Here is a 497876-nt window from a genome sequence, read left to right as displayed (position 1 = left end):
ATGAAATTCATCAGAGACCCTCTATACGAGAGACGTTACATTTTTTTTTTTTTTTTTTCTGGGTAAAAAAAGGAAAATATTATTCTATATTCAATGCATTGAAATGTTGAAAAATATATTCTCAGTAAGAAAAAAATTCTGAAACCGTCAAGTTTTACAATGAAACAAGCTACAGTATAGTGTTGAACAGATGCCTCAACCAGTCACTATTATAACATAAATTTGCCATAAGTGACAAATTTAAATTTAATTGGTTTTTGATGAAATTTAATAGTTAAAATTAATTTTTTTTTCTCTATCTATATTTGTAAGTTTCGTAAGAAAAGCACGAATCCTATTATCTAACTCTTTAAATAGTCTTGCTATTTTAGTATAAGTGTAAATATTATATTTATTGAGCATCAAGTTCTTATAACTTGCAGATAGTCACAAAACTATTAGCAGCTTTATCAACGACTAATAATTTTTTTTTTGAAAATTTTTAATCTCAAAAGCTTTTCAAAGTTGCTAAAATATTTTTCTCATTCTGACCGATAACGATATAAGCTTAATTGTTTTTTTATGTCGGTATGTCAGCCGCCTGGCAGTCGAGTGGTTAGGGAACCAGCTTCTCACTGTGCAGGTCTGGGTTCGAATCCCGGTTGCACAATTCCATTGTGTACACAGGTTTTAACCTGGGATATCCTCATTGGCGAAGATCACAATGACGTCATTTAAGATCGAGGGAAATTCTAACTCCGAACCTTTCTCGTGACGTACTAGCCGAACATTACCGATTGGGAGCTATGGCTGTTACGTTTGGCAACTTACCGCCAAACACCAGGATTCATTAAAGATCACGATATATTAAAAAGATATAAAATTTTATAGCAACATAATATAATCATAATGATGATATACAATGAGCACTGCTGGCCACTCAAATTGCGACACCAAGAAAGACAAGAGATATCGCAACAATATTTATTTTGTAGATAACATGTTGACCAAACATCAAATGATTAAATTTATAGGACTTCTGTGAAGTGTGGTTCCTGCCAAAATCAGTAGCCAGAGTAGCCGCCATTGTTGGAGATCACCGCTGCCACACGCCTCGGCATTGATTCAAAGAGACTTTGGATGTGTTCTTGGGGTACAGCAGACCAAGCAGCTTCCACGCGTTGCCAAAGTTGATCTGGTGTGGCAGCTGGGGATGTAATCTGGGTCAATCGTTGAGCAACCATGGACCACATGTTTTCTATCGGCGAAAGATCCGGAGAGCGAGCTGGCCAGGGAAGCAATTCAATCTGGCGATTGACGAAGAACCTTTGGACAATGCGTGCCACGTGTGGTCGCGCATTATCCTGTTTAATAATGGCTGTGGGCAAGCCCTGAAGGTAAGGAAGGATAACTGGCTCCAACACCTTGGAGATGTAGCGCTGGCTTTTTAAAGTACCGGCAATGGGTTCCGTTCACAATCCCGACAAGTCACAATCCCGACAGATCGAAATCCCGACAGGTCAAAATCCCCACAGGGTCGAAATCCCGACAAGTCAAAATCCCGACACGGTCAGAATCCCGACACTGTCCAATTTAAAAATTCAATTTCGCCGTATAAGCCGCACTTCGTGATTTCTGTCGGGATTTGAATTTCTCGCGGTGAAGGCCGTTGGGGTGACGATGAGAATGATAAATTGTGATCAAATAAATTTTCAAATTTCAATTTCGCCGTATAAGAAGCACTTCGTGATTTCTGTCGGGATTTGAATTTCTTGCGGCAAGGGGCGTTGGGGTGACGATGAGAATGATAAATTGCTATCAAATAAATTTTCAAATTTCAATTTCGCCGTATAAGCCGCACTTCGTGATTTCTGTCGGGATTTGAATTTCTTGCGGCAAGGGGCGTTGGGGTGACGATGAGAATGATAAATTGCGATGAAATAAATTTTTCAAATTTTAATTTCGCCGTATAAGCCGCACTTCGCGATTTCTGTCGGGATTTGAATTTCTTGCGGCAAGGGGCGTTGGGGTGACGATGAGAATGATAAATTGCGATCAAATAAATTCTTCAAATTTAAATTTCGCCGTATAAACCGCACTTCGTGATTTCTGTCGGGATTTGAATTTCTTGCGGCAAGGGGCGTTGGGGTGACGATGAGAATGATAAATTGCGATGAAATAAATTTTTCAAATTTTAATTTCGCCGTATAAGCCGCACTTCGCGATTTCTGTCGGGATTTGAATTTCTCGCGACGAGGGGCGTTGGGGCGCCGATGAGAATGATAAATTGCGATCAAATAAATTTTTCAAATTTTAATTTTTCCGTATAAGCCGCGGTTCGGGATTTGAATTTCTTGCGGTGAGGGGCGTGGGGGCGCCGATGAGAATGATAAATTGCGATCAAATAAATTTTCAAATTTTAATTTCGCCGTATAAGCCGCACTTCGTGATTCCAGAGGCCTGAGTTAGGTCCGACCGTTCATCGCATACAAGTTCCAAGGAAAAATTGATATTCTTTGCCTTTGTAGTCTAGTGGGCTCACCCAGAAAGCTCGAGAACGTGGGTTTGATTCCTAGCAAGAGCACAGGTGAATTTTTCCTTCCTAACTTCATCTCGCATCAGCCAACCGTTGAAACCTTCGTATAGATAGCGGAAAGTGATATCATCCTCGGAAAATACAGTGTGTGTGGCTCAAAACAAAAAAATCTAAATTTTTCTTTGATTTCCCGTCCTTTAACTTCCAATTTGAAAGTTGTTGCATTGTCTCTCCTGATGCCAACAGAAAAATTGCATGTTTCTCAGTGCAATATTCGCTAAGATATTTGAATTCGAAAACTGGAGAAAAGTTATGAAAAGACAGCAAAAACTAATCGACAACGCTCCTTCCCCAAATTTATGCTGTCCTTTCCACCTTTCCTTCGAATTTTGAATTCAAATATCTCGGCGAACATTGTACTTGTCAACTTAGATTTTTTTTGTTGGTCTCAGGAGATACGGTGCAGTCACTTTATAATTAGAAGTTTTAAAAATTTATATTTTTTTATTTTGTTACACACTATGTTTTCACTCTCAAAACTGGTACAGGGTAATTTTTGAACGCCTTTTGAGCATTTTTTCAAACTGAAATCATCTCTACCACGGATGGTTGAGAAGACAATGGCCGTACTAACTCTTAAAGGACACCCTGTATGCAACTACACTACCACACAATTTGCATACTCTCTTCAAAGCCTTAAGACCAACTTAGAGATAGAATTTTAAGAAATTTTTTTTGGAGTCTCAACAGTATAAAATAAAACTATTGACAGAATTTTATGTTTATAGCTTCGTAGTGAGAAGGGGGGGGGGGAATTGGGGATCCGGTCCCTTCGAAATGAGAGAAAATGATTGAAATAAGGTAAAACATGGCCAAATATATTATTTGACCACCTTGTCCCCCCCCCCCCCGAATGGAATTTCTAGATACGGGCCTGACCTTCAGTGGTTGCGGCTCGGCGATGAATCAGTGAATTAAGCTGTCAAGACATGTAATTTTATACATATGAATAAAAATATTTCTCTACTATTACATTGCTTTCGAAAACCTTGAAAATTTTAAATTAAGATCTTCATGAAACGGTCTAACATTGTGCAATATCATTTGACATTTTAAGTCTATTTGAAACTTGAGCGAGAAAGAATTTCGAAAAATTCTCAAAGAAAATAATAAGGAACAGCAGTGTTTGTGGAGGATAGAAAAATCGATAAATGCCAGAAAAAGGCAACCCTGAATCCTTTGCTTTTCGCCAAGTTGGAAAAGTAAATGAATTTCCAAATTATTGATCTCCATTGATCATGGTATGCGCCACAAACCACTTGCAGCGACAAACGGAAATCCCGACAGAAATCGCGAAGTGCGGCTTATACGGCGAAATTAAAATTTGAAAATTTTATTTGATCGCAATTCACTATTCTCATCGTCGCCCCTCGCCGAGAGAAATTCAAATCCCGACAGAAATCACGACGTGCGGCTTATGCGACAAAATTAAAATTTGAAAATTTTATTTGATCGCAATTCATCATTCTCATCGTCGCCCCAACGCCCTTAATCGCGAGAAAGTCAAATCCCGGCAGAAATCGCGAAGTGCGGCTTATACGGCGAAATTGAAATTCTAAAATTTATTTGATAGCAATTTATCATTCTCATCGTCACCCCAACGCCCCTTGCCGCAAGAAATTCAAATCCCGACAGAAATCGCGAAGTGCGGCTTATACGGCGAAATTAAAATTTGAAAAATTTATTTCATCGCAATTTATCATTCTCATCGTCACCCCAACGCCCCTTGCCGCAAGAAATTCAAATCCCGACAGAAATCGCGAAGTGCGGCTTATACGGCGAAATTAAAATTTGAAAAATTTATTTCATCTTAATTTATCATTCTCATCGTCACCCCAACGCCCCTTGCCGCAAGAAATTCAAATCCCGACAGAAATCGCGAAGTGCGGCTTATACGGCGAAATTAAAATTTGAAAAATTTATTTCATCGCTATTTATCATTCTCATCGTCACCCCAACGCCCCTTGCCGCAAGAAATTCAAATCCCGACAGAAATCGCGAAGTGCGGCTTATACGGCGAAATTAAAATTTGAAAAATTTATTTCATCGCAATTTATCATTCTCATCGGCGCCCCAACGCCCCTCGCCGCGAGAAATTCAAATCCCGACAGAAATCGCGAAGTGCGGCTTATACGGCGAAATTGAATTTTTAAATTCGACCGTGTCGGGAATTTGACCCTGTCGGGATTTTGACCGTGTCGGGAATTTGACCCTGTCGGGATTTCGACCGTGTCGGGATTATGACCCACACCCACCGGCAATACGTACTAGAGGAGTGCGAGAGTGATACCCGGTGCAGGACCAGTCTAGCGGTGCATATCGCAGCTGTTCAGCATCCTCTCTCCACGGTGTCTCCAGACTCGAATCCGACCATCGTGGTGTTGCAGACAGAAGCGTGACTCGTCAGTAAAGACAATTTCATTCCATTGTGCCGTCCACATCCTTCTTTCATCGCACCATTGGCGGCGGAGACGTCTGTGGTTCTGCGTCAAGGGTAGACGAAGCAATGGACGTCTTGCGGACAGACCACTCTGCTGTGTCAAGGGTAGACGAAGCAATGGGCGTCTTGCGGACAGACCACTCTGCCGTAAACGGCGCCGAATGGTACGCGCAGACACTGGATGATGCGGTACAGACTGAATGTGCTGTGCTATGGTTCGTGATGTGGCTGAGCGATCCGTCAATGCCATACGCACAATACGCCTGTCATCACGTGAAGTGGTGCACTGAGGTGGATGCGATCGAACACGTCGGTCCGTCATACCCTCCTGCATCCAACGATCACATATCCGCATTACAGTTGCTTGGTTTCGTCCAACACAACTACCGATTTCCCTGAAAGATAATCCACAATCTCGGTAGGCCACTACCTTGATCAAAAGATGATCGTTTTCTTGAAAAAACCACAAGAAAAACACAATTGCCGTACTTCAAATCGTCGAAATCTCCAAGCCTTAAATAGCGCTTTGAAGTGGCGCCACAGGCGCGCGTGATGTGCGTCTGCGCTGAAATTCTAATCATTTGCACATCTCGCCTCCGCTAATGCATGTTGTAAATTTCATATTATTTGTATGCTTCCTTCAGGGTGTTGCATTTACGGTGGCCAGCAGTGTATATTGATATATGTATATATATTGAGTTTCCATTCTTGGAAATCTTCAACAGGCCAATCGTATTTACGAGAAATTTTGGAAATCAATTTGAAATATCAATTAAAATTTTTCTCAGAAAGCTTAAACTTGGTACCAAGCGACATTAAATTTCTGAGCTCATATACCGCGCTCAGAAATTTAATGTCTCCTCCACTAGAACCGCGGAGTGGGTCAATTTGACCCAAATTGAACTTCGTTTTCATTTATCTCGAAAACTTAGGCGCAGATGTTGAAAAACTTTCGTGACTTTTCATATCATAATAAAATTTTCGTGTATTAATATTCATATCTTCACATTTCGTGTTTCAGGGCTATAAGCACTTGTACCTGGTATCGCGTCAAAACATCGTCGTGACAAAAGCATCGCACGTCAAAACATCGTTTCAAAAAAACATCGGATATTTTTAATTGCGCTTCATTATTTTATTATTGCTTTATTCCTTAAGATTATACGCTATCGCATATTTTTCTGAGATTTTATTACAGAAATAATAAAGGTACAGGTGAACTTGGCTAGTTCGAATATCAGGAATTCCCTTTGAGTTTTTTGCAAAAACTTCAATTCACTGTTGAAATTACTTGTTTAATTCGATTTCCCCCCCCCCCCCACAACGTTTTGGACAATTCGATGTTTGATGCAGATAATGTCATTTGCAAAATGTCTCTCATATATGTGTGTGTGTTACTGCCAAAGCCCGAAGTTGTCTAGTTCTTGAACTGGCCGGCACAGGCGAATTTCGGACTTTCGTTAAGCTTTGGCCAATCCCTATATGTCGATCATTATATATCACTCCATAAATGCATCACCATAATATTGATATTCTGATTCCTTTGATAGTTAAGGTTGCCATTATTATACGGTTAGCTTTGGATAATCATAAGTGGTCATAATTATCACAAAAAATACGTGAGGATGACCCCGAATCATAGGAATCGATATATAGGGACAGTTCAGAACCCGACCTTTGGACATTGGCCGGGTCAACTGGCCAACTTCGGCAATAACATGTATATGCATATACAGAGTGAATCCTATTCTGCCAAATGAAAGGTGGGAGGGGGTGATAGAAAAATCCAAGTGGAACATGAAACACCCTTACAACCCTGTCCTATCTTGAACCGTTTCGAGTTATGGTGGATAATCGATTATGGAAAAAAAAACACCTGCACGCAAACTAAGCGCATGTTTGGGAAGAACATAAAAATCCTATAAAGTGACACTAATTACATCCAAATGTCTTGATTAAGATTGGCGAAGTTCCGAATCGAATTGTCGCCAAAATTTCTAATCACCAATTCCGCAAACACTCTTGTACCTACTACAATTGGTTAAATTTATCAAAAACTTGTCCACTATACCAGCTTTCGAAAGAGCCTACAATAAACAATATTGGTGTTCAGGAGAAACCTGCCTTTGTTTGCAGTTTGATGAAGAAAACTATAGTGAATGGTTTATTAATTTAACAGTTTACCAGAAAATTCGTACCCCTTTTTTTGGAATCTGGAAACCATATTTCCATGATGGTGTGGTGCGAAATGTCTCCCCGGCTCAAAAAGCGCCTAATAACGGCTCTGGGTACAGATAATACAAAACCGAGGATGATGTCACTCTCCGCTTATCCATACAAAGGTTATTAATAGCTAGCTGATGCGAAGATATATTGTGGAAAGAGAGAAGCTTCAACTGCGCTTGCGGGGAATCGAACCCACGACCTTTCACTCTCCGGGTAAAAGGACGTGTTCAGTGCACACGAGGTCCAAGGAAAGACTGAGATATTTGTTGCCTCTGTATAGTCTAGGGTGGTGGTTCTGAACCGGGGGCCATGGAGGAAAATATCGCAAAAGGTGACTCATGACTGCTGATAAGGGGGCCATGAGGAAATTTATTAAAAGAGTGGCCAAAAAAATTTAATTTCAAACAAAATGCATAGAATATTTTTTTTCGCAATTTTTTCCCTATTTAAGTAATCGTAAAATAAAGATTTGATTGATTTTTGATTGGGGGACAGAATATTTCAATGCCAAGCCTAAGGATTTGAGTAGTTGAAAGATAAAATTTTTGATATTTCAAGTGCTAAATTTCAAGACTTTCACAAAAACAAGCACAATGATTTTTTTGCGTGTGTGTAACCAATTTCTCATAAGTAGGGCTCCGATTTTTACCTAAAGATGAAACGTCGTTGCTGATGAATTATTAGCTGCTACGTTTCTTCTTTAGGTCATAAAAATCAAAGCCCTTGTCATAAACTTGTGTTATCAATAATTATAAGGTTTCGAGGTGAATGTACTGTATATACGCATACAGTGTCACTTTATTGACAGTGATTGACAGTAACATTTATTTGAAGACAACCAACCAAAAAATAACGTTAAATGCGGATAAAACGGTTTTTTTTGGCGTCAAAAGAGACGGGGCAAGAACATTGTAATTGAATTTTTGAGCACACGTGTCCGTATAAAAAGTTAACATTTTTATTTTAATAACTATACACTCCCTTGCAAACATGAATGGCATATCTGAGTACTACACGTTATTTGGATAATTTTTCCAATTGAAAGTATTCCTGTAGGGTGAACGCGGTTTGCCAGTAAACACATTGATTGAAAATAACTTATTATATATTTTATTTTACTGTGTTTTAATTTTCATAAATTAAAAATAAATTCAAACACACTTATACTGCAAACAATATTTGAACTATTGTCATTTAACGGGAAAACGGGGAGGGGGGGGTAGGAAATTGATCATGGTCGCAAGGGGGCCACAAGAATGAAAAATGGTTGAGAACCGCTTGTCTAGGGCGTTCACTCGATTAGTGAAAGGAAGTGGGTTTGATTCCCCGTAGGGGCAGTTAAATTTTCTCTTTCCAAAATATATCTTCGCATCAGCTAGCTGTTAAAAAAAACCTTTTTTTTGTATAATACAGAATTTATAAGAACACTCTCAATCCTTCGAATTCGGCCTTGGACAATGAACAGAGAGAACTAATATGTGTGGAAACAGTCGAACACAGACATACACATGACAGTTTAGTTTTGTCACAACCAAAGCCGCTTGAAAGTTTAATGCACTTTTTGTTCAACTGGTAACCAAAGCTGCACTAAAAAAAAGTAATGGAAATCACCTCATCCCAATTTTTAATTTTAAAATTTTTCATAAGGCCATGTTCAGGCGATGTTTCGGCGTGCAATGTTTTGACGTATTTGGCGATGTTTTTGTCCGCGATGTTTTGACGTATTTGGCGATGTTTTTGTCACGGCGATGTTTTGAAAAGCGATGTTTTTGTCAGGGCGATGTTTTGACGTAGACCCCTTGTACCTAAAACCGCGGTTTGGGTCATTTTGACCCAACGTACTATTCTATAGGAAAAATGGGGGTGTAGAATTTTCTTGGAAGTGGTTACCCTTTCTAAATGAAGACGGTGAAGAATAAAGGTCTTTCAAGGCCAATTCATTGTCAGAGCAGATTATCTTTTTTTGAATGGGAGAATGGCACAAGTGGAGCTAAATATTTTTTCCCCTATGTAAACTGGAATTCTGACGAGACACAAGCTTTTACTTTCCCAAAATCACTCAGCACGCTTCATCTGGCAGTCGATATTCGCAGTAGAAGCCCCAAAAAGCTTCCACACAAACTATTTCACACAAACTATTTCACACAAACTATAATTCAACAACGTGTAACGATCGTAGTTGTAGCGATCAAATGCCCAAAAATATTCGGTGAAGGTGCATCACAGAAGTTTTCTACAACATCCTGGATCTCACTATAAAAATATTCCTGTATTTTGTATAGAGCAGTACAGGAGGGAAAACTATTTTTCGAAAGCAGTTCCTCTAAAATCTTATTGAAGAGCTGCGTTCATCATACGTGTTGCCCTTGCGCAAAACGTTCGTGCGTTCTTGATCAAAATACAGTAAAACCTCGTTAAAGGTCTGGACACACATATCCGCACCGTGCCAGCACCGTAGCTCGGGCGTCAGTTGGCCGTGACTCGGCTCGTTCCTCTTCAGACCACACCTTTCCGTGTGTTGCCCGTGTCGCTGCCGCATGCTGACTACGAAGCTGTGTCGATTGCTTCAAGGCTTTAACGCAGCCGGTACGGTGTAATCAAAATGTTCAGTAAATTAATTAAGAGTGATTTGGTATCACAGAGTAATAATACTATAGAGTGCGCGCGAGGGGTTACAATGTGAAGCAAAGATCCGGAGTCACGTGACTCCGGTCGAAAGGCTGGTCAGGGAATCTCGCTGGCAATGCTTTCCTTATGGCTGTTCGTATGACGATCTCCAAGTGCTGTCTTATTTTTCATTAGAATGGTCACCACGTGTGCAGCTTTCGGATGTTCGGAACGGTTTAGGAAAGGAGGAACATTATCCTTTCACAAAGGAATACTTTTTTGCTTATTCCCCTTCTTATAAATTAAAAATTGGAATATTAAATTGACGATGCAATGGATTTCTGACGTAATCTCAGTTTTTAACGACTCCATTTTGGATTTAATTCAATTAAAGTTCCAATGTCATGAATCATTATTAAATGTTTTAATTGAATTTTTGGCAATAAATGATTGAAATTGTGAGTTTTATGAAGTTTTAACTGAAATATACGTCTCCGCGAGATTTGGCGAGCTAGTGAGTTCATTCGAGTTTTGCTCAACTTGGAAGAAAATATGCTTTTCAGAAGGAGAAATTTATGAAAAATATTCTATTTAAATAGAATGTGAGGAAAACTTCCCCCCCCCCTCTAGACAATTGCAGTTTTGCATAAAAATGCATAACAACCTCTAAAAATAATAGTATTTTTACCCCTCTTCGTAACGGTTATGTTTGCATATGCTGATAAATACAGCAAAAGCCAACATAAACTAAGCCGATGAAAAAAAATCTCTCTCTATCTTCGCATTTATTATTAATTTAATTTTTATGGCGAAATATGTGCAGTGCACGCATCTCATACGGACAGAACTAAGTTGTTGAAATAAAGTGATATTTCAGCATGGATTTTTTCCATATTCATTAAACTTACTAACTTCATTTTGAGAATTATTCGATTCATTCGTAAAAAGTGATAAATGCTACGAAATTCATCAAACTTACTAAAAATATTGGTAATTATGCATATATTTACCAACTATTATGCATAATTTCTGAAGATAACGCGTTTGGGATGGCGACCGAGTTGATTTGATAACGCTCATCTGACTCCACTCTAATTAAAAGACGACTTGTCACAATCACCAAATTAATTTATTTACAAAAAATGCACACACACGAAAAAACATCAACATGTCATTTACACTCACTCGCAACCACTGAATATTTCTTCTTTCCGTCGCTTGGCGTGCGTAACCTGCGTAGTCACTTTTTACGCCAAGCGTTGGCGAAACTCCGCCACACAACTCCCCCGCCAGTCTCACACTTCATTTGTGAGACGAAACCGAACTTTACGACCATATCGGGAGATGTAAGTTTTGTTCTTATCACTGGAACTGTCACTGGAACGTGATGAGTCATCCTGAACGGCTTTATCCAACAGCAAAAATGCCGGCTTTAATCTGTCGATGTTGACCACCTTTTCTTCGTCGTTTACTTCCACCACGAAGTCCTTGGTCAATCTGCGCACAACACGGAATGGACCTTCGTACGGGCACTGGAGAGACTTCTTGAAGGGACCACGGCGGATGAAGACATGAGTGCAGGTGGTGAGCTCCTTCGGGACGTAGATCTTTGGAAGTCCATGCCGCACAGGATTCGTTGGTTTCAGAGAGCTGATGATCCTTTGCAATCGGGCAATGTAGTCGGGAGGGTTAGACAATGGCTGATCGTCGTACAGCTGACCAGGAAGACGAAGCGAGGAACCATAAGTCAGCTGGGCTGTCGAGGCATCAAGGTCACTCCTATATGCTGACCTTAACCCAAGAAGAACCAATGGGAGAGCTTCATACCAGTCTGAGTCGAGGCCTTCCAGGACCTGTTTTATCATATGACACATCAATGCTTGCTTGAGTGGCCTATGGAACCTTTCCACCATTGCATTGCACTGTGGCGTATATGCAACGGTCCTTGCAATTTGGATGCCAAGCATTCGGGAAAGAGCCTGAAAAAGACCAGATTCAAATTGTCCACCCCTGTCGCATGTTACCCTCTGAGGTGTACCAAATCGTGCAATCCACCCATGTACCAACGCTCTGGCGACACTTTCAGCCGTCATGTCGGATAGTGGCACTACCTCGGGCCATCTCGTGAATCTATCTACCATCGTTAGACAGTAACGGAAACCATGACACGGAGGAAGTGGTCCTATCAAGTCTATATGAACATGTGAAAAACGTTCATCGGGGACTAAAAATTTTGTCAAAGGCGACTTTGTATGCTTATGCACCTTGGTTTTCTGACATAGCACACATGCTCTACACCAAACAGTTATGTCCTTGTTTTGATTAGGCCAAAAATAACGGCTATTGATTAATTGTTTAGTGGCCTTGATGCCAGCATGAGATAAGCCATGCACCTGTTCGAACACTTTTTTTCTTAAGGTTTGAGGGACATAAAATCTATTTTCCCCAGTAGAACTATCACAATAGAGGTGAATATCGGATGCAGGCATCCTCAGTTTCGTTAATTCTACACTACAATCAATATTACCATCCAGGATATTTTTCATTTCCTCATCTTCAGATTGCATTTTGCTCCATAACTGCATGTCTGCTAATGAGGAAAATTGGATTTCACAAATGCGGGATAAACTATCCGCTACAATATTACTTTTACCTGGTAAATACTGAATATCTGTGGTAAACTGCGAAATGAAGTCAAGCTGCCTAAGCCTACGAGGTGAGCATTTATCCTGTTTTTGCTGAAATGCAAATATGAGGGGTTTATGGTCCACAAATAAAGTAAAGGGCCTAGCCTCTAACAAATACCTAAAATACTGAATTGCTGAATAATTGCATTGTGCAGGTGACAGTTTTTTTGAAAAATATCCAAGAGGTTTTGGGCCATCAGGTGTTACTTCATGTAATACGGCACCCATCGCAAAACCACTGCAATCAGTGACCAAAGCCATTTTAGCATTTGCTGCAGGATGGTACAATAAAGTTGCCTCAGCCATGGCATTTTTTGCTTTTTCGAAAGCTGTGTCTAAGTCCGAATTCCATTCGATTTTCCGCTTGTCATTCTTTTTTGCCCCAACCAGTAACTTATTTAAGGGTGCAAGAATGACCGCACTGTCTGGAATGAAACGGTGATAGAAATTTATCATCCCCAAAAATCGTCTAAGTTGGCTAATATCACTAGGTTTGGGAAAATTCAAGATTGCATCAACTTTTTCTTCAGTAGGACAACAACCATTTTGATTGATTGTGTGACCTAAAAATTCAATTTTCTCTTTGCCAAATTCACATTTAGATTCGTTAATGACAATACCATATTCCAAAAAACGTTTAAAAATTTCTTCCAAATGCTGCCTATGCTGCTCCGGATTCTCACTGGCAACCAAAATATCGTCAATGTATGAAAAAACATAGTCCAAACCACGCATAACCTCATTGATAAATCTTTGGAAAGTTTGTGCTGCTGAACAGAGGCCAAAATTTAGAAATGGAAATTCAAATAACCCAAATGGTGTTATGATGGCAGTCTTGGGTATATCGGGTGGATTAACTGGAATTTGGTGGTAGGCGCGAACCAAATCAATTTTAGAAAATATGCACTTTCCATTGAGCATATGCGAGAAATCGTGAATGTGTGGTACAGGGTACTTATCTGGTACAGTAATGCGGTTCAGAGCTCTGTAGTCACCCGTGGGTCGCCAGTCAGACGAACCCTTGGGAACCATGTGTAAAGGGCTGGCCCAATTACTTTTTGAAGGCCTGCAAATACCCTTATCCAGCATGTAATCGAATTCTCGCTTGGCTATATTCAACTGCGCAGGATTTAATCTGCGTGCTTTGGCTGAAACAGGAGGGCCTACGGTAGGTATAAAATGTAACGTGTTATGCTTTACAGTATTTTGAGGTGCAGTATTTAACTGCGTGATCTCTTTATACTTGATCAAAAGATCAGCATACCCAGATTTGTCCGAAACTGTTTTTACTGCCTGAATGTCACATAAACCAGCACGACCATGAGACACAAGATTTGTCAAGGGGTCAATTAAGTTTCGTTTTTTAATGTCAACAAGCAAACCAAAATGCTGTAAAAAATCAGCTCCTATAATGGGTTTGCTGACATCAGCAACGATAAATGGCCACTGCAAAGTACGGCGTAATCCTAAATCTAAAGTGAGCAATTTGACACCATATGTTTTTATACATGTCCCATTCGCAGCATAGAGATTAAATGTGCTAACAGCAGTTTCTTTACTCATAAATGATCTGGGATAACATGAAACATCGCTACCAGTATCTACCAAATATTCAGACTTATTTAAGCGATCTTTCACGTACAGCCTGCGACTTAAAACCAAATTCCCAGAAGCCGCAGCTACTTCTGATGGCTTGACTCGTTTTTTGACCCATAGGAACAGGGCGAAACGCACTTAGTTGCCTTTTCTCCAAATCGAAAATGGTACCAACAAAGCCAATTTTCTTTTTTTACTGCATTACGATTTCTAGAATTGGAGCGATATCGACCTCGATGATTATTAGATCGACGGTGATTCAACTCTGTCAAATTCTCTACTTGTTTTGTTAATTCATTTACCTGATGTTTGAGATCAACTAGTGTTGCGCTTTCATCACTTTTACGAGCAGTCAAATGAGAGGCATTTACGGAAGCAACAGAGACAGCAGTGCATTCGCAAATTTTATCTGCCATCTGTGCCAATTTGTCCAAATTTTCGGAACTAATGGCCAGGACGGTTTGCACTGTGATCGGCAATCTACGCAACCATAAATTTTTCAAAAAATTATCATCAACGTGACCTTCGCTGAGATCTCTCATTTGTCTTAACAACATTGAGGGTGAGCGATCCCCTAACTCAACATCCTCAAGTAATGTTTGAATTTTTTTCGTGTGAGAAATTTCAAATTCTGAAAGCAAACGGGCTTTTAGCTGAGAATAAGGCCGATCTGACGGGGGGTCGCAAACTACGTCAGTAACATGTGACAGTGTTTCAGGGTCTAACGAAGCAACTAATGTGTCAAATTTTGTCTGCTCAACAGTAATACCAGACACCCTGAAACTGGACTCTAATTGAACAAAAAATAGTTTCACATTGTTTGGCCAAAAATTTGGTACTTTGACAGACACACGACCACATTGTGATTCAACTTTCTCATTTCCTGAATTTCCAGGATTCGGATCCGGCATCATGAGCGTGTAAACTTCAATACCAATGCGAACGGAATTGCACTTTTAACACCCCAGAGGACACACGAGAAAGTGAACATACGAATCCGGCCTACCTTTATTCAGCCACGTGCCAATTAATGTTCTTGCGTCATTCCACACCGCGTCACCACATTTGGGATGGCGACCGAGTTGATTTGATAACGCTCATCTGACTCCACTCTAATTAAAAGACGACTTGTCACAATCACCAAATTAATTTATTTACAAAAAATGCACACACACGAAAAAACATCAACATGTCATTTACACTCACTCGCAACCACTGAATATTTTTTCTTCTTTCCGTCGCTTGGCGTGCGTAACCTGCGTAGTCACTTTTTACGCCAAGCGTTGGCGAAACTCCGCCACACGCGCACTACGGATTTATCAAATTTACAGTAACATAAACATTATATATTTGTTGTATACAATATTTTGTTTCCTGTGTGTGTATAGATATTTAGAAAGCTATTAGAAACTGTGCCAAAAAAATTTATTTCATGAAATTTATACTGTTTATATTCACTTCCTTCAAATATTATATATTCAATTAAAATTTAAAAACCCATGTGTTAAGAAATTATTAAGAATTATCCCTTAATGGAAAATAAAAAAATTCCGTTTTCCAATATTTGTTTATTTTATAGAATTTATTTTTTCAAATCTGATACTCCCTAAATATTTCACATAAAAATGAGTGAAATTCATTGAAAAAATGAAGGAAAGTTTTCATCAACTTGATCGAATTGAGTCAAATTTCGTTACAGCAACATCCTAGCTTCTGCGAAAACGCGCCAAATGTAATAGCGCAGAACCTGTTCTTTCCCCGACAATACTGCTCATCTTTTCTTCATGTTCGACAAGTTTTATGAATAGCGTGCGCGGTCTATTTATATCTTAAGTCTATGTTTGGTATAATAACCCTAGCGTAAATTAACAATAATTAATTGTTCTAAACATTTCTGTAAATAATCTATACATGTATATAAATTTTTTTTTTTACCTGCGTGTATGTTTTCTATAGAAATTTTTATTTTGGATTGATCTCCGATACATTTTTTGTATGTGACAAACCCGCAAAAAAGGATCTTTAAATGCAGCTGAAAATAAAAAGACGGCCGTTTGCTTAGTTTGTGACTATATGCATTCTTGTTTATAGTTTGGAGAGAGGAGATTATTTACGGAGTGATAAAAGTGGAGAGAAGAAAAAAGCCATATAGAAATTAAAACAATCTGTGGGCGAGAGTGGTATAATCTCTTCCTCACGTACACACTCGTTTTTATTCAGAGTCAACCGCCATCATAAATATAATCATCTGTAGGGGCAGGTGGTGTCAAATTCCGATAACACCTCGGAGAAGTGTATCTCAGCTCAGCAGGAGCATATTGTACGAAAGAGCGCGCATATCTTTTACTCTGTGTGTGTACGCGGAATCTTCTAAACTAAAAATTGGCTCCTCTGCAGATGGAAAATGGATATTAAAATCAATAACAATTGGGATTATACAAATACAAATACAACGCCACAACAGGCAAATTGCCCAACGAGGTGGCTGACTTAAGAACATCATGGATCCCCGAGCCCCTACCTACTACTGCTACACCACACATGCACCCCCCCCCGCGGAACCCCCAACGAATCGGTACATGTGGGAATGTGCGTGTACGTGTAGTGCAACCTGACGTAAAGTTTGTTTCTGTGTAATGCTTGTTATGTGTAGTGCTGTCATCTGCCCCCAGTTTTACTAACTATGAGTGAAGTGTAATGGTTGAATGATTTACCGTTGTAGGACTGTTGCTCTCTGTGGCGAGACTTTTTAACGGGGAGATCGGCTCGCATTTGCGCCTTGAAGTTGGGAACCACAGAAAACCAACTTCAGCCGACCACCACTGTGGGGTTCGAACCCGGATTCTCACATCACGAGTCCGGCACTATAACCACTCGACCACCACAGCGGCTATGAAAATCAAGAGAAATAAATGGAATTAATAATATTCCGCAATTGATGAAAATTGAGAAGCGAAATAAAATAAATGAGCTCTTTTATAAAAAAAATATCTCTGCTCTCTCTCTCCCGAGACCACACCGTCAAATGTTAATTGACACAAAAATTGATGGAGATAATTTTAAACTAATGTGAGAAAACGTTTCCGAAACAAATGAAAAAATTAGAATCGAGGGATTAAAAATAATTGGGAGAAATAATTTCAGTACCAATGGAAATTCAGAATTAATAAAAAATAATTTCGGAATAGATTTTAAAATTTAGAATTAACGGAAGAAATAATTCCAGAACTATTGAAAATTCTGAATTAAAAAAGAAATAATGTGGAAATTGATTAAAATCAAGAAATAAATGGAATTCATAATTCAGCAATTGATGAAAATTGAGAAGCGACATAAAATAGATGAGCTCTCTTCTCTTTTATAAAAAAAAATCTCTCTTCCCCCCCGAGACCGTACCGTAAAAATATAAAATAAAATACTTGGTGACGGTGCGGACGCGGTGCCGTGACGGTGCTCGGCTACGGTGCGGATATGTGTGGACGGCTGCATTGCTTAGCAAAGAATTATTCCTTGACCGTGTGATGACCTACACTCGGCCGACGCACGTGTCGGGCACGGTGCGGATATGTATGTCCAGACCTTAAGTCGTCATTTTTCTTCAGACCCTTCCAGCTCTACATAGACCACAATGTTATTAAACCTTCGTTTACTCGTCGCTAATTTCGGTTAAGTCGTCACTATGAGAAAGAGGAACAGACTATTTTTCTGGCTTCCATTAAAAAAAGAGATCGTAAACAGCATTGCCATATGCTTAAGTCACCATAAAATCCTGTATACCCAAACGGAACAGTTTAAGTAACGAATGTTATGCTGGGGAAGTTCATTTGCCGATTAAGGTTTTTGGAACGTTGGGGACTGTTCAAGCAAAATCTCATTTCTGCTTTGGCTCCATTGGAGAAATTGTACAAACCGCGAGACACCCAAGCTCTGTCGCAAGAAGCAACGTAAGCACTTCACCCCGCCCCAAGGACTGGAGGGGGGGGGGGAAAGGACATCTCGGGATATGTCAAAGATTACATATAGTGCAAGGAAATCAAAAATTATGTAATTATAATAAATAATAGTGTAATAATAAATGATTATAATAAATAATCATAGAAAGCATGGACTCTACTAATTTAGGGCTTGAAATTTCAACAAAATATCTTTGTTGAGAAAGAATGTCTGATTTTTTTCAAGTTGCGGTCGTCTGTTTACTTTTCCCTGCCCAGGGCCCCTCCACCAAGTCAAAAGTGTTCGAGATTACTTTGTAGTTGCATCATGAACTGATGAATTCAAACCCTGAAATTAAATATGATATTTAAAATTAATGTGCAATAGTTCTGTTGTGAAGAAAAGCTACTTGTTCAAACAGTTGCTCTGTTTGTCTATTATAAAATTAAAAATTACGAATATAAATCAAAGTGTACAGTACATTTCACCACAATAATTTAAGTAATAAGAGATAAAAAATTGCTATTATTTTTTCTTTCGCGATCTATATTGTATTAATATTGTTATTTTGATTCATACTTTAATAAATTTTATACGATTTTCATAACATTGCACATTAAAACTGACGGAACTCCTATTAATCCGCTTAATCCGTCGTAATTTTTCGATAACTTGAGGTGACGACTTATCGAGGTTTTACTGTAATAAATAAAAATAAACGAGTGTGATATGTCGGGTAACACAAAAATGTGGAAACAAAACTTAATTTTTGCATGGGATGTGCAACTTCAACATGCGATGAATGTGCAAAAATAATTGCTCATCATAAGTATTGATTTCTTACTGATAAGTGGAATTTATTTGATAATCATATTATACACTCTCATACTTAATTTGACACGCTTATTTTACATCTTTGTCATATTATGGGATTACTGAAAAAATACTGAGTAATGTAAATGTATGCTATAAATCTTATTTTTACTGAATTACATAATTTTTAGCTAATTTTGAAGCCTGTTTTATATTCATAAACAAATAGTTTTCCACTATGAATACGCAATTAAACAACATTGAATAAGAGTAGGGAGAAACCGAAAATAAATTCCTGTTTTCGCTATGAAACACGGTTCTTTCACAGTTTGGGTCAATTTGACCCAGTCCGTGGTTCTAGTGTTTACAGATCACCAGTTATTATGCGTCCATGATCATTGTCAACAAAATTAAGCAAACTCATCATTGGGAAAACTTTTTTCAATGTAGCAATTTTTACTAAAAAATTATAGTTGCAAATTAATTTCTGAATGCTTATAGATATATTAAACCTAATTTAACATTGTAAACCTTATTAAGTGGAAAAAGATTAGAAAATTTGTCGTGAAAATTCATGACAGTATTCATTAGTAATATCCTTTTCATGTGAAATGATCTCAAATATTTTTAATTTTCAATTTGATTAGATCCAAAACAATATTTCGAATGAAAAGTATGTGTATATATAAACAATATATACACATGATAAAATATCATACAATGCCCATAAAGAATACTTATGGATAGTTCCTCGATTTACCCCAACCTCTATATCGTATTTCTTTTTAAACGTGTCAATTGTTTTACAATTTACTACCTCCGGGGGTAAGCTATACCATTTATTAACAAACCTATTAGAGAAAAGTTCCCTGCGACACCATAACCTTGCATTGTTCCTCACCAATCGATACTGGTGTCCCCTTGTAAAAGCGGTCGATTGGCGGTGTACTGAAAGTTCATGGTCCATCCTAACCATCCAATTAAAAATTTTGAATACTTCGATCATATCTCCTCGACACCTGCGTTCATCGAAGCCCTGTGTGCCAATAAGGACACGCGTAGCTCTTCTCTGCACCCCTTCAACCAAGTCTATGTCCCTCTGTAGGTATGGTGTCGAAAACCGTACAGCATACTCCAGTCTAGGACGAACTAAGCCTCGAAAAAGCGGAAGAATGACTTTAGGAGAACGAAGAGACCTTCTTGAAAATGAGACCAAACATTCTATTCGCTTTTTTGACCACCGCTGAACAATGTTCAGAAAACCTAAGCCGCTCGTCAATGGGAATTCCCAAATCGGTGACTCTAGTTGCATCCGGGATAGTGACACCATTCAACTCGTAAGAGAACCGTGGGTTGTTCGAACCAAAATGAGCGACCATGCACTTATCTACGCTAAACGTCATGCTCCATTCATTTGCCCATGCTGCAATCTTGTTTAAGTTGGTCTGGAGCAACTCCCTATCGCTTTCATTTCCGATTACCCCCATTAGCTTCACATCATCTGCGAATTTGCTAGTAATTCCATCGATACCCTGATCGAGTTTGTCGATAAAAAGTGAAGAAAGTATGGGGCCAAGGACACTTCCCTGAGGAACTCCACTTGTGACGTCTGTCCAACCAGAGAATTTCCCGTTCACCATAACTCGTTGCGACCTATCTCTTAACCACGATTCTATCCAATTCAGCAAGTTGCCCCCTATTCCAATCTCGTGTAAACGCTTCAAGAGTTTGCCATGTTGGACCCGATCGAATGCCTTCTGGAAATCAAGGTAAACAACGTCGACATTTTTGCTCTTACCCAAAGCCTTAGTCACGTAATCATAGAAGCAAAGGAGGTTAGTTACACATGACTTCCCCTTCCTGAACCCATGCTGATTATCCGACAATACATTATTCTCGTCTATCCACTTCACAAACTGCCTTTTGATGATAATTTCCAAAATTTTCGAGAGGGAGCTCGTCAAACTCACTGGACGATAATTGGACACAGCTTCTCTACTACCCTTCTTAAATATCGGAACAACATTAGCAAGTTTCCAATCCCTTGGGACGATACCCTCAGCCACACTACTCCTGTATATCTGTGCGACTGGACCCAACAATTCATTAACACATTCCCCGAGGACCCTGGGATAGATATCATCTGGTCCTGGTGCTTTGCTTGCACATATATTTCTTAGAAGATTTAGGACCTCCACGTCTTCTACTTGAATATCGTTTAGGATTTTATTACCCCATGCAACACCCGTAAATCTGCCAACCTATATTCAACTTCCTTTTTACTATCCCTTATCGCTTTCTTCAACAGTCTTTTATCAGTAAACAATGATAGGTCACCTCGTCCACTTTTATACTCTCTGAATGCCCTTTTCTTTTCAAGATAAAGGTTCCGCACGCTATCCATGAACCATAGAGGGTGCGATGTACAAACACGCTTTTTTCGAACAAAGGTTATGACGTCGTGCAAAACAGAGGACAGCTTCGTACTAAATTCTTCCCATTGACTTACCACCCCTACTGATTCCAACCGGTCTATGAAAACTTCCGCTAACCTTCCTCTCAAAACATCAAAGTTCTCCAAAAACGAGGAACCAGTCTTTTGTTATAAACTTTACCCGAGGAAAAGTTACAGTGAAATCTGACGATATGATGATCACTGGAAGAAAACTCTTCCCCCACCGAAACATGTTTAACAAGGTCCTCAGAACAAGTAAGAACTATATCCAAAATAGCAGTACCCCTAGTGGCTTCTGATACATGCCGATACAAAAAAAATTTGAGCACAAACTTAAAGTCTCTTTCATACTGATCTCTAGATGAAAGATTCTCCCAATCAATACCTGGGTAATTGAAATCCCCTAGTATGAGAACCCTCTTACGCTTACACACATAGGAAATTTCATCATGAAATTTGGTGATGTAGTTTGAATCCCTATTCGGTGGATTGTAACAAACCCCAACAATAAGTTTATGACGTCTTTTGTTCTCCAGTTCAACCCCTATGGTTTCAATATCACTTCTCTACACGTTACACTCTCTAGCCTTCAAACAGGATTTCACGTATATCAACACTTCACCACCTTTCCTATCAGATCTATTTCTCAAAAAGGTATTGTATCCTGAGATGTGTAAGAAAGATTCATCCCCATTGTTTGCCCAAGATTCTGTAATGGCTATAAGATCCAAGCCCTCCACAACTATCATAGTTTCTAAAAAATCTTTATTACCCAAGCTCCTGGCATTTATTAACACACATTTCAATTTTCCCGATGATTTAGTGTCAATCGAGAAGCCATCCAAGTCAGAGGTGGGTAATTCCCCGTCAGTACTGTTGTGATTATCATTAACTAACGCGCATTCCCGACTACGTGGTCTGGGAGTAAAAAAACCTGACCTAAGACTATCTTAAACCTCCCAGACCCCCTTCCCCCCCCCCCTCTTATTCAGATGGATCCCATCCGAACGAAGCCACCTATCGGTAAATGCGGGAAGCTCCAAGAACGTGACCCCAAGTGAGAAGCAAATGACCTTCAGGCCTATATTGAATTGTTGGATCGTACTCCTATACCCTCTACTTCCCCTTGGCAGCACTGGAATCACTGCCACATCTGAACCCCCCTTTTAAAGTGTGACCCATAACTCATTATGGGTCAGATCAAAAAAGGGAAAACACTTTTCCATATTAGTTTTTCACAAGGAATCACGTTTAATTATTGGGCGGTCGATAGTTACCACCCTGTATATAAAGTACGAAACTTACAAAAAAAGGGAAATTTCATGCAAAAACTGAAGTCTCGAGATTATTTCGCCGTAAAAAGTTGTGATATTGATGTAGAGCCAAGTCAAATGCTGTTATTAACTGTGACACTTTTCACAAATCACTTTTAGGCTCTACACATTTAGTTGAACATTTTTGGACTTGGCAATTAAGCAACACGGTCAAGTTTTATTATTCACGCCATTATTCAAATCCCATCAATTACTGTTTGTGTAGGGATATCTGTATTTATAGGTTGACTTAATTTTACATTACATGGTAAGGTGTAATATGTGCTGCGTAATTGCCAAGTCCCAAAATCTTCAACTAAAGGTGTGGAGCCTTGGAGTGATTTGTTAATCAAAGTGCCTCAGTTAATAACATTTGACTTGCCTCACCATCAGATATCACAACTTTTTACGGATACAGAATCTCGAGACTTGGCTTCATTTTGGATCCCATTTGACCAAACGGAAATTTTCTCGATGTTGTTATCAGAAACCCAGCGTCCCGATGTGATCATATTAAGTGGCGTGGACTGTGTTTTAAATGACATTGTATTGAAACACCACTCCAAACGTTAAATTTTATCAAAGGAATTCGTTTTTATTAGGAGCTATAGATCGTATATATTTTGTACCAATATTTCTTAAATTATGAAAATAAATCCGTACACATGCAATTTACTTTTTATTGCTGTAGCAGTATTATTTTCAGCATACATGACATTGTAATTTTTTCATGTGACTTCTTTGGCTCATTGTGATCCTGTAGGTTCTTGCGAAATTAAAAATCCAAATAAATAACCAAACATGCAGAAATTTACAAATATGGTGTCTTTTATTTCTTTTACTTCCGTGAATGTCGCATTAACTATTCAATTTGCCCAAAAGCATTCACTATCACCAAATCTCTAATTCGTAAGCCTGATCCGCACCTGCAGCGCTACGCCACGTCGAACCGCTCAAAAACCTGTTTTTGAGGTTCAATGGAAGTGATTTTGCCATCAAAAACCTGTTTTTGAGCTGTTTGATATGGCATAGCGCTGCAGGTAGTTGATCAGGCTTTAGGAAAACCAATCAAATACATAGAAATAAAATTAAAAAAGCACTTGAAAAATGGATACATTATTATTCAGAGAATGCAATAAAACTTGTCGTTCTAGACTGCTGTTTCTCGTCTTAGAAGTAGGTCTTTTTCAAGCAGATCACATTGTCTTTGTAGTATGATTCTGGCCAGAGTACTGTAAAAAATTAAATCATGAATTCAATTAAAGACCCACTTGAAACATTACATTTTTAGTACGTTTGAGGGTATTATAAATTAAATCAAGGTCACTTTGATATCAGAAGCGTCCGGGGGGGGGCATTAAAGGTAAGTCCATCCCCCAAGACCATATTTTTCTTTTCTTTTAGTGAGAAAAAAAAATATTTTATATGCTGTTTTGATAAATTTCTGTTAATTAAATTGCTTTTTGAATGTTATCTCAAATTTCCTCTGGAAGTGAGGGGGGAGTTATGAGCAATCAACGAGTGTAGCCCAACATTCCAAAAATATTCATTCCAAAACTTTGTGTGTACAGTTTTAATTAGTACAATTGGTTGCTATTGAAAAGGTTATGACGACGTCGTAGATAGAAGTGATGAAATGGCTGATTTCGCACAGATGTAATGTAATATATGATACTTAACCCTTAGGCCGGTATTACACTATAAAAGTTCTTTGTCAAAGATCATTTATAAAATAAGTTTGACAAAAAAATTTGATAGTGTAATGGGCAAATTTGATTTAAAAAAAACGCTCTTTATCAAAGTTTCTTTTACCAAAGTCAGCCTCCTCATCCAATATTTGAAAAAAGATTAATGTTGATGCTTTCTATGCTGCAGTTTCAATTGCTCAAGTTTATGTACTATGTACTTTGCGAGTTGATAAAGTAATTAAAAAATGAGTGATAGGTATCGATTGGATGAACTGAATTAGTTCAAACGATTTGAACGATATAAAAAAAATATAAAAATGATTTTAAATAAACTAAAGAAAAAAATATTTTTTTGCTTCTTTTTAATACAATAATAAATTAAATTATGTCCATTCGTTATAACGATATTTTCAACATTATGTCTATGGGATATAAGGGGTCACACATCAAGTAATACGTCACCAATCGTGGGGAGGGGGGGGGGTTGCATTTGCTGACTTTTAATGACATGGTGGAGGAGGGGGTGTTCAAATGATGATTGTGTGAGCAATAGAGGTAGGAAAATATGAAATTGGGTTGTATGTTTGGCTGGTATATAAATGAAATGATAAATACTGTACTTTCAGAAATCATATGCAAATTGGAAGGCCTTATAATCAGTGCCGTCTTACCACATGGGCCGACCCGGGCGCCTCAAGAGAAAAGGGCCTCACAAAAATGAAATGCGGTTGGAATTTCCGAGAATTCACCACGTAGGGCCGCCTCAGAAAAATCATTTGGCCCGGGCCCATGATGCTCTTAAGACGGCCCTGCCTATACTTCTGGTACTTTTGCAATCAGATAGTGGTGCCCCAGAACATCACTTGACCTGGGGGCCTCATGATGCTCTCTTAAGTTTTACAGACAGGGGTTATAGCAAGATCGGGGCAGGGTCATGGTGACAATCTAGGAGTCCGCAAATTTTAGGGGGCGGGGGTTGTTTCCAAGTTTTCCTTTAGAAGGCCACACTGGTGGATCGATTTTTTTTTTTCAATGATTAAGTTCCATAAAATCAAAAGTTTTATTTCAAGAAAAAAACCCGAATCTCTGAAGTACTACCGTACTATTGCGAAGATCGGCTTCAGATGTGTTCTGTCAACGTTATAGCTAGAGATAACGCTGGTTCTATTCATTCCTAGAACCACTCGAAGAAGGATCGGCATGACTACAGGTTTGTGTCGGAGGTCCTCATTGAAATATCGGTAACAATTCGACGGACCACTTACATCCGTGATTTTTAAAATTTTGCCTTCCATTTCATCCTTGTCTCAACATTTACCCACTGCTCCCCAGAATACTTCAAAGCACTAAACAAATCAATATCGACAGCTCTCCTTTGGTAAAGGTTTATGACTACCCTAGAATCTGTGACTCACACTTTGAGAAACAATGATTTGCAGTACACGGGTAATTAATTCAAACCCTACGTGAATATTTTTAATGTTTGTGACATACATAAATAATTTTAATTTTCTTAAATTTTCATGTTTGTACGAGTAACAGGTGGTAACGACGTAACAGTACGAGTAACAACCATCGTGAATAGGTCGAGTAGTTTTCTCATTAAACTCGAATATTTATGGTGCATCGGTTTTCACGAATATCGGATATGTCGAATGTTTTAACGTTCCCGTGCGACTTGGTTACATCCGGGCTCGACCGTTTATGCATGACATCACTGGATTTATTGGTTATACATATTGATGATACATTTATTTCATTATCATCAGAGATGGTTGACAGTGAGCCAATACATTACACGAGGTGTAAAATCTGCTTCATCACCAATGTTTGATAAAAGAGTTGCGCTGATGCACTTCCATCCTGCACAGTGACGTATTAACTCTTCAAAAACCTGTTCACTCCCTTCTCTGGGGGGGGGGGAAAGATTCTCTTCCGGTGTGTATTTCTTGGATTAAAAAAAGTTTGTGTTTTCAACAATGTGATAGAAAATCGGGAACGTAACTAGGCTGGGGCACTGTCCCAGGGATCAGAGCCAAATGGTTCCCACAAAAATTTACACTAACCAGGGGTCTGTCAATCCAAAATTTGGGTCCGGTTTCCGGACACTCCACAAAATTCCGGATCAGAGAAAACGAACCCTTCACGAAATACATAATAATGAATCCATAAATTTGAAATTTCTTTTGCGATAGGATCAACTAGATTATTTCGCTTCCCACAAAATTAATGTCACATTTCACAAAAATAAAGAAAATTTTTACAAAAACAGGGCCCTGCAAAAAAGTCATGGCAGACCCCTGCTTACCCCATATAGTAGTCTGCCCGGCCCCCGTAAAGGCACAATGAGGCCTTATAGGAAAATGAGTTTTATGTTACCCGCAGCTCACTTGCCCAGTTCATGGTTTTATTGCTGCTCCCCAGAATAGTTAAGCAGTGCCGTCTTAAGGCATGAACCCACCTGGGCACGGCCCGGCGGCCTCAAGAGAAAAGGGGGCCTCACAAAAATGGGATCTGGTTGAGATTTTCGAACATTTGCCTAGTCTCAGAAAAATCATTTTGCCTGGGGGCACATGATGCTCTAAATTAAGTGGTGTTTTCAATTATAAAAGTACCAATTCAAAGCAAAAAGAGGCACAAAAATCAATATCTTCATCTTGCCGGAACGCCCCTAAAAGCCACGGAGCACACTTTGATAAACCCTGTCGTATCACATCACTGGATTTGATGGTTCATATTAATGATACATTTATTTAATTATCATCTGAGGTGGTGGAGATTAAATTAATCTATTATATCATGGGTGGCCAACATCTTTCTATTCGAGGGCCAATATAATGTTCACTTGCTACATCCACTCCGATGTATATGCCACGGTTCAATGTAAGATGGTAAAAGTCCGAAAAATGATGCAAACGTTTTTATTTGGGACTCATTAACAAGTCAAAGCCCGTTTTTATTTAGTCAATAAACCCTCGTTAACTTATTAGTTCTTAACGCTTATTAATTACTTAATATAGTAATTAAACTAATTTAAAATTGAACTAATTAGGAATTAATATATTAATTCATTTATTTATTTTATTTATTCTCAACAGTAAAAACCCGTTTTGAAGAATAAAAAAACGATAATGAACTTATTAGTTTTCCTAAATGCTGCCACGTATCCAGATTTAGGTTCACTTGTACACTAGGCCATTAGTCCCGACATCTCCAGAGGGGTGCGGGGTCATGATGCAATGTGTGGAGAGGCAGATCAGTGGGCGAAGCGCACTCAGCACCCCTGTGCGTCAGCGCGAGAAGCGAGCCATCATAACGAAATAAGGTTTTACTTAAATACTTATTACTATTAATTCAATTAATAACTGTTATTCGCACTAGCAATTATAACTATTGAACAATTATTAATTAATCAAGACGGGTGGGGCACTATTAAATTAATGATGTTCAATTAATTCATTTAAAACGGGCTTTAACTGGTAGGAGTAAATTAATTATGAGCATCGTACACTTTAATAGCGTCAAAACCTCATCATGGTGGTTATTTCGTTTGTTAATTATTTGTTTATAATTATTAAATTATTATTAATCAAATAATAAGCATCAGGTTCATTATGATTATTTGATTAATTTAAATTGGACTTTGACTTGGTAAAAATCCGAAATGAAAATGTTTACAAGCATTTTGTGGACTTTCACCAACTCACCTTGATAAACCCCGAGTCTCTGGGATTTTACCGTGTCATATGAGCCGCAATAAGTAATATGATGAAACATGGACAATTTAGTCGCTAAACTTTCACTGTGTGCGTTGTATTCCTCAACTTCGTCATAAGCTGACATTCATGAAGTTGCGTTCCCAGCTAGATGTAATGCTTCAAAATAATTAGCTTACTCCGCAAATTATTTCATCCAATACAATCATCCACACAGTGGCGTCGGAGCTGTGGGTGCTCAAGAATCCACAGTAATTTGTGGTATGGATCCGAGTACTCCCAGAATTGATTCAGAAATTAAAATTTCCGATATAAAACTAAAGACGAGCACCCACAGTTTAGAAACACTTCCGACGCCCCTGCATCCACATCAGCTTCATGTTTCCTAAAACCGAAGCCCTTAGAGGTTGCAAATGATAAATTTCCTAAAGCAAATGGAAAAAAAATTTCTTCATCCATAACTACTACAAGCAACAGCACAACACTAACGAACACTGACGAAATGACAATTTGACGAAAACTTTTGCAAAAACAATTTTATATAAATCTTTTATAGTGTAATGTAGTCCATTTCCTTTACAAAATAAATTTTTTATAAATTATATACTCAAATTTTTTTATAAGATTTTCGTCAAATTTTATAAAAGAAATTTTATCAAACTTTTACAGTGTAATACCGGCCTTACCATATGGCCCCTGGTGTAGTCGCGTTTGCCACCTTTGTTCAGTGGGCGTGGTCTCGTAGCAAATGCGTGACGTCACTGTTCTGATACTTTTAAGCTGAGGATATCATACACGTACTATTTATGTGGCTTATTTTACTGTTCAAGTGAGTGATTTCTCGTTTATAGTGTTATGCGCGCGTTGTATATTGGTTATTTTGGTGATGCTTACGTTAATCGGTGATAAAAAAAATATGACTTGTGTGATTTTTGCTAGAATCATACTGATATGCCTCGATATAGTACTCCGATGTCCATGAAGAAAGAAATTCCTCAAGGATCTACTTTAGGGCCACTACTTTTTACTATATTTATCAACGATTTCTGTAACCTTGATTTAGTGGCTAAAATTATAACATTCGCTGATGATACTGCATTACTTTATTCAGCAATAGATCATCAATCTTTAACGAACACCATAAATCATGACTTAATTGAAGTTCACAATTGGTTTTCTGCAAATAATCTTGAAATTAATGTGTCGAAAACAAAATTTATGAGCTTTTCTTTGCATAACAATACAGAAACTAGATACAATATTATTTTTCATAGCCAACACTGCCCATGTAACTTTTCGTGCACATGTTCATCTTTAGAACAAGTATCTTGGTGTACATATAGATAACAACCTAAAATGGAGAACACATATAAAACGCATGCAATCAAAACTTCGATACACCCTGTACAAATTCTATTACCTTAAGCAATATGTAAATCGACTTTTTCTACTGTCATTTTACTATGCCATTATTCATTCACATATACTATATGGCCTGACTGTATGGGGAAGCGATTACATAAGCACTTTACGCCCCATTATTCAAATGCAAAAAAAAATAATAAGAGCACTTACTAACGATTATTCCACTCCTCCTTTCTAAACCTAAATATATTACCCCTTCGTTATCTATATTTTCACAGATCGATAATTCTTCTGCATAAAAATCAACTCGATTTACCTTTCAATACTTCAAGAACATCGAGTAGATTTAGTAGTACATTATCTATACCACTTATTCATAAAACAGTAAGGAGAAATCACTTTACGTTTCTTGTTCCGAAATTTTACAACAATCTGCCATCTGATATTCTTGACTGCACTTCAATATTTGTATTAAAAAAAAACGTCTCAAACAATATTTGCTCTCTATAAATTATATTGAAAGCTATTTTTAATATGCAATATATTTTTTCCCTATTGAGCTCTCGCAAATAAGGAAAACACTACCCCATCACTCAAAAAATTTCTGAATCGCACCTTCCGTTGTTGCCATTATTTATCTTAATACTAATTATTTGCTTCATTTATAATTTATTTTATTTATATTAATAAAACAAATCAATAATCTTAATTCAAATCAATGTAATATTTTGTGTCTGCGTATGTGTGTGTGTATGTATGTCACATTCATTAGATGATTTCTCTGTCTTGCGTTTTTTCATTGTTTTTTTTAATTATTAGTTTATTATTAATATTTACTATTCGTGTTTTAAAATTTACTTAATAATAATCGTGTCCACCAGTATGGATCAACAACGATCCCTTGGATGGATTTTTTCTTCGTTTTGCCAATGTAAGTTTCATGATGTGATGAATAAAATTGATTGATTTGTATTTTCTATTGTCGTTCGTACTCTTAGGGGGAAGAGTGCACCAGTATCGAACCCCCCCCCCCCTTTCCAGGTCTAAGACTAGGGGAGGGCAGAAAATATAATAAAAAGTAAGAGAATACAAAATAAGTATGTGTAGAAATGAGTATCGAATTTAAATGAGAAAGTAAGCTCGGTGAAAAATATAAATGTCGTAAATATTTGAGAATTTGATATATTGGCATTTAATTTTTTAAAAAAACTTCAAAATTTTTTTTTATATTAGGATTTCTTTTATTTTTGCTTCCAATTTTTTGATGTTACAGTCGTAAGTATTGGTAATAACAAAGCTAACGTTCCTAAAAGTCACACCTGATTGAAATGAAGCCAAACAGATAATTAAATATTATCGAAAGTTCAAAAAGTTAATAGAAATTATGTCTTGAGTTGGCTTTCAAGCAGCCCGATAAAATTTGACGAAAATATTTCAACTAAAATGAATCCGAGAAAAATATTCTTAGTGGAAATTACCTCACAAGAAAATACTGAAATTTCTAAAAATATTTCGTTTGAAACGTTAAAAGACGCAAACTAATAAATTGAATAAATAAATATACTAATGACAAAATAATCGAAGAGAGAATTTTTGAAAGAGTTCGGTAAAATTGGCAGTACAGCGATTGCAAATTATCGTGATTTAGCAGGGTAGCAAAGCGGGCTTACTCGGTTCTGCCATAACAATGACGTCAGCTACTTCTCCAAACACCAACTCTGGCCATATCGCTGTTGCAATTTACTGCCATTAGTGAGATGGGTTGAAAGTGAAGGCGCTGTCTATCGGTGGTCGCCTCGAGTTCGTTAGGGAAAATATCTATATCCTCCCTTGGGTTCAAATCCGGGACCCTGACAACAACCTTCACGATGGTAGACGAGCATCTTACCACCATGCCACTCGGGCACAATGACGTCAGCTGGTACCGACTCCGGCCAGAACCTCTTAGAGATAGGCCTCCGCACTCAGCTTGTGACGTCAGTAAGCAGTCCAATTTCCCTCAGAATATTCAGGGGAAAAAAATTCCCTGCTCGTGCCAGTATCATCGTTGTGAGGAAAAGAAATGATCGGGTTCAGAATTGGTGATTTCTATGCCCCACATCCAATCACTTCGCGGTATTTGTGAGCCAAGCAGGCATAGGCGGAGATTGACTTGGAAGTCTGGGGGGGGGGGCACGATGATGATGATGTCATTTCATATATACATTAGATCAGTCGACTCGACCTTTGACCTGATTGCTCATGCAATCAGGAAGACTCTACGCCAAAATAAGAAGAAACGAAATAGGATGCTGTGTGGCAAACTTGCTAGGTAGTCTGAATGACGTTTATGGCAAACAGTGCAGAGGCCTTTTATCTCTAGGAGGTGATGCTCCGGCGCGGCATGAAACAGCCCTTATATTACATACCGATTTCACACACGTAATTTCCAAAACAAACTAGAGACAGAGAAAAGAGAATATTTTAATTTCTACTGTTATATATTATTACTTATTATTTAAGCCGTTTTCGACTATGGTTAATGTTTAATTTCGCTTTTGTGTTGAAAATTGATCCGGGAAAAAAATTCAATGAAGAGTTCTTCACTTATTTGATTTCAGCCGGAACAACACATAGCCGGTTTAACGCTTGATTAAATTTTTTCACGTTTTTCTTCGGTCGTGCTCAAGCAGTATCAAATCTAAGCACAATATGCTAATTACACGAGGTACGAATGTAAACAAACTGCGAAATATTTTCGGTATGTATTGTTTTTTAATCGAAACAAATCAAGTACGATTGCTTACCGAAAAAGAAACTTTTGCAACGCAAATTTCACGTGACATTTTCTGCAAGCGAAAGTTAAAAAATAAGGTTAAAATGTCAGTATCATTCATATTTCTTGAAAAATAGAAAAATTCAATTTTTATCATTTCCAATTTTCCTGACTAATCAGTCAACATGTAATTTTTCTTTCCTCTCGGACCACTGGTCTATAGTATCAGCTCGTCTTTACTCTAAATGGTATACGTCAGATAATGTACCTATATATATTTGTTCCCCTACATAGATTTAGTGACAATCGCATTACCTTTTTAACAATCCATTCGGCATCTTTAACCGCTCTGCTAATTATTTGCTTGATACGCTCAGGATCAGTCTCGTCTGAATGGCTATTGAAAGACTGTAAAAAAAATCGAACATTCCATTCATTACTAGCATAAATACTAATTACAACAAAAATACCGCGGATGGTGCGTATTTTATCTACCAATTTGAATTGGCAACCTTGACAGGAGATGTGAGTTCGAATCGTCTAAACGGGTGATCCTAACGTGGTCGATGTAATGTTCCAGGGGGCGGTAGAAGCTACGGCTATAACATAGGATCCTATGGGTTAGATTGCGTTGGGGGGGGGCGATGGGAGAAAAAAGGTTGGAAAAATATGGTCTAAACCAAAATGGAATCCAACATCTCACAATTCTGCGATGAAAAAAGTCCGCAAAATTTAAAATTTTTGGTCGGCATATACAGTTACCATGCCTGTCATCTTTAAAACGTAGAGAAATACAAGCACATGCTTCCAACGGCTGTGGATTTTCGTGCAATCCCTACCTGCAACAGCAAAAATTCAATGGTATAGTAATTGTTAGATACAAGATTCCCCGAAAGACTGGTTATACAGGGTGTTATGTTAATGGACCGACAAATTCAGAGAGTTGTTAGTAGACATCAAGAGGAACAAAAATTGCAATGGAACATGGTGTCGCAAACCACGTTGAGTGGGTGAAAAACGCATGCAGGTTTCGACGTTAGGGTACGTCCATAGTGCACTGCTTCCCGCTTCTCGCTTTATTGCTTAAACCGCGGCAGTTGTAGAAGGCGAGATGATCCCGCGCGATTCTAGCTGGTGGTGGTTATAGTGCACCGATCGCGGGAGCGTCTGCCTGCATGGGCAGTTGGCATCATGGAGCTATCACGTGGCGATCTATTGTGTGTTTTTGTTGACAACAAAAAATATTTATTATAAAATTAAACATGAAAGAATGACGAGTGTACATGAAATTAATAGGACTCGCCTTGAAGTTGCAATGGGTTTAGTGTAATCGCTAATTATAGTAAATTAATTAATTGATGATAAATCAGCGATTTCGCTTTTAGTGCCACAACAAATTTTCGATTAGAAAAACGAAAATTAATCGTTACAAAATTCCGTTTGATTTAGTTTTATCGTTAATTAGTTTACATTAATAATAAAACTAAATCATGATCGATAATTAACTAATCAACTAATAACGATAAAACTGAACTGGCCGATAATTAACTAATTAACGGCAAAATCCGTTGGATTTCGTTTTATCGTTAATTAGTTTATTAACGATAAAACTAAATCATGATCAATAATTAGTAACGATAAAACGAAATCCAACGGTATTTTGATTAATTAACGATATCGTTTTCATTACGTCAACTAATTAACGATATCGTTTTCATTACGTCAACTAATTAACGATATCGTTTTCATTACGTCAACTAATTAACGATTAGTATTAACAATAATTAGGCGTCATAAAAACTCCGTTGGATTTAGTATGATAATTAATGAGCCTTAATTAATTAACGATTTCGCTTATTATGTCATAACTAATTAACGATTAGTATTAGCAACAATTATCCATCACAAAAACTCCGTTGGATTCAGTATAATCGTTAATTAACCTTAATTAATGATTAACCAACGATATTGCTTTTATTATGTCATCTAGTTAACGATTAGTATTAATAATTAATCGTCACAAAAACTCCAATTGGATTCACTATAATTGGTAATTTTCTTTAATTACTTAATGATTAACGATTTCGCTTTTATTATGTCATAACTAATCAACGATTAGTAATAACGATAATAGATCGTTACAAAAACTCCGTCGATTTACTATTCCATTATAAAACGAACACTTAGAGGAAAGTATCCGTTCAAAACTGCAAGCGGTGAGCCGGTCAAGCGAGAAAAAGAAATAATAATTCATTCTGGTTAAAGCGGTTAAAAGCAGTTTGAGCCGGTAAAAGCAGGTAGGCGGGCGCATTATGGCCGCCCCAATGAGTTTTCACGATCTTTTTTCAGCCGCGATAAAGCGAGTAGCGAGAAGCGGTTCACTATGGACGTACCCTTACGCTGGAACGACAAAAAGTAGAATAACCACCACAAAAATATTTAATTATTACAAGAGTTATTAGAAGTGGTGGCCGCTGACGTCACTGCAGTCTACAACGACGTAAGAACGATTCGCGGACGCTCTCGAAGATACCAGATATGCTTTTGATGTCTGCCGCAGCGACGATAATCCGAGCTATGAGATCCTCCGGTGTGTCCACAGGCGTCGCATAAATGGTGGTAACGTCAGATATGGTGAGCGAACGCATTCAGCGATCATCCACCTTTCATCTCCTCCGGACTCAGATCCTGCATGCGTTTTTCGCCCTCTCAACGTGGTTTACGACACCATGTTCCATTGCAACTTCTGTTCCTCTTGATGTCTACTAACAACCCTCTGAGTTTATCGGTCCATTAACAGAACACCCTGTATTTTTGGAGATGATGATTACACGGAAGAAAATTCATGTCTGCCCCCATGAGGACTCGAACCCCGTCTCGTTTGCCGGACGAGCGCTCTATCAACTAAGCTATGGAAAACGAATATTTCTCCCTTGGAGCGTATATATATATATGTTGAAAGGCTTCGGACGGCAGCAGTAATCAACTAATAGCTCGTGAATGACATAGGCCACTAGATGGTGCCATGTATGTAGAAATGTCCTCTCCACATAGGGTATTTGTCCCTTGGAGCATGTATATGTTGAAAGGACAAGGAGAGGACATTTCTACATGTCGCCATCTGGTGGACTGTCATTCACGAGCTATTAGTTTATTGCTGCCACCGTCCGGAGCCTTTCCTTTCAGAATATTTCTCCCTTGGAGCGTATATATGTTTCCATAGCTTAGTTGATAGAGCACTGGTCCGGCAAACGAGAGACCTGGGTTCGAGTCCCCGTGGGAGCAGAGATGAATTTTCTTCCTTGTAATCATCTCAAAAAATATAAACAGTCTTTCGAGGAATCTTGTATTAATAAGTGGAGAGGACATTTCTACATAATTGTTAGATTCCTCTCTGATAATTCTCAACGGATATAGGTATTATATATGATGCATGTCGTCGGTTGTCAATTCAAATAGGTGGATACAGTGCGCACTTCTGCGTAGAAATTGAATTGGTAGAATCGTTTCTAGAAATCATTGAGTAATCAGCCACTATGCAGTTTTGACTATAAGCCGCATCAATGAAGCGATGGGTATTGTGCTTAGGTGTAACGGCAATAAATTGCCCCACTGCGATAGACTGAGTTTGTAAGCAATCCACATTATATACATGTTCAAAGAATGCCTAGAAACACTGCGGGGGAAGTTCTAGCTAGAGCATATAACCAAAATAGGAAAATTATATCTGTCATTGACATGGGCGTGAATCTGGATGTGAAAATGTCCTCTTGCATTCGACTTTCGATGCAAATATTTTGGCTTTTTTGGGTACGTGAAGCCGATTTTAAACTCATATTCACGACAGAAGTGCTATGTCAATTGTTATAGAATGATCTTACGATAATCAGTGACCTTGGACACAGATTATCGTAAAGCTGTTGATATTTCAAATCACAAAGAAAAATAATAGGCCACAACGAATGTTAAGACAAGACGCCAGAAACCAATATAACTTTTATAGTGCATGAGCCAGTTATTCCGGTCTGAAATCCCGATAAAATAAAAGCTGATAAGGGAAAGTGTCCGAATTCGTCCGCCTCTCTAATTTGCATGTACAGAGCTGCTATCTTGCGAGGAGTGCCAGGAAACTCTTCAGAACCATTCAGTTGACTACTTGCAGTGACGCAGTTGCTTGGCTCTTTCCATTTACGCTTAAATTTTTTAAAGTTGTTTTTGTCATAACTTATTAAAATGCGAAATCAACTTTGAACAGTTACTTTTACGCCTTACGGTAAGTTTCTGGTTTTATATCTAATTTTTAGACAAATGAGTTTTGTTTTTTCTACATTTGGAAGTAATTTATTTTTTGCTAGCCATGTCTTAATCTAAGGTCATCTTCAACTTTAGTTATCAAACAGCTTGTACAGTGAAGAATCGACGAATTGATTCTGCGCTGTAATACACTCATTGTCATAAAAATTTTCGATCCCACAATTATTTCTTGGTGCGCAACGAAAGTTGGCCTGAAGGTACATGTCGGGCAGATATGCAAATGATTAGAAATGCAGCGTGATTGCGCATTGCGTAATGCCACTAGAGGGCGTTGAACTTCGTTCTCCTTGGAGTATAAAACAGGTAAGCAGAGCTTGCTGGAGTGTATTTAATCGTTTGCAAAGGAAATGCTGAGGTAGACATGCCGTTACGCCGCCGTCGAAGACCATATGAGCAGTTGTCAGAGTTCGATAGGGGAAGAATCATCGGGATGATGGAAGCTGGGTGGTCAGCTCGTCAACTAGGCCGTTCTGATTTTACTGTGAGGAGGTGTCATTTACATGGCGACCAGGTTCAGGACGCCCTCGACAAACCAGTCGTCGAGAAGACCGTCACATCATCCGAAACGCACGCGTAGAGCCAACTGCCTCATTGGCCGCTATCCAGACATAGGCAGCAGCTTCACTACGGGCCCCTGTGTCTTCCCGAACCATCGCAAGGCGCCTGGCTGAAGGACATCTGGTATCGCGGCGCCCATTACGTGTGCTGCCAATAACACACACCAACGCCTCCGTTTGGAGTGGTGTCGAGCACGACGGGATTGGACTGCAACCAGGTCGTCTTCAGCGACGAATCGAGATTCAACTTGAGCAGTGATGACAATCGTGTTCGTGTGTGGAGGTCCCGTGGTGGACGCTTCAATCCTGCCTTCGCTTTACAGCGACACACCGCTCCCACAGCTGGTGTCATGATATCGGGTGCCATTGCTTACGATACACGGTCACCCCTAATATTGATCCATGACAGCCCAGCGGTACGTCCATAACATCCTTCAGCCACATGTGTTGCCACTCATGGCAGGGCTCCCAGGAGCCATTTTTCAACAAGACAATGTTAGGCAACACACAGCAAGACTGCCTCCGCCGCATTACCACCCTTCCCTGGCCTGCTCTATCCCCAGATTTGTCACCAATCGAGCATATCTGGGATCATTTGGGACGGCAAGTTGGACACCCTACGAGGTTGGTCGAACTAGAGGCGCATTTACAGCAACTGTGGAACGAGATGTCTCAGGACATCATACGGAACTTGTATGCCTCAATGCCCGCTCGTATCGCATCGTGCATTCGCGCTAGATCTAATCACTTACTTATATCAACGTAGTACTTACATGTGTAAAATTTCGTTTCATTTTGACGACGACTTCTGGGTGCTCAAATTTTTATGGCAATGAGTGTATATAAATTGACGTCACGACGAATTGACACGGCGGCAAACTTGTACCGCGACAAGTTGAGGTGCGACAAATTGACCGGCTACGACATAAAGGCACAAAAATATATCTAATATGGAATATTTTTACGATGTATTATGAAAAAAATATTTTGCGTGACAATCCAAAAATTTGTTTTATTTGGTTAGCTTATCATTAATTTCCTAGTCTTATTCATTATTGCCCTCTAGTCGCTTGTCATTAATCTTCTCTAGGCTAAGCAGGGGCTGTAGCAACACCAGCTACTAAAGCTGATGTTGGCTGTAGCCCAAGGTAGCAATTCCGGAAGGACTAAATTTGAGGAACGATGAGTGGTCAAGAGAATTAGATTAGAATAAAAGGAGGGCGGCAAAGTCATAAATGCTCGTTTGGGTCAGGGCGTATACTGGATCGATGTTTGGAAGGGGCACAAAGAATGTCCCAGAGAAATTTTGAGTTGTCACCCTTCAAAACCAATTTTAAAAATCAACCGAAATTAACAGCATATGCAGGTATTCCCTTAAAAATATTTTTGTTAAAAAAATATCCTAACTTTTTATCGTCTTGGGGCTAGGAAAATGCACTCAACGCCTTCCGTACATCTGTTGCGGGGGTCAAAGTTGCTATTCGTCCGGTATATACGGAACCCAAGAGGCTAGCGTAAGAGTAGGGTATCGTTCAAGGCCGTAACGATAGGGGGAACCCTGGGGATTCAGTCACCCCACTCCCACAAACATAGGAGAAAATTACTAGCTTACATGTACAGGGTGCATAGGGAATCCTTTTATTTCGGAATAACTCGTAAACCGATGATCTTAGACGCATACTTCAAATCATAGAGCGAAAAAAAAGTATCTTAACATCCTAAGCAGTTTTTCAAAATTTTTACTCCATCGCCCTCTTCAGAAATTTCTTCTCTCATCGCCCTCGACTCCAGCGAACCCATAGGATCTTATCTTATACTCGTAGCTTCTATCGCCTCCTTGGACCATTCCATCACCCACCGGGGGGGGTGTAATGTGATAGGCCTCCTCGTGGTGCACCCTGGGTAATGCTAAATCTATCACACGTCATTGTCATCGCTTATTTGTGCTCATATCCTACACTTTCAATAGCCCAGATTACATGTTTTTTCTACACATCTTCCAGTACTTGTCTTGCGTCTTGTTTTGTCCTGTACATGTTTATGTCTTGTGTCCAACCCCTCATTGTGGGCCCCGCTCAGGCGGGGAGGGGTCCTCCCGGACGGGGCATTGCTTCTAGCGTATGCCCTATCTGGGACGCTGTCTACCTGCGTGTTTGCCGTGCGTGGAGACCCGTAAGGCTGGAGATGGGGATCCTGGTTAGCCTGATGCGCTAGCTTTGGCCTCGGATTCAGCCGAAACGGGAGGCCTGGATTAGCCCCGTCTGGGTCAATCGGCTGGTCGCCTCGGTGGCTGAAGGGGTTACACTACTGGGCAGGTAGAGGGACCGGGCCTGCCGGACGTCGTGAGGTTTCTTGGTGCTGCTTCACGTCGCTCTTGGATCTAGAACGCGTCTGCTCGCCTGTTTCGGTGGTGTATAGTTCCTACCTAACCTGGCGTTGCCACTAACCTTCATCAGTTACGTGTGCGCGTCCCCTCGTAGGGCTCCATGGTGGGCATGGTCGGTAGGGGCCGAACAAACTATCTCCAAAATGGGGAAAAATACAAATGCACCAAAACGTCAACGTATAGCTATGAGCGAAACAATTGTCACTGAACCTGCTCCTACTGTTTCATTTTTCTTCTTGCATTCTACTGACACCGATAAACCTCTGGCCAAAGCATCACCATTCTTAATAGACAAAGCTCTCTACGGCGCAATAGGCACATTAAAATCAGTGAAGGCTCTTCGTTCAGGAGACCTTCTAATTGAAACTAACACACCGAAACAATCCGAACTTATTCAAAAGCTCACATCTCTTGGGACTATTCCCATAACAGCAAAAATTCATCCCACGTTGAATTATTCACGTGGTGTCATTTCAGATACTAACTTGATTAACATGGATGAAGAACTACTAACAGAAGAGCTGGCGTCTCAAGGCGTAACATCTGCCAAGCATATTATGAGCCGCAAAGATGGCAATCCAGCTCCATCACGTAACATAATCCTGACATTCTCATCACCGACATTGCCAGAAGATATTAAGATAGGCTATTATAGCCTCAAAATCCGCCCATACATTCCTAACCCTGTTAGATGCTTTAACTGCCAGAAATTCGGTCACTCACGAACGGCGTGCCGAAGTCAACCCACCTGCGCAAAATGCGGTGAGAAGGACCACATTTCGGACAACTGCACTAATTCACCATTCAAGTGCGTCAATTGCGGTGGCGACCACCCCGCATATGACAGGAAATGTCCGAAATGGAATGAAGAAAAAGAGATCCAGAAGATCAAGGTCCTTAATAACATCTCATATATCGAAGCACGCCGTCGTATAACCTCTAACCAAACTCCAATAGGTACTAGATCATACTCTAATATGGTAGCAAATCCATCGTCAGCTAATAAGACTAACACTGTCACCAAAGCATCTGTAACAACTCAGACTGAACCAATAGCTGACACATCAACTCAAACATCATCATCTAACCAACCGTGCAATAGTTATGGCTGCTGTTGCTCCGCTGGATTCCGGAGGGAGTCCACTACCTCCGAAGAAGAAGCGGGAAAAGCAACAGCGAACACATTCAAAATAACTACAGATACTAAACCAAAAATCAACTCTGCAAACAAATCGAAAAAGAAACCATTCAAGACTGGATATTCACGAAAAGCTGTACAGAGAGCGCTGAAATGTCCATCCATGAAGAATGTGTCACTAATTGATGACACATCAATTGGTGACATGGACCTTGACAATCCTACAGATTCCGGTACTACTCGCCGTAAACTAGACCGGAATAAATTTAAAGATCTTGAACCGTCTACTTCTACTTAATTTATGGCCAACATAATTCAATGGAACATTCGTGGTCTTAGATCCAATTACGAAGATCTCAAGGATTTGATCAATCGTTATCATCCTGTTTGCGTGGCACTCCAGGAAACTTTTACGAAGCCCTCGGAGACATGGAACATCAGGCGACATTCCCTGTTCCGTATCGATTACGATGACGGGAGTAGAGCCTGCCGCGGTGTTGCTCTGCTGGTTCCACATCACGTGTCGTCGCGCGTTCTAACGCTGCGCACGAACCTGCAAGCCATCGCGGTGGAAATCTCTACAGGCCTAAGGGTTACCATCTGTTCCATTTATTTGCCACCAAATGACACCATCTTACAGAGAGATCTAGAAGATCTGATTGATCAATTACCTCCACCATTTTTTCTTCTTGGAGACTTCAATGCACATAATATGATTTGGGGTTCTAACAGCAACACCCCACGTGGCGAAATGGTTGAACGACTGTTAGAAGACATGGACCTCGCCATCATGAATGATGGCAGTTTCACTCATTTCCATGCCCCAAACAATAGTTTTACTGCAATAGATTTATCGTTATGTTCACCTTCACTCTTGCCGAACTGGTCCTGGTCGGTCGATCCGTACCTCCACGGGAGCAATCATTTTCCTCTAGTGGTTAAGTGCCTTGATCGAAGCCATAGCATACCTGAGGGTCCTCCTCGGTGGAAGCTTGTGGCCGCCCGATGGGCAGACTTCACGGTCAAGGCAGAAATCACGGAGGATATGGTTTCGCAACCCGACGTCGACCATTGCGTCGACCTTGTGACCAGTTGTATGGTCTCAGCAGCCAATGAAACAATACCCAAAGTCTCCTCGAAACTTCCTAAATTTCCTAAACCTTGGTGGAACCACGAATGTAATCTTACGATTAAAGCACAAAAGAAAGCATGGAGTAGGTTCCGGCGGTACCCTACCCATGACAACAAGTTGGCATTTTTAAAAGCAAAGGCGATAGCGAGAAGAACCAGGCGCCAGTCTCAACGCGAGTCCTGGCACAAGTTTACCACGGGAATCAATTCATCTACTTCATCCAAAATCATTTGGGACCGGATCCGAAAAATCAATGGTCATTATCAGTCTCATCCGATCACTATTTTAAACACCAATGGCACTATCATCAGCGATGTGAGGGATATTGCGGATACCATCGCTGCCCATTTCGCCACTGTCTCCAGTGATGCGAATTATCCCCCATCGTTTCATCCCATTAAATCATCGGCCGAACGTACATCGTACACCTTCCGGCCTTTTACACCGGAGGGGTACAATTCATTGTTCACACTTCATGAACTGACGACGGCCTTGCAGCGAAGTCCTGACTCAGCTGTAGGGCCCGATGCTATTCATTATTCCATGATTCGGCATCTCTCACCAGAATCACTGTCACATTTACTCATTTTATTTAATCGGATCTGGCTCAGTCATTCATTTCCTGACACCTGGCGAGCAGCCATAGTTCTTGCATTCCCGAAGCCTGGCAAAAATCCTCAACAACCGAACAGTTACAGACCTATTGCTTTGACCAGTTGTTTATGTAAGCTCATGGAACGCATGGTCAACTATCGCCTTATGCACTACCTTGAGGTTAACAATATTTTATCGAAACATCAAAGCGGCTTTAGACGGTTCAGGTCCACAACATGCAATATGTTACGCCTTGAGACATCAATAAGACAAGCATTTGTGAAGAGGGAGCATATGCTAGCCATATTTTTCGACATAGAAAAGGCCTACGACCGTACTTGGAGGCACGGAATTCTTTCCGACCTCTATAATTGCGGCTTGCGGGGCAACTTGCCCATTTTTATTAAGAACTTTCTAGCTCGACGCATCTTCCAGGTACGGATCGGAAGTACATTATCAGCTCCCCAAATTCAAGAACAAGGTGTACCTCAAGGTAGCATTTTAAGTGTGACACTTTTTATTTTGAGACTCAACGGGGTGTTGAACCAACTCCCGTTGTCAGTCACTGGCGCACTTTACGTGGATGATCTGTTAATATCATATCAATCAGTGAATATGAGGTCAGCCGAGAGACAATTACAAACTGCTCTCAACAAGATCAGCAAGTGGGCTCATGATAACGGTTTCTCTTTCTCCGCTGACAAAACCGTCGCTGTGCATTTTTGCCGGCGTCGTGAGCTTCATGATGACCCACAATTATTTTTAAATAATAGTCAAATACCTATTGTAGAGAATACAAAATTCCTCGGCATTTCATTTGACAAGAAACTTACATTTAAACCTCAAATTGCGCAATTAAGAGCTCGTTGCATGAAGACGATGAACCTCTTGAAGGTCATCTCTTCTACATCGTGGGGAGCTGACCGTAAGTCGCTCCTTCACTTATATAAAGCTTTAATAAGATCGAAGCTCGACTACGGCTCCATTGTATACGGGTCGGCACCTCGGAGCTATCTGAGTGTGCTCGACCCAGTCCACCATCTCGCCCTGCGGATTTGTTCTGGAGCATTCCGGACGTCTCCAATGGAGAGCCTGTATGTCGAATGCAACGAGCCATCACTGACATCAAGACACCAGCAACTTTCCTTGAAATATTATATCAAAATGAAGTCTTTACCAGGTCATCCACTTCATCGTGTCATTTTTAATCCCTCATTTCATAGACTATTTGCTGCTCGCCCTTCATGTGTTCCATCTTACGGTCTTCGTATGAGGGCACTTGTGGAAGAACTAGAATTAGACATCAGTCGTGTGGCCCCAGTTGCTTGGCAACTGGCACCATGGGAGCAGTCTCTGCCAGATGTCTCTCTTTCATTATCATTATACCCTAGAGCCACCACAGCAGATGTCATATATCGACAGATATTCTTCAGGCACAGGGGTAGGTACAACAGGTACTTCCCCATATATACCGACGGCTCCAAGAGCCCTGGGCATGTCGGTTGTGCCTACATCTGCTGTGAGGAGACATCTTTCAAACTTCCAGACACATTCTCTATTTATTCGGCAGAACTGTACGCAATCCTTCAGGCTCTACGTCATATACGACGCAAACGCCACCGACGATGCATCATTTATAGTGACTCTCTCAGCGCGTTACAAGCACTGTGTTCCTGTACGTTTCACACTCATCCATTCATTCATGCCATTTTTCATGAACTGCATTACCTCATTCATCATGGTACCACAGTAAAATTATACTGGGTACCAGGTCATGTAGGAATACCGGGCAACGAAAAAGCAGACACCGCAGCTCGAACAACAACTAACATTGACAATAACCTTTTGGTACCTGCCAGTGACCACTTCTCAATCCTCCGGGAAGTGATGCATCACCGCTGGCAGGATCATTGGAACAATCAGATAAATAATAAACTTCATGTCATCAAGCCCACACTTGGCCTTTGGCGTTCGAGCTGCAGAACTAGCAGAAAGGAGGAAGTTCTGCTTGCCCGGTTGCGCATAGGACACAGTCGCCTAACACAATCATATTTGTTATTACGAGAGAGTCAGCCACAGTGCCCTCATTGTCAAAGTCCATTGACCATTGCTCATGCTTTTACTTGTTCATATCATCGTCATCATTTCACGACCGCTTTTGGTCAAAGTCATCTTTCACTTCATGACATTTTAAATGACCACAGCGATGTATCTCGCATTTTTAAATTCATCAAAGTCATTGGTTTTTATAATAAATTATAGATTTTTACAATTCATGTCATTGTTTTATGCTTTACGTTGCTTTTTATCATGCATAGTTTTAGTATTTTGACATGACAAAAGGATGATTTTTCTTATTTTTATAATTTGTTTTGGCGCAGTTTGATCAAATTGGTCCTTGCGCCAGAAAATTTAAAATCCAATCCAATCCAATCACCCACCGGGGGCGATATTGCCCACTTTGGGAAACCCTTATAAAGTGTAGACTTCGGATACGTCATTCATATTGCAACGGGTTGTAGGCCTATAGCTATTAAAATAAAATAAAAACTCTTTATTTGTTCACCCTGTCCTGGAAAATCCAATTGGAAAGTTGTTGCCCTGTCTCTCCTGGGCCCTAAAAAAATTCCGTTTTCAAGTGAAATATTCGTTGAGATATTTTAATTCGAAAATCGCTGGACGAAGGAAAGAACCGCATAAACTAACGGACAAGCTCATTCTACGCTTCATCTGCTGTTCTTTCCCTCGTTTTTAGCGATTTTCGAATTCAAATATCTCGGCGTATATTGTACCAAAAAACATGGATTTTGTTTAGGGGGGCTCAAAAAAGATAGGGCAGCATTTTTCTAATTGAGTTTTCAGGATAGGATGACCAAATAAAAAGTTTGTTTTATTTTAATAATTGCGCAATCCCCTTACAACATGAATGACGTATCTTAAATCTACGTTATTTGGATACTTTTTCAGTTAGAAGTACTGTAAATAGGGTTACCAGACGTCCTCGTTTTTGATGAGATTTTGAGCGTCCTCTTACGTTTCAGAAAATTCGCCATTTTGCCTTCTTTTCAGGTTTCCGGAATTGTTTTTTTTTCCCACTATGAAACACGTCTCATTTTTTTTCAAAACACATTTTTCACGCTTTGACCAATCGCCATCGAAATTCCCAGAGTACAAGAACTTAAGTTTCGCACCTCCCAGAAGGGCAGATGCTATTCTGACCACAGCCCAGTTTGTCCCAGGATATGAAAAATATAGTCCGAAAAACAGCTCTGGAAGAACAAAATCGCAACATCCATATAAGAATATCATTGTCTCACCAAACAGCTAATGCCATATATTGAAGTGGAGAAAGGGGGCGTTTAATTACATCTTATTTTTCTTCTATTAAGAAAAATAAGATGTAATCAAAACTCACCGTTGATTCCTATTTCAAAATCGCCTCTGGCAAAAAAAAATGAATACTCACGAAAGAAAAACAAACCTGAGGGTGGAGAAAGAAAACGTTTCACCCTGCTCTAGGCAAAGTAATAAAACTGATCAGACTTGTGTGTTTATATCCCCCTGAGTCATGTCTTTCTCTACAGACTTGTGTGAACAACTCATTATAAGCGAGAGGAGATGGATCGTTATTTATTCTTTCTTTTTTTAGCTGTTCAATTGGGAAAAATTATTATGGTGGCGGTCTCTTTTTCCTTGTTAGTTTAGTGGCGCCATCTGTTGTGGAAATCGGAAAGAGTGGCGAAATCAAGAACGTGAGCGCAAACGACCTCCTTTCTCAATTTTCGAATCTGGTAACCCCAAATTGTACATGCTTCTGGGATCAACAGTTCGCGATTTATTCCAGGATAAAGGGACTTTCTGGACACCCTGTGTATGGAATAAGCGGATAGTAAGAACAGATGCTACCTCCCCCACCCTGTAACACCAGTTGTGTCCCCACGATAAATTTCTGCCTATGGCTCTGGAATCATCGCATAGTTTCTACAAGAATTATTGGGGGCAGAGGGGGACTCAACTCTCCTTCATAAAATGTATTGGGGAACCCAACATGTTTCAGCAGCTATCCAATGGCGTAGCCAGGTTTTTGTCAGTGGGGGGAGCGAAATTAGGAAAGGCGCATTTTCCTGTTCCTAATTTAAGCTTAAATTCATAAAGTACTTCGAATTTCAATACTAAAAAATATTTTCAGTTTATCTAGGCCAAAGTTACACTATAAAAGTTTGATAAAATTTCTTTTATGAAATTTGAAAAAAAATCCCACCAATAAGCCTATTGATTACATTCACTCGAATGTAACCGATACGGTTACTGGTTGCTTTTTTCAAGTTTTGAAAAAGGACTTTTATCAAAGGCTGGGATTACATTATACAAGTTTGATAAAATCCCTTTTTATAAAACTTAAAACATCCAACCAATAAAGCTCAAGGGTACATTCGAACAAATGCAACCGATGAGATTATTGGTGGAATTCAAGTTTTATAAAAGGACTTTTAGAAAACTTTTGTAGTGTAATCCCGGCCTCAGAAATAAAATTAATAACTCTTTGCTTAATGTGATTACTTTTAATTTTTTTTTGAAAAATTTATATAATATTTCAGTAACATAACATACTTATATGTGCAAACACAAACTCCAAGACTACACCCGGAAAATTGCACAACAAAGTAGCTGGAAAAAGGATAAGATTAAATTTTAAAAAATTAAAAAAATATATATAATTAAAGATATGAATGATTTGCAAAATTTCGTACCTCCATCCAATTGTTACGCTCTTCTCCCATAATGTTACGCTTCCATTTTAAGCAAATTACATACATTAGTAGATGACTATGAGTGTCATAGCAGTGTGCCGCAACGTGATAGAATGACCATTGCTGGACCTTTTATTATAATTCTTTCTCTATTCTGAAACATTTGCCGGAGAGGAACCTTTCCAAAAGCAAGAAGGGGTGTAATGTGATAGGCCTCCTCGTGGTGCACCCTGGGTAATGCTAAATCTATCACACGTCATTGTCATCGCTTATTTGTGCTCATATCCTTCACTTTCAATAGCCAAGATTACATGTTTTTTCTACACAACTTACAGTACTTGTCTTGCGTCTTGTTTTGTCCTGTATATGTTTGTCTTGTGTCCAACCCCTCATTGTGGACCCCGCTTAGGCGGGGAGGGGTCCTCCCAGACGGGGCGTTGCTTCTAGCGTATGCTCTGTCTGGGACGCTGTCTACCTGCGTGTTTGCCGTGCGCGGAGACCCGTAAGGCTGGAGATGGGGATCCTGGTTAGCCTGATGCGCTAGCTTTGGCCTCGGATTCAGCCGAAACGGGAGGCTTGGATTAGCCCCGTCCAGGTCAATCGGCTGTGGTCGCCTCAGTGGCTGAAGGGGTTACACTACTGGGCAGGTAGAGGGGCCGGGCCTGCCGGACGTCGTTGAGGTTTGTTGGTGCTGCTTCACGACGATCTTGGATCTTGAACGCGTCTGCTCGCCTGCTTTGGTGGTGTATAGCTCCCACCTAACCTGACGTTGCTACTAACTTTCACCGGTTACGTGTGCGCGTCCCCTCGTAGGGCTCCATGGTGGGCATGGTGGGTGGGAGTGGAACAATACCCATTCAAATATGGGAAAAAATCAAAATGCACCAAAACGTCAAAGAACTGCTTCAAACCAAACACATGTCACTGTAACTGCTTCAATTTCATCAACTGTCTCATTTTTCTTTCTGCACTCTTCAGATAACGAAAAACCGCTGGCCAAAGTATCACCATTTGTAATAGATAAAGCTCTCTATGGCACAGTTGGTACCTTAAAATCGGTGAAGGCCCTTCGTTCAGGAGACCTTCTCATCGAAACTAACACATCCAAACAAGCCGAACTCATTCAAAAGCTCACATCTCTCGGAGACATTCCAATAACAGTCAAAATCCATCCCACGTTGAATTATTCACGTGGTGTCATTTCAGATAATAACTTAATTAACATGGATGAAGAAGAACTAACACAAGAGCTGGCGTCTCAAGGCGTAACATCTGCCAAACATATTATGAGCCGCAAAGATGGCAATCCAGCTCCCACACGAAACATAATTCTCACATTCTCATCACCAACATTGCCGAAAGATATCAAAATAGGTTATTATAACCTCAAAATCCGGCCATACATTCCTAACCCTGTTCGATGCTTTAACTGCCAAAAATACGGCCACTCACGAACGGCGTGCCGCAGCCAACCCACCTGCGCAAAATGCGGTGAGAAGGACCACATTTCGGACAACTGCACTAATTCACCATTCAAGTGCGTCAATTGCGGTGGCGACCACCCCGCATTTGACAGAAAGTGTCCGAAATGGAATGAAGAAAAAGAGATCCAGAAGATCAAGGTCCTTAATAACATCTCATATATCGAAGCACGCCGTCGTATAACCTCTAACCAAACTCCAATAGGTAATAGATCATATTCTAATATGGTAACAAATCCATCATCAGCTAATATGACTAACAGTGTCACCAAAGCATCCGTAACAACTCAGACTGAACCAATAGCTGATACATCAACTCAAACATCATCGTCTAACCAACCGTGCAATAGTTGTGGCTGCTGTTGCTCCGCTGGTTTCCGGAGGGAGTCCACTACCTCCGAAGAAGAAGCGGGAAAAGCAACGGCTAACACATTCAAAATAACTACAGATACTAAACCAAAAATCAACTCTGCAAACAAATCGAAAAAGAAACCATTCAAGACCGGATATTCACGAAAAGCTGTACAGAGAGCGCTCAAATGTCCATCCATGAAGAATGTGTTATTAATTGATGACACATCAATTGGTGACATGGACCTTGACAATAGATCAGATTCCGGTACTACTCGCCGTAAACTAGACCGGAATAAATTTAAAGATCTTGAACCGTCTACTTCTACTTAATTTATGGCCAACATAATTCAATGGAACATTCGTGGTCTTAGATCCAATTACGAGGATCTCAAGGATTTGATCAATCACTATCATCCTGTTTGCGTGGCACTCCAGGAAACTTTCACGAAGCCCTCGGAGACATGGAACATCAGGCGACATTCCCTGTTCCGTATCAATTACGATGACGGGAGTAGAGCTTGCCGCGGTGTTGCTCTGTTGGTTCCACATCACGTGTCGTCGCGCGTTCTAACGCTGCGCACGAACCTGCAAGCCATCGCGGTGGAAATTTCTACTGGCCTAAGAATTACCATCTGTTCCATTTATTTGCCACCAAATGACACCATCTTACAGAGAGATCTAGAAGATCTGATTGATCAATTACCTCCACCATTTTTTCTTCTTGGAGACTTCAATGCACATAACATAATATGGGGTTCTAACAGCAACACCCCTCGTGGGGAAATGGTTGAACGACTGTTAGATGACATGGACCTTGCCATCATGAATGATGGCAGTTTCACTCATTTCCATGCCCCAAACAATAGTTTCACTGCAATAGATTTATCGTTATGCTCACCTTCACTCTTGCCCAACTGGTCCTGGTCGGTTGATCCGGACCTCCACGGGAGCAATCATTTTCCTCTAGTGGTTAAGTGCCTTGATCGAAGCCATAGCATACCTGAGGGTCCTCCTCGGTGGAAGCTTGTGGCCGCCCGATGGGCAGACTTCACGGTCAAGGCAGAAATCACGGAGGATATGGTTTCGCAACCCGACGTCGACCACTGTGTCGACCTTGTCACCAGTTGTGTCATCTCTGCAGCAAATGAATCAATACCCAAAGTCTCCTCGAAACTTCCTAAATTTCCTAAACCTTGGTGGAACCACGAATGTAATCTGACTATTAAAGCACAAAAGAAAGCATGGAGTAGGTTCCGGCGGTATCCTACCCATGACAACAAGTTGGCATTTTTAAAAGCAAAGGCGATAGCGAGAAGAACCAGGCGCCGGGCTCAACGCGAGTCCTGGCAAAAGTTTACCACGGGAATCAATTCATCAACTTCATCCAAAATCATTTGGGACCGGATCCGAAAAATCAATGGTCATTATCAGTCTCATCCACTTACCATTTTAAACACCAATGGCACTATCATCAGCGATGTGAGGGATATTGCGGATACCATCGCCGCTCATTTCGCCGCTGTTTCCAGTGATGCGAATTATCCCCCATCGTTTCATCCCATTAAATCATCAGCCGAACGTACATCGTACACCTTCCGGCCTTTTACACCGGAGGGGTACAATTCATTGTTCACCCTTCATGAACTGACGACGGCCTTGCAGCGAAGTCCTGACTCAGCAGTAGGGCCCGATGCTATTCATTATTCCATGATTCGGCATCTCTCACCAGAATCACTGTCACATTTACTCATATTATTCAATCGGATCTGGGTCAGTCATTCATTTCCTGACACCTGGCGAACAGCCATTGTTCTTGCATTCCCGAAGCCTGGCAAAAATCCTCAGCAACCTAACAGTTACAGACCTATTGCTTTGACCAGTTGTTTATGTAAGCTCATGGAACGCATGGTCAACTATCGCCTTATGCACTACCTTGAGGTTAACAATATTTTATCGAAACATCAAAGCGGCTTTAGACGGTTCAGGTCCACGACATGCAATATGTTACGCCTTGAGACATCAATAAGACAAGCATTTGTGAAGAGGGAGCATATGCTAGCCATATTTTTTGACATAGAAAAGGCCTACGACCGTACTTGGAGGCACGGAATTCTTTCCGACCTCTATAATAGCGGCTTGCGGGGCAACTTGCCCATTTTCATTAAGAACTTTCTCGCTCGCCGCATCTTCCAGGTACGGATCGGAAGCACATTATCAGCTCCCCAAATTCAAGAACAAGGTGTACCTCAAGGTAGCATTTTAAGTGTAACACTTTTTATTTTAAGACTCAACGGGGTGTTGAACCAACTCCCGTTGTCTGTCACTGGCGCACTTTACGTGGATGATCTGTTAATATCATATCAATCAGTGAATATGAGGACAGCCGAGAGACAATTGCAAACCGCACTCAACAAGATCAGCAAGTGGGCACATAATAACGGCTTCTCATTCTCCGCTGACAAAACTGTCGCTATGCACTTTTGTCGGCGTCGAGACCTACATGATGACCCACAATTGTTTCTAAACAATAGTCTAATACCAATAGTAGAAAATACAAAAGTCCTCGGCATCACATTCGATAAAAAGCTTACTTTCAAACCTCATATTGCACAATTGAGAGCTCGTTGCATGAAGACGATGAACCTCTTGAAGGTCATCTCGTCTACATCATGGGGAGCAGACCGTAAGTCACTCATTCACTTGTATAAAGCTCTAATAAGATCAAAGCTTGACTACGGCTCCATTGTATACGGGTCAGCACCTCGGAGTTATCTGAGTGTGCTCGACCCAATTCATCATCTCGCTCTCCGCATTTGCTCTGGAGCTTTCCGAACTTCTCCCATGGAAAGCCTCTATGTCGAATGCAACGAGCCATCACTGACATCAAGACGCCAGCAACTTTCCTTGAAATATTATTTCAAAATGAAGTCTTTACCAGATCATCCACTTCATCGTGTAATTTTTAATCCCTCATTTCATAGACTATTTGCTGCTCGCCCTTCATGTGTTCCATCTTACGGTCTTCGTATGAGGGCACTTGTGGAAGAACTACAAATAGACATCAGTCGTGTGGCCCCAGTTGCTTGGCAACTGGCACCATGGGAGCAGTCTCTGCCAGATGTCTCTCTTTCATTATCATCATACTCTAGAGCCACCACAGCAGATGTCATATATCGACAGATATTCTTTAGGCACAGGGGTAGGTACAACAGGTACTTTCCCATATATACCGACGGCTCTAAGAGCCCTGGGCATGTCGGTTGTGCCTACATCTGCTGTGAGGAGACATCTTTCAAACTTCCCGACATATTTTCTATTTACTCGGCAGAGCTGTACGCAATCCTTCAGGCTCTACGTCATATACGACGCAAACGCCACCGACGATGCATCATTTATAGCGACTCTCTTAGCTCATTGCAAGCATTGTGTTCTTTTACTTTTCACATTCATCCATTTATTCATGCCATTTTTCATGAACTGCATCACCTCATTCATCACGGTACCACAGTAAAATTTTACTGGGTACCAAGTCATGTAGGAATACCGGGCAACGAAAAAGCAGACAACGCAGCTCGAACAACAAGTAACATCGATAATAGCCTTTTGGTACCTGCCAGTGACCACTTCTCAATCCTCCGGGAAGTGATGCATCGCCGCTGGCAGGATCATTGGGACAATCAAACTAATAATAAACTTCATGCCATCAAGCCCACACTTGGCCTTTGGCGTTCGAGCTGCAGAACTAACAGAAAGGAGGAAGTTCTGCTTGCCCGGTTGCTCATAGGACACAGTCGCCTAACACAATCATATTTGTTATTACGAGAGAGTCAACCAGAGTGCCCTCATTGTCAAAGTCCATTGACCATTGCTCATGCTTTTACTTGTTCACATCATCGTCATCATTTCACGACCGCTTTTGGTCATAGTCATCTTTCACTTCATGATATTTTAAATGACAATAGCGATGCATCTCGCATTTTTAAATTCATCAAAGCCATTGGTTTTTATGACAAATTATAGTTTTTAAAATTTATGTCATTGTTTTACGTTTCATGTTCCGTTTTATATGACATGACAGAAGGACATTTTTCTCATTTTTATGTCTTGCTTTGGCGCAGTTTGACCTAATTGGTCCTTGCGCCAAAAAATTCAAAATCCAATCCAATCCAAAAGCAAGAAAACGGGTCATCACATAGGCTTTCGGTTGTTTGCCTGTGCAGGGCCGGCTGGACGCAGAGGCCCATAACTGAAGTGTCGCCCAGGGCTTCAAGTGCATAGAGGTGGGCAACCCCCGTGGAAATGTGATTTTGCACTGTCATTTTAGAGAGTGAACGTGAAATTTGTTGCACATGGATACTTCTAGCCTGGTAAGCCACCCCCGCCCAACTTGTTCCGGGGGCCCATGTTGCTGTTTTGACGGCCCTGCACCAGAATGAATGAACACCAGAACTCTGCCACCGGACTTATCCCGTTGCTCATGTCTCTTTCAGCCCAGCTTCGTAACTGGAATCTAGGCTGTATTGAGTAAGATTTTTGATCAAATTTTTGTCAGCCGAAACATTTCATTAGAGCAGCAGTGCGAGCTTCAAGCAGTATAGGCTTCGTATTTTTTTTGTCGTGAAACATCAGAACATTTTTAGGCATCATGCCACTGGGCCTATAAGGCGGTATAAGAGTTCAAACTCTAGCCATGGCGCCCATAGTTGAGGTAGTATTTCTAAGAGCTCAAACTCTAGCCAAGGTGTGTATATGCACGTGCTCGTAGATGAAGAGCTCGAAAGCTATTTTAAAAAACGGTGATAATTTGGATAACGATAAGAACTGAACGAAACTGAAACGAATACTACAGACTCAATCACAGTGAAATTGCAAGACGAACATAAAAGGAAGTTTATTTTTTTCACATCGGTATTCATTCTTTTAGTTGATGAAGGCAGAAAATGAAGTAGAATACGTATTAAATATTTTTCTAGGTGTTTTCTTTCAGCCCAGCTTCGTGGCAGAGCAGGGACGCCGGAAGTCAAAAATGATTGGTGTTGCTCAAAGTTTATGGGACATTACTCAGTACGGGTCATAACAACATATATTTCCTATTGACCATACGTCCTTTTTTGAACTAGAATGTCCCGCTTTTTATCCATCATTTTGATTTCAGCGATGACGGGTAATTTAACCTATTTTTGTGGACGAAGATTTTCGCCTCAGTAAAATATGGTAAATCTATGGATTTTACTGCCTCAAGCTGATCAAAAATTCAGATTATTTTTTTAATAAATTAAAATATCGAAAGAAGTTGCATATAGCATTTATATGCATTTTCTTTCTATTTTGGTTTGTTTTAAATTCTTTTCAAAGGTTGGCGATTCAAATTTTTTCTGGGAGAGATACCCCGGTCTCTCCCACAAAGTTTGGTTCTGCGCACGACCCTGAGCCTGCGTACAGTATTTGTAGACCTACTAATGTTATACATACGCCCAAATACATGAGTGTATACATATACATGAGCAGGGCTTGACAAATCCAAAAAAACATTACGTGCCAACAAAATATTATAGGCGCCAAGATTTTTTCCCACACAAAATCCGTGCAAAAATGTGTATTCTGACTTGTTCAGGACCCCTTTCACGTTGGCAGACAAGTCGACGTAATTTCCGATAATTCTGTACTGTCCTCAGACTTCAATATAGTTATCAGTTATCATACATAAAAATATTAGGCGTCAAAGACAATTTCTTAGTCGCCATGGTGACCTAGTGCCTGGGATTTGTCAACCCCTGTATTTTTCCATCAGATTATTTTGAACAGAAATTTTTTGACAAAGGATTTTAGAATTTTTTGAACCTAATTTTATAAATTACTATTACGCAAGAAGACTCTCTGAAATAAAAAAATGTGTTTTTTCTCCCCAAAAAGCTTAACGACGTCTTTTCCGTCGCTAGTGCAAGGATACAAAAATGCATAATAACATAAAAATAATAGATAATAATAATAATAAATAACTGAATTGATAACATTTTGAGAAATAACATGAGGAAACATCGGCGGGCCACGACGAAAAGCTTCGAGGACCAAATCTGGCCATGCGTTGAAGACCCCAGGCTTACGGGGGGTCTTGGCTGTACGTAATATGGAAGGCTTGAGCCAGGGGTGTTAACCTGCTTCAACGCATGGCCAGATTTGGCCCTCGAAGCTTTTTGTCGTGACCCGCCGATGATTTTCAGAAAATGGTTGTCATTGGAAAACATTGAAAAACGATTAATTTTAGAATTGAAAGAAACAATTTCGGAATTAATTAAAAAATAATAATTTCTGATGAATTAAATTCTAGAATAAATAAAAGAAATAATTTCAGAATTCGCGAAAAATTCAGAAATAATTCTCCCTTAAACTGATAAAAATCATTTCACAATCAACAAGACTATAATTGCATAGTTATTGAAAGAGAAATAATTTCAAGATATTTTGAGAAGAAAAATAATTTCAAAAAATTAGCACAATAAATAATTAAAGAATAATTTAAAGTGTTTTCAGATTAAAATTAATCTCGTAATTAATTAATTTAATCAGGAATTAATCAGACTTTTTTAGAATAAGTGAAAAAATAATTTCAGAACAAATATAAAAGTCTTCAAATATTTTTCTCCGGGTTCAACACGGGGCCTATTAAGATGTCACTAAATCACAAGATTTGGTGGTCCGTGGGAAGTTTAAATTGACCCATCGTGTCTGAAAATTTGAAGACCCCCTGCTGTAAGCTGTTACTTCTAGCTAAGTACGGAATCCCTAGAACAGCGGTTCTCAACCTTTTTTGACTCGCAGAGCCCTTTTTAGAAAAATATTCTATGGCGGAGCCCCATAGGCCCATCATCAAAGTTACTGATTTATTTTGACTATTTGAACGCCCTAGAACAACACTTTGCTCAAGGGTCCATGTTTTGAGACAGTTTTGAATAGAACCAGGACAATTAGAGGGCAACAACAGGGGAGTGTAATGAAGCTCAATAAACTCGAGAACTTTTGGTTTCCACTGAGGTCTTTTTTGTCAATTTCGGACAGAGCAGCTGGAAAAGAGATAAAACATGTCGGAAAATGACTGATGTCATATTCACCGGAACCTAGGGGCTGAGGCCATTTGAGCCCCCCCCCCCAGTAAATTTTGTAAAGGGGCTGAGTTCCCCCAATAATTTCTGAAAGAACAATGCATTGCTGCACCCTCTCTCTCCTGCGTACGCAGAATTTTCTCGGGCAGGTCAATTTTTTCTTCTTCCCGGGGGGGGGGGGGGGGGAATTACGTTTTTTCCTGAAAAATAACGCTATAATCTCGGCTTGGGGGGGGGGGGGTAGAACCTGAAACCCCCTCCTTTTGCGTACGCCAATGTATATACGGGACAACCAGCGACTTTCAGCTCCCCCCCCCCCCCAATGTTTTATTCATGTCGACGCCTCTGGCTGATATAAGGGGAATAACATGCTTGTCTATTATTCTACCACTACCCCCCAAAATAAATTTCTGGGTACGGCGCTGACTTCAATAATATAATGCCTTCTTCTAATCTCCAAATTTCTCACTTCTCGGCTGTTACCCTACACCTTACTTTATTCTAAGGAACAATTATTTTTCTTGGCACTCTTTTACCTCCCGTGAAGTTTAGATATTGTCGTATTCCGGTAAATCCGTCTCCCGTTATAATCCACCCCCGGATAATTGAGGTTCTATTGAACTTTGATTAAATTTTGTCACAAACGATACATATACAGTACACCGTAAGAACTGTTTCAATAAAAAAAAAATGATTGTGTTAGCTATTACAGTACTGTTGTTATAGCGAATCAACTTAAATAGACAGACGTCATAGCTCCACAAGGCAGAGGCGTACGCAGGATCAGGGCCGCAACTAGGGGCGGGTCTCGTGCTCCGGGCGCTGAACCAGAGGGGGCGCAAATTCCATTCTCAAACCTCTCCTTCAACATTACAAGGGGGTGCCAAAATGCGCACTTGCCCCGGTTATGAACTCTGTCAAATAGCACTTAAAAAGTATTTCTTTCGATATTTTAATTACGATAATATTTTCAATTTTTCCAAATATTTTTATCAGCTTAGGGGAAAGCCTCCTTTGCCAACCCAATTCCTGCGTATGCCTCTGCGGGTACCACTGGTATTGCACATTCGGCCAATTTGATTATACGTAGTTAAAAAGAAAATATGGTCAGCCTGCAGACGATAACTAACACGAAGTTAGTCATAAAAAAAAAGAATGTTCTGATAATTTTGTTTATATAAAATTGAACTTACATGAGGTGCGACCCGCTTCTTGATAAATGCCGATATGAAATTTCTTTGAGGAAAAAATTGTAAATTTTTCTTTCAGCTCTGTGCGAGAACGTTTCATGTCACAAATAATGCATGCCACTGGGCAGGGAAAGTCCAAATAAAATAAAGGAACATGTTTTCAACAACAGCAGCAATGCATTTTTTTTTTTTTTGCTATACAGTCACCAAATATTTCCAAAAAAATAGGCAGGAGATATGAGCAACAGTCACCAATCCCAAACTGATCAGCGGCACTCTTTCTACTTTGTAAGGCAACAATTACTGAATTCAAATATTTCATGACGCCGACCTAGGGGAGGGTGTGTCACCTGCTGTGCAAGAAAGATACTTGTCACCAATTGGGGTTTGGGTGCATGCTTTTGTGTGCATGGATAGCCGTCGGCAAAAGACAATCACGAACAGCAGTAGCAAGGCCGTGGCGAAAGGGGAACTGGGAGGTCCGGTTTCGCCCCCAACGTATTAGAAAAAGGCAAAGAAAAATCTATTGTTCTGTCACTTCAAACCTTCTCGGAAAGAATTTCTGGCAATGGCTCTGATAAGCTCCTTCGAATTGAATACATTTGTTCAGAAAATTTGTTCACTCGTTTAAGAAATCAAAATGTAAGGCTTCGGGATAGTAATTTTTTAAACCTATAAAATTTTATGATTAAAAGTAAAATACGCAAGCAAAAATTTTAAAACAGGCATCAAGAAAAAATGATTCATAAATAAAGGATAAAAATGAAAACTTAAAATTAAGGATTTAGAAACTGACAAGAAAAAAAATATCACTCTTATGCCACGTACTATCAGGTGCCGTTGCAGAAATTCCTTTCGTGAGGGGACGACCAAACCGGCAGAATAGAATCAACTGTCATCCCGTACATATCGGTCATTTTCTTATATTGCAGGGAAAGGTGGATCCCAAGTCCCCACTAGGTTTTCTCTCCTGGGATCAAGTTTTTCCGCGATCCCGCACCTAGAATTCAACCGGGAATTTCCTTGAAATCTGAACTCATTTCACAGGATCCCAGAAGTAGAATAAGGTTCAATCACATCACATTTCTGTATTGAATTTGACGTGTCTAAGAATTTTTTATCACTATAGAAGCATGCATTTTTAAACTGTAACCATTGGCGTACGCAAATTAGGGGGAGGGGGGTTGGGGTACTAACCCATCCCCCCCCCCCTGAGCCAAGATTACAGTGTTATTTTGCAGGGTCAAAGTAACCCCCCCCCCCCCCGAAGGAAAAAAGTCAATCTCTCGCCTCTAAGTTAAGCGTTTACAAGACCAGACATTTTGTAAAGTTGATCTCTCTCTCAAAACCTTTTTAATTTACCTTATTATTTGTTAGGTTCGTCTAATTTTTTTAAATTCCCAAAAGTGTTTTTTTAACTCCAAAAATAACTTGCAAAAAAATCCATTAATGTCTGCTCAAGAGTGGGGATTAAACACCCCCCCCCCCCACTCGAATTAACCTTTGGAGGGGGCAGAAAAGGGGCGCAAGGAATTTCTTCCAAAAAACAATGTTAATTATCTTGGGCCCCAGGGCTGGATCACTGTCAGCCCTACGCTTGTGTGAGGGGGGGGGGCAGGATTATTGGTGTTGCTGTACTGTAGAAACGAGTTTTTTCTTCATGTGGAAGATAGACTGCGTATCATTTCAAAAAAAAAAAAAAAACCAGGGACCATTGACAACAGGCATCCCTCATTGTATGCTTATCAGCAGCTCTTTTCACTGAGTAAAAAAGACCGCCAAATTCAATTATTGTTAATTGCATGTGCTCAGGCAAAACAGCCTGCAAAACCATCTGGAGTGTCTGGTGCCCGCGGGCTTCACACTGGACACCGCTGTTTTTCTTTTCCTACAATTTCAACAACATGACGCAAATCCCTCTGGGGAAGGATGAATACAAGAAATATCGGGAAGTAGATGGCAATGGCATTCGGTTACGGATGCCTTTTTAGCCGAATGCTGTTTTGTCATCCCAAGAGCTAATGAGCTAGTGCTAGACATTTTTAGATATGCAAGGTTTTCATCAGTTGACAGGTTCCCGGGGAGGAGGGGGAGAATGGTAGCTGTTGGTAGTGCGTAAAGGAGGCGAAAAAGTCACTCAAATTAATAGCGATTTAAAATTTCATTTTTTTTTCACGCAAACATAAGAAAGCGCTTTCAGTGTACTATATGAACTATTTTTAAATGATGTGGTAGAGCCCGGAAATTTAGCCACTAAAAATCGTCGAAATAGGCAGGCAAAAAGGCACTAAAAATGCCTAAAATAGGCACTAAAAAAAGCATTTATAATTTTTGGAAGGAAGAAAAATAATTAAAAACAAAGATATAAAGGGTCCAAAAACTAGCTGAAAAATGGTTACCCTAATCCGTCCGTTGTTTTAATTATAGTTTGTAATAACTGCATTATTATCTAAGTTAAATTGATTTCAAGCCCAAAATAAAATGTTAGTAGATCCTCAGGATTAGGGTAATTCCTAGACCCCCCCCCCCCCGTCACCAGACGTGGAGCCGGTAGAGAAAATCTGTGGGGCTCCTTCGATTTGCGAATAATTCTAATTTATTTGCTGTATTATTTGTAATATTCATTATTAATTTTATAGTTGAAACATTGCTATCTAATTTTTTTTTACAAAAATGGAAGAAGTTTTTTTAAATATTACCACATGTGAGGGTAAATACAGGCATGGCGTACGCAGTATTTTCTCGGGGGGGGGGGGGTTCAGATTTTTTTCCTTCTGGGAGGGGGGGGGGGTTTAGTTTTTTCCTGCAAAATAACACTATAATCTTGGCTCGAGGGGGGGGGGGTGAGAACCCCAAAACCCCCCTTTGCGTACGCCAATGAATACAGGGCCCCTTCAAGCGCGGGCCCTGTGGGGTCGTATCTGCCAAACGCCCCTGAGGGCCACCCTGGTCAATTTAATCAAATATTAAATGCTCTATGTATGTTTAATAAATAGCCATGATTGTTTGCATTGCATTTATAAACTGAAGAGCCAAAAAAACTGGTACAGGCATGCGTATGCAAATAAAGAGATATGGAACCAATCAGAGTACGGCGCTGCGGTCGGCAACGCCTATACAACACAACAAGTGTCTGGCATAGTTGTTAGATCGGTTACTGCTGCTACAATGGCAGGTTATCGAGATTTAAGTGAGTTTGAACGTGGTGTTATATTCGGCGCACGAGAGATGGGACATAGCATCTCCGAGGTAGCGATGAAATTTGAATTTTCACGTACGACCATTTCACGAGTGTGCCGTGAATATCGGGAATCCGGTAAAAAATTAAATCTACGACATCGCTGCGGCCGGAAAAAGATCATGCAAGAACGGGACTGACGTGCAACCCTTCCGCAAATTTCTGCAGATTTCAATGCTGGGCCATCAACAAGTGTCAGCGTGCGAACCATTCAACGAAACATTATCGATATGGGCTTTCGGAGCCGAAGGCCCACTCGTGTTGCCCTGATGACTATAACACAAAACATGGCCCCCGCTCTGTCCCTTGCGGGATATAAGCTACCCTTGATGACTGCACGACACAAAGCTTTACGCCTCGCCTGGGCCCGACAACACTGACATTGGACTGTTGAGGACTGGAAACACGTTGCCTGGTCTGACGAGTCTCGGTTCCAATTGCTTCGAGCTGATGGACGTGTACGGAGACAACCTCATGAATCCATGGACCCTACATATCAACAGGGGACTGTTCAAGCTGGTGGAAGCTCTGTGGTGGTATGGGGCGTGTGCAGTTGGCGTGATATGGGACCCCTGATACTTCTAGATACGACTCTGACAGGTGACAGATACGTAAGCATCCTGTCTGATCACCTGCACCCATTCATGTCCATTGTGCATTCCGACGGACTTGGACAATTTCAGCAGGACAATGCGACACCCCACACGTCCAGAATTGCTACAAAGTGGCTCCAAAGTTCAGAAGAGATCTCCACTCCCTCTTACTCCTACGGATTTATGGACAGCCCTGCAGGATTCATGGTGTCAATTACCTCCAGCATTACTTCAGACATTAGTCGAGTCCATGTCACGTCTTGTTGCGGCACTTCTGCGGGCTCGCGGGGGCCCTACACGATATTAGGCAGGCACCAGTTTTTTTGGCTCTTCAGTGTAGAACAAAAAATAAAATCAAAACACCATGGGCCCTGTCTGCTCCTACTCCGCCTTGTGTGAGCCATGACGTCAATTCATGATCTCTTGGAATAGCCATCAGCCAGCTATGCACATACAACGCAGTCCAATGCCTGGCCGAGACATTATGTAAAGCGTGCGGGAGAGAAACTAAAACTTCTAGTTTTCCTCTGCTTTTCTAGCACGGGCTGCGTTCATCTGAAATAAAATCATTCACATCTAACACCATCTGGCCAAAGCAAAGTTAATGCATGGCAACACCAGTCTCTCAGATCACTTATTTGCGTGAAATAGGCTGGTAGTGGGGGGTGGGACTTTGATATTAATTTATACTGAAAGTTGTAAAATTTTAAAAATAACGATTTTTTTGAAATTTTTAATGCCCAAAATACCCAAGTTTTACAGATTATGGCCTCTGAAATTCGCTAATAAACTAGAAACTATGTTGAAATACATGACACGAAAATGGTATGAAATACATAATAAATGGCACAAAAATTTCAAAAAAGTGCATTCATGGCATTTTGCCTGAACTTCCGAGCTCTAATGATTGGTATTGCTTTAGCAACACGAGCAAATATGTTCCGGCGTCCCTGTGGCAGAGTCTAAAATCTAGACTGTATCAACAGTATCAAATATCACGTTGGAGTATGGGCGGAGGTATGGGGTCATAGATAAAGCCCAATGGTCTAATGTATTTGCATGTATATAAATTAACATCATCGTGCCTCCCGCCCCAGGCTTTCAAGTCTATCTCCGCCTATGCGGTTGGAGAATAGGCACCAATTTAGGCAAAACTCCCTCTGATACCCTCCTCGCTACGCCACTGCACCTATCGATCCAACTTTAAAATGTATTACTTTTCGATTTGGATCTAGCAAGAACCTCCACCATTTTTGCGCTCAATACTTCCGTGAAGGAGTCATTCTCTGCTTAATAAGATGAGTACTTTTTCTCTCTTTTCCTATCTCGTGTCTATCTACAAATTTTAACGAACTTTCTTCGTGTTTCAGTCCAGCACAAAAGAAAAAAATAAACCGTCAGGTAAGTTATTTTAGGTCATTCTTTTAATGAGCTAAGGAAAGAAACACAAAAAAAAATTAACTTTATTTTAAGCATGCAATTTTTCCTCTAAAGAACTAGGTTAGTAGTGGTTGGTACTAAAAACTACGTTCGATAACCTTAACCATTCGAACAGAACGTTTCATTAGTCATATTTCCCACGTAGAAATGAAAGATCTTTTTTGATTGGATCTCCAGATCGGCAATAACACGTGAGCGTGTGTCAATCCGAATCCAAACTTTTACGAACTAAATCACAAGGTAACGACGCTTGAAGATATGCTCCGAATATTTGAGAAATTTTGAATATTTACAGCTATTCTAAAATACAAAAGATAGAGATATAAGAGGTAAGTATTGATTATTTTTCGTTTAGTTTTTATTAATAGAATATTTAGGCTTAAATAGAAGAATTAAAGCGTAATTATTAGCCTTAAGTTTTATCAGCATAAGTGTTTTTATAGTTTTCTACAACACTTACTTGTCTCACATGATGTTTATAATGGTTTCTAGCGTTGTTGGGCAGCTTTCGACATTGCCTTAAAAGATACCGATATAATGAAAGAGGTTTAGTCAAAGGAGGCTCCATTGCTGCTGCTGCAGTCGGTGGTGAAATTGACATTCAAGGTCGCGAGACCTTTCAATGTAAATAAGGATTTGTTATAACAAGCATGCCCTTGACAAGTAGAGGCGTTTCGATCTAGAACCATACATCATTGATAACAATAAACCGAGTTATTCGTTGAGAGTTTCTGGAAGTCAACGTCAAGAATAATTTCATTGATTTTTTTTTATTTGAGAGACAGATTGTGCTTCAATTTATTTTATTTATTTAAAAAAATTATTTTGAATTTTCAAAAAAAGAAAAGGTTAGTGATTGTTTTTTTCGTTTGGTTTTTATTTGTGTATGATTTTCTTATTTTAGATAGTCTATAATTGGCTTCTACTTTTTCTTTCACTGGTTACTTGAATATTTTATTTGAGTTTAAAAAAAATTAAGACATTAATTTAGCATGTTTACTGTTTTAATTTATTTAATTCAAAAGAAAACATGGTAAGTTAATTCAACATTAAATCATTATAGCAGAAATGGTTACAGGAAACTTCATGTACCATGTGTATAAAAAAAAATTGGATACTTTTTCTATTTTCTTTTTAAATTCTGTTCATGGTCATGGAAAAAAAAATTCCAGATCGAAAATCAAGATAAAATTTCTAAAAATTTATTTGTCAAATAAATTTCCTTACAAAATTTTAAAAATACTGTGGCACTTACGCAGCACAACACTGATTTTGCTATCAAAGACATTTCAGTGATTTTAGGGTATATTGGGGCTACTGATTTTGAATCCGGCATTGGTTTTGTCAGATTGGCTCTAGTTTTTGAAATAAAGTGAAAATTAAATTTCAATGGTAATAGCATAAGTAGCATACACACATTACATTGAAACTGCATTATAAACAAAAATAATAAATCATTGCCAAAGGTATTTCAATGATATTAGGGCTCTAATTTTGAATCTAGCATTGGTTTTGCCGAATTGGCTCTAGTTTTTAAGATAATGCATACTCTCGCCAATGTGATTTACATGCTTTTATGTATTATTAATAAAATTTAATTTTCTCTTTTTCTCAAAAATTAGAGCCAATCTGACAAAACCAATGCCAGATTCGGAATCAGTGCCCCAAAATAACTCTAAAATCACTGAAATTATTTGAAAACATTTTTTAACAAAGCATTACAAATGACAAGCATGACTGAATGCAACACATCAGTCAAAAATAGGTTAATATTTTTAAAGCAAATTATATTAGAAAAACAACTTAAATGATGACTAAATATAATTTTTTTCAGTATTATAAGGAAGTGTGGGACAGCTTGAAAATTATTTTTAACAAACCTAAGACAAAAAAAAAGTAAAGATTTAATGTAAAATTGATTGAAAAAAGTCATTTTAACTGTTGAAAATTTATGTAAATAGATATCATTTTATCAAAGGCGTAGCGTGGGGAGGGACTTGGGGGTCTGGTCTCTCCTGAAATGTGAGAAAAGGACTGAAGAAAAAGATGACCAAATCTATTGTTCTATCACTTTGGTGCCCCCAAAATGAAAGTGCCCCCCCCCCAAACGAAATTTCTGGCTACGCCCCTGCATTTTATATCAAGTAATATTTTTAGTTTCATAACTTTTTTGAATACAAAATTTATGAATAGTTAATGGAGGAGAATACTAAATATATTCAGAGAATAACATCCAGCCTGAAACTACATTGGTTTATATGATTATACAGAACAGAATGCAGGGAGCACGACCAGACTCTCTTACGCGATATCAGCTTATTGTCCGGAGGGCATTGTGACGTACTCTTTTGTAGTCAAACATTATTTTATTTAAATCTGGTGAGACAAAAATGTCTTTTTTCAAAGCTTTATCTGAATTTTTTTTTTATTGTACTTTAAATAGTTCTTGCAATTTTAAATTTGCTATTTAATTCTCATTAAATTTTTACTTTTTATTTTTCATTCAAAATGTAGGTAAATTAAACTACTTGTGTCATTTTAAATTAATTTCATAGGTAACTTGCAATTGAAAATAATCAGTCATATTTTATTGTGAAGGAACATCATAAACGTAAAATTTTGTTGAAAACATAAAGTTGAAATGAAAAAATAAAATCCAAGAAAAGTTGAAAATAATTTCATTTTCAAAGTAACAAAGAGTTTGCTTTAAAAATCATTTTCCAACCAATTTTTCCTTGTCATGAGCCTTCTTTTCTATTGTTAATTTTCTTTCCTGGTTTTGTTTTATATCATCTTCCATCATTATGTTCAATCCTTCCTTGTCTTCAAATTGCAAACTTCGTCAAAAATATTTCAACTACATGTTTTGTAACAAAATGAAAAAGGTCAAGGTCAATAAGAGAAATATTCCACGTAAATTTCCAAATAGATTAGTAACAATTTATGCTTGTTGATGTTTAGAAAACTGGATCCTTTCAGCCACATACATTCATTAAGGATGAACAGAGGCGTGCACAAGGAAGGGCATAGGGGTTTGTGTCCCCCCCCCCCCCCCAAGATGATCAAAAATTTAAAAAAATGATTAATGTGTTTTTAAAAAAGTTTAAATATCAAAAGGAAATGCCTTCATACAAATGGTTATATGTATAGAAATTTAATCACACTACGGGTGTTGCATGGGGTAATAAAACCCTCAACGATATTCAAGTAGAAGACGTGGAGGTCCTAAATCTTCTAAGAAATGTATGTGCAAGCAAAGCACCAGGACAAGATGATATCTATCCCAGGATCCTCATGGAATGTGCTAATGAATTGTTGGGTCCAGTCGCACAGATATACAGGAGTAGTGTTGCTGAGGGTATCATCCCAAGGGATTGGAAACTTGTTAATGTTGTTCCGATATTTATAAGGGTAATAGAGAAGCTGTGTCCAATTATCGTCCAGTGAGTTTGACAAGCTCCCTCTCGAAAATTTTGGAAATTATCATCAAAAGGCAGTTTTGTGAAGTGGATAGACGAGAATAAAGTATTGTCGGATAATTAGCATGGGTTCAGGAAGGGGAAGCCATGTGTAACTGACCTCCTTTGCTTCTATGATCACGTGACTAAGGCTTTGGGTAAGAGCAAAAATGTAGACGTTGTTTACCTTGATTTCCAGAAGGCATTCGATCGTGTCCAACATGGTAAACTCTTAAAGCGTTTACACGAGATCGGCATTGGGGGCAACTTGCTGAATTGGATAGAATTGTGGTTAAGATATAGGTCGCAGCAAGTTATGGTGAACGGGAAATTCTCTGGTTGGACAGGCGACACAAGTGAAGTTTTTCAAGGAAGTGTCCTTGGCCCCATACTTTTTATCGATAAACTCGATCAGGGTATCGATAAGATTACTAGAAAATTCGCAGATGATGTGAAGCTAATGGAGGTAATCGGCCATCAATGCTATAGGGAGTTGCTGCAGACCAACATAACAGTGCAAATGAATGGAGCATGACGTTTGGTGTTGATAAGTGCATGGTCGCACATTTTGGTTCGAACAACCCACGGTTTTCTTACGAGTTGAATGGTGTCACTATCCCGGATGCAACTAGGGTCACAGATTTGGGAATTCTCATTGACAAACGGCTTAAGTTTTCTGAACATTGTTAAGCGGTGGTCAAAAAAGCGAATAGAATGCTCTGTTTCATTTTCAAAAAGGTCTCTTCACATTCTCCTAAAGTCATTCTTCAGCCTTTTCGAGGCTTAGTTCGTCCTGGACTGGAGTATGCTGTAAGGCCGCCAATCATGCTTTTACAAGGGGACACCAGTATCGATTGGTGGGGGACAATGCAAGGTTATCGTGTCACGGGGAATTTTTCTCTAATAGGGTTGTTAATAAATGGAACAGCTTATCCCCATTTTTAATTGGGTTGCTGTATTTTTGAAATATGACATCCATATTTTTATGCGCATCTTTTCTCAGCCACCTCGTAGGGCATTTTGCCTGTTGTGGCGTTGTATTTGTATACTTTTTGTAGGTTAAGTGACTAAAAATTTCTCTGAAAAGATTTCTCTTTTGTCCCCCTCCAATCCACATCCTGTGTGCCTCCTAAGGTGGATCCAGGGTGTGCCCTGTATTCATATTTACTTAAAATGAATGAACTATTAATTCCCCAAAAACACCCATTTCCTGTCAGTTTACAAAAGTACTATGCGTCTCAAGTATGCATAGTACTTGTAGGTCGAGTGTGCTCCACAATATTGTCTTGCTTAGAAATAATCATTGGGCCTATATAAAGTATTGCAAAGTAAAAAATACTAAAAAAAATCATGAAATTATTTTTAAAAAATTGACTTTTTATGGCAGTATACTGTTCCTACATTGTCTAATCAATATCATTTTCTAAAATCATTTTACATATTTGCTATGCTTACCATGAGTAATAAACTGATAAACTCTCAAAAACAGTGCAAAGTAGTTGTGTTACAGTAACTTACAGTATCTTACGGTATAGAACCTTGAGAAAGTTCTATTTTCTTCAATTTAAAATGTATCAAAATCGCTCATTAACCAAAGTTTCACTGTATACAGAACTGAATGATAGCCATATTTTTCTGGACAGTATTGTTATACCATTTCAACTTTTTCCGGGGGTGGGGGGCAAAGAGCATATACTTAATATATGCATATATATTTTACCTTGTGTCCATTTCTATTGTATTTTTTAAATCCTGAGGATCTTCTCCCCCCCCCCCCCCCCAATAACGGGCCTACCTTTAGTCATGTTAGTTAATTTTTCCAAATTACTCCTGAATTTTGGTTGTCATATTTAGGCCAGGTTTGCATTGTTTTTTTTTTTTTTTTGTTTTTTAAGTGGCATCTAGACAAAAATTACAACAATGGAAAAAGAAGTTGTTGTTGTCACAGGATCTAGTGGCTGCCTTGGTCAACATATCATCAAACTACTGCAAGAAAAAGATGACAAAGTCACAGAAATTCGTTTGTTTGATGTGAAAGAGTATACACCATTTATGGGTAAAACTTTACTAATATAAGCACAATTTTTCAATAATGTTTTCAGGGCATTAACTGAAAATTTAATTCTTTTTTACCGTATTACTCACATTAGCCGGAAAACAGCAAGAGAGACCAGTGTGCCAAAAAATTTGAGTATTTTTACACTAAAAAGTAAAGAGTACATTTACACTAATTCCAAATAATTCTTGAATATCTGGACTATAGAATCATTGATTCAACTGGCTGATTGAAATTTTGTCTGTTCTGTGCATTTTAGGATCCTTTCTGTTTTTATTATACTCAGTTCTAGCTTCATGTTTGCTTTTGCTACCACAAATCATGATTTAATAAAAATGATAGATGCTAAATTTGTTTGCATCTATTGCATGAGTTGAATGAAAACATGTAGACCCCATGGGCAGAGATACGGGGGGGGGGGAAAGTGTCAAAGGTAGAGTCGACTGATCTAATGTATATATGATCGATTTTTATAGCATGATGTCTAATGGGGGAGGGAATATTTTTAATGCAAATATTTTACTCGTCATACCTTTATTCAATGAAAACAGTGAAATCTCATGTATAGTTAGCCCTCAGCATGACATTGCTCACTTGTAATGTCATCCTATAATGTCAGTTTTTTTACCCCTGCTAGCATAATTAGTAAATTAAGTTTATTCATTAAGTCACCCCACTTATGAAGTCATTTTTATTCACTTCCCAGGGGTGACATCATACCAAGGTCTGTATATAATACAATACCTACAAACACACACAAAATACAAATACACTATATTCAACCACAGTTGCCCAAGGGATTACTACAATCTGCCAGAAGCATATTTTTTCAGTGTTATTTTGTTGAACACATTGATAGTTTAATTATGGTCAAACCCCACTTTACCGGTGACAAAGAAATAATTTTCCTTAAAAAAGAGGGGGTGATAGTGTGCTAATCAGGTTTGAAAGGAATTCCTGTATGATACAAGGGAAATTATATTTGGCGTTAGATGAGAGGTGACCATTAAGAGGGGTTTTACTGTATTGACCAAAGATACGTATTCAGAATTTTAAAATTGAAAAGAATTTCATTTGTCAAATTAAAGAGAATTTTTTATTTTAACAGAATTACCTGTACTGTAAAGTTTAAACTTTTTAGAAAAAGATATTTTGCACAGTATGATGACACTTATTTTCATTGGAAAAATGAATCCTTTGTTCACTTAAATATCTTTTTTGCAGAACATGAAAACAAAAAGCCCATGAAGTCATATGTTGGTGATGTCAGAGATATGGATTCGTTGCTAGAAGCTTTTGATGGAGCCGATGTTGTTATTCATACAGCTGCTGTTATAGACTTCAGCAGGAATCCTGATGTACATAAAATGCAGTCTGTGAATGTCAAAGGTATAGTTTATATTTATGTTGTGTAAAAATGCATCCTCATCATTGGAATATCAAATTTTTCTAGCAAAATGTGACATGAAATTCATATACCAATATAAGTAATAAGTTATTTATTAAAAATTACAGTTATCTTATTCATGAACTGGAATTGAACCTCAGATATGATGAATGTGACTTGCAACGAACTTTGAGATGAAAAGAACAGAAGTTCTAATCCCATTCCATTCTCTTATTAGTTTGGATATAGTGAATAAAATTATTATTCCCTTGAAGTTTGTTATAATAAGGTTTTACTGCTACTAAACTACACGTGCACCTCATCAGAGTTAGACAGTTTCTTCCGAAGCAGAAGAACTGCAGCAAAAAAACTTGCCAATAGACTGGTCGAATTAGTTAGAATTTATGTGTTATGAAAGGTTCATTTAAGGGCATATAAACTTCCAAATTAAAAAAATTCCGCCGGGGGGGGGGGTCACAAGTCCCCCATGCCTCCATGTGAATCTAATCCCACAATAAATCTAATCCACAAATTTTTTATGTTGGTGAATAATTGTGTAACAAATTATCAGAGTTTCCGTTATTTCCTCTGGGAAAGTTTGATTTGATAAAAATAGGAAAAATTCAGATAACAAGCACATTGGCGGAACAAATTAAGCTCATTAACCAAAGTTCCACTGCATATATATTTCATTTTCTGGTTTCTAGGAACAGAGAATGTCATTCAAGCATGTATAAAGAAGAACGTTTCTCGACTGGTGTTTGCTAGTTCTACGGATGTTGTTGCAGGTACAGAGCATATTTTCTATGGGACTGAAAGTACTACACCCGTTCCAAACACATTCATGATTGGTCCATACGGATTCACCAAATGTGAAGCAGAAAAAATGATTCTATGTTCCAGCGGTAAACTTCTTGGTGATGGTATGTTTCATCTTCAATTGTGCCTAACAAAATTTTTCTTGATGCATTCAGTGTTGCCAACTGCTATGGTTTGTCCGTAATTTTTATACAGATCGTAAATCCAAGTAATTCAAGGAGGTTTTAACGATTTACTGAGCTAGCTGGTGGTAGTATTTGTTACCAGTCTTATTATTTTGGATCTGTTGATGATAATCTTCTTACTGATGATGTGTGTGAGTAATTATAACTAGAATATTCAATTGAACAAAGACTCTTATTTAATAGAGATTTAAACACTTAAAGTGAGAGACATCTGTTGCTGTTCAGACTTGAGCAGCCATGTTTTTTGTACCGTTGCCAGAAACTCTGAAACTAAATACTTGACTAATAATGTGTTTGCCAGATACCAAAAACAAATAAATAAATCAATTGTTTGTCCATTAACATAATATTCTAACACACTTTCCTTTGTTAATAAAACAAACAATTCTGTTACAATACAAGTCCTATTTTAGCAGACAGTGTCACTAATCTTGGCTTGTGCAATCGCTTTGTCATCATATCAGCCAACTGATACTCTTTAGAGATCTTTTTGCTAATGTGCTTTGTGCGGCGATGAAATTCTAGATTTTGTGCGAGTCTTATAGCTGCGTCATTATCAGTTTGGATCACTGGAAATTCTTTAAGTTATACAACTGCTTTGTACATCCTTTGCAACCAAATTTCTTCTTTACAGCATTCATTTGCTGCAACAATTTCTGCTTCAGTGGTCGATGTTGCTACCATAGGTTCTCGTTAACTGAGCCATGAGATAGCTCCACCAGCATACAAGATCACCACTCCTGTAGTTGAGGGACGTCTTTTCACATCCTCCAAAATCAGCACCACTAACATTACACTTTGGGATTGCAGTTATATCTGTAGATAATACCTTTACTTGTGGAACTTGCAATGTATCTGAGAATACGTTTGGCTTTCACCCAATCTTCTTTTGAAGGATTCTCTAGCTTGTGTGATAAAACTCCTACACTGTATGCTAGGTCGAGTCTGGTGCCTACCGTAAGATACACATGATAGCTCAGACTACTTTTCTATAAGGAAATGATTCATCTGCTTGTGATTCAAGACCATTTTCCTCTGACAGCACTTTCAAAATAGGTGTATGAACTGGTCTACAATTTTCCCCACCAAATTTCTTCAGCACTTTCTTTGCATATGCTTGTTGTCTAATTTTTATGTTTCCATTGGAAAACTTTTCAATTTCCAATCCTAATGAGTATGTTGCTGGTTTACTGGCAACTTTAAATTTCATTTTCAACTGTTTAATGAAATCTTCAGCTTCTTGCTGATCAGTTGCTGCGACTAGACCATCATCAACATACAACGCTACAAGTAATTTTCTGTTACCTCTGATGTACAAACAAGGGTCAGCTTCACTTGCTTTGAATCCCAGTTTCAACAAAAAATCTCCAAAACACTTGTTCCAACAGCAAGGAGCTTGCTTAAGTCCATAAAGACTGCGCTTGAGTCTACACACATTGTTTGTCCCATCATTATAACCTTCAGGTTGTTGCATGTAGATGGTTTCTTTAGATCACCATATAAAAATGCTGTAAAGACATAACATTGAGTCAAATGTAATTTCTCACTTGCTGCAATACTGAGTATTGTTCCTAACTTGGTTATTAGACTGAAGGTTTAATTGTAATAAATACCATGATGTTGACTGAATCCTTTGATTACAAGTCTCACTTTATACTTGTCAATACTACCATCTGGATTCTTCTTGATACGATACACCCACTTACAAGATATATCTTTCGATCCTTTAAGTAATGGCTGTACAATCCATGTATGATTTTTTCTTAACGAATTCATTTTAGCGTCCATGGCTTTCTTCCAAAATGTACTGTCTGTACAATTGACTGCATCTTGATAAGTTTCTGGCTCATTTGCATCAGCCATGAAGACATCTACCAACATAATGTAGTCTTCAAACCTTTCAGGTTTTTTCAACTCATTTCTGTTCCTGAGCTGTCTGAAGTTTGTTTCAGCATCTTCATCTTTTGAGCTACAGCTGTCTTTCTCTAATTCTTCATCATGGGGTATACTTACCCTCATTTGAAAATTCTTCATTTTGATCATTATTGTTTCTCAGCCACCTCGTTGGGCATTTTGCCTGTTGTGGCGTTGTATTTGTATTTCAATTTGAAATGTCACTGTATTTTCAATCTGTAAGGGCTTCTCTTGAAATACCACATCATGACAACAAATTGCTGTCTGCCTTTCTTTGATGTAGATGCGATATTGTATCCAATAACATAAGCCTTTGTTGCTTTCTTATCCATCTTCTTCCTTCTTTGATTTGGGATATGAGCATAACAGACTGACCCAATGATACTCATATGCCTTATTTGAGGCTTCTTTTTCATCCATAGCTCAAACGACTTACATTACGAACCAAAGATTTTGCAGTCCTGTTCAGAATATAAGCTGAAGTATTTATAAACTCAGCCCATAGGAAAGCTGGGAAGCTCATTTCTTTGTTGGAGTACTTGAGAGTTCTTGCCATCTCAACAAGAGTTCTGTTCTCTCATTTGCTACTTCCATTTTGTTCAGGAATATACAGTGCAGTCAATCTGTGAATAATTCCATTCTTGAGAATTCTTTGGACAGCTTGGTTGTCAAACTCTCCACCATTGTCACCCAATATTTGTTCAACTTTATGCCCCAAGTTTTTTGCATGAGCTAAAAAATCTTCTAGTACACTCGCAGCATCTGATTTCTGCTTTAGGGAGAAAACATAGCGGAACTTTGTATACTGGTCTTTGAAAACAACAAAGTATGGATACTTTCTACACGATATATCAAATGGTACACGTATAGCTGTAGAGATAGGTTCTCCTGGTTTTGTGGCTTTCTCTCTAGTGCGAAACTTCAAATGATGAGCCTTGCCATAGATGCAGGCTTCACATAACTGTTTATCAATGTTGACCTTGATATCAAGTTATTTTTCCCTTTAATGACTTTGCACATGGTTTATATTGATGTCCCCATCTTTCATGGTGAAGCTGAAGAGAATCATACTTGCTCGCCATATTTACTTCGACTGAGGTTTCTGGTTTCAGCACTTTAATTTCATTTCTGAAAAGACCACCACTGATATCTCGTGATTCACTAAGGACTGCTTTGCCATTAATTTTCAGATAACATTTTCTAGATGTTGATTCAAATACACTGTTCTGGTTTTTGTTTTGCATTACTAATACTGAAAACAGATTCTTGCTAATGTCAAGAACATACCAGACATCTTGTAAATTTTTTAATTGTTTTCTACCATTTACCATGGCCATTATTTTTATTGTACCTTTCCCTATGGCTGGTAGTACTTTTTGATTTGCCGCAGTTATACCGTACAGATATTCAAATTTTTCAAAGTCTACGAAGAAAGAACTACTCTTGGTAACATGGTTAGATGCACCATTATCAATATGCCAATCATCACAATTCACTTCTGCAGCAAAAACATCATCTATAGCCAAGAGTTGTACTAGCAGCAACAGTACCCCACCTTTACTCTGATATCTTGTGGAACGACTTAAACTGGGTTTTGGTGATTTAACATCAACAATCTATTTACAGCAATTCTTGACCTAATGTCCTTTCAGATGACAGTAATTACACGTACTATATTTCTTTCTTACTTCTCTTTTCTGATGATTCTGGGTGTATTGGGGTAACTTGCAACTAGTGCTTCATGACCTGATTCACTTTCATTGACGTCTGTCCTTAATTCCCACTCATGAGAACATAGCTTTTTGTGTTGTTAAATCATCAACAGTTCTTTTTTCTGCACTCAGGAGCAACTAACTTGATTTGAAGGCCCGATAACTTTGAGGAAGAGAATAGATTATCTTGCATATCAGCAGCATATGTGGAAGCTTGGTTTCTTGTTTACTTTCAAAACCTTTAAGCTCATTCCACAGATTCTTCAATTTGGATGAGTTTGCTGCCATACCCTCAGTTGATGACCACTTAATTACTCACCTCTGAGTTGGATGGCTTCTCTATTGACACTAAATCACCGGGCAAATTAAAATGTGTGCTAATAAATGCCAGGAGATTGGGTAATAAGAAAGATTTTTCAGAAACTATGATAGTTGTGGAGGGCCTGGATCTTATAGCCATTACAGAATCTTGGGCAAACGATGGGGATGAATCTTTTTTACACATCTCAGGATACGATACTTTTTTGGAGAAGTAGATCTGATAGGAAAGGGAGGGTGGAGTGTTGATATACGTGAAATCCTGTTTGAAGGCTAGAGAGTGTAACGTGCAGAGAAGTGATATTGAAACCATATGGGTTGAACTTGAGAACAAAAGACGTCATAAACTTACTGTTGGGGTTTGTTACAATCCACCGAATAGGGATCAAAACTACATCGCCAAATTGCATGATGAAATTTCCTACATGTGTAAGCGAAAGAGGGTTCTCATACTAGGGGATTTCAATTACTCAGGTATTGATTGGGAGAACCTTTCATCTAGAAATCAGTATGAAAGAGACTTTCTTAAGTTGGTGCTCGAAAATTTTTTGTATCAGCATGTATCAGAAGCCACTAGGGGTACTGCTATTTTGGATTTAGTTCTTACTAGTTCTGAGGATCTCGTTGAACATGTTTCGGTGGGGGAAGAGTTTTCTTCCAGTGATCATCGTATTGTCAGATTTCACTGTATCTTTTCCTCGGGTAAGGTTGATAGTAAAAGACTGGTTCCTTGTTTTCGGAGAACTAACTTTGATGTTTTGAGAAGAAGGTTAGCGGAGGTTTTCAAAGACCAGTTGGAATCAGTAGGGGTGGTAAGTCAATGGGAAGAATTTAGTACGAAGCTGTTCTCTGTTTTGCACGACGTCATACCCTTTGTTCGAAAAAAGCGTGTTTGTACATCGCGCCCTCTATGGTTCACAGATAGCGGGCATAACCTTTATCTTGAAAAGAAAAGAGCATTCAGAGAGTGTAAAAGTGAGCGAGGTGACCTATCATTGTTTACTGATAAAAGAAGAGTGTTGAAGAAAGTGATAAGGGATAGTAAAAAGGAAGCTGAATCTAGGTTGGTAGATAACATTGGCTCTGACCCAAAATCATTTTTTCGATAAGTCAATAATGGATGTAAGGGGACAGTTGGCCCCCTCTCGATAGGAGACTCTAGGGTAGAGAGCAATGTAGGCATGTGTAGTGCTTTCAACGACTTTTTCGTGTCGGTTTTTAATGGAGATAATGATATTCGATATATGGGTGTTGCATGGGGTAATAACACCCTCAACGATATTCAAGTAGAAGACGTGGAGGTCCTAAATCTTCTAAGAAATGTATGTGCAAGCAAAGCACCAGGACCAGATGATATCTATCCCAGGGTCCTCATGGAATGTGCTAATGAATTGTTGGGTCCAGTCGCACAGATATACAGGAGTAGTGTTGCTGAGGGTATCATCCCAAGGGATTGGAAACTTGTTAATGTTGTTCCGATATTTAAGAAGGGTAACAGAGAAGCTGTGTCCAATTATCGTCCAGTGAGTTTGAAGAACTCCCTCTCGAAAATTTTGGAAATCATCATCAAAAGGCAGTTTTGTGAAGTGGATAGACGAGAATAAAGTATTTTCGGATAATTAGCATGGGTTCAGGAAGGGGAAGCCATGTGTAACTGACCTCCTTTGCTTCTATGATCACGTGACTAAGGCTTTGGGTAAGAGCAAAAATGTAGATGTTGTTTACCTTGATTTCCAGAAGGCATTCGATCGGGTCCAACATGGTAAACTCTTGAAGCGTTTACACGAGATCGGCATTGGGGGCAACTTGCTGAATTGGATAGAATTGTGGTTAAGAGATAGGTCGCAACAAGTTATGTCGAACGGGAAATTCTCTGGTTAGACAGACGTCACAAGTGAAGTTCCTCAAGGAAGTGTCCTTGGCCCATACTTTTTTCACTTTTTATCGATAAACTCGATCAGGGTATCGATGGGATTACTAGCAAAATTTGCAGATGATGTGAAGCTAATGGGGATAATCGGTAATCAAAACGATAGGGAGTTGCTCCAGACCAACTTAAACAGGATTGCAGCATGGGCAAATGAATGGAGCATGACATTTAGTGTTAATAAGTGCATGGTCGCTCATTTTGGTTTGAACAACCCACAGTTCTCTTACGAGTTGAATGGTGTCATTATCCCGGATGCAACTAGGGTCACCGATTTGGGAATTCTCATTGACGAGCGATTTAGGTTTTCTGAACGTTGTTCAGCTGTGGTCAAAAAATCAAATAGAATGCTTGGTCTCATTTTCAAAAAGGTTTCTTCCCGTTTTCCTAATGTCATTCTTCCGCTTTTTCGAGGCTTAGTTCGTCCCGGACTGGAGTATGCTGTAAGGTTTTGGAGACCATACCTACAGAGGGACATAGAATTGGTTGAAGGGGTGCAGAGAAGAGCTACGCGTGTCCTTATTGGCACACAGGGCTTGAGTTATGAAGAGAGACTTCATTTTTTGAATATGTTTACATTGGATGAACAAGGTGATGAGGAGATATGATCGAAGTGTTCGAAATTTTCAATGGGATGGACCATGAACTTTTAGTACACCGCCAATCGACTGCTTTTACACGGGAACACCAGTATCGATTGGTGAGGGACAATGCAAAGTTAAGGTGTCGCAGGGAATTTTTCTCTAATAGGGTTGTTAATAAATGGAACAGCTTATCCCCGGAGGTAGTAAATTGTAACACAATTGACACTTTAAAAATAAATACGATAAACATGTTGGGGTAAATCAAGAAGCTATGCATACTTAGAATAAGACAACAACCATAAGTATTTTTTATGGGCATTGTATAATATTTTATTATGTGTATATATTGTTTGCAGTTTTTGTTAATTGTATTTTTAATTGGGTTGCTATATTTTTTTTGGAAATATATGACATCCATATTTTTATGTGGGCATCTTTTTCTCAGCCACCTCGTTGGGCATTTTGCCTGTTGTGGCGTTGTATTTGTATTTAAACTGGAAGAACTCTAAACAAATGTTGTACAGTTGATTTTCAGATGTGGCTTCAAATAGCTCGTGTAGCTCTAGCCATAAATCCCTAGCACAGTCAAATGTCATTACTTTCTGTAATGTGTCCTCTGTCATTCAATTTTTCAGAACCACCATAGCACAGTTATTTGCTTTATTATACTCCAAGTCATTCTTGTATTGACTTACAATAGTTTCTGATGATCCATCCAATGACTTCTCTGGCAGTTGCATTTTCCCATTCACTACATCTAAACCCTCACCATAGAAACTTAATGCAAATTTTATCCTATATTTCCATATTGTCCAGTCTCCTTTGCCACTCAATGGCTTGAATCTTGCCAGCTTTCATCCTTAGGAACTTGTAGGCTTCTTGACTGGAGAGGCTTAAGAACTTATTGTTTACTCAGACACACAGCAGAGTCAGCATGAAGAGACCCATAACCTCTTATTATTTTGAATCTGTTGATACATCCTTCTTACTAATGATGTGTGAGAGTAAGTAATTATAACCAGAACATTCAATTGAACAAAGACATATTTAATAGAGATTTATACACTTAAAGTGAGAGGCAACATCTGTTGTCTGTTCAGACTTGAGCACCCATGTTCTTTATACTGTTGCCAAAACTCTGAAACTAAATACTCGACTAATAATGTGTTGCCAGATACCAAAAACAGAAATAAATAAATCAAATGTTTGTCCATTAACATAATATTCTAAAAACTGGTAGGGTCAGACTGGTCAGTAGTGAAACACCTGACTAAGAGCAACACCAAGAACCTAATCCAAGGTGTGGGAAACCTATTCTATTTTTTTTATTGGCTACCCCACTACAGTCGAACCCCATTGATGTCATGCCAAACCTGCTTAGTGCTAGAAATTTTCAGTGAACAAATCTTCCATTTCTAGGCTTTACACATGCTAATCTGTGATTCAATATAACAAAACTTTTTATAATGCCAAAATTCTGCAAAATAAATGGTGGCATTAAATCTGGATTTGACTGAATGAATGAACGCCAGAACTTTGCAACTGGACTTGGCCTGTTGCGGAGATATCTTCCAGCCCAGCTTCGTGGCAGAGTCTGGAACACTTTTGAGTCAAAAAAGAAAAAAACAAACATATAACATTTTTACAACATATTTTCCCCGGACAATGTGGTACTGCCGCGATTAACTAATTTTGTGGTGTATACAGACGAGATGGGGTTGGGAGTTGGAGAAAAGTTCCGGGGTTTCCATTAAGGATGAATGTATATATATTAGAATGAAAGTATATTTTAGAAGCAATTGGAGGGGGCCCATGCCATCTAATCTGTTATCTTACAGTTGTCATATTATATACATAAGATACAACATACAAACAAAACAAGAATCTTATTGTATAATATGAAATATCCATTAGAACTAGTCATCTTGCTTATCACCTTGTTGGTGAGAAAATGGGTTTGATAACTTGTGGACTAGAAGCCAGCATCAGTTTTATTGGGTTGAGTTTACTCGCTCTGGGGGAGTTGATAAAAATATACAAAATAGAAATATTGTGTGGAGAATATATATAATCAGGGACACCCGTGCCATCTCGCTTAGCACCTTATTTGATGAGCAACATGTGTGACTGCGACAATATAAGTACGCACGTGTGTTGCGAACATGAAATGCATGAAGAACTTAAATGGGGGAAGAAAAAGAGTAACACACACATATACAGTAGAACCTTGTTTATCCGAACTTGATCAACCAAACACCTTATCAACCCAACTCATTTTCAGTTTTCTATAGTCAATGATGCTCAGCAGTTGGTATTTTCTTGGAACTTGAATCCTCTTACAAAGGTTTTTAACAACTGGCTGATGCGAAGATATATTTTTTAAAGAGAAAATTCAACAGCCCTTGTGGGGAATCAAACCCATGTCCTTTTACTTTCCGGGTGAACGCCCTAGATCACTAGACTACAGAGGCAACGAATATCTCGATCTTTCCTTGGAGCTCATGTGCACTGAACGGGACCATACAGGGATGGTCGGACCTAACTCAGGCCAAAGCTGAAGATCTGTCCAGGGAATTGCTGTGTCTCTTTCCAAAATATATCTTCGCATCAGCCAGTTGTTAAAAAACCTTTGTATGAATAGCGGAGAGTGAGATCATCCTAGGATAACTTGCCATCTGGTGGCATTGTCAGCAATTGTGAGCTTCGGCCTGAGTTAGGTCCGACCATCCATGTATGGTCTCGTTCAGTGCACATGAGCTCCAAGGAAAAGATTGAGATATTTGTTGCCTCTGTAGTCTAATGTTCTAGGGCGTTCACTCGGAAATTGAAAGGACATGGGTTTGAATCCCCGCAGGGGCAGTTGAATTTTCACTTTCAAAAATATATCTTTGCATCAGCCAGTTGGTAAAAAAACCTTTGTGTGGATAGTGGAGAGCGACATCATCCTTGGATTGAATCCTCTTACCTCCCAACTCGATAGCTTCCTTTTATTGCACAATAATTCACTTCCAAACAATTGTGAATACTGTACCTGTGAGCTATAGATGTAAGTAGGGGTGGATCTGGGTAGAGTTTACATAGTTATAAACGATTTACAAACAAACAAATGTGTGAATAGGAGCAGATTTAGCTGCTCTCTTCTTTCCGTCTAACGAATTCATCTTAATTCTATGGGTGTGCCTTAATGAGACGGAGGAGTACATCTTCTTAACAGAACAGTTCTTATCACTGTTTCGCCGGAGGTGGAGTACCATTTGTTGCCGAATTAAAATTTTTTTCCTTTAAATTATTTAGAGAGAATTAGTATCGAAATTGATTTTCCGAACCACCTTCAGTCCCAGTGTGTGCGGATAATTGAGGCTCTACTGTACACATACATTCACAGAGATGCCATTGATGTGCTATAACGCGTCAAATACCCAGAATTTTAGAAAAGGATGCATAAAAATTTTGTTCACGCGTCCTTTTTTAGAATTTATAGTAAATATATAAATGTGTGCATCCAACTGTTAAAGGGGATCCTGCTTATGTTTTTCAAAGAACCATCATAAAAAGTGTTGTAAACAGGAAAACACTTTAAACGGGAAATCTTTACGAGAATTACTTATTGTTAGGACCACAAAAATAAGTCGTACTAAGTGGAAAAATCTAAGGTTACCGTTCTAAATGGGAGGAACGTTATATAAGCAGGATCAACTGTACATTTGTTTTAGATTTATTACATGTGTGGAATTCTATACGTTAAATTCTCAGTGCTAATGAGCTTCTTTGCAAGCTTTTCCTACTAGTAGACAATGAAAGTAATGAACTTTTTTTTTAGATAGAACATGTTTTTATAAATGAGTTATTTGATTCACAAAGATACCTCCTACACAGAACATGGCCCACCGCTATGTCTCAATGAAGACATAAGCAGGTGATCAAAGACCTGGGGCATGCTGGAAGAAAATTAATAGAGATAATAAATTATTATTTTTGAGAGACCCACTTTTTTACTCAAAAAGGACCCAGATTTTTTTAATAACCCGGGTGGTAAATTAGAGTACAGCGGCATCTCTGCATTCATATACATATATATATATAATTGCCAGGCTGAGTCGTCTCGTGCTAAATTTATTTTGGTGAGCAGTGTGAGATTAGTTTAAATGGGAGATTGTCTGGAGAGAGCTTTAGCTAAGGATTAGCTTCAGTCTTGCTGTAGTGGTTGACTTGCTCTGGCTAGTAATATTTATTAAAAAAATGAATATATATAAAATGAAAACTACATGAATGTGTGTGGTTATAAAACGATTCGTGTCCTCCCGCGTAGCATCCCTGCTAGAAGAGTTGAATGGAGGACACTTGTGATTATCCCATTTACATCCTTACAGGAATGTCAAAAATTCTTGTTATCTGGGTTTGACTATTTCAATCACAAGAAAGGTGTACCCATAACTTCTAGACCACTCAATATGTTGACTGATCACAAGTTTGTTTTTTAGTTCAGTTCAAGTTAAAATAATTTAATGAGTTTATAAATCTTAACTTGTTACTAATTACTTTTGTTGTGTATGTTGACACTTTTTTCTGCTTGTTTTCAGGTAAATCTAAACTTAGAACCATTGCATTGAGGTTGACACCATTTTTTGGTGAAGGTGATAAGCATTTTTTTTATACATCAATGAAACTTACAAACAAATATGGTAGATATTATTTGAGGATCCGTTCGCTGGATGAACGTTTACAAATTTCTTACGTAGGAAATTCGGCTTGGGCTTTTGTTAATGCTAAAAACAAACTAGCCATTGATGAAAGCATATCAGGCGAATCTTTCTTTGTGACTGATGATACACCTGTTATTGATATTCATGAACAATTGAGACCTTACTTGGAAGCTCGTGGTTTTACTTTGAGCAAATATGTTTTCCCTTATTGGCTGGCCTGGTTACTGTTATCTTTGTTCGTGTTGTTTTTAAATGTTATAAATATCTTTGTCAAAATCGATATTGACATTCCACCAGTATCTGTATTGAATTACTTGTGCTCTACATTCTTCTTTAATCGAGCCAAGGCTACATTGAGGCTCGATTACAAACCTTTATATACACCTGAAGAAGCAAAAAAATTATCTTTGGAATATTATGGGAAAGTACCTTTGTAAGCTAACCTTGATGTTAGATTGTTGTTTGAAATTTTTTCAATTGAAATATTTACAATTGTTTTTTATATGTATTTGTAGAAATATATGGTGCTTTATACTCCCTTTTTTGTATACAACAAAATACTGCTTATAACACAAATTCATTGTTTTTATTTGATGTGTGATTCTGTTGCATTCTATTTTCAAATATTTTTTTTAGTTTTTTGTTTATACACGCCTGAAGAAATATTTTTTTTTTCAGAAGTGAGTATTTTGACACTATAGATTTATGTCTTTTGAGCTTTTCTCAAGATTGGATTTCGCTATCCAAGTTTGAAAACACAAGTTTGAAAATTATCATAACAAAAACGTGAGGGTATATATGTTAGTCTAATTCAAATAACCCAAATAATATCTAATGCCTTTGCAAAGTGGCCAGTTACTAGCCACTTTGTAAAAAGACAGACTGATTGCTGGAAACTTCACAAATGCACTGGACTTCAAACATGGACTATATTGGACATATATTGTATAACAATTCTTAAAGAATATTTTTTATTAATGGCAAGCTTCATTGTAGCATATAAATTCTGTTTTAAGATCTGCAGCAGAAAATATCAAGATTTGTTCAACATTCCTCGTGTTTTAAAAAATTTTCCATTTCTTATTTTTCCTTTTTTTAAAAAAAAAATTTTTAAGCCTAGTAATTTTAAACAATGTGCCAATTTTTTGTGAATGAAACAAGTGCTCATTAGCATGGGACTTATCAAGTATTTGAAGATATATGATTTTCCATTTGATGAGATTTTTTTAAACTATCATTGAAAACTTATTGATGGCAGAAATAAGTGACAATTTTCGTATTTTTTGTAAATCAAGATTTTTTTTTAATGAATGGCCTGTGGAAACGTGACCAAGTCCAATTTTTATTAAAAGTGCTTTTGGCACAGCTAAGGCCAGTGACTAAGATCAATTAAAAACTAGTTTGTCTTTAAAGTCCCTGCAGCATAATATATCAACTGGAAAATTCCTCATTACATGAAACAGCAAGCATTGTTTTATTTCCTGAATTATATTTTTGTGGGAAATAAATTGTGCTCTCTAATTATGAGCCATTAATGTAGCTGAAATTTATATAAAAAATCGACAAAATAGTTTATATTGCAATATTTTTCTATATTTTACAATATTATCATGCGCTACTTATATATATACTCATGTTAAGCAATTTTTTTTTTTTTGAGATTGATATATAATGTTGTATGTGTTATATATATATATGTTGAAACTTATATTTCTTAATAAAATTGAAATTTATTAGTCGATTTTGTGTGGACTTAATGTGTTTTTGACTTCAATACCACTTCATACAAGATTTGACATTGTGATACGAGAAACTAGCTGTTACCCACGACTTCACTTGCATGAATTTGTTAATCTGAAAATTACTTTGTGATCATTCCCCAATATAACATTAGAACCCCTTGACATGTGGAATTTTCAGAAATCCCATATCAGTGATTCTCAACGTGGGCATTAACGCCCCCCGGGACGGTAGAAGATACGGGTATAACATAGGATCCTATGAGCTAGATTGCGTTGTGGGGCAATGGGAGAAAAAATTTCTGAAGGGGGTGAGATGGGATAAAAAGGTTGGGAAACTATGGTCTATATACACAACTCTACATTATAAAATATAATACTAACCAAATTTCAGATTTCTAATCTCAGCGGTTTCGGCTTAAAGGTTTAAATTTGAAAAGTCCTTTTTTTATAGTGAGTCTTTAGATCGTAAAATAAAGCTACTGACTAAATCTCATATTTATTGCTTCTGCGATGATTGTTCCATATGCCCTTTAAATCCCCCCCTCCCCCATGGTGGTTGAAGTTTGAATAATCCCCTCTTACCGAGTCTCTACATTACATATTAAACATTGACCAAATTTCGTATGAAGGTTTTAACAATTGGCTGTTGCGGAAATGAATTTTTGAAAAAAAGAAAATTCAACTTCTCCTGCAGGGAATCGAACCCACGTCCTTTCACTTCTCGGGTGAACGTACTAGACCAGTGTTCCTCAACCGCCGGGCCGCGAGAGATTCATCTTTGGATCATTTTAATTATTTGCTATGCAGTTTTCCTGAACACAATAACGGAATTACTTCAGTGTAACGTATCGCCCCTTTGGGTCTCACGTTACGTTTTACCTATGTCCCGATAATCCCCCCCCCCCAGTTAACTAGCTAACGCTAGGACCTTTCCCAGAGCGCAGACCCGGTTGTGTCAAAATGACTTTTTGTGATTATGTTCAATGTATGTGATTATTCATTTTAAAGCAATAATTGTTTTCAATCACCTTGTTTAATTAGCCGAGGGCCGCTGGTTACGTATAAACCAAAAATACAGAATATCCGAAATAATTGTTATTGTGTCAGAATATGCAAACCAACGGATTGACGTTATAGTTTTCCCGATGCGCCGGGGGAAACGCGTTTTTTCAGTGTGTTGAGAACGGGTCTAGGCACGACCTCCTATATAACCTGGTTATCTAGGTGGTCGTGGTCTAGGTCAATTTGTCGCAGCGTGAATTCGTCGTGCTACAAACTCGTCGCGGTACAAATTTGTCGCAGACTCATTTCGTCGCTGTACAAAGTTGTAGCGAAGTCATTTCGTCGCGACAAATTTGAATTGCTTTAAAATTCATGTTTGTTGTGATCTTATAAATATGTATTATAGTTGCTTTAGGCGTAAAAAATAGAATTAATTTTTTTTCTCATTTATTGGAAATGTTCCCCCTTCCCATCTGTTTTAATTTTTAACAAATGAAGGAAAATATTCATTGAAGTCATCGAGGGACATTGGAACGTACACCAAGATTGGGATCCAATAAATTTTTAAAATTTAATTTTCACCATATAAGCCGCATTTCTGCCGGGATTTCCGTTTCTCGCAGTGAGGGGCGTTGGGGAGCACACCAAGATAATAAATTAGGATCAAATAAATTTTGAAAATTTAGTTTCCATCGTATAGGCTGCGCTTCCCGCTTTCTGTAGGGATTTCCATTTCTTGCAGCGAGGGGCGTTGGGGGTGCACATCGAGATAATAAATTGCGATCAATGTGGCCCGCAGCACGCGATTTGCGTAATTCACTATTAAATGTATCCATGCAGAGAATATATCTTTAAGGAATTCTTTATCGACAATGTATCGGTATTTCCTGGGTGGGGAGGGGGTATGCCGGCTTTATCCCAAGATGACAAGTTCAAGTGAAAGGGCGTAACCAAAATTGAGTAATTGGTGATCAAGAACATGAACTAGAAAGGGAGGCAAGGTTTGAATATAGCGCCCACAGGTGGGAAAACTATAAATCCGCCTCTGTTTATAGCCTACATTTATTAGGATAATTTTAATTTAAAAAAAAAAATCGTATCGTACATATAAACACTCCACAATATCTAAACCTTTATTTATTTTCAGTGCCTTTGAGTAACATTTTATTTAAATACTTATATAACGTGGATTCCGCAATAAAAAGCGAGATGATGATTAATAGAATAATAGGTGATGCTATTTTAAACTACCATATTTTTTTCTTTTTTTAACGATACGTAGGAGATTTCAATTTATTGCAATTTAAATTGAATTCAAACAATTTAATTTAAAAATTACTACATTATTTTTTTGTCATCCGTATAATCTGTATCTCTATTTTATGATACAACAAAAAAACCCAAATTATGAAAATTAATAATAGGCTAATTCATTCAATTGCATTAAAAGTTTTTCTAATTTCGGAACATGAATTATGGGGAAACTTTTAAAAACACACTCAAACCAATATATCTTTTCCACGTTCGGTTTTGCAATATTCCATGTTTTTACCAACAGAAAAATGTAGACCAAGTACACCAACCTCGTACCAAAAACTTAGACGCTAATAAAAACTATGTGAAAATATTCAAACACGCCAGCTAAAGATATGCGATTGATTATAAACATAAGATTAATGGTTATATTATATCTATGCGACTGACCCATAGTCGTCTTTCTTATTGGTGATTACATGGTCTTTGTCGGTGCTCATCCTGTGGGCAATATAAAAACTTCATCGAATCGTCATTCATAAGCCGGAAGCAACACACCGAGCGCCTTCCAGACAGTGCCGTCTTAACGCATGGGCCCACCCGGGCACGGCCCGGGGGCCTCAGGAGAAGCGGCGCCTCACAAAAAGGAGATTCGGTTGAAATTTTCTAGAATTTACGAGGTAGGGCCTCAGGAAAACCAATTGGCCCGGGGGCCCATGATGCTCTTAAAACGGCCCTGCTTCCAGATCCGGCATCTAAAGGACACATGGTGCTCCCTATCGCCAGGAAGCCCCCCTCCCCTCTCTCTTTCCAGGTCTGACAAGCCGGAATTTATTTCCGAGGAAATCGCTGATCAAGGACAACGGACAGAAACTGTCACTACCGCACCACAGAGCGGCACCGAATCAGCCATGAACTCTCTTTCTCTTTTAGATTCTAGGGGAACCTCGCCTGAAAAAGACTTTTCTCTTTCCAGGACCTCTAATCCGGATATTTTATCCGAGGTATTCGCAGAAAAAATCCCGATCTCACAGCAATAGGAAAATGGCGGAATTCAGACGGTTCAACCAATGGAAATCGAGAATTCAAATACGATCCCAAGCATATCGATGGAGAAATCTATATCGATTACTTCTGACTCAATCTCAATAATCGAAGTCAATCAAACAGCTCCCATTGGTCAAACTGATGCCAACAGCTAATCAGAAAGCGCCAATTTCAATCACAAAATTCGCATTATCAGTAGCGGAAAGTGGTTCCAGACGGACATTAATTTATCCAGAATCTGCTCCGGACCTTACACGGCTGCTCTCAGAGAAGGCCAAATCGAAATTTCGTTTGCCTCCGAAGACGACTGCAGAACGGCTGAGAGCTGGCTCATGTCGCAAGGGCTCACACCGAAGCCTAAATCCAAGAGATCGGACCTCTTCTCAGTTCTAATGAGGGGCCTAGCAAAGGGCACACCGATAAACGAAATCAGAGCTGCCCTTCACACTCTGGGTTTTTCAACCAAAAAAATCGAGCTGTTCAGAAAGTCGAACCCCCCTCAAACCAAGTGCTTGGAAGATCACGCTTCCCAAAAATGAAGTTAATCGGAACATCATTCTTCAGCTCACTTCGCTACACCATCTCGAAGTTTCAGTTGAAAGATTCATAAGAAACTTTCACGCATATCAATGCCATCTGTGTCTTGGATTCTCACACTTTGCTGCAAGCTGTTCGCAACCTTACAGGTGTATCAAGTGCACGGCATCACACGAGCCGGGACTCTGCGGTAAGGTGCCGGGAACTGACCCACCGACGTGCGCTCTATGTTCCGGGCCGCACCCAGCCAACTTTCAGCCAGTTTTTCTGGGAATTCTTCATAAAAATAAAACCAAGTCTAAAATTCTGAGATTTCCATTCCTACGATCTCCTTCATGAGAAGCAACAAGAAATCAACGAAATCTTGGCTTCCACAGGCAGTGACAGATAAATTCGAACGTTTTTTCCAGATGAAAAGACCTTCTCCCGCAACGGTCAGACCGATGACACCTCCCGGCACAAAGTCAACGGGACCTCCAGCGTCGGTCTCCCCGCCCAGAGAAACTCCTGCTCCCGTCTCACCGAAGTCCCCGGACTCCGTCAACAAGAAAAATTCAAGCTTGCTTAAATTTGTCTTGCTTAAAAAGGCCATTGAAGATCTGAATTCACTTGTCGGAATCATGGCAACCGATAATCTAGTGGACGGAATTTCGCTTAGTCAATACCAGGACTTTTCCAGACAAGCTGAACTTCATCGCTCGAGATGGACACTTCACTAATCTCGGCTTTGCCTAGCCAACCTCCTTCTCTTCGCTTTCTTTAACGGTATCCCCTTTCAAAAATCTCGTTCAAAAGCATCTTATAACTCTCTCAAAAAAAAAAGAAAAAAAAAAGGCTTTTTTCATTTTTAACTAACATTGTTCTATTTTTCTAACATTACTTCTCAACCGTCTAGGAACTTTGTTTTCCAATTTTTCATTTCAGATCCTAGCCTGCAGGGGAATCAAGCCAATACCAGGGCTTGCTGAGATGGACCAATCACAGAGGACCAGTCTCTCCGGCTTTCTTCTCATAGCGAAATCTCTTCACTAAAACGATTAACCCGTTGGGGTTGTGACGGCATTTCTCATCTCTCCCTGAAATTAATTTTTAATTTCACGATGACTTCCCTTATTCCATTTTTTTTTTCGTCGCATTGTTCACCGGCCCATTCATTAACTAGTACCACATCCCTGCCTGCAAAATGTTTAACGTTAAAGCGGAATTTCCCGATCGGACATGGCCTCTGGGACGAGAACCTAGAAGTTCAACTCCCACTGTTTTTCAGCCTGGAAGGGCCTTTTGTAAGTCGCTGTTATTGCCCTGAGGGCAGGACTCGGCACAAAATTTCTTTGCATTCCGCAAGCGTGGCATTCAAAATCTACTGACTTCGTTCAGCTCGTTCTACTCACTCCACTCGGTGGGGCCGATGGGTGAATAAAGTACTAACTAAAAAATACTAACAACTGGTTGATGTTGTTGTGATGTTACTAATGTCGTAAAGAGGTGATCTCTTAAGCTAGGCTACTCCGGCTGGTCCGCGTAGTTGTTTCAAATATAATCTAGTCAACTAATAGTCATTTATCGTGCGTTGTCTAGTCAGTTGGAAAGTGGTTCCTTGAAAGAGTCAGGTGATCCATAAAATGCTACATCACAACCTGCAGTTATGTTCTACCTAGGCCTTCAACGTTGTGCGATGATCGTTAGCATGTTTCGTCGATGGATGTGACTCAACGAATTCAACAAATTGTGCAACTTCGGAAAGGTCTCCGTCTCCTGAGGTGAGCTTTCTCAAGTGGTCAGCATCATCCGCCTCACTTGAAAACGGGACACCCCGTTCTCGACGTAGGACTTACGAGTTGTTCTATGATGTCTCACTGACAATAGGAGTTGATCCTCGGGGCTGTATTGGGTGAGACCTTTCTTGTTATTTTACGAATCAGAGTGCAGTTGTTTATTTTGGAGAACTACATGTTTTATATTGAACTCTAACATGTAACTTGTTTAAAATATGTTGTAACAATAAATGTTTTGATCTGGAACTTGCCTAGTTCACTTATTATTGCCTGTTGAATTAATTGGATTCTTGAATCACAGGACTGTAGCACATAAATACGCTACATCAAGAACTTTTTTTTTTCATAAGCAATACATAATTCAAATCTCTGTCCACAAAATTCATTTTATCCGAATATAAACAAGTGAACGATTTCCGCTGCGACAAGCACGAATAATCATGGGGGGGGGGGGGGAAGGGAAGGGGCTTTCTTCAACTCCAATGGGAATAGCTTAAGGCGATCCTCGTTCGCAAGACTATGCTGAATGGGGTGTAGATCAGTCTGGTCTTCCTTCAAAGAACTTTTTCCTTCCTTTTTTTGTAGTGCGACTTTCGAGTAGCCGTCATGATTGCCGGACAATTAGGCACCTTTGAGGAAAATTAAAGTGCTCTCACATGTTTGCCGAAAAAACTCCCGTAGCTATTATGGGTGTGATATTTTTTTTTTTGTTATAAACATATGGTTCGTCGTTAATGGGAATATTCTTAAGTAAAATACTACTTTACGTTTCTAAACACCGATGCCCTGGAGACTGAAAATACGTGTGCTAATCACCATGTGCTCGTCAGTGAACAAGCGGCATCCTTCTCAATGTGGAGGTGTTAAAGGATGATGAGAGAAACTTTTTGACAATCAAAATATTTAACCCATAAGATAGGGTCTATAAAGATGCCGCTGTTGTTGACCATTCGTGAAAAATGCTCTTACAAATCTAATTACAACTTTGAATGGGGAAATCTTCCCCTTTGTCATCTGTATAGCAAATATCAGCCACCAATCAGCGAGGTACACAGAAAATACTGTATTCTTGACATAAAGCTTAATCAGACATGGAAGAAGCCTGTGTCTGGTTCTCAGAATTGTGTGGTACTGTTTTCTTTGGGGGGGGGGGGGATTGGTGCTACGTGCAAGCTGTTATTTCGATTTTTTTCCTGGCTTTTTTTATTTTTATAATTTATTTAATTTTTTTGTTGGAGTATTCATTTTTCTGTGAATTTCTCATATGGTGTTTTTAAGGGTATTTATGGCAAATAATTAAAAAAATTCCGTGCAAAATAACCTTTATATCTTAATTTTTTTTACGAGTTGCATTTCGGTGTTAGTGCCATGTCGGATATGCGCCTTTCTATGGTGTCATTTGACAATGGAATGTCTTTCATTCTATTTGCCGCAGACGGGCCTAACACTTCTCGGCAAGCAGTAATCAAAAAAGGCTTTTTTGCATTTGGCTATTTGTAACGATATCAAATATGATATCGTTAGTAGTGAATCGTCAGTCGTTGAAGTTCGAGAAATAATTTTCTTTTCTGCTTGAAGAGCACCTTTTTTGCGCATGAAGAAATCAATAGTCGTGCTGAGATGTCGGATGAGATGCGATGGCTTGATGGCTTCGTTTGCCAAAACAGTAGCACAAATAACACATTGAGGTCATGGCAATTGGTCGGTGTCAGGGCAAAGAATGAAACCAAATTTCAAATAATCGTCATTGTATTTACGGATGAACGCTATGTTTTTTTCTGAGTGACACTAGCTATTTTTTCCTCGTTATGCACGTCCTGCTGGCTTGACTCCGGGAAATCTTTTTTTTTCGATATTTTAACTCCAAAACTGAACAAAGTCCCTTGTCTTTTATTCATGATGAAATTCAAATTTGCACACTTTCTCTCTCTCCCTACGTTTCCTTCTGAGATGGAGATATAGCAACTTTAACTGCCTTTTGTCCAATTTACAATTTTATACAATAAAACTTGTCAACAACGGCCACTGACGGGACCAAAATTATAAGCCGTTCTGTTCATTACGAATATTTAATTGAGTAAATACTTTAATGACTTTTAAATTTAATTAAAAAATTTTATTTTTTTCTTTTTAAATATTTTAAATTATTTAAAAAATATAAATATTTGAAATTATATTATTTTAAACATTTAATCTTTTAATTTTTTTAAACTTTTAAAAAAATACTTTTATTAAACAACGTTATCCACGTACGGCGTTCACTCAGGGCCGGATTAAGACGATTGAAGGCCCTAAGCACTAGAATAGTTTTGGTGGTTCCCCCGATACCTACAAGTATATTTTACTCGATATTCAGTCGATATACTGGAAAAAAAAATGAAATTTTATATTTCAGAAGTGAGACTAATCTAAGGATGGGATTTCACTCTAAAAGGTTTATGAAAGTTATTTTATAAAACTTGAAAAAGCCACCAATAAATTTATCGGTTGCATTCGAGCAAATGCAACCGATCAGCTTATTGGTTGCATAGAATTATTATAATGTAATCTGGGCTTAAGGCCGAGATCACACTATAAAGTTTGATAAAATCCCTTTTATACAACTTAAAAAATCCAACCAATAAAGATCACAGGTTACATTCGAGAAAATGCAACTGGTAAGCTTATTGGTTAAATTTTTCAACTTTTATAAAAGGACTTTTAGAAAACTTTTATGGTGTAATACCGGCCTAAGGCTGGTATCACCCTATAAAACTTCGATTAAATTCTTTTATGAAACTTGAAAAATGTAACTAATAAACACATCTGTTACATTCGAGCGAACTTAACTGATCCGCCTATTGGTTGCATTTTTCAAGTTTTATAAACGAACTTTTATCAAACTTTTATAGTGTAATCCCGGCCTAAAACAGAATTGTGATGTGAATATTTCTAAGCACAGACATTTTGAACGTCTCCACCCCTCCCCTTTTTTTTCTACTTGCAAATTCTTTGATATCTCCTGAATTTTTTATTTTTTTTGGAACATCGAATGTTTTGGATGTTTTTGGATTGGATTTTTCGAACATTGCACGTTTATGGAATTTTTCTTTCATATTTTTCCGAAAAGACAGATTTTTTTTTACAATCTTCTGAAAATATTTAAAGATATTTTCTCCCATCGACTACTTGTGAGGATCGGAATGAAGGCATCTTTAGACCCATATTCTATGGGGCTCTAGATGAAACCACCAAAGAATGGCTCTAGGCTGCCTATGGGCACTGAATCAGAGGTGAAGGAGAAAAATTATTACAAAAGTTTCGAAAAATAGGTTTTATGCACGAATTTCAAACTAAAGATGCGGGCGAAACACCCGCATTTTTAGTGCCCGTGTGAAAGCCTATGCGGACCAACGTCCGCATCCGCTCCGTGTGAAAGGGGCCTTATTGGTCGCGTTGATAATGACGTGAGGGAAGACATTTTGAGTGTTTCGAAATTAACTGCAAACACAACCGACAACGAAATTTTCAAAGTTTTGGATAATTTTATGAAAGATGAAGGACTGGATTGGCCAAAATTTTGCGTTGGAGTTTGCACTGACAGTGCTGCGAATCTAACTGGTAGACATTCGGGTTTAGTCGCTAGAATCAAGGATAAGGTGAGTGAAAATATCTTAATATCAACGCATTGTTTCATTCACAGGCAAAACCTGGCTTCTAAAAAAATGATTCCTGAACTTAACGAAGTCCTGTTGAAAGCGATTAAAATAGTTAACTTCATAAAAAACATCGCTTTGAATACTAGATTGTTGAGAGTATTGTGCGATGAGATGAGCACCGATCACAAAAATCTACTTTTTCATTCGGAAGTTCGTTGGCTGTCCCGAGGTAAAGTTCTGAAGAGGATATATGAACTTCGAAAGGAAGTTTAATTGTTTCTTATTGGTAAAAAAGTGATATGTACCACTTCTTTCAAGATAAGAAGTGGGTAGCCAGGTTGTCATACCTCAGCGACATATTTTCTTTCATAAATGAGTTGAATTTGAAACTTCAAGGATCATAAACAACGAAGTTTCATTCTTGGAATAAGGTTGAATCATTTAAAAAGAAACTCTGCTGAAAATGATTAGTGAAAATAATTACGAAATGTTTGTCATACTCAGATTATGTTATGGAAGATACTTGCATTCAAGCACCCTTATTACAGATGTTAGTGAATCGCATTTAAAGATGTTGCTATTTTCATTTGAAAAATATTATCCGGAACACGACCCAAAGGAAAAATACATGTGGATTGTGAATCCTTTTCTTGAATACAAAACAGCAGCCCTTTCTTATCAAGAAACCCTTGAACTAATTGAATTGTCATCAGACAAAGAATTGGAAAGTACTTATAATTCTACTAGCCTTACAAAATTCTGGATTAAAGTAAAAAGCGAATTTCCAAATATGCATGAGGTGGCGATGAGACTTATTTTTCGTTTTTCTACCACGTATCTTTGTGAAACGGCTTTTTTCTACTATGACTGTGCTCAAAACAAAACAGAGAAACCGTTTACAACTTTTTGACCGTCTCCGTTTGGCTGTTACTTCTTAATCCTGGGCGATTCCGACCAGGATTAAGAAGATAACAAGCAGAAAACAACGACAAGAGTCTCATTAGTGCCATAATCCATGGTAAGTCACTCTTTTTGAAGTTATAATTTTTGTTAAACTGAAGTATTTCGTTTTAAAATTGAGGTATTAATTCGTGCTGGTAGTATAACGTTAAATTCAGATTCGTGAAACTTCATTTAGATATTTCAATTAAAATATTAATTTTCCTGTTTCTGAAATATCTAAGGTGGGTGACGTGGTGGCTAGTGTTTACCCTGACATCTTTCTGCTAGTCTGCTGACTTTTTTGTAGGAGTTACTATGTACGCAGATTTTTCTCATTGATTTTATGTCGTAACTGAGAACAAATGTTCAATTTAATTATGGTACAGTGACCAGAATTTCACATTATATAATATGAATTTTCGATGATTAGAGAGAAAGAGAGAGAGAATGTATGAATTTTTTTAAGCTATGGAATAATATGTTCAACGCAATCATTTCATCTTTCTTACTCAATAAAAACTTCAAGCTCGTTAACATCCCTCATTAAACACGTAGATAAATAGACACCTATTAATCGATGTATGCGTAATTAGAAATTTGATTTTTTTCCTTAATTATTCGAGTTAATCATATAGGCCTAAATAATGCGGAATTACTTATTAATGGTTCACGATTACTATAGTAAAAGTTCGTGTAATTACATATTTATTTATGTTTCTGAAATATTTTAAATTTTGTATGACTTTACTCAAGACCGGGCCCCAGAGTCATGAAAAAATAATTTGCTGGGCCGCGATATCGAAAAGGTTGAGAACCACTGTACTAGACTACAAAGGCAACGAATCTCTCAATCTTTCCTTGGAGCTCGTGTGCACTGAACGGGACCATACATAGACGGCCGGACCTGACTCAGGCCAAGCTCAAAAGTACAAGCAACTTCGTATGGTAGCGGAGAGTGACGTCATCCTTGCATAACTCGCCATCTGGTGGCAGCGTCAGGAGTTGTGAGCTTGGCCTGAGTCAGATCCGGCCGTCCATGTACGGTCCCGTTCAGTGCACACAAGTTCCAAGGAAAGATTGAGAGATTCGTTGCCTTTGTAGTCTAGGACGTTCACACGGAAATGGAAAGGATGTGGGTTCGATTCCCCACAAAGGCAGTTGGATTTTCTCTCTTTCCAAAAATTCATTTTCGCAACAGCCAGTTGTTAAAACCTTCGGGTGGAGAGTGACGTCATCCTTGCACAAATTTCGTATGTATAGCTTCAGCGCTCGACGTGATTCTCTATATAACTTTTAGACCCCTTTAGTGGTGAAATTTTGGAAAACCCCCAATTTAGTGAGTCTTTGGAATGGAACTACTTACCAAATTTCATACTTGCAGCTTCACCGGTTTTGCTTCTGCGTGATTTCTCTACGCAACCTTTGGATCCCCTTAGGGCCGAATTTCGAAAACCCCCTTTTGGTTAGTCTTTGCGTCATAAAACGAAACTTTTGACCGAATTTCATGAGTATAGCTGCAGCGGTTTCGGTTCAGCGTGATTATTCTGTTACTTTTAAACCCCATTATGATCTCTCCCCTCCCCCTTGAGGGGCCGAATTTCGAAAAACCCTCTTAGTTAGTCTTTAAACCATGAAACTAAACTTCCGACCGAATTTCATGAATTTGAGCGGTTTCGGCTCGGCGGGATTTCTTCATATGTTACATTATTGAACTCCCTTATGAACCTCTTTTAACGAGCGAGAATTTCGGAAAAAAAACCCTTCTTAGTTAGCCTTTACGTCATGAAATAAAACTACCGACCAAATTTCATGAATGTTACCTATGAAACCCCTTATGACCCCCTCAGGGGTCGAATTTCGAAAAACCCCTTCTTAATTTTTACGTCATGAAATAAAACTTGTGATAAATTTCATGTGTGAATATAACTAATTAATTATAATATGCCTTCAGCAGTTTCGGCTCGACGTAATTTCTCTGTTACTTTTGAAGCCCCTTATGAACCCTTAGGGGTCGAGATTTTCCAAAAAACCCTTCTTAGTTGGTCTGTGAAACGAGTCATGAAAAATAAAATTTCTGACCAAATTTCTTGAATTTCAGCTGTCACGGCTCGGCGTGATTTCTCTATGTAACTTTTGGATCCCCTTAGGGGTCAAATTTTGAAAAACACTTTCTTAGTGTTTACGTCATGGAACCAAACTTCTGACCAAATTTCATGAAGCTTCAGCAGTTTAGGCTCAGCGTGATTTGTCTATGTTACCTTTTTACCCCCCCACCCCTCTAGTCGATTCATCGTTTTTTCTCTTTCTTTGTCCGTGCTGTGCTTGATAGACACTATCTATAGTAGAAGGCCTCTGCGCGATTTTCATGATGTCACTGAAGAAGGTCGTCTCACCTTTAGCCATTGGATATGGCAGGCCGACGCAAGCGCCATCTTTACTCTTTTTTGTAGTATGCCCAATGTCTATAGGTGAGATGACCTTCTTCAGTGACGTCACGCGCGTCGCGTGTAGGCCCTCTGTATAGATGGTGTTGACTTGATTGTACGTTGTGTCACTCTAACACTCTAGGGTTGCGGGTTTTTGAAGTCATTCTTGGCTTCTATTGGCGTTCAAAATAATAATATTTGAAAAAATATTCACTGACCCATAATAATTTTCCCCTGGATTTTTTTGCATTGCTGTGCATATTTAAATGAGTAGAATCAGGGGAGGGGGGCATGGACTTTAGATACCCTTCAGAAAGTCGCCAAATGTGTCTTGCACTTTGGAAACGTTTATTTATTTTCTCACAAGCACCTCCACATTTGTCCGACTCTTTTCTAGTGTCGGATTTGATTGGATAGTTAGTATCACGTGATCAATGACGTCTGATTAAGGATTTCCTCTCTAGTTTTGGCTGTTCTTCGTAGTTATGACGATTTTATTTATATTTTTGACATTATCAGCCAATCAGAATAAGGCTACTGTGACGTTATAGAAACATCACGGTATGTGTAAAGTGTACCTCCTGCTGTTACGTTTGGCAACTTATCGCCAAACACCAGCGTCTATTAACGATTTCGCTTTTATTTTGTCATTACGTCTCGTTTGCTCACACGATAATAAATTACAATGATATAATTTAACTATAATACTATAACGATCATAATAATAATGATGATATATATTATATAATAATAATTATATTGACATGCAATAAATACAGTGGCTTGCCGAAACACAATTTCTATGTTTGGTTTTCTAATGAATCTATCAGCATTATGAATCAATAAATGATAGCAGGGCCCAGCTTCGCTGGGCGCTCGCTTCGCGAGCCGTTACTATTGTCAACTTGATGCAACTGAACCACATTTTGATTAAATCAGAAAAAAAAAAAACATTTTTTAGTGATTCAATAAACGATAACTTATTATACGGGGGTGCCCCCCCATTCCCCTTGTATCGCCAAGTTCGCTGTTTGGGAGACCCCCCCCCCCCCATTCCCGTGCATCTGACAATTTGTGGTGAATTATAATATAATAAATCATGTTTATCCCGTGCAACGGTTAAAAGAAAAAAATTAAATGTGATAAGAAATTAAACTTTTCAAACGAAGATGCTAGAAAAAAAAAAAATTGGATTTTACGAAGGGACTCGAACTCATAACCTTCGTTTCAAGCGTCCCGCGAACTTCCCACTGTATCAATCCTGGTTACCGCGCTGAAGTTAAATTTAGAATATCCATTATTAAATGTCGCTAGGAAATATGGTGGCGCCAAATGGATCAAAAGTTACGGTAGCCTCGCGGTCTACTGTGACGTTTCTATGACGTCACAGTTGCTTGAAAAAAAAATAGCGCCAAAGCCACATGCAAAAGGTTACAAGGAAGAAAATCCTGATTTTACGTCTATGATCACGCACGTCCAATCAAATTCGACACTAGAACAGAGTCGGACAAGGATTGAGGCGCTTTCATTTTCTCTGTGCTTGCCTGCTCCAACTGAGTTATACTGCCTTCTTTGTTTGCTAGGGCTTTAAACATGCTTAGTGAAATAATATTAATAACGGGGGCGTTACAAAAAACTGAATTCTCTTCCTGATTTAATCAAATGTGGTTCAGGTGCATCAAGTTGACAATAGTAAAGACTCACGAAACGAGTGCCCGCCGGGCATTGCTATCATTTATTGATTTACAAATCATCCAATACATTTTGCATTGCGATAAAAAGACGCAGCATTTCTTATTCATATTTTTATTATTCATATTCGGGGGTGAGAGCTCATGACAAAGCAATAGAAATATCACATTTATGGTTATAGCTGTAGCAATTTCAATACTTTACTCTTATGTCTCATTTGCATATTTGCATGAACGAATGTTCGATTGGACGAAATGTTTTCTGCACCATTGGATTGTTGAACTATTGGTTGTTGGTATTCTGCTCACAGGCGCGTTTCAGTACCGATTTTTCTTCCTGTTATTGTTGGTGTTAAACTGTTTCTGTTTGGCTGAGATCTAGGAGCTTCGAACACCACGTTCATTTTTTCAGTGAGTTTTAATTTTGCAATTTCGTGATTTTTTTTGATTCGGTAGTTTCCGTGGACCGTTCGTTGAGTTCTGTCTGAATTATTCCGACTTATAACGTGGGTTATGGATTATTACACGTATGTATTAAAGCACGTGTGTGTGTCTGCCGTGAGTTTTTTTCTCGATTTCTTGAATTATTGCCGTAGAGGAAGGAGGATAAAGAAAAGAAAAACAAGTGAGCGGTAAAAAAAAACTTTTTTATTTTCCTATACCTCGGGTTGCACTAGGATTGCAACCCGAGGTCTTGGTGCCAATAAGGGTAATTTACACCTTCTCTTACAAGCGGTTGGCAAGAAATTCGGATGATCTCTGTTTGACGAATCAGCAATAAATACGGCAACCTTGTCCTAACCTAACCGCATGTTAGAAAAAGGAAGGAAAGGAAAAGTAGAAAATAAGAAAAAAACAAATGAAAGGAAAACAGTATAATAGATAAGTATAAGAGATGTATACTTATCCTATTATACTATATTCTCTCTCTTATCTGTAATACTTAGGCTGAAAACATAGTGAGACGGAGAGCAAAGCAACGAGGGAAAAGAGATCGACGCACCGAAATAGTAAAACAGATGAATTCCAATGCGACTGCGCATAGTGGCGCTCACCGCAACAAGGCGGGAACTTCGCGACAAACGATGAGAGCGGAGCGACCAAGATATTTTGTTTTCGTTGCTCTTGTAGCGATTATCGACATGAACGTTGAGTTGCTAATCAGTAGCGTTTTTGCTAAAAATCTTTTATGGGATCAAAAAATTCACCATTATACAGATTCCTTCTCGACAAACTTTGGAACAAGGTGGCAGAGGAATTAAACTCAACAAGTAATTAATATTTCCAAATAAACTTTCTCTTATTTCGTTTTATTATGTGTGTTGTTACAGTAATAACGTTGAAATATGACATTCGTTATAGTAGAAAAATGTACAACATTTTCTATTATGTACAGCTTGTATATAACTTATATTTTATTTTGACATAAGAGCATTTTATAAGTTTCCCTAACGAAGTTGGGCATATTCGTCGGCTTGTTGTTTTCCCGCGCACAGTTGTCTCCATTTTGGAACTTCAGCAACTGCTCATCTTGCATACTAATACCGTCCTTGTCAATGATTACGTTATGCAAGAAACAAATGGGTTTTAACAATTTTGTCTGTATCCGGTGATGTTTCAATGGGCTTTCATAGTAAACGAAACTTAGCATTAATTATATCAAAAGCACACTCAACAACAACACGTCTTGCACGAGAAAACCTCATATTGAAGCATTCTTTATCGGAATCTAAATTCAGCCTGCGGAATGGTTTCATCGAATTGTAACAATGGGTATGCTTCATCTCCGATGAAAACGTACGGGACAACAATCCCAGAATTTGGCAATGCTTTTCAGGGGGAATATCCAGCCGTTTCGATTCTATCTAATGAAATAGTACTGAAGAACGGAAGGTACCTCCGTCACTCCGCTTACCATATCCACCAACATCAATTGCGATGAATTTATAATTATCATTTGCAACAGCTTGAAGAACAATAGTATAAAACTTTTCATAGTTATAGTACATGGTTTCTGAGTGAGTGGGGCATTTAATTCGAATGTGTTTGCTGTCAATGGCACCTAGGCAATTTGAAAAATTCCATTTTTCGTAGAATTCTTTAGCGATTTGTGGAACATATTTGCGGTGGGAGTATTGGTTGCAACACTTCCCAAATTGCTTCTATAGTTTCTCGTACAATTAATGACACTGTTGTCGCACCCATCCGGAAAGTGAAACCCAGGCTCCTGAAAGATGATCCTGTAGCCCAAATACCTAAAAATAAAATACTATACACTGACACTTAATTTGGTTGGTTTTTTTATTTTAGGAAACCCGGTGCGAGCAAAATGGAAAAGTTTGCGTGACGCTTTCCGAAAAGAACTAAAAAAATTTCCTATCAGCCGTTCCGGGGATGCAGCATCTCAGTCCTCTCGGAAATCATCATAGCAATATTTTGAAAGTTTTAGCTTTTTGCAAGTTCAGTTCCCCTTCGACAAATACCGGAAATTTGACTAAAGTGGAACCTGACTGACGGTTTAGTGCGGGATATTGATATGGAAATAGAAAATACAAGTCATGAGACCGAGTCAAATGGTGAGGAATCATTACTTGATTCATCAATATCAGAGGAAAACAATTCAGTGCAGGATGAGGGAAATGAATTGGGAAATTCCACCACTCCAGTTATTAAAGGATTAAAACGACAAAAGCAAAACGATTCTGACATTGGCACTGCTCTTCTCAAGTTGGAAGAAAATAAATTGAAAATTATAGAAAATAAACAGCAATGCAGATCTCGTGATGAACATGGAAGTTTTTTTGACAGCCTACTACCACATGTGCGTGCTCTCGTGCCCCCAAAAAAATGATATTGCGAATTAAAATGCAAGAAGTAGTTCATGACTTTTTTTACGGACAGCATGAGCCAAATCAATATGAATGAAACTCAGGGGGTCCTAATGCTCAATCCATAACTCGTGTCTACCATCTCGATCCTTCAAAAGTTGTAGAAGTTCAGAATGTACAAGATTGTCCAGCAGCTACGTTTGTAGTCTTGTTAGTGTGATATGCCTCTTTTTTGTGATTTCCGTTTATTATTTTCAATTTAATATAAATTGTTAAATGTAAATTAAAAATGTTTTTCTTACCTTAATGTCACTGCAAGACGTTCTGTAGGATTGATGGGGTTGCGATTGAAGTTCGTCCAATTTTTTAATAACTTGGGAGTAATTTTTTCCAAAATATATATGGTGAAACGTAGATAAAATTATACGAAAATACGATACAAACTTTTCTGAATGTTCTCAAAGTTGCTGGTACAGATGATGAAATTCATCGTCTATAGCCCCGTTCACATGTGCAAATATTGCGGTAGTATTGGGAGTTCTAGCACCCGCTTGACGATTTTTTCCCTTCGTAAGGAAAGAAATGGAGAGCAGTCATTGGTGAAAATTCTTGAAGCGGGTTTTAAACCTGCTTTTTCTCTTTCCCATGTGAACGGGGCTTATGTGTTATGTTTTATTTATACCGTGGGCATTACAACTGCGGATCTTTGTTTTATTTTCAACAAATACCAAATCTTAAGCCCAGAGTTTTCCATCAGCAACAGATTCATCTGTGACTGATCAATTCTACAACAACGCTTGACTATGCGCGGCCATTCTTTGCTCGATGCTATATTCTTCCCGCGTTTTTTTTCCTTTCATGCGTTGCTTTTCTCGCCGCCCCACTATGTTCTTAGCCTTACAGATAAGAGAGTATAGGTACGAAGTAGATTTCTCTTTTCACCCTCATCTACCAGTTCTTTTTCGCTCTTACATGTATATAGTATAAGGATACGTCACGGATGTAAAAAGAACTACATTTTTTTCATAGCCTTGAAACAAAGCTTCGAGATGATGAGAAGAGGAGAAAGAAAACAGAACTTTTTTGAATTTCTCTACTGGCGTTTGGACGCAATATTACGTCCTTGATCGTAAAGTGGTTAAACTTCATTTTCACTGGCATGATATAATCAGGGATGCCCTTACAAGATGTGACACCCTTACAATAATAGCTGGGCCAGAAATCTTAATAATTTCGAAGGCTCCCTCAGTACTGATTTTGTATATTCTGTAGGATTAGGAATCGGCATCCAAAAATTCATGCATTTTTACAAAATATACAGGTGTTGAAAACATCCGTACAAATATATAAATTTATTTTGTTAAATGTTAATTAAAAACAAAAAAAATTAATGAAAATTTCAAACTGATAAAATTTTAAATTGATGGAAAAAATAATTCCAAAACCAATTAAAGTTAGGACCTTATGAAAGATATTGAAAACTAATAAGAATTCAGAAGCGATGAAAATAATTGGCAGAGATAATTCCAGCACCAGTGAAAATTAAGAATAAATAAAATTTAGAATCTCAGAAATTATTAAAATTTAGAATCTCAGAAATTATTAAAATTCAGGATTCTAGAACCGATTAAAATTTACAATTTCAGACTTACAGAACTGATTAAAATTCAGAATTTCAGAACTGATCAGAATTCAGAATTTCAGAACTGATCAGAATTCAGAATTTCAGAACTGATCAGAATTCAGAATTAGAGAACAGATCCGCATCCGCTCCGTGTGCAAGGGGCCTAAATCCTTTGAGCGTTGGATGTAGGCACAATTTTTATTCCATTTTCAGTTTGTTAGTGCAGATACGGATGCTCGAGAATCTTCGACTTTGACGAAGTAAAAGGTATATACAAAATATATACTGCATAACCTGTCACTAAGGACACTTGTATATCCTGAACACCTATCTATATTGGACAGTTTTGTATTTAACAGGAAATAATCTTATATCAATTCATGTCCACGATATACTCCATATCTTGGACACCCTCTGAGTTCTTATGACTGAAAACAAGGTGTATGTCTGTAAGTATTTCTTTGTGCCTCTATATCTATGCAGCCGATTGTCTGCATAGTGTTGAATACTTTACAGCGTATGTAGAAACGTCCTCCCCGCTTGTTAATACAAGATTCCTCGAAAGATTGGTAATAGTTTTGGAGATGATGATTACAAGGACGAAAATTCATCTCTGCCTCCAAGGGGACTCGAATCCCGGTCTCTCGTTTGCCGGGCGAGTGCTCTACCAACTAAGCTATTGTTAAGCTATTGTAACCGAAACGGATTGAACATTTCTCTCTTGGAGCGTATATATATGTTCAACGGCTCCGACATGGACGGCGGCAGCAATCAATTAATAGCTCCCTTTCAACATGTATATTCGCTTCAAGGGAGAAATATTCTGTCTGTTTCCATAGCTTAGTTGGTAGAGCACTCGTCAGGCAAACGAGAGACGTGGGTTCGAGTTAACACCTTCTATAGCAGAAAGCCTCCGCTCGAAGCTTTGACGTCACTGAAGTCGTCAACTTCACCTGCGGCCATTGGATATAGCAGGCCAACGTATGCGAAGTCTTTACCTTTTTTTTTGCAGTATATTCAATGACTATAGGTGAAATGAACGACGTCACGAGTTTCGCGCGGAGGCTTTCTGCTATAGACGGTGTTGTTCGAACCCCGTGGAGGCAGATGAATTTTCTTCCTTGTAATCATCATCTCCAAAAATATAACCAGTCCTTCGAGGAATCTAGTACTTGACAGTGTATAGATTTCTCTCTCTGTCTCAGGCAGATAAAAAAAAACAGGTTAGTTGAAACAGCTTCATTGTGTTAACCCGCAAAATAGGGTGTAACAGTTGTATTATGGTGTTTTTCTTAAAACCGTGTATGTGTGTGTGAGCATCCCTTTATTTCTTAGATTATTTTTTTATTTCTCCGCAGTTTAAACTTTAGTCAGTACTCAATGGTTTTCTGTAAGTGAAGTATGTTATTTTTGACTTGCTACAAAAGTGTGAAAGTAAATTTAAACTTAACACATTATGAGTAAACGAAAGTTTGTAGAGTTGACCATCGAGAAGGAAAGAGAAGTTATTGACTGTTTGGTGACTTTGAGCATAATCAACCAAAAATAATCGAAACTTTGTTTGAATTACGACGTAAAATTGAAATTGAATGGGCATTTTCAACAATCGATTGGACAAAACCATGCCTTTTAACAAATTTTTTCCATAACCACTAATTTTATATAAGTGGAAAAAATGAAACGACTATTACACTCAAAACTACATATTTAATTCCAGTTAAATTTCTTAATTATAAAATATTTTTAGTAATAAAAGAGATATTTTTTATAGTTATTTTCTAATACCTATTCAAAAGGTTAATGCTTGTAAGCATATATAATGTGACATTATCATTAAAAGGCTTTAACTAGTAGAATAATATTCTACTAGTTAAAGCTTTTTCTAGATGCCGTAAAATATTTGTTTGTACCTCTATATCTTGGACAGATTTCAATGGAACCGTAGGTGCTCAAAACTAAGACGGGTTTTACTGTATTTTTTGTAATTTTAATATGGAATTATTGTTCCTTACTCATTTTTGAGGATGATTCTGGACATGCAGCAATTGCGAATCCCGGTCTTAAAGTGAAGTATTGCAGACTCACGGCTTGCTGGCGTGAGTCTGTTACACGTTAACAGACCAGTTAACACCAGTCAACACGTTAACTGGTGTGGTTTTCGGCCCACCAATAAAGAGAAAAAATGTCCATTTGCGTGAGCAATGGCCTACTATTTTTTCTCAATCATTATCATACCCGATTGGATACCCTTTCTTCAAAATTGCCCGACAGTTTGAATTTCTTATAAAAATGGCCTGCAAGCCAAGATTTCGGGATAGTTGAATGATTCCATTAGATTTCAACAAGACGACTCTCAATTAGACTTTACCAAATTGTCTAATTTCCCAGTGCAGTGATTTGACTCGGCAATTCCAATCTCGGATGCAACATTTCTAGAATACATATTATAAGATTCTCCTTTTATCCCTCTGGGTGGAGATGAAAAGAGTTTCGCACGTAGCTTACAGATGATTTACGAATTGAAAACTATCTGCCATGAAATACGCGATATTACATAGAATATTTCGAGACCAGTGATGAGAGACTTCGCAAATTGCCTCATATGGTGTATCCAATCACAAAGATGTTTAGAGGACGTAACTTACAATATATATTTGCATTCCACATATCTCAAACGTGAAATCAATTGCCTGTGTGTTTACTTTTATTCAACAGCTGTATGAAGTTGCTACAAAAAGCGCCCACCATTTCTCACTTTTAATTTAAAGGTGATATATATAATAACCGCAATCTCATATAAGAGTAAGAGCTGGCCCGTAACAAGGCTGAGGCAACCGGGACGATGCCCAGAGGCCCGAGCCGAATTGGGGGGCCCTACAAAAAAAGTACCCTTATTTTGCTTATTTCTTGGAAATTTTAAGTTTCTTGTTTGAAATAATTTGCAAGAGAGACTCGCTTCCATAACGACTCATTGAAAAAATGAGAGGGAGGAAAAACTCCTCCTTTTCTGAGCATAACCCTTTCCAGGGGGGACCCCAAGAAAGCATGCTATTTCCCTGGGTAAAAGTTGAGGCTTTTCAAGAAATCCGCATCTGCACGGAGTTAGTATTTCGAGGTGTATAAAACGCTCTTCCAGAGAGAGCTCTCAATGGATCTAAGTATACAGCATATAAGCATGCACTTTCTGACAGGGTTGCTAATGAGTAGATACGATACACGTCATCTGTATTGAGATGTAGTTAGAAAGTGATACTAGTGTCTACAAGAAAGTTTTTGGCTTGTGTGAATGACCGTATGGAACGAATGTAATGCATGGATTAATATAATGTATAATCCGGGTTTTTTTTCAACATGGGCTTCAGATGTCTGAAATCTCAGACCACCGTACGTTACGATTATGGATACACAATTTTGAATAAATGCAATAGTAAATTTTAATACTGCCCAAATTTTTACAGCAGAATCGGAACGAGCACCGTGAAGATTTTTTTATATTGTTAAAACTTTGCTCAAAAAGCCCAAAAACGCGGTAAAGAAAGCCTGGCTAATAACAGACGTGTTAGCCAGGCTTTCTTTTTCGCGTTTTGATGATAACTTTACGTGGACAAACTCGTGTCAAGACTGGCGCAATACTTTCCAAGATGTTCATGGGCAAGTAGCGTGGCCGCTCCACCACTGGCGATTATCGTCAAATCTTGGAGGTTATGAAGGTATTGGAAGGCTGGTCGAGTACCTTCCAGCTTCCAACCCAAGTCAAAGGTGTGCCGTTTTACTTCCCGATTTTCCAATGCGTCTGGCCACACATCGATAAAGGCAAACAATCACCAACACGCGTTGAAGTATTATTTATTTCCTTGGATAATGTTCTGGAAGCAAATATTCATCGGGAAACATTGAACAAGCCTGAGCCAGCGTGTAGACAAACTATTGTGCTGCTGATTCTTTGCATCAGGGGAAGGCAAATATTGGAAGAAAATATTTGTGAATGAGTATTGGTCCAGGCTTGACACGGGTGTAGTCTTGGCTCAACCGTGAGGCACAAACAGGGCACCATGCCTCTTGTTTCCGCTATTAATTTCTAAGTCTCATATGCTTTTTTTCTGTTTTAATCTGTCAATTTGCGTTCTGTTGCGTTTTTTTTTTTTAAATTTTGTATGTTCAGAAGGTTTCTATTTAGTTTAAGTTTTTTTAACGTTTTCGTTTATAATTTGCATATTTTTTATCCTTCATTTTGCAATGTTAAATGTTTTTACTTTTAATTTTAGTCTTAATAATGTTTAATATTTTGTGCTTTTATTTGTCAATTTACTTTACTTTCATATGTTTACTTTGACGTTTTGTATGTATTTGTTGTTAACCTCTTTTAAGCACAGTATATTGTCGAGAGCGTCGTTTGCTTGTATCGCTGTGAAATTACGATCGCTGCGTCGAATCCACTTTGCCGTATTGCTGTAAAGGTGGAACGGCAGAACATATTGATATTAATTTATTACATTTTTCGGGTGTATTATGCAGATAAATTTGAACTTCGAGCATGGTTGGAGGGACAATGCCTGATCTCAGCGTCAATATTGGAGACGACTGATCTAATGTATATGCATTCATATGAATTGACATCGTCATCATCCTGCCCCCCCCCTTTTCAAGTCTATCACCGCCTATGACTTTGAGCAAAAGTTCGAATGCTACTAAAATTTTTTCATAGCGCTTGTTTTATTGTGCCATAACATTTGCCGTAAAATTTAGGTTTTGGACTTCTTTTTTTTTTTTTTTTTTTTTTTTTTTGCGAAATTTTGTAGCCTTAACCGTGACCGCAATACGCCAAGGGATGTTAGATATCTGGAGCTCATGCTAAAAACACAATTTCCTGAATTTCATACATCAATTCATGCATTAGTCTCCCTCCCGCACAGCCTTTTAAAATAGCCAAGAAACATTTTGTCCACCCTGTACATAGCTTCTTCATATCATATGGTCCCACGTGATGCAATCACAAGCTATTGGAGCATAGCTCAGCTACAATCCATATCTCATTCAATCTTCCGTGAAATCTTGTGATGTAGTCGTACACCACCAAGTAGTATTCGTTTTCTTTGAAGCATAAACCTTGTTCTTGAAGCTTTTCTCGGAAAATACTTATTTCCTTGTATATCCTCTCCGGTGATAGTAAAAATCCACCAACTGATTGCACATACATTATGACATCATCCAGTTCTGTTATTTTAATTTGAGGCTGTTATAAAGATAGAAGAAACGGAACAAAATTTGTTAATCTTATAAATAATTCCATCGTATAAATCAACGACAAGAAATTCAAATACATGCAAAATTTCAACATGCCTTGATTTCAAGTCAAATCGCAATAAGGCAGCTGAATATGTCAGTTATATCTGGAATCAAACAAAAAGAACAGGTTACGTATATTAATTTCTTGTATAACTTGCGTTGCTTACCATTGTTAGACCTGCAGCCGGAGGTACTGCATGGAAACGCTTTGGCAAATATAAAGAGACAGAAAATGTTTGATTGCATAGAATATCAGGCATCTCTTTCTTTTCTCTCACGTGCAAAATTCCTGCTGGTCTTGTTGCACCAATAACTTCGAAATTGGAGTTGACACCTGAAGTCACAAGCATTTCTCAATTTTTGTTTGTGAAAAAAAATCGTACGAATAAGCTGAATACACTAGTACGACACCGTCGCGTCGTGGCTAAAGCTGAATCACAAAATTATAGAAAGATTACCGTGTTTATAAAGATGAAGGGGCATAAATGCTTTCCAGATGCTTCCTTTCGTGAAAGAGCAGAAATCGGGATAGTAAGTTGCAAATCGAGCACCGTAGTATCTCCTTTTTTGAATTCCATTTTTATGTACCGATAACACTTCGAATCTTGGACATTCCAAACCTAGAAGAATGTAGTAAAATATTTTAAGAGTGATACCTCATAGCTAAAAATTAGGGCTTGCATTAATTCAATACACATTATTAACTGGTTAATCACAAAATTTTAATCGATAAATCGACTGATTAATCGAATTTATCGAATATTTCCATATGCTCACCTTTTATAACATACGTATTAGTAACTGTTTGATGCCATAATTGATGCTATAAAAATATATTTTGTTAATTTCAACGGATCTGTTCGATAGATGTAAACAAATATAAAAATGGATTAAAAGAAATTGGGGACCATCCGATTGAAGCAATTTGATATGCTGAACACATTTGTCAAATCCTGAAATTTCTTCACTTGGATCTTGTTTTTAGGATATCAGTTATTTTAGGTTACTCGCCGATTTCGAAACTTCTTTCGATCTTTGTGTGACGTAACTTGTTTCCCTAGGAAATTGCTCCTAAATGATACTGGACTGAAGAGAAGGAAGCTGAGGCCTCCCGAATACGAAAACTGCTGTCCACAGTGGCAACACCATCAATAGCGGAAGGCCTCTACGCAAATCTCGTGACGTCACTGAAGAAGGCCATCTCACCTATAGCCATTTCATATACTACAAAAAAAAGAGTAAAGATGGTGCATGCTATATCCAATGGCTATAGGTGAGATGCCCTTCAGTGATGTCACTAGATTCGCGTGGAGGCCTTCTACTATAGATGGTGTTGACAGTGGATACAATGAATTTTTGTCTTGTTCTCTACTACTACTACCAAACCACACATGCACCTCGTCCACACTCCTCTGCGGAATTTCTAACGAACTGGTGCATGTTGGAATGTGCGTGCGTGTACGTATCATGAACCCAACGGGAAGTTTATTACTGTGTAATGCTTGTTATATGTAGTGCTGCCATCTGCCTTTATTTTTTCTAACTATGAGTAAAGTGGTCTTGTATTTTAAAACTTCCGTCGAACTCAATTTGAAACTAAAATCATCACCATTTTTCGTTGGGATGAAATGTGATAGCCCTCCTCATGTGCACCCTGGGTAACGCCAAATCTACCAAAAGTTATTGTTTACGTAAATATCTGTGTTTCATGTCCTTAACATGCACTCTCGCAGAAAAATGCATGCTTATTTCCACACATCTTGCAGTTATTGTCTTGCGTCTCGTTCCGCCCTGTTCACGTGCCTTTTGTGTAAAACCCCTCATTGTGGACCTCACTTGTGGGAAGGGTCCTCCCAGATGAGGCTCTAGTGGTGCGGTGAATAACTCCAATATTGAATATACGAACTTGAAAAGGGTTAACAACTATTTATTAAACTATTAATAATTAAACATTCCACAATTAAACAATTAAGTATTAGGACATAATTACAAAAACTATAACAAACAGTTAAAAAAGAAGCTAAAAGCTGCAAAGGATGCTTTTTACCATAATAAATTTATAAAATGTGGTAACAACGTCAAGAAACAATGGAAAGTTACTAATCTTCTATATATATAAAATTGATTTTCTGTGTGTGTATGTTCTCTATACAAATCTACAATTTTAAATCGATCGTCGCCAAATTTTGCATATATACCAAATGGGACCCGACTTGAACGATAGGCTACTTTAAAATTTCGTCAGAGCAGGGCAAGTGCCCCAAATGGGCAAAAAAACTGTCAGGCAACAATGGTTTTCGGGCCAAAACAATCACTTTCCGAACGTTTACTTTGGTTACCGTGGTTCCCTAGCAATGCGTTTAAGACGTGTATATGCCTTTACAACGGTTTGTCACTTCTTTAATCCTGTTAGTATATGTATAATAGTTTATGCCTTTATAATGATTTGCCACTTTTTCAATCCTCCCAGTAATGAGGCTTTTTGAATAGACGTCATAATCATCATCAGCATCAGTTTGAGGGTCAGGCAAAGGATGATTCCCATAGAAATCAGTGTTAAAATTGTCGATTTTACTGTAGAAAAGCGGAAATTTGGTGGGGTTTTCCGCCCCATCAATAATTTTAAAAATTGTACTGAATCCTCGATTTTTGAATTATTCAGTTCACTTAGAGCGGTGGTTCTCAACCGGTGCTCCGGGAAGCCGGTGCCCTGGGAAGCCTTGGGGCTCCGTGTGCACTTCCCAGGGGTTCCGCGGCCACTCGAGAATAATAAAATAAATCAATAAATTTGATAAACAAACAAAAAAAAAGGCCTAAAGGGTACCGCCATATAAATGATATACTAAAAAGGGCTCCTCGAGTTAAGCAGGGCTCTGCCAGAGAAATTATTCACTGAAAAGGGCTCCGCGAGTCAGAAAAGGTTCAGAACCACTGACTTAGAGATATACGAAGCCCAGGAAATTAAATATGAAGTAATTAGCCGGACCTACTTTCGAGTTGGATATGCATGCAATGACATTGATTTCAACTTTTTATACCTTCTCAAGCATGAAAATTAATGTCTCCGTATTGTCTTTTGATATTTATTTGCATGAATTCATGTGGGTTAGGATATTTTAAAATAAGTTATGAGCCCGTAAAAAGTGGATCGAAAAAACTCCACAGCTTTAATTAAGCTTTTTTTTGAAAGCTGAAGCAGGCAGATGGGTAACTTGAAGTTCAGGGGGTGGAGGTTTATCGAAATACCTAGCGCCCCATAAAAAAGGAAAAATATATATTCATTTCTACGTTTCTGTAAATCTAGATTTAACTATTTCATGAATCGCGAAGTCTGCACACGGTTTGTATGTCCCTCAAGAAAAAGAAAGGGAGATATCACGTGATCTAAAAAAAGCCTCATTGAAGAAAACCCGGGCAGCGCCGGGTATTATAGCTAGCGATATCATAAATCGAAAAATAAATAAAATAGTACTTCCAGTAAATACTAATTCTAAAACAGTGAATGAAATGAATGAATTTTTTATTAATTCTGCAATAACTGAGGATTCTGAGTTAATAGATGAAATAGAGCTTCTAGTACCAAACCAGTATAATTCTATAGTTGTTACTGAGATAGAGGAAAGGAATGTAAAGAATTTAATAAACAAACTTGAGAATAACAAAGTGGTTGGTTATGATGGAATCACCCCAAAAATGCTAAAAATTGTCAGTAAATACCATTTAAAGTTTATAACCCACATTATAAACTCTTCAATTCTCAATGGAGTTTTTATTGATAAATTAAAATGTGCTCTTGTTATACCCATTCATAAATCAGGTAATGTCAATGATTTCAAAAACTATCGTCCGATCTCTATTTTGCCTGTTTTTTCGAAAATTTTAGAAAAGATAATGAAACACAAAATTATAAATTTTCTAAATCAATTAAATTTTTTTTCGAGAAATCAATTCGGTTTTCTTGAAAATAAGAATACCGAGATGGCAATTTTGAAATTTTCAGAAAAAGTATATGAAAGTGTTAATGACAGCAAAAGAACCCTTGCTATGTTCTTAGATTTAAAAAAAGCCTTCGATAGTGTCGATCATCCAATTCTTATGCATAAGTTATATTGTTCAGGTCTGAGAGGCAACACTTATCACTGGTTTCAAACTTATCTGTCAAATAGAATGCAAGCAGTTAAAATAAATTATACAATAGGAACGTACAGGATTATTAAAACTGGCGTCCCACAGGGTTCTGTTCTTGGACTAATTTTATTTCTAATCTTTGTTAATGATATCAATAACCTGGATCTACATGCGGATTTGATTAGCTATGCCGATGACACAGCTATTGTTTTGTCAGAACAAACGTATACCATGCTGAAATCTGATACTGAAGAGGATTTAACAAAAATTATCTCTTAGTTGAGGCATAATAAGTTAACCTTGAATCTCAACAAAACTAAATACATAAATTTTCAATTATATATAATAGAAATATTGAAACACTTATAATTCGATGCCATGAGTTGGGATGTTCTGATGACCAATGTTTTTGTCCGATTGTCTCGGAAACTGAAGAGTATAAATATTTAGGAGTCACTATAAACAAAAATTTGAAATGGAACTCTCATGCAACTGCACTTAGTAACAAAATAAAATACATGAATGTTCGTTTATATTGCTTCAAAAATATTATATCCACTTTATTTTGCTTGGTTCTACTCACTTATTCAGCATGCTATATGTGTTTGGGGAGGTGATTATGAGTCCAATTTAAATGTTTTAATAAGTGCTCTGAAAAAAACTATAAATATTATTTCCTCTCGTAACCCTACACCATCTGCCTATAATTATAAATCAGACTATAGATTTAATATTGAAAAATTGTATATATACCGAAGTCTAATGTTTATTTATAAAAATCCTACTTGGTTTGAAATCAAGCAATGCCCAACAAACACACGTCTCCGTCGACGTTTCCAATATTATATTATGCAACCTAAACAAGCATTAACCCAAAAGCAATTCATACACTGCTCAAAACAATTAGGGGGAGCACATGGTTTTAACAAAATTACGCAAAGATGTATACCGATAAGTAACATAAAATGAATCATCCATAATTTAAAGCCTAGCAGGAAACGGAAGAAGAAAACTTCACATGCAAATCAAAGTTCATGACGTCAAAAACCAGAAAAAGGAGATAAGGGCAGAAATCGGGATGTTGCAGAAACGTCTGTTTTACTGACGTTTACGGACGGGTACGGACATAGTGCACGCGTGTTTCCGATTTCGAAAGTGGACGTGGTTTACACTCGCCGGAAGGATGTACATATTGTATAAAGTGTATAACCAGCTTGCACTATTTCTTTTACCCGTCCAAACCAGCGGGAGGGAGAAAAACGAAAAAAAATGCTGAGATAAATAAAAAAAAGCAGTTTCACGATTCTCAGGGTTGCCAATAAAGTGTCTGGAAAAAGGGGTTACCCTAAAGCAGGGGTGGCCATCTTCTTTCAGTTCAAGGGCCAACATAATCGTCAGCTGCAGTGAGGCGATGTATAAACCGCACAAGTAAAAATGAGAGAGCCCCGCAAAACTCGCACATTCGTACACGCCATAAGTAACACGGCAAAACACGGGCAATTTGTTCACTAAACTTTAGACTGGGCATTGAATTCCCTTCCCTTCTTCATAAACATATTCATTGTTTATTTGGTTGCGTTCTCAGTCAGATGTAATGCATCAAAAATTAGTTTTTTCTGCAAAAAAAATTTTTCCTATCAAATCTATTCATCGTTTGAATTTCACATAGAAAACATTTGTTCCAATTTTTCTTTAATTATTATTTTATACAAATACAGGAAACACCAAATATAGTGTAATTATTTTATAATATTCTGATTAGGTTCGTCTTAACCAATAAAAAGATCTGATGTGGGAAATATCGTCATCTCTTTTCTCCTTACTACTAACTGATGTTAAATGATTCTTTCAATGTTTTCAAATTTACCAAAGTACCAAATTTGAGTTTTTAGAAGAACATTTATAAATATAAATTTGTGTTAGAGTCAAATCAATCAGTTTCATTTATGGCTCACAATCTACACTGCTCAAAACAATTAGGGGAGCACATGGTTTTAACAAAATTACGCAAAGATGTATACCGATAAGTAACATAAAATGAATTATTCATAATTTAAAGCCTAGCAGGAAACGGAAGAAGAAAACTTCACATGCAAATCAAAGTTCATGACGTCAAAAACCAGAAAAAGAAGATAAGGGCAGAAATCGGGATGTTGCAGAAACGTCTGTTTTACTGCCGTAACTGTGAAATTCGATTGCGCAGTATTTATTTTTGAGACAAGGTGACTTGAGGATGTCTCAACAACGTGATTTACAGGAATCCATGGCATGGCGTGTTATAGGCAGACTGGAATCCGGGCAAACACAACGTAGTGTCGCGGACGCTGTTGGAGTCGCTAGAAGTGTTGTTGCAAGGCTGTGGAATCGATTCCAAGAAACAGGAAATGTTAGACGTCAACCAGGGCAAGGTCGGCCACGCGCCACTACAGCAACTGATGACCGGTATATACGGTTAACAGCCCGTCGAAACAGAACAGAGAATGCTACGCAGCTGCAAAGACGGTTGCTCTTGGCAACAGGACGAAGGGTGTCCAGCCAAACAGTACGTAATCGGCTTCATGAGGGAGGGCTCTATGCACGTAGGCCAATGGTCTGCATTCCGTTGACCCGACGCCACTGTGCGGCCCGAAGATGATCGGCTGCTGAACATCGAGATTGGGAGCAACATGATTGGAGCCAAGTGCTGTTTACAGACGAGTCCCGATTCAGTCTGGAGTGTGACACCCTACGTGTTCTGGTATGGAGGGACAGGGGCACTCGAAATAACCCCGCATTCGTTCATGAAAGGTCACAATACAGACGAGCTGGTTGGATGGTATGGGGTGGAATCAGCATAGGCGGACGTACGGACCTGCATATCATTCGGAATGGCACTTTGACGGCCCGAAGGTATGCAGACGAGATACTGCGACCTCATGTCATCCCTTACGCTGGAGCCATTGGAGATTCCTTTGTTTTCCAGGATGATAATGCCCGACCGCATAGAGCTCGTCTGGTGGAGAACATGCTTGAAGCTGAAACAATACAGCGTATGGAATGGCCAGCGTGCTCTCCTGACCTGAATCCAATCGAGCATGTTTGGACGACGCATTGCTGCGCGACCAAGGCCGCCTGTTACTGTCCGAGACTTGCAGATGGCACTTCTTGAGGAGTGGAACAGTATTCCCCAAAGTCTGATCGATAACCTCATCGCATCCATGGCAAACAGGTGTGCAGCAGTCCACACGCCCTATTAAAACTCATGCATCATGTCTAAACAGTACTTTTTTTTATCGTTTACATGTAACCAAATTGTTGCCCTAAATCATCTTTTCATGTTTTTTCCATATTTTCAAAGAATTAAAGCTTAATTCCAAATTTTTTTACGTCTTTTTTCTGTATTGCGCACTGATACGCGTGTACTATCCATTGTATGCCAATACGTGACTGTCTCGCACGGTTTTCTTCTCTTCCTCCCCTAATTGTTTTGAGCAGTGTATATTTAGCTCCATTATATTTTAATAACCTGCCAAATGAAATAAAATATGAAAATGAATTAAGAGCTTTCAAATAAACTAATTATTAATTATATTAATATTTTACTACAATAGGAAGGTACTTCTCGGCCCCTAGTATACAGTGTTGTGCCACCCAGGCCTTTGAAATATTTGTCTATCTGTATTTTGTTTAGTACTTGTTACTATATGAAAGTGTTTGCCACCACAGAAAAATTTATGTTTGTATACTCTGGACGGATCAAGCGATCCCTTGAGTAGAATACTGTATTTATATATATTATGGTTTTTTTTCTCCTTTTTTTTTTTCTTAATAAACTATTTTCAAATTGGTATAAAAATTAAAGAATTTAGATCATCAGCACGACCCGCGTAGATGTGATGGCTAGTGACGGAGTGGTAAAGAGCAGCTATTTCCAGGTTGATTCTGGTTTATATGTATATGGACTGCAGCGCCAGATGTACACGTCACAGCACGGTCATGTGCATACGCCACATGATAACCCCACCGGTGGACGAGAAACTGTAGTCCTAGACTTTGAATGTCACCTTTTTGCCAGAACGTAAAGTCATTCCGGACGGTTCGTGCTGAACATTTGATTTAGATAGTTCTGGATCTTCGGACGAGTGCTCCAAATATGCAGGCTTCAGCCGGTGCAGCGATACTGTAGACTTCCGAGTGCCAATGAGTATCGTGAAGAATTTTGGATGTCGTTTCAGGACAGCATATGGACCATCATAAGGACACTGTAGCGGCGGTCGAACAGAGTCACGTCTCAGAAAGACGTGACTGCAGGTATCAAGATCCTTGTGCACGAACACTGTATGGGAACCATGACGAGCCACAGGAGCAGGACGGAGTTTACTCATGAACTCCCTCAGGTTCTCTGTGAATGCGGCTCCGGAACTGCAGGTGGGTGGTGAAGGATCGAAGAACTCGCCGGGCAGCTTCAAAGTTGTTCCGTACAGCATCTCCGCTGAACTGAGTCCGATATCCTCTTTTACGGCAGCTCGAATGCCTAGGAGGACAAATGGCAAGCACTGTGTCCAAGACGAGCGATGACATCGTATTGCAGACTTTAGTTGTCGGTGATACCGCTCGACCATCCCATTTGACTGAGGGTGGTATGCTGTAGTATGAATCCGCCGCTCAACACCAAGGAAATGGGTGAGGGATCGAAAGAGACGACTTTCAAACTGCGCACCTTGATCGGTGGTTATGCGAGACGGCACACCGAACCTGGATATCCATCCAGATATGAATGCTTTTGCCACTGTCGACGCTTCGATGTCAGGCAACGGAATAGCCTCAGGCCATCGAGAGAATCTGTCGATCAGAGTCAAGCAGTATCGGTATCCCTGTGAGGAAGGTAACGGACCAACAAGATCCGCATGCACATGGGAAAAACGCGCACTGGGTACTGAAAAATCACTTAATGCACTGGACGAATGACGGTGTATCTTAGACTTTTGACAGGAAAGACAACTTTTACACCACTGAGCACAATCTCGAGCAAGGGAAGGCCAGATAAATCTGTCCTTGATCAGACGCACTGTTGACCGAATTCCTGGATGGGATAATCCATGTATTAGCAGGAACACATTCTTGCGAAATGCAGGTGGTATATATGGTCGTATTCTTCCTGTGGATACATCACAGGATACAGAAACTTTCGAATCGGGAAGACACAATTTCTGCAGCGAAAGTCCAGGAGTATTAGACGAAATCAAGTGAGATAACTCTTGGTCATCCCGCTGAGCTACGGCCAATTGAAAATAATCGATAGAATTAGGACAGTGCATCAGCAACTATATTTTTCAGTCCTGAAACATGACGTATATCAGTCGTAAATTGGCTGATGAAGTCAAGCTGATGGGATTGTCTTTGAGAACATTTCTCCAGCTTCTGACGGAATGCATGAGTAAGAGGACGATGGTCAGTCAGAATTGTGAATGACCGGCCTTCAAGCATGTACTGAAAATATCGAACTGAAGCATAGGCAGCAAGGAGTTCCCTGTCATAAGCGCTATAACGACACTCTGTTGGTGTTGGTGTGAATTTCCGTGAAAAGAAACCAAGGGGTTGCCAAGAATTTTCGACAAATTGGTGCAAAGCACCACCCAATGCAATAGAGGAAGCGTCAACGTTAAGTGTTAACGGAGCTGAAGGTAAAGGGTGAGCCAACAGTACTGCCCGTGCAATTTCAGTTTTACATATTTCAAAAGCTTCGGAAGTTTTGGTTGTCCAGTGTATTAGAATTTTGTCACCTTTTTTTATACCTTTTAAATAATTATTCAAAAGAGCTTGAGATGAAGCAGCATTCGGAATGAATCTGCGATAAAAATTGACAGTTGCCAAAAAACGTCTTAGCTCTAAAATAGTGCAAGGCTTAGGAAGATACCAAATATCCAAGAAACTGGACTTCCGATTTTCCGAAAACACACTTGTTAGCATTTATGACAACATCATAATCAGATAAACGCTGAAATAGTATTTTTAGGTGTTCAATATGTTCATCCTCATCTTTAGAAGAAACTAAAATATCATCGATATAACTATGGCAAAAATCAAGACCTCTCAAAACCTGATGAATAAATCTTTGAAACGTTTGACCAGCAGTCAAATGTCATAGTTGTAAATTCAAAAAGACCAAATGGCGGAATGATTGCAGTTTTTGGTACATCGTCAGGATGAATAGGAATTTGATTGTAAGGCCTGACCAGATCGATGGTAGAAAAAAATTTTTTACCGTGAAGATCATACGTGAAGTCCTGAATGTGTGTAACGATCGGGCAACGTGACACTATTCAACCTGCGATAATCCCCACATGGCCGCCAATCACCAGAGCGTTTGGGAACCATGTGTAATGGACTAGCCCACGGGCTCTTAGAAGGGCGACATATGCCTTCTGCAATAACTAGGTCAAATTGTTTTTGAGCGATTTTTAATTTCTCAGGTGAGAGACGTCTTGGTTTACAATAAGTAGGAGGACCGTAAGTTTGAATATGATGAACTACATCATGAGAAACAGTTCCATACTTAGGTGATGGTCGAATGATATCGGTAAATTGACAAAAGTCCATGAAAATCAACATAATTAGACACTGTTGTTATTCCAATTGTAGAACAAAATGAAATCCCCCCAGCCACGCTACATGTCGTAGTGCTGTCAATTAAACGGATCTTATTTAAATCAACAAGAATTTTGAAATGTTTTAGAAAATCTGCGCCTAAAATTGCTCGATTTACGGAAGCCAAAACAAAAGGCCAAGAAAATTTACGTCGCAAGCCAATATCAACGGTCATTATTTTTGTCCCAAACGTCGAAATTTTGCTGCTATTTGCGGCAAAAAGGGCAAAATCACGAGCTGGCATTTTAAGACCAAAATAGGGCAAAACTGATATTACAGCACAAGTATCAACAAGAAAACTAGTTCCTGTAATGCGATCACGAACAAAAAGGCGATTTTGTTCGGGGCTAACATCGTGCGTCGGCGCTAACGATGAGGCACTCAGTTTTCCGAGTTTTGTTTATCCGAATTTTGGAGATCGTTAAACTGGCACAAGCCAGTACATTTAGCTTTTACGCCAAAATTCAAATGATACCAACACAATCGTTTTCCTGAAAATGACCGATTTCTATAACGCTCTCCTGATCGAGAGCGTTGTAATCTTGATAACTTATTTTCAAGGACTTCAATCCTGGCGATTAGGGCCGCAATATCCGAATTGGACGAGACACTAGCACACGTGACTGGGGATACCTCATCTATTCTATAAGCCATAATAGCTAATTTAGATAAATCTCGATCACTTATAGACAAAATCTGTTGCGTATTGTGGGGTATTCTTTGCAACCACAAATTTTTTAAAACTTCGTCGCTGAAGTTTTTTCCAGCAAGATTTTGCATTTCGATTAATAATATAGAAGGTTTTTTTATCACCAAGGGATCTAATTCTTGAAGCAAATTACGCAAACGACGAGTTTCAGAATCGGTAAACTGGGCGACGATTTTTTTTTTTAGACTGTCGTACATGTGTTCGACAGGTGGGTTTTGCAACAAATCGGTAACCACGTCAAGAAATTCTGACTCAAGAGTGGAGACAAGACAATGAAATTTAGTCGAGTTTCTGGTTATACCAGAAACTTCGAACGAAGATTCCAACCGGTAAAAATACAGGCTTGGATTCACACGCCAAAAGGGCGGTGGTCTAAAAGCCAGTTTTGCCAATTCGGAAGTCTCGTCATTTCCTTTTGCCATCACAATGCAAGAAACAAATATTTATGCTATGTATAAATTAAAACGCTAATATATTCAAATATGTTGTATGTATACAGTCTAAAAATTCAAATAAAATCGTGTATAATTTTAATGCATTAACAAAAAATATTTTAGAGGGTATAACTATGCAGTAATAGTAGCAAAATGAAAATGCACACAGGCACTTACGATCGTCTCAATCGAGTGCAGCACGGCGGGCGGAAGCACACGGTTATTGACGACACGATTAATGTGACAGAACACAACCAATTTTTGGCGCGATTAAACTTTGGCGATTCACAAGAACGAGCGAACGCATCGGAAAACTAATTCAGCAAAGGAACGGCGATGAAGACGTGCAACAACCTATCAGAATGAAAAAATTTTCCCGGGTCACCATCTCTAGTGGTGTGGTGAATGACTCCAATATTGAATATACGAACTTGAAAGGGTTAATAATTGACATAAAAATTAAAGAATTTAGATCATCAGCACGACCCACGTGGATGTGATGGCTAGTGACGGAGTGGTAAAGAGCAGCTATTTCCAGGTTGATTCCGGTTTATATGTACTGCAGCGCCAGATGTACACGTCACAGCACGGTAATTTGCATACGCCAAGTATGCAGTGTAAGCCCTATCTGGGAAACTGTCTACCCGCGTGTTTGCCATGAGTGGGGACCCGTAAGAGGAGATGAGAATCCTGGTTAGCTTGATGCACTATCTTAGGCCTCGGATTCGGCTGAAATGGGAGGCTTGAATTTGGCCTCGTCCAACTCAATTAGCTGGTCGCCGATGTTCATCCGGCGGCTAGGGGTCAAATGATCACTCAGGATAGAGGGACTGGGCCTTCCTATGATTAACATGATTAACTTGGCTGAAGATGAACTCACCAAAGGGCTGGCGTCTCAAGGCGTAACATCTGCCAAGCACATCATGAGCCGCAAAAACGGCTATATCCAACTCGTACACGTAGTATTATCCTCACTTTTTTCGCTACCAAAATTACCGAAAGATATGAAGATCTGCGATACTATGAACTTAAAATCCGGCCATACCTATCTAGCCCTGTTCAAATAGTTTAACTGCCAAATATTCTGTCACTCACGAACAGTGTTCCGTAGTAAGTCCACCTGCACTAAATGTCATGAGTAGGACTATTGTACTTATTCACCATTCAAGTGTGCCAATTGCGGTGGCGATCACCGCGCATTTAAATACACATACAAAGGCCACAACAGAAAAATGCCCAAAGAGGTGGATAAAAAAAGATTCCCTTAAAAAAATGGATGTCGTATACATATACAAACTATATAAAAATACAGCAACCCAATAAGAACAATAAAAAACCCAAAAATTATGATAAAATACAATTATACTGCCCATAAAAATTATGGTTATATCATCTAAGAATGGATAGCTTCTCGGTTAATACCACTATGTCTATATCGTACATCTTTTTAAACGTATCAATTGTGTTTGAATTCACAACCCCTGGAGGTAAGCTATTCCATTTATTGACAACCGTATTAGAGAAAAATTCCCTGCGACATCACAACCTGGAATTGTTCCTTACTAAACGATACTGGTGCCCCCTTGTCGAAGCAGTTGATTGACGGTGTATATATAAATAACTCATAGTCCATCTTATCCATCCCGTTGAAAATTTTGAACACTTCAATCGTATCCCCCCACCAACACCTGCGTTCTCTCAATCTAAACATATTCAAGAAATCGCGTTTTTCTTCATAGCTCAAGCTTTGTGTGCCAACAAGAGCACGAGTAGTTCTTCTCTGCACCCTCCCAACCAATGTCTCTCTGTAGATATGGTCTCCAGAACCATTCGGCTTACTCCAGTGTAGGACGAATTAAGCCTTGGAAAAGTGGAAGGATGACTTTAGGAGAATGCGAAGAGACATTTTTTTTTTAAGGATGGAACCGAGCATTCTATTTGGTTTTCTGACCACGCTGAACAATGTTCAGAAAACCTAAGCCACTCGTCAATGAGCATTCCCAAATCGTGACCCTAGTTACATCCGGGATAGTGATACCATTCAACCCGTAAGTGAAGCGTGGGTTGTTCGAACCAAAATGAGCGACCATGCATAAATACTGTGTATGCTTTTTTTTGCAAATGTGTGTGTATGTGTGTGTTGCTAGTGCTTCATCATGCAACTTGGTACTTTTATGCCTTTTAGAATTTCATCCCTACAGTAGTCGCTAAACATCATAAAATAATTTATGTGTAACAATACCTTTACAAACCCTTGATCTTGTTCTTCGAGTGACTTCATTCAGAGGCTCACTGGTAGCTTGGTATTGGACACTCCCAATTTCTTGATGAACTTTTGAGCGCGTTGCGTATGCCCATAACTCATACTCTGCATAATTCACAGCTGCTGGGCTAAAAAAAATGTATAAAAATTAGTCTTATTTAATTAATAATAATAATTAGTTCTTATAAATTAACTTTTCTTCATCAGGTATACGTGGCGTGGAAATTCTACAAATACTGTAATTAGTCTATTTGAGTGTTCAAATGTATGATATTAACACGTCATTCGATGAGCAGTTTCTGTGGTTTGGAATAATATAAATTATATTATGATAATTATGGCAAAAATTATAAATATTGATCTCACATATTTTTCATTATTAACGTTTCGTCCTCAATTTTTTAAATATTTTAATTACGATAGGCGATTGTGCCTGCTTCTGACAATGTTTTTGATGACAATTGACGATGTCCCGTATTTTATGGATTAAGATTCCACAATTTGCCGAATTTAATTTTTCTCAATGAAAAATGGTCATTACATCATTTGATAATTTTTTACGTGAAATACATTTTTGTTTACAATGATTTGTGTGTGTAGTAGTCCTTCATTTCCCCCACCCTGCAGCACTTTTTGGCAAAATTTAGTGACATCCCGTATTTAAGATCGTAATTTCCTGCATTTCCATCGATGTATGGTGAACATAAGTGTAGAAATATAATTTCATTTTAACCCATATGAATATTACTAATATCAGTCACAACGGTTGAATAATGAATAAAGCCATCGTCGTGGACAATAGGTTGAGAAACGTTGCTCTATAGTGCTCAAGTCAAAAGAAAATGGTAGCTGTTTCATATGAGTCAGTGTTTCAGACTGAACGTAATGCTCGACAACACGAGCTTCTGTTCACCCACCCCGTTGCGTTATCTTTCATAAAAATGTGGCATCAGGTTCCCGTGTTTACTATTACTACTTCCTAACCGTACATGCACTGCTGCTACCACACGCAGTAATACTTGATCGCACACATTCCTCTGCGGAATTTCGAATGAATCGATACATGTCGGAACGTGTTGTGTCAGTGCATGTTATATGCACGAGCCCCTAACGTATTTCTGGTATCAGTTGTGCTTGTTTCGTGTTATGTCTTTAATATTTCGAAATAAAAATGGCGGACGCTTGAATTTTTGTTATGTAAGTATCTTCCATCATTCTCAGTGACACACAGCTATTTTTTGTCACGAAATCAAACACTTTTTTAATAATCTCAGGTGCCCTAGAGAAACTTGGTCATCCGGTATGCTTATCACCTTCTAGCGTATCCCTTTCGTCCATAAAACGTTTGTGAAACAGGAAAACATTTGATCTACTTAAACAGAATTCACCGTACACTTGATTGAATTGATACGTTTCTGAGGCACTTTTACCAAGTTTTGCGTTCTATTTACACAACAGCTCTTTGTACCATCTTAATAGTTCAACATGAAAAAATTTCAGTTCTCTAATGAACGTCCAAATCGTTTGAGTTAGTTTTACAAATGGGCAGAACTTTTTGCAATGCTCCCTCAGACGGTCGAAATTTATCACGCATGCCTGAACACTTATGATGTCGCTGTAAGCTGAGATTTAGCACCAGCCTTAAAATTTTTTTGACACTGTGTATGTAAAAGTATCGAGTAATAAAAGAGATTGAAAATGTGTTGTAACGTTACTTACTCCTTTGTGTATGAAGCCAGGTAGAAATAATCGCTGAGAAAAGCCTCCCCTTTATTTCTGAGAGCAGAAAACATTTTCTTGACTTCTGTCTGTAGAAATAGATCTGTTATTTCCCAAACGCGAGCTCGAAATGGTTGCACAAATACCGTACGTTCCTCGTCAATATCGACTAGTATCTGAAAGATCAAAATACACCGTATCAGTATGTAGTCTACATTTTTCAATACCACGTGACAGAAATGTGGTAATTGCTCAAAATTCTAGATGTGTGAATGTGTTGTTCGAATCACAGGGCTATATAACAAGGGCTGTTTCATAACGCGCCAGAGTCGGTACAGGATGACGTCATGCGCAAACAGACCCGAGTGAGCCCGCTTTGCTACCCTGTTAATTCCGATAGTTTGCAGTCGCTGTACTGCACATTTTACTGAATTCTTTCCAGAATTATCTTTTTGATTATTGTTATTAGTAATTTTATATTTATTTGCTTGCTTCACCAACCATTTAAAATAAGAAGTTTCGCATTTTTGCTTATATATGAGGTAACTTCCACTGAAAATATTTTTCTCGGATCCATTTCAGTTGAATCATCTAGGTTAGTTATCTTTTTTTATTGGGTTGATTGAAAGCCAAATGGAGACAGATAATTTCAATTATCTTTCGAACTTTATAATAATTTTTGTTTATCTTTTTGTTCTCATTTGAATTACGAGTAGCTTTTAGAAGCCTTGGAGTCCGCTATTACCAATACAACTGCAACTTAATAACATGAGAATCTAATTTAAAAAAGATCTTAATATAAAATTTTTGAATTTACATAATTATTATTATTTTGAACGCTAATATCAGAAGACATTACAACTAACAAATTATATCTTAGATTTAATCCATTTCTTAACGTATAGATTACAAAAAGATTTAAAAATACCACACGCTTATACCTGTGATCCTAAAACAACACCATAAACAAGAGATCACTCACTCAAAACAGTAAAATAAGCAAATAAACTATTAAAAAAAGCCACGTCAATCCAGCACGTTTCGTGTGCTGATGTCATCTGCTAAAGAAAGTGTTTGAGAAGTGACGTCATGCAGTATCTTCGAGACTACGACCACTGAGCCTAGGCGGAAAGCGCGACTTCAAATTGATGAAACAGCCCTTATTATATAGCCCTGAGTTCTCCAGTCCAGCTGCGGTATGGTTTGTACTTTGTATTGAACCGTATACTTAAACTGCAGCTCTCGGTTCAATTCGTGTCTATCAAGAAGCTTAAAATAAGCCCTTTGAAACAGGACAAAGGTTTTATTCAATTAATTATAAATCATAAGTGAGGAATTATTTTCTTTTGAGTTACGGCCATTCACGAGCGCTTGAATTATTGAGATAGTTTGCAACGTCTGACGGTGTGTCCAAATACAAATTACACAGACACATTATCAGTTGCGGATGCAATAGATTAAAAACAAGGTATATTCGTCAGAATTCCACTTACTTCACTGTCGTCTGGTGAAGGAATGTAATCGCTTTTATTCGATGGAAAATAAAAGGATACAGCGTATTCAATTATTTTTTCTCGAGCAGCGTGCATTCCCTTAAATTTGATCTGTGTTAGAACAGGACAGGTCAAGTTCATTCGAACACCTTCAAAAAAACCAATTTATTCGTTTACAAAGATAAAATTACAGTAATAAAATAAGTATATACAATACTTTCGGTATCCGACTACATTTAAATAAAATTTTTTGATAGAAAGTGTCTCAAAATGTCGTGAAAACGACAATAAATTTTCGACTGCCTATGTCATTTTGTATGAAAAGCCAATTTTATGTCAAATTTTAGGAAAAAATCATTTAATATTCGAAACGCGATTGCAAAAAATTATAAAAATGAAGTAGTGAAAAAATTCTATGAATGTTTAGCTAGTGATTATGCTGGTTTGGTACCGAAGTTTAAAGGATTGTATGGTATGTGTCAATAATTTACACCCAAATCTATTGATGTACGTGTGCATTTTTTAAAATTTAACATATCGTGTGTGTAAAAGACTAATTAGACAAATACATGTGATAGATCTTAAATTTTGATTCATAAACTTAAAAATTCATGGCAGAATATCACATTAAAATTTTGTAATCGATAGATATTTAGGAATCCTGTTTTAAAGTAAAATGTTAAAAGTAGCGTTCTTAAAAGTAGCTAAAGAAGGTCTCCTGGATGTCAGCTACAGCGTTTTTTGCATGTGAGTTCTGCTAAGAAGCCAAATTCACAGGGGCTTTCCTGTGATCGTGAAGATTCGTTGTAACAATGAGGTATCGGTTTTTCGATTCAATGTCGATTCCACCTCGACATAGGACTGCAAAAGGGTAATGTAAATTGAGCGTAACTTTGATTCTAAGCGTCATGTAAGCAAAACAAGGCCTGTTTTGTAATCGCAAGAAACGTTTTCATGAAAAAAATATATAAAAAATTTCTTCCAAAATGACATTTTAAACGTAGTCGGATACCTTAAATAATTTTCAAATCCTTTACGATCAAGGACGTGATATTGCGTCCTATATTGAGTGGAATAAACTCAATCCAGCTTCAACCTTTTTTTTTTCCTTATCGCGAAGCTTTATCGTAGCCCTATGAAACAAAGATGTGTGTTTTCTCCCTCTCTGTTCTCCTCAGCTTTCCCCCTTCTCGTTCTCCACGGCATTCCCCCCCCCACATATAATGTTCTCAGAACTAATCCTTCTATTATATACAGTGTAATGGAAGTGAGAAAGAGAACACATAGGTGAGGGCGATAAAGCAAAGTTCTGTACACATCTCTTATCTCTCTGTAACTCTCTTATCTAATTATACACTGTCTGTACTGTTCATCCCTGGTCTTATCGGTATTTTTTTCATTCTTTCTTCTTTTTTAACGTGTGAGCAAGGCTACCATATTTATCGCCTACATGTCTAATGCAATCATTCAAATTTATCGCCAACAACTTGCACACAAACGGGTTAATACGAATATTGTATTCACAAGAAGTCACTTTGTTACCAAGATCAAGTGTACTTATCATCTTTTTATATTAGAATGCACGATCGAGAAATGCTTAAAAATCCTTAAAGAATTGTTAACAGACAAAATTTGCAACTCTCTCGATCATACAGAAATAAAATTACCTGATAAAATTTAAATGACAATTCGCCGAGAAAACAATAGTTGAAATTATTGATTTTTTCCACTTTTTACAACTCTCTCCATATTTCTTTTGAGACTTAGGCCAGGATTACATTATAAAGGTTTAATAAAAGATCTTTTCACCCAAAATTTGAAAAAAAACTACCTGTAAAGCTTATTGGTTACATTCGCTCGAATGTTACCGACACGCTTATTGATTGGATTTTCCCAGTTTTATCAAAGAGCTTTTACAAAACTTTTATGGTGCAATGCCGACTTTAGTCATTTTATCACGTTGAAAGTGGCAAAAAATGAAGAATTACAATGATGGAATATCTCGGTGAGTTTTCATTTAAATGTTACGGGGTAAATTTCTTTTGATATGATAAAGACGCAAATTTTACAAATTGCTATTTAAGTTTTTACATTTCCCACAATTTAGGAATTCGATTTTTTTTTTAAATTAATCTTTCTGGGATCGGGACATCAGGTTTGACTGGAATTATTTTACATGTACAGCAAGGGTGCTTAACCTTTAGGAGAATGCGGGCTACACTCCATAGATTTAAATACAAGTCGCATGGCTTTTAAGTGACCTGTAAGTTTTCCGCAGATCACTCAAGCGATCTGGAAATGTGTCACGGGCTGCTTAAGTGCTCTGCAACAGCGCCGCACGTCACTTAAGTAAATATGCCGCGGGTCGCTTAAGTGGTGTAGGAATGTGCGCGAGTCACTTCGGTGTCCTGAAACTGCCCCACGTCACTTAAGTGATCTCTAAAATTGCCAAGGGAGCTAAAGTGCTCTGGAACTATGCCAGGAGAAACGATAGTGATGTGGAATTGTCCCGCTATTCATGTAAGTGCTCTGGACCTATATCGCGGGTCACTCAATGATCTGTAAATAAGCCGTGTCACTTTGGTCACATGGAACTGTACTGCAGGTCACTTTAGTGATATGGAACTACACCGTAAGTCAATTAATTGATCTGTAGATGTACCGTGGGTCACTTAAATATTTTGGAACCGTACCTCGGGTCACTTGCGTGATCTGGAAATGTGTCACTTGTTGTTAAAAAAATTAGGTTTAAGGTTGTGGCGGGTCACTGGTTGAACATATTGTGCAGGGGGCTTCAACCTTCCAGACATTGTGGGCGAAATCAAACTTTCTACAGAGCCCGCGGGCCACCAAGTCATGCTGTGGTATATTTTCGGTTATCAAATAGGGTTGCTCAAATTTATTGAAAACTTTTATTTACTCTGAATTTATTTCCTTCATTAAATCTGAAGTTTGTCCCGATAATTCTGAAATTATTCATTAATTTTAAATTTTTACTAATTATGAAATTATTGCTTTCGAAAATGCTTAAATTTTTTCATGAATTATCACTCTTGACAATTCTGAAACTACTCGTGACATTTCTGAAATAACTTTTGACAATTCGGAAACTACTCGTGACATTTCTGAAATAACTTTTGACAATTCTGAAACTACTCTTGACAATTCTGAAACTACTCTTGACAATTCTGAAACTACTCTTGACAATTCTGATAGTACTCTTGACAATGCTGAACTTACTCCTAACAATACTGAAATTACTCTTGACAATTCTGAAATTACTTGTGACTATTTTGAAATTACTCTTGACAGTTTTGAAATTACTTGTGACAGTTTTGAAATTACTCTTGACAATTCTGAAATTACTTGTGACAGTTTTGAAATTACTCTTGACAACTCTGATAGTACTCTTGACAATACTGAACCTACTCTTGACAATACTGAAACTACTCTTGACAATTCTGAAATTCTCAACAATTCTGAAATTATTTCTATCAGTAATTCTGTAAGTATTTTTAAAATCAATTATAAATATTCATCAATTATGAAAAAAATGTTCAACAATTCTAAAATTATTTCTTTCATTAAGATATTTTTCAGCATTTCTATAATTATGTACACCTTTCGAATGCCAAATTTAGCCTCTTGAATATATGTAGTATATAAAAAATCACACCGGTCAGGGTCTCCGAATTCGTTACGACGCTCCTTTTAATGTATCAAATGCAAAGAATTACAGTAAAACCCCTCTTAATGGACGCCCCTCAGATGCGATCACCCCTCTTTTGCAGTCAAATAATAGTTTCTCCTTATATAATAAAAGTATGTATTTCAAACCCCTGATTAACGGACACCCCCTCTTTTACGGACGATTTTTTTTTGTCCCGTCGGTGACCGCAAAGGAGAGGTTTTACTGTATTATTGAATCTGGTAAGTATCTCACAGGTCTAACAAAACACAGCGGTACAAATTTCAGTGGCCAAAAATCTCTTTAATCTTTTATTATTATTATTATTTTTGGAATTTAATCATTTTTCTATGTAAAGTAGCTATTTTCTAAAAATGGTCGGTGGGCCGCAGCGAAAAGCTCGGAGGGCCACATTTGACCCGCGGGCCACCTGACGTACAGTATAAGGCAGGGGTCTTCAACCTTTCAGACACCGAGGGCCAGATTAAAATTGTCTGTTCTGAAATCACTATTTTCATGAATTTTGAAAAAGATTTTTTTGATTAATTACTGATTAATTTAGTTGATTATGATTAATTTTAATCTGAAATAATCTTGAATGATTTTTTAACTATTTAATGCAATAATTCTGAAATTATTTGTTTCATTAAAATATTTTAGAATTATTTCTTCACACAGTAATTCCAAAATCATTCTTTTAATTAGTTCTAGAATTAATCGTCTTTCAATGTTTTCACCCATTTTCTGAAAATGGTTGACGCGCCATGATAAACAGCTCCGAGGGCCACGTGTGTCCCGCGGGCCATGGGCTGAAGACCCCTGGTATATAAGGAATATTATTCATAATTCTACTTGAGGATAGCACTCACCTTTTTCATTTTGACCTCCGAAGTACTTTCGAAGCTTATCTGTTGCTTCTAATTCAGCTAAAATGCGATTGTTCGTCATCACATTAACTGACAGCCAGGACAATGCTGGGTATATCCTGGTCTCGTAAGTGTTATTGTTCTTGATTCGCTTATAAACGGGTGCGCTATTCGAACATGCTTCAAACTGTTTCGGAAATTCGTTGTTCTTAGTATGAACTATTTCTTTATGATTTCGTGCAGAAGTAATTTTAAATTTTTTAATGTCTCCCGATCCAGATTGGACAGAAGTTATATCAGTAGGATATCTATTCGCTTCTTGACCTTTCTGTGTCAGAGATTTTTGAGGCACTGAATAATGATGAAATGTGGAAGGAACTACCGATTTCTCACTTTCTGGTCCCTTTATTTCTTCAATCTTCAAGTCATCAGTTGAAGTTTTTTCCACTGAGCTGTTCAGTTTTAAATTCTTAGTGGATGACATTGTTGAAATCTCAGCCTCCTGGCTCGAAATGTTTATCAGAAATTTTTGTTTCTTATCTAAAAACAAATGTTTGATGCTATTGGAGTCTTTAGATTTGTCTAAAGGAATTATAGGTGATTCAACAAGAGTTTTATCAAATGACGAGTTGAGTTTTTTATCAGTGATTAATAAAGATGGTGTATCATATTCAGGAATTTCATTCAAGTCGAGTTGAGGGGTGAAAGTCGCCATCGGTGTTGAATTTCGAAGCGATTCAGTGGCTATTTTATCGTTATCACTCACTGTAGGTATGTAAAAACCAGTCGAATTTTCATTGGAATTTGACCCAATACCGGCTATAATCCGTTCATCCATTGCCTTTGTGTTACTTGTAGAATTTAGGTTTCTATACGTTTCCGATGAACTGGATTCATCTGTTTCTGTATTAAAGGATATGATCGTTGTTAGTGATTGTGAACTGTTTTCACTATGCTCTTCTGTATTGATAATTTTCGGTTGCGACTTAATGAAATTTTCTATACTATGGTTGGATTTTGTTTCATTTGGCATTACTTTTTCTTCACTTATTTGTATAGAACCGTTAACCACCGGAGATTCGACATCAAAAAAGTATCTTTTGCTGTGTTCCAAAGAATTTTCATGACTGCGCATTTTGATCGGAATGAATGCAGTTGGAATTGTTTTCGCAGTGGATGTCTTGTAAAACGTTTCCAACCTGAAATAAATAATTAATAATAAAAAGCGATTTGCTTTAGCTCATTTCATTAAAAAGTTCGTGTTAGCTATATTATTTCAAACACATTTTTTTTTATGAAAATTGTATTTATGAGTTTATGTTTGCTCCTCATTATATGTATTAAAAATAATTGAAGTTGTCAAATTTTATACGGTACACTGAGGTAAGTGGAACCCGCTTCTTTCATCAGTGCGAATTCAACAAGTTAATGAAACTTCTTGAAAACATGGTAGCAAGTTTTTTGAATCATGCTTTTTCAGGGTAAATGTTTTAAACTTATTTTCTGCAGTGTTCCATTTTCAAGATTAGTTTTATTTTTAGTTGGCGAACAGTTCATATAAGGAATGATATTGAATTCCACTTACCCCAGTGTACTTTAACCCTTAAAAAGTAGAAATAAAGTCTCTATAAAACACTTGTTACTGCATACATCAAAGCTCTTTGTTTTTTTTTGAGTTTTACAATATTTAAATTTCATGATTAATGTATATATCATTGTATTTTTTATAGTATAAATATACACAGTCAAAATCACATAAACATCTTTATCATTCAGAATAACTGTCATGTGCAGTCTGACGAAAAGCCAGACAGTTTGTAAGTGACGCGATAAGATGCCGGAGGATTTTCGTAGGTACCCGCCACCAAACAGACGGCAGTCCATTCGATGAATGAAGTGCATGGCAGTGTAAACCGGACAATCGAGTGGTCTCAAATTTTGAATTGAGGGACCAGAGGGACTTGGACGTTTTAGCATGGTCTTCAAATCCTTTTCAGATATGTCTAGCTACATTATGTCTCATTACCATTGTGGAATATCTGTTACGTCCCAGAAAAGAAAATCCTTATTTATGGATGCACATTATCTGCAAGGTCGGTTTGAAATCTGTTTATAGTTGAAAGTGTCATTATAGATATAATATCATGGTTGAAAGTACTGGGCGCGAGTAGTGCAGTGATAAGATGCTCGTTAACCATTATGACCTACTGTCAGGTCCGCAGGTTCCGATCCCAAAAATTAGCAAAAAACAGTTTCTTCCCCTATCAGATTTTTATGCGACCACCGATAGATGGCGCCTTCTGAATATGCTCTGTCCGGAAGTTCCCTCCGTGCTCAAGCAGAACCTCCTAGAGATAGAAGGCCTCAGCACTCTGCTTGTGACGTCAGTAAGTAGTCCATTTTCCCTCAGAATATTCAGGGAAAGAAAATCCTTGCTCGTGCCAGTATCATCATTGGGAGGAAAAGAAATGGTCGGGCTCAGAATTGGCGATTTCTATGCCCCACATCCAATCAATATGCGGTATTTGTGAGCCAATCAGGAAGATTCTACGCCAAAATAATAAGAAACGAAATAGGATGCTGTGTTTCAAAATGTGGCAAACTTGCTAGGTAGTCTGAATGACGTTTATGGCAAACAGTGCAAAGGCCTTCTTTCTCTAGGAGGTGCTGGCTCAAGACGAAGGCGGAAGTATAGCACACTTCCGATCCAACTCAATAATCAGTAGTAAGTTGCCGAATGGCGATATGATCGAAGTCAGTGTGTGCGGTAAAAAAGGTGGCTGATATCACGTTTGATTTCCTCACCCCGTTCTTGCAGAGTGTTGGTTCTTCAAATATAGTCGCCAAAAACAGCTGCAGACATCCTTTGAGGTCCGTTTACACGCGTGTGTAGTGCGTTTTAAACTACACTCACAGTGTGGTTCAAAACGTTGTAGTTCAAAACAGAATTTGAAGTCGTCAAGTACTTTGAAATGTATGCTCACGTTCAGGTTTAGTTGGCAAGTGAACAGTAGATAAACCGGGTTCTATTTTTACGGTTAAGTAAGTCCTGTTCGCATCCGCCTAGGAGCGAGACCTCGTATTATCCAATGAGCTTTGACTATTTTATTGCTTTCGCTGGGACAGTTTTTTGAGGGCACTTAAAATTAAGTTAGCTACCAAACTATTTGATGCGTGTAAACGGCCCTTCACACATGGCGTAAAATGTGACTAATCGGAAGCGGTCCAATTTCAATACCACTATGATAATTGAAGCAGTAACCAGAGCTGCAGCGATCATGCATACGCTCTGATCCTCCATACACAACATGATTTCATTGTACGGACATTTCAGACAGAAGTCTGGTAGCTCCCTAGTTCATTTTTTAGGACAGTAAATATCTCAACGGTTGGCCATTAAGTCTCTTCACAGAAGATCTTCAAATCTCATTTCAATGGCACATTCTTACTCAGTTGTTATCAGCATTCCGGTTATTTGTCTAATGATAGTACATTTTAACGACCGCAGCATGTAAAGTTCTCCCAAACTGGCCCGTTTAAAAAGGATACAGTGATTCTTGGTTAGAAAGCTGAGCACTATTTATTCTGGAAAATCAGATAAAAATCACTTTCTTATTAAACCCATGACAGTAACGAATGAAACACTTTTGGAATGCTTATACAGTCACTGTATTACAGTGATACCTGGGCTTATGAATTTTTCGTCTAACGAAGATTCTTTCGTGTTTTTTTTTTTTTTGGCTCGGCAAGCAAATACGGATTCGTTTAACGAATATTTTTATTGATATAGATGGGAGTGCGGTAGCTCAGGTCGATAAGATACTCGCCTAAAGTACCAAAGTATGTTTAGAAGTGTCGCGAGTTCAATACCCGGTTTGTCCTCGTCAGAAAACTTTCCTGACACATGAGTGCAACAGAAACGGCGACATGACCACGGAAAAGATTCCTACCGCAGGGAGTTCCACACCGAGGAGTTGGCACACCAACCTCTCGATGAGTATAAAAAAGGCTTCCCCGTTCGGAATCGGCAATAAATTGTAGGTCCCGGTCTAATTAGCCTTCGTGTGTAGAAAATGACCATGGTGCGACAAAAATGATCAAATGATTGATATAGATGCACGCGCTAACATAAGACAGCCACGTCGTGAGCTGAATTTTATAGTGGCAATCATCTCGTCAAAATTACTGTCACTCGATCGTGATTAACTCATGTCCACCTCGGAATCTTTTTCCCAGAATCTTCCCCACTTCGCTTTCTGAAAGTTTTTGAACCATTTCATGTAAAATGGAAGATTCAGTTAATAGAAAATGTACCAAAAAAAGGAGCCTATGTTTTCAGAGCACGCGTTCTTACAGTGCAAGACTCTTTCTATCAAACTGAACAGTCTAGACCAGTAGTTCCCAGCCATTTTCAGGCCATGCCCACCAAAGCTTTTGTCAAGTGAGGTACCCGCCTCCTCATGAAAATTCATAACTCCATGACAAATTATTTTTTGTTATGTATCCCCCTGTATTTCTTGTAATTCTGTCGTTCGAAAAGTAAAGTCCTATTCACTTTGAGGTAACCAAAAAACTTATTTTCTTAGTCAAAAGCAGCGGTTCTTAACAAGGGGTCCTTGGCGAGACTTCAGGGGGTCTGTGAGCTTTCATGATATAACAATTAAGTCTTTGTATTTACATTGCTCAACATACAGGCTTTTATTTTGTAAAGGGGTCCGTGGCTTACATATTTTTTCTTATTGGCACAGGGGGTTCGTGATCTTCCTCTTACTGTCACAAATTGTCCGTGGAACACAAAACGTTAAGAACCCCTGGTTAAACCCCTTCCAAAGAAAACACTGAGAGAAAAATGAAAGAAAGAAGTCATTAAGAAAATCTTTAAAAAATATAAATTTGAACTGATATAAAAAAAAATTTTAAGAGTTCTGAAAAGTTCCAAGCCTTAACAAAACAAATCATTCTCAAACAGCCCCACTCAAAAATCAAATTGCCCTCTTGTGGGACGTGGGTCTCACGTTAGGAATCACCGGTCTAGAATCCTCCAGACATTCTAGAACCTTTCTTTTCCATCTGCATGTATCAGACACAGAAATAAACTGATCGAATCACAAATGGACAGAGACACCTACGAACTCGACTGGGTTGTGTCGACACCAGCTTCAGTAGACTAAGGGTACGGACATAGTGCACGCGTGTTTCCGATTTCGAAAGTGGACGTGGTTTACACTCGCCGGAAGGATGTACATATTGTATAAAGTGTATAACCAGCTTGCACTATTTCTTTTACCCGTCCAAACCTGCGGGAGGGAGAAAAACGAAAAAAAATGCTGAGATAAATAAAAAAAAGCAGTTTCACGATTCTCAGGGTTGCCAATAAAGTGTCTGGAAAAAGGGGTTACCCTAAAGCAGGGGTGGCCATCTTCTTTCAGTTCAAGGGCCAACATAATCGTCAGCTGCAGTGAGGCGATGTATAAACCGCACAAGTAAAAATGAGAGAGCCCCGCAAAACTCGCACATTCGTACACGCCATAAGTAACACGGCAAAACACGGGCAATTTGTTCACTAAACTTTAGACTGGGCATTGAATTCCCTTCCCTTCTTCATAAACATATTCATTGTTTATTTGGTTGCGTTCTCAGTCAGATGTAATGCATCAAAAATTAGTTTTTTCTGCAAAAAAAATTTTTCCTATCAAATCTATTCATCGTTTGAATTTCACATAGAAAACATTTGTTCCAATTTTTCTTTAATTATTATTTTATACAAATACAGGAAACACCAAATATAGTGCAATTATTTTATAATATTCTGATTAGGTTCGTCTTAACCAATAAAAAGATCTGATGTGGGAAATATCGTCATCTCTTTTCTCCTTACTACTAACTGATGTTAAATGATTCTTTCAATGTTTTCAAATTTACCAAAGTACCAAATTTGAGTTTTTAGAAGAACATTTATAAATATAAATTTGTGTTAGAGTCAAATCAATCAGTTTCATTTATGGCTCACAATCTACACTGCTCAAAACAATTAGGGGATCACATGGTTTTAACAAAATTACGCAAAGATGTATACCGATAAGTAACATAAAATGAATCATCCATAATTTAAAGCCTAGCAGGAAACGGAAGAAGAAAACTTCACATGCAAATCAAAGTTCATGACGTCAAAAACCAGAAAAAGGAGATAAGGGCAGAAATCGGGATGTTGCAGAAACGTCTGTTTTACTGCCGTAACTGTGAAATTCGATTGCGCAGTATTTATTTTTGAGACAAGGTGACTTGAGGATGTCTCAACAACGTGATTTAGCGGAATCCATGACATGGCGTGTTATAGGCAGACTGGAATCCGGGCAAACACAACGTAGTGTCGCGGACGCTGTTGGAGTCGCCAGAAGTGTTGTTGCAAGGCTGTGGAATCGATTCCAACAAACAGGAAATGTTAGACGTCGACCAGGGCAAGGTCGGCCAACTGATGACCGGTATGTACGGTTAACAGCTCGTCGAAACAGAACAGAGAATGCTACGCAGCTGCAAAGACGGTTGCTCTTGGCAACAGGACGAAGGGTGTCCAGCCAAACAGTACGTAATCGGCTTCATGAGGGAGGGCTCTATGCACGTAGGTCAATGGTCTGCATTCCGTGGACCCCACGCCACCGTGCGGCCCGAAGAAGATGGGCTGCTGAACATCGAGATTGGGAGCAACATGATTGGAGCCAAGTGCTGTTTACAGACGAGTCCCGATTCAGTCTGGAGTGTGACACCCGACGTGTTCTGGCACTCGAAATAACCCCGCATTCGTTCGTGAAAGGTCACAATACAGACGAGCTGGTTGGATGGCATGGGGTGGAACCAGCATAGACGGACGTACGGACCTGCATATCATTCGGAATGGCACTTTGACGGCCCGAAGGTATGCAGACGAGATACCGCGACCTCATGTCATCCCTTACGCTGGAGCCATTGGAGATTCCTTTGTTTTCCAGGATGATAATGCCCGACCGCATAGAGCTCGTCTGGTGGACAACATGCTTGAAGCTGAAACAATACAGCGTATGGAATGGCCAGCGTGCTCGCCTGACCTGAATCCAATCGAGCATGTTTGGGACATGCTCGGACGACGCATTGCTGCGCGACCAAGGCCGCCTGTTACCGTTCGAGACTTGCAGATTGCACTTCTTGGGGAGTGGAGCAGTATTCCCCAAAGTCTGATCGATAACCTCATCGCATCCATGGCAAACAGGTGTGCAGCAGTCTTAGCTGTTCGAAGAGACCACACGCCCTATTAAAACTCATGCATCATGTCTAAACAGTACTTTTTTTTATCGTTTACATGTAACCAAATTGTTGCCCTAAATCATCTTTTCATGTTTTTTCCATATTTTCAAAGAATTAAAGCTTAATTCCAAATTTTTTTACGTCTTTTTTCTGTATTGCGCATTGATACGCGTGTACTATCCATTGTATGCCAATACGTGGCTGTCTCGCACGGTTTTCTTCACTTTTTTGCTTGCTCCCCTAATTGTTTTGAGCAGTGTAGTTCAAATGCTAGTTTGAAAGAAGCGACTCGTGCTGTGTTGAACATTGTCAGAACGTGCATGCGCGTGATCGACGCGTGTTTTTCTGGCGACTGTTGGTTGCCAACATATTTTCTGGCGACGTTTAATAATAGATATGCTTAATTTTATTAGCAACCGGCATCGCATTTGTTACAGTCGTTAAAACATGGGACGCACGTAACGAAGGTGGTGGGTTCGATTCCCATTCATATCCAGCTGTTTATTTTCCTTCTCTACCATCTTCATTTTTTGATGATCTTGAATTTATATATAATTTTAATAAAATTTATTTCTTTATAACATTTTAATTTTTTTAAACCGTTGCACAGGTTAAATGTCATTGATTATATTATATTTCATCATGAATCACCAGATGCATGGGGCTAAGGGGTTGTGTCTAAACAGCGAACGGGGAGGGATGGGGGCCGACCCGTACAATAAATTATAATTTATTCACTAAAAATGTTTTCATTTTTTTTATTTAATCCAAAAGCGGTTCAGCTGCATCAAGTTAACAGTAATAACGGCTCGCGAAGCGAGTGCCCAACGAAGCTGGGCCCACCATCATTTATTGATTCATAGGAAGCCGACCCATTCCTTTGTAATTGGTTCATAATAAAAATAGCCAAATGCCAAAAATGCCAATTTTTGCTTGAAAGCCTTCATTCATAAACGTTGTTCATTTGAGCGAAATCGCCAATCAACTCTCGTATTTGGCGATGAGTTTCCAATCATAGTTGCCATTCAAAACATATTCAATGTTCAACACTGCAGCGAGACTTTCGTTAGTTTGACACGCACGAAATGGTGTTGATTGTTGACACATATTGTAAAATAAAATAACCTGATCTTCTATACCTTATATCTTAAAGTAAATTCTCATTAATCCAATTTTCAAGAGGGTCATTTTAGCCTTCGGTGAGGTTTTGTCTTTTTATAGCGCTCCTTGGTTTTAAAAGAATTACCTTTAACCTCTTTACTATCATGGTTATAATATCAAGCCCAAACACCAGTGGAATAAATACCAATGAGTTCTCTGTGTTTTTTTCTCCTCTCTTCACCATCGCGAAGCCTTATGGCAACCCTATTATCACGATTGTCAATTATCTATGGAAGTTGTTTTTTCTTTTCCCTTCTTTCTCTGTAATGTATCTTTCTACTATGTACATGTAAGAGCGAGAGAGAGAATCTTATCTATATATCATCTATTATACTTTTTCCTTTTATATTTTTCTTTCGCTTTTTTTAATTCTTTTTTCCAACTTGCGGTTAGGTTAGGACAAGGTTACCGTATTAACCACCGATTCGTTAAATAGATCCAAATTTCTTGCCAAAACCTTGTACGTGAAGTGGTTAAATTTCGGGTGGTACCGAATTCAATGATTTTCTATAGAAACGTATACGAAATTGCGTTTTGGCTAACGAAAGTGATTCCGGAACGAATCAAATTCGTCAGCCGAGGTATCACTGTACCTTACATCGTATTCGCACCAAGCCAACTTGCGTCATATGTGCTTTATTTCAAAGGCTACGCGCTGTTGTGATGTCAAACATATGATGGTATGGGCCGAATAATTTGATTTTTGTAATACATTCGGATCTAATCATTAAAACGGTAAAACAGTACAATGACCTTGTAGAGTGTCATTGACATGATGTACCAACTTTACGATCCGAATTTTCTGAAATAATCTGGCAAACTCTTAAGAAACTGTTCGCGATTTGTTCGACATCTGCTTTCTGATATCAAGGAAACTGATTCCGAAAATAGTTCGGACACGGAGGAGATGATAGTACTATAACCCACTGGGGATTTGATTCTAAAATTTGCTTGAATGGGTTTGTGCTATAGCATGTGTGCGTAACCCCGCGAATGTCTCTCCCCCCTTCTTTTTCTTAGGCATCAACGTATTTTTACAAGCATAAGCGTCATTTCTCACTTTGTCTGCACTGGAAAGTATCCAAATTTAACTCAAGTGAACAAGCTCTCACTTATCTTCCAGGACATATCCGAGTTTTGGCTTTTACACGTTCTTAATTTTTTTTTTCTTATAGCCTATTTCTATATAGCCTTCTCTTATTAGTTGTGTATTCTAGGTTTCCAGTTCCTCCCAAGATTGATGTTTTTTTATTTCAAATAATGTAATTAACTAAACCTAATTTTCTCTCTCTCTCTTCTCAAGTAGATACAAATGTTCTGAACACATGATGAGAATCAGAATATATGGCTTGGCTACTGCTTTTTAATAGCACATATTTGCAATATGCATTATTTAACTTTCATTTTCGAATTTACTCGATTCATTATAATTCTAGAACGACAGATGCGTGTTTTAGAGATTTCAGATGAAAATAGTGGCTTATGCTTTCTTGAATTCAGCCCTTTGACGTTCGAAGTGACGATATATCGATTTCCTCTGTTTGAGCGCGACAGCAAAAGAGTTAATACATGCCTGGGCATGACGGGAGATTAGGTGGGTCTTGTTTAATCCCCAACGCATAGTATTATGTCACGCCTTTGAGCCGAACACCGATATTGTCGGCCCTAAAGAAAAGTCATGAAAGAGATACATTGGGCTGAGAAAAAAGCAGTCTATCAAGGAAACAGACACTTTCCGGATACCATGCCGAGACAAACTCGGAAGGAAAAGTCATCCGGTCTCCACCGGACTTCAAACCCAGACACCTTCCCCACAACCAGGCGAGTATGCTTCTATTGACACCATTGAAGACACGACCCCCCCCCCTCTCTCTGCCTTCCTTATTTCACGCACTGTGGCGTGAGGCGCTGAAAAAAAACCCGTCTATCGTTCTCTACTGATTCTCGTGGGGTGGGAGGCATTTGCTGAAGTTACGAAGGGCTACTAATGCGCCTCACGCCATAGTGCGTGAAATAAGGAAGGCAGGGTCGTGTCTCCAGTGGTGTAGATGGTAGCATGCGCTTTCCCGGTTTGTGGGAAGCCTGGGTTCAAGTCCCGGCAGAAACCGGGTGGCCTTGCCTTCCGAGTTCAACTCGCCATGGTATCAGAAAAATGTCTGCCTCTTTGAAAAGCCATAAAGCTGAGCATTTTCATTGATAAACCATTTTTTGATGACACAATCTGAAATTAGCGTTTCTCTAAATGACTCTAGCCTACACAGATAGTTTTTGATGTGCCGGTACTAATTCAAGACTGGGAAATGCTAATAATAATGTGAAATTGAATCCGTGCGAAAAATTTGTGCTCTATCATCTAAGATTTTTCAGACTCGTTCTAGAATGCAAAAATATTTAGGCACAAGTTGTATTCTTAAGCAGAGATTCACGATATAAGCATATAAATGGTAATATTATTTACTGAAGTAAAACTTCTTTAGCCACAGTAGAGTGTATCTGTCTCATAGAAAATCAGCGTCACGAAAATTGAAACGCTTCCATCACTCATATATATCAGCTTTAACACGAGTCTCTACATCGAATCGTAGTAGAAACATAAAACGGTATAGTGGTGGAGTCTCCAACTTTCATCATCAGCTTGTCAATGACAGTGGATTCGAACTCCGTAGACTGGATGGAAAACTGATTTGTATTATCGCCATATCACTATGAAAGACGTTAAGTTCTACGTTATAATGGCTGTGAAAAATCACTTCGTGAGATTTCTAAGCATTTTGAATTCCCGTTCAACACGATTCTTGCGATACTTGAAAAATTCCAAATCCTAAGTCTATATGGGTCTTATTTCAGCTACCTCAAATCAGTTTTGTCCTTTGACTACATACAAATCAATCTAAATAAAAAAGAATATTTAGTAATTTATGATTAGTATCATAGTTGTTTTATTGTTGTTGTATGAATTATACTTATTTATCGAATTGAAACCCGTCACAATCGTTTTCCCTACTGACGTTCTAAATTTCATATGCAAGTTTCACTTCTATTCTGAGAGATACTCACGATAATTTTTAAATACCAACTATAGTGGCAATGCCCCCCCCCCCACCCCGCCGTATCTCCGCCCATGCCTGCAATCCTGTTTAAGTTAGTCTGGAGCAACTCCCTATCGCTTTGATTCTCGACTACCCCTATTAGCTTCATATCATCTGAGAATTTGCTAACAATCCCATCAGTACCCTGATCGAGTTTATCAATAAAAAGTGGAAAAGTATGGGCCAAGAACACTTCCTTGAGGGACTCTACTGTCTAACCAGAAAATTACCTGTTCAGTATAACCCGTTGTGACCTATCTCCCAACCACAATCTTTAACTTCATGTTTCTAAGTGCAATATTCACTGAAATATTCGAATTGGAAAAATGGAGGAAAGTTCGGAAAAAACAGCTCTAAATGCGGAAAAAAGTTTTACCTGCATTTAAAGCTATGTTTTTCCAAATTGAATATTGCACTTACAAACATGGACTTTTTTTGTTAGTATCAGGAGAGACAGGGCAAAGGCTTTCTAACTGGGTTTTCGGCACACAGAGATTGTATAAAAAGTTATTTTTTTTTATTTTAATAACTCTACAACCACTTGAAACATGAATGGCATATCTGAGTACTACACGTTATTTGTAAACTTTTTCTAATTAAAACTATACCTCTAGGATCGACGGTTCGCAAGTAAAATGCCATACTCCCTGTTTGCTATGAAACCTGTATATAAAAAATCATGTCTTGATCGACTGAATGACTGACTGATTCATCATCGCTGAAGCTATAAATAGCAAATTTGGTCAATAGTTTTATTTCATGACGTAAAGACTAAGGAAGAAGGCGATTCTCCAACTTCGACCCCTAAGGGGTTCTTAAGGGGTTCAAAAGTAACATAGAGAATTCATGAAATTGTCAGAAGTTTTATTTGATGACGTAAAGATCAACTAAGAAGGTTTTTTTTTACGAAATTCGATTCCTAAGGTGGCCACAAGGGAGTTCAATAAGGGGGTCATATGGAGAAATCACGCAAAGCTGAAACCGCTGAAGCTATAAATATGGAATGCGGTCAGTATTTTTGTATTGTTATGCAGAGACTCACTGAGAAAGGAATTTTCAAAATGCAACCCCCTAAAGTAGTGGGGTGCTAAGATTATATGGAGTACTCATCACGGAGCTAAAATCGGTGAAGGCATAAATACGAAATTTAGTCGGTATTATATTTTTCCCCAAGGGGGTCATGAGAAGCTCAAATTTCAGGCGAAATTTGAGCGGGGGGGGGGGTTATTTCATCGGGTTGTTAGCTTTTTTTCTAGCGTCATCGCGGATGAACCGAACAATAAAAGTATGCGAAGGTTTTTCTAATTTAAGGGGCGGCAATTTAAGGTGGGAATAAAGAACACCGTTATAAAATTATTCAATTTTAAAGTTGTGGCAAAAATCCCAGTTACGGCCCTCGCTTCAGGCCTCTTAAACAAGATTGCAGCATGAGCAAATGAATGGAGCATGTCTCTTAGCGTTGACAATTGTATGGTCGCTCACTTTGGTTGGAACAATCTGCGTTTCACTTACGAGTTGAATGCTGTTATTATTCCGAATGCAACTAAAAGGAGGATCACCGATCTGGGTATTCTTGTTAATGAGCGGCTTAGGTTTCCTGAACATTGTTTAGCGGTGGTCAAAAACGAATAGAATGCTCGGTTTCATCCTCAAAAAAAAGTCCTTCGCGTTCTCCTAAATTCATTCTTCTACTTTCCCGAGGCTGAGTTAGTCCTGGATTGAAGTATGCCGTCAGGTTATGAAGACCATACGTACAGACTTGTTCGAGGGGTGAAGAGAAGCGATACGCGAGCTCCTGATGGCACAGGGCATAAGCTATGAAGAGAGAGACTTGACATTTTTCAAAATGTTTACATTGGAAGAGCGTAGGTGTCGGGGGAGATATATTATATATATAATTAAAGTGTTTAAAATATTCAACGGGATGGATAAAATGGACCATGTAATGGATGTAATTCATTCATCGTCAATCCACTGCTTCGACAAGGGGACACCAGTATCGATTGGTGAGGGACAATTCTAGATTGTTGTGTCGCAGTGAGTTTTTCTCCAACAGGGTTGTGAATAAATGGAATAGCTTACCTCCGAGGGTCGTGAATTCTAATACAATTGACACATTTAAAAAGAAATACGATAAACATATTGGGATAAATCGAGAAGCTATCCATACTTGGATGAGGCAACCATAATTTTTATAGGCAGTATATTTATACTCTATTATTGGGTTGCTGTTTTTTTTATATAGTTTAGATATGTATTCGACATCCATATTTATATGGGCATCTTTTTTCAGCCCCCTCGTTGGGCATATTGTCAACCTTTGTATATTATGAAAATAAATATGTTTTGTGTACCTGTTAGGCATTCAGCTCCTTTTAAAAGAGTGATATGAACATCTTGAATTAGTTTTATTTCTGCAGATATTTTAGGGATTTTAGTGTTCTAACTCTGAATCTGGCATTGGTTTTGTCAGATTGGCTCGAGTTTTTGAGATAAAATGAAAATTAAATTCCAACAGTAATATACGCAGGTAGTAGTGGAAATGTGCTTTTCTGGGCCGTAGAAGCGTCTTGGGAAACTTCGAATTTCTCGAAGCATAACTAAACTTTTCTTCGAAGCATAACTAAACTTTTCTTCGAAGCATAACTAAACTTTTCTTCGAAGCATAACTAAACTTTTCTTCGAAGCATAACTAAACTTTTCTTCGAAGCATAACTAAACTTTTTGATCAACTTCTCCCCTTGCTTTTATAAGAATCATTCTATCGCAACAGTTGGATTATGAGAAAGACCGAGAGAGAAACGAAAACGTGATCACACAAGAGTACCGAACATAGATAGCTGTTCTACTCGAGAAAAGAAGCAACCGGGAGTGTCATGCTTGTCGACTACGCTAACGGAATAGAGAGTTGGTATCTTCTCACTATCGTGTGTATGATATGTGCGTTTCTGGGCCGTAGAAGCCTCTATAAGAGAGTAGTATTGAAATGTGACAGTAGTAGAGAAATTCGACGTCTCCCATGGACGCTTCTACGGCCCAGAAACGCACATTTCACTACTACTCACACACATAAACAGCATACAAATCACATTGGAACTGAGCGATAAATAAATATAGTAAATCGTTGGAATATCTTTGGCAGAGTGATTTTACGGTCTATCATCAGTTATTCCCCCAAAATATGGAATATTTTTGTGAAAAACCTCACGTTATAGAAAAAAATTGGTTTTATTTTTGAAATCAGCACTGAAAATAACATGAAAATCAATTATCAACACTAAAACAATTTTTAACCCTTTATATTCGACATTGTGAAAAGTAGAATAAGAAAATTATAATAAATTAAAATAAAAGTATAAATGTAATGATAATAATAAATACTTATGTAAATTATTTGGCAGAGAAATTTTAATTTTAATTAAAGACAAAAAAAAACCAATTTTTTTTGAAGCAATTAGTTTAAAACAAATTATCTAACCTAGTACTTCAAAGTACCGTCAGGATAATAAAGGGTTAAAAAGTTTTTTTGTAGACCTCTCTCTCTCTATGGTCCACCCAATCTATGAAAAAAGGTGCTCAAACACTCCCGGAAAACAATCGTACAATTCCTCTAGTCTCAAACATCTTAGAGCAAGGGACAGACTGGAACAGACTGGACAGCAGACTGGAACAGTGCGTCGTAAGTCATTTAAATGCAATGGAACAGCACCGTGATTCACTCAAGTTATCTGGGAATATTCGCGAGCGCCACTCAAGTGATGTATAACTGCACCACGATTCACTTCAATGATTTGTAATGCGCCGCGGACCATCTGAATGATGTATAACTGCCTCGCTTATCACTTCAGTGATCGGGAAATGTACCGCAGACTGCTGGCGCCATCTGGAACTGCACCGCGGGCCACTAAAGTGATCTGTAAATGTGACGTGGGCAGAGCCACAATTAAGGGAGAACAAGCACGTCTGGTGCCCCGGGTAACAGACAAGAGTGGGGACCAAAGCTCACTCTTTAACCTCTCCTTTGACATTAAAAGGGAGTGCCAAAATGTGTGCTTGCCCCGGCTGACCAAGCATCATGTTGTGGCCCTGGTCGTGGGTCACTTAAGCGATCTGCAAATGTGCGTGCCGCAGGCTGCCTGATTGGTTTGGAACTGCACCATGGTTTGCTTAAGTGGTCTGTAAATGCTCCACGGACCACTTCAGTGATGTGGAACTGCACCGCAGGGCACTTGTGTGATCTGGTATTGTGCCGTTAGTTCATTTTTGCATAATTAGATTTGATGGCACAGACCCCACATCAAATGACTCCGAGGGCCACAATTGGTTGAGCATGTACGGGGGTTGGACAAAATAATGTGAACACCTGTGCAAAAAACAACAATCGAGGGAACCTGCCGTATACGCCCGCCCTCTAGTGTGGAAGAGTTCCACTTAGTGGACGATAATGTGCACACATCAGTCTAGTCGTAGCAGTGATAGCGTTTGGATGCGATGTATATTGGGGCGTTAAAACTTCGTTATGGCTGACCTCACAGATTTCGAAAGAGGCATGATTGTTGGAGCCCGTCTTGCCGGGGCCACAGTAACGAAAACGGCCACCCCTGTTGGTGTCGGGAGAAGTACCGTGTCGGCGATAATGGCAGCCTATAGCAAACAGGGAAAGACATCATCTGCCAAGCATAACAGTGGCCGAAATTCGAAGATGACTGATAGAGACAGAAGGGTTTTAAGAGGATTGTGGCCAGAAAGCACAAGACAACAGAATCCCAGATAACATCTGAGATGAACACACATCTACAGGAAGGTGTATCGACAAAAACTATCCGCCGTGAACTGCATGCAGCAAACACACGGTAGAGCGGCTATTCCAAAACCATTGATGACACCATGCAATGCCTTGAAATAATGAGCATGGTGTCACGAACATAAGAATTGGACACGACAACAATGGAAGATTGTCATCTGGTCAGAGGAATCGTCGTTCACATTATTCCGGACTAACGGACGTGTTTACGTTTGGAGAGCGCCAGCACAAGCCTATGATGTTGACTGTCTCTTTCCTACTGTTAAGCATAGAGGGGGATCAGTGATGCTGTGGGGCGTCATGTCTCACCGTGGTATCAGCCCACTTGTTGTCCTGGATGAGCGGGTTAAAGCATAGGTTTATGTCAGTATTCTGGCTGACCATCTTCATCCAATGGTGCAATATTAGTTCCCTGATTTACGACCTGTGTTCCAAGATGATAATTCGCCCGTTCGCACTGTTGGAATTGTCGGAGACTGGCTTGATGAACTGCAACATCTCGTGTCGCGGCCCGCTCAGTCCCCTAATCTTAATATAATTGAACCTTTGGGGGGTATTTTGGAGGCCAAACTGCGCGGTAGATTTCCACCTCCAAAGACTGAATTAGTGACCTTTTTGCAAGAGGAGTGGCTACGTATTCCTGTGACTGTTGTGCATGACTTGTATTTGTCCATCCCACGACTGATACAAACTGTAATTAATGAAAAAGGAGGACCAACAGCCTATTAATAAAGATTTTGTCTCATTTCACAGGTGCCATTACTTTTTCCAACCCCTGTATGTGTTAAAGTTATTCACCCTGATTTTAAACAAAAGATTTAACACTTGGCTGAACAAAATTGACGTCATTCTAGAAGTAAAGGCTGGCTTCCGTGAAAGCTGTGCGTATCAGGATCAGATTTTATTTTACATTGCATGATTCAAAATAAATGATCGAAATCTAAAGGTCGTTTGTACGCCTTCGATTCAATTGCCTGTTATATTCGCTTCCAAACATTAGAAAATTTTGGCGTAAGCAAACATTTTATTGTTGTGATTCACGACATGTACAAAAAAGCGACCTTGATGGTCAAAACCGAGTTTGGTTTAACGCAGGGGGGTTCGTAATATAGAAGGTTGCGTCCCAAACTTTATTTGCAAGGACTTGCGAGATAGGTCGTTCAGATCCATTTACAGCCAAGGGTTTTTGAGCTTTATTTCTTTCTTTCTAACCGAGCACAACTCCAGTCAATCACCATGGGCAGTTTACTACCGGCTGAGCTGTGCTGGAAGTGTATGTGGGTGCCTAACAATCTGAGTGCGCATCTAGTGGTGTGTGTGTATACATTTTTACTGCTGCCATCTATATTTCAAATTCTGAATGAAGTGTAATGAAGGGTTTTTGAGCTATGGGTTATGACCAAACTCGATTCGCAGAAACTTCTGAGAAGGGTCGAACAAACCCACTTTCAATCAGGGATTCTTGATCTATGGGTCACGACTCAAATATGATTCACGGGGACTTCCCAGATGAGTCGTACAAATCCACTTACTGTTCTGTTCATCATTGATCATTTTTGTCGCACCACGGTCATTTTCTGCACACAAGGGCTAATTAGACCGGGACCTACAATTTATTGCCGATTCCGAACGGCAGGCTTGTTTTTTTATACTCATCGAGAGGTTGGTGCGCTAACCCCTCGACGGGGGAACTCCCTGCGGTAGCAATTTTTTGCTGCGGTCAAGTCGCCGTTTTACTGTTCTGTTATAAATGCACATATTGCGTCACTCGTTTCACTAATTTCGAAAAACAAACAATCCCATGGGTCGCGGAAGCTGATCTTTTTGTTCATTTTGGGTCGCGGCTGAAAAAGGTCGAGAACCCCTAGCTTAACAGATTGTATAAAAACTACTCGTAAGGTTCTGCAGGAGGAAATTTTATCTACTGCCCTTTCTCTCTTGTTAAGTAATCCGCCTTTTTTTTATGAACGCCATCAGCACGTATTCCCAAGAGATCGTTACGATCTGTCCAGGGAATTTGTTAGTGTTAGTAGACATTCATGCCCGAACCGACACCTTGTGAAACTGATGAAGGAATCTGATATTGAATTAATTTATATAAACCCAGAAACTTCTATGCATTGTCTATTTTACGCTGATGATACGGTCTTCTTTGGGGAATTCCTCTTTAATCCTGCAGAGAAAAATCAAAATATATTGGAAAATTTCTGTTTTCATAAAAAATTAAAAATTGACAAAACCAAGGTTATGGTTTTCAGGAGAGATGGCCAGCTTTAAGAAATCTGAAAAAAAAAATTTTCTTTGAAGGCCAACCTTTAGAGGTAGGTTCAAATTACACATATCTGATGTGCCATTTTCCTTATCAGGTCCAAACGCGAATCCAGAAGAGGCGATCGCCCTTCCCAATAGACGAATAATATTGTGAAAATCTGTCTGTTCCTAAAATACAATATTATCTGATGCACCTACACAAAATAACCGGGTATACACTGGACCGATATCTATCCATAGCTGAAGATATCTGCCTCAGCTTCATTCGCAGATGGAAATGCCTGCTTCCGCTCCTTTCGCAGATCAAAATATCTGTCTCGGCTTCATTTGCAGCCGAAGATGCCTGCCTGCACTCCATTCACAGCTGTAGATGCCAGCCTCTGCTCCATTCGCAGCTGAAGATGCCAGCTTCCTCTCTATTCACAGCTGAAGATATCTGCGTCGGCGTTATTTGCAGCTAAAGAGGCCTTTCTTTACTCCATTCACGGCTGAAGATATCTGCCTCTTCTCCATTCGCAGATGAAAATGCCTGGTTCTGCTCCTTTCGCAGATGAAAATGCCTGGTTCTGCTCCTTTCGCAGATGAAGATATCTGCCTCGGCTTCATTTGCAGCTGAAGATGCCTGGCTCCACTCGTTTTGCAGATGAAGATATCTATCTGCCTCTTCTTTATTCGCCACTGAAGACACCTGCCTTCGCTCAGGCGTGGATCAGGGAGCCGATTGGAAAGACCGCCCCTCCCAAGAGCTTAAAATTTAAAAATTTGTCTGTCCATAAAATACGAGACAATCAAACAAACTTACACAATTCGCCAGTCCCGTCACATCTTCCTGGATCCGTATCTGCTCGGGTCTTTTCCACCTCGCAAAATTAACTTTGCAGTCAAAATCCAAGTGACAATAAAAACATTACCCACCTTAGCAGGGGCAAAAATATCCCCGCCTCTGTAACATTTATACTCTTTTCCTGTGTGTCTTGTTTTTTCAACCCTTCCTTACGGATCGACGATCTGGTCTTATTAATATCTCGAGAAATTGGAATCAGTCTCCAACTTCTTTGCTAAAAGAATTTTTCATTTGCAAAGAAAAACACCTGGACATATGATCAGAGCGGAACACGGACAATAACATATTTCAGCACTTTTTACAAAATTTATGCTACGTTACTGGCTCAGGATTGAAAAATTGCCCAAACAACAGGCCACCGAAACGATGCCTTTCAAAACTCCGTAATGAATACGAGGCTACCAGAAACCGAAACTACATTGGCTTGTAAATTTGGGGGAAATAATTGACAACAGTGGTTATTGCTTTTGAAATACTCTAGAGACCCGGCTATGTAATCCAATATTATATATTATTCGAGTTATTCTATACTCCATTCATAGAAATTCTCGACGAAATTTGTAGACTTATTCTGGAAATCAATCCATAGGTTGCATGTATACAGGGTGATTCCATAATTCCACTTTGACGCATTTTACTGACGAACCGTTGAAACTGATGTAAATTCAAAGGCCACAACAGGAAAATTGCCCAACGAAGTGGCTGGAAAACGATGCACCTAAAAGATATGGATGTCAAAAATAACCAAAATAAAATCGTAGAGGGCATATTTGGAATTAAAAAGGTATTCAAATAACGTGTAGACCTCAGATATGGTCATTCATGTTACAAGGGATCGTGTAGTTATTAAAATAAAAATAAATTAACTCTTTATACGGACACCCTGTCCTCAAAAACCTCATTAGAAAGTCGTTGCCCTGTCTCCTGAGGAAAAAAAATCCACGTTTCCAAGTGCAATATTCACCGAGATATTTTTGAATTCAGAACACGGAGAAAAGGTGGGAAAAAACAGCATAAAGAAGGGTAGAAAGCATTTTCCACAGATTTTTGGCTGTTTCCCATTTTTTCTCCATTTTTCGAATTCGAATATCTCAGTGAATATTGCCCTTAGAAACATGGAATTTTTTGTTGGTATCAAGAGAGACAGCGCAATAACTTTTTAATCTGGTTTTTGAGGACTGGGTGTCCGCATAAAAGTAAATTTCGATATTTTAATAACTATAAAGCCCGTTGTAACATGAATGACGTATCTGACGTCTACACGTTATTTTAATACTTTACCTCTAGGATTTTATTTTGGTTGTATTTGGCATTCATATTATGCGGACACCCTGTCCTCAAAATCCCGATTACAAAGTTATTGCGCTGTCTCTCGTGAAAAAAATTCCACGTTTCCAAGTGCAATATTCACTGAGATATTCGAATTCGAAAAATGAAGAAAAAGGAGGGAAACAGCAAAAAACTATGGAAAACGCTTTTTTACCCTCATTTATGCTGTTTTTTCCTCTCCTTTTTTCTCCGTTTTCTGAATTCAAATATCTCAGTGAATATTGCACTTGGAAACATGGATTATTTTTAACCTCAGGAGAGACACGGCAACAACTTTCTAATCAGGTTTTTGAGGAAAGGGTGTCCGTATAAAGAGTTTATTTATTTTTTATATTTTAATAACTACACGATCCCTTGCAACATGAATGACCGTATCTGAGTTCTAAACGTTATTTGGATATTTTTCTAATTAGAAGAATGACTCTAGGATGAACGATTCGCTAGTAAAGGTCTTGAGGGGCAATTATGGAATCATCCTGTATAGCAGTGTTTCTCAACCGCCGGGCCGCGGCCCGGTACTGGGCCGTGACATCATTCATACCGGGCCGCGACTGATCTGCCGTTTCCTTTTCTTCCATTCATGTTCCGTTAATCATGTGTTTGACCGGTTCTTTCACTTACAAAAATAAATGAAACCGGGCCGCGGGCTTCCAAAGGTTGAGAACCACTGCTGTATAGTGTAACTCCAACTTGACCCCTGGACTTATGAACTGATCAAGCCATTAAGTACGTAACTGATTTCGATGAAAATATGTGTATCTTGGTGCCCTCTCTCAGTCATGCAACCTTTCACTGTCTTTTTGAAAAAAAATATGGACAAAATAAGAATCGCGTGTTCCATTTGTTGTCTGATAACAATCCTTTCTTTTTGAGGACTGAATCTGTCCATTTTTTCATTTATTTATACAAATATACAAGTACAAGGCCACAACAGGCAAAATGACCAACGAGGTAGCCGAGAAAAAGATGGCCATAACAAATATGGATAATAATAAAATAACAAATGAAAATATGGATGTCATATACTGTATTTCTAAAATACGGCAACTTATGGACATTGTATAATAATTTATTATTATTATTATAAAATGTATTTATGGTTGTCTTACTCTAAGTATATGGCTAGCTTCTCTATTTACACCAACATGTTTATCTAGTTGGGGTAAATCTATTGTTTAAAGATTTATTAATCTATTTGTTTAATACTACCCCTGGCAAAAGTGTTCGTTCACCCACGAAAACACTAGCAATGCTGCGTTTGAAACGCAAAAAATAATAATTATTAAAAAAATAATTTTTTTTTCGAGTGAAAATTTTTGTTTAAAAAATCAATGATTCTGAATTCAGAATAAAAGACAACAATCATAAATTTATTACAATTTGACCATCATAATCAATTTATAAACTCGTAACACCCGAGAAAAAAATTTTCGATCTCCTCAGTTTTGAGGAAAAAAGTGATCGATCACTGTTTCAAACAAACGTATTGACAACTCGAATTATAAAAATTAAACTGTCAAGCGCAAAGTAACCAGACAGTGTATATATAAAAAGTGAACCCAACGGGTTTTTATCATCACAATTTTTTTTTCTGAAGCGTATAAGAGATGGCTTCCAGAAGATATCTTTCTCATGATTTTAAAAAACGGATAGTTTCCATGTTCAAAGATGACGTTTCCTCTAAGGGAGGTTGCAAGAATCTTCAGCTGTGCTCAAAGTACGGTGTGCTGCATTTGGATGAAATATCGGAGGACTGGCGATGTAGAAAATTTTGCCTCAATCTGGTCGCCCTCGTAGTACCACAAAGAGAGGCGATAGAAAACTGATCGCAGTTGCCAAAGAAAATCGCCGTGCCACCTCGAAACAGCTGAATGCAGAGTGGGTGAAGTACGACGTTCTTGTCTGTAACCGTACCGCACGCAATCGTTTACGAGGAAATGGATTAAGGTATTGCAAATCAACACCTAAATCTCATTTAACTTGGCAGTAGAAGAGGTCTCGGTTGCTATGGAGTAAAAACCACGTCCACTGGAATCATGGGAAGAAAGTCATTTTCAGTGACGAGTCAAGAATCATCTTGGGGTCTGGGGAAGAACCGAAGAAAAGTTTAAATATGAATGCATTGATAAAAGAAGTAAATTTCGTCGCTCGTTTACCGTGTGGAGTTACATGACAGCTGACGGATTAAGGGAACTGACCATCGTGAAGCGTCCAGTCAACTCAGAAGTCTACATGGACATTCTTGAAAACTTTTTGATTTCCTAGTGTTGAAAATTTGTTTTGGTTATGATTGACTTTACATTTCAAGACGACAATGCGTCTTGCCACCGCAGTAAAAAAATTGAGAGGTATCTAAGAAGTGCTAACATATTTTTCAACGACTAACATTTCATAATTCGAGTCAACACATTTGTTTGAAACAGTGATCGATCACTTTTTTCCTCAAAACTGAGGTGATGGAACATTTTTTTTTCTCTGGTGTTACGAGTTTATAAATTTATTATGATGGTCAAATAGTAATAAATTTATGATTTTTGTCATTTATTCATAATCATTGATTTTAACAAAAATTTTCAATCCAAAGAAAAACCTATTTTTTCAATTTTGTTTTTTGCGTTTTAAACGTAACATTGCTAGTGTTTTCGTGGGTGAACTAACACTTTCTGCCAGGGGTAGCAGATTATAATGTATTTATTACTATATTGTGAGTGAAATGTTACAAATATATAAAATTTTGAATTTTTTTTTTGTATTTATGCTGACGTACTTGTATTTTATTGTTGTCATCTATTGCAGAGGATTTTTGCTTAAATCAATAAATTTATGTTAAATACGGTCAACTCTCGGTTTGCAAACAATTTTGTTTACGAAAAACAAAAAAAATGTTTCGGTTTACGAACTAATCTTGGTTTTCTGAGATTAATTATGGTAACACACAAAACAATCTAAATCAAGAAAAAAACATTTCAGAAGTCTGAGATTACAATTTTTTTTCTCGACAGAATTTGGTTTAAGAGTTATATTTCATCCGAGTAAAATTCTCGCCTCACCAAATATGGCTCCTCTTATCCAGCTCAGGGATCAGCCGGTCGTTTTAAACTTTACGAAGCTCTGGAGAAAAGTACGTTTTCAAAGATGTTTCGCAATACTATCTGACATAAGACTAACAGTCTCTCAATAACTTCTGGAGGCATCGTTTTATCATCCTACATTGTTCTTATTTAAAAAGCTTGTCACGAATGTGTCTTACAGAGAACCATTTAATTTGACTTGGAGTATATTTTGTGGCCAGAGATAGTGTTGCGAACGGGAATTTTGAGGGCTTTTACACCGAGATTATAAATGATTCATATTCACGAAACCCCAGCATCGTTTTCATCCCGTTTGCATTTTATCTCTTTCGAATTATAGTAATTTTTTCAGCGTTTGTTTGATGATAGCCATTGGTTATGCACAGGAGCTGTTGTAAAAGTTCATTCTAGAAATCTGTGGAGTCCCAAGAGAACGGATTAACACATTATATACACTGATTCAAATCTACATATGATTACATTGATTTACATTTTTACGTATGTGGAAAAATATTTCGGTATGCGAACAATGCGGTTTACGCGAACTGACATCAGGAACGAATTAAGTTCGTAAACCAGACAGTTAACTGTATTTTAAATATTTTCAACTGTGACTAGACAGATCTAACATCAAAACGACTCACTATACTTCATCGAATCATAGTAAACAAAACAGATCTATGTACATGCTCAAAATGCTACAAAATGCACTATTTGACTCAGAAGTAAATTTTCAATAGATTTAAATAGGGCGATGAATTTGCGGTTGAGAAGTGTGAGAAAAATGACAGTAAAATTGCAGAAATCGAATTATTTATAGCCGGAAGAGCTACGCCGAATAAACGGGTTCCACCTTACCAATCTCTGTAGCATAAAATTACAATGCACGAAGATTTATCTGTAACCCATAGATCACGTAAGTTTTGCGGTTTAGGATTCAGGTTTATTACTAACATAACAATTCCAAATTTTTTGTCAGAGATTGTGGTTGCTCATATTTCTTTTTTTCTGACAATTACTCAGGGACGTCCACAGGGCAACCCCAAATTTTTGAATAAAAGGTTATTGAAGGCAGAGATACACAGTCTTCTACTAGTAAAAAAACAAAACAGACTTGAATTATTTTATTGAAATAAATCGATGCTGAATTACAATTAAATTAGATAATTTCTGTATCCGAAAAAAACTTTTATTGCAGCACATGAATAGTGCAATAAATTTGTGAATTATAAGGCACTCACCTTTTATTCTGAATAGTCCCACTCGTGATGCTTTGATTGGTTTTGAAAATAACCTCATCTTCGACGTTATCAGCTGGATTTTCAGCAGCATCTGAACTAAACGGATCATGCGTACCATTATTCACAATATAACTGCAGAGTGCAAAATCACTTAAAGACGACATTACCACCATGCAGGTGACAGTAATGACGAACAAAAAAGAGCGATCCATTATGATGATGATGAGATATAATCAGAAATGTAGTATATATATTTTTCGCCCTTGAAAAGATAAAACAACTAACAAAAATTCACACAAATGGCGCAGTTGTAGAGCTTTCAGATTTTCGCATTTAAACAGAAAGAAAAATATTCTTTTTTATGGGTTTTTTTTTTCTCGTAAATTAGTCACTTATTTATTTGTCCATCAATCAAGACGAGTGCTTTTTCCACGAGTGTCGTAATTAAGGGTATCATTTAACCCAATATTAAGTGCGCGTGAATGACGAATTGCTAGCTAGCAGCAGCAGTTGCTGATGCACACTCCCAGCCGCAACTTGAGTGGTCCAAAATCACGAGTTTTTACCAATGGTAAGCAATCGGTGGACAATGGTACACTTTCCATGAATCTGCACGTGGATGGAACTGGCTAATTTGCAAGGTTGAGTAAGAGGAGCGTGTATTAAGCACCTCACAACGGGACTTTCTAAGTTTTTTTATATAGTTTTTTTCTGTTTTTTTTTAAAACTCCTTCCACTCAGTGATTCATTAGGAGACAGCAGCCGTCATGGCTGATTTTTTTTTGACATGTATTTTTTTTTTTTAAGTCCGTGGAACTTATTATAGTTTGTTGTGCACCTCAACGGCTTCATTTTGGAGCCAACAAGAAGTGCTTAAAATCTCAAGGCAAAAAGATTCTTTTATTTTTGTCTTTTCTCTCCTTTTTCTTATTTCAGTTCTCATCGCAGTCAAGTTCTAAACTTGTCGCGACATTTTCTTTTAAAGGTGTATTCGCGGAGCGTAGCGTTTTTGACAGAAACGTGACGAAACTTTATGAATGGAAGTACAACATGCACTTTGTACAACAAGATTGAAGGGACTGACGCTAAAATAACACCAAGAAGTCTTCCAGATCCGCCATAAAACCAACAAAAATCAATCATAAGTAGACATAAGAATGTTCTATGCCCTTTTTGTGCTACGTTTTGCGACCAGAATAACTAGAGAATTTCTGTAATTGAAATATGTATTTGGAAATTTTAATTTCCTTTAAGACTAAGAAACAAGTAATAAATCACTTTTAAGTTAAACTTTTTCAGCTAAGCGTATAGGGTTTTCTGAGTAGTAATTTCTTCTCGCCTGTTCTCGAGAAGTTTCTAAGATTTCTCATTCCCAAAAAATTAGAAATCAGGGATGTTTCTCTTTTGAAACTGATGATACACCCATAGTAAAAAAATAAACCAATTGAGTGTGGTTGTTAAGAAGTTTACAAAGCGCTCTACATTTGCATTAAATAATGATACGCACGATCCGTTTGGTTCAGATGCCGCTGAAAATCCACCTGATAATGCCAAAAATGAGGATATTTTCAAAACGTAGACCTGCCAACCTGCAGAAGGTGAAAATCCTGTAACTTTCTTTGAAAAATCTTGCAAGTAACTTAAAAATCCTTCAAAAGTACTTTTTGAATGTTTAAAATGTTTTATGGGCACAACAAGAAACAAAATAAGAAGTGATACATCAGGTTACCATATTACCTGTATTTTAAGAAATATATAATTGTATTTTTCATTATTATTTTGGTGTCTACCAAAGGAAATGTCAAGTTTTTCCAATGATGCTTCAATGAATTTCTGCTATTTAATGGACATGTTCGTTATGTTAAACGTTTTCTTCGGGAAATCATTCCAATTGACCAAGATTTATATAGAAGCCCTTAATTTTCCGCCCATCAGTAATTTTCAACAATAAATTGGAAATTTCGCTCACAACTGATGATGTGCCGTATTTTCCGGTTTATAGACGCCGATTTTCGGTAATTTCTGTTATGAAATATGATCAACATAGTAAGACATAGAGAAAATATATGGTGATTTGAATAATTTACCATTCGTTTTACGATCAAACGCATATAAAAAAAAGTTTTCAACGTGAATGGCCTCCATATTCATTTACGTTCATATATTTGAGCGGCGTTGACCAACTTTCATACTGCACCTGGAGTCTAGACGGTACTATGTCGCAAGATCTTTCTCATATGAATGGGGATAGAAATCACTTTCTAAAAAAACCATATATATTTCTTTTCTTCATTTTCTTAAGTTTTTATTCTTTTTTATGTTGATGGCAATAGTTGAAAAAACCGGCGAAACAAATTCATAATCCGGAAGCCCCGTGATTGTCGTGAAATCCGGAACTGCTGGGCAAAATTCTTGAAGTTAGCAGCTCTGAAAACGAATGTGAGCAATATAAGTGTGACAAGCGGAACAATTAAAATTGAAAGATTTAACTAAACCCCTTATAATTAACATATTTTTCACGATAAGGGAAAAGGCCCAAATACCGTCTTCTCTAAGGAAAATCGTTAATTTTGAAAAATGGTTTAGAGTTAAAAATAATTTAAAAATTGATTTAAGTAACTCAACTCCACACCTAATAGTGCTGCAAGTGTGATTGTACTAAATAAATTCTTTCTTACCAAAAAAATAATAATCAAAACAATGCAAATTTCGGGTTTTTATCAGAGTTGTCTTAACTCCGTCTCCCCCCTCCAGGTAATATCTACACATTTATTTTCATTGGAAACTTGATTAAAACAGTGTTAAGATCTCTTATAATAAATTTATGGAGATGAAGATGCTTATTTATTTTTATATATAAGTTTATGAGGAATAAATTACATTTAAATGATTTAGTCATCCAAACACAGATCGCAGATGAAGTTTTTGAGTTTTGTTGACAATGAGAACACATCTCGTGGAACCACTTGAAACATTTCGAACACTTTGCCAATTTTACTATATCTATAGTCATATTTCTTTGTTTTATTTTTGGGAGGTTTCTTTGATGATGTCCCAGGCTGACATTTATTTTCAATAATGAGAGTTTTATTGGTATTTGATTGGAATTGCTTTTCTCCGTGGAGAAACTGGGGAGTGCAAACGAAGCACAGGTTGAGAACAGGGAACAGGTTTTACGGGGACTTCCTATCACCAAGAATGAGGTCCCGACTCTGGAAGATGTTACGGCTAGATGACTGGAACCTTCTTGATGTCTCTTGGATCATAAGCCAATGGAAATGAGTCTAAGTTTAGTTAGGAAAAAAAATATATATGTGTGTGTGTATGTAGCCCAAGAAAAGTACATTATGAGTGCCCTAAATCAGTCTCCGGAACGGATTTGAGATACTCAGAGGGGGAAATCAGCTACAGCAAAAATTGTGACTGCTCCTGACTAAACGACTACAGCTAGACGATTACGATGATTGCAACGCAATATTCATGTAGTGATCTATTATTATCAATCACTAACTGATGGAAAAAACTTCCGCAAGGGCGTAAATGGGACTGTTCAAAGTTGATTTCGCACCGTAACAAGTTATAGCAAGAACTATTTTGAAAAATTAAAGCGTAAATGAAGACAGCCAAGCAACTGCATCACTGCAAGTAGTCAACTGAATAGTTCTGAAGAGTTTCCTGACACTCTTCGCAAGGTAGCAGCTCTGTACATTTAGGCCTGGGGCGGATTTCGGACACTCCCTTAAGTGCTGCGGTGGATTGCGATTCTTAATATAGCAGTTATCTAATTTTATTGTACGTGTCAGCTTCGATTCATCCAAATTAAATAATTAAAGCCTATTTTTTTCATTTTTTACTAGGTATTCGCGTATATTTATAATAAATATATGCAAAAATAATTTTTGTGCTCATGCTCAAGCGCAAAAGCTCTATATGTATGCTGCTTAAATGAGAAGTGTTTTTTATTGTGTTAACCATTACAGCGGCAATCCCGAGAGAGAGATATCTCGTATCGACAATGCCAAGCTCTGTACAGAGAGCTTTCTTGATAACATGATTTCCCCCCGTCCTGTCAATCAACTTCCAGTGGGTGGAGTCAGCTTTTGTTTGAAGTCTGATGATAGAAGGGGGAGAGAGAGAAAGGATGTTTTGGCTTCGAGGAAATATACGATTATACTTACAGCATAAATATAGTTAGAAAATATGGTAGTTTTTCTCTTCCTTGTTTTATTATTATTATCATTTTGTGTTGGTGGGAAAGCATTTATTAGCTCACGCAATCGGGAAAAAAATATGCTTGAGAATCTCGCGCGATAAAAGTGAAACTTCTAGGTTGCAAATCAGATTTGGCATGACCAAAAATCCACCTTCTTCGCTCATTTATCTTTCACACGATATCGAAGCATATTGATATAAATGCGATGAGGTGTTGAATCATTTGATCATTTTTGTCGCACCACGGTCATTTTCTGCACACGAGGGCTGATTAGACCAGGACCTACAATTTATTGCCGATACTGAACGGCATGCTAGTTTTTTATACTCGTTGAGGGGTTGGTGCGCTAACCAACGTTGAATAAAATAGGAAAGTAAATAAAAAGTTGAAGGAAAAATTTCCACGGAAAAATTAGTAGCTGCAGACTATATTGAAATATTGATACTGTATTATGCATTATCTCGAAAACTAGAGCCAATTCGACAAAACCAACGCCAGTTTTGAAATCAGCAGCCCAATTAATGCCCAAACAACCATTAAAATTTCCTTTGGAAACATGAAAATATTTTATTTTCCGGCCTAAAATTTGGCTATTTTAATCGATTCACAAACGCTTAGTTTTATGATAGTTATTAGAGCCAGTATAATTCGTAAAAATAACTTTGAAGAATAATTTCATCCCTCTCAAAAACCTTTAAGGTTAGTTTGGTAAAAGCAAGAGATTTCTTTCTTTCAAACTAAACACAACTTCGATCAATCGCCATGGCCAATTTACTACCGAATGAGTTCTGCTGGAAATGTGAGTGTGTGTGTGCCTGATAGTCTGATTGAGTATCTAGCGTTGTACCTGACCTTTCGATGCTGTCATCTATGTATATTTCAAATTGTGAGTGAAGTGTAGTGATTGAATATTTGTACCGTTGTAGGCCCGTTGCTATCTTTGGCGAGACTTTTTAACGAGAGATCGACTCGCATTCGCTTTCAAACCGAACACAATTCAGGTCTATCGCCATGGGCAATTTACTACCTAGTGAGTTGTGCCGGAAGTGTAAGTGTATGCCGAACAGTCTGGGTGCGTATCTAGCGTGATGTCTGATTTTACAGTGCTGCCATCTATATTTCAGAAGTGAAATGAGTGAAGTGTAATGATTGAATATTTGTACTGTTTGTAGGCCTGTTGCTCTCTGTGGCGAGACTTTTTAACGGGGAGATCGGCTTGCATTCGCACCTCGAAGTTGGGAACCACAGAAAACCAACTATAGCCGGCCACCACTATGGCAACGGTGGGGTTTGAACCTGGGACCTAGCGATGCGAGTTCGTCACCATGATCAATCAACCACCACAGTGGCTAAAAGGAAGATTGCATCCTACATTAGTAAGTGCTCAAAATGCTCTCCGTGTATTGAGATACATGAAGAGGCATGGCGTGGGGTGGAAAATTTAACCCGCTCTGGCATGGAAGATTTCACTGTTGTCACTGCCACATGCAAGGCGGATACGAGGTCTTCTTGCGAGTCAAGTGTATGCCTATACACATGCGCTTTGATATGGCCTCATAAAAAAGTCCAAAGGGTTTAGGTCAGAGGATCTAGAAGGCCACTGTATTCGTCCACCGCGACCAATCCACCGATTTGAGTATTCTTTATTTAACCACGGGCGGACATTCGAAGCGCAATGGGCCAGTACCCCATCGTGCTGCAGATAAAGATTTCGCAAGATAGCCAAGGGAACGTCGTCAATGAAGTCTGGGAGGCAATCTCTCAAGAAAACGAAGTAGTTTTCAGCAATCAGACGTTGTGGAAGCAGATATGGTCTCAGAAGATTGTCGTTTATAAGGCCACACCAAACATCAATTCCCCAACGAACCTGATGAGCATTTGGACGTGTTGCATAGGAATTTGAAAAATCCCAGATATGGCTGTTAAAGACACCTTCACGAGTAAACGTTGCTTCGTCAGTCCATAGAATCCTATTTAGGAAGATTGACCTTGATTGATTGACCTCTGATTGACTTGTAGAAAAAGTTTTTTCTCTTTCCTGAAAAGTGAGAAAAAAACTGGTTTTTCGTTTTCTGTATAGCAGGGTTAGTACATTTTTAGCATTGTCAAAAACGCCAAGTTATACGTTTGGTGAATTTGGCCGGATTTTTAAGTGACGTCATCAATTTTTAAAGCGTTATAACTAGAACTCTTTATATAATACATATGAAGGCGTCTTACCGCCGTATTCACCAACACAGTTTAAACTGCAATCGCAGGTAAAAGGATTGAAGATCGAAACGGATTAGTTAAATTGCGGATTTCAACCAATCCATGTCGATCGCTAATCCTTTAAGCTGCGATTGTAGTTTAAACTGTATTGGTGAATACGGCCGTTAGTTATAACCATCGAGCTTATATTACTGGAGAGAGTATGACGTCAGCGGTCTCCGCCTCGGCAGTGCTGATAACGGTGTCCCCCAACATCTTTCGTTGGAAGATCACGTGACTCGGTGAAAACAAACACAATCCCCAGTTATTTTCTTATGACATCCACAGGAATTTACAACAATAAATGAAAGAAATAATTTCAGCATCGATGGGATAATTCTAAAATTAATGAAAGAGATAATTTCAGTATTATATTATCGTGTTCAAAGCGTGGTGTTTTTTTCTTGTTCACATTTACTCTAACTCATTAATTTTTAATTTTATTTTGAAAAAAAAAAACAAATTAACCCGATTGACAAGAAATTTTTTTCATTTGATTTTCACGATTGAATGAAATATTTTTTATAATTTCATCTTAAAAAATCGACTTCAGGTGTCATGACATCTCTTAAATGAATGAATGGCGTATCTCCAACAATTTTAAGATGAGATTTTTTTTCCTGTTCCGATTCAGAAGTTCTGGAAGATTTACATGTTGCATCACAGCTATAGATTGTAGTTCTGCAACACAATTAACTGAGTAACACAACAATCTTAATGAATGAAATCGATTATAGTCACAAATTGTCACGATTACAGTCTAACAATTACAGTTTAAAATTGTTACGACATCTCATTTATATCATGAATGCGCGTATGAAACAGTAGGCTCCTACTCAAAACCATATTTGGAACAACAGACAGTAAAGACATGTGTTTCATTTCGAGCATTGAGAATCCCGGGAGGAAGGGGAAATGAGCATGATTTTTCAGAAAAAAATTAAGAAACGAAATACACATGTAAGAGCAAAGGGGCAGCAAAATTAGTAGTGACATATTTGCCTAGGACTGCGACATCCCGAAGTCCGTCTCTGTTAAGAGGAGACCCGGAGCAATCGCCCCCTTAATAAATACGCCTCCTTTCAGGACATGACAAGCACAATTATTTTGAATTGGTTATTTCTTTTGGCGCAGTTTGAACTAATTGGTACTTGCACCACAAAAATGAAAATCCAATCCAATAAATACGCCTCAGAATAAACCTTCATCTGAAAAAATTGCAAAGTTCTGCGCGAATCATGTAGGCTAAAATAAATTTCAAAGTGGTCCAAACCTTTCTTGGGAAAAGGTAAAGTAAATATTTATTAATATTTCAGCGCGATAAAAATCAAATGCAGTCAAAAGGAAATTAAAAATCTTCATTGCAACCTGCAGAAATCAGTATGAAAATGTGACTCGATGAATAATCAATAGAAAATATCCCGAGAAACCCCTAATTATTTTGAATATGTCAATTCACCTAACAATTTACAAATCTGGTGATAAATTTGCCAACATAGGGGGACGAAGCTAACACGTAAGCTGTACGTAATAGCAAGGTTATAGTATCACACTACATGGAGAGAAAAAGTGCCAATCGTGAAGGAAGAAGGCTGAACTTGGCTTCTATAATGGGATTGAATATTTAAGTTCATTTTCAAGAAGTGACAACCCGCTGCTGGTGGTGAAATGTACTTTCGTTCGGAATCTGGCACATAACTGACCGTTAGAAAAATGACACAAACCCTTATAACTCACTTAATATTCGTCCGTTCCGAAAATGGATAACACTTTTCTGTATTAGTTTTTCACAAGTCATCAGGTGTGTAATTATTGGGCGGTCGATAGTTACTACCCTTTATATATATAATTTACCGTACCGATCTCTATAATATCAAATTTACCGTAGCAGATATATTGAAAGTGAATTTGAAGTTTTTAAAAAAATGGGCCAAAGTACTCCGTGTTTACGGAACTTAAACCACTTGACAGTTTTGTAAGTTTTTCACTTTTTTTAAATTTATAGTGTTACTAATAGATGGCTAGCACTGGTAAAGATTGGATTGTAAAGCAAGTGTGCACACTGGTTTCAAGGTCAGGTTTTATTACTTTTCGTTTACGCGGGAAAAGGAGTAAATTTTGTTTGCAGTCGTTCAGTGTATCACGCGTTCTGAATAGGGTCAAGTAGGGTAAATATGTTATAAACTCAAAAAGGAGGGCAATATGATGCACCTTAAAAAAAACACTTTATTGTTGACCATATTAGGATGAGTCCGTGGATCAATTACGATATAGTTTTATTACACAAACATTACTACAAACTACACACGTACAAGGACGGTTACAAGAGGAATGAGAACAAACAGTACACTGATCAGAGTATAACAACATACGTTATAGGTGCTGCCATCTATCAGACATTATTTACACTAACATATTTCACTGTTGTTATTTACACTAACACCCCCCCCCCCCTTTAATTCATTCTGTCTGAATTATCTTAGTGGAAATCAGGTGACAAGTCCCAGTTCTTTGCAAAGCTTTTGATGAGCTGGTCTTGGCAGTCCTTTCGTAAGTATGTCCGCAATCATATCTTGACTCTGGACATATTCAAGGAGTATGTCCCCTTCTCTGATCTTGGATCTAATATGTTGATGCCTTACATCAATATGTTTGGTGCGAGCACGGAATTTTGGGTTCTCGGAAGATTTTATTGCAGATTGATTGTCACAATAAATCACAGTGGATTTCTGATGTCCTTTCAATTTCAGCTCACACATTATTCCCCTCAACCAGGCACATTCCTGAGCTGCTGAACTTAAAGACATATATTCAGCTTCGGTTGAACTGAGAGCTACGGAGTGTTGCTGTTTTGACATCCAGGTGACAGCTCCTTCTGACATCATGAATGCATATCCAGATATGGACCTTCTGGTGTCCAAACAATTTCCCCAATCTGCATCAGCATATGCAGAAAGCTCAGAGTGATCAGCTTCATACATCATTTTCATGGAAACAGTTGACTTGATGTATCGAAGAACACGCTTCAGTGCAGTCCAGTGAGCTTTCCCGGGATTTTTGTTGAACTTGCTTAGATGACCAACAGCAAAAGCTATATCAGGCCTCGTTGAATATGCAGCGAAGATGAGAGAGCCAACTAATTCTCTGTAAGGTACATTGGACATCTCTTCCTTTTCAGATTCGGTCTTCGGTTCATCATTCCTGGATAGACTAAGTCCTACTTCAAGAGGAGTGGCAACACCATGACAATCAGACATACCAAAACGGACGAGAACATCTTTCAGATATTTTTCTTGATCAATGAAAATTTTTCTATTCTTTCGATCACGAGTGATCCTCATACCTAAACAATGGTTCACTTCACCAAGGTCTTTCATCTTAAATTTTTTGACAAGGGCAGCTTTGAGATCATCAGTAGCAGATTTATCATCACTGAAAATTAGAATGTCATCCACATATATTCCCACAATGATTGTTTTCCCCCTTTCGATCTTGAAGTACACACAAGAATCATATTCGGACGGAGTGAACTCAAGGTCGAGAAGAACATCATGTAGTAACATATACCATGAACGACTGGCTTGCTTCAAACTATAGACAGATTTCAAAAGACGACAAATGGATCCAGATGGAAGCTTGACATACAGGTCTTCATCCAACTTCGGATGGAAAAAGGCTGTCACAACATCCATGTGATGAACATCCCAGTCATATTTAGCAGCAATGGCAAGCAAAAGTCTGATCGAGGTTGTTCGGATGACCGGTGAGAAGGTTTCATTATAATCAAGGCCATAGCTTTGGGAGCATCCACGAGCAACCAAACGGGCTTTGTGCCGTTCAATAGAACCATCAGCAGTCTGCTTAATCTTGAATACCCATTTCATGGAAATGGCTTTCCGACCTGGAGGAAGTTCAGCTGGAATCCATGTTTGATTATCAGCATGCGATTTCAGTTTCCTTCAATGGCCCTTTTCCAATGTTTAGCATCCTGGCTGTTCAGAGCTTCAGTCAATGATTCAGGTGCACTTTCACACAATGAAGCTTGGAAGGATACAAAATCATCATTGAAGATACGAATGTTTTGTTGTCGTGTACGTTGAGGATAGCGATCAGATCTAGTCGGAACATTTGGCAAAACGTCAGGTGTCCTCACAGTATGGGAAGGAGAAGACTGTTCTGAACTGTTTTCCAATGATGTTTCAGTCTGTAGAGAAGGCTCAGAGATAGTAACGGTTGAAAACTGTGTATCAGCTGCATTTTCAGGCGACGGAAATGGATCATGGCTCGGTGAATCCATTTTCCCAAATGGAAACTGGTCTTCAAAAAACTTCACATCTCTAACAATTTGCACCTCTTCTGTTTGGGGGTTGTAAATGCGATAACCCTTGGTTTCATCGCTGTAGCCAAGAAGGATACCATCTCAAGCTTTCGGATCCTGCTTCTTTCTTTTACACTGGGGGATATGAACCATGGCTCGACATCCAAAAATGCGAAGATGCAGTATGCTAGGTTTTCGTCCAGACCACAGTTCTTGGGGAATGCGTTTTTTTAGAGCTTGTGTACATCGGTTGCGAATGTAGGTAGCTGTCAAGACAGCTTCGGCCCAAAACACAATGTCCAAATTAGAGTTGAAAAGCATTGCACGAGCAGCTTCCATCAAAGTGCGGTTGAGGCGTTCAGCTACTCCATTCTGCTCGGGTTTATGTGGTACAGTTCGCTGATGCAATATTCCAGCATCTTTCAGAAAACTTTCCATTTTCCCAGAGACATATTCTCCACCATTGTCAGAACGTAAGACTTTGATTTTTCTTTCCATCTGATTTTCGACAAATGTCTTGAATTCAACGAATTTGTCAAAAACTTGATCTTTAGACTTCAGGAAGTATACAAAGCATTTGCGAGAGAAATCATCAATAAAAGTAAGAAAATAACGAGCTCCACCTTTTGATGAGATTTGCATGGGGCCACAGAGATCTGAGTGAACCAGTTCCAGAAGATTTCCTGCACGTGTCTTGCTTGATTTTGGAAAGGATTGGCGGTGTGATTTTGCACGAACACAAACATCACAATCCTCAAAATCAAATTTTAAATCCCATTCGAAATAAAGTAACTTTTGCAGCTCTCTTAGGGAACGAAAATTAAGGTGACCCAGTCTCCTGTGCCATAACTGACAGGTGTCTTGCTTCATTGAAGTGGTACAAACAAAGTTTGTTTCATTATCAAGACGATACAGTCCATTCACCTCTGTTGCAGTTGCCAAAACAGATGAACTGTCAACCATGGGTTTCTCTTTTAGTATCCTGCAACCGGTCTCATCAAAGATGACTGATAGCTTAGGCTGACTGTGTACAAGTTTGCTAACACTTAACAAATTCAGCGCGAGTGTAGGCACAGACTTGAAATCTTTAACATGCAGTGTTTTTGAAGAGCTGAGCACTATAGCGACGTCTTGGTGCCCTGTGACTGGCAATTTTTCACCATTGGCTAGACGGACCTCTTCTTCGGATGATATATCGTGTGAAATTGGCAATGAACAACTGAGATGAGTTGATGCACCAGAGTCTATGAACCATTCATGTTTGTCAGAGAAAACCGCGGCAGAAAATACAGAAGAAACAGTTGCCCCCGAAGCAATTTCTTTTTCAGAGCAAACTGCATTAGCAGAACACTTACTTTCAATTTTCTGGCGATTTTTCCTTTTTGGTTTCGAGCAGGTCGTAGACTTGTGTCCGCGCTCATTGCAATTGAAATAACGGATTCCTTTTGTAGCACTGGCAGGTTGCTTTTTCACGAAAAACGCGGAATTCGATGGCGGTTTCGGAACTTCAGTTGCGTCTTCAGCAGCAGGCTTTTCACGAATGAAGTCGTGATTTCTTGTCCAGATCCGCGAATACCCAGGACGAGAGGCTTGTAATAGTCCGGTAATTTCGCGAGAATGAAACCACCGATGACGTGGTCGTCCAACGGCTTGCCGACGTTTTCGAGCTGTTCTGCGACGATCGTGAATTTATTCAGGTATTCGTCTACTGTACGGCAATCGTGAAAACGAATGTCCAGAAAACTCTGATACAGGCCTACCACACGAACAATACCTTTATCTTCGAAGGTGTCATTGAGCAAGTCCCATGCTTCTTTGGCAGTTTCACATTTCGGCGTGATCGTTGCAGTCGCAGGCTTGAGAGACAAGTTGATTTCCGAGAGCTCGGCGATCCAATGTTGTCGATTGGTTCGGTTCCCGGCACAATACAACTCCACAAACCACAGTCAATGAGGAAGTTCTTCATGGCGAATTACCAATCGGTGAAATTTTTCGGACCTTCGAGATGTTTCGATTCAGGCAACGTACCTACGGCAAAACTGGTTGTCACAGTCCTGGAAGTCGTCGACATGGAAAGCCTCAGCGTTTCCAATTTCCGCCTCAAGGCTTTGTATTCTTCAGCGGTCGCCATGTTGGAAAGAAAACTAATCGGCGCGAGAAAGATCGTTAAAAAACATAGGAACTCGCGAGTTTGTAGTCACAAAAATAATCTTATGCGGCGGGCCCCATAACCTATTAGGATGAGTCCGTGGATCAATTACGATATAGTTTTATTACACAAACATTACTACAAACACGTACAAGGACGGTTACAAGAGGAATGAGAACAAACAGTACACTGATCAGAGTATAACAACATACGTTATAGGGGCTGCCATCTATCAGACATTATTTACACCAACATATTTCACTGTTGTTATTTACACTAACAGACCAAACCTAAAAAATATTTTGGAATTGCTCGTTTCTTATTCTTTTCTCGTCCTATTATCTCAAAAAATTTGAAGCATTCAAGGCATTAAAAGAAAAAATTATAGCACCTACATTTTTGGAGTCAAAAACTTTTGTGAGGCACATCAACAACTTTTACTGTAACTTGCTGTAGAAGGAAGATATTTATTATTGATGTATACAAAAATGTTCGGAAAGAAATTTTCTTTCAGGCTATATTTACGTTTATATTAATACCATACTCTTTGTGGTGTTTATTTAGCTGCAAAGTAGAAGGGCAAATATGATACACTTTTTAACAATTGTTTATATTACAGGTTATGTTTATTGATCCGCTGATACTCTATATACACACGGTTTTTATTTGTGCTTTGGTTTATTTTATTCAAGTTAGGCAAGTGTTTTAAGACTTTTCAGGCTTAGGTTTCTAGTTTCTTTGTTTCAGATTAGACCTAATTGAAGATTTATCCTGGCTTAATTAAATGAGCTTGGTGTTGCTAAAAATTGTTGTGTACACCGCAATTTGGACTATGAAATGGTGAACAAATATGACAAAAAGCTATCGCATTAGCAAAAATTTGCTTATGTGGTTGCACCACTCCTGCAATTCTAAATGCTAATTATAACCAGATTTAATTAAGGCTTTTGTCAAATCAGTTAAAAATATATCTAAATAAATTTTCCAAGACAAACATGTATCTAATCACTTAATTTGTGCAAAAAAAATTCACTTTTTTACCATACAAAAATTTGGTAATTTGCCATTTTTGCTCCAACTCGGACATTGAATGTTCGATTGTCATGATTTTTGGACACATGATCCATTACAATATGTGTATGTTAAAAGTGCCCTTTCAGCTTCCCTATACAATACAGGGGCTGAATAACAGAGGTGTAACACATTTACTCTTGTCTTGTATCACAATTGCCCTTTTGGGAGGGCAAATATGATACGCATGTTTTTGTTTAAAAACATACACAAGCTTAATGATAATACTGTGTATAAGCGTTCTTACTACCCTCCTAAAGCTGAATCTAACACTATTTTTTTTCTATTTTGAATCATTACCGGTTGAGGAGAAACATGCAAAACCTTGGTTTTTTGTATCATATTTGCCCTACCTGACCCTACTATTTCTTCTCAATTTTATGATAAAATAAAAGAATGAGTGACAGAGCAGTTCATAACAGAATATTCAGTTCAGTTAGATCTTCGGGAAAAAGCCAACTACAAAGGAAAAAATATCGTGGCATTTTTTCGGTGTAATTAATTATTAAATTATTATAAATTATAAATGCAATGCTTGTAACAGTTTTTACTGCTGATTTGAATTTATACAGGGTGAACGTGACGTGTTCTGCCAAACGAAAAGGGTTGATAGACGAGCCCAAGTGGAACATGAAACACCCTAGAAACCAAACCCTATCTTATTTAAAACCGTTTTCAAGTTACGGTGGATAATCGATTATGGAAAAAAAGTGTCAAGTTTGAAAAAAAAAACCAAATTTGCGAAGTTTCTGGAAAACTCGCATGCAAAATAAGCATACATTTGGAAAGAGCAGAAAAATCCTATAAGGTAACACAATTTTCATAGAAATTTCAGGAGATAATAGGGAGCTACAAGCACTGAAAGATTGACGAAGTTCAAAATCGAATTGAATTGTCTCCTAAATTTTTAATCGCCAATTCCGTAAACACCCTTCTAGCCAATCGGTCACATTTACTAAAAAACGTTTCCATTGCACCAGATTTCGAAATAGACTACAATCAACCATATCGGTGATCTAGTTCAGGAGAAATTTAGTCTTTTGTTTGCAGTTTACACCACTGAAATCTGCTTTCGTCGAAGTAATTTTAGGTTTTATAGCGACAATTCGATTTTTCACTCCACCGATCTTTCAGGCGCTGCTCGCCATTAATTAAATACAAATATCCTGTAGATAGAGGTAATGCCACCTTATAGGATTTTTTCTGCTAAAGCTAATTGTCACCAAAATCTGTACCTACCAATCTAATTTTCGTTGAATATCTACTTGGACAACGCCGATTTGAGTGATGTTTCGCAAACAAAATGCTGAATTTCTCCTGAACCAGAAGAGAGAAGACCAATGTGGTTTATGCTCTTTCGAAAGCTGGTACAATGGAAAAGTTTTTGATACATTTGACAGACTGCGCTAGAAGGGTGTTTGCAGAATTAGCGATTAAAAAATTTGGTAGCAATTCAATTCCATTTTGAACTTTACCATCTTTCAGCGCTTGTATAACTTGCCATTAAACCCGGATATTTCAATGAAACTGATATCACCTTATAGGCTTTTTTTGTTTTTTTTAAATGTGTGCTTAGTTTGCGTACAGGTCTTTTAGAAACTTCACAAACTTGTTTTTTTTTCGTGAGGCATTTTTTTGTCATAATGGATTATTCGCAATAACTCGAAAACGGTTCGAGATAGGGCAGGGTTGGTAGGATGTTTCATATTCCACTTGAGCTCGTCTATCAACCCCATTCGTTTGGCAGGACATGCCACGTTCACCCTGTATAATCGATTTGAATACAAAACTTTTCATCAAAAATGTGCTTAATTTTGGACACAAAATGGCAGAAAAAGAAACTGTTAAGTGCTTGAATTGAAATTATGATTACAACATTCACACATAAAGGATTCTCATTTTTGAAATGCTCTTTTATTTCTATTTATATAATATAAACAAGTCTCGCCTAATTTTCTTCATAAATTCAAATGCTATAAAAGTGAGAAAGTATTAAAAAATTCCTGGAAAAGTGGTTTAAAAAAGTTTTTTTTAAATCTATGACGTCACTTGACTTCCGTTACAATATTGCACGAGCTTGTACAGTCAAAAATATTTGGACTTTTTGTATTTTCGAAATTCAAGTTATTAACTTTATTATTATCCAGATTATCGGATATGTCATCATTGGTATCCGGACTAGAGTTTTTCATTTCTTTTATTGCGCCGTGTGAAAGACTGGTGGTGATGTTAGTGACTGTAACTACTTTAGAATCGCCACTGGATTGTGTTACGGTCGTTTCCTCCGTAACAGTTTGGCTGACTGTGGTTGAGGCTGGAGATTTGGAATCCGTTGATGACGTTAGTTTTGGGATTTTTTCTACGGTCACTTCCACATTCACGCAGTTGTCGATGGTCACTTCCTTGGTAGTACCTTTCTTGTAATGGTGCATCGAATCGTTCTTCACTTCGGACTTCTTTTCATTTTGCGATTCGATGATTGGCGTCGTCGATATATTAATCCGAGGTGAAGTATTCAAAATTACAGGCATTTCAAAATTGGAGTCACTTAATGAGAATTTTATGTCACTACTTGTATCTGAAGTGCCTCTGGTTTCTGTATCTTCTGTTTCGCTACGTCCCGAATCGTTTTTGCATTCGATGGTCACAACGGGATTCGAAACATCTTGACATGTAACGGGTCGAACTTCCAAGCATATTTTGGCACCGGCTACAGGAGCTACATTTTTGACAGATTCTGGGTTCGACTGCTTGACATTCTTACTGCAGATGCTATTCACACATGGTTTGGAAATGTTTTTCTGAAGTGTATCGGCATTACCTGGCATCGCTGTAACAGCCCGATGAGGAATTATGGCTTCTGAGGGGTATTGTCTCGGTGAACTTTGAGACTTGTAGACAACTGAACACGGGCTTATAATTGCTTTCGGGTTTGACATTTTGACATTTCCACCAAGAAAACTCTGACCATGCTTTGAATTATTGCTTGTACTAACATCCCTTGAAGGACTGTCAGTTTTCTCTCTTGTATCTAGATCCTTTCTTTTCATTTTGTCAATTTTTGGACTTTCACTACTACTCCTTCGATGTCTGTGGTGGCGTTTTGCGTAATTGCCCGCTGCCGCATAGGAATGTCGGTGCGAAGGAGAACCCCTGTAAGCATTTGATCTCATAAAGGGGCTGTTAACTTTCCTGGAATCATTGATTTTCAGTTTGTTCTTTTCGGGACTGTCCTTTGCAACAGAACTTCTCAACATGGACATGGTATTAGAATAATCTGCCATCATTTTCTCACGGCTATTTATCGGCTGATACCATGTACTTTTGTGAGGGGATGATTCGATACATAAAGATTTTCGTTCTTCGGGTTTCAGGTTAGGCTGTGAATAGATAAAATAGATTGTATGATACATAGTTTATCATTATATATTTATCTTATCAGTAGTTTTATGAAGTGAATAACAACATAGATAAAACATATGGAGGGTCCGGTTGAATCGTCGGGTTTAGGAAGGGAATAAAGACCAAAAATGGCAAAATATTATTTTTGTACTCTAAAAAGTATCTCCAAGCTTTGTTCTATACGTGAGCGTTAAGAAAAAAAAAGTACCAGTCCCTAGAGAAAGACATAAGAAATTGAAATTGGTGGTTATTGCATGAAAACACTTCATACAGCATTTTGTTTCGATTTTTCAGAAACTTGATTTTTGGAATTATTCCCTTGTCGTGCGCGGTGAGAGAGTTTTCTTCTCTCATATAAGTATTTTTAATTCCTTTTAATTCCGTCGCATTATCAACATTCTATTTTGTGTCTCGTTCCCACGTTTGGATGAAATTCCAAAAGTAACACGTGATCCCCATTGACCAATCAGAAAATAGCATTTCAGTCAGATTGCTCTAAATCTAGGTACGTCAAACGGGAACTTTTGGGGTAGGGAGATCCGGCTTTCTCCGGCCGGACCAACCCGAATTGCTTTGAAATTCAATTTAAGAATGTAATAAAATGGAACATCCTGCCACGGAGTGCTTCCAAGGACAGAGGGTGATGGTGGGTGAGTGCTGTGCTTTAGTTTTTTGTATTTTGAGTGGCTTTTTTTTGGTGAGATTAGCCTAACGTTTATTATAATTTCTATTTGAGTGGCTTTTAATATGATTTTTTTTCACAATGTGAACTTTCGGGGGTTTTACTTTTGTTTTTTTTTTTGAATTGAACTCCATTATCATGACATTTATTTTAAATAAAATAAACAATACTCATTGAGAGTCTGAGGCGACATTACGTTGTTCCGAAAATAAATTTTAATTATTTATTAAGCTTCAAAACAATTAATCCAACTCAAAATATAAACATATCATTTTAAACACTTAAAATTGTAAAAACCTGCAACTTCGGTCGTTATATATAAATTTAAATTCAATTAGAACAAGAAAGTCAATTCACATTACGGAAAGAACCATATTAAATCCACTCAAATAAAAATTATAATAAAACCTAGGCTAATCTCACCAAAAGCCACTCAAAATACAATATAAAGCACAACACTCAGCTACAATCATCCTCTGACCCTTGGAAGCACTCCTTGGCAGGAAAACTATTATATTCTATTTCATAACGTTTTTAAATTGAATTTCATAGCGATTCGTATCGGTCCGGGCGGAAAAAGCCGGATCCTCTCACGCTAAAAGTTCTCGGCAAGAAGTGTGCGACACCCCTACATTTAGAGCAATCTTACAGAGATGCTGTTTTCTGATTGGTCAATGTAATGGGGAGTAGGAAAAAATAAATAAATTATAAACCCATGAATAAATGTTGCAATGATCACATATATGTATAGGTGAGGTGTAGAAAAAAGTGTGATTATTACTATTACTTCATATATAAATAAGTAGGTGAGGAAGGGTTATCATTGTTATTTTCTTTTTGTGACATATGCCATGGAAACTGAAGGAGAATGTGTTATGATTATTATTCGGGGGGGGGGGGGGAGCAGAAGGCTGGATGGGATTTCTTGATAATGTTGAATCGAAAACCCTGATGGAGTTGATATTGGCCCTAAACCTTTCCTCGACTGGTCCGGTGGGCCCTGCTCAGTCAAAGCCACTATCTTCACCTCCACGTCGGGACCCCCTGGGATCTTGTATGCTAACGCAGCGAGATTCGAACGAAGAAAGTGGTAGCATCCCCTTGTGTGATCAGAAGAACTAGAGGAACTCCTTGGAGGATGATGGAATGGAGTCTCAGAGGATGTCTGCAGTAGAAGGTCATGGACGGAGATACGGGGGGCGTGAGGGGACATTGCCACCCCACCCCCCAGTGTCAAAGGTGGAGTCGACTGATCTAATGTACATATGTATATATGAATTGACACATAATCATCATCGTGCCGTCCCCCCCCCCAGCAATAATGACCATGCCCCACCAGACTTCCAAGTCTATGTCCGCCTATGTAGAAGGTACAGGTGAAAAACCGGTTTCCTGGGCCACCAGGTAGTACAGGGGCCCAAACCCTGTCTAGCCAACAGGAAGGTTGCCCTATCAACTGGTGTATAATTTCGTTCGCTCTGTACTTCCAGGCACCTGGGTGAGGTAATGCTCGACGATGCGGGGAGGGGCTCTCCCGAGGCCACTGCTGCATGAAGGAATCTGGAGTTAGCTCTAGGAAATCTTCCTGGGAGGGAACCTACGGAGGCTGGTCGCACATTCTCCTAAAACAAACCATGAATTTGGAAAATACAGAAAAAAGAGAGAGAAAACGCAGCAAGTCAATCCCCAAAGCATTTAACCCCTGCACCAGGAGATGTGAAATTGAGAGCAGAAGCACGTGCCAAAGCATCAGCGGAAGCACTTGTGGAAACACCCGTGGGAGCCCAAGTGGAAGCCAGGAACCCTGTTGCAGAGGGAACACTACTTCTCTCAACCAGCGAGAATAAGTAAACCAAAAAGAAACGCCAAAAAGAAATTCGCAAATTAGAGAAAGCTCTGGCGAATATGACCTTGGCAGAGGATTATGTGCAGAAGTGAAGAAGGAGGAGAAGGCCGCTACTCCCGGACCCTCAAGACTTGCATCGGGCACTGTCGAGGCTTCACAGTCAATGGGAGCTATCCCGCGCAAGAGCGGAAGGGTTCCTGGCGACACGCCAGAAACGAAATTCAAGAAGCCTTTCAAGGATTTTTCCTATAACAAGGCTATCAAGAAAGGTATCACCCTTATAGTCCAGGCTAAGGACCCTGAAAGGAAACTGACTCCAGCTGATGTGTCATACACCACCAACTCAATGGAGGATCAAATGCTGGAGGTCACTATAGGGGTATTTACCCCCCCCCCCCGTCAACGTGAACTATCTTTGGAGCGGAAGGTTTTCGCATTATATGCAGAGACCAGGCCACCCTAGTGGCTGAAAGCAGTGATCAACGGGTTACCGCCTCCATCAAATGTTGACGGTCACACCGAGTATCTTGCCCTAGGACCTGGTGATAGACCATCAATGAAAAAGTTCTTTGTTTGGATCCCTGGAGACAGGGATCGTGACAGATATCTCTCTAAAACTCTTAAGCATATGTAACGAAGATCTGGTGCCTGGCCAGCTTCATCTGCGTGCTGTCATCTCGGGAAACGGGGGCAATACCCTGGTGATCGAGATGGAGCAAGCGATGGTGGAGTGGTTTGCCACCAGATCTTTCACAGTTCATTGTGGCTTGAGCGCTGTCACGTTCAGGGAGCCATTCCGACAACAAAAGCCAGCCACTATGTCAACTCAACAGCCTGAAGAACCAATAACACCTCAGACAGAAGAACGGACAGAACCTGCTAATGAAGCGGGGGCTGCCTCCAGAACCTTAGAGGAAAAGAAGAACGACCCAGAGATGGAAGTGGAGTTGGACCTGAAGCAAGTCACTGGGTCCGACTCTGATTTACCCTTAGGGTCACTTATTTGACCTCCATGGTTAAACTACATATACACCGAGTGGTATTCAATTACCCACGGGTAAGTAAATTTAATGATAAACCTTGCCAAATGTTATTCAGGCAGATAAATTTACAACATAGCAAAGCTGCATCTTATAATCTTGCAGCTTCCTTTCGTAACCAAATTCACTTTGCAGCTCTGATTCAAGAACAGTTGGTCAGAAACGGGATGCTAATGGGGCGAGCGACTACTCCCAACTCTTCGTCAAGAAAGGAATGGGGATTCATCCAGGAGCATGTGTGTACTTTGCCAAAGGTATCCATGCCTGGATACTTCCACAATGCATATCAAATGTTCTTGTTGCAGTTCTAACAAAGGGTAATGAACTTAACAAGAATCACCATATCATAATCTGCTCGGTCTACAGGGCCTATCAAAATTCCACAAGAGTTCTGTGAACTGGTGGAATACTGTGAACATCACAATATAAGTATGATAATTGGATGCGATGCCAATGCTCACCATACAGCATGGGACAGCTCAGATATAAACCAGAGAGGTGAAACACTAATAGAGTTCCTCATGAAAACAAATCTGGTTTGGGCTAACAAAGGGCACAGACCAACTTTCCGTACACATAACCGGGAAGAAGTTATTGATCTGACCCTGGTCTCAATATATATTGCAAATGCGATCAAGAAATGGAGGGTCTGCGATGAACCCACCTTATCTGATCACAGTTTCATAAACTTCTACTACGAAGTGACATTTATTCTTACTTTTTTTCCGAATTTTAAGAAAACAAACTGGGAACTTTTTAAAGGAAACCTGGAAAGCCAGCTCATCATTCTTGCCAACCCTGGGGACCAGATCTTAACAGCAGATGATTTGGACCACGGGTCTAGGTCAATTCGTCGCGCTCAACTTGTCGCGCCTCAATTTGTCGCGGTACAAATTTGTCGCAGTATCAATTCGTCGCGGTACAAATTTGTCGCAGCTCCAATTCGTCGCGATACAAATTTGTCGCAGTGTCAATTCGTCGCAATACAAATTTGTCGCAGTGTCAATTCGTCGCAATACAAATTTGTCGCAGTGTCAAGTCGTCGCGGTACAAATTTGTCGCAGCTCCAATTCGTAGCTGTGCAAGTTTTCCGCCGTGTCAATTCGTCGTGACGTCAATTTATATATTACAGCGCAGAATCAATTCGTCGAACCGTCGATTATTCACTGTACATATTCCACGCGAGCTTGTATGTAGGTTTTTGTCTTACACGTGAAATAAAAACATGAACAAAAGTGTACACGCAGTTAACTGAAAATAATTAATTTTTGTCAATGCAGAAAGGTCATCGAAATTAAAATTACAATATCAATTACATTTAAAAATTTAACTGGATATAAAAGTTTAATTATATTTGAAAATTCGGTTACAAAAATTTGAAATGTTAAATAATTGATTTTTGCTGTGATAAAATTTCAATATCATGTGGAAAAATTCGGTTTGTATGATATTCCCCAAATTACAGTGAGCCTATCTTTAACGGTAAATTTCTATCTGCCCCATGGGCTCGCGAGTTTCTCTCGCCTCCCCCCTCCCTTCAAGAATCACCAACATTTACCATTACAGTATCTCCATAAGAACCTGAAATATTTAATTAATTAATAATTCAATTAAATTAATATTTAATTTTCACCGTATAAGCCGCACTTCCCGCTTTTGTTGGGATTTCTATTTCTCACAACGAAGGGAGTTGGACGCAGTTCAAGGATGGAAATGTACAGTGCATTATGAATGACGATTTGATGAAGTTTTCATAATGCCCACAGGATGACCACCGACAAAGACAATGTAATCACCAATAAGAAAGATGATTATGGGTCAGTCGCATAGATACAATATAACCATTAATCTTGTTTATAATCAGTCGCATAGATACAATATAACCATTAATCTTATGTTTATAATCAGTCGCATATCTTTGGCTGGCTTGTTTGAATATTTTCACAAAGTTTTCATTAGCGTCTAAGCTTTTGGAACAAGGTTGGTGTGCTTGGTCTACATATTTCTGTTGGCATAAACATGGAATATTGCAAAACCGAACGTGGAAATGATATGTTGGTTTACGTGTGTGTTTAAAAGTTTTTTCCCCCATAATTCATGTTCCGAAATTATAAAACTTTTAATGCAATTCAAAATGAATTAGACTATTATAAATTTTTTTTATTTGAGTTTTTTGTTGTATCTTAAAGAGAGATACAGGTTATTCGGATGACAAAAAATAATGTAGTACTTTTTAAAATTAAATTGTTTGAATTCAATTTAAATTGCAATAAATTGAAATCTTCTGCGTATCTTAAAAAAAAATTATGGTAGTTCATAATACCATCACGTATTATTCTATAAATCATCATCGGGTTTTTACTGCGATATTCACGTACATATGTGTAAATAAAATGATACTCAAAGCATTGAAAATAAATAAAGGTTTAGATATTGTGGAGTGTTTATATGTACGATACAAATTGTTTTTAAAATTAAAATTATCCTAATAAATGTAGGCTATAATCAGAGGCGGATTTATAGTTTTCCCACCTGTGGGCTATTCAAACCTTGCCTTCCTTCTTTCTTTCTAATTCATGTTCTTGATCACCAATTACTTAATTTTGGTCACGCCCTTTCACTTGAACTTGTCATCATGGGATAAAGCCCGCATACCCCCTCCCCACCTAGGAAATATACCTCTGAATATAATAATCTTACATTGTCTGTTATCTTGTATTGTAAGAAGAAATTTTTACTTATTGTTGACTGGAGCCGTAGACCAAGCACACCAGCCTTGTATCAAAAGCTTAGACGCTAATGAAAACTATGTGAAAATATTCAAACAAGCCAGCCAAAGATATGCGACTGATTATAAACATAAGATTATATTGTATCTATATCTAGGTTATATTGTATCTATATCTAGGTTATATTGTATCTATATCTAGGTTATATTGTATCTATATCTAGGTTATATTGTATCTATATCTAGGTTATATTGTATCTATATCTAGGTTATATTGTATCTATATCTAGGTTATATTGTATCTATATCTAGGTTATATTGTATCTATGCGACTGACCCATAGTCATCTTTCTTATTGGTGATTACATTGCCTTTGTCGGTGCTCATCCTGTGGGCATTATGAAAACTTCATCGAATCGTCATTCAAAAGCACTGTGTATTTCCATCCTTGATTTGCGCCCAACTCCCTTCGCTGTGAGAAATCCCAACAAAAGCGGGAAGTGCGGCTTATACGGTGAAAATTAAATATTAATTTAATTAATTAAATATTTTAGGTTCTTATGGAGATACTGTAATGGGGCAGATAGAAATTTACCGTTAAAGATAGGCTCACTGTAATTTGGGGAATATCATACAAACCGAAATTTTTCCACATGATATTGAAATTTTATCACAGCAAAAATCAATTATTTAACATTTCAAATTTTTATAACCGAATTTTCAAATATAATTAAACTTTTATATCTAGTTAAATTTTTAAATGTAATTGATATTGTAATTTTAATTTCGAGTGTCATGTACATGAAGAATAATGATCTAATTAAAAGTATGATTTCATTCTTTTCACTCGAGAGTTGTTACTTTAGAGTTGAAAAAAAAATCAAAAATCGATTGACATTTGTAGTGGTGTCAGAGACAGAGGTGCTGTTGGTGCCCAGGGTACTTTATGGAATGGGTATGAGCACCCAGAGAAATGATTCAGAAATCAAAATTTCCTACTTCAAGATCAAGACAAGAACCCACAAGTACCAAACACTTCCGGCATGCTTGGCCAGTCAAAGGTGCCGACATGAAGGAAACATTGAGGAGGTGGAGAGGGGGGGGGGGCTGAAAATCACCATTAATTCCGTTAATAAGGGACTCAAACCCGTACTCAGGGACTCAAATCCCGACAAGAAGTGGGAAATGCGGCTTATACGGTGGAAATTAAAATTTAAAAATTTATTTGATCTCAATTTTTTATTTGGGTGAGCTCTTCAACATCCCTCACTGCGAGAAATGGAAATCCCGACAGAGATATATGGTAAAAATTAAATTTTAAAAATTTAATGACTTCAATGAATACTTTCCTTCATTTGTTAAAAATTAAAATAGATGGGCAGGGGGAACATTTCCGATAAATGAGAAAAAAAATTAGTTCCATTTTTTACGCCTAAAACACCTACCCTATTTATAAGATCACAACAAACATATGAATTTTAAAGCAATTCAAATTTGTCGCGATGAAATGAGCCTGCGACAAATTTGTACCGCGACGAAATGAGCCTGCGACAAATTTGTACTGCGACGAAATGAGCCTGCGACAAATTTGTACTGCGACGAAATGAGCCTGCGACAAATTTGTACCGCGACGAAATGAGCCTGCGACAAATTTGTACCGCGACGAGTTTGTAGCACGACGAATTGACGCTGCGACAAATTGACTGCGACGAATTGTCCCGCGACAAGTTGAGCGCGACGAATTGACCTAGACCCCTGCCGTCATCCTGACGGAGGTGATCAGAAACTCTGTAAATCAAGCGTGTCCTCTCAAGCTTGACAAATCTAAAGTCTACTAAAAAAATGGTGGACTAAAGATCTCGAACTCCTCCGTAAGGAAACGAGGATGGCACACAGGGAAGCTGTCGAAACTAAACTTGAATCAAATTGGACTTACTTCAAGGAAGTTCAGAGAAAATTCAAGAAAGAAATCAGAAAAGTGAAAAATTGTTCTTGGCAGAATTTCTGCACAGAAATGAGTTCACTGTCAGAAACTGCCAAGGTAATAAAATTGATCAAAAACAATTCCTATGATGAAATAAATGTTATTGAACGACCAGATGGAAACTATACTATCAGCTCAGCGGAGACGCTGGAATTTTTACTGGATTATCACCTTGGCGGACCTACAGAACCAGACTCTGGTGAACAGACTAGGCCTACCTTGGAACTAGTAGACACCTCACTAGTCAACATGATAGTTAAATACGACAAATGTGCCGAAGCCTTGAGAGGATTTTCCTCCTTTCAAGTCACCAGGCACAGATGGAATTTAACCTATCTTTCTACAAAAAGGATGGGAAGTTATCGGCAACGAATTGATTCGTCTCAACAAAGCCAGCCTAGCTTTAGGATACATACTTAAAGGACGGGGGAGCTCGAAAGGTATCTTCCTACCAAAACCAGGAATCATCCTTCAGACTGTGATTACATTATCTTCATTTCAATTAAAGTTATTGGAAAGATTGATACTCAGGCAGCTTCAAGATACTCCCCATTTAATAGGCACGATTAATGTGAACAAGCATGGTTTAATACCGGGTACTCCACTGACTCTTCTCTTCATCAATTAATCTGGAGAATCGAAAACACAACTATCAATGGACAATTTGCTATTGGTATTTTTCTGGGCATTGTTGGAGCCTTTGACAACGTTACCTTTGACTCCATACGTAAGCACTAATAGATTATAACGTTCCACTTATGATAATCAGATGGATCGATGATATGCTCAGGAACCGACCAATCACTGATCGTGTTCTTGATGCCCAAGCTGAAAGAACTATCAAGAGAGGTTGCCCGCAAAGAGGAAATCCTTTCTCCTTTATTATGGAACAGTCTTCAACTCCTTGATCTGCAGCTGTGGTGGTCGAGTGGTCATAGCGACGTATTCGCATCGCGAGGTCCCGGGTTCGAACCCCACCGTCGCCGCAGTGGTGGTCGGCTGAAGTTGGTTTTCTGTGGTTCCCAACTTCGAGGTGCGAATGCAAACTGATCTCCCCATTAAAAAGTCCCGCTGCAGAGAACAACAGGCCTACAACGGTAAAATCTTCAAACCTTACACTTCACTCATAGTTCGAAAAATATGTGGTAGATGGCAGCACTATAACAAGCTTTACACAGAAACAAGCTTCACGTTAGATTCACAACACGGACACGCGCATTCCAACATGTACCAATTCGTTAGAAGTTCCGCAGAGGAATATGGGCGAGGTACATGTGTGGTTTAGTAGTAGCTCTCTGATCTAATAAAAGGACCAGGATATACTCAGGCTTATGCAGACAATCTAGTCGTACTCATCCAAGGGCATGATTTATCTACTATGAGGGGATTCTTCTCAACAAATTTTTAATTCTGTAAACAGATGGGGTGATAAACACCAACTAATATTTTCCACGGAAAAAAAACAGAATAGTGATATATTCATATGGATCAGAAAATGGGAAATCGGAAACCTAACCCTTAAGGGACAAGAACTAACCATGACAAAGTGAAACCTTGGATATCATTTGGATTCTAAGCTCTCTTGGAAATTCCATATTCAAGAAAGAGCTAAACGGGCCACTAATAGGCCTATACTTATGCTATGCAAAAGAATTTTTGGTAAAACTTTGGGTTTAAATCCTAAAACCACCCAGTAGAATTACACCGCTATTGCACGCCCAATGCTGAGCTATGGATGTGTGGTATGGCATCAGCCGTTAGTAAAGACCTCTTACGAGACTGTCCTACAAAAAGTGGAAAGATTAGCGTGCATTCTTATCACGGGAGCTTTACCCAGCCCCCCTTCCATTGCCCTCGAAACTGCTCTCAAGCTACCACGTTTAAGAGAACAAGAAGCAAACTTTAACTACAAAAAGCTTTTAAGACCATGTACAGGCTGAAAAGAAATGGTCAAAAGAAATGGAAAGAAATCACCATTTATGGGCGATTTACTACCTAGTGAGTTGTGCCGGAGGTGTAACTGTGTGTGTACCTAACAGTTTGAGTGCATATGTAGGGTTGTGCTTGATTTTTCAGTGCTGCCATCTACATTTCAGAAGTGAAGTGAGTGATGTGTTATGATTGAATTTGTGCTGTTTGTAGGTCTGTTGCTCTCTATGGCGAGACTTTTTAACAGGGAGATCGGCTCGCATTCGCGCCTTGAAGTTGGGAACCACAGAAAACCAACTTCAGCCGACCACCACTATTGTGACGGTGGGGTTCGAACCCGGGTCCTCGCGATGCAAGTCCGTCACTATGACCACTCGACCAGAAGTATATTAGCAATAACCATAATGGCTGAAACCCTGATTTTTAAGGGGATCATAGCAAATAAATTGTCTTCTCTGATAGCCAAGCAGCATTAATGGCTTTTAACAACTTCCTCAAGTTTCAACTGTGCGTCAAATACTGCACTGACATGCTGAATAGCTTGGCAGTATTAGGCAACAATATCAACCTTTACTGGGTTCCTGGACATGCAAATTTTCAGGGAAATGAATTTGCAGATCAGATAGCCAAAGAGGCGGCGAACCTGAAGCTATCTGGACCTGTGTGAACCCTTCTATCCTATTTCCATGTCAACCATAAAAGCAGATGTCAAAAACAACGGATAGAAAATAAACATTTTCAGCAATGGAATTCGAGGCAGGGCTACAGACAACCCAAGCTGGCCTTGGGAACCCAACCGAATATAGCCAAAAAACTTATTTCCCTGAACAGAAAACAGATTCGACAGGTTATGAAGATCATCACTGGCCATGCTAACATAGCGAAACACCTACACAACTGTGGTTACGCAGATTCACCTATTTGTCCTGTGTGTGGAGAGGAAGACGAAACTCCACTTCGAAGGAACTGCTTTGGTGATCATCAGATGACACTAAGTGAAGTAGTAAATGCAGCTAGCATTTACAACTTGGTAAATTTTCTTAATTATACATTACTAAACACCTGAACTCATGGTGAGTATAAATTCTAGCTCTGATTCAAACTCTCATGTTGAGTTTCTGGCCATATCCATAGGAGACCTCTCTGCTTTTTCCATTAAATGATACTGCAGATAGGAGTGGCCTCCTAATTTGTTTTGGATATGGCCTATTTTTCTTGCAATTCTGAAAAATCTCCACTGAATAACTCTTCTTCACTCTACATGATCCATAAGTCGTATTAGACTACTTGGTATCAGATTAATGGGCAAAATTGCGTAAGCTTTTCCCACATTTGGGACACCCACGAATTATGATAATGATTATAATTTTCACTCGATCTCCGTACACACACATAAAAGCTCCCTATTTGTACACAGCACGTACACGCATTATCATTATTATTTGTTTGTGTTAGGTATTCCAGGGAATTTTGTGAAATATACCATTATTTTTGTTACTATTTTGTGATTGATAAATTCACATATGCACACATATTTATTTTCCATCCATTGTATGTAAATCACACACAAAAAACATTACACATACACATTAATTAGTATTATTATTTTTTTTATGATATTCCAAATAAAGTGATAAAATTTGTCATTGTTTTTGTCCTTATAACAGATGCACATGTGACACCTGAATTAATTTTCCCCATCCTGCATGTAATCCCCTTCAAATCAGCATAATATCAACAAGAATCACGTGTTACCTTTGGAACTTCATCCAAACGTGGGAATGAGACAGAAATTAGAATATTTATGATGTGACGGTAGTCGCCAAGTGCATGTCGGTACATGAGATGCTAAAGGCTTTCCCCGAAGATAAGAAGTAAAGGCAGGCCTCAGCCAAAAGAAAGCAAAAAAGAAAGTGTTCAATTCTATGATTCATTAAAAGGAAATGCAAATACTTGTATATACAGGGCGGGAACGCTCTCACGACCCCCTTCTTAAACCCGTCGATTCAATTTTATTTGCATTAAAAAAAGAATAGGTAATATAGAATGTATGAATATGGGTAACTACATAGATGGTTCAAAGGTTAAATGGAGAAATATCGCGTAGAGCCGAAACGCTGAAGCTATAAATATGAAATTTGGTTAGCATTATATTTCCTAATGTAGACAACCACTCTAAGACAGGATTTCTGAAAATTCAACCGCAAAGGATCATGATAGTTTCAAAAGCTGGATGGGTAATCATCGCCGAGCAATTTTCAGATGTATATAGAAATGTCCTCTCTACTTGTCAATATAGAATGTTTCAACCTTGGAGCGTAAAAGGTTGAAACATTCTATCTGCTTCCATAGCTTAGATGGTAGAGCACTCGTCCGGCAAGCGAGAGACCGGGGTTCGAGTCCCCGTGGGGGCAGTGATGACTTTTCTTCCTTGTAATCTTCATCTCCACAAATAACCAGTCTCTCAATGAATCTTGTAATTTTCAGATAACAAATTCACGCTAGCGAAATCGCCTGTAACAGCAAGTATGATATACAATACATCATAATCCATATATGTTTCGTTTCATCATATCTGGACCCAGATATACTACTGAGACTACTCGCGTTTCTCTTACGAGTTGAATGGTGTTATTATTCATTATGCAACTATGGTCACCGATTCAGGAATTCTCATTGACGAGCGGCTTAAGTTTTCTGAATATTATTTAGAGATGGGGAAAAAAATGAATAGAATGTTCGGTTTCATTCTCAAAAAGGTCTCTTTCTTCAATTATGAATTTGCTCAAAAAATCAATTCAATAATAATGGTCTTATTACTTGATGGGGGGGATTAATAAAACAATGGGGGCCCAGAAAAAATTAATATGGTTCAAAGGGGAATCGTGGTCAAAGAAAGGTTACAAAACAAACTGAATTAGAGCGCAGAATACAAAATTTGGAATCAAGGCTCTCAACACTGAGCCGCAGACTAATGGTAATACACTATTATGTCATGTTTTTTTGTTTTTCCAAAAAAGCTTCCTGCATTGTCTGGTAGGTGGTTCCATTGAAATGGGATCCACCTGAATAGGGGGTGGGTCTGGGAGGTTCATCACAGGCTTAGGTCAGCTTTTTATTCCAGACCAGGTAGACAGAAATGTGGGTTAGTTATTGTTGATCAACACAGTATAGAAGAACTCAACTCTGACAGGGATAGCTTCTCGATTGATACTAAAGTACAGGATAAATTAAAAGGTGTTCTAATAAACTCCAGAAGCTTGGCTAATATTTTTTTAAATATTCAAAGGACTGTAAGGTCCTTCCAGCAGCCACAGCTCTTTTATTATTTATTAAATGTATTTTGCTATATATACATATATTATTAACATGCATTGGTGCAATAATTTGTTTCAAATCGCTGCATTAATATCTGTGTTATTGATCATATTAAAGATATTATAATCTGCATTTCTATAAGTATTTGTGTGATTATTAGAGTAGATGAATTTCATTCTTTTTTGAGCGATGTAACAAAAACTTTTTTGAAATAACATTTTATTACTTTTAGCACTTGATAAATATGTCTATACCTATTCCATGTGCTATTTTCATTTTTCATTAACCATTTTTCATTTTTTGATGATAAATTTATAAATTCTGTACACGTAATTCTGTCTTAGTGTGAATACACTGAATTTTTTTGTTACCTATTGCAACATTTATTAATTCTCTTAATTTATTGTAAAGATTGTCTAAATTGCGTATGTTTTCATAATACACTCCTCCCCAGACACATATTCCATAATTTATATTTGAGTAAACCCATGCATAGAAAATATCTTCTAAGAAGTTATAATCAACTATGTATTTAAATTTATAAAGAACTCATGAATACATTCTGAATTTTTTTACCATTTTTTCACTATGTATGTTCCATTTTAGGTTGTCTTGTATAACTATTCCTAAGCAATCATGATAAAACACTATCTGTTTCTTCACAATCACATTCTAATATAGTTTGAGATTGGCAGTTGGTATGCAATTTTATGTGTATTTCTCTACTATCATTTATATTTCTTGTTTTCGTGCACATAAATTTAGTTTTTTGTGTATTTATTTTTAATTTATGTTTAGGAAGCCAATGATTTATTTTTGTTGGATCCTTCTCTGTTTTTCTAATCAGATTATCTGTTTTTGTCCCTCAACATATAAAACTGTGTCATCTGCAAAAGATATAATATTACCATTGAAATTGAATTTACTTCATTAATTTATGTAAATTTAAAACAGTATCGGCCCTAAAACCGACCCCTGTGGGACTCCTTCTTTTACTTCCTGAAATTCGATAATTTCTTTCTCTATTATGACAGCTTGTTGTTTATTGTAGTAGTAAGATTTAAACCATTGTAGGATATTTCCTCTTATACCGGCTGAATATAGTTTCTCTGTTAGGATATTTAGATCCACATAGTCAAATGCTCGTTTTAGGTCCAAAAATACTATTATATATATATATATATATATATATATATATATATATATATATATATATATATATATATATATATATTCAATTCAATATTTATTTTTATTTATTCCATTATTTATCAGATTCGTTAATTTTAGAATTGCCATTCCATATTTTTGTTCTTTTTGGAAGCCATATTGATTGGTAACAAAAAATGATGATTTAGAAAATTAATCAGCTGGTATTTCATACATTTTTCTAAATTTTTTGAAAAATTCGGGAGAATCTATTGTGGTTGTGGGAAATTATTTTCATCATTTTAGGTGTAATTCGATCGTAACCACTTGCTTTATTCTCTTTACTTCCTGTCACAATTTGTCACAGTACATGATTTTCAGTTGTGAGGTAGAGCATGGAATTTATTGACGTATCTGAGGGGCCTTTTTATTCCAAGTACAAAAATCCGCATTTTCTTCATCATTATTTATATTTCTTATGATAAATTCATGATTAAATTTATTTGCAAGTTCTGTTGGATTTCAAAAACTGGTTCTTAAATCTTTATTCAATAATTTGCCATTGCAATCTTTTATTGTTTTCGCAAGCTTTAAAGCTCCACTGGAAGTATTCTTGTTTTACCTTTTTTATATATATTTTCAAATTTTTATTATAACTGTTGTACTCACTCTCATATAAGATTATATGTGGATTTTTTTATGTTTTTTGTATAATTTTACCTTGTGGTTTATTCTGTCAAGCATTTATTTAGTTATCCATTGTTTTTTATTTTTCTTAGGCCGGTATTACACTATAAAAGTTTGATAAAATCCCTTTTATAAAACTTGAAAAATCTGATCAATAAGGTTATTGGTTACATTCTAGAAAATGCAACCGATGACCTTATTGGCTGCATTTTCAAGTTTTATAAAGGACTTTTATCAAACTTTTAAAATGTAATACCCGGCCTTAGGGTATTTTTTTGTAGATATAGTCCAGAGATTAGCATTCATTGTTATAATGTCCAAGAGATGTCTGTATTTTGTACCGAATCATTTTCTCGTATACGATTGAAATTTATTTTTGATGTGAATTGTTGAAATGTTTTATAATTTATTTTCATTATTTTACCATTTTCATCATTCAAATTCCCTTCTTGGGTATAAGAAAAACTTTCTAGAAACTATGAGAGCTGTGGAGGGTTTGATCTAATAGCCATAACAGAATCTTGGGCAGACGATGAGTATGAATCCTTCTTTCACATCTCGGGACATGATGCTTTTTTGAGAAGCAATACAGTAAGAAAGACGTGGGGAGGGGGGTCTTGATTTACGTGAAATCAAATTTGCATACTAGAGAGTGTAACGAACAGAGTGGTAATATTGAATTTACATGGATTAGGCATAAAAACAAAAAGTTTCATAAGCTTACTGCAGTTAAGTTCAATAAGTGTTTCATGTGTAACTTTTCATGAGTTTCATAAGCTTATTGTAGTAGTTTGCTATTTAACCCACCAAAAAGGGGTGCAAACTACACCTCTAAATTTATCATGAAATTTTCTACATGTTTGCATCTATGATCGCGTGAATAAGGCTTTGGTTAGGGCAAAAATGTTGATGTTAGTTATCTTGATTTCCAGAACACATTCGAAAGAGTCCAACATTGTAAACTCTTGAGGCATTTACACGAGATTGGGATTGGAAGCTACTTGCTGAATTTGATAGAATCGTGGTCAGAGCGGGTTATGGTGAACGGGTAATTCTTTGATGGGACAGATGTCACAAGTGGAGTCCCTCAAGAAAGTGCCCTTGGCCCCACACATTTTTTACATTTTATCAATAAACTCGATCAAGGTATAGATGGGATGACTTGAAAATTCCCAGATGACGTGAATCTATTGGGGGTAATCGGGAATCAAAGTGATAGGGAGTTGCTCCAGACCAACTTAAACTGGATTGCAGACGTTTAGGGTTGGCAAGTGCATGGTCACTCATTTTGGTTCGAACAACCCAAGTTTCCCTTACGAGTTGAATGGTGTTATTATTCCGGATGCAACTAGGATCACAGATCTGGGTATTCTTATTGGCGAGTGGCTAAGGTTTTCTGAACACTGTTCAGTGGTGGTCAAAATAACGAACAGTATGCTCGGTTTCGTTCTTAAGAAGGTGGGGTCTTTGCGTTCTCCTGGAATGGATTCTTTCACTTTTCTGAGGCTTAGTTCGTCCTGGACTGGAGTATGCTGTAAGGTTTTATCCACCTGAATAGATATGGGGGGAGAGGTCTGGGAGGTTCATGATAGGCTTAGGTCAGGTTTTTTATTCCCAGACCAGGTAGACAGAAATGTGGATTAGTTATTGTTGAAAAATTCCCTGAAAAAATTGTAGATTAACGGGTTATGGAGCACAGGGAATTTTCTTATTGGACATAGAATAGTGTAGTTTTTCAACGAAGTGACCTTGGCCCATACTTTTTTTCACTTTTTACTGATAAACTCGATCAGAATATGGATGGGATTGTCAGCAAATTAGCAGATGACGTGAAGCTAATAGGTGTAGTCGGGAATCTAAGTGATAGGGAGATGCTCCAGACCAACTTAAACTGGATTGCAGCATGGACATATGAATGGAGCATGACCATTAGCGTTGACAAATGCATGGTCGCTCATTTTGGTTCGAACAACCCACATTTCACTTACGAGTTAGATGGTGTTATCATTCATGATGCAACTAGAGTCACCGATTCAGGAATTCGCATTGACAAGCGGCTTAAGTTTTCTGAATATTATTCAGCGATGGGGTGAAAAAATCGAATAGAATGTTCGGTTTCATTTTCAAAAAGGTCTCTTCGCGTTCTCCTAAAGTCATTCCTCCACTTTTCTGAGGCTTAGTTTGTCCTGGACTGGAGCATGTCATCAGGTTTTGGAGACTATACCTACAGAGGGACATAGACTTAGTTGAGAGGGTGCAGAGAAGAGCTACTAGAGCACTGACGGATATGCAAGGCTTGAGCTATGAAGAAAGACTTGATTTCTGGAGCATTGGAGTAACGCAGGGTTCGGGGGGTATGATCGAAGTGTTTAAAATTTTCAACGGGATGATAGGATGAACCATGAATTATTAATACCCCCTCAATCGACTGCAGAGACAACAATATGGATTGGTAAGGGAAAACTCTAGGTTGAACTGTCGCAGGGGAATTTTTTCTCTAATAGGCTTATGAATAAATAGAATAGATTACCCCCCGGGGGTAGTGAATTCTACCCCAACTGACACATTTAAAAAGAAATACGATGTTTATATAATATGATGAATCCAGAAGCTTTCCACACTTAAATAAGACAACCGTAACTTTTTATGAGCAGTGTATTTTATTTTATCATAATTAGTTATTTCACATATTTATTTGTACGCTAGTTCGTTTCACATACCTATCACAATGCAGATTAATTTCACCAAGCATGTCTAAAAAGGACAACGTACATATTAGGGTCAAGGTTGGACCAAAATATATTCCTGATGTTTGTCAATAAGTTGTTTTCTTTCTACAGTATATCAGTATCTATTACTGTATTATTTTAAAAACATGAAAGCATCTGAAATCACTTACTTTCCGTATACTGGGATGAGTTTGAGTCCCAACGGACTGACAGTTGACTGGGGTACAATCAAGCCACGTCATTGATGGAAATTGTGATGAGAAAGTTACATGCTTATTGGATTTCTCGGTCAGCGACTGCATTCGACGGAAAAACTTGGAAAACATCGACTGTTTTTCATCTGAAACAGAAATACAACAATTTAATACCATTTTAACAAAAAACACAGAACCAGCAATTAAACATCTGCGCTACAAAGTAGCGTATAGTTTACAGTAGAAACAAAATAGAGATTTGATCATACTTTTGAACGTTAACTTATAGAAAAACAGCTTTTGTTCACATACAGTACTTTCAATTTCTTTGTAATAAGTAGTTATAGAGAAACTTATACATTAACCATAGCCGGACCAGAGGGGGGGGGGATCCCTCCTCCCAAGAGCCGAATAATATGGGGAAAATCTATCTTGCCCAGTAAAACATCCCATGCACCTACGCAATAAGTCGCTTCTCCGACACATCGTCCTGGATCCTGTTACCCCCCGCTCCATTTTCAGCTGAAGGTATCTGCTTGCACAATTCGCCCCTCCCGTCACAACGTCCTGGATCCGCGCTAGCACATTAAAACTTTTTTTAACGGGGAACCTCTATTTAAAGAACGGTTATTTTGGCCCCGTAACCCTAGAGAATGGAATTTCAAAGGTAATTTAACTAAGAAGAGACACCGTATTCAATGGCCACTCAAAGAAATCGTAGACACATTATTATTTCAAAGAAAACAGTAGATAGTAATGAAAAAATTACTAACGCTTCATGAGAACAATGGTTTTCGACAACGTGTACTACTACTACTAAACGAGACATGCACCTCGTCTACATTTCTCTGCGGAACTTCTAACGAATTGGTAATGTTGGAATTCGACAACATGTACATACAAGGTATCCTGTAAGTCGTAATTTGGCAACAACCGTTCGTCGTAGATGTATGGTTCTAATTTCAAAAATGTTCAAAGTGCGTTCAGAAATCACCCTGTAACAGTTTTGGGAGTGAAAATATAGTGTCGCAAAATAAAAAATATTAATTTTTATACTGTCCCCCCCCCCCTGTCCTCCTAATTAGAAAATTGTTTAAGCCTAACAAAAAAAATCCCATGTTGTTAACTTGCGATATTCGCTGAGATAATTTAATTCAAAATCGGGAAAAGTAGGGAAAGAACCGCATAAACTAATGGACAACGCTCTTTTTTCCCTCATTTATATTCTGTTCTTTCTCAAATTTTCCCCGATTTTGGAGCTCAAATATCTCAATAAATATTGCAGATAAAAAACATGGAGTTCTTTTTTTTTTTGGTGGGGTCAGAAGAGACAGGGCAACAACTTTCTGATTGGAAGTGAGGACAGGAGGACCATATAAAAATTTAGATCTTTTTTATTTTGTGACACATTGTATTTCACTCTCAAAACTGTTACAGGGTGGTTTCTGAACACATTTTGAGCACTTCTTTTGAACCATATACCTCTACAAAAAACGGTTTATGAGATAAAAGCCATATTATTACTTATAGGACATTGTCTCAAAAACTAGAGCCAATTCAACAGAACCAACACCAATTTTGAAATCAGCAGCCCCAATATATCCTAGGTTCTCAACATGAGGTCCACGCCCCACAGGAGGGGGAAGGGCAATATGAACTTTAAGGGGGAGCAATTCGATTTTTAATGGGAGCAATCAGGATTCATGAAAATTCATGTTTGATGAAAAAGTAGTAAACTGCCTAGCAAGTTTGCCTCATTTTCAACCACGGCATCCTATTTCGCGCTTCTTATTTTGGCGTAGAATCTTCCTAGTTGGTTTACAAATACCGCATGGTGATTGGATATGGGGCATAGAAATCATCAATTCTGAGCCCGATCATTTCTTTTCCGCACAACGATGATAGTGGCATGAGCAGGGAATTTTTCCCCTGAATATTCTGAGGAAAAATGGACTATTTGCTGACGTGATGAGCAGCATGCGGAGGCCTTCTATCTCTAGGAGGTGCTGAGAGAGAGATAGGCCTCCACAGTCTGCTTTGAAATATCAGATCAAAAGCACCACTCTTCAAATTGAGATATCCCTAGTGGGCTCATCGAGGGTAGAAACGTCAAAGTGACGTCTAATCGTTAAAAAAAAGACATAGATAACCGCTATTGCAGCGCTAAATAAAAATGGTTTTTCATCTCTTTGTAAACGCACTTGCTGGTTAGGCTCAGATGGGCCTGGTCCAGCACTTCCTACAGATAGGCCTCCTCAGTCTGGTTGTGACGTCAGTGAATAGTAGATTTTTCCTCAGAATATTTGTGGGAAAAAATTCCCTGCTCGTGCCAGTATCATCGTTGTGAGGAAAAGAAACGATCGGTCTCATAATTGGCGATTTCCATGGCCCACATCCAATCACTATGCGGTATTTGTGAGCCAACCAGGAAAATTCTACGCCAAAATAAGAAAAAACGAAATAGGATGCTGTGGTTCAAAATGTGGCAAACTTGCTAGGTAGTCTGAATGACGTTTATGGCAAACAATGCAGAAGCCTTCTATCTCTAGGAGGTGCTGTGCTGACTCAACCGAATCAAACAAATGCTGAGTTCTAGTTTAGAAATTCACAACATCAATCATTCTCATTTTCTCACCTATAAAGTGTTAAGCGAGACTATTCGCTCCGGTGAGCCATTTTATATTATACAACGGAAATCCCTATGTATTTTATGTATATGACGCGTGTAAGATAACAGATGGCATGGGGCTCTCTGTAATCACTTTTAATAAAATAGTTCATTCATTCTTTTAACGAAACCCTGAAACATTTCTCCAAAAACTTCCAACCTCATCCCATCTGTTATCACAACAAAAATCTGCTAATCGCTGCAGTAGCCACTGTCCACAGGGAAATATATTGTTATACTTTTGTACGTTTGTATACTTGTGTTTATTTACCTAAATGTTATCTGGAAGCGGTTTCCCATTTCTTGTTAATTGTAATGATCCCCGGACTATTTCTAGATCTCTTCCCAGTTTACTTAAAGCAGTGACTGATATTGGATTTCAAACTGATTTTAACAAAATTCACAACTCTACTTATTTTCGTCATTTTAAACATTTCCGTTTCTCTATGAACTAAATTTTATGAACTTGTTATTTATGAACTTGTTTTTTATGAACTTGTTATTTATGAACTTGTTTTTTATGAACTTAAGATTAACCATGACATATCGACATCCTACTGGCAGAACCAGAAATAACTCAGAGTGCAATGTTTGCAACAGACGTGAGGCCAACGATCTTTGTCACGTAATTTTTTGTTGCCCAGTGTACATATCTTTCCGTCGGAAACGTATCTCACAGTATATTAACTCCCTAGAATCAAATGAGCAGTCTCTCATACGCTTGCTGGAAACCCATGTTTCTGATCGACCTTTTATTTTCGGATTATTTAATTTTTTTCGAGATGTGGAATTATTTTTGAATTTGTTTGAAATTTATGAATGAAGCTTATTGTGCGATCATTTTTGAGATTTTTCTTTACCTTGTGGATTGTTATGTGTAATTGATTTTCCCGCGATGATATTGATGATTTTTATATTTTTGTATTTATTAGATACAAATGTAATTTTTTTTTCTTTTGTTTTTGTACCACTTATTGTAATAGGCCTACGGCCTTTAATACAATTAATAAATCTATCTATCTATCTATCTATACTTGTGTTTGTTTGTGTGTACAGTCGGCCCTCGGTATTCGTGGTTTTCATATTCGCGGTCTCCTTCCCAGATTTTTTAGGAAAACACTGTTGAGGTAATAATTTTCGTACCGGAACAAAATATAAGTTGTAGGTGTTGAATAAACGTTTAAAAAATCCCTCCTAAATTTTTTTGTAGCTGTTTCTGAAAATATTTATATACAAGACTGTTATTTAAATGTTTGTTAAAGTGAAAACTTGCACGGAAAATGCAAATGCAAAATATTGATCAAGGTTAGCTTCATTGCTACGATTTCCCATTATTACGGCATCAATAAATCTACAGTATCAAGAATTTGATCAGCCGTTGCTGTAGATATACCTGCTACTGCACTATATTGCCAAAAGTCTGCGTCCTTTTCAGAGTTTAGACATTTTTTTCTCGAATTTCAAGAAAAATACTGGGCGAATCGTTCTGAAATTTTGATCATACATACCCTGTATTAGTACTCACCATTTGCAATGGAAATTGAGTCACGAATGCATTTAAGGGACAAACAAAAAATTGAATTTAAAAAAAAGGTTTTGATCAACCCTGTATCAGAAAAAGGTGCAAATGACTTAAAACTTTCAAAATATATTTTACTAACGTTGAACAATACAGAAAAAAAATTGTATGAAAATTAATTGGAATTTTTTTTTAAGCAAAGCGTTGCGCAAATGAACTGTCAGTCAAAAATGTGTTCATTTAAGGAAAATTATCAAATTTACCAACGACGCTTGGGTACTATGCATAATCACCGGTAAAAAAGATAAATTTAGGTAAATTTATCAAACTAAAATGCTCGGCGATTATGTATAATAACCGAATTTATCACATTTACCGCACGTAACATTATCATTGGTTTGTCTTTGGGAAGTGAGTGTTGAAACTAACTTTTATGTCCATCAGTTGCGCTATCAGCTGCAGAAGAACTTGCACGCGATGCTGAAGCTGATGTTTCTCTTAATGAGTTGCTTCGGAAGAAGGTGTCTTTCTCTGGAACCGGTCTGTTTTTGACTTTGAATACTCGCAGGGAATGTCTTCTCTCGACGATTCTGAGATCTGGACTAGGCGGGAGTACTTTATGGTTGATAGGTGAACTAGATGAAGTAGATGAGAAATAATTCCGTTTACAAGAAGAAGTCGGAGACGAAGATACATCGGGCCAAAGTGACGGTATATCAGATTCGTCAACTTGGACAGCTAACGTCCGCTCTTTTTGTTCTCCGTGCAACCGAACAATAGCTTCTTCATTTGTCATGAGCATTTGGCGTTCACAAAGTGGCGAGAATGATCTCTGTCTGTAAGTTTCAGGGCTGACCACGAAGTATCCTGCAATGACAGGAAAAAATAATTGTAATGTCATCTTCGATCATGTATATCAACGTTTTTCCCCGTTTTCTACGGGGCAGACTTGATAATTTTTATTCTAACTGACCGAAAAATAATGTTGTAATTGATACAAGAAGTCCTACAATAATAAATTTTCGTTCTTAGAATGACCATATCTCATCGGAAAAAAATACAGGAAACGGCGATATTAAATACGGGATATATTTGTAGCCAAAAAATGCAATTTCCGACGAATTTGTCAATTACTGAAACCGCTGAAGGACGGAGAAGTAAAGAACTACTGAAAATCACAATAAAAAAGAATTTATCAATACAAATTATTTCCTTACGACTTAAATGACCATATTTCATTCAGAAAATGTGGGAAATCGTGAGCTGTTAAATTCGGTAAAATACGGAGCATCAGGAATTTTTTTTACCAAAAGCGTTGCCGTAAGTCGACAAAATCACCAATTATTGCTTAAAAATTTTCAATTAGAGGTAATGAAGAATTACTGTAAATTGCAATGAACTTTTTGAATTGTAGTTTACGGTAAATTTGAAATCATGACAAATATGCCAAGATGAATATTTATATTTATAGTCATTATTTATAGGGGAAACGAAATTTAGATTGTTACTAAATATACTTATGTTGGTGTATTTTTTATTCAGTCGGCTGTGACTTCTATATGGCTGTGAAATTTGGAGTCTGGATGATCATAATTTGGAGGCTGTGCATCTGAGATTTTTAAAAGCATGTTACTCTCTTCCGCGCTACACCCTGTCATATTTAATGTGCACAGAATTTGGTCGATTACCCTTGATTTTCACTACACTCAAAAGATCACTGTCTTGGATAAATAGAGTATTCAGCTTCTCAAAAAGTCATGCTTTGAAGACTTGCATCAAATACAGCCTGGAACAAAAAATTGGGCGGGCTGAGAGAATTCATTCACTCTATGAGGAACATAACATTGAATTTCCACTGCCACATCTAATCTTGAGTGAATCTCGACCAGATCTTGCAAATGTAGTTTGTCATTTCGGAGATTCGTTCGTTCGTTCGTGTGCGTGTATTTTTGACCTTAAAATAAAAACTACAAATTTAACCCATATTTTAAATATGTGGATACTTTTTTTTCCCAACGTTTTACTTTGGATGCAGTTTCCGCTATATCAGAAATTTACTACACGCAAAACTGAATTTGATCGACAACTTTAATCGCTTTCGAGTTTCCGGTGTTTTTTTTTTACATATTTTTCGCTCTTGTGAGGCATTACAGGGAGTAAGATTGTCATCTCTCAATGCTCAAAATATTTCGATTGCAGAGACGGCATATTTGAGGGAAAATTGACCACATAAGATAATTAGATTTTTAGATCTTCCTAACGCGATGACAACTTTGAATCCTTAATTTTTCTCTTATAAGCTGATAATATTAGAGAACAAACCATCTATAATTTTTTTTTTGTAAACAATTTAAATATTTCTCCCTTTTCTAAATGTTGATATATGAATGTATTTTATTTCGTAATTTCTGTGTTTTTTGAATACATATTTGCCACATATTATTGCATGAAACAATTTTTCTTTTTTTTAAATTAGCTTACAGTCAGTCTGTTTTGCACAATATCCTTCTTCCCTGTCCCCACGCCCTTTCCAACACTTGTGGTTCAATTATTCTTTTTTCTCTTTGTATTCATATTTTTGTAATTTTTTCCCCTCTCTTCGATGTTGCCTTAAGGTATCCGACTGAAAACGTCATTTTGGGAGAAAATATGAATTTCCATTTTTTTTTAAATATTTTTTATAAAAGCCCTATTTGTTGTGATTCCAAAACGGGCCTTGTTTTGTTTATATGATGCTTAGAATCAAAGTTACGTTCACTTTAGTGTTGCGTTTTTACATACGAGTAATACGCGAATAAAGATTTTAAACGTGTTTTACGAAGAATGCTATTTTTGACATTTTACTTGACTTTGTGACATGATTTGTAAAAAATGATGCATTGCATCCTTACGAAATTTTAATGTGATATTTTGCTGTATATTGTTGAGGTTATAAACCAAAATATAAGGTCTATCACATATATTTTTTGAATTACAAATTACAGTGTTTTATAGACAAAATGTAGGATGAAATTTCAAAAAAATTCACACGTACCTAAACATATTTTGGTGTAACTTATGAACATATCATGCAATCCTTTAAATTTTGGTTCATAACCTGCAACATTACTAGCTAAATGCACCGTGAAAATCACAAAGCATTTCATTAATAAAATTTTTTGCAATCGTGTTTCGAATATCACATGAATTTTGCCTAAAATTCGACATAAAAACGACTTTTTCATAGAAAATATAATAGATAGACCAAAATTTGTCACTGTCTTCACCATTTCGAGACACTTTCTATCAAAAAATGTATTAAAGTCCACTCCAGAACCATTTTAAAGAAAAGTGACAAGAAAGGTAGTCGGATACCTTAAAACTATGTATTTACTTGCAACGTAATTTTTTCGCACAAATTCTGGGGCTCGGTCCTAAACGAATAAATTATTATTATATTTATAGTCATAATTATCATAATGATATTTATAAGTGATGAAAACTATCTTCATTCACAATTTCAGTAAAGATTGCAAATTCAAATATGCTTCGCTCAAAAGAAACGGGACTAGAGTGTATAAAAAAATGAGAATGACCAAAATTACAGAAATATCACTCAAAATATGAAACTGTATAATATGTATTTTATTCCTGAATTCTAACGTCCCGTATAATTTTAGTGTTCTTAGCAGTATTCGCCAGTGGATTTTATTTTTTTGTAATTTCTCTGTTCCCGTGAACGTCAGCTATCTTTGCATTTTTGAGGTAAGTGTTTATTATTTCTTTTCTTTTTTTGAATTTTTATTTGCGTATATGCGGATTGATTAAATTTCTCTCTCTCTTTCGCTTTTATTTAAACTCTGTCAGATTTTCAATTGATTTGTTTGTAGTCGATAATCCACAGGTTTGCCTATTTACTCGTACTAATGAGAAAAATCTCGTTCTGTGTTTTGGCCATTTTGTTGTTTTCCCCCTCTTTTTTGATAAACAATTCTTTATGTATATAATATATGTTTTGTTTTGGTGTTTTTTCGGCGTAGTGTAGCCAAATAGAATAGTTTCATATTTCTGGTATTTTTGGTAATTGGTATTTATTTCTTTAGACCTAAATACTATTGTCCTAGTAGATAAGATAGTTTGTAATGTAATATCTTGATACTTTTTTTCAGGGCATGTTTGAAAGAGTTGGTTTTTTTTCTCTTTCTCTCTCGTAGTAAAGTGTTGGGTTAATTGATATTTTCTTTTGATTTTCTCGTAGATTTGTATTGTAACGTATCGTAGATTATATTAATTTGTGGTTAACGATTTTCTTTCTCTTATTTTTATACCTGTTGTTTTATTCCGCTTATCTCGCTTTAGCATTAGTATACCTCAACCCGATCAGTGTTGTGTAGGGGTTGCAACGGGAGGTTTCCCTTCTCGATAGGATGGTCTAGGATAGAGAGCGGTATATGCTTGTCTAGTGATTTCATTGATTTTTTCACATCAGTCGTTATAGTGAAAGTGATATTCAAAGTAAGAGTGTGTCATTGGGGTGTCAAATTCCTCAACGAAATTCAAATGGAAGATGTGGAGGTCCTAAAACTCCTGAAAAATGTATGTGCTAGCTCCAGGACAAGATGATATTTTTCCTAGGGTCTTTAGAGAATGTGGTAATCCACTGCTGGGGCCAGTTGCACAGATTTACAGAAGTAGTGTTGCTGAGGGTATCGCCCAGGGGATTAGAAGCTTGCTCATGTTGTTCCGATATTTAAAAAGGGTAGTAGAGAAACCATGTCGAGTTATCGTTCACTGAGTTTGACGAGCTCTCTCTCGAAAATTATTATCAAAAGGCAATTGTTGAAATGGATAGACGAGAACATATAATTTATTTTCAGGTAATCAGCATGGGTTCAGGAAGAGAGAAGCATATACGGCCCAGAAACGCACATTTTGCTACTACTGAAGCCACAAGTAACTAACTTCCTTCGCATCTATGATCAAGTGACTAAGGCTTCGGCTAGGGCAAAAATGTTGTTTACCTTGATTTTCCGATGGCATTAAATCGGGTCCAACATGGTAAATTATTGAAGCGTTTTTACACGAGATTGTGATTGGGAACAAGTTGCTGAATTGGATAGAATCGCGGTTACGAGATAGGTTACATCGTGCTAGGGTAAACGGGGAATTTTCTGATTGGACAGGCGTCAAAAGTGAAGTTCCTCAAGAAAGTGTGTACGTGATCCCATTCTTTTTTCACTTTTTATCGATAATCTTGATCAGGGTATCGATGGGATTGTGAGCAAATTCGCAAATGACGAGAAGGTTGGGAGTAGTCGGGAATCAAAGCGAAAGGGAGAAACTCTAGACGAACTTGAATATGATTGCAGCATGGGCTAATGGAGCACACGTTTAGTGTTGACAAGTGCTTGGTAACTCATTTTAGTTCGAACAACCCACGTTTCAATTATGAGTTGAATAATGGTGTCATTCCGGATGGAACTAGGATCACCGATCAAGGAATCCTAATTGGCGAGCGGTTTAGATTCTCTGAACATTGCTCAGCAGTGGTAAAAAAATCGAACAGAATACTCGGTTTCATTTTCAAAAAGATCTCATCCCGTTCTCCCAAAATGATCATTCCACTTTTCCGGGCCTAGTTCCTCCTGGATTGAAGTATGGAATCAGTTTTTGGAGACCATACTTAACAGAGGGACATTGACTTGGTCGAGGGGGTGCAGAGAAGAGCCACGCGTGCCTGTGACGGCACACGGGGCTTAAGCTATGAAGTGGGACTTGATTTTTTTGAAAATTTTTACATTGGAAGAGCGCAGGTGTCGAGGAGATATGATCGAAGTGTTTAAAATTTTGAAATGAATGGATAGGATGAACCATGAGTTAATAATACATCGTCAATCAACTGCTTCGACAAGGGGGAGATACCAGTTTCGTTTAGTAAGGGACAATTCCAGGTTGTAATCCTGTGACGAGTTTTTCTCTAATAATGTTATGAATAAATGGAATAGGTTACCTCCGGTGGTAACAAATTCTAACACGATTGACACGTTTAAAAAGAAATACGTTAAACATATTGGAACAAATCGAGAAGCTTTTTTTCAGCTATCTCTTTGGGCATTTTGTAAGTTGTGGCCTTTTTATTTGTATTTGGTTTTTCAGCTGTAATTGGTAAAAGTATTTTATTGTGTCTTTTAGTCACAACACTGTCATGATATATTACAACGCTCTCGTTGCTCTTGTTCTCTTTCCCCTTTTCTCATCAGCTGACAAACGAAAGGTAGGGAATATCTTAATTCGAACCAGGTATATAGAGCTGTTTCATCATTTTTATGGTGCGCTTGCCGCAGTTTCGGAGGTGCCATGTGACCTCATGGCCCTGCTATATTTTTTTATAGCAGACGACATTAGCATACGATTGAGAAAGATTCCGCGTTTATTGTGGTATTTTAGTGTCCCAGGTATGCGCGCATGTAGTATTTTTATAATCTTTCTATAAGCTATACGCTAAAAAAAATAGATTAAATCCCAGCAATAGCCAGTGAGTCATGTCTTTTGATATTATCATTCAAAATAATACTAATAACTTAAAACATTGTATAATAGAACTTTTCTTTTTCTATATTTGCTTCCCACAGGGTTTCGGAAGTGTTTGGAACTTGTGGGTGCTCGCCTTGATCTTTACATAAGAAATTTAGATTTAGATTTATGAATCAATTCAGTGGGTGCTCAGACCCATACTATAAATTACCATGGGTGTTCGAGCAACCCACAGCACGCCCGGGTCCAACGCACCGGGCTTCCCATGTTTTTATCGGGAGTTATTGCAGTTGTATTGGTATTAACGAAGTCAACACTTCTTACGGCTACACCTAATTGAAATGAAAACAAAAAGATAATTAAAATCCTAAAAAGTTCAAAAGATAATTTTGAAATTACCTGTCTCGAGTTGGCTTTCAATTAACTTAATAAAACTTTACTAGCGTACTTGATTCAACTTAAATAGATCCGAAAAAAGATAATTTTGGAAACAATTAATTATAAAATGGGCAGTACAGTGATTGTGCAAATACCATAATTTACAAGGTGGCAAAGTGAGCGCACTCGGTTCTGCAGGTTAATGACGTCACGCGTAACGTCAGCTGGTACCGACTCCAGCGCCTCATGAGACAGACCTTGTTACATGTGGCCTTGAATTCGAACACTATTTCTTTCACTTCGATTAAAAAATGTGACAAAGGATTTCACACACTCGGCAATTTTCTGAAGAACGAGTCTTAAATTCCAGTCAGACGAGGTTGGATTGAGATCTCAGTCCCCCACTTGTGATATCAAAGTAATACCCTGTGAGGTCTCTACTATAATTGTTAGTGAAAAGCTACATGCAACCACAAGGGTGCAGATTGTGCCCATGCGTCAAGACAGGCCTGGTTTGGTTTTTTTAAGTGAATTAAAATCAGGGCTGCAACTATGGGGGGGAGAGCAGGCGGGTTTGGTGCCCTGAACTCGAAGGAGCTCCGAATCCACCCTTTAAGTACAGATAGACCGCTTTTCTCAGCCCAATAGATGAAAGAAATAGATATTTTCTGAATTTTATGCTGAGGTGAACTCGGAAAGAAAAGTCATCTGGTGTCCACCGGGATCCAGATCATCTTGCATTCCGGGCAAGTGTGTATACTACCATCTACATCATTGGAGACACGACACCTGGGGGCCATTTGCTGAAGTTAAGAGAGGCTACTAATGCCTCTACTTCAGTGCTTCACGCCACAGCGCGTGAAATAAGGGAGACAGAGTCGTGTCTCTAGTGGAGTAGATGGTAGCATGCTTGCCCGTAACGCAAGAAGGCTTAGGTTCGAATCCCGGTGGAGACCAGATGACTTTTCTTTCCGGGTTCACCTCAGCATAAAATCCAGAAAAATATCTGTTTCTTTCACCCTTTATCTGTTCCTTCTACTCTATACGGGGCGCCAAAATGCATGCTCGCCCCGGTTGACAAAGTATCTAGTTGCGGCCTTGATTAAGAAGTACATTGTATCCACAACCTTTTCCAGTATGATACAGTTTCCTTTCTTTGATCAAACCGCCAAGAGTCTTGTAAAGTATTTCGTCACTTGGTACCTCCATTTTCGGGAAGCTGTCGGCAAGTTTGGAAGATACTGTTGAGGCAGTGGCAGGGATATTTTCGCTGTTAAGCTCTACAACCACTTTGCACAAAGCTTCAGAAAGCGGAGCAAATTGCGTCTGTGGAACCGGATGCATCTCTAGCACAGTCATGTCACCTGAAATAAACAGTTGGACGTAAAGAATTTTTTTGGCGAACAAAAACTAAGTTATACTGTGAATAAGATCATGTAAATAAACAAAATTTGTAAATATATACAATTGTATAAGTACACTTCTCAATACTGATTTTGTCCTCAAACTTTATGGTGAGCTTGGGGCTCTAATTCCGAATCTCGCATTGATTTTGTCAGATTGGCCAGTTTCCGAGCTAAAGTGAAAATTAATTTCAATAGTAATACATAAGCAGCATACAAATCAAAGTCGAAGTGTATGAATGTAAATCAATAAAAAACTTAATATCAAATAAATAAAGACCACTGATATGTGTGCTTGATCATGATGTAAATGTAAAATATATTTAATGAAATAGGAAAAGAAATAAAAAATTGAAAGGGAGTGAAAATTTGGTGTAAAAATTAATGAGACTAGACTATATTGAAAAATTTCAATCTCATCAAAAACATTTCATGTAAAAAATGAAGCCAAGTCTCGAGATTCTTTAGCAGTAAAGAGTTGTGATATCCGATGTAGAGCCAAGTCAAATTCTGTCATTAACTGTGACACTTTGATTCACAAATCACTCCAAGGTTCTACACCTTTAATTGAAGAACATTTTGGGACTTGGCAAATTACGCAGCCAGCACATATTACACTTTACCATGTTATGTAAAATTAAATCAACGTTGTAAATACAAATATCCTTACATAAAACAGTATTTGATGGAATATGATTAATGGCGTGAATAATAAAACTTGACCACGGTCGACACATTCTCGTGCTGCGTAATTGCCAAGTCCCAAAATGTTCTTCAATTAAAGGTGTAGAACCTTGGAGTGATTTGTGAATCAAAGTGTCACAGTTAATAACACCATTAGACTTGGCTCTCTCTACATCAGAATATCACAACTTTTTACTGCTAAAGAATCTCCAAACTTGGCTTCATTTTTTACACCAAATGTTTTTGATGAGATTTCATTTCCTTTTGTAAGTTCCATGGTCCTCTTTTTTGACGTTGCGTACTTTTTGGACACCGTTTTTTTTTGTTATTTTTTAAATTATATTTTGTACATTGTTTCACCATACAATGTAAAGTATGTACACAAGCTGAAAGGCCCTCTCACTATGGTGACCGCATGATCCGCATTTTAAAGGATATTCGAGTAATTTTTTTGTCCCTACCCTACTTCTTAAAATATGCTCAAGTTTTTCCAGAGGCGCATTTATGGTTTTCCCGCTCTTCTCCCATTCTAGGCCGATTTCCTTTACTACTTCCCTCGAATTTTCCACCTCGTTCGAAAACCCTCTGAAGCCCCCTTCCACCTGCAAGTGCAACTGTGTCTTTAAGTCACGCTTTCCGTCACTCACATACTCACACACGCTCTAGGTCACTCTTTTGGTTGCTCATTGACATGGTTTCTCTAATTATGGGTCACTCCTTTGACCACTTATACTTTTACACATGCTCTATATAATTTTTTTGAACATTCACATGCTTTCACACTCTCTAGGTCAGTGTTTCTCAATCGCCAGGTCACCGACCAGTACTGTGCCCTAACACTAGTCACATCGGGCCATGAGTAATTCACACAGTTTCATTTTTCTCATTAATTTCTTGTTAGTTGTGTGTATATCTTCCAAAAGTTGAAAACCATTGATCTAGGTCACGCTTTTGGTCATTCACATTCTTGTGCATGCTGTACGTTACACACTGACCTGATCCTTCGCTCTCTAGGTCACTCTTTTGGTCATTCACATGCTTGCTTACGCTCTAAGTCTCATTCACTGATCTGGTCCTTCTCTCTCTAGTTCATTATTTTTGTCACTCGCGTTCTTGCTCAAGCTCCAAGTCACTCTTTTGCTCACTCACGTGTTTGCAAACTCTGTAGGTCAGTGTTTTGATCGCTCACTGATCTAGTCACTAGCTGTCTGGACAGATGCGGGTTTATTGAGGGTTATACAAATTTTGCCGGCTTTCTCCTATTCTTCTAATTTTCTTGGATACTTATTGCTCAAATTTTCCGCCCCTCTTAATTTTCTGCCCTAAACCCACCTGTAAATACGCCACTGAAATTTTTCATCGTAGCTCAGTTAAATTGGTAATACTTACTGAAGTCGTGGACAAACATAATATGCATAAGTTGTTATTATATTATGATAACTGTTACAGAAATTTGTGTATGCTCATCTCATATTTTTGTCGTGCATAACAAATACATACATTTTAACATTTTACAGGCCGAATTCAGATTTGTTTTGTTTTTTTTCATTATTTTTACCCTTCTAATTCCCCTTCTTTAGAGATGATATCATCATAAGGATGAAATTCATAAGGAAAAAATATTTCCTGTATGCTTTTTGGATTCGTCTTTTTGCCCATGAAACAAAATTAGAATAAAAATTAGATCGTTTTCTCCATCGGAAATGGGTGATTTCAGGAAAATATATCAATCATAATAGGGCTGAATGAATGAATGAATGAATGAACGCCAGAACTTTGCCACTGGACTTATCCCCGTTGCTGAGATCTCTTCCAACCCAGCTTCGTGGGCAGAGTCTTGAACTCTTCATTTTGTGTCAAATAATAATAATAATAACATACAACATTTTTACAGCATATTTTCTCGGACAATTGGTTACTGTCGCGATTAACAAATTTTGTGGTGATTTCAGACGAGACAGGGTTGGGAGTTGGAGAAAATTTCAGGGTTTCGTTAAGACGGGGATGAATGTACAGAGAGATATTAGGATGGAGATATGTTTTAAAAGCAATTGAGGGGGTCCCCATGCCATCTCATCTGTTATCTCACACTTGCCATATTATATACACAGGATACAAAAAACAAAAAAAAAAACGAAATGAGAATCTTATTGTAAAATATAAAATATCCATCTGAGCGAGTCATCTCGCTTAACACCTTATTGGTGAGCAAATGGGTTTGATAACTTGCGGACTAGAAGCCAGCATCAGTCTTATTACGTTGAGTCCACTCGATCCGGTGGATTTGATGAAAATATGCAAAATAGAAATATCGTGTGGGGGAATATATACAATTAGGGATCACCCGTGCCATCTCGCTTAGCACCTTATTCGGTGAGCAACACGAATACGACAACATGAGTAGGCACGTGTGTTGTAAACATGAAATGCATGAAGAACTTGAATAGAGGAAAGAGAAACACATATACATACAATTATATACATATATATAAATGCCAGGTCAAGTTGTCTCGCTCTAAACTTATTTTGGTGAGCAATGTAGGGTTATTTTAAATGTGGGATTGTCTGGAGAGAGCCTTAACTAAGGATTAGCTTCGGTCTTGTTATTTTGGTTGACTTGCTCTCTGGCTGGTTATATTTATATTTAAAAAAATGAAAATATATAAAATAAAAACTACATGTAATGGAACCATTCGTGTCCTTCCGCCTAGAATAGCGAAATGGAGGACACTTGTGGTTATCACATTTACATCATTGTAACGTGAATGTCAAAAATTCTTGGTCCCGTGTTTATACATGCTATATCTTGTACATGTAATAGTTATGTAATAATAGTGGCAGTCTGTGGTTATAATTTGTGTTGTCGTTTTTATCTATTTCTGTTTTTTCCCTTATTTTCGTAAAACTTGAAACATAATTTTACAAATCTGGTGGACAGATTTTTTGTTTTTCGTTGGCTCGTATATATTTCACAAGGCTTGTAATCCTTGCTGCTATGTTTTTGTTTTTGATTATTTGAGTGATTGTCATTGTTTTCGGAATATTTGTACATGTGTAGATGTTTAGTAAATTTTCACTCTGTTGCATAGTGAACAGGACTACCCACCATACCGCAGGCACATTTGTCGGTGCGGCGACGTTTCCGTTCGTGTTGATATATAGGGAATGGGCCGTGTCCTGTTATGAAGATAGTCACCTCCCTATTCCAGTTTAGTGTGTTGTATGTGACTCGAGGGACAATTTCGTGCACTTTCCTAGCTGTTGTTCCTTGGTCCCAAATTTGCTGCCATTTCTGGAGGGTTGCTTGTTCAAGTTGTCGCTTCGGGAGCGTTAGTGGGATAGGGTTATCAAGTTTATTGTCGCTGTTGATTGCAGCCTTGGCTAGAGAGACTGCTCTCTTATTTCCAAGATTCGTTGGACTGTAATCATAGTAGTGCTATAGTAAATGAAATTTTTGTTTTTGAAATTAACTCTGAATTTATATACTGACACAGCTCTGAACCAACTCCACTGTCGATGTATGTAAAAAGTAAAAACCTTTTTTCCGGTCTTCGACAAATTTTGAACAATTTCAACTATACTTAGCAATTTTGCAATCATTTGGCATTGTTTTTTTTTTTCTTTTTTTTTTTTGGTGACAATAAGTAACATATCCCGAATTTTCCCGTATTTCCAATCCTGAGAAGAATTTTCCGGATTTTTTAATTTTTCCTTGCTTTGTAGTCTAAACACTACCTTCATACCAAATTTCATGTTCCTAGGGTTGCTAGAAGTACTTGGGATTTTTGATGAGTCAGTCAGTGTCATAATAACGAAACGTTGAGTTAAAATTTCTCAAGAACTACGAATGACAAAAAAATGAAATTCAGAGATTTGATAGAATTTGTAGAATACTCTAGATATTCCAAGTTTCAGATATGGAGATATGGAAGTCTCAAAAGTGTCTAAGTTGCATCCAGAAAAGGATGTTACGGTCGTGCTTGTTTTGCTCAACTTGGCGGGAGCACTATCGTGTTCCCCACATTCAATTTAAATTTCATTTCCGTACATGAAAAAATTACAGAGCATTTAAAACTGACATGAGAGAGATTCTAGATACAAATAAGAACATTAACCAGTGGCGAAAACTACAGTGAATTCGGCAAAACCAACACCAATTTTTAAAATCAGCAGTCCCAATTTACCCCGAGCCCCGAATTACACTTTAAAGCTTTGATGAAATACCTTTTATAAAACTTTAAAAACAACCAATAAGTTTATTGATTACATTTTCTCGAATGTAACAAGTAGGCATATTGATTGTTTTTTTTCTCCAAGTTTTATGCAAGTACTTTTACAAAACTATTATAAGTGTAATCCCTGCTTAAAATCATTAACATTTCCTTGGAAACATGAAATTTTCTTTTATTGAGTAGTGGTATCATTACAATTAAATTAACCCCGGCAAGACCTTGATTTTCATCCGTGGGTCATTCCGAAATATTCATCGACGAAACTACAGGAACACTGAATTTTAAAGTAACATCTGTTTGTTGAGAAACTTGAGCAATAAGTATTACCTGCACCACGAGTCAGTCCTAGAGTAAAACATCGAGGAGTATAATCAAATAAACATGAAGCGTAATAATTCAACACTAACCCATAACGAGACTATAATTTCCAACTGACACAACACACAACACGATGACCATCCATAGATTTTTTTCTATTTAAGAAACAACAGAATTTTCTTATACCTTCGGAAATAATCACCTGCTGGCAGCTGCAATCTGTTGATTTCTATCAATCAACATTCAATAACAATTCGGTCAATATATAACTATCTTAAAAAAATCGATATCTTTAGATAAAAATCAAGGAAGTCATTGTTTCACGCTATTGATTTTCGATTCAATAATTGAGGAAAGAAAAAAATATGAATCGTCGATCAAATTATAACCTTGTTTGAAAGCTATTTTCATTGAGGATGTGGTTTGGTCTTGTCCGCTCAATCAGTTATCGCCATTTGTTTCTAGTTAAAACCTCGTGTCGTCGCTATATCTACTCTGCTAATTAAGCTGTCAAAACAACACAATATATTTACATAATTGCCTAGTGTATATTGACTATAGGGCTCAATTATTTATGTATTCCATCATAAATCAGATTCGTTGTATGCATTTTTTTTTTCAAGTTTCTAAGAAACCAGAAGATTAAATCCAATTTTTCGAAAACTGATTTGTGTGTGTTGCAAGTCATGAAGTGTGTGTGTTGTGTGTGTCATGTTAATTGTTAATACATGACTGTAATCATGGTGAAAAAGATTAGTCTAATCAACATTTGATCGTTCATCAATTTGAGAATTAATTGAATGATTCCTGGGATAACATTGGTTAGTCTGAAATTACAAGATACACGGGGTGTCCTCTAAGTCGTATTTCGGCCTTTATCTCATCAACCGTAGAGGTATAGTCACAATTAAAAAAACGTTCAAAATGTAATCAGAAATCATTCTGTACCAGTTTCTAGAGCGAAACTGGTACAGAGTGTACAGTGTGTAGTACAGTGTAATACAGTGTGTCATAAAATAAAAAATCTAAATTTGTATACGGTTCCCCCCCCCCCGTCTTAATTTCCAATTAGAAAGTTGTTGCCTTCTCGCTCTCGAGGATAACTAAAAAATTCCGTGTTTGTAAATGCAATTTTTTCGCTGATATGTTTGAATCAAAAATCGGAGAAAAGTTGATAAAAAACAGCATAAATAAGGGAAGGAAGCAGAGACAGAGGGCAGTAACTTTCTGGTTGGGCTTTTGAGAGCAGGGTGTCCGTACAAAAAAAAAATATTATTTTTTATTATATTTCACACTACACACATTTTCACTCTTGAAACTGGTACAGAGTGATTTCTGAACACATTTTGAGCGTAATTTAAATTAGAGCCATAATTCTACGACGAACGGTTGATGAGATAAAGGCTAAATTATGGGACTTACAGTACACCCTGTATATTCCATCATAAATCCGATTCGGTTTATCAATTTTTTTTCAAGTTTCTAAGAAACCACAAGATTGAATCTAATTTCAAAGAGAAACTGTGATTTATGTGTGTTAAAAACCATGTTAAGGGGAATTGATACCTTTAACACATGGTGAAAAACTGTACTAATAGAAATATCATTAAAAATAGTATTTAACGATTGATTTATTTCAAATTTTTTACGAATATTTTTGATTGTACGTGCTATACTATGACGGTATAAAGTTTCACATATCTCTGATACTTAATGTTTCGTAAATTTTCAAAAAATATTGCATTGAAACCACTTGCACGCTGGATAAAATACCATGATATCACTGTAACTGAATAAAAACTCATTCAAAATAAAGGAAATCGTTCAGTTCATGAAATGAAGCAAAAGTTTGAAATTTCATTGACGCAATATTATTCTTATTTAAAACTCCATTTTAAATTTTGAAATTATCAAATTTAAATTTTAAAAAAATTTAATTTTAAGTAAGATTCAGTCAACATCATCCCGTTCCAGATTTTAGAGTGAAAATACAGTGTACAAGTTTTTTAACACCTGGCTTTTGCGAAGATGAATTTCTTTTTGGAAAGAGAAAATTCAACTGATTTTTACCCGGAAAGTTAAAGGACGTGGGTTCGATTCCCCGCACAGGCAGTTGAATTTTCTCTTTCCAAAAAAAAATTCATCTTAGCAACAGCCAGTTGTTAAAAATCTTGTATGGATAGCGGAGAGTGATGTCATCCTTTCAAAATACAGTGTGTCACAAAATAAAAAAATCTAAATTTTTATACGGTTTCTCGTCCTATAATTTTCAATCAGAAAGTTGTGTTCCTGTCTCACCTGAGACCAACAAAAACAATCCCCATTTCTAAATGCAATATTCGTGGAGTTATTCGAATTCGATAAACGGAGAAAATTTGGGAAAATACAGAATAAACCAGTGGTTCTGAACCTTTGGAATCCCGCGTCCTGGTTGATTTCTTCTCCGTGATTGGAAGACTCGGGCATATACACGATTAAGGGGAAATAAATTGGTAAAAATGAAACGATAAACCACTCACGGCCCGATTTGACCAATGTCAGGACCCGGCGGTTGAGAAACACCGGCATAAACTAATGGAAAATTCTCTTTTCCCTCATTTACATTGTTCTTTCCCAACTTTCCTCCAATTTTTAAATTCAAACATCTCTGCTCACATTACACAAACTTGAATTTTTTGTATTTTGTGTTGGCCTCAGGAAAGAGAGAACAACTTCTCAATGGGATTTTTAGGACAGGGTACTAACATGTAGCTTTTTTTATTTTTTTATTTTCACTCTCAAAACTGGTACAAGGTGATTTTTGAACACAGTTTTAGCATTCTTTAAATTGGAACAATACCTCTCTACAACGAACATTTTAATTTGGACTTACAAGACACCCTGTATATTTGTTTTGGTATTTTTCAGAATTGTTTTGCTTTGGCAATTAGGTATGTTTCTTTTGGATACAATTTTTTTTTTTATATTGGAGCTCGAGGGAAAGGGGGGGGGGGGGAGTTAATTATGGTAATGTATTAAGGAGGTTGTTAAGATGGCCTCGACAGCAAGGAGAGGGTCACAGGCCCTCTTTCAAACTTATATTGTTCAGGGTAATGTCTCTCACAAGCACTCGAGATAGCAAAGCACGAATAAAATTTCAAGGACAATACAGATATATTTTAGAGAACAGCTCGTATCACACACACACGGAGCCACTTGTCTCGCCACCTGTTGATGAAGAAGCAATCTCAACAAACAGCAACAGTTCAGAGGGCGAATGGTTGGTCGTGGATGAAGTAGAGGGGGATAGTGATACGGGTTTAATCATCGGCGTTTCTATGGTTGGAATTGGGCAACACAGTGTGTAGGGATTTTCGGGGTTAGTGCTGTGTGTTGTCTTACTGGGGTGGGGGGGGGGAGATAATCAGCGTTCGAGGCGTTTTTCATCGTCGAAAGCTCCCCGGGTGAGTAATCCCGTGGGTGAGAACGGATCAGATAGGAGCGGATATTAGTGAGTCTCTGTCAGAGTACTGGGACTTACTATTATCCGCTCAGCAGGGGGTTCAGATGTGGAAGTGGTTCTAGTACTGCCAAGGGGAAGTAGGGGGTATAGAAGTAGGATCCACCATTTCAATTTAAGCCTGAAGGACATTTGCTCCTAACTTGGGGTCACGTTCTTGGAGCTTCTCGCAGTTACTGATAAGTTGCTTCGTTGGGATGGGATTCATCTGAATAGGAGGGGGGTCTAGGAGGTTTATGATATTCTTAGGTCAGGTTTTTTACTCCCAGACCACGTAGTCGGGAATGTGGGTTAGTTAATGATAATAGCAACAGCATTCACGGGGAATCATCCACCTGTGACTTGGATGGTTTCTCGATTGACACTAGGGAAATTAAAATGTGTGCTAATTAATTCCAGGAGCTTGAGTAATAAGAAATAATTTTAGAAACTATAATAGTTCTAGAGGGCCTGTATCTTATAGCCGTTACAAAATCTTGGGCAAACGTGCAGAGAAGTGATATTGAAACTATATGGGTTGAGCTTGAAAACAAAAGACATTATATACTTATTGTTGGGGTTTGTTACAATCCATCGAATAGGGATCCAAACTACATCGCCAAATTTCATGATGAAATTTCCTACATGTGTAAGTGTAATAGGGTTGTTATACTTGGGGATTTCAATTATCAGAGTATTGATTGGGGGAACTTTTCAGCTAGAGATCAATGTGAAAGAGACTTTCTTAAGTTGGTACTCGATAATTTTTTGTATCAGCATGTATCAGAAGCCACTAGGGGTACCGCTATTTTCGATTTAGTTCTCACTAGTTCCGAGGATCTTGTTGAACATGTTTTGGTGGGGGACATGTTTTCTTCCACTGATCATCGTGTCGTCAGTTTTCTCTGTAACTTTACTTCGACTAAGATTGATAACAAAAGACTGGTTCTTTGTTTTCGGAGAACTAACTTTAATGTTTTGAGAGGAAGGTTAGCGGAAGTTTTCTAAGACCGGTTGGAATCAGTCGGGGTGGTTAGTCAATGGGAGGAATTTAGTACGAGGCTGTGTCCTCTGTTTTACACGACGTCATATCCTTTGTTCGAAAAAAGCCCCCCCCCCCCGTGGTTCACGGATAGCGTGCGTAACTTTTATCTTGAAAAGAGAAGAGCGTTCAGAGAGTATAAAAGTGGATGAGGTGACCTGTCATTGCTTACTGATAAAAGAAGAGCGTTGAAGAAAGAGACAAGGAATAGTAAAAAGGAAGTTGAATCTAAGTTGGCAGATAACATTGGGTCTGACCCAAAATTACTTTGTAGATATGTCAATAATGAATGTAAGGAGACAGTTGGCCCCCTCTCGATAGGAAGATGGGGGGGAGCATGCATTTTTTTATGGGCATCTTTTTCTCAGCTACCTCGTTGGGCATTTTGCCTGTTGTGGCGTTGTATTTGTATTTGAGGGTCTAAGGTAGAGAGCAATGCAGGTATGTGTAGTGTTTTCAATGACTTTTTCGCGTCGGTTTTTAATGGAGATAATGATATTCGATATACGGATGTTGCATGGAGTAATAAAACCCTCAACGATATTCAAGTTGTAGATGTGGAGGTCCTAAATCTTCTAAAAAATGTATGTGCGAGCAAAGCACTAGGACCAGATGATATCTATTCTATGGTTTTCAGGAAATGTGCTGATGAATTGTTGGGGCCAGTCGCGCAGATTTACAGTAGTAGTGTTGCTGAGTGTATCGTCATGACGTCACCAACGTATCTGCGCTGTCGCCGAACGTGCCAAGTTCGTCGTCAATTTGACGAGATTTACCGAGAAATGCGATAATGGCTATTTACAGGTAAAAAATGGCATAATAAATGGTAAATAAGGACTGTTTACATAATTTTCGCAATGATATTTTAAGATGTTTTGATAAGATCACAAAGTATAAATCAGTTACAAAAAAATGCAACTAAAATAAACAAGATACGATAACATGCACTTCCTCCTCCTCACATTACCCCTCATCGCTCCTATCATCCTCAGGTGTGGGACGTAGTAGCTTGTTCATCAATCATCCTGTGATGATTAGAAATTCTTTTTTAAGATGAAATTCTTTAAATGTCGTATAGATGGCTTATGCGCAGATATTCTAGTTATATATACAGGTAAAGCTATTTCTCACATGCATTTTTTTTGTTTGTTGCTTCGACATTTCTTTATGATTTTATTGAATTTTATATATTTTAATTTTTGTTTTATTTATTTATATTTTTCTTTGTTCAAATTCATTCAATTCAAATGTATGTTGAAATTTCTATGTTCTTGGACTTCCTTAGTACTGTATGGCGAAACGTAGGGTGTTCTCGAGTACTTTGGACATTGCTCAACTACTCTCAGACACATGTTGCTCTCGGCCAGCGTTGGGGTGTACTCCCCACGTCCCCGATGAAGAGCCAAGCATTGGATTTGATATAATCTTCAATTATTCCAATTTGACAATTTGTCATATTCAAAATCCTGCTTTGAAATTTTCCAGTCAATCTGTATACTGCCTTTGTCAGTCACCTTTGCTTTTAGCTCTATGCAATTTCAATTTTAAAATTTTAACTAAAATGATAATGTTTATATGTATCACACTATACATTTCAGCTGCCTAGCGCTGGTATTGGTACGATTTGACAATTATGTTTTAAACATTAAGGAAGTTTGCTTGCACTTGTATGGGAGGGCGTACATAGTAATGAGTAGTGGTGGAGTGTCTGGCTCCAATCCATAGGCGGAGATAGACTTGGAAATCTGGGGGGCCACGGTCATTATTGCTGGAAGGGGGGGCAAGATGATGATGATGATGATGTCGATTCATCTATACATATATGCATTAGATCTGTAGACTTCACCTTTGATGCTGGGGGGGGGGGGGCAATGTCTCCCCACGCCCCACCCCCCGTATCTCCGCCCATGCTCCAATCACTAGCGTGTAGGTGATTTTGGGTTCGAACCTAAATTTTACGCTTGTATCACCCTGTTTTTTCGATAGTACTCAATTTGCAACATCTGAGTTTGATTGTTATCTATCTTTCACAAAAGGAAACTAAAAAAATTGGTTTAGGCTGTGTCATTGCACGTCCGCAAGTTTGACGTGAATACGTTTTTTGTACCTGGAACTGCGTGGTACGTACTGACACAATGAAATGAGTACCATCGGATTTTTCTTCGAAATATCTAACAGACGACACCATTGTCGTCTATTTGCGTTCTTAATTTCCTGAGATATAGCATAAAACAATTTTGTTACACAAGAGGGCTGCGAGCCTAGTGCCCAGAAGAGGTATCAAAACCAAAATAGTACCATTTGATTTGTTTTAATAATAGCTATCAGGGGCGACACTATTGACTTTTATTTATGTTGTGAACCTCCAGAGATACAGCGTAAAAAAAATCACGTTACGAAGTGGGCTGCAAAGTTGGTGCCCAGACCAGAAGACGTATGAAAATCAGAGTGGTATCATTGAATGTGTCTTAACGAGACTTGCCAGCACCGACACATCAAAACACTGATATATTCTTGATACTTCCTGACACACATGAGCATTTAAATAATTTCGTTACACAACTTTTTGCAAACGTATCCCGTATAAGACGTATTCCCGTGAAAAAATGGGACATGTTTTTTACGCTCCCGTAGTAAGAGAGGCATTTTTCCGAATTTCCGGTTAAACAATAACGTGAATATAGCTGCAGTAAAACTTTGGATAACAAGCGATTCGGTTAGCGAGTAATTCGAATAAGCAAAATTAAACTTAAAATTAAAATTTTTTTTAATTTAAAAATTTAATTTAAAAATTTAATTTTAAAATTTAATTTTAAAATTTAATTTAAAAATTTAATTTAAAAATTTAATTTAAAAATTTAATTTAAAAATTTAATTTTAAAATTTAATTTAAAAATTTAATTTAAAAATTTAATTTTAAAATTTAATTTAAAAATTTAATTTTAAATTTTAATTTTTTACCCTTTATTTTGAATTGATTTTTATTCAATTACACCGGTATTACAATGGTATTTTATCATGCGCGCAAGCTGTTTTCAATGCATTTTTTTGAAAATTTACAAAAAAATAAGTAATTAGAGATATGTGAAACTTATGGAAGCTCATATAATCAAGACCACCACAAATCACTTGAAGCAGGGGTCTTCAACCCGCGTGCCACATTTGGCTCTTGCTGCTTTTTGCCGTGCCCGCCGGCCATTATCAGAAAATGTTTGAAAACATTGAAAAACGATTTATTCAAAATAAATGAAAGAATTAATTCCAGAACAAATAAATGAAAACTGAATTAATGGAAGAAATATTTCTAGAATATTGATGAAAGAAATAATTTATGAATTTTTCAAACAAATAATTTCAAAATTAGTGAAAAAAACAACTTGATTTCAGATGATGATTAATAAAATAATAAAAAATAATATATTGTAGATTCAAATTAATCTCAAAATTGAATAATTTAATCGGTAATTAATTAATCAGAAATATTTTCATAATCAGCGAAAAAATATTATTCCAGAACTAATCAAAATTGATAACTTATAAAAGACATAATTTCAGAAAAAAAAAACCTCTTCAATTAATTTTCTTTATTCGGGGCCCCATTGACCTTTTTTTCAGATGTCACCAAATTTCGTGAGTTGGTGGCCCGCGGGCTCCGTGGGAAGTTCCAATTTATCCCGCCGAACTAAAAAAAATTTCTCATCTCTACCGAACATTACACACAACAGCATTAAGGTTATTTGAAAGGAAAAATTGGTTTTATTTAACCTCGACGGAGGGTAAAATAATGTTCAGTGACGAATATACTCGTTATTAAAATACGGAAAAGAAAGTTTCTCAAAACTTTCTCACGTCACGTCTTACAAAAAATAAATAAAACGCAAAAAATATTAAAATATATTATCGATATACAACAACAAGCTGTTTCATTACGTAGAAGAAAAGGCAACTAGAACACGGCAATGTTCTTTGTCCTCGAGTTTTTATAGGACGACGATGATTAATTCGAATACCATCGTATGCGTGACTAGTATCACCTGTCCGAGTTTCTTTCTTAGTTAAAGCCTAAAGGTGGCCCCGTGAAGAAAAAATTATATATAATAATGAAATAGAGCCCGGTGCCGTTCGTCACGATTTGCCGAGAAGAAACTTAATTTTGTGGTTGTGACCGCTCTCTCTCTCTCTCTTTCAGCTCAGATGATGATAATAATACTTTAATACGTAATATTGCTTGTTTTGATGGTGTTGCTGGAGTTAACTGTGTGCTTGGGGAGTGGTTCATAAATTTTTAAGGCAAATAATAAGGATTGCCCAAAAGAAGAAGATTGTCAGCAAAAAAAAAGCAAAGATATCGCTTGGATTTATCTAAGTCTGGTATTATACTGTAAAAGTTTTAAAAAAGTTCTTTAATAAAACTTGAAAAATGCAACCAATAAACGTATCGATTGCATTGAAGCGAATGTATTACATGCGCTTAATAGTTGCGTTTTTCAAGTTAGGAACTTGCCTAAAACGCTTATAGTGTAATGCCGGCCTAAGGAAAATAAGGATGATATGGCGAAATGCAGATTTAAGGCTGGGATTACACTATAAAAGATTGATAAAAGTTATTTTATAACATTTGAAAAACCTAACCGATAAAGCTCATAAGTTAAATCATAGTAAATGGAACCAATAAACTCATTAATTAAATTTTTCAAGTTTTATAAAAAAAACTTTAGTAAAACTTTCATAGTGTAATTCGTGGCCTAAAGAAAATTCACGCCAATCTCAAGCAACCGCCAACCTACCACAGCTGCCACCGTCAACTTTATGTGAAGTATTTTATGTTTCCCCTTCTCCTTTTATTTATTATAATCATTATTATTATTTTTTATAATTGTGCAGAATTTTCAGTCAATATACAGGGTGTCCTGTAAGTGCTAGCACGGCCTTTGTCAACCGTCCGTCGTAGAGATATATTATCAATTTAGAAAATGCTCAAAAGATATTCACAAATTACCCCGTAACAGTTTTCAGAGTGAAAATGCAGTGCACCACAAAATAAAAAAAATCTAAATTTTTATACAGTCCACCTTGTGCTCCAGCTTCCAAGTTATTGTCCTGTATCTCCTGAAAAATGTCATGTTTCTAAATGCAATATTTACTAAGATATTTGTTTTCAAAAATCGGAGAACAGTAGGGAAAGAACAGCAAAAACTAACAGACAACACTCCTTTCCCTCATTTACACTTTCCCAACATTTCTCCGATTTTTCAATTCGAAAATCTCTGCGAATATTGTACTTAGAAACTCTAAAATATATATATATATATATGTATGTATGTATATATAGTGACCATATTTGTGACAGGGTGAGTTTAGACTCACCCTGTCACAAATTTACTCACTAGTACTTACTTCTATCATTCACTTATTAGGTAGCAACTCACTCGGTCACTCATTCACTCAATCACCAAATCACTCACTAGGTCGCTCACGCATCAATCACTCTCACTCATTCATTAACGCACTCAGTCATTGCTCGCTTGAAAAGTGAAAGGACGTTGGGCCAGCTGTTAAAAACCTTTGTATGCATAGCGGAGAGCGACCATCCATCCTCGGACAATCACTACCTCACTCACCGGTGTCGAACTGCTGTCGGTGAATTTTCCCAGTGGTTAATTCTTGTCGGTGAATTTTCCCAGTGGTTAATTGTTGTCGGCGAATTTTCACCTAAGCAAACTTTTAATTGAAAAATAACGTACCAAACGTGGTAGATACTTTATCTAATTGGAAGTATGCATCTGGAATCAACGGTTCGCCAGTAAAATGCCATACGCCCTGTTACCTATGCACCCTGTATATAAAATAGCATTTATTTATTTGTAGTATAATGTTGGTCGAGGCCTATACATGAGAAGGCGATTGATAGTGACAGAAGTAATGTTTTACATTTTTCGAAAATTATAAAGGACCTGGATGAATCAACAACAGTGTGGAGGGGAGTATGTTCCAGTTAACTATGGTATGCGGAAAGAAACTAAATTTAAAGCAGTCGGTGGATCCAATACGGATTGGTTAAAAACGTGAATTTCAAGTTTTTTAACCAATCCGTGTCGAGTTGCGGGTTGTACCGCTTATTGTATCAGTCCAGTGTGAACCCGACCTAACATCGCGAGTAGAATGCTTAAGTTTACGGCGAAGAAAGACGAGTTTACTGAGACATTTCTGATAGATATAATCGATATATTTATTCCATCCCAGGTCTACAGAAATGATGACACCGAAGTATTCATATTCAGAAACCTGGGATGTAGTGGAGTTAATTATAGAGTAAGAAAATTCGAGAGGTGAAAGTTTACGTGAAACTCTCATGGAACCATTTTAGTAATGTTGAGAGACATTTGCCACGTTGAGCACCATTGGGAGATGGAATTAAGATTATGTTGAAGAAGTTCTTGATCTGACTCGTGAATTATGGTACGGTAGATTACGAATCATCAGCAGTCTGCTGGTAACATGTCCTGGTAACATTCATCATCACCGAGCCGAAACCACTGAAGCTATGAATATGAAATTTGGTCAGTAGTCTTATTTCATGACGTAAAGATTCACTAAGAAAGGGATTTTCGAAATTCGATCCCCGAGGGAGTCATAACCATAGTAGCACAAAAATATAGATCTATATCGTAAAATTTCAGTTTCCAATATTGATCTTTATCAGCCCATGATATCCTTAAAAAGGCATAAAAGAGGCATCGTCAGATATGAATAAATCTATATCGTGAATGTGACATATGCAAATACCTCAACTTTTGGACGATAGATGGCGCCCTTTCGAAATAAATATTAAAAAAATTTCCAAGGTGGGGGTTTGAACTCCGGTCTACTTTCCCTTTCTGGTCTCACGACATGACTGGCTACACTTTGTTATTATAATATCAAATCACAAGTAATAATTTTAAACCTGTAAGTCGGAGATCAAATTTATTCATTTTCATGTACACACAAAAATTACAAAAGAAATTACAAAATTATTAGATAAAAAAAAACTTTCAACTTATTTTAACAATTATAAATACCTCTGGTTGAATAATATCGACTTAAATTTACAATTTCAGTATTTTACATCCACTCTGAACTCTATTAACAATAACTTTAAGTTTGTAACATATCGTAACAACAAATTTAAAAAAAATTGGATGACGTCTGAAATCTATGCCCTGATCAAGAGAAAAGAAAAATTATATATCAGATTAAGGAAACATCCTCATGATTTATTATTTAAAACTGCTTATAATTGTGTAGCTAGGGAACTGAAATTGAAAATCATAAACACTGAAAACGAATATTATAGAAAACAATTTATTAAATGTAATTCAAACCATCAGAAATGGAAATTCATTAATAATACCATCAATCATAAAAACCAAAATTCAATTTTTCCAATTTTTTCTAACAGCTTGGAACTTGCAAATCAATTCAACGCCCATTTTAAAGATATCAACAATGGTAATCTAGCTTTTAACCACGCTAATGAATTCAAAAATTATTTATATCCAACTGTAAATTCTTTTGTTTTGTTTGATGTAGATAATACTGAAGTCCTAAATAATCTAAACAGCTTCTACAAGAATTTTACACCTGACTACGATGGAAACAGTATATATCTTATTAAAGAATTTGCACGAAATAATGTCGAATTTCTAACAAAATTTATTAATACTTCTTTTTATTCAGCCACATTTCCTGATTCCTTAAAACGAGCAACCATCACTCCGATCTATAAATCTGGAGAGAAAAATTCCATTTTTAATTACAGACCTATATCGATTCTCCCAATTTTTTCTAGAGTTATAGAAAAATTTTTATCATCTAGAATTTATAAATTCCTTAACCTAACAAATTTCTTTGCTGTAAATCAATATGGTTACATAAAGGACGTGGTACCGAAAACGCTCTATTAAACTTCTCTAAATTTGTTTATAACAGTATTGACAGCTGTAAATTTACCCTGGCCATATTTTTAGACATCTCAAAAGCTTATGACAATGTAAATCACTCAATTCTCATTGAGAAACTCAGTTCTGCTGGAATCAGAGGTAATACATTGAACTGGTTCATTTCATATCTAACCAATCGTAAACAAAGAGTTAAAATTAAAAACACACTAAGTGACTATATCACTATACAGAGAGGAGTCCCCCAAGGATCAAATTTAGCCCCCTTACTTTTTATAATATTCATAAACGACTTATGTAAACTAAATATTCATGGTACTATGATTACTTACGCCGATGATTCAGTTCTTTTATATTCTTCCAACGATCTTAATACACTAACAACTAAAATAAATCAAGACATGTGCTTAATCAGAAAGTGGTTCCTAGCCAATGATTTAACCCTAAATCTTTCAAAGACTAAAGTCATTCATTTCAACTTAATTTACTCTGAAATTGATTTTAATCTAAAATTCCATAGCCCAATATGTTTGATGAACCTCGACTGTTCCTGCCAAAAAATTCAGCAGGTACAAAATATCAAATATCTAGGACTTAATATTAATAGCAATCTAAAATGGAAACTTCATGCACTAGAAATAGCGAAAAAACTACGTTTTATTGTATATAAATTCTATTATCTGAAACAAAAGGTAACAGCAGAATTTCTGAGAGAAATTTACTATGCCTGGTTTTATTCAATTGTCAATTATGGTATCATCATCTGGGGTGGCGATTACAAGACAAATCTGCTGCCTATTTGTTCTATTCAAAACAGATGTTTTAAAACTATTTACAGTGCTCGTTCTCAAATCTCAATTTATAGAAATTTAAATCTACTCCCCATAAGACATAACGCCATCTACCGAATCATACTCTACATATATCGTAATAAATCAATATGCACTCAAAGAGAGTCCATATCATTGAGAAGACCAAACGAAATTTATTGCATACCCTCATTTAGAAAAGAAATATTTCGCAAACATTTTTACTACCTTGCTCCTAAACTATTTAATGCTTTACCGTTGGCAATGCAGAATATATCTAGGTTTGCATCATTTAAAAAATCACTTTTTGAATTTCTAATAGCAATAGACGATATAGATGTATATTTTCAATTATAGAAGCGAATTATATTATTGTCCATACGCCTGTAGTTGCCTCATATACAAATACAAATACAACGCCACAACAGGCAAAATGCCCAACGAGGTGGCTGATAAAAAGATGCCCATAAAAATATGGTTGTCATATCAGCCTCATATCAATTGTTATTATATCAAATGTGAACTTGTATATCAGCATAATTATTACAAAAATTTATTTGAAAATTCATTTCATTATTTAACTTTTTTTTTATTATTATTATAAGTTTTGTGTTATTTTTTTGTTTCTTTCGTCTTTATCTTTAATTAGTTGCTCTGTACAGGCTCAGGCCTCTTGACAACAAATATTGAGATTTCACTGTTTCATGTATTATTTAACTTTGGAAACAAATAAAATATTTATTTATTTATTTAAAAAAAAAAATGTGAGACATTCATGATATAGAGGCTAATGATTGAAAATTTATATTATAATTAAGAAAATTATATAATACAAAAACACACAACATAAAGAAAGACAAAATAATGTATGAAAATTGATGTAATATGCTATGTATTAATTATTTATTTAAAATTATTAATTTATACTAATAGAATAAAAAATACAGAGAAAAAAAACACGCAGCACTAAAAAGTCAAAATTCTCAATGTATGGTAAAAAATCAACAAAACATTAAAAAACCCAATAATAATAAATAATTTTGAGAAAAACACACACATATATATATATATATAACACAAACAAGAGTAAATTTTTCTAAATTAAAAATTATGTACAATTATAAAGCGGCAATTTGGTGGATTAAGTTCTTACTCCTCCTAAAATGACAACATCTACGATATAAAACCCACATACAGTAGAATATGGATTCAATTATAATTTATGAAATGTTTTTGATTTATCAACATATTGATTTCACGATATAGATCTATGTTTAGGTTCAGGATATAGATATATGTCTTCTAAGATAGATCTATGTCACGTTCAGGATATAGATGTGTGTCTCCTGAGATAGATCTATCTTAAGATAACACGGGTCTTTATCGTGAATCTGACATAGATATTTTTTGTCAGATTCACGATATATATCTATGTATTTCAAAATATATTAAAATGATTTATTGATCCAAGTTGTTGTCCTTCAAAGCAAAGATAATTCACATGGAATCAAATACATATTGGACTGAAAAATTAGACTTAATGCATTGATATCATAAATAATTTTTTTTGCGCCATCTAGGACGAGATTGTTCTGCATCGTAGTTATGGTATCTGATATTTCTCTGACATTCCAATTTATAACGATATGGCCCAGATATTGTTTTATGCCAATTATGCTACTGGGGAAAGGGGATTGAAAGGTTATATAGAGAAATCACGCCGAGCGAAAACCGCTGAAACTATAAATATGAAATTTGATCAGTAGTTTCATTTCATGACTCACTAAGAAGGGGTTTTTCGGAATTCGATCCCTAAGGGGACCATAAGGAAGTTCAAAAGTTATATAGCCGAAACCGCTGAGGCTATAAATATGAAATTTGGTCAGTATTATATGTTATAATGTAGAGGCATTTGTAAGGGATTGCTAAAAATTCAACCCCCAAGGGGGTTATGAGAGATTCAAATGCTTTTATATATGGGTTGAAATCATCGATAAGTATTTTTTAGATTACCATATCTACGAGGCGAATCCGTATATTTGAGCAATTTAAGACCTAATCCAAACGTTGCCTTAGGGAACAAGTCACTGAAATGAGAATCCCATAAAAAGATTAAAAAAACGGTCAACGGCAATGAGAACGAGTTTCACCATCATTATCATCAATGGCCTGAACAATGGAGTTATCATTATACAGAAAGAGAAATAATAAAATCCAGTCATTTATAATATCTTCCATACCGGAAGTTCATGAAATATTTGTTTTTAGAATATTTAAATATTTTATTGGTATTTATTATCATCCTTTCTCGATTCTGATTCGTTGACCCTCTTTTTTTTTCTTGCCCACTATTTCATGAAATGACGTATTCTCAAAGCGATAGAAGACTTTGTTATTGAAAAATATAATGACATATTACTAGGCAAATCGTATATATCTGTATAATGGAATTCTAAAAAATAATTACAATATTGATTGAGACATTTTCTCCTCGATTGTGTTTCCTACCTCTAATGGAAAATCAATGCGGAATCCAATTTTAAAATGGAATTTAATTATTTCTATTGTTTCCGGTATAATCCAGGTTTTTTTTTAAATCATTTACTGTCCAACAGTACCTGTGATAATCACTAGACAACAAATTTTGAAAACTTTTCTGCGTCGTGTGTGTGAATAAAAACAGTCAATTCCTATGTAATGTGTTGCGCTGAACACGAATCTGACAATAAAAATCTAGATTGGCTCCGGTATTCTTTGCAATTGTACATTCAATACACGCATAGTAGTACAATACAAGTACATTGAAACACAATGGAAAAAATAATAAAAATGCTAAAAAAAACAACATAAATATATAGAAAACTTGCAAATTACAAAGCTCATTGGTCAGAGCCAATGTTATGGCAGATAACATTGGCTCTGACCCAAAATCATTTTTTTGATACGTCAATAATGGATGTAAGGGGACAGTTGGCACCCCCTCTTGATAGGAGGCTCTAGGGTAGAGAGCAATGTAGGCATGTGTAATGCTTTCAATGACTTTTTCGCGTCGGTTTTTAATGGAGATAATGATATTCGATATACGGGTGTTGCATGGGGTAATAAAACCCTCAACGATGTTCAAGTAGAAGGCGTGGAGGTCCTAAATCTTCTAAGAAATGTATGTGCGAGCAAAGCACCAGGACCAGATGATATCTATCCCAGGGTCCTCAGGGAATGTACTAATGAATTGTTGGGGCCAGTCGCACAGATATACAGGAGTAGTGTTGCTAAGGGTATCGTCCCAAGAGATTGGAAACTTGCTAACGTTGTTCCGATATTTAAGAAGGGTAGTAGAGAAGCTGTGTCCAATTATCGTCCAGTGAGTTTGACGAGCTCCCTCTCGAAAATTTTGGAAATTATCATCAAAAGGCAGTTTGTGAAGTGCATAGACGAGAATAATGTATTGTCGGATAATCAGCATGGGTTCAGGAAGGGGAAGTCATGTGTAACTAACCTCCTTTGCTTCTATGATCACGTGACTAAGGCTTTGGGTAAGAGCAAAAATGTCGACGTTGTTTACTTTCATTTCCAGAAGGCATTCGATCGGGTCCACCATGGCAAACTCTTGAAGCGTTTACATGAGATTGGAATTGGGGGCAACTTGCTGAATTGGATAGAATCGTGGTTAAGAGATAGGTCGCAACGAGTTATGGTGAACGGGGAATTCTCTGGTTGGACATACGTCACAAGTGGAGTTCCTCAGGGAAGTGTCCTTGGCCCTATACTTTTTTACTTTTTTATCGATAAACTCGATCAGGGTATCGATGGGATTACTATCAAATTCGCAGATGATGTGAAGCTAATGGGGGTAATCGGGAATCAAAGCGATAGGGAGTTGCTCCAGACCAACTTAAACAGGATTGCAGCATGGGCAAATGAATGGAGCATGACGTTTAGCATTGATAAGGGCATAGTCGCTCTTTATGGTTCGAACAACCCACGGTTCTTTTCAACACGAGTTGAATGGTAACTAGGGTCACCGACTTGGGAATTCTCATTGACGAGTGGCTTAGGTTTTCTGAACATTGTTCAGCGGTGGTCAAAAAAGCGAATAGAATGCTTGGTCTCATTTTCAAAAAAGTCTCTTCGCGTTCTCCTGAAGTCATTCTTCCGCTTTTTCGAGGCTTAGTTCGTCCTGGACTGGAGTGTGCTGTACGGTTTTTGACACCATACCTACAGAGGGACATAGACTTGGTTGAAGGCATAGACTTAAGATATAAATAGACCGCGCACGCTATTCATAAAACTTGTCGAACGTGAAGAAAAGATGAGCAGTATTGTCGGGGAAAGAACAGGTTCTGCGCTATTACATTTGGCGCGTTTTCGCAGAAGCTAGGATGTTGCTGTAACGAAATTTGACTCAATTCGATCAAGTTGATGAAAACTTTCCTTCATTTTTTCAATGAATTTCACTCATTTTTATGTGAAATATTTAGGGAGTATCAGATTTGAAAAAATAAATTCTATAAAATAAACAAATATTGGAAAACGGAACAACGTATATGTTGTAAAGCCTAATTCATTTATATTTTTAAATATTCTCTTCATTCACTTTGTCGCTTTTAATTTCGAAAATTTATTTATACTAGGGGTTATTAAAACAAAAATATATCTTTCCAGAACATTACAATTACTCTATATACTCATAATTAATGTATAATTAATTATAATGCATCATATTATGTTATGTAATGTAACACATTCACACCATATTCAGTCATGAAATAATATTCAAACAATAAGAAAAAGTTTCATTTCTAACATTCCTGAAAAACCTTTTATAACCTCATCACACAAAACTGTAAACACTTACATAATATTTCAGGATTAAAATAGATTTTACTCAAGAAAATTACAGAATCTCATCATCAATTTCTCTAAATTATAAGAATTAAAATTCCATGTAGAGTATATATGTAATAATTTAAAGTGTGTATATATATATATAATATTTTAGGATATAATATTTCATATATATAATATAATATTTACACATGTCACATATATATATATATATATATATATATATATAACACATGTAATCTCTTCGCTCCAAAAGTATGCATATGTTAATCTTAATTTAAGGTATTAAATCGTTTTTAGAATGATTCTTTTTCAAGATAACATCTGAGGTACACAATATATGACTTCAGGTCTTAGTCAGGGCCGTCTTAAGAGTATCATGGACCCCCGGGCCAATTGGTTTTTCTGAGGCCCTAGCAAACAACTTGTCGAAAATTTCAACCAGATCTCATTTTTGTGAGGCCCCTCTTCGCTCGAGGCCCCTGGGCCGTGCCCGGGTGGGCCCATGCCTTAAGACGGCACTGGTCTTAGTACAGATATTGACTCAAAAAATCAATTGAATAATTAATTTTCTTGTTTGAAGCGGCAATTTCACATACAACAAACATAAATTAATGAATAAAAAAATTTCTTTTCTGTAATAGTTTTATCTCAGGTGTGAAGAGGGGTAAAAATACTATTATTTTTAGAGGTTGTTATGCACTTTTATGCAAAACTGCAATTGTCTAGAGGGGGGGGGGAGTTTTCCTCACATTCTATTTAAATAGAATATTTTTCATAAATTTCTCCTCCTGGAAAGCATATTTTCTTCCAGGTTGAGCAAAAGTCGAATGAACTCACTAGCTCGCCAAATCTCGCCAAATCTTGCGGAGACGTATATTTCAGTTAAAACTTCATAAAACACAATTTCAATCATTTATTGCCAAAAATTCTATTAAAACATTTAATAATGATTCATGACATTTGAATTTTACCAAAACTTGGAACTTTAATTGAATTAAATCCAAAATGGAGTCGTTAAAAACTGAGATTACGTCAGAAATCCATTGAATCGTCAATTTAATATTCCAATTTTTAATTTATAAGAAGGGGAATAAGCAAAAAAGTATTCCCTTGTGAAAGGATACTGGTCCCCCTTTCCTAAACCGCTCAGAACATCCGAAAGCTGCGCAAGTGTTGGCCATTCTAATCAAAAATAAGGCAACGCGTGTAGATCGCCATACGAGTAGCCATAAGGAAAGCATTGCCAGCGAGATTCCCTGACCAGCCTTTCGACTGGAGTCACGTGACTCCAGATCTTTGCTTCACATTGTAACCCCTCGCGCGCACTCTATAGTATTATTACTCTGTGGTTGAAGGGGTGCAGAGAAGAGCTACGCGTGTCCTTATTGGCACACGGGGTTGAGTTGTGAAGAGAAACTTCATTTTTTGAATATGTTTACATTGGATGAACGCAGGTGTCGAGGAGATATGATCGAAGTGTTGAAAATTTTCAATGGGAAGGATAGGATGGATCATGAACTTTTAGTACACCGCCAATCGACTGCTTTTACAAGTGGACACCAGTATCGATTGGTGAGGGACAATGCAAGGTTATGGTGTAGCAGGGAATTTTTCTCTAACAGGGTTGTTAATAAATGGAATAGCTTACCGCCGGAGGTAGTAAATTGTAACACAATTGACACGTTTAAAAATAAATACGATAAATCGAGAAGCTATCCATTCTTAGAATTAGACAACCATAGTATTCTTTATGGGCGTTGTATAATATTTTATCATGTGTATATATTGTTTATAATTTGTGTTTATTGCATTTTTAATTAGGTTGCTGTATTTTTTAAATATATGACATCCATATTTTTATGGGCATCTTTTTATCAACCACCTCGTTGGGCATTTTGCCTGTTGTGGCGTTGTATTTGTATTTGTATAAAGGTGCATAGGTAGCAGGGTGCATGGCATTTTACTCGCGAACCATTGATCTCACCGTTAAAATAACGGTTAATAATACTCAGGCATGTTATTCATGTTCGAAGGGGTTGTATAGTTATTGAAATAAAAAAAATTAACTTTTTATATGCACACCCTGTGCCCAAAAAACCAATTAATTAAAAAGTTGTTCCCTTCCTCACTTGATGCCAACAAAAAAAATTCTGCATTTCTAAGTTCAAGTGCAATATTCGTTGAGATATTCAAATTCGAAAAACGTAAAAAAGTGAGGCAAAAACAGCATTGTATAAATCCGGGTAAAACGATTTACCCTCCATTACAACTTTCCTTCGTTTTTCGAATTCGAATATCTCAGTGAATATTGCACTTAGAGACGTGGAATTTTTTGTTGGCATCAAGAGAGACAGGGCAACAACTTTTTAATTGGGTTTTTGGACACAGGATGTCCATATAAAAAATTATTGGTTTTTTATTTTGATAACTATACAACCTTTTGAAACATGAATGATATATCTGGGTACACTCGTTATTTGAATATTTCTTCTAATTCGAAGTATGCCTCTAGATTCAACGGTTTGCGAGTAAAATGCCAGGCGCCCTGTTACCTATGCACCCTATGTAGAGACGCAGTTTTAATTTATACATATAAACACAAATATATATATAACACAACAAACATTCATAGAAACACAAATAAATTACAGCACCGTAGTTCTTTCATTATTAACATGGTGATATCTTCGATAAAAAGGCCGACAGAACTTTTTCATGGGAACATTTGTGTTCAGCAGTCAAAACCATTTGGAATTGTGTATTTTCATGTCGGACTTTCATGTCATCAATTTCATTGTTGTCCACAGACACCGCTCGTAAAGCGCTTTTTTAACACTGCATGGTAATGTCTCCAGAAAAGACACCGATAGAATTTTTTCATGGCGATATTTGTATTCAGCAGATCAAAACTATTCAGAATTGTGTATTTTCATGTCGACAATTTCCTAGATAGACACCGCTAATGATAGATTCACATCTACAGACACTCACCATGTCGTGCCAGACTCGGCAAACATTCTTTAACATCAAAATGTCTGTTCGCAGCCAGGATTCGATAGATATGAATACGTCGATTGGTTTTATGTTGAATGTTTGCCGTGGCTGACACGACACAATGAGAGTCTGTAGGTGATGAATATACCCTAATAAAGCACTTTTTCTCACTTTACAATGGTAATATCTCTAAAACCGGAGCCAATAAAACTTTTTCTTGGTGATATTCGTGCTCAGAAAGTCAAAACCATTCAGAATCATGTAATTTCATGTCGGACGCACTTACTCACAGACACCGCTCGTAAAGCACTTTTTCATGCTTCACATGTTAATATTTAAAAAACAAGAGCCAATAAAACTTTTTATAAAAAAACTCTGTGTGTTCATGAATTAGTGAGGACATGCTTCATGAAAATTGTTGAGGGCTCAAGTAACCTGGGGTTCCACCACCTATGGTCACCCCCTCCCACTTGGAGCAGTTAAGAAAATTTTACGTTTGAAGCTAATACTTAGTTCACTTGCAGAAAGAACGTAAGGTGTTGCGATTTTGTGTTCAAGTTGTTGCAACAGGCTAACCATTCTACTTTACAGCATACCATCTCCTATCCTATATCGCCATATGGCAATTTCCAACCAGTGGAGTTAGGTGGGAAATGAAGGCGCCATCTATCGATGGTCGCCCCAGGCTCGGTAGGTAAAAACTCTTTCCGATGTTCTATGCCGAGTGCCAAGATTCGAACCCGTGGACCTTAATGGTAACCTTCATAACGGAAGACGAAGTTCTTACCACTCGGCATACATTCTGTTAAGGCTAACCATTCTGTCACTTATCGTGTAATTGTGTAATAAGCCTAAATATGAAAAATAGCGGTTCTGTCAGATAAAATGCGCGATCTAAGATCACTAAACAACCTTTACTCCCACTTAGTGGACACTTTGACACATTGACCTGGGCCTGCTGCCACAAAATGCATGGTCGAAAACAGGGCCAGGCTTAAGTATTCTGCGGCACGGTGCGAAAACAGCTTTGTGGCCAAAAAGGGGTTTCCCAATCCCTCAATGTGCCTGAACACTCATGTACGCCAGGTTTACATTGGCATCTGAGAATGAATATCGAACTACTATTTCATGGTCCTGAAAAAACCATTCGACGATAAATTTGGACGATAGTGCCCGCCGCCCAGCGAAAACATTGCAAGTGTGCCCCTAAATCTTCGGCAAGTGAAGCGTGATAAATGCACGTCCGATCCACGGCCAAGACGAGAATGGTGATAAATTTCAAGTATTTATCAAATTCACCAACGACACTTGGTTATTACGAATGTTTTTAACAGCTGGCTGATGCGAAGATATATTTAGGAAAGAGAGAAAACCTTGCGGGGAATCGAACCCACGTCCTTTCGCTTTCCGGGTGAACGCACTAGACTACAAAGGCAACGAATACCTCTATCTTCAGCGCGCACGAGCTCCAAGGAAAGATTGAGATATTCGTTGCCTTTGCAGTCTAAGGGCGTTCACCCGGAAAATGAAAGGACGCGGGTTCGATTCCCCGCAGAGCAGTTGAATTTTCTCTCTTTCCAAAATATATCCTCGCATCAGCCAGCTGTTAAAAACCTTCGTATGAATATCGGAGAGTGACGTCATCCAGGGACATGGTTATTATGCATAATCGCCGGTAAAAGTTATAATGCTTCATTAATCAAATTCACCAACGACGCTTGGGTATTATGCATATTTGCCGGTAAAAGTGGTAAATTTATCAAACTTAGCAAGATAATTAGTAAGTATGCATAATTTGTTAATGTTATGCATAATGGTTGTTACGTATAATTACCGTTTTATCGCATTTACCGTGACACATACATAGTATATTTAAAATTTGGGGAAGCAACGAAATGTTCAACTCCGGTCAAAATGAACGCTCGGTAATTTTTTTTTAAATCGACGGAACGAAATAAATTTTTTTGTTTTTGTTCGTAATGATTCCTTTCCGCGAATTAAGAAAAGTCACGGAGGGAAATTTTCAAATTTCGAAAAATAGAGTTGTAAATGTTGATTAAAGTTTGAAAAGTGGTCAGAGAATGGCCGCGCAGTAGTTCAAGTGCTACACTTGGTATTTATACTTGTTAATCAATACTTACTCGATACTTATTAAGACACATGGACCTCGGAGTCATCTGATGTGGCCCACGAACTCAGATCACTTAAGTGACCCACGACACGTATCGAGATCACTTGAGTTACCCGAAGAACAGTCCCAGATCACTCAAGCGGCTGGTACAGATCACTTAAGTGACCTGCGGGCCTGTCCCAAATCACTTAAGTGGCCCACACTGTCCTACAGGTTCAGCACCCTTGTGTATATTAAGATATATTTCTAGAATCATATATTTTCTCTACTTTATAAGGAAATGTAATAAAACAAAAATATATCTTAGACCATATTATACTCCAAAAGTTTTATAAAAGTTATTTTATAAAACTTTAAAATGCAACTAATAAGCGTATCGGTAACCAATAGGCTTATTGGTAGTTTTTTTTCCTTCAAGTTTTGTGAAAGTTATTTCATCAAAATGTTATACAGGGTGGACAAAAAGCCCGTAGAAACTTTAAAAATTAATAAAAACCGGAAAAATAACCGAAATAAAAAACGGTTTGCAGGGTTAGCATCACTAGGTCACGACAATTTTTTTAAGTCGGGAAAAAAATAACTCCAAAACAGCAGATAGGAGACGCTGGTACGAGCGACCTCGGTGGAAATATGCAAATGAGACGGTTATAAGAACTTGCGTTAATAATCCACAAGCAGTTTACCGTTGTAAACCGTGTATGTGGACCTGCTGCAGTCTGCCGTTGCTGTATTTGCGACTCGCCGGCAATATTCTATCCCCTGTGGTGGTTTGGTCATGTGGAACACATACTGTTGTAATAACCGATTTGGAGGAATTCTGTTCGTTGTTTGCGTATCCTTTCTTTGACTTGTGTACGTCACCTCCACCTATCAGCTGTTTTTTTAGTTATTTTTTTCCTGTCTTAAAAAACTTCCCGTGACCTAGCGGTACTAACCCTGCAAACCGTATTTTATTTCGGTTATTTTTCCGGGTTTTTATGAATTTTTACAGTTTCTACGGACTTTTTGTCCACCCTGTAGTATAATACCGGCCACGTAATTACAATCCTTACATTCTTAGTAACCTTAGTAATCCTTACATTCTTAGTAACCTTAGTAATCCTTACATTCTTAGTAACCTTAGTAATCCTTACATTCTTAGTAACCTTAGTAATCCTTACATTCTTACTAACCTTAGTAATCCTTACATTCTTAGTAAGAGTGACCTATAAAGCAAGGAATCATGTCAGTGAGCGACCAAAACGAGTGAGTTAGAGTGTATGCAAGTATGTGAATGACTAAACGAGTGACGTAGAGAGTGTGTGAGCATAGGAGTGACCAAAAAAGTGACATAGAGACAGGTGGTACACCTGTGGCAGGAGTGGGGGAGACGAAGTTGGTTATACCACAGGGTGGCGAATTAGTGGAAAGAAAAATAAAAATTACACTAGAATGTGTGTGTGTTTGTGTGTGGGAGAAGGGCAGCAAAATTCATGTAGCCCAGGCGGAATAAACCATAAACGCGCCTCTGAATGTAAGGTTTGTTTATACATATCCCAGATTCAGCCATATCCGGCCGAAAATAATATTTCCGTATAATATTTAACACACTATCGGCACCAATCTCTAAGTGTAAAGACAGTATCTTGGGAAGGGCGGGAGGGGGGGGGGCAAGAAGAGCAAATAACACTCTCCAACACCCGGTACCTTTACATTACCATTGTCACCAATGACCCGAGAAGTCGTACAATAATTCACGGATCCAATCTGGACTTCATACGGTATGTTTTCCATCGATCGATCAAAAAGCAACAATGGCAGCAAAAAGACAGTTGAGGATGATATCAATGGAAATGTTTATTGTTTCCTTAACCCAAGGACGTTCGCCGTAAGCCCAAAAATGGCAGGAAAAAAAAAAGAACGTGACTGAATTCAAGTAGTTCAAGGTTAAGAAATTTCATGCTCAAGTGGATTGTGCTGTGAGAGTTAGAAATTAATGCGGTGAAATTCATGTCCACGGTCTGGTAGAGACGATTCTTTCTTGTTGTTCGTTGGGAATTTCGTTCGAACGCTTTCGCTTTCATGTCAAACATTTAAGCAACATCCCAACAGGAAAAAATAAAAACACATCATGCAATAGTTATTGAAATCATTGAGAAATCTTCGAGGGACAATAGCATTGTTGTTGCTGTTGCGATTCCGTTATTATTACATATTGTTGAATCATGTTCTTATACTACTTGAATCATAATAGGAGAGTTTCCAATACAGTATTACAAAAGAGTATTTACGCGATTTTTTTTGAAAGAAAGTATTATGGCATTGTACAACGTCTTGAGAAATGTTTTCATTGGATGTTACACATTTTAAAGATATCACGTGTGTGTTTATTAGATTTTTTTTATAATTTAAGCGGCATTGATATACGAGATATCTCGGCTCTTTAAAAGCCTCTTATTTCAGCATCGAAAAGCCCAGGTATTTTGTAAACTTGATTATTATTATTTATCAATGGAACACTTTTCCCTAAACCCTTTAGTTTGCACCTGCTACTAAACTATACATGTACCTCGTCCATAGTCTGCGGTACTTCTAACGAATTGGTACATGTTGGGATGCGCATGTTCGTGTTGTGAACCTAACGTGAAATTTGTTTCTGTGTAATGCTTGTTGTGTGTAGCGCTGAAATCTACCATCAATTTTTCTAGTCATGAGTGAAGTGTAATCATTGAATAATTGTACCGATGTAGGCCTGTTGCTCTCTGTGGCGAGACCTTTTTAACGGAGAGATCGGCTCACAATTGCGCCTCGAAGTTTGGAACCACGGAAAACAAACTTCTTCCGAACACCACTGTAGCGACGGTGGGGTTAGATCAGGCATCTTCAACCCATTACTCGTGAGCACTCTAGTGCTCCATGAAGCACCCAGATTGATAGATGCTCGTGTCCGATTTTGTGCTCGCGGGCAACGTTATAATTGAACACTTTGTACTAATTGCATTAAATAACTGAAATCCTCCTGATTTCCTGCATTCTTATGTCAAACTCGCCGTAAGGGTGCTCTTCTTTTGATGATGGGTACAGGCAGGGCTCACGACTTGGAAAAGGTTGAAGCCCTCTGGGTAAGATCGTACACCTTCATAGTTCGCACCTGCTGAAAATCGGAAGAGAGCCTACTTTATTGAAAAATATATAGCATTTTCTGAACGGGGATTAGAGAGTGATTCGTACCGTGGAGCTTAAAGGGTTAACTGAATTAACCTTGTATGGTTCACCTCTATGAAAATGTATTATTTTTTACAAAAACGGATATAATTTGGTGCTATTAGTATATTTTTAGTTGAAATAAATACATCAACACAGCAATTTAATTAATTTTAGGGTTTTTAATTAGTTAAAAGAGTTAATTTAGGGTAAAATACAGTGATCCCTCGGTAATGAAATTAATTCGTTCCGGAATCATGTTTTTTAGCCAAAATCTTCGTTAGCCGAAACGCGATTTTCTATGGTTATTCTATAGTTTTCCATGGAAAATCGTTTAATTCGTCCCAAATACTGCTCAAAATGTAAAGATAATTTTTTTTTAAAACACCAAGGAGCGCTCTAAAAAAAGGCAAAAACTTACCGAAGGCCGGGATTACACTATAAAATTTTGACGAAAGATCTTTTACAAAACTTGAAAAAACACAACCGAAAAACCTATCGATTACGTTCGAGCGAATGTAAGCTTATTGCTTGCATTTTTAAAGTTTTATAAAAACTTTTATAGTGTAATCCCTGCCGAAGACTGAAATGAACAGCTTCGGAATTGGATAAGGCCGGGATTATATACACTATAAACGTTTTGTAAAAGCTCTTTTATAAAACTTGAAAAAAACAACAATTCTAGCCAAAAAATTCGTAAGCCGAGGCATCACTCTTTTCCCCTTTGCCTTGATATTAATGTTACAGTACCTACAGGGTCTTTTTAATTAAAGTTCCACTTTGAAATGGTCGTAAAAGGAAAACAACTGGACAAAATGCTATCAAACTTGGTATGTAATAGTTTACAGGAGGTCATGTGGAATTCAATTTTCCGCAAAAAGTAAAAATAGTTCAAAAACTCACCACCAGCGGGGAATAGCGCTGTATGTAATATTGTCAAACGAAATAAGACATGAACACATCGGTTTAAAATGTTTTTAATCGTTTCTAAAACGTGTTACAAAGCATGTTCAATGTGTCTTCTACCATTTTTGGAAAGCAAGTTAAATCGCATTACTGCGTTCTCAACAGTAGCTTTTAGCATATCAGGAGGAACGTTACCGACATGTCGGTGTATCACATTTTCCAATTCCACCAAATTGTTTTGTTATGTTGTTTTATTGCATTTTTGCATAATTCTAATTTGCATTCCTCCTGGCGTAAGTAAAAGAAAATGCCGTAGCCATTGGGATTTCGCATAACCCCACAAACAGTTTCGTTTCAGAAACGGTAAAAAACATTTTAAAACGATGTCTTCGTGTCTTATTTCATTCAAAAATATTGCATACTGTGCCATTTGCCGCTGGTGGTGAGTTTTTGAACTTTTTTTTTGCGGGAAAATTTAATCCCGTGACCTCCTGTAAGCGATTACCAAGTTTAATAACATTTTGTCCAGTAGTTTTCCTTTTATGGTCATTTCAAAGTGGAACTTTAATTATAATGACCCTGTATAATCAGATAAAATCTTGCTTAGCAAAGTTGAATAGCTTTTACCTTGAATTTTATTTCCAAACCAAGGAAGCTCTTTTTAGACTTAAAAAAAAGTATTTTTTGTACTTTTATATACAGTCAAACTTCGTTAGTGCGTCACTCCGCTTACCGGGTCACTTTTTGGAAGTCCCGATTGCCCTCCGGCAGGAATTGGCACAGCTATGGCTTACTCCGTTTAACGAGTCACTCCGCCTACTAAGTCATATTTTTGCTCTCTCAAGAGTGACTCATTAACGAGGTTTGACTGTATAGCTGTATTCTAACTTTCTATAACATACTAAAAACAAATTGAGAAAAGCAATTGGTACAACGGGTTTTTTAACCATGCATATTGAAATGTATACGGGACCACACACAGGATTTTGAGTCAACAGCAGAGGGCGCTAGTAAAAACATTTTTTTTTCACGCACATCAACACATTTTTGATCGCTCTTTCTTAACCAAATTGCGCTTAATTTTTACATACCGTATGTGACTTGGTGACTGGCGGGATGACTTAGGTACATGCTCGAAATTTTATTTTGCGTGACGCCATAGCCGCTGCTAATGAAATAGAAAGGTGATTCCAGGTCCTGCCGCAAGAACGAGCGTCCATGATTCGAAATGGCGCCCAAATATCGCTTACACTTACTTTTATCATAACCTGTGGTTCAAGGTTCCATGTAATCATTGCGAAACTTTGTTTACAGAGCTTAGTGGTTATATCTTAATTTTGTGCTTTTTGGTAGGAATACTTATTGTTTAAACCATGCATGTTCAACCCATGGCCCGCGGGCCAAATACGGACATCGGAGCTATCAGACGTGGCCCACGACCTCAAACCTGAATTTGTAAAAATTAAGTGCCACATTTTCAGATCACTTAAGTGACCCGCGCTGCAGTTCTATATCGCTTGAATGGCCCATAACATATTCCCACATCACTTGAGTGGGAAGCGGCACATTCCCGATCACTCAAGTAACTCGCGACACATTCAAAGTTCACTTAAGTGACCCCACGTCACATTATCATATCACTTAAATAACCCATGGTGCAGCTCTACATCACTTAAGTGATCCGCGGCACATTCGTACCAAGATCACTAAAGTGGCCCTTGGTACATTCGCATATCACTTAAGTGACCTATGGCACAGTTGAAGAGCACTTGAGTGACCTGCGGTACTGTTCCAGAACACTCAAAAACATTTACACTTTAATTAAGTGGTTAGCGGGGCACATTTTTTCACTTAAATGAAGTGGTCCGTAGTACATTTCTAGATTACCTAAGTGGCCTGCGGCACGGTTTCAGATCACTTAAACGACCCACGACACATTTAACGATCACTCAAGTGGCCCGTGACACTTTTCTGAACAAATAAAGTTCCCCGCAATATCCAAAAGGTTGAGCACCTTTGGTTTAAACTGTCGATGTTAAGTTATGTAATTGAATCAATTTGTTAATTAATGGTTTTATGATTAGTGAAATGTTTAAAAATTACGGGCTGACTTGAGGACAATGTTTTATATTCGTTACAGTCATGCACAGTTATACAGATATATGACCATATAAAAAGAGTTAGGCTCAGGCCCTAAAGAAATTGCACATAACATAATATTGACTTTTAATTAATTTAAGACAAGCGTGATCAACCTTTTGAAGAGTGCGGGCGACTTCATTGGTTTGCAAACGAATCGCGGCCGACATAAGTGATCCGTGAATGTGCCGCGGGCCACTAAAGTGATCTTAAACAGTGCCCCAGGTCACTTGAGGGATCCGTAAATGTGCCGTGGGTCACTTAAGTTATCTGTAAATGTGTCGCGGGGGTCACTTAATTGGTCTGAAAGTGTGTCGCGGGTACCGTAACTGATCTGTAAGTTTGTTGTGGATCACTTAAGTGATTTACAACAGTGGTTCTCAACCTTTGGGAAAGCCCACGGACCGATTGATTTCTATTTTTTGCGAGTGGAAAGGTCCGGTTATACACACGACGAATGGGAAATAAATGGGTAAAAATGAAACGGGGTTAACCACGTTTCATTTTTACCCATTTATTTCGGTTGAGAAACACTGATCTAGAACATTTCCCCCAGTTCACTTAATTCATCTGTAAATGAGCCACTGGTCACTTAAATGATCTGAAAATGTGCCGCGGGTCACTTGAGGAATCTGGTTATGTGCAGCTTAGTTCATTTTAACAAAATTAAGTTTGAGGTCGAGGGTAACATCAAATGACTACGAGGGCCATATGTTGAGCATGAGTGATGCAAAAAATTAACGCCACATTCAAAGATTAACACAAAAACAGGCATCTTCGACCAGGCAGATGTACATTGTAGACATAAAATAATAATTCCCTGTATTTATATTTGAAATAGAAACAAAATTTATGTAATTATAGAAATTTTTCTGACGAGTTATCTCGTCTTCTTAAAATCTTTTTTTCTAGCAATTGCCATCCCAGATATTCTGTAAAGCAGATGTAATCACTGACTTTTAATCAGAATCTTAATATTCTCCTGATTGTTGCAATACATTTATTATTCTTAACCCTCTTACAGAAATTAACGAGATATCTCGTCTTCTTAAAAGTTTTTTCACTAGCAATTACAATCCTAGATATTCTATAAAGGTGATTTCTCACACACACACATCACGATATAATATAATTTTTTCCATCAGAATCTTAATATATGTATTTCTGATTGTTGTAATACATTTATTATTCTTAACCCTATTACCGGCATTAACGAGGTATCTCGTCTTATAAAAGCTTTTTCGCCAGTAATGACAATTTCAGATACTCTATAAAGGTGATTTCTCATCACGATACACAATCATTTGTTTTGTCAGAAACTTGACAATTCTGATTGTTATAATACATTTATTATTCTTAACCCTTTCACCGGTATTAACGACGTATCTCGTCTTTTTAAAAGATTTTTTACTAACTATAACAATCCCAGATATTCTGTAAGGCCGGTATTAAAGATGATACACTATGAAAGATATTTGATCAAACTTTTATAATGTAATCCCGGCCTAAAGATGATTTCTCATCAAGGTAAGATTCTGATTAAAAAAGAAATGATTGTATAATGTTTCTGATTGTTGAAATACATTTATTATCCTTAACCCTCTTACCGGCATTAACGAGGTATCTCGTCTTCTAAAAGCTTTTTTTCCAGCAATGGCAATCCCAGACACTCTGTAAAGGTGATTTCTCATCACGATTTACAATCACTATTTTTATCGGAAACTTAACAATTCTGATCATTGTAATACATTTATTATTCTTAACCCTTTCGCCGGTATTAACGACGTATCTCGTCTTTTTAAAAGCTTTTTTACTAGCAATGACAATCTCAGATATTCTATAATTCCGGTATTACACTATGAAAGATATTCGATCAAACTTTTATAGCGTAATCCCGGCCTAAAGATGATTTCTCATCAAGGTAAGATTCTGATTAAAAAAGAAATGATTGTATAATCTTTCTGTGATTGTTGTAATACATTTATTATTCTTAACCCTCTTACCGGCATTAACGAGACAGCTCGTCGTCTTAAAAGCCCTTTATTCTAGCAATGACAATCCCAGATATTTTGTAAAGTTGATTTCTCAATGGAACACTTTTTTTTTTATCGCCTTTATGCTGAAAACTGGAAGAAATTTTCATCATCCGATTATTATATCTACCGTTTTTCGTTATTTTTTCTTTGCTTTCAGACTCCGTATGTTATAGGAAGACTCTTAAAGGGGGAAATAAGCAGAAAAACTCGAAAGGTGCTCGGGTGCATCGAAGTGGTGACGAGATACAAAAAAAATAGCGTTTTTCAAGGTTTTTCTACCTCAGAAAAAACTTTATTGAATGGCAGTCAGTGGGAAAATTCAGCTTTATAATCTCATCTAACGCATCCGATGTGAATTGCCACCAGAATTGATTTAAACCATGGATATTCCCACGAAAACAACCTTGACGTAATTTTTTTCTCATATTATTTACAGTCAAATTCCTCCCCCTGATTTAACTCTAGAATTACCGAAATTTGATCACTCACTACATCTCTATATTCCAAAATTTAGCAGTTTCGTTCCGTCACTTTTCCTAATTTGTCAAGAGTGATTTGTGGCACAAAAAAAAATCTATTAAAGGGATCTCATACCTTTTAACAGGTGAAAAACTATGCTCTGGTAGAAATATCATTAAAAATAGTACTTATATAACCACTGACTCTTATTTCAAATTTATTTTTTACACACATTTTTGATAGTCTATGCCACACTGAAATTTCATACACCTCCGATACTTGGTTTTTTGAAAATTTTTAAAAACATTTATTAAAAAACAGCTTTCGCGCATGATAAAATAGCAGGACATCAATGTAATGGAATAAAATTTATTTCAAAATAAAGGAAACTGAGAATGATCTAGGAACGTTAATGAAATAAAGCAAAAGATTGAAATTTCATTTACTTAATCTTATTTAAAATTTTAAATTTGAAAATTTAAAAAAATTATGTTTAGAATCTAATTCTAGAAAAGACTGAGTCAATGAAATCTGAGTTGAGCACCTTTAATTTGGTTTGTAAAAAAACTTTCTGATTAGCCATGTAATATAAAATTAATCTCAAGTGTTTCTGTGTTCAATATTTTTCGTAACATATGCATTTCAAATCGGGTGATTCTTTTTGAAACACCCTGTATTATGAAAACGCTGTGCATTGCGGCTTTGGTAATTCTTGCAAATTCAAATCAGTATCGCTGAAAAAACGGCACATATACTTAAAAAAATCGGAAAAACGAAAATTACCCGTGTGTCCCGTATTACGGGATGCAAGTGCTCCGTCAAATTGTATCAGAAATTTCACTGGCCCTTGTTTTCAGAAAGGTTGAGAACCACTGGTATTGATAATAATTGATAATTCCACTGGTACCGAGAAAATGTTTTGACGAGAATTAGCTATATTCTGTGTTAATTATCCCAATTTTTTTGCATTTTTTCTCGATTAAATATAGTATCTATATTCACAATGAAATGTGATTTCGATCTTTATGTATTATAGTTAACAAATGCTCAACAAATGGGTCACGGACCAAATGTGGCCTTTTGAGTCATCTGATGTGGCTCGCAACCTCAAACCTAATTTTGCAAAAATGAACTAAGCGGTGGTTCGTTTCCTGGTTACTTGAGTGACCTGCGGTGCAGTTCCACATCACTCGAATGGCTCGCAGCATATTACACATCACTCGAATGGCTCGCAGCATATTACACATCACTCGAATGGCTCGCAACGTATTCCACGATCACTTAAATGACCCACGGCCCACTTTCGAATCACTTAAATGACCCACGGCCCACTTTCGAATCACTTTCGTGACCTGCGGTACAGGTCCAGATCACTAAAACGGCCCGCGGCACATTTTCAGATCACTAAAGCGGCCCGCGGCACATTTTCAGATCACTCAAGTGGCCCCACGGTACATTTACAGGTGTTTTAGTGGCCCAAGCAACATATACAGATCACTTAAGCCAGTAATTTGCGGCCAAAGGGTCTAAGGCAGAGGTTCTTGACCTTTATCAGCCGCGGCCCACAATCAACAACATGATCAACTTCGCGACCTATCGGTTATTTTTAATTCGAAAATTCTTTTTAAATATTTCTGATTTGCAACATGTTTAGTTTTTGACTAGTAAAACCTAGTCAATGATGTCTTAACAAGTGGACCAATAGGGCCTAGAATCAAACAGTAAGCGGAGATTTTTGAAGATTATATCAAGGTTTTTGAAAGCCTTCAATAATTCTCAAATTATTTCTCTGATAAATTATGAGTTTTGTGAAATGCCCTCTGGTGTAACTATTTTTTTTTCTTCCTGAAACAAATTCCCATCCACTTCATGAAGTCCTCCACGAAACTTCACACTTTTCTGATGACTGGTTTCACCTGTATGCTATTATAAAATAGGGTCTTTTAATTATGAACGCCCTGTACTTTTTTTAATAGAATTTTCAAACCAGAAGTTCGTGAATGTCATTTTCCATTTCATCAGGAAATTATATAAGTCGTAAAAACAATGTTTTTCTTTTAAAAAATTTTCATCAAGTGAGGTCTTGCAGAATTTATAGAACTGCAGAATTTACGTGTACTTTACCAGGGACACCCAGGGCCATCATAACCACCACCCGAGCACGACACGGGGACCTCATTTGCATGGGGCTTTCCACGATAAGATCTGATCTTGTATAATTATTTATTACAGTAAATTAAGCGGTGGTGCCTAAACCCTCTTTCATTTTGCTCTGGGGCTATGATGCTGCTGGGACAGCAGAAGACACTTTTTTTCCACAATAAATATTCGAAAATTGGTTTGAGTTCCATACAACAGCATCATTACCATCAAGGGTTCCGCGGAACAGCCTTATGACTATCAAGGGTTTCAGCGAGAGGTTTCAAGTTGGAAACCCTGGTTTAAGGCATCGCCCTTTAGGCAACGTAAGTGCGCTCGAACAACGAGCCTGGGTCAAGTAAGAATGTGGACTACATTTCATTTTTACATTGCTGACGTATCTAAAAATAATCTAAGATCCCCATCACAGCATTAATAGTATACGAAAAATTTAATTTAATTTAAATTTACATTCAAACTCCGATGTAACGCCACCATTTGTCCCGAAGATTTCTGGCGCTATAACGAGTTTGGCGATATATCGAATCGCAAATTAATGCGTGTAATCCCTATATATGGAAGATTTGTTCACTGGGCGTTAAACGGGATCGGCGCTGAATCGGGGGTCACTACAACGGGGTTTGGCTGTACAATATACACGATTGATGTTTTCACGGAAACAGTGTCCGGCACTGCCTATTCTTTTTTCGAATGTAATTTCTTCTCCCGTGAACTTTTCTTACCCGTTAATTATTTCCACAAGTTCCGTTTGGGAAGCACCAGAAGAACAACGAAGCTTTCAAATTCCGTGAAATAGGTTCATACAGAGGTCCTGAGAAAATACAGATGTGAATAGAATGTGACTTATGGTCAAGAGAAAAAAGTCGATTTCGTACAAGTCAATTGCCTCATAGAAAAGAAGCGATCCGATAAGAATAATGGCTTCCTGGCAGAATATGGTTTTTTTTGGTAGCTTTGATACAGTGGAACCCCGTTTATACGTCGCTCAGTTATACGACTCTCACGTTTATCCGACGTATGGCTTCTCGGTCGCAATTGGTTCTTATACTTATTTTAATGTCAAAATAATTCATTTATTCGACGTGAAACCTAAATAACTATCCGACGTTTTCACTTCGACTCGAACTCGAAATCTTTTTTAAACAACGCCGTTTATATGATACGGTAAGTGTGATAAATGCGGTTATTATGCACGATAACCGGTAATTATGCATACTTATCAAACATACCAAGCATTTTGGTAAGTTCGATAAATTTATCACTTTTACCGGGGATTATGAATAGCACTCAAGCGTCGTTGGTAAATTTGATATATTTCCCTAAACTAATTACTTTTACCGGCGATTATGCATAATACCTAAGCGTCGCGTCGTTGGTAAACATCTACAGACACTTGCCGTGTCATGTCAGACACGGCAAACATTCTTTAACGTAAAACCAGTGTACGTATTCATATCTATATCGTATCGTGGCTGCGCAGGAGCAGACAGACATTTTTATGTTAAAGAATGTTTGCTGTCTGACACGACACGGTGAGTGTCTGTGGATGAGAATCCACCCTAAACCTAAAAATCGTACTATAAATACAATACATGTATGAATTATCATGTATAGTATATCATTATGTCTTGGTACGATCGCAAAATTTATTGTCATTATATCGGGGTACGATCGCGAAATTTGTTATCATTACGTTGGGGTACGATCGCGATTTGTTATGATTATGTTGGGGTACGATCGCGAAATTTGTTATCATTACGTTGGGGTACGATCGCGATTTGTTATGATTAGATCGGATACTATCGCAAAATTCGTTATCATTATATCCGTGTCCTCCTATATATTCATAACACATACTAGACCCTTTTGGAATTTTTTTCGTATTTATCAAATTTACTAATTATATACACTAGGGAACTATGCATAATCTCAGATAAAGACAATTAATTTCAATTAATTGATTGTTTAATTTTTTATTTCGATAATTCTGAAATTGTTTTCCTTCTTAATATATCTTGAAATCATGTCTTTTAATAATCATGCAATTACTCTTTTAATGATTGTCAAATAATTTCTATCAGAAATTATGAAATTATTCCTCTCATTGTGATTCATAAGTTATTTCCCTCACTAATTCCGAAATTATTTCTTACATTAATTTTTTAATTATTTCTTTCATTAATTTTTTAATTATTTCTTTCATTAATTTTTTAATTATTTCTTTCATTAATTTTTTATTATTTCTTTCATTAATTTTTTATTATTTCTTTCATTAATTCTAGAATAATATTTCCGAATATTTTCTGAAAATGATCGGCGTCCCAAAGTAAAAAAACTTGGAGGGCCAAATGTGGTCCGCGGGCCATCCGTTGAAGATCCCTGACTTAAGTGATCTGGAATCGCACCCCAGGTCACTCGAGTGCTCTTCAAATGTTCCGCGGTTCACTTAAGTGGTCTGGGAATGTGTCGCAGACCACTTAATTGATATCACAATATACCACGGGCTACTTAAGTGATCTGGAATAGCGCCCAAAGTCAATTCAGTGAGCTGTAAATGTGCCGCGGGTAACTTAAGGGAACTGGAGATGTGCCGCGGTTTACTTAAGAGACCGGTAAATGAGTCCCAGGTAATTTGAGTGACCTGGGAATGTACCGCGAGCCACTTAAATGATGTGGGGACATGTTACGGTTCACTCAAGTGATATGGAACAGCTCGGGGTCACGTAAGTGAACTGGGAATCGGCCGCGGGTGACTTGAGTAATCTGAAAATGTGCCACTTAATTCGTTTTTACAAATTCAGGTTTAAGGTCTAATGACTCCGAGGGTCGTATTTGACCCGCAGGCCATGGGTTGAGCATGTATGCTATAGGGAAACCCGGCGTTGTTCGAGAGGGAGGGCATCATATTTTTGCACGTCTCAGTTGTGCGACTCACGCATTTATACGACGTTTTGTTCCGGCCTCTCGAACGTCGCATAAACGGGGTTCCACCGTAATTTTGGTGCGGTGGAATCAACAGAGGGCAGTTGTGTGTGAGTTTTTAGATGTTTCATTGTCTTCTTTTTTCTCTCTTCGGGCAAGCACCATCGAGATAACGGTTGCGAGGCGATTATTATACGTACAATGTTCCTGAGAAATGGAGTATGAAAAAGTAATAAGAATAAGAAACTTGTTGTGCACATTCTCAAGGTCGGGAAACGTGGTGAATGGCGTGGCTAGACGAGAAGAAAACGGGTGAATGTCTCATCAATGGTGATGAAAGGAAGGTCGATGCCAAAAGAACAATCAAAAGCGGAAGCACGAGAATTACAAACAACTCTCTCGTACCCGTTTCCGACCCGAGCATTCATTTTTCGAAATTTTTTTGCATTTTTGATACACAAAATGTGCATTAAAAACATGAATCGTTATTTTTCGACAACGTTGAAAACGTCATTTTAAAAGAAAATATCAGTTTCTATTGTTGATGAAAGCCATATGATTCCAAAACAAGCATTCTTTATGATGCCCAGAACCGAAGTTACGTACCCTTTAGTGTTGCGTTTTTACATTCAAGTAATCCGTGAATAAAAACTTTAAACGCAATTAACGAACAATGCTATATTTTTGACATTAAATTTGAATCACGATTTCTAAAAATCTATTCATTATATTATTACGAAATTTTAATATGATATTCTGCTGTGTAAATTTTCGAGGTGATGAACTCAAATCTAAGGCAGAGATCTTGAACCTTTTTCCAATTGCGAGCTCTGACTGTTTTCATTATCAAAACAAGAGCGCCCTTATGGCAAATTTGACATACGAATGCACATGAAATTAGAATTATTTCAATCCTTGAAAGCAATTTGTACAAGGTGTTTAATTGGAATGTTGATCAAGTGCTCGTGAGCACGAAATCGGACACGAGCATCGAGCACTCTGGATGCTTTAGGGATCATCGTGGTGCTCGCGAGCAACGGGTTGAAGCTGTCGGATCTACAGTCTATCACATATATTTGTCTGACTACAGTGTTTTATAGACGAAATGTAGAATGAAATAGTCAAAAATTCACACGTGCATTAACAGATTTGAGTGTAACTCATGAGCATATCATACAATCCTTCAAATTTTAGTTCATAACCTGCACCATTACTTGCTGAATGTACTATGAAAATAACAAAACATTCCATTCTCAGAATTTATTGCAATCGCGTTTGGAATATCCCATGAATTTTGCTTAAAATTTGATATAAAAATGGCTTTCATAGAAAATGACATATGTACTCCACAATTTATTATTGTTTTCATCAGTTTGGGACACTTTCTATCAAAAATGTTATTAAAGCTCACTCCAGTACCATTTTAAAGAAAAGTGACAAGAAATTTAGTGTCGGATACCCTAAGACGAAAGTTTCTCTGGACTTTCATCGTAGCAGACGTGTGCAAGCCAATACTCGGCGCTGATTTCCTCAAGGACTTCGGTTCGGCTTACTCATAGACATCAAATGCCGACGTCTCATCGATCCTGTGACTTAACTTAGTTCATCGGGCAGGGTCGTCGCTGGTCCTTTTTGTGCACTAACGGCTGCTTCTCACAATATCAGGGACGACCGCATCAGAATTCTGCTCACTGATTTTTCATGTTTGACTCACGAATCATCTGTCCGAAGAAATGTGTCTCATCGTGTCGAGCATCACATCATCACGAAAAGGCCTCCCACTGTTGCCAAAACACATAGCTTTTCTCCCGACAAATTGAAAATTGCCGGAAAACAATTCAACTATACGCAGCAACAAGGCATATGCAGATCTTCCCAGAGCTCATGGGCCAGCGCTTTACACCTGGTTCCAAAGGAGACTGGTGGTTGGAGACCATGCGATGATTAAAGAGGTCTTAACGCCATCACTCAAACCTGATCTGTTTCCACGACCTACTAGACTTTTCATCATACTTGCATGAATGCACGATCTTCTCAACCACCGACTTGGTTCGAGCGTATCATCACATACCAGTTGCACCAGAGGACACTGAAAAAACTGCCATCGCAACACCATTCGGCTTCCTCGAGTTCACCAGAATGGCATTCGCCCTACGAAATGTGGCCCAAACTTCCGAACGTTTTTTTCATTGTATACTTAGAGGCTCAGACTTCCGTTTTGTATAAATCGATGAGCTCTTGATTGCTTCAAATCTCAACTCACTGAGAATCCTGACCACGCACAATCGTCTCATTTGAAGTGTGAACAACCTCTTCATTCGAAGAAAAATTTTCCATTTTGCAACATCAGTGAAAACTTTGGGTGACGCTGATAAACCGACACTTCAACGGCAGACCCGTTCCGGAAAAACAATCAGACTTCCTTCTCGATATGTATCACTCTTTCTCATTCACTGGGGGGAGGGATTTCAATGTGGTGTCTCCCCAGCATATGTTACAGTATTATTCATTTTTGTTCCTCCTGGCAACACCATATGAAATACAAGTCAAAGCCGTCTGGCTCTTCGCATGTGTTGCTTATGTTGTTTCCATCACCTATGCACATGTCTCTGCTCGCCTCTGGTTTTTGTCGTTTACCGTTGTTAAATTATTATTGTAAATAAATTATTATTTTCGTAATCAAATGTCCGGAATCACATAGTTATACACAAAGAAATCTCACTTTACCATACCCTCCCTATTAAAAACCGATGCGAAAAAGTTATTGAAAGCACCACACATGCCTACATTGCTCTCTACCCAAGATGCTTCTATGGGGGGGGGGGGGGCAACTGTACCCTTACATCCATAGTTGACATACTTGAAAAATGATTTTGGGTCAGTGCCAACGTTATCTGCCAACATACATTCAACTTCCTCTTTACTTATATTATTATACATATTTCGTAAAAGGAAAGGAAAACAAAATTTCCCAGCACTGTGGACGGAGGCTTTGTTTCTTCGTTTCCCGTCACAGTGGAAGAGCTGTATATATATTTTGTATACATATTGTGTATTTATACCATTCTCAAATCTCTCTCACTTCAACATGCCAACTTCTTCTTACTTGCCCACAAGTCTTTTCCATACTTCTTTTGAACAAGCTGCGGTCTCCGGCCCTTGTGTGCCAATGGTAGCACGTGCAATTTTTCTCCCTAGTCATTTGTTTGTTATTGTTTATTGTTTTAATTTTTTATATAAATACAATATGAAACAAAAAAATCAGCCAAGGGGTCTACAGACCCATACTGGATGATACATTGCAAATTTATAATTAATAATAAGGAACACATTTACTTATTAGTAAACAACATCAACAAACAACCAACTAAAACCGAAAAACGAAATATTAGAAAAAAAACACACACACACGCAGTTTTACGAAAATGGGAAGGGGGTTTCAAAAAAAAATCAAATGTCAAAACAAAACTTTCACATAAGTTTCAGTATTTTTGGCAACAGCAAGGAGTGCAATTATATGAAATACACATTGCATGATTTTCAGATAAGTATAAGCAAATAAAAATCAATATAATGTTGCATGCAATGCGCAAGATCAAATAGATTCATAATTTAACTGATTGAGGAGCATAAGGCAAATCAAAAGAAACTCTCGTCTTTTGAAAGGTAATAAGTTAGTAATGTTAAGGATATCAGGTGGTAAAGAAATGCAAACTTTCGGGACGAGGTAAGTAAAATGCTTCTTCAGAAGAGTTTTGTGGATAAGTGGTAGAGAGTATATATTGTTCAATCTATTTGAGAAACGGGAACTGTTCAAAGGTAAAGCAAATTGTCGTTTAAAAATAATTATAGTAGATTTGTAGAAATAAAGCTGACGTAGGGGAAGGATTCCAAGACTGTGAAAAAGTTGTTTTGAAGGAATCAAATAGTCACTTGTGATGAGTCTTATTGCTCTTTTTTTGGAGTTTCATTATTGGTGTAAGATTTGAAATGAAGTCACCATTCCAGATAGCCAAACCATATAATAGGAGGGAATGAAATAATGAATAATAAAGTGTTAACGTGAACGAGTGATCTATATATTGTTTTAGGTAATATAGTTTGTAAATTACATAGCGAAGTTTACTTTGCAGATATTTTACGTGAGTTTTCCATCTGAGGTTATGATCAATATGAATACCTAAGTATTTAATCGTGGAAACCTGTTCGAGACTCTGGCAGTTACAAGTTGAAATATTTTGGCAATTATTATTGTGGAATATCAGATTATGGTGAAGTTTATATTAGTCATAGAAGAGAAGTACATAAACTTAGTTTTTGTTACATTTATTTGTAAGTCGTTACTGATAAACCAATTACGAACTATTAATAAATCGGTGTTTATCGAACGTGCTAGTGATTGGTCGTCATCAGTTGAATAAAGCAATACTGTGTCATCTGCAAATGTGATGATTTTACCAGTTAATTCAATGTTGCAAAGGTCATTTATGAATATATTAAATAATAATTGTCCCAGAACAGAGCCCTGAGGTACGCCTTTGCTTGTTTCTAATGGATTACTAAGATTATATCCAACTTTAACTATTTGAGATCTATGACTAAGATAAGAAGCAATCTCAATTTAGTTCAGCTATCCATTTTAGTCAAATGGCTTGTAAGTTGCATCGAGTTTATGGCTGTCTTCATGGGGAGAACGACGCGAGTGATTCGATATTTGCGAGCACGGGGAGCCATCACTATAAATCTTTGCTAACTTTTCCGACACAACTCTGCTGCTTTTGAGGTAACGGAAGTAAGGTACTTTGCATCAGTCCACACAGGGTTGTGAGCGGTTTTACCTATCTATCCTCTTTACTTTCTCTAGTCATATTTTTCAATGCTCCTGTTATTTCAGTAAATGATGATAGGTCACCTATTCCGCATTTATACTCTCTAAATGTCCTTTTCTTCTCAAGATAAAGATTCCACGCTTTTACAGTGAACTAGAGGGGGTGTGACAAACAAGCGCATTTTTTACGAACAAAGGATATGACGTCATACAAAACAGGAAATAGTTTTGCCTGAAATTATTTCCATTGGTGTACCACACCAATTGATTCCACACAACCGGTCGTTGAAAACTCCCGCAAACCTTTTTCTGAAATGGTCAAAATTGGTTCTTCGGAAAAAAAGAACCATTCTTCTGTTATCAGCTTTAGCGAGAGAAAATTTACAAAGAAAAACTAACGACACGATGATCACTGGAAGAAAACTCGTCCGCCACCTGAACATGTTCAACAAGATCCTCAGAACAAGTGAGATCTAAATCGAAAATAGCAGTACCGCTAGTGGCTTCTGATACCTACTGATACAAAAAATTATCGAGCACCAACTTGAGAAAGCCTTTCTCATATTGATCGGCTCTCTAGCCGATAGGCTCTCCCAATTGATACCCGGGTAACTGATATCCCCTAATATGACAACCCTCTTATGCTTACAGATGTAGATTTCCACATGAAGTTTAGAGATGTATAGTTCGCCTTATTCTCTCAGTAGATTATAACAAACCCTAACCATAAGCTTATGACGCTTTTAGTTTTCAACCAAAGTAGTTTCAATATCACTACTCGGTATGTGAGACTTCGAGACTGCAAATAGGGTTTCATGGAAATCTGAAAAAAACTATCGTATCCTCAGATGTGTAAGAATGATTCGTCGTTATCGTTTGCCCAAGATTCTGTAATGGCTACAAGGTCTAGGCCCTCCACAGCTATCATAGTTTTTAAAAATCTTTTTTATTACCTTAGCTCCTGGCGTTTATTGGCACACATTTTAATTTGCCAGAAGAAGTACCCAGACCAGAAGAGATATTGAAATCAGAGTGGAAATATTAGATTTGTTTTAAAAATGTCCATCAGAACACATCATTGGCTCCTATTTTTTATGTGAACCTCTCGAAATATAGCATTAAACAATTTCGTTACGAAAGTGGGCCGCGAGCCTGGTGCTAGACTGAAGAGGTGTTGAAACCAGAGTAGCATTATTAGATTTTTCTCAAAAATGCCTATATCAGGCTACACCATTAAATTTTATTTGCGTTTCTAACCTCTCGAGATATAGCGGAAAACAATTCCGCTACGAATGTGGGCCGCAAGCCTGCTGCCTGGACCCCGGAAGCCTAATTATAATCCCTACATTTAGTAACACGAGACATTAGCACGCCTTTGATTGGTTACTACGAGCAAGAAAACAACGTCACGAGGGGTGGAGCTTTTGGCGAAACTGAATTTCGAAGTTTATTAACGAAAAATGAAAGCATTTTTTAGTGAATCAATAAATGATAGCAAAGATGGAAGGGAGGGAAAATCCTTCGTACGGATTTTGAGAGGGAATCGAACACACAGCCTTGGATATGCGTGTCTTGTGCTCTAAACACTGCTCCAACTGCGGATGTCGGACTTGAGTACAATTAAGTACATCTATTTTTAAACGTCACCAGCAAAAATTTCACTGACCAACGTAACGTTTCATCACTCATTTCCGCTAATCACGATGCGCTAAATTTCTATAATGTAGGTAGGTATGTAGGGTGTGTTTATAAACAGACCGGAAGCGGTATTATATAGAACCAGAGTGGTAGCACTGGATTTGTCTTAACACAATCTACCCGTAGATCCCAAAAACATCGATATACATTCGATCTCAGAATTCTCATTGATGAGCGGCTTAGGTTTTCTGAACATTGTTCAGCGGTGGTCAAAAAAGTGAATAGAATGCTCGCGCGGTTTCATTTTCAAAAAGGTCTCTTCGCGTTCTCCTAAAGTCATTCTTCCGCTTTTTCGAGGCTTAGTTCGTCCTGGACTGGAGTATGCTGTAAGGTTTTGGAGACCATACCTGCAGAGGGACATAGACCTGGTTGAAAGGGTGCAGAGAAGAGCTACGCGTGTCCTTATTAGCACAAGGGGCTTGAGTTATGAAGAGAAACTTCATTTTTTGAATATGTTAACATTGGATGAACGCAGATGTCGAGGAACTATGATCGAAGTGTTTAAAATTTTCAATGGAATGGATAGGATGGACCATGAACATTTAGTACACCGCCAATCAACTGCTTTTACAAGGGTACACCAGTATCGATTGGTAAGGAATAATGCGAGGTAATGGTGTCGCAGGGAATTTTTCTCTAATACGGTTGTCAATAAATGGAATAGCTTACCCGCGGAGGTTGCAAATTGTAACACAATTGACACGTTTAAAAAGAAATACGATAAACATATTGGGGTAAATCTAGAAGCTATCCATACTTAAAATAAGACAACCATAATTATTCTTTATGGGCGTTGTATAATATTTTATCATGTGTATATATTGTTTATAATTTTAGTTATTAATTGGGTTGCTGTATTTTTGAAATATATGACATCCATATTTGTTATGGGCATCTTTTTCTGAGCCACCTCGTTGGGTATTTTGCCTGTTGTGGCGTTGTATTTGTATTCTTCTTCGTGAGATATGAGCGTTCAAATTATTTCGTTACGCAACTTTTTGCGAATGCACCCATTATCGTTAGATGATTTAAAAGACGCATTCACGCAAAGAAAGTGTTTGAATTACTCAACAAGTAATTTCATAACAGCAATAACGTCTCACAGTAGCTGTAACAGCACGCCTACTGAACCGAGGCGACAAGCACGGCTTCAAAGGAATGAGACAGACCTTACCATATAGCCCTGGGTACCGTACGCAGTCATTAAACACGCAGAATAAAAAAAAAAGCCTTATTATGAATTCATTAGGTTCTTTAAATCCAGTTCGAAATGGTACTATCTTCCGATCAACATATTTATTCAAACAGATCTATTGAAAGTCATCCATTGTTTGAGTCGTTTTAAACAATCACTATATCTGTTATATATCTGAACGACGGATACATGGAGATAGCAGCTCTAACGGTTGGTGATCTAATCAGAGAATGGAAAAGGAAAAACAACGAATGCAAAAATAGACCTAATAAAAACTCGGTTATAACGATACAGAAGATTCCGCGAAATTTTGTCATTATAACCGAGATAGACGTTTTGTTGATGAAAATTACAGGACGGATGTAAAATATTGGACATATTTTAAAAATTGATAACAAATTAACTAATTGATATGAAAAAGTACGGTTTGCACTAAAGTACTTACATGATCTAGAGCTGTGGTGCGCAAACCGTGGGTCGCGTCAGTGAACTAGTAGGGTCGCGAGAGATTCTCCAAAATAAAAACTTCCAAATAAGAAATTCATTTTTAAAGTAAAGTGTCAAAAACTGAAGAAAGGCTTTATTCATCTGAGCTAATATTACCATATATCATACACTATAAATTTATCAAATTCTACTTGCAATATATCGGTTCCATCATGCCAGAATCACGGATGTGCATGGTCCTTGCAAAAAAAAAACAACGTGGGAAATGACGTTTCAATGTTTCCTTTACGGAAGTTATTTTCCTGAAATGTTTTGTAACGTGTGTTTCAATAGGGATACACATTCGCGTTTCAGGCACAACTTAGATAGCAAAACAAGGTATCCAAACAGCTGACAAAAAGAAGAAAATTTGTACATTCTGGTGCTTCTGGTGCATGCGGCGGACGATATCAAGTTAGTACTTTTACAGGGTGGCAGAGAGAATCACCCGATTTTATAATTATATATTTCTTAAAAATTAAAAACACAAATTAGAATGATAAGTAATATGTGTGTGAATATACGAGGGGAAATGAGTGTACGTTTTATGAGCAATTTTTGTCAATGGTCGTTCTCAAGTGTTGAATCATTTTGAAATCGGATGATTCTTTCTTAATCATCCTATATACGAAAATGAAGGACCATACACCTTGCAACATGCTCTTGCATAAGGGACACTAAGTACATCAAAAACAAAATAAATATTTATATATTTAAATGATAAATTAATATTAATTACAATTAATATTTTGATAATTAAATATTTATATGATATTGAAAAAAATTGAATATCTTTGGAAGTCAATATCCCTTAATTAAAATCGGATCAAACGTTCCGAAAAGGACTTTCGGGACAGCACGTTTACTGGCAAAAAATCGGAATGTCGCGGTCGTGCCAATGTGAAGGTCACTGATAAATTTTTTTGGTCAAAAGGCGGTCACGTTTCAAAAAGTTTGCGCACCACTCGTCTAGAATAGGGGTTCACAACTCTTTGACGTGAAAACGTCTTTAAAATTGGTGCTGGATTTAAGGAGGCAATCGCACCCGAAGGAGCGATAGTTTCTGTCGAAGTAATTTCAAACTTCAATAACTCAACTGAAAAAATAAGCATAGCAGAACCATCTTGGTCTCGTTCCAAAGAGAAAGGATGCAAGTTTGTGCCAGTACTATTTGTATATCGTGCGCGCAAAGTGGACCCACGATTTTGGGATTTTCGGATTCAACATGTGTCCATAAACGGGATCATATCTCAGAGACTAATAGAATAGAAGGATCTGAATAATTTAGTCCCCAATTTAAAGTTTTCACAATTAAACCGAGCTAAAATTTTGAGGTCTAGGTCGAAAAATTAAACTATACTTTCTTGCTGAAAAAACAGATTCCCAGTTTTAGATCAAGATGCGACCATTTTTTTATGTGTGCGTATGTTTTGTCATAAATGGACTGGTGATAGAAATCGGTGTTCAATCAAATCCCCCCACAGGTGGGATGACTAGTGACTCAAATAGAATCAGGTTTAAAGCCTTATTTTATATATATATATATATATATATATATATATATTACATAATAGCAGCAAACTTTATTCTGTGCTTGTGACTTAGTACAGTGCACATAAGAGAAACATGAAAGCTACTGGGGGAAATCAGATATAATGATAATGAGTGCGGCAGGTATGCTGTAATGGTTGTTGCTCTTCTTACTTCTTTTCTTCGTACTGGTGGTGGAGCACCAATGGAGTACAAACATTTTACCTCCACTTCACATATCAAGTTTGGCCTAATGGACAACTACCTCTCTTAAGAGGGTCAAGCTTTTAATCATTTGATTAAAATATTTCTCAAATTCAGTGGTGGAAAGATAAAATAGGGCGTATATTTGTTAGACCTCAAATCAGAAAACTTGAAAGATCCAACTTTAGGTACCAAGCTGAGAAATCGTGAATTACCTTTCAAAATGGTTGCTTTCGTGGAACTGAGAAAGACGAAAACTATGTCTCCACGGTGCGTTTATGTTTCCATGATTCGTTGGACAACTACAAAAACGTGGAATGCATTCAAGAATGCACTGAAATTTCACTTTCACATTGATTTATTCCAATAAACTTTAGGTGCTTTTAGAGATGAATAATATGAACGCTTTTACACAGGCATTGTCACCATAAAGTATCGTTATCAAGGACATTGAAACCCTTTAATGATGGGAGATTACTACTGGTTTTTAATCAGGGGTAGACTGATGATGCACTTCACAAGAGAAATGCAAAGCCAAATAAAATAATTAACTTTTTATTTGGTCACCCTATCGCAAAAATCCCAATCAGAAAGTTGTTGCCCTATCTCTCTTAAGGCCTCCTAACCAGAACGTGGTTCACCGCTGTCTCAAAGGTGGTGAAAGACCTGGGCCATGATGTCTCCCAAGGTCAAAAAATAATTTCACGTTTCCAAGTGTAATATTCGCCGACATATTTGAATTAAAAAAATCTCCGAAATGGTGGCAAATAATAGCTAATGAGCTTTTCCGTTAGTTTATATGCTGTTCTTTTTCCAACTTTTCTGCGATTTTTGAATTCAAATATCTCGATGAATATCGAATTTAGAATCGTTGAACTTTTTTTAGAGGACAGGAGGACCGTATAAAAATTTAGATTTTTTTTATTTTATGACACACTGTATTTTCACACTCAAAGTTGGTACAGACCGATTCTTGAACACATTTTGAGCATTAAAATTGGAACCAACCTCTAGGACGAACGCTGGATGAGATATAGGCTGAATCAAGACTTACAGGACACCCTGTATAATAATGGTAATGCATGTTAAGATTCCTATCATCTCTCTCCACGTTGTCTTCCCGTAAATTATTATTTATTACCGTTATATTCTCGCGGTGTTTCGAAGTCATCAAAATATTTCTGGGTATTACGTGAAAATCCGCCGGGCTCTGCATCTGGAGATAAAAAAAATGCTTTAGGATAATTTGGTATAATTTGGAGACGGTGAAGTGGAACTGATGTAAAGTCTGATAATCTATGGAGCAATTCAGATCGCAAAATGCCTAGTCTAATTCGAAAGTATAAGACAACTGAAATATAGTGTTCAGTGCAAAATATAAACGGCTTTCAAATATGCAGTATTAGACGCCTTCGATAGTTTTAAAGGGTCTTAAACCCCGCGGCTGCCTTCGGGGAACTTCCGTACTATTCGTACTTGTAATAATGACAAGCATTGACGTTTCGTTAGAGGCATAGCGGTGGTTTGGTTATAACCAACTTTGAGTGCATATAGCTTACCTGCTTGACCCATTGCCCACGTTCCAAATGTGTCCCTCGGAGTCATTCGATGTGGCCCGCAACCTCAAACGTGATTTTGTGAAAGTGAACTAAGCGGCACACTTCCTGATTACTCTAGTGACCAGCGGTGCAGTTCCACATCATTAAAGTGAGTTGCAGTATATCCCCAGATCTCATGAGTGACCCGTGGTACAGTTCCAGAGCACTTGACCAGCGGCGCATTCTAATTTCAATTAATTGGTCCACGGCACAGCGATTTTGATCACTTTTATTTATTTACTTACGCATCTCAACAATCTGAGCCCAATTACAGACATGGGGGAATCTCAAGGACACTTCCTTGGGGAACTTCACTCATCACACCTGTCCAATTGTATTTGTAAAAAATTCCCCGTTCACTATAAGCCGTTGTGACCTATCTCTCAACCACGATCCGATACAATTCAACGAGTTGCCTCTCCGATCCCAATCACATTTGAACGAGTTTGGAATGTTGGACCCGATCGAATGCCTTCTGGAAATTAAATAAACAACAATAAATAACATTAAAAAAAAACAACATCGACGTTTCGCCTTTTCCCACAGCATAGGATCACGTGATCGTAGAAGCAAAGGAGGTTGGTTACACGTGGCTTCTCCTTTCTGAACCCATGCTGGTTTTCCGACTATACGTTATTCTCGTCAATTCATTTCACCAGTTGCCTTTTTATAATAATTTCCTAAATTTTCGAGTTCGTCAAACTCACTAGATGATAAATCGACACAGTTTCTATACCATCCTTTTTAAACATCGGAACCACATTAACAAGCTTCCAATCCTCTACGACGATACTACAATACTTCTGTAAATCTGTGCAATTGGCTCCAACAGTTACGTATCGCCATACTTGATCTTTTGCAAATTTTCGAAAAAATTCATTAAAAACGGGTGTAGTGTGATAGCCAAATTTATCCCAAGTCATTGTATCTGCATATTTTTTTTTGTTTCATATCTTCCACTAGCAAAAAATAGTCCTCCCCCTATAACATATATTTTTCATTCACACATATGCAGCTCTTGTTTTACGTCTCGTTCGTTCCTGTTTGTGTGCTTGTCTTGTGTGCACAACCCCTCATTGTGGGCCGCACTTGTTGATGCAGGTGATGAGGGATCCTGCCAGACGGGCCATTGCTTCGACGCTATCTAGGACGCTGTCTACCCGCGTGTTTGCCGTGCGTGGGGGCCCATAATTCAGGAAATGGAGATCCTGGCCTACATTCGGCCGAATCAAGAGGCTTGGATTAGCCCCGTCCACGTCTATTCGGCAGCTGAAGTGGTTAGGCTATCGAGCAGGTACAGTGACCGGAGCTTCCCGTATTACGTGGGGTTTGTTGGTGCTGCCTCGCGTCGATCTTGGGTCCGGAACGCGTCTACTCGCCTGTTGTGTGTAGACTATAGCTCCGTCCTAACCTGCCGCTGCATGCGAACTTTCATTAGTTACATAAGTACGTCCCTTCGTGGGACTCCATGGTGGGCAGGGTAGGTAGGAGGCGAACAAATTTTCTTCAATATGGGGGGGGGGAATGTTAATGCACCAAAACGCCAAATAATTGCTAATGAACAACCATCAGTCAAAGATACCCCCGTTGAATACTTTTGTCGGTGTCGAGATTTACATAATGATCAAGATTTATCGCCAAATAATGATTCAATACCAACAGTAGAAAACGTTAAATTTCTCGGCATTTTACATTTGACAAGAAACACATTCAAACCCCATATCGTACAACTAAGAGCTCGTAGCATGAATGCGATGAACATCTTGAAGGTCACGTCTTCTACATCGGGTTGGGGGGGGGGGGAGTCACTTATTCATCTATATAAAAAGCGTTAATGCGATCAAAGCTCGACTACGGTTCCAGTATATACGGATCAGCACTCAGAAGCTACCAGAGTATACTCAACCCGGTCCATTATCTTGCCCTTGATCCGCACGAGCGAAAGTCTATGTACAGTGTAACGAGCCATCATGAAATATTATGAAGTCTTTACTTGATCATCCACTCTGCATAGCGGTTTTATTAACCCTTCTTTTTTTAGACTTTTTGCTGCTCACCCTTCATTTGTTCCATCTTTTGGTCTCAGAATGAGGTTACCCGTGGAAAAATTACAGATATCAGTCGTATGGCGCCAGTTGCTCGACAGCTACTTTACCGCTCCGGTCATACATCGCCATACGGCAATTTCCAGAGGTGGAGTTGGGGGTTGGGGGGGGGGGAAGAATGAAGGGCGCTATCTATCGGCGGTCGCCCCGTATTCTAACGGATTAACACGCGCTGTATGTCATACAAACACTGTTTAGTTTAATTCGCGTAAGGGAAAAATTAAAATTCCGTGGTTAATGGTAGCGAATGACGAAAGTAGTAACGAAAAAGGAAGACTTTTTTTAAGCTTCAATTAGCTTCACTAAAAGTATATGCTTTTTGTAGTAAGTAGTTTTTGGCCCCAATACGTCAACTGAACTGATGTAGATCAGTGTTTCCCAAAGTGGTGACGGAAAGGTCCGGGGGGGTCGGTATAAGCTTTTGGTTTATTTATTTATTTATTTACAAACTCACACAACAGGCATATGCCCAATAACAGTGGAGTGAAGAAGAAAGTAAAAAACAACATAAAAATACAGTACGTTGCAATACAGAAAGGCAACGAATAATACAAATAATAACGGCACAATAATAATAACGCAAATAAATATAATAGGATATAATATATATATAGGATCCTATGAGTTGGTGTGTGGGTTGGAGGTGATGAGAAGTTTTTTTTTCAAGAAGGGAAGCTATAGACAAAAAAGTTTGGGAAACTGGTGAAGATGGCAAAAATATCGATGTTGTTTATCTTGATTCCCAGAAGACATTCGACCGGGTCCAACATGGCTAACTCTTGAAGAGTTCACACGAGATTGGAATTGGAGCAACTAGCTACATTGGATAGAATCGTAGTTAAGATGTAGAGCACAACGGGTTATGGTGAACGGGAATTCTCTGATTGGATAGGCGTCACAAGTGGAGTTCTTCAAGGACATGTCCTTGGCCCATAATTTTTTCACCTTTTATCGGTAAACCCGATCAAGGTATCGACGAGATTGTTAGCAAATTCACAGATGACGTCAAGCTAATAGGGGTAGTCGAAAAATAAAGCGATAGGAGTTGCTCCAGACAAACATAAACAGGATTGCAGCATGGGAAAATTAATGGATGTCTATTAGCGTTGACAAGTGCATAGTGACTCATTTTGTTTCGAACAACCCACGTTTCACTTACGAGTTAAATCCTGTTATTATTCCGGATGCAACTAGGATCACCGATCTGGGTATTCTTATTGATGAGCGGCTTGGGATTTCTGAACATCGTTCAGCGGCGGTAAAAAAATCGAATAGAACGCTCAGTTTCACATTCTGAAAAAGGTCTTTTCGCGTTCTCCTAAAGTGACTCTTCCACTTTTCCGGGGCTTAGTACGTCCTGGGTTGCAGTATGCCGTCAGATTTTGGAGACCATACCTACAGAGGGACATTCAATTGGCTGAGAAGGGTGCAGAGAAAATTCACACGTGCGCTTAAAGGCACACAGGGCTTAAACTATGAAGAGAAACTTGATTTTTTGAAAATTTTTACACATTGGAAGAGCGCAGATGTCGAGGGGTATGATTGAAGTGTTTACATTTTCAACGTGATCGATAAAATGGACCAGGAGTTATTAATATAATAACTATCCCCAATCAACTGCTTCGACAAGGGGAGACCACTATCGATTGGTAAGGAAAAATTCTAGGTTGTGGCGTCACAGGAAGTTTTTCTCTAATAGGGTGGTTGTCAGTGAATGGAATCGCTTACCTCCGGGGGTCGTGAATTCTAACACAATTGACACGTTTAAAAAGAGAAATATGATAAACATATTGGGATAAATCGAGAAGCTATCTGTACTTAGATGAGACAAACATAATTTTTTTTGTGCAGAAGTATATTTATATTTTATCATAATTATTTATTGTTCTAATTGGGTTGCTGCATTTTTATATAGTTTAGATATATGATAACTGCTGGTGTATATATATATATATATAAACTACCTGTTACCCACGACTTCGCTCGCTTGGATGTGGTAATCTGAAAATTGCTTCACAATGATTTCTTCCAATAACATTTGAATCCCCCTTCGGGTTTGCGTTTCCAGAAATCGTCTTGGCGAGTATAAAGTTTATAAACTTTATAAACTATAATACTGACCAAATTTCATATTTATAGCTTCCAGCAGTTTTGGGTCAGCGATGATTGCCCCATATAACTTTTGAACCCCCCACCCTTACAGTATGAAATTTGAAAAATCCCTTGCCAGTGAGTTTTTACATTACAAAACAAAACTACTGACCAAATTTCATATGGGCAGCGATGATTACCCCGTATAACCTTTGAGGCTCCCTCATAACCATTTGAAATGTCTCGCGGAACAGCGGTGGGAATATTATTCACCTTGTTTGTACCGCTGTTCGGTGATCATGATACGAAAATGAAGATATCCTAGAGTTATACGCGAATTATCGCTGAGGCTGAAGCAACGTGATTGGCTGTATGGAAAAAATTACGAAAACAAAAAATCGTACAATCGCGGAATAGCTGTGCAACTTGAGAAATATATGCTGCCCGGTTACGCATAGGACACAGTCGTCTCACACGGTGATATCTTTTATTACGACAGAGTCAACCAGAGTGCCCTCATTGTCAAAGTCCATTGACCACATTACTCATACTTTTACTTGGTCACATCATCGTCATCATTTTACGACCGATTTTGGTCAAAGTCATCTTTCACTTCGTAACATTTTAAATGACCATTGCGACATCTCGCATTTTTAAATTCATCAAAGCCATCGGTTTTTATGACAAATTATAGTTGTTTTTTTTTTACATTTTTAGTCATTGTTTTCACATTTTATGCATCATTGTTTTCGCTATTATATATACCTTTTTCCTGATATGAAAAGAAAAATTTCTGTTATTTTAGTTTGTCATTTGTTTTGACCTAGTTTGACCTATCTGGTCCTTGCACCAAAAAAACCAAAATCCAATCCACATTAAAAACAGCTTGCGCATATGATAAAATAGCATAACATCAATATAATTCAATGAAAATATTGATTCAAAATAAATTAAACAGTCCAGTTCATGAAATGAAGCAAAATCGCACGACCCAATCTTATCTAAAACTGAATTCAAAATTTTAAATATATTTGAATTTGAAAATATAACATTCAATTTTATATAAGACAGAAAAAGTCGATGAAATCGCAATCTCATTTCATGAACTGAACAGTTTCCTCTATTTTGAATCAAATTTTGTTCAATTACATTAATGTCGAACTATTTTGTCGTGCGCGCGTGCTGTTTTTAATGCTTTTTTTTTGAAAATTTGCAAAACATTAAGTATTAGAGGTATGTAAAACTTTATACTAGCGTAGAATAGCATATGCACTTATATGTAAAAAATTTGAAATAAATCAATAGTTAAATATGAAATAGTATTTTTAATAATATTTCTGTTCGTGGCACAGTTCAGGTGCTCCCTGAATCATTCAGGGCCACCTTAAGCAGACGCGCGGTCCGGTGCGAAAATAATAGTGAAGACCAAAGGAAATGATTCCATATTTGAAGGAAATCCAGAATTTCATGAAAGGATTATTTCCAGCACATTAAAATCCAGAAATAATATAATTCCAGCACCTATTAAATTTCCGAATCGATAGGAGAGTGTGAGCCACTTCACTGATACGAAAACGTGTCGTGGGCCACTCAGGTGATCTGAACTGTGCCGCGGGTCGCTTAAGTGTTCAGGAACTGTGCCGCTAGCCACTTAAGCGCTCTGAGAATGTACCGTAGATAACTCAAATAATCTGTAAATATTTCGCGGGTTACTCAAGTGATCTGGGAATGTACTGCGGGCCACTTAAGTGTTGTGAAGCTGCACCGGGGTCACTCAAGTGATTAATAAATGTGCTTCTTAGTTCTTTTTTTTTTTTTGAAAATTAGTTTTGAAGTTTTGGGTTATATACACCCAAGAGACGAGATGAGTCCCACGAGATGACTTCGTGGACTACATTTGGCCGTGGGCCATCGGTTGAGCATGTATGCCCTATTACCTATGCCACTTCTCTAAATGGCGGGCCACAAATTTTATTGGAACATTTATCCCACAGATCACAGTTGTAGTCCGTATATCGTCAAATGGTATACAACAAGGGTGCACAACCTTTCAAGCCCGTGGGCCAGATATGCGGTATTTTTGCCACTCGCGGGCCAGAAAATGATATACACTGCGTGATTCCATAATTCCCCTTTCCGCATTTTACTAGCGAACCGTTGATCCCAGAGAAGCATACTTCTAATTTAAAAAAGTATCCAAATAACGTGTAGAAATCAGATACGTCATTCGTGTTGCAAAGGGTTGCCTTTCTGTTTCCCGCCACTTACGATTTTTCAGCAATTTTAGCAATAGTTTATAGTTTGCAACTTTACTTACCTTTGGCAATTTTTTGTTATCAATGGCAAATTTACTTACCTCTTGAATTTTTACTTACTACTGTATTATTGGCAACTTCACTTACCTTTGACAATTTTTTACTATTATTGGCAACTTTACTCTTACCTTTGAAATTTTTTTTTGCTTTAACAAACAACTTTAATTACCTTTGACAACTTGTTTTGTCTGTAACTGGCAACTTTGACAATTTATTTTTGGCTACAATTGGCAATATTTACTTAATTTTGAAAATTTTTCTTTGAAGTAATTCGCAATATTTCCTTAAGGGGAAAAAATCTTAATTTAGGGAAACATTTAAAATTTTCTATTCACTTTAGGCACTCAATTTTTTTTTCTCAAATGCTATGGTTTATTTTTATATAGTTCAGAATTTATAAGAGAGATAATTCCAGAATTGATGAAAATTCAGAATTTATAAGAGAAATAATTCCAGAATTGATAACACAAATAATTCCAGAATTGATAACACAAATAATTCCAGAATTGATAACACAAATAATTCCAGAATTGATAACACAAATAATTCCAGAATTGATAACACAAATAATTCCAGAATTGATAACACAAATAATTCCAGAATCGATGAAATAAATAATTCCAGAATTGATGAAAAAAATCAGAATTTATAAAATTAATACTTTTAGAGTTCATGAAAACTCAGAATAAATGAAATAAATAATTTCATAATTATTAAAAATTCAGAATATTTAAAAAAAAATAACTGAAATTATTTTTCCGCAGATGAAAATGCAGAATTCCATTCCTCTTTTCACGGAATCTTCGATATCGTTATAACCGAGTTTGACTACACCTCAATCAAGCAATGACAACATATGGAACATCCAAAAAAAAAACGAAGCCGATCCATGTTAAAGATCAAAGATAAAAGAGAACAAATCATGCTCAAAGAGAACACGCCATAGTTCTCTCCACAAACGACCTCGTTTCTTCTCATAAATATGCATAACTCTCATTTAGACTTAAATGAAAGTTATTATTATCGTGTGTGTGTGCGTATATATATATATTGGCCTATTGTTTCGTGGTCATTCGCGCATCTCGTCGTCTATTTTGCGCATGACACAAACGACAACAGGAAAGACAAGCTATCGGTAAAATAACTATTACATCTGATTACCTACGATATTTTAAATTGAGATTCCAATCAGATAAAACGGAAAAACATAACCAAAAAAAAACGTTTTTTGAGATATTGATGAACCATTTTAACTTCCAAAAAAAAAAAATAATAATAATAAATGCAATATGAAATCTGTTCCACGTATGTAAGACTCAATCGATTTTTTTTTTCAACGATCGAATTTCCGTGATTTTGTTTTATCTATATACACGGTGGGCAAAAAGTCCGAAGAAACATTAAAAATTCATAAAACCCGGAAAAATAACCGAAATAAAAAACGGTTTGCAGGGTTAGCATCGCTAGGTCACGGGAATTTTTTTCACACAGCAAAAAAAATAACTCAAAAAACAGTTGATAGGTGGCACTGACGTACACAAGTCGAAGAAAAGATGCGCAAATAACGAACAGAATGCCTCCAAAAATCGTTTATTACAGCAGTATGACCACCACCACCACAGGGGATAACACATTGCAGGCGAGTCACAAATCCAGCAACGGCAGAGTGCAGCAGGTCCACATACACGGTTTACAACGGTGAACTGGTGGTGTATTTGAAAGCGCGAGTTCTTATAACCGTCTCATTTTCATATTTCCCACCGAAGTCGCTCGTACCACAGCCGCCTATTGGCTGATTTTATAGTTATTTTTCCCGTCTTAAAAAAATTCCCGTGACCTAGCGATGATGACCCTGCAAACCGTTTTTTATTTCGGTTATTTTTCCGTTTTTCATTTCGGTTATTTTTCCGGTTTTTATTGATTTTTAAAGTTTTTACGGACTTTTAACCCACCCCTGTATATAACTCCTGACTGACTGATTCACAAATTTATTATCGCCGAGCCAAAACCACTGAAATTATAAATATGAAATTTGTTCAGTAGTTTTGTTTAATGACTTAAAGACTCACTAAGAATGGGTTTTTCCGAAGTTCGAGTTCATAGATTACAGAAGGGGTTGCAAAGGCAGCATTCATGAAATTTGGTTGGTTAGTTTTATTTCGTGATGTAAAGACTAACTGAGAAGGGGTTTTTCTTCTGAAATTCGACCCCTAAGGGGGTCGTAAAAGGTTCATAGGTTACATAGAGAAATCCTGCTGAGCCGAAATCGCTAAAGCTACAAATATGAAATTCAGTCAGGTGGTTTTATTTTATAATCATGCCTAACTACGGAGAGGTTTTCCAAATTTCAACTTCAAAGGGGGTCATTAGGCACCGATCATCATTGGCCACTAATCATTTTCAGAAAATGGTTGAAAAATGGAAGACGGTTTGTTCTAAAATTAATATAAGAAATATTTTTCTGGAATTAACGAAAGAAAATTCCAGAATCAATGAAAAGAATTATTCTAGAATTAATGAAAGAATTTATTCCAGAATGGATGAAAGAATTTATTCCAGAATGGATGAAAGAAATTATCCCAGAATTAATGAGAGAAACTATTCCAGAATTAATGAGAGAAACTATTCCAGAATTAATGAAAGAAGTTACAGTAACCTCTGCTTATGTTACAGTTTACCTCTTAACGGACACTCCTCAGATGCGGTGAACCCTAATTTACGGCCAAATAATAATTTCCCCTTTTATTATAACATATTTTGACTTATATTATACATAATTTTCCGCGATTGGGGATTTTTTAGCAATCTTAGCTATAACTGCCAACTTTACTTGCGTTTGACTATTTTTTCCACTGTAATTGTTAATTTTTATTGAATTTTTATTGAATTTGAAATTTTTTTGGCTGTAATCGTCCAATGTACTTTCCTGTGACAATTTTTTCGACTGTAATTGGTAACTGACTGCAATTTGTTTACTCTGAAATATCTTTGGACACAGACCTGGTCGAGGGGGCCACGCGTGTTCTTCATGGCACGCATAGCTTAAGCTATGAAGAGAGACTTGATTTTTTTAAACAATTTTACATTGGAAGAGCGCAGGTGTCGGGGGGATAGGATTGATGTATTTAAATTTTTCAACGGGATGATAGAATGTACCACGAGGTATTCATACATCGTCAATCAACTGCTAGGGGACACTAGTATCAATTGGTAAAGGATAATTCTAAGTTGTGGTGTCGCAGAGAGTTCATCTCTAATAGGGTTGTCAATGGATGGAATAACTTACCTCCGGGGGTCGTGAATTCTAACACAATTGACACTTTTAAAAAGAAATATGATAAACATACTGGGATAAATCGAGAAACTATCCATACTTAGATGAGACAACCATAATTGTTTTTGGGTAAGTATATCTATATTTTATCATAATTATATTGGTTTTTTTTTTATTGGTCTTATTGGGTTGCTGTAATTTTGATATAGTTTAGATATGTATCCTTTGTTTCCTTTTTTCAGCCATTTGTATTTTTTGGCCTTTGTATTTGGCAATGATTTACTATTTTTGCTTATTTAGTGCAGTTATACAATGTGATTTGCATGCTGCTTATGCATTACCATTGAAATTTAATTTTCACTTTATCTCAAAAACTAGAACCTAGAACCAACTTTACAAAACCGATGCAGATTCGGATTCAGCGCCCCAAAATCACCCTGAGATTGCTCAGAAATGTCTTTGGCAATGATTTACTATTTTTGTTTATAACGCGCACAGTTTCAACGTGATTTGTATGCTACTTATACATTAACATTGAAATTCAGTTTTCAACTTTATCTTGAAAACTAGATCCAATCTGACTTCGGAATCAGTACCCCCCAAAGTAACCTTAAAATCACTGAAATACCTTGGAGAACAAAATCAGTGTTGAGAATAGTGTTGTTCACACAAGAGAAGGTTTTTTCCCCCCAATAAACACAAACCATAACCTTTTTCCTTGTGTCTTTCTCCCAATGTCTTAAGATTAGGGAAAGATAAAAGACACGTTAGAAGCCAATGGACCGAAGCGTATCTCTCATGTACTTTTCCTTTTCAACATTTCCGTTCTGTTATGACGTGGAATGAGAAAAATTGCGTTTCAGGGTTAATGTTGTTGTTGTTGTTGTTGTCGTTACCGTCGAAAAATGTCGCATCGTAAAATAACTCAGACGTTTCTGTTATATCGAAATGGCCTTGATTTTTAGAATTTATGAGAAATGTTTAAAAAAAATTATTACTACAAAAAAAAAGGACATAAAATGAATCGAAAAGAAAGATTAGTGAATGTCGAACACATAGCCGCGGTCACTTTCGTGAAAACGTCAGTCGTGTATAGTAGGGCCGGCCTTCTTTACCAGATGAGAGGCCCGGTGAGAAAATAATAGCTTGGGGGGGGGGCCCTCTCCGCCCCGATTCTTTTCTTCTGTGAAAGAGGGGAATCTAAAATATTTAGAGAATGAAAATCATGAAAATTTAGAATAAATGAAAGAAATAATTTCAGAATTCGTGAAAGTTTAAAATTCCAGAATTCGTGAAAGTTTAAAATTCCAGAATTCGTGAAAGTTCAAAGTTCGAGAATTGGGGAAAATTCAGAATAAATGAGAGAAATTGTTTCAGAATTGTTGAAAATTTTGAGAATTTCAGAATTGATGAAAATTCAGAATCGCAGAATTGATGAAAATTCAGAATCGCAGAATTGATGAAAATTCAGAATCGCAGAATTGATGAAAATTCAGAATCGCAGAATTGATGAAAATTCCTAATTTCAAAAATGATGAACGATTAGAATTCCAAAAGTGATGAAAAATTACAATTCCAAAAGTGATGAAAAATTACAATTCCAAAAGTGATGAAAGATTATAATTCCAGAAATGTGTGATGAAAATTTAGAATTTATTAAAAAAAACAGTAGGTGAAAATGGAGAATATTCTGAATTTATGAAAGAAAAAAATCAAGGAATTATTTTCCTCTATAGATAAAGATGCAGAAAAACTCCAGAATTATTTCTTTCTAGATGAAAATGCAGAATTTACAGAATTAATGAAAATGCAGATTCACACAGAATTGATGAAAGTTCAGAATTTATAAAAGAAGTTATCGGTACGGTAAATGCTGGGCCCCACAAAACGCGGGGCAAGGTGCGACCGCACCTTTAATTTTTTTTCAATTTTAACTAAATTTTTCATACTGTAAAATGCTGTAATGAGGAATTTTAGCTTATGTTTAATTACGTTAGCGATGTAAAAAAATTTTAATCCACATCCATATTTGAAGACAATTGCAGGGTTGCAAACAAAGGGACAAAAAAAAGTTTCTAAAATGAAATCGGCCGGGACCATCGCTCATTCAAGTCACAATCGAGTTTAACTGTATAATGTAAAAAACAAATTGCGTAAGTAAAAATTTTCCAAAAAGAATTAAAAATATTTAAAGTGGAACGCGCATGATAAACTCCAACTAATCGAATAGGAATTCAGGACATAGTTCGTGTTGATTTCTCAACGACTCCGATATACACACAGGTTTCATTTTTATTTATTCATTTATTTTTATATGAAATGAGGAAAAGATTGATCATTTACTTGTAAGAATTGATTGTTAATATTCAGAATTCCAAAAATGATGAAAATTCAGAATTCCAAAAATGACGAAAATTCAGAATTCCAAAAATGATGAAAATTCAGAATTCCAAAAATGACGAAAATTCAGAATTCCAAAAATGATGAAAATTCAGAATTCCAAAAATGATGAAAATTCAGAATTCTAAAAATGGTGAAAACGATTATAATTCCAGAATTGATGAAAATTTAGAATTTGTTAAAAACAAACAGTTCCAGACATTGGCGGAAATTCAGAGAGAATTTATGAATTAAATAATTCCAGAATTATTTCCTTCTGGATGAAAATGCGGAATTTCAGAATTGATGAAAATGCAGATTTATAGAGTTGATGAAAGTTCAGAATTTATGAAGGAAATTATTGTTGCCGTAAACGCGCTGTCGCACACCCCCAAGGACGGCTCTGGTCGTAAATAATTGAGTTGTTCGCATTCTGGTGTGTCACTCGTCAAAATTTTGGAAGGTGACAAAATTTCGGTTTATGAGGAAACAACGGAGGCAAATTGCAATAAGTCAAAAAATCACATTTCTGCAAAATATTGCTTACAAAGTTGCCCTCGTGAATTTTGAAAAAGTGACTTATTACATTTTGCCATCTGAGCACAAAATTACAGGGTTGCCAAGTAAATGGTTAAAAAAAAGAAAAAAACAAATTTCTAAATCGAAATGGGAAAGGACCATTTCTAAGTCACAATCGAATTTAACTGTAATGTGAAAAACAAATTGCGTACGTAAATTTTTTCCAATAAAATTTTTTTTTTAATATTTAAAAGCGGAACGCTCATGAGATTTAAACTCCTACTAATCGAATGGGAATTCAGGACATAGTTTGCGTTGACTTCTCAACGAGTCCGATATACACAGGTTTCATTTTTATCGATTCATTTATTTTTACATGAAATGAGGAAAACGATTGATCATTTATACTGTAAGAATCGATTGTTGAGGATAGTCCACATTTTTTTGTGGGACGATAATTGAATTCTTATCAGTGAACCAAATACAGAAATGTTCTCATCTTTTTCGTCACCATCGCTATCAATCATTTCTCATTTCCTATTTGTTATTTGTTATTTTCTTCGGGGAAATAACACACATGCGGATTGGAAACGTATTGTTTATGACCATTCATTTTACTTTTTTTGTTGTTTTTATTGTCGTTTCCCATTGAAACATTTGGGATAATACACGAGGTAGAGAGAGATGGTCTTTTATCAAAGAATGAAAAGGAGAACTTGTTCCATTCTTTCAACCGCAGGAGGAAAGAAATGTCTCCTACGAATTGTCGGAGGAAGGAAAAATCGGATTCGCATTACCATTGTCAGAATAGAAAACACCATTTTCCTATACGATGGAAATGGTAAGGGAATGTGAATGGAGGAGCGAGATCTCTCTCTCTCACACACACAAAACACGAGGCAGCAGAAGCAGTTGTGCAATGGGTGGAATGGAGCAGTCAACCAAGTCTGATGATTGTCCTGACGGATTGTCGCCGGATAGTCGGGAGCCTGGGATTCTTCCCCCCTCCCATCTAGGATATTTAGGATACGATGGTAGGGATCGTGTTAGGATACGAGGGAGGGGAATATTGATTGACCTACAACTTCCTACCGAAAAATTCTAAAATTACGGTGTTGACTTTCGACAGGGGCCGCCCTCACCAGATGCGGGGCATCTGGGCGGAAATGTTAGCGGGGACAGAGGCGTCTCGATATTTTCGGGGGACTCTTAGCCCCGAGTTTTATATATTCTGTGGGGGGAGGGGGGGGGACATCGGAAATTCAGAAAATGAGAAAATCATGGAAATTCAGAATAAATGCATGAAATAATTCCAGCGTCCATTAAAATTCAGAATAAATACAAGAAAGAATTGCAGCGCTCGTGAATATTCAGAATAAATGCAAGAAATAATTCTAGAAATTGATGAAAATTCAGAATAAATGCAAGAAATAATCCTACAAATTGATGAAAATTCAGAATAAATGCTAGAAATATATAATTCCTGCACTCGTGAATATTCAGAATAAATGCAAGAAATGTTTTTAGAATTACTGAAATTCAGAATAAATGCAAGAAATGTTTTTAAAATTACTGAAATTCAGAATAAATGCAGAAATTGATGAAAATTCAGAATTCCAAAAGTTAATGGAAGTCCAGAAAATTCCAGAATCATCTCTTTCTAAGTTAAAAAAATGCAGACTTTTCCAGAATTTATGAAAGGAATTATTACTTCTATGAGTGCGGAGCCTCCCAAAACACGGGGCCCGGTGCGACCACACTTGTCGCACATCCCCCTGGATTTTGAAAAGTTTCATGAGAAGTTTAAACCTTAAATTTATAGTTTGTATATGTGCAAAGGGTCCTTCAAACGTTCATTACTGAGTTTGAAGATGAAAAAATTTAGAATCGCCTTTTTGCACATAAATAGTATATAAAAAAAAATGCCTCAAGGATCAACGGTTCACCAGTAAAGTGCTGCAAGGGGAATTAAGTAATCACCCTGTATAGAGGGTGATCGATACTCCTGGGCATTACTAATGGTACGCAACGCACGCCTCTCAATCATTTCCAGGAGAGTACTTAGAGCATGAAAGTTTCGCAACCACTGGTCTAAGCCATACTAGTATAAAAATTGCACGTTACATAGCTGACATTCTTTTATTGAGCCATTGAGCAGTATATGTATCGTTCTGTATGATTAACATGACATCACATGATTCATAAAATAATTATTATCGTGAAAAAAATTTAAAATATCGATAAATGTTATTTCTCATGCTTATTAAGTTATCCGACAACGTTTAAAACGTCATTTTTGGAAGAAAATATCAAAAAATTTTATTTCTCATGAAAGCCCCATTTTTTTGCGATTCTGAAACAGGCCTTGTTTTGTTCATATGACGCTTTACATAAAACCGAAGTTACTTTTATTATTATTTCATGAAAAAAACTTTAAATGCGTTTGACGAAGCCTATTTTTGACATTTTATTGAGTTTGAAACATGATTTCTAAAATTTTTATTCATTGTATGATCAAAAAAGTTTTAATATAACATTTCATGCAAATACAAATTTTGAAACCACAACAGGCAAATTTCCCAACAAGGTGACTGGAAAAAAGTAAAATGAGAAATAAAAACAAATATTATTAGAAAAATGATCATAAAATTATGGTTGCCGTAGTCTAAATGCAACTACCCAAAAATAATAAACCAGAGAAAAAAAGTAACAAAACAACTAAAATATCTGCCCATTGAAATATGGTTGTCATTCTTTAAATATGGATATAGCTCCTCTTAAAATTCTCTTCTCTCCATCCTAAATACTTCAATCTCATCTCCACGACGCCTACGATGTTCCAAAGTAAAAATATTCAACGAATCAAGTCTTTCTTCATACCTCAAGCTTTGCTTACCCTCCAGTGCTCTAGTGACTCTTCTTTGCACTTCCCTTTTGTACCAAAACTTAAGATCTATCAAACATATTTGTCTAATTACATGTTTTATACATGAAATTTCAAAAAATTCACACGCACAATCAACAGATTTAGAAGTAACTTATGAGGGTATCATACAATATCTTTTAAATTTTGGAACCAAACCTGCATCACCACTAGTTAAATCTACTGCGGAAAAAATAATCATTTCATTCATAAATATTTTTGCAATCGTGTTTTCAATTTTGCTTAGAATTTGACATAAAACTGACATTTTCATAGAAAATGACATCGGTAGTCCATTTATTATTTCTCAACATTTTGAAGTCACTTTTTCCATGAAAAAAAATTCACTCCAGTACCATTTTATAGAAAAGTGACAATAATGGTTGTCGGTTACTTTAAAATTTCGATAAATGCTAATTACCACGCTTATAAGATAATGGAAAAAAAAAACAGGAAGAGATAATTATATATATAAGGTCAAGTCGTAAGAAATGTCTTATAAATTACTTACCTAATCGAATAATTGCATATCCTTTCGGAGGTCTTAGAACTCTCCGAGCCCATGCAGATCTGACAACTTCCAAAATAAATTCCGTGCCACCAACAATGACGTTCAACGGTACGATGCATCCCTTATACTCCAGACTGGACACACTTTTAACAAGACATTGATTCCAAAAACACATGGAATTCTGCCTGACGAAATCCTCAAAAACTGAAAAACCATCTTCGACGTCGTGGTAATTTATTGGACTTTTCCAAGGGCTATTACCGATGGGCGATTTCTCTCTCTGGAATACGATCGCGACGCAATTCCTGTTCAAAAGTAGATGTTTCAGATGATGATACTCGATACTTTTGGACGTCATGTCACGTGCGAGACATGCTCGTTCCGTTACGTGATCTTGTTACGTTACGTATTGTATATTTCGGATGCGACACACACACGCGAGAGAACCACGACACCCCACAGAAATAGCACGTTCTTCTCTCTCTCTCTCTCTCTACCTTTCAACGAGCTCTTATATTCTTCTAGACTTGCATCTTGGTTATCCTAACTTCACGAAAATCACTGAAAGCAAAGAAAAATAAATAAATAAAGCCAACGTATCAGGAAATTGGCGAGAAATTTCATCGCCAAACCGGTTCAATGAAAACTGAAACCATTACCGACACCGTTTGTCAATCAAAAATTATGCTCTTTCTCTCTCTTTTTTTAATATCGTAAACATCGCGGGCCACTTTGGCCCATTGCAACTTTTAAGTTCTGCTACTTTTTTACATCGATAGGCTATCTTATATTATGTATAGGCCTATGTAAATAAAAGTCTTTTTTAACTTGAGCTAATTAAAAAAAATAAAAACATTTTGAACCAAAGTTATCTTTGTATGTGTTTTTAACTTTTTCCAATTTTTCCTATCTTAAACCATCGAATGAAGAGAAAGGGGAACACATCTTCAAACCGTTGCTTACGAGCACCACGGTGCTCCCTGAACCATCCAGAGTGTTCGATGCTTATGTCCGATTTCGTGTTAGCGAGCACTTGGTCCATTTTACAATTAAACACCTCGCACAAATTGTATCGAAGATTGAAATCAACCTGGTTACATGCATTCGTATGTCAAACTTGCAGTAAGGGTGCTCTCCTTTTGATGATTGGTACAGGCAGTGCTCGCGACTAGAAAAAGTTTGAAGACCTCTGAGCTAGGGTATTCTTGAACGTGAACTCGTTATAAAACTTTCTTAAGACGTTTCAACTTGGTATTGATCACAAAAATAGCAACACACACACATTTACATGTTTTTTTTACTTGACAATCTCATGTCTTACTAATTGACCCAAAAAGACCTCTTTTAACCCTTAAAGCGGTACTCACGAGATATCTCGCCTCCATAAAGAGATCTCTTATTTTAGCATTGACAAGTCCAGATATTTTGTAACGTTGATTTCTCAATGATACACGTTTCCCTGCAGCCCCTTCATTTGCAGCTGCTGAAAATCGGAAGGAAGCCTACATAATTTGAAAAAGATATGGCATTAATGGGGAGGGGGGGAGGTTTAGTGATTTCTGGTGTATCGCTTTAAGGGTTAACATGCTTTGAAGACTTAGGAACCCATAATTATACATTTTGTCAATGTAACTAGCGAATGCCAGCTCTTCCTCGGTACTAAAAACCTTGGGATGACCTGGTTTGCTAGATAATGCATTTTTAAGTTTGTTTTTAATGGTGCTTCTAGGTATTTTAAAGTTATCTGTAGCTTGCTTTTGGTTTATTTCAGCAGATCTAATTGCATCTGTTAAACAATTTTGAAGGTGGCCATTGCCGTAGCATGCATAACTTTGACTTCCAGGCTAACACTTGTATTTATACGCCATCTTTCCAGTCTGGAAACAGAAACTTGAAGTAGGAGATAGACATTTACAATATAAACATAACTATTCAATGTATAATTATAGTTATAGGTGTGCTCACAAACAAATTACCAAGTGTTGTAAAAATACGACCTACTTTGTGGCCCAGCATTTTGATGGGCCAAAGTAGAGTGTTTGAAGTTACCCCAAATTACCATTTAATGTTTTCGGAATAAATGAGAGATTAAAAACGAAATTTTAATCATACTACAGTTAAAAGTATTAAAGGTTTCAGGGTCAAAGTAACGCGCGTTTACGGAACTGCACAATAATAATAACGCAGGGCAACAATTAAATTGCGCCTGACATGGAAATGTACAATTACGAATAATTTTGACCTGCCGAACACGAATATCGCTATGGAAAAGCTTCATTGGCTGTTTTGCGATTTCCTGTTTTTGAGATATTACAATGTAAAGTGTAAAAAAATATGCTTTTCTAGTGTTATGTGTGGAAAGGCCGCGTCTTAAAAGCATCATGGGGGCCCCCGGGCCAAAAAATTTCACTGAGGCCCAATCTGTTAAATTATCGAACAATTCATCTACTTCTCATTTTTCTGAGGCCCCTGTTATCTTGAGGGCCCATGCGTTAAGACGGCACGGATCTGTGGACAACAATGGAAATGCGTCGGACACGAAAATACATTATTCTGAATGAATTTGACCTCCTGAGCATGAATAGTAAACTGAAGAGCCAAAAAAACTGGTACACCTGCTTAATATCGTGTAGGGCCCCCGCGAGCACGCAGAAGTGCCGCAACACGACGTGGCATGGACTCGACTAATGTCTGAAGTAGTGCAGGAGGTAATTGACACCATGAATCCTGCAGGACTGTCCATAAATCCGTAGGAGTAAGAGGGGGTGGAGATCTCTTCTGAACACAGCACGTTGCAAGGCATCCCAGATATGTTCAATAATGTTCATGGCTGGGGATTTTGGTGGCCAGCGGAAGTGTCTAAAGTCAGAAGAATGTTCCTGGAGCCACTTTGTAGCAGTTCTGGACGTGTGGGGTGTCGCATTGTCCTGCTGAAATTGTCCAAGTCCGTCGGAATGCACAATGGACATGAATGGGTGCAGGTGATCAGACAGGATGCTTACGTACCTGCCACCTGTCAGAGTCGTATCTAGTCGTATCAGGGGTCCCATATCATGCCAACTGCACACGCCCCATACCATCACAGAGCCTCCACCAGCTTGAACAGTCCCCTATTGACACGTAGGGTCCATGGATTCATGAGGTTGTCTCCATACCCGTATACGTCCATCAGCTCGAAGCAATTGGAACCTATTCGTTAAATACAAATACAATTACAACGCCACAACAGGCAAATTGCCCAACGAGGTGGCTGACTTAAGAACATCATGGATCCCCGAGCGATTTTTTGGAGGCCCTACCTACTACTGCTACAACCCAAATGCACCCCCCCCCCACGGAACCCCTCAACGCAACGAATCGGTACATGCGGAAATGTGCGTGTACGTGTAGTGCAACCTGACGTAAAGTTAGTTTCTGTGTAATGTTTGTTATGTGTAGTGCTGCCATCTGCCACCAGTTTTTCAAACTATGAGTGAAGTGTTATGATTGAATGATTTATCGTTGTAGGACTGTTGCTCTCTGTGGCGAGACTTTTTAACGGGGAGATCGGCTCGCATTTGCGCCTTGAAGTTGGGAACCACAGAAAACCAACTTCAGCCGACCACCACTGTGGGGTTCGAACCCGGATCCTCGCATCGCGAGTTCGTCACTATAACCACTCGACCACCACATTTTTTCGGAGATATTACCATGCAAAGTGCTAAGAAAGAGTGCTCCACGAACACTATGGACAACAATGACATTGCTTACATGAAAATCCAACAATGAAAGTCTGACATGAAAATACACAATTACGAATGGTTTTCACCTACTGAACACATGAATATCACAAAAGTTCTACTTGGTTTTTTATCGGAGAAAAAGTTCTATTGGTTTTTTTTATCGGAGATATTACCATTTTAATAATGAATGAAATATGCTGCTATTATACAGGGTGTCCTGTAAGCGCTAATGCGACATTTATCTCATCAACCGTCCGTCCTAGAGGTATATAGTTCCAATTTAAAAAATGCTCAAAAGGCGTTCAATAGTTACCCAATACCGGTTGTGAGAATGAAAATGTAGTGTGTAATAAAATAAAAACTCAAAAATTTTATACGTTCCCCCTGTGGTCTAACTTTTAATTGGAAAGTTGTTTCCCTGTTTCTCCTTAAGCCCGCAAAAAACCTTTTAAGGGCAACACTCGCCTAGATATCCGAGTTCAAAAATAGAAGAGAAGTTGGGTAAGGAAAGCATGAATGATAGAAAGGAGCGTTGTCCGGTAGTTTTTGCTGTTCTTTCATAACTTTCTACGATTTTTGAACCCAAATATCTTATATTATAGAAAGAATATGTCACTTGAAATCATGAAATTTTTTTTGTTTTCTTCAGAAAAGACAGGGCAACAACTTTCTAATTAGAAGTTAGAAGGCAAGGGGACCGTATAAAAATTTAGATTTTTTTTATTTTGTTACACACGATATTTTCATTCTCAAAACTGGTATAGGATAGTTTTTCAACGCCTTTTGAGCATTTTTTTAAATTGTAATCATACCTCTACAACGGAAGGTTGATGAGATAAAGGCCACATTAGCACTCACAGGACACCCTGTATACACGACTTTCATTCATAGGGCTTTTTCATTTATGCGACTCATTTTGCGACGCACCTCTCAGGTATGAGTGGCAGAAAATTTTGCTAACTTTGATTTTTTTTTTTTTCCTAAAAAATCTTTTACAAAAGGAATCCGAAAAGATTTTTAGAGAAGCTAGTACACAGGGTTTCCCATCAAGACCACCCAAACTCTGCACAGCCAGATTCCTCGCTTGGAATACATAAAAAAATCCCAAATAACTGTACCTTCTACGACCCATAGTTTTCGAGAAAAATGCGAAAGAAAAGTATGACGTCATATCCGGTGCAAGGGGGAAAAAAAAAACTTTATTGGCAACACATGAACATCGGTATTTGCATAGGTTTACGTAGGAAGATGTTCAAAATATCCACCGCGCATATCGAGGCATGCATGCGCGTGCCGTGGAATGACGTCAAGCCGTCGTTTGATATAGCACCGGATATGACGTCATACTTTTCTTTCGCATTTTTCTCGAAAACTATGGGTCGTACAGGTACTGTTGTTTGGGCATTTTTTATGTAGTATTCCAAGCGAGGAATCTGGCTGCGCAGAGTTTGTGCGGTCTTGATGGGACACCCTGTATATGGGGCTGATTACACTGGACAACAATGAAATTGCGTGCGACATGGGAGAAATATACAATTCCAATGATTTTGATCCGCTGAACACGAATACCACCATGAAAAAGTTTTATGGGCAGTGGTTTTTAGATATTGCCATGTTAACAGTTGAAAAGTGCTTTACGAGTACTGTTACATGAAGTAATAGAGTGGTAAGGATCATAGAACGTTGGCAGGCTGACTACTGTTGGACAATTGTAAGAGATGCTCCTCCTGAGATGTCCAGTACAAGCGTAATGCAAAACGAAGTAACGTGACGCCGACGAATGAGATTTTGTGCTGTGATGTACATTTGCGTGTCCATGTATTTGATTTTTTATCTCTTTACAGGGTGATTGCGTAATTCCCGTTGCCGCATTTTACTGGCGAACCGTTTATCCTTGAGACATACTTCCAATTAGAAAAAGTATCCAGAGGCCCATTTATGTTTTCACCGGACATGGGCTGCACGAATTTTGCCGCCCTTTTCCCATTCTAGTCTAATTTTCTTGACTAATCTTTCCTCGAATTCGCTAGCCTGTGCTTGATCTTCCCTAACTCCTGCAAGTACACCTGCGTCTCTAAGTCACTCTTTTGTTCACTCATATGCTTGCACACTCTCTAGGTCACTCTTTTGGTCACTCACATGCTTGCACACTCTCTAAGTCACTCTTTTGGTCACTCAGATGCTTGCGCACTGTTTTGGTCACTCGCTTGCAAACTCTCTAGGTCACTCACTGACCTAGTCCCTTTCTGTCCCACCAGAGGCTGATTTATTTAGGGTTATACAAATTTTTCCGTCTTTCTCCCCGTTCTACTGATTCCCCAAATTTGCCTCCCCTCTGATTTTGCCACCCTGGGCTATAGCCCGCTAAGCCCTTCTGTAAATACACCATCGAAAGTATCCAAATAACATGTAGAAATTAGATACGTCATTCATATTACTATAGATTGTATGGTTATTAAATTAAAAAAAAACTAAAATAAAATAACTTTTTATACGGACACCCTGTGCTCAAAAACCCAATTAGAAAGGAGTTTCCCGGCCTCTCCTGAGACCAACAAAAACATTCAACGTTTCTGAGTGCAATATATGATATATATTTTTTTTGAGTCAAAACATCACAGGAAAAGAACGACATAAACGAAAAAAACGCTTCTTTCCTTCATTTTGTTTTTTTTTCAATTCAGGGATTTTGTCTCTCATTAATTCTGAATTTCAATCAGTTCTGGGATTTTTTCTCCCTCATTAATTCTGAATTTTCATCAATTCTAGATTTCTTTTTATTCTATTAATCATCAATTCTGAATTCCAATAGTTCTGGGATTTCTTTCTCAATCCTCAATTCCGGAATTTTCTCAATCATCGCTTCCGGAATTTTCTCTCTCATCGATTCCGGAATTTTCTCTCTCATCGATTCCGGAATTTTCTCTCTCATCAATTCCGGAATTTTCTCTCTCATCAATTCTGTGAATTTCAGTTAAAATTCTGGGATTTCTTTCTCTCTCATCAATTCCGGAATTTTCTCTCTTCCCCAAATTGGATTTTTTTCTCTCATCAATTCTGAATTTCAGTTAATTCCAGGATTTTTCTCTCTCATTAATTATGAATTTCAATCAATTTTGGGATTTTTTTCTCTTTTATCAATCCCGAATTTCATTCAATTCTGGGATTTTTTTCTCTCTCATTAACTCTGAATATTCATCAATTTTGGGATTTTTTTTCTCTCTCATTAATTCTGAATTTTCATCGGTGAGTAGATATCTTACAGCATTCTTGTATATATTCTGTGATAATGCATAATTCTTTGGAGATAAAATACTCAATTTTCCTCCTTCACAAAATATATAAAATCGGAGGCTAAGGACCCCGAAAATATTTTCTCACCGAGCCCCCACGTCTGATAAGGACGGCCCTGACTGAAGGGGTTGGTTGTGGGAATGGCGATAGGAATAAGAACTTGCAACCAATAGTGAGTCTTTTTTGGAGAAAGGTAGAGTGCATTTTTTTCCCAAGGTTTGCGCCTACACATTCCAGCTTGTATTTATTTTGCTACATTTTCCATAGCCAGTGGCGTATTTACGGGGGGGGGGGGCGCTTAGCGGGCTATACCCCAGGGAAGCAAGCTAGAGAGGCGACAAATTTGAAGAATGATTGGCCAAGAAAATTAGAATGGGAGAAGGGTGGAAAAATTTGTATAACCCTCAATAAATCTGCCTCTGCCCAGACAGCTAGAGGCTACGTCAGTGAGTGATTAAGAGATTAAGTGCGCGTTAAGCATGTGGGTGGCCAAAAGAATGACCTAGAACATGTATAAAAGTGTAAGTGATTAGAAGGGTGACCCAGCAAGGAACCATGTCAATGAGCAATCAAAAGAGTGAGCTAGAGCGTGTGCAAGCATGTGCATGACTAAAAGAGTGACTTACGGGAGTACGTGAGACTAAACTAAAGGCCGCTACACACTAGCTGACGTGACGTGGTCCCACATCACGTCAGATTGACGTCAAAATCTGATTTGTGATAATTCTATAACGTAGGAATGACATGTCCACGTGATTTCCACGTCACAGAACTCCCACGAATCAGAATTCGATTTTAATCTGACTTGATGTGGGGCCACGTCACGTCAGCGTATTGTTTAGCGGCCTTAACAGTGACTTAGGCTGGTATTACACTATAAAAGTTTTGTAAAAAAAATTATTTTATAAAACTTGAAAAATGCAACCAATGAGCTCATCAGTTGCATTCGAGCAAATGTAACCAAAACTTTTTAAGTTTTATAAAAGAACTTTTCTAAAGATTTTACAGTGTAATTCCGGCCTTAGAAACACAAATTTAATTGCGGGAATTCGGTGGTGGTGAATTCGAGGAAAGAGTAGTCAAAAAAATTAGACTAGAATGGGGAAAGAGGGTGGCAAAATTCTTGCAGCCCGCAGGCGGTATTACACAGCCGGTATTACACTATAAAAGTTTGATAAAATCCCTCTTATAAAACTCAAAAATCCAACTAATAAAGCTCATAGGCTACATTCAAGCAAATGCAACTGATAAGCTTATTGGCGCAATTTTTCATGTTTCATAAAAGAACTTTTATAAAACTTTTATATTTCAATCCCGGTCTTAAATGAGTAAATAAAAGCAGTTATAAGTTAGCCGCTGTGGTGGTCGAGTGGTTATAGTGACGGACTCGCGATGCGAGGATCCGGGTTCGAACCCCACAGTGGTGGTCGGCTGAAGTTGGTTTTCTGTGGTTCCCAACTTCAAGGCGCAAATGCGAGCCGATCTCCCCGTTAAAAAGTCTCGCCACAGAGAGCAACAGTCCTACAACGATAAATCATTCAATCATAACACTTCACTCATAGTTAGAAAAACTGGTGGCAGATGGCAGCACTACACATAACAAGCATTACAGAGAAACAAAAAAAAACTTCACGTCAGGTTTCACTACACGCACACTCCGCATGTACCGATTCGTTGGGGGGTTCCGCGGGGGGTGTGGGCGGGGTGCATGTGTGGTGTAGCAGTAGTAGGTAGGGCCTCCAAAAAATGGCTCGGGGATCCATGATGTTCTTAAGTCAGCCACCTCGTTGGGCAATTTGCCTGTTGTGGCGTTGTATTTGAACATTCAAAATGAAAATGAAAGTTGGTTGAGAGAGAGAGACGACTGTGAGTTACGAGAGAGAGCTACAGAATGTATCGCGAAAAATTTGCACGATGACGATGACGAAGAGATCGATTCAAACGAGGGCTGGGAATCGATTAAAATTTTTAACTGGTAAATTAAAAATTTATGATCGATTAATCGAATATTTTTTGTGACCATATAATATTAATAGAATGTTATAAAAATATATTTTATTCATTTTAACTCACCTATCCGGTAGATGTGAACAAATATAGGAATATAGGTTGAGAAATTAAAGCTGACCACTTCAAGCAATTTAACATGCTGAACATAGCTGCCAAAACCTGTAATTTCTTCTTGGATCATTTTTCTTTTTTTAAATCTGTTATTTTTGGTTATTATTCACTGATTTCGAAATTACTTTCGATTACACTGTTGCATGTTTTCCTAGAAACTCCTCTCGAATGGTACTTGGTGAGAAGATGAGTTGATGCTTCCAAGAATACGAAAAACTACTGTGCATAGTAAAGACAATAAATTGTTTGTCGTCTAAAACTCCCATCAATTTCAATTTGAGAGAGAAAAAAACTGAAAATTTAAAAAAAAACAAGTTATATATAATTTTCACAAACTTTTAATAAAAATTTTGATCGAGAGTCGATTAACTCAAAATTTTTAACTGCGATTAAAATTGATCGATTAACCGACCAGCCCTAATGCAAACGATAATACGAAAAAAATTCTTACTGCAAAAACTTTAGATGTGCTAGAAACTCTACATAGTTATATACAATTGACGCGTGACTTTCTTACAATCGTACAAACTTTGGGACAAACGTCTGGGAAACAATTAAAATTTTTAACTGGTTAATCAAAAATTTTTAATCGATAAATCGAATTTTAATCGAATATATTTTTGTAACAATACACTATAAATTGATACTATAAAAATATATTTTATTCATTTTACGTCCCTATTCCTCAGATGTTAACAAATATAGAAATATATCAAGGTTGCCTGCTTGAAGTAAAAAATTTAATATGCTGAACATATTTTGTAAAAACCTGGAACTTTTCTTTATACTTGGATCTTGTCGATTTAAAAAAAATCGATTATTTTAGGTTAATCACTGATTCCGAAATTACTTACGATCATATTTGATCACACTCGATCATACTTCAATCAGATTGTTATCCTCCCGAATGATGCGTGGGAAAAAAGGGGGAAGCTCTGATGCTTCTAAAAATACTACTATTCATAGTGGATACAATTATTCTTTGTTTTTTAAAACTTATCAATCAAACTCAATTTGAGACTGAAATCATCACCAGTTTTTGTTGAATCGACTCGTATTTCCCTATGACGCAAAATTTGATCAAAATATTAATTCAAATATTTTTAAATCTATACATTTATGATAACATGTCCTGACTGACTGATTCATCATCACCGAGCCGGAACCACTGACGCCATAAATATAAAATTTGGTCAACAGTTTTGTTTCATGACGTAAAGATTCACTAAGAAGGGAGTTTTTGAAATTCGACCGCTAAGGGGGTCATAAGAGGCTTCAAAGGTTATACAGCGAAACCGCTGTAGCTATAATTATGAAATTTGGTCGGAAGTGTTATATCATGACGTAAAACAAAAAAACCAAACAAGGGGTTTTTCGAAATTCTATCTCTGAGAGGGGAGGGGTCAAAAAAGAGGGTTCGAAGATAACATGTAGAAATCATGCCGAACAGAAACCGCTGAAATTAGTCATGAAATTTGGTCAGAGCTTCATTTCATGAAGTGAAGACCCACTAACAAAGGGTTTTTTTAAATTCGACCCCTAAGGGGGTTCAAATGTTTTATAGAGAAATCACGCCATGCCGAAAACACTGGAGCTATAATTATGAAATTTTGTCAATAGTTTTACTTGATGTCGTAAAAACAATTTACGAAGGGGATTTTTAAAATCCGGCCTCTAAGGAGGTCATAAGAGGGTTCAAAAGTTATATGTAGCAAAATCATGCTGAGTGGTGCAAGTGCTATATGAGGAAAATCATTGCAAAACAATTTTCAGATGGCCAAATTCTCGTGAGTGAAGCCGCGGGTTACAGCTAGTATGGGTATATTAGGCAACTAATCGATTTCGTTAAACAAATCAAGATAAATTGCAAACTTTACACGCAAATTTAAATCGGATTGATCGAGTCGATTGTAACCCGACTAAAAATTTTAATTGCGATTAACAATTGGTCGATTAACCGACCCGATTAATCAGACCAGTCCTAATTTTCTAACAAAAAACATTTTATGTTTTGAGCTCGTTTCGGCATTGATGCTTCTAAGCAACTCCTAAATATCCGATTTTTACTAGCTATTTGTTTATGAAGTTTTTATAATCGCCAGCAGAATGGCTCAATGTACAGTGTACAGTGAAATAGGAGACGTGTACAACACGTCTCCTATTTCTTGACAAACCGACAAGAATGATTTTTGACCCGTTCATTTTAGAAGGAAACACCATGTGTGAGATATATTTCTGTGCATTCTTCAACAATGATAGAAAAGTAAGTTGGCAAACAATGAATAGCATTTTTATAATATTCAAATCTACGTAAATCATATAAAAATTCAGTGCGTTCCCCTGAAGTGCAACATCCCATATTAGTTTTTTTTCACATTTTTAATATTGACAATAAATTTTTTTGTCATGTAGGAGCATTCAGGGTAGCTCGTTTTCTTAATATATAACCCCTTCAAAATTTTTCTCCTCTGGATATTTCAATGCTTGCCAATTAAAAGGTTTAAATATTACAAACATAACATGGTAATATTTTAATTACAGCGCATATGAATTTCATTGAAAAAATATTATATTTCTACGTTAAAATTGTCAAGTGAAAGATCATTGTAGTTAACCTCTTAAGTGGTTTTTTAAATTTCCTGATCCGCATTACAACTGCCAAATTTGAAATTGAGAAACCTTCACAAGTTACCACCTATTTTCAAGAATAATTGTTTTTTGTTTTTTTTCGGATTGCGAGCTAACTGCTTTCCACCCTCCCCCACCGAACAAGAAAGTTCACTCTGCCCATCACTTTTATTTCCCTCACTATGATACAATAGTACTTGCCATGACGTGTGTGGTTTTCTAGGAAGAGAAATACTTTCTTTTATTGGAAAAAAAAAAACTTTTGTATTATACCGAAAAAAAGCGCTTATTTATCTCTTTATCTAACCTTGAACAAGAGCTAACCTTGTCCTCCGCCCAATGGCAGTTGATTGGTTGGAGGAAGGGAAAACATGTTTTGCTGCAAAAACAACTTCAACGCGTTTTTATAAGTAGGGATGTTTCGGGGGGGGGGGTGGCTGAAATAAAGCAGATCAAGTTTGACGAGATATCTCGGGATTGCTGCTGAAAGGGTTAAATCAAAGTCAACCCTTAGTTTATGAATGTTTCGGTTTTCGAAAAATTCGGTTTGCGAACACGCAAAACCGTCTGAATCCCAAAGGAAGCGTATTTCAGAAGTCTGAGCTTACAATTTTTTTTTCCGATACAATTTCATTGAAGAATTGTATTTTATCAGACTAAAGTTCTCACCAACAAATACTACGCCTCGTATCTAGCCTATGAATCACAGCAGATCATTTCAAACTTTATGAAGCTCTGAAGAGAGAAACTTTTTTTTTAATGTTGCTTTGCAGTATCTGCAATAATATCTGGCATAGAGCTAATAACAGTCAGTAACTTCTGTAAATATTATTTCATCATTTTACATTGCATAGTTCTTATTTACAAAGCATGACGGCAAGTGTCTTACAGAACCACCAAAACAATTTGGCCTGAAATATATTTTGTCGCCAGATAGTGTTGCAAGCGGAGATTTCGAATGTTTTGACGCTGAGATTAACTGCTTCGCTTACAAGCGATTAGCAAGAAATTCGGATGATCTCTGTGTGACGAATCAGTGATAAATATGGTAACCTTGTCCTAACCCAACCGCATGTTAGAAAAGGAGGGACAGAAAAGTATAAAAGGAAAACAAACGAAAGGAAAACAGTATAATGCATAAGTATAAGATAGAGAGAGATACTTATCTATTATATTTTTATCTCCTTCCCCCTCCTCTCTCTCTCTTATCTGTAATACTTTTACAGATAATAGGGTAGATACGAAGTAGATTTCTCTTTTCACCCTTACCTACATATTCTCTTTCGTTCTTAGATGTATATAATAGTAGGACATTACGAACGCAATAACAGCGACTTTTTTTTCGTAGGGTTGCAACAAAGCTTTATGGTAATGAGGAGAGAGGAAAAGAAACAGGGAGCACTTTTTTGAATTTATTCCACTGGCGTTTGAACTCAGTATTACGTCCTTGATCGTAAAGGGGGGGGGGGGGATTAATGATGATATATATTCATGAAACCAGATTTTGCCCTTGCATCGTCTTAATTTCGTTTGCATTTTATCTCTTTCGAATTTTGATGATTTTTCAGTGTTAGCTTAATGATAACCATTGGTTATGAACAAAAGCTGTTCTAAAAATTCACACTAGAAATCTTTGGGGTTCCAGGAACGGATTAATTCATTTTACATTGATTCCAATGCGAAGAATTATTTCGGTTTGCAAACAATTCAGTTTGCGAACGCACTTCTGGAACTAATTAAGTTCGCAACCAGAGCAGAGCGGCCCTTAGGGGTGTGCGAGAGGTGCGGTGGCACATCTGGCATTTTGGTGAGCCCTGCATTTACGGCAATAATAATTTCTTTCATAAATTCTGAATTTTCCTTGAATCAGAATTCCAAATGAATTTTCATTCATTTTGGAATTCTGAATTTTCATTCATTTTGGAATTCTGAATTTTCATTCATTTTGGAATTCTGAATTTTCATTCATTTTGGAATTCTGAATTTTCATTCATTTTGGAATTCTGAATTTTCATTCATTTTGGAATTCTGAATTTTCATTCATTTTGGAATTCTGAATTTTCATTCATTTTGGAATTCTGAATTTTCATTCATTTTGGAATTCTGAATTTTCATTCATTTTGGAATTCTGAATTTTCATTCATTTTGGAATTCTGAATTTTCATTCATTTTGGAATTCTGAATTTTCATTCATTTTGGAATTCTGAATTTTCATTCATTTTGGAATTCTGAATTTTCATTCATTTTGGAATTCTGAATTTTCATTCATTTTGGAATTCTGAATTTTCATTCATTTTGGAATTCTGCATTTTCATCTAAGAATAAATAATACTGGAATTATTTCATTCATAAATTCTGAATTTCTACAAATTCTGTAATTTTTTCTTCAATAAATTCTGAATTTTTCTCAATTCATGAATTCTGATCTTTCATAAAAATTCTGTAATTTTTTCTTCAATAAATTCTGAATTTTTCTCAATTCATGAATTCTGATCTTTCATAAAAATTCTGTAACTATCTCTGCCACTTATTCTGAATTTTGATCGATTCTCGAATTAATTTTTCATTTATTTTGAATTTTAATGGATGCTATAGTTATCTGTCAATTATTTTTCTTATTTTCAATAAATGGTTTCTGAATTTTCATTAGTTCTTAGATAATATCTTTCATTAGGTTCTAATTTTAACTGCTTTTGGAATTGTTTCTTTCATCAATTTAAAATGTTATGCAGTTCGAAATGATCATAATTTTTTTTATTAATTTACATTTTTAATTGTGTCTATATTTTTCAGTATTCCTGTATATTTTATAATAATATATGAATTTTGTTGGATGCCGATTTCCTTTTTTTCCATAGAATATATGAAATCGGGGCTAAGAGGACATTATTTTCGCATTGGGCCCCGCGTCTGGGAAGTGAAGCCCTGAATATAAGTGAAAGTGCCCGGAATCTGCCCCCCCCCCCTTTAATTTGCATGTGCAGAGCTGTTCAACTTGGGAGAGTGCCAGGAAACACTTCGGAGAATCATTCAGTTGACTACTTTCAGTGACGCAGTTGCTTTGCTCTCTTCATTTAAACTTTAATTTTTCAAAAATAGTTTTTGTGTTATAACAAAAACTATTTTTGACATATTGACCATTTGACATTATTGACTATTATTGTCACAATGCGAAATCAACTTTGAACAGTTATATTTACGCCTTATACGGTAAGTTTCTCACGAGTTAGCGAATGATAATTATAGATCGCTACTTTAATATTGCGTTGCAATCGTCATAGTCGTGTAGCTGTAGTCGTTTATTCAGGAGCAGTCACAATTTTTGCTGTAGCTGAATTCCCTAATCCGTTCCGGGGATAGATTTAGGACACTCATAATGTACTTTCCTTGTGATATATTTTTTTCCTGACTACTTAGACTAATTCCGATTGATGTATGATCCAAGAGACATCAATAAAATCCCAGCCATCTTAGCCTCAACATCTTCCAGAGCCGGGACCACATTGTTGGTGACGGGAAGTCCCTATGAAACATCTGTAAAATCCTCTGTAGAAAAAACAATTGTAGAAGAACGGTAAGGAGAGAAACAATCCAATCACAAAGGCCATGAAAAGTCTCATCATTGAAGATAAATATCAGTCTGGAATATCATCAACAAAAAGTCATAAAAATAAGACAAAGAAATATTACTCTACAGATATGTATATTAAAACTGGTGAAGTGTTCGAAATGCTTCAGGTGATGCCGCGAGATGTGTTCATCGCCAACAAAACTCAGAAACTTTTTGCTATTTCTGTTTGGATGACTAAATAATTTAAATGTAATTTATTTCCTCATAACTTATATATTTAACTTAAGTATAAAAATGTATAAACACGTTTTCATCTCCATAAGTTTATTATAAGACATTTCAACACTTTAAATCGTTTCCAATAAAAACAAATGTGTAGATAATAACTGGAAAGGACGGATGGAGTTGAGATACCTTTGATGAAAATCCAAAATTTGCGTTGTTTTGATTATTTTTTTAGTTAGAAAAAATTTATTTTTAGTACAATCACACACTTGCAGCACTATTAGGTATGGAATTGAGTTACTTAAATCAATTTTTAAATTATTTTCAACTCTAAACGTATTTCAGAATTAAAGATTTTGCTTGGGGGGACGGTATTTGGGCACTTTCCCTTACTAAAACCGCAATTTCACTTATATTTACCCATCATGTTTATACTGGATCTTACATTTGTATTTATATCCATCTGCAATTGAGTGCATAAATCGATATCACTTTCCACGAGCCAGATACGTGATTTGAATTTCCAGTTGATGAAGAAAGGATCCGTATTTACTTATATAGCATCTATTGTTTGCCGAGACATCCATCAAGAGTGTTTCGAGAAAGCCTTAAACAATTTTTATACATTACGATAGCAACGTTGAAAGAACTTGATTGTATTCTTATGGATTGTGTAACAGCGTGATTCTTTCAAACTCACGTACTAGGAAGTAGCGAGTGATTCATAGAATATTCATGTCGATGGTAATAGCAGTGGATTCTTGAGACCAACAAAAACAACAATAGAATCGGCAAACATTTCAACTGACATATTAAAAATATTTATCGATCACAGATTATAATATTATCGATCAATATGTGTGAGTCAATCTTTCTGATTTCTCAATCACAAAATATAATTATTCTAAACTTAAATCAATGAATAAGAGTGAAAAGGAAGAGAAAAACTATACCTTCACCAAGCAAAACATTTGGAGCATGACACTATGTGTCATGCACAAATTCAAGCTGTAATATGATTGTTAGAGGAGATTTTTTGTAATAGGAACGCGAGTAGTCTTGGCGGCGCTTGACCGCGATAATGCCATTTTCCGCCGCTAGATGGCGCCACCGGAAATGTTTTCGCGCGTTTTTGACCGACTTCCTTTTTTAGCCGGATTTTGAACCAGATTACCTGACCGATATATTTTCAAAATGGAGGTATTTTTTTATGTCACTGTCGAGACGTTATCTTGACCATGGGATGTTGTCTATGGTTATCAACTAATTTCCGATAATTACTATACGCTCTTTGGAGTTCAAATCCAAAGTAAAACTAAAAGGGGCATGGGGTTATAGCGTTATCTTGACGATGGGATGTTGTCTGTGGTTATCAACTAATTTCCGATAATTACTATACGCTCATTGGATTTCAAATCCAAAGTAAAACTAAAAGGGGCATGGGGTTATAGCGTTATCTTGACCATGGGATGTTGTCTGTGGTTATCAACTAATTTCCGATAATTACTATACGCTCATTGGATTTCAAATCCAAAGTAAAACTAAAAGGGGTATGGGGTTATAGCGTTATCTTGACGATGGGATGTTGTCTGTGGTTATCAACTAATTCCCGATAATTACTACACGCTCTTTGGAGTTCAAATCCAAAGTAAAACTAAAAGGGGTATGGGGTCATAACGTTATCTTGACCATGGGATGTTGTCTGTGGTTATCAACTAATTTCCGATAATTACTACACGCTCTTTGGAGTTCAAATCCAAAGTAAAACTAAAAGGGGCGGGGCCTTACTCGTCGAAAAAGTCGATACGAATCGACTTTTTTCAAGTCGATTCGTATTTCAGATTTGATTAAGGAGGCTGAACGAGGATTTATGCAAACACCCTATTCCCTCATGTATAACCCTTATTAGCCTTTTATCGATCTTTATTCATTGTATAAACGTTTTCTTATTTTCAATTGGTTGTGTTTCATTTGTGTACTGTTTTTAAATAACCAACGCTAGACAATTTTTAGACTAAATACTTTATTTCTTGAATAATAATCGTACAGCAAAATTTTTCTTTACATATTGATAAACAGCAAAATCATTTCCTTTTCTGTTTAGTTTCTTAACAATACTTTCTAAAGCTACATTTCTACTTCTCTGTATAACAAAGAACACAGCGTATTGTCCACATACATTGGAGGTAGGTGATTGTAGAGGAGTCGAGTTCCATAAAATGTTTTTATATCTTCTTGTAAATGATGCAATTTCTTTTCCGTAAGTCTCTGGCTTCTGTCCGTATGAATCGAAAAATTCCAAGGTGTTCTTGTCCGGAATGTTGATTGCCATCCAGTGCGAACCAGGTTGTGTGTGCTTATCCGCGTTCACAACTAAAGACGCCGGATAGGTTTGAATATGCACAGGTAGCATGTCACATGGAAACACATCGATGAAGTATGGTGTTTCGCGTTCTAAAATTGTTTTTATTTGAGATGAGTACATATTCAACTGCTGAAATCGTAGAGGATGTTTCGTGCCTGATTTATTTCTATGACGTTGTCGAACTCCAAGTAGACAATGACGGAAACAGGTTGGACGAGCGGAGCTTTAAACTTTGTTTCCAGTCTTAGGTTGCCGTGTCTGATCAAATTGAAATGATCGCCTTGGCAGAGATCGGCGCTCAGATCAAAGGCGTAGATAGCGTATCCCAATGGAAACTCACTTCTAGAGATATCTATACCCCTGTCTTGACAGGCTTTTTCAGTCCCTAAAAACAAACTATGATACGCTCTGACATATAATCCTTGATCATATTGGGGCTCTAGAGGCTTGAAAGGTACTGGCTGTCCGTCAGTATACGTGGCTATGAAGTTAAGGTCGTAATGTTTAAACTCGAACGGCGATTTGCTATACGATCCCGAAAAAGCGTCGTTGTCTATTATTCCGACTACCACTCTTTTGGGTAGTTGTCCAACGACGACACTGTCTTGAACCCACGACATGCTTCCCTGATGTAGCGAGTAAACTTTACACACTACTCTGTCTATCGGATACTTGGCTGAAGTATGACTTAGAGCTTTCGCATGTCCTACAAGCACACCAGGAGACACTTTGACGTGCCTTATGTATAAACATGCGTCACGGAGAACAATTCTGAAGTTTGCACTTTTGTCTGGCGAAAGCAGACAGAATTCTGACTTGCTACGAATCATCTTTATTCTTAGAGAAACGAGATTCAGCAAGAGTCGCTGTTGACAAAATATGTCCCCGTGAATCGAACCAATCATGTCGACGGTCTTACTTTCTTCGATGAACGCCGCTCGCTGTATTAAACCGTCATTGGGGTCCTTTGACGTCGGGTCCACATCACTCATTTTTCCGGCAGTGTCTTTATAAAAGAGTTCAGTTGTCAGTTGGCTGGTTTTGCTTTCGTTACCGTGGTTCAAGAGTTTTTCTATCATAGCTCGGTAGGGGTACGTGTTACTGGAAGATGATATCAGACGGTCATTCAGAGAAACATCAACCTGGGAAAACATGGATTGCAAGAATAGGTTCACAGGGGCGACTTTACTCTCTTTATCTAGAAAAGACCCATCACCTTTCACGACCTTAGCTTTCACATGAATTAACGTTTGAGAGAGATCCAGATACTCATCACCACTTCCTCCAATGTTAAATTCCAGAGGGCCACCATCGGAGACGTTTGAAAGCGGGTAATAGGTAACCCATTTTCCGCTTTCTATGGTAGTTTGTGTTCCGGGTAGAGTGAAAAGGTTGAGTTCAGATTTTGCCAGCTGAGGAGAATCCTTCAAGAGAAAAGCCATCACGGATCGAAAATATCGTGTGTGTTTCCGCTGGGTCGTTTGGCTAAAATGATGCGTTTCGCCTTCTTGCGTTTCCTTTTATGTCCCGCTCCAAACATGGACCGAGTTTTGGACACTGCTTTTTCTGTCAGTATCTTTCCAGCTTCACCCATTCGTCTTTTCGCTGCTCTTTTAACGTTTTCACCTTTCATTACGTCATCAACTATATCAGCGCCAGAGCGTAAAATCTGTCTACCAACAGTTTTAGCACTCTTTTTAAGAAAAGGCATGGCTACTCTAAAAAGACTTCCGAATATACTACCTAGACCGTATCCTCTCTGCATTACAGCACCCGAATAATACGGCAGGCCTTGTCCGGCTTGTTGGACATAGTAGTCCTCAAACTGTTTAGTGCAACAATGGTATGGAACCTTCATCTTTCGTATCTAGTTCGTAAATGACAACGGATTGATAAGACCAGTGTTTTTATAAGAACTGTCTCATGCGGAAGTGAAGAATCAGAATCGACTTTCCTCTACTGAAAGGTATGTGATTTCCCGAACTATCTCGAATTTCTATCTCTATAGTCTGGAATTCTTTTCGAGCTATAGGGAGATAGTGAGGTCTATCATAATGAGAGCTTATGACCTCGTTATCTTTTCCTTTCACGCGAACGACTCTCAGTAGAGGAGCTTGCACATCTCCCACAACCTGAGGTTGCACAATATCGGAATAGATGTACAAAACTGGAAAAAACACGTTTGTGTCAGCAACGTAAGGACTTTCGGTAGTTTCTTCGATCAGCGTTGGCTCGAATCCCAGTAGCTCAGCAATGCCAGTTTTTAACAGAAGTTTTGCCCCATCTTTTAGTGTTATTTTCACTTTCCTGGTGTTTTCATTGTAATTGAACAATATTTTGTTTCTTAAAGCTGGTATCTTCAAGCCGTTCAAGAGATCTGGAACTGTCTCGTAATATCCGACTGGTACGTTTCTTCCCTGCAATTTATCATCACCAAGATCGAACCCGAACAGATTATTTTTTTCGGTTATGTTGTACCACGTGTGAGAATAAACAATCTCCGAAAGCGCACATTCCCATTCGCCAGTCAAACTTATTGGAAATGGCAATCTTGTGACAAAATGAGATATAGTGTTTTCAGGATAGTATGACCCTGAACTGTCGCTGGGAAGTGTTACATAGAACGACATCTTGTTGAATGACCGATAATTGTGTGAACACTGTCACTTATATGCGCTTGAGATGATTCACCCATACGTTGAACTTGCTGTCGTAGCCTTTAAATTTTACGTAATACTCCATCCTACCTCTTACCTTGCGTCTCTTTAGAATTTTTTCTACTTGGTAATACTCGCTCCGCTTCACTTTCTGCAATTCAGATTCGTAAAAAGTACCATGGACAATCTCGCCACCAGAGTCGGCTATCCTGTACACAGGAGGAAAGCGCTCGAGTCTCTCTTTAATAGTGAAAATTTCACGAGTCCAGTTATGTTCATATCCTTTCTCAAAAACCATTTTTGCGCGACTTATGCGGACCGTATCTCCGATGTCAAACTTGAACTTTGTCTTCACGGGTTTCAAGATATCCTTATACAGTTCATTCCAAACGACCGATTGATTCTCTTCGGTAACAAGAACGGGTTTAGTCTTTATACTACGGTGCCATGTGTTGTTGTAACTATGCATTAGTTCGCTTAACACGTCTATGTATTTGTGCGTATTTTTATGCGTGAAATATTTGAACATTTTTTGTTTAAGAGTTCTGTTGAACCTCTCGACAACAGAGGCTTTTTTCTCGCTTTCTGTTGAAAAATGCATGACATTCATCGATTTTAGATAAGTTTGTAGAGTTTTATTTTTGAACTCTGTACCTTTATCAGTCTGCAAATACTTGCATACGCGGTCTCTGAAAATTTTTCTGAACGCTTCGGTAACTTCTTTTCCAGTTTTATCTTTCAAGGGTATGGCCCAAGCGAACTTTGATAAAACATCGATGCAGGTAAGTATGTATTTGATTCCTTTGTTTTCCTTCTTCAGGGCCTGCATGTCTACCAAATCGGCTTGAAATTGTTCGTTTATACCACCCACTATCACCCGATTTCTCTTAAAATTCTTTCTGGATGGTTTGTGCAATGTATATGCTTCGTTACCCTGCAATAATTCTTTGACATCTTTCAAAGTTACGTTTTTTCCGGTTTCTCTAAGACGCCTGTGAAACGCGTGGATTCCGCCAAAACTGGCCGGTTCGGAGGGACTTGTATATTTGTCCATATTTTTTCAAAATCGGATATTCTCTTCCTAAATCTTATCGCATCCTCGACCCAAAACCCTCTTCTATCCTCGCCTCCAACTACGAATATTGATACGTTATCGCTAAAACACACCTGTTTCTTAGCTCTGTTCATTAGCAAATGAGAGTATAATTATATCGTGTGAGAATATATACTAGAAAAAATAACACAGGTTTTTAAATTTTCACATTCTTTATTGCTTCTAAAAAAAAGTTACAGGCATAACCATTGAGGAGACATTATTTGTTCAACGGAATTTTTAAATGCTTCGTTTCCTCTAGGTACTTTTCCAAATTTCTTCTTTCTCAGATTATGTCTTATGAGTTCCACGATATTGGTTCCCGGGACCACAACGCCATCTTGAACAAGTTCGCCGTCCTCATTCCAAAACAGCTGTCTGTTGTTCACTTTCATGGTGTCAACCAGTTCTCTAGCTCTTTTCTTGTGACTCGGAGCGGCTTTTCGTATGATCATGTTCTCGAAATCGGGTCTTATATCATCTTCTTTCTTTTCCCCTAAAATTTCAGTATTCGCATTTTCTGTGAGCGCTAGGTACCTTTGCAATACCTGCAAATACTGTTTCGCTTTTTCATCGTCTCTTAGACCTTTTCTCTTCAGGACAATGTTGATATCACCATCTAACTTGCTTAGCTGTTGTTCAATAGCGTTCAAATGTCTATCTGCCGGAACGATGACGTATTTTTTAGCGTGCTCCATTTATGAGGGAGGAGATAACGGATATTGCTGCTGGTAAAAGTAGACTGAGAAAACCGTCACCTCTCTGGACTAAAATACGCCGTTTTTTATATAGTGGGAGATTCTTCTTGGACAAATTTCTCAGACTCCTCTTATGACGACTGAGTTTCGCTTTCTGAGATTTCGTGACGGGAACGTTGCCTTTTAACACGTTAAGACACACTTCACATAGAGCCCGTATGACACTGTTGCTACTTTTCTTTATCAGATCAGTACGCTTCTTGCCTCTACAACAGGTGAGCTCTTTAAGAGTCTCTAAATTTCGTTGTGCATACCTCGACATCTGTATCGTCACTGACAGTCGAAACCTCTTTCTCGTATATACATACCGTATTTGACAGCCTTGATCAGTGCGCAATGGGGAAAATTAAAGCCGTGTTTGAAACAACGCACTTTGGGATTTGGTAAAGAGGGGGATGTAGGATAGCCAATGAGATCGTGGCAGATCTTCCCCGTCATCTGCCCAATGAATTTGCATTTTTCAAGTCCTTTGCAATAAATTTCAGAATACGAATCCGACAAGAATGAGAGAATTTCTGAACATTTTTCATAGGGCATGTTGCCGCCCTCCCATGAAATGTGTTGTAGATTAGACATCACCCACGTAGCAGACGCCCTTTCTTTACCACTCAGTTCGAACCAGTCATAAGGTGGTTGAAAAGTATAAGTCCCGTAACTACTGCCATCTAACGAAAAGTAGGCCAGTTCTTTAACTATAAATCCTCTCGAAGTACATTGGAAACCTTCAAAGTCTATGACAAGACCCCTTTCCATGATGTGACCTCTTCGACTGCTTGACACGAAATGAATTTATCTGGGTTGGTAAGCGTAATATGTATCATTTTGGAAAAAACCGGTTCTCAGGCATAATTGTTCTTCCGTGTTCGGTTTCAAGTCTATCAATAGGTATCCATAAGCGGGTTTACAGGCATCGTTAAAAACCTCTTGAAAGAATGCCTGTCTACCCGGATACATCTGCCTAGCTAAATGTTGAACTTGGCTTCTATCTCGCGGATTTTTGAACAATACGAGATAATGCGCATTCAAAGATATTTCTCGCATCTGACTGCCTTTATGAAAGAAATTTTGAACGATGAATATCACGGAAAGGTTTCTGTGATGGCTTCCGCGAATAAACAAATTAGTTAATCGCTTGTCGTTGCCTAGCTCGGACATCAGATCATCGATAACAAATAACGTTCGCGAACCTATGTAAGATTCGTAATCTGTAGGTAAACCTTCTACGAATGTGACACCTGAAATCTGTTCATAAAACGGTTGATAAATACCATAGAACCAGACAATTTCCGTAGGAAATGGATCAATCATTTTTTCGGCTATGAGTCTCGAAACAAATCGAGTTTTTCCCGAAGAAGTCGGTCCAGACACTATACATCCAAAAGGATGTTTAAGCTTTAGCTCCTCCATCGCAAATGACAGTTAATTCTGTTTGCATAACATTAAATACCAAAAAAAAAACACACACGAGAGAAACAAATCTATAACAAAAATAAATAGTTTATTCATGAAATAGGCGTATTTACATAAGGGACTTTGCGGTAAGAAACATGTTCTGACGTGAAAAAAAAAATTAATACCCATAAGGCAGCGTCGTGAAATCGGGCAGAAGAACCCTCTTGTCGTATACAAGACCGTATTTTTTCTCCTCTCGTCTGGTTAGTATCCGCCTCCTCTTAGCCTCCCTCACTATCTTGTGGGTATCGACGATAGCGATCTTCGTTGCAAAATCCATGGACTGGACCAGGGCCTTCATCGTGTCGTAGTTGAGCTCTAGCGAGTTTTTGAAGTTGAGTGTGAAGCCCCGAATTTTACAGAATGACCTGCCATCTGACCTCCTATAGGCATAATTCTCGGCTCCACCTGAAAATAAGCATTTTTTCAAAAACAAATATATATAATGAGAAACGTCTCAACCTGTGAAATTAAAGGATGAATTAAAGTTTGATAACGAGAATGAGAAAAATTACCTGACACAAACTCCGTAATGTGATGACCATCGAGCTCATCTGTGAATTGGCCCAAGAAATCGCCCAATGGTGGATCGTTGGTCCCATTGCTAGCATAGATGATTCTGAAATTTAAAAAACCAATAAGTCAAGTGATAAAACATTGAAAAATCAAATGCAAGAATGCTCACATAAAATTAGTTTCATAAAAAATTTTATAGATACTTACGAATCGGTGTCAAAATAGAGCAAGGCATCGCCTAGCTTCTCCATCTCGGAGTACAACTTCAAACGGGCCCATGTTGTCGTGAAGGCAGCCAGAAAAACGTTGGTCCGGTCGGTCTGGGGTATGAAATCCGACTTGTGTCGCCATTCAATAGCTGCAACGTTATCACTGGGTAGATACAAATCCTTGACCTGAAAAAAATAAATTGTTTTTTAGTTTGATGAAATCAAATATCTTAAAAAATAATAATAATTAAAAAAAAAAAGTACCTCAATAGAAGGATCGTTCATCATTTTGTGAAAATCGGATGTTTTAGTGACGTACGACAGTTGCGTCTTGTTTTCCTGCATACCCCAGCGACCCCAGAAGCTGGAAAAAAAAAAAAAAAAAGAAATGATTATTTCATCATAAAAAAAAACATGGTTTTCAAAAATTTTCAATCGTTAAAAATGATAATTACCTATTCAGACAAAGTTTCGCCACTTGACGCCGACCTGGATTGACTTGGATATTTCCCGGCTCCAATTTTATGCCTTCAATTTGCTGATACCGCTTCACGTACGCGTCTTTGTCAACATTCGTGACGCAGTTTGACGGCCATCCCGAGGACTCTTGCTTGATCTTGAGGAAGGCGTTGATGTAGGGGGCAAAAAGACCCTCTCGAGATTGATCGAAATGATAAACCTAGAGAAAACAATCCTAATTAGAAAACAAATATAATCGGGGAAAACATTAAAAATAATTATGGGTTGGAAAAAAAAAATACCTCGTATATCTTTTTCACCACATAGCCTTTTTCAACGGCTTTCTTGAGCTCTTCAGTAACCCAAGTACCCGTGATACATCTTTCCTCGTCGTTGTGTTGGCATTCTTTTAAGCGTGTTTCCACACACGAACGACACAGGGGAAAGGTCAATTTTCCACCGGATCTATAAAAAATGAAATATATGATGATAAAAATAATAAAAAATTTTATGAAAAAATTATGTTAGATTGGGAATACGTGAAGATCACGTTATAAAAAAATTATAATAATACCTGTATGGGAGAACGGGTAGATATAAGCCCCTAGGTGGTAGTACTTTGCATTTAATGATGCCGAAGTATGTTGTGGGGTCGTCAAAATTTTCAGTGATGACTTTGGGGTGTCCGACCGGATATCTGCAATGAAATAAAAAACTTGTAAAAAAAAGTAAAGGTAGCCATATTTGTTAAGTTATAAATTTTAAAGTACTTACTTGCAGTATTTATTGACCCACGGGTACAAAGACGTGAAGTCAATATATTTTGCGGTGCCTTGATATAAAAGTTTAGTGGCATTAGTTCTTCCGCCATAGAACGCATCCCGTGGGTTAAGCCTGTCGACATAGTGAAAGTCCACCAGGAAGCATTTGAGAGCTTGATCCGTTTTCTTCAGGGCGTTAAAGTCATGCTCCCACATGACTTCGAGATTGTATCCGCCTTGACGGATTTTTTGTTCTTGCTCTAAGGTCTTCCTGTGGAGTTCCCACATGTAGCTCTGGGTGCTGGGGTTCACCATATCTTTTTCGAAACAGTGTGGGCAGCCGTGCCAATAACATCCTGAAAAGAAACAAAGCATATATAATTAAAATGAAACATATGTAGTAAAGCAAACAAAGTAATAAAATTAATTCAAAAATAATAATAATCGATGACGCTTACCATGAAATAAAAACACGGTGTTTGTGTCTTCACAAAACCCGTCCACGCTGAGACCAAGCACTCTCTTTTCTCCCGTCCCGTTTCTGGAATGTTGAATGTTCAGTCCTAGGTATGACAGCCATTCAATACTTAGGCGACTGCTATTGGTGTTGTTGACGTAACCGTTGGCAGGAACCATACCAATTACACCATCGTCGATGTATTTCGACCGGTATGTTGCCATACAGGCCGAGGCTATGGTGAGGTACTGAAAGGGGTCGACGCCGGTTAATCCCAAGAACTCTTTCCGAAACTGCAAGCAGCATCGACGAAGAATATCGACGTCTGACCTAAAAATTAAGAACATAGTGTAGAAATGTTAAAAGAATGGAAAAAATAATCTAAACGAATAAAACAATAATGAATATGGAGGAGAAAACAACTTACTTGCAGTATTCGTACATTTCGTCTTGGAAGACGAAACTTTCGTTTTTCCTCTGCTCGTACCACTTGTCGAATTTCGCTTTCGCTTCGACGGCGAAAGCTTCCGGATTAAAGAAGTTCATGGAAGGGAGGGGTCCATTGTAGTCTTGGTTTTCCCGTCGGTTGAAGAGATGAGGAAAGTACCCTTTCTTCAGCTCCTCCAACCCGAAAGTTTTCGGCAGTTTGGACAAAGCCATAGGGAGAAAGTTAAGGCTGTCGATAACCCTGATGTTGATGGTGTCTAGCCGCAAAGCCATTATTTTGGATCCACACGGCACAACAGAAGGCTTTATTCCTTGTTCTAGGAGATATCTGTAAAGAAAAAATACATATGTGTTATAAAATTTACCACAAAATGCATGCATAATAAAACAGTAACATGCTATTTATGTAAACATTTTCAAAAAACTTACTTGAGCAGGAATTGGCCATCGAACCCCTTCATGTTGTGTGCGATGGCAGTGTACCCCTTATGTTCTTTGCGGAAGAGCCAGGCGCAGAATTCGTTGAGGGCGTTATACCCTCGAAAGACGAATTCAGCTCCGTCCGAGTACTGAGCAACTGCAAAGTTTATCACGTGCTCGCCTGAAGATTGATCCGTCTCGAAATCGAAGAAAACGATCTTGTCGGAAGGGGTCTTCACGTTCTTCTTTTTGAGGGAGCAGAGATGATGTTCATCTTGATGAAAATTTTTGCAGTTGCTGCAATACTTTTCCCCGCAGACGTGTTTGCCTCGAGGCCGTTCTTTTTCTACAAGAAATTTCTTGCATGTCGGACACTCGTAGAATTGCTGGCAGAAGCTGCTGTTTTTGCCCCCGAGACTCTTATGCCTTGCAAAGCATTCAGCCGATCGACATGTCCTGTGACAGTCATCGCAGCGTTGGGGAATGACGAGAGTGCATGCATCGCTGAAGCAGGTGTTGCATCGGACTGCGCATTTATGTCTCTGGACATGGTCGTAGCCCTTGTCGCAATCCGGACAGTAGAAACTGGTGCCGTGGAAACCCTTGGGAGATGTGATGAGGTCATAGTGCCCGTCGTTGAGCAACAAAAATATTTTTCTGTCTTTCCTGGGTGTCTTGAACACCACCTACATAAAAAAAAAACAGTTTGAAGAAATATAAAAAATAATTTCAAGTGATTAAACAAAAAATTCTTCCTGACTAAAAATAATATCGGTGAATAAAATAAATTACCCGATAAAATTCTTCCGAAGACTTGACAAATATTTGGACGTCTAGAACCTCGGCAAACTTTGTGATAGCATCAAAGCCACAAAGGCCCTCGGGAACTTCAGCCACTCGATGCAATGTCAAAGCCATGTCTCTCTGTAATTTTCTACGCCCATCTTTTACCGTCGACAGCCTCGGATGTTTTTCAAGGATGGCGTGTCCAACAACGATGGCACGACTACAACACAGTCCGTCCTCGGGTATACGTGTAACTGATTGTTTTGTCAGCCGGTCAGACGATATGTTGACAATCTTGCATCTGCCACCACCTCGTGGTAGTCGGACCGTGATGATGTCAAACCTGAGAGATGGGTCGTCCAGGGGTATGGAGTTCTTGCTCTGTAGAACTTTCATTATCACAGCCAGGAGTGATTCTATGGTGAGTGAGGCTACAGTAACAAGAGATGTAGAGATAGGCCTGTCGAAATTATCGGACGTCATGACAATCCTGAAGAAAAAAAAAATTAATTATTCAATTCAAAAAAATTCCTCAAAACACTCTGAATATCCAATAAATATTTACCGAATGCGGTCCTCAGAATGCAGCCCGTTGGTTGTCTCGTCTATCAGCTGCCTCAACATTGATCTCAAAAAAGCCATTGCAGCTATCAGGCGAGTTGACGGGTCCACTAGGGCTTCGGTTCGTATACGGGCAGCATAAGTGATTTGCTCAGCATTGAACTTCTTGTTCAGCTTGCGGGACTGCTCCTGCAGCACGTATGGACGTCGGGTCTATAAAAGAAAAAAATAGAATGAGCATATTGAAAAAAAAAGTAGAAAAAATAATTAATTGACATAAATAATGCTTACGGAATTCGAAGTTCCCTCGCCCGGATCACCACCGCCACCTATCTGTTCTATGGCATCCTGTAGGAAAGAAACAGTATTAAATAATCGAAGGAGACAAATAAAAAGAGATAGTAAATAATTTTAAAACAAATTGAACCAACCTTCTCGACCTGGGTCCAATCGATTTCTTGAGAGAAAGGGTTCTCGGCCATAATCCACTGCGCCTCATCAATATGGAAATCCGATCCGAAGATCAACGCATTCTAGAAAAAATAAAAACTCGTTCAAAAAATAAAATACATTGGATACATTGGTATAAAAAAAGAAATTAAAATGATATTGAACATACCTGTTCCTCTAGATCCCAGTCAATATCACTAGGTAATGGGTTTTCGTCAAAGATTGCAGCGGAATCCATCTCGATCGAGCTTGAAACTAAGAATGATGGTCTTTCCTTGCTGTCGGGGGGTTATATACATCCCATGGTCAAGATAACGTTATGACCCCATACCCCTTTTAGTTTTACTTTGGATTTGAACTCCAAAGAGCGTGTAGTAATTATCGGAAATTAGTTGATAACCACAGACAACATCCCATGGTCAAGATAACGTTATGACCCCATACCCCTTTTAGTTTTACTTTGGATTTGAACTCCAAAGAGCGTGTAGTAATTATCGGGAATTAGTTGATAACCACAGACAACATCCCATGGTCAAGATAACGCTATAACCCCATGCCCCTTTTAGTTTTACTTTGGATTTGAAATCCAATGAGCGTATAGTAATTATCGGAAATTAGTTGATAACCACAGACAACATCCCATGGTCAAGATAAGGCTATGATCCCATACCCCTTTTAGTTTTACTTTGGATTTGAACTCCAATGAGCGTATAGTAATTTTCGGAAATTAGTTGATAACCACAGACAACATCCCATGGTCAAGATAACGCTATAACCCCATGCCCCTTTTAGTTTTACTTTGGATTTGAACTCCAAAGAGCGTATAGTAATTATCGGAAATTAGTTGATAACCACAGACAACATCCCATCGTCAAGATAACGCTATAACCCCATGCCCCTTTTAGTTTTACTTTGGATTTGAACTCCAAAGAGCGTATAGTAATTATCGGAAATTAGTTGATAACCATAGACAACATCCCATGGTCAAGATAACGTCTCGACAGTGACATAAAAAAATACCTCCATTTTGAAAATATATCGGTCAGGTAATCTGGTTCAAAATCCGGCTAAAAAAGGAAGTCGGTCAAAAACGCGCGAGAAAACATTTCCGGTGGCGCCATCTAGCGGCGGAAAATGACATTATCGCGGTCAAGCGCCGCCAAGACTACTAACGCGTATAAGAAATTTCACTGATTAGAGAAATGATTTTCTCCATGGTTTTTAAAAGGATAGAAGTAAAAGTGTGAAAAATTGTATATGTCCTGATTTTTCGCGACAAATTAGTAACTTCCTGTTGAGTATTATGTAATGGAACCTGGATTTCACTGACGGGCGCATGACTGTAAACACTAAATCCACTTTCGTTGCGTGTTTTGTTACCATTGGTTGTGCATTGAAATAGTCTAGCGCCAGAAGTGTTCTTTATAGGAATTCGTGGTATTATACACAGGCTTTATGTTTTTTGGAACACATTTTCTTTTTTCAGGGAATAATCTCGTTAGTCGTATGTGTTGATTGTTTAGTTAGAATGTGAATGCTACTACGTTGCCACGAGGCAATATTTCTAGTATTCAGAACAGGGGCGTCTCAAGCTTACCTTCCGCCCGGGTGCGAAGGCTCATATGCCGCCCCAAGGACAACCCTGGCGGAAGGGGGGGGGACTCATAAGGCTTCGCTCAGCTGATACTTTTTAGTAACAAAATCGTTTACCGTAAAAAATTTGTATGACCATACATCCCACTTTTTTAGAAAGAAGCTGTCCTGCATTTTAGTCCAGGATCATTATCATTCTAAATTACGCCAGATAACTATATCACACCATGGGTCCCACATCCTAGAGCAGGGCCCCAGGTCAGACTTTTCACGTTCCGTCCCTTTCTATAGTTAATTTATAGAGTGAAAAAAAAACAAAAAAGATTAGAATCGTCCTGCTACTGAACAGCAAATGCGCCTCGTCCCCCAACTTCTAACGAATTGGTGCATGTTGGAATGTGTGTATGTGTAGTGAACCTGACGTGAAGCTTGTTTCTATGTAATGCTTGTTGTGTGCAGTGCTTCCATCTGCCTTCAATTGTTTTAACTATGAGTGAAGTTTAATGATTGAATTATTGTAGGCCTGTTGCTCTCTGTGGCGAGACTTTTTAACGGTAAGATCGGCTCACATTTGCGCCTCGAAATTGGAAACCACAGAAAACCAATTTCAGCCGACCACCACTATGGTGACGGTGGGGTTCGAAACCGGATCCTCGCGATGCGAGTACGTCACTGTACTCGTCACTCGTCACTCGACTACCATAGCGGCTGAGAATCGTCCTGGGCCCTGTCAGTTCCATTCTATAACGAGCTGAGATTCATTAAAAAATTTATTACAATTTTATTTCTAGTGCTCTTAAGCCAGACAAGTAAGCCAAATTTTTCCCTTGCCTTCATTTTGCCGTTCCAGAAAAATTATGGGGTGGGGCACTAAAATGCACACTTGCCCTTTGTGAAAGAGGTACATTTTTTTGTTTCTGATATATATTACGATCCCAGGCCCTATATCCTCAAGTTTTCTCAACATCTCTGTCGTCAAGGAATAGCTCAAAAGCGTGATGTCATTCGAGTTTTTACTATTGGAATTTCTAAAAAATTTTGGTGCCTAACTAAAGCCCGAGCTGCCGCCCGGGTCATTACCTCCTAGAGATACAGGTAATATCTAGGAGGTAATTCTCGGGTGCACCGCACCCATTACACACTCGTTTAAGCCGCTCCTGATTCAGATACCCTCAACAGGGGCCATCTCAATGGTATCATGGAAACCAATTGTATCATCACAAAAAAATGTACCGGGGCTCCGTACAAGTGTAATATAATTGATGTCAATCGCTATGCGAAGTCACCAAAGGCCCATCATGCTGCAAGAGGCCACCGGGCCGTGCCCAGGTGAGCCCACGCAATCGTGAATTTCAGCTTATGTGATGACTACACGATCGTCTTTGCCTGTTTCTGCTGGAAAGTGCAGAGTCCTTCCAAATCCTTGCCTTCACAACTCTCAACTATGGAGAGAGTTCTAAACGTTACAAATGATTACATACTTCTTACAATGCAGCAGCAAAAAAAAACATTTTTTTTTTCAGTATGACCGCCTTCGATACTATGTTATATTCCGGTATGAGTTTAAACGTGGTTCCAAGAACAAAATATACAAAAATGTGATTAGCCACATCAGACAGTATCGATTGCAACCCTATAGGATCCATTCCAGGGATGAGCTACAATGCCGTATTCGAATGACAACACTCTACTGTAACAATTATTCGGCAATAGCTTTAATCGAATACAAATTCAAAAACAAAGGCCGCAACAGGCAAAATGCTCAACGAGGTGGCTGAATAAAAGATACCCGTAAAAAATATGGATGTCAAGTATATTTGCAATACCGGAACCCAAAATAAAAGTAATTATCACCGAAATACTTATGAGAAAATGTATGTGCAATGCTTGTTATGTGTTTAATGCTGCCATCTGCCATCGATTTTTCTAACTATGAGTGAAATGTAATGATTGAATAATTGTGCCGTTGTTGGACTGTTGCTCTCTGGGGCGAGACATTTTAATGGGGAGATCGGCTCGTATTCACGAATATATACTTTTTTTTTCACGAAAGTTTTCGAAAGCAGTCGACGCAGCCATAGAAGCCCAAAAAAGCCCAACAATCAATTCATTATTCGGACTAAAGTCAGATTTTCTCTTTTTCTATTTGTGTGTTTAATGTTTTGACATTATAAGCAGCGGTGCTCAAACTTTTTGCACGCACTGCCCCCTTTTCCTAATTAACGCTTATCCGCGGCCACCCAAAGCATTCTAAGAAAGAATCGCTACGATGCACTGAACAGGCACACATCAGCAACACTGACCAACACTGACTTGCCGTGGCGCTCCCGGCAAAGGTTGGCGGCGCACACTTTGAGAACCATTATAGCGTATGTTTATTTGTCAGAAACACATGGATACAAAATGTTAGTTATTGATTATATAACGATAATGTTTCTGAAGTATTATCCAACTTCACCCCCACGTCAGCAGTTCAAGTATTACGTCAGCAGATTTTTAGCCATTTTTGACCGCTCCCCGGTCAGCAAAATTTCATCAGCTCTGCCCCCCCCCCCATCTCCTAACGCACATTAGTATCACAGATGCACGCGGGGGGAAAGCACGAGATCCCTATTAGCCTTCTCCAGACGATCAAAAATTTATTTTCGATGCAAAAAAGAAATATTTTTAAGAAAGATTAAAATATCTGTGAAAATACCTTTACATGTGTGTTATTATAATCAATTTATGTTAATTTCAATGCTATTTGAAGGCTAAGAACCTGAAATTTATTGCAACCCATCCCCAGGTCGTTTGTTCCTCCTCCAAAAGTCGATCTTGCTTACGCCTCTGATTGGATTGACCCTCGAGAATATACACAGGGAGTCTGACAACCAATGTCTGACACTGCTGCAGTGAACTTTGCTATGTATGCACGGGGATTATTTTTCACATGATTTATACTCACTGCCCGAAAAATTAGGAACACCCCTCACTCCAACTTCGACTCGTCCGTGCAGTACGTGCGCTGACGTAATAAACCGGATTTGCTAATCTCCTTAAGCTGAAACTTTCTCATGGTCAGAAGCACACCTGTTAACATTGTAATTTGCCTGTTCATGGCGAAAAAAAAGAGATTTGAGTGACTTTGAAAACTCGGCATGATTGTGGGCGCCAGAAGGGGAGGTTACTGTATCTCCGAAGTCGCTAATTCGAACAGAGAGTGAAATAGTGGGTGGAAATCACTTGTGAACGGAAGAGGTGCCAGGCGACTGACACGCATTGTGTGCAGCAACAGAAGAGCTTCAATGCAACAAATTGCAGTGCAATACAACTCAGGATCATCGCAAAGCATATCCGTCCGCTCTACAAGACAGATCTCAAAACGAATTGGTTTTAATAGCCGGTGATCAACAAAAGTCCCTTTGTTGACAAGAGTCCCATTCACTGCAGAGCCGAAGAAAACGACTTTTGTGGGCGAGAGAACGCCGAAATTAGACGCTGGTGAATGGAAGAAGGTTGGTCTGACGAGTCAATTTCTTTTCCATGATGTTGATAGTAAGATCCGCATGTGGCGCAAGCAGCGCGAAGCCATGGATCCGGCATGCCACGTGACAACTGTTCAAGTGGGTAGCGGTGGAATCACGGTCTGGAAAGCATTTTCCTGGTATATTCTTTGTTCCTTATTTCCATTGGAAACATCCGTCAATGCCAGCTCCTACCTCCACGTCGTTGCTGACCACGGGCACCCGTTTATGACCATAATGTTTCCTGGTGATGATGCCTATGCACCCTCACACGGAGCTGGAATTATCTCAGATTGGTTTGAGGAACATGATTCAGAGTTTCAATTGCTTCAGTGGCCCCCCTCAGTCAACCGATATCTAACCCAATCGAGCATTGGTGGGACGAGGTTGAATGAGGTCTATTAACCGCGGTCCTGCACGTATATGTACGTGTGAAGTTGATGACTTCCAAACGGTCCTGGCCGTAAATATACTGCCTTGTTTTACCCCCATAAAGAATCAATAAGCTGGCTTAGCATACGCCCCTCTCCTTTCTCCACAAAATGACCATTGTACTCGCAACAGCGCTGGACGTTGAAAACGACAAAATGGCTTGTGCCTCTTCGGCGGGAGGGGACAGTTCTCAATTAACTGATGCATACGTTTGACAAGCAGCTCTTGAATAGTCAGTTCAAAGAAGCCTTAATCCTTTTGTAAACGAAGAGGAATTTTCAGAAAGTATGAAGAAGGCTGCTCTTCAGCAACAAATGCCCCACCTAAAAGGCACGTTTTTAGCTTATTATAGAAATTCTTATAGCTTGATTGTAGGATATGTACTGGCATTCACTTTTATTTTGGCATAAAAATTACATCGTATTACATCTCATTGACTGCGAAACACTGAATGCAAGATAGAGATAAACAGGATTCCCCCCCCCCGAATTGTGACATCTTGGCTTTCCAGTGATTTTAATTTTTTACAGTATAGGCGAAATTTTTTAATTTTATTTTTCATTTGTTTATCTTTACCTCTTTATCACTACTCAAGTACGATACGGCAGAACCTCAATTATCCGATGTGATTGGAAAGCCCTACATCAGAAAAAACCAAAAAAAGTACAACATCATGTTTATTTACGCAGAGCATAATTGATACCAGTGTTTCTTAACTCCTTTACCCTCCCCCTGTAACCCTCTTTGGACCATGTTTTCTTCTCACTTCTTTCTTTCTTGGCCCCCGCCTTTGCCTGGGCCCCCAACCTCACCCAGCAGAGGAAACCATTTCTAAGTATACAAACTATTTTCTTTTTGAAAAAAATTTATAGTGAAAGCGAAAATTTTATAAACAAAGACTGTCATAGTGTCTGTCAAGACTGTCATGTCTCTAGAGTCCAACGAGCTTCCCTCTTGTGAAGGTTATACGCTGGGCAGTGATTCCAAGATCGTGCCAACCCACCCCCTTCCTCGTGCAAAGTGATATTCCGGGGGGGGGGGCAGTATTTGGATGGAAGTAACAGCTTACATATTTACATTCTTTCGAAAATTATAGTGTGCCAGAATTTTATCATGTAGGCTCCATGAAGACATTAAACTCCCCGGACTATGCCTGGATCAGCCCATACTTGTGAACCAGAGTTGGGCGAACGTACACAGAGAAAGCGTATGGGAACGTATGCGCATCACATTTGTGGTAAGCCGTACAATAACATGTATGAAATTCTATTAGCTTTGTAAACTATGCCTTGATAATGTTCAGTGAAATCCAGAATGCGGCTCATTTGCAATACCTAAATCCACGCATGTATTCAATCTCTGCAACATTTCATTGCTTAAATGATAATTTTCAGTTAGTACCAGTACTTATACAAATATATACATTTTTATATCATTGTTCATCGCTTCGCTGAGCAATGCTCTAAAAAATAAATAAGGCAAGGGCACTTGTGTGTGGCTTTTTTTAAAAATTTAATCGGTTATAATGAGAATTTAAAAAAAGCAGTTTTTTGGAAGTGGAAATACACTGCTGGTCACCCAAATTGCAACACCAAGAAATACAAGAGATATCGCAACAATATTTATTTTGTAGATAACATGTTGACCAAGCATCAAATGATTAAATTTATAGACTTCTGTGAAGTGTGGTTCCTGCCAAAATCAGTAGCCAGAGTAGCCGCCATTGTTGGAGATCACCGCTGCCACACGCCTCGGCATTGATTCAAAGAGACTTTGGATGTGTTCTTGGGGTACAGCAGACCAAGCAGCTTCCACGCGTTGCCAAAGTTGATCTGGTGTGGCAGCTGGGGATGTAATCTGGGTCAATCGTTGAGCAACCATGGACAACATGTTTTCTATCGGCGAAAGATCCGGAGAGCGAGCTGGCCAGGGAAGTAATTCAATCTGGCGATTGAGGAAGAACCTTTGGACAATGCGTGCCACGTGTGGTCGCGCATTATCCTGTTGAAATATGGCTGTGGGCAAGCCCTGAAGGTAAGGAAGGACAACTGGCTCCAACACCTCGGAGATGTAGCGCTGGCTTTTTAAAGTACCGGCAATGCGTACTAGAGGAGTGCGAGAGTGATATCCAATACCGCCCCATACCATAATACCCGGTGCAGGACCCGTGTGGCAGTGCATAACGCAGCTGTTCAGCATCCTCTCTCCACGGTGTCTCCAGACTCGAATCCGACCATCGTGGTGTTGCAGACAGAAGCGTGACTCGTCAGTAAAGACAATTTCATTCCATTGTGCCGTCCACATCCTTCTTTCATCGCACCATTGGCGGCGGAGACGTTTGTGGTTCTGCGTCAAGGGTAGACGAAGCAATGGACGTCTTGCGGACAGACCACTCTGCTGTAAACGGCGTCGAATTGTACGCGCAGACACTGGATGATGCGGTACAGACTGAATGTGCTGTGCTATGGTTCGTGATGTGGCTGAGCGATCCGTCACTGCCATACGCACAATACGCCTGTCATCACGTGAAGTGGTGAACTGAGGTGGATGCGATCGGACACGTCGGTCCGTCGTACCCTCCTGCATCCAACGATCACATATCCGCATTACAGTTGTTTGGTTTCGTCCAACACGACTACCGATTTCCCTGAAAGATAATCCACAATCTCTGTAGGCCACTATCCTTCCTCTGTCGAACTCGGATACTTGATCAAAAGATGATCGCTGTTTTCTACGAGGCATAATTGATCGTTTTTTTGAAAAAACCACAAGAAAAACACAATTGCCGTACTTCAAATCGTCGAAATCTCCAAGCCTTAAATAGCGCTTTGAAGTGGCGCTACAGGCGCGCGTGATGTGCGTCTGCGCTGAAATTCTAATCATTTGTATATCTCACCTCCGCTAATGCATGTTGTAAATTTCATATTATTTGCATGCTTCCTTCAGGGTGTTGCATTTACGGTGGCCAGCAGTGTAAATATAAGCATGTTATCACATTGTTGACCGTCATGAGTAAATTCGTACTTTCAAGCAGGATAAACCTGTAACCCAGCGAATCTCAACCGGTGCTCCGTGTACACTTCCCAGGGGCTCCGCGGTGACTCGAGGAAAATAAAACAAATCAGTAACTTTGATAGATAAATAAAAAATAAGAGGCCTACAAGGTTCTACCATAAAAATTACATGCAAAAAGTGCTCCTCGGGTGAAACAGGGCTCCGCCATAGAAATTATATACCGAGAAGGGCTCCGCGAGTCCAAAAAAGGTGAGAACCGCTGCTGTAACCGTTCAACAATGCTTTTATAAGTTGAAAACCACAGAAAACAAACTTCAGTAGACCACCACTCTGCCGCCAGTGGGGTACAAACCTGGATGCTCGTGATGAGATCCCAGAATGATGTCCACACGACCACACAGTAGCCCTAGAATATACTAAGGGGCCACTGGTGAAAACCCAGTAAAAAGTATTGTGCTGCAAAAGATGAGCCACGGCTTATGATTAAGCATTCCGTACAATAAAAAATGTGCTGCTCATCTATCAATTCCTCACACTTATATGACAGGGCATGAATAAGCTTGTACGTGCTGATCAAGCACAATGCCTCAACATTAAACGAAAAAAAATTACATTTAAATTTAAAAATAAAATAAAAATTTGTTATTGTATCTTTCGGTAATTTATCACACTTGTTATAAAATGTGTGCTCATTGTACAAACAAAACATCCAAATGGTTGACTGACTCCTTTTTTTCCTATCTAAGATAGTGATCTGGTGGCTCAGGCATTAGGGCCCTTTCACACGGAGCGGACGCGGATGCGGGTCCGGAAGAAGTTTTAACAATTGGAATATACTGCGCCTTTCAGACGAGCCGAAAAATCTCCGCACCTAGGAAATGTTCATGCGGGTCCGGACGTCGTCCGCATGTGTCAAAACCTAAGTGCGGGCTCCGCATCCGCACATAGAAGTTTTGACAATAGGTTTATTCGGAGCTATTCAGACGATGCGGAGCGAATTCGTCCGCATCTTTGGCTACTTTTTGAAGGTGATTTTTCACGGAATTTTTTTAATTATTTGCCATAAATACCCTTAAAAACACCATATGATGGTCCCTGCTCATTAATATAATGTACCTACATACGTCTATCCCTCCGTTTCCTTCTGAGATGGAGATATAGAAACTTCCACTGCCTTTTGTCCATATTTCACAATTTTATACAATAAAACCTGTCAACAACGGCCACTGACGGGACCAAAATTATAAGCCATTACGAATATTTAATTGACTACATACTTTAATAACTTTTAAATTTAATTTAAAAATTTTAATTTTTTTCTTTTTAAATTTTTAAAATTATTTAAAAATATAAATATCTGAAATATTATTTTAAATATTTGTTATTTTTTTTAATTTTTTAACTGTTAATTTTTTTAAACTTTAAAAAAAATACTTTTATTAAACAATGTTATCCACGTGTTCACTCAGGGCTGGATTAAGTCGTTTGAATACCCTAGCACTTGAATATTTTTGGTGGTTCCCCCGATACCTACAAGTTTATTTTACTCGATATTCAATCTATAAACTGAAAAAAAGAAATTTTATATTTCAGAAGTGAGACTAATCTAAAGATGGGATTTCACTCTAAAAGGTTTATGAAAGTTATTTTATAAAACTTGAAAAATGTAACCAATAAACACATCTGTTACATTCGAGAGAACTTAACTGATCCGCCTATTGGTTGCATTTTTCAAGTTTTATAAACGAACTTTTATAGTGTAATCCCGGCCTAATACAGAATTGTGATGTGAATATTTCTAAGCACAGGCATTTTGAAAGTCTCTACCCCTTCCCTTTTTTACTACTTGCAAATTCTTTGATATCTCCTGAATTTTTTTTTCTTTTTTTTGGAACATCGAATGTTTTGGATGTTTTTGGATTTGATTTTTCGAACATTGGATGTTTTTGGAATTTTTCTTCCATATTTTTCCGAAAAGACGGATTTTTTTTTTCAAAATATTTTGAAAATATTTAAAGACATTTTCTCCCATCGACTACTTGTGAGGATCGGAATGAAGACATCTTTATATATCCATATTCTATGTGGCTCTAGATTAAACCACCAAAGAATGCCTCTAGGCTGCCTATGGCCACTGAATCAGGGGTGAAGGAGAAAAATAATTACAAAAATTGCGAAAAAACAGTTTATATGCACGAATTTCGATCTAAAGATGCGGGTGATTCGTCCGCACCTTCAGCGCTCGTTTGAAAGGGTATGCGGACCCGCGTCCGCTCCGTGTGAAAGGGGCCTTAGGTTTCGACACATGCGGACGACGTCCGGACCCGCATGAACATTTCCTAGGTACGGAGATTTTTCGGCTCGTCTGAAAGGCGCAGTATATTCCAATTGTTAAAACTTCTTCCGGATCCGCGTCCGCATCCGCATCCGCTCCGTGTGAAAGGCCTCTTAGATACGTCGGAAGAGTTACGAAACCGTGGGTGCTTGACTTGAGCTTTACATGGAAACTATTTATCCCAGAATGAATTTTGGGGGAGCTCAGATCAGTGGTACAGAATACTGTAGGTACTCGAGCACTCACTGCACCCCTGGCTCCACCCCCACTGCCAGTCATCCCCATCGCCCCCACATCCTGTAGCGGGCCCCTAGGCTGGAATCTTTTGCGGGCCCCTCGGTCAGACTTTTAACGGGCCCCTTCTGTAGTTAATTTATAGCGTGAAAAAGCAAAAAAATGATGATTACCGTCCCGGGCCCCAGGGCTAGAGCCTTGTCAGTCCCCCCATGTGGGGGCCATGGTTATCCCCCCTAAATGACAGAATTTTACTTATATATTGTGGAATCTTTTGACTAAGAATCACTGCACTGTCAGTTCCCTTTCCCCAACCCACAAGAAATTTCTGGCTACGGCTCTTCCAATAGCACCATTGTCCACATTGTCTGCCAGGTCGTGAGGTCAAACAACCTAACATAACATTTATTTGCACAATAATGTACTTGAGAAGAAATTTAAAGATCAAAAACGGTTCAGCTCCTGGATGTAAAACGGGCCATAGTAATTGAATTCAGTTAGTGAGAAAAACTAATTTCTTAGTAAAATATAATTACCGTACTCCCCCACATTAGCTGGCATGCCGGGAAACAGTGAGGCAGACCAGCATGCTGAAAATATCCGTATTTTCCGGGATGCCGATAAATTCGATTCACGGATTCTGGAAAATTCTTGAATATCTTTATTTTTTATTAATTTCTTATTTCTTATCAGGAAAATAGATTATACACATCCACGGAGCCAACAATGATGGCTCTTACTGGATGTTAGTGAAAAGAAGCAGTTGAATATTTAATATTAGAATGAATAACTGCATGTGTTTGAAAGATGATAAATAAATAAAAAATAAATTATTACAAATTTTGAAGCAAACAGTGTTAGTGCAATTATAAAAACAATTCAATAATGAAATAAATGGAGTAGAGAGCCGAAGGTTCATCAAAGTAAAACGGACAAAGTGAATATATCAATGTATATACTGCAATTAGAAATTTCAGCAACGTAAGTTGTAATGAGTAAGTTGTATAGGTATATCTCATAATGTAGATTACGAAAGAGGGTGTTGGGGGGGGGGGGGGAAGGAAATGAAACATTTCAGAGAGAATCAGAAATATTGTTCAATGTCGGTACTGTAATCGAAAGAAGGTAAAATTTGATTAGTCTTCCATACATGTGTATGAACAGGGCCACAACTAGAGATGCTTGGTCAACCGGGCAAGCGCGCATTTTTACGCCCCCTTGTAATGTTAAAGGAGAAGTTTCAGAATGAAATTTGCGCCCCCTCGGGTCCAGCGCCCGGGGCACGAGACTGCTCCCCCCCCCCCCCCTAGTTGCGGCAATGGGTATGAATTATGGCTGATAGTTGAATTCATATCAGATGGCAAAGAGTAGTAAAATTTATAGGAACTATGTAAGTAAAATACTTTACAGTTTTATGAACACAAGATAATGCATAGATTCAATTTATTCCTGAGGAAGAACGAGACAAATTAATATTTAAAGAAAACTGATTTTTGAAAATGAGGAAGAGTGATTTAGAAAAAATATATATAAATGTATATACAGGGTGATTATAAAAAATTTATCCCGACATATGGGCCCCTAACTACCATACCATTCACAGAAACTGAATGAAATTTTGGCATAAGTTGTTTTGATGTATGCGCTCAAGAATGATATGGAAAACAACAGTGTCACTCTAACAGTTACGGTTACAGTGAGAAAATTTCGAAAATATCAAATGGCAACACCAAGTTTTTTGTATTGGAATGTGATCTCCATTGTGAAAAACCCTAAATAGCGTTCGAACGGCAACTGTAGCATGAAAATCACCGGCGGTAGATAGGCTAAAAGTGAGGACAACCAATAAGGACAGAGAAGCAGCATAAAATAAAGCATTTTATTGTGTTTTAAACATGACCTTGTGGAGGACTAATCAGGCTGGGATCTCAGCCGAAGAAACGGTGTGACGAATGAAACGAACATTAATGCTCTGGTGCACGGCAAAGTCCTTTTTCCTTGCCTATCTCCGGGGATTTTCGTGCTACAGGTGCCATTCCAACGCTATTTAGTGTTTTTCAGTATGGAGATCGCATTCCAATACAAAAAACTTGGTGTTGCCATTTGATGTTTTTGAAATTTTCTCACTGTAACCGTAACTGTTAGAGTGACACTGTTGTTTTCCATATCATTCTTGAGCGCATACCTCAAAATACCTTATGCCAAAATTTCATTCAGTTTCTGTGAATGGTATGATAGTTAGGGGCCCATATGTCGGGATAGTTTTTTTATAATCACCCCGTATATCAACTTTATTCGGAAAATGTATTGATTCAGCTGAATGCATGCTGTGATCCTATTATAACCTCACTTTTTCCGGCATTCCGAAAGTGGCCAAAACCACAATATTCAAAAAGCTGGTGCCCCTCGTGTTTTACGGCATGCCGGCCAATGCGTGGGAATACGGTAAGTTTATTAAAATTTTTAAGTTAAATAATTTGATAGTTGTTCAAATCAGCGCTCGTGTAATCGGTACCATTTTGCCCAGATCTTTACTTCAAAAGTAAAAAATACTTTGGCAGAGGAATGGGAAAAAAATACGAACCGACAAAAAGCCAAGTATTGTACTTAGTTTGAATCCTTTTACGAGAGAACACACCTTTTCTTTTCCTCTCCTACAAAGAAGCATTCAACAGTGGGCGGAACAAAAATTTTAAACCACACAACACTAAATCCGATATCCCGCTGTTTGTACGGGGAGGATAGAAAAATGGTCGGATTTTTTTCGAATTAGTTTTGTGACAATTGCCTGAACCTTTTTCAAGTCGATTTTCTCAACACCCTCAAACCGTGAGTCGGTTAAAAGCTACGAAACACCACCTTCTAATCTGAGGGAATTAAGAGCTGCCATTTTGTTAGCACATGTGCTAATATTCCTCCTCAACGGTTTCAGCAACTTGTAGAATCCATGCCTAGAAGAATATCTGTTGCCACCAAAGCCAGAGGAAGTCTCACACGATTTTAGTGGTGAGTAGCAGGGTGTTCCGAATTTTTTGGCAATCCAGAGGTTACGGGTTCGATTCCGGCTCATCACAACTATTACACTTTTTTCTTCTCTTTCATCTTAACATTTTTTTTTTATGATCTCTGATTTATCTTTCTTGGCTGTTACTCCGTAATCGGGTCGTCCCCCAACCACGAACGTGGCGAGCCGCAGGAAGCGGCCACAGCTCTCACAATAGTGATTAGTTAGCTTTAATATTGGTTCACACAAAGAAAAATCATAGATACAATATACACTGCTGGCCACCCAAATTGCAACACCAAGAAAAACAAGAGATATCGCAACAATATTTATTTTGTAGATAACATCTTGACCAAGCATCAAATGATTAAATTTATAGACTTCTGTGAAGTGTGGTTCCTGCCAAAATCAGTAGCCAGAATAGCCGCCATTGTTGGAGATCACCGCTGCCACACGCCTCGGCATTGATTCAAAGAGACTTTGGATGTGTTCTTGGGGTACAGCAGACCAAGCAGCTTCCACGCGTTGCCAAAGTTGATCTGGTGTGGCAGCTGGGGATGTAATCTGGGTCAATCGTTGAGCAACCATGGACCACATGTTTTCTATCGGCGAAAAATCCGGAGAGCGAGCTAGCCAGAGAAGCAATTCAATCTGGCGATTGACGAAGAACCTTTGGACAATGCGTGCCACGTGTGGTCGCGAATTATCCTGTTGAAATATGGCTGTGGGCAAGCCCTGAAGTTAAGGAAGGGCAACTGGCTCCAACACCTCGGAGATGTAGCGCTGGCTTTTTAAAGTACCGGCAATGCGTACTAGAGGAGTGCGAGAGTGATATCCAATACCACCCCATACCATAATACCCGGTGCAGGACCAGTGTGGAGGTGCATAACGCAGCTGTTCAGCATCCTCTCTCCACGGTGTCTCCAGACTCGAATCCGACCATCATGGTGTTGCAGACAGAAGCGTGACTCGTCAGTAAAGACAATTTCATTCCATTGTGCCGTCCACATCCTTCTTTCATCGCACCATTGGCGGCGGAGACATCTGTGGTTCTGCGTCAAGGGTAGACGAAGCAATGGACGTCTTGCGGACAGACCACTCTGCTGTAAACGGCGTCGAATGGTACGCGCAGACACTGGATGATGCGGTACAGACTGAATGTGCTGTGCTATGGGTCGTGATGTGGCTGAGCGATCCGTCACTGCCATACGCACAATACGCCTGTCATCACGTGAAGTGGTGCACTGAGGTGGATGCGATCGAACACGTCGGTCCGTCGTACCCTCCTGCATCCAACGATCACATATCCGCATTACAGTTGTTTGGTTTCGTCCAACACGACTACCGATTTCCCTGAAAGATAATCCACAATCTCGGTAGGCCACTATCCTTCCTCTGTCGAACTCGGATACTTGATCAAAAGATGATCGCTGTTTTCTACGAGGCATAATTGATCGTTTTTTTGAAAAAACCACAAGAAAAACACAATTGCCGTACTCCAAATCGTCGAAATCTCCAAGCCTTAAATAGCGCTTTGAAGTGGCGCCACAGGCGCGCGTGATGTGCGTCTGCGCTGAAATTCAAATCATTTGCATATCTCACCTCCGCTAATGCATGTTGTAAATTTCATATTATTTGCATGCTTCCTTCAGGGTGTTGCATTTACGGTGGCCAGCAGTGTAATTACTTAATCTTAACTGTAATCTTACATTACGTAATACGTTGCGAGAAAGAGAGTAGCTCCGCACATGCGCTTTAGTCTGTTTATTTCTCCGTGCCCCAGTATGTAGAATTGTGGAGGGGAAGGGTTGGTTTGGTTTGGACGGTTCTCTCTCGTGTCGGACGAAGACAGTTTAATACCTTTCCCTACCCCCTATCGTGACGCCACACCCCCCTGGCCACACGGAAGTGCATCCCGCTTGCGAGCGCAAGTTTTGTGCTGTCACGGTGCCAGCTCCTAATTGGCTGCGCTGTCATAACGCAGAATACATCCAGAGCGCTTCACTTTTTTCTTACTCTTCACTCCTGTGCTATACTTGCACAACTGTGTAATTGACTGTTTTTAGGAAACATACAATAACGAATGCCATTTCAACTGATAGAAAAACAGTTGTAGTATGTGTAGGAAAGATTGTGAGCGATCACTTTGATGATTACTTTTGCTCCCCCTCATGGATCATGGCAAAACCATTCTATCATCAATGACCTCATAACCGAATAAAACCATGTCACTTGATATTTTTTTACTAAACTATATTATTTTAGTGCTTGCGTAATCGAAACTTTCACTTTTATTTGTGTGTAACATTCTTTTGTAAACGTTTATTATCATATAAAAATTAGTCCCGATAAAAAAAACCCACCTACACCCCCCCCCCCCCTTCCGATTTAGCGTCAACCCCCGCGCGATTATCGCCAGAAATTTCTAGTGAAAAAATCTGTCACACATGGGATTTACAGCGGGTTCAATTAGAATTCCAATATATGGTTAGAATTCTACGGGGCGGATGGTGTCTTCGGGTTTAAAGAGTCAATTAGATCAATTGAGTCAAGTTTAAGGGGATTTTAAGAAAAATAAGGGTCAACACACACACACAAGATTAATCCTATCTAAAATAAAATTGAAAATTTCCAAATTTAAATTTAAACAATTAAAATTAATTGAGGTGAATCTATATATAGTCGTGTCAAACCTAGAAGTTTCACTTCTATCACACGAGATTCTCACGCAGATTTTTTTTTCCGAGTGCGAGTGCAAGGTGGGCCCACACCACGCGTGATCAAATATTTTTCAGGAGAATAGTAAAAATAAAATACACCAGAACTCTCTCTTCCTTCTTTTTTTTAATATCTCACATAGTCACAAACCAGTTGCGATCGCAGCTTTCCATCATAGAACAACATTGTCTTCGCAAGTAGTAGTTTCTTCGCTTGCCCCGTAAGTAATCGCAGTTTGTTTTCTCGTTCACATTATACAGGAGCATAGACGGTATATAGGTGAGGGAGGGGGTGGCGATCCGTCATTCACGAAAAATTACATAATTAGCATAGGCGGCGACAAAGAGAAAGTAGACAATTCGCCCCCGGTCACACCATACACACCCTCGGTGAACCATACCCCCCCCCCGTTCGAAGAGCATGTATCCCCTTACGTACGGGAGTCCAGAAAATCACTCAAGGACAACGCATGTGATGCGCTGAATGGACACAAACAAAGCCTCCTAGATAGACTAGCTTCCTAGTAGCATCTAGGATGCTTTGACACAAAACAGTTTGGCCGACATCCCTCCCCTATAAGTGAAACAGAACGTGGGGGGGGGGGGGCATCTGTAGAGGTTTGAGACGTCTACTAGAGAAGAAGGTCTATGGAGGACTTATCAATGGGGGGGGGGGGATAAGATTTTAGTTCAGGTACCCACAAACTAGGGAAAGGTTTTTCTCGTTTCTGGCATTCCTAGTAAAGATGTCATTAAGAATATTTCATACTAGCTATAATACCCGGTGCTGCCCGGGTTTTCTTCAATGAGGCTTTTTTGGATCACGTGATATCTCCCTCTCTTTTTCTTGAGGGACATACAAACCGTGTCCAAGTTAACCAATATGGCGACTTCCCGCGCGATTCATGAAATAAACAAATGTAGATTTACAGAAACGTAGAAATGAACATATATTTTTCCTTTTTTAAGGGGCGCTAGGTATTTCGATAAACCTCCACCCCCTGAACTTCAAGTTACCCATCCGCCTGTGTCAGCTTTCAAAAAATGCTTAACTAAAGCTGTGGATTTTTTTCGATCCACTTTTTACGGGCTCATAATTCATTTTAAAATATCCTAACCCACATGAATTTATGCAAATAAATATCAAAAGACAATACGGAGACATTAATTTTCATGCTTGGGAAGATATAAATAAAAAGTTGAAATCCATGTTATTGCCTGGATATCCAACTCAAAAGTAGGTCCAGCTAATTACTTCATATTTAATCTCCTGGGCTTCGTATATCTCTAAAAGCGAACTGAATATTTCAAAAATCGAGAATTCAATAAATTTTTAAAATTATTGATGGGGCGGAAAACCTCACCAAATTTCCGAATTTCTACAGTAAAATCGGCAATTTTAACGCTGATTTCTATGAGGATCACCCTTTTCCTGACTCTCAAAGCGATGCTGATGATGATTATGACGTCTATTCAAAAAGCCTCATTACTGAGAGTATATTTAAAATGTGGCAAACAATTATGAAGGCATAAACTATCATACATATACTAACAGGATTAAAGAAGTGACAAACCGTTGTAAAGGCATACACACGTCTGAAACGCATTGCTAGGGAACCACGGTAACCAAAGTAAACGTTCGGAAAGTGATTGTTGAGGCCCAAAAACCATTGTTGCCGGACAGTTTTTTGCCCATTTGGGGCATTTGCCCTGGTCTGACGAAATTTTAAAGTAGCCTATCGTTCAAGTCGGGTCCCATTTGGTATATATATGCAAAATTTGGCGACGATCGATCTAAAATTGTAGATTTGTATAGAGAACATACACACACACACACACACAGACAGAAAATCAATTTTATATATATAGATTTTTATAAAGGGTGGTTGATGACGTAACGTAAGCATCATTCAAACCCCCTCCACCGCCTTGTCATCAAAAGTCAGAATCAGAAACCCTCCCCCCCCCCCAATCAATGCTGACGTAATACTTGAATTGCCCCATTTGCCGTTGTACAAATGCATCGCAGCATCAATGAAGCTTTCCTCATAGATGTCATAGTCATCAGCAGCATCACTTCGAGGGACAGGCACAAGATGATCCCATATAAATCAATGTTAAAATTGCCGATTTTACTGTAAAGATGCGGAAAATTTAGTGGGATTTCTGTCACATCAATAATTTTAAAAAATTGAATTAAATTCTTGATTTTCAAGACACAATAGAACCTCTCGATAACGGACACCCATGGGATCAAAACTTTCACCCATACATGATACGGGTACTGCACGTATTTTGTAATAAAAATTAAATTAAATTAAAATACGTGTGAAGAAGATTAAAAACATTTTCATAACAATATTATCAGTCGTGTAATGTTGGGGCTTTCTTCCCACGTATCAACAAACAAAACCAACATCACCATTTGAATTCACCATAGTTAGTTTAGTTAATTATATAAATAATTGACGATCTATTATATTTATTAACACGAGCTTGGGATTAAACATAATATAGTTGAATATATAAATTCTCGGTTCACATGAACAAAAATTAATAAATTAGCGTTTGCTTGATTTTACTGTCCGCTATCGAGAGTGTCTGCTAACGGGGAGTGAAATACATTAAAGCTCTATTCCACGGGATAGGGGATCAGAAAAGTGTCCGTTAGTGGAGGTTCCGCTGTATTGAGTTTGTTTATATAGATGCGAAGTCCAGAAAATTAAATATAAAATAATTAGCCAGCATATATATATATATATATATATATATATATATATATATATATATATATATATACAGGGTGATTATAAAAAAAACTATCCCGACATATGAGCCCCTAACTATCATACCATTCACAGAAACTGTATGAAATTTTGGCATAAGGTATTTTGAGGTATGCGCTCAAGAATGATATGGAAAACAACAGTGTCACTCTAACAGTTACGGTTACAGTGAGAAAATTTCGAAAATATCAAATTGAAACACCAAGTTTTTTGTATTGGAATGCGATCTCCATACTGAAAAACAGTGAATAGCGTTGGAATGACACCTGTAGCACGAAAATCCCCGGAGCTAGGCAAGGAAAAAGGACTTTGCCGTGCACCAGAGCATTAATGTTCGTTTCATTCGTCACGCCGTTTCTTCGGCTGAGATCCCAGCCTGATTAGTCCTCCACAAGGTCATGTGGAAAATTTGTGAAACACAATAAAATGCTTTATTTTATGCTGCTTCTCTGTCCTTAATGGTTGTCCTCACTTTTAGCCTGTCTACCGCCGGTGATTTTCATGCTACAGTTGCCGTTCGAACGCTATTTAGGGGTTTTCACAATGGAGATCACATTCCAATACAAAAAACTTGGTGTTGCCATTTGATATTTTCGAAATTTTCTCACTGTAACCGTAACTGTTAGAGTGACACTGTTGTTTTCCATATCATTCTTGAGCGCATACATCAAAATACTTTATGCCAAAATTTCATTCAGTTTCTGTGAATGGTATGATAGTTAGGGGCCGATATGTCGGGATAAATTTTCTATAATCACCCTGTATATATATATAAAACATCGATTTCAACTTTTTATTGACATCTTCTCAAGTAGAAAATTTGTACGTTTAAAAAGAAGTAAGACATAGTGGGATAAATCGAGAAGCTATCCATACTTAGATAAGACAGCCATATAATCTTTTTTATGGGAAGTGTATTATATATTATTAAAAAACATTTCGGTGATATGCTTTTATATTGGGTATTTTGTTTATATTTGACATCCATATTTTTTATGGGCGTAATTTTTTTGATCCACCTCGTTGGGAAATTTGCCTGCTGTGGCCTTTGTGTTTGTATAAAATGAAAAAAAAAATTAAAATCTCCGTATTATTTTTTAGTATTTTCAAATGCATCAATTCATTTTGTTTAAGATGTTTAAAAGTGAATAATGGTTCATAAAACTGAAGAAATTCCGCAGCTTTTTAATTGAAGAATTTTTTGTAACAAAAACAGGCGGATCGATAGCCTGAACTTTAAAAAAAAAATTCGGAAAATTTAGCGCCCATCACAAAAAAAGAAAAAAAAAATCCATTTTTTAAATCTAGATTTGTTTCTTTCGTGAGCCACCGAGGAAGTCGCCATGTTTGTTACCTTGGTTACGGTTTTGTATGTCTCTCAAATCTTCACTGAAAGACTATAAGATAACGTGATCCATAAGCCTCGTTCGTTTCTTCTTTTCAAAAATTCTTTTTGTATAATACTACAGTATTTCCATACTCCTTACGAGGCTTTTTATTTTCGTAACCTTATTATGAAAATTCATCGTCATGGCATAGCCTAACGTAGGATAAAGAAAAGGAAGCGGGCATCCGTTCAATTATTCAAATTACGAGCAATGGCACCACCAGGATCAATGATATACAGAGTGTGTTTCTATAATGAATCAGAGTGACACCTGCTTTTTTAAGCCTCAGGATATACGTGTAAGATATCAATAATTGATAGAGAGATACATTCGCTGATTTGCTGATTGTTTTATTGTGTTGGGATGGTACGCATGATGAATTGAAATTGATCGAATCAGACAAGAAAATTTGTTAGGAAAGACTATCCAAAATGATCTTGATTTCTTTTTGTCGTGTTTTGCCGGTGTCACATTTTTACTGATCACATCATGCTGGTCAGGTTTAGAAGATTGTATATTCCCAAACTTCGAAATGATAAATGTGACTTGGCGTCCCGAGTATAAATAAAAATCTTGTCACATCAAGCGACCTTCTTTAAACATTTTAAACAAACGCAGTGGCATCCCGTTTAAGTTCAGTCCCGATTCCAATATTTAATGACTTTATTACGTATTTATATAGGAAGTATAAATGTAAGTCCTAATGCGGCCTTTATTTCATCAATCTTTCGTCGTTGTGATTCCAGCTTAGAAAATGCTCAAAATGTGTCCAGAAATGACCTTGTACCAGTTTTGAGCGAAAGTACAGTGCATCAGAAAATAAAAAAAATCTAAATTTCTATATGGACACCCTGAAAGTAACGATCCTAATTGGGTCATCGTGGCTCTTCGGCGACCTTGTCCAGGTCTTCTCGATATGGATCCTGTGTCCTGAAACTGTTTCCACAAATTGCAGGCGACACTGAGCGTTACATCGAGCTCTGTAGCCAGGGCCGTCTCAAGAGCATCATGGGCCCCCGGGCCAATTGGTTTTCCCGAGGCCCTACCTCCTAAATTCTATAAACTTTCAAACGAATCTCATTTTTATGATTCCCCTCTTCTCCTGAGGCCCCCGAGCCGTGCCCGGGTGGGCCCATGCATTAAGACGGCACTGTCTGTAGCCACCTGCACTTGTGATTGCCCTGCCTCCAATCTACCGACGATTGTCCATCTCATTCCGTCATCCATACGTTTATGGCTACTCATTTTACCTGATCACTTAAATATCCAACTCTTGCGAGAAACACGGCGAATGTCGCAGATGAATACGAGCACACGAATCGTGTGCAAAAACGCCTCGTGCGCTTATCATCCCCTCCGTAGTCACAGCTCACCCCCACACGCACGTGTACGCTTACGTATTCCACACTGAATATTTGCCTACTTCTTCGGGGCGATATTATTTGTACCTTTGGTTCGGTACTTTTTGTGAAAATAGCCACAAATTCTCTAAATTTTGTGCACGTGTGCATAATACAACCATAGGCACCGGATCCTGTGTAGGCTACACCTTTTCCCTCAATAAATTTTGTGAAGGGTCTGAGCCCACTTCCAGTGATTATTGTAAATAAATCAATGCAACGCAACCTCCACCCTCCTACATACGCGCTGCCCTGCATGTACGGGACGAATGGCAACACCCATCCCCCTCCTCAATATTTGCTTCATATCGGTGCCTCTGAATCACTGAGCTATAAGTAAACTTTACTTATAGAAGAATACAGCAACCCAAACCCCCCCCCCCCCGATTACAATACAATAATAATTATACAGGGCTTTTGGCTACTATGACCATCCTCTGATCATTAAAAAAAATTGACAGAAAAAGGGAGATCAAGGTCATAACAAAAGCCAAAACATCTAGGGGAAAAAAACACCGCGATTAAATCACGAAAATACTTCAAGCTAAACCAGGGGCGGTTCTAGAGCTCGCTGTTGGGAGGGATGATTTTACAAATAGCTAAAAAAATTAGCCTCAGCCGAGGATGATCATATGTCCTTCATTTTGTTCCGTATTTTGCGTGACAGTCCCGTTTTTAGTCAAACTTTTCTAGAATTTTTGTTGCAATATTATCATATATAGAAGTTTCGAAAATTTCATGAATTTCATGGCATTTTCCTTGGGGGGTAATCACTCCGATAGATTCGCCATTGAGCTAAACCGAAAAAAAAGGCAATATTGAAGAGGCTATTCGCGCGCGCGTCCGTTACCTGTCGTGTAACCCCGCGGCTCCCTAGAATAGTTTAGTACAGTGCTTCCCAACCTTTTGAATAACGCGGAAAATAACGCGCCCCCCTATAACGTAAATTTCATAACCACCCTCAAATAAAATCCAAAAATTATCGTTTTTTATAATTTACGTATAAAGAATTGAATAAATGACAATTTCTCAGCACAAATTGTGTCATTAATGCAGTGATAGTAATTGAAAATGATCCTGAGGACCACATGCAAATTACTTACGGACCACCTGGGGATCCGGGAACCAAAGGCAGGGCCGTCTTAAGAGCATCATGGGCACCCGTGCCAAGTGGTTTCACTGAGGCCCTACCCGTTAAATTATTGAAAAATTCATCTACTTCTCATTTTTCTGAGGCCCCCGTGCTTGGCCCGAGTGGACCCATGCGTTAAGACGGCACTGACGACAGGTTGAAAAACAATGGTTTAGGGCGGTATTCACCGACATGTTTTAAACTATACTCAGGGCGTCTTAAGAGCATCATGGGGCCCGGGCGACGTGATTTTTCTGAGGCCCTACCAGGCAAATTCTCCAAAATTTCAACTAATTTTCATTTTTGTGAGGCCCCTCTTCTGCTGAGGCCCCCGGGCCGTGCCCGGGTTTACTTATAGCTCAGTGACCGATTCATCATCACCGAGTCAAAACCGCTGAAGCTATAAATATCAAATTTTGTCAAAGGTGTTGTTTCATGACGTAAAGACTCACTCAGAAGGGGTTTTAGCTATAAATATGAAATTTAGTATTATGGGTTTTAGCTATAAATATGAAATTTAGTATTATGGGTTTTAGCTATAAATATGAAATTTAGTATTATATTTTATAATGTACATACCCGCTAAGACGGGATTTCTGTAAATGCATCTCCCAAAGGGCGGTCAAATGGTACATGGGGGAATCATCCCCGAGTAATTTCAGCTTACCAAATTCACGCGAGCGAAGCTGCAGGTGACAGCTATAGTTATCTATGTTATTTTTCCCGAATTTTTAGTAAGTTGTTCTTTCACTCATGTTTAAATAAATCTTTTTTTATTATTATTCGAAACTTTGCGTTCTCCGTATACAGTGCGTTCGTCGAGGGTATTAATATATTTTATTTAGTTTATAAAGCATTCTGTGCAAACGACCTCTCTCGATGTGCGTCAGTGTTGAGGATACTCGAGACTAGGGGATTTGTATTGTCTGTATTACCGATAGGATTTCAGTGTTAAATTGCCTCTAAGTTTTGATTAGGACCAACGAGTGTGTGATCTCGCTTTATTTTTTTTCATTTCATTTTTCATCAGCGGAGGCATTGATGGACACACGTATGATTTCATTCTTATTCACACATCCATTATCAATACTGTTGCTTACTTCACGAAGGTTTTTCTTGGCGTAGTTTTCATTCTCCTCGGAATTCTCATCATAACCACCACTCTGATTCTGGGGTTTTCTTACCCAGTCTTTGCCAACTTCTGAAAAGTTTTCTCATCGGTGAATCTGCGCCTTTCTGCTATTTTTAATAAGAAATCATAAGCACGTGGATATTTTTACTTTCCAGAACATAAAATTTACAGGAAAAAATGACAAAAATACACTCGTGTGCAAAATTAAGAGAATTTGCACATCGTATCTATTTTCACAGAAAGTACTGAACTAAAGGTACTAATAATGCCACCAAAGTAGTATGCAAATATTCAGTGTCGAATACGTAAGCGTACACGTGCGTGTGGGCGGAGCTGTGACCACGGAGGGGATGATAAGGGCACAAGCGTTTTTCACGAATCGTGCGGCATTCGCTGTTTTTCTCGCAAGAGTCTGGTAAATTTTATAAGCTATCAGGTAAAACGAGTAACCACAAACGTATGGATGACGGAATGAGATGGACAATCGTCGGTAGATTGGAGGCAGGACAAGTGCAGGTGGCTACAGAGCTCGATGTTACGCCCAGTGTCGCCTGCAATTTGTGGAAACAGTTTCAGGACAATGGATCCATATCGAGATCTGGACAAGGTCATTGAAGAGCTACGACGACCTATGAGGATCGCTATTTGGCACTTTCAGTGTGGCGCCACAGGACTGCTACAGCATCAGAGCTCTCACGTGAGCTGCCACTGGAACTCAAGTTTCATGGTTTACTGTTGCCCGACGGCTTCATGAGAGAAGGCTTTATGCCAGAAGACCCGCTGTTTGCGTCCCGCTAACTGCAGCACACAAGAGAGCACGTTTAGCATGGCGCAGATAACATCAGCCTTGGACCAGACTTCAGTGGGGCACTGTGCTCTTCACAGATGAGTCGAGATTCAGCCTGGACACTGATTCTCGACGTACCCTCATCTGGAGAGAGCCTGGTGCCCGATACCATCCCTCCCACATCAAGGAAATGGACTACTATGGTGGTGAAGGTGTCATGGTCTGGGCAGGCATCATGTTGGATGGCCGCACACCCCTTCATGTGTTTGATAGAGGGTCCCTGATTGCTAGGAGATATAAAGAGGAGATCTTAGAGCCCTATGTTCGACTTTTCAGGGGCGCAGCTGGCCCTCGGTTCCTGTTCATGGACGACAACGCTCGTCCACATCGGGCTCACCTGGTCAACGATTATCTGGAAAGTGAGAATAGTCGGCGTGTGGATTGGCCAGTCAGATCTCTTTACCTAAACCTGGGACGCTCGAGAGGGCAATTGCATCTCGCCATCCCCTCCGAGAACCATCCCGGAGTGGAAAGCTGCAGGAGTGTGAATGATTTCCAACATTTTAAATCTTTTTTTTTCAATTGAAAGTTCCTTTAAAACAAAGGGTAAAGGAATTAGCTACAGGACTACAATAAAAGTGGACACCCCGTATACAGTCAAAGCAATATTAATTATGGGCACCATACCCTGAGAGATATGGTGCCCATGTGGGGTATATATTGATGAATTATACATGATATATACCCCAATCAATATGCAATGTAACTAACTATGCAGAAAGTCCAGTAACCCTATGACTCCCACCCCAAAGCTTTCCTTATGTTAGTGCCTCTGTTAATAGCAATAAAAAGATAAGACACACATGATTTTTGTAAATAGATTTAAAAACTTGACGTCCCATTGTTACTAAGAAATTGGCAAAATGTTAAGTGTTCATATTTACCATTTTGATGGAAATATATTAGCAGAAAAAAGGTCAAGTGTATAAATATATGTTCTGAATGAAATGGATATTTTTTTTTTTACCCCAATAGATAAAAGCCAATATGAAAAAGAGACAATTTGCATTAATTCCTATTTTATTTTCTAATTTTTTCAGACAGCATTTGGGTGTTGAGCATGCTTTGATGATTAAACCAAATTTATGCAACAGAATACAATTAAAAATGCAATTGTGATTTAATACAAAAAAGGCAAAGCATCAATTTCCATTTCACCTCTTGCATTCAACTTTTCAAAAGAAATTTAAAAAATATTCATATCTGAAAATAAACCCTGCTACTAATATAAATAATAATTAAAAAACTTTCCACGTTAAAAAGATATATACGTTACATTGATCGTTTTCAATATTGAATTATATATTTACATATTCCAAGAAACCAGGAATAAGAGTGGCATATTTCAATTTATCACAGTAATTAGATTTCCTTTGATTGTTTATGAAGTTCTCAGAGTATTCCAAGCTTTCTTGTAACAGCTACCGATTTAATGAATTGCACAAATTGGTGCCTTTTGATAAAAAAAAGGATGTGTGTTTTAAATATTTCATATTCATTAATAATTCACAATATAATGGAAAAATACAGAAGATCCCTGTTTATGAAACTGTCATATTTATACAACATTCAGCTCTGGTTCATATTCATCTGTATATGCATGTTGAAATACTCCATTTACATCATACAATTTCATGTTTACAATTTAATTCAAAAATTCGGAAAAAATTTCTTTGTGATATTTAATAATTTTTTTGTAGGTAGCATAAAAATGTCGATGAAATCATCTGTTATGCACAGTGAAACCTCCTATAATAACCACCTCCTCTGTGCAATGGTAATCTCTCAACAACAGCCACATTTTTGTGGAATGCATCCCATTTTGGATTAACATTAAAAGAATTTTTTCCTCCCGCGAACCTTACAAAATTGAGAATATGTGTGGTTTCCTTTCATATAAGAGTGGCTTTTTTAAAATATGTTTCCCAGTCTTTCCGAGGATCCACAAATTGCTATAGGGTATGCTAGATGTGTTTCAGAAAAGAACAAAGTAGAAATTTGTGAAAATACAGTGGCATATAGCCCAGGGGTTTCTTGGTTCACTTGCTGTTTGACCAAGGGTTACTCTAGAAATCACAAACCAAAAACATGCCCTAGATCAGTGTTTCTCAACCGCTAAGCTCTAACACTAATCACACTGGGCCATGAGTGTGATTCGAAGTTTCATTTTTCCCATTAATTTCTCATTAGTTGCATGACTGGGCCTTTGATTTACACAAGAGATTTACATGGGCCGTAGGCTTTTGAACATTGAGAACCACTGCCCCAGACGGTAAGAAATAGCTGAGTATCAGAGGGAGAGTCTAGTAACTTAAAGAATGCATGCGATAAGGGTTATAGTACGATACTTCACATTTTTGTCCCAAAACAGTATGCACTTTGTTATCTGCTGGCTTTGTCCACTCATGCTGATGAGTTAAAAATAAAAATTTAGAAGATGAAGTTATCAAGGATAGTGTGATGGCTAGAAAAATTCTTTCCCATGAAAATTACCTGAAGCATACTGATATACAAATACACAAGATTTCAAAGAATAACTCAGTTTATTTAATGCAATATTTCTAAATTGTTAGCTTCAAGTAAAAAACAAAAGAATCCGAAGAATGCACTGAAGAACTTGGTAGCTTGTAGTTGGAGTAAAAAAACTAGATGAAAACAATTAAAATAAATAAAATAATCAAGTTCATGGGCGAGAATAGCTTGGAAACAAGATTGTATATAAACAAGATTATTGATATCATGGCCCCGACAAGGGGTGGGCTGACAAGGCTCCAGCCCTGGAGCCCGGGACGATTTTCACCATTTTTTTGCTTTTTCACGCAATAAATTCATCATAAAGGGACCTGTGAAAGTGTGGTCGGGGGCCCTGCTCTAGGATGTAGGGCCCATGATTGATATCATAAAATTCAGTAAACGTTCATGTACTCCATAGGTGTAAAGACTGCTTACAAGAAAGTTTTCACTTATCTTGTAAATAAAAACTCACAAAGTACAAAACAGTAGATGACGACAAATCTATGAGAATAAATCAGGCATAACGGGCAAAGAAAGTGAGTATAATGAAAGTTAAATTGTATTTATTTCATATTGACAATGATTACTAAATTAGAGAAATAAGTGTGAATGTTCAACTTTTAGCAATTTTAACATATTACAGGAGCACAGCACATTCACAATGGTAAACAAACCATTGTTTCATTTTTATTTGCTTATTTTATGAGACTCACTATTAATTTATACTGGGCTATAGAATTTATTTGTTAATTCTCGATATACCTAGCTTTTCCCAGCATGTACAGAAAAGACCATACTTTAACATAATGCTGGACAAATTAAAGAAAAATCTAGGTGCCAGAAAAAATTTTTACCCTAAAAAATCAAGGCTAAGAGCAGCACAAAATGTTTGGAATTTATAGTAGCACATGTGCTGCTCTTAGCCTGCAATTTAGGAAATACACAAAGAAACTTTTAGTCCCCAATACCAATTTTTTAGTCGCATGATGACCTGGTGCCTCAGAGTTGTCCAGTCCTGCTCTAACATTAAAAAATCGGATGAATTTAACTTTGAATTTTTTGGCATGTCTGCTAATGCAAGGGGAATAAAATAACAAATGAATCTCTATTGCTTACAGATGATCTGCAAGGAAATTTGAAGTTATGTTCTTTTCTTATATTTTAAAAATATTCCAGAATACTTAAGATTCAGATAAAAAGAAAAATGTTATCCTAATTATGAATTTTGCTCATTTTATGATGAGTATTTTGTATATATAGATCATTTTAAACAGAATCTGAAAAAAATTAAATAAAAAAATTAATTTTTCAGCATGTGGTTACTTCCACTTGAAGTTTGTTTTACAACTTTTGCATTCATAGAAATGTTTTGACGTGGCTCTTGAGCCATGGGATTCCACTATGTATAAAACTAAAAATAATAAATTACAGGTAAATTTAAATTATGAAAAGTTAATCTGCAAAAATTACTGCCCATCTAGTTGATATTGGTTTGAAATTCTATAAGAAAAGCTTTTAAACTAGACTGATCAATAAAATCATGAACTAAATATAAACACTGGGTATTCTTTAAAAAGAAAAAGTCTAATAACTTAAATTTTTAATGGTTCACTGGAAAAAATATTTTAAATGATCAGCTTTGGATAAGATTCTTTTCTTCTATGAGAATGTTCAGCTGTTCTTCATTATTGATATGTTTCAAGTGATTGATTGGAAAGGAAGCCCAATTTCTTGTGTAACTATTACTTGGCCTACATTGAATTTCAAAAATAAATGCAGTGCCGAACCCCATTATAGTGAACCATCGCAAACCCAATAAAAATTTCACTATAAACCAAGATTCACTATATCCAAATTTGTTGAAACATTGATATTTTTTAGCATTTGATGGTGGTTTTGTTGGAAACATTCACTGCGATAACACACAATTTACTAATTAATTATTAATCACTTAAATAGACAATTAACTAAATATTAGAAAGGAAAAATTTTAAAGCAGTATTACTTTTATTTTTACATCCTATAGAAAAAAATTATTGATTGAATACATTTTGATTTTAAGTAAAGCTCATAAATTTTCTTATCAACGATTAAGAAAGAGTCCAAAGTTTTTTGTCCACATTTTCCGTAGAAAAAAAAGTATTTAGGATGTTTGCAGTCGCTTTTGCTTCAGACCAATGTAGCTTCTTTGCTCCATCCAGATTTTTTTCACGTGCTGCGATTTTTCCAAATGTTAGAAACTGCAAATTTCAATAAGGGGAATTTCTTGCATATCGCCGACTGATTGGCTTCATCTTCAATACGTTTGATAATTTTTATTTTATCATTGATTGAAAATGCTTTCCTCTTTACAGAATTCACCATTTTTACTGATTTATTTTAAAGATATTGCTGAGATGGCAAAATGTCTGTTTAGTCTGAAGCAGTCACATGGATATAAAGACCGCGGCAGGAGATAGAAATTAAGGGGGACATCAGATGCCTTTAGGTCTGTCCCACTATTGTTCTGATTTTTCAAGGGGTGGTTTGAAAAGAGTGGGGTCTTGAAGTCGACTAGTGGATTCCTAGAAACAATGGGGAGGGTGAAAGAGTGGTATTTGATATGGAAGTTAAGGAATGCTGTCTTTCGGTATCCTGCAAGTAATATGTGTAAGCTTACCTTGAAAAAAAAATCTGCAGAAGGGGCATTTCAGTTCACTATAAGCAGACACTCAATTTCTCAGCAGTTCAACTATAAGCATTTAAAATAACATTAGTTAAATAGGTGTTCAGGACCGAAACATTTCAGGAATAGGTTTTTAGTTGGGACCATTGAAAAAGTTCACTATAGCGAGGTTCGACTGTAGAAATATACTTCTAATACAAAAATTATTCACACTCTTTTCAATGTCGAATAGTTCGTTAACCCTGAATCTTAGGAAAAACTTCCAATTACAAAAAATGTTTCGGAAGCTGTTGAAGTAGAAAAAAGTTACTTCCAAAAGAAAAAAAATTCTTTGTGTGCTTCCATGGTCCTGTAAATAATACATGGTTAAATGTTCTTTGTATTGATGGTATGAAATCTTCAACTTTACACCCAAAATTGACATTGAATTTTGTGAATTTTAAGCAAATTCCTAGTGTTCATCACTCCAGCTCAGCTTTTTAACCCTTTATCTACTGACAGTACTTTAAAAAAAAAAAGTACCACTTTCTTTTCTGACCCCGTAACATCCCTTACATACATCATTGGTACTTCAGAGTATGAAGGCTGTATAACAACTTTACAATTACCAGGGGACAGCACAAAAGTGTGGGACAACTAGTTTTTTGAGTATGACGAAGAAATATATACATAGAAATTCCTTTTCATGGCATTGTAAGCAGTTATTGATATACAACTTTACAAAGACATAATAATAAGGAAATGAGAGAAGGTGAATGCAAAATATTCCCCTATTATTGATCCAAGTTTTGGTTTATGTCAGCATTTTTGTAAAATAATACCTATATATATGTTTCAAATATCAAGTAAATCTGTGCCTGGTACTTAAAAGTACCATCAGTACATGGAAAGGTGTAGATTGTATGTAAACAATGGTGAACTGCAATTCTATTATGATTTAAAAGTAGTTTTTTTCTTCAAACTAGTAAATGCTAAATTTTATAGCTTCCGATGTAGAGTTGGAAGAGTATGCAACCGATTCCACACCAGATCTCGTGTGTTCATCCATGTATCACAGATTTGGTCACTCTCTTAGCACTTCTGATCTCTCATCATTTTTAACATGCTATGCATTTTAGTTCATCATAGAGTTTTATCCGTGTGCATATGCTTATTTTATTGTGTATGTTGTGTTCAGTTTTTTATTTACATTTTTAACCTATTTATAGGTGTCATCTTATGTATTTTCCCCTTTGTTGCATTTCTTGAGTGTAATCATTTTATTGCTTTACTGATATTGCTGCTTTTTCCCACGAGTGATATTATTTTGATTTGAAATCACATGCAGCTTTTTCTTTAATTTATAATTTTACCATATATTGAATTTTATTTGTATGTACATGTGTATTTTATTGGTTGTTATGTGTGTATATATATATAACACATTTATTAGCATGTTTTATGCATTTTCCCCTTTACATATGTTCATGTATCTGATTAATTTAAGTGTTTTTACTGATACCCCTGTTTTTTCTTTCCATTTTCATTGATTGTCTGTATTGTGCACCTAGTGAAGTCAGAGCCTGTTTGCCTTTCACAGGTTTGTATACTAATTAAATGATAAATGAAATCTTGATATAACAATACTCTGGTGACTAAGAGAAAATCCTAAAAAAGAAATTTGTATAGGGATAATCATAATGCACCACAAAATTTTTTTGCTATTCTTGACATATTTTCTAAATCCACATCGTTATTACCATCTATGGTATTCATTCATTACAAAAAAATTACAATTAATAAGTTAATAAAATGCAGTTAGATGTTTCATCCCTGTAAACGTGTTCGTCTCATCACGCTTTTATATACTAGGGAAGACCAGAGGAATATCGTTTTATGGGGTAATTCTGCCATATTATGTAAGCAGCAAACTATAATAGGTAGAGAGGTCACGATAAGTGCTGCACTTTAGTAAGCAACAAGAAAAACTGTCTCTGTATCATGAATGTTCTCTGATTAGAATAGTGTGTTTGTTATTGCAGAAAATATTGTTTTTTTACTGTTTCATTCTAATTTGACACATATAGATCAAGATTACTGGGTATTTGTCAATTTACCACTGTAATTAGTATGTGTACGCATTCAACTAATATTCAGCAATATTTCTGTGTCATAATTATGTGAAAGTGTCTTCACTAGTTGTGAATTTTGATCATCTGCCATATTGTCCCACAGGAGTAATGACACCATTATAACCGAGATAATACCACCATGGTGGCATGACCTTGATTATGTGGCCAGAGGCGTACACGGGGGTGGGGGGCATAGGAGGCTTGTTCCCCCCTTCTTCAAGCTGACAGAGAATTAGAAAACATTTTGAATATTTCTGTAAAAAAATTAAAAAATACCTTTTATGTAGTATTTCAAAAAATTTCTGTTCATTTAAATGCTTTTTAGAAGGGTGATATTCAAAGTTTTTCAGTAAAATTTTTTTGTTTCCTTCCCCCCCCCCCCAAGCCTTTTGTGCTCCCTCCAAAGGTTGATCCTGCATAAGGGGCCGTTCAAGTATTACGTCATCATCGATAGGGGGGAGGGGGTTTTCGATTTGCTGACGGGGGGAGGGGGGTTTGGATAATGCTTACGTCATCAACCACCCTTTATTAAAATATGAGTTGGGATTCAGAGGGGCAGAGCTGATGACAAAATTTTGCTGACAAGGGGGGGGGGGGGGAGGGGGTCAAAAATGGCTAAAAATTTGCTTACGTAATACACCCCTGGGTGTGGCAGGATTACCAGGGTAATCGCACCACTGTGTAAATGTTTTGAAAATTCTATTTATGCAATGCGTAAATAATGGGACTAGTTAGTTTTGAAGTGTTGTTACTTTACATTAGAGAAATAAATTTTTTTCTTAAGGTGGCGCGATTCCCTGGTTTCCCCCACAAAGTATTTCCGAACAAATATATAAAACAAAAACTATTTTTTTCCTTGCAGTAAAATGAATAAACATCCATGCAACTGTATTATTCAACATATTTCAATTCATATTTTCTATTTTTATTGTAAGCATATTGCTGATAGTACTTCAAAGTACCAAGTTAATTCTTTGTGTACAAAATTTTTGAAAATTTTTTTTGCTTTTAGGCTTTACTTAGATTTAAAATCACCTACCAAAAAAATTTACATGATAATTATTTCATTTTTTCGTAATGGGCTATATTTTTATATCTAACACAACCATGATACTTTTCTTGAAATTGCATTTATTAGCATAATGAATGAGAGTTATTAGGGTGCACCTAATGAATAATTCGAATTACTCAAATTTATTCATCGCTTACATAATTTTGTATGTGACCAATATTTTTTAGAAAAAATGTGCTTCAACTTTGATTAACTATATTTCAGTTAGTTTTGGCCAACAATAATGGATGATTTGTGTGTTTCACATGCTAGTGCCAGAAGAATATTTTGAAGGACCATATAAAAAATAAAATTTATTTTGACTTAACTGGACATGATTTTGTAAGCTTATTTAACATTCAAAACATTTTTCTTTAGTTGGAAGTTTCTTCTTAAACTAATAATTAAGGAATTGACTCTTTGGCAATGATAAGAAATGACATCTTGGATATCTTTTGTGCTGCAAAAAAGTATGAAAAATTCAGTGGAATGAAATGATTTTCCTTTGGAAAATATTGTTAAATTTCAAAAGGAAATCATTTTGAAATGTCAGCTTGATAAAAATTGCATGATATTTGATAAAAATATGAAATTAAGTTAATCAAACATAGAAAGAATAATTGTTTTTGTTTCATATTTTTGTATATTTTGAAAATTCAATTATTTACGGTATTACACATTGATTATAGAGAAATAACTATAAAAATGATCCCCCCCAACCAAAATATGTTATCAAGGCATTCCTGAGTCAGATCATAAGAAAAGAAGTATTCTGATGGTCATTTCTTAAGAACATAATACATTCATAGAAATACTGAGATTTTAAAGCAAACTTTAGAGGTTTGTATATAAACTAAACCACTGAAGATTTTGCTATTCATAAAACAATATTTAACACATCCCTGTTGATGCTCATTTAAGAGCTAGATACAAAGCACATATATGTATATATAAATTAGCTTTACCTACTCACAATGAAAATATTGGTGCATATAAAGAAAAAAATACAATAAAGAACACAATACATATCAGATCTTCTGAGCTTTTTTTTGTATAAATTTCTAACAGAATCTAGTTGGTGCATAACAAAAAATTAAAAAGAAAGAAAACTACAAAAAAAGACACCAATAAATAAGAAAATTAACATGTAAAAAATAAATAAATACAAAAATATGGGAAAAAAACATTGATATAAGACATCAACAAAGCAACAAACACTTTTTTAAACATATATGAGCCTCTTCTATGTATATCTCATCTAGATAACAGTTCAGGGAATGAAAAAATTGGAAGAATGGTACATAAAATCAACTACTGCATATAAAAAAACCTATGTAAAAGTAAGACCCGCTCCTCTATATGTCAAATATATTTTCTCTATGGAGTTAACATAGGCAGCAGTTCGAAGATCTAAGCCAAGATTGAACTTTACAGCTGTACGCATAATTGCCTGAAAATGTACAAGTGATCAAATCAGTGAATTGATTAAAAGAAAAAACTCACAGATCAATAATTTCATTTCACAGATGAGAACACTTATGAAATAACATATCAAAGAATGTATAATGAATAAAAGTTTTTATTCATTTTTCCAATTTTCTGAGTGATATGTCCAGGGCAGTTGTTAGTGTTAATTACAAACACATCCATGCCCAAACTAGTACTCAAACTCTCACATGTACAACCAAAGACAAACACTCCAACCACAAGACTGCAAACTGGAATTTGGGGAATTATCAAGCAAGTGAAGAAATCAAATATAATGAGAGATGAAAGGTGATACCAATCAGTAACATCTGACCTAGCATCATGCGATATGCGTTCAAATACTATTAAAACAAACTCAAAGAAAGCAAATGTTTTATTACTACCAGAATTCATTTTAAACAATAAAATAGTAATTTAGTTATGAAAAAAAGATTTGAGAGATTTATAGTAAAGCAACCATGGCCAACATTTTCCTAATCCATGTCAAAATTCTTATGCATATCTCCCTGCAACATGAAAATTAATGAGTGTCACTAATTTGTTATCATTGCTCTCATTTACAGTAACCAAATTCTCCCCCCTTCCATCTAAACAGGATTCCCCATCATTTGAAAGGAATCACTGAGTGTCCCGAAAAAATTTCAATTGTATTTGAAAAATATGTACTTTTACTTCAAAGTTGTTTTTTTAGATAATTGAATATGGTCACAAATGAGGACAAACTTGAGCAAATGAAAAACAAAATTTTATGATGACAGAAGGGCACAATTATTGTATACAAAATATATAATGACATGTCCTGATTCACTGACTGATTCATCATTGCCGAGCCAAAATCACTGAAGTTATGAATATGAAATTAGGTCAGTAGTTTCATTTCATCAAGATCCACTAAGAAAGGGTTTTTGAAATTTGACGACTAAGGGGGTGCAAAGGTGACAGAGAAATCACGCCGAGCCAAAACTGCTGGAGCAATACTTATGAAATTTAGTCAGTAGTTTTATTCCATGACGTAAAGACTCATTAAAAAGGGGTTTCCCAAAATTCAACTCCTAAAGCCCCGTTTACATGTGCAAGATTGGGGGAGTAGCTTTGATGATTATTACCTGCACTGCAACTTTTTTCTTCATGGGGGGGGGGGGGGGAAGGTGGGACGGAGATCCGTCAAAAGAGTTCCATTTTTGTTGCAGAATAATGGTGGGTGACTTCGACCTCCCCTCCCATAATTCTTTGTGCCACGAAAATTGCTGTTAGCTTCTTCGTCAGCCATCTTGAGCCAACCACCCGTTCAACCCACGTGACCAGTGATGACATCCGAAAAGTAGGGGGAATACCGGCATAAACTAAATGGCATGTAAACAGGTTGTAGTGAAAATTCCTGTTACTGGGAACTTCCCAACACGTGTAAACAGGGCTTAAGAAGGTCACTAAGGTGGTTGCAAAAGTTATACAGAGAAATTAAATCATGCCGAGCCGAAAAAAAGATGACAAAGACTCACTAAGCAGGAGTTTTTCCAAAATTCAACACCTAAGCGGATCTAAAGGTTATACAGAGAAATCATGCGAAGCCGAAACGGCTGGAGCTATCTATATTTATGAAATTTTTAGTCAGTAGTTTCATTTCATGATATAAAGACTCACTAAGAGGTTTTTTTTTAATTCGGTTCCTAAAGTGTTCATGAGGGGCCTCAAAGGTTATACGGGGTAATCATCGCTGAGCTGAAGCTATAAATATGAAATTTTGTCAGTTTTATTTTATAATGTTGAAACTTACTAACGATGGATTTTTCAAAATTCATACTGTAAGGAGGACATGGAGGGGGGTCAAAAGTTAGATGGAGCAATCATCGCTGAGCCCTAACCACTGGAAGCTATAAATATGAAAAATTTGGTCAGTATTATATTTTATAATAATACAGGGTGTTCTGTTAATGGACCAACAAACTCAGAGGGTTGTTAATAGGCATCAAAAAGAACAAAAATTGCAATGAAATATGGTTTCGCAAACCACGTTGAGAGGGTGAAAAACGCATGCAGGCTTTGAGTCCAGAGAAGAAAGATGGATGTCAGTTGATCGCTGAATGTATTCGTGGTTCACTCATCATATCTGATGTAAGCAATATCGCGAAACACATGCACTGGGGTAGGGTCACGTGCTGCGGGCAACGTAAATTAGCGCTATTGCAGTAGTAAGCACATGTAGCAGTTAGTTGTCTGTTTCAATGAGTATCATGATGGCTGACAACACGAACGAGGAATATGCTGATACGCATCTGATTTACGGTCAAGTAGATGACAATGGGTGCTTAGCACAGCAGATGTACCAACAGCAATATCTGATGAGGCGTCCCCACCATAGTACCTTCGCAGCAATTGATCGACTACTACGGAAGATAGGGACCTTCCACCCAGCACGGCATGAGAGAGAGGTGCAGGGAGACCACAGAATGTATGCATGTTTTGCACAATGTACGCCTGTAGACACACCGGAGGATGTAATAATGCAGTTTGTCATTGCCGCAGAAGAAACCAAAAGCATACCTGGTACCTTCGAGAGTGTCCGGGAATCATTTTAAGTCATTGTAGACTGTGCAATGATGTCAGCAGCAGTCACTTCCAGCAACTCTTGTAATAATTAATCAAATACATCTTTTTGTAGTTATTATTGTACTTTTTGTTGTTCCAGCGTGACGTCGAAACCTGCATGCACTTTTCGAGATTCACACCCTCTCAACATGGTTTGTGACACCATGTGCCATTGCAATTTTTGTTCCTCTTGTTGTCTACTAACAACCCTCTGAGTTTGTCTGTCTATTAAAAGAACACCCTGTATAGAGGCTCGCCAAGACGGGATTTCTGGAAATGCAACACCCAAGTGGTTCAAGAGGGATTCAGATGTTATTGGAAGGAATCATCAAATTTTCATATTACCAAATCCACAAGAGTGAAGCCGCAGGTAACAGCTAGTTGTATACAGAATAAGATTTATAAAAATTTAATATTTATTATTTAGTACAAATTTCTGCTTGAAACATAGTTAAAACTTTAACTTTTCTTTTTATTTGCTTAATTCCTAATACAGTAAAACCTTTGAAATCCGGACTCATTGAGACGTAGGTGATTTTATACAAGGTAATTTTCCGGATTATGGATTATGCCTCTTTGAGCACTTTGATTCATATTCTCCTTCGAAAGAAAATTAATGAACCATGGGGTGAACATAGGGGGATAGGTAACAGGCACATGACATTTTACTTGGGAACTATTAATTCTAGAGGCATACTCTTTTCTCGTTCTCAATGGGAGGGGAGGGGGGGCAAGTTTCTCGTGTCCTAAACTTCCTAATCCTAGAATTGTCAGGCATTATTTGATTCTATATGGATTCAACAGGATGAAAGTCCCCCCTCTCAAAATCATTTGATTTCCTGTGTTACTTGGTCATTTTGCTTCTCAGATTCAACAGCTTTGCATTATGTGGCCTCTGGCATTGACTGAAGCAGAGTTTTTGTACATTGTTTGCTGAGTATTTACCAATCGAAGACCTTTGTAAGCTGTAAAATACATGCTGTATGTTAAAATGCATCTCTCTCTCTCTCTCTCTTTCTCATCCTCACAGACAAAATCATGATGGCCTTAGAAAATCTTTGTGTGACTGACCTTTCCTGTATTTGGTGAAAATTTTTTGAATTTACCTGATAAGATGTGGTAATGATGAAATAGTCGCCACGTTTAAATTTATCTGTGTTATTAAAAGAGCAATTATTCACATTTGCAATGTAATGAAATAAAAAAGAATAGGAGAAAAAGCTTTTTATCATGAATCATAATTGATTTACACAAATTTATGTAATTTTTAGCCTCAACGGTAAGAGTATTTTATACTTTCTTCATAGAAAATGCTGACAACCATGTGATGGACAAGACACACACTCCTAAACTCATTAACACACCATTTCGCTTTTTTTCTTGCATAAGGATATAAGGTTCTGGCATTGCTGCCATGTGATATAGGCCTTATACATAACATAAAAATAGTGTACTGCATATAATATATATATGTGTGTGTGTGTAAGATGTATTTAGATTATGTATAAGTAAGATATATATAAGATATATAGACCCCTCCCTCACCCAGAAAGAAATGTTCTATCTTTACTTAGTATATGTACACACATGCATATTCTTTCACTAACTTAAATTAGACAAAGAAAAGGAAAAAAATGTTTGCAACTGAAGGATGTGAGATACATTCCACTCAGATGAGTGTGAACAGAAATTTGGTTTCCGACTTGTTATGTGTTAAATTCATGTGAGCGCTGTATGTAGAACATGATAATGTGTGCCATATGATATCAAAGCCATTTTGATAATGATTGAAAAAATGTGTATGTACAGTGATTGCACACTTACACAAATTCTCACTACAAGATTATTTTCTGCACTCCTGGTCAAAGATATAGGCAAATAATGCTATTCACTTATATGCCTCTCTCACTTATGCATCTTTTTTTCTTGTTCCCTTGCCCAGACACATAAGTAAGATCACTGTCTATTCAAGGAATAAATTTCGAAATTTCCTTATCCACAGGAAATTGTGGTGGTACATAAAGTCAGCTATATAAGAAAAAGTATTTTTTTAATATTAAAAAACTGGATGAAATTTTCAGTTTAAAAAAAATGCATTTAATTTTCACTGATGTTTTGTAACCTCATGTTTGGAAAAATATTGTACCTCTTATTATTTCATTAAGTTTTCACAATCTATTTTCACTCCCCACCCCCATAAAAATTTTTGAATAAATGGTACAAACCTGTATATAAATGTGAGATATATACCTTTTTTTTTCATTTCAGTGGGAATTTTTTCTCTTGCAGGCAAAAATAACAGTGTGGGCATAGGGAAAAAAATTTATGGTATTTATTGCATGTAACATTATGTTATGTGCAAACATATGTTTTCAATTTTTCCTTGTGATATTCTTTGTTGTTGCTTCATTGCTTATCACCAAAGTAGGTTAATGCCATATGTTTTAATACATAAGAACATGATATATGATCTACATATCAATAATATAGACAATTTTTCTGAGCAACATCAAAAATCACTTCATTGACTTACAAATGGGTTTTGCTATAATCATATCAAAGTTTCCACCTATTTTACTTATGTCGGGGTATTTGAAACGGCATGGGTTGTTTGAAATTTAGGGAATGACTGATAAGTTTAAATTTATTTGTGGCGACCGAGTGTACTCAATATCGCATCCACATTGGGCCATCTGTGATGCAAGAACTACACTGAATTTAAAAACTAATTCTGTATAACAAACAAAAAAAAAATCAAATTTTATTAGGATCACCAGATTTTCATCTCCATCAAACTCGTATTGAGCTTTTAGTCCCTCACCTTCCGGGAAGACAGTTGGCATTTTTTGTCAAGCAATCCCTATTGCTCTGAAGAATTTTTACTGTGTTGATTTGCAATTACAACCTTCCAGCTTGAAAAATTATTCATTGGCTGACCATTCCAAAGCAGAGCTGTTACAAAATATCCCATCAAAAGTGTTACTTCCCCCCCCCCCCCCATGTTTACAAAGTTTAAAGTGTCAACAGCAGTGGAATTAGTCTTTCACCAATACCTCACACTATACACTGAAAAGCCAAAAAAACTGGTACACCTGCCTAATATTGTATAGGGCGCCCGCAGAAGTGCCGCAACACGACGTGGCATGGACACGACTAATGTCTGAAGTAGTGCTGGAGGTAATTGATACCATGAATCCTGCAGGGCTGTCCATAAATCCGTACGAGTAAGAGGGGCTGGAAATCTCTTCTGAACAGCACGTTGCAAGGCATCCCAGATATGTTCAATAATGTTCATGTCTGGGGATTTAGGTGGCCAGCGGAAGTGTCTAAAGTCAGAAGAATGTTCCTGGAGCCACTTTGTAGCAATTCTGGATGTGTGGGGTGTCGCATTGTCCTGCTGAAATTGTCAAAGTCTGTCGGAATGCACAATGGACATGAATGGGTGCAGGTGATCAGACAGGTTGCTTATGTACCTGTCACCTGTCAGAGTCGTATCAGGGGTCCCATATCACACCAACTGCACACGCCCCATACCATCACAGAGCCTCCACCAGCTTGAACAGTCCCCTGTTGACATGTAGGGTCCATGGATTCATGATGTTGTCTCCATACCCGTGCACGTCCATCAGCTCGAAGCAATTGGAACCAAGACTCGTCAGACCAGGCAACGTGTTTCCAGTCCTCAACAGTCCAATGTCTGTGTTGTCGGGCCCAGGCGAGGCATAAAGCTTTGTGTCATGCAGTCATCAAGGGTACACGAGTGGGCCTTCGGCTCTGAAAGCCCATATCGATGATGTGTCGTTGAATGGTTTGCACGCTGACACGTGTTGATGGCCCAGCATTGAAATCTGCAGCAATTTGCGGAAGGGTTGCACGTCTGTCACGTTTAATGATTCTCGTCAGTCGTCCCGTTCTTGCATGATCTTTTTCCGGCCGCAGCGATGTCGTAGATTTAATTTTCTACCGGATTCTCGATATTCACGGTACACTCGTGAAATGGTCGTACGTGAAAATCCAAATTTCATCGCTACCTCGGAGATGCTATGTTCCATCTCTCGTGCGCCGACTATAACACCACGTTCAAACTCACTTAAATCTCAATAATCTGCCATTGTAGCAGCAGTAACCGATCTAACAACTATGCCAGGCAGTTGTTGTGTTATATAGGCATTGCCGACCGCAGCGCCATACTCTGATTGGTTCCATATCTCTTTATTTGCATACGCATGCCTGTACCAGTTTTTTTGGCTCTTCAGTTTAATAAGAACTATCTACTAACACTTGCACTAGACACTCAAACTTGACAACACACATGCTGTTTATCTCTCTGCAATTCAAGTATGTTAACCTTTTCTCACAATCACTAATTATATTTAGTTAATTTTTTTTAATGTTTACACACATCTTATTCAACAATTGATATGTAGAGTATATGTAGTACATTATAAAATTGAACTGTAAAAAATTACTTGGGGTTGAAATGCACATGCCTCCAAGAGTGTTTGGTTGCATTAATTTGATCTAGGATGCACTCTCACCAAATATTCATTCTAATACATATTTATAAATTACAATATCTGTTGGAAGCATATATCACTGAAGAAAATGCATTTCTCACCCGAGCAGATCTTTCCATAGTGTAGTCCAATCCTGAATGTACTATGTCTTTCTCAGAAGCACCCTTAAAGAGTTAAAAAGGATTTTATAAATTAATTCCTGTGGTTATTATAAATTATACATACAATATAAACTGCAATTTATGTATAAAGGAATCCTTTCCAAGTCTACAACAAGAAGTAGGCAAAGATATATCCACTTCATAATAGAGAAATCTATAAAAAATTCCCTGAAAGAGATACTAAATCGAGCTTTATTGGTATATTTCAAAATCAATATAAGCTCATTTTTAATGGCCGGATAAAGACATCTGTGCTCCAGCTAGAATTCACATGCAGGGTATGAAAAAATCATGATTTTCTTTTTAAAAAAAATAAGATTTTTATTAAAACTAACCGAATGCTCATTAATTAAAACAAATCTAATTAATCATTAAGAATGCATATTTTCATATCACCTAATTGCTTTTTTCTCCTAATCACTCAAATTTAATTAAGCATTAATTAACAAACTACAAACAAAAAATATGAACACCAAAAATCTGTGTTTATGTAATATAAAAGGTCATTGAACCCAAATTAACTTCATGGATTAACATTTTTCTTATAGAGAAATGCTTTTATTCATGAGGCCTTTCCCCCATTAAAGTGAATGTGTGGTGGCAACTCAGTATCACACATATGGTGCAGACATCTCAATTCACTGGATGTACAACCAAAGGGTCATTCAGCATCAGCTAAACAAAACAAATTCTATTGACAAGATTGTTTCTTGCACAATTAATGTTTCTGACTTGCATAGTGTTTTTTAATAGTTTACACATTTTTATTCTTTCACAGATATTAGTTTTGGTAAAAAACGAGCAAACTCAAAATATTAATGTAAAAAGTGAAAAAGTCGAACAATATTTATGTTGGTACTACATCTATTATTTTGAATCAACAATTAGGACATAAAATTCAAGGCTTTATAAAAAAATAATTATTCTGTTTTTTAATCAGGGGAACCCTAGTGCCCTGTTGCAATGCATTGAAAATACTCAGTGCAGTTTAGCTATGTGCTAAGTTCAACTTCCTACATTTCTCTATAAATCTAGAAATAGAGCAGCTTTCTTTCTGCACTGTATCTAGGGATTATGTTCAAGTCTGTATTTACCCTAAAAAGATCTTCTATACTTCTTTTAAGCACAAACTTTACCATGTATCAGTAACATGCATGCCATACTAGGTTACTTTTACTTCAATATCATTGAAGTTATGTAGAGAAAAAACAAAATTTATATTTTGTGATTTAAATCAATGAGTTTTTAAAAAAAATCAAGTGATTTAAACCGGGATTTTAATCATGATTTAAATTAAGCTGATTTATATCTGCATACTCTGTTCCCATACAGGTCTTTTAAGCTGATGGCTGGTGTGCTAATAACTCAACTACCAATACGCATTCAGCATACTTTTTACACTGCTGGCCACCCAAATTGCAACACCAAGAAAGACAAGAGATATCGCAACAATATTTATTTTGCAGATAACATGTTGACCAAGCATCAAATGATTAAATTTATAGACTTCTGTGAAGTGTGGTTCCTGCCAAAATCAGTAGCCAGAGTAGCCGCCATTGTTGGAGATCACCGTGTAACGTTCTTGATCGTTACCTCCCGGTTCTTTAATATTTTTTCCCCCAGTAAACATTGAGTGGATGACAACAATGGAATAGACAAAGTTTAGATAGAACTATAACATTTATTCAATTATATTGTTAAACCATTAATCAGCGTAATCACTATTATCACAGGCCCTTTTATATGTTAAACTATTAATTAACGTTTTATCACAATTATCACAGTTAGTCTTTTCTCTCACTGTCACAATGAAACAAAAATATGAATCGATCTCACCGCCGTTGTCCAGGTTTTCACGTCTTATCACATCGTCCGGTAGATACTCCCAGGTGTCTGCCACACAGCCAAAGACTCGTCGTCACCAGCTTCAGACGACTTTGGTGTAAACACACGTTGAGATGAAAGCTCAGCCACTGCACATGGAACTGGAGATGAAAGTCCACGGGTGGCCGGTCTGGCCACTAACCGATCACTGGATCACGACGACATTGAAACCTTACGTGCGATGAGACGGGATAAGTGCCAAGGCACACTTCTATTATTGTAACTTCATCGTTACTTATGAGACGATCTGGCTCACACCATGACAGGGCGTGACGCCTTACTGATTAAGTCGGTCGTTAGTCGTAGGTGAGGAAGTAGGTAGGTAGAGCGAGTGTCAGCACATCTCTAGCTGGCTTTTATATAGTAGCAATCACAACATTAGCTTGTATCTGATTTACATAACTTCATGAGAAAAGGAAATACTGTAAGCATTATAATATTAAATCTGGCATCCAAACATATCAAATTGGAGATCTGGCCAGGATCCACAACTTTTAGGCCTATTGCACATTGTAAAAACTCATGACATTATAAACCGTGAGATGGTCCTAGGAACCACCGACGGCATGGAGGTAAAATATATTACATATTTATATAACACTTTGCTGAACATTTATATTATATTGCACTAATATATTACACAATTAAAATAGAGTTTGACGATGACGACTCGACGTGGCCTCCACCGACGAACCACGGGAACCCCCAGAGGGAAAGAGAAGGTAACCAGACGAGCTATTGGGATCTCTGACATAGATGTAAAGCGGAATTTATATGGGACGTTGGTAGCCCGACCTCTGGCCCCGTTCTCGCCCGACGGCTAGGAGACCCCACCTCCGGACCGTCAGACTAAGCGAACTAACTGACCCGAACCGGATTGTCAGCGGAAGCCTCGGGTGGTTTCCGGTAACCAACGAACCCTGGGGCCTAAACAAGATTAATTGAACAACAGGATTGTAAGAGATCCCAGGTCGTCATGTTACAACCGCTGCCACACGCCTCGGCATTGATTCAAAGAGACTTTGGATGTGTTCTTGGGGTACAGCAGACCAAGCAGCTTCCACGCGTTGCCAAAGTTGATCTGGTGTGGCAGCTGGGGATGTAATCTGGGTCAATCGTTGAGCAACCATGGACAACGTGTTTTCTATCGGCGAAAGATCCGGAGAGCGAGCTGGCCAGGGAAGCAATTCAATCTGGCGATTGACGAAGAACCTTTGGACAATGCGTGCCACGTGTGGTCGCGCATTATCCTGTTGAAATATGGCTGTGGGCAAGCCCTGAAGGTAAGGAAGAACAACTGGCTCCAACACCTCGGAGATGTAGCGCTGGCTTTTTAAAGTACTGGCAATGCATACTAGAGGAGTGCGAGAGTGATATCCAATACCGCCCCATACCATAATACCCGGTGCAGGACCAGTGTGGCGGTGCATAACGCAGCTGTTCAGCATCCTCTCTGCACGGTGTCTCCAGACTCGAATCCGACAATCTTGGTGTTGCAGACAGAAGCGTGACTCGTCAGTAAAGACAATTTCATTCCATTGTGCCGTCCACATCCTTCTTTCATCGCACCATTGGCGGCGGAGACGTCTGTGGTTCTGAGTCAAGGGTAGACGAATGCAATGGACGTCTTGCGGACAGACCACTCTGCTGTAAATGGCGTCGAATGGTACGCGCAGACACTGGATGATGCGGTACAGACTGAATGTGCTGTGCTATGGTTCGTGATGTGGCTGAGCGATCCATCACTGCCATACGCACAATACGCCTGTCATCACGTGAAGTGGTGCACTGAGGTGGATGCGATCGAACACGTCGGTCCGTCGTACCCTCCTGCATCCAACGATCACATATCCGCATTACAGTTGTTTGGTTTCGTCCAACACGACTACCGATTTCCCTGAAAGATAATCCACAATCTCGGTAGGCCACTATCCTTCCTCTGTCGAACTCGGATACTTGATCAAAAGATGATCGCTTTTTTCTACGAGGCATAATTGATCGTGTTTTTGAAAAAACCACAAGAAAAACACAATTGCCGTACTTCAAATCGTCGAAATCTCCAAGCCTTAAATAGCGCTTTGAAGTGGCGCCACAGGCGCGCGTGATGTGCGTCTGCGCTGAAATTCTAATCATTTGCATATCTCACCTCCGCTAATGCTTGTTGTAAATTTCATATTATTTGCATGCTTCCTTCAGGGTGTTGCATTTACGGTGGCCAGCAGTGTATTTGCCATTTGACTTGAGAATTTACAACCAACATTATAAAAACATAGGGTCTGATTTTCCCATGGAAAAATATGTGCATTTGCCTAAGATTCCATAATTTAGGTGCTCAAAAACTCAAAATATAATAAGTTATATATAGTTAATAGTGATTATATATTCAAAATATATAATCACTATAACTAAGTAACTACTCTTATTTTCAAAAATTGTTTCTGAAGTTTGGGTGCTATTCTCACAATGCAAAAGGTGATCATTATGCACAAAAAAAGTTAAGAGACTCTGCTATAAGCAATTCTGTTGGTTTGGCATATGCTATTGATATAATGTGACCAACTTGTATTGACTATATATAAAAATGCAAAGGCAAAAAACAACACAATAAGGGAACCGTCCAACGAAGTGACTGAAAGAATAATGCGCATAAAAAATATGGATGTCAAATATATCTAAAATACAGCAACTCAAAACATGAGCAATTATGACAAAAAGTAATAATTATGAAAAATATAACACTTCTCAAAAAAATTAATTATGCCCATCTTATTTTAAGTATGTATAACTTCTCAATTCATATAGATAAAACTAGTTGTTACCCGTGGCTTCCCTTGCCTGGATTACGTAATCTGAAAATTGATTGCCGATGATTCCTTCCAATAATATTTGAATCCCTCATGACCCCTTTGGGTGTTGCAATTCCAGAAATCCCACCTTGGCGAGTCTATATTATAAAATATAATACTGACAAAATTTTATATTTATAGCTTCCAGCAGTTTGGGTTCAGCGATGATTGCCCCATATTAACTTATGAACCCCCCCCCCCATGTCCTCCTCACGGTATGAATTTTGAAAAATCCCTCGTTAGTGAGTTTGATTACAAAATAAAAATACTGACCAAATTTCATATTTATAGCTTTGGCAATTTCAGCTCAGCGATGATTGTCTTTTAACCTTTGAGTCCCTCTCATGACCCCTTTGGGGGCAGAATTTTGAAAAAACCCTCTTAGTTAGTCTTTTCATCATGAAATAAAACTACTGACCAAATTTCATAAATATACATAGCTCTAGCAGTTTCGGCTCAACACGATATTTCTCTGTATAACCTCAGAACCCCCTTATGGGTCGAATTTTGGGAAACCCCTTATTAGTGAATCTTTACATCAGGAAATAAAACTACTGACCAAATTTCATAAATACAGCTTCAGCCGCATGGGCTTGGTGATGATGAATCAGTCAGGACATGTTATGCATATACAGATAGCAATGATGGATTGGTCAGAACATGTTAAGCCAAAACCACTGAAGCGATGAATATCAAATTTGGTCAATAGTTTTGTTTTGTGCCATAGACTCACTAAGAAGGGTTTTCAAAATTCAACCCCTAAGGGGGTCATGGGGGTTCAAAGGTAACATAGTTAAATCACGCCAAGCCAAAACCGCTGAAATTCCTGAAATTTTGGTTGTAGTTTTGTTTCATGATGTGAACACTAACTAAGGGATTTTTGAAATTCAAACTCTATGGGAGGTCATACAAAGGTTCAAAGCTAGCATAGATGAATCACGCCAAAGCGAAACCGCTGAATCTATAGTCATGATATTTGCTGAGAAGCTTTATTTCATGACGTAAAGACCAAGTAAGAAGAGGATTATCGGAATTTCGACCCCTTAGAGGTTCATATGGGGAGTTCAGGTAATATAGAGAAATCATGCAGAGCCGAAACTGCTGAAATTTATGAAATTCAGTCTCTCAGAAGATTGTATTCCATGACGTAGAAACTAACTAAGACAGGTTTTTTCGAAATTCAATCCCTAAGGGTGGAGGAGTCATAATGGGGTTCAAAGCTAACAGAGATATCATGCCGAGTCAAAACCACTGAAGCTATCATGTAATTCGTTGGACCCCTAAAGGTGTCATTAGGGGGGAGAGATTCAGAGGTAATGTAGAAATCACACTGAGCCGAAACCTGAAATGGAATTTGGTCAGCAGTTTTATTTCATGACGTAAAGATCAACTAAGAAGGGATTTTCCAGAATTTGACACCTGGGGGGGGGGGGGGGTCATAATGGGGTTCAAAGGTCACAGAGAAATCACGGCGAGCCAAAATTGCTAAAGCTATGTTCATGAAATTGTAACATGAGAGGCCCGCCAGTTGCTGATATTACGATGGGAAGACACACAGATTGCTGGCAGGAACTTGTAACATTACCATTTAGGCCCCCCGTGGAAATCGTCCTTATTCTAGTCATTTTTAATAGATTTTAATTTGTTTTACCTTTTTGTCTCCTGGTTCGATCGGCAGGATTGTGTGTCCGCTGATCGGCCACCGTCTTTGTTATATTTGGTTGCCAGATTCTGCGTTATATTTTTTACAATATTTCCTTTTCTCTCATGAAGTTATGTAAATTGGACGCAAGCTCAATACAGCACCTTCGATCTTGTGATTGGCTCTTTCATGAAGCATTGTGGGAACGCTCCCGTATAAAAACCAGATAGAGATCTGCACGAACTACTACTTCTTCCGACTAACTTCCTGTCTTCATTACTAAGGCATCACGCCCTGTTGAGGTGTGAGTCAGATCGTCTCTCAGTTAAAACAATGTGTTAAACTTGGAAAGGTGCCTTTGGCATCACACCCGTCTCATCGCTTGACTTCGTGTGATAGTCCAACCTGGTCATGATCCCGTCGCCTATGGATTGATTGGTGACCATGCAACGTCCCTTGTAGGAGTTGCTTGCCCAGTTCAAAATATCCAGTAATTCGTAATAGCAAACGACAAGTGGAAAATTATCACAACTAAACTTTCGCATGAAAATATTATTTATTAAGTTCTCTCGAATGTAAGTTACACAATTTTAACACTAGATTAATTTGACATAAAACCCTCTATTCGATATTGACAAAAAGTAACGCTCTCACCGGTTTATGGTTAGTCAATAATCAGTCTTATTTGCCGGTTGGACACCCGACGTTGATAGTCAGTTCGATGCGGTGTAGCCTGGTCAGTACCAGCGGAGGTCTCTCAGTTGAGGGTCGGATCAATTCCAACGGGGGCCCTCTCGGTTGAGGGCCGGATCACATCGATCAGTTCCAGGGGGCCCTTCAGTTGAGGGCCGGATCACCTCCAACAGGGGCTTTTCGATTGAGGGCCGAATTACCTCGATCAGTTCAGGGGGCCTCTCGGTTGAGGGCTGGATCTACTCCAAGATGTTATGTTACTGTATGTAGCCTTGACAAGGCCAGCTGCTATGTTATTTTCTGTCCAACATCAGCAATGAAGTATTTTCAACTATGAAGATAAAATTATCTTTCCGGTTCCGGACCTGCCGGGAAACAAATTTAGACACTTAATCTATTTCATTTTAAATAACTATTGGATCATTTTCCCAGCCTAAGGCCAAATGAAGTGGTAGCAAGACAGAGAACCGTCCAACTAGAGGGTTCCAGTTGAATGAACACAACAAAGGAAGAGGAGAGAGAGATGTGAGCATTGTTACAACGTACAGCCGGTATTTAAAAGGAAAACTCCCGACCGCACGTCTAATCAAGCCAATCGGCTTCAAGGTCACTTCATTTGCATGCGATCGTAGGCGGACATCATGATCGGCCTTGATCGTCGCCATACGACCACCGCTGCCAATGAATAGCAACAAAAAGTAAGCATACATGTTTTTATGTGATGGCGACTTCAGACTTCAGTTACAGCCCATGTTACAGCCCCACTGGCTACTCTTGGACGTCCGCCTCCAGTTTCCTATGCAGTGGCTGACCTGTAGCCTCAACGCATGTTTCAAGACACAAAACCGTCTGAACCTGATGTCGGGGTGTCTCCTGCTGTGATGTAAAGAAGGCCACTGGGTGCCTGAGACATCTTGAACTGTCTTGTGGATGATGTGAACTAATATGCGAATACCTGGACATAGCGGTGAGAGCGTTCTATTTTATTGTCTCATTGTAATGTCTGAGGGAAAAGGCTAATAGTGATAATTGTTTGTTAAAATGTTATACTAATAATTAATAGTCAATAGAATAAATAATTATAGTTTAACTAAAGTCTTGTTCTATTCATTATTGTCATCCATTCAAAGATCTCTGGGGTAAAATTGATAAAGAACCGGGGAATACAAGACAAACGTTGCATTTAAATATGGGGGCTCAACTGGGATTGTCGGATAATCTCGACTGGGATGACAGCATAAGCCAACGTTGCAAACTCTGCGGGGGATTGTCATCAAAATCAGTGAAATTGTGATGAAAGAGCAATATAAAATTAAATTTTAAATGTTTTTGCAAATATAATTATACATGGAAATACAATGTTTTACCTTCATGCCATCGGTGGGCCATGGACCACCTTGTGGTCAATATGCTTCATGAGAGTTTCAATTTGCAATAGGCCTAGTATTGTAGACCCTGGCCAGGTCTCCAATGTTTAAAATTAGTGTGTTGCCAATTTCCATACGTCAAAGTTACATAATATTTTATTCCATATAAATATGCAAATGTGATATTGTTTCTTAAAAGGTTTCTGTTAATTTCAGTACAGTCAATCCTCAGTGTTGATCCGTCATTCACTATCACATGTACAAAGAGTTTCCCCATATATACCAGCAGCGTACTGAGCATCGTCCCCGATTTGATTCCTGCATTCGATTGCAACTTAGTTGCTTGCTGATGTGTATCGCCTGGCTTTGCTCCATGCGAAGGGTTGCTCTCCTTCCATTATCATGAGTTGATGATCCAGTTTCTTGCTGCGACGCCTTCAGGATAGCACCGCCTCTCCTCCTTTTGATTGTCGCTCCAATTGCCCGGTTGTCTGCATGTGAAAGTATGAGGGGACGCCTTCTTATAGAGGATGGAATATTGCTGACTGACTTTGGGATGTATCTGCATCTCTCCTGGACTCGCTAGTGCAGATTCTTACTGAACTTGTACCATCAGGAAGTGATCTGGGTTCTTGGGCTGTTCTTCCATTGTAGAAGTTGTGAGAACTCTGATAATAAGTATTGAAGGGTACCCTTTCTGACTGCTTCGGGTGAGAATGTTTCAATAACATTATGTGATATTTTCTAATGTTAACGCTTTAAAGAAAAAATTGTTTGTTACTTTGGTAATTCTAAAAACATTCTAATGTATTGTTAATAAATGATTTAAGTGGAAGAAAACTTTGTCTCTCATTATTGTCACCCATTTGAATCAATGTTAGGAAACACTAAAAGTAATCCGGGTATGCAAATGGAATGTTGCAAAATTTTTATGAAGTTTTATTTCGTGACAGAATGTAGGAAGGGGTTTTCTGAAATTCGACCCCTAAGGGGGGTTATAAAGAGGTTCAGAGGTAGCATTCATGAAATTTGGTCAGTAGTTTTATTTCATTATGTAAAGACTAATTAAGAAGGGTTTTATCTAGATCAAATTCCTAAAATGGGGTCCACGCTCCACAGGGAAGGACAATGTGTTTTAGGGAACAATTTCATTTTTAGTGGGAGTAATCAGAATTTATGAAAATTCATATATCTAATGGAAAAATAATTTCTCAGAATTAAAGACTTCATATTTCATAAGAGGAAAAAATGTAAGAATAAACAAAAATTCATAGTTAATGAAAATTCATGTTTAATGATCTCAGAAAAAAAATTATCCAATAATATATGCTCCTATTTGGCCTGCACTGTCTCAAAAATTGAAAACCCCTGCTTTAGACCACGTTAGTAGACTTTTGCTTCTCCCACATATAAAAGTTTTATTATTTGAAAATGAATCTCCAAGATGAAACTTCCCTCAAACACTCTCTTTAGCAGACACATCCTGATAACGGATGCCTTTTTTTTACTTATGTTGACGGGCTTCAGTGTATTTTGCTATCAATTAACGGACACTCTTCGTTAGTGGACAAAATTAAGTGCCCGTTATCAAGAGGTTCAATTGTGTATGTCAGAGAGAGGGGAAAGCATAAGTAGGACCTACTTTTGGGGGTGGGGAGTACCCTTCACTTTGGTACATGGCATTTGCTGTCGGTGAGCAAACAATGATATTCTCAAAATGGATATTGTGGTTTTCTTCTTTCAGAGCTGTTTTTTCCACTGTCTTTTTCATGTTATTGTGGGGCAAGCTGGGCCATGGTTAGAATAGCATTTGCCCTGCTTAGAGGCAACTTGTATTTGTCTGAAAATTTTGACTGCATTGGTCAAAGAGTGAAAAAATGTGTGGGAAAAACACACAAACACTCCTGGCGATGAAGAGATATATGTTTCAGAATGAAAAAAAAAATTCCCAACAAAAAAAGTGATTCGGGAAACTGGAAAAGGAGGACAAAGGGACAAATTTTCTAAAACATTGGAGGATCTCAAATGACACCAAAATATAGGATGTGTCCTCCTAAAAGAGAATGGGTGGTAACCTTAGTATATAGTATTATCTGATTTTCCAGAGTGATGCCATCTCTATTTCAAATTGTGAGTAAGGTGTAATGATTGAATATTTGTACTGTTGTAGGCTTGTTGTTCTCTGCGGCAAGACATTAATGGGGAGATTGGCTTGCATTTGCACCTTGAAGTTGGAAACCACAAAAAACACAATAGACTACTGGTGTTATAGAGATATTAGTAAAAATTAATTTTTTTAAAGGGACTTGAGATAAAAAATATGTAAGCAGCATTGAATTATAGGCAACTGCGTTTTCCGCTCATTATTAGACTTTTGTGACTTTCACATTTTGCAACTATTCCAGGGCCTCAGTGCCATCTTAATGCATGGGTCCACCTGGGCATGGCCTGGGGGCCTCACAAAAATGAGAACCAGTTGAAATTTTCTAGAATTAGCCTGGTAGGGTCTCAGAAAAATCACTTGGCCTGGGGGCCCATGATGCTCTCAAGACGGCCCTGCAGTACATCATGATCTTTTCATCCTTTAGATCCCAATTAAGTTAAAAATAGACCTCACAATACATTGCAAAATACAACCTAGAAATCTAAAAGCTGTGGAATCACATTTAATTTGACAAAAAATTCAAAATGGTTGACAAGTAGTGATGTTCATTTAACATTTATATATGTCAGTTACATATTCCACTGTTGAACCAACGTTAAAAAAAAACTGGACTCTACACAGAACAAAAAGATCAAACATTTAAAAAAATATATTCTCTCTTTTGATACTGACAATATTAAAATTTTTCAGATCAGCCCTTTAAACAGCATAGCAGAAATCACTAAACTCCCCTTAAAAATGTTGAACCTTTTTTTGATGAAGTAGGCTTTCTGATTTTCAGCTGGTGCAAACTAACAGGTGTAGGAAAAGGTGTTCCATTGAGAAATCAACTTTACAAAATATCTGGGCTTGTAAGTACTATATTAAGAGGCTTTTAAGAAGGAAATATCTTGTTAATGCCGGTTAAGGATTAATATAAAAATTAAAGGAAAACAAATGTTTTCCCTCTATGGTGATATATTTGATTATAAAACAACAGAAACTCAGAAACATGAAATTGAAAATTTTTTATGTGTAGTTGAATTTCTAAGGTAATGAAATAAAAAATAAAAAAACAGTTAGAAATGGATTATCTTTTGGGTTTGATAGTACGATTAAATAATCGACGTTTGGGTTTACCCAAAATTCAAACTTTTGAATTTTGGGTAAACCCAAACGTTGATTATTTAATCGTATTAAAAAAACAGTTGCAAGATTTGGATGAAAATCTGTTCACAAAATATCTCACGCTAGTAACCCTATGCTACAAGAACCATAAATAACTTACTGAAATTTTCTTTTCGAAAGATTCACTGGGCACAATAGGAATGCGACCACCAGCTTTGCCAAATCGTCTTTCTAAAGATTCTTGGACACTCTCTGTATATTCATACAAACAACAACATTTAAAATTTCTGCCAAAAATATAACAATATAAAAAAACAATTGAACTTTTCCAATTTTAAGAATATTTACAATAGAAGTTTATTGAACCGATTATTTTTGTATAAACACGGTCAGTTTATGCATACAACAGCTAGTTAGATGAGGCCTACAATTTATAGTAAATTTGAAATGGTTTTCTCTTCTTGTCTCTCTCAAAAAGAAAATGTGATAAAGGCTTAATGTGGAGACTATCTGCATATGTTTGCATGGTTGTCTTGGCACCATCTCTTTTTCATAAGTGGAAACTACCTCAGAGTCACAAAATATCATGACAAGGATTGAATTGGCTTTAAACTCATGAAATATCAATGTCTTTTGATGCAATAGGCAAATACCTTATTGACCTAGGCATTGACCTATATACCCAAATTTATTAAAAGGAACCAAAAATCAAATAATGTAGGCTACATGTTAAATGAATACAAATTTTAAAATAACCATCTACACAAGATTCTGTACGAGTATGAATAAAAAAAAATTGGTATGTGATTAAGAACAAACCTAAAAGATGATAGTTGGAGTCCCGCTCATACTTGAATAATAAACGACCGTAACTGACATGATTCAAATTCTTAAGCCACTCAAAATATGACACAGTGACGCCTCCAGCATTTATGTACAAATCTGGAATAACAAGTATATTTCTCTCCATCAATATTTTATCAGCAGCAGGAGTTATTGGTCCATTTGCTGCTTCAGCAATGACCTGCATAAATAAATATGAAAAACTAATAATTGGAATTGTATGTAAATAAATTATAACTGTGTTTGATGGATTAATATATCACTCATTTCACATTTATATTAACTGACTGGAGGTCCTACATGCATATATGCAATATCACTTCTTCCAAATGGGTCTGCATACATATTGTATATATAAGAAAAGATTTATAATGTCAAAAAGGTCTAGTAAAAAATTGATAAACCATATAGAATGACAAAAACCAAATAGAGTGAAGTCTACTCCAAGAAATCATTGATTTTTTAAAGTAGTAGTAACAGAATATTTTCCTTCATCACAAAAATCTTAGTTATGGGCCTTGACTATCAGAATGCTCTTGGAATCTCTGTATTTATTGTTGCGAGTACAACAAGGAGACATCTTTGGTTGTTTCAACAGAAAAATATGCCTATTCACACATCTATATCCACCCTGTGTATGGTTTAATATTAATCGTGTGTCTTGGAATGACCAGCTACCCAGACCTAAATCCAACAGAAAACCACTAGGGGCTACTGTTGAACATGCTCTGCTTACTCGCAAGCCACCCAAGTGGATATCTTCTGGGATGCTAGGATTTCTTGACTCAGGGGAAGGAGTGCACCTGATGATCATGGACATATAAAGTATTACTGCATTAAAGCAGCAAATTTAGCAAAGTTGCTTTTCTCTCAATCTCATTCTTCAGAATCTGGTAAACAGCATGCTCAATCAAGTATTTCAAACAATTTTTAACAATAGGGCAACTTTCATAATGTAAATACCTATATATATACTGTAAAGATATCTATATATTTTTAAAACAGGTTGTTTTTCACATTAAATGGTTTTTTTTAATTTAGTTCTTGAGTAAAATTTTGTTCAATTATTATTTTGCAATGGCTTTACCGGCATGCACATTGTGTATAAAAAATTTGAGATTGAAAGGTGAAATGTGTGATTTGTTATTTAAGAAAAATTGTTGTCTATATATTTTTTTTTGAGACCGGTCTATAAATCAACTATGTTGCTGTTGACAGCATTAAAGACAAATTCAATGAAGAAAAATACCAATGATAAAACAAATGAGACATTTTTGTCTTTATGTTGGTTTTTTCTCTTTTTCATTGTACCAAGGCAGAAAATTATTACTCCTCTACAAATTCAATGGTCACTTCAGACAAATTGCCCAATGAGGTGACTGGGAAAAATGCCAAAATACAAACACAACACAAAATGCTCACACAAATGGCCAAGAAATGTGCATAACAAATATGGATGTCTATTTCTATTGATGCAAACAACTTCTTCTCACAAAAGTGTGAGATAACTCAGCCTAGAATAGATAGAAGAAATACATTTCAGATACCTCTGTTCTTTCCTTCATTGGGACACTTTATTGGTAACCTTATGAATAGGGATAGATTTTTCTCCATCACCTCAGCCATTATTTTCTGTTCCATTCTCCCTCACTGCACTTTGGTGGGTAAAAAAATTACAATATCACATGCATGAGGGAAGTATAGCTTGGGAGAGGGAGAGAGAGAGAGAAGGGAGAACCTAATCCATGCTCACCTATTTTCCCCTTCATTTTGTAAATATTAACAGAGATACTGGTTTCAAAGATTTATGACTGGTATTTCAATTACAAATCATTCAAATTTGCTACCAAAAACCTGTACATAATGGAGCTGAAAGTAAGTGCTTGTAGTTTTTGTTCCAGACTCTGCCACGAAACTGGGCTGGAAGAGATCTTGGCAACGGGATACGTTCAGTGGCAAAGTTCTGGTGTTCATTCATTCATTGTAGTTTTTGTGCTTACACAAAGTGCACAAGCATAGGTTAGGTTATACAGTGAAACCTCGCTACAATGATACTCAATATAATGATACATCCTACTACAACGATATTCTTTCAAATCTCATTTGGAATTGCCGTCTAAATCAGGGGTGGCCAAACTGTGGCACGTAATGATATCAGGAATGGCACACAAATGCTTTTCCAAAATAAAAGAAATTCTATTCAATTTTTCAATCAAAGAAATTCTAACTTTTAAGCAATCTTTTCCTTATGAATGTTGGTTTCGTAGGCTGTCAAACCTATATTTAGTATGGTAGGCACTCTTAAAATAATAACTATGTGATGACTTTCTATTCAATGCATTTCTGTTTGGTTTTTCATATTCAGGCATAGTTGCTAGACGTCCCGTGTGTATGAGAATCAGGATTGTCCACATGGGGGATATGCACTGTATAATACAATTACATTGTATGTCCATGAATTCGGAGAGAATGCACATGTCCCATAAAAGTAGGAGATATGGTCTGAATGTTAGAATTCATAAAGTGGCATGCACATTAAAAATAATCTTCATTGTGGCACAGCTTGAAAAAAGGTTGGCCACCCCTGGTCTAAATAGTATTAAACTCTTCTCTATACAGTGATATTTAGTTATTAATGCAAGATAATACAGAAAAACTAGCTAATTTTGTAGAGATCGGTTAAATATTCTATCTGTCATTATAGCTTAATTGGTGGAGTGCTCGACTGGCATTTGAGAGACCAGGGTTCGTGTTCCAGCAGCGGCAGAGATGAAATTTCTCTAAAAATCAGCATCTCTACAAAATTAGCCAGTTTTTCTGTATATATCTTATATTAAAAAAGTAGAGAGTACACCTTTTTCTAAATATTTAGTTATTAGTTTTTTAAAAAGAAATACGATAAACATATGTTGGAACAAATCGAGAAGTTACCCACATAATATGGATACATATACAAATATCCTATTTCAATTGGTGAAGTGGATAGACAAGAATGATGTATTGTCGGATAATCTGCATGGATTCAGAAATGGTAAAAATATGTTGACATAGTTTATCTTGATTTCCAGAAGGCATTTGATCAGGTCCACTATGATTAGCTCTTGAAAAGTTTACATGAGATTGGGATTGGGGGAACCTGCTGAATTGGATAGAATCATGGTTTAGAGCAGTGGTTCTCAACCGGGGGCCATATGGCCCCAGGGGGGCCCTAGGATATTCCAGGGGAGCCACGGATGAAAATCTTGCTAAAGGGGAGCCACGGCTACTGATACGGGGGCCACGAAGAAATTTGTGACATTAAATTTTTTTTAGTCACTCTGACTAAAAAAATTTAATTTCAAACAAAATTCATAGAATATCTTTTTCGTAATTTTTCCCCATCCAAGTAACATTAACATGAGGAAGGAAATAAAAAAAGTGGTTCATGTAATCTCGGTGGTTTCACGACTTGGGGGTGATAGTAGGCCCTGACACAAACTATAGAAGAGGTTTAAGCAAAATGGAATAACTGTAAAGACAGAAAATTGTGTGTTCGAAGACTTTGTTTTCTTTATGGCAGCCCTCTTTGAATCTAGACAAAGATTTGTTGACCATTCATTGACATTCTTTTGAGTGCTGGTAGTAAATGTAATCCAAGAAGTAGATGGGTGGAAAAATGAAAGCTTGTAAAAAAACCCATCGTTTTCGTGCAATTACAGATGGATAGCCATCTAGTTTAGCACAAAGCTATCTTCAACCAGCACTGAGTGGTCTGATGGGAAATATATTTATAACAATCGAATAGAGAATGATTGCTCTGGGGTATTTTTTATGAATTTTGAAAGGGGGTGCCAATCCAGTGCCTCTGCTGAAAAGAAATAAAGTTGAATTCAGTTACAACGAACTCCAAGAGATCAAATCATACATGGGGGAAAAATACCCACGAAATTTAAAATTTTTTAAAACTGCATTGCTGTGTGATAATGTATTGGGACAGGGGCGGCTTAAGCGAGGGTGCAAGGGGTGCGGCGCACCCGGGCAGCAGGTTGTAAGGGGCGGCAGCGTAGACTTAAGACAACAAAATTTAACACAGTAAAAATTCACGACATCACGCTTTTGAGTCATACTATACCTCGACAACGAAAACGTTGAGAAAGTAGACAAGGCATCTGATCGTAATACCAGAAACAAGAATGTAAGCTATCTGGGCGGCTCGAGACAGAATCTGTACCTGTGTGGGACTTATTTTTTGCGCCTCCTACCTATTGCTCCCTCCATAGCCCCTACCTCCTGCGTCAGGGAATCTTTCGTGAGACCCATGCCCGATATTCCACGGGGCTCCTTCTACAGTTAATTTATAAAGTGAAAAAAGAAAAGTTATAAGGATTTTGTCCCGGGCCTCAAGCTGGAGCTCTGTCAGCCCTACCCTTAGAAGGTCATGCCCCTCCCACACAATTTATCCAAACAATTCCTAACAAAACATTTTTTTCGGCCCTTCATTTCGGATTTTGCGCCCCTCCAGAGCCGACAGTTTGGGTTTTTTTGGCCAATGGAATTTTTTTTTACCCATTCACTCCGGATTTAGCATCCTCTTGAGCGGTGCCCCATGTGGCCACAATGGATCGCATGGCCAAGCGCCACCCCTGTACTCTATTACAAGGACCATGTGTGCATTTTGGTTCCCTCACCCATGGCCCCCACAAGAGCCCGAGATAATTCTCATAATTTTTTGGCTTTTTCAGGCTATAAATTAACTACAGAAGGGGCCGTGAGAAATCTGACTGGGAGGGGGCCTGCAAAAGATCCCAGCCTAGGGGCCCATACCCTGACTCAGAATTTGATCCACAATAGTCAAATGAAGGCAAAGGAAAAATTTGGTTTTTTCACTTGTCAGGCCCCTGAAATACCAGAAACAGCTTTGAAAAAATTTTCTTAATAAAAATTACCCCGTTAAATATCATCTTCACAGGATAAGTGATGATGGCTCACAAAAATAAGTGCCCTTTCAAGGATTAAGTTATCTGGCATTTATTAAGAATGGTAAAATAACTCTAGAACAAAAAACAAAAACTAAATTTTTCTACTTCAAAAGCGGGACGTATGGTCACGCACATTTTGCACTGTAGACGATGTGCGGTTATCTTCTGAGAAAAAAAATCAGGTTTATCTCCAGGTGCCCTTCACTGAAGCCCTATCAGCCTCCTGGCAGGGTCGCCAGTAGGGGCGGCATGTAAGCTCGAGCCGCCCCTGTATTGGGACTTCCTCCAAGATTGACACTTCTTTAACGTTTTTTTAATCGATACTGTAATGCTTCCTTTTAACTGCCCTACTACTGATCCTAAATAATTTCAATGCAATTTTCCTATCCTACAAGAACAATGTTGTGTGGAAATTAGAAAAAAAATTCTTAAAGGGCGTATGACCACATTTAAAGCAATTTAAATCCGTTTATTAGAGACTCACTGCGTCTGCTGATTTCTAAAAAAAGTGCAATAAATTCTCACGTAAGTCTTCACTTTGAAATGTCCATAACCCGCTCAATACGTCTCTTTGTGTCTGTCAACCTAAAATTTATGGTTTTTAGTGTTGATAACACGCATGCAAAACCAATTCAGAAACGCGTTTTCACAATCTGCAAAAACTGCTTGGATTTGATAGTTGGAAATGATGTCTAAATGCCAAAGATTTGGAGTTCGAATAAAAATGAAAATGTCAAATAATTGAAATTGTGCTTCGTATAAATGAAATATTTTAATATTGAAAGAGCTATATATATAGAGATTAATCTCGTGCCCGTAGTCATACGTCTCATAAATGTGAAATTTTGTCATAAAACTGAGAGTGAGGCACGAATCCCCTTGCACACAAGTGGAATTTTGAGGCATTTACGCACAACCGAGCCCGTCTTGGCCATTTTTCTTTTTCTCCCCACCCTTTCTTCCTTTTGTTTCCTTCCTAAATTTATAAAAGTGAAAAGGACATAATCATTATAAAAAGGACTGTTTTCAGATCAAATTGCCGAAGTTCAATTACTTTACTGCAAAAATGTCAGATTTTCTTTTGGGGGAAATACAGTCAAACCCAAAGCGTATTAAAGACCCTTTAGTAATACGATTTGGTCAAACCCCATTAGACTGGAACTCCAAGAGGCCCGAGAAATCACTTCTTAATAACGAAATTTCGTTACAAAGGAATTCCAGATTTTTATATTGTTCCTATGTAAACCTATCCGAGGGATTTTCGTTAAAACGATATTTTTCCCGTTATAATGGTATTTGTTAAAATTAGAGTTGACTGTGTTTCGTCTCAAGCTATTTTTTTACGTGTGGGCGGTTGCATGGGTAACACGGCGTATGACACTTTACTGGTCGGCCATTAGTCTTAGAGACATACCCAACTAGAAAAAGTATCCAAATCACGTGTCCAACTCAGATATGTCATTCATGTTGTAAGGGGTTGTATAGCTATAAAATAAAAAAAAACCAACTTTTTATACCGTCCCCATGTGCCAAAGAACCCAATTAAGAAGTTGTTGTTCTGTCTTTCCCGATGCCAACTAAAATAATTTCACGTTTCTAAGTGCAATATTCACCGAAATATGCGAATTAAAAAAATTGAAGAAATTTGGGAAAAAACAGCATTAAATGCGGGTAAAATGGTTTCCCCGCATTTAATGCTGTTTTTTTCTCCCCCAACTTTCTTCAAATATCTCAGTGAATATTGCAATTAGAAACGTTGAATTTTTTGTTGGAGACCGGGAGACAACTTTCCAATTGGGTTTTGGGGCACAGGGTGTCCGCATAAAAAGTTAACATTTTTATTTTAATAACTATGTAACCCTTGGCAACATTAATCAAATATCTGAGTACTACACATTATTCGGGTACTTTTTCCAACTGGAAGTATGCCCCTAGGACCAATGGTTCACCAGTAAAATGCCATATGCCCCGTTACCTATGCACCTTGTATATTAAACATAGTACGGACTGTTATGTGAAATATTGTGTTGTGTTTAAGCCAACACGCACGTTGCTTCGTTCGCCTGCGAGAGAGCGGTCACATTATGAACCAAAAAGCCACTTGAAGGTAGCTTGTCCACCAATGAAATATCAGATTTTCACCGTATCGAAATTGAACTCAACAAACTGATAATTTTCTTATTTGAAAATATGATTATTTTAATTTTCCGATGGGCTTGAAATCATGATAATGAATCATTATTCTGATCACATGAACAGTTTTGCCACTGCGTATATGGTTTTTCTGGAATGAATGGTTCAAACAAATATTAAGAAAGTTTTCACACATATTTTAGTTAATTTTTTTAAATTCATAGTAGGGCTAAAACATGAACCTATATCCTTGATACATGTATTATTGTTTAAAAACGATGTGAAAGGTTGAACTTTTCAATTGTCATTCATTTGTGTGGTCTCCCTCATTACTACTTTTATCCGCACGAAGAGAATAAAATTAATAAAACTGCTTGCTACCACTTTTTGCGATTTTTATCATCATGAGAATGCATATTTTTGAAGCTACAACTGACATTTCTCAATGAAACCATAATCTTTTACACAAAAAAAAAAAACTAATTTGAAAATAATAAAAATTTCATCCAGTACAGTAACTTAATGACATTGTGCCGTCTTCAAGCGCAGAGTTTACACATTGATTAAAAATATATATATTTTTTAATTGGACTGTGTGACACAACACATAATACATACAAATCAAACGGAGAAAAACACAAAACAATAAACTTCACAAAAAGTAACATTACGATGATACAGGCACTTTGTGACCCCAAGGGATTTATTCTATTTTTACTGTATTCTATTATGTTTATTCTGCTTTTTCGTTATTTTCATAAATTAAAAATTAATCAAACTAAATTCAAAAATATTTATACTTCATACAATTTTTGAATAATTATCTTCTAATGGGAAAACGGGGGGGGGGAGGAAGGGGGAGTAGAAAATTATTCATATTCGCAAGGGGGCCACAGGAATGAGAAATGGTTGAAAGGGGGCCATGGACAAAAAAAGGTTGAGAACCACTGGTTTAGAGCAGTGGTTCCCTAACTTTTTTTCTTCCTGCACCCCCAGAACGATTGTTTATTGTCTTTTCAGCTATGGCTAATATTTAACTTTGGCTTCTTTTTCCTTCGAAAATTAATTCAAAAATGAAATGAAAAAAAACCACAATTTTCCAACTTTTTTTTTTAGTTTTGGAAAAAGATTCATTGACTAATTCTCCACTTATTGATTCCAGCCACATCAACTATAAATTAATGTTTCTTTGACACTTGACTGTATTTTTGACATTTTTCCTGAGTCATGTGTGTGCAAAACAGTATTAAATCTAAGCATAACATGCTAACAACATGAGGTACCAATGTAAACAAACCATGAAATAGTTTAGGTAAATAATGGTATTTTTTCTCAACCAAAATGGAAAACAAAAAAGAAACTTTTACAACACAAAATTTTTATGATAAATTTCTGCGAGCAGAAGTCAGATGAGGCGTCAATAATACACTCATTGCCATAAAAATTTGCGCACCCAGAAGAAGTCGTCAAAATGAAACGAAATTTTACACATGTAAGTACTACGTTGATATAAGTAAGTGATTAGAAAATCCAAGAAAAAGGATAATTTATTGCAGAAAAAAGTACAGATGAACAGAAGTTTTAGTACTCTGTTGGACCCCCTCTAGCGCGAATGCACGATGCGATACGAGCAGGCATTGAGGCATACAAGTTCCATATGATGTCCTGAGACATCTCGTTCCACAGTTGCTGTAAATGCGCCTCTAGTTCGACCAACCTCATAGGGTGTCCAACTTGCCGTCCCAAATGATCCCAGATATGCTCGATTGGTGACAAATCTGGGGATAGAGCAGGCCAGGGAAGGGTGGTAATGTGGCGGAGGCAGTCTTGTGACATCCTTGCAGTGTGTGGCCTAGCATTGTCTTGTTGAAAAATGGCTCCTGGGAGCCCTGCCATGAGTGGCAACACATGTGGCTGAAGGATGTTATGGACGTACCGCTTGGCTGTCATTGTGCCATGGATTAATATTAGGGGTGACCGTGTACCGTAAGCAATGGCACCCCATACCATGACACACCAACTGTGGGAGCGGTGTGTCGCTGTAAAGCGAAGGCAGGATTGAAGCGTTCACCATGGGGCCTCCACACACGAACACGATTGTCATCACTGCTCAAGTTGAATCTCGATTCGTCGCTGAAGACGACCTGGTTCCATTCCGTTGCAGTCCAATCCCGTCATGCTCGATACCACTCCAAACGGAGTCGTTGGTGGGTGGGTGTCATTGGCAGCACATGTAATGGGTGCCGCGATACCAGATGTCCTTCAGCCAGGTGCCTTGCGATGGTTCGGGAAGACACAGAGGCCCGTAGTGAAGCTGCTGCCTGTGTCTGGATAGTGGCCAATGAGGCAGTTGGCTCTACACGTGCGTTTCGGATGATGTGACGGTCTTCTCGACGACTGGTCTGTCGAGGGCGTCCTGAACCTGGTCGCTGTGTAAATGACGTCTCTTCTGTCCACTGGTCCCAACACCTCCTCACAGTAAAATCAGAACGGCCTAGTCGACGAGATACTCGCCGAGCTGACCACCCAGCTTCCATCATCCCGATGATTCTTCCCCTATCGAACTCTGACAACTGCTCATATGGTCTTCGACGGCGGCATAACGGCATGTCTACCTCAGCATTTCCTTTGCAAACGATTAAATACACTCCATCAAGCTCTGCTTACCTGTTTTATACTCCAAGGAGAACGAAGTTCAACGCCCTCTAGTGGCATTACGCAATGCGCAATCATGCTGCATTTCTAATCATTTGCATATCTGCCCGACATGTACCTTCAGGCCAACTTTTGTTTCGATCCCACAATTATTTCTTGGTGCGCAAATTTTTATGGCAATGAGTGTATTACCATGATTCAAATTCTTTTTTTTATGAATTGAAAAATTAAATTTCTATCATTTTAATTTTCCTGAATAATCAGTCAACGTGTTGTAATTTTTTTCCATCTCACACCCGCAAAAATGCTCTTCTGCACCCCCAGTTGAGAGCAAATGGTTTAGAGATAGTTCACAACAGGTTATGGTGAACAAGGAATTCTCTGATTGGACAGGTGTCAAAAGTAGAGTCCCTCAAGGAAGTATCCTTGGTACGACATTTTTTTTTATCGATGAACTCACTTGGGGTATAGATGGGATTGCTAACAAATTCGCAGATATGTGCAGCTTATAGGCATAGTCGGGAATCAAAGTGATAGGGAGACGCTTCAGACAAACTTGAATATTATTGCAGCATGGGCTAATAAATGGAGCATGACCTTGTGTATGGTCACTCATTTTGATTTGAACAACCCATGTTTCACCTACAAGTTGAATGGTGTTATTATTCCAGATTAACTAGGACCATGGATCTTGGTATTCTTATTGATGAGCCGCCGCTTAAATTTTCTGAACATTGTTCAGCGGTGGGAAAAAAAAAAACGAACAGAATGCTCTGTTTTATTCTCAAAAAGTTCTTTTTGTGTTCTCCTAAAGTGATCCTTCCACTTTTCTGGGGCTTATTTCGTCCTGGACTGGAGTATGCCGTAAGGTTTTGGAGACCATTTCTACAGAGAAACATTGACTTGGTTAAGTGGGTGCACAGAAGAGCCAATAGATATATTGATAGCACAAGGAGGTTAAGCTATGAAGAGAGTAAGGATTTTCTAAAAATGTTTATATTGGACGAGCTCAGATGTAGGGGGATATTAATAAAGTGTTTAAATACAAATACAACGCTACAACAGGCAAATGCCCAATGAAGTGGGTGAGGAAAAAGACCCATAACAAATATGGATTTCATATATTTCTAAAATACAGCAACCCAATTAAAAATGCAATTACAAAACCTAAAAATAATATATAAACATGATAAAATATTATACACAACGCCCAAAAATATTATGGTTGTCTTATTCCAAGTACAAATAGCTTTTCGATTTTCCCAACATGTTTATCATATTTTTTTTAAATGTATCAATTGTTTGAATTTAGTACCTCCAGGGTGCATAAGCTATTCTATTTATTAGAGAAAAATTCCCTATGACACCATAACCTAGAATTGTCCCTTACCAATCAATACTGGTGTACCCTTGTGAAAGCAGCTGATTGACAGCGTATTAATAATTCATGGTCCATCTTATCCATCCCATTTTAAATTTTGAACACTTCGATCATATCACCCCTACACCTGCATTCATCCAATGCAAACACATTCAAAAAATGAAGTCAGTCTCTCTTCAAAACTCAAGCTCAATGTGCCAACATGGGGACGTGTAGCTCTTCTCTGCACCCCTTCAACCAAGTCTATGTCCCTCTGTAGGTATGGGCTCCAAAACCTTACAGCATCCAGTCCAGGACGAACTAGGCCTCGGAAAAGCAGAAGAATAACTTCAGGAGAAAGCAGAGAGACCTTTTTGAAAATGAAACCTAGCATTTTATAAGGTTTTTTTTTACCACAGCTGAACAATGTTCAGAAAACCTAAGCCGCTCGTCAATGACAATTCACAAATTGGTGACCCTAGTTGCATCCGGAATAGCGAAACCATTAAACTCATAAGAAACATGGGTTGTTGAAACCAAAATGAGCGACCATGCACTTGTCAATACTAAAGGGTATGCTTCATTCATTTGCCCATGCTCCAATCCTGTTTAAGTTGGTCTGGAGCAACTTCCTATCACTTTGATTTCCGACTATCCCCATTAGCTTCAAGTCATCTGCGAATTTGCTAGCAATCCCATCAATACCTTGATCAAGTTTATCAATAAAAAGTGAAAAAGTATACGGCCAAGGGCACTACCTTGAGGAACTTCACTTGTGATGCCTGTCGAACCAGAGAATTCTTCCCCGTTCACCATAACTCGTTGCGACCTATCTCTTAACCACGATTCTATTTAATTCAGCAAGTTGCCCCCAATCCCAATCTCATGTAAACGCTTCAACACTTTACCATGTTGGACCTGATCAAATGCCTTCTGGAAATCAAGATAAACAACAAACAGACTTAGAAGAATTAAGAAAAATTGTAATAATTATCCAAAAGGTTAGGAGCTACTGGAATGTATGTCACACCTAGAAAATTTAATGGAGAAAACAAATTGTAAAAGCATTGTGGTATTATGTATGGCACACATACTTTTGTGAAAGGAGGGCAAAGTAATTTGGTCATTGTTTAAAGCTCATAACTTTGGTTTCTTTTTACCCCATTTCTCAATTTTTATATTGTAGTTCCACATTTATTTAAAAAATTAGAACATCCTTAAGCCACTGCTCAGTCATAGTACAGAATTCCATTGCAAAGAACCACATTTGAACCCCCCAAAGCAGACAAAGCAGAATGTTTTTCATTGTTTTGCAACAAGCCCTCAGCTTACTGGGAATGCTCTATGGTAAAAATTCCCATAATAGTGTTTTCTACACTTTTCTTGAAATTTTTCCAGATTGTTCTGCAACAGCACTGATTGTTCTGAAACGTACATCACAGTTCTTTGCATATTGTGCTTTGGCATTTGAACCCCACTGGCAGCAAAGTGGTGGTCAGCAGAAGTTGGTTATCTGTGGTTTCCCCATTTTGGGGCATAAATGCTAGCCAATCTCTGCATTGAAAAGTCTCGCCAAAGAGAACAAAAGACCTACAACGTTACAAATATTCAACATCAAACTTTACTTATAGTTTGGAAAATAGATAGCAGTACTAAAAATTCACACACGACACTAGATTTGCACTCAATACTGACAGGTACACGTGCCTACTTCTGGCACAGCTCATTTTGCCAGTAAATTGCTGCTATAGACTGGAGTTGTGCTTGGTTTGAAAGACAGAATGTCCCAGAGAACTTACAAGCACAGTTCATAAAATGCTATTGTTGAAAAGCCCAAATTTACAGTGAGGCTATATATTTTTAATTTTCTAGTTTTTTTTTCAATTTCAACAGCATTTGGAAGCTGCTTTCAACAGCATTGGAGAAATTTGTACTGTAATATTGAAATAATTCTTTATATTGTGACCATTCTTGGCTTTGATCACAGATTTCATGCAACAAGGCATTGAATGGACAAGTCTCTCACACACATCTGGATGAACCTCAACCATATCTCCCATAGTAAATGCTTTAAGGCGATAGCAGTAAGTTTGCATTTGGATAGCTTTTTTAGCATGACACCACAAGCACTTACAAATACAAATACAACGCCACAACAGGCAAATTGCCCAACGACGTGGCTGACTTAAGAACATCATGGATCCCCGAGCCATTTTTTTTGGAGGCCCTACCTACTACTGCTACACCACACGAGGAGAGGGTGGGAGAGTGAGCCAGATTTATGGATGGGAATTATCTTATTAATTTTCCAGTCATTGGGTAGGTTAGAAGTATTCAGTGAGACGTTGAATATAATGAGGAGATAGTTGCAAATTTCATTGGCACAGAATTTTAGGATATGGTTGGGGATCCCATCTGGGCCAGTAGAGTGGGGTTTTAATTTTTTTAGGAGATTCAGGAGACCGGCTTTAGAAAAGGAAATGGGACAGGAGTTATGAAGTGAATCGAAAAAGACGTATTGGGGGGGGGGGGGTGAAGGATCAGAGGGAAAAACAGAAGAGAAGGCCCCGGTTAAATTCGGAGGCAAGATCGAGGGGAGAGGTTAGATCCGAGTTGGAAGTTTTGAGCGAGGAGGTACCTGCTGATTTGGGGCAAAGAAAATTCCAAAATTTTGAGGGATTAGTTTTGAGATAGGAAGGCAATGAGTGGGATAAGTAGTTGGATTTGTGGCGAGAAATAAGGTCTTTGAGGTTACGGGTGGAGATCAAGATTTTGTTTCTGAGAGTAGAGGAGTCGTTAAATTTGAGTTTAGAGATGTCACGTCGAATTCTTCTTTTGAGATGGATAATGTCACGGTTGATCCAAGGGTTAAAGAAGCTTTTAGATGAAGAGCATTTGGTAGGAACAGTGGCTTTACATTTATCGATAACAGCTTTGAATTTACTCCAGAGACATTGAATATCGTTGGAAGAGGAGATGAAGTCAGGAAAGTGGGTACGAAGGATATTTTGCATGAGAGGGTAGTTGGCCTTGTTGAAGTTAAGTTTTCTGGCGCGAAAAAAGGGAGGGATGGTATGATGAAGGAAGAAATCTAAAAAAGGGATTTTGTGAGCGGAACAGCCATCAAAAACTGAAAAATTGGAAACCGGAATTTTGTTGGAAACTGCGATTAGGTCTAATGTGGAGATTGAGTGATTGGATATTCTTGTGGGTTCCAAGATGGTTTGGACGAGGTTAAATTTTAGGAAAATGTTGAGAACTCTATTGTTATTACCATGGTTTCCCCGAGAGGGACTGCATTTTATGCCAATCAATACCAGGTAGATTCCAGTCACCAGCTAAAATTAAAAGATGAGAATTATGAAATTGGTCCAGTATTGTTTCAAGTTCAATGAAGTAAAAGTTGAAGTAAGTTGATGAAAAATAAAATATTGCTATGTGAATTGCTGCAGCATTGATACAACTTCTTACATATCTTCATGCCAAATATGAAACTGTCATCTCCATAACTCCATAACTCTTTAACTTCTGGAATCAAAAGTTTTGAGCCTGATGTACACCTGCATCCAGAGAAGTCTTCTGATGCATTGGTCTCTATTTTCTGGTTCCAGCATCTAAAGACTTTTTTGAAAGATGAAAAATGAAATTTTTATCAAGAATCCAGCCATGCCCAAACTTCATTGATGCTTCAATGGTGTCGTAATATCTGATGATGGTAGTTGATGCTAATCCTATTGAGAGACTGTGGTGTTATACTCAAAAAAGAAGATATCTGAGTACAAGTCACCTATTATCGCTTAACAACAGTGATGATAGGAGCCATGGTTAGGTTTCAATCCAGATGCCTATCATGAGAAATTCATGAACTGTGTTTTTTAAACAAATGTGCAAGTATAGTATAAAAATTGAGAAGTGGGGGGGAAAATCTACCTTAGGAGCTTTAAACAATGACCTACTTATGTCTTCCTTTACTTTTAAGAATGCTATACATGAAGTTACAATGCTTCTACAATTTCGTTTCTCCAGTAAATTTTTTCTAGGTGTGACTTTACATTATAGCAGATCTTAACTTTGAGTTATTATTGTAATTTTCTCTAATTTCATTCTTCCTAACTTAGGGTTGCTGTATTTAGGCCTATGACAACCATATCTTTATGGACTGCGTGTGTTTTTTTAATATTTTATTTTTATATGTATTTATATTTTCTTGTATTTATATTTTCTTGTATTTATATTTTCTTGTATTTAATTTTTTACTTTTTTTCCAGCCACCTTGTTGGACATTTTGCCTATTGTGATTTAATATTTTGTATCTGTATTCATATTCACTGTAACATGTAAGCTTTCATACAAGTTATACTGAAAATGGGAAAAACCCCACAAAATTAATTACAAACACTCATATTTACCAGACACATACCTTACACTTAAGTTTGCCAGCATTTTCTTTAGTAATTACTTTCTCTGTTGCAGCTGGTATCAATATTTCACAAGGTTCATATAATAAACACTCTCCTTTATATTCTTCAGCCCCTGGAAACCCAACAATTGTTCCATTTGCCTGGCAAAGAAAAAGAGTAAAGAAATTATGACTGTCATCACTGAGGATAGCCAATTGCTGCATCGATCCACATTTTGTGGATATAAACATGTTCCTTGAAATGCTCATTACCAATTGATGAATATAATTAAGCTTTAATATTTTAATATAATAAATGAATTACAACTGAAAACCAGAAATTATAAGATAGAAACACTTTTAGTAATAATACCTCATGGCAACATCAGTTATGCACGTGTAGAAAAAGACGAGTCACTAAAAACTATGCTAGAGAGTAACATACACAGGATTGTGCAGTATTTAAACCTACATGAGTAGAGCTTGAAAACAAATATAAGGTACACTGAGGTAAGTGGAACCATTTTTAACATTAGTGCAAACTAATCTAGTGTCTATGTTCGAGAAGTCTACAAAACTTCTTAAAAACATGCAACAGGTTTGTTGAATACTGTTTTTAAGGCTAATGTTTGAAACTTATTTCATTCAATGTCCCCTTTTCAAGATTAATTTTACTTTTAGTTGCCGATGGGTTTCACTGCCTTAATGAGTGAGGCAAGTAGAACCTATGGAACACCCAAACATTTTATTATTCTTGAATACAAATCTATTGTATTTTAAGTCCCAAAAATAGGAGGGGTTTCATATACATGGATAGTATTAAATATTTATATCTTTTCAACTTTTTTCCAAATTTTAAGTCCAAAAAAAATCAGGCGGTTCCTTATACACATTAAAATACTGTAATTAACAACCTTAGAAAGTAGAAAACTTGCAATTTAATAATATCCATGTGCTCCATAAAATATTAACCACCATTATACAAGGAAAATATAAGGGGAATGTGAATTTCTGCAGTCTTTTTGTAAAACTTGAAGTGATAAAAATGGCAAAACTTCATCACTCGTATTTGTCTTCAATGTTGGGTCATTGAAATGTAAATGTAGATAGTAGTGATTATTCTTCCAACTTTTGCTTTCTCATGAGTCTTAACTTCGCTTAGCTGCCCACTGACATCTTTACAAATTTTTATTTATGAGTTTGACGAGAACCCAGTCAACTCAAAATGTTTTCTGAAACTATGTCTATGAAATTTCATTCTTTCTTTCTCAACATTCAGCTTTCAGGTCCATAAACAAAACTTGTACTGACTCAGGAGCTTTATCCCTTTCTGCAGTTTCGTATCACAATTGACAAAGCCAATGCAAGTACATACAAAATTAGCATAAATTAATTGGGTTCCACTTGGTCCAGCATAGGAAAAACGTGAAGAAATTGTAACCCTTTTTTCACCTCTTTCTTTCCCTTTAGAAATATCATAGTTATATTAAAAGTAGCTGTTACCCACAACTTCACATGCGTGGGTCTCATACTCTGAAAATTCCCCTTATGATCCTCCCCCTTGAAAAATCTTAATGAATTGCAAAATAACAATAACATTATAAAATAAAACTATTGAAAAAATTTCATATTTATATCTCTAGTGGTTTTTGCTTGATGCTCTTTTGTCCATATAAATGTTGAACCTCCTTATGACCTCTTTATGGGTTGAATTCTGGAAATTTCCTTATCAGTGAGTCTACACATCATGAAATAAAACTAGACAAAATTTCATATTTATGGCTTTTAGGACGAAAATATTTTTTAAAGATTATTCAGTGGCATGTTTATGGGACCTACAAAAAAAATTAAAATTTGATTGACAGAATCCATATTCTTACCAATATTTGAGTCAAAGTGAAAATGTGTAATTCACAATTAAAGTAGGGTGATTTATGAATTAAATATTTTAACATTAAAATGTATATATAGATGCATGGAAGCCAGACCTACATATCATGTAAATGAAAGTCACATAAATAGGGTTCCAGTGTATCGTTGCTCTCAATATAAACGATTGTAGTTGAATCAAAATCAACTTACATTAATGGTGTTAATGTAAAAAAAGTTGAAAGATCATGAAATTATAGTACTTTAATTCATGATCAGTAAGAAAGCAGTTCTAAAATATATAATTAAAAGATATGGATATAGAATATGGTACTTGTATGCTACTTTTTGATTTGTATTTTCACAATTACAAAAATTCAAACAAAAATAATGATATCACTCACCAATTTCCAGTCTTCAAGCTCTCTAGGATCAATACCTTGTTCATTGTATATACTTCCATCAATTTCCATTACACCTATACACCGACCACCAGCTCTATGTAGGTAACGCATTACATGTAGTCCAACATTCCCAAAGCCCTGATAAAAATTTTAATAATGGTAAATAAAAAGTATTGAGCAACTGTGAACTAGAAAATAGGTGATGATTGTATTTTTTTATTGCATAACAAATAATAAACAAAATTAAAACTTTTTAAGATGACCACTTGGTATTCTGGGAAAAAGTGGCTGTCTGCAGAAGTGACTGCTGAACAAAGGTCACATCTTTGTCATTGAGTTTGAGTACTGAATAGGCTTTGCTGTACCCATGGTGCATATATAAGGAGAGTGATGGGACTCTGGCAAGGATGAATCTTATTTGTTTTTTTTTTACATTATAAATTCATTTTGGAGCCAGTAAGAAATTCTGCACTTGGACCCACCATACACGAAAGCCCAGGGCATGGCATTTACCTCAAGCTCACAAATTCATTTTGATGTTTTTAAGCGTACATCTATGCAGTGCTTATTCCAAGAAATATACTACAAAACAAATGGAAAATCTTACAACAGCAATGTGACTAAAAAGTACTGAGAGATCAAATTCTGAGTTATAAGATCAAGAATATATCAGGATGACATAAATAAATGAGTTATCTAGAGCTGTGGAGTGAGTAATGTATAGAATGAAACTTAAAATTTTATGGATAACAGTGAAACATGTGGTTTTGATTTCTAAAGAAAAAACAAATACTAGTGCCAAAACCTTATTGAATATTCCTTGACGTTTGTTTTTCAAAATTAGCAAAACCAGTGATGTAATAAGTGGATTTATAACAAAATTGCAAGTTAGTTTGTATGACTTATCTTGAAAGCCCCTTTGACCCCAGTTATAACCACATCCCATAGGTAGAGAATCCTACTCTGGAAGGTCCTCAATAAATTACATTATTGTATACCCCTTTAACCTATATACAATAAAATCCCTCTTTACAGTCACCATGCAGACCTAGCAAAAATCCCATTTATAGCATGCATTTTGAACCCTTACCTAAATCATGGACAGTTTTCATCATTCACTGTATTGGGTTAGAATCCTTGTATAGACAAACAAATATTCTTTGTTTAAATATTTATTCCTTGAATTTCCAAAAGCCTCCAACTCATATAGTTCTAAAAGCTAGTTTTAGCTCTTGCAGCTAATTCAAAATCATGTGGCCAAGCTGTTATTATATATATAGGTTATATCCACGGATTTGCATCGCGGGGACCCGGGTTCGAGCCCCACCATCACCACAGTGGTGGTCGGCTCAAGTTGGTTTTCTGTGGTTCCCAACTTTGCGGCGCAAATGCGAGCCGATCTCCCCGTTAAAAAGTCTCGCCACAGAGAGCAACAGGCCTACAAACAGTACAAATATTCAGTCACTACACATCACTCACTTCACTTCTGAGATATAGATGGCAGTACTGAAAAATCATACACAACACTAGATACGCACTCGGACTGTTAGGTACACACACTTACACTTCCGGCACAACTCACTAGGTAGTAAATTGTCTATGGCAATAGACCTGAGTTGTGCTCGGTTTGAAAAAAAAAAGTTATATCCAATAACTTTTCTCTCCTGACTTTGAGGGATTGTAATGAAGTTTTACAAATCAGCTGTGTGCATACCCATTTTTATCCCATTATTTTAAACTATTTTTTGACTCCAAGATAAAGCCCAATATTTGATCAGTATAATTATGAAACTCTTAAGAAAAACTTGAACAGCAGGTATAAAGTACAAAAGTCCAGATACAGTGAACCAAATTTCAGGCATATTTTGTTTTCTATATATATAATCTTTTATATTACTACAATGAATTATTAAAAATGAAAATTTGATGAAACAAAAATTAATGTTTGACTAAAAGTTTTTTTTAGTTGAAGTTGCTCAAAATTTCAACTCTTGTAGATTAATTTTATATTTATATAAGGATATAAAAAAAAATATTTAAGATTAATATATATATATATATAAATTTCTAATTATTCATTTCTGGTCAATAAAGGCTTTTTGTACATAAAGTAATCATTTGTAAATATATATTTTTTGAAAAGAGTTTAAAGCATAGTATTTATGCTGAGATTAGTCATACATGATTTTTCAAAATTACCTGAACTATAAATGACTTTCCACCCCATCCAGGGGTAGTTCCAATCATGCTCATGTAACTTGCTTCATTCACAAAGTTGTCTAACCCATGAAATACACCCTTTAAATAAAAAAATGCCAAAAATATAAAATTTGAATGATATAAAAACTTCTGAATTAAAATTCCATTTACATCAACACATTTAAAATTCACAATTGACTCATTCCCCAACAAATTTTTTTTGCAAAAGATGGGGCGATATTTTAGCCCTCTGCGAAAATCAAAAATGGAATATTGGTTTACATCCACGATACAAGGGGAAAAAGATGAGTTGGAAAGAAGTTTTCTTCTGTTGCTGATGATAACATTGCAAATTATACGGTCAAATCCTTATACACTGTTCACCACTTGTTATAGAAACATGCTTTCAATTCAGGGCCGGTCTTATACCTAGTTGCGCCCAGTGCAAAAACAGTAGTCAGTGCCCCCCCCCCCCCAGGTGCAGAAGTGATGTGTCGGAGGAGGCAATTTTTGCTAGTCATTACTGTCCTGTAAAATACGGGACAGATTCATTCTACCATATTATCAGACTCGGTGTGTGGTGATCGTCCCCATCGCCAACCACCCTCTTGGTTTTTATATTAAGGGACGAAGAAGTCGGAAAAGCTTTCTTCCTAAAATAGGGTTACCACCATTTAACTTGTAAACAAGCATAAAAACCCAACTTGTTTGATTTAATTCGGAGATTTAAAAACATTAAAAAACTTCACACATTTATGTAGGGTACTAATCACAAAGGAGATCTATCTTCTTCATACTTATTTTAATTGAATTTTATGGTAAAATAAGTATAGTTTCACATAAGGGTTAAACTGATAATAAAAGTGGTTAAATGAAAGGGATATTTTTGTATGATTACTTTTATATTTATAAAACTCACACACAAACTTCATTTAAAATTATCCCTTTCAGACCCAGTACTAAGAAACGGAAGGGGCAGGCAAACACCAGCTAAAGCACCGGGCTCTGCAACTTGGGCAGGCCTGTAACTATTCCGAGGCAACTTGGATGGTGACCCGAGCGGAATGGGAGGGGGACACTTGTAACTCCTTTTTCTGAGCATAACCATTTCAAGAAAAGTCTGACCCCGAGAAAGCACGCTACGGACCTGGGGAAGGGGCTGGGCCATCTTAAGAGCATCATGGGATCCCCTGGCCAAGTGGTTTTTCTGAAGCCCTGCCTAGTAAATTCCAAAAAATTTTAACTAGATCTCATTTTTGTGAGGCCCCTCTACTTTTGAGGATCCCAAAAGTAGTGAGCCCGGGTGAGCCCATGCATTAAAACGGCACTGAGAAGGGGTTATTTTTCTCTCTAGATTTTTTTTTCAACCTCAGGGACTTCGGCTTTAATCTCAACGATAACGCGCAATTCTTGAAGTTTGGGCTGATCATCCCTGAGGTTAAAAAAATATCTAAAGTAAAAAGTAGCAACCCGCACGTTTGTGCATACAGAGTCTAAAAGGATTATGCATAATCGCCGGTAAAAGTGATAAATCTTGCGAAATTTATCAAACTTACTGAGACGATTGGTGATTATGCATTACTGATATACTTTACCGATTCAACAAATTACCGTAACATTTCTTATATTTCATCAGCTTAAAAAAACCTTATTTCAAATATACATAAATACATATCCGAAATTTCTCTTATTCGAAATGGATTTGCCGCTGTCTCCGTCTTTATTTTAGATATGTGAGATACTTTATTTCTATATTTCCGTGGAAGTCCCAATTAACCTACCCTATTCTGCTGCTTATACTCCATGTGGATTATATGTTTAAAAAAAATTACGTTGGAATAAAAACAAAACGTCAGAAATGAATTTCTTAGTGTGGATCAAAGCTGCATGAAGAGTTTTAACTTTGAAGTGGCTTTAAAGTGTGGATAAACCACTGCACATCTTATTTACAACTTTTTCTTCTGAGAGAGGTTTCATTAGTTATAATTACGTTAAAAATTTATTTACAAAAACATATTTTTTAAATATTTACAGATGGGTAGATGCCAGTACCAAAATTGACATTTTCTGTACAAAACCGTGTTAAACAACCCCCCTCCTTCTTGAGAGAGATTTTATATTGATAAATGAAATTTTCTCATGTGGGTTATATACCGCTGCAGACTACATGGTGCCTTTTTTTCCTCACATTAGCGAAGTTTGCATCAGCGGATTATAAGCAGAAAAATTTGATAGGTTTTGTTTAATTCTTATTCAAGATTAACGTCGAGGACTGGGGAAAACAAAGAAATGACTTACCTTCAAAACAACTTTCTTTAAGATGATTAAAAGTCTTACAACTTACAGAAAACTAATATAACAAAAATTAGAATCAAAAATTTTACTAAGATCACCAGGTTTTCATTTCGATCGAATTTATATTGAGCTTTCTGGCCCTTGAAAGTCGGTTGGCATATCTTATCAAGCAACCTCAACATTGATTTGTGACTACGACCATCCTGCATCCTTCATTGGTTGACCAACTACTCCAAAGCAGGGCTGTCACCAAAATATCCCCTTGAAAATGCTATCCCCAACTGAAGATTTTGAAGTGTTAACAGTCTCTCGCGATACGCATATACACTATTGTTTTTTTAGATTAGAACAGCAATCAATGGTCCAACCCGCATGAAAAGTCATAAAAAAACGAGAAAATAATCGTTTTACATTCCTATCTTCTGACTCGACAGACATAGCTGTGTCCAGCTTCCTATAGTATTGGTTCTAAATCAATGATCATCAACCTCCTCCACTTTTGAAAGAAAGAAAACTCTTACTGTCGACTTCTCCACTTATGCAGAGCGAACTGTTCTGAAAAGAGTTCAATCTATGGTTCTATTATTTTGAATTTGCTCAGCTAATCATAACTTCCAACTGTTCTTTCTACATCTCCTTTTAATGACAACAAAAGACCACTCAATCTGCTCCTGGAAAATCTCGCATTTCTCTCTTTCAGATTTTATCTTTCCATTTCCTAAAACATGGTCATAAAAATTACTCTAGTTCCTGAACTTTTTTTTCTTGTTTCGTGGTGCCAATCCAAATGTTTTCCAATATGTTTTGTATCCAATATTTTTCCAATCTCGTGTGCCTCAAAATCCCACTGTACCTCAAATCATAATATATGAGCTTACCTTATAGTTACAGGCAGCTAGATTGATTAAGTTCACACAATGATTCACATTCCCAAATAATATATAACATAGTGGAAAAATTGCATGTTTAAATAAACTGGCACACTAATTAATTAATCGCCCATTTGGGGCGACGTATCATTGCTCTTCCACCTAGTACCTTATCAAGGTGTAAAACAATGCCGTGAAGCATATTTTAGGGACAATGATCCCAATGGAATGAAGCAATATATATTTTGCACCTCACTTATTTTTAGTTTAAGAAACAGAATTGGGGGGGGGGGGTCCCATGATTGTGGAATCTGGTTTACAAAGCTGTTTAAAAAAATCAAATTGAACTTCCAATATACGTTCCCCATTAGTTTCTTGAAAGCAGGAAGATGTCCTTCTAAAGTCCCATTGTGGTCACACCTTACCAGAGATACTGTCTCGGAGGGCCTCATGGGAAGCTTTACTGTTACTCACCGGGTATCTGGAACAAGATCCATGAAACTCCAAAAAGATGTTCAGTTGTGTATGTACGGTTTGCTACAATTTTCAAGTCCACACACACACGTTGTACTTAAGGGTGACTCGAGACAAAATCTCTACCCAAGAGGGACCTATTTTTATGTCCCTGACTTCCCTAATTAAAAAAACTTTTGTTTCAATCTTTTCGTTTTGATGCGTTCAAAGGAACAGCGATATTTTATGCCATAACATATCATGCCGAATTTTTTTCTGCCCTTTTACCTTGGATTTGGCGCTCCTCCTAAAGCGGGTAGAAATCATTTTCCCATTTTTCGCCCTTCTCATGTTTCGGCGACCGGTGCAATTGCACCGGTCGCACTGCCCTAAGACCGCCCCTGTTTCAATTAGAAAAGTACCTACGTAATGTGTCTGCTTTAGATGTAATTTATTTTAGTGGTCATATACAGTTTGTCCCAAAAATGACTGGCATATTGGAAAAATAAATTAAAACAGAAAACTATAGAGATGCACATTTTTTTGCATTGATTGGGAAAATAGCAAATTTTCAGTCAGACAGAATTCTGAAATCAGATATACAGTTTGGCAACAGATGGCTTGTGTAACATGACTATATGGGATCATTTTTATTTATCCACTTTTCTTCTTAATTGGTTATTTAAGACCCCAAGGACCTCTTGGCTACCAGAAACCACCACTGCTGGCATACCGGCTCAGGCCAGTTAATTTGTTGAGTATAGTGGTTGGGGGTCCTCCTGACCATTGGATGAGAACGGGATTAGAGGTTGAGCTGCCAATGCCCTGAAGTTCTGGTTACACTTATATGGGAGGATCCTCGGGTCTATATTGTGTTATCTTCATTCCCTTTTGGGGGGTTTTCGGATCACTGCTGAAAACCCAGTGATGATTCGTGATGCAGCTTAGAAGAAATTGTTATAATAAAAACATTGGAAATGTGCTTATATATTCAGACATGCCAACATTGGCTTAAAGTTCGTCAGTAGTGATGAATGTTCAGCTTTGCCATTGGGGTACCCCTACGACAACACAATCAGAGTACAATAAAAAATAATTACTCAAAAATTTAATTTTTTTAAATTTTAATTTAAAGTTCATTAAATACAGCACCTCAGTGGCACTGGAACCTAGAGGGCTCAGGCCAGATGAGCCCCCCCCCCCCCCCGAAACAATGTTCCAAGTCCCTTAATAATTCATGGATATTCAATACAATCTTAACCTGCATATGCCCTTGTTGGCAGTATACAGGGTGGTAAGTATCGACTGCCCAATAATTACACACATGATTCCTTGTGAAAAACTAATATAGACAAGTGGTTTCTGTTTTCGTTTGGACGAATATTAAGTGAGTTATAAGCTTTTAAAATTTTGTGACGTGTCATTTTTCTAACGGTCAGTTATATGCCAAACACCGAACCAAAGTGCATTTCTCCGTCAGCAGCAGGTTGTCACTTCTTAAATATGAACTGAACTATTCCAGCCTTGCTATTACGTATCCCTTACGCGTTAGCTTCGTCTTCTATGTTGCCAAATTTATCTCAAGATTTGTACCATGTTAGTCAAATGAGATCTGTTTGAAAATTTTTTTTAACCAAATCAACACTTTTTTGCCAAAATGTGCAATTTTTTTACCTTCACTATTAAGTCTAATTTTCTGAGGGAAGGTCCATACAGTGCATATGTGTTTATACAAATACAAATACAACGCCACAACAGGCAGATTGCCCAACGAGATGGCTGACTTAAGAACATCATGGATCCCCGAGCCCTACCTACTACTGCTACAACACACATGCACCCAGCCCACACCCCCCCCCCGCGGAACCCCCAACGAATCGGTACATGCGGGAATGTGCGCGTACGTGTAGTGCAACCTGACGTGAAGTTTTTTTTGTTTCTCTGTAATGCTTGTTATGTGTAGTGCTGCCATCTGCTACCAGTTTTTCTAACTATGAGTGAAGTGTTATGATTGAATGATTTATCGTTGTAGGACTGTTGCTCTCTGTGGCGAGACTTTTTAATGGGGAGATCGGCTCGCATTTGCGCCTTGAAGTTGGGAACCACAGAAAACCGACTTCAGCCGACCACCACTGTGGGGTTCGAACCCGGATCCTCGCATCGCGAGTCCGTCACTATAACCACTCGACCACCACAGTGGCTGGACTTGGTGCGTGATCATTATTTTACGTTGTTTTAATCAGATTACAATGTTGATCAATAAAACGGCAGTATTTATTATTTATTTTTATTTTTTTTAACTTTCATCGAAACTGTTACTTGTAAAAAGCTTCAACGAGGGATGTAAAAATGGTAGCTTGACGAAGGTATGACTTAGTGTAAACAGTAAAATAATAACGATTCATACAAAAACTTTTAATTAAACTTACTGCATTACGAATTGACGTATTCAAAATAATTTTTGGTTTCGAATTTTTCTGTTGATTCACACTATTCAACTCTTTTTTTTTCAAGGATATTTCAGTGATTTTAGGGTGTTTTTGGAGCACTGATTCTGAATCTGACATTGGTTTTATCAGATCGGCTCCAGTTTTTGAGTGAATGAAAGTTGAATTTTGATGGTAATACCATAAGCAAAACGCGTATCTATTGGGGGGGGGGGGTGAAGCAAAATGCAATAAATCATGAAATTTTCTGAACTTATATATGATAATATTGCATTCAATCAATCCGTTGAAAATTATCTGTATCAACGTTTTTGAGATTAAATAACAAATTCAAGAAAACCACTACGTTTTTTTTAAAAATGCGGGACAGAGAAAAAACAAGAATAACGAAAATACTGGAAAATTCTGGAAAATACGAGACAAAATGTGTGAAGGAGGTATTTATTTTCATTTTTTATATATATATATCTCTCTCTCATAAAAAATCTTATTTTTAAATCCTTCTCCCCCAACAGCGAGCTCTCGATCCGCTCAGGCCATAAGCCAGCATGCAAATCACATTACAACTGTACTATGTGTGTGTGAATCATTTATAAACTTAATGATTTGATAATTTTTGTCACACCACGGTCATTTTCTGCATATGAGGTCTAATTAGACTGGGCAGCTTTTTTTTATACTCACCAATAGGTTGGTGCGCTAACCCCTCGATGTGGGACTCCCTGCGGTAGCAATCTTTTTCTGTGGTCATGTCACCATTTCTGTTGTACCCCTGCGTCAGGCAAGTTTCTGACGAGAACGAACTGGGTACCGAACTCGCGACACCTCTAAACATCCTTTGGTACTTTTAGGCGAGTATCTTATCAACCTGGGCTACCGCACCCTTAAACTTAATATCAATACATAAAAATCACTGATGTCTGGCAATGATATGTGATAATTTGTTGAATAAAATAGGAAAGTGAATAAAAATTGGAAAGAAAAATTTCTACGTAAAAATTAGTGGCTGCAGACTACATTGAAATATTGATACTGTACCAAAACCATCAGCAGTTTTGAAATCAGCCGCCCTAATATACCTTAAAACCATTAAAATTCCCTTGGAAACATGAAAATGTTTTATTTTCAGGCCTAAAATTTTGATATTTTAATCACAACATTTAATTCCCAAACGTTTAGTTTTATGGTAGTTATTACAGTCGAATCCTGTTATAACAAACTCCAAGATACCGGAGAAATCACTATGTTATAACGAAATTTCGTTATAAAGGAATTTCAGGTTGTTTGCATTGTTCCTATGTAAACTTATTTGAGGGATTAGAAAAGTGTTCGTTAAAACGAAATTTTCGCTATAACGGTGTTCGTTAAAATGGGATTCGAATGTATTATTCTAAAAGCCAGTATTATTCAAAAAACAACTTTGAAGAATAATTTCATCACTCTAAAAATTTTTTAAGGTCAGTTTGATAAGAGGAAGTTTCTTTATCTCAAACCAAACAAAACTTTGATCTATCACTATGAGTTCTGCCAGGAATGTGAGCGTGTGTGCCTGACAGTCTGAGTATCTAGCGTTGTGTCTGACGTTTCAATGCTGTCTAATTATATTTTAAATTATGAGTGAAGTGTAATGATTGAATATTTGTACCATTTTAGGTCTGTTGCTATCTTTTGCGAGACTTTTTAACGGGAGATCAGCTCACATTCGCACCTCAAAGTTGGGAACCACAGAAAACTAACTACAGCCGACCACCACTGGGGCACAGATGGTGTTTGAACCCGGGACCTAATGATGTGAGTCCGTCAGTATGATCACTCAACCACCACAGTGGCTAAAAGGAAGATTGCATACTACATTAGTAAGTGCTCAAAATGTGATCCGTCCATTGAGATACATGAAGCACGGCGTGGGATGGAGAGCTGAACCCGCTCCAGCATGGATGGTGTCACTGTTGTCACTGCCGCATGCAAGGCGGCTACAAGGTCTTCTTGTGAGGCAAGCATATGCCTATACACAAGCGCTTTAAGATAGCCCCATAAAAAAAAAATCTAAAGGGTTTAGGTCAGGGGATCTAGCAGGCCACTGTATTGGGCCACCGCAGCCAATCCACAGATTTCGGTATTCTTGATTTAACCACTCGTGGGCATTTGATGCGTATTGGGCCGGTGCCCCATCATGCTGCAGCCAAATATTTCGCAAGATAGCTAAGGGAAGGTCGTCAAGGAAGTCTGGGAGGCAATCTGTCAAGAAAATGAGGTAGTTTTCAGCAATCAGACGTTGTGGAAGCAGATATGGTCTCAGAAGATTGTTGTTTATAATGCCGCACCAAACATTAATTCCCCAACGCACCTGATGAGCATTTGGACATGTTGCATAGGGATTTGAAAAATCCCAGATATGGCCGTTAAAGACACCTTCACGAGTAAATGTTGCTTCCTAAGTCCATAGAATCCTATTTAGGAAAGTGCTGTCATTGGAATGCTGTTGAAGCAGCCATTGACACAATTCTTTCCGTCGCGGATAATCTTCTGATGAAAGTGCTTGCACCCGTGTATAACGATACGGATGCAAAAACTCATCGTGCAAAACGTTTAAGACCGTTACGTGACTTGAATTTAATTCCCGTGCGATCGCTCGACTGCTGGTCGTTGGATCCGATTCAACCAATGACAGCACTTTATCTTCGAAAGCCGGTGTTCTTATAGATGATACTGGCCCAGCGTCTACATTTGGTTGTGGTAATACACACCCTGACTCGCACAATCAGTGGTGCAGTCGCAAAATAACTTTATGGTCTGGGTGCTTTCTAGTTGGATACCGTTGACTGTATAACCTTGCTGCTTACAAGGCTGATCCGTGGCACTCACCTAATATAAGGTGCATGTCACAATATTCTTGTATGCTGAATGCCAAATTATTACAATAAATAATTAGACTCAGTACTTTCTGGAGAATAAAACAAAACGACTAACGCTTATCTATAAACTCTGTGAAGCTAGCTTTGTGAGATGCAAACAACCTGTCCTGACTTGTAAAAAAAGTTTTTTCTCTTTCCTGAAAAGTGTGAGGGGAAAAAAACTGGTTTTTATATCTCTTTCGTTGTCTGTATAGCAGGGTTAATACATTTTTAGCATTGTCTAAAACACCAAGTTATACATTTGGTGAATTTGGCCAGATTTTTAAGCAATGTCATCAATTTTTAGAGAGTTATAACTCATTAATTATGGGTCAGATCAAAAAACAGAAAACACTTTTCCATATTAGTTTTTCACAAGGAATCACGTGTAATTATTGGGCGGTCGATAGTTACCACCCTGTATACAGATATCTAGCAACCCTAGACCCCATCCTGTTTTCCTCATATCAGAGCTACTACGACACATACGACGAAACATTCTTTCCGACACAAGTTCTGCGAGCTCAACCATGCACTATGCAAATGAAACCAGCTCTGGACCCGCCGTGCTGTGCCATTCAAAAACCTGTTTTTATCCCACAGCATGGAGCGGTTTTGACGGAAAACAGGTTTTTCCACCTTTGGGCATTGAGTAGAGCCAACGCCTTCTACAGCAGAAAGCCTTTGCGTTAAGCTTTGATGGCACTGAAATCCTCCATTTCATCTGTAGCCATGGATAACGCCAGATGATGTATGGTATGCAAAAAATCTTTACTTTTTTTACAGTATATGCAATGACTATAGATGAAATGAACAACTTCAGTGATGTCATGAGCTCCGCGTGGAGGCTTTCTGCTATAGGTCTGGTCTTGGTAGAGCAGCAGGTTTGGATGAAGCTTTACAGATTGCTTTCCATGTACAGACAAAACAGATCGGCTCCGAATTAGTCTTTTCTCGAAACTCTCTCACATGAGCTCACGAATTCATCCTTGCAGTAAATATGGATGCAATTTAGAAAAAATAATAAAAATACCACAAGAAATTGAAAAAACAGATTTTTTTTTCAAATTAATTTCCGTAGTATTTACAGTGTCTCCTGAAGCTCCGCAGTTCATTGCAGCCGTCCGTAGAAACTAAGGAAAATTCGTAGTAGTTGGCAACTATGTATATTAAAATGTCGAAAAATATGTGTTAGACATTAGATATTTAAATGCAAATGTTTACATCAACATCAATGGTGTGCCACAGCCTCCCATGCAGTTAACCGTTTAAAGGCCAAACTATGAACAAAATCACTTATTGTTTTGAAATTTGGAATTTGAGTCCTTTTGCATGCCTATATGTAGATAACTGATTTTTTGAAGAAAAAAATTTTTGTTTTTCACGATGTTTCTTAAATAGAACATCAGCACTTGGGGAGAGGTGAAAGCAGAAACTGGTATCACCAATATTCTGACAATTATTTATTTCTGGTGTACAGTTATCATATGAAATTTTTTATTTTCTACAACAAATAAAAATTAATAACACATACCGGTTTTTTTAACACAAAAATGTATGCAGAAAATTCAAATATTTTTCTAATGTCCATCATACACTGAAGAGCCAAAAAAACTGGTACACCTGCCTAATATTGTATAGGGCGCCCGCAGAAGTGCCGCAACACGACGTGGCATGGACACGACTAATGTCTGAAGTAGTGCTGGAGGTAATTGACACCATGAATCCTGCAGGGCTGTCCATAAATCCGTAGGAGTAAGAGGGGGTGGAGATCTCTTCTGAACAGCATGTTGCAAGGCATCCCAGATATGTTCAATAATGTTCATGTCTGGGGATTTAGGTGGCCAGCGGAAGTGTCTAAAGTCAGAAGAATGTTCCTGGAGCCACTTTGTAGCAATTCTGGATGTGTGGGGTGTCGCATTGTCCTGCTGAAATTGTCAAAGTCTGTCGGAATGCACAATGGACATGAATGGGTGCAGGTGATCAGACAGGTTGCTTATGTACCTGTCACCTGTCAGTCGTATCAGGGGTCCCATATCACACCAACTGCACACGCCCCATACCATCACAGAGCCTCCACCAGCTTGAACAGTCCCCTGTTGACATGTAGGGTCCATGGATTCATGATGTTGTCTCCATACCCGTGCACGTCCATCAGCTCGAAGCAATTGGAACCAAGACTCGTCAGACCAGGCAACGTGTTTCCAGTCCTCAACAGTCCAATGTCTGTGTTGTCGGGCCCAGGCGAGGCATAAAGCTTTGTGTCATGCAGTCATCAAGGGTACACGAGTGGGCCTTCGGCTCTGAAAGCCCATATCGATGATGTGTCGTTGAATGGTTTGCACGCTGACACGTGTTGATGGCCCAGCATTGAAATCTGCAGCAATTTGCGGAAGGGTTGCACGTCTGTCACGTTTAATGATTCTCGTCAGTCGTCCCGTTCTTGCATGATCTTTTTCCGGCCGCAGCGATGTCGTAGATTTAATTTTCTACCGGATTCTCGATATTCACGGTACACTCGTGAAATGGTCGTACGTGAAAATCCAAATTTCATCGCTACCTCGGAGATGCTATGTTCCATCTCTCGTGCGCCGACTATAACACCACGTTCAAACTCACTTAAATCTCAATAATCTGCCATTGTAGCAGCAGTAACCGATCTAACAACTATGCCAGACAGTTGTTGTGTTATATAGGCATTGCCGACCGCAGCGCCATACTCTGATTGGTTCCATATCTCTTTATTTGCATACGCATGCCTGTACCAGTTTTTTTGGCTCTTCAGTTTAAAAGAAGGAAAAAATTTTTGATGGACACCGTTTGTCACATTGGTAGCATTTATACACAGTGTTTTTTATGGCAAACTGCACACCATCCTTGCATTGCAAACACAATATAATGGCCATCAGATGACCTGGCATCTTTTCTTCAGTTGACAACGTGGACCTGAATGCATAGTTAATCCCTCCTTTGTTCGTAGAAGGTTCATTGTCGCATCTCTTTGGAATTAAAAATGCAAAATATGATTCACTTCTGACAACTCTGAATGGATTATCCAACATACTATAATGGTCACATATGGTCTATAATCGTCATATAGCAAATCTTTTTTGAATGGAATCCACAGCTGTGGTTTCGATCGGGTTCTTGAAAGAATTTGTTTGAAATTTTCACATAAACGTTGCTTATGTGTTGCTCCTGTTTTCTGCCCTAAATCTTTTGAAGAACACACTTTGGGAATTTCTAACACCTCATCCTTGTTGCTGCAAAATATATCTACCATTTCACATACATCAGTTGGAACTGTGTCGTCACTAGATCAATTTCAACAAAATCCTCTTCATCCATGATGTTCCCAGGTTCATTAGCAGGTAATTGGCATATACCTACACCCTCTAATTTGTATAATCTGAAAGCGTTTCTAAATATCCTACAGCTTCTTCTAATGTGAGATATCTTTTCGACATTGTTACACACAGCTGAATATAACAAGACTACCTATGACTGCCGATCTCAGTTCGATTAGTCTGCGATTCACAAAAAATATGCACTTCTAAGAATGCAGGAATAAAAAATTTCCTACCTAATAACAATCCACCCCAGAAAGCACATTCCTCTGTGTCATATTACCCAGAATTCACCCCCATACACATATCAAATGATCACAGCACCCTGTGGTTCGAACGAGACAATCAAAGCATTGCACAGCGCATTAGATATCCTGGAATCCCACCCTCTTGAAAAGCCAATGTTCCATAAATGGAACATACATTTTTGAATGCAATATTTCAGTTTATTTATAGCTTGTTCACATGTAACAGTACAAAGAAACTAATACAGCCGAATCCCGTTATATCAAACGCCAAGAGACCGGAGGAATCACTTCGTTAAAATGAAATTTTGTTATAAAGGAATTTCAGGTTACCTAGCATTGTTTCCATGTAAACTTATTTAGGGGATTAGAAAAGTATTTGTTAAAACGAGACTTTCGCTATAACGGTATTCGTTAAAACAGATTCGACTGTACATCAAAGTAAATTAATTAAGTGGTCAAAACACAAAATAATTTTTAATTTACTTCAAAATTGAAATGTCGACAAATTTTAATTGAAATGGGAAAAAAATGCCCAAAAATGTCAAATTTTAAAATTCTGTGAAAAAATTTTATATTGACTTGAAGTTTCCAAATTTATTTCAAAAATACTTTGAACACTTCTCGATACGATAAGAAACCGAAAATGTCTGAATTAATTTTTATCTGATTTTTTTGCAAATAAATGTTCCATTTATGAAACATTGGCCTTTAAATAATTAATAACTTTATGAATTAATTCAATCTACAATAGACCTAATGTTGTTGACCTTGGCCAGGTCCTGAATGTTGATATGTATTGTTGCCAGGTTCCGATTGTCATGAATTTTCAATATTATATTACATATATGCATGTAGATTAGATTATGCTTGTCTGAGACAGGGTTGGCAGGTTTTTGACGCAAGGCAGTTTTTGACGGTTTAAACCGTGGTTTTAACTGTCACGTCAAAAACCTTAAATATTGCTTTTCAATATAAAAATTCCTGTTGAAAATACACATTGCATTGGAAATGCACACGTTAATTGCATGTAATGTTTAAAGTCACTATGTTATACAAAGAATAAATACATATGATTGTAAAATAATGTTCTGTTCTCTAAAGAATTATTTTGGATAATACGTGTATTTTTTTCTTGTAAAATATACAATTTGAATAGAGCATAACATGAAAGCTGAAGGAAAAACTGGAACTATTTGATATTCCTGAATTCAAGATGAGATATTCTAGACCTTCCAAATTTTTTTCAACTGCTTGTGTATGTGTATTGATATAAACCATTAGCTGTACTCTTTTCATAACACATAGGTGTTTAAAAACTTCTTTTACGCCATATATGTAATATTGATTTGTTATTATCATCTAGATAATCACTCATATATAAAATTATATTCTTATTGTGCATAACATAAGAATATTGCTAGCCATAAAAATACTAAATTGTAGGGTTAAAATGTCCTTTAATTTAGCAGTGCTGATTGCATATGATGTCAAGAAAAGCTCCTATAACTTATTTTAAGTACAAAAGTAAGAATGGTAACATTGACAATAGGTTTTTGACTTGTTTAATACTGTGTAAGTTTCTGAGGTCAAAAATCTAATCCTGTGATCTCCTATCACATATATTTTGAATTAACAGCTCTATTTCGCTTACAGACAGAGTTTAACTGCAATCACAGTTAAACTCTGCCGGTGAATATGGCTGTTAGTAAACTGAACACAGGTAATCAATAGATAAAATGGACTATAAAATTATATATTATCTGTTCTAGACTTTGTCAAGAAATTCAAAACTGAAAATTATAATTAATATTTTGTTTTGATTATTGTAATAAATTAGTGTTTAAAAATAAATCTTAATATACAAAAAAGTAAGTTTCTCATCATCTTATCAACCTGTTGTGTTCAAAATATTGTCCAAAAGCATTCATTTATGTTTTTCAACAGTTTTGATGATTTAAACCAGTTTTTGACACTTGTCAGGTCAAAAACCCAACCCTGGTCAGATGTTATGCTAATCTGTGATATTGAATCTTGAAGCTGATTGGCTCCTGTGGCCATCATGTGACTGGAAATTTCTCTTTAAATACTGGTTATGTGCTGTGAACATTTGCTACCTCTCCCTTTCCTCTTGTGCTTTTTTCTAATTATGATCCAAGTGAAAACAAATTGCATTGAGCACTTCCTGATCATTTGGCCATTGAAATGAATTGAACCCGGTAAATTTTGCCTTGGTGGTTGCCTCACCACTCTCGCTGTGATGATGATACGGATACATTTTCTTCACTAACACTATCTCCAACGCCTCCATTCTGATTGTGACTTGCTTGTGCCGATGATCGTAACTTCTAATGGTCTTCCATTTTCTGGTTTCCAGAACTAATTGTGGTTTGATTTGATGACTTTCTTTCTCTTGAAGACTCCTGTTTTCTCTGCAGTGTCTGTAGAAATGTGATGTAGATTAGCATGGACTTCCTAGCCACTTGACGTGATTGTGGTGACACAGAAAGGTGATTCCAGTGTGGAACAAACTTCCTCAAATGTTGTAGTCGGATTGATGTCAATCGAGTGAGATAAGTATAATTTAATAACTGTGATAAACTTGATATTTTATTATCATTACTCTAAAATTACCGCATTGTGTTAATTCGATTATAGAAAGAAAATTTAAATTGTTGATGTTAATTAACTGTAATGTTCAAGTGGAAAACTTATGTTATTCTTTATTATCATCCACCAATGATCTAACTTGAGAAAACATAAAATTAAATTGAGAATAATAGTTTTGTTGCACCTGCAGCCAGTCTGTGAGAGAACTTGAGATATGGATTAGTGACTACTGTGTTATAATGTGAGCTTACCAGAGTTTTTCAGTGAGATAATTTAAACTCACATTGTTTAATTTCATGGAATATTAATGTGATACACGAAAATCAATTTCCTGTGATACCATTGTTTAAGAAATGTTTGGAATCTGTGATAAATTTTCTGTTAAATTGAAAAAATTTCATGTTTTAAATTGAAAACACTTAATTCTTTGGTAGAAATCTTGTCTTTGTCCTAAATTTGTCTGCTGGGTAACATTTATTCATAAATGAACCAGGCAATGCACATGAATTGGTGCAAGACGTTTTCACAAGTTTCTGTGAATTCATTTTGAGACAATGCCATGCTGTTACAGCAAATGGTGAATATTTTGAAAATATTGTATTTCACTTTTTCCAGACTCCAACACCATCTGTTGTCCAACTTTGTAACTAATTTTGAAATTGTCTCACTCAAAATTCCATTGCAAGATTTATGGATTATCAATATTTATGAAGTTATTGCATCACAATTCACGTTCTCCCTTTTTGAGAAAAAAATTTATTTCTTCATTATGTTTTGCTTTTGATCAGACAAAAATTGCAGCGATTTTCCAGGTCGGTTGTAAGAAGTTTCTAGGTTTCAGAACAAAAATTGGTTATTTTCCATAGTTTTTTTACTTTTTCCAGTAAAAATTTTTTCCCTGACCCATATAAATCTTGGAGTTACCAAGGGAAAGTCATGAAGGAAGAGAACTTGAATGTGCTTATTTCATTAAAACAGGGCTAATCTCATCTTATCCTTGTTCGTTAAGGGGATAAAATGACTATCAGTGTCTTCAGACATTAACTAGCCCAATTAGAAAAAAATTCTACTTTTGATAAAACCAGTAATATATGTTGAGTGCAGTTATATTGAATGCCCATGGGAATTTTCAGTTACCCACAACTACTGGCAACGACATGAAGAAAGCATTTGGGGGGGGGGGGCTGAACGTTGCTGGTCATCCCGTATATAAAGGGTCTTTGTAATTAAAGTTCTACTTTGAAATGGCCACAACTTGTTAATAGTTTACAGGAGGTCATGGGATTCAATTTTCTGCAAAAAAATTTTCAAAAACTCACCACCAGTGTGGGAATGGCACTGCAAATATGTATAATAGCAAGCATCATTGGTAAATTTTATTATAGTAAAGCATTATAACTTTTACCGGCGATATGCATAATAGCCAAGTCCAAGGATGATGTTACTCTCTGCTTTCCATTCAAAGATTTTTAACAGCTGGCTGATGTAAAGATATATTTTTGGAAAGAGAAAATTCCACTGCCCCTGCGGGGAATCAAACCCACGTCCTTTCACTTGTCGGATGAATGCCCTAGACCACTAGACTACAGAGGCAACGAATATCTCAATCTTTCCTTGGAGCTCATGTGCACTGAAAGAGTGCGAGCACCAAGGAAAGATAGAGATATTCATTGCCTCTGTAGTCTAGTGCATTCACCTAGCAAGCAAAAGGATGTGGGTTCGATTCCCCGCAGGGGCAGTTGAATTTTCTCTCTTTCCAAAAATATAGCTTCGCATCAGCCAGCTGTCAAAAACCTTTGTATGAAGACATTGGTTTAAAATGTTTTTAATTGTTTCTAAAACAAAACTGTTATTGGGCAAAATCGCAATTGAAAAATGTGATACTCCGACATGTCCATAACATTCCTCCTACTTTGCAAAGAGCTACTGTTGAGAATGCAGTAATGTGATTTAACTTGCTTTCAGAAAAAGATGGATGCCATATTGAACATGCTTTGTAACACATTTTAGAATGTCTTCATGTCTTATTTTGTTTAACAATATTGCATACAGCGCCATTCTTTGCTGGTGGTGAGTTTTTAAACTTTTTTTGCAGAAAATTTAATCCCATGATTAAGTTTGATAACATTTTGTCCAGTTTTCCTTTTATGGCCATTTCAAAGTGGAACTTTAATTATAAAGACCCTGTATATATGGGACTCGGGAGCATATGCAAGAGAGGGAGGGTGCATAACATTGATTTTTCAGAAATTATTGGGGGTAGGAGGGGCTCAAATGACCTCAGTCCCTAGGTTCTGTCACTTATGCCCACAACCACGGATATTGTGCAGTTATATCGGTATCGTGATGCCTTGCAAAAGTACCCAGGTTGCCCAGCTCAACTGAAATTATTCTTATATATTTCTTTGTTAGTTTACAAATACTCACTCTGCCGGTAGCAGATATTCTTCCATGAATACCACCTTGATTGATTGGTTTCCCAGTAACACATGCATGGGAATCCATGTCTTGGTGACCTACAAAAATAAAATATTTATTTGATGATGTCACTCCAATTCTAAATTCCTGAAGGTTTGGACAACTGGCTGATGCGAAGATTAATTTAGGAAAGAAAATTCAACTGTTTCTGTGGGGAATCAAACCACCATTCCCTTTGCAATTCAGGAGGTGTGCACTAGACCCAGTTCATTGTTTCTGTAACATAATGGTCTAGCACAATCACCCAGATTCCCCATTGAGGCAGTTGGGTTTTCTTTCCTAAATTTGTTTTTGCATCAACCAGTTGTCTAAACCTTTAAAATTATTTATTATTTACAATGATGCAGTTTGGATTATTTAAACTTGTTGACAAGTCGTTGTCAATAATATTAAGCATTACAATATAAAAATATGAAAAGTTTAATACTCAGGAACTAATAAAAGTTTGGAAGAGTAGATCAACTTTGCCCAAGAATATTAAAAAGTTACCAAAAAATAAAGCAAATACAAAAACTCCTAATGCATTTAGACACACGAGTATCGTCTTCAGAGGAAACAATATTTAACCATTAATCATGATGACAGAGGATCCCACTTTGGTTGGATATGAAATCTTAACTCTCGGTTGCTCAGCGAAAAAAGTGTGTCTGTTCAATTCAAACATCATGGTCAGAATCAGGGTTGGCAGGATTTCGACAAATGGGAGATTTTGACAGTTTATACAGTCACGTCAAAACCCCCGTCAAAAACCTGAAATATTGCTTTTCAATATAAAAATTCCAATTGGAAATGCACACATTAATTGCATGTAATGTTTAAAGTGACTATTTTATACAAAGAATAAATATTTAATGATTCTAAAATAATTTTCTATTCTCAACAGAATTATTTTGGACAAAAAAATATATATATGTTTTTTTTATATAAAATATATTATTTGAATAAAGCATAGCATAAACACTGGAAGGAAAACTGTGGAATGATTTGACATTTTCTGATTCAAGATGATTCTTGACCTTCCAAAATTTCTTCAACTGCTTATATATGTGCTTTGATATAAACCATCTGCTGTACTCTTTTTACAACAGATAAGTGTTTACAAATTTTTTTTACATCATATATGTAACGTTGATTTCTGTTGTTATTAAATTATCTAGATAATCACTGAGATTCTCTTATTGTGCCTAACATTGAAATACATCTAGCGATCAAAATACTAAATTGTAGGACTAAAATGTCATTTAATTTGTACATGAAGCTTAAGAAACTCCTGTAACTTATCCTTGATCAAACTTAGTTATTCTTACTTCTGCACTATGATATGGTATATTTAGTAGCATTTATAATGCAATGGTTTTCCAATTGAAGCTGTATTTAATTTTAAATGTGCAAAACAAATGCTTTGGGTATCAAGTCTTGTCGGCTTTGCTTTGATTGAAAATACTCTTTAAAACTCTGAATTTATACACCCAGGGCTCTAAGAAATTTTTAGATGAAAATAAATAAGTTTAATTTTATATTTATTTATTTATACAATATTGTTTGGCTGAGGCCTACACAAGAGGATGCGGAATTATATATATGGCAAAAGTGTCGATTGAGTACGAGAAAATTCAGAAATCGTAGTGCAATCTACAATATTTGATGGTAGGTTGTTCCAGTCGATAATAGTTCTTGGGAAAAAGCTAAATTTGTGACAATCTGAAGAGGCAAAGATGGGCTGTAATTTTTTGGAATGATTGAGTCTAACAGAGAAATGTGAAGGTTTGATTAGAATATTGGATGTGTCAATATTAAAAACCCCATGGCGGAGTTTGTAAAGAAAAGTTAAACGAGAGATAAGTCGAAGAGAGGAGAGCTGTTGGATATTGAGTTGTCGCTTGAGTTCCGTTATAGAGACATGTGAAGACCAACAGTTGAAAATGAAACAAGTGGACTGGCTTATTTTGGATAAATTCTAATTTGTCCATGTTGGTTTGGGTGTGGGGGGGGGGGGGGTCCCAGGATTCACAGGCATAGGAGAGGGCAGGGAGAATATATGTTTGGTAGCACAAGTGACGAACATGACGAGTGGAGTATTTTAGGTTACGGCAAAGGAAAAAAAGTTTTTGGAGACATTTATTAAAGGTATAATCAACGTGAAGGTTCCAGCGGAGATTGGAAGAGATTATAATGCCCAGGTATTTATATTGGGAAACCTCAGAGATCAAAGAGTCGTTTATAGAATAGGGGAATTCGTGAGGGATTCTTTTACGGGTCACTTTCATAAAAACAGTTTTTGAGAAATTGAGGGGTAATTCCCAGGTTGAGCACCATTTGGAAATATTATTAAGGTTGTGTTGGAGAGATTCTTGGTCAGAAAGATTGGACACTGTTTTATAGATGACACAGTCATCAGCGAAGAGTCTAATGTGGCAGTTTATGGAGTCGGGTAGATCATTTATGAAAAGTTAATTAGTGTATTATCAGATTCTGTGTGACAATTTTTACATGGAATAAAATTTTGGGCAGATCAGAAAATTTAAAATATCAAAATAGATATATTCTCAGTAATTATAATTCCAAATATAAACACTTTAATCTACACAAAAGTAAGTGTTTTTTATTTAGCATATCTATCAGGTTAAAAAAACTATTGGGCAACATTGACAATAAGTTTTTTACTATTTTAATACTGATTTATAGTTTCTGAAGTCTAAAACCTAACTCTGTGATGTCCCTATCATACATATTTTGAATAAGCATCTCTATTCCACTTAGCAAATTGAACACAGGTAATCAATAGCTTAGATAAAATGAACCACAAAACTATATTTTATATGTTCTAGACTCTTATGTTAAAAAATTCAAAACTGAAAATTATAATTAATATATTTTGTTTTAATTATTGTAATAAATTAATGTTTAAAAATAAAACATTGTAATATACAAAAAAGTAAGTTTTTCATCATGTTATATACCTATTGTGTTCAAAACATTATCAAAAAGCATTCATTTAGGTTTTTTACGGTTTTCGACAGTTTTTTATGGCTTAAACCAGTTTTTGACAGTTTAAACCTATTTTTGATGCTTGTCATGTCAAAAACAGTTTTTGACGTCAAAAACCCAACCCTGGTTAGAATGTAGATATGGTCATGCAATCTAGACATAATGGTTTAAAATTAAATTCTCTATTATTGTCATGCTTTCATAGGCTGTAATTTGTAATTTTTTTGGTACTCTGACCCTTGTCATAGAATCGGCACATATCACTTCCCCAAGAATGTGTGTGTGTGCGCGCGCTAAAAGCCATTTTTCTGAATGCATTGCACTCAAATGTTCAACAGAGGCACAGACTTTGTCTCTACCAAAAAGAGGTTACCAATCGTCAACCAACTGAGGGCGCACTATCTCTTCGATTCAAAGCCAATGCTCTTGTGTAATCTAGGTGATAACCAGAATTCACCAGTTAGAACAACCACTACAATACTAAAGGACACTCAATCGTGCCAGCTTAGCAAGATTATCATCGCCAATGTGTGAAACCAGGTGAACCAGCATCATGTAGCAAACGTAGCAGAGGTGTCCGTGTGGACCTTTCCTTGAAACATACATTTCTTTGCATATATGAACCATCACTAAATTTGTAATGAAATTAAAAGCTTAACAATATTCTCTCGTTAGAGGAGTCATAAATTCATCAATCTTGTCAAAATCAGATCATCGCCTGTAGCATCACCCATCCCGTACAACGTATGACATTATTGCCAGCCTGATCTATAAAATCACACAACAATGTTACTTCAACATTTACCATCTTCACCAGTTATCGTTCCTCCGGGAAGCTTTCCTAATTTATTTTTTTTTTGTGTACAATTTTTTTATTTTAAGCAGAGCCATAAAACTATTTTATTACTCAAAACTTGAGTTTTAATAAATCAAATGTTATGCCAAAAAAACATGTTGGTTCGATAATAATCTTGGAATTACTATCATATTTATATTATTCATCGTGGCAATCTTACGTTGAAGTATTCTTTGCCAATCAATTGCAAGTATTTGTTCGTATTTAATGATCTTCCTTTTGTGTATATAATAAACATAATTTAAATTGTATTCTCTTTCGACTCTGCCCACTTAATTTGTTTTTATCTTTCACTTTTCCCTCTTTCAGGCCAGATCACCCAGGCAATGCAACTATCTCACCAATAGCATTCTTATTCTTTCTGACAATTATTATATGCATATACAGTTGATGTCGATTTAATGATCCTCCAATTTAACATCTGCATGTTTTCACGAACTAATCTTCTGGTCCCAAGGGATACACTATTACTTTAAACCTCTTTCCAGTTTATAAACTTTTGATTTTACAAACTATTTTTCATGTCCATGGGAGTTTGTTTCTTCAGAAACAAAGCGTCAACTGTATATTGCTAAATTAGTTTTCTTTTAAAGAAAAATATGAATTAAAATACTCAAAGGAGCATATTACTGCTTTAAATATGAAAACTTGGGAAATAAACAAAACTGTATCCATAATCCAAAATCACCTAGGTCCTGAGGAGTCTGAATTAGGGATTCTACTCTATATTTATTTACTGAAAAAAAAAATCAATATAAAGTGTCCACCCAAAAATTGATTTCTTTTGTGGAGTTGATGTGTTTGGATGCTGGCAGGTAATGACACATGTAAACAATGCAGTTATAATCTGAGCATGATTACTCCACCCCCATCAGTATTGGGTAGCTTAAGTATATATAGCCACCTGTGTAACATATTGCCCTATTGTCTGTATGTTCCATTCATTGACATGTCACTAACCCCTTGGTGAGTAACACTAGTTGATTCCCTGGGAGAGAATCCAGTTATGTCATCAAATTCATGAATTATTTCATGTATAATGTTATTTGACCAGCAGGGCTGTAACTAGAAATGAAAATTTACTTTGTTGATGGGACCAGTACCAGCTTTGATGCCCTCCAATTAATTTTTAACAGAAAAAGAGTAAACTCAGAGTCCTTTCTGGCCCCAATATCCAGGGCACCAGGCCCTCTTGCCCTACCTGAGTTGCGGCTCTAGGTGCATGAAACAGGAGCCATTCAATAGCCAAAACTATTGGAGAATCAAGGTTTTCTCATTTTACAATGTAAATGAAAAGCATGGCAAAAACATGATAGTAAACAGAGAGAGACAAACTGCCAAGAACAATTATACTTTAGTGATCATCAGCCGTTTACAAGAGATACTACTTATTTATGTCATGATTATGATAGACTCACATCACAAGGAGCCAGGTTCAAACCCGCCTGACCGATTGGTGGCGGTCGGCTGAAATGGGTTTTTTCTGTGGTTTTCCAACTGCAAGGTGTGAATGTGAACCAATCTCCCATGTGAAAAAATTCTCCACAGAGAGTGCACACAGTAAGGCCTAAAACATTTGAAATTAATGCATAATACAATAGGCAAAATAGCTTGCAGAGTTTTTTGCTTCTGAATTCACAAGGAAGGAGGCACACTTTTTTAAACACATAACCGGCATTCTTCAGAAACAAATTTCACGTTAGGTACAGAAAACATACACAGGATATTCAGACTTAGACCTAATTTGTTAGATGTTCCTCAGAGGTATACTTAGGAGGTGCATGCGTGGTTTGATCGTTGTAGCCATTCACAAGAGAACTACCAGATGATATTGTATTTAACATTAAAATGTTTGCAAGTTATTTTATGTAAAACAAAAATAATTTATCGTCTAACCTATCGTTTGAGCATAGGTATCTGCAATCCAGCTCATTTCTCTTTCTCCTGTTCCCATATCAGGTGCTGGCACATCCAAACCAGGTCCTTATAAGAGAATAAAATTTTTAAAATTAAAAGATATGCATATGCTAGATAGTTTGCAATAAATTATAAACAATGTTGAGATTTAAGCTCATGCATAAAATTAAAAATATACAGGGTGATTCCATAATTCTCCTTGAAGCACTTTACTGGTGAACCTTTGATCCTAGATGCATATTTCTAAATAGAAAAAGTATCCAAATAATGGAATAAATAAAAGTATCCAATAATTCAAATAATAATAATATCTACCTAATGGGTAGATTTCAGTTTTGTCATTCATATTGCAAGGAGTTGTGTAGCTATTAAAATAAAATAGAAAACTTTTTATACAAACACCGTCTTGAAAAAAAACCCCAGAAAGTTGTTACCTTGTCTATTCTAAGGCCAACAAGTAAAAAAATTCCACATTTCTAAATGCAATATTTGATCTCATATTTGAATTCAAAATCGAATAATTGGGAAAGAACAGCATATAAACGAGCAACGCTTCTCTACCTCATTTATGCTGTTCTTTCATAACTTTTCTCAGAGATTTTGGAATTCAAATATCTCAGAAACTATTGTACTTAAATGTAGAACATTTTTTGTTGCAGAAGAGAGAAGAGAACTATTTTTAACCCTCCATCAGGCAAAATATATGAAATATATGAACTGGTGAGTTCGGGCGCAGGTAAAACAATGACAAATTTATACCCATTAATTTTAGTATTCTAAAAGTAATCACTGACCTCCATGGGACTATTTAGACAAAAAAAAAATTGTTGCAAAAAAAATGCATTTACTAAGAAAACATCGAAAGAAAATTTTTAAAAACCATACCTAAAAAGAACTGTGCCTGTTAGGTCGGTTGCACCCGACAGAGGGTTAAACCTCAGAAGAGACAAAACAACAACTTCCTAATTGGGTTTTTGAAGATGGCATCTGTATAGAAAGTTAATTTTTATATTTTAATAACTATGCAATCCTTTGCAACATCAATGCCGTATATATATCTAAGTTCTACACGTTATTTTGATACTTTTTCTAATTCCAAGGCTCCCATTCAAAAAATTAGAAAGAGTAGGATGAGAAAGGGTACCCCCTTAGACAACATAATTATAGCATAATAATAAAAAAATCCTTAAAAAATGGTTTTTTTTGAAAAATTAATTTTTTTTTCATAGCACTATTTCAGTATCCTGTAAAATTGACTTGAGCCAAAGCAAAATGACAGAAATGACTTGGTAACAAAAACAATTTTTAGCTAAAATAGGGTATTAGGGCAACCACAGATAATTCTTTTCTCTCTCTCCTATATATATATTTTTTTATTTGGGTCCTACAGAAACAACTCCTTGTATGCCACGAGGCTATACCATATATATTATACATCCTTTTTCTGGAGTCTTTGTCAACTCTCTTCGATAATGCACACAGCAAATTATGAAGACATGTAAGTTTTTAAGAATGACGCTCTTTCGAGACCACTTCTAAAATCACAGTGCAAAATGCGTAAATTACACAAGGTCAGATATAAATAAGTCAAGGTGTACCAGATGGTTTTACTGCATTGCACATCCCTTTTTTAAAAGGATTTGTTTAAAATTTAGTGCACAATGCTAGCGTAATCGTTTTTGACAAATGAAACATTTTCATTCCTAGCTCTTTGCTGAGCATTGTAAATATTGTCTATGCCTCTGCATGGCCTAAAAATACAGAAAACAACTAAAGGCTATTAGGTAAAATCAGAATAACCAAACCTAGAATAGGGCCTATGTATTCAACTGCTTTGCAATGCAAACTGTTGTTTCACCTATATATAAAATTTGCACCATAATTTTGAATAAAGAATGTTACTGTCCAAGACCATGAAGTAGTAACAATACAAAATTATTTTCTTTCAACCAGGCACAGAAGTTTTCAATCACTACTCTACTTGTTGAACCCTAAAACTAAACAAATGAAAAATTAATAAACCACCAAATGGTCCACATACAACCCACCAAATAACTTCAAAAACGCTACAATTTTTGCATTGGCAGAATCACTAATTGCAATCTATTACATTTGTACAATTTGGCATTATATTGATGATTCCCTCCTTAATTAAAATCAATTATACAAATTTTGTTACTAGGTTTTGACAAAAAAGTAGAACAAAAGTAGGAGGACATTTTACCAAAAAGTAAAAAAAAATTGGGCAAGTGGAAGCCCTGTAATTGGAAGTATGCCTCTAGGATCAACGGTGCACTAGTAAAATGCCGCAAGGGGAATTATGAAACTGTCCTGTATAAACTGTTTCCAAAAGTCTGTCCTTTTTTGAGTTCAAACATTTCCTCAAATTTCTAGAAAAATATAGAGCGAATCGTTCTGAAATTTTGGTCATATATACTTATATTGGTACCCACCATTTCCAGAGAAAATATAGTAACGAGTGCATTTAGGGAACTGACAAAACATTAAATGAGGGGAAAAAGTTTTTGATTAACCCTGCATCAGATAAAGTTACAAATGGCTTGCAACTTTAGGAAAATATTGCACTAACTTGTTAATTGCATTTTTAATTGGGTTGCTATATATTTTTTGAAAATATATGACATCCATATTTTTATAGGCATCTTTTTCTCAGCCACCTCGTTGGGCATTTTGCCTGTTGTGGCGTTGTATTTGTATTTGTATAATTTCATGGAATACTTCATGGACCATTTTCGTGAGAATAGTGCATATATTCACAAAAATATAAGTTTTCTATAAAAATTCAATTTTTTATCGCATGATTATTGTTAATAACATCCCAAGTTTTCAACCTATTTTTATGAAGTTTACAGAAAACAATGCTATACAAGAGACACTGTATAGAAATTCAAAATGTGACAAATCATTATTCAATGAGATACAATTTTATTAAATGATTATTAATTGTGCATGCGCAAGAAATATAAACTTTGTCATAATTTGATTGCCAGATATAAAATGCAACTTATATGAAAATTGTAGCTGAATGTTGTGAAAATTCAGAAAGATATACATGATATCAAGAGCCTGTAATTTTGAAACTTCCTGAAAGTAACTGAATAATAAAGAATTTTTTACAAATTGGTGTACAATTATTGACTCTTATTTCATTTTTGACTTCAGTTTTCAACCTTTTCAAATTTTGGAAATTATCATCAAAAGGCAGTTTGTGAAGTGGATAGACAAGAATAATGTGTTGTCGGATAATCAGCATGGGTTCAGGAGGGGGAGGTCGTGTGTGACTGACCTCCTTTGCTTCTATGATCACGTGACTGGGGCTTTGGGTAAGAGCAAAAATGTCGACGTTGTTTGCCTTGATTTCCAGAGGGCATTCGATCGGGTCCAACATGGCAAACTCTTGAAGCGTTTACACGGGATTGGAATAGGGGGCAACTTGCTGAATTGGATAGAATCGTAGTTAAGAGATAGGTCACAACGAGTTATGGTGAACGGGGGTGCAGAGAAGAGCTACGTGTATCCTTAGTGGCACACAGGGCTTGAGTTATGAAGAGAGACTTCATTTTTTGAATATGTTTACATTGGATGAACACAGGTGTCGAGGAGATATGATCAAAGTGTTTAAAATTTTCAATGGAATGGATAGGATGGACCATGAACTTTCAGTACACCGCCAATCGACTGCTTTTACAAGGGGACACCAGTATCGATTGGTGAGGGACAATGCAAGACTATGATGTCACAGGGAATTTTTCTCTAATAGGGTTGTTGATAAATGGAATACAATTTACTACCTCCGGGGGTAAGCTAACACAATTGACACGTTTAAAAAGAAGTACGATAAACATGTTGGGGTAAATCGAGAAGCTATCCATTCTTAGAATACGACAACCATAAGTATTCTTTATGGGCATTGTATAATATTTTATCATGTGTATATATTGTTTATAATTTGTGTTAATTGCATTTTTAATTGGGTTGCTGTATTTTTGAAATATATGACAACCATATTTTTATGGGCATCTTTTTATCAGCCACCTCATTGGGCATTTTGTCTGTTGTGGCGTTGTATTTGTATATTTGTTTGTTTATTTTGACATACACAAATGGTAAGCTTATATGTATAATAATCATATCAATCTGAGTATTTTAAATAAGGTATATGAAAATATAATTTTAATTGAACAAAATATATCTGAATGTACTTAAGTGTTTTTATTTTATATATATAGTGTAATTGCTTAACTAATAATTACTAGTTAAGTTATGCAATCAATGTGTTCATGCCGCTGTGGTGGTCGAGTGGTTATAGTGACGGACTTGCGATGTGAGGATCCGGGTTCGAACCCCACAGTGGTGGTCAGCTGAAGTTGGTTTTCTGTGGTTCCCTACTTCAAGGCGCAAATGCGAGCCGATCTCCCCCGTTAAAAAGTCTCACCACAGAGAGCAACAGTCCTACAACGATAAATCATTCAATCATAACACTTCACTCATAGTTTGAAAAACTGGTGGCAGATGGCAGCACTACACATAATAAGCATTACACAGAAACAAACTTTACATCAGGTTGCACTATACGTACATGCACATTCCCGCATGTACCGATTCGTTGGGGGTTCCGCGGGGGGGGGGTGTAGCAGTAGAAGGTAGGGCCTCCAAAAAATGGCTCGGGGATCTATGATGTTATTAAGTCAGCCACCTCGTTCGGCAATTTGTCTGTTGTGGTGTTGTATTTGTATTTGTAATAATTATAATTTCATCAATATGCAACAAAATATAATACAGTATTTTAGATTTTCTTAATATAAATTTTTCTGCGTGTTTTTCCTTTCTTATGCAAAAAAACCCTCTTTTTTTGGTTCTGTTAGTTTTCAAATAAAGAGGTTTCACTATTTCTTGCGCACACACGAGTATTTTTAATAAACGAGTATTAATTGTATCTCATTGAATAATGATTTGACACAATTTAAATTTCTATTCAGTGTCTCATGTATAGAATTGTCATGTTATCTGTAAACTTCATAAAAATTGGTTAAAAACTCAGCATGTTATAAGCAAAAATCATATGATAAAAAGTGGTGATGTTTTTATCGAAAACATTTATATTTTCATGAATATACATGCTATTCTTATGAAAATGTACAGAAGTATCACAAAGATGGTACAACATTTTTTTTAAGTTGCAATTCATTTGCAGCTTTTTCTGATACAGGGTTGATCTTTTCAAAATCTTTTAAGAAAAACTTTTTTTCTTATTAAATTTTTTGTTGTTTCATTATATATAAATACACTTGTGAATAAATTTTCACTGGAAATGGTGAGTATCAATGCAGGATATATATAACTAAAATTTCAAAATGATTTGCCCAATATTTTTTCTAGAAAAATTTGAGATGTCTAAACTCTAAAAAGAACAAAGACTTTTGGAAACAGTGTATATTATCAATATTTTGTATTAACATATAAAAAAGACCTTTCTCTTCCCACAAGTTAGACAGGAAAAAACATTGAGAAAAATCCAACTCTGAGTCTGTATGGTTTAAAAAACTTTTCATTAGGTATATTCAGTTTTTCACACTTGGTGTGACAAAGCAAAACCAGGAGCAATCCAGGTAATACCAGGTTGTATAGAACAGTGTTCTAATAGCTTTAACAATGCAAAAGCTCTGGTGGTGGGTATGTGTTAGGGCTGGAACTGTGGGGAGGGGGGGGGGAAGGGAGGCAACTTCCTCGAGCAGAAAATTTTAGAAAGAAACAAAAATACCATTATAAAATAATTTTATTTTACAGTGATGGGGATCAGCAAAGTATTTTTACCCCCCCCCCCCTCCTGTAACTTGGATTTTTGTTGGGATTGGAAGTAAAATTAAATTATTTTATAATGCTATTTTTGTTTATTTCTAAAATTTTCTGCTCAGGGCAGTTGCCTCCTCCCCTCCCCCATAGTTTCAGCACTAACAAGAGGAGCTGTAAAAGTATTTGTACAATGGCTCCTTTTATTGGTTAGACCATGGAGGCGAGTTGTTTCTTATCCTGAATAGTTAAGTAACAGATGGTGCATGAAATACACAAAAGATACCATTAAAAACCATTTTATCTTGCATAGTATCCCTTTGGTTTCCTTATATAAAGATCAAGTGTGTACACTCATAGATTGACAATGGAAACAATGACAAACTCAGAACTCTGCCATTGACTTATTTCACTGCAGAAATCTTACCCGACCCTGCTATGTGACAGAGCCTGGAATAGACTTTAATGCAATAAAGAACATCACCAATTTATGTTGTGTATATATCATACAAGGTTGTCTGGAGTGAGACAAATCACACAGTTCCTGTAACACCATAAGGAGGAAAATGTGTATATATGAGAAGCACAAAAATACCCTATAAATAGATCTGAAGCACCACACAATGGTGACAACAGAGTGTGGCACAGTTCTTCTTATGGTTATTACTCCTTGAAAAACGCGATAGATTTACAAAATTCTTTTCATGTTTAAAGACATGATCATTACTATGTATCCCTTTACTTGTATTCCCTTCTCTATCTGGTCCAAGATTAAAAAACCCAACTTAAGCTTGTTATAAACCTATCAGATCCCTACATGTGTTCAAGTGAACCCCCTCCCATCAAAGCCAAAAACCCATAAAAAAGTGACCCCAAGAGAAAAATAAATGTAAAATATGGGTCATAGGGTCACCCCTAACAATGCAAAGCTCACTAAGAGTGAACATTTAGTCAAAAATCAGATTACACCTAAAAACTTGAAAGACTGCCAATACATTTATTACACAAATTTCAGAAGATTTAACAGATTTATAAATTGTGGTGCAATAAGTCTGTTAAAGTGGACAACAACAATTTTTTTTCTTCAAAGCTGAAATATGCTTGAAAAACTAAAAACATTATTATTAGTGAGTAACTACAAAACATGCGTTGAAATGCATGCAAAAATACATTTCACTCCAACTCCTTTATAAATCCCCCCCAAAAAATAAATATTAAATACAAAAAAAAAAAAAAAAATTGTACACAAACAAGTGGATTAATACTACAATTCAAATTTGAAATTTTAACATTTTTCTGTAAATTATTTCACTAAAAGTGTTAAACTTTGTGATATTGCAATACTGTGATACCAAGATGCATTGAACTCTCACTTATTGAGCCTTATAAATTGTCACAGTTCCCAATCCGCATACTTTTTCCAAAGTGATTCAAATACAGTCAGAGATAAAATGGATTTTTATTTGTTGGATCCGATTCCAGTAAACACCTACTTACTTTGTATAATCAATTGTGGGTTGTTTATCTGAAGCTATGATGAACACAACAAAAATGCCTTTGTTGGGGTAAAGCAAAAATAAATTTTTGCACCACTGATAATAAATGTTCAGAGTTTAGTTCACTCAAAATAAAAATCTAATATCTCTTTAAAAGCAGCAATGAAATTCTTGAAGTCTTTCATCTACAGGTTCAGCCTGAAATAGGATTCACAATAGATTTTGTAAATATAATTGGGTAGCAGGACAAAAACCTTTGTGTGACAAAGTAAAAGTATTAATAAAACATGTACTGAAACCATTAATACTAAAATCGTTAAGAATATATTTTATTGATTGTAGGAACAGAAAAGCAGTTTTTACAAATATAACCTTGAAATATATACAATAATTTTCTGAATGAGTACTGTATGGAAGTAAGTGTAGTAACTAATGAGAAATATAGCAAAAAGTTTTGTTCAACATAAGCAAAGCACATTTTTTACAACAAAAAAAATCAAGCCTCACTGCATTACACATCTAGGGGGGTTGGTAGTTATCATCCCGTAAAATTCAAAAATATTGTTCAAAAATTTATGTAGGTGGTGGTAGGTTTGGTGGCTCAAAAATATTTCTTTAGATTTTTTTCTGATTTGATATCTTTTGAATTTAGTTCCAACATGAACACATTAATTTTGTTCAAAATATGGGGGTCATTACAGAGAGGAACATGATTTATATTCAGTTTATATTGTCTGATTAACTGTCATTTTAAAGATGTATTGTTGATTAAATAAAGAGTGAAAGCTATAAGCATACTAAACTCCCCCTTTTTAGACTCCATTCAGGGAGGAACATGCTCACATTTCACACAAATGACTAGTCAGTATATATCAGCCATAGGCTGAGATACACTTGAAATCCTGTGGGGGGGGGGCAAACAGTCATTATTGCTGGGGGGAAGGGCATCAAGATGATGTCAATTCATATATATACATGTATACATTAGATCAGTCGACTCCACCTTTGACGCTGGGGGGGGGGGGCATTGTCCCCCCACGCCCATGATATCAGCTGATATCTGTATCTCCGCCCATGATATCAGCTGAACTTGGAGAGTGCATAGTGCAGTTTCCTTTGTAGACAGTAAAAATTAATAACTAATGCATATAGAACAGTGCAATTAAAATTTAAGATTAGTCGAATAATAGTATAATTATAATTCAGAAAGTTGCAAGTGTCTAAAACTGAAAATGTTGAAGTATGTGATGTGGAAGTACAATAAGCAAAGAATCAAATTGGAAATCAACGAAACTCCTCTGGAAATGTAGAGTAATTATTAACTGGCTCAACCAAATGAGAAAGATGGTGGCCCAGCAGAAAGCTGTAGGGACCCTTGGCAGTGGCTCAAGTAGGCCAAGTCAGAAGATAAAAAAAATGAAAAAATTTCTCTGGCTGATAATGGTGCGAGTAGGAGAGCTGTGGTGATTTCAGTATAATCCAATGGAGATAGATGTGCAAGACAAATTCAATGATCCCATGGTAGGACCTTCAAAATCATCATAAATATTCAACAAATAGTTACTTTGCAGAAACATTCATTTTAAATGAGTTAGCAACCAGGCGAGTCATTTGGGAGGGGAGGTCGGGGGCGATTGTCCTCCGGCTCTAGAAAATACACTAGAAATGGTGTATATATATACACACACACACATATATTGAGTATATGCTTTTTGCCATACAACAGTCTGAACATGCCACAGACATGTTCAGACTGTTTCACTTGACACATGAACATCACTAATGCACAATCACAAGAGGCACTCTAGCTACCATTGCTCAATAATGCATATATCACTATTTAGATCAGGGGTGCCTATGGGTCATTACCCAAACTTGATTCACAAGGATTTCTTAGATGGGTTGTATAAATTCACTTACCTGAGCTTACCTTGTGGTGCTTTGTTGCTTTAGCTTTTGTATTAATTGTTTAATATCCTTTTAGGATTTAAAAAAAAAAAGTCTTCATTTTCTAGGCACTTCCATAGGTTAACAGATCTTGTCATGTATTTTAAATGAACTCCATTAGCCTCCATTGTAACAACTTGCCTAGGCCAGTATTCTTCATAATTTACAATCACAAATTCTTCATTTGCAGATATATAATCATCACTCAGGATCTCATGGTATGTTGAGTCCTCAAGGACTCATCAGCGGGCGCAGTAGCCCAGGTCAATAAGATACTCTCCTAAAGTACCAAAGGATGTTTAGAGGTGTCGAGAGTTCAATTCCCAGTTCGTTCTTGTCAGAAAACTTTCCTGACACAGGGGTACAACAGAAACGGTGACATGACCACAGAAAAAATTGCTACTGCAGGGAGTCTCCCATCAAGGGGTTAGCGCACCAACCTCTCGAGGAGTATAAAAACAAGCCTGCCATTCGGTATCGGCAATAAATTGTAGGTCCCAGGGTCTAATTAGCCCTTGTGTGCAGAAAATGACAGTGGTGCAACAAAAATTGATCAATGACTCATCAGCATTTGACAAGTTCAGTGAAGTATCAGAAGCCAAGGAATATCCATCTTCATAAAGTTGCTTCGGGGGGGGGGGGGCTGCGGGCTCATGTTGCCTGAGCCCTTTAGGTTCCAGTGCCAATGAGATGCTGTATTTAATGAACTTTCAATTAAAAATTAAAAAAAAATTAATTTTTTGATTGATTCTTTTTTATTGTACTATGATTATGTTGTCCCATGGGTTACCCCCCCCCCCCGCCCATGGCAAAGCTGAACATTCATCATTACTGACAAGCTCCCTTCAAGGCTTCTGGCCGTCTGGCCAGAGAGCTTTTGTTGTTTATATTTACCGGTGGCATCTTTGTACATGCCCCTGCTCTCGTCCAAATCTCGTATTATTTTACCTTCGTTTATATTTGTAAATAAATAATTGTGTTATTGTTTAATCTACTGCTTCGAATAATATAGTTATGTCTCGAAACCAGCTCGCATAGCTATATATTGGTGACCCATTGTTTACTCGAACCCGCGCGATATGGCAACCGATTCGACTGATGGATCCACCACGCAAGGCCTGCAAACAGACAGCGTGGCAATCAAGCCACCCCCTTTCTGGTGTGAGACGCCAGCATTGTGGTTCGTGCACTTGGAAGCTCAGTTCAAAACGGCAAGAGTGACCAGTGAAGAAACTAAGTACAACATCGTGGTCGGCGCCATGGACCAACGACTACTCAACGTGGTCAGTGACATCGTCATGTCTCCGCCTAATGATCGTCCATATGCTGCACTGAAAGAGGCTCTCCCATCAAGAATGTCCGAATCAAAGAGCACCCAAATCAAAAAATTACTCTCCGGTTTAGATTTGGGCGATCGTCGACCATCACAGCTGCTTAGGGATATGAGAAATCTCGCGGCAAACAAGGTAAGCGACGACATTCTCAAATCTCTATGGCTGAAGCTCTTAATTGCCACAGCATGCGCAAGCAATCTTGTCAGTGAGCTCGGAATCGTTGTCGAAATTAGCCGACGTGGCCGATAAAATTCTCGAAACTTGTGATTACGCAAATCCGAATATTATGGCTATCGCGAAACCAGAAAATGACGCGTCCCAGTCATCACATGAAATATGCCTCACCTCTCTTTCATCTCAGATCGCAAAATTAACTAATGAGGTGCAAGAACTAAAACGAGCTAAAAGTCTATCGCGATTTCAACGGAGCAGTAGCAGAGATGTGACCCATTGCGGAAAGGACATTTGCTGGTACCATAGGCGCTACGGAGATGACGCCCGGAGATGTACAAAGCCCTGTGCATATGTCAGCTCATCTAATCAGGGAAACGACCCGGGGCATCATTGATGACGACGTGTGATGCCAGCCAAGTCTCCAGTCGTCTTTTTCTATTTGATCGCTGTTGTAATAGACATTTCTTGGTCGACACAGGAGCGGACGTTTCCGTGATACCGGTAACTGCAAATCGGCGACCCTTTCCAGACAAAATTTTTTCCTTGTATGCTGCAAACTCTACCAAAGTTCTCACTTTCGGCACCAAACGTCTATACCTCGATCTTGGTTTAAGACGAAGGTTTCTCTGGACTTTCATCGTGGCAGACGTGTCCAAGCCAATACTTGGAGCGGACTTCAAGGAATTTGGCTTACTCGTAGACATCAAACGCTGACGCCTCGTCGATCCTGTCACTTCACTTAGCTCATCCGGCCGGGTTGTTGCTGGTCCTTCTTGTGCATTGACGACTGTTTCTCATGACATCAGGGACGACCGCATCAGAATTCTACTGGCTGAATTTTCCTGTTTAACTCATGAATCACCCGTTCTGAGAACTGTACCTCATCGTGTCGAGCATCACATTGTCACAAAAGGCCCGCCCGTTGTTGCCAAAACACGTCGCTTGGCTCCAGACAAGTTGCAAATTGCTAAAAAGGAATTCGACTATATGCTGCAACAAGGCATATGCAGACCCTCCCAGAGCTCATGGGCCAGTCCTTTACACCTGGTGCCAAAGAAGGCTGGTGGTTGGAGACAATGTGGTGATTACAGAGGTCTCAACGCCATCACTCAACCGGATCGATACCCGATTCCAAATCTGCAAGACTTTTCATCAAACTTACACGGTTGCACGATCTTCTCCACTATCGACTTGGTTCGTGCATATCATCACATACCAGTTGCACCAGAGGACATTGAAAAAACTGCCATCACTACACCATTCGGCTTATTCGAATTCACCAGAATGACATTCGGCCTAGACCTTCCAACATTTTCTCCATTGTGTGCTCAGAGGCTTAGACTTCTGTTTCGTATACATTGATGACCTCTTGATTGCTTCAAAAAATGTAGACGAGCATCACATCCATTTACGACAAGTTTTCGAGAGACTCAAAGATGCTGGTCTTGTAATCAATCTCGAAAAATGCTCGTTCGCTCAACCTGAAATCACCTATCTTGGTCATCACATCACTGCTGAAGGTATCCATCCAACATCCGAATGAATCAATGTCATCCAAGACTACAAGAGACCAGAGACTGTAAAAGATCTACGAAAATATCTCGGAATAATCAATTTTTACCGGCGATTTATTCCCAGTGCTGCCAAAACTCAAGCTATTCTTAACGACTACCTCAAAGGCAGCAAGAAAAATGACAAATCTCTCATCGAGTGGTCTGAAAAAGCTATTGCACCATTTGAGTCAACCAAGCAACAACTCATCGATGTCACCATTCTCGCTCATCCGTCTCCTGATGCAGAACTTGCTGTAATGGTCGACGCATCCGATATGGCTGTTGGAGGAGTTGTTCAACAAAAAGTCAAAAATGATTGGCAACCGCTAAGCTTCTTCTCTCAACGATTGACTCCAACTCAGACTCGTTACAGCACGTACGACCGAGAACTTCTCGCTGCGTATTCAACAATAAAGCATTTCCGTTACTTCCTGGAAGGCAGAAAATTCACACTTTACACTGATCACCGTCCTCTCATTTTCGCTACTCAGCAAAAAACAGAAAAAGCTTCTCCTCGTCAAATACGCCATCTGGATTTCATATTTCAGTTCACAACAGACATACAACATATCTCGGGTAAAGACAATGTGGTAGCTGATACCTTGTCCAGACTCGACGAAATTCATATGCCTCAAACTGTGGACTACACTGAAATGGCTAAAGCACAGGAGGATGACGATGAACTGATCAAAATACTTTCTTCAAACACAAGTCTCAAACTTCAAAAATTTCCAGTTTTTGGTTCCAACTTACAAATCTACTGTGATGTTTCCACTGGACAAAGCAGACCGTATGTTCCAGAGTCCTTCCGAAAAACTGTTTTCAACTCTGTTCATGGACTTTCACATCCTGGCATCCAAGCTACTGCCACAACTATTGCCAAAAAATTTGTTTGGCCATCAATCAAAAAAGATTGCAAAACATGGGCAAAATCCTGTCTGACATGTCAGAAGTCCAAGATACACAAGCATACCAGAGCACCTGTGGGACATTATCTACCAGTTTCCAAGCGCTTCGACGAAATACATTTGGATATCATCGGTCCCTTACCCTCTTCAGAAGAACATCAGTATTGCGTAACCTTGATCGACAGGTTCACGAGATGGCCTGAAGCAATACCAGTTCCAGATATCCGAGCCGACACAGTGGCAGCTGCAATATACTACGGATGGATCGCTCGTTTTGGTGTTCCTAGTGTCATTATGACCGACCAAGGTTCCCAATTTGAGTCCCACCTCTTTACAGAACTGTCACACATAATTGGATTCCAAAGACGGCGCACCACCGCTTACAATCCAAAATGCAACGGCTTCATCGAAAGATGGCATCGAACTCTGAAAGCTGCAATCAGATGTCACAGCAACAAGCAGTGGACTCGAGTGTTGCCTACAGTCCTCCTGGGATTAAGGTCCACATTCCGGGAAGAGTTCAACTCAACCCCAGCTGAAATGGTTTACGGCACGAACATCCGACTGCCAGGGAATTTTCTCTATACATCTACCTCATCTCCATCTTCTTCCGATTTCATTCAACATCTTCGTGACCATTTTAACGACCTTAGACCAGCTCCGCCATCAAGGCATTCAACACTGCATGTTTTTGTCTCTTCAGCGTTAAACACCTGTCCTAGTGTATTTATTCGTATGGACGCTGTGAGAAAACCCTTCCAAGCTCCGTATGAAGGTCCATACAAAATCATCAAAAGGACAGACCAATATTACACTCTCTCAGTAAACGGCAAAGAAAAAAACATTTCCACAAACCGGTTGAAACCCTGCTTCACAGAGAACTTCGACTCATCTCAAATCAATGGAAAACCTAACGAAAATCAAGCACCTCATCCGAAGACTTCACAACCTCTTCATACGAAGAAAAAGGTTCATTTCAACACGGCAGTGAAGACTTCGAGCGAGACTGATAAATCGAAACTTCAACGACAGACTCGTTCTGGAAGACTCATCAAACCACCTTCTCGTTACGAATCGTTCTCTTCTGTTCACTAGAGGGGGAGTAATGTAGTGTCTTCCCATCACTTGCAAAAAAATTATTTTCCTCTTTGTGGCAACACCACAAAAATCCCATGTCAAGGCCGTCTGGCCAGAGAGCTTTTGTTGTTTATATTTACCGGTCGCATCTTTGTACATGTCCCTGCTCTCGTCCGAATCGCGTATTATTTTACCTTCGTTTATATTTGTAAATAAATAATTGTTTTATTGTTTAATCTACTGCTTCGAATAATATAGTTATGTCTCGAAACCAGCTCGCATAGCTATAATACCAGATGATGTAAAAAGCTGACTATGAAGAAGAAAACTGTCAAATTATGAGTGACTGGAATTATTCATGACCTGCAAAGTGAAGAGATACTGTTCAGACATTTCGCCATGCAAGTGCAATGGATGCTTTTGATATCACTATTAAATAGGCTGAAGAAAATGGTATGGTTGCTTTCGATACTGCCATGTTAGACACTCCAAGAAAAACATTAAAAATGTTATTTAAGGATAAGAGAGAAACAGAAACAAAGACAATTGAGTTTGTCTTTCACTTTGACAATTAAACCATCTCGTTGGATATTTTGCCAATTGCGGTCTTTGAATTTGTATTTTCACTCCTACCAAAAAATAAAGTTACAAGATATTGTGACTGAATTTTTTTTTTAATGAAAAAAAAAATGTTTAAATGCATCTATTCAATTTCATTTCAGTAAAGTTTAGAACTATCAAATATTGTAGGCTCATATTTAAAGTTCATCGATTTTATTGATGACATGATTTTCTTTATTAGTCACTTTGTTAATAAAAACATGGTGTACAGTAGTTTAGATAATTTAAATCTAAAAAAAAAATTTTTTTTACACATCTTTCTGTAATTTGGCTCACCATATTATGGCTTTTTGTATTAACTCAGTCAAAGATACCAAATACCTGTTTTTCTAGATAATCTGTCTCGTATCAGCTTTGAAGCTGAATTATGAAATGGGTAAATTTGCATTTATACTCAAGACATTCAATAAAGGGTTGGGAAAAAAACAGTAAGTATGCCTTACCCAGAAATCCTTTCTTTGCAAGCTGTAGGGCAAAGTTTCTTGTAATTTTCTCAAGTTCAAATTCACTGTATTCCTTGGGGTTGATTTTCAGACCAGCTTTAGCTCCACCAAATGGGCAATCCACAACAGCACATTTAAAGGTCATAAGAGCAGATAATGCCTTAACTTCATCTAGACATACTTCAAGACTATATCTAATTCCTAATGAAAAATATAAATTATTACTTACAAAAAATATCATTGTGGCAAATTTAACTCAGCTAATATTTAATTCTTACATGTATGGGCTTTTATAAACAATCAACAATATTCAATTTGAAGAAAAAAAAATTCTCAACAAAATTTACCATAGGATAAAATTGGAATAGATGGCCATAGTTGAAAATTGAAAATTTTTATCCCTTAGCCCCTCCCAACTGAGAATAAAAAAAACAGGGTAGAGAGAAATGCTCTCTTTCTATTCTTTGTAATGTATGCACAAGCTGATACTACTCAAAAAGGGAAGGGGAAAAAAAGTATTTCCAACACAGTCTCTCTTCTTCTGCTGCCAAAACATAAACAAAAGCTGACTATCCACTGGCTGCTGATCAACTGGCTGACCCATCTCCACTGGCTGCTGTCACATAAAAAACATGTTTGAGTGAGAAAAAAAATACAGTGATCTCTCACTTACCTGTCTATCTCAGTTATACAATTTTCTGCACTCCTGGTCAAAGATATAGCATAATGATGCAATTCACTGAAACGTCTCTCAATTATGCATGTTTCTTTCCTTGTTCCAACACATAAGTGAGAGATCATTCTATTACCCAATTTCCTGGGCTTGTCATTACCAAAATAAAAGGGTTTTAAGCACTCTTTGTGTATTGCACTCTTTTGTCGTCCGTTTTTCTATCTGCCTCACAAGGAACAATTAGAAAAAAGTACAGTACTCTCTAACACTAGGAAACTAAGCATTTTGGAGCCCAAGATCTCTGGCCCTTCTCCCACTTCACCAGAATTTCCTAATAGTGCAACGCATGTACCTGAACTGATGGAAAAAATAAAGAGAATTGAGATAGTGTCATCTCCCTCCATTGCCCCATTTTTCTGCTAAGAACTAGATTGTTTCCCTGCATTGCAAGGAGTAGAAAACTGTTTTTTTTCGGTTGAAGTGATGACCAGAGAGGGCTGAGCTGCCGGAGAGTTCCTAACTCTCTCCCCCCCCCCCCTTAAAAAGATGTAATCAAATCACCAACACAGCAGTTTTTAAAAATTGATGTAAGAAATAATGTATTTTTATGATTTTTAGGCCCTCTTTGAACAGGGATCCTACGCTCCCGCACCGTTTTCTGTCTCACAAGGAACAATTAGAAAAAAAAATTACAGTACTCTCTAACACTGGAAAACCAAGCATTTTGGAGCCCCAGATCTCTGGTCTGCCTCTCGCCTTACCAGAATTTCCTAATAGTGCAACACATGTACCTGGACTGAAAAATTAAAATTAACAAACCACACAACCAGGGTCATATCGTCCAATATGCTTGCTCCCAGTATGGGGTAAGACAATGGATAAAATTATTGCTAATAGACTTATACAACACTTGGAAACACACGAACTACGGTCTAGAAGACAATATGGTTTTAGAAGAGGTTGTGGAGCGATACAGGCACTACACAATATAATTTCTATGCTATGAAGAAATATAGGCAAGACATACATATGCATGATATCCTTGGATATCAAAAATGCATTCAATAGCATTAATACAAGGAAGATAAAGGAATTATTAAAAATATACAGAATGCCGAAATACCTAGAGGAAATTATTAGGAGTTTTTTGATGAATAGAACAATTGCAATCAACAATTGCAATGAAAAACACAATTATAACATTGGAGTCCCGCAGGGATTGTCACTGGGACCCATCCTGTGGCTAATTGCAATTAATGAACTTCTTGAAATACCAACTGAGGAAAACGAGGAATTTCAAGCATTTGCGGATGACTTAATTATTACACTGAAATCAACAAATTACAATTCATTTGAACACTCTAGCCAAAGAATACTCTGAGCGGTGGACCAGTGGACAGAGAAATTCGGCTCAGAAAAGTGCAGATATTGCATGAACATGGACAGGAAGTTGGAAGAAAACCATCAATTAAGATAAATAATAATATAATACAGTACAATAATAATATAATCTATTTGGGCATAAGAACAGATTATAATCTGAACTTTTCAAATCACCTTGCTAATATCCAAGCTAAGGTACATAATCAAATGCAGAAATTACGACAAATCTCAAGAGCTACTTGGGGAAATAAACCAATTATCTTTAAACAAATCTATAAAATATGCATGTTGTGGTGTCCTTATAAGAAATGACTAAAAGAACTAAACTGATAAGAACATACAACGCCACCTAGTGTTGTGTAAGGGGAACTAGTGAGTTCCACCTCGGACATCAAGTAGACAAGATGTCTAAATGTTCTGCTCTTTCCACACAACAAGTGGCGACGAGGCCCATCTTAAAAGTTGGATAGAGTATTTACTCGAAGACTGCAAAAGGTAGGAGAAAAAGTTTTTCATACATCTCTGACGATGGAAAATTTAGTTGAAGAGTTAATAACACAGAATCAAGCTCTCGAATGAGATTATCGGGAAGCCGGCAGAATTGAAGGTAGTGAAAGCGGGGAAGAGGAAAACGAAACTGCCCACGCAAAACAGAAACTACTCTGCCGCCGCTGTCAAATATCCGCCGTGTATACGATGCACAGGGGCAAATCACGATAAAGACTCCTGCAGATTTATTGCTAGCAAATGTCGCTTCTGTAAAAAAATCGGGCATATAGAAAAAGCCTGCTATGCGGCAAAGAAGACTCAATCGACACCTAACAAACAGAAACAGATTTCAGTTGAGGAAAACGAAAATGACGTTTCCATGTTTGGGTTAGAGAGGGTATTGAGTGAAGAGCCGAAAAAGCCTCCGATGATGGTTACTGTCAACATAGACAATAAACCAGTGAGTACGGAAGTTGATACGGGTGGAACAGTATCAGTAATGAGCTTACAGAGATTCAGAAAAATCTCGAAGAAAAAAGTTCAACCTACGAATTTAGTATTCCGGACATACAATGGAGAAAAAATTGTCCCAGCGGGATATGTCACTGTGAAAGTGGAGTACGGAAAACAAAAGTTGCACTTGAACTTATATTTGGTGAGGGAAAATTTAGACACGATTTTTGGCCGTGAATGGCTATACAAAATCAATCTAGACTGGAACTCCCTTAAGGCTGTGAGGACCGCTAATGACATGGATCTCAAAAAATTGTTGGATGATTATAAAGAAATTTTCGACAACAAATTGGGTGAGATAAATAACCATGAAGTGGAACTAAAGCTAAAACCAAATGTTACCCCAGAGTTTCGTAGAGCGAGAACTGTGCCCTTCACATTAAAAGACCGGGTTGAAAAAGAAATAGACCGGCTTGAAAGAGAAGGCATTATCGAGCGGGTTGAAACTTCAGATTGGGCTACACCAGTTGTTCCCGTGGTGAAACCAGACGGATCCATAAGGTTATGTGCAGATTATTCTGTCACATTAAATCCTAAGCTAGAGGTGCCTCAGCATCCCTTACCCACGTTTGAGGAAATATTCTCATGTTTAAATGGGGGTAAACGATTTTCAAAATTGGATTTCAGTCATGCATATTTGCAAATGAAAGTGCACCCTGACAGCCAACGACTCCTAACCATAAACACTCATAAGGGGTTACACGCCTGTAAAAGATTGATGTACGGCCTAAATGCAGCTCCAGCAATATGGCAGAGGTACATTGATGGGCTATTCCAAGGAATAGATGGTGTAAAAGTTTTTATGGATGACGCCAGAGTGACCGGAACAAATGGCGAGTCACATCTCAGGGCTTTGAAAAATTTTTTCAAAAAATGTCAGGAGCATGGGCTGAAGTTAAATTTGAAAAAGAGCACATTTTTTCAAAAAGAAATAAATTTCTTAGGTCACAAAATTGATGAAAATGGCCTAAGTGAAACAAATTAGAAAACTGAAGCAATTTTGAAAGTTCCCGCACCAAAAAACGTTCAGGAAATAAAAAGTTTTCTGGGCATGGTAAATTTCTACGGGAAATTTTGTCCAAATCTGGCAACCATTGCCTATCCTCTCAATGAGCTGACAAAAAAGGACGTTCCGTGGCGTTGGTCTAAAAAGTGTGAGACTGCATTCAAGAAGATCAAAAAGGAAATTTGCTCAAAGCGAATCTTGATGCACTATGATCCTACACTACCTCTTACTCTTGCTTCGGATGCTTCTCCAGTGGGAATAGGAACAGTTCTATCACATGTCTTACCAGATGGAACAGAAAGACCAATTGCCTTCGCTTCTCGTATGCTGACAAAAACGGAACAGAGATACTCCCAGATTGACAAAGAAGCTTTGGCAATTATCTGGGCAGTAAAGAAATTTATGCTTTACTTGAAAGGCCGAAGATTTACTCTCATAACAGATCACAAGCCTTTGGTAGCGATATTCAGCTCGAAGAAAGGTCTACCAGTGTTGACGGCTACTCAACTTCTGCATTATGCCTTGATCTTACAAGCATATCAGTTCGATATCATCTATCGTAACACACAGAACCATGGTAATGCAGATTGTCTTTCCCGATTACCTTTAAGGTCCGAAGACTTAGTTGTAAAGGATGACATAGAACTCTTCCAGTTGAATCAAATCGAAACACTACCAGTGGAAGCTCAACATTTAGCAAAAGAGACACAAAATGATGAAGAGTTGGGTCCATTGCTGAGGAAATTGAAATTCGGTGAACCTTTAGGAGGGAAGGAAGCCGAGTACACCTTGCAGGACGGATGTATAATGCATGGCCAAAGAGTTTTTATTCCGAAGAAATTTAGAAATCAAATTCTTGATGAACTCCATCAAGGCCATCTGGGCATTGTTAAAATGAAAGCAATTGCTCGATCCTACGTCTACTGGAGGGACATTGATAGCGACATAGAGAAAGCTGCTAAAAACTGTCCAGATTGCTCCAGATTCAAGTCCGATCCGGTGAAAGCAAGGGTACACCATTGGGAATACCCGAGTGCTCCGTGGGAGAGAATTCACGTAGATTTCGCAGGTCCCATATTCGAGCATATGTTTTTGATCGTAGTCGATGCTCATTCTAAATGGATGGAAGTATACCCGATGAAATCACCAAACACGTTCAAGACAGTTGAATGCCTACGGGACTGTTTCTCTCGATTTGGACTGCCTTTAGTGTTAGTGAGTGACAATGGTCCTCAGTTCACATCACACGAGTTTGAAATATTCATGAGGAATAATGGAATAAAGCACAAAACGTGTGCTCCCTTCAAACCATCAAGCAACGGGCAGGCAGAGCGATACGTTCACACCTTAAAACAATCCCTTCGGGCGATGCAAAGATTTCCCGGAAACATCTACCAAAAAGTGAGCACGTTTCTGTTGAATTACAGAAAAGCGCCAAATGCGACTACCATGCAAAGCCCAGGAATGTTATTCCTAAAAAGAGAAATCCGAACTAGGATAGACCTAGTCTTGCCAAATATCAAGAACAGGGTTCAAGAAAGAATCAGAAATGAGGTCACAGACTTCTATGACCGAACTTTCGAGCCAGGAGATCGTGTGGCTGTGCGAGATTACAGATCCGCCAATAACAAGTGGAAGTTCGGAACTGTTCTCAACAAAGACGGAGTTCTACACTACACTGTAGATGTAAATGGAACTCTCTTCCGACGTCACATCGACCAGATGAGAGCAGCTGGCAATCAAGTCCAGCCAAGCTTGGTGATACCCCGAGTTCCAGGCAAACTTTCATCAACTCCTGTCGCTGCTGACTCCGAAGTACAGATTGCTCCAGAAGAACAGACAACTCCGGCAGAGATCAGTAGCGATCTACCAACACCAGCTAAGGCACCAGCGACGTCCAGCAAGCCACCAGCGATGTCCAGTACTTCCTTTCCTTTGCGACGTTCCCAACGAACCAGGAAAGCTCCTGTCCGGTTGGATCTTTAAATTAGCGGGGAGGAATGTGGTGTCCTTATAAGAAATGACTAAAAGAACTAAACTGATAAGAACATACAACGCCACCTAGTGTTGTGTAAGGGGAACTAGTGAGTTCCACCTCGGACATCAAGTAGACAAGATGTCTAAATGTTCTGCTCTTTCCACTTTATAAATTCTTCCTATCTATATGTATGTAATCTATCTAAGTCTAACGTAATAATAAATACTCATCAAAATAAATACCCATGTGATATCCACTCTGCTAACAAAGTGTTAAAGAAAACACAACACATGGAAAAGAAAATACTATACGCAGCAGAAGCTTGGTGCTCAGGTGGTCGCTAAGCTTAAGCAAACTATGGTGGTCAAGTGGGCATAGTGACAGACTCGCATCGCGAGGGCTCAGGTTCGAACCCCACCGTCGCCATAATGGTGGTCGGCTAAAGTTGGTTTTCTGTGGCTCCCAACTTCAAGGTACGAATGCGAGCCGATCTCCCCTTTAAAAAGTATCGCCACAGACCTACAAACAGTACAAATGTGATTCAATCATAACACATCACTCACTTCCCTTCTGAAATATAGATGGCAGCACTGAAAAATCAAACAACACTACATATGCACTCAGACTATTAGGTACGCACACAGTTACACTTCCGGCACAACTCACTAGGTAGTAAATCGCCCATAACTAGTGATAGAAACCGGAGTTATGCTCGGTTTGAAAGAAAAGAAAAAAAAAGAAGCTTAGTATCAAGATCTTGGTTATTTGAACGATAAACTTATACAGACACAAAGGAGAGCCCTGCTATTAATCACCAAATGCTATGACTCAGTTTCTAATGAGGCGTTAAATATACTATCAGAAACAATACCTATACATTTGTTGGTTAAAGCTCAAAGAAAAATGTTCCTTCTGCATTACTTACAAATTCCAATACAGATAGGATAGAAAATCTACACCCCAGATACTAAATTGCAGAAAAGTCTAATTATTGAAGAACCATGGACTATGCATGCCATAACTTAGGACACAAACTCTTATGATGAGTATGAGTGGTCTCTATATACAGATGGCTCCAGAATGAATGAAAGAACAGCATGTGGTTACATAATCTTTCACTGAGGAATACCAATAATCACAGAAAGCTACAGATTATCGGATTGTGCAAGTCTAAAGATCTGAAATGATAGCAATAAGACTGAGCCTAATGAGAGCGGAAGAAATATTAATAGATGACCTGCACCTGTATATTGATTCTATGTCCTCGTTAAAAACGTTGGAGAGACCCAAAAGAGATGATCCAGATACCACAATTATCAAAGAAATATTAACGAGGATGACGGTCCATTTTCACTGGATCAAAGCACACGCAGATAATACAAAAAATGACATGGCTGACAGCTCACCAAAGACGGAACAAGTTATAATACAGTGCAGGTAATAACCGGATATAGCAAAGCACAAATAAGAAAAATACTTGAAAAACGTATCATGGAATGGCAAATTTCATGGAATAACAGCACAAAAGGACGACCAGTATTCAGTATATACCAAAATGTAGACATTAAAAGATTACAGGGTGATTTTTTCATAAACCGAATTATCACAGAACATGGTTCCCTTGGATATTACCAGGAATGGAGACACCTCAGAAATGGATGATGCATCTTCTGTAGAAGTAAAAGCAACAGAAGATTCCACTACATTTTTGAATGCCCACATTCGGAGACAAGAAGAAGTCATGACACAAGATCAGAGACAATTATCAATAAAATATATTATAAGATCAAGGAAGATAAAAGATTTCCTTAGAGAAATTTTGAGTACAGCATTAGAGGAGTATTTAGAATATCCAATGTAAAGTAAATCTAACAAAACTTAAATTTGTAATGGTTGAACGGTTTGAATGTATAGCTGCTAGTGTATATAAAACATAGTGCAAAAGTGTTTTGTGAAAGAATATTAATGGGGTATAATTGTTTGGTTTATATATAATTCATGTTTTGTGAGTGATTTGAAATACCCAAACATATCTTGAGGATTGTAAACTTGAATTTTTTTAGCTCTTAACTGCTTCATTTTTGCTTAGTGTTTCTCACAAACTCTATTAATATGAATATTTCATGATGGGTGTGTTGTTTTTTGACAAATTTGTACCAAAAATATAAAATAGTGATGCAATTGTCAATTGATCAAACTTTACTAATTGTATTGATGAGTATGTAAAATCGAACCCATCAATAATGTATACTGTGCAAACCTGTATTGTGAAGCGGGCAACACTGTGTTGACAAAGTAGCACTAACAATATCAGTATTTGTGATTTGTGTGAAAAGAGTATTTATAGAATTTATGTAAAAGAATATTTTGATCTTTTCATTTTACACGCGCAAGATGACGTGAGTAACTAAATTTTGTATATTTGTTGTTAAACACATGCAAGTTGCAGGATAGTTTGTAAATAGTTATGTAATAGTTAATGTAATGTGTTTTTTGTCATTTCGTCCCGAGACTCTCGGGAGGACACTCTGCAATCTTCTTCTTCCTTTTCTTTGGTTTTGACAAACTCTAAAATTGGAGGACAAGTCTAATTTACTCATTGTTTTTGTTAATCTTCAACTAACTCAATTAACTTTTATCACGTGGATTAGAAACAATAAAGGCATAATAATTACAATTGGGACAAATAACACCCATAGAAATATGGTGTGTTCATATCAAAATAAATAATGAACACAGCGGTTCTTGCGGCGTCTGATCATCAGAGATAGTCGCATGTCTTATTGGATGGGACAAACTAATGAAACAGAGTAAACCACACGTTAACACACAATTAAACACCTTTCATTGTTTCAGAAACCAAAGATCCATATACCCAGGTAAAGAGTCAAGCAGGTGTGTAAGCAGCACAGGGCAGTCATTTCAACTTTTTCCGGGAGAGGGGTCCCAAAGTACATGTACTCAATGTATATATATATACACTGCTGGCCACCGTAAATGCAACACCCTGAAGGAAGCATGCAAATAATATGAAATTTACAACATGCATTAGCGGAGGTGAGATATGCAAATAATTAGAATTTCAGCGCAGACGCACATCACGCGCGCCTGTGGCGCCACTTCAAAGCGCTATTTAAGGCTTGGAGATTTCTACGATTTGAAGTACGGCAATTGTGTTTTTCTTGTGGTTTTTTTCAAAAAAACGATCAATTATGCCTCGTAGAAAACAGCGATCATCTTTTGATCAAGTATCCGAGTTCGACAGAGGAAGGATAGTGGCCTACCGAGATTGTGGATTATCTTTCAGGGAAATCGGTGGTTGTGTTGGACGAAACCAAACAACTGTAATGCGGATATGTGATCGTTGGATGCAGGAGGGTACAACGGACCGACGTGTTCGATCGCATCCACCTCAGTGCACCACTTCACGTGATGACAGGCGTATTGTGCGTATGGCAGTGACGGATCGCTCAGCCACATCACGAACCATAGCACAGCACATTCAGTCTGTACCGCATCATTCAGTGTCTGCGCGTACCATTCGACGCCCTTTACAGCAGAGTGGTCTGTCCGCAAGACTCCCATTGCTTCGTCTACCTTTGACGCAGAACCACAGACGTCTCCGCCGCCAATGGTGCGATGAACGAAGGATGTGGACGGCACAATGGAATGAAATTGTCTTTACTGACGAGTCACGCTTCTGTCTGCAACACCACGATGGTCGGATTCGAGTCTGGAGACACCGTGGAGAGAGGATGCTGAACAGCTGCGTTATGCACCGCCACACTGGTCCTGCACCGGGTATTATGGTATGGGGCGGTATTGGATATCACTCTCGCACTCCTCTAGTACGCATTGCCGGTACTTTAAAAAGCCAGCGCTACATCTCCGAGGTGTTGGAGCCAGTTGTTCTTCCTTACTTTCAGGGCTTGCCCACAGCCATATTTCAACAAGATAATGCGCGACCACACGTGGCACGCATTGTCCAAAGGTTCTTCGTCAATCGCCAGATTGAATTGCTTCCCTGGCCAGCTCGCTCTCCGGATCTTTCGCCGATAGGAAACATGTGGTCCATGGTTGCTCAACGATTGTCCCAGATTACATCCCCAGCTGCCACACCAGATCAACTTTGGCAACGCGTGGAAGCTGCTTGGTCTGCTGTACCCCAAGAACACATCCAAAGTCTCTTTGAATCAATGCCGAGGCGTATGGCAGCGGTGATCTCCAACAATGGCGGCTACTCTGGCTACTGATTTTGGCAGGAACCACACTTCACAGAAGTCTATAAATTTAATCATTTGATGCTTGGTCAACATGTTGTCTACAAAATAAATATTGTTGCGATATCTCTTGTCTTTCTTGGTGTTGCAATTTGGGTGGCCAGCAGTGTATATATACTGTATATATACCATTTTTAGTGTATTTTCAAAAGCCGGGGGATCCCCTGACCCTCCCCCCAAAATGACGGGCCTGGCAAGCAGGGCCACAACTAGGAACAAAAATTTACTCTGTTGACCGAGGCTAGGTTCCTCTTTGGCATCCCACTCCCAAAAATATTTAACGGAAAAAATGTCAACTCAGCGCTCTTCGTGGTCACCCAGGACATCAGACTTCGCTGCTCTCTCTTAGTTACAGTTTGTTTTCAACAAACTAATTTTAAAAAATTATATTACAATCGATCCCACTTAGTACGACTAATTTTCGTAAATTTAACTGTTTTCCTATATTGATAATGTAAACTTTTTTTTATTGGACTGAGCATAACACATAAAACATACACTCAAAACAACCAAGAAAGACACAAAAAATTACATTACGATGACACAGACACTCTGTGACCCCAAGGGACTACAAGTCCTTCCAGTGAGTCAATATAAATTAGATTAAAGAGTTAACTGGATTATGAACAGTCTTGTTAATGTACTAATTGGTTAAATATCTTATGAAGTTGTATATATACAGAGCGTCCATAATTAAAAGACCCTATTTTAAAGTAGCCTATAAGCAAAACCAGTCACCACAGAAAAGTGTGAAATTTTGTGGAGGACTTTATGAAGTGATGGGAATTTGTGTTTCAGGGAAAAAAAATTAGTTGCACATGCCGCAACCAGAGGGCATTTCACTTTGAACACCTGTAGTAAACATTTAAATTTATGTGATGTCACATAGCAGCTGTTATAAAACCTAGAAAAATTGGCTGAGATCTTGTTTCTCAATGTGTTTGCTGCTCACAATGACGAAAAGTTTACGAGATCGACTTTCTTGGTCAAACTGTATTACCAAAACAATTCAGCAGTAATTGCTCTACAGAAACAGACTTGAAAGAGAGAATATTTCAATGAATGTTAAAACCTCTGGAATATGATAACGAAATTTGAAACCACAGGATCATTGGCTGTTCGTCCTGGAAGAGGAAGAAAACTTGTTTCTATAGATGCAGTACAGGAGGTTTTGCTTCAGGTGGAAGAGGACAGAGCTTCAAATTCTCGTGGTAGCACTAGTGTTAGGCATGTAGCACCAGCGTTGGATAGGTCACGTTCAACTGTCCATAAAATCATGTGGAATATCCTGACATTATCTGTACAAACTTTCACTTGTGCAGCTGTTGCTTCCACATGATTATGCACTCGATTCTGGTTCTCACTGCAGTTTCTAGCTTGCATTGAGGTCGATTCAGAATGGCCTTGGAATATCCTCTGGACAGATGAAATACATTTTTACTTGGATGGTGCAGTCAGTACTCACAACTGCCGACTTTGGGAACCAGAAAATCTGCACGCTATCTTACGGGTTCCATTGCATTCACCAAAAGTACTGCATCATTTATTCTCGGTCCCTACTTCTACGAGGAGTTACATTCTGCAAGTTGTAAGGAATTGTACTATGTAGTTGTAATTGTGTTAAGGTGTGGGTGGCTGCAGACACCCATACTTTTGCAGTGTTTTGTTTTTTGTTCTTGTTTTCAGTTAACAACTCTATTGATAATGGAGTTGGCTGATCCTAACGGCAGGATTATTTATTATTCTTGTGTGACGTCATGACTTGGTCCTGACGACCTTGACCATGATGACAGGGGTCGTTCCCTCCGTTTTTCTATGACGTCACCTGAAACCAAAGCCTGGGATTGGTTGGCTCCCTTGGCTGTCAGACCTGTTGTGCCGTGACTGCCGTGGTTTTCCCGCTATATAAGAGAGGTGTGCCACTGAGTCTATGGTTCTCAGTTCATGCGCTGTTGCTGGTTACCTCCACGTTACGAACTTAGATCTTTTTTTTTAAGGTGAGTGAAGCCCATTTCTAAACCTAGAAGTTTTGTAAGGTGACCGACGAAACAGGGACGTGGCCCGGTGTGTCACAAATGGGGGCTCAACCGGGATATGAACCCGGGACCCATGGTATCAATTCCAATGAGTTGTCAAGGAAAACTAGCCACAGTAGATTGCATATGGATCCCATCCCACTTCTGACACCAGGCTCAGTGGTCTAGGGGTATGATTCTTGCTTAGCGTGCGAGAGGTACCAGCTGAAATGCTTGAACAAGTACGACGACAAGTAAATAAACAACAGTAACGGCAACAACATTATTATGATAGGACAAGAAAACAACAACAAATTTGTGTAGGACAGAAAGTTCTAGTACGAAGCCATTATCAGTCAAAGGATGATGATAAAATAATGGGAAAATTGATGCCACGATGGGAAGATCCTTATCTGGTATTCCGTCAAATAACTCCTATTGTTTATCTCGTTGTGGATGATTCAGGAAATGAAACTGGAAAATATAATGTCTGCAACATCAAAAGGTACATTGGTCGTGAAGATGAACAATTCCATACGTCTTATAATGAAATTTCTAATTTTGACTTGCATAATTTTTCTAATCAAACTTTCCAAGGTTCTAACTTAGTCAGACTGCCTGGTCTGACGAGTCTCAGTTCCAATTGCTTCGAGCTGATGGACGTGTACGGGTATGGAGACAACCTCATGAATCCATGGACCCTACATGTCAACAGGGGACTGTTCAAGCTGGTGGAGGCTCTGTGATGATATGGGACCCCTGATACGTCTAGATACGACTCTGACAGGTGACAGGTACGTAAGCATCCTGTCTGATCACCTGCACCCATTCATGTCCATTGTGCATTCCGACGGACTTGGACAATTTCAGCAGGACAATGCGACACCCCACACATCCAGAATTGCTACAGAGTGGCTCCAGGAACACTCTTCTGACTTTAGACACTTCCGCTGGCCACCTAAATCCCCAGACATGAACATTATTGAACATATCTGGGATGCCTTGCAACGTGCTGTTCAGAAGAGATCTGCTGTCCATAATTTATGGACAGCCCTGCAGGATTCATGGTGTCAATTACCTCCAGCACTACTTCAGACATTAGTCGTGTCCATGCCACGTCGTGTTGCGGCACTTCTGCGGGCGCCCTATACAATATTAGGCAGGTGTACCAGTTTTTTTGGCTTTTCAGTGTATAGTGTGAGGTATTGGTGAAAGACTAATTCCACTGCTGTTGACACTTTAAACTTTGTAAACATGGGGGGGGGGGGGAAGTAACACTTTTGAGGGGATATTTTGTAACAGCTCTGCTTTGGAATGGTCAGCCAATGAATAATTTTTCAAGCTGGAAGGTTGTAATTGCAAATCAACACAGTAAAAATTCTTCAGAGCAATAGGGATTGCTTGACAAAAAATGCCAACTGTCTTCCCGGAAGGTGAGGGACTAAAAGCTCAATACGAGTTTGATGGAGATGAAAATCTGGTGATCCTAATAAAATTTGATTTTTTTTTGTTTGTTTGTTATACAGAATTAGTTTTCAAATTGTAAGATTTTTCAGCATCTTAAAGTTAGTTATTTCTTTGTTTTACTCTTTTTTTTATGTGAATTTTGAATAAGAATGAAACAAAACAAATATATTTTTCTACGTATAATCCGCAGATGCGAATTTTGCTAGTTTCAGAGAAAAAAAGACATTGTATAGTCCACAGCAGTGCATAAGCTCCCCCCAGAAAATTTCATCCATTAATAATGAAATTGATGAAAAATGTTGATTTTTGTATTTACATTTATATCCTTCAAGAAATATTTAAAAAATTGTGATAAATAAATTTTCAAAGTAATTATAACTAATCAAACTTCTGAGAAAAAAAAAGCTTTAGATAATTTTACTAATTTAGCCAACTTCTCTAATTTGGAGTAATTATCAAAGTAATTATTACTTCTCTAGTCAACTAGGAAGGATGAGGGTAGGCGAAAATCTGAGGGGGGGGTGATGGGGAGATCCCTCCTCAAGAGTCTGATAATATGGGAAGATAAATTAGTCCCATATTTTAGGGAACAGTTAGTTGACTAGCAATGAACAATAAATTGCCCCTCCAACACCCTAGATCCGTGCCTGACAAGCAAGGGAGTGTCGACTGCTGGTTGTGCACAGGATGTCACTTGGTCTAAGACTGGTCCTGATCTGGGCTGATTAACCTCTTTACGATCAGGGATGTAATATTGCACCCAACTGCCAGTGGAATAAATTCAATCGAGCTGACTCCTTCAACTACTTCTTTCCCTGATCGTGAAGGTTTACTGTAACCCTACGAAAAAAGTTGTATTTTTCCCCTTTGTTTTCCCATTATCGTGATATCTCAATCTCAATGACATAACGATCAAACTGATAACGATGGTGGCGGTTCTCCTCAGCTTTATCCCCCCTTCTCTATGGCATTCCTCCTACACACACATATAATGTGTATGATCCTCCAAACTAATGCTTAACTACTATATACTGTACATAGAAGCAGAGATACCACTGGACTCTAATTTACCTGGGTCCCGGGACCCAGGTTATTTGAAAAATCAGGGTCCTTTTTGAGTGAGAGTGGGTCCTCTCAAAAAAAATTATCTTGAAAAAAATTATGCCCCCTCCCCCATAATTCACTGGTATCTCTATGGATTTTCTTCCAGCATGCCCCAGGTCTTTGCTCACCTGCTTATATTTCTTCGTTGAGATTCTTAACAGTTGAAGGCACGCATTTATATATTTACTAATAATCAATGTATTCTAATTCCCTTCTGATTGATTTTATATTTCGTTAAAAAAAATCTTAGCACTTTCAATATCTTCTGATCAAATTTAAAGCAAATTAGATTCTCTCTCTCTCTCCTCTCTGACACTTATCTTCTCATTCCCTATTTATACTTTGGTTTTCCAGGTAGAATGATTTTATTTTCCTTCCCTGTGCGATGGTCCACCATTCTGATCTGTCACCATTTAACTGCCACCTATTTTAACACCTGAATATGGGAGTTTGTCAGATTTGTGTTGGACAAACTTAACGGTGTACTTATGTGTGCGTGCCCAGCATTTGGCATGTTTTGTGTTCAGCAGGTGGTGCCATCTATCTAGCGCCGCAACTAGATACTTTCTCAAATGGGCAAGTACACATTTTGGCACACCCATGTAATGTAGAAGCAGTTATAAAGGGTGAATTTGGTGCCCCCTCTAGTCCAGCGCCCAGGACACTAGGGCTGCCTGTCCCTCCCCCTCCCAGTTGCAGCCCTACATCTATCCTCCAAACTGGTAATGTGTGCATTTGAAGTTTAATGTATGCATATTTGTGTTGTAGGTCTGTGTGATCACCGTGGCAACCAGAAGTTTTTTCAAAGGAATAGCCAACTCAAAATTTGAAATCTTTAGAAAATCACATTTTTAGCCAATTACCATTGCGCAATCGCAAGTTCCAAACACGAATTTTCACCAAAAGCAAAATTTGGGGGGAAGGTTATCAGGGGCCTCTTCTCCCCCCCCCCCCCTACACGAGATAAAAAATTAAAAATATTTTTGTAGAGAATTAAAATATTGGAATAAAATAATTTATTTTATACTATCTGTGAAGAATTAGATCCTTGTAAGATCTGTGTAAGCCAATTCTGCTTACACACGTGATTTTAACGATGCGAAATGGTGATTACTGCATAGCAGCAGATGACAAAACTGGATGCTCAAGGTCGAGTATTTACAGATTATTTTTTTTTTCTACAATATCAGGAAAGTTTTACAATTTGAACAGGCATTCCAATCCTTTACGATTAAAAAAAACACACACATTCGCAATATTGTAGGAACAAGACAAATTTATTGTTAGGTTTGTTGTCTTTCATGCAAATTAAATGAACTCAACCGTAACCGGATCGATCCCAATCCGATATGTAAATCATGACGAAATCGCACATGTTTGTAATGTGTGTGTGTATGTATGTATATATATATATTTCATTATATTCTTCAACCCGCGTGTATATCAATACAGTACTGTGTACAAAGTAGTAAAACCAGTTTTTCAAGGTCGCGCGATAATACACAGTAAAAAAGGGGAAAAAAAAGTTGGTTGAGGGGTTTTTTTTTTTTTTTTCTTCATAGAACTAAGAACGCGTCCCGGACGATGCGTGAACGAAATTTTTATGCGTCCTTTTCCGAAATTCCGGGTATTTGACGCGTTATAGCATGTCAATGGCATCTCTGTAGAAGTGAGAAAGAGAACACAAAAGAATAAAGGAAAGACTACAAAACAAGTTTGTAGGTGAGGGCAAAAAAAGCAAGGCACTGTATTAATACTCTCTTATCCAATACATCTCTGTACTGTTCCTCTCCACCCTTATTTCTTTCCCTTTCAACCTTTTTTAATGAGGAACAAGGCTTCTCTATTTATCACCTATATGTCTAATGCAGATCATTCAAATTTATCACCAACAGTTTGTACTCAAAGAGGTTAATACTAAAATCATAGGATTTTACAAAGACAAGATATCTCGTCAATGCCGTTTAAAGAATTAAGATGGCCTAAAGGTATGGCATATACTATATTTACCAATTGTTAATGGCAAGATCAAATGAAACCTTGCTAATTTGAGACCTGCTCAAGTAAACATGTTTTTTTTAAAAATCTCGTTGGGTATCAAGATTCCACTATAGTACTGCTCTGGAATAAAAACATATGAACTGGCCTACACAAATCAGAAAAATTATTTGCGATGCTGGCTATAAACTTGTCTGGGATATACAGAATCAGTCTTTTGCCCGTAACTACCTTGGTAGAATTCTGACTATTTACAATGATCAAATAATTCAGTTAGGCATTGTAGGTTTGGAAGGAAAATTTGACTGTTATTCATACTAATCTATCAAATAATTTTCAGGCTGAGAATTAGTTTCTCTCTCATACTCTTTTCTCAGATAAATGTACTTTAGCTCAATTGAGGGTATGTCAAAATTGGGTATCCATTAACCCTTTTAACAGCAATTATAAATCACCCAAGTCCCTTTCAAAGTGCCATTTTTTTAATGAAATAGGCTTTCTTCCGATTCTCAGCAGACACAAACTTACAGGTATAGCAAAAAGTATTTCATTGAGAAATCAGCTTTACTAAATATCTAGGCTTGTCAATGCTGAAATAAATTACTTTTATGGAGGCGAGATACCTTGTCATTGTCGCTTAAAAGGATTAAAAATGTCTATTTCGAGGTCATTAGCTGTGAAGCATGTTCATTCTGCAACAGTGAATAATTGGAAACACGGAAACAAGTTTTTCTTTCTTGCCCTTTATACAAAACCCTACTAATAAAAATACCTTCCCTACTTGAAATCTGAAAGTTATTTTGTTGCAATGCTAAATTGTGCTCAACCAGGCATATTGTTTGTGGTTTTTAAGTTTCGACAAAAGTGTCTCACTCCATGTAACTGTGCTTCAACTGTTATTGCTGATGATGTTTGATTTTTATTACTGTTATGTTATTTATATAAAATTGCACAATTACTTTATTGATTTGATTTTCTTGTAGAATATATGCTGTCTGCAGAAAAATGAAAATTTTTTATTTGTCTGCTGGCCATGACCCTATTGGTTGGGGCTGTATTTATGCAAAATAAATATAAGGATGGATCAAATGAAAGCTGAACAGGAGCCAAAAAATAAAATGACAGTCAAATCCTGTTTTAACAAATACCATTATAGTGTAAAAAAAAAATCTCATTTTAATGGACACTTTTTTAACCCCCAGATAAGTTTACATAAGAACAATGCAAAAACCTGGAATTCCTTTATAATAAAGTGATTTCTCCAGTCTCTTGGAGTTCGTTATAACTGGATTCGATTGTAGTTCATCCGCTGTGGTGGTCGAGTGGTTATAGTGACGGACTCGCGATGCGAGGATCCGGGTTCGAACCCCACAGTGGTGGTCGGCTGAAGTTGGTTTTCTGTGGTTCCCAACTTCAAGGCGCAAATGCGAGCCGATCTCCCTGTTAAAAAGTCTCACCACAGAGAGCAACAGTCCTACAACGAAAAATCATTCAATCATAACACTTCACTCATAGTTTGAAAAACTGGTGGCAGATGGCAGCACTACACATGACAAGCATTACAGAGAAACAAAAAATCTTCACGTCGGGTTTCACTACACGTACACGCACATTTCCGCATGTACCGATTCGTTGGGGGTTCCGCGGGGGGTTGTGGGCGGGGTGCATGTGTGGTGTAGCAGTAGTAGGTAGGGTAAAAAAGGGCTCGGGGATCCATGATGTTCTTAAGTCAGCCACCTCGTTGGGCAATTTGCCTGTTGTGGTGTTGTATTTGTATTTGTATTTAAAATGTATTGTTCAAAGCTATACAAGCAGTCCCACTTTTGAACATAGGCGGAGATAGACTTGGAAGTCTGGGGGGGGGGGGCACGATGATGATGATGTCAATTCATATATACGTATATACATTAGATCAGTCGACTCCACCTTTGATGCTGGGGAGCAATCCCCCCATGCCCCCCCCCTCCTATCTCCCCCCATGCTTTTGAACAAAGCTGTGAATACTTTGAAGATGTACTTTGGTTGAGATCAGAACCAGTTTCAAATATTGCCCATGATTTCACTGTCTGAGTAAAAATGGCAACTCTTCAATGTCTTTTTCAGTGGACAAAAAATGTGAAAGTTACACAGCAGTGGCAAAAGTCATGCCGACATGTTTTGGAACAGCTTTGGTATAATCTGCCACTTCCCTTAGGACTTTTTTCCGACAATAAGTCGTCAGGCCGACATAATGGTGCGGGGTTGATATATATATATATCTCACATTTTTTCCAGATCTTCCTATGCAGGTGACACTAATTCTGTTGAGTTTTCAAACAGGTTCTTCCTTTGTTCAACCGCATCTTTGGAAATTTGAAACTGCCGTTCTATTTTGTCTTTCTTTTTCCGCATGTCCATTGCATTGGACTATTTTTGGTTAGGTCAGATCATTGTTATTTCTTATCATTTGTTGTAAATATGTAAATCTTTATTAATCCAGAAATCTGAGAGTATTTATGTATTAAAAAAAGAAAGCAGTAAATATTTTAAACCCTGAAATCAGACAATAGAATTTATTTATTAACCCAGAAGAGTATTTTTTACCCCGGGTATTATTTATAATCCAGAGCTTATTTATGTTTATACTGTTATTAGCTGTTACCCGCAGCTTCACTCGCGTATATTTGGTAATCTCAATTACTTTGCAATGATTCCCCCATATAACATTTGAACGCCTCATGACCCCCTTGGGGGTTGAATTTTTAGGAAGTCCATCGTAGTAGGAATATCGTAAAATATAATACTGACTGAATTTCATATTTATAGCTTCAGCGGTTATGGCTACGATGGATTGCTTTATATAACCTTTGAACCACCTTACGACCCCCTTAGAGGATGAAATTTATAAAGTCCCTTCTTAGTGGGTCTTTAGATCATAAAATAAAACTAAGTTTCATATTTATAGTTTTAGCGGTTTTGGCTCATTGTGATTTCTCTATGTAACCTTTGAATCCCTTTTAGGGGTCAAATTTCGGAAAAGTCCTTCTTAGTGAGTCTTTTCCTGATGAAATGAAACTACCAACCAAATTTCATATTTATAGTTTGTAATGATGAAGTCAGGACACAGGTTATTTTATATACCGTTATATTTCTCTCGTGTTTTGTCTAGAAAAAGAGATATTTTTATTAATTATTATGCTTGTTGGTTTTCATTGTTATATTATTATTCATTCTATGCATTTTTTTCAGCATCCATTAGACAGCCTTGGCGACTCTTTGCCTGACTTGTTCGACGGCAAAAAAGTCATCAAGTGGCATATTATACCAAAGCTGTTCCCATAGATGGAGATAGACTTGAAAGTCTTGGGGGGGGGGGCATGATCATTATTGCTGGGGGGCATTATGATGATGTCAATTCATATATACATTAGATCAGTCAACTCCACTTTGACGCTGGGGGCATGCACCCCCCCCCCCTCGCAGTATCTCCAGGGCCATAATTAGATGCTTGGTCAGCCGGGGCCAGCACACATTTTGGCGCGCCCCCCCCCCCCACCATAATGTTGAAGTAGAGGTTAAAGAGTGAAATTTGTGCCCCCTCTAATATGGCACCAGACCAGCCTGCACCCCTCTAGTTGCAGCCCTGTGTATCTCTGCCCATGGCTGTTCCACGTCGACATGTTTTTTTTATCAGTAAGGACAGCCAGCTTCTCAAGTTCCTGGACCATGGTCAAACGATCAACACTGCTCAGTACTGCAATACCCTGCATAATTTGCATGCAGCAATCGAGGCCAAATGACATGGCCTGTTTATCCAACAGAATGGTTTTGCTGCATGACAAAGTTCAGTCATATATATGGCTGCTCTTACACTGATAGTGTTGGCGAGCTTTCAGTGAACAATGTTGAAACACCCACCATATAGCCCGAACCTATAGCCATGCGACTCACATTTGTTGTCCACTGAAAAAGACATTGGAGGGTTGCCATTTTCACTCAGATAGTGAAGTCATGGACAATGTTTGAAACTGGATACGATCTCAGCAAAGGACAAGAAGGGCCTTCCTACAAGCAAGGTATTCACCATTTGGTGAAACACACAGGGCCGTATTGAGACGCTTGAAGGCCCTAAGCACTTAAGCAATTTTGGTGGTCCCCATAACATTTTCCCATGCTGTTGGCTATTTTTACTTTTGAAGGCTAGTAATTTTTACTTTCAGGCTTTTTTCATATTTGCCCATTGGTGCCCCTATATTTGCCTTCATATTTAGCCATATATGCCATATTTCACAATTTCACATCTATCTATTCATTGAATTTATCAACTGGGGTTGGGGGTGGAAACATAAATGCTAAATGAAATTTTATGTTTCAGAAATAGGCAGAATGTGATGTGAATATCTCTCTAAGCACACATTTCATTTGCTTGAAAGGTCCCCCCCCCCTTTTTCTTATTTGGACGAAAGTCTTTAACATCATCTTCAAAACCGCACGAGAGGGTTTTTTGAGAATTTCAAAAAATTTCAGCATACCTCAGAATATCCGGAACTTTGAACTTTCAGGACTCAAATTATTGTAACTCGACTCCATTGTACCTCATTTTTGATTAATCATTATCATCAGAAACTTTTTTCAAAATATATTTTCCGAGTTGTTTTGCTATCTGGATATATACAAATATACAAATACAACGCCACAACAGGCAAATTGCCCAACGAGGTGGCTGACTTAAGAACATCATGGATAACCGAGCCATTTTTTGGAGGCCCTACCTACTACTGTTACACCACACATGCACCCCCCGCGGAACCCCCAACCAATCGGTACATGCGGGAATGTGCGTGTACGTGTAGTGAAACCTGACGTGAAGTTTTTTGTTTCTCTGTAATGCTTGTTATGTGTATTACAGAGAAACAAAAAACTTCACGTCAGGTTTCACTATACGTACACGCACATTCCCGCATGTACCGATTCGTTGGGGGTTCTGCGGGGGGGGGGGGGTGCATGTGTGGTGTAGCAGTAGTAGGTAGGGCCTCCAAAAAATGGCTCGGGGATCCATGATGTTCTTAAGTCAGCCACCTCGTTGGGCAATTTGCCTATCAGAAATCTGATAGTATTTCTTTTGCTTCTTACGATGGGTCAAACTACACATTTGATCCCCTTATGATCCATATACAATTATACCAGCAGATATGCATGTTCTAAGTTCATGTCTTCATTCTGTATAACTTGGCCTATTCTGTGCCTTCTCGATGCAGGGGATCACCCAGCCACGCCTCGGGAAAGTGTCGAGAGGGTCTTGTGATTTTACAATTACATCTGGTTATAATTTTTGAGAGTAAGTATGCAAATTAGAAGTCAGGTATTTTCAGTTAGATGGGGACCTCTGAAAAATCACTTTGCCTGAGGGTCCATGAAAAGCGTATGCAGGATCGACCTTTTGAAGGGGCACAAGGAATAATTTGTAATATTATTAGTTTCTCTAGACTTCAGATTTAAATATTGTTGCTGTGGAAAGCATGAGCGTCTTGAAAGAGGAATTTCAAGATACTTTAATTTCCAATAAGATATTTGAGGATTTTCTACCAAATGGTTGATACTGTGAAAAAAAATGACAAATTATTAAAAAATATAATTTGATAACATTTTGTGTTACCCCTTTTCTCCTGATGCAGTAAGCATGTGCTTATTTTGCTTAATGGTTGATCCGGCCCTGATGAAACAGTAGGATAAGTGCTTTTGTAACTTTGGATATTACATCTGAAATAAACTACAGTATACCTACTCTTGTACAAACAAATTTTTTTGTTAAGGAATTTGTTCCTTGATTTAGGGAGGGGGAGTCAGCTTATACACGGACCAGTTTTTGAGGAGAAAATATTGATCGCTACTTCACCAAATCAGCTATATGGCCTCCCAATAGCTAGTTTGAAGACATCAGACAAGTATCTATGACATCATCAGACTATTTTAAATGGCATTGCCAATTGGTAGAGTGATTTTTGTAGTTATGTTCAAACCCACAGAATCTACGGTGTTAAAAAAATATCAAAAACATTGTTGGCTTTAATATCTGGTGGACTTGCATTGATTTTACAGCCTTTAGATGTGAGCATCAACAAGCCTTTTAAAAATTTAAGGAATTTATGAACTGAATGAGCTCTGAAGATGAAGAAATAAAAAATGGTGCCTCAAAGAAACTAGACATTGGCCTAGTGTGATAGTGGGTTCAGGAAGCATGGAAGTCTGTTTTTGCTGAAACCACCAAATCCTTTAAAAAGTTTTGTATCAATAACACAATTGAGGGAACTAAAGACACTGTCTTTGAACGTGACGACGGCAATGACAGCACAGTTGAAGATGAAAACAAAGATGCCACACTGTATTGGCTTTCGATGTAGAGCTTGGAGAATCAGAAGAAATGGATTAGAAAGTTTGGATCATTTCTCATTGTAACTTATTGAATGAAAATATACAAGTTTTTTTCCTCTAAAATGTGCTTATTTTGGGGTGGGGCATGGCCCCATTAGGCCTGGTTTGCACTTTAAAAGTTTGATAAAAGATCTTTTCGAAAATTTGAAAACAACCACCAATAAGCCTTATTGATTACATTCGCTTGAATGTAACCGAGTGGCTTACTGGTTGCAATTTTTATAGTTCAATACAAGCCTTAAACAAGGATTTCCAATTTATTGCGGTTCTGAAGTGAGAGGTTGGCTTATATGCGAGTATGTACAGTTATGCCATTTCATTCTGTGGCTCTTGTTCCGTTTTAATTTGATCCACCCTTGTAAATAAAAAATATATATGTTACCTCCTTTGCATGGTTTTCTATGATGACTATGTTGTGCTCTCCATCCATTTATCATCACATACTCTCCGGAATCTCTTTTCAATGGAAATGAAACTTCAAGAACGGAATGACATGGTCCCAATATCGCCAAGTAACCTCTCACCTTTTTTCTCTTTTCTTCCAAACTAAGTTTACCTTTAAATTCTTCGACCAGTTTTTCCTCTAATATCTGCCAACCACGATGATAAAAATATTCCACCATATGAAAAAACGACGGATCCTCGGCATCTTCTACGTATTGTAGATTTTCGGGAATCTCATGCTTACTATACAGGCGTGACAGTAAACAATTGGAAGACAGCATTTGGGGTTTTAAAAGACCCACGCTCGAGTCCAAGTTGGACCATGATAATGTTCGAAAGTTATTTAATATCGACGCTGCAGCTTGTTTAAACATAGTTACTTTCGCGCGAATAACTAATTTAATTTAGTACCACAAAGTTTTGTTTGTAAATAACGTTCTCCTCTTCACCGCTGCCAAAGACATAGCAGACAGTTTTTTGAGTGACTGTTGCCACTATGAAATATATAACGTAAGGTTGATAATCCATATTGCGTAAGCATGACGTAAATCCCCTAATTTATTTGTGTTATGTAAGAGGATTAATTTCGATTTTTTTTTCCGGAGATTAAGATGAACTGAAAGAAGAGTCGGAGGAAGATTTAACTGAATCTTAATTATTTCGCAAAAGAAATACAGGATGGGCAAAAAGTCCGTAGAAACTTTAAAAATGAATGAAAACCGGAAAAATAACCGAAACTAAAAACGGTTTGCAGGAATCGAGCTTATATTACTGGAGCGCACTGAGCTAAATGTGTAAGTAAACTTTACTTATAGCTCAGTGTTGGAGGGAGCATCCCTTAGGAGATGGAGCATCCAGCCACCGCGACGGCGTAGACATCAAATGCAAGGAAACCACTCGACTTGGTGGAAACAAAGTTCGTTTGCCCGCAGAAATGTACAGTTCGGTCTCTATATATTGCGTTTTAAATATTAAAAAAAAGATAGAGAACTCATCTAAAGATTAAAAAAGATTAAATTATTTATTTCATTAATACTGGAATCATTTCTGTCATTAATGCTGGAATAATTTCTTTCATAAATGCTGGAATAATTTCTTTCATAAATGCTGGAATAATTTCTTTCATAAATGCTGGAATAATTTCTTTCATAAATGCTGGAATAATTTCTTTCATCAATTCTTGAATTTAATTTCATTAATTCTGGATTTTCCTTCATTCATTTTCGTTAATTCTGGATTTTCCTTCATTAATTCTGGAATTTTCCTTCATTAATTCTGGAATTTTCCTTCATTAATTCTGGAATTTTCCTTCATTAATTCTGGAATTTTCTTTCAATAATTCCGGAATTATTTTTTTAATTATTATTATTTCTTTCATTACTTCTGAAGTACTTGCTTTCATCAATTTTGGATTTGTTTCTTTCATTAATGCTGAAATTATTTCTTTCATTAATGCTGAAATTATTTCTTTCATCAATGCTGAAATTATTTCTTTCATTAATGCTGAAATTATTTCTTTCATTAATGCTGAAATTATTTCTTTCATTAATGCTGAAATTATATCTCATTAATTCTGGAATTATCACTTATTTCATCAATGCTGAAATTATTTTTTTCATTAATTCTAGAATTTTCCTTCATTAATTCTGGAATTTTCCTTCATTAATTCTGGAATTTTCCTTCATTAATTCTGGAATTTTCCTTCATTAATTCTGGAATTTTCTTTCAATAATTCCGGAATTATTTTTTTAATTATTATTATTTCTTTCATTACTTCTGAAGTACTTGCTTTCATCAATTTTGGATTTGTTTCTTTCATTAATGCTGAAATTATTTCTTTCATTAATGCTGAAATTATTTCTTTCATCAATGCTGAAATTATTTCTTTCATTAATGCTGAAATTATTTCTTTCATTAATGCTGAAATTATTCTGAAATTATTTCTTTCATTAATGCTGAAATTATTTCTTTCATTAATGCTGAAATTATTTCTTTCATTAATGCTGAAATTATATCTCATTAATTCTGGAATTATCACTTATTTCATCAATGCTGAAATTATTTTTTTCATTAATTCTAGAATTTTTTCTTTCATTAATTTTGGAATTTTTTCTTACTTTAATTTTGGAATTATCTCTTACTTCAATTTTGGAATTATCTCTTACTTTAATTTTGGAATTATCTCTTACTTTAATTCTGGAATTACCGCTTTAATTAATTTTGGAATTATCTCTTACTTTAATTCTGGAATTACCGCTTTAATTAATTTTGGAATTACCACTTTAATTAATTTTGGAATTACCACTTTAATTAATTTTGGAATTACCACTTTAATTAATTTTGGAATTATCACTTTCATCAATCTGAAATTATCTTTCATTAATGCTGGATCGGAATTATCGCTTTCATTTATTTTGTAACTGAAATTATCTGTTTCATTAAAACTAGAATTTTTCTTTCATTAATTTTAAAATTATCCCTTTTTCTTAATTCTGGAATTATTTCTTTCATTAATGCTGAAATTATCACTTTCATTTATTTTGGAACTGAAATTTTTTCATTAAAACTAGAATTTTTCTTTCATTTATTCTGGAATCATCTTTCATTTATTCTGGAATAATCTTTCATTAATTCCGGAATCATCACTTTCATTAATTCCGGAATTATCACTTTCATTAATTTTGAAATTACCAATTTCGTCAATGCTGAAAGTATCTTTCATTAGTTCTGGAATTGTCTTTCGTTAATGCTGGAATTATCACTTTCATTTATTTTGGAACTGAAATTATCTCTTTCGTTAATTTTGGAATTATCGGAATTATCTTTCATTACTTCTGAAATTATCACTTTCATTAATTTTGAAATTATCAATTTCATCAATGCTAAAAGTATCTTTCATTAATTCTGGAATAATCTTTAATTACTCTCATGAAAGGAAAGAAAAATGCTTAATTAAAGCTGCGGAATTTCTTCAATGTAATTTATATGAGCCCAGAATTAATTTCAAAACATTCTGAACTATATGGATTGATGCATTATTCAAAATAAATGCGCCCACTTCATTCTTAACTGTTGGTCATTCTCCGCCTCCGTCACTGAACTCAATCGCCAACTCAATATACAACCGCTTTTCACCCGTAGACATATCTCTCGATATTAAGTTTCCTTTTCAAAATCCTTCATGGCAATTTTCATATCGACACTTCCAATTTTCGAACTCCAGCTTCATACGTTCCAAAAAGAATTAACCGTTCACAAAAATCAAAACCCATCTTTGCATCCACAGATTGTTTCACAAATTTAGTTTCTTTTCTCGGACAATAACCGATTGGAACAATCTCCCGTCAAAAATTATTGATTGTACAACAGTTTCTGATTTCCTTTGTAACATTAATCGTCTCTGTCAAACTTCACCACCGCATTTCCTTGTATAGGCCTTGGCCAAGCAATATTGTGCAAATAAATTGTGTTTGTGCCTGTGGACCATCTTTGTCATTGTCGTCGAGGACCACCTCTGGTCCGCGGACCATAGGTTGAGAAACGCTGAACTAGAAGATCGTTTTCCCTCATGTTAAAGGGTATGAGACCCCCTTAAGCCATTTATTTTATCGTCAATAGCTTTAAAAGAAAAAAAATTTTTCAAAAGGGGTCAGGAGTTCTTTACCATCCAGTATTTCTCCGATTCGCCGTAAGACTCAGTCTTGTCTAAGAATGACACTATTCATTCTTGATGACACGTGTTCCACCTGAAGGTAGAATTGATCACCTATCAGAAAAACAAAAACTATGTATTCATATCCGTGTGATATGAATGTAAAATTTATTGAAGTTCCGCATTAACAACCAAAAATGAGCAATCTCGTGTCAGTTTCATAATGAGTTGAAATGAAAATGACCCATCTTTCTTGTAACTTTGCATTCTGTATACATAATATAACAGGATAAAAAAGATATCTGGAGGTTATACAATATTTTAATGCAGGAAAACAGCATTCGTCTAAAAGGTTTGAATACCTATGCATAAACTGAATGTCAATAATCAGTTGAAAAAATAATGATCAGATATTGATTCCATCGAATTCAGTAGCATTTCCGGCATGACACTGGTAAATAATTGCACTGGGGGTCAGCGTCGTCACCTTTACATTTCAGCATAGTGAATCTTCGCCAAAAGAATATTAACAATCGATGTAGACAATCTATAGAAAAAAAAAACCATCAAGAAATCTGGTTACCGAGTTTGAGGTCATATCAGATGAGATGAATGATACGAGATGATTAACTGCTGATAGCAACTATCAGTTCTTATCAAAAAGGTCGTTCATTATACGGGTAATCCATTAGCGTATTATTGAAATTTCAAATACAGTCGACTCCGATTATTAGAATCATGGATAATTTTATGATTAGGGTATTATTATTAATAGGGCTCGGATTTTTATGACATACCATATTTTTTTATGACAAGTCATATTTTAGGCATTTTCGAGCTATTGGTCATATTTTAAGCATTATTGTGCTATCGGTCATATTTTAGGAATTTTCAAATAATCGATCATTTTTACCGAAAATTTTGATCTGTAGTCATTTTTTCAGCGATGTAGTTATATATGCGCTTACAAGGAATTATTTTCATTCTTTTTTTGGAAAAAAAACTTTTTTTTTCCAGTGGCCACTTTTTTGTTCTCGGAGGATCCTTTTGCTATGCTTCTGAATGACACGCCAAGTACTTGGGAAAAATGTTATTCATTCGGACGTTCGAATTCTTTACGTTCAATGCATTTTAATCACGTCTAAACACAGAGATTTTTGTTAGGAGGGGCAGACTTGTTTTTGCCACCCGCACTCATCACTGTAAAACTCCGAAACTATAACAATATTTTTTGCAAATGTTTTGAAGCAAAAATCATTTTTCCAATTCCCCCCTAAAATTGCCATTTCCTCAAGTTTGGTAGTTGTCCCCCACGTCCTTTTTTTAATTCTGTCGCTGTCTAAAGTTGAGTGTCCAGAGTAAAATTAAAGGAAATTCGCCTCCAATGTACGGAATTTTTTCCAGGACTGGGAAAGAACATGAAAGTTGTTAAAATATACTTACTGTATTTATTTGTTCACAGTTTTTAAGGATAACTCGTTGTCTCATTTGCAATGTAACCGAGACAGTCTTAAAAATATACAACACATTCTGCTACTTCATTTCAAAGCATAAAATTCCAATTACTGCATCCCCCTCCCCATTAGCCGACATGCCGGGAAATTTGAGTCAGAGATTCCGGAAAATTCTTAAATACTGTATCTTTATTTTAAAAATCCGTTGAATAAACTAAATGCATATTGTGATTCTTATTAAACCTAGCTTTTTTCCGGCATGCCGGGAACAAACCAGACACCAAAACTCAAAAGTTTGATGTCCTTCGAGTTTTATGGCATGCCGGTTAATGCGGGGAATACGGCATGAATCCGTTTTTTGGTCCGCTTCCAAAAACTTTCGCCCATCACTGGTTTAGAATAGTAATTTCCAAACTGTGTGCCACGGCACCTTCAGGTGACGCAAGATATTTTGCGGATTTATGTCCGCTACGTACACATAACCGAAAAAATATCGTTGTAGAGGGATTTATCTCTCTCGTTAAATCGAGTATCGTTGTAGTGAGGTTGAGTTGTACAGTAGAACCACTGGATAGCGGACACCCATGTGACCAAAATTTTTTTCCGCTAATGGGGAGGTACGATATATGCAGTGATATCTCGTTTATACGACTTTTACATTTATATGACGTTTGGCTTCAGTCTCTTGCAATTGGTTTCTATATATTTTTATATATGTTAAAATATACAGGGCGAATCCGACCTATTCTTCCAATTGAAAGAGGGGTGATAGACGAGCCCAAGTGGATCATGAAACACCCCACCAACAATGTCCTATCACAAACCGTTTTCGAGTTATAGTGGATAATCGATTATGGAAAAAAATATGTGTCAAATATAAATGAACATACATTTGTGAAGTTTTTAAGAGATTTACACGCAAATTAAGTGCATATTCGGAAAGAACGCAAAAAGTCCTATAAGGTCACATCAATTTCATTGAAATATCTGGATTTAATGGCGAGCTACAAGCGCTGAAAGAGCTGAATTTTTTTCTCGTGAACCAGAACATCGATATAGTCTATCGTATGCTTTTTCGAAAGTTGGTGCAATGGACAAGTTTTTGGTAAATTTGACCGATTGTAGCCAAAAGGGTATTTTCGTAATTGGCGATGAAAAATTTAGCGTTGATTTGATTTTGAGCTTCGCCCCAATCTTTCAGCACTTGTAGCTCATCAATAAATCCAGATATTTCAATGAAATTGGCAGGCTTTTTTTTTTGTTCTTTCCAAATGTGTGTGCGCTTAGTTTGCGAGTAGGTTTCTTAGAAACTTTACAAATGCAGGATCTTTTAGACGTGACATATACTTTTTCCATAATAGATTATCCACCATAACTCGGAAACGATTTGAGATAGGACATGGTTGATGGGGGGTTTCATAATCCACTTGGGCATGTCTATCAACCCCTTTCATTTGGCAGAATAGGTCGGATTCATCCTTAGTATATGTTGTGTGTGTGTAAAAGTGATACACCGATGGTTATGCGTAATAACCAATCGTCTCGATAAAGAAAGATTAAATTTCACTACATTTATCACTTTTACGAGTGATTATGCATAATTTCCAAAATAAATTTGGAAAGTCTGATAAATATAGAAAAATTTATAACTTTTCTTCACTTCATTAAACCAATTAATTATTTTCACCCGTACATGATACGTGAACACATATTTTGCAATAAAAATTAAATTAAAATAAGTGTGAAGAAAACAAAAACACTCATAACAACATGATCAGTCATGTAATGTTGGCTCTCTTCACACGAATTCAAGTAACAAAACCGACATGATCATTCGAATTCACCATCCTGGACAATTAATTGAGGATTTATCATATTTACCAACACAAGCTTGGGATTAAACACAATCTCAGCTGAATATGATAAATTCACGTTTTCTGACCAAAAATTAACAAATTAAAGTTCGGAAAAACATTAGAGTTTGCCTTATTTTACTGTCCGCTATCGAGAGTGTCCACTAACGGGAAGTGAAACACATAAATGCCCTATTTCACGGGACCGGGGATCAGAAAAGTGTCCTTTAACAGGGAGTATCCGTTAGAGGAGGTTCTATTGTATTGTCTTTCTACCACTTCTTCAATAAATAACATGCTTGTCAGTTGCCATCATGAAATGTTTATTCAGCATTCTGTAAAAATAAGGTGTGTCCCAAGAAAAAAAAAATCCAAACGAAATTTCCTGACACGGACCAAATTCCAAATGGAATTCGTTTGATCATGTAAATTCACAGATCCGGTTTCCAGGAATCAAAAAAATTAGTGAATTTTTTTTTCTATCCATTCTCTCTTATACATGACGTTGATGCGAAGAGGGTGCAGTTGTTGATAGAAATGGACTCAGAGAGAGCAGAATATCTTTTTCAGTTTTTCTAGGATGAAAAATGTGTTGACCTACCAGCAACTTTGAGGCCGTAGTAGTATACTATAAATTTGACCTTATATTGGGAAAAAAAAAAAAAAAAATTGATTATATCAGTTTTAAACGAGAGATGATTGCTGATTGATATTCATGTCGTTGACCGACCGTTTTCTCATTTAATATCTTCTCTGAGAGGAAAAAGAAGAAAACAAGAATGTGTTTTCTCAACCTTCCCTTTCACTAGTCACTGTCCAAAGCCATTATTAGATAAGAAGAATCGACAGCGGAGTTTGATTCCCTCACTTAAATTGTTGGGCAACACAAGGCTCAAAACCATCACTTGAAGAATAAAGGGTTAAGGGTCGAAAATTGACTCAATATATCAAAGAATACAGGGTGGTCATAACTTAACTTAGCCGATACACGAGCCTCTAGCGCAGTGTTTCCCAAAGTGGGCAATATCGCCCCCTGGTGGGCGATGGAATGGTCCAAGGGGGCGATAGAACCTACTGATTTAACATAGGGGCCTATGGGTTTACTTCAGTTGGAGTGCGATGAGAGGAAAAAATTTCTGATGAAGGGGGCGATGGGATGAAAAGTTTGGGAGACTATGCTCTAGCGCTAATCATATAGGGTGCGTAGGTATCAGGGCGTATAGTAATTCACTTCTGAACCATTGATTCTAGAGTCATACTTCCAATTACAAAAAAGTATTAGAATATCGTGTAGTATCCACATATATGTCATTCATGTCGCAAGAGGTTGTATAGTTATAAAAATAAAAATGTTAACTTTTTATACGGACCCCTGTCCTAAAAAAACCCAATTGGAAAATTTTTGCTCTGTCTCTCTCCTGATGAAAAAAAAAAATATTCAAAGCCATCTCTGGGTTCTTCATTGGGGGGAAGCACCACAAAAACTGGCCGAATTGCAAAACGTTTCTGGTACTTTGGATAAGCCTAAACAAAAGTACAAAAAATTCCCCCTAGGTTTTCCATACTCTGAAACCTCGAATTTCATTTGCATTCGTTAATTTTTCCAGCCGCAAGGGGGGGCTCGTATATCGGAAAAGTTATTTTATGACCACTTACACACACATATGAATGAAATTCTCTCGAATATATAAAATAACTTTTATAAAACTTTTATAGCGTAATTCCTTGCCCAAGGGACTTGAAGCATCACCCTGTAGACCAGTGGTTCTCAACCGGGGGCCCCCTAGTAGTACTGGGATATTTCAGGGGGGCCACGGAAGAAAATAGAGAAAGGGGGGCCATGACAGGTAGTTTGGAGGGCTGCAGAGAGCTGAGAAGAAAAATTAAGGTGTGAAGAAATAAAGCTTTTATATTAGTGACTATGCATTACAGAATCCAACAAACCCACCCATAAAACCAGGGCCGTCTTAGGGAGGCCCCTCTTCTATATAAAATTTATAGTGTGAAAAACAAAAAAATGATGAAAACCATATCAGGCCCTGGGCTGCAGCTCTGTCAGTCCCACTCATGCGAAGGTTCATGCCCGGAGGTCTCATGTCCATAAGTGACCCCACCTTATGATATTTTGTATAGTACAATAAATTTTGAAAATAAGTAGGAAATATGCAGGCTGTTTATTTCACGCTAAGTATGGGACTACCATAGCAACACTTTGCCTAGGGGGGTCCATGATGTTGAGACGGTCCTGAATAGAACTCGGGCTATTGTGGAGCTCAATAAATTCTAGGCCAGTGGTCTGGAGGCCAATCTTCTTTGCAAAACTTTCGTTCAGTATAAATTCACTGAAAAAAAAATCAATTCAATATGTATAAAGGATCTTGCTTCTAGATGAGGGTCGAAGACTCTGGGTAAGACAGGGAAGCCACGAGAATCCCGTCTTAGCGGGTATCCACATTATAAAATATAATACTGACCAATTTTCATAGTTATAGTGGTCTGGGAACAGCGATGACTGCCCCTTTGAACCCCCCCCCCCCTTTATGATCCCCTTAGAGGTTGAATTATGAAAAATCCATTGTTAGTGAGTCTCTACATTACAAAATGAAACTTCTAACCAAATTTCATATTTATAGCTTCAGCAAACCCTTCAAGGGTTGAATTTCCAGAAATTCCCTTCTCCCGAGTCTTTACATAATGGAATAAAACTGTTGACCAAATTTCATATTTACAGCTTCAGCGGTTTCGGGTCGGCGATGGTGAATCAGTCAGTCAGTCAGGAGAGAGAACATGTATTTTATATATATGTTATTGCCAAAGCCCGAAATTGGCCAATTTCTTTAAATATTGACCCGGCCTATGCCCGAAATTGATATTGGTCGGCCAGTTCGCGAAGTGGCCGGTGATCCCTGGCCAAAGTCCGATAACAAAAGACATGATTCGGGATCATCGTCAAGTTGGCGTATATTTGTCCGTGATAATCATGTCCACGTTAGTTATGGCAACCCATCAGACCGCAGTCACTGCGTAAATCATTTTTTTTTCTCCAAAAGTTTGACAAAAAGACTTTATATAATAATTTTTATAGTTTTTCTCTGAAATTTTTCACTTTTAATTCTCTCAAATACAAATACAACTCCACAACAGGCAAAATGCCCAACGAGGTGGCTGAGAAAAAGATGCCCATAAAAATATGGATGTCATATATTTAAAAATACAGCAACCCAATTAAAAATGAAATTAACAAAAATTATAAACAATATATACACATGATAAAATATTATACAACGCCCATAAAGAATAATTATGGTTGTCTTAATCTAAGTATGGAAAGCTTCTCGATTTACCCCAACATGTTTATCGTATTTCTTCTTAAACGTGTCAATTGTGTTACAATTTACTACCTCCAGGGGTAAGCTATTCCATTTATTAACAACCCCATTAGAGAAAAATTCCCTGCGACACCATAACCTTGCATTGTCCCTCACTCTCATCACATGGAGTTAATCCAATACACACAGCTGCTATATACAGGTATGTATCACACGTTGGCGACTAAAAAAATGGATTTGGATCCTACCGGGCCGTCTTATATCAGCACATCGAGCTTTGGCCAGGGATCTCCGGCCACTTCACGAAATGACCGACCAAACTCCAAGTCATTTCTGCAATTCAGACTTGGGCCAAAACTCTTGGTCAATTCGCGAATTTTCCGCTCTTCGTTCTTTGGTAGTAACATGTATGTACAGTAGATATTTTAATTTAATGGCTAAAAAAATACATCACTTAATAGATTTTGGATAAATTTTCATTACTTGAAATATGCAGGTCATGGAAAATATTTCTTTTTCAGGCTTAAAAGACCACATTATTTGTTCTAGTCCCTCCTTGACGTTTCTTTACGATAAATGTCATTCTCAATACTCAGTATTAGAAATTTAAAATCACGTTTTTCTTTCGATGGGCGTTGGTTATAAATTCAATACAAGAACCTCTTCATACTGCTAATGTTATTCAAGATCGGAACTTGCTGCAAGGGATGAGCACTGTAATTACATGGTTTCCAAATCGGGACCCATACGTAGGCTAGTTCAATGTTGAAATATGCATTCCTCATCGACAAATATGATTTGCACTCCAACGGTGAATCATTCGAATTTCGCCTAAATACATGCGGTTAACACACACACGCATCAGATCATTTTACATAATGTGAACATCACTTGATGGGATGTACCACAAGTGGTAACCCGTGACCCAAAGACCTTGCTATAGCTGACCTCAAGCGAAAAAAGACACGGGATTCTCTCCTACCGAAGAATAATTGGGTTTCGTACGATTTTATCCTCTTTAAAGGAGTTTAAAGCAAGGGAAAGTTGAAATTTGGACATTGATGGATTCGAACGTTGACTGATCCTTATGAAGATTAATCTATGTTGAATTATAATAATGTTTTTTTTATATCATTTCCACAAGGTCTCGAAAACTGAATGTTCAAGACCAGTGTAAATTTATTCTGGAGCTTGTTTCATCCATATCAAGGAGAAATATCTTTTTGACAGTACAAGAAATGAATGCATATTTACCAATGCGAGAGAGGATCACTGACATTTTGAGCATTGTGGATTACACCATGTAACATGATTTTTGTTCTTGGTTAGCAGACTACATTTCCTAATGGTTTACGACTAAAAAATGAATACAGGAATTTTTTCCATTAAATTTTGTTTTTGTGGTGAGGAGATCGATGTTTTGAATTGGTAATTTACCACTGGTTGATTGGGTGACTGGAATATTGAAAATGACAAAAAAAAAAGAACTTTTCACACTGATTATAATTTTGAAACTAAATAACGTTTAGAATATAAGTCACATATCTAGATATTTAATTGGGTGTCTCACCTTTTAACATGGTAAAAAACTTCGTTATGTAGAAGTATTGTTAAAAATATTATTTAGCCGTTGATTAATTTCAAATTTTTACCAAATATGCTTGACTATATGTGTTATCCAATTCAAGTTCAAAATTTTACATATCTTTAATACTTATTTTTTTACGAATTTTCAAAAAAAAAACAGCTTGCATGCATGATAAAATAAAATGACATCAATGAAATTGAATGAAGATCGATTCAAAATAAAGAAAACTTCAGTTCATAAAATGGAGAAAATGTTTTGAGATCCATGCACATTAATACCTCTGTTATAGAATATTTTTTAAAAATTTAAAATTTAATTTTGAATGAGATTGATTTGATAAATCTCAATCTTTTTTATCCTATTATGAACACACACACACACACACACACACACACACAAAATCAGTTTTCTTTATTTTAAATCATTTTTTGTTCACGTATATTGATTTCATGCAATCTTATCATGCACGCAAGCTATTTTTAATGCATTTTTTGAAAAGTTGTAAAACATTAAGTATTAGAGATATACGTAAAATTTTGTGCTGGTATCGAATATCATAAAAAATCAAATACATGTGGTAAAAACTTGAAATGAATCAATGGATAAATAATATTTTTAATAATATTTCTACATAAAAAAATTTTTACTATGTTAAAAGGTAGGAGACACCCTTTAACAGAAAATAAAATTTTAAATTTGAATAATGATGGGACTTTTTCCATCTTTGTTACCATATACACTTCATATTCCCCTTTTTTGCTCCCAATAATAATTGCCGAGGTATTTTCGATGTGTGCTCTCTTATATATATGCTCCAAGTCGAGAACTCTTTGGTGAATATACTCTTACGTAAACGTCCATGCTTTCTTGGAATTTCTCGAGATGAGCATAGAGATATTACGTGTAATATGTACTATAATTACAGTAAAGAATGTGGAATACAAAAAAGTCAAAGACTGGCAAAGAAGCTTGAGATATATCTGTTCGCATGCTTAACGAGTTCTTAGGTAACTGCTGGACGAAAAACAATCTTTAGCTTGTGGAATGGCACATCGCATTCCTTACGCTATCTCGAAAAATTCAAAAAAAGCATCGTTGCTTACTCAAAAGAGAACTTTTGCCAAATAATTCCCGATTTGGAGCATCTATATAAATGGGTGAACACACCGAAAATATCTTGGCAATTATTTTTTGGAGCTAAAACGTAAAGATGAAACGTGTATGGAAATAAAAATTGAAAAAGTCTCATTATTTCTTAAATTTTATTTTCTGTTAAACGTCTAGATGAGTGATTTATATATTCTAAGAATTATTAAGTTTTTAAAATTATTATCAGAGCAAAAAATATTTTTTGTCATTTTAGATATTCCAATCACCCAATCAGCCAATGGTAAATGATCAATTGACAAATATCGATCCCCTCACCACAAAATCAAAGTTTGAAGAGAATAATCATCATTTTCATGATTATTCGGGGCTAAGTAAACATAGAGATCATAACACGCACGCACGCACGCACACACACACAAATGTACTGATTTCCGAATTTTCTTGTAACATCAATCGTCATTTTTGTCATACTTAACCTATAACTCTTGTATAGGCCTTGGCCAAGCAATATTGAATAAATAAATAAAAATAAATTTTTTTGGTACATAGTGAACGCTTAAAGCATAAATGCGTTATTTGAAATAAATATAAATCAAATTTTTTTAATTTTTGCACCAAATAAGAAGGCATATAATTTGAAGGTCGTGGTAGCAGATTTCTTTCCACCACATTAAAGTAATTTTAACAGTCATTCAAATAAATCACAGTGGAACATACCTATATAAGAAAAAAAGGCCTTTAGGTAATTACAGTCAAACGCAGTTATAACGACATTAAAGATTCTGCGAAATTTCGTCGTTGTATATAACCGAGTAGTATTTACAACCAAGGTTGACGTTTCCATGATCTTTTGAGTATGAAAAAATATAATCAGAGATGATGCAATCAAATAGTGTGTGCATGAAGTGTTTTTGCTTATAAAATAATTTAGTGACCATATTTGATCTGGAAAAATACGGGAAATTGAGATCATAAATACGGAACATCGTTATCATTACGAATTATCGCTAAAAATGATGCCAATTGTCGTCCAAAATCGTCAATTATTCCTTACAAATGACTTGGCGAGATATGAGTGATACAGCAAGGTATAGTGATTTAAAATGTATTCCACGGAAAAAAAGTTGAACACGGCTAGGACCGTCTTAACAGAATCATAGCGCCCCCCCCCCCTCCGGCAAAGCAATTTTTTCTGGGGCCCCCTACCTCTTAGTGGCGTTTACCTGCAGGTTTAAATACCTGCTAAACAATTCATATACTTTCTGTCGAACCGAATGAGGTCCTTTCTGCACTTGAGGTCCCTGGGCCATGTCTCCTCCTCCTAACCATATCATGGCTCACCCCTCTGTTTCAATGAAGAGAGTTTAGCAGGTGGTCAAAGAAGACCTGGGCCATGCTGGAAAATGCGTGTGCATCTAAATGAGTCGTGAACCTAACGCGAAGTTTGTTTCTGTGTAATGCTTGTTACAGAGCATTATCTACCATCAATTTTTCTAACTGGTAGTTTAGTGTAATGATTGAAATAACTGTACCGTTGTAGGCCCGTTGTTCTCTGTGATGAAACTTGTTAACGGGGAGACCGGCTAGCAATTGCGCCTCGAAGATCGGAACCACAAAAAACCAACTTCAGCGGATCGCCACTGTGCCGACGGTGGGGTTCGAACCCGGTCCTCGCAATGCGAGTCCGGTCAGATGAGATAGCACTGATATAAACAGAGCTCAGTAACATTGTTCTCTACGGAATTAGTCAGAACCCCCAATTCTTGCCGTTATAACCAGATCTTGACGCTATAAACAGAGTGCCATTACAACCAAGGTCGTTATAACCGAGTTCAACTGCAGGTGAGAAAAATCATTGCTGGATCAAGAATAATTTTTAATTTTTTTTTGTCTTTAATAAAATATTCACTAAATTTTGATTTTAATATTTGAAATTTTTTTCGGCAAATTAAGTGTTGGCCAATGCAAAGCGATATACTATGTGGTTTGTTCAAAAAGTATCCGACCATAATTTTTCGTGCGTGATTCAATCAAAACTGCATTAAGAATTCTAGAAGTTGAAGAAGCTAAGGAGTCGTGGTATGGTGCACATATGTAGACAGTCCAAGTGCGCATGGGTGAATTTTTTCCTGCCCGCAGAAGATGCCAGTCACCGGCAGACAGCCGACGAATGACTAAGTGTAAGTGAGCGCCGTCGCATTTTCGTTTTTGATAATGCTGCTGCATTGAATTTTGTGAGAAGCGTGGGGATTCCCGAGTGGAAACAATTCTCAAGATTTAGCAGACCTTCGGAGATGAAGAAATAGGACCCACGCCGATGAAGAAATGGTACAAAAGCTTGAAAGACAGCCGCACATCTGTGGAGAGAAGCACATTCCGGTAGGAAGCACTGTGTATTAATCGTAGTACGTACTGCCATTTTGTCAAAAACGAAAATGCGACAGCGCTCACTTACACTTCGTCACTCATCGTCTGTCTGCCGGTGACTGGCAGCTTCTGTAAGCAGGAAAAAATTCAAGCATACGCACCAGGAACGTCTACATACATGCACTAAACCACGTTTCCCTAGCTTCATTGGTTTCTGAAAGAAAAATTATGGTCAGATACGTTTTTTGAACAAACCTGTGACTATGCATTAAATCCCTATCCTGCGTGGTTTTAGAAAAGTGTCCGCTAATGGGGAATAATCGTTGTGGAAATTCCAGTGTTTTTGAGGAATTAGATAAATATATTCTCTCTTACTTATTAAAAGAGGCTCCCCGATTATATTCGAACCGGGCTCGCGTCTAATAAAACGGACCTGCTGAGTTTCATACATGCATAGTGCTAGAATTTGACAGCGTTTATTAAAACTATTAGAGAAGAAAATAAATCTGCACACTTCACACCAGTGATCAACAAACAGTTAATTCTCGTAAATGACAAACGCCACCAGAGAGCAACATATACAACATTGTATTTCATTCCAAGGAAGAAATGTTCTGTCTTCATATCTTAGTGGTAGATCGCTCGTTCGGAATACGAGAGACCGGAGTTCGAGTCCTCGTGGGGGCAGAGAAATGAATTCTTCTTTTCATAAATATTGACATCTCTACATATAGCCAGTTTTCTGTATATCTTGTCTGAGAGTCTGACATCATCTTCGTTCAAAGGATGGTTTAACACATTACTAGCTGTTACCCGCGGCTTCATTCGCATGGATTTTTTCATCTGTAAAATTTCCGTTAGGGGTGGAATTTTCAAAATTCCCTTCTTGATGAGTCTCTACATCGTAAAATAAAACAATTGACCAAATGTCATATTTATAGCTACAGCGGTTTCGGCTCGGCGATGTCGTCCCGTATAACCTTTGAACCCCGTTACGACCCCCCCCCCCTTAGGGGTCGAATTTTGAGAAATCCCTTCTCAGTGAGTTTTTATACTGTAAAACTACTGACCAATTTCTTATTTATAGCTTCGGTGGTTTCAGCTCGGCGATGATGAATCAGTGAATCATTTAGTCAGGACATGTTATTTTATACGTATGTATATATTAGCTGTTATCTGCGGCTTTGCTCACGTATATTTGGTAATAAAAAAATTCTTTGCGATGATTCGCCCATATAATATTTCAGTGCCTCAAGACCCCCTTGGAGATTGAATTTTCTGAAACCCCATCTTAGTGGGTATCTACATTATAAAATATAATACTGACTAAATTTCATATTTATAGCTTCCGCAATTTTTGTTCGGCCATGGTTGCCTCATATAACCTTTGAACTGCCTTATGCCTTCTCAGAGGTTGAAACTTTTGAAAACTTCCTCCTTATATATAGTGAGTCTTTAGATCATAAAACTACAGACTAAATTTCATATTTATAGGTTGAGCGATTCCGGCTCATGGATGATTGCTCCATATAACCTTTGAACCCACCCCCAGAAGTTTAAAAAAATCCTTCTTAATAGGTCCCTACATTACAAAATAAAAATACTGACCAAATTTCGTATTTATAGCTTCAGTGGTTTCGGCTCGGCGTGCTTCTCTATATAACTTTTGGACCGCCCTCACATGAACCCTTTAAGGGTGGAATTTCGAAAAACTTCTTTTTAGGGAGTCTTGGCATAATGAAATGGATTTGGTAATCTGAAAATTACTCGACGATGATTCGCCGATATAGCATTTGAACCTATCATGATCCCGCTTGGGGGTTAAATTTTCAGAAATCCCGTCTTAGAGCGGGTGTCTACATTATAAAATATAAAACTGATAAAAATTCATATATTTAATCAGTCGTTTCACCACGGCACCATGATTGCCACATATGACCATTGAACCGCCTTGTGACCGGTTTAGAGTTAACGATTTTGGCTCAGCGACGATTGCTCCATATAATCTTCAAACCCCCCAGAGGAGTTGAATTTTGGAAAAATCCCTTTTCAGTGAGTCCCTATACATTGATGCCTCTATATAACCTTTAAACCCACTTATCATCTCTTTAGGATTAGAATTTTGAAAAACCCCTTCTTTAGAGAGTTTTTGCATCATGAAATGGAACTACTTACCAAATTTAATATTTGTAGCTCCAGGGATTTCGGCTCGGCGTGATTTCTGTATGCTACCTTTGAACCTCACTCATGACCTTCTTGTGGGTCGAATTTCGAAAATCCCCTTAGAAGTGAATCTTTACCTCATAAAATAAACCTACTGCCCAAATTTCATATTTATAAATTCAGCGGTTTTGGCTCGGCGATAACGAATCAGTGAATCAGTCATTCAGGACATGCCATTATATATACAGGGTGTCCTGTATGTGCTAATGCGGCTTTTATCTCATCAACCGCCTGTCGTAGAGGTATGATTCAAATTTAAAAAAAATGCTCATAAGGCGTTCAAAAATTACAGTGTACTACTTTTAAGAGTGAAAATACAGTGTGTAACAAAATAAAAAAATCTAAAATTTTATAGTCTCCTTTTCGTCTAACTTCCAATTAGAAAGTTGTATCCTGTTTCTCCTGAGGCCAACAAAAAAAATTCCAAGTTCCTAAGTGGTATTCGCTAATGTATTTTAATTTAAAAATTGGTGAAAAGTTATGAAATAGCAGCAAAAACTAACGGACAACGCTAGCTTTCCTTATATATGCTGTCTTTTCCCAACTTAGCTCTGATTTTAGAATTCGAATACCTTAGCGAATATTGCACAAACTTGGAATTTTTTTCGTTGGCCTCAGGAGAGACAAGGCAGCAATTTTTTAACTGGATGTTAGAGAACAGGGTGATAGTATAAAAATTTAGGTTTTTTATTTTGTTACACACTGAGTTTTCCCTCTCAAAACTGGTACACCATAAGTTTTGAACCCCTTTTGAGCATTTTTAACTTTATACTATACCTCTATGACGGACGGTTGATGAGATAAAGGCCGCATTAGCACTACAGGACACCCTTATTTAGATTATATGCAGCAATGGAACCACCAAAAAAAAAACCAAAGCTATTCGTTCGGTAGTCAAAATATAGACTTCATTTCACTCATTCATGAGCTCGTTGCTGTTAATATTGCTCCTGTTTCTTATGAATATTCTTCGAACAAACTCCTACATTAAATCGAAAAACTTCTTATGCAAATCGTATAAAAGTCTTTCCAACTTTTTTTTTCGATGAAAATATCGAGAGAGATTATGATGGCCTCTCTTCAAGGTTTCGAGGCGTTACAAACATTAAATTTTCTTTCTTGCTCTATGGTGTGCGACTTGAAAAGTTTTGTGACCCGTGAATAATTGTAAATAATGAATAGCAATAACTGTTTTTGTCATTCTTTCATGCCGTCTTATTTTTGATTCACAGGATGAAGGAGAAGGAAAAAAAAAAAAAGCCTTTCCCCCCCCCCCCCTTTTTTTTTTCTCTCTCAAGGCCTTCGCGATAGTTGTCATGATGAGCCCCGTAAGGTCTGACGACAGGTTCAGTAATAACCATAAATTTCTGATCCTATAACGTATTGGAACGAAGAAGATGCAGAATTAACGCTGGTCAAGGACTTGTCTGTCAGCAGCTGGACGTCTGGACTAATGCTTCCAAGTGGGAAGGGAACGTCAATCACGAATGACCCTCGATTGTACCTATAGGTGGACTTCCCACCAGGTAGTCACGATGGTCTTTTAATTTTAATTTTAACTCTTTCTTTGGTATATATATATACTTCTCATCACACATATATAAAACCTTTTGTATTCTCTCAGTCGCTTCTCTTTAATTTAAACACACGTGGGAATAAAAAAGATTTGTTTTTAAAAATCCATAGAAAGATGAGAGTTAGTAGCACAGCAAAGGTCATCGCAGCAATAATTAACAGGTAGTCGAACCTATAATCTGTGAAAAAAATTCTGATAATTAATCGAAAAAATGTTGAATGTTCTTATGAAAAGATTTGTTTCATCGGAAACATTCAAAATGGATAAAAGAGAACCTTTGACATCATACTATCGTATTATGCCTTCCTTGCACGCTACTCTTAAGGCAGAATGTGACGTGACGTGACGATCACGTCACGTCAGAACAGTGTGTTTCTGCCTTTAAGCGTAACCCTCGAAAACTGAGAAACTCTCAGTTTTCGAGGGTTACGCTTTAAGCCGGGTTTTCGGGTTTTCCTAGGAGCAGGTTTCTGTGCCGCGTGCAACGTGAATCGAGTAGGCCGTCGACTCACCAATAAGAAAAGCGGTACGACTGTTTTCCTACAGAGCACGCACGTCTCACGCCAGCGCTTTACGTCGAGCGTGATTGGCCGATTGCTTCTGGAGGAGTCAAATGCGTCGTGCGCCGCGCATTTCGCGGATCTTCTCTTCACTTTTGTTGTTTTATTTCCCTTCCTTTCTGTCTCCCACTTTTATTGTGCAAAAATACGTGGATGTACAGATGACAGAACAGATGATGCGTAACGCTAGGAAAACACAAACGCGTAGCGTGATAAAGTTACATGTTTCTTCCCACTCGAAATGGTCCTATTCGGTTCACGCAGTGCAGAAAAACCTGCTGCTAAGTAGACCCGGCTGTAGACTGCGTCACTTGTAGTATCGCACCAGTGTGGATCCTGCCTAATAGTGACAGCGAGCCACCATGAAAACCGGTGAATGAATTAAAAAATTATTTCATTATTAATCAGAAGAGGTTCGTTATTAAAACAAAGAGATTTATAACCGAATCTGTCAACTGATCTGAAAGATGCGAGTGTTCAACCAAAGCCTCTGAGTAGTCGTGTGTGTCTCGTGATGGCTTCGCGTAGAAAAACCCTAATTTTTTCACATAAGATACATTTGCCTGTGTGGTATAAAAGTATGGGAAGTTTGTTCGGACACTGTCGCAGTTATTTTCGTGAAAATGTCAATTTTGCATAGTAAATTGAAATTAAATTTTATATATATATAAAATGCTGTAATGGGGATCTTAGCTTATGTTTAGATACGTCAGCAAGGTAAAAAAAATTATAATCCACAACCAATTTTTATAATGCTGATTGTACTTTGTCCTCATACATCGTGACATTTTAAGAGAATCGGAAAATTCTCAAACTTTTTTCAAATTTTCAGCCTTATATCTTTCTGAGTTCTCAAGATATAGACTTAAAAACCAAACTGAGTTGTAACACATACACTATTCTTTAAAACAACATGAAGTTCACTCGGATCGAAAAATTAGTCTCTGAGATATAATTTCGTTTATGGACACGTGTCGAATTCGGAAAGTCAAAAATCGTCGGTTCACTTTGCTCACTCACAGTTTAGGACGTCCGGCTGCCACGAATGTTGAAAAGGTACTGGCACAAATTTTTATTCTTTTTCTTTAAAATGAGACCACGGTAGTGGCAGTATGTCTATTTTTAGCCGAGTTATTGAAGTTTGACATTACTTCGACAGAAACTATCGCTCATTTGGGAGCGATTGCCTTCCTACGCCCGGCATCTATTTTAAAGACGTTTTCACGGAAAAACAATTCTTGGAGAGCCACCTATATACATCCCAACTTCTAGTTGTAGGCTAAATTTAACGAAAAATCCAGACGCATTGAAGATGGAAACAGTAGGGAATTATACAGCCGTAGACCAACGTTGTGCCGTACACAAACACTTGAGCTTTAAGAATACAATACAAAAAAAAACAAAAAAAAACCTATCAAAATCTCCACATTTTAATTTAAGCCAAAAAACGAAAAGTTTAAAAATTTACATTCAAAACCTTAAAAAGCTGTGAATCATATCTTCCGGAAATTACGGTTTCAATTTATTTGAGCAATAAATATTTCTTTTTCGTTTAACCCAAAGTTCGGGACACTTAGATGGTTGGTTGAGGGGAGGGGGAGGGGGGTAGGTAGTTTACACACACATTCTTAAATGGGATTCTGGGTCAGTTAAGAAATTGTCGTTATCACGTTTTTGCATCGCTTGCAGCAAAAGAAGAGCCCTTCTCACCTCATCATTATAGTTTCTTACGGAATAAAAAAAATATAGTATAAAATTATACGAAAGACACACGTTCATTAAAACAAAAACAAAAACAATCAAAAATGATTTAGAAAAAAAAAAAACAACCAAGATGATTTTGCCAATTACAGGAAACATTAATTTACCTCAATATCCTCATGTTAAAAATCGTGATCAAAACATATCTGCATATAAAGAAATCGAAGTGGTCATTTCAGACAATGCAAGCGGCTATTGTCATAAACTACCTAAATACTGTAATTAAATTACGTTTTCGATTATATATTTGGGAAAATTTCAGATCCGCTTTTGCAAAAAAAATACCAAAAAGACTAGTTTTTGTAATTTATCAGGAAGCTATTTTACACAGTTATTATCATCAAAGAAAAGTAACTGGAAAATCCCACGAGGTTGATAATAATTGTCTTGTTTCTCGAACTGGTTTATTAAATTTCCATTCCAGTTGAGTATTAGTTTACGCAATTGAATATAGATAAATACACGAGGCGAAAATTATATTAGTTGGGTGGAGGTCATGGTTATTCTGAGATTGTACTGTATTATCAGTCTTTTTTAAGCCTTTATTTTTAGCACCATGGTCATTTTACTCATTTGGAAAGAGGTTAATTAAACGCTGATTCTTGGTTTGTAACCAATTATAAACGGTTAGATTAATTGGAGAACATAAACAAGTTGAGATTCGAAACCCTGTTGGTGGAATTCGGATAAATAATCGGGTACTACAGTAAAACTTCTCGATAACGGACACCCATGGGACCAAAAATTTTGTCCGCTAACGGGGAGTGCCCACTAATGGGTAGGTACGATATACAGAGGAACCTTGTTTATACGACTTTTACATTTATACGCCGTTTGACTTCGGTCACAATTGGTGGCCTATACATTTTAATGTTAAAATTTATGTGTTACTGTCAAAGTGATACACTGGTGGTTATGCATAATCACCAATCGTGTCGATATAAAGAAAGTTTCATTAAATTTCACTACATTTATCGCTTTTACGAGTGATTATGCATGATTCCCAAGTAAAGTTGGAAAGTCTGATAAACATGGAAAAATTTATAACCTTTCTTCTCTTCATTAAACGAATTAATTATTTTTATCTGTACACGATACGCACACAACACATATTTTGCAATAAAAATTAAATTGAATTAAAATCAGCTTATGAATACGAGCTTAATTGTGAAGACGATAAAGATATTTTCATAACAACTAGGTCTGGGAGGTTTATGATGGGCTTAGGTCAGGTTTTTTACTCTCAGACCACGTAGTCGGGAATGCAGGTTAGTTAATGATAATTGCAACAGTACTGACGGGGAATCACCCACCTCTGACAAGGATGGCTTCTCAATTGACACTAAATCACAGGGCAAATTAAAATGTGTGCCCGGGTATAGATTGGGAGAATCTTTCATCTGGAGATCAGTATGAAAGAGACTTTCTTAATTTGGTGCGCGAAATATTTTTGTATCAGCATGTATCAGAAGCCACTAGGGGTACTGCTATTTTGGATTTAGTTCTTACTAGTTCTGAGGATCTTGTTGAACATGTTTCGGTGGGGGAAGAGTTTTCTTCCAGTGATCATCGTATAGTCAGATTTCACTAACTTTTCCTCGGTTAAGGTTGATAACAAAAGACTGGTTCCTTGTTTTCGAAGAACTAACTTTGTTGTTTTGAGAGGAAAGTTAGCGGAAGTTTTCAAAGACTGGTTGGAATCAGTAGGGGTGGTAAGTCAATGGGAAGAATTTAGTACGAAACTGTCCTCTGTTTTGCACGACGACATACCCTTTGTTCGAAAAAAGCGTATTTGTACATCGTGCCCTCTATGGTTCACGGATAGCGTGCGGAGCCTTTATCTTGAAAAGAAAAGAGCATTCAGAGAGTATAAAAGTGGACGAGGTGACCTATCATTGTTCACTGATAAAGGAAGAGTATTGAAGAGAGCGATAAGGGATAGTAAAAAGAAAGTTGAATCTAGGTTGGCAGATAACATTGGCTCTGATCCAAAATCATTTTTTCGATACATCAATAATGGATGTAAGGGGACAGTTGGCCCCCTGTCGATAGGAGGGTCTAGGTTAGAGAGCAATGTAGTACTTTCAATGACTTTTTCGCGTCGGTTTTTAATGGAGATAATGATATTCAATATACGGGTGTTGCATGGGATAATAAAATTCTCAACGATATTCAAGTGGAAGATGTGGAGGTCCTAAATATTCTAAAAAATGTATGTGCGAGCGTAGCACCAGGACCGGTATCGTCCTAAGTGATTGGAAGCTTGCTAACGTTGCTCTGATATTTAAAAATGGGTAGTAGAGAAGCTGTGCCCAATTATCGTCCAGTGAGTTTGACGAGCGCGTTTGCGTTTCATGTTAGACCATGCAATGACAATTGTTTGTATTGGTGTGTACTATCACCTCTTAAAGTTTTTCCCATCTTTTCTGAATCACCCTGTATATGTAAGCATAAGTTTATAATATTTAAATGGACTTTTTCAATTTACTTCCAGTAATCCTGTGATTTAATTAATTAAGTCTTCCAATAATCCAGTTAATAAATGGAATAGCTTACTCCCGGAGGTATCAAATTGTTACACAATTGACATCTTTAAAAAGAAATACGATAAACATATTCGGGTAAATCGAGAAGTTATCCATACTTAGAGTAAGATAACCATAAGTATTCTTATGGGTATTGTATGATATTTCATCATGTATATATATTGTTTGTAATTGGATTTTTAATTGGGTTGCTTTATTTTTGAAATATATGACATCCATATTTTTATGGGCATCTTTTTCTCAGCCACCTCGCTGGGCATTTTGCCTGTTGTGGCGTTGTATTTGTATTTCGATAATCCGGCACACCCTGGTCTGATATGTACTGGATTATCGAGAGTCTTCTACAAGGGTGTTCAACCTTTTGGAGATTGCGGGCTACTTCAGTGGTTTAAAAAAGTGTCGCGGGCCACTTAAGTGATCTGTAAATGTGCCGCGGGTAACTTAAAATATCTGTGAATGTGCCGCGGACTACTTACGTAATGTGGAACTGCACCGCAGGTCACAAAGTGATCTGTAAATGTGCCGTGAGTTACTGAAGTGATATAGATAAGTGCCGCGGACTGCTTAAGTGATCTGGCATGCATTGGGTCACTTAAGTAATCTGGGAGTGTGCTGCGGGCCCCTTAGTTGAAATGAGAATGTGCCGCGGACCACTTAAGTGATATAGAACAACTCCCAAAGCTGTTAAGGGATGTGGAACTGCACCACGGGTCACACCAGTGATCTAAACTAAACGAACCGAGCACACTCAGGCTGTGCCGCACCAGTGATATAAGCTCTGTACCCCAGAGGGCGCGGTGAAGGTGGACAAACTCCAACTTGAAGTCCGTCCGGGTAAGCGAGGGAACACAAAGAGAAGAAGAAAGAAAGAGAGAAAATAAAAATTGGTATATAATAATACTAATAAAATAATAATAAGAAAATAATAATCAAAACAAATAATAAAAAAATACTGTAGTATGAATAATAAGAAATAATAATAATAATAATAATAATAATAATGATGATGATGATGATGTTGGGCCAGCTGTGAGCTCTTGGCTTCTTTTCTTGTGCAGCTAGTGGGCTTTTTCCTCTTTTCCCTTTTCGCCGTGTGGTACAAGCGGATTATGGGCTCTCGGCCTCTTTTGCTTTTTATGTCTTGTGGGCCTACAAACTCTTTTACTGGGCTAACTGGTGGGCACGTGCCTCTTTTCCCTGTGGTCCAGTTAGTGGGCCTCTGCCTCTTACCATTTTCCAGTTTTTCTATTATTCACGTGGGTTACCAGCTTCGGGTTCGCTGGTCCGGTGGCAGCTGTTTCATCATCCTCTGACTCCGACGAGGTAGATATCTCCGTGTATCGGCGCCAGGGAGTTCGTTGCATTTGCTAAAATTTTGCTGAATATAGAAGTAGTGACACGTAATCAGGCGTTATCATGATGTAGCGTCCAACTTCGTACCAATTCACGACGCTTTCTCGATATGTGTTTTTTTTGTCGCAAACTTTTCAGTAAAATTTCAAATTTTTTGAAAAAAATTTTATATTATAAAATAAAGATATCAATCCGAATCTCGCCCATGTGATTTTTGATTATTTCCGATGTTACGGACGTTTTAAGTGTTTCTAAACTGTGGGTGCTCGTTTTTAGTTTTATATCGGAAATTTTAATTTCTGAATCAATTCTGGGGGTGTTCGGATCCATGCCAAAAATTACTATGGGTGCTTGAGTACCCCCGGCTCCGACGCCATTGTCTGTGGCAGAATATTTAACCACTTCACGTACAAGGTTTTGGCAAAAAATTTGGATTGTCTCTATTTGATGAATCGACGATAAATCTGGTAACCTTGCACGAATCGCACCGCATGTTAGAAAAATAAAAAGGAGTTAAAGAAAGAAATATATATAAAAGCAAAAAATATAATAGATGAGATAGATAAGAAAACAGATTTTAAAATCCTATTTTCACCACATTACCGTACGCGTTCTCTTACATGCTCTTACATGAAAGATACATTGTATGTGTAGAAAAAAAAAATTAACAAGAGTGTAAAAAAGGAGAGAGAAAAAGAGATAGGGAAGTATTCCGTATAGATAAGGTTACTATAAAGCTTTGGCGATGGTGAAGTGAAAGGAAAGACACACGAATTTATTCTACTGGCGTTTGGACGTAATATTAAGCTGGTGATCGTCACGAAGTTGATGAAGGTGCTGACGTTATTTCATCTAAAACGGCTTGAGACGGTTTCTAGAAAGAGCTTTCTCTACTTTTTTGTGAAAAGTGATTATGGGACGGACGACTGAATATTATCTGAGGGAAGAAATTATGAAAAATAATAAATTTTTTTTTTTCTGTACCTAAAATTTCTTGCTTTTTTATGATATTACTCTCAGAAACACTGCTTGTATTATCAATGCATTTTTATATTTTACATTTTCTAAACCACTTCCTGAAAGAATTGGAAAGCTTTTCAACGGAAAGGCTGTTTGGAATGTGAATCATTCCATCAACACTACTGTTGCGTTTGGAAATAATACTTGCCATGCAGATCCCCATAGATCTCGCAAAAAAAGGTTCTGAGGGCAATGAGGGGGGGGGGGCTAGCATCACCGTAATTTAAAAAACAACTAAATAAACCCGACTTTCATCATTACTTCAGAAATTTGTTGAAATTTATTGGTTCGCACATTTCACGGTAAAGTGTTTTCAGATAAAAACATTTCATTCTACTAGTAATTAGAGCGGCTGGAGAATTTCGAAATAAAATGACAACCACAGATTTGCTTTATGTATTTTTTTTAGATCTGGTCACCGTGATAAAAAATAATATTGCATATGTATATATACAGGGTGATTCAAAACTAAACGTACAAACTTTTAGCGGAGGTAGAAAACTCAAAAACACAAAACAGAATCACATAGAAATGTATGACCAGAAACCCCACCTAATCAGCTGAAAGATAAACAAAGATGCAGAGATGACAAGTTAATAATGGGTGGGAAAACTCTTTATTTAGCGATACTTTACACGAGGACAGTACGTGTACACGTTAAGTTTCACAACAAGTTCCCAAAGTTCTTACCATCTACGGTTATGCACAAAAAAATTGTGATTCTGTTCTGTTTCGTTTTTGTTTTTTGTATCTCCCTTAAAAGTTTGTACGTTTAGTTTTGAATCACCCTGTATATATAATAACATGTCTTGGCAGATTGAATGATTCATCATCGCTGACCCGAAACAGCTGAAGCTATAAATATGAAATTTGGTCAGTAGTTTCATTTTATAATGTGAGGACTTAATAAGCAGGTTTTTTTCCTTTCAAAATTCGACCCCTGGGGGTGTCTAGCGGGGTTGAAATGTTATTTAGAGGAATCATGCCGAACCGAAGCTGTTGAAGCTATAAATAGGAAATTTGGTCACTGGTAGACTCAGTAAGAAGAGATTTTTCGAAATTCAACCTCCAAAGGGGGTTCAAAGTTTATATAGGGCCATCATCATCGCTTAGCCGAATCTGCTGAAGCTCTAAATATGAAGTTTGGTCGATAGTTTCATTTTTTAATGTAGAGACTTACTAAAAAGGGATTTTTCAAACACTTAAATATTTTCGTATGTGGGGGAAATCCACCCAGAACACAAACTCGTGGGACAGTTTTCTAAATGCTCCCAAGTATAAAGTAGTATTAAGAAAGCCTAATATAAATAATCCTCATTTCAGCTATAGTAAAACAGTAATATTAATTTATTCACAAAAATTTCCCATTAAGGACAATCTCGAACAACAGCGGGGTGATTCTGAACACTTTGCTTGGAATTCCCTTAAACGACACCTCGTGGCAATTTCTCAATCTAACCTAAAAATGTCCACAGCAACCAAACTTTCTTCTTACTTAATAAATAGCTAAAGAAACGTTGATTCTAATGATGCCAGCCTCACTTCCATATGCGCAAACGTATTTTACTTATCTCTTATCCAAATCAGCACCAATTTACTAACAAAAGTTCCGAAAAAACTGATTTTCACGCAGCACTCACAATATTACAGCTAAAAAGGCGTTTATCCTCTCAACGAGTTTACGGCGGATTCCGCCAGGCTGCAACACTAATCAGACCATTCTACATTCAAATAGTGACCGAGAACAACGGTGTTCGGTTTAGTCCCACTATAATACCGAAGATACTCCCACCAGACTCATTTGGAATTCGTTTTCATACTTATCGAATTCACCAATTACACTAGTCTATTATGCATAATCACAAATAAAGGCGATATATATATTTCAATTATTTATCAAATTTACAAACGACACTTGGTTATTATGCATAATAGCCGGTAAAAGTAATAATGTTCTCAGTATTTATCAAATTTACCAACGACGCTTGGGAATTATGTCATTTGCTAGTAAAATATGTGATAAATTTATACGACACTCCTGTTGAAATTTGTCCGGTGAAAAAGAACACCATGCATGCAAATGTAACCTGGGGAAGAAGAAGAAACCGTATGCAAATCTGCGTCACAGTGAATGAAAGGCGCAAACGCTAGCCCTGTGAAGTTATTCCAGCTTGCAACCGTTCTTACAATTGTAACGTACGGGATATCGTCCGCGCCTTTTATTCACTGTGACGCAGATTTACATACGGTTTCTTCTTCTTCCCCAGGTTACATTTGCACATGCATGGTGTTCTTTTTCTTCCGAAAAATTTCAACAGGAATGCCGTTTTAACGTTTGTGGAGCGGCCGTTTCGAAACGCGCTAGCGCGTTTGTGTTTCATGTTAGAGCATGCATTCTTGGATAACGGTTGTTTGTATTGGTGTGTACTATCACTCTCTTAAAGTTTTTCCCATCTTTTCTGATCAATTCAGGCATACGAGGCAAACAGAGTATATACGATAACAGTCAAAAATCGCATAGGACACATAGGTATAGTAGAAAACATGAAGTCGCAATTCTGACAACACAAATACGTTAGTGGCCACACGTATATATACTCAGAACACACATTCCGACATGTACTGATTCGTTGAGAATTTCGCAGAGGAATGTGTACGAGATGCATGTACGGTAAAGTAGTAGTAGCAGCAAGCATGCAGTTCATGCGGAATTCTTTACGAATCAGTACATGTCGGAATGTGTGTTCTGAGTATACATGTGTGGCCACTAACGTGTTTATGTTGCCAGAATTGCGACTTCATGCTTGCCGAGTTCGGGATTGCTTTAAAAGTGTGTGCCGCAACAACTCCGTAGCTGCTTGCCTTTGTTCCTATGTGATTTTGAATTGTTATGGTATGGCTGAATTGCCCTTTCATTTTACGATGTTTTTCTGAATCACCCTGTATATAGATTTTTATTTTTAGTTTATTGCTTTGTCAGACTATTTCACCTTGATTAATATGAATTTTGATATCAGTAGCTCAGATATGTGTAGTTTTCATTAAAAAATATGACAGTTTCGGCTGCCATGTTTATTACTCTGCACTATTAAAGTTTTTCTTCGACAACGGTAGGCAAAAATGATACCGAGAGAGAAGATATAGGTCACAGTCCCATTCGGGGAAGGTGATAATCGACTCTGAAGTAGTTTATCTTTTGTTTCTGAGCATATTATACATACAATACACGATTCTCAAAAGATATTTATGTTAGTGCCGCGAATAAATACCGGTTGGGGATAATTATATAATGATTCGCAGATGTTTACAATGTTATGAGGATTGCGTGGGTGGGATGGATGTTTTTTTTGTTTTTGGATTTTTATTCGAAGGCTTGGTGGCGTTATGCTTATGGATTGCACAAGTAATGTCAAAATGAAAGTGTTTGAAGGATTCATATGACACCATTTGAACAGCGAAATATTGCATCATCCACTTCGTTTGTATTTAATTACGTTCTTGCGGTTAGGCAAATTGATATTAAATTAAGCGCTGGCCCTGTAATGATAAGTTGATTATACTGGGTAATTATAAATAAACTAACACACTACTCATGCGTATGTAGCACCCATTCTAATGAAAGTATTTTGATGAAACTTGGAAGATAGGATATATAGACCATGAGGAAAAGAAAAATTCAATATATAACAGTTCAATTTTTGACAAGTTAAGGAAATGGCGCTTTTTATACGTTATCGTTTTCCCATGGTTCAAATAACGTAAAGTAGGCGGGCCAAATATCACCCACTCAAGCCATTATTTTAATTACAAGACTAATTCATATGAAATTTGTGTAAAAATTTTTCTATTCTATTGTCTAGAGCTCTAGACTGTTATCTAAAAGTAAACTGAATTACAATTCTATTACCGAAAATTTTATTACACACAAAAAAAAATTTTTTTTGTAACCTCTGAATTTTTCCTGTTAAAAAGAGTGTTCCCAACATCGTCCACTATATGTTCCTAATATCTCCTACGTCTAAAATGGGTTGAAATAAAGTTTAATTTACGTTATGTTTATACTATCTTCATTAAACGTGAAAATTAAGACACAACAAAATCGAAAGTAATACAAGACAGTTTTTTTGTACTTTTAGAAATATAATTAACGTACCCTCTCTTAACACTTTTCCTAAATATAACATCAAAAAAAAAAACTTAAGAACATTGCACACAAGCATAATGTTTTGTTTTCTTTACTTTCCTCTTATCGCATTTTTCGTGGGACCATTTGTTACATATCATACATTTTAACCATGTTTCTCCATGGCAATAATTTGAGTAAAGTCCTCCACAAATTGAGTATTGGGCATCATTATTATCTTCACCACAACTGCAGTCGTTGTCGTCAGTCAACACATATGGAGGTTCTTCATCTTCTGAAGAGATCCTTCTTCCTTCCATTTTTCCGATTTGCGTTTTTTGGAACTGATTGCTTTACAGCTTTGCCTGATGTTTTTTTTGCCAGTGTCTTTTGCCAGAAGTTGGCGAACTTTCAAGTGATAGTGCTTTTCCCTTTTTTTTTCTTTTCCAGTGACAAGTCAGGGTAACTGTTGAAAAAAAGAGGGAGTCATTTCCTATCTGAACTTTTTTTTTCTTCAGAAAATGGGTGGCGTAAATTATTTCAAAATGGCAAGTAGAAATTCCATCCTCTTTACATCCTTTGCCGTAAATCCATAGTAAGTTTTTTATCCATTTGTAAATAATACTCAACAAATTGAGCTTCTTCATAAGGAGATAAAAAAAACCTTCGTCCTAGTGGCACATCAAGTAATTTCTGAAGTTCATCTTCAGGTTTTTTACGTAGTCTTTTAATGTAGATCCAGGTACTTGAAAAGCTTCCGATGCTTTCAATATATATTCCCATCTCTTTATTATTTTACCGCTATTACATCTCTTTCATTTTGATCTTTTTCCGCGTCTTTCTATGTGACATCTGAGGTATTTGTACAATACAGGTTACATCTGAAAAAAAACCTACTTCGAAAGTGTTCGTAATATCGCCTAGAGCGATAATTGGAACACTCAAGTGGGCGATATTGGGAACAACCAAACTCTCAAATATGGCGGCCTCCACCCTCGGAATCGAATCGCAAACCAAGAAACAAACTACACCAAAATGTAGCCTGTTACGGTCGCTATCACTGCCTCAAATGATATAATGCTATCACTTGAACTTTATCGATTATACTAAAAGTAATGAAATGTGATTACCGTATATACTCGTGCATAAGCCGACCCTCCCCCCTACTTCAGGACCACCAAAACCGCAATAAATTGAAAACCCGTGTATAAGCCGATCCAAAAAAATCCGTGCACTTCAGAGAAAAAAAAATTCTTATATTTTCATGCAAAATGAATAGCTTACGGAAGTTTACAATAGAAAATGATTCAAACTTTTTACTCCGTTTCTTCTAAGTCTCCGAGCTCATAGTAATCCATCAGATCATCATAGGGGAGTGCGGCACCTTCGTTTTTATCTTCATCTGGGCTGTCATCGCCATTGTCACTTTCAAAGAGGATATCACCTTCAGTTCCGTTCATCGCATTGCTGATGCAACACTTTTTGAAGGATCGGATGATAATTTCGGTGGAAACAGAATTCCACGCCGCATGTACCCATTGGCACACTAGGTCAATGTCCGGTTTCTTCAATGCACCACTTTTTTAGTTTCTTTATCATCGGTCATTCACATGTTTGCGCGCACTCTAGATGACTCCTTTGGTCATTCACATACTTTCACACTCTCTAGTTACTCTTTTGGTTTCTCACTGACATGCTTCCTTGCTTGGTCACTCTTTTGATCATTTACACGTTTACCCATTCTCTAGGTCACTGTTTTGGTCATTCATGTGCTTTCACTTCCTCTGGGTCACTGTTTTGGTCATTCATGTGCTTTCACTTCCTCTGGGTCACTGTTTTGGTCATTCATGTGCTTTCACTTACTCTGGGTCACTGTTTTGTTCATTCACATGCTTATCCACGCTCTAAGTTAATTTTTTGCTCACTCGTGCTTGCAAACTCTCTAAGTCACTCACTGACTTAGTCCCTTACTGTCTTGCAGAGGCATATTTATTTAGGGTTATACAAATTTGGTCATCCATCCCCCATTCTACTAATTTTCTTGGCCACACATTGTTCAAATCAGCCGTCCCTCAGAACATGCCGCCATGGGCTGTAGCCCGTTAAGCCCCTCAGTAAATACGCCACTGGTTAGTGGTTCTCAAACTTTTGTCACCAGCGGCTCCCTTGCCCAACTCAGTGATTGGTGCAGTAAAAAACCATAAATGGCTTTAAAACGGTACCTGTAGCAACATAAACGCCGGCGCAAAAAAAAAACCAAAAAAAAAACATGTGTAAACGACCAATGAAGATCACATTTCTGGCACAGGAAGTTCCCCTCCGAGGGGTAAGTACATCAACCCCTTGGTGAGATCTTTCTTTGCCTGCGTCCTGCACCGGCGTTTATGGTGTTACAGGTACTGTTCTAACACCGTTCACGGTTTTTCATTGCGCCAATGACTCAGCAATGCATAAAAGTGAGAGTTGCCATTTGAATTTTTATAAATTTTGTTTGCTGTAACTGTCAACACGAGAGCTAGGTTTATATTTCTCTTCTCATACTTTAAAACACCTGTATCTCGAATTTCATTCTCATTCGTTGATTTTTGCTGCCGCAAGGTGCTAGTGTATTGGCAAAGTTAGTTAGTTTATGCCCACTCTGTGTATGTTTTGTGCCCCGAACTTAACTAATTACACTTTAATAATTTTGTAACTTTTAAATTTTTTGGCTGTTTTGTTTTATAAGTCCCCTTTTGGCCATTTTATTATTGTAAGGAAATTTTAATAAAGTCGGGTAGTAGCAACAGACCTTCCAGTCCATCTGGGAAGTGTCCGAGTCTCCTGTTACTCTGGTGTCGAACGGGGTTGCTTCCACGGCGTCAAATCTTCAAGTACTATATAGCCGACTGACCGTGGGGCCGGGTCGGATTATGCATTCTTCAGCTTTCCCTACACCCCTTCAATGAAGAACTGAAAATCCGAAGAAAGTCTACTCTTCATTAATACAAATACAACGCCACAACGGGCAAAATGCCCAACGAGGTGGCTGAGAAAAAGATAAAGCATTTCGAAGGGGGTTTAGTGATTTCTGCTGTGCCGCTTGAAGGGTTAATATCATTTCATATTCATTTCGTCAGCAAAATTTGGTGTCATATAACCCATTCGTTATCCATACTCCATCATTTCCGCAAAACACTAAATCATACATAGAAAATTACAAGTTGCGAATCTTGCAAAAGTCTTCGTAACCCGTAAATGAGCGGAATATTTTCCCAACAAAATAGCCTCAAAAAAGTAGAGAGAGGAACTGAATCATCAACAGACAATTCACTTAAAATTGCCGACCGACTAATGGTATGCTCAACGAAAAATAATAATAATAATAAAACAGTCATTTTTTCCATTACAGACAGGTTACATCCATGGTAAATCTTCAAACGTCTGGTGAACTAGATCCTCTGACTGAGAGGATGAGAACGGAAAAGGCTAAGATATATTTAAATAATAATAATAATAATACGAGTAATAGCGAAAGTTTTTCCAAGATGATACCAAGATGGAAGCGGTTTCTTGTTCTTTTTTTCCTGCTCGATGTTACTTGATGGCCGGTTTGGATTGGATAGGAAAGATTCATCTTAACAGTCGATGCCTTAAGGCCGAGAACAGACTGGACTTTCTTCTTTTATGGGACATGACCTCTCTGAGGTTTGATGAAATGCAGGAGGCTCTAATGATGGCACTTTCACCAGTCAGGGAGGGGTCAGCGATTTTGTACAGAGATCTGGGCCACTCCTGAGAAACATTAATGCCTTTCAATTTTTGTACGTTTTTTCTCTCTCATTTAATAGTCAGACAGACAGACCGTCATGAAAACATAATGGCAATCGTTTAACCTGACTGAAATGAAAACTTTGGATATTATTATTATTTTTCTTATCTAATAAATGATCGTTACGTTTTAAGGGGGCTCTTATACCTATTAATATGTAGGGTCAAAAAGCCTCAAAAACTATTCTCTAGTAGAAATATCGTTGAAAATATTATTTATAGGAATTTATTTGTTTCAAATATACTACACATATTTCCGATCGCATTTACTATTTTTATGCTAGCACGATCTTTTCCATATTTCCATCTTTTTTTTTTTTTTTTGTAAATTTTGAAACATTTACGCTTAAATGCGTAACTTTGCATATGTGAATAGGGTTCATTTAACTTTCATTACTGCAGCCCGTTTGATTCATTTTAAATTTTTGAATATGCCGTTAGATATCCAAATTAACGACAGCAACTCTGTTGTTTGTTACAGATCATGTGTGGCTGTGATTTCGTTAGTTAGTTATAATGTTTTCTTAGCATTTTTTTTAATATTGAAGTGTACAACTCCAATTTTTTTCTCATTAATAGTTTGAATCACAGATATAAGGTAGTTATATACAACCTCTGACAATAAAGTTCGGTGAATAGTCCTGTAACATTAATGTAGATGAAATGTTAACGAAAGTTACCTTACTGTCCTTCGAAATAGTCACCTTCCATTACTATTCACCGCTGAGATCTTATATACATGTCCTGGAAACTTTGCAAGAAGTCTTCTTTTGGGATTGAGTTCAAAAGCCTCGTCACGTTTCGTTGGATGTCAGGAATATCGTCAAATCTTTTTCCTTTCAAAGCGAGTTTGAGTCGTGGGAATAGGAAGAAGTCTGGAGGATTGAGATCTGGTGAGTATGGTGGATGTTCAATTTGCACCACCCCCTTTTTTGCCAGGAACTATTTGACGATATTGGCTGTGTGAGGGTGAGCATTGTCGTGAACAAGAAACCATGAACCTTGTTGTGCGTGCTGAGGTCGTACCCTGCGTATACGTTTCATGAAACGGGTCAAAATTGCAATGTACCTTGCAGCATTCATCGTCGTTCCCTCAGGTAGGAATTCCTTGTGGATTTTCCTGTTCATTTTCCTGTTCTCAGTTAAAAACGAACGTACTAAACAAGCACTTTGTAAAACAAGTCTTTCACGGAACACAAACGACGCTCAACTGAACAACGGTGGCGGCAGATGGTCAACACCTGCCGCTACGCATGTGCAGCGTTTTGCTTCGCCAGTGTTGCCAGATCGGCCGTTCTGACTTCATTCACCGAACTTTATTGTCAGAGGTTGTATTTGAAAAGTAATGCCGTATTACTCAAAAACATTTTTTGATGCTCTGTATGTCCTCTTCAAGGTCTTGTATAAGCAACACAATTCGACCCCTGAAGTCAATTTTTCAAAAATGACCAAAAAATATTGCATTCAATTGCAAATCAAATTCAAAAAAATTTGCATCAATCGGTTTTGTTCTTTCAAAAAAAGAAAGGAGTAATAAATTATATTTAAATGTGGGCTTATATGTTACCGGCAAAGTATGAAATATCGGTTTTATTCTATACTTAATTCTGAAATTTTGCAGAAATGTTTATTCGAAATGCATTAGTAAAATGAACATCAAAAGTAGATATCTGACAATTCGTTAGTTTTATTAATTTTTCAAAATTGAAAAAAAATATATAAATTTCAAAAATCTAAAAATTCAAAATTTTTAAAAAAAAGTATTTCTCATTAGTCAATAATAATTGAAGGTTCATTTCACTGACACGTGCCTAATAAACATTTCTGCAAAATTGCAGCATTTAGCAATAGTTAGCATTTAGCAATAGCAGTTAGCATTTAGCAATAGCAGTTAGCATTTAGCAATAGCAGTTAGCAGTTAGCATTTAGCAATAGCAGTTAGCATTTAGCAATAGCAGTTAGCAGTTAGCATTTAGCAATAGCAGTTAGCAGTTAGCATTTAGCAATAGCAGTTAGCATTTAGCAATAGCAGTTAGCATTTAGCAATAGCAGTAAGCATTTAGCAATAGCAGTTAGCAGTTAGCAGTTAGCATTTAGCAATAGCAGTTAGCATTTAGCAATAGCAGTTAGCATTTAGCAATAGCAGTTAGCATTTAGCAATAGCAGTTAGCATTTAGCAATAGCAGTTAGCAGTTAGCATTTAGCAATAGCAGTTAGCAGTTAGCATTTAGCAATAGCAGTTAGCAGTTAGCATTTAGCAATAGCAGTTAGCAGTTAGCATTTAGCAATAGCAGTTAGCAGTTGGCATTTAGCAACAGCAGTTAGCATTTAGCAACAGCAATTAGCATTTAGCAACAGCAGTTAGCATTTAGCAACAGCAGTTAGCATTTAGCAACAGCAATTAGCATTTAGCAACAGCAGTTAGCAGTTAGCATTTAGCAATAGCAGTTAAGTTGGGTTTTCCTAGGAGTAGGATTTCTGTGCCGTGTGTAGCGTGAAAGAGGGGATTGGTTAAAAACCTGAAATTCAGGTTTTTAAACTAATCAGCGCTTCCACGCTGCACGCGGTGCAAAAAACCTGCTCCTAGGAAAACCCGGCTTTAGTATTCAACAACAAAATTTAAGATTCATTTAGTGGATTAATTTGTCTACTAGAAAAAAAAATGAATGACTTTCTTACGAAGAAAGTACAAGAAAGAGAGAGATGATCAAAAATCACTTAAAAAAAGGTAAAGGGCTTACATCCTGGAAGGTGACAGAGAGAGCCCCTGGGTCATATCTGGTCTGACAGTCAAAAATCACTACATTTGACTGAAAATAGATTTGTACATACTTTATATATGAATCGGTTCATTTATACGAGTATTGTGTATGAGTGCGTTTTTCAAATACAAACACAGACCACAACATGCAAAATTGCACAACGAGGTGACTATGAAAAGATACACATAACAAATATGGATGCCAAATATAACCAAAATATAGCAGCCCAATATAAAAAAATACATCACGGAAGAAAAAACGAATAATTAATATTATATAATACACTGCCCATTATGGTTGTCTTATAAAAATATGGATAGCTTCTTGATTTATCCCAATATGTTTCTTGTACTTTTTAAACATGGCAACTGTGTTAGAATTCACGATCCACGAAGGTTAGCTATTCCCTTTATTAACAACACTATAAGAGAAAAACTTCCAGTGACACCACAACCCGGAATTGCCCCTTATTAAACGATAATGGTGTCCCCTTGTCAAAGCAGTTGATTGACGGCGGTGTTATAATAACTCATGGTCCATACCGTTAAAAATTTTAATTACTTTGATCATATCCCCCGACAACTGCGTTGTTCCAATGTAAACTAATTCAAGAAATCAGTCTCTCTCCTCATAGCCCAAGCCTTGTCTGCCAACATAGCTCATCTCTGCAGACCTACCCGCCAACCAAGTCTAGACCCCTCTGTAGGTATAGTCTTCAAAACCTTACGGTATATTCCAGTCCAGGGAGAACTAAACCTCGGAAAAGCGGAAGAATGACTTTAAGAGAACGCGAAGGGACCTTTTAACAATGAAACCGAGCATTCTATTAGCTTTTTTGCCCACCGCTGAACAATTTTCGGAAAACCTAAGCCACTCGTCAATGAAAATTCCCAAATCGGTGACCCCAGTTGCACCCGGGATAGTGATACCATTCAACTCGTAAGTGAAACGTGGCTTGTTCGAACCAAAATGATCGACTATGCACTTAAACAACACTAAAGGTCATGCCCCCATTCAGCCCATGCAGCAATCATATTCGAGTTCGTTTGGAGTTTCTCCCTATCGCTCGGATTCCCGATTACACCCAATAACTTCAAGTAATCTGTGAATTTGCTAAAAATCCCATCGATACTCTGATCGAGTTTATCGATAAAAAGTGAAAACAATATGGACCCAGGGCAGGTCCGTAATTAGAGGGGGGCAGGGGGGCAACTGCCCCGGGAAAAATTTAAGGGTCGGCAATTTTAGGCGGGAACAAAGAACACCGTTATAAAATTATCGAATTTTATAGTTGTGGGGGCGGCAAAATGATGTTTGCCCCCAGGGAGCAAAAATCGTAGTTACGACTCTGGCCCAAGGACATTTCCTTGAGTGACTCCACTTTTCACATCTGTCTAATCAGAAAATTCCCCGTGCACTATAACCAGTGTGTTGTGACCTATCTCTCACAACTACTATTCTATCCATTTCAAAAAGTTGCCTTTAATGCCAATCTCATGTAAACGCTTCAAGAGTTTACCATGTTGAACTCGATCGAATGCCTTCTGGAAATCAAGTTAGACGACATAGACATTTTTGCCTTTTCCCAAAGCCTGATCATGGAAAGTCGCATGATCATCGAAGGAGGTTGGTTATACATGACTTCTCCTTCCTAAACCCACGTTGGATTTCTGTCAATACGTTATTCTCGTCTATCCACTTCATCAATTGCCTTTTGAAAAATTTTCGAGATGGAGCTCGTCAAACTCACTGAACGATAATTCGACACTGTTTTTCTGCTACTCTTTTAAATATCAGAACCGCATTAGCAAGCTCCCAATCCCCTGAATGATATCCTCAGCAACACTACTTCTCTAAATCTGTGCAGCTGGCCCCAACAGTTCATTAGCACTTTCCCTAAGGACCTAAGGACACTAGGATAAATATCAATCACAAGCCTGTTATCGAATGGGAGGCCAAACTGCCCTCTTACATCCGGCGAGCCACTTAAGGGCGGTATTAACCGACATGGTTTAAACTATAGTCACATTTTTTTGATAAGAGATCCACATGGATATATATATTGGTTAAATTCAGGTTTTTAACCAATCTATGTTGATATCGTATCGAAAAATTGTGACTACAGCTTAAACCATGTCGGTTAATACCGCCCTAAGTGATGTGAAACTGCACCTCTGGCTACTCAAGTGACCTGTAAATATTTCGTGGGTCACTTAAGTGATCTGGAACTTTGCCTCTGGTTTCCTCAAGTATTCTATGAACAGGCTGCGGGTCCCTTAAGTGATCTGAAAATTTGCCGGTTAGTTTATTTGAAAAAAAATTAGTTTTGAAGCCGCGGGCCACATCAGATAACTCTGAGGGCTGCATTTGGCCAGCGGGCATGTATTTGGATAATGTATAAATTTCAAACGTAGAACATGCAAACTATTTAACCCTCATTAAAGGTAAGAGTGTACCCAGAAGCAAAACGGGTGATAATTTTATTTTACTTGGTTTTTTTCTGACTCTGCATTTGCCTCTCGAGGAAAAAAAAAATTAATTAATTTAAAAAAATGCAAAACAGCAGCAAAAACCTCGTTTCCGAACCGGTCTGGATATTCCAGTAGAGATGGACTGTTTTCCTCAACCAATATATACACATAGAAAATACTCAGGTAGTGACCCTCATATATAGAAAACACAGTACAAATTTTTGTTGAAAAACAATTTCCGTATTATTTAATTATCTTTGAAAATTTCCTGTTTTCAAACATCGCGACCAATCGAAAGTATAGCATCCGGGAAAGAAGATCTTTCTGGCATATGGTCTTACGTAAGAGACAATTATTTTAAAACACGGTATTAATAATTGTGTTTTAATTCATTTTCTTTTGACATAACCTCAATATTATATGACCCAAGAGTGACCCCAAATTTGCCTGTAACCCATCGAGAAAGCTCTTTATTGTTTATTGTTAAGATTAGGATTTCTATGACTTCGTATAGTTTTTATGCATTTTGCATATTTAGCTATTTTTACGCGATAGAGAAATTTTTTCAGTAATTTTAATGTATTTTTCATGAACCTCAGAATTTAAGGCATTTCTCCACATCTTCAGAATTTAGGGGATTTTTCCAGATCTTAAAAATGTAAGCCATTTTTCATGATCTTCAGACTTGGTCATTTTTCCTGATCAGAATTTAAGGCAATTTTTCCAGATCCTTAGAGTTTACGGGATTCTAAGGAATACTTTTAAGAAGCTACTTTTCAAATACACTGGTGTAAGAAATAAAGAAAATTTGCAGGCTTGGTCGATTATCTCTAGAACTACTGTACCGATTTTAATGAAATTTGATACATACATACATTGATACAATACAAAACAAATAACCATTCAATAATTCTAATACACACGCATGATCGTGCGTAACACTCGTTGGAGTCGGAAGGTATGAAACAGCGGTTGCAAATTAAACAAAAAAAAAATGGGTTAATAGGGGGTATGGTCCCCTCTTACAGATATACAGGTCTCGCAGCGTGATTTCATACTTGAAATAAGGCAGTTTATCATTTCCTGTGGCAATTAGTCCCACTCGTTCAGCAACGTTGTTTTCATTCCCTGGATGGTTCCCGGAGGGGGGTTGCGGGCTGCAATTGCCCTCCCCAGACATGCTCTATAGGGTTAAGGTCTGGAGATCTGGCTGGCCAATCCATCCGGCGAATATCCTCACTCTCAAGAAAATCGTCGAGCAGAAGAGCTCTATGTGGCCTCGCGTTATCGTCCATTAAAATGAACCCAGGGCCAACTGCACCCCTGAAAACGCGAACATAGGGCTCCAAGAAATCATCCCTATACCTCACACCAGTCACAGTGCCTCTTTCAAAGACATGGAGAGGTTAGCGGCCATCCAACATGATGCCTGCCCAGACCATTAAACCTCCTCCGCCATAATGGTCGGTTTCGCGGACATTGGAGGGTAGGTAGCGGTTCCATGGTTCTCTCCATATGAACGTACGGTGAGAATCGGTGTTTAGGCTGAACCGGGACTCATCAGTGAAGAGAACGGTCGCCCATTGATCCATACTCCAATCTCTATGCTCTCTGCACCATGATAAACGGATTCTCCTGTCGTAGAAGTGAGCGGGACGCAAACAGCAGGTCTTCTTGCAAACAACCCTCTCTCATGAAGTCTTTTGGAAACAGTATTGATACACGGGTTCCTGTGTCTGCATACAAGTCACGAGAGAGCTGAGAAGCTGTAGCACTCCTGTTACGCCTCGCTATAATCGACAAATGGCGATTTTCTCTGGCCGTCGTGGCTCTTGGACGACCTTGCCCAGGCTTTCTCTCGATGGATACGGTATCCTGGAACTGTTTCCATAAGTTACACACGACGCTGGGCGTTGAATTGAACTCTCTACAAATCTGGACTTGAGATTGGCCTGCTTCTAGCCTCCCCACAATTCGCCACCTCATTCCATCATCTACACGTTGGTGGTTACTCATTTTTACTGTTACAATTTGAAATTAACCGATTGCTGCAAAGTAACACAAAGAAATTCGCCGAGGTGTGCTAGCGAACGAAATGCGTCTTAACTAAGCGCGCTTATAAAGCCTGTTTCTCTACTGGCTCCGCCTACACACACGTGTACGCTTACGTATTTGACGTACAAGATTTGCATTTTTGTCTAGAAGCAGTGGTTTTACATTCAGTTCAGTTCTTTTCATGAAATTCGATAAAATATGCAAATTCTCTTAATTTATATTTATATTTATAATTTTATATTTTGTATCAGCATATATCAGAAGCCACTAGGGGTACTGCTATTTTGGATTTAGTTCTTACTAGTTCTGAGGATCTAGTTGAACATGTTTCGGTGGGGGAAGAGTTTTCTTCCAGTGATCATCGTATCGTCAGATTTCACTGTAACTTTTCCTCGGGTAAGGTTGATAACAAAAGACTGGTTCCTTTTTTTCGGAGAACTAACTTTGATGTTTTGCGAAGAAGGTTAGCGGAAGTTTTCAAAGACCGGTTGGAATCAGTAGGGGTGGTAAGTCAATGGGAAGAATTTAGTACGAAGCTGTCCTCTGTTTTGCACGACGTCATGCCCTTTGTTCGAAAAAAGCGTGTTTGTACATCACACCCTCTATGGTTCACGGATAGCGTGCGGAACCTTTATCTTGAAAAGAAAAGAGCATTCAGAGAGTATAAAAGTGGACGAGGTGACCTATCATTGTTTACTGATAAAAGAAGACTGTTGAAGAAAGCGATAAGGGATAGTAAAAAGCAAGTTGAATCTAGGTTGGCAGATAACATTGGCTCTGACCCAAAATCATTTTTTCGATACGTCAATAATGGATGTAAGGGGACAGTTGGCCCCCTCTCGATAGGAGGCTCAAAAGTAGAGAGCAATGTAGGCATGTGTAGTGCTTTCAATGACTTTTTCGCGTCGGTTTTTAATGGAGATAATGATATTCGATATACGGGTGTTGCATGGGGTAATAAAACGCTCAACGATATTCAAGTGGAAGACGTGGAGGTCCTAAATCTTCTAAGAAATGTATGTGCAAGCAAAGCACCAGGACCAGATGATATCTATCCCAGGGTTCTCAGGGAAGGTGCTAATGAATTGTTGGGGCCAGTCGCACAGATATACAGGAGTAGTGTTGCTGAGGGTATCGTCCCGAGAGATTGGAAACTGGCTAACGTTGTTCCGATATTTAAGAAGGGTAGTAGAGAAGTGGTGTCTAATTATCGTCCAGTGAGTTTGACGAGCTCCCTCTCGAAAATTTTGGAAATTATCATCAAAAGGCAGTTTGTGAAGTGGATAGACGAGAATAATGTATTGTCGGATAATCAGCATGGGTTCAGGAAGGGGAAGTCATGTGTAACTAACCTCCTTTGCTTCTATGATTACGTGACTAAGGCTTTGGGTAAGAGCAAAAATGTCGACGTTGTTTGCCTTGATTTCCAGAGGGCATTCGATCGGGTCCAACATGGCAAACTCTTGAAGCGTTTACACGAGATTGGAATAGGGGGCAACTTGCTGAATTGGATAGAATCGTGGTTAAGAGATAGGTCGCAACGAGTTATGGTGAACGGGGAATTCTCTGGTTGGACAGACGTCACAAGTGGAGTTCCTCAGGGAAGTGTCCTTGGCCCCATACTTTTTTCACTTTTTATCGACAAACTCGATCAGGGTATCGATGGAATTACTAGCAAATTCGCAGATGATGTGAAGCTAATGGGGGTAATCGGAAATGAAAGCGATAGGGAGTTGCTCCAGACCAACTTAAACAAGATTGCGGCATGGGCAAATGAATGGAGCATGACGTTTAGCGTTGATAAGTGCATGGTCGCTCATTTTGGTTCGAACAACCCACGGTTCTCTTACGAGTTGAATGGTGTCACTATCCCGGATGCAACTAGAGTCACCGATTTGGGAATTCTCATTGACGAGCGACTTAAGTTTTCTGAACATTGTTCAGCGGTTGTCAAAAAATCGAATAGAATGCTTGGTCTCATTTTCAAAAAGGTCTCTTCGCGTTCTCCTAAAGTCATTCTTCCGCTTTTTCGAGGCTTAGTTCGTCCTGGACTGGAGTATGCTGTAAGGTTTTGGAGACCATACCTACAGAGGGACATAGACTTGGTTGAAGGGGTGCAGAGAAGAGCTACGCGTGTCCTTATTGGCACACAGGGCTTGAGTTATGAAGAAAGACTTCATTTTTTGAATATGTTTACATTGGATGAACGCAGGTGTCGAGGAGATATGATCGAAGTGTTCAAAATTTTCAATGGGATGGATAGGATGGACCATGAACTTTTAGTACACCGCCAATCGACTGCTTTTACAAGGGGACACCAGTATCGATTGGTGAGGGACAATGCAAGGTTATGGTGTCGCAGGGAATTTTTCTCCAATAGGGTTGTTAATAAATGGAATAGCTTACCCCCGGAGGTAGTAAATTGTAACACAATTGACACGTTTAAAAAGAAATACGATAAACATGTTGGGGTAAATCGAGAAGCTATCCATTCTTAGAATAAGACGACCATAAGTATTCTTTATGGGCATTGTATAATATTTTATCATGTGTATATATTGTTTGTAATTTGTGTTAATTGCATTTTTAATTGGGTTGCTGTATTTTTGAAACATATGACAACCATATTTTTATGGGCATCTTTTTATCAGCCACCTCGTTGGGCATTTTGCCTGTTGTGGCGTTGTATTTGTATTTGTATTTGTATTTATTTCACCAGTATATTAACGCCTCTAAATACAGCATAAAGCACGTTTTGATAGTATAAACGCATTAGATGTTGTCGTTAATTTTCATGAGTGTAAGGTCGCCAATTGATGCTAACTGTGTGTGTGTGTATGGGTTTGGCATCCCAGAAGACCCAATTTTCAACATTAATTTACTCTTCTCCTAATGCAATTCCGTAGCTACTTTTTTCACAGTACATATTTTGAGCTATCTACTAATGCATGTAAAATTTTCGTCGAATTCTATGTGTTTAGCTTGGGAGCGTTTCCTTGTGAGTAGAAAGTGCGAGAATCGTATCACACATCTTAGTATCACGTATCACACGGAGCGGGAGTCCGCATACGCATGCCCTTATCTTTAGATGGAAATTCGTGTGTAAAAACGATTTTTTTCGCAATTTTTGTAATTATTTTTCTCCTTCACCCCAGATTCAGAGAGAGTGCCCATAGGCAGCCTAGAGCCATTCTTTGGTGGTTTAATCTAGAGCCCCATAGAATATGGGTATAAAGATGCCTTCAGTTCGATCTTCACAAGTAGTCGATGGGAGAAAACATCTTAAAATATTTTCAAACGATTTTGAAAAAAAAATTTAAGATCTGTGCCTTTTTGGAAAATATGAAAGAAAAATTCCAGAAACATCCAATGATACTGAGAAATTGAATTTTCTGGATGTTATGCCGAAACTGATATCTGGAATGAAGAGCGATTTGTTTCCTCAGGGAATCGAACCCGGATCCCCTTGCGTACCGGGCAAGTGCGCTAACCAATACACCAGAGACACACTTTTCAATTCCTCATCGAGAAAATTCAATTGCTCAGTATATTTCAGGTATTGTATAAAATTGTAAAGTATGGACAAAAGGCAGTTAAAGTTGCTATATCTCAATCTCAGAAGGAAACGGAGGGATGTGGTGGATATGTGGGCACATCCTTTTGATGAACAGGGACCCTCATATGGTGTTTTTAAGGGTATTTATGGCAAATAATTAAAAAAATTCCGCGCAAAATCATCTTTAAAAAGTAGCCAAAGATGCGGACGAATTCGACCCGCATCCGCATCGTGTGAATAACTCTGAATAACCTAATGTACAACAAAACTTGTATGTGCGGATGCGGACGACGTCCGGACCCACATGACCACTTCGAAGTTGCGGGCGAATTTCACCTCGTCTGAAAGGCTCCGTGTATATACCAATTGTTAAAACTTCTTCCGGACCCGCGTCCGCATCCGCTCCGTATGAAAGGGGCCTAAAACTTGAACTTCTAATTTTTGAAATTTCTGATTTTATGGAAAAAGTCCGCTATAATTTTGAGCAAAAAAGCATGAAGAACTAGGGTTTTCAATTTTTCCTGTTCTAACAATGGTATTTGGTGAAACTTTCTCTTCAATGAATTTCTTTGCGTCTACTTACTTTTTTGGAAATCATTTAACTTAATAGTCACTCTTTTTGAGCAGAAAATCTAATTTCCGCCATTTTTCTCAGAGAGCCACATGAGATAACGAGGCCACATTTGGCCCGCGGTTTAGCGTATATGGTTTAGAGCAGAGGTCTCCAACCTTTTTCCAGTCGAGAGCACTGTCTGCACCCATCATCAAAAGAAGAGAACCTTACGGTAAGTTTGACATACGCATGCACGAAATCAGGATGATTTCAATCCTTGACTGCAATTTGTACAAGGTGTTTAATTAGAATGTTGATCAAGAGTGCTAGCGAGCACAAAATCGGACACGAGCATCGAACACAATAGGCCCGTTTACAGGTGCAATATTGCGGTAGCATTGGGAGTTCTAGCACCCGCTTGGCGACTTTTTTCCTTCTTAAGGAAAGAAATGGGAAGCAGTCGTTGGCAAAAAATTCTCGAAGCGGGCTTTAAATCCGCCTTTTCTATTTCCCATGTGAACGGGGCTTCTGGGTGTTTCATGGAGCACCGTGGTGCTCGCGAGCAACGGGTTGAAGATGACTGGCTTAGAGTGTGGGACACAATAAATTTCTTACAGAGTAATTTGCGAATTCTTATCCTACAAATAGCATTAAAATGAACAGAAAACGATTATAATAACATATTAAGGTATTTTCTTCCGAAATTTTACTTTGTTTTTAAAAATATTTTTTGCATCAGAAGATAGTTTTTTCATCGTTGCGGGGGGGGGGGGGTCATATGGGGGCTCGTTCCTTCCCTTTTTTCGCGTACGTCTCTGATCCCACCACATGCGTTAGAACAGTGGTGCGCATACCGTGGGTCGCGTCAATGAACTATTGGGGGTCGTGAGTGATTCTTCAAAATAGAAACTTCCAAATAAGTAATTCGTTTTTATTTAAAAATATATCAAAACTAAAAATAACCTTTATTCAGCTGAGCTAATAACCACGTATCACACAGTGTATTTTTATGAAATTCTACACGCACAATAATCAATATATCGGCTCCATCATGCCAGAATCACGAATGTGCAATGTCCTTGCAAAAAAAAAAAAGAAAAAAAAGAACGTGGGAAATGACGTTCGAATGTTTACGGCTCATTCCATATACAAATCGACCAAAAGATAGACGGTTAGTTGCATGACCGACTCACATTTTTTTTCAAATTCGGCGGCACACGTACAAATGGCGTCGAGGTATGAGAATACCCAAATTTTCAACGACCTGCTCCGCGTATGTCGACTATGTGTTCGAGCGAATGTAATCAACACGCTTATTGGTGGTTGTTTTTCAAGTTTTGCAAACAAATATTTTATCAAACTTTTATAGCGTAATCCAATCCTAATTCATCAATTCTTTTATTTTTTGCAGAAATTTTGCAGAAATGCTTATTCAACATGTGTTAGTAAACCGAACCTCCTTTTTTTTTCAATTGACTAATGGGAAGTATTTTTTTTTTTTAAAAAAAGCTTTTTTTAAAATTCTCTCTCAGATTTTCGAAATTTATCTATTTTTTCAAACTTTAAAAATTCATAAAATTTTAAGATTTGTCAGATATCCAAGTTCGAGGCTCATTTTACTAATATATGTTGAATGAATATTTCTGAAAAAATTTCTCTCAGAATTTTTGGTATGTGTGCAGTCGTTTTTTAACTCTTGGGGCCCTTTCACACCAATCGGATGCGGGTCCGGAAGAAATTGTAACTATTGGTACATATGTGTGGAGCCTTTCAGACGATGCGGAGTGCGCCCGACAAAGCTGTGTCAAAACTTAAGTATGGGCTCCGCATCCGCAAATGCAGGTTTCGTACATAGGTTATAGGGAGCTATACACACGACGCGGGTCCGGGTGGAATTAGTCCGGATCATTGGTTACTTTTAAAGGTGATTTTGCATGGAAAACTTTTAATAATTTGCCATAAATACCCTTAAAAACACCATATGAAGATCCCTGTTCATCAAAATATGATGAACCCACATACGTCTATTCATCCGTTTCCATCTGAGATAAAGGAGATATAGCAATTTTAACTGCCTACGTACATACTTTATAACACGAGGATTTTTTATTAAAATTATTTAAAAAAATTTTATGGCACAAAATATGGGTAAATTTTGGTGATTTTTGAAAAAGTTGCATGTTGTTAAATTCAATAAAAAAATAACCATCGATAAAATCCTAAAAGCTCGTGTTAAAGTACTGGAAACTGGGGTGACTTTGTGCTACTTTTTTGAGGTTTTCCTTGATATTTTCCCTTATGCTTTGCCTGACCTGCTGGGGATTTTGCTAGAGGTAGCCTCACATCTCAGCTTTTGATTTCTGGCTTGCAAACTTTCTTCATGGCGCTTACACATGCCTCCCCAATATGATCAAAAATCTTGAGCATCTGTTTGTTTCTTATCACACTAAGAGCCTCTTCAATTGTTTCGTTTGAGTAATTGCGGTAGGGTCGACTACCCACACATACTTGTGAACCATTGCTGGGACAATAAAAAACTAGTGAAAAAAATGGCGAAAATTCTGAAAAAACAGGTGGCACAAAGTCACCACCTGAATCCCCATTTTTTTTTGTTTACGCGTCATATTTCTGCCAAAAAATGCAGTATTTTTACAATTCAAAAATAGGTATTTCTCATCTTAAGAGTAACTTCTACATAGAAATATTAAACTATCTAGTGTCCACGAAACACACACTGTCTGCACCAGGAGAGGTTTACACGCTCTTGAAAAATTTCGTGTAAATCACAATATAACCTAAAAAATTCTCTAGACAACAGATGACAGCAGATGATACAATAAATGCTTTCGGTGAGTCACCTGCAGCTCCTAAGTCGGCATGAAAAATTTTGAAACCGATTGTTCATCCATACGCTCCCAGGAAGAGCTCGCGTTCTAAAATCCGTGAATGGCACATAGTCGGAACCTTGGCACAAAGTCACCCCAGTTTACGATATGCAACACCATAGTGTTGAGAGAGACACAGAGTCTCAAGACATTTGAATGAGTGATGTTTGAAAAATGTTTCTTATCTAACAAAAAACTTAGTTTTGAGAAAAAAGCATTTTAGTGAAAAACATCAATCAATGCCTGCTAGGAATTTATATTAAGATGTTTTAAAAACATTTTTAGTACAAGTAGAACCTTCCTTTTGTGGAACCGTTAATTGGGTTGCTGTATTTTTGAAATATATGACATCCATATTTTTATTGGCATCTTTTTCTCAGCCACCTCGTTGGGCATTTTGCCTGTTGTGGCGTTGTATTTGTATTTGTATTTAGAACCGTCCTTTTATGATATGTTCATTAGTTACATTCAAATCTATCAGTGTATTTGTGAATTTTTTGAAATTTCATTCTATATATCGTGTGTAAAACACTGTAATTAAACAAATATATGTGATATACCTTAGATTTTGACTCATAACCTTGAAAAAATATGGCAAAATATAATATTAAAATTTCGTAATGATGAAACCAATAGACTTTTAGAAATGATGTTTCAAACTCAAGTAAAATGACGAAAATAGGATTTCTTTGTAAAAACACGTCTAAAAAAATTCACGAATTTACTTTGATGTAAAAACGCAACAAAGTACACGGAACTTTGGTTCTAAGTGTCATATAAATAAAACAAGTCCCGTTTTGAAATTACAAGAAATTCGGCTTTCATAAAAAATAGAAATCTCGATAATTTCTTTAGAGTTTAGTTTTCAACGTAGTCGGATACCTTAATAAAATCAAAATCGTCATTTTAAAAGTGATTTGAATAAGTGGCGAGCACTGTATCAATAACGAAAAAAAAACATCTTAAAAATTCCAAAAAAAAAAGAATTCTCAGGGTATATGAAAGGGATAAATAAAAAGTTTTCCCTCAAAAAAACACGCATAATTTCCTTAAACGACAAGGACCATCATTTTCAGGCTTTTTTTGTATAAAACAAAAAAATAACCCTAAAAAAATTTTCAATGAACATCTGTCACATGGTATATTTCAAACCTCAAAAACTCCAACCCTGCAATTAACTCGGCTCAAAAACTGGACAGAAGAGCATTCGTCTCGCTAAATATAGACTAGAGAGTGGTTCTTATGTTATTTGCGTAGGGAAATCGTCGAATTCAAATATAATAACAATAAAGAACTAAAATAAAAGGAGGATTTTGCAAAACGCGACCCTGAGGTTGACCTCGTTTGATTCCTTCTCGTCCGTCCATCGGTGGTTCGAGGTAAAAATACCTCCGACTTTGTATAAGAACCTATTTTCAGTTCTTGTCTTGTGAATACCTCAAAAAAAGAACAAAAATATACAAAAAGAAAACTTGCTCTTCTCGTTCGCATCCACCACGAAAAGTTGAGACTTGGGTCAAACAGTTCCTTTTCTTTATCGAATTTCATCTTGATTAGACATAGTTTCGAACATAAATGAAACGAGATCTCGCAAAAATTACACTGCACTTGTATCATATTATTTATAGTTTTACCAGTCATCGTGGTATGTAGAGGAAATTTACACGGAACGATTGATGTTTTTTCGGTGTTCGAACAGATAAAATGTATGGCTTGGTATTAATCAAATGAACAAAAGCCCACGTGGTGGTCTGGTCTAGTCAGATTCGAGAGAGTTATTAATTTGAAGTTTCGGGGTGACCATTTCTCTTTATTTTTTTTTGATACCGAAGAAGTCACACGATTCAAAAGAATTCTGTAATCTCTTCCGTTAGCACTCGCCGTATTGCAGAAGGTATTTTCAGAATTGCCCTTAGGGCAGTGGTTCTCAAACTTTGGTCTCCCCGCTCCACTTTGCCCTTCGTCAACGTCTATCCGTGCCTCCCGACAATTGTCCGCCGAAGAATCACTTCAAAGCACCGAACCGGCACAAATAAATATCTTTGATATATTCTGGATTTTCGTCACCAGGAGAATTCTTCCTGTTATTAACTATGAATTTTCATCGATTCTAAAACTATTTCTTTCGAAAATTCCGAATTTTCATCGATTCTAAAACTATTTAGACAAGAAATGTAATGTTACTGTGTTTCTATGTTTAGCCATCCAACTAGTCTGATTTTTAAAAAAAAATACAATCTCGTTAAACTTTAAATAAAGAAAAACTTTGCGAGTATTAGTAACAAGAAATTTTTACAAATTGTGTACATAGTGTAAAATAAAAAGAGCTTCAGTGTCTCATCTTCCTGTGGATTTTCATTCATCCAATTTCGATCAGTTTTTGTCTTAATTATAGCGCTCCTTGATGTTCTAATAAACTTATCTTCAAATTTTGGGTAGCACCTCCAACTAATTAAACGATTTCCCATATATTTCTATGGGCTATATGTTACTGCCAAAGCCTGAAATTGGCCCGGCCAATGTCCGAATTTCGGGTATTGGCCAGCAAGTTCGCGTAGTAGCCGGAGCTCCCTGACCAAAGTCTGATATAAAAAGATATAATTCGGGGTCATCGTCAAGTTGGCGTAGTTTTTCGTGATAATTATGCCCAGATTAGTTATGGCAACCCATCAACCCGCAGTCACGATGCGGTAATCATTTTTCTCTCTCCAAAATTTGGCAGAAAAAAACTATATCTATATATAATTAATATTTTTATAGTTTTTCTCTCATACTTCACTTTTTTCTGTCTCGTCTCATGGAGCTAATCCAATATAACCGCTGTATATCACACGTTGGCGATGAGAAAAAAAAAATGGACTTGGCTTCTACCGGACCGTCTTACATAAGCACATCGAACTTTGGCCAGGGATCTACGGCCACTTTTCGAATTGGTTGGCCGAATCCCGAATGATTTCTGAAAATCGCACTTTGGCCCATTCGCGAATAGGCCACACTTTTTGCTTTGGCAATAACACATATAAATTTGAAATCGCATTTCGGCCAACAAACGTGATTCCAGAACGGATTATCTTCTTCAGCCGAGGTATCGCTGAACTGGTCTTCCTAAAAGAAAACTTCATAGACATTGATGTAACTTGATACTGAAGTCGATCGGTTCATGTCAATAACCTAATGTCTAACATGGAGAGTATCCCATCTAAGGCATTCCCCTTATCATCTTTAACGATGAGGTTGGAAACTTCAAGCTAATCAAAGCACCATCGGGAAAAACCAAAAAGGAAAAACTAAATAAGTTTCGATTCTTAAACTCATTTATCATTTATAACCGTGTTTCGTGATGTCTTGTTTATTTTTGTTTTATAACTACTATATTATTATACCCATCAATTTTCCATCGCATCCGGCCAAAAGCTTCTTGAACTAAATTTTTTCTTGATAGCGTTTATTATGAAATTTCGATCTCTCGCACCGACTTTTTTTTCTTTCATTATTTATTCCATAGGCTTCATAGGCTTAATACTTTCAGGCCTAAGTCACATAAACGTGAAGGGCTGTTTTGCTAAGGTTTTTTTTTTTTTTATTCTCCAAAAATTAGACCTCATTTCACTTTCTCCCGCCTAAACATCAACCCGTAAGTGATGGATGACGAAAATATTCAATATTCTGCGCTCATTTCCTACATCTGACAAGGAACATGTGCCTGCCTGAGCAGACTGTTGCGTCTGCTCTTTCGGGATGAATGTTGAATCCAATTTTTATTTTTGTTTTTAATATTTTTACATGATTGGGATTGATGGGCAAATCAACATTCACGACATTGCTAAAAAAGAAAATCATGACGAGGAGTTGGTTCTTCGACGTCGTATTAGATGGTCTTCTTTATAATCTGTTTTAATACGTAAAAAGAAATAAAATTATTATTTTTTTAAGGCAATCGAATACATGCGGGTACTTTTATCATAATACTGTGTGAAACAAAGAAATCCAGCGAAATTTTTGAGATATTTAATATATAATATATATATAATAACTTTCCACAATATTTTATATTGTGTTCTGAAAATTAGCTTACTTTTTCAGCACTTACGCCACACATTGTGACTGTACATTGAAAACTACAGCATATATTCGAATGGTTTTGATACTGTGTATTGCTTTGAGTGTTATCTATGCAATGAATTAGAATTTTTAATTTACACAAAATAGTCTTTGAGATTTATTGGTTTTCGTGAAACAATGCATAAATTTCGACGGAGAAAATTCAGGTTTTTTTTTTCAAACAGCTGTAAAATATTAAATTCTAAATGTATAGCCAAGATCCTAGTTTGTTGCGCAGCTAATGTCATCTGAAAGGCTGTTGAAAAATTTAGTGAGAATATCTTGCATAGTTTTTTGAGAAATTGAGTACACCTTGGAATAAATAATGAAAAAATGAATCTTGAAAAAACCAGTTTGAAAATTGTTTGCTGCTTTTGAAACCATTGTTCCAAATGATTTAAATCAGCCATAACTTTGTTTATACATATTGCATGTATAAGAATGAAACATTTTCGGATTCTGTGTAAAATATTCTTTCAATTAAATATATAAAACCATTTTCGACAATTTTCAAACAATTCGTCATTTGAACGCTAACGGGTCTCCTACGTTTTAACATGGTAAAAAGCTTCCTTATGTAGAAATATTTTTAAAAATATTGTTTATCTATTGATTCAGTTCAAATGTTTACCACATATATTTGATTCTGTTTGCTATCCTGCTTCGGAATAAAATTTTTCGTGTCTCAAATGCCAAATTTTTTAAAAATTTTCCAAGCAACTCAATAAAAACAACTTGCGTTCACGATAAAATAACATGACATCAGTAAAACTGCATAAAAATCAATTCAAAATAAAGAAAACTGTTCGGTTGTTAAAATGACGAAAAAGATTTGGGATCAATTCATAAATTTTCAAGTTATAATTTTTTATTTTAAAAATTTAAAATACAATTTTGAATAAGATCGAGTCAATAGTCTCAATCTTTTTTTCATCATTTTATGAACTGAATATTTTCCTTGATTTTGAATCATTTTTTTAATTAAATTTTATTGATGTCATGTTATTTTATCACGCGCGCAAGCTGTTTTTATTGCGTTGCTTTGAAAATTTGAAAAAAAAAAACCAGTAAAAAGTTTCACATATCTCCAATAGTTAACACATAGGATAGCATGCACAATCAAATATATGTGGTAAAATTTGAAATAAATCAATGGATAAATAGTATTTTTCATAATTCTACATAAGACAGTTTTTTACTATGGCCCGAGACCTTAAACTTAATTTTGTAAAAATCAACGAAGCAGCACGTAATGAGATCACTTAAGAAGCTCGGCTCATTCACAGATCATTTAAGTGACTTGCGGCACCTTCCCAGACCACTTAAGCGACCCGTGCAACATTTTTAGATCACTTTTGTGGTCTGCGGCACATTCCGAGATCACTAAAGACACCAACGACGCATTTACAGATGATTTAATTGACAGTGGTGCATTTACAGAAAACTGAAGAGAGAGAGAGAGAGGGACCTAGGACACTGTTCTAGATCACTTAAGTGGCCCGAGGCACACGTCTGAACCACTTAAGTGATTCTTGGCAACCGATCACTTAAGTGGACTTGGATGCTGTTTCAGATCATTTAAATGGTCCGTGGCACATTTTTAGACTGCTCAAGTGACGTGCGGCACATCTCTAGACTTGTTAAGTAACCTGAGGCGCTGTTTCAGATCATTTAAGTGGCACACGGCACATTTAAGATCATTTAAGTGGCCCACGGCACGGTCCGAAACCAATGAAGCGTTCCTCACTCTTCAAAAGGTTGAGCACCCTTGCTCTACCACCTTTACCATTGCGATTCGACCGCACATTCTATGACAAGAAAATGCTTGTTTTTAGGAGCCTTATTTCACCTCTTAAAGTTTGTCCCATGAATTTAGACTCACCCTGTATTTAATTTTTTTTCCCACTCTCCGAACAGAAGCGTCGTGATCAGAGGTCAGAAAGGACCTCTACAAAAGGAGACTATCAGGGCAAAAGAGAACACTAGCTCAGACATTTATCATGTCATATTCGTGGTCGTTGTTGTTACTTTCGCCTTTATAATGGATCGCTTCTTTTAACGCTTGCGACAAGAGTGACTTGTTGCGTATTTGCAACTCTCTGTGTGAATAATAGCCTCCATAACTTCTTACGTGATGTAATCTCTGCGCCCTCCATGGTGCAACTAGAAATCTATTCCCGCTTAACAAGCACATTTATTTTTCTCTTGAAATTTCATCCGTTTATTTATTTATCTAACGGTAGAGGTAATAAATATGAACAAGATATTTGTATACATTGAGGTTAATGTACATTTCACTGACTTTTCGCTCATTCACAGACCAAAAAGTCTGATTTATAAAGATACATCATGTGTGTGTGCATCCGTTCATTTGGTCCTTGTGATTCAAATTGAAGTATCCGACTACGTTTAAAACGTCATTTTTAGAAGAAAACGTGGATTTTTTGATTTTTATATGAAAGCCGTATGTTTTTGTGATTCCGAAACAGGCCTTGCTTCGTTTATGTAGCGCTTAGAACCGAAGTTACGCCTACGTTTGTATTGCGTTTTTACGTACAAGCAATTTGTGAATAAAAACTTAAAACGTGTTTTACGAAAAATCTGGTTTTTTTTTGGCATTTTACTTGAGTTTGAAACTTAATTTATAAAATGTTTACGTTTTTACCATTACAAAATTTTAATATGTTGTTTCTCTATATATTGTTAACGTTTCGTACTAAAATCTAAGGCCTATCGCGTGTATTTGTCTAATTACATTGTTTTATGCACAATGAATGAAATTTCAAAAAATTCACACGTACATCAACAAATTTTGGCGTACTTCATGAGCATACTATGCAATCTTTTAAGTTTGAGTTCATAACCTGCATCATTATTATCGGAATGTACTGTGAAAGTAACAAGATATTTCATTCATAGAATTTTTTGCAATCATGTTTCAAACAGTACATAAAGTTCGCTTGAAATTCAACGTAAAAATGCCTTTTTCACAGAAAAACGACATAAGTAGTCCAAAATGTATTACTCTGCTCACCATTTTAAGTCACTTTCTATCGAAAAATGTTATTGAAGTGCGCTTTAGTAACATTTATAGAAAACTATAAGAAATGTAGTCGGATACATTTTTAAGGATATATTTTGATACTCAACATGATATGCAATGGTAGCTTTCTCGTTGAAAAATAGTGTTAAAATAAAATGGTGGTGCATTTTTAAAAAATGTGTCTGAGGTTAAAAGTGAATTAGGATGCAGAATCAGGTTTTCAGACCAATGTTTACTTGGCGTTCCTCTTCCTTTAATCATGAGAGTGAATCCTTCAATGACTGTCAAAACTTCTCTCCTATAGATCCTCTGATGACGTGATTGGCAAATCTTCACATTTGCATTTGATAATTTATTTTAACAGTACAGGGTGACTATAAATAAACTGACACTACTCAAACATATGAAGTGGCCATTCTGATGGAGGTTATATATATATATATGGACCATATGGGGGAAAGAACGATTTAATAAAAAAATTTAATTTTTGATCACCAGGTGAAAAAGTGACTTTTTTTATAGCAGTTATCTTTTTCTCATGGTTTAAATAACGTATACGTATATACTAAGTTTCAACGAAATACTTCCAACACAACGGCCCCTACATAGGTCCGAGTAGTGCAATATAATTGAAGCGACACTACTCAGCTTAATTATATTAACACGACACCATACTCTGACCTATGTAGCGCCTGTTGTGGTGGACGTATTTCATTGAAACTTGTATATACGTTACTTGGAGCATGGGAAAAAGATAACTGCGATAAAAAGCGCTTTTCCACTTGATGGTCAAAACTTTTTTTTTTATTGAATCTTTCTTTCTCCCATGCGTGGTTCATACATCCTATATATATGCCACAAGTTTTTCATCAAAATACCCCCATCTGAATGGGCGCTACATATATCTGAGTAGTGTCAGTTTATTTATAACCACCCTGTATGTAGCATCGAAAAACTCCCCCTTCTAGTTATAGTAAACGTCTGAAGCAGAGGTCTTAAACGCATAGTCCGCGGAACAAATGTGGTCCTCGGATCTCTTCGAAATGGCCCGCCGGTTAGTTTCAGGAAATAGCTGAAAAACATTGAAAAGTCGATTGAAATTAAAAATATTAATAATAAATCGAGAGATGAGACTACCATACTGCATTCAACTACCATTAACGCTGTGCATCGGAAACATTACCTGGGTCATAATAAATAATTTAAGAATTTTAGTGGCAGAAATAATTTCAGAATTTTAGTGGCAGAAGTAATTTCAGAATTTTAGTGGCAGAAATAATTTCAGAATTTTAGTGGTAGAAATAATTTCAGAATTTTAGTGGTAGAAATAATTTCAGAATTTTAGTGGTAGAAATAATTTCAGAATTAGTGAACAGAAATAGTTTCAGAGAATGTAAAAAAACTAATTTAGAGATGTATTGAAAGAAAGTATTGAAAGAAAGTATTGAAAGAAAGTATTGAAAGAAAGTATTGAAAGAAAGTATTGAAAGAAAGTATTGAAAGAAATTATTGAAAGAAATAATTTTTAGAGATGTATATTCAAATAGATAATTCTAGAATTAACGAAAGAAATAATATGAGTGTTATCTAAAGTGGTTTCAGAATTACTAAAGGAAATTATTGATCAAAAATGAGTTTCAGAATGGGTAAAATAAAAGATTTCAGAACAAATAAAAATCTTCAATTGTTTTGATTTGTAATCTGGGCCGTGTTTGGCCAATTTGTGAAGACAACCATTGCGCATTACATCAAGTTCTTGTGAATGTATCCTATCTTACAATTATGAATACCGACGTATGACTTGGTGTGGTGGATCGCGGGGAGTTAAAACTTGATTCGCAATGTCTGAAAGACCTTTGGTCTAAAGAATTCAACAAGAAATAAAAAGAAAGAAAAATTAGAGTGTAATAGTATGTTTCACACGCAGGGATGGAAATATAAATTACGTTTTGGGGGGAAGAGATAACAGACTATATATATACTGTATATAAGAATAACAACGTAAGTAAAAAGGGGTTATTCGCTGTTTATGCGTTCTGAACATAGTTGCGCACTTGATGTTGTGCACATAATGCGCACATAGTTGACAAGGAAATACGCTTACACGTTGATTCAATAAACTTCTTTTTCTCAAATCAACACGGCTTTCGCGATCATCTTTATCAGTAATTACCAAATTAGCTCTTTTCATACATGATTTATCAAGCACTATCGAGAAAAACGTCCAAACTGATGTAATTTTCTTGGATTTCTCTAAAGCTTTTGACCGGGTGCCCCACAATAGACTTCTACTTAAACTCCTAAACCTTGGCCTACGTGTTCAACTGCTTAAATGGGTGGAAGCCTTCCTTACCAACCGCAGTAAGTTTGTCTCCTTCAAGGGCCAGACCTCCCCATTTCTCCAAGTTAAGTCTGGCACGCCCCAGGGTTCGGTCCTCTCGCCATTATAGTTTTTATTTATATTAACGATCTCCCAATTTCCATCAATTGCCTATCAGACTCTTTGCAGATGATTGCGTCATCTACCAAACAGTACACAACGAATCCGACCAAGTACCTCTCCAAAAAAACCTCAACATTGTATCGGAATGGTGTTTGTTCTGGCAATTACCCCTTAATTATTCAAAAACAGTTTTTATGAAAATTACTCGCAAAAGACTTTTCCCCTCGATTTTTCTTGCACTATCAATAACTCTTTAATCATCGAAGTTTCTAATTATAAATATTTGGGTGTAATTATTTCTGCCGACCTCCGTTGTGTGTGGAATCTCCATGTTTTGATTACGTGTCTCCAAAAACACTTTTTTCTTCGTCGGAACCTGAAAAACTCCACCCGTCACCTCAGACATCTCTGCTTCCAAACCTACATCCTTCCTGTACTCTCATATGCCTGTGAAATCTGGCATCCTCATACTCTCTCCAATATATAGACAAAGTAGAATCTATTCAAAATAAATGCGCCAACTTCATCATTAACTGTAAGTCATCCTCCGCCTACATATATCTGATGAACTCATCTGAACTCAATATGCAACCGCTTTTCACCCCTATATCCTAAAACTATTAATATTTCCTTGGGAATATGATACTTTTTTTTGAC

At 37.5% G+C, this 497876-nt stretch overlaps 7 protein-coding genes, 1 long non-coding RNA gene and 1 other non-coding gene across 9 annotated transcripts; 3 read left to right on the top strand and 6 right to left on the bottom strand.

The window, feature by feature from the left end:
• Positions 1–23305: 23305 nt before the first annotated feature.
• On the bottom strand, positions 23306–63139 carry LOC149074624 (LYR motif-containing protein 9-like). The gene is made up of 3 exons (XM_089246998.1): positions 62898–63139; positions 32485–32577; positions 23306–23877 (listed from the first exon to the last, which is right to left on the bottom strand). Exons 1-3 carry the CDS (start codon positions 63036–63038, stop codon positions 23842–23844), a joined length of 270 nt encoding a protein of 89 aa, XP_089103124.1. The 5' UTR covers positions 63039–63139; the 3' UTR covers positions 23306–23841.
• On the top strand, positions 62629–83241 carry LOC149074623 (3 beta-hydroxysteroid dehydrogenase/Delta 5-->4-isomerase type 3-like). Its single transcript, XM_089246996.1, has 5 exons — positions 62629–62766; positions 67791–67951; positions 69176–69340; positions 70046–70261; positions 81378–83241. Exons 2-5 carry the CDS (start codon positions 67816–67818, stop codon positions 81935–81937), a joined length of 1077 nt encoding a protein of 358 aa, XP_089103122.1. The 5' UTR covers positions 62629–62766; positions 67791–67815; the 3' UTR covers positions 81938–83241.
• A 23520-nt stretch (positions 83242–106761) lies between these two features.
• Positions 106762–155007, bottom strand: LOC149074622 (uncharacterized). The gene is made up of 8 exons (XM_089246994.1): positions 154308–155007; positions 129223–130418; positions 124666–124814; positions 123173–123348; positions 121433–121581; positions 107751–107912; positions 107460–107626; positions 106762–107239 (listed from the first exon to the last, which is right to left on the bottom strand). The coding sequence occupies exons 1-8, from the start codon at positions 154517–154519 to the stop codon at positions 106997–106999; spliced, it is 2454 nt and encodes an 817-aa protein (XP_089103120.1). The 5' UTR covers positions 154520–155007; the 3' UTR covers positions 106762–106996.
• A 15204-nt stretch (positions 155008–170211) lies between these two features.
• Positions 170212–272902, bottom strand: LOC149074620 (uncharacterized). Its single transcript, XM_089246992.1, has 5 exons — positions 272415–272902; positions 202202–202438; positions 194613–195050; positions 189973–190142; positions 170212–171688 (listed from the first exon to the last, which is right to left on the bottom strand). Exons 1-5 carry the CDS (start codon positions 272770–272772, stop codon positions 170354–170356), a joined length of 2538 nt encoding a protein of 845 aa, XP_089103118.1. The 5' UTR covers positions 272773–272902; the 3' UTR covers positions 170212–170353.
• Positions 184262–184333, top strand: TRNAA-GGC (transfer RNA alanine (anticodon GGC)). The gene has a single exon. It is a non-coding gene; the product is annotated as a tRNA-Ala (tRNA).
• On the top strand, positions 213257–352853 carry LOC149074617 (uncharacterized). The gene is made up of 3 exons (XR_016194486.1): positions 213257–213345; positions 333618–333646; positions 352630–352853. It is a non-coding gene; the product is annotated as an uncharacterized LOC149074617 (long non-coding RNA).
• On the bottom strand, positions 296419–299054 carry LOC149074619 (uncharacterized). Its single transcript, XM_089246688.1, has 9 exons — positions 298704–299054; positions 298259–298601; positions 298059–298181; positions 297787–297949; positions 297481–297704; positions 297290–297389; positions 297024–297211; positions 296755–296919; positions 296419–296683 (listed from the first exon to the last, which is right to left on the bottom strand). The coding sequence occupies exons 1-9, from the start codon at positions 299047–299049 to the stop codon at positions 296419–296421; spliced, it is 1917 nt and encodes a 638-aa protein (XP_089102814.1). The 5' UTR covers positions 299050–299054.
• On the bottom strand, positions 299126–300937 carry LOC149074618 (uncharacterized). Its single transcript, XM_089246687.1, has 3 exons — positions 300362–300937; positions 299579–300255; positions 299126–299477 (listed from the first exon to the last, which is right to left on the bottom strand). The coding sequence occupies exons 1-3, from the start codon at positions 300836–300838 to the stop codon at positions 299126–299128; spliced, it is 1506 nt and encodes a 501-aa protein (XP_089102813.1). The 5' UTR covers positions 300839–300937.
• On the bottom strand, positions 336263–439526 carry LOC149074616 (glutamate dehydrogenase, mitochondrial-like). The gene is made up of 11 exons (XM_089246993.1): positions 438967–439526; positions 415268–415468; positions 399883–399969; positions 394092–394180; positions 376505–376603; positions 374306–374443; positions 372054–372194; positions 356504–356708; positions 355845–355936; positions 343922–343984; positions 336263–336679 (listed from the first exon to the last, which is right to left on the bottom strand). Exons 1-11 carry the CDS (start codon positions 439400–439402, stop codon positions 336560–336562), a joined length of 1671 nt encoding a protein of 556 aa, XP_089103119.1. The 5' UTR covers positions 439403–439526; the 3' UTR covers positions 336263–336559.
• Positions 439527–497876: the final 58350 nt, after the last annotated feature.

This window comes from Pholcus phalangioides, unplaced genomic scaffold (genome assembly GCF_987345545.1).
Source record: "Pholcus phalangioides strain wild (caught in Gottingen) unplaced genomic scaffold, Ppha-v1.0 ptg000017l_1, whole genome shotgun sequence".
NCBI classification, from domain to species: Eukaryota; Metazoa; Arthropoda; class Arachnida; order Araneae; family Pholcidae; genus Pholcus; species Pholcus phalangioides.
This window is presented reverse-complemented; position numbering and strand designations above follow the sequence as displayed.

Bases quoted from the DNA above. Each gene is read 5' to 3' on its own strand.
- LOC149074624 (XM_089246998.1), bottom strand. From the start codon at position 63,038: ATGTCAATTTCACCACCGACTGCAGCAGCAGCAATGGAGCCTCCTTTG. The intron at 32,578-62,897 runs GTAAGTGTTGTA...TTTTTTTTACAG, and splicing joins ATAAACATCATGTGAGACAA to TCTTTCAATAGCCATTCAGA. The intron at 23,878-32,484 runs GTAATGCGATTG...AATTTTTTACAG, and splicing joins CCGAATGGATTGTTAAAAAG to TACTCTGGCCAGAATCATAC.
- LOC149074623 (XM_089246996.1), top strand. From the start codon at position 67,816: ATGGAAAAAGAAGTTGTTGTTGTCACAGGATCTAGTGGCTGCCTTGGT. The intron at 69,341-70,045 runs GTATAGTTTATA...TCTGGTTTCTAG, and splicing joins GCAGTCTGTGAATGTCAAAG to GAACAGAGAATGTCATTCAA. The intron at 70,262-81,377 runs GTATGTTTCATC...GCTTGTTTTCAG, and splicing joins CGGTAAACTTCTTGGTGATG to GTAAATCTAAACTTAGAACC.
- LOC149074622 (XM_089246994.1), bottom strand. From the start codon at position 154,519: ATGGATCGCTCTTTTTTGTTCGTCATTACTGTCACCTGCATGGTGGTA. The intron at 124,815-129,222 runs GTGAGTGCTATC...GTTTTTTTGAAG, and splicing joins CGGAGGTCAAAATGAAAAAG to GTGTTCGAATGAACTTGACC. The intron at 107,627-107,750 runs GTAATCTTTCTA...TTGTGACTTCAG, and splicing joins CCTTCATCTTTATAAACACG to GTGTCAACTCCAATTTCGAA.
- LOC149074620 (XM_089246992.1), bottom strand. From the start codon at position 272,772: ATGACGTCCAAAAGTATCGAGTATCATCATCTGAAACATCTACTTTTG. The intron at 195,051-202,201 runs GTTGTGGATACA...CTGTCATTGCAG, and splicing joins ACTGTATCATACTGGAAAAG to GATACTTCGTGGTCAGCCCT. The intron at 190,143-194,612 runs GTTAGTTTCAAC...TTTCTGTTTCAG, and splicing joins CGCAACTGATGGACATAAAA to ATGAAAAACAGTCGATGTTT.
- LOC149074619 (XM_089246688.1), bottom strand. From the start codon at position 299,049: ATGTTCTTAATTTTTAGGTCAGACGTCGATATTCTTCGTCGATGCTGC. The intron at 298,602-298,703 runs GTAAGCGTCATC...GTTTCTTTTCAG, and splicing joins CACCGTGTTTTTATTTCATG to GATGTTATTGGCACGGCTGC. The intron at 296,684-296,754 runs GTTTCTCATTAT...TTATGCCTATAG, and splicing joins TTAATTTCACAGGTTGAGAC to GAGGTCAGATGGCAGGTCAT.
- LOC149074618 (XM_089246687.1), bottom strand. From the start codon at position 300,838: ATGACGTCCGATAATTTCGACAGGCCTATCTCTACATCTCTTGTTACT. The intron at 300,256-300,361 runs GTAATTTATTTT...TTTTTTATGTAG, and splicing joins CTTCGGAAGAATTTTATCGG to GTGGTGTTCAAGACACCCAG. The intron at 299,478-299,578 runs GTAAGTTTTTTG...TTTTCTTTACAG, and splicing joins GATGGCCAATTCCTGCTCAA to ATATCTCCTAGAACAAGGAA.
- LOC149074616 (XM_089246993.1), bottom strand. From the start codon at position 439,402: ATGTTTAAACAAGCTGCAGCGTCGATATTAAATAACTTTCGAACATTA. The intron at 356,709-372,053 runs GTATGTGTCTGG...TTATTTATGCAG, and splicing joins CTGGCAAACTTAAGTGTAAG to GTCATTGCTGAAGCAGCAAA. The intron at 355,937-356,503 runs GTTTGTTCTTAA...ATGAATATACAG, and splicing joins CTCCAACTATCATCTTTTAG to AGAGTGTCCAAGAATCTTTA.